Source organism: Pteronotus mesoamericanus, unplaced genomic scaffold (assembly GCF_021234165.1).
Source record: "Pteronotus mesoamericanus isolate MK-2021 breed Mesoamerican mustached bat unplaced genomic scaffold, CSHL_Meso_final scaffold_705, whole genome shotgun sequence".
Classification (NCBI taxonomy): domain Eukaryota; kingdom Metazoa; phylum Chordata; class Mammalia; order Chiroptera; family Mormoopidae; genus Pteronotus; species Pteronotus mesoamericanus.
The window spans coordinates 14047113-14602089 of NW_026555326.1; the positions used below are offsets into that span (position 1 = coordinate 14047113).

The window sequence follows — 554977 nt, forward strand, 5'->3', positions numbered from 1 at the left end:
TGAGTAGTATAGCTTTAGGGACGAGAAAGCGAGTTATTTCTCTTAAATTTTGAAAAAATACTTTATCATTTAGAGATGGGGAGGGGGGAGAGAAAGCGAGAAACATACACGTGTTAGGGAAACATCGTTTGGTTGCCTCTCCCACGCCCCCAACTAGGGACGTGGCCCGCAACCCAGGCATATGCCCTGACTGGGAATCCAACGTGCGACCTTTCGGTTTGCAGGACAGCAGTCAATCTACTGAGCCGCACCAACCAGGGCCCTTTAACTTTTTTTGCTCACAACTGACGTGCTAGCCTTCTGGCTTCCTTCCACTCTAAAATAGGACGGCGCCTAGTGGTTGGAGCACGCCCCTTGACGTCCTGACGCCGCGCATCGCGACTCGGGGGCGCGCACGTAAGTTGTTGCCGCTGGCTGACTTCCGGTGGTGCAAACGCCGAGTTTCCGCGGGATCAGGCACTGGTGAGGGGACTGGGTCGTGTGCAGTGAGGCGGGAAGAGGTAAGTGGGAGCTGGTCGTCTGTGCGGAGGGTGACCACGCTGAGGAAGTCGGGTCTGAAGGCTGGCGCGGGGTGTATGATAGAAGGTAGGAGAAGTGAGGGTGTCTAACTGGGAGTGAGGTCTTGGGCCAGTACTCGGCGCCTAAAGCACAGTAGGACCCCTTTTTGAAATCTTCCCCGGAGGGGCTCGCGCTGGGGCTCCTCCGGGATTTGCATTTTTTCTCCCTGTTGGCCTGACTTCAGTTCCCGAAAGGTGAGCTTCTTTAGAATTACTGTGTTACAATTGCCTAGGGCCGAACCCTGGACAATACTGACTTTAAATAGTAGATGCCTTTTTTTTTTTCCCCTTTTCTTCACCGCCCCCCCGCCCCCCGCGCCTTTTCTGGGACCTCAGTAATTAATCTGTGAAATATAGGACTCACCTAAGCCACTTCCCTCCCCTTATCCGCTCACCACTCTCCCTTACAGGGATCAGTGGAATCTTTACGTGTTTATTGAGCTTTAATTAAGGGCATCAGTAGATTGGAGGCTGGGGGGAGACGTCTAGTGATGTGTGGAAATTGAATTAGGGAGGTTTAAAACTAAGCTTACAGTTCAGACCCTTAAGAATTAGAACTGTATTTTGCTGTCCACTAGTCCAAGCTTGCATCTAGTACGCTGGTAGATGGGCACTCATTCAGACTTTGAACGTTGTCGGTGATGAACTCACTGTAACACAAGGCAACTTATTTTATTTTTGTACCTTTTTTAATTGAATAAAGGTTTTTTTGGTAGCAAGTTTCCATATAAAGCTTAATTCTTGGTCCAAATGCTGCATAAAAATAAGCAAAGACTAGGGACTGTTCACTCTTTCTTCCATCCATCCATCCATTCATTCATTCAAGGAACATTCATTGAGTGTCTGCAATAGGGCAGAGTCTACCCAGTTCTAGGGATACTAGTTGAAAAAGTCCTTTTCCTAAAAAAAGTACATAGTTTTTCTGAAGGGAGATGGGAAGGAGGAGACACGAGGCAATCAACAAAAGTGATAATTACTATAAAAGAGGTTTGCAGCCCTGGCTGGTGTGGCTCAGTGGGTTGTGCGCCTGCCTGTGAGCCAGAGGGTCACCAGTTTGATTCCCAGTCAGGGCACGTGCCTAGATTGTGGGCCAGGTCCCCAGTTGGGGTGTGTGAGAGGCAACTGATCCATGTTGCTCTCCATGTTTCTGTGTCACACTGATGTTTCTCTTCTTTTTCTCCTTCCCTTCTCTCTAAAAATAAATAAAATCTTTAAAAAAAAAAAAAAAAGTCTGCAAACAAGTGCCATAAGCACATAAAAGAAACCCTCCAGTTTAGGTTAGTGTTGTCCTTAAAATGTGATAACTGGAATTGAAAGTGAGAGTCCTGAAGTAACATAGTACAGTAGGAATCTCTTGTTTATCATACAAGATTTCAACGTAGCCTGACCTCTTTAAACAACCATAGTTTGCTTTTGGATTGTACCTATTAATGAAAACACCTGTTTATGCAAACAACAGTAGAAAGTATTTACTGATCTAATAAATTACTATCTAATGATGTAGGTGATATTTTTATTTCATTTTGTAACTGAAGAAACAAAGTCAGGCTAAGTAACTTATACCAGGTCACAAAGCTGGAGAGAAGCAGACTTGGGAAACAAATCCAGACAGTTTGATTCAGTTTGCTCTTAGCATCATGCTATTTTACCCTCCTGATGGTAATAATAATAACTGACACTTACTAATCACTTATTATGTAATTCTCATAAAAACTCTATGAGGTGAAAGTAATTATTTTTCACAGTTGAGGAAACTGAAGTTTATAGAGGTTAAGTCACTGAGCCAAGATAACTTGTTAATCAGTGGTAGAGTTAGGATTTCAACTCAAGCACTTTAACCGCTGTCTGTCCGCTTACATCTAATGAGAGACTGTGTATTTGGTATAAAGTACTGTGTTCTTAATTGAATGTGAGTAAGTAAAAAGATATTTGAGGAAATATTATCATAATTAATGTGAAGGTGGTAAGAACTTGCTTTTATCCTTTCAGGATGGAACAAAAGTAGGACTTTTAAAATGTTGCCCAGTAAGAAGAGAAGAACTACAGTAACTGAGTTCCCACAGCATCAGGGCAACCAGGAGGAAGACGATTTAGACCTAGAGTCAGCTGTTAAACCAGCATCTGACCAGGTTAAAGACTTGGGGTCAGTGTCACTGTCCTGGTGTCAAAGTCATGGTACAGCAGCTGGCCTTGATGTTCAATCTGTGCAGGATGCAGGAAATCAGCTTGGTATGGAGGATCCATCTTTGAGCTCTAGTGTACTCACCCAGGACACAAATGCGCCAGTTCTAGAAGCTGTTGATGTTGCCATCTCCAAAGGAATCACCCTGCCTTCCTTGGAGTCTTCTCAGCCCCTTAACATACACGCTGATAAAGAAAAATTCCATGCCACTGGTTCAAGGAGAGGGAAGAAAATGACACTCAGGCCTAAGCCAGTTACCCAAGAAGACAGAAGTGATCATCCCATCACAAAGGAGCCTTTTTCAGGAGAATCTAGTGAAGAAGTCAAGGAAGAAGGAGGTAAGATATGCAATAGGTTACATTTTCCTTCTCAGTAACAGTTTGGCATTGACTTTGTCTTTGCCACTGCAGTCTTGGCAGTGCCTTTACAAAGTTCAGTTTTTCTGAGAGGGGATCCTGATTTCATACAGAATTGGAACTGCTCCTAAAAGTCAGCAATGAGCTTTATGAATGGGTGGAGACTTTCTTCTCCTCTCCCATTCCTTAAGTCTTCTGTGTCCTTTTTTTCCTTTTTCTTTCCTTTCACGTCTGGGGGAATGACACTTCTGGGGAAATGAACTATGTGTGGCTTTTGGTAATTTTGTGGGTATCAATGAAGTGGGACTTGTGGAAGAGGGGCAGTGGCTTAGAGGGAGAGACTACTGCCTGGGACATGGGGAAAGGCTTTAAGAGATGACATAACCCTTAGGACTTGAAGGATGATTAGCAGTTTGACCAAATGATGGCATGGGGTTTCTTAGCCCAACAATAGTCTGTTCAGAGGTCAAAGGCAGAAGAGGATGATGACATACTTGCTTGGAAGAAGTGGTGTGAGGTGACTTCAGAGTGATAGATTGTGTTTATTTGTATTTGTTTATTATTATTTTTATTTTTATTCTTACCGGAGGGCACGCTTATTGATTTTAGAGAGAGGGGAAGGGAGGGAGAGGGAGAAAAACATTGAGGTGAGAGAGAAACAACAGTCTTGGCACTTGAACCACAACATAGGCATATGCCCGACTGGGACTCTAACTCACGACCATTCAGTTTACAGGACAGTGCTCCAACCAGCTGAGCCACACCAGGCAGGGCTGTGTTTAGATTGTGAAGGGCTTTGTTTTTCATGTTCAGGTGTTTGAACTTTTCCTGTAGGTGATAGCTAATTGGTAAATAAAAGAAGCAGAGACATAGTCCTAACCTCAGGAAGCTTATAGGCTAGTTGGAAATACAAGATGTATATAATTCGTTTGGAGCAGTGTAAGACAATATGTGATTAAGTTGTTTGTGTAGCACAGATAATTAGGATTTTTAAAATTGGAACCTGTAGGGTTGCTAGGTTATGATAGATTGTGGGGAAGGAGTGGAAGTAGAATAGCACGCTCTGAAAACATGGAGAAGTGCTGTGTTTAGCGCTGACTGGTGTGGCTCAGTGGATTGAGTGCCAGCCTGCGAACCAAAGGGTCACTGATTTGATTCCCATTCAGGGCACAGGCCTGAGTTGCAGGCCAGGTCCCCAGTAGGGGATGTGTAAGAGGCAACCACACATTGATGTTTCTCTCCCTCTCTTTCTCCCTGCTTTCCCCATCTCTAGAAATAAAGAAATGGAATCTTTAAAAAAAAAAAAAGTATTTTTAGGTGGGAGTGTGTAAGGGCTTCAGATAGAAAGATCAGATCCAGGTATTCGCAGCTCTGTTGTAATCCCCTTGAGCCCTTCTAGAGGACTGGAATAGGGTGTTGATAGTAAGGATAGAGAAGAAAGAGCATATTTTAGAGACATGACAAAGAACCAGTATTGCTCAGACTGTTATCATTTAAGAATACTGGATTGGGGAATGCCTTCATAATGGGGAATGCAATTGAGGGGCTGAATATTGAATTTTTTTCTTCAAGCTAAGTTATATTTGTGACATGAAGACAGGAGAAACTAGAGTAAAATACAAGATTAAAGTGCTAGAGAAGGAATGGACAATTAAGTGGGGTTGAAAGTCACTCAGCTATTGAGTAGACTAGAGATTTTTTAAACAATTAAATTTATTGGGGTAACATTGGTTAATAACGTGATACAAATTTCAGGTGTCCGGCTTTGTAATATGGCATCTGTCTACTCTTACCCCGGAAGTCTAGTCTCTTGCCACCATGTATTTGAGTCCCTTTATCCTCTTTGTCTTCCCTACCCCACTTCTCCTCTGGTAACCACCATTCTGTTGTCTGTATCTATGAGTTTGTTTTTTTGTTGTTTGTTTGTTGCTTTGTGTTTTATATCCCACAGGAGTGAAATCACACGGTTCTCGTCCTTTCCATCTGACTTATTTCATGTAGCGTAATACTCTCAAGATGCGTCCATGTTGTCACAAATGGCAGTGTTTCTTTTTTTATGGTTGAATATGTGCCACATCTTTATTCATTCATCCATCAAAGGACTCTTAGGTTGTTTCCATATCTTGGCTATTGTAAATGATGCTGTAGTGAACATGGTGTACATACATGTTTACAAATAAATGTTTTCAAAATTTTCAGGTAGTTACCCAGAAGAGGGGTTGCTGTGTTATGTGGTTGCTCTGTTCTTAATTTTTTTGAGGCGCCTCCATGCTGTTTTTCATAGTGGCTCCACCAATTTACATTCCCACTAGAAGTGCACTAGGGTTCCCTTTTTTCCACATCCTCTCCAGTACTTCTTATTTCTTGTTTTATTGATAATAGCCATTTTAATAGTTGTGAAGTGGTATCTCATTGTGGTGTTGATTTGCATTTTCCTTAAAACTAATGATGTTGAACATCTTTTCATATATTTGTTGGCCATCCGTATGTCTTCCTTGGAAAGGTGTCTATTGAGGTCCTCTACCCATTTTTTAATTGGATTTTTTTTGTGTGTTGTTGAGAGGTATAGAGATATTTTTAATTGTAAGTTTACAAATATTGAAGTGTAGGTAAATAAACATTGTTTAGGATTATCTGTGATACCACTCTCCTTCATTAAACTGGATAATTGAAAGTTGATTCTATACCTTGCACTTTAATTACTAGTACTCTTAAAAGAAGGACACTACAAGTGTCTGTATAGAATCCTTTTTTTCCCCAACTCACTTTTTTTCCTAACTAGAAATGTAACATACAAAAAACAGGAAGGAAGAAAGAAGGAAGCTTAAAAATTCATATATGTGCATTTTAGAAAATATCAAAAAAGTTTAAAGAAGAAAATAAAAATCGCCCCTAATCTTACTACTCATAATCATTAATATTAAAGTTAGTGCATATTCTTTTTGTTTTGCATTCTTTTAAGTTTTAGTTGTTTTTTTTTAAGATTTTATTTATCTTTAGAGAGAGGGGAAGGGAGGGAGAAAGAGAGGGAGAGAAACAGTGTGTGAAAGATACATCGATTGGTTGCCTCTTGCAGGCCCCCAAACTGGGGACCTGGACTGCAACACAGGCATGTGCCCTGACTGGGAATCAAACCAGCAGCCTTTTGGTTCTCAGGCCAACGTTCAATCCACTGAACCACACCGGCCAGGGCACGTTTTAGTTTTCTGATCGTGATTATGTAGGGCAAAAAAGAAAAAACCCGAACTGTTTATTTTGAAGTATTAGCATTTTGTCACAATTGATACTGTTAAATCATGCTTCTAGACTACAGGTGCCAGTGATTAAACCTTTCTCTGTATTGGTGTTAATTCTAATATTATTTTAATTCTTTTAAAATTAATTTATATTTTCCTAATTTCTACTCATGCTTTTTCTCCTTTGCCTTCTAAAAATGATTAACTTAGCAGATTTCATCTAATAATTTGTTGATTTGTAGAGTTCTCAGTTAATTATTTTCATCTTATTGATTTAAAGTTCTTAGGTGGGCAGTAAAAAAATTACATGTATGCTCTGAATAAGGCTCTTCTTTCCTCTTATTTCTTTTACTCTTCTTGACTTCTCTTTCTAAGGTCTTTCAGCATCTAGCATATTGATAGAGGAAAGGACGAGTGGGGTCCTAAGGTTCTTTGAGAAGGGAATTAGGTTGAAAAGCAATGTGATAGGGTCAGAGGAAAAAAAGGTTGCAGAGAAAGGGAGCATTTTCTCTATATGGAGGTGGTGCAGCTTATAAACTGAAGGGACAGTTTCAGAGTAGTTCCAAATACGACTTAGGTAGCAAACATAAATCGAAGCTCTACCTACAAAAATGAGCTTCTATATTTTGCTGAGATGTAAAGATTCTGGTATGTTTGTTTAAAAAGTCATTTGTGTTTGGTTTTTAAAATGTTAATTATGATTAAGTCTAAAAATTACTATAGATTGTTGATTAAATGAGGCCCCTATGCTGTGCCCTTTTTTTTTTTTTTCCTTAATCCTCACCCAAGGATATGTGTATTGATCTTGGGGGTGAGGGGAAGCGGGGGGAGAGAGAGAGAGAGAGAGAAAGAAAGAAACATCGATTGGTTGCCTTCCGTATGTGCCCTGACCAGGGATCAGCCCGCAGTCTTTTGGTGTACAGGGTGATGATGCTCCAACCAGCTGAGCTACCTGGACAGGGCTGTGCTGTGCCATTGATAGAAGTTCCCTAATAAGAAATTTGGCTTAGAGGAACTTTTGATTGTATGGATTTAGGATTCAGCTCCTCATTGTACAGGTCTTACTAAAGCCAGAGCCTTTTGGCTTTTCGACATTGTGACATAATCATGGGCTCCAGAAGTAAAAAAAGAAAGAAAGAAAAAAAAAGGTAAGATTGAAGGTAAATACCATTAAGGATTGATTTTAAAATAAAGACTTTTTTTCTTCGTTGGCAGCGAGGGTCTTCCAGTTTAAAATTATGCTTAATGCCAGTTGAAATTGTCAATATTGATGAGATAGCAGTTCACAAAAGTATAAAATAGGCTGTCTATTTTGAATGGAGCTCAGTGACAAATAACTTGATCTCTTTTTGAAAGCAAAATCTATTTTGCCGTGGCTGGGTGACTCAGTTGGTTGGAACATTGTCCCTTGCACCAAAAGATTGTGGGTTTGATTTTCATTCAGGACACAAACCTAGGTTGCGGGTCAATCCGTAGTCAGGGCATGTATGATAAATGTTTCTCCCTCTCTCTCTTTCCCTCCTTCCCCCTTCCTCCCTCTGTAAAATCAATAAACATATCCTTGAGTGAAGACTTACATTTTTTAAAAAAGATTTCATTTATTTGTTTTTAGAGAGAAGAGAAGGGAGGGAGAAAAAGAGGGAGAGAAACATCAATGTGCAGTTGCCTCTCAGGCACCCTCAACTGTGGGACCTGGCCTGCAACCTAGGCATGTGCCCTGACTTGGAATCGAACCAGCGATTCTTTAGTTCGCAGGCCGGCACTTGGTGCACTGAGCCACACCAGCTAGGGCTGATTCTGTTTACTTTTAATACTGCATTAATGTTTCTTTGCTTTTTTAATGCTCCACACTGCCCTCGAAAAGAACGATAGCACTCATGAAGAGTTGAGGTGAGAAGAAAGTTGTCTAGTAAACTGTAAAGCCACATATTGATAATTTTATAGTGATTTTTAATCTTGTCCTCTAAAATTGATTTACAATGTCAGAAAGTTAAGGATATTTTATAATGTATATTATTTATAGTTAGTTAAATGTGATGTTAATGGTCATTGACGTAAAGTATCCTTTAGTCATCAGGACTATAACCCCACCCTACAATTATGAATCTCATTTTTCTGTAGGAAAAAAAATGCATAGGTCCAGTATAACAGAGCTAGGAAGGCCTTAGCAATTATCTACTTCAACTCCTTGACATAACAGTTGAGTAAATTGGATCTGAGCTTATTTCAGTTATTTTTCTTAGGACACTGTTGTTAAGAGACAGGAATGCCTTTATAGTATATGCATCATTAATGAACTTATCTAACTAAAAAGGGCTTTATAGCAATATGCTGATTTCTACAACTGAGTATGACTGAGAATACTAAAATATGAAGCAACATTTGTGATTCTTCCAGGAAAACCTCAGGTGCATTCTGGAGGAAAGACGTCTTTACTGCCATCAGGCAGCCACTCTGTAAAACCAGAAGCCCAGACTAGGAAATCATCTCAGCCAGATATCTGTGCCTCTCCTCAAGCAAAGCCACTAAGAACTTCAGATCACCGAGCTGAGGAAGAGAGAGAGGATGATGGACTATTTATTCCCATGGGTAGGCTTTCTTTTTCTTTCCTTTTTTAATTTTTTATTTGTTTACTTTTAGAGAGAGGGAAAGGAAGGAAGAAAGGGAGGGAGAAAGGGAGAGAAACATCAGTGTGCAAGTGATGCATCAATAGGTTGCCTCTTGCATGTTCCCGACTGGGCACCTGGCCTGCAACCCAGGCATGTGCCCTGCTGGGAATCGAACCGATAACTTTTCGGTTCAAACACTGGCACTCAACCCACTGAGCCACACTAGCCAGGGCCCCCTTTTTTTTTTAAGTTAAAAAAACTCTTTACTGAAGTATAAAAAAACAGAAAACTGCACATATCCCAATATATATGAGTTCACTGAATTTTCAGTTTGAATACACCTGCGTAACCAGCAACCAGATCAAGAAACAGAGTATTACCAGTACCTAAAAGTACTGCCTTTCAGTTATTATCAGCACCCTACCTGTGGATAACCAGTACCCTGACTTCTAGTAGTATAGATTGGTTCAGTCTGTTTTGTACTTTTTATGAATGGAACAATGTGTATGTACTTTTTGTGACTGCCTTTTTCCACTCAAAATTATTCTTATGAGATTGGCCCACATTGTTACATGTACTTATAAATTGTTCATTTTCATTGCTATATAGTGTTCTGTTATTTGCATATTCTACATTTTCTTTATCCATTCAACTCCTAATAGGCATTTTGATCATTTCCAGTTGTAGACTATGCTGGTGCTGCTGTGAACATTCTACTATAGATCTTTTGGTGAACATATGTATTTTCATTGGGTGGAATTAGTAGGTCATAGGATTAAGCCTCCTTAAAATATTTTTGAACTATATTTTTTATTGTGAAATACAACACATCCAGACAAGTAAATAGACTTTATTATTCAACTTAACGATTTTTTAAAATTGTTTAAAAATATTTACTTTTAGAGAAAGGGGAAGGGAGGGAGAAAGAGGAAGACAAACATCCATGTGTGAGAGCTACAGGTTGCGTCTTGCACAACCCCAACTAGGGCCCTGGCCCACAACCCCGGCATATGCTCTGACAGGGAACCAAACTGGTGACCTTTCGGTTCACAGGCAGGTGCTCAGTCCACTGAGCCACACCAGCCAGGTCTCAACTTAACAAATGATTTTAAAGTGTATCTTTGTGATTTCTTTTTTTATTGCAAATACTGAGCCTGCATTACTATGTAGAAGTGGCGATAGTGTATATCCATATTTCATTCCTGAACTTGGGGAAAGGTGTTCAGTATTCCTCCATTTTGTGTGACGGTAGTTGTAGGCTTTTAATATATTGTATCAGGATAAGAAATTTTTTCCTTTTCCTATTTTTCTGAGAGTTTTATCATATATTGAATTTTGTCAAATGCTTTTTATTTAAAGAGGCACTTTAAAAAAGATTTTATTTATTTATTTTTAGAGAGGGGGAGGGAGAAACATCAATGTGTGGTTGCCTGTCAGGTGCCCCCGACTGGGGACCTGGCCCGCAAGCCAGGCATGTGCCCTGACCTGGAATCAAACCAGCGACCTCTCATTTTGTGGGATGATGCCCAACCAACTGAAACACACTCGTCAGGGGTGTCAGTTGTTTTTTTAAAAGAGAAATCTCTATTAAGATGTTCACATAGGTTTTCACCTTTATTCTGTTAATGCGAAGAATTACATTGATTCTTTTTTCTTTTTTTTTTTAACTGTGTTTTAAATCCTTGCCTGAGAGTATGTTTATTGACTTTATTTATTTTTAGAGAGAGAGTAAGGGGGAGAGAAAGACAGAAAGAGAAACCTCGCTGTGTCAATGTGTGTGAAAGATATATTGATCGGCTGTCAATGTGTGTGAGAAATACATTGATCCGATGCCTCTCACACGCCCCGCCTAGCTGGGAATCTGGCCTGCAATCCTGGGCATGTGCCCTGACTAGGAATCAAACCTCCAACCTTTTGGTTCACAGGCTGGCACTCAATCCACTGAGCCATACCAGCCAGGGCTGTTTATTGATTTAAGAGAGGGAAAAAGAGCAGTGTGAGAGAGAAATATCCATCTGTTGCCTCCCAAACACACCCCAACCAGAGATTGAATCTGCAACCTAGGTATGTGCCCTGATCGGGAGTCAAACCCACAACCTTCTGGTGTATGGGATGAGGCTTGAACCACTGAGCAACCTAGCCAGGGCAATTCTTTTTTAATGTCAAGTTTCTTGAGATATAATTTACATTCAGTAAAATTTATCCAGTGGAGGAGTTTTGAAAAATGCACATAGTTGTGTAACTACCACCACAATCAGTATGTGGAACAATGATCTTACCCCCAAAGTTCCTCCGTTCTACTTCGTAGTCCTCCATTCTCAGATTTTGGCAACCACTGATCTCATTTCTGTACTTAACAGCTTTGAATTTCCACAATGTCACTTGTATATGGTGTCATACATTATGTAGCTGTTTGCATCATGTATCTTTCACTTAGCGTAATGCTTTTGAGATTCATTTACATTTGTTTCTTTTAATTGCCAAGTGGTATTGCATAGATATACCATAGGATGGTTATTTGTTCACTAGTTGATAGGGTTTTGGGTTGTTTCCAGTTTTTGCCTGTTATGACTAAAGCTGTTGTCACATAAAGGTCTTTGATATACACATGTCTTCATTTTTCTTGGGTAATTAACTAGGAGTGGCATTGCTGGGTCTTAGGGTAAATGTATGTTTAACTTTATAAGAAACTGCTGAACTGTTTTCTAAAGTGACTGTACCATTTTGCATTCCTACCAGCAATGTGTGAGATTTATAGTTGATCCCCATCCTTGCCAGCTGTTGTCAGAATTGTAAATTTTATTCATTCTGGTAGGTGTATTTCCTTGCGGTTTTAACTTGCATTTCCGTAATGAGTAATGATATAAACCATAGTTTAATGTGTTTATTTGCATTTGTAGATCTTTTTTGGTGAAACGTGTGTTAATTATTTATTGTTTACCTTTATTCCTTTAGTAATTACTAAAGTCTTGCAGGACATTGAAACTATGGACATACCCTGTTTCACCTCAAATTTTTGCCCACTGATTTTAGCATGCATTGGTGGATTGCCTGCAACAATTACTGTGTGTTCTAATGATGATTTTTCTATTTCTTTCATTACCTCAACATTTATTAATTGGAATTTTTCTGTGGCCCATCTCCCTAATTTATTTACTCAGTTTTTATATGAGTATGGACTCATGGATGTTTATTTTATGATTTGAGTTGCAGGGCAATACTGTCATTATTGTGCTCATTGTTTCAGCATTGGCCATGGGTAGCTACTGTAGCTTATAGTTTTATGGTTTATGTATTGGTTTCATATAAAGGAACTCTTTGCCTAACCCCATGTCACAAAGTTTTTTTTTTCCTTTATTCTTCAAGGAGCTGTATCGTTTTACATACTATCTTTAGGTATGTGATCCATTTTGAGGTAATTTTTGTAAAATGTGTGAGGTATAGCTGAGATTCCTTTTTTTTTTTTTTTTTTTTTTTGCATATGGACGTCCAGTTGTTTCAGCACTGTTTGTCGAAAAAGATTCCTATTTCCCATTTAAAAAAATCACTTGACTTTATTTGTGTGGGACTTTTCTGGACTCTCTTCTTGCCCATTGATCTATGTGACTAACTTTCACCAATACCATACAGTCTTTCTTTTACCATAATATAGGTTTATAATCATGTAGTATGTTCTTTTTTTAAAACAAGATTGTTGGGTTATTCTAGGTTCTTTGCATCTCCATGTAAATTTTTTTAAAGTATATTACATTCATTATGCTATTACAGTTGTCCCATTTCTTTTCTACCTTTTATTCCCCTCTGCCCTTTACACCCTCTCCCACTGGCATTCTCTCTCTGTAGTTCATGTTTATGGGTCATACATATAAGTTCTTTGGCTTCTCCATTTCCTATACTATTCTTAACCTCCCCCTGTCTATTTTGTACCTACTTTCATGCTTCTTATTCCCTGTACTTCCCCGGCCCCGTTCTCTCCCCTTCTCATTTCCTCTGATCTCCATTTCTGTGATTCTGTTCCTGTTCTAGTTGTTTGCTTAGTTTGTTTCTGTTTTTGTTTTTTTTTTTAGGTTCAATTGTTTATTGTCATTTTACTGTTCAGAGTTTTTGATCATCTTCTTTTCTTAGATAAGTCCCTTTAACATTTGATAAAATAAGGGCTTGGTGACGACGAACTCCTTTAACTTGACCTTGTCTGGGGAGCACTTTATCTGCCCTTCTAGTCTAAATGATAGCTTTGCTGGATGGGGTAATCTTGGATGTACCAAGGTCCTTGCCTTTCATGACTTTGAATCCCTCTTTCCAGCCTGTTCTTGCCTGAAAGATTTCTTTTGAGAAATCAGCTGATAATCTTATGGGAACTCCTTTGTAGGCAACTGTCTCCTTTTCTCTTGCTGCTTTTAAGATTCTCTCCTTATCTGTAATCTTGGGTAATATAACTATGATGTGCCTTGTTTTGCGCTTCCTTGGGTCCAACTTCTTTGGGACTCTCTGAGCTTCCTGGATCTCCTGGAAGTCCATTTCCTTTGCCAGATTGGGGAACTTCTGCTTCATTATTTTTTCAAATAAGTGTTCAATTTCTTGCTCTTCCTCTTCTCCTTCTGGCACCTCTATGATTCAGATGTTGGAACTTTTAAAGTTGTCCCAGAAGTTCCTAATCTCTCCTCATATTTTTGAATCCTTATTTCTTCATTCTGTTCTGGTTGAATGTTTGTTTATTCCTTCTGCTCCAAATCATTGATTTGATGCCTGGTTTCCTTCCCTTCACTGTTTGTTCCCTGTATACTTTTCTTTCACTTTGCATAGCCTTCACATTTTCCTCTATTTTGTGATCATACTCAACCAATTCTGTGAGCATCCTGATTACCAGCGTTTTGAACTGTATATCTGATAGGTTGCCTGTCTCTTCATTGCCTAGTTCTATTTTTGGAGCTTTGATCTGTTCTTTCATTTGGACCATATTTCTTTGTCTTGGTGCACTGGTTAGGTTGTAAGGGACAGAGCCTTAGGCATTCGCGAGGGTGGGCAACCCAGGTCACTGCATTGTGGCACTGTCTGTGGGGGAGGGGTCAGAGAGGGAACAGTGCTGCTTCCTCCACTCTTGGCAGCTTTCAGTCACTTCCCCTGCTACCCACAAGGAAATTGGGCCTTTCTACTGCTGATTCCCAGGTTGGAGGAATTGTGTATGTTCTAGGACCCCATGGGTCTCTCCAGTGGACTCTCCTGTGAGGCTGGGAGTTTCTCCCACCACTTGAAATCCCACAGAGTTTTATAACCAGATGTTTTGAGGCTTTCTTTTCCTACACTGGAACCCCTGGGTTGAGCGGTCTGTTTCACTTCCCAGTTACTTCTCCTGGCTTATCCACAGGTAAATGTGGGACTGTCCAGTCTACCAGCTGCTGCCTTGCCTGCCCGGTCCTCTGGCTGCCGCCTTGCTGCATGTCCTCTCCACCCTGGGTGCCCATCCCCGCCCCTACTATGGGTCTGGATAAATGTGTTTTCTTTAACTCCTTGATTGTTGGGCTTCCATACAGTTTGATTTTCTGGCAGTTCTGGTTATTATTTTTTTTTTGTTTTTAAATTTGTCATCCTTTTTGTTGTGAGAGGAGGCAAGGTGTATCTGTCTATGCCTCCATGTTGGCCAGAAGTCTTTCATATAAATTTTAAAATTGGCTTGTCATTTTTTTCAAAAATACCTGCTGGAATACACACTGGTAATGAATCTGTGGATGAGTTTGGGAAAATTGCCATCTTAACAATATTGAGTTTACTGATCCATGGACAAGATATATCTCTATTTATAGGTCTTTTACAATTTCAGCAATATTTTCTAGTCTTTAGCTTCTACAGTTTTATATATTTTCTTATGAAACACCTGTTTGTTTTTTTTTTGTTTTTTTTTTTTGCTAATGACAGTTTTTCTTTTCAATTTCAAACTGTTCTTTGCTAATATATAGAAATAAAGTAGATTCTAGTATATTGGTATGTTGTGACTTGGCTATTAATTCATTTATTAGCTTGATTTGCTTTTAAAATTTTTTAAAATTTATTTATTTTTGGAGAAAGGGAAGGAAAGGAGAAGGAGAGGAAGAGAAACATGGATGTGCGAGAGAAACACCCATCTCATACATGCCCTGATGGGGGACTGAACTTGAAGCCTAGGCATGTGCCCTGACTGGAAATTGATCTGATGACCTTTCCGTTTGCAGGATGAGCCCAACCCATTGAGCCACACTGGTCAGGGCTCTATATGCTTTTTTTGTATATTCTTTGGGGATTTATTACATAGGTAATTATACCATTTTTAGGTAGATTTTTTTTCTTGCTTTCCAATTTGTCTATCTTTTCTTTATTCCTTTCTGATTCTGATAGATTTTCAGATTTCAAAACAATTTTGTGTTTTTGGAATAAACCATCCCTTTTGACCATGATTTATTACCCTTTTTATAAAATGTTGGATTTAATTTGCTGATATTTTGTTAAGAATTTTTGTGTTTGTGGTGTGTAGTTTTCTTTTGTTGAAGTCTCTTTGTCTGATTTTGGTATTAGGTTAACGCTGGCCATATGCAATGAGTAGGGAAGCATCCCCTCCTCCTCCTCCTCTTCTTTTTTTTAATCATTTAAAAAAAATTAGTACTCTATTGCAGTTGTCCCAGTTTTTCCCCCTTTGCCCTCCTCCACCCATCCCACCTACCCCCACTCCCACAGTCAGTCACCACACTGTTGTTCATGTCTGTGGGTCATTCATACATATTCTTTGACTAGTCTCTTCCCCTTCTTCCACCATTATCCCTCCACGCCCCGCTTCTTTTTTGGAGAGTTTGTGTGTATTTCTTAATGTTTTGTTGAATGCACCATTGAAGCCTTCTGGGCCTGGGGTTTTCTTTGTTGGACATTTTAAACTATGAATTCAGTTTCTTTAACAGATACTGGGCTGTTCAGTATCTATTTGTGTTGTTCGTTTTTAAAATAAGTTCTTTTTTTAAAAAAAATTTTCTTTATTTAGTTTTTAGAGAGAGGGCAAGGGAGGGAGAAAGAAAGGGAGAGAAACATCAATGTGCCAGAGAAACATTGATTGGTTACCTCTTCTACAGTGCCAGCTGGACTTCTGGCCAGGCATGTGCCCTTACTGGGAATTGAACCAGTTACCTTTCGGTCTGCAGGCCAGTAGCTCGGTCCACTCAGCCACACCAGCCAGGGCTTTATTTGTTCTTTAATGAGCTTTGGCAGTTGGTGTCTTATAAAGTATTTGTTCAATCCAGGTTGTTGAATTTATTGGCATAAATTTTTTCATAATATTTCTTCCTTTTTAAAAAAATTATTTACTGATTTTAGAGAGAGAGAGACCTCAATTTGTATTTCCACTTATTTATGCATTCATTGGTTGCTTCTTGTATGCGTCCTGACTAGGAATTGAACCCATAACCTTGGCATGTCAGGGCGATGCTCTAACCAACTGAGCTACCTGGCCAGGGTCATAATTTTTCTTTCCTATCTTTTTAATGTCTGTAGAATCTGTAATGAGGTCTGTTCTTTTATATTTCTTTTTAAAATTAGGTTTTATTGATTATGCTACTACAGTTATCCCAGTTTTTCCCCCTTTACCTCCTCCACCTAGCCTGCCCTCCTACTCTTGCAGGCAATCCCCACACCATTGTACATGTCCATGGATCATGCCTGTATGTTCTTTGGCTACTCTATTTACTATGCTGAACTTTATATCCCCATGACTATGCTGTTACTACTAGTTTGTACTTTTTAATCCCTTCACCTTTTTCACCCATCCCTGCCGATCCTCCCTCATCTGGAAACCATCAAAATCTTCTCTGTATCTACAGTTCTGTTTCTATTCGGCTTGTTTGCTTATGTTGTATTTTAGATTCAATTGTTGATAGATATGTATGTATTGCCATTTTATTGTTCATATTTTTTATCTTTTTCTTAAATAAGTCCTTTAACATTTCATATAATAATGGTTTGGTGAGGATGAACTCCTTTAGTTTTTTCTTGTCTGGGAAGCTCTTTATCCACCCTTTGATTCTAAATGATAACTTTGCTAGGTAGAGTAATCTTGGTTGTAGTCCTTGCATTTCATGACTGTTTCTTGCCAATCCCTTCTAGCCTGCAGTTTCTTTTGGGATATCAGCTGAACTGTCTTATAGGAACAACCCTGTAGGTAACTAACTGCTTTTCTCATGCTGCTTTTTTATTCTTTGTCTTTAACCATTCGCATTTTATGTTTTTTACTTATTTCGTATTGTATTTTATTGATTATGCCATTACAGTTGTCCTGATTTTTCTCCCTTTGCCCTCCCTCCAGACAACATCCCCCACTCTCCCATACCATTCCCATACCATTATTCATGTCCATGGGTCATGCGTGTAAGTTCTTTGGCTACTCCATTTCCTGTACTGTACTTTACATCCCCATGGCTATTCTGTAACTACCTATTTGCACTTCTTCGTCCCCTACCTCTTCACCCATTCCCCAACACCCCCTCCCATCTGGCAACCATCAAAACTCTCTCTGTATCCATGATTCTGTCCCTGTTGTTCATGTGTGCTTAGTTTGTATTTTAGAATCAATTGTTGACAGATTTCTATTTTTTGCCATTTTAGTTTTCATAAGTTTGCTCTTCTTTTTCTTAAGTAAGCTCCTTTAACATTGCATGTAGTAATGGTTTGGTGATGGTGAACTCCTTTAGTTTTTCCTTGTCTGGGAAGCTTTTTATCTGTCCTTCAATTCTAAATGATTATCTTTGCTGGGTAGAGCAATCTTGGCTGTAGGTCCCTGCTTTTCATCACTTGGAATATTTCTTGCCAGTCCCTTCTAGCCTGCAGGGTTTCTTTTGAAAAATCAGCTGACAGACTTATGGGAACTCCCCTTTAGGAAACTAACTGCTTTTTTCTTGCTGCTTTTAAGATTTTCTCTTTATCTTTAACCTTTGGCATTTTAATTATGTGTCTTGGAGTGGGCCTCTTTGCATCCATCTTATTTGGGAATTTCTGTGGCGTCAAATTAGGGAAGTTTTCTTTAATTATTTTTTCAAATAGATTTCCAATTTCTTGCTCTTTCTCTTCTCCTTCTGGCACCTCTATTATGTTGGACCTCTTGAAATTGTCCCAGAGGCTGCTTATACTATCCTCATTTTGGGGGAGGGAGGGCTTTTTTTTTTTTTTCTTGTTGTTCTTGATTGTTTTTTGCTTCCTTATGTTCCAGCTCATTGGTTTGATTCTAGGGTTCATCCACTGTACTGTTGTTTCCCTGTAAATTGTTCTTTTTTTCAATTAGTGTATCCTCTGTTTCTTACTGGGTCTTTTTTATGCTGTTGAGGTCCTCACCAAGTTCCTTGAGCATCCTTATAACCAGTGTCTTAAACTCTGCATCTGATAGATTGCTTATCTCCCTTTTGTTTAGTTCTTTTAGTGGAGTTTTGATCTTTTCTTTCATTTGGGCCATGTTTCTTTGTCTCCTCATTTTGCACCCTCCCTGTGTTGGTGCCTAAATATTAGGTAGAGCTGCTATATCTCCCAGGCTTAATAGAGTGGCCTAATGTAGTAGGTGTCCTATAGGGTCCAGTGTCACAGCCTCCCTTATCACCCAAGCTGGGTACTCAAGATGTGGCCACCGTGTGGGCTGTGTACACCCTTCTCTTACAGTATAGACTTGATTGCTGTCAGCAGGTCAATGAGAAGGATTTACCTTCAGCTTCAAGGACTAGCTGTGACCACTCACCCCCATCCTCCAACAACCGTGGATGATAAGCTGTGCAGAGGTCCACTCCACAGAGCAGGACTTACTTTAGCAGGGTTCTGGTGTCGTCTGCGTCCACCTCTTGAGTGTGTTGTTTGTGGAAGTGGTTGGATGGTAGTGTTCCAATGTGGGCTGCAACTGTCCTTTGGGTATGCATGCTCTGGGGCTTCCTGGGATGTGCAGGCCAAGGTTAACTGCTGCCTGTGTTCTGTTCGGGGCCATTTGGCATAAGCTACAAAGTGATCTGCAGATGGCTGCTACTTGTGCTTGGCTTAGAGGTGCACCAGCAAGGCCAAACTGTGAACCAAGGCAGGATGCATATCCTGGGACCACTTAGGAAGAGGTATGGGGCATGATGAGGCCAGATGCTACTTGTTTGATAGGATTTAGGAAAATCTGACCCGTGAGCCAAGACATGCCCTTCCTAGGGAAAGCCACTGGAAATAACTTAGGTGGGCAGGAAAGTTGGGATGGGCAGAACCTCAGTGAATGATCAGGGTGGGGCAAACAGTGTGAGTCAGGTAGATGGAGTCTCAGATATGATGCCTGCCTGCCTGCTGGCTCTGGGGGTGGGGCTCAGAAAAGGAACAGTGGACTCTGCCAGCACTTTTGTCTGAGAGTAAGCTGCCCCCTCGTCAGTTTCTCCCCTTATGCTTCTGGTAGCTTTCAAGCTGCTGCCCTGGTGCTGGAGTGCAGAAGGAATGAGTCTGAGTAAGTCTGTGTGTGGGCCCTTTAAGAGGAACTGCCTAGGACTCCAGTGGTTTCTGTCTTCCACAGCCTCAGTTCCCACTGGTTTTTACAGCCAGAAGTTATGGGGACTTCTTTTCCTGGCACTGGAATCCTGGGCCGGGGGGGGGGGGGCTTGTGGTAGGGCTGAGACCTGTCACTTCCTGAGATATCCCTCCCAATTTTTTTTTTTTTTTTTTTAGAATTTTATTTTTCTTAATCTTTTAAAAAAGATTTTTTTAAAAATTTTATTTTTAGACAGAGGGAAAGGGAGGGAGAAAGACAGGAGAAAAACATCAATGTGTGGTTGCCTCTTGTGCGCCCCCTACTGGGGACCTGGCCCGCAACCCAGGCATGTATGCTGACTGGGAATCGAACCAGTGACCCTTTGGTTTGTAGGCCGATGCTCAGTCCACTGAGCCACACCAGCCAGGGCTCCCTCCCAAATTTTAACCACCACAGATGGATATAAGACCAGCCTGTCTGAGTGTCTGTGCCTCCTTCCATTCTTGATATGGCTCCTTTAGTTCCATAGTTGTTGGACTTAACGTTTAGCTTGATTTCTGATGGTTCCGAATAATGGTTTTTCTGTAATTTAGTTTTACTTTTGATATGGTTGTACATGAAGGCCAGCCATGTTTACCTAAGCTGCTGTCTTCTGTTCTTTTATTTCTGATACTGGTAATTTGTATCTGTTAATTATTATGCTAGAGGTTTTTCAGTATTGGTCTTTTCAAAAGACAAGCTTTTAGTTTCATTAATTTCTGTATTGTGTTTTGTGTTTCATTGATTTTTGCTGCTGTGTATGATTTTCTCCGGTCTGCTCCTTTTAGTTTAATTTGGTCTTTTTCTAGTTTCTTAAAGTAGAAGCTTAGATCACTGATTCGAAACTTTTATTATTTTCTAATAATGTTTAATGTGTCGATTTCTCTTTAAGCATTGCGTTAGCTGTGCCTTGCAACTCTTAAAATTTTTTTTTTAAATTGATTTTTAGAGAGAGAAGGGAAAGGGGACAGAGAGAGAGAAAAGGAGAGAGAAATACTGATTTGTTGTTCCACTTGTTTATGTGTTCATTGGTTGATTCTTGTATGTGCCCTGACCTGGGATCGAACCTGCAATCTTACCTTAACAGGATGGTGCTCTATCTAACTAAGCTGCCCCACCAAGGCCACAGATTTTGATATGTTATAATTTATTAACTTTATTTGACCATATTTTCTTTTTTACCTTGGGATATCTTATTTAGAAGTATGTTGTTTCATTTCCAAATATTTGGAGATTTTCCAGTTTTCTTTTTGTTAGTGATTTCTAATTTAATTACCCTCTGTTCAGACCATGCTTTGTATAATTTCAATCCTGTTATATTTATGGAGGTTTATCTTATGGTCCAGAATATAATTTTTATTGGTAGCTCTTTTATATCTATTAGAAAAGAATATGTATTCTGTTTTGAGCGGTGCTGTTCTGTAAGTGTCAATTGGGTCATGTTGATGATAGCATTGTTCAAGTCTTCTATTTTTACTAATTTTTTTGGTCTATTCTATCAGTTTTGAGAAAGGAATATTTAACTCTTCAGCTTTAATTGTGGATTGTCTACTTTTTTTTTCAGTTTTATCAGTTGTAGCTCTGTGTATTAAAACTGTTTTTAGGTGCAAGTTTCTCATACCATCATGCGTTGATTGTGTTTTGAGTGTTAAAGCAAACTTACATTTTTGGGATAAACCTATTTGGTCTTGACGTATTAGACTTTCAGCATACTGTTTGATTCCATTTCCTAATATATTGTTTAAGGTTGTTGTGTCTTTATGTATGAGAGTTATTTGCTATAGTTTTCTCTTTTTTTGTGCTGCCTTGTCATTTGTGGTTAAAGGGGCCATGGGGTGGGGAGCAGACAGTCCCAGTTAATGTGCAAGCACATGCTCTGATACTGCAGCTTGAGCCTGAGACAGGAGCTCAAAGGCAGTGCGTAATTTTCCTTTCTTATAATGCCCTTTTTTAAAATTGACTTGAGAGAGGGAGAGACATCAATTTGTTTTCCCACTTACTTATGTATTCATTGGTTGATTCTTGTATGTCCCTTGACAAAGCATCAACCCACAACCTTGGCATATGGAGACACCCTCTAACCAACTGTGTTACACTGCCTGTAATGTGTTTTTCATGTATTGGTATCAGGGTAATAAAATGAGTTTATAAAACTGGACTTACAAAATGAGTTTGGGAGTTTTACATTATTGTTTATTGTAAGATTGGTATTATTTCTTTCTTAAACGTTTTGTGAAAATTAACCAAGAAAGGTATCTAGGCTTGGAGTTTAATTTGTCAGAAGGTTTTTAAATTATGAATTAAGTTTCTTTAATAATTATAGTACTATTCAGATTTCCTATTTGTTTTTGTTTTGGTAAGTTGTGGTTTTCAAAGATTTGTACCATTTCTCTAAATTGTCAAATTTGTTGATATAAAGTTGTTTACAATATGCTTATTTTGTTGATGTTTGGCTAGAGACATCAATTTTATTAATCTTTTCAAAGAACCAACTCTTGGCTTTCTTGACTTTTTTTCTATTTAATATGTTTTATATTTCATTTTCTGGTCTTTATTATTTTCTAAAATTTACCTTGGGTTTGATTTGTTCTTTTCTAGCTTCTTGTAACATTTTTCAATCTGTGTTTATTCTTTTTGTTGTTGTTTAAAATTTTCTAATATGTGCATTTAAAGTTGTAACTTTCCCACTAAGCATTGCTTTAGATTTATTCTGCAACTTTTGATGTGTCATATTGTTTTCACTCCTCTTAATCCATTATTTCCAATGCATTATGATTTCTTCTTTGGGCTGTGGATTATTTAGAGATATGTTGCTTAATTTCCAAACATATGAGGATCTTTGTAGTTAAATTTATTTATTCATTTCTAGTAATTCCATGGTCGTCAAAGAACATACTCGGTATGATTCCTGACCTTTGAAAATTGTTGAAACTTGTTTAGCATATGGTGTTTTGTGTGCCCTTAAAATGAATATGTATTTTGTGGTTCTAAATATGTAGTTTAAGTCAAGTATAATGTTCTATAAATATCTGTAATCAGTTCAGGTTTGTTAATTGTTCAGCTCTTTTATGCCCTTACTGATTTCTTTGCTGTTATATTATTAATTGATATTTGTTTGTGGCTTTCACCCCTTTTCCTGTCAACCTTTGTTTTATTTGTTTAAGCTGTATTATCAGATACATAGAAATTTAGAATTATATGTTTCTATTAAATTGACTCATTTAGCATGAAATGTTCCTTTTTTACCTGTCTTTATCTTGCTTTAAAGTCTACTTTGTATTTGACGTTAGTATATGCATGGTATAAAGGTTTATATTCTTCTGTTTTCAACCTTTTTTTGTATCTTTGTATTTAAAACATATAAATAGCACAGAATTTTTTTTAAATACATCTGGTCTGAAAATTTTTGTCTATTAATTAGCTTGTATACTTCATTTGTAGTTACTGTAATTTCTGATATAGTTGAGTTTTCTTTCTTTTCTTTCTTTTGTTTTTAAATCATGTTTATTCTCTTAGAGTTGTCTCAATTTTTCCCCTCTCTGCCCTTCTTGATATAGTTGAGGTTTCTTTGGCGCTATCTCTTGCTTTTTTATTCTCTTTTCTTTCATTTGCATTAATCAAGTACTTTTATTTATCGTTTCTTTTAGCTTTTTCATTTTATGTTCTTCTACATGTTATCTTATAAATTAACAATATACAGCTTTGAAATTACTACAATTTGCCTCAAATTATTACTTTTACTACTTCCCAACAGTGCAAGAATTTTTCACAATTTTACTCTATATATTTATTCCTGCCTTTTATACTATTGATATTATATTTTACTTCCTCATATGTTTTAAACTGTAAAAGTCATTATTATTACTATTTTAACCAGTCAATATTCATTTGTTTATCACATAGTTAATCTTCTTGATGCTCTTGATTTATCCTGAAGTTCTTTGCCTCATCTGAGATAAATTTCTTCCTTTGAGATAATTTTTTCTACCTGTAAGAATTTCCTTTTGTATTTCATATAGACCTGGTCTGTCAATAATTTATTTCAGATTTGTATGTGGGGGGGGGTGGAAGTAATTTTAGTTTTGCCTTACTTTTTAAAGGTTATTTTTACTGGGCATAGAATTTTAGATTGCACTCTTTTTCCCCTAGCGTTTTGATTTTAATTTTTTAAATTTAATTTTATTTTTTAAAATTTATTTTAGAGAGAGAGAGAAACATTGATTTGTTGTTTCACCTATTCATGAAGGTTGTCTCTTGCATGTGTCATGGCTGCGGACCGAACCTGCAACCTTGGCATACTGGGATGATGCTCCAACCAGCTGAGCTGCCCAACCCAGCCCCCCTAGTACTTTTAGTTGCGTTTTATTTTATTCTGGTTTTATTGTTTAATTTTTTATTTTTCAATTACATTTTTATATTCAGTATTAATTTATATTCGTTTCAAGTGTATAACGTAGTGCCTAACGAGTCGTATACTTTACAAAGTGTTCCCCTGGATGTTTTAAGTACTCACCTGGCACCATACATTGTTATTACACTATTATTGACTATATTGCCTGTGCTGTACTTTACATCCACATGTGGTTTCCTTTGTTTTTATTGTAATGTTGGCTATTAGTTTTGTTATTTTGGTGATGTGTCTTTTTTCCTTTGGCTGCTTCTAATATATTTTCTGTTTTTCAGCATTTTGACTATTATTTGTCTAGTTTGCTTTTCTCTTTTTATCTGGTTAGGGTTTGTAGAGTTCCTTGAATGGGTGATTTGATACCTTTCATAAGTTTAAAAATTTGTCAGTTTTTTCCCCCTCTTCTTTTTCTTTATTTAGAGAATTTTATGAATTTATTTGAGCCAAACTGATGACAATTGCCAGGAAGCAAGACCTCAGTTTTCCTGTACATTTTCTTTTTTTCATGAAGAGGGCTTGGATTTTATCTCTTTTCCCTTTCCTGTGTTGGTTTTTTGTGTTGTTTTTTTTTAATTGCAGTTGACATACAATATTATATTCATTTCAGGTGTACAACATAGTGATTAGACATTTATATAACTTGTGAAGTGATTGCCATGATAAGTCTAGTACCCATCTGACACCATACATAGATATTACAATATTATTGACTGTATTCTTCCCTATGCTGTACTTTACACCTCCATGACTGTTTCTATGGCTGGCAATTTGTACGTCTTAATCACTTCACCTTTTTCACCCAACCCCCTCCCGTCTGGCAATCATCACTTTGTTCTCCATATCTATTAGTTTGTTTCTGCTTTGTTTGTTCATTTATTTTGATTTTTAGTTTCCACACATAAATGATATCATATATTATTTGTCTTTCTCTGTCTGACGTAGTTCACTTAGCATAATACCCTCTAGGTCCGTCCATGTTGTCACACATGGCAAGATTTCATTCTTTTTTATGGCTGAGTAATATTCCTCTATAGTGTATGTGTACCATATTTCCTATGCCCATTCATCCTGTCACCATTTTTTAATTATTACTTCTGTTCAATTCTCCTTTTCTCCTGGCATTCCAGTTAACTTTTATTACCTTATATTACAGCTTTTCACCGTGTCCCATATGTATTATGTCTTTTCTGTATATTCTTTTTATTCTTTTTTATTCATGCTTCAGTTTCTGCCATTCTATAGTCCAGTCTATTAATTCTCTATTTTGCTGTGGTCTAATCTATTGCATCCATGGGGGGGTGTGTGCGTGCATGCGTGTGTGTGTGTCCGTGTCCTGTCCGTCCGTCCTTTGAGATCACCTGGCCAGAGCTGTCTGACTCAGCTATCACCAGAAAGTAACCAGGCCCAGAACAAGTCGGCCTCTGAATGGTTGATAGTGTGTGGATGTTTTTTTTTAATCCTCACTTGAGGATATGTTTTGGCGGCGGGGGGTGGGGGGGGATTAATCAGTTAATCAGGGGCTGTGTGTGGATTCTTGATTTTGTGCAGGAAAGATCTTATAACACCAGTCTAGGTGATTTTGAGAGTGTATATATTAAAGCTGGGGGCAGTGAAACAAAGGAAGGATTAAGGTAGAGAGAAGCAGCAGCAAGAGAGAACCTGGTGGTGCTCTGCTTTGGTTCCCTAGAAACACTATAGGAAATAAGTGGGCCACGGAAGGGCTGCTGTTAGCTCACTGAAAAGAAAGGAGGCCTTGGCAAAGGGGGTAAGGCCAGGATGAGCTGCTGCCTGTTGCTCTCCTGATTGCAAGTCTTGTGGGAACCCTCAGCATTTACGAGACGCGTGCCTGGGTGGGGAAGAAAGGTGTGGGTGTGCCCCAGAGAGAGCCCACTTGTTAAATTTTTAATGCCAGTTTAGTACTGTGGATTCTATGCCTCTGGTAAAATTTTCTACCTTTTTTTGAATATATTAATCATAATTATTTAAAAATTCTATCAAATACCTGACTCACTTGTAGTTCTTTTATTCTCTTCCCTCCCCTCCGCCACCCCTTGTTCTCCTTGTTTTGGCATTTTGGTTCTGTTTCAGCATGTTAGAATTTTTTATTCAATCTTGACATTGTAGATGAAAAGTTCTAGAGGCTTTGGGTTTTTTATCTTCCTCAAAAGAGGGTTATGTTTTCCTCTGGGAGGCAAATAATTTTGGAAGATCACCTAAATTCTGCCACGGTTAGGTTTTATCCCGTGCATTTGGATTTTAGCGACCTAGCCACTTTCTTCTGCTGGGTTTTATGGAGTGAACTCTATGAATGCATGGTTTATGTATCAACCAGAGTCTTATGACGAGTTTGAACGGAGGCTTTTGGGGGCCCATTTATCCTTGGTTTCCTTTGAAGAATTTATCCCTCAATCTTAGCCCCTTAGGTAACCCTAAATCTCTAGTTTCTTAGCTAAGCAAGACTGCTGCTTTCAGCTTGGGTCTTCATGTGCTTCCTTTCTCTAAAGAATCACAACTCTTCGCCCTGGAAAGGTGGCTTTGTTGGTTGGAGCACTGTCCCACATACCAAAGGTTGTGGGTTTGATTCCTGGTCAGGGCACATACCTGGGTGGTGGGTTCCATCCCTGGTCGGGGAACCTGCGAAAGGCAACCAATCAGTGTTTCTCTCACATCAGTTTTTCTCTCTCTTTCACTCTGTCTCTTTCCCTTACCCTTCTTCTCCCTCTACAAAGCAACAACAACAACAAAAAAATATCCTTGGGTGAGGATAAGAAAAAGAAGAATCACAACTCCTCAGATCCTCTCTGTAGGGTTTGTTCTCCAGTGTCTACAGATGTTTGTATATATTTTATTCACTTTTACATAGTTTATATAGTTATATAATTGCTTTTGTCAGGAAGGTTGTTTTATTCCTAATTTTTTAATTGATTTTTTTTTTTTAAGAGAGAGAGGAAGGGGGAAAAGAGGGAGAGAGAGACATTGATTTGATGTTCCACTTATTTTTGCATTCATTTGTTCATTCTTGTATGTGTTCTGATCGGGGATTGAACCCACAACCTTGGTGTGTTGGGATGGTGCTCTAACCAACAGAGCTACCTGGCCAGGGTGGGAAGGTTTTATCTAATAAAAAATTCACTGTTCTGGCCGTAATCAGAAGTCCCGTGTGTGTGTTTTTGACAGGGATTTTAAGCAACTGTTTTCATACATCAAAACAACTTTGGTGATTTAGATATCATAGAAACCACCCATATTTTTACTGACTTCATCTACTTTACACACATATATATATACTTTCACTTTTGTGAATATATCATTAGATCTACTTCTCAGGGAATATCTTTTTATTCACTTTTCTCATGGAAGAAAAATTAGATTTTCTTCTTTATATTTTCCAGTCTTATAGAGGTTTTCTTTTTAAATATTTTAATTTCAGCTCTTTAGAATTCTTAGAGTCAATGATATCTGAATATTTTAAAAGTAAGATAAAGGATTAGTTCTACACAGAATAAGATTTGAATTATCTGTTCTCTTGGATTGTCTGTACAATGTGTTGGATTTTGAACATACTAGATTTTCTTTACAGACACATATTTTCAAATAAACTCATTAAAATCAGATATCAAAGGAGATATTTGTGTTGTAATTCAGACATTGTGTTGTTTAATCCCACAGTGCTTACTTTGATTTCATATTTATACGTTAGCCATTCTAAATGGAATTATGCTAACTCTGAAGGTTTTTCCATGAAAAAATATTGTCTTCAGTGAGTTTTATTTCCACTTTAAATTTATGATAATTTTTCTTCCCAATTCATTTAAAATACTTTCCAAATTTCAGTTTTTATTACATTTTTATTGGGGCTAAATGTTTTTCAGTGTAGTGCTTTCTTTTTTTAAAAAAAAAGTATTTATTTATTTATTTTTAGAGGGAGGGGAGGGAGGAAAAGAGGGAGAGAAACATCAGTGTGTGGTTGGCTCTTGCACGCTACTGACTGCCCCCCACCCCAGCCCCCACCCCTGGAACGGGCCTGCAATCCAGGCTTGTGCCCTGACTGGGAGTTGAACCAGTGACCCCTTGGTTTGCAGGCCAGCAATCAGTCCGCTTTCTTTCGCATCTGTCACTTTGTTGGGGTACACTTCAAATCAGTTTATTTCTGTTGAAGTTACATGAAGTTACATGTGTATGTTTTACATCTACCTTTTTATTCATAAAAGTCATCAGAAAAATTTTCATATTAGAAATTCTTTGTAGACCTTTTTTACTTGTTTTTCCCCACATTCCTTAAAAAGACAGTTTTTAATGGCTGAGTTATATTCTAGTGTATGAATGTACCAATGTTCAGTTAAACATTCCTTTGATAAAGTACGTTTAGGTATTTGCCATATTTTTGCTAAAATAACTAATGTTCAAATTAATAACTTGATTATTAATTCCTCCAGTCTTTTCATGTCTTATTATCTCCTTAAGAATTATTGGATTGAAAGTTATAAACATCAAATTCAAGTGCAAAAGAAATTGTTTGAAGTTACTAATAATTTTCACTTAGTAAATACTACCAGGGTGCAGCTTGAAGGTCTTTTTAAACAGTGATGACCAATTTAACATTAATCTTCCCTAATCCCTGGTTTTCAGATAGTAGCTGACCAAAAGTATCAGAGAGATGAGAACCTCATTTTGGTGTTTCATGATCATTTATTTCAAGATTTACTAAGGAAGTTTTTCCCTTTCTCTGGTTATGTATTCCTTCCTTTCCAAAGAATAGAGATACTTTGTACCTTTTTTATTTGTATAGTCCAGAGTGGAGTTTTTTAAAATTGGTTTGCTCCTTGTTTTTATCTTTTCTCTGCTGAATAGTTTAATAATTATGATAAATTACATTTGTATAATGTTTCATTGGTTATATGGTATTTTGATTATATATCACTTAACTTAATCTCCATGGTTTCCCTGATGGGAAAAATCTGAATTTTACTAGAGAAAGGAGTGAGACTCTATTGCCAAGGTTACCCCATTAAGTTGTAGAACTAACTGGGCCACAAACCCAGGGTTGTCGATGTATTATCTGGGCAACATAGAGTACTAATTAAGATTCTAGAGCTAGAGTGCTTGGCTTCAAAAAATGGCTCTGTCATTACTAGCTCTTGGGAAAGTTTCTTATCTCTTTTCCTCAGTTTTTTCATCTCTACAATGGGAAAAAGAATAGTCTCCATTTAATAAGGTCTACACACTTTAATATGTATAAAGTATGTAGAAGACTGTCTGACATAAAATAAATATTCAGTGAAGGTTAGCTATTATTACTGTGACAGTTCTACCACCTCCACCATTGCTACTACTACCACATTATAGTCTTTGATTTCCAGAGCCAGACAGCTGGCAGCTTCTTTTTCTTTTATAAGGTTGCCTTTTGGGGTTAAGTTCCGGGAGCAATTATTTTGGAGATTCTGGTGAAGTTCTTGGTTTATTTGCAGAAGAGCAAGACATTGAAGAAAGTGAGAAAAGGCAGAAAAAGAAAAAGGGTACCAAGAGGAAGCGAGATGGGAGGGGTCAAGAAGAAGGGACTTTGGCTTATGACCCCAAACTGGATGATATGCTTGATCGTACCTTAGAGGATGGCGCCAAGCAGCACAACTTGACAGCAGTCAATGTGCGAAACATCCTTCATGTGAGTAAGACTGGGACAGCGATGTAATTGGAATGGAAATTTTTTATGGGAAGCAAATAAAAGTACTCAGAAAATTCTTGACTCGTGATATGTGGATTACTAATTTTGTGAGTTACCTATGGCAAAACATTTTACGTTTCAAGGTAACTTCCTTTTTGCACTCAGCACAAGTTTGAAATCTAAACACATGTTAAAGAAGAGCTTAACTGGGAAGATAAACAGTTCTGCTTTTTTCCACTGATTTGATTGTTTACTGTATTATTTATCAGATTTGAAGATGAAAATGTTCCCATTGCATTTACTCTCTTGTGGGTTAATATGCCTGAAAAGATGTCCAGTTAACATTACTTTGCACTTTTGCAAATACTGTTCTTCGATATGTAGCAACACAACTATTTACAAAGCCTTTGTTGTTTATTACTGTTTCTCTTAAGCATATAGTAACCTCACAATCTCTGTTTATGGAAACCATTCCTATTCCCTGTAACAGCTAATAAGATTGGTCCATTTGCTGCTACATTGCTTGAAGCTGTGTTTTTGTCCAAAACTTAGTAGTTTGCTTTCTGTTGCCTTGCATTACTCCAGTCTGCAGCCGTTCAAAGCTGTTCTCATTTGTCTTTATATATGTCGAGCAGAATTACAGAGAGGTGAGTATTATCTAGATGACACATCTTTATTGCATGATGTGAAATTTCATCTTTCTCCAGGAAGTAATCACAAATGAACATGTGGTAGCGATGATGAAAGCAGCCATCAGTGAGACAGAAGATATGCCAATGTTTGTGAGTAGCTGATTGTCAATTTTTAATGTCATGGACTAGAGCTAACTATCAACTGGCTAAGTGTAGGAGGCCACTTGGCAGTCTAAATAGTTTGACAGTTGGGGGTAAAGTTAGCATCTCAAAACCAAAAAATCACAATGATTTTTATTGTCTCTTTTCTTCTCATTTTCCCCTTTTTAGGAGCCCAAAATGACACGCTCTAAACTTAAGGAAGTGGTGGAAAAAGGAGTGGTGGGTGTTCTGTTTTTCCTCTATTGTTTATTTAAGTTGGTAAATAAGATTAATTTCAGGTTATTTCTAGGGAAAAAAACATAGGAAAAATTTACTGTGGTCTGGGTTTGCTTTCTTAAAGATTTGAAAGACAGATAAAGACTATATAAAATCATTTCATAGTTTTTTATTTTAGTTGATTTGGAAATACTGATTTCTTTGGAGGTAGTAGATAGAGAACCATTTAGAGTTGTTGAAAGCAATGAGAGGAGTCAGTTTTCCTATTCATGTTGTTTGTGGCAGTGTTTAGAGTAGTATTTTTCAAAGCGAGTCCCAAGGACCATGTGCATCAACATTACCCAGGTGTGGGTTCCCAGGAGTGCTTATAAGAATGAACATTCTTGGGCTCACCTCAGACCTAGATGTTACATTCGGACCCGTGGGTAGGGCCTGGGAATATGTATTGTTGAAAACATAGTAGGGTTTTTTTTTTTCCTTTTAAGATTTTATTCACCTGTTTTTAGAGAGGGAGAGAGAGGGAGAGAAACGTTGATCATCTGTCTTCCACACACCCCCAGCCAGGAACCTGGCCTGAAACCCAGTCATGGGCCCTGACTGGGGATCAAACTGGCAACCTCCCAGTTTGCAGGTGGGCACTCGGTTTATGAGCCACAACAGCCAGGGCCATACTAGTTTGTTCTCTTGCACACAAAAGTATGAGAACCACTTGAAGACTTCTGAAGTATTTTGATATCGCAGGGTCTTCAATGCTTGGAAACACGTTACATCCTGATTAACAACCAACACTTGCCTAGTTCGTGCTTACCTTCTGTGACAATGCAGGTGATAGTTCTGAGGGAGTCCATTCTATCTCCGATAGTAAGAAAGGTGACCCAAGATGCATATTATAGTTTTTGTCTGATTCTCTGGTTCAGTTCCTTGCCACCCTGTATAAGAAATGCCTATTCCTCTTCCACATGACCTTTCCTCTAATTGAAGAAAACTAGTATGTCTTTTTGTAACATTCTTTTCTTGCTAAGCATCCTCCAATTTTTTATTGGTCCTTGTGTGACAATTCTTTTTATTCCTTTACCAGACAACCTTTTCTTCTGACTGTGCCTAGTTTGTCTGTATTCTTTTAAAAGTATGCCAAAAGTGAAATCTCCTGCTCCAGATGTGATTTAACTAGTACAGATTAAGGTTAGGTTATCCCTTCAGTGTTCCAGATGCCATATTTCTCTTTCTTAAGAAATAATTTTTATTGATTTTATTTATTTTTTATTTTAATTTAATTTTATTTATTTACTTTTAGAGAGAGGGGAAGGGAGGGAGAAAGAGAAGGAGAAAAACATCAATGTGCTAGAGATTTGGTTACCCCTCACACACGCACAACTGGGGCCCTGGCCCACAACCGAGGCATGTGCCCTGGCTGGGGATCGAACTGGTGACTTTTCAGTTTGCAGGCTGGCTCCACTGAGCCACACTAGCCAGGGCTTATTTATTGATTTTAGAGAAAGAGAAGGAGGAGGGAGGAGAGAGAAACATTGATTTGCTGTTCTACTTATTCATGCATTCATTGGTGGTTTCTTATACGTACCCTGACCAGGGATCAAACATGCAACCTTGGCATATCCGGACAATGCACTAACCATTGGAGCTACTTGGCCAGGACCCCATATTTCTCTTAATGCAGCCTGAGTTTGCATTGGCCTTTCTTTTGACAACCACATCATATTTTCTTATTTAATCGACTAAACCTTGGTTGTATCAAGTGAAACATCACCTTTCTCCAGGAAATACACAAATGAACATGTGGTAGCTATGATGAAAGCAGCCATCATTGACACAGAATTATATGAAGTCTGCCTGATACATAGTGTATAATTAACATTAATTCCATGTTTGATTTGGAGTAAAAGACCAAGGAAATCAGGCTCTGGATTGTTTATCAACCATGAATACAGGTATAGAGAAGTTGAACAACCCAAGACTATTGTTTATTAGTTTACGTGGGAGAGCAGGATTAGTCCTGCTTGCTTTTTTTTAGATTTTGACTTTTTTCTTTATCCTCATCCTAGGATATATTTATTGATTTTAGGGAGAGAGAGAAAAACAAAGATGCGACAGAAACATTGATTGGTTGCTTCCCATAAGTGTCCTGACCCTGGGGATTGAATCTGTAACTTAGCTCTGCCCTGAATGGGAATTGAACCTTTACCTTTTGGTATGTGGGATGATGCTCCAACCAACTGGGCCACTTGGCTGGGGCCTTCTTGCTTCTTAATGCTTAATGGTAGACTGATTCCAGTTTACTTCCAGATGCTGCCTTGCCTTCCTGATGGATTGACAATAGGGAAACTGGTTCAGAAACAAATATGGGAAAGGCTGTGGCCTTGAATTATATCATTCCCTTTACACACTGAACAGGCCTAGCTACGTAGAGCTAGATAAGTGGCCAGAACATGGTGGGGCTGAGGAGATGTGGAAAACCTGAGGTTCCTGTAGAGAAAGAACCTAGTGACCTGTTGGATTTGTTCATAAGATGATTTTGATTGGGTCACAAGTAAATGGTCAAGAAGTTTTATACTACAGTGTCACTTTGCTAGTATTGTGTAGGAGCTTTAAGGAATTCTTTAAAAAACTTTTCCCCCTAACTCTGCTATTTTTAAGAAATGCAAAACGTTGAATGAATTTAGTGATTCTGTAGTCCATCTAGATTTAACAATTGTAAAATTTTACTATATTTGCTTTCTGACTGTCTGTAGCTATTGTTTTTTTTTGTTTATTATTTGACACCTTGACACTTCACCCTTTCATAAGAACTTTTTATGGCTGGCTTTTTGGAGACATACTTATAGTAGATTTATGTAATTGATTACACAAAAAAATACTAATGTCAAAAGGCTACTATCACCTAAAATACTGTAGTTTATAAATAATTTTCACATCCATTATTTCATGTGAACCTAAGCTGTGATATAGAGTAAGCAAGACAGACAGAGAGTCTTACTGGGTTTAAGGCAGAAATGCTAAAGATGGAAATAGATTCTTCTCTCCTTTTCTTTTGTCAAGCTCTGACAAATACAGTAGTTGAGAGTATACCCTCAGGGTAATCAGTACCCCCAGCTCAGTGCAGCCACATGGTAGGTATGGCTTTTTGTGCTGATAAAGAGGAAGTAAAAATGAAAAACTTTTATTTTAGTAAAGAGAATTTAATAATTTATATTCTTTGTAGGTAATTCCAACATGGAATATTTCACCAATTAAGAAGGCCAATGAAATTAAGGTAAACGTGGAAGAGGTAATTCTTACTCTTTTTCCAGAAAGAATTCATCAGTTTTTAAACCTAAGTACTTTCTATTTGTTAACATTATGGGGACTAAAACTTTTAAAATTCCAGCTTTAATTTTTCCCTTATGTTACTCCTAGGTTTGACTTTCTTGCTAGGGACCTCTTTAAACCCTGCTTGTTTTTACCTGCTTTAGCTCATTGTACTCTTCGGATTTCTTTTTTCCTGCTCTGCCTTTTCCCCTTTATTTTCCAAATACATATTATTTATATTTCCTATTTATTCCATTTCTCTCTGTAATGGTACATATGAAGCCTCCTCAGTTTGTGGATATCAACCTTGAAGAAGATGACTCCTCAGATGAAGAGTACCAGCCTGATGATGAAGAAGAAGATGAGACTGCTGAAGAGGTCAGTGGTGACACTTGCGAGTGTTAGTTGATACCATAGAAAGGAAATTGGCTCAAGAACACAGAGTGTAGTTTGCTTCCTTAGAAAGGTCACCTGTTCGGTCCTTTCCTTTTTTTTTTTTTTTTTTTAAATATTTTACTTATTTATTTTTAGAGAGATGGGAAGAGAGGGAGAAAAGGAGAGAAACATCCATCAGTTCCTTCTTGCCCGCGTCCAACTAAGGGACCTGGCCTACAATCTAGGCATGTGCCCTGACAGGGAATCGAACTGGTGACCTCTCATTTCGCAGGCCAGCCCTCAGTCCACTGAGCCATACCAGCCAGGGCGTCATCTCTTCATTTTTATACTTACTCTTTGTAAAATCCAAGACTGTGAGGTGTTTTCCCTTCACATTCTCTTAATTTTTTCATATCTTGTATTATGAAATATAACACATATATAACATACAGAACTATACATAGAATAAAAATTAAAATACACAGCTTAATTATTAAGCTATTTCTCATTAAATTTCTCCAGAGTCATTAACTATAACATTGCCAGGATACCCCTTATTTGCACTTCCTAATTATAATCAGTTCTGTCCCCATACAGATAACTGCTATCCTGACTTTTGATAATTACCTCCTTTTTTTTTTATAGTTATATCACATAAATATGCAGTTTTACACAGTATAGTTCAGTTTTTTACTGTTTTTGAGCCTTATATAAATGGACCCATTGTATATTTATTCTTTTGTGTCTGACTTTTTTGTGTGTGCAACATTAATCCTTTGAGATTCATCTATACTGTTGCCTATAGCTATAGTTAATTTTTATTTTTGTGTACTATTCTATTTCTTAATGTATTCTTTGACTTGTTTGTAAAAGGATTTTAAATGAGTGCCCTATAATTATATGAAGTTTGCGTTGCTGATGAGCACAGTGACCCGATCTCTGTTCCCACCGTCAGAATATTAAGCTTCTATTTAAATTGTATTTTCCCTTACTCTGAATAATTGAGTGATTGATATTTTGTGATTCATTCTCTTGAGATACATCAGGCTCAGTGGAATAAGGTAGAGGCATAAATACGAAAGTGAACGGGATTTGTTTTGTAGAGTTTATTGGAAAGTGATGTTGAAAGCACTGCTTCCTCTCCGCGTGGGGCAAAGAAGTCCAGATTGAGACAGCCCTCTGAGACGACTGAAACGGATGAAGAACGTGGCGTGTTATCAGAGGTGAATCTGCATCATACAAAAGAGATAAGTTATAACTGAATAAATAGATTATTTATCCATGGTAGGGGTGAGCTATTAGCCTTTGCCAAACATTAATCAAGATCAATAATCATGTCACTGTCTTCCTGGTATTTTTGACTGGTTATAACAGCTTAGATTTCAAAGTCTCTTAAGTCAGTGAATATTTAAGAGAAAATGGAACTCAGTGATAGGGACCTTTTCTGAGTTCTCATTAAGGGACCAAATATGAGTGATTAGCCTAGTTTCTTTTCTCTTTTTCATACCTGTTTTCTAATATTGTCCTAAAGCCATTTTTATTAGATTTCCCACTTTTGGTAACATAAGTAGCATCCTGTTGTTGGCTTCATTGGAACTAGATTGAAATGTAATTAGATTAATATACTTGACAGAGTCTGTCTTTATGTGCCTCTCTCCCCTTGCTTTTTCCCATCTCTTTCTTTCCCTCCCTTCCCGTTTAGTTTTTAATGTGCTTGCGTCTTTTAATCAGGCTGAGAAAGTCACCACACCTGCCATCAGGCACATCAGTGCTGAGGTAGTGCCCATGGGGCCGCCGCCGCCCCCAAAGCCCAAACAGATGAGGGATAGCACTTTCATGGAAAAGCTGCATGCTGTGGATGAGGAGCTGGCTTCCAGTCCAGTCTGCATGGATTCTTTCCAGGTAAATACAATTCTGAACTGCTGACAAACTCAAATTGTTCCGCTTGGGAAGGGGGAAGGAAAGGTATTCAGGTCTGGTATAATAACTAACAGGCATGAAATTTTAGATTTTTGATACTGTATTTGGTTTGTGCTATTTTATTGTGAGAGTGGCAGCACCTAAGGAAAGAGTAAGATATGTGAAAGAGAGCATTTTTAAATATGGGACATAGGAACAACCATCAGCCATATTCCCCAAATACTAGCTTTTACAACTACCTGTTTTCTCCCTCTTTCTTATTCTATGCACGTGCATTTTTTTTCCTGAATTACTTGAGTATGTGGCAGTTGTGATGCTGTTTTACTCCTAAATACCTCAATGTGTATTTCCTAAAATGAGGACATTTCAGTTAAGAAAGTAAGGACACAGTAATATTATCTAATCTATTAAATTCCTCATTCAGATTTTTCCAGTTGTCCCACAAATGTCCTTTATAGCAAAATAATTTTTTTTAATTATGCAGGAGCCAATCTAGAATTACACGTTGTATTTAGTTACCTTGTCTCTTAGTCTCTTTTAATCTGGAACAATTTCTCAATCTTTGTCTTCTACAGCCTTCATGTTTTTGAACCATGTAGAACGATTATTTTATGGAATGTTTCTCAATTTTGGTTTTTCTTTATTTTTAATATATTTTTAAAATTTTATTTTATATATTTTATTGTATTTTTATTTTATTTTATTATATATATTATGCTATTAACAGTTGTCTCATTTTTTTCCTCCCTTTTATTCCCCTCCACACTGCACCCCCCATCCCCCCAGCATTCCCCCCCACCCCTAGTTCATGTCCATGGGTCATACACATAAGTGCTTTGCTTTCTCCATTCCCTATACTACTATTAACCTCCCCTTGTCTATTTTGTGCCTACTGTTTATGCGTCTTATTCCCTGTACCTTTTCTTGCATTCTCCCCCTCCTCTCTGATCTCCATTTCTGTTACTCTGTTCGTGTCCTAGTTCGCTTAGTTTGTTTTTGTTTTTGTTTTTTTTAGGTTCAGTTGTCAATAGTTACGAGTTTGTTGTCATTTTACTGTTCATAGTTTTTGATTGTCTTCTTTCCGTAAATAAGTCCCTTTAACATTTGCTATATTAAGAGCTTGGTGATGATGAGCTCCTTTAACTTGACCTTATCTGAGAAGCACTTTATCTACCCTTCCATTCTAAATAATAGCTTTGCTTGATAGAGTAATCTTGGATGTAGGTCCTTGCTTTTCAAAACTTTGAAAACTTCCTTCCAGCTCATTCTTGCCTGCAAGGTTTCTTTTGAGAAATCAGCTGATAGTTTTGTGGGAACTCCTTTGTAGGCAACTGTCTCCTTTTCTCTTGCTGTTTTTAAGACTCCTGCCCTGGTTGTTGTGGCTCAGTGGATTGAGCACTGGACTGCAAACCAGAGTAGCTGGTTTGATTCCCAGTATAGTGCAGATGCCTGGGATGCAGGACAGGTCTCCAGCAGGTTGCGCACAAAATGCAACCACACATTGATGTTCCTCTCCCTCTCTTTTTCTCTCTCTCCCCTTCTCTAAAAATAGATAAATAAAATCTTTAAAAAAAAAATTCTCTTCTTATCTTTACTCTTGGGTAACGTAACTATGATGTGCCTTGGTGTGTGCTTTCTTGGATCCAGCTTCTTTGAGACTCTGAGCTTCCTGGATCTCCTGGAAGTTATTTCCTTGGCCAGTTTGGGGAAGTTATTCATTACTTTTTCAAATAAGTTTTCAATTTCTTGCTCTTCCTCTTTTCCTTCTGGCACCCTTATGATTAGGATGTTGGAATGTTTAAAGTTGTTCCAGAGGTTCCTAAGCCTCTCCTAATTTTTGTGAATCCTTGTTTCTTCATCCTGTTCTGGTTGAATGTTTATCTCTTCCTTCTGTTCCAAATCGCTGATGTGAGTCCCGGTCTCCTTCCCTTTACTGTTGGTTCCCTGTATATTTTTATTTCACTTTGCATAACCTTCACTTCTTCCTCTATTTTTGCATCTGTCCTCAGTCATTTCTGTGATCATCCTGATTACCAGTGTTTGAACTCTGCATCTGATAGGTTGGTTATCTCTTCATTACTTAGTTCTATTTTAGGAGCTTTGATCTGTTCTTTCATTTGGGACATATTTCTTTGTCTCAGTGCGCCTGTTATGTTGGAAGGGGTGGAGCCTTAAGTATTTGCCAGGGCAGGACAACCTAGGTCTCTCTGTTGTGAAGCTGTTTGTGGGGGAGGGTCAGTGCTGCTTGCCCAGCTCTCGGCAGCTTTCTGTCCCTTCCTCCACTACCCACAAGCAAATTGGGTCCTTCTTGTGCTAATTCCCAGGTGGGTGGGTTTGTGAACGTTCTAGGACCCTGTGTGTCTCTCCAGTGAATTCACCCATGAGGCTAGGAGTTTCTCCTAGCTGCCGCATCCCCCACAGTTCTTTACAGCCAGAGGTTTTGAGGCTTTCTTCTCCCGCACTGGAACCCTGTGTTGCAGGGTCTGTCTCACTCACCAGCTGTTCCTCCTGGTTTATCCATACTTTCATACGGGTGGGACCGCCTGCCAGCCACTTCCTCACCGACCTGGTCCTCCAGCCACGGCCTTGCCTCACCTCCTCTCCGCCCCTCCTACAACTCTGGATGAATGTTTCCTCTTTAACCCCTTGGTTGTCGGACTTCCATACAGTTCAATATTCTGGCAGTTCTGGTTATTTTTTGTTTTTAAATTTGTTGTTGTCCTTTTGGTTGTGCGAGGAGGCAAAGTGTGTCTACCTATATCTCCATCTTGACTGGAAGTCCTGGTTTTTCTGATACATCGTCATAATAGGATTTAGATTATACGTTTTTGGCACAAATAGCATGCAGTGATATGTCCCTTTTAGTACAATACGTCATAGGCACATCACATCTGTTGTGTTAATTTTATCACGTTTCATGTGACTGCTTGATTTCCTCACTGTGAAACTATTATTTTTCCATTTTAAAATTAATTAGTATATTTCTTATGAGGATATACTTTGGGGACAAACATCTTTTCACCCACTGGTTTTATAATCCATTGCTTATTCTTGCTTGAAATGGTCATTACTAGGGTCATTATCAAATGATGACTTTCTAAATTTCATCATTTCACCAGTTTTTAATATTCTGAGTTTTTCCCACCATTTTTATAGGTCAAAGAAAAATATGTCTTTCCTAAAATTTAAAAATAATAATAAATGATGTAGCACTCAAAAAGGTTATTAAATTTAATCACCTTGCTTTGGAATGACTGAATAGTTGTGTTGGGGACAGTAGTGTTTTATATAACCATTTACTCATACACATACTGAATGATTGAAGTTGGGGAATAACAGTGTATGAGAAAGAAAATGTCTTTCCTCTTGGACCTTACAGTCTGTTGGGGAGAGTCCATAAACACATAAATCTTTTCAGATAAGTAATAAGTGCTATGAAGTAAATGAAAACAAGGAAGTGAGAGAGTGCCTGTGAGAGTACTTTACATAGAATGAGCAAAAAAAGGCCTCTTGAGGAGGTGACATTTGAGCTGAGATCTGAATGAGAAGGAGCCAGGCTTCTAAAAGATCTGGAGGAAAAAGGGTTTATTCAGAGGAAATAGCACATTCGAAGTTCCTTATGTGAACAGTCTAAGCATATTCAAGGGTTAAAAACTAGCTGACCTGTAGGGATCATGGGAAGTAGGAGGAGGAGTGGGGTCAGAGAGCTAAGCAAGAATGAGGTATCATGAGGGTTTTGGAAAACCTTGATAAAGAATTTAGGTTTTATTTTAATATTTAGAAAAGCTTTTTGTGATATTTTATTTTTCAATATTTTTTTACTTTTCAGTTACAGTTTATATACAGTATTATAATAATTACAGGTGTATAGTCCCGTGATTAGACATTTGAGTAACTTTGGACTGGCTACCCCAGTAAATCTAGCACCCATGCGGCACCATACCAGATGTTACAGTATTACTGACTACGTTCCCTGGGCTGTGCTTTCCATCTCCGTGACTGTTCTGTAGCTGCCAGTTTGTACTTCTTAATCCCTTCACCGTCTTCACCATTCCATGCAATCTCCCATCGGAGAAGCATCAAAATGTTCTTTGTATTTATAATTCTGTTTCTGCTATGCTTGTTCATCTATTTTGTTTTTTAGATTGCACATATAGATGTAATCATATGGCATTTGTCTTTCTCTGTCTGACATTTCAATCAGCAAAATGAGGTCCCTCCATGTTGTTGCAGATGTCAAGATTGCATTCTTTCTTAGGGCCGAGTCATTATTCATAATAGCCCCAAAGTGGAAGCAACTCAAATTTTTATCAGCTGACAAACGAATAAGTCAAAAGTTTATATAAAATGGAATATTATTGTGCAATAAAAAGGTGCAGAGTATCGATACATGCTAAAAAAAAAGGATGAACTTTGAAAATATGCTTAAGTAAAGAAGCCAGAGACAATAGGCCACAGATTGTATGATTCCATTTATATGAAATATCCAGCATAAGCAAATCTATAGAGATGTAAAGTAGATTTGAGGGTGAGATTGGGAGTGACTGCTAATAGACATCGGAGTTCTTTTAGGAGTGAAGAACATGTTAAAAATTCACTTTTTAAGTGTAAAATTGAGTGAATTTTATGATACGTGAATTATAGCTTAATAAAGCTGTTATAAATGTCCCTGAAATGTTGGTTTTAAAATTGATATCATTGTCCTTGAGGTTTCTCAAACAAAGACTAATAAATCCAAATTGCTTAGAGAAGAGACTTTGTCTTCTTAGCTAGGAAGAAAAGCACATAGGATACAATGATGTTTGGAGAATTGGGAAGCATTAGGCATTCAGTGACCTGTTTTTATCTCCTTCTCCATTGCCTAGCCAATGGATGACAGTCTCATTGCATTCCGAACCCGATCTAAGATGCCCCTGAAGGATGTCCCCCTGGGGCAACTAGAGGCAGAGCTCCAAGCTCCAGACATCACCCCAGACATGTATGACCCCAATACAGCAGATGATGAGGACTGGAAGATGTGGCTTGGGGGACTCATGAACGATGATGTGGGGAATGAAGGTAGGTAGTTTTGTTTGCATTGATTATCTACTCTTTCGATTATTTCTGTGGTGAAATTTTCATCAGAAGCTTAAAGAAAAGGGTTGTTTTTGATTAATTGAATTTTATTTTGTATTTACCCAACAATTTAAATCAGTAGTAAATTCTGCTCCCCCGCCTCCTGCCCCCATTTATTTTTTGGTTAAGAATCTTTGGGAATCTTTTGAATGCTAAGAATCCTTCCCTAAAACATAAATGCACACATAATTTTATATACCATTTCATGAGAGTGCACTGATTCACTCAAAGACTGTTACGTTAGTTACGGTTTTTTATGATGCAAATGAAAGAATCCAAACTCCAGACTTGCAGGAAGATCAAATGAAAAGGTGCACTTTGAGAAGGGCAGAAAAGCCAGCAGTAGAATTGAGGCCCAGCTAAGGCCCTCTTTCACTCTATAGCCTTTATCTCTACTTCTTTTTATCAGTGAACTCTATTATCAAACCTGTTTTTTTCTGTAAGGCTGGAACTATGGTCATAAGCACTCCGTTTACTTTTTGTTTTATCCCTAGTTCAGAATGATTCTCTCCTACAGGCTCCAGTTGGAAAATCCAGGGGGACATCTCAGATTGGCTTGGTTTTATCACATACCTACTCTTGGTGTTGCATGAGTTTAATAGGGAGACTGTTTCAGCGTGGAGTCCTGTATTTAACATCACCCAATAGAACAGTGCGGTTGAACTATGTAGTTTCTCAAAAGAAGTGATAGTGTTTCCAGAAGTGGGGAAGGAATATTAATCAGTCAAAACCAATGTTGACTATAGTCATACATCATGTAAGAATCCTTACCACAACCCTTATGTTAGAATATAAGTAAAAGTTCTTTAATACGTGAAATAAACATTATTAAACTGTCTTTGGTAATTTTTAAACAATGTACTGTAGTGAAAATCAGGCATCACATCATCTTGTGCAATAAAATTTTTGTAGATCTAGAAGCTGTGAGATTGACTTAATTTGTAGTGATCACAGATGTCACATTCTTTTGATGGAATCAGGACAGTTTTATTATTATTATTGTTTTTTGTTTTCTTTTGTTTTTACTTTCTTTGATGGGAATGACCAGAATTTTTTATTAGTTGTGTTATGGAGGAGTCACATTTTTAAAAAAATTTATGTACCTGAACCAAGGACAGGGTGTCACGTTTTTATGTGAGGAGAGGTCGTCCACTATCTCACTTTAATCAATAGCCAAATTCATTTCTCTTATTTATGGATCAGATTGTATCCCATTAAATCTAATTACAAACAACTTACACAGTACATCTTTACTCTTTTCCCTGTCTTTAAAAACTACCATAAGGTTTAGCCCTGAGAGGTGTGACTCAGTGGATTGAGTGCCAGCCTATGAACCAAAGGGTTGATGGTTCAATTCCTGGTCAGGGCACATGCCTGGGTTGTGAGCCGGGTCCCTATTGAGGGGATACATGAGGGGCAACCACACACTGATGTTTCTTCCTCCCTCCCCCTCTCTCTAAAAATAAATAAATAAAATATTTAAAAAAAAAAAGAAAACTGCCTTAGGATTTATATGTTGAAAAGAATAATGCTTTAGGATAAATAAGAGAACAAATAATTTGGATGGAAATAGACCAAGTAAACGTTTGGTTGCCTCCCATACACGCCCCAAACTGGGTATTGAACCTGCAACCTAGGTATGTGCCCTGACCAGAAATCAAACCCCCAACCTTTTGGTGTACAGGATGATGTTCAACCAACTAAGCCACCGGCAAGGGCATCCTTGAATGTATCTTACAAAGCTATTAATTATATTGTACATAATTTGACAAATGCTTATCAAATATTTTACTTTTACAAGACATTATGCTAATATCTGTGAAAGAAAGCAGCATAATCATTTTGTCATGAGGTAAAATGTATGATTGTTGCCTGGTCCATTATTATTAGATGTACAACACATTTGAAGTGAATGAAATTGAGTAAACTCAGGTACACCATAAAAGTGGCACAACAACTGTTCTCAGGTTTTAGAAGAGGGAGAAAGAATTCTTGTTTAGGATGATCAGAGGAGGTGGTAATTGAGGTAGATCTTTGAAAGACACTTGACAGCAGTTACATTGAGAGGAGGCAGATGATTAGAAATGACATGAGATGATATGTATTACGGGTTCTATAAGATGTCCTCCCAGGAGTTTTCTCTTATTTTCTGTATTATATACATGCTTGGTATAAAAAATCAAATACAGTAAGTCTTCACTTAACATTATTGATAGGTTGTGTCAATTTAAGTGAAATGACCATAAGACAAAACCAATTTTACCATAGGCTAATTGATGTAAACAAGAGTTAAGTTCCTGTGATACCATATCAACATAATAACAAAAGGCCTACTATTGATGAAATGATGTTTTTCGAGAACTTGCTGTATTATATAATGAAAACCATTAAAGCCCTTCCCCATGATGACAATTTATGCCCCAGAGGGATCACTGGTAATATTTTGATACGCATCTCTACAAGTTTTCAGATATGAAGTTGCCTTTTAGTTTTCCACAATAATGTAGAAGTAGGAATAATTTAAGTACTATATTTAGATTTAGGACTTTCCCCAAACATTTAGAAAAGACAGGTAACAAGAAGTTGTTATGAACCTTAGCATTTTTCTTCTTTCCACCCACCTCTAGAGCAGAAGTGCTAATGCACAAACTCGTATGAAGGGGAAGAAGATGAAATTTGAAGCTGAGTCTTTGACATACAAATGGGAGAATCAGTTTCTTAATAATCAACAACTTATATGTGTATATATTTGTTATCACATTAGTCTTTCTGATAGGAGTCTAATCTTCTGGCTTTTTCATTATCCCTTTGAGAATCTGATGAAAGTTATGTAGCCTCTCTCCAGAAAACTACATGTCTACATACAGGAATTTTTTTTCACGAGATTATTTTCATGATTTGTAAGTCTCTTAGTTCGTTAATTGATACTTTGTTTTTCTACCAACTCAACCTCAAGGTTCCTGACACCAAGGCTCAAAATCTCTGCAGAAAGGATTGAACAGAGACAATGGATATGTAGAACATTTCCATCATTGCAGAAAGTTTAGTTGGATGGCACTGATCTAAAGTTTTCTCAGGAAAAAATAATACCTTAATATAAAAATTTCTAATACAATTACTCCTTTGCAATTTTTATTTAGGAATAGGAAAGCTATCATATATCAACATTAGAGAAAATTATGAGGGAGAAAAACATTTCTATGCCCTAAAAAATGTTTAATATTTTTGTATATTTTTAGTTATTTTTTAGTCCTGTTGTAGCAATATTTTCATAATTTAATGATAATTATGTCTGTATAGTATTGTGTTGTTCGTTTTGTATGTATTGAACATATATAGAATGTTGCGTGTTTTCATTTTGCATTGTAGTAATTCCCTAATTTGGTGGAATTAGGGTCATTACTTATTTTATTATCAATACCTTTGTATAGTTTTACAAAAGTATTATTTTCATAAGATGCACTACTCAGCCCTGTCTGGTGTGGCTCCATTGGTTGGAGCACTGTGCCATAAACAGAAAGGTCACAGGTTTAATTCCCAATCAGGGCACATGGCCTAGGTTGTGGGTTTGGTCCCTAGTTGGGGTGCATATGAGGAACAACTGATCAGTGCCTCTCTCTCATATCAATATTTCTTTCCCTCTATTTTCTCCTTCCCTCCCCCTCTTTCTAAAATCAATAAGCATGTCCGTGGGTGAGGATTAATTTTAAAAAAAGATGCACTGTTTATTCAAGGTTGGATTACTGAAATAAATTATATGTTCAGTTTTCTGGCTTTGGCTGCATTTTGAGAGATTTAAGTCTTATTTAAAGAAAGGAAGGAATTTGGCTTATTGGAGAGAAGAGGTGAGATGAGTCAGCTGTAGGCAATGATCTATGCAAAGGCATGGAGAGAAAAAAAAATTTTAAAACTTAAAAATAAATGTACTTTATTGGAACAGATTCTTATGTTGCTGAATACCTTAAATTGTCACTTGAGATAAGAGTTCAGGATTGGGAATAAGTGTCTGAAACATTTTTTTCTAGATGAGGCAGATGATGATGACGATCCAGAATATAATTTCCTGGAAGACCGTGATGAACCAGACACAGAGGATTTCCGTACTGACCGGGCAGTGAGAATCACCAGTGAGTCTGTGTTTCCTATGAGTCCTGCTCTTGGCTATACCCCATCTACATTTGTTCACTTTTTAGTTTTCTGAGGGAAGTTTGCTGTCCATTTAATCTAAGACATACATAAGCTTTCTCTACCCATTTCTGTAATTCCTTAAATTTAGGTATATATTCAGAAAGCCTATCAGTCATTCATTTCTATGTCCCACAGTAATATACTTAGTCCAGTAATGGGCAGGGATTGTACTTAGGATACCAAAAATGAAAAAGACATGGCCTGTGTCATACAGGATGACAGCTTAGGAGGGATACAAACAGAAAAGGCTATAATACAAAGTGATAGGTGCTGTTAACAGATTGTGTATAAAGTGTGGTAGTTGCTTAAAAGAAGGTGTAATCTATTGTGTGGTATGATGTTAGGGTGGAAGGGCTTAGAGAAGGATTTACAAGATGAGATTTTTTTAATGATAGTTTTGAAGGAAGAGTAGGAAATTTTTGGTGAATGAGGGCAGCAGAGGGATATTACAAATCTAAAAGTACCTGTGAACAGCAGAATTGTGAAACAAATGTGTTTGGAAAATAGTAAATAGTTTGGTATAGTTGTGTGTGTGAGTAAGTGGTGGTAGAAAAGGTCTGTCAAAAAGGAGAGCTCAGAGAATTTTAAGCAGAGAGCTTTCTGGCCCAGATGAAGGTGTAGAAAGATGCGCTTCGCTTCCTCATGCAACCAAAAGAAGGACAACAACAAATCTAAAAACAAAAAAACAATCAGAACTGCCAGAAAATCGAACTGTATGGGAGTGCGACACATAAGGAGTTAAAGAAACATTCATCCTGACCGGCAGGAGGGGCAGAGACAGGAAGCTGTGGCAGCAAGGTGGCAGCTGGCAGACCAGGATGGACCAGGGTGGATGAAGCAGAGGCTGGTGGACTGGGATGTCCCACATTTGCATGTGGATAAGTCAGGAGGATAAAATGGGCAATGAGAATGTCCACACAATCCAGGGTTCCAGCATGGGAAAAGAAAGCCTCAAAACCTCTGGCTATGAAAAACCTGTGGGAGTTACAGCAGCAGGAGAAACTCCCCCTCTCTCAGAGAGTCTGTTGGAGGGGCCCACAGGATCCTAGAATGTACAGAAGCCCACCCATGCTGAAATCAGCACCTGAAAGGGCACAATCCGCTTGGTCACAGTGCAAGGTTCCCCTGCCCTGGTGGATACCTAAGGCTGTGCCCCTTACAACGTAACAGGTATGCCAAGACAAAGAAATATGGCCCATATGAAAGAACAGATGAAAACTCCGGAAGAACTAAGCAATGAGGAGACAGACAACCTATCAGATGCAGAGTTCAAAACACTGGTAATCAGGATGATCACAGAAATGGTTGAGTACAGATGCAAAAATACAGGAAGAAGGGAAGGCTGTGCAAAGTGAAATAAAAATATACAGGGAACCAATAGTAAAGGGAAGGAGACCAGGACTCAAATCAATGATTTGGAAAAGAAGGAAGAGATAAACATTCAACCAGAACAGAATGAAGAAACAAGAATTTACAAAAATTAGGAGAAGCTTAGGAACCTCTGGGACAACTTTAAATGTCTCCAGCATCCGAACATAGGGGTGCCAGAAGGAGAAGAGGAAGAGCAAGAAATTGAAAACCTATATGAAAAAATAACAAAGGAAAACTTCCCCATTCTGGCAAAGGAACTAGACATGCAAGTCCAGGAAGCTCAGAGTCCCAAAGAAGTTGGACCCAAGGAAGCACACACCAAGGCACATCATAATTATATTACTCAAGATTAAAGATAAGGAATCTTGAAAGCAACAAGAGAAAAGGAGACAGTTACCTACAAAGGAGTTTCCATAAGACTATCAGCTGATTTCTCAAAAGAAGTCTTAGGACCAGGAAAGGGCTGGAAAGAAGTGTTCAAAGTCATGAAAGCCAAGGACTTACAACCTAGATGACTCTGTCCGACAAAGCTATCATTTAGAATGGAAGGGCAGATAAAGTGCTTCCCAAAGTAAAGCTAAAGGAGTTCATCATCACCAAGCCCTTATAATGAAATGTTAAAGGGACTTATGTAAGAAAAAAATCAAAGCTATGAGCAGTTAAACTGCGACAAACTCACAACTATCAACAACTGAACCTAAAAAACAAAAACAAAAAATAAGCAAACAACTATAACAGGAACAGAATCACAGAAATGTAGATCACATAGAGGGTTATCAGTGGGGAAGGTGAGAAGGGAGAATGGGGAAAAAGGTACAGGATACAAGAAGCATAATTGGTAGGCACAAAATAGACAGGTGGAAGTTAAGAATAGTATAGGAAATGGAGAAGGAAAAGAACTTATATGGACATGAACTAAGGAAGGGGGGAATGCTGGAGGGATGGGTATGCAGGGCGGAAGAGGAAAAGGAGGGGGAAAAAATGGGACGACTGTAATAGCATGATCAATAAAATATACTTAAAGAATTTTAAGCAGGAAGTCAACAGGAACTTACTTGGATTTTAGAAATATCAATTTGAATAAATATTGTTTAATATATTAGCAAGATGGGGTGCATGGAAAACATCATTTGGCTTGAGTCATTTGTTTAAAAAATTACTTCATTGGCTAGTTTGTCAGTGATGGAAAACATATTTCAGAAACTATCGATTTTTTATTGAGAGCATGTGGTAAGTTGTTGGCTTTTGACTAGGTTATGATGAAACCTTTATAAGCATCCAAAAGTGTTTTTTTATATACCTAAATAATGCAGTTTTTTGTGCAAAGAGAATTATGTGAACATGATCCTTTAGGATTTATGTTCTATTTTTTTGCTTTATTTCATCTTTCATTTTGTTTTTAAGATTAGAATGCCATTTCTGTTTATTTTGGTATGTTAATTAAGGTTAGAGGAAGCATTGAAAACACAGTACCAGGAATCAAAGAGAAAGTAGGAGTGCAAGGTCTAGGGGAAGTATAAGAAAAACCAAGCAAGTCTAGTGTCAAATGAGGGACAGGGTTTTTCAAGAAGGAGAAGACTGGTCCACAGTCTCATAGACTGGTAATGAAAAATTTTCTATTTGAAGCAGAAAAGTAAATCTAATTTTAGTTCAGCTCTTATCCTGTAATACACTTACTTTCCTTTTTTGTCTGTTACTCTCTTCATTTTCCATACAGGGTGGAACAGTGGGGCAAAAGCAAGTTTCCAATTGTTTGTATGGAAGATAATACAATAATTAATAAATAGGGAGGGGCGGGGGGGAAGGAAGGGAAAGGGCAAGTCAAGGAACATACAGCAAGGACTCATGGACAAAACCAAAGGGGAAGGGTTGAGGGAGGGAGGGGGAGGGGGCAAGGGAGAGTGGTAGGGGGAAGGCGGAGACAAATGTATTTGAAAAAAATAAATTAATTAATTTAAAAATAAATAAATAATAGTACAAGAATAAACTGTTTCATGTACTCAGAATTGTAAACCCACTTTTGCCCCACCCTGTACAATTTCTCAGGGAGTTCCTCCTCAATTAGGATCCCTTTCTATACCACTTTCTATATCCTTTTTAATACTCATAGCTCTTATAGTCACGTACTTAATATCTGTCTTCTCTATACTGTGAACTTCTTATGAACTTTGTTTATTAGCGTAGAGCTGTGGTGTTTTGCAGTTTTTTGCAAATACTTTGATTTGCATTATTTGCCAATCAAATACTGAACTTTTTTGGGATGCCTGAGTGAAGGGCCATCCTTTCTAGTCAAAGAATTCTGTGATCGTTAGTAAAAACTGGAATAGAATTTTAATTTTGTTCTTACCTCTTGTCTTATGTCAGATGTTATTATATTTAATTTTCCCTTTAAGAGGACTTATCTTTACATGGATGACAAAAATTTAAAAATAAAAATGCGTAGAATTATAGAGTATGGAAAGCTTCATGTGATCAAATGTTATTCTCCCACTTGTTTACGTTTCCTCTGAAGTGGACTTTCAGTCTCTGGATACTTCCAGTAGCAGGGAGCTTATCAATTCTGCAGAAGTGTGCCCTCCGCAATTAACATTTTCCTTATTGAGCCTAAATCTACCTTTTATGTTCACCTATTCGTCTATTTTGATAGAAAGTTTTATTTACTCCCTAGTGTACATAGCAAAAAGATGGAGTTTTTCTCCTAAGTTTTTTCTTTCCTAAGTCAGACATACCAAGTTTCTTCAGTTGTCTGAATATCATGGTTTCTAGACCTCTTACTACCCAAGTTACTCTTTGGATTTTAGCTTTTATTTTTAAAAACTTTCTCCCTCATTACATTTTATTATGAAACTTTTCATATATATAGAAAAGCTGAAAGAATTGTACAGTAAATACCCATGTACCAACCATCTAGCTTCCATAATTAACTTTTAATATATTAGCTTTATCACTCAGCTATTCACCTATCTATCTATGAATCAATGTCGGGTTTTGGGGGGTTTGGTGTTTTGGTTTCTTTTTGATGCATTTCAGAGTGAATTGTAGATATCAGAGTACACTTCTAAACATTTCAGATGCGTATCATGAATTAGAGTTCAATATTTTTCTTTTTATAATTTCTCTTTTTACATAAATGCATGCACAGTTCTATTACACAAGTCTTAAGTGTACCAAAGTGTACCATTCAATAAGTTTTGACATGCTTACACCTGTCTAATCCAAATCCCTATCAGGATATAGAATTGTCGCCCCAGAAAGTTTTCTTATTCCCCTTCCAAGTGAATCTCTACACCATCCCCCTAGAGGAAACCACTGTTCTGATTTTTTTCCATCGCAGGTTAGATTTGTTGGTTTTATGATTTCATATACTGGTACATGGAATCATGTTGTATGTGCTCTGTTATGTAAGGCTTTTACATTCTGCCTAATATTTTTGAGATTCACCCATATTGCTTGTATCATTTTGTTCACTTTAATTGCTGAGGAGAATTCCATTGCATAAATATACTAGTTTGTATATCTGTTTTTTAACTCTATTCCCAGGTGTTGATGGACATTTGGGCTCTTTCTCATTTTTGGCTGTCTTTTTGGGGTTGTTTTTTTTTGCAGGTTGCTTGGTTTTAGGGTGTCAGGAAGACTGACTTGTGGCTTGGATAATAGAGAGTGGGGCTGTCTCCACTCTCTTTTTGGTGATTTGTTGTTTTGATAGAAAAGAACCCAACTGCTTTTTCTTGCTTCAGCCTGCCTGGTCTGTGGGTTGGGGTAGGGAGGGAGTAATAGGGTAGAGGAGGAGGAGTGGGGGTAGGGAATGTGGGCTCTGGCATCGGTTTTGCTAGGCTGGCCACCAGGCTGCTTTCTTATGGTTTCCCAAGCCAGGTCACAGGTGATCATACTGCAGGAGGCCTGGGCAGATTCAGAGTGCTCTGGGGACTTCAACACTATAGCCATAAACTGGAGAGTGGGCTTCCCCCAGAAGAAGCTCCCCCACCAGTGACCAGGGTCAGCCTTGGGGAGACCAGGGTGATAAGGGATTGCTTCCCTGGGGGACTCGGCATTTCCACAGGAGCTCTTCCTGGAAGTGGAACCGAGGCAGTGCCGGCAGTAGTCGTCGGTGGTCATGAGTGAGCTGCTGGAGGGGAGGGCTCCCATGCTTTTGCTTGTGAGCTGGTGGAAGCCTCAGTGGCTCCCCGTCGTGGGCACTGGCCTGTTATTAAAGGTGGCAGGGACCAGAGCGCTAGGCCACGGAGCCCATTTGCAGAGGAGATGGCAGAAGGCTGCTCCACGACCAAGGGGTGTGGGGTCTGATATTTGGGTGTTTGAAAAAAAAAGCTGTTCTGAATATTTTTGTTCAAGCCTTTGTAAACAAATGTTTTATTTCTCTTGGGTCAACTGTCTAGGCATTTTATAAGAAATTGTCAGATCTTTTAACAAAGTAACTTTTCTTTTTCTATTCCTGTTGCAGTTCCAGTTGTTCAGTGTCCTCCCCAACATTTGGAATTTGTCTTTTTAATATCCTCTTGGAAGGGCCTTTGTAGAATAGATCACAGTTCTCTAGACATGACTGAGACTCTGCTGTGATCTAGCCATATGCTCGCCTTCTTGATGTGTGTACTTTTTTGGAGCAGCTATGTCATATTGAAGTTAAGGTCAACCAAAACATTTAAATCTTACTCATTTTAATTGGTTTTGAGCCATGTCACCTTTCTGTGCACTTAAGAAACTGATTGTTTTTTTTAATCCTTGATTTAAAACGTTAAATTCATTCCCATTATGATCTATCCAATTAATTTGGGAAAACAGAATTTTGAATCTGTCATCAAGTAGTTTGGCACTCCCATCCAGCTTTATATCATTTATATATTTGAGAAGTGTGTTTTCTGGGTTTTCTAGGTCAGCAGTCTCCAACCTTTTTGGCACCAGGGACCAGTTTCATGGAAGACAATTTTTCCACTGACCAGAGGGGTGGGTGATGGTTTCTGGATGATTCAAGTGAATTACATTTATTGTTCACTTTATTTCTATTGTTATTACTTTGTAATATATAATGAAATAATTATGCAACTCAGCATAATGCAAAATCAGTGGGAGCCCTGAGATTGTTTTCCTGCAAGTAGACAGTCCCACCTGTGGGTGATGCGAGACAGTGACACCCAAAGTGTGTTGCTTATGTCCAGTCTACTCTGTATCTTTTTTTTGGTTGCTGTCACTGCAGAAAACCCTGCTTCACAAAGATAGGATGTTGGAAATGGAAGCAGACTTCTCAGTGCTTTTGTAGCAATCTCAGTATCCTCTGCTGTTTCATCAGTTCACCTAGTTATGGTGCTAGCTGCAAGAGGAACACTTGCCACCTTTTGAACTGCAGCCTCTCCTAAAAGTTCATGACAGATGTCCTTAGCAGCAGGCAGGATCAGTTTTGGCAATGCAGTTAGCCACGAAGAATGATGCTCTCAGTGCAGACACATTGGATGAAGTGGTGGCCTTCAATAACTGCTTCTGTTCTTTGTATTCACGTTGTTTTCTTTTGAAAAACTCCAAAGCCTTATCTTTTAATGCAGGGTGCTTGGTCTCCATGTGGCAAAAGTGTTTTGAAGGTTTCATGACTCTGTTGGATAGCCGGTCACCACGTATTATACAAAGCAGGCTTGGAGAATGTGGATCACCTGTTGCAATGAACCTGTAATTTACATAGGACTCTTGGTATTTTCTGTTAGGTGCAGCTTTCTTTTTGTTGGCGGTCTTAGAGTCTTCTGCTGTCTCATTATTGGGTCTTTCCCCTTTTTTCAAAGAAATTCTCCAGCAAGTTTCTTTTTTACTTATTTTGGCTAGCAGGGGCATGTGGGCTTACCAGGACTGTGACTGAGACATGTGCACAGTGCGGGAAAGAGGCAGGGACAGAAGTGGTAAATAAAATAATGGGCGGGCCACATGCGGACTAAAATAAGTGTCGGGTTCTGACGTAAAGCCTGCCACCAAATGCAGATTAATTGTCAAGTGCCATTCACTGATAGTTTTGATATGAGTCTGCAAGCAGTTGGTTTATTGTGATCTCTGCGTAGTTAAACCTCTCTGCTAATGATCTGTATTTGCAGTGGCCCCACAGCAGTAGCATCACTGCCCCAGCTCCACCTCTGATCATCAGGCATTAGATTCTTACAAGGAGCATGCATTGTAGATCCTCTTGTTTGCAGTTCACAGTAGGGTTTGCACTCCCATGAGAATCTAATGCCACTGCTGATCTGACAGAAGGAGGAGCTCAAGCAGTAATGCGAGCAGTGGGGAGCAGCTGTAAATAGGATGCAGCTTTGCTAGCTGACCTGCCACTCACCTCCTGCTGTGTGGCCCGGTTCCTAACAGGCTACTGACCGTGGGTTGGAGACCCCTGTTCTAAGTCATTGACAGAGTTGCTGAATGGTTCCAGTGCAAATACAAGTTTTGTGACACACTGCTAGAGACGTCTATCTTGACTCTGCTCAGTTGGATAGATTAACAAACTATGAATTTATCTTACTGTAAAATCATCTAGCTTACATTTTATATGTCTTCCCACTAGAATTTAAGCTTCACAAGAGTAAGACTGTTAAGTTCTGTCATGTATTCCAGGTATCTAGAACAGGGATTGAGACACCATTGGTGTTCAGCAAATGTTTTTAAATGAATGAATGTTAAATATATATGAGGTTTTTGTCCGATGCCTTGCTGAAAGTGACATAGATTGTCTTCTTTGTATTCCCCCTTATGAAACTAACTTGTGCCAACAACATCCTGTTTGGCTTTTTTGTAGAAAAGGAAGTGAATGGACTGATGGAAGAGCTGTTTGAAACTGTGAGTAATGATTCTTGAATAAGAATTTGGGATGGTAGAAGTGGATTCTCCAGCGAGCTCTGCCCTTTGGTCCCAGGGCCTCTGCCTCCAGAAGGTGTTCAGACCAAGCCAATTCCACTGTTAGTTTATCCAGGAGAGAAGTTCGGCAGGAGAATTTTACTAACTAATAAACTTTGATTATCCATTTGTAGATAGTTCTTAGTAAGTTTTCCTTGAAACTTACTAAGAGACAAACTTTGAATTGCCTCTCCAACAATCATTTGGTGCATCCCTAAAGATTGCAAGCTAGTTTTAGATTATTCTGAGGACAGATAGTTGTCTTTCTCATAAATTTGTCTCTTGAAAGATATTTATGATCATTGTGATTTATCCATATTCTGTCCTTAGCATTACAAGTTGAACAGTTGAGAGGCATTTTTTTTTCTGTTGTAATAAGTCTAGTCATCCCATGTGTAGGACTGTGGGCGCTCTGAAGAGAGAGAAAAGATTTAAAGTCCTATAAACTGTAGGCTTTACTTTCCCATCTCACTGCTACAGTGACTTTCACTTGCCCATTCCCCAGGAAAACTCATATTTCCATTTCATTTTCCCCAGTTCCAAGATGAAATGGGATTCCCCAACATGGAAGATGATGGCCCAGAGGAGGAGGAACGTGTGGCTGAACCTCGGCCTAACTTTAATACTCCTCAAGCCCTACGGTAGGCCTGTCAAAGACCTTGAAAGTTAGAATTGGGAAGTGTATATCTGAAAAGGTTTTCAGAAATTTCAGTGATTTTTCATCCCTAGTGGGAGTGTTAGATGTCAGGTGAATAAATCTCCTTATTATGGGGCAGTGCAGCTACAGACCAAGCTGCATCTGTTTGGGAATGGAGAGAAAACAGTAGCTGGCATCCATAGCAGCTTCTCCAGGAGAGCGGTGCTGGAGAGGCGTGTAGGACTCTGATGTGGCCAGCCACAGAGACTGCTGCGAATCGTCGTATCCACCGTGTCCCTTTTGTTCTACTCATTTGCTCTGAAGATCTGGTGTTAATGAACATTTGTTAATCACCTAAGCATTAATTCAGCAAACCATGAAGCACCTACAATACTGCCCTAGAGTCTAAAATATATAGACTGCCCTGTTCACATAAGTTGGGACTTCTGTTGCCTGACCCAAAAAGCAGAGACTTTAATTTTTTCCTAATTTTGTAATAGGTTTGTGTAATCTATCTGTATTTCATTGTTAAACATTCTGAGTAGAAGCAGAGGTCAGGGTGTGGTTTATGCCATGGGTAGAGCAAGGAAAAGCTAAGAGACCCATAGCCTCTAATTAATCTTGTGTTTTAACTGAACAACATTACCTAACTAGACAGCTTGGGGTCCATCTGAAAGGTAGACTTTCGGGGAATTTGCAATTTAGTGAAAAAGACAAGGTATACTAATAAATGTGTAAAAGCCAGAAATATTAGTCATACTCCCTTACAATAAATACTGTAATGTAACTACAACAAATATCTTAGAATTTCCCCTTTTAGCTTTTTTGAAGTGTTATTGACAAAGATGTAAGGTATTGGAAGTATACAATGTGATGGTTTGATACACATATAGATTGTGAGAGGATTTCCCCCATCCATTGATTTAATTAATACTTCTGACACCTTACATACTTACTTTTTTTTAAAGATTATTTTCAAGATTTCTAATCTGTATTTGACCCACTTACTTGAAGTTACAGTTCACAGGACAAAATTCTGATCTAGCAGAATGGAACTATTCCTCCTGAGATCTTATTCTTGTGTATGGTATAAGAAAGTGGTCTTTTTTTTTTTTTTCCTCTTGTGTATATCTGTCTAGTTTTCCCAACACAGTTTCTTGAATAGACTTTTTTTAATATTTTACATCTTTAAAAGGTTTTATTTAGTTATTTTTAGAGAAAGGGGAAGGGAGGGAGAAAAAGAGGGAGAGAAACATTGATACAAGAGAGAAACAGTAATCATTTGCATGTCATAAGCAGTTGCCTCTGGGATGTGCCCCACTGGGGACTAAACCCACAACCCAAGCATGTGCCCTGAGCAAGAAGCAAACCAGAGACCTATCATTTTGCAGGATGACGCTCAATCAACTGAGCCACATTTGTCAGGGCTATTAATTCATATTTTCTATCTTTTTTTTCTTCTTAAAGAAGTTCCTTTAACATTTCTAGTAATACGGGTTTGGTGGTTATGAACTCCTTTATCTTTTTCTTGTCAGGGAAGCTCTTTTATCTGCCCTTTGATTCTGAATGATAGCTTTGCTGGGTAGAGTAATCTTGAATGTAGGTCCTTCCTTTTCATCACTTTGAGTATTTCATCCCAGTCCCTTCTGGCCTACCAAGTATATTCTTTTTTTTTTTTTTTTTTTTTTTTTTTTTAAGATTTTATTTGTTTGTTTGTTTGTTTCTCTTTGTTTCAGAGAAAGGGAGGGAGAAAGAGAGGGAGAGAAACATCAGTGTGTGGTTGCCTCTCATGCGCCCCTCACCTGGGGACCTGGCCTGCAACCCAGGCATGTGTCCTGACTGGGAATCAAACCAGTGACCCTCTGGTTTGCAGGTTGGCTCTCAGTCCACTGAGCCAAAGGAGCCAGGGTTTCTTTTCCTTTTAAATTTATTTTTACCAAGTTTCTATTGAGAAAACAGCTGACAGTCTTAAGGGAACTTCCTTATATGTAATTCACTGCTATTCTCTTGCTGCTTTTAAGATTCTTTGTCTTATAACCTTGCCATTTTGTTTTGTTTCATTTTATTTTAAAGTTTTTTTTTATTTTTAACCTGAGGAGATGCTTATTGATTTTAGAGAGAGGGAAAGGGAGGGATGTAAAGGGAGAGAAACATCGACGTGAGAAATAGATATCAATCGGTGGCCTCCTGTTTGCACCCTGATCAGGGACTGAAGTCACATACCTAGGCATGTACCCTGATTGGGAATCAAAACAGTGACGTTTCAGTTTACAGGACAGTGCCCAACCAACTGAGCCACACCAGCCAGGGCCAGCTTTTGCCATTTTAATTATGATACGTCTTTGTGTGGGCCTTCTGGGTTTCATCTTATTTGGGCTTCTCTGCATTTCCTGGACTCGTATGTTTATTTCCTTTGCTGAGTTAGAGAGGTTTTCAGTCATTATTTCTTCAAATAGTTTTTCAGTCCCTTGCCTTTTCTTTCCAGCTTCTGGTATCCCTATGATGAGAATGTTGTTATGCTTCATGTTGTTCCAGAGGTCACTTAAACTATCCTCATTTAAAAAAAATTTTTTTTTTGTTTGGCATTTTATTTGGGAGCTTTTTGCTACGTTGTGTTCCAAATCACTGATTCAGTTCTCTGCTTCATCTCATCTGCTTTTGTTTCTGTTACTGTATTCTTTATTTCTGGCTCATTCTTTTTTATAGTTTCTGTCTCTTTGTGTAAGTTCTCACTGAGATCATCTGACCTTCCCCCTAAGTTCATTGAGCATCCTTGTAACCAAGTGTTTTGAACTCTGTATTGGGTAGTTAGCTTGTCTCCATATTTTTTTAGTTCTTTTCCTGGAGTTTTGTCCTGTTCTTTCATTTGGGACATTTCCTTGTTTCCTCATTTTGGCTGCCTCCGTTTATTTCTGTGTATTAGGTAGATTTGTTCTGTTTCCAAGTCTTTGCAGGGCTTCCTTATGTAGTAGTGACCTGTGGGGCCCAGTGGCACAGTCTGCCAGATCACCTAAGCCATGTGCTCAGGACTGCCCCTTGTGTGGGTTGTGTGTGCTCCCCTGTTGTAGTTGAGCCTTAATTGCTGTTGGCACATCAGTGGGTAGGGTTGACCCTCAGGCTGACTGCTTATGACTTAGGCAGGGGCTAACCCCATGGAGCAGGATCCATTTCAGTGGCGCTCTGAGCCCTGTCTGGATACCCTTTGGTATGCCGTTTGTGGAACTGATCAGCTGCTGTAGTCTGAAATTCTGTCTGGTTAGTTGGTTCTGGGGCCTCTTGTGAGGGGCTCTGATGCCGGCTCAGGTCAGCCACCACCTTTTCCTGGACTGGGCCACCTGCTAGAAAGTACAAAGTGATTTATAGTTAGTATCTGCCTGCGCTGGGCCTGAGACCAGCTGCCGCCAGTGCTGGACTTGAGACCACTTAGTCAGAGGGACAGGGCACACCGAGGCCAAGTGCCACTGGCCAGGGGCCTGCAGACCTTAGAAAGAAAGTTTTTCACAGAGTTTGCAGCTCAGACCAAGGCTCACTGCCTGTGAGACACACTCGCTGAAAAAGTCAAGAAGAGCAACGCTAGAGGTGGGTGAAGCAGGGTCAAGCAGGGTCTCAGGTTCAGCGGAGGGGGCCTAGCAGTGTTCACCAGATTAATGCAGATTTACATCTGGTGTCCTCCTGCGTCTGCAGGCTGTCTGGGGGTAGAGCTCAACACAGGGATGGTGGTGCTCCCTGAAACTGTACAGTTTGTCCCTGGTATGTCTCTGGTACCTTGCAAGCTGCCCCTAGGCTTGAGCTTGGGGTGAGTGAGTGTGAGTGAGTAAGTCTATTGGCAAGCCATTTATAAGGACATCTGGGTTTCTAGCAGCCCTTCATCTCACCCGGACAGGGTTTCCGCTAGTCACCAGGGTAGGGCAAGCAGTATGCACTGGGTTAGTTAAACTATAATGTGCTTTAGTATATCCCTCTGTTACTTTATGCCTGACAGTCTTTGACTTTTTAAGAACAGAAAACAGGGCAGCCTGAACAGATAGGAGTGGAATGGGAGAAGCTGTAGACCTGGGATTAGAGTAAAGGGTAAATCAGAGAACAGATGTCATTCTTTGAAAGATTTTATATCACCCTTAAGTACAAGTCCCAGATTAATTTGGGTATTAGTATAATGCTAGAATGATGAGTTTCTGTTAGCTCTTTGACTTCTTTTTTATCCTGATGTATCTCTGCTCCTAAATTTTTGTTTTATTTTCCCTTTATTTGTATATTACTTAGAGGCCTGATTGTAGAAAAATGAGGAGAGGGGACAATTCAGAACCATCTTATTTGAATCTATGCTAACGACTTTGGGGAAAAAAATTGGATAGGCTAGGAGTTTTGCCTGTTGGCTAAAGTGGGATTTAGGAATTACCAGTAGATAGAAATTATTCAGACTCTCTTCGACCACCATGAGAAGGATATGTTGTGGGCCTAGGGATATATTCAAATTCAGTCATCTCCCTGTTCGAGATAGGTTTGAGGAGCCACTGGCCAACTTGCTAAATGAGCAACATCGTACAATGAAGGAGCTACTTGAGCAGCTAAAGTTGAAGAAATCTTCAGCCAAACAGCAGCAGGAGATAGAGAGGGTTAAGCCTCAGAGTGAGAAAGTTCCTCAGACTCTGATTCTAGATCCAGCACAGAGAAAGAGACTCCAGCAGCAGATGCAGCAGGTAAGACTTTTCTTTGTAATGTTAAGATTGGGTCATTCCATGGCTTGACCTGAAACCAAAACTTAGTAGCTTTGTAAGTCAGAAAGAGATAGGTATCCTGACACCTGTTGAAACCATAGGACCACAGGATCTTCACATCAGCTAGGACCTTGAGAACACTGTTCACAAAGTCATTATGGCTCAGGCAAGTATGCATGTAAGGACCCTGATACAGATTTCAAAGACTCCGTAGGAATCCATTCTGAATTTAGCAGTCTCATTGCCAGAGTAGTTTTTTCTTCTTTCTAATCTCAGTTTCTCTGGTTTGAGGTTAAACTTCCTCTAGTTCTTTCCTTCTTCTCAAGGGGAACATATCTGTGAAATTTATACCAAGAAACTGTTGTTTTTCATAGTCTCTTCAGAAAAGCAAAATGGTGTGTGATAAAGTTACAGATATCCTGGTAAGATCTGGGTTTCTGAAATGACATCATAACATGTTACTGTATTGTTTTCTTTCCCTCCCCAGCATGTTCAGCTCTTGACGCAAATTCACCTTCTCTCCACCTCCAACCCTAGTCTCAACTCGGAGGCCAGTACAACAAGGATATTTCTTGTAAGGTTCCAAATATCCATAACTCTTAAGACTTGAGTATGCAGTTAGCTTGGCAAGCCATTTCTCACAGATATTCACCCATCATAATCTACATTTCTTCTTCTCTCCTGCATGTTTTGGTAGCTATTCCTATGGCTTCCTATGTTTGCTGAGAGAACGTAAACCACTGATTCCCATGAAAGGACAGAGAGTGTATTCAGTTTTCTTAAGAGTATTGCTCTGACTTGCAGTCTTAATGAGGTAATGTTAATTGTGAAAGACTTTAGGATGATTTTTACCTGCTTTTATACTATAATAGGAAGGATAGTTTTTCACAAAGAGGCTACGGGCTATTGGTATTAATGGTCTGGAACTTAAATCTCCTTTGTGGCTTGTTTTCCCAGGAAGAGCTGGGAACCTTTGCTCAAAGCTCCATCGCCCTTCACCAACAGTTCAACCCTAAGTTTCAGACCTTGTTCCAACCCTGTAACCTGATGGGAGCCATGAAGCTCATTGAAGACTTCAACACACATGTCAGCATTGACTGGAGTCCTCGTAAAACTGTCAAGACGGGTAGGGGACAGATGTGTCCACTTCAAGTTTTTACCTGCAATGAGAAGTGAGAGTCTTATCCCATAAATAATTTATTAGGGGTGGAGGAGATAGGATATTTATAATTTTTTCCTTCTCTCTATTATCCTCCCTTGTACTCATTAAGTTCTAGAATTACATGATGTATTTGGGTTTATGTGAGGGATAGAGACAGTAGACAGGACAGGATTGTAAGGGGTAGGGATGTTGGACTCCATGCTAAGAATTGGACTAAATAGATGTGGGGGTAAGCATTAAAATGAAAACAAGACAAACTAGAATCTGGGAAAGATGGAAATCAAGTGGTAAAGATGGGTTGTGTTTAGGTTTTTACTCTGCTCTTAGGATCGTTTTATTTCCCATAATGATTGTAGTAGTATCTTCATTTTGAATGAAGGTTGGTTTGGGACAAGGCACAAATTAGAGATGTTGTCCATTTGCCATGTTTGTTTATTTTTAGAGAGGGGAAGAGATAGAGAAAAAGAGGGAGAAAAACATCATTGTGTGGCTGCCCCTTGCACACCCCCTACTGGGGACCTGGCCCACTACTCAGGCTTGTGCCCTAGACTGGGAATTGAACGAGCGACCCTCTGGTTCACAGGCTGGCACCTCAGTCCACTGAGCTACACCAGTTGGGGCAGTCTGTTATTTTTTGAGAAAATATTTGCTATTCCTTTAAAACCAAATATTTGCCTCTTTTTTCTTCTTTTATATTTCAGTTACAGTTTACTTTCAATATTATTTTGTAATGGTTTCAGGCATACAGTATAGTGGTTAGACACTCATATACTTTATAAATAATTTGCTTCTGATTTATTTCCTGGTTAAGCAAATTAGTCATAGTTTGCTCTAGATTTAGGTTTGTCTTTGAATTTGACTTTAAATCCCTGATTTTTATAATTAAATTGGCTGTAGTTGAATTTAAGTGCATTAGGCTATTGACATGGGTCTTAAGGCTACTTTGTTACCATATATGTTGGTACTGAAAACTTAGCTTAACATCAAACTACAGTGATAACTTACACATACGATGTCCTCTGTTTTTTCTTCCAGGGATGTAAAAACATGGTCCTGGCTGGTGTGGCTTAGTAGTTTGAGCGCTGGCCTGCAAACCAAAAAGTTGCAGGTTCTATTCCCAGTCAGGGCACATGCCTGGGTAGCGGGCCAGGCCCCCAGTTGGAGGTGCAAGAAGCAACCGATCCATGTTTCTCTTGCACGTCAATGTTTCTTTCTCTCTCCCCCGCCTTTCCTCTCCCTCTGTCACCCTCTCTTCCCCTCTTCTGCTCTCTCTAAAAATAAATAAAATCTTTAAAAAGAAAAACATCTATGGAAGGAGAAATGCGGCTACAGTAGTATGTACTTTTGGAAAGGCAGCAGTGACTAGAATTGAGAGGCTTAGACAGCAAGACAGAAATGAATGAGACTTTATCATCTCATTCCCTTCCTAGATTTTTATTCCTGATTTCAGGAGGAATCTGGGAGAAGTTAATGAAGTTAAGTAAGAATCAGATACAATCAAATTTGGAATACCAGATTGGTGAGGGAAATTAAAGAAGGTTTAATATTATTCTGGAAAAGGGAAAGCACTATTGAAGGTCCTTTACCTCTAAAGGATTAAAGGGGGAAGGAGGAAAAATAATTTGAGTGTACACTGTGTGCCAGGTATTACTAGGTACGTTGTGTTTGTTACTTAGTGTTAAGTGTTCCACATAGAAAAGAATTAAAAAAATCAACTTTTGATAACATTGAATGGGACTCTCTTTAGGTGTATGTTAAGCTGAGAAATTTGTGGAAACTTGTGGGGAAGGTTGTGTGGGTTGAAAGGTCATCAAGTTAGATCGGGACAGCTCTGTCGAAATGCCAGAATGCATTCAGAAGCTTTTATGAAGCCCTCTTTTCTAGAATTTTATTTATTAGGGTTTTGTTTTTTTTTTTTTCTCTCTCACAGCCTGTAAATTTCCCTGTTTGCCAAAGCAAGTGGCTTGGATCCTGGCCACAAGCAAGGTTTTCATGTATCCAGAGCTACTTCCAGTGTGTTCTTTGAGGGCAAAGAATCCCCAGGATAAGAATTCATTCACCAAGGCGGAGGACAAGTAAGGGTTCACTGTGGGGGAGAAACACAAAATATCCTGAAGATTATGTCTAGTTCTTTTCTCTTGGGGACCTTAGGGAAAATAAGGCATGTATGAGACATGGACACCAAAAACAAAGAAAAGCAGTGGTAGGGGTATAAGGTTATTTCAGCATTGCCAAATACTGTTCTTTTGGAGAATTACATGCACATTTTTCAGACATTCTAAATTGTATTTTGTTTTTAGTTACTGTAAAAAAAAAACAAACAGAAAACAATCCTGTAATGTGTACTATTAGAAGAAGTTTTCTAAAGGAAAAAAATTTTTATCCGCTATCTAACCACCCCAAGATAATGATTTTTTCTCTTTGCATTTCTTATACAATTACTGGCAACTTAAATAAAATTTTGCTTTGGCTTTTTTAACCTAACATCTTCTTGAAATTGTTTCTCTATTTGCAATGACATTTCCCTTTTTTTGTTGTTTCTACAAAAGCAATATTTAATGGCCCTGTGATAGTTCTTTTATTTGCCATTTGCCCCACCTCTGTTGTTTTGCTGTTGTGAGTGAAGTATCACTAAGGATCTTTGTACATAGAACTTTAGAAAATCTTTTGAGTATCCCTTTGGGTAAACTCCCAAGAGTGAGATTATTTGATAAAAGATTATGTACATTTTTATGGCTCTTGATATATGGTGCCCCTCTGCCATCAATAAATATGTACATAGGTAACCATAATAGTTGTTATGGTGGGAGATAGTGTTGGTATTAATACCACATGCCTAACATGGTACCCATTGGTCATTTTATATTTGTTTTCTTAGACCTAGTCACCTTTCTTTAAATATAAAGTGCAGAGGAATACAAAGTATGAAAGCTCATTTGGTCTGACATTTATTAGTGATTTGTGCTTAGGTTTTGCTCTTCTTTCTGATTGTGAACTCCCGATTGAGTGTTATTTGTAGTACTTATTAGCACTCAGTAAATATCTGAAATTTTTTGTTGAGTAGCCATTATCTTCTAAGAATTAGATGTAGAAAAAGTGGATTGTGAAATGTGGAGTTAGTCTGTTGAGACTTTTTAGAAGAATGGACTGGGAAGTGTCACTGCTCCTTTCTCAGTTTGTTAGTTTTAGGACTGAAGCACTTTGAAGGGACTGAGTTTCCTAAGCCTCTAATCAGCAAGTACCTTCTAACTTGCAAGACTGCCCACCAGCTGACAGTGAGAATCAAGAACCGCAGCATGAACAGAGCTCCTGACAATATCTTCAAAGTAAGTGTTTCCTGCATATTCCACCTGGGGATCTCTTATGAGCAACCGTTCTTTTTTCCTGTCAGTCTTGACGAAGAGAGGGATCTGTTGTCTATGGCAAATCCCTTTCACCTGTGCACTTGATTAATTGCCCTCTGGCCTTTACAGGGACATTGATCTATTTTCCTCTGAAGTATCACCTTCTATTATGGATATCTTTTCTCTTAAAATAAAATTGTTAAGTCTTAAAATATTTCTTGAACCTATGTTTCCCTCCAGCCATTCATTCTCTGTTTCATGCTAACCTTTTTGAAGGAAAGGGTAGAAAACATTCCGCTTATTCTTTCTCCTTCACTCTTTATGTTCAGATATTTATATCAAAATTGTAAAGTATATGCCTTAAAGAGGCAAATACATAGTTTAAATGGTTTAAAGAATCAGATGGTTCTGTGAAGCTTGTTAGGAAAAACAGTATCTTTCTCCCTATTTCCGACTGACCAAGGCTTTTTGGGGGATGATGCATTTACCTCCACATCTAGGTAAAATAGCTGATGACACTTTATGTTTTGGATTTAGGCCTCACTTACTAAACTGTGGAGGATAAAGTCTTAGCTTTCTCCACACTCCCAGATTCCCACCACAGACATGCATATTTTATGTCTTCCAGTTTTCTCACTGTAATTGTATCACAATTTTGGTTAGATACTATTCAGGGTTCACATTATAAGCACTATGTAAATGTTCCTCACAGCTGAGCTGTATAGTATATTCATAATTTAAACATTTTGTTTCTCCTGGTGTTAATAATTGCATTTTGGGGGGATGAGGGGCGCTTGGTTTTATTAGGTATGTATTACCAGTTCAACACTAAAGTTTATTCATTTTTATGAATCTCTTGTCAGTGTGTTCAAACGTTTTAGGTGTTCTTTCATTTTCTCCTTCCTGAAGAAACCCTTCCCTCAGCCCTCTCTCTGATGTTATTCCACTTTAAACCTATTGCTATCGATTTGCTGCGGTAATGTCGTCTTGGGCTTTTTCTTTACCATCATGCTGGTGATTTATTTTTGTTTTTATTTTTTGCCTCTTTTGTCAGATCCTCTTATTTTCCTGAATTCCACATCTTTTTTGCTTTAGTTCCTTTATTTTTTTTAGTGCACATCCTAGTAGCATTCTGAGGAAGAGGGAGAGTCAAATTTCTAAACTTAAACTGTATCATTGTGTATATTGTACCAATGTCAGTTTCCTAGTTTTGCTAGTGTACTAGATACCTGGTTTGTATATGTAGCTACTGTTACTGTGTAACATAAGATCTTACCATTGGGGGAAACTAGGTAAAGAGTACATAAGACCTCTCTGTACTATTTTTTATAATTTCTTGTGAATCTATAATTATTCAAAATAAAAAGTTTTAAAATACGTTTCTATTCTAACCCTGGCTGGTGTGGCTTAGTGGATTGAGCGCTGGCCTGTGAACTAAAATGTTGCCAGTTCGATTCCTGGTCAGGGCACATGCCTGGGTTGAGGGTCAGGTACCCAGTTGGGGGCGCGCGAGAGGCAGCCTGTCAATGTTTCTCTCACACATCGATGTTTTTCTCCCTCTCTTTCTCTCTCCCTTCCCCCTTACCATAAAAAATAAAGACAAAAAAAATTTTTTCTTGAAGTTTCTATTCTGCTCACCGCCTTCAGTAGTCCAGAATTCTAGGTTGGAAATCATTTTTATCAGAAATTTTTAAGGACTTTGCTCCATTTTCTTCAAGTTTCTAGTGCCAGCAATTTAGATATTTGATACTGTTTTGACTCTTGAATATTTGTGTGATACCTGTTTTTGCCTTCCCTGTAGCAGCATGTGGGATTTTTCCTCCTCTTTACTGTTTTATAATTTCATGATAGTATGCCTTAATATGGGTCTAGTTTTATTAAACTACACAAAGGACTTGATAAACCTTACTTTGGAAACTTGTGTTTCAGTACTAGAAAATTGTCTTGATTTACACGTGGATGGTTTCCTCCCCTTCATTTCATCTGTTCCACAGTGCCCAGTGGTCAGATGTTAGGCCTCTCAGGCTGGTCCTCTCATCTTTCTTTTTTTTTTTTTTTCCTATCACTCTGTTTTTATGTTGTATTTTCTGAGCTTGTCAGCTTTTCCCCCCTTAACCCTTCTACCAAGTTGAGTTCTTTATTTCTTCTCACATTTTAAATTTCCAATAGCATTTTGTTCATTGAATATTTTTAAATGGCGGAGGGCCTGTGGGAAAGCAGGAGAGGAAGAAAGCTGGAGTTTTCTGTATTTGTGTAGCAGAGTACCCCTGCCCTCCCTGTGGCGGATAGCCCCAGTCCAGAGATCGTCTTTTCTAGCAGTGCTTCTGCCAGGGCATGGGGAGGGGCTGTCACCTGGCTACACCGAATGGGAGAGGGGGTTTGGGATCTGGCTGCCTCTTCAGCAGACTGAATCTGTCCTCTTAATCTCTACTGGTTCGGGTTCTAGCTTTACCTTCCCTTACGGAGGTATCTGGTATTTTACCTTTTTGCCAGATTCTGTCAAACTTAGTTGACTATTAACTTTTGTCCACATGGGATTTGGTTTTCTTCATTCTCGTGTCAGTCACCATTCGTCCGTCTGCTTTTTAGCTTTGAGAATTTTGTTGCTGTTACCCTTTCTCTGATTCTCCCTCTCCTTGTAGACTTTTACCTTTAAAAAAAAAATCCTTTCTGTTATTTCATGGGGTTTCAAGAGGGAACAAAGACAGACTGATGGTTTCAAGTGCCTGTTTTGCCCTGGCTGGTTGCAGGTTCAGCCCCCTGTCAGGGTTTCTCTCTCTCTCTCTCTCTTTCTCCTTCTCCGCGTTCTTCTCTATCTCTGGAATCAATAAATATATCCTCAGGTGAGGATTAAAACCAAAAGGTAACTGCCTACTTTAACAGTAAGTTTCTCCTTAACTCTTAAACCTATGAAAGTGTGGCTAGTGTGGCTCATTGGATTGAGCGCTGGCCTTCAAACTGAAAGGTCACCAGTTCAATTCCCAGTCAGGGACATGCCTGGGTTGCAAGCCAGGTCCCCACTTGCGGGTGTATGAGAGGCAACTGATGAATGTATCTCTCGCACATTAATGTTTCTTTCCCTTTCTTTCTCCCTCCCCTCTCTCTGAAAATAAATAAATAAAATCTTTAAAAAAGAAAGCTCCAGTTAGCTCTCCATGGATCCTTTTAAACTTTGCCGTTGGTACTGTTATTTACTCATTCCTTCTTTAAACTCCCTGTTCGCTTATCTTCTGTGATGGCAGGACACTTACCTCAGGCTGCTCCTTCATGAACTCTTCCTCCCTTCAGTGATGGTGTTTCACCGTAAATTCAGAGTGTGTGGTCTCATCCAAATTCATGATTTTTCCTATTTTCTGTCTCCTCATGATTTTCTAATCTGTGTCTTTTGTTCAGTTCTCTCCTGAGTCCCAGCTTAGTGTAGCCAAATGTTGAAAGGAATTCTTAACTTGGTGGGTTCACTGACTCCTCAGATCGAACTCACACCTCTACTGCGGCCATAGCGTCCAGTCACGCCACTGCCACCACCAACGGCAAACTCTCCTCCGCCACCTTGCCCCTTCTGTGATCTGCGTCTGTGTGTCTGACATTACTGTCTCTGCCCGTAAAACTGGGAGTTGTCCTCGGTTCTTCCTGCTAATCACTACCATGTCTGTCAGTCGTCTCATCCTCAGTTTTCTTACTCTGTCTCCTGCTCTGTCACCCACTGTTGTAGTTCAGGTCTTTGTTACACCTAGGTTAATGCAGTAGTTTTCTAACTGGTGTTTCTACCTCTGGCTTCATTTATTCTGTCCCTCACATCACTGCCGTAGCCATTGCTGACTTACACTTCAGGGTAGAGTTCAGACTGCTTGGCATGGCATAGAAGGCCTACCCTGCCTACCTCTGACCAGTGTCTTTGTGGTTCATTAAACAAGTTCATGATTTGAACATGAAGTATACTCTGCCCTCCCCTGCCATGTAGCAAACTCTGTTCCATTAAGAGTCATCTGTACCAGTGCACCTTCTCCAAAAAAATACTGTCCAAGTTTGAGTTGTATGTCATTTTTGGTATACATCTTTGTAATCTTTTACACAGAATGTCATTATCAGTCTACTTTATTGTTTCTCCCACTAATCCATAAGCTCCATGAGAGCAGGAATTGCTTCTTTTTATTTGTATGCTCAGCTTGTAGCACAGTGCCCAGCACATAGAAGGCATACTATGAATGTTGAATGAATGGATGCTTATTGTCAGTGTACGTTTCATTTTCCTCTTCATTTATGCCTGAAACCTAACTGTCTTAGTGTCTCTGTTCTTTCCTTTCCCTTCTAATGTCCTTTGCACCATTATTTGCCTTAAAAGGAAGTTTCTGTGTGTCCAGGATGAGGATGAAGGCACTATCATTGCAGCTGTTGTACAGGAGATTTTAAATAAGATTTCTCTGGTCATCTCCTTTCTTTTCTCTGTGACCTAACTTTTCCCTTCCTGGAGACCAGAATGGAGATTATCAGTTAAAAGATATTGAGTAGTGGTAAAATCTTTATTAATTAGGAATTAGTTTAATTTGAAAGGCAGAAGCATTCAACATACGCTGTTTATATGCATGTATATATGGATGTGGGTCTCACCGTGTCTCAGTCAAGCTACCGCCCACCACACCTCCAGACTGACAGAGGGCAATGTCTCTGAAAGAAATGTAACTCGTTCTTTATTTTTTTTCACGCTCAGTTTTATAAGAAGACCAAACAGCTACCTATCTTAGGAAAGTGCTGTGAAGAAATCCAGCCACATCAGTGGAAGCCACCTGTGGAAAGGGAAGAACACCGGCTCCCATTCTGGTTAAAGGTAAAGCCCTCCTCCTCAAAGTAGGCCGGAGCAGAAGGTCACAAAAAACATCAGGGCTTCTCTACACCTCTGATGCTTTAGTTGCAGAACTAGGACTTAAGAAATCTTATTTGTCCTTCTCTTCCTTCCCCCTCCCACCAGGTGATTCTACAATTTTTTTTTTAACTTCTGTATGTATGTATTTATTTTTAATTTAGAGAGAGAGAGGAAGGGAAAAAAATATCAATTTGTTGTTCCACTTTTTATGCATTCATTGGTTGATTCTTGTATGTGCCCTGACCAGGGATCGAACCCACAACCTTGACATATCAGTATGAAGCTCTAACCAACTGAACTACCTGGCCAGGGCATTCTACAACCTTTAAAAACAGTGGGTAAAATGATAGTTTCCTATAGGAAATTCAGAGAAGAGTTTCTAGAGTACACCATTGGAATGTAGTCTTCATAGAAATTTGACATTGTGCAGAAAAATCCTTCTTGAAAAGATTATCTTGAAACTGTCTTGGGTAGGTCCCTAAAAGCCATAAAAGTCTATTTTATTGTATTTTTAATTTTAATTTATTTACCAAATTCTGACATGTGCTGGATCAGAGTGTTCTTGTTCTCAATAGGCCAGTCTGCCATCCATCCAGGAGGAGCTACAGCACATAGCTGATGGTACCAGACAGACAGGAAATGTGACTGGAACCACAGAGATCAAGCCGGACCCAGACGTAGGAAAAGGCAGCTCAGAATTGGGGAGTGAGACTCAGTACCCACTGCTGTTGCCTAAGGGTATAGTCCTGAAACTGAAGCCAGTTGCCAACTGTTTTTCCAGGAAAGGCTGGAGACAGAAGCGGTCATCAGCCCTGAAGCCCCTCCTCATCAGACCCAGCCCGTCTCTCCAGCCTAGCTCCAATTCTGGGAAAATGCCACTTAGGTCAACTCAGTCAGAAGCCCCTCCGAGCAAAATGGTGGTCCGGATTCCTCCCACGATCCAGCCAGCCACTGTCTTACAGCCAGTGCCCGCTGTCCCCCCACTGGGGGTTACTGGAGGCAACAGTTTTGAGTCCTCATCAGTACTGCCTACCATGCCCCCTGAGACCAGGACTGGCTTCCCTCCGTCTGAGCCCCAGACCCTGCTCTCCTCTGCTCCTGTGCCCAAGATAATGCTGCCCTCACTTGCCCCTTCTAAGTTTCGAAAGCCATATGTAAAACGGAGAGGCCCAAAAAGAAAGGGGGCCAAGGCCTCTCTCTGTCTGAAGTCTGTCCCCCTTATCAACTCTGCACCTGTTATCTTCACTGTTCCCGCCACCACTGTGAAGGTCGTGAGCCTTAGCAGTGGCTGTAACGTGATTCAGCCTGTCAATGCAGCTGTGGCCCAGAGTTCTCAGACCCTTCCCATCACCACACTGTTAGTTAACCCTACTTCCTTCCCTTGTCCATTGAACCAGCCCCTTGTAGCTTCTTCCATCCCACCCTTAATTGTTTCTGGCAACTCTGTGAATCTTTCTGTACAGTCCACCCCTGAAGATAAGTCCCAAGTGAATATGGACATTGGTTGTCCTTTGGATGAAGGGAAAAATGCCTTTCAAGGCCTGGTACCCAAACTAGAACCCCAAGAGCTATCTCCTCTCTGTGCCACCGTCTTCCCCAAAAAGGAGCACAGCCCAGGGCCTCCACCGTCAGATAGAGTGGGCCAGGAAGAATTGTCAGAGAGCAGTGCCTATGTCTGGACTGTTGTTAAAACAGAGGAGGGGAGGCAAGTTGTTGAACCACTGCCTCAGGGCTTTCAAGAATCTCTAAGCTCTCCTCCTGGAGATTTAGAGAAAATTGTCAAGGTAGAACCTAAAGATTGTGGGGAGGAGATCCCCAGTGGATTTCCAGAGCAGACCATTTGTGATGAAATCAAAGAAGAATACTCCGTGGAATTTGACACTGGCTCCCCAGGTGAGGAGTCAAGTGGTGTAAGAGAAGCAAAGAAAGAGACGGTCTTACAAAAGGATGAAGAGAGGAGTCAACCAGGTATAACACCTTCAGCTTCTCAAGAGCCTCTTGATGGAGGGAATTCAGGAAATGTGAGCAAAGAATCTCCAAAGAATGCTTCATCGTCCACTCACCCTGAAATGGTGCTTAGCAGTCCCCCAGGGAAACCCGAAGACTTATCCAGCATTGACGGCCAGTCAGCAGAGACCCCGGCTGGGCCAGAAACTGGAGGAGAGAAGGATGGGCCAGAGGAAGAGGAAGAAGAGGACTTTGACGACCTTACCCAAGATGAGGAAGATGAGCTGTCATCAGCTTCTGAGGAATCTGTGCTCTCTGTCCCAGAACTCCAGGTGAGAGTTGGGGAATATTCTCAGTTATTTTGTGGATTCAGTAAATATGTTTAATTCATCGATATGTTTAACTGCTTGCTTGCTGCACTATAGATAGTTGTAAAATCATTTTTATTTGACTTTTGAATGCATTACAGGACATAATTTTGGGTTTGAGGTGAGAGGGGAGGGAAAGGATAAAATGGACTTACTATATTTGACTTAAACGCATATAAATGTTAAATTAAATCACCTAAGCACAATTTAAGTGCTTAAAAAACAGATCGTAAGTGTAGGTTGTGGCAGACTATCTTCAGGGTAGAGGGCACCTTTCCAAACACATCCCAGCTGTGCCTGTGACTCTGTAGCAGAGAACCAGGCTCTGATAGTTGGGGTACTTGCCCCGCCACCAGACACACACTTCAATTGATAAACCTCAGTTCCTCTTGAAAAACTGTGCAGTCAGCACTCGGTGAGCCATTACCAGCCCTTATGAACTCTTTGGTGGGGGGCGGATTTGCAGGAAACAATGGAGAAACTGACTTGGCTCGCATCTGAAAGGCGCATGAGTCAGGAGGGTGACTCTGAGGAAGAGAACTCTCAGGAAGACAACTCTGAGCCTGAAGAAGAGGAGGAAGAAGAAGCAGAAGCAGAAGGAATGGAAAGCTTGCAGAAAGAGGATGAAATGATAGATGAAGCCATAGGAGACCTTGCTGAGAAACCTCCTACTACCTTTGCTTCACCCCAGACTGCTCCGGAAGTGGAGACCAGTAGGACCCCACCAGGTGAGTTTGGCAAGCCTGTATGAGGGGCAGGTCTCAGTTGCCCTCATTGTCTAAAGGGCATATGCAGAGCGACTAACTTGTAAATCAGGTGGCAAGCTTTCAGAGCTCCTCTGGATCGTCCTTGTAACCTCTCTTCCCCCCAAAAGATGTTCAGCTCGGTGCCTTTACAAAGAAGAGATGCTCAGAAATTTTAAATTCTTACCAGCTGCTAGATTTGTGTCAGGTTTATCCAAGTTTTTACAGTGGTTCTTAATTCATTTATCATGCATGATTCTAAAAACTGTTTATTTCAGAAAACACTGCTTACTCCTCACCAAGACATAGTCCCTTGAGAGCCCAACATAAGGCCATACTCACTCTTGAGACTGCTGACTCTGCATAGAACTGACCTGACAAGAGACAGACATGCCTCTTATACCGTATTTCCAGCAGCTTTTCTCCTGAGTTGTTCCATACCATTGAAAGGGTTTGGATGGGGTGGGTACATGTGGTCGGATGAGGGAGAGCAGGGGTTGCGGGATGGAGAGACAGTCTTTTTCATGTCCTCTCAGGAGAGAGCATCAAAGCTGCTGGAAAGGGCCGGAGCAATCATCGAGCTCGGAACAAGCGGGGCAGTCGGGCCCGGGCCAGCAAGGACACCTCCAAGCTGCTGTTGCTGTATGATGAGAACATTCTTGAGCGGGATCCACTCAGGGAGCAGAAGGATTTGGCGTTTGCTCAGGCTTATCTGACCAGGGTAGGCAAATGCTCCTTCCTGTTGCTGCCATTCCCTCTGAATGAGGCTACTTCTCCTATAAGGGAGGTGTTTTTAAAACAAAGTCTGGTCCTGGCTGGAGTGGCTCAGTGAATCGAGCGCTGACTTGTGAACCGAAAGGTTGCTGGTTTGATTCCCAGTTAGGGCACATGCCTGGATTGTGGGCCAGGTCCCCATTGCACATCAGTGTTTCTCAGTTTCTCCCTCCCTTCCCCTCTCTCTAAAAATAAATAAAATCTTAAAAAATAAAATAAAGTCTGCTTGTAAGCCTCCACAACATGCCTTTGCTCTGTGCGAGAGAACCACAAGGAGACAGAATTCAGTCATATAAATAGGTTTGTTACTAGTACCTTAGCATCATGCCTCTGTTGCCCAGAAATTGGGGAAAGATGATACCACTGTCATCAGTAAGAGGTTGTGACCTCACTGAGTAGGCTAAAGTAAGGACATTTACTGTGCCCTCGTCTTGTAAAGAAAGACCTTTGGTACACCACTAGAGAGTGGGTCTCAGGCACCTTGATCTTCACAGCCATCAAGTTGTCCTGGGTAGTTGTCTCATTCTTTTGCCAACCGCCTGGTTCCTTTATCTGCCAAGCAAAGTGGAGTACTAGCAGTGATAGTCATGGATTTTTCTTGTCTCCTAATATTTTACTAACAATCCTAATTTTTGTATTATTTACCCTCAGACGATAACATGCTGAAGTACATGTATGGAATACATCTCATCTATTTTAGTAGAGAGCTGAAGTCAGGAAAGAGAGGTTAGGGCTGTGAGCTAAAACAAAGCTTACCTGGTTTTGTGGGGAGGGCTGTGGTCCCTGGAAAATGAAGGTTTTTTAGTTGTCCACTCTCAGAAAAGGAGCTGTGCCTTTCTGATTGTTTTTCATTAACAGTCAGGTCTTAGAACCTGTCAGAGTAAGAACAGTTCTTAGAGCTCTCTAATAATAACTCCTCATCATTTCTTGGTACTGCTGGGTTTTTTTGTGTGGCAACCCAAAACAAGGGTTCTGGTGATTAAAATTCTTCCTCTACAGGTACGAGAAGCATTGCAACATATTCCTGGCAAGTATGAGGACTTCCTTCAGGTTATCTATGAATTCGAGTCAAGTACTCAGAGGCAGACAGCTGTGGATCTCTACAAAAGCCTGCAAATTCTGCTCCAAGACTGGCCTCAGCTGTTGAAGGACTTTGCTGCTTTCCTGTTGCCTGAGCAAGCTCTGGCCTGTGGATTAGTGAGTAGATGGGCAAAGACAGCACATTGGGATTCCTGGGTCAGTGAGACTAGGTTTGAGTGGAGTTGATTAACACTGTTCCAGTCTCCCAGCTGCTTCCAGTGAGGCAGCTTTCTCCTTGCCCAAGGGGATAAGAGCTGCCTCCTTTTCCAAGGATGATCTTCCAACTACTAGGAATATGGTAGTTGTAAAAGATTAAAATCCTTGCCTTTTTCCTGACCAGTGCGTCTCCGTTGGTTGGTCATTGTCCCACAAAGCAAAAGATTCCCTGCTTGGTTTCTGGTCAGGACACGCCTGGGTTGCAGGTTCGGTCCAGGTTAGGGTGTGCACAAGAGGCAACCGACCGATGCTTCTCTGTCACATCAGTGTTTCTCTCCCTCTCTTTCTCCCTCCCTTCCCCTCTCTCTAAAAAAATAAAATTTAAAATAGAAGATGTTTTAAAAAAACCTTCCCCTGATGGAGTTTACATTCTCATGGAGAAAGTCAGATGATAGCCAGTAAAATATATTATTGTAAATATATACACAGGGTGTGGCAAAAATAGGTTTACAGTTGTCGTTACACAAAAATTTATTCTTATATTAGATATTAATTATTGTATTATTTTCCAAATGAGCAATTGTAAACCTACTTTTGCCCTGCCCTTATATTATAAAAATTATAAAATAGATATAAGTAATAGATAGTGTATAATGCTTTACAGTGATAGTTCTCTATAGAACAATAAAGTAGGAAGCGGGAATAGACAGTAGTAAGTAAAATGGGTGAGTGACGGGGTGTTGCAACTTTATGTGTAGTGGGCTGGGAGGGCCGCTATGGTAACGTGACATTTGAAATGTTGGAGAATAAGTATCTATATATGAGGGTTATCCCAGTAGTTCTGGGGGTTTTGTCATGACTGAAAGACACAGTAATAAAGGATATGATGAGATTGTTCTGATAGTCTTAAGGCAGTTAAATGATAATGGAATGACTTTGTATATCATGCAGATCTTCCTGTATTATATTGAGGATCAAATGACTATATATATGAAAATTCTTTGTAAACTGAATGCTGTGTCAGTTTGAGCCTCTGATTTCACAATCCATGAAACAATAAGCGACTTGAGATATGCACATCTCTCGAATCTCTCATTCATATCTTAGTTTTCTTGGGTCAGTAGACCCCAGAAACCCAAGATGGGTAAATGCCAGCGATCTCACAGTTGTAAACTAGGACCCTGTCATCCCCTGTGCCCCCAGCTCATTTTTTCCTTTATTCTTTTGCTCTGGTCCTGCTCTAGCTGTATATGTGACTCCACTTTTGCCTTCTTTTCACTCTGGTAGTTTGAGGAGCAGCAGGCTTTTGAGAAGAGTCGCAAGTTTCTTCGGCAGCTGGAAATTTGCTTTGCAGAGAACCCCTCACACCACCAGAAGATTATCAAGGTCCTCCAGAGCTGTGCGGACTGCCTGCCCCAGGAGATCGCTGAGGTGGTTTTTCCTGTTCTCTTCCTTTCCATTGTCATCTGAGCCTTATGCCCTTCCCTTCTCCCTTACCCTAACCTAGTCTGTATCCTTTTGCTTCTGAGGGACCGTGTACTTCCTGGGGGAGATGAAGAAGGCAAGGACTTTTTAGGCTTGGCCAAAGCATAAAACACTGGAATAGGGGATTAGTTGCCACCTGAAACCATATCCTGACTGATCTTCACAGGCCTAGGAATGCCGTCAGTGCCCTGGAAAGGAAATGTCAAGGAAGAGGGTGATGGGTCTTGGGAGAAGTTTGGCTCCTTGCTATGCTTGGGTTAAGCTCGATATCAGTATGGCAAGTTAGAGAGTGTTGTTTTTAGGACTCGAACTAAATGTTCTGTTAGTTTGTTTTAAAGATTTAATTTATTTATTTGTAAAGAGAGGAGCAAGGAGGGAGTGAGAGGGAGAGAGAGAAACATGGCTCCTACATGTGGTCCCACTAGGGACGGAAGCCGCAGCCCAGGAATGTGCCCTGACTGGGAGTCAAACTGGTGACCTTTTGCTTTATGGGTCGACACCCAACCGAAGGGCTGTTTGTTTTGGGTTTTGTTTGTTTGTTTTTTTCCATCTTTCTTTTTAATTATTTATTTTTTGGGGGGGTCCTCTAGTGAGGATTTTGAGAGAGGGGGGTAGGGAAGAAGAAAGAGAGGGAGAGAAACACCTATGTGAGAAATATTGATCGGTTGCCTCTTGTATGTGCCCTGACCAGTATCCGAACCTGCGACCTAGACATGGACCCTGGCCAGAAATTGAACCCGCCATTTTTCAGTTTATGGGACAGCTCTCCAACAAATTGAGCCACATGGGCCAGGGCCAAACTTGTTGTTAATACTCCTCCTGTGTAGACAAGCAAGGAGGGAGAGGGAGTTTAAAAAATTTTTTTAATTTTTAAAGATTTTATTTATATTCATTTTTAGAGAGGGGAAGGGAGTGAGAAAGAGAGGGAGAGAAACATCAATGTGTGGCTGCCTCTCGGGTACCCGCACTGGGGACCTGCCTAGCAACCCAGGCATGTGCCCTACACTGGAAATGGAACTGGCGACCCCTTGGTTTGCAGGCTGGCGCTCAGTCCACTAAGCCATAGAAGCTAAGGCAGGAGTTTAAGAATTCTTAGCTTTCAGCCCTGACTGGTGTGCCTCAGTGGGTTGGGCTTTGTTCTGTAAACTGAAGGGTCGCAAGTTCAGTTCCTGGTCAGGGTGCATGCATGGGTTACATGCCAGGTCCCTGGTTGGGGGTGTGCAAGAGGCAATTGATTGATTTTTCTCTCACACATCAATGTTTCCTCTCCCTCTCTTTTTTCCTTCCTTCCCCTCTAAAAATAAATAAATTTAAATCTTTTTTTCTTTTTTTTTTAATTCTTAGCTATCTGAGAGAGGCTTTTGTGTATCTTTCAGTTGACTAGGAAAGTAGAACTTGGAAGTATATGAGATTGATTTGGAATAAGGCCTAGAGAGGCTCTGTAGACTTCTTCTTTCCCTCTATACCTCTTCCTAGCTCAAGACACAGATGTGGCATCTCCTCAAGGGCCATGACCATCTGCAGGATGAGTTCTCCGTCTTCTTTGACCATCTGCGCCCAGCAGCTAGCCGCATGGGTGACTTTGAAGAGATCAATTGGACTGAGGAGAAAGAGTATGAGGTACAGGCTGTGGGACTGCAGTAGGGTGGTTAGGGGAGGAGGCCTTGTATAGGAGGGACAACCTGCCCAGAGCCTGATTGGCACCATCTTCTCCCCAGTTCGATGGCTTTGAAGAAGTGGCACTGCCTGATGTGGAAGAAGAAGAGGAACCTCCTAAGATACCCACAGCCTCAAAGAACAAAAGAAGAAAGGAGATTGGGGTCCAAAACCATGATAAGGTACGCCAGGTTGTTGGAGATTGTTCACTTTTCATGAATCAAGCCTGAAGTTTCTGCCTAAATGTTTCTCTGGCTTTCTGTGTTACAAAGCCGCCAGGATCTGAGGCTGCTTTGTGAACATGGAGAGTCTGTGGGAAGAACAGTGCAGCTGCTGAAGAGGCCCTACTCCCAAGTGCCTCTTTGGAAGGATTTGTTTCCTGTTTTTTTTTTTTAGCTCAGAGCTATTTCTTTTGCCTTTGGGTCTGAACATTGTCTGTTCATGTGAAGAAATAGAACCAAGATTCCCCATTTTAATAATAATGATAATGGCTAGTATTTAGGTGTGTTACAAAATATCAAGTATCTCTTCAAAGTATTTTACATGGATTATTCACTCATTTAATCCTCACAATAATCCTATGAAGAGATTGCTCTTATTTGCGTTTTACAGAAGGGAAAACTGAAGTTCACAGAGAGGCCATTGCCAGGGTCTTATATTTAATAAGTGGCAGCACTAGGCTATGAACACAGGTAATCTGTCTCCAGAGTCTTCACTTACTCTTTGCTCTGTACTGCTCTTCAGGAAGTAGCATTTTAAATCCGTGGCCCTGTACTCCATGCCTTTTACTGTTTCTTAGGGAAACACTGCTTAGTAGCTAAATGACCTTGGGCAATTTATTTAATCTCTGTTTCTTCATCATCAATGGGGATAATAACGGTACTTATGTCTTGGATTTATTAAAGAGAGAGTATAATTGAATGAGCCTTCCATGTGTACAAAGCCCTTTCTCAAGGAGATAGGAAGAGAGGAGAGAGAGTTCAGGGCACAGGGAGACAGAAACAGAGGCAGATGAGTGAGTAGATCATATCTCATGATGGAGCTCTCTAGTGACTTCGCCTCAGATTATATTTGATTTAAATATTTCTTGAAACATCTGGGCAACTAGGAAATACCACTTTTGGGGGTCGTTTAAGGATTGTTTAAGATATCCATAATAGACTTTAATCCAGTTTGAGCATTGATTTCCTCAGGCAGAGTGAAGAGATGGTGTTTAATAAAAGAGAAAAGCCCCAGGCCAGGTGGCTGGGTTGGAGAATCATCCCGTACACCAAAAGGTTGCGGGTTCGATTCTTGGTTGGGGCACATACCTAGGTTGCAGGTTCTGTCCCCGGCTGTTCTGTTGCACCTACAGAATGCAACTGTTCTCTCTCTCTCTCCCCCCCCCCTTCCACTTTACCCCTCTTTCCCCCTCCCCCTTCCTCCCTTTCCTCTCTCTTCCTCCCTTCTTTCCTTACCTCCCTTCTCTCTAAAAAAAAAGAGAGAGAAGAGAGAGAAAGGATGGCATGGGAGGGGGGTGGTCAAGGGGTAGTCTGAGCTTTCTCTCTTAGTACCAAAATGCTTGGCAGCTAACCAAGCCTGGGTATCTTCTAGGAGGCTGAGTGGCCAGATGGTGCCAAGGACTGTGCCTGTTCATGCCATGAAGGAGGCCCTGATTCCAAACTGAAGAAGAGCAAAAGGAGAAATTGTAGCCACTGCAGCAGCAAGGTCAGAGGGGGAAACTGGTACCAAAGGTTGTCAGAACTGCATATCTAGGTCAATCTCCAGGTTGCCTTACTATGGGGGTATTGTTTACTACCACGGATGTATACCTTGCACACACATGTAGAATACAAATAGAATCTTTTAAAAATAGCCCTGGTTGGTATAGCTCAGTTGGTAGGAGTGTCATCCTGTAACCAAAGGGCTGCACATTCGATTCCTGGTCAGGGCACATACCAAGATCAGGGGTCTGATTTCTGGTCCAGACATGTAAGGGAGGCAACTCTCAATGCTCTTCTTTCGCATTGATGTTTCTCTCTTTCTCTTCCTCTGTCCCTTCCTCTCTCGCTAAAAGCAGTGAAAAAAAGATGTCCTCAGGTGAGGATAAAATAAAAACGTATCATGGATTTTACTTTTTAAAGAGAATCCTGTTGGTAAAGCTTTCAGAGTAGGGAAAAAAATCAAACAGTTCAAATATTTTCTTCTTAGACTTTTTGGTTTTTAATAAAATAAACCTCTGTCCAGAAAACAGACACTAAAGATGATACTGGTTTTCTAGAGTAGGGTTAGTTGGCCGGCATCAAAAGTACAGTCCTTAGGTAAAGGAATCATTGAATCCAGTACTCTGTTCTGGGCATTTAAAATCCTTGGAGTGAGCATGCTTCTTGATTGCCTTGCTGAGCATTACGGCAGGGCTTCTTCCTTTTGTGAGCCCCTAAGACAGAGATCTGGAGACCCTTGTTCCACAATGGCTTCTCTGCAGGTCTGTGACAGCAAATCCTACAAGAGCAAGGAGCTGAATGAGTTTGTGGGCGGCAGCCCCTACCGAGAGGCCAGTCCTATGCCCAGTGCTAAGGAAGCTGGACAGGGCAAGGACGGGATGGAGGAGGAAGCCCCAGAGGAACGAGAAACCATTGAGTCAACCCAGGGCAGAACAGGCAGGAGTAGTCGAAAAGGAGAGATGCCTATACCAGGTGAGTGATTAGGCTGCCAGCCCAGCCTTTCTCCATTTATTTGTGTCATATTCTCACATGCTTTGAACCCATGTAAGTAACGGGCTTTCAAGGATGGACTACCATCTTTCTTACTAACAAACCAATAGGAAAGCCTTGTCCTGTCTAGCCTTATTTCTTCTGTGGCCTCAGTTCTCTCGTTTATATATAAGTGACTTGAGCCCCAACCCCCACCTCATTCTTTTGGATTAGAATTTTGTCACAGTGGCTCACCAGAGTGACCCAGTGGTAATTTGTAGTCCCTTAGGTGCATCTCAGTCCTGTCCATACCCTTAGATCTTTGTTTTCCTTCTATGCAGGATTGGCAGTGGGGAACACTTTGCTGTCCCCTCAGTATCCGACTCTCACAGAACCACAGCTTCCCCTAGATGGCCGACTGCTGTGCTCACCAGAGACTCCTCAGCTTCCCTCCAAAACTGGAGCTGTTCTAGACACGACTGGAATAAACCAGGCTGGTCCTGAGGTTCTCTCCTGCCCTGAGGCTTCCCTCAGGCATGAGAATGAAGGGAAGGGCCATAAGGCAGTGAGTGACTCTGAGGCTTCCATGCAGGTCTCCGATGCTTCAGCAGCTCAGAAATGGCCTGGAACTGTTGAACCATCTGCTCCCTTTCTGAGTCCTCTTTCCTCAAGGACCAGAGACTTAGGGAGAAGACAGGTGTCTGGGAAATCAGATGCTCAAGAGAGCTGGCAGCCTTCAAGCAAAGCTGGGGTGAAGACATCAGACAAGAAGCCCCTTGTCCATGAATTTTCATCAGGAATTGACACCTCAGAGACTTCTCCCAAAGTCCCTAAAGGAGTTGTGGCTAAAGACAGTGGAATACAGGGCAAGGGTCCAGAAGGGGAGCAGCAGCCAAAGGCCACAGAGGTCACAGTGTGTGCCAACAACAGCAAGGTCAGCTCCACTGGGGAAAAGGTGGTCCTTTGGACAAGGTAGGTAGGTATGGGGGTGTGCGTTTGGAAAGCACATGGACCATATCCTTGCTGCTAATTTAGGACTAATCAAGACCTATTGGTCACAGGGAAGCTGACCGCGTGATTCTCACCATGTGCCAGGAGAAAGGAGCACAGCCCCAGACTTTTCGCATCATCTCCCAGCAGCTAGGAAATAAGACGTCTACTGAGGTAAGTGGAAGGAGCCCTGCTAAGGCTTCAAAGCCCAGAGGGACCCAGGAGAGGGCCTGGCAAGATGATGGGTTGGCCAACTAAGGGAAGACATCAGTTGCTCATTGTAAAGGCCTGCCTTGAGGAAGGGCTTGACATGGCAGGGTGTTTGGTAGTGGTTCTAGAAGAGAAAGGGCATTGGATTTTGAGGGGGAGAGCCCCTTAACCCAAGATTCCTTACCTATGAGGAGGACATATAGCCCTCACTACCTTACTGTGTGGAACAAATGAGATTATTCAACTTGGTCTATAGTGCTTATCGTTGAAACGTTGCTAACTTAGTACAGGAACACAGTCCTTCACCTCTCCTCCTAGGTTTCCCACCGCTTTCGAGAACTCATGCAGCTCTTCCACACCGCCTGTGAGGCCAGCTCTGAGGATGACGACGACGCAACCAGCACCAGCAATGCAGACCAGCTATCTGACCATGGGGACCTTTTGTCTGAGGAGGAGCTGGATGAGTGAGACGTAGGGAGGAGTGTGGGTGTCATGTGCATAGGACCAGACTCCAAAGGCATCCTGAGGAGGAAGGGGTGCTTGTGCCTTGCTGGTATACCCCTTGAGCTCAGTTTGCAGAGCTGGGGGAGCAGGGGCTAAGGACAGGGACAAAGGCAGGCTGAGGGTTTTCATTGCATTGCCAACCTCTGCCTTACTCAAGGTCTGTTAGGAAGTCTTTAGAAATTACTTTGTAAATAGCACTAAGGGAGAGTGGGGCTCTGTTCTTTTTCTACCCTTTTTAAATTTTTTGTCCTGGTGGTACACATTTATTGTGAGCTAAGGTACAGTATTTCTAAATGTAATAAGTGCATATGTTGGTGTAGTCAGTCCCAAAACACGGAGCTCCTGCATCTAGCACTTTTTATTGTAAACTAGTTCCTTCCTTTTCTTGGAACTTTAGTCTATGAGGCTATCGCCACCCTCGTAGCACTGGGCCAGACTGCGTAACTCCTGCAGCAGCTCCTCTAGGTCGCCCTGTTCCACGCCAGCATCCATGAAGCTGGCCCAGCGCCGCAAGTCAAGTTTGGTGAGCTCCTCAGCCAAGTCTCCCAGGGTCCGGTTCAAGGATGAAGAGGAGCAGAGGGCGCCAAGCACTGGGACGCTCTCCACTGCTGCAGAGGGACAGAAAAGGGAAACCTGTCATCGGGCTGCTCCTCCCTGAGGCTCTGTCATATAGATAGGAAAGTCTGGGTCTTTAGTTGACTGGATTGTAAAGTAAACCGAATTAAGTTTTGTGCACTCTCCCCTTAGTATACCAGTACTCCAGAACACTTCTCTTGAGGAACCTTGGAGTGAATAAAGGAATGTTTGTGACCTTTTTGAGTACCTTTATCCCAGAAGCGTCAGAGTAAAACCTCTCCCATGTTTGGTTTTCTTCACCTCCTACATACCTGCTCCAATTGGGGGATCATCCTGAATCAAGCCCTGCTGGCTGAGGCTTGAGGAGAAGAGGCAGGGATAAGGAGGAAGCACCTTGCAGGGAGTCAGCAGCAGATGGGAAGAACTGGGGATGAGAGAATAGCAGTTAAATGAGAAAGGGGCAAGGGAGGTCTGAACTCTGGGAGGAGCATAGGAGCAAGCCTTTTACTGACCTCCTGACTCTAGGCTGCTGCTGTTGGAAATACTGGGCCAAGACTTCTTCCCCAGTAGTGCACGCATGGAGCGGGGAGGGCAGCGGTGTCCCTGGGGTGAGCTGACTGCCAGAACAAAGCCAAAATCACCTTTAATCTGGGGCAGCATGAATAAGAAACTAAGAATTCCTATGTTCTCAAGCCATCAGCTGAATCGGGATGCTCGGCCGTCTTCTTCCCCCACCGCCCCCCCCCCCCCACACACACACAGAGGAGGAAAGAGAGAGGGAGAGGAAGAAAAGAAACATCAACTTGCTGTTCCATGTATTTATGCATTTACTGCCTGATTCTTGTGTGTGCCCTGACCAGGGATTGAACCCACCAACTTGTACTGGTACGATGCTCCGACCAACTGAGCTACCCAGCCAGGGCCTTTTTCTTTTAAAGGGGGACAGAGGGACGAGAGGGGCAGTGCCATGAGAGTCTCCAGGGGTACTGAGGAGAAGAAGACATGAAACAAAGGTCTGGTAAGAGCTCTAAGGGCCACCAGTCCTCACCTGGTGTGGTATGGTCTGTCCAGACCCCGCAGCACCACTGACTGGGCAAAGCAGCGCGTTCCACACAGGTCCCCACATGCAGACAGTGGGGTCCAGGGGGTGGTCCCTCCAAGCTGCACCAGGGCATCAGGAAGGGACTGGCTTGGCACCAAAGGGAAAGGGATGGCTGCTCCTGCTGTCACAACCTTCAAGGTAAGAACAAGATCAAGTTATAGAACATTTCCTCAGTTCTGACCCACCCAGCTCCTCACAAAGCTTCATACCTTTTTCCCAGAGAAGGTCAGCATATCAGCCAGGTGAAGCATGGAAATTGGTGAGGAATGTAAGCGATAAGGGACAGTTACTGTGTCCAGGGCTGTAGCCAGGATCGCACTGCAGTGGAAGGGCAGAGTGGCCTGTAAAAAGGATGTGGAGAAGAGCACTTCGTCCTTCAGCTCTGGGAAGGAGACCCGGGGGCTGCGTGGCAAAACTGGGTGTGTCTGGCCCAAGGCTGGTCAAGCACAGGACAGTGCGATCTAACTAAGAGGCCACACCATAGCTGAGTTCAAGCTGAGGCTTCAAGAGTAGAGCCAGTAACAGGCCGACTTCGTGAATGTGATGGTGCCCTGTCACTACAGTCAGAACAAGAGCATTGAGCCTTACGTCGTAACGCAGGTGAGGGAAGTTGACAGGCGGCTCAGGTCGCAGCCCCAGGCTCCCACCCAAGGATAAGGGGCAGACCAGAGAGCTTTGAGCAGACAGGTGCACCAGGCCGAAAGCTGTGTTTAACAGACGATAGATGTTCTTCCGGGGCTCTTGCTGAAAGAAAGAGTGGTTTGTTTTCAGTAACTTTCTCACCGGACTGTCATTCCTTCATTTCTCCTGCCATACCATGTGAGTTTTTCCCTAAGCTGTACTTACCTGAAGACTGTAGGGACCAGGGAGCAGGCCCCAGGTTATTATTCCTCGCCCTGAATACTCATCTCGTAGCAATTCTGTGGCCTTAGCACCTACCCCAGAGAAGCCATCATGTAGGTCACACAGGATCTGGAAGCCCTGCAGAGTGGCGAATGATGAAAGATAGTAGAATGGAAAGAGTGTCTACCCCAGTGTCCGCAATGCCACACGGCTACCTGCAGGTAGTCACATTCCTCCACATAGAAGTGCAGCCTGTCCTCCAGCTCTTCCAGGTACCTGGGTTCCTTCAGGATACTCTCCCCTTGGCCAAAGGCCTCCAGAAGACCTGCCTCACTATCATGCAAAAACACAATCCAGAAATTGCAGTATTCCCTCTCTTCCACAACCCCCTCCCCCAAGATCTTTTCTTTTTGGGGAGGGCAGGGAAGACATCCTCAAGAGCCTCATCCAACATTGGTGGGAACTGAGTTTCTTGCCTCACAGCCCTCCCCCCAACTCCCATACCCGTCATGGTTGTACTTCTGAATCACACAGATGCTCCGGGGATGGAGGTGCACTCTGAGGAAGTCTGACCAGACTCGGATGCTGCTTTCTGTGGGGCTAAGTGGCTTTGGAGTTGTAGCTGTGGTGAGTGGTATGGGACCTGAAGGAAAAGCAGAGGAAATGAACCTTTCTCAATGTTCCTGCTCTGCCCACTTCCCCATCCTGCAGTACCTGGACAAGTCTCACCTTTGCCATTGGGAATGGACTTGACCTTCCGGATACCATCACTACTCAGCGCTCCCTGGGAGGGATGAGAAAAATCTACCTCTAGTTCCAGGCAGACTAAAGGCAAAAGATTAATCCTCATTTTGCTGGCCACACTCTGCAACCTCCTTCCTGTTCATGTAGTCTTTTAAGAATAAAAGTGCTTTTTTTCCAAAATACTATTCTAAGACATGCAGACCATTAAAATCTTCCATTTCTCTGGTTGTAGCACCGGGTTTAAAAGTTCAGGGCAGGCACACCGCACACCTGCTCAAATCTTCTAGTGTACTTTCCTAAACTCCCAGGGCCCTCCTTTTGTCTCTGTAACTTGTTACCTGAACCCATTTCTTTGACTCACTTTTACTACCTCTGTAACTTCCTAAACAAACTTAAAGTTTGGAATAAAAAAGTTCAGGGCAGAGACCCTCACCTCTGCACTCAGAAGATCCTGGAGATAAGGGTTCTTGGGATAGAGTTCCTCCGTGTGTGTGGTGAGCTTCCCCTGCCTGAAATAAATTGGAGACTGGTTATAGACAGTGTCCCTTTGTTTTCCTGTGCACATCTCCCACTCCTCTTCAAACCACCAGTACCATGCTATTGCAGTGTCTTGCTGTTTGTTCCAGTAGAGTCCACTTTCCTGTTTTAGGGAGCTCAAACTACCTGCACAAAAATAACAGGCAAGGTTAGATCAAAACCTAGTTCCTTCGGCCAGTCTTCATCAGATCGCCTGACAATCTGCTGTCACCATCCCTCCAGCATTTGGCGAAAAAAACCCTTGCTAGGAGAATCTAGATTCCATCCTTTCTTTAGCTGTGGGACCTGGGACAGGTCCCTTTAGTGCCTCATCACTGTCTCCAAGGACAAGTAACCCATTCCAGAGACGGCTCTTGGGATAAAGTTTTGCCTTCTTGAGTCCCTCGGGTATTTGCACACTGTCGTTAGCTCTCCTTAGGCAGCATCTCTCTGCCCTTCAGCCTAGTATGGTTGGAGGATCTTGAAGCGAACGGATGCCAGAAACTCCGCACGAGAAAAGGGCTTTGGCTGATCCCAGCCACAGCCTCACCCTTTAGATCCATGAGAATGAGTCTCGGCGTGTACGTCTCCTGGCCGTGCAGGGTTCGGCCGGTCCGGTACAGGACGTCTGGGCACAGCTCGCCTGGCTGCAAGTTGGCATCGGTCGGTTCACGCAGCGCAGCATCCTGGGGAGGTACAAAAGTACTGGACTCAGCGGTGGCAAGATGCGCAAGCCGGAAGTAAAGGCTGAAGATCCCGAAAGGCTCCGTTGGGGCAGCCGCCCAGAGATCTCACCTGCTGGTTCCACCAGTGCGCTCCCACGAAACCCGCAAAATGTCCCAACTGTAACGTGAGCACCTCCCGGGCCCCGCCGGCCATGCTGCTCGGCTCCGCTGGGACGCAAAGCCACCGCCTGCCCTCTCGCTGCTCTCAGCTAATTGGTTCGGCAGGCTTGTAGGCGGGGCCTCACCCTCTGCGCCTCATTGGTCCACAAACATCTTTTCCTAGAGGATAAACGATTCATTGGGTTTTAGAGACGTGGCTCCTCAATCCCGCCTCTTCCTGGCGTGAACCAGTCCTGTATACTCGTGGTTGTCAAGGGGCGGGGCCCACGCCGGAAGTTAACAGCCGTTCGAGCTTAGGCGCCACGCTGGGTTCTTGGTGCTATTTTATTGCACCACACGTCGGAGTCTCTGTCAGTGCTCGCCTTACTTCTGTTTTTGTTGTTGTTGTTGTTGTTTTTGTTTTGGAAGTTTTTTGTTTCTTCCCTTACGGGATACTTCAGCTTCAGGAAAAAATAAAACCTAGCTAGGAAAGTGGATGCTTCCCTGAAGCTTCCCACACGTCCCTTCATTCCGCTCCAAAGGCACAGCATTCCTGATATCTAACCCTGTGAACTGCCTCTGATTATCTATATCTATCTATCTATCTATCTATCTATCTATCTATCTATCTATCTATCTATCTGTCTGTCTGTCTTGTCTATCTATCATCACATTATTTAAATAAATACGAGCACATATTCTTTTGCGTCTGACTTTTGCTCGGTATCGTTTGTGAAGTTGTGTACTTCCATCCGTGTACTTTGAGTTTTCTTTGCTTCACAACAGTCAATTGTATGAAAATACCACAGGTGTTTGTATTACACTGATAACAGACGTTGGGATTCTTTCCAGTTTTTGGCTTTCAGTTGCTAAAATTAACATTCTTGTGCCTTTGGCTGTGCACACATTACCATGGAATGTAATTACTGGGTCATAAGGTTGGATATTTTTTAACCGCGGTAAATAGCGCTAAGCTGTTTTCTTAATTTCTTTACCAATTTGCAATTACACCACCAGTGTAGGGGAACATTCAGTCGATGTTTCATAATCTTGCCAATATTTTAAAATTTTAGTTCTTATCACTTGTTCTAATTTTCCTGATAACCAAAGAGGCTGAGAGCACCTTCTGATATGTTTATCAGCCATTTGGATATCCATTTTCATTAAATGAGCATTAAGTCTCTCGCCCATGTTTCTTTTGGGTTCTCTCTTAGTGATTTGTAGGAGTGGGTACTTGATTCTGAATACAAGCCCTTTGTCCAGTTATAGGCATTGAAAATACCTTCTTTCACCCTGGTTGCCTTTTCATTTCCTTCAAGGGAGTGTTTCGAAGAACAGGTTTTTTTGTTTTTTAGTTTTGTTTTGTTTTGTTTTGTTCTGTTCTGTTTTAGAGGGAGAAAGAAAGGGAGAAACATCAATGTGCGAGAGAAACAACCATCAGTCACCTATCCCACGTGCCCAGCAGGGGACCTAGTCCGCAACCCAGGCATGTGCCCTGAACTGCCCTGATCCCAGTCATGTGCTCCACTCACTTAGCAATAGCAGCCAAGGCTTGAAGAACAGAATTTTGTTGTTGTTTTAAAAAGTCACATTTATTTAATCTTTTCAAATATTACTAATGCATTTTATGTTATGTTCTGGGCTCTTGTTGCTCTATTGGTCTGTTCCAATTTCAGTCTTTAAATACCATGTTTTGTTTTTTAAAGATTTTATTTCTTTTAAAACAAAAAGAGAATAATGGAGGGAGAGAAACATCAATTGGCTACCTCTCATATGCATCCAGACCAAGGACAAACCCACATACCAGGCATACACCCTGACGGACCAGGCTCAAACCAGCAACCTTTGCTTTGCGGGACAACATCCAACCAACTGAGCAACACTGGTCAGGGCTAACTACTACATTTTTTAAGTGTCTTAGATCCCTAAGTTCACAAGGAGACTAAAAAAAGAAGAGGAGGATACGTGTTAAGGAATGACAGAAGAATGACAGCAAATACATGTAGATAGATCAAATTTAAATTTATAGATTGTAGCTATCAACTTAAACATTTATTTAGATGACAAACATCCCCCAATCAGGCAACTGATCGGTGTTTCTCTCTTACCTCTCGCTTCCCCTATCTAGAATCAGTGAGCATGTTCTTGGATAAGGGTAAAAACATAAAAATTTAAAAAAATAACAACTTACTGTGTGATAATTTGTTGGAAAACAGGATGGTTTCAGGATTTCAAAGTAACCATCCAAAGATAACCTGTTAATTACATTAGGGGAAAAATGAAGGATGCCAAAATCAACCAAGTGATCAAACTTACTATTGTTACCAGATGGGGACTGGGCCTGCAGTGGGTCTGCCTCTAGGAGGCCAGTGTTCTGTGAGTCTGACTTCATGCAGGAAAGATTTCACATTTATTATAGCTGGGGACAGTGAAATAAAGGAAGAGCTTAGGATAGAAGAAGCAACAGAAAAGAGTCTAGGAAGGGCTGCTTTGGCTTTTTAGAAACGTTATAGGAAAGAAACGGGGCATGCTGTACTGCATGAATTCACTAAGAAGTAAGTCATAGCGACAGAAGTGAACCAAGGTGCGGATGCTGTTACTGTAGCTCACTGGAGAGTCAGAGAAAAAGGGGCCTGGAAGAAAGGTTCAAGGGTAAGCCCTGGACAAGTTTCTCCCTCCTCCCCTTCCTTTCTCTTTAAAAGCAATCAATCATAAAAAAAAAAAAAAAAAATACAGCCCTATCTGGGTAATCAGTTGGTTAGAGCATAATCCCAATACACCAAGGCTGCAGGTTTAATCCCTGCTCAGGGCATATACAGGAATAAGCTAATGGATGCATAAGTTGAATAACAAATTGATCTTTCTCTCTAGCCTAAACTCTAACCATCACCACAGTCAAGATATTTTGTTTTTTAAATTTTTAAAAAGATTTTATTTATTTTTAGAGAGAGAGGAAGGGAGGGAGAAAGAGAGGGAGAGAAACATCGATGTGTGGTTGCCTCTTACACACCCTTACTAGGTACCTGCCCTGCAACCAAGACATGTGCCCTATATTTATTTTAGATATAACCCTGGCTGATGTGGCTCAGTGGATTGAGCACTGCCCTGTGGACCAATGGGTCACTGGTTCGATTCCCAGTCAGGGCACATGCCTGGGTTGCAGACCAGGTCCCTAGTGGGGGGTGCACAAGAGGCAACCGCACATTGACGTTTCTCTCCCTCTCTTTCTCTCTCCCTTCCCCTCTCTGTAAAAATAAGTAAATAAAATCTTTTAAAAAAAGATATTTTAAATACAAGTCACAATTCCTAAAGGATAGCTATAGTTTACTCCTTCCATTTAGTTCTTATAATCCACTTTGAGTGTCTGATATGAGGTAAGAGTCACAATTCATCTTTTCATATGTACATATTCAATTATCCCAGTAGTTTGTTGGAGATTATTTTTCCCCATTAAAATCTTTGTTGAAGATCAACTGGCCATAAATATAAGGTTTTATTTCAGGACTCTTAACACTGTCTTGATTAATGTAAGTTTATATTATGTTTTAAAAATAGGAAGATAAGTCCTCCAAATTTGCTTTTTAAAAAAATCATATTGATCTTATCGAGGCAGCAGTGGTAGCATTTGCTCTTCGAGTTTTGTTCTGCTGCATAAGGACAAGAAGAAGAAAGGTGCTGGAAGGATGACCAAGAAAGACAAAGACCCAATGAACAAATTGGCGGGGCGGGGGGGGGGGGAGAAAGACCAAAAAGGGGTCCAAAAGCAAAGTTCAGGACAAGCTCATAACCTGGTCTTATTTGACAAAGCAACACATGACAAACTCTATAAAGAATTTCCCAAGTATAAGCTTCTAACCCTAGCTGTTGTCTCTGAGAGACTGAAGATCGGCAGTTCCTTGGCCAGGGCTCCTTAGTAAGGACTTGCTCAGCTAGTTTCAAAGCACAGAGTTCAAGTAATTTACACCGGAAACACCAAAGGTTGGGATACCCAACCGAGCTGCTGAAGATGCATGAACAACAGGTCACACCAGCTGTACATTTTTTTAAAATCTTTAAAAAAATGTTTATTTACATTAGAGAGGAAGGCACATAGAGAGGGAAACATTTATGTGAGAAACATCGATTGGTTGCCTCCCATACATGCCCTGAGCAGGGTTGAGCCCTTCAACCTTTTGGCATATGGGATGACGCTCTAACCAACTGAGCCAAACTGGCCCGGGCCAGCTGTATATTTAAAAAAAAATAAAACTTTATATTAAAAAAAATCATTTTGGTTATTCTGGGTTCTATTTATTTCCATATAAACTTTAGGATCAGTTGTCAATTTTTACAAAAAACTCTGCTGAAATTTTGGTATTGATTGCATTGAATTTATAGATCAACACCCATCAGTAATATTTTATAGTTTTGGGGTACATCTTGCAGTTCTTTTGTTCAAGTTGCTAAATACTTTACTTTCCTATTTTGGATACTTACTTTATTTCATTTTTTAAATTTTTCATTGCTAGTATAAACACAGTTGGTTTTTGTATATCAATTTTGAATTGTTGTGACCTTGCCAAACCTTTTTTGTTCTAGTAGGTATTTTGAGATTTCTGATTATTTTTTAAATATTTTATTTATTTATTTATAGACAGAGGGGGAGGGAGGGAGAAAGGAGGAGAGAAACATCAATGCGTGGTTGCCTCTTGCACACCCCCTACCAGGCATGTGGCCCGCAACTCAGGCATGTACCCTGACTGGGAATCGAACCAATGACTCTTTGGTTCGCAGGGCACTGCTCAATCCACTGAGCCACACCAGCCAGGGTGAGACTTCTTATTATTTTCTATATACAGAATTATGTAATCTGAAAATAAAACAGTTTTTATTTCATACTTTCCAATCTAGATTCAATCTAGCAATGAAGAGAAGCCCCAAGAGACCAGCTGTGCAGGAAGCTTAGCATAGAGATACTAATTAACTGGTGCACTGGAAGGAGCCTAAGTGGAGAAAAAAATAACTGGATAGGGTAGATTATGATAGAGTATTTGGAGACAAATTAAGAATTCATATTCAGCAAACTACAAAAGTACTGAGGGAATTCTTCAATAAGGATTTTGTATATAAATGATGCGGTAGCCACACGACATACTATTCCGCATTCATGAAAAAGAATGAGGCATAGTAATTATATGAGTTTAGTCTTTCAAAGACGTATGCCAGTTCCCCAGCCTTACTGGAAGCTAAGGATCAGGTTGGCCAATCACTAGCAGATTCTAGCCAATAACTATCTTCTGATAAGGATTACAGTAGGAGCCTGATTTTCCATGTTTTTGCATGGTCTCAACTTTGTAACACATATATGGCAAAAATATATGATAAGGTTTTATTTCAGGACTCTTAACACTGTCTTGATTAATGAGGGAATCAAGAACAAAGGCAGAGTGAAGCTACTGAATGATATCAACTAAGGGAATTGTATGATAAGTAGTAGTGAGAAACGAGAGAAGGAAGTGAGTTTGAGCTACTGAAAAGATAAATATAAATAGTCAATTTATCCATATTGGAAGGTGTATCAGTCAGGGTTCAATTGGAGAAGCAGAACTATATTAAAAGGGATGTTAAATGGTTTCAAGCTTTTCCTAATTATGGTAGCAGGTTAAGCAATCTCTCTAAGGCCTCTAAGGCTGTTATCTTTGAGTCTGATGCTAGGACATCGGTCTAGCTAAACATGACTAAGGATTGGGTCAGGGCTGCAGATTCTATTTGTGATAGGGAATCCTTGAGGTTTAGGAATAGAAGAAGCTGGCTCTCCAGTAAAAAAAGCTACCATACATTCACAGGCTGTCTCCCTCCTAGTAACTTTTCTTTTTTCTTTAAATTTTATTTTTTTAAAGATTTTATTTATTTATTTTTAGAGAGAGAAGAGAGGAAGAAAGGGAGAGAAACATCGATCAGTTGCCTCTCACACATCCCCAACTGGGGACCTGGCCCACAACCCAGGCACGTTCCTTGACTGGGAATCAAGGTGACCTTTCAGCTTGCAATCAGTGCTCAATCCACTGAGCCACACCAGCCAGGGCTTAATTTTTTAATTTTTAATTTACAGTTGACATACTAGTTTCATGTGTAAAACTCTGTGATTAGACGTTTATATCTTATAAAGTGATCACCCCAATAAATCTACTACCCACCTGGCACCATACAGTTATTACAATGTTACCAGCTATATTCCCGTGCTGTACATCTCCATGACTATTCAGTCATTACCAATTTGTAGTTCTAAATCACTTTACCTTCTTCATCCATTCCCCCAACCCCTCTCCCATCTGGTAACTATCAAAATGTTCTCTGTATCCATGAGTCTGTCTCTGTTCTGCTTGTTTATTTTGTTTTTTAGATTCCACATATAAGTGAAATCATATGGCATTTGTCTTTCTCTGTCTAGCTTTTTTCACTTAGCATAATATCTTCTAGGTCCATCTATGTTGTTGCAGATGTCAAGGTTCCATTCTTTTTTCAATGGCTGAATCATACTCAATTGCATATATGCACCACGTCAGTTGCTCCCATATCTTGGCTATTGTAAATAAAGCTTCAGTAAACATATGGATGTATATGTCCATTTGATTTAGTGTTTGGGTTTATTCAGATAAAAACCCAGAAGGAGAGGTGCTGGTTCCTTCTTTGTCTCTTATTGTAGCCTTTGTTTTGAAGCATATGTTGCCTGGCCCTGGCAGGTGTGGTTCGGTGGATTGAGCACTGTCCTACACACCAAAAAGTTGCTGGTTCAATTCGCAGTTAGTGCATGTGCCTGGGCTGCGGGCTAGGTCCCTAGTTACGGACATGTGAGAGGCAACCAATCAACATTCCTCTCGCACATCGATGATTCTCTCCCTTTCTCCCTCCTTCCCCTTCTCTCTAAAAATAAATAAAATACACTTTAGGAAAAGAAATAAGCCCTGGCTGGTGTGGCTCAGTGGATTGAATGCTGGACTGTGAAGCAAGGGTTTGCCACTTCAATTCCCTGTCAGGGTACATGCCTGGGTTGCAGGCCAGGTCCCCGGCAGGGGGCGCACTAGAGGCAACCACACATTGATGTTTCTCTCGCTCTCTCCCCCTTATCTTCGCTCTAAAAATAAATAAAATCTTAAAAAAAGACATAAGCCTTAGACAAAATAAAATACAATCAAAGTTGAATAAAAAATGTATATGTTGTCTGGTGTAAGTATTGCTAACCCAGCTTTATTTTCAGTTTCCATTTTTATGAAATATCTTATACTATCCTTTTACTTTCATTCTGTCTTTTGATCTGAAGTTGCTTCTAGACAGCATATGAAAGGGCCTTGATTTTTTAATCCATTCAGCCTCCATTTGTTTTTTGATTGGAGCATTTAAGGTAATTATTGATAGGTATGTATTTACTGCCATTTTATTATTCATACTTTTAACTTTTTTCTCCTTCTTAAAGAAGCCCCTTTAACATTTCTTATAATACTGGATTGGTGGTGAGGAAATCCTTTAGCTTTTCCTGGTGTGGGAAGCTATCAATTCTTCAGTTCTGAATGATAGCTTTGCTGGGTAGAGTGATCTTGGTTGTAAATCCTTGGTTTTCATCACTTTTTAATATTTCGTGCCAATCCCTTCTGGCTTGCAAAGTTTCTGTTGACAAATCAGCTGACAGTCTTATGGGAGCTCCCTTGTAGATAACTAAATGTTTTTCTCTTGCTGCTTTTAAGATTTTTTTTTTTTTTTTTTTTAACATTTGGCATTTTAGTTATGATGTATCTTGGTGTGGCCCTCTTTTGTGTTCATCTTGTTTGGGACTTTCTGCAGTTCCAGAACTTGTATGTTTATTTTCTTCACCAGGTTTGGGAAGTTTTCTGTCATTTTTTGAAATAGGTTTTCAGCTTGCTTTCTCATTTGTTCTGGCACCCCCATGAGGCAAAGGTTGGTATGCTTGGAATTGTCCCAGAAGCACCTTACACAATCCTTTTTCTTTTTGGATTTTCTTTTACTGTTCTGATGGTTGCTTTCTGCTACCTTATATTCTAAATTACTGATGCGATTCTCTGCTTCATGTACTCTACTGTTGATTCCCTGTAATTTATTCATTTTTTAAATTGAATTTATTGGGGTGACATTGGTTAATAAAATTATATAGCTTCAGCCCTGTAACTTATTCATTTCCATTAGTGTGTCCTTCACTTCTGACTGGTTCTTTTTACAGTTACCATGTCTTCTTATGCTGTTGAAGTTTTCAATAAATTCCTGGAGCATCCTTGTAACTATTGTTTTTTTTAAAATATTTATTTTCAGAGAGAGGGGAAGAGAGGGAGAGAGGGAGAAAAACATCAATGTGTGAGATAAAAATTGATCTGTTGCTTTTCACACATCCCCAGCTGTGGACCTGGCCCGCATCTCAGGCATGTGCCCTGACAGGGAATTGAAATGGCAACCTTTTGGTTTCCAGGCTGGTGCTCAGTCCACTGAGTCACACCAGCCAGTGCATCAGTTGTTTTGAACCCTGTTTCTGATAGTTTGCTTGTCTCTATTTCATTTAGAAAGTTCTTGTTCTGCTTTCCCCTATTCTTTCATTTGGAAACTGATTCTTAGTCTCCTCATTTTGGCTGCTTCCCTGAGTTTGCTTCTCTGTATTAAGTAGAGCTGCTCATCTTCTTGACTTATGCTGTAGATGTCCTGTAGGGCCCAGTGGCACAGCCTCCTTGGTCACCTGAGTGCTCCAGGTGCATCCCCTGTGTGGGCTGCGTGCACTGTTGTAGTTGAGTCTTGACTGTTGTTGGCACATCACTGGGAGGGGTTGACTCCCAGGCCAATAGGCTGCAAGGATGGGCTGTGAGAACAGCAGAGGAATTACGATGCAGGGACTTTGGGGCTTGCAGAATCTGCCCTTTGAGTATGTCACTTTGTGCAGGTGGTTGGGCTGTAATCCAGTATAGTCTGAAACTGGGTGCACTGGCTCTGGGGCCTGCTGTTAGGTGCAAGGTCAGTCACTGACTGCTCTGCCCAGGGCGACCTGACATGAAGCCACTGTGCAATCTGCAGATGGCTGCTACACATGTGCTGGTCTTAGAGGGACCCAGGAGAGGCGAAGTTGCAAACAGGGTGGCTGCTGCTAGTGTGTGGCCCAGAGCCACTTAGCAAGAGGTATGGGGTATGCCAAGGCTAAATGCTGCTTGTTTTCAGATTTTAGGAAAATGTGAAGTTTGAGGAAGAGGCGATTTGTATGGAAAAGTCACTGGAAATGGCTTTGATGGGCCCACAAGTTAGGTGGGTGGGGGTCTCAGGGAATCACCAGGGTGGGGCAAAATTTATTAGCTAGGTTGAGGGAGATTCAGATATGGCACCTGTCTGATGTTCTGTGGGGGGCGGGGGAGGAAGGGGGGCGAGGATTTTGCAATGGTACAACGGCCTCCACCAGCATTTCTTTCAGGGAGAGAGTTGCCCCACCAGCTCTTATCCTGAAGCCAGACAATTCAGTTCCTCCCCTTCTGCCCCAGTGACAGAGCTCAGCGTGAGTGAATCCACGTTAAGTCTGAGTGCAGGCCTGTTAAGAGGGACTCCTGGAACTCCAGGAGCCTCCATCTCAGTCAGTCATAATCCTTGCTGATTTTTAAAGCCAGAAGTTACGGGGACATCTCTTCTCAGTGCTAAAACCCTGGGCTGGGGGATTTGATGTGGATCCAGGACCTCTCGCTTCACAGAGGGGAACTCTGCAGCCCTGATATCCCTCCCGATCTTCAACAGCCACACATGTGTGTGTGGGATCAGGTGGTTCTGTGTTTCCACCTCTCCTACCAGTCTCAAAGTGGCTTCTTCTGTATATCCTTAGTTACAAGGCTTCTTTTCAGCTAGATCTCAGGCATTCTGAATGATGGTTGTTTTGTAATTTAGTTGTAATTCTGATGTGGTTATGGGAGGTTCCAAGAACCATATTTACCTATGCTACCATTTTGACTGGAACCCCCATAGTAACTTTCCAATTAAAACATTATAAAATCCAAGTTATAAATAGTAGCCATCTACCATTTCATAGGTACTTACTATGTGTGAGTCATTCTATGTATACTACGTGCTTTAATTCTCACAAAACCCCTGAAAGTTTGGCATTGTTGTTACTCTAAAATAAGGTGAAATTAGAGAAGGAAATAGGTAGGGTAAGAGACCCTCAGACAGACAGTTAATAACTGGTAAATCTGGGGCACAATCTTCTGACTCTTTATACCAACAACCTGGGTAGGGTCAGAGAATTGAAATGTACTGAAATTGATCTGAGTCATTGTTTTCTCAGATCTCCCAAAGATGATACATAGCTAGTACTGCTTTATATGAATTAAGGATAAGTTAATAATTACACACAATGTATACTGTTGGGGTTTATAACTTACTTCTTTCAGGAACCAGTATGAAGGGGCTATACCATACAAAGCTGCCAGATTCAGGCGGAGTTTCAGAAAAGTTCTCAGATACCACTGACAAAAGTGTCAATAGGAAGTGAATGGTAAGTATCTGGGAGGGAGAAGTTAACCTGTGAATCTCAAACTCCTGAACTGAATAAAATCTAGAAAATAGTGCTACTGGACATTTCAGTGAAATTTAGTCTCTGCACATACCCAAGAAGCAGAATGCTGGAGAATTTCAATTTGGCCAATCTGAAATGAAAAGTCTTTCCTCTTAAAAATCTAACACAACACTTTAAGAAAGATAGTTAATTTAATTATAAGGAAAAGATCCATGATTAATTAAAATTTCAAAAGCACATATACTGAACTGACATTAATTTGACGAGCAAGAGGACATCTTATTGCTATTACAGTCACTTTACAAGGAAACAATTTCAATGAGGGGTGGGAGCTGACTGCAATCCTGTTCAGTCCCATGAGCTCCTCGTGTGTACTGTGGCACTTCCCCATTTGATTGGGCCTCTTAAAGGAAATGTCCATTGTCTTCCACCTATGTCGTGACTCCAGCTTAGAGGTAGGCACAGAGCCGCTCCAGCTGCCCAGGATTCCCATTGCTTAGGAAGAGCAGTTCCTTTTTCCCTTCTTCTGTGTGAGCTAAAATGGAGTAGAACACAGAAAATTGACAGTTTTCTCCTGCAGTATTATGTTACCCAGAAAATTCTGTAGTCAGAGGCTGTATTAATCAGATTAGCACTCCCTTTCTGTCTCTAGTCTTCCAATCCAGCATCTACCTCTCCCATTGCTTCAAGAGTATCTTCTGGACTTTAGGACTTTGTCACATCTCCCAACGCCCTCAGAAATCTCTCCATGATGTTTCCCAAACCACCATTGCTGCAGCTGCATTACAGTCTTTCCTTTATTCCTTTAATAACCTATTCCAATTATAGCTAATTCTCTACTGATAGAAGAGTCTTTACTTTTCCAACACATCATTTTACCCCCTCCCCATTCCCAAGCTGAGGGCAAGGGTAAAAAGAACAGCTGGAATGCTTTCATGTACACAGACTAGGGCAGGTATAGCATGGATTTGGTTTGCTTTGGGGGTGGCTTCTCACACACTATCAGTTATTCTGTGGGTGCCCTAGGATATGAGTCAATTGGTTTGTTGAATGGTAAGTGAACAAAAGATTAAAAAGACAAAGAAGGGAAGGGGAAGGGAAGGGGGAGGGAAGGGGAAGGAAAGGGGAAAGGAAGGGAAGAGGAGAAAGGAAGAAAGAAAAATGCAACAACAAAAGTGTGGCAGCCACCCAAACTAAGTAAATGGGCTTGTTCTGGCCTTTTATAGCACGAGCATCTTATTTTAGACTACTGTTGCCCCCAGTCCCACACCTTTCTGAACCCTCTAATAACTAGAAAGAAGTCAAGATAAAGGGAAAAAAGATGAAATAAAAATTTCATCTGCTGCTGCTGAGGGAAGAAGAGATCAAGGCTCTGACTCAGTGGGACTCTTCCTGAGACCATAAAGCCCTTATACAAAAAAATTTAACAACTGACCTTTCTCATGTTGGAGCCAATTGTTTTCCAAATAATACTGAATACAACTTTCAAATTCTGTTGGATTATAGTTGGAAACCAGGATAGGAATAAAGGGATCAAGGGCATCAAATCCTTCCTGTAGAAGAAAAAGTATAAAGATATAGTGATTGTTAAGTGACAAATGAGCAGGGAAAAAAAGTGGGGGAGGAGTGACAAATCAGTGGAGAGATCAATTTTACTTAAACATTTTAAGGGTAAGTTCTTAACTTTTCTTCTATTCTACTCTACTCATCCGTCTCCGACTATCCTGCCTTATATAAGAGGCTCCACATATAGTGGCTGGCTACTGTTGCTCTACCTGACCACAAGTATTGTATTTTACTATAATACCTGAGGGGTGATTCCACTTGTTTGAATATATATACACACATAGACATACATAAACATATACATATTTTAATTTTTAATAGTTCTGAATTCAATATTGACAACAGTTTTCACAGTTCATATATTGAAAACAAAAAAATAAAACAAGGATGTGGAAAAGACTCTAAATGGAATATAAACTGAAACAAATGAATCAATCAAACTGTACAGCAGACCCCTTTATCCACTGGGGATACATTCCAAGATCCCCAGTGGACTAGTAAACATGCAGATTACTGAATCCTACATATACTTTTTTCCCCCCTATACATACCTACCTTTTCTCTTAAAGAAAGCACTTTACAGCTTCTCTTGGGCATATCTGAACTGCCAGCATCACTACTCTCATGCTTTAGGGGGTACCATGAAGTAAAACAAGGGTTACCTGAACACGAGCACTGCGATAGTGCAATGACCGATAGTAACTGTGACTGCTACTAAGTGACTAATGAGCAGGGAGTATATACAGCGTGGATATTCTAGACAAAACGATTAACTTGTGTCCTGGGCAGAATGGGCCGTGAGATTTTATCATATTACTCATAACAGTGTCCAATTTAAAATTTATGAGTTATTTCTGGAATTTTTCATTTAATATTTTTGGGCCACAGTTGACCACAGGTAAATGACATTGTGGGAAATGAAACCAAGTATAAATGGGGGACGACTGTACCTCAAATTCGAACAGAACACTGAAGGCATAAGGGAAAGTAACCTAACTTTTTAAAAAAATTTTATCTTATTTTGACATTCAATATTGTTTTGTCCTAGTTTTAGGTGTATCCCACGGTAACTTCTGAACAGAGTACTGATACCAAATATCCTTAGGCTAAAGACGAAAAGTACTTAAACAAATATTGTGCTGCAGTTTATAGCTATTTTTTATAGAGTCAAGGGTTAGTAACCCTGAAACTACTTTTACTGTAACCTAAGACTGAGCTAACAGTTAAATAGACTGTGGATAATAACAGATTTCTTTTATTAAAATATTTAAAAAATATTTTATTTATTTATTTTTAGAGAGGAGAAGGGAGGGAGAAGGGAGAGAAACATTGACATGCAAGAGAAACATCAATCAGCTGCCTCTTATACGCCCTCAACTGGGTACCTGGCCCACAGCCCAGGTATGTGCCTGGACTGGAAATTGAATCAGCAACCTCTTGGTCCACAGGCCAGTGCTTAATCCACCGAACCACAACAGCTGGGTCTAACAGCAGATTTCTTATTGTCTGAGATGAGGGTTATAAATATGGAAGGAGGGAAAGATGTGAATGCTGTGATACTTGACTGGTATTGGAACTAACAGTATGAACTCATGGTTTATTTAATTTTATTTCTTTGTGTTTTATTATTTTTTGTCATTTTTCTTTTTCTTTTTTTTGGTTTTTTTTTACAACAGAGAAACAGATATACATGTATGATGTGTACAGATAAACACATGTATGCATATAGTCCATACACATCTGAATAGTACATATATCTATTTACCAACTCTGCTGGAGGGCCTACAAAGTGACACTTAAGTCACTTACAGTAACAGTAAGTACACCTAGCACCCTTAATTTCTAAATACCATTCTCCTGTAAAACAAATCAAGGGTCCTTGGAGAAATGGCCATTTTAAAAGTAGGCATGCAGATTATAAGATTAAGTCTGAAACATATTCTTGTGCCAAAAATAAGTAGAGAAAGAGTTACGGGTACATGTTAATAGGTCAGAGAAACCCTGACCAGGTGGCTCAGTTGGTTGGGAGCACTGTCCTGTGCACCAAAAGGTTGTGGGTTTGATCCTAGGTCAGGTTGCGTACAGGAGGCAACTAATTAATGTTTCTTTCTCTCTCTCCAACCTACCTCTCTCTCTAAAAATCATAAAACATATCCTTTGGTGAGGATTTAAAAAAAAAAAAGACATAGAAGCCAGCTTGAAGGGGCTCCTACTGGCCAAATCTGGGATAATGTAAGCTCCAAAATAAATGATAGTAAAGGTAAAGAATCCACCTGTATGTAATCAAACAAATACTTAAGGGAGAAAGGAAAGTTCTCACACATCATAGAAAGCTAACTGATAGATTCTGAGGAAATGATGGAAACTAGAAAATATCTATTTTGCAATTATCATAATAACTGACTTAGGGAAGAATCACCAATGGATACTAAAACTTTAAGGAGAAATTTGAGAAGTAACAGGATATTAACCTAATCTCAAACTGTATCTCCACAAAATATTTATTCATTATAAAAGTAAAAGAGTAACTTTACTGAAGAGAAACCAGTTGGATACCACCTTAACTGAGTATTCAAATTAACATCACCAGTAGTAGGAGCAATAGGTTTCACGTACCTCCTAATATTATGCACTAAGAACACACATCACTTCTAAAATCACACATAATCAGGAGAAAACATCAGATGCTCTCATAAAATAACCCATAACTGGCATGAATTCTTCAAAAATAGAACTATAAATATTAAGATTATAAAAGAGACTAAGCAACAGTGCCAGAATAGAGGAGACTAAAGGGAAATGACAAGTGAATGCTATACACTGACCAGGACTTTCTTTTTCTGTAAAGAATATACTGGTGCCCTGACCGGTGTGGCTCAGTGGGTTGGGCACTGTTCCCACAAATCAAAAGATCGCTGATTTCATTCCCAGTCAGGGCACATGCCTGGGTTGCTGGCCAGGTTCCTGGTTGGTTTCTCTTACACAATGATGTTTTTTTCTCTCTCTTTCTCGCTCCCTTTCTCACTCTCTAAAAATAAATAAAACCTTAAAAAAAAATAGACTGGCAAAATCAGAAGAAGTTCTATAGATTAGTTAACAGTATTATATCAATATCAAGTTCTGATCTGGATAACTGTGCTGTGGTTATTTACTAGGATATCTTTGATTTTAGGAAGTACACATGAATTAGAGAGAAAGAGGCATCATATTTCAGATTACTGTCACATATGCAGGAAAAAAACAAATGGAGAGAGAGAATAATAAAGTAAACCTGGTAAAGTGTTAACATTTTAGGAATCTCGGTAAAGTCATACAAGAATATACTTTTTCTTCAGGTCTGAAATTAGGTAAAAAAAAGATGGCTTTAGACAGAATGACTAAGGAACAAAAAATTTTCGTTATCTGACCTTTCCTAGTAGCTCCTGGGGCAGATAGGCTTTCCGTGGCTTAAAAAGAGACCCAGTCTGGCTCAGAGTCAACACAATGGCGCCTCCGTTCTGGAAGAAAGGAAAAAAAGCCAAATTAGATAAAGCTAAAAAAGACAGAGGATATAAAAACACTTTGAACAATTGCAAGCAAGTAATGACACTAATATTTAAATAAAATGATTTTGAATAATCTTGTTTCAGTCAAGTGGAAAGATTAGAAATCAAATATATAGATTTTAAACTTGGTAGTTATAGGAATTAAATAAAATATAAGAACTTTCCATAAAATTAGCAACTGAAAGGTACTAGCAATGAAGCAGTCGTAGATCTTTAAAATAAAAATGTTTCTTTCTGAAATGTATTAAGAGATCATATGCACTCACCCAATCATTTTTCACAATTTTCCTCAAGTTGTAAATAAGTGCTAGTTCCTCCGGGGCAATCTGCACATTGGTCAATGTTTGAGGGGGGAAGAAAGGGAATGGGAGCAGAAGAAAGAGGACATTACTTGCTTTGCCTGGATGCTTCCCTGAGCCAACTAAAGTGACAACTAAAAATCCTCAGCTACTATGTAACCATAGCACCTGAAGGTATAACCTCTGAGATAGGCCACACAGTTGTTGGCCCTAAACCTGCTGTGCTTAAGTTAAAAATGGTCCCCAAGGGAGAAAACACCCACTGCCCAAACCAGCCCCTTCCTTGATGCCTCTGATCTTCCCTGCGTAGGCCACATAGCCTCATTTTGAAAATAGGAAGAAAAAGTTGTTTCTGCTGTCATGCCCTGTCCAAAATATCCTTAGTTTTCAGTAGATAATGGAACTTGGTATCACCTCCTTTTGATGCTATTTTCAACTACACATCTTAATTCAAATACTCGTAGAGCTAGAAAATATATTGCATGTTTATTATGCCCCAGCCTATGTATATAATGGCAACAGAAATCAGGGAACCCAGAACAGAGAAACTCAGTTTTCCTACTGGGCTTTTATCTTCTCTTTTCAGCGTGGTCCTTCCCCAGAGAGCATTGACTCCATCCACGGCCACCAGGAGGTGAAAAATACCCAAAGAACTTTGCCTCTTTAGCTCTTTGAGCACAATCCCAACTGCGTCTGTGGCATTCCTCACCCGTGTTATACCCTGTAGCAAAAGGGAGACGGTGGCTTATAGTCCTCTCTATGAGAGGCCTCCCTGGTTATGGCACAGTACACAGTTTTGTTTTTTTTAATACCTGTTCAACTACTTCTCCCAGAAGACTGCCTTTCTCAGTGCTTTCTCGTTTATTCCAGACATACTTCTCTTGAATTTTTATCTAAAAACAAACAAAATAAAAACCAAAAGTTGCTACTCAGCCAAAGGATGAACTGATTCCTAGCTGAGAAGGTAGGAGGCTAAGGAATCAGTTAGGAATCAGTTTACATCTATTTTGCAAGCCCTGTAAGAGATCTCAGTATGGAAGTGAATGCTATCTAGCCTATTTCTCCCTGGAGGTTAAAAATACACACATGTATGTATACATGATTCTTTTTTTTTTTTTAAAGGTTTTATTTACTTAATCTTAAAGTGAGGAAAAGGGAGGGAGAAAGAGAAGGAGAGAAACATTGCTGTGAGAGAAATACAGATTGGTTGCCTCCTGCATGTGCCCCAAACACGGACTGGGCCTACAACCCAGGCATGTGCCCTGGCTGGGAATCAAACTGGCAACTTCCCTTTGCAAATGATGCACAACCAACTGAGCCACATGATCGGTGTCATACATATGATTTTGACTAAAAAGGTCAAAATTTTAGGCCTTGGCACCTACATTTTTAATAAGCTCCTAGAAGATTCTGAATATCTAGAGTTGAGAGATCATATTTAAGAATTACCAAAGAGTAATTTTACCAATACCTTTCTGGTTCCAAAAATGATCTTATCTGGAGAAAATTACATAGCTGAAAATGTGCTTTAGAAGATTTGAGATTGTGACCTTGGAAAAGTTAATCTATTAATATGGACTTCAATATGCCACATACAAGATGGGAGCAGCCTACCTCTGCCTCTATTTCTCATGGATAAATAAGTTTCAGATTGAGCTCACTGTGAGTAAAATATAAGAAAGAAGTAGAAAATGGTACAGTTATTTCAACCACGATACTAGTTTTCCACAGTCCACTGTTACTCGGGGCACAAGGAGATAAGATCTATTTAAAGAATGTCCAACACCAAAGTCCTGGGAGTCTAGTTACCTGACTCAAGAAACGCTCATTTGCAGTTTTGAAATTCTTCAGCCAGACTGAAGCCTCTAAAGGTTGATCAAAGCGTTGTTTGTTGTAGGTGGACTGTAAAAGATCTTGGCAGTTTTTCACCCACAGATGAGCTAAAAAAAACCCCAAAAAAACCACACAGAAAATACACTAGGTAGGAACCGGCTGTATTCAATTCAAAAGACTATGATTTTTTAAGTCATGGGAAATAACTGTAACCATATATATCTATATAAATCTATATAGATCGATCGATGGATTGATCGATCTATCTTATAGCCTTCTTGTTTCCAAGGTTTATTTTTGTCTGGTATTCTATTTTATTTTTCCTCACCCAGGGGTATTTTCATTTGCTTTTTTAGAGAAAGAGGAAGGGAGAGAGAGAAACATCTATGCAACAGAAGCACTGACTGGTTGCCTTTGTATGTGCTGGGACCGGGGATTGCATGTGTCCAGATCAGGGATCGCACACGCCCATGCCAGAACTGGAGATGAGCCCACTTACCTTTTCTGTTATGGGATGACACTCCAACCACTGAGGCGCACTGGCCAGGGCAGCTCCATTTTAGATTAAACATTATCATTTTAATCATTACACAAGGAATATCAAGTGTATTCCTCACCTCAGCTTCCTCGCAGTTTCTAAAGATAGTCATAAAATCTGGGTGCACACACACACCAGGTGGGATATGTACAAAGTAGGAGAGTTTAAGTTTTTAAACTCTAGAATGATGATAACCAGTACCATGTAAAAGGCTCTCTGGATACTCAAAATTGCTGACTGATGGCAATAAAGCCCGTGATGACCTCTAAGGTGGGAGGTCATGTTCGTGGGCATTATGTATCAAAGTGAGGACTGCTGGGCCAAAATACTTCATTCTTATTATCAAGAAGCTCCAGGAAACTTTTAGATGAATTCCTTCTTATTGCATTTACTTCACCTTGCAACCTGCTTCTCAGTAACATGAAGAAATTATGATGAACTAGTCAGACCACTCTGCATCTGAAGCAAAGGCCTGTCCTGGAAGTACTGGAGCCTTGTCAGAAAATTAAAGCCACAATGCTACCACAGTAACAGGATAACTAAATTCAGCACAGTGAAGACAGAAGTTCTTACCATCTGGAATATGCAGTATCAGCCAGTTCTGTTTTGCACAGAAATGAATAATATGGCAAAGACTGAGGGTTTTTCCTGTTCCCTTCTCCCCATCTAAATAACATACTTGTTAAAGAAAACATTACCAGAAGGGACCCTTCTACTGTTGACAAAGAGTACTCTTGCATTTCTTCTATTCTCCCATTTGAGGAAGGAAAGCACTGGCTCAAGACACTGCACACAGGCAGGAAAGGATACAGAGAACATATCGTACAGCTGGAAGGGCAAAATTGGTGTTTTTCAGGTGATGCAAAAGCTCTAGGGCTGGTTTCCTTACCATCAGGCAAGCTTCACTGAATGTCTTCACCTAACAAAACAGAGAAGGAGAAGGAGAGATTGGGTGTGGAACTTCTAGCCAGTTCTTGGTATATACGCTGAGCCTAATACACCAACAAATTGCATATTTTTTATTTATGCAGTTAGGAGAGGTTGGGTTGGTTTTGAATTTCAAAATATATCCATATAATTTAGCTGAAAAGAGAAACACATTATCTTATATCAATTAACATAAGGGTCAGCTTTTGATTAGATCTGTTAATGAAGTACAGATAGTCCATCAGTTAACTGAAATCTACAAACACTACAAACATTCACAACATAAGTTTGTATACTACTTAGCATTGATATAAATATTAAAAGTATGTAAAATGCTTAACAGAGTACCTGACAAATGGTAAGTGCTGAATAAAGGTAATTCCTTTAAATTTATTTTTAGCTAATTTTTATTACAATGACCATCCAGACTTTTCTCTAGAATTATACAGACAAACCAGAAAACTGATACGTAAAGTTCATTTCCTTTCTGCCATCAGGAATACTCTGGTGGAAAAATTTGAGAATCATTGATATGTGTAAAAGTGACTTAAGAATGTCTACTGTGCCCTGAGTAGTCAACCTGAAAACCAAAGGGTTGCTGGTTTGATGCCTGGGTAGTGAGCCAGGTCCATGGTGGGGTGAGTGTGAGAGGCAGGCACACACTGATGTTTCTATCCCTCTCTTTCTCCCTCTCTTCCCCTCTCTAAAAATAAATAAATAAAATCTTTAAAAAATAGAGTCTATTGAAAAGGAAACTAACAAATATTATTAGATAAGGATTAAAATAGTGTTGGTATTTTTAAATATATTTTATTGATTATGCTATTTCGGTTGTCTCATTTTTTAAAAACATTTTTTTTATTTATTTTTAGAGAGGGGATGGGAGGGAGGAAGAGAGGGAGAGAAACATCAATGTGTGGTTGCATCTCGTGTGCCCCCTACTGGGGACCTGGCCCGCAACCCAGGCCTGTGCCCTATACTGGGAATTGAACCAGTGACCCTTTGGTTTGCAGGCCGGCACTCAATCCACTGAGCCACATCAGCCAGGGTGGTATTTTTTAAAAAGCAATCCTAAGCAAACAAGTGGATTGGAGAAGGGTTATTGGAGAAGGACTTGATAAGTACAAGCTTAATGAAAAGTGAAACCTTAAAAAATTTGATATAGATATTAATACAAAAATGCCCTTTTAGGCAATATGACAGTGCAAAAACACAAAAGCAACACTGAGGATGTTGGCCTTCACATAAATGGAAATTATGGAAAGAATGTATGAGTGATTCTCTCCAAAGCACTGGTGGTTACACCGTCATGAGAGCAACTTGAAACAATTAAAATTAGACCCTCACAACCCTGAAGCTGGAGACTGTACTATGAACGTCACAGAACAGTTTAAAGTGACATTATAGATGCTTCCTTCCAGTTATGTTCTATTTCCAAACTTAACAAAATTTTTGATGACAAGGCTGTTTATAGTCTAGTATTAGCTAGCTCTCTTACATTACATCAAATTTTTTAAAAATGAAGCACACTGAAGAAATGATAGCCTTTGGTTCCTCAGCTAAAAGTCATCGGCACAGTCAAGTTTGATATTTTATTAAGAATGAATGCTTTCTGAGGCTGAAAATAATTAAGCAGAAACTAGTCAAAAGAACCAATTATGCCAATAAACCATGTTGCAGTTAATCATGAATTCTTTGAATGGCTATCAAGAACCCAAGCAATTCTTTGGGTTAAAGTTATGACCACAGAACTACAATTTCCTGAAAATTTGTGAGACGGAAGAACAAACATGCATCTAATCTAAATATCATTTCTATATAGCTGAGGAATATATTTTGATTTTGTTTTTCTATAACATATTAACTATTTTCATGATACTTCTCTAAGGAAAACATTAAGTTCATTTTTTAACAACTCTTTGAAGTTTCTAGAAATCTGTTGGGTAAGGAAAATAGCAGGATATTGTTTAATTATTTAAGAATATTTTGCCTAGCCCTGGCTGGTGTGGCTCAGTGGACTGAGCGTTGACCTATGAACCAAAAGGTTGCTGGTTTGATTCCCAGTCAGGGCACATGCCTGGGTTGCGGGCCAGGTGTCCAGTTGGGGGCGTGTGAGAAGCTGCCAATTGATATTTCTCTCGCACATTGATGTTTTTCTCCCCCTCTAAAAATAAATATAATCTTCAAAAAAGAGAGAATAGTTTGCCTGGCTCCAAAAAGTTTGTGTTTTTTTTTTTTTTTTAAATCCTTACCTGAGGATAGGTTTACTGATTTTAGAGAGCGGGAATGTGGGGGTAGGGAGGGAGAGAAACTTCAACATGAGAGACATAAATCAAGTAGCTGCCTCCCATACAAGCCCCAACTGAGAATCAAATCCAAAACCTGGGAAGGGCCCTGACCGGGGATCGAACCCACAATCCTTTTTGTGTATAAGACAATGCTCCAACAAATGGAGCCACCTGGCCAGGACCCCAAAAAGGATTTTAAATGGTTAAACACAAATAAACATTGACTTAAAGTAGTTGCACTATTTTTTTTTTTTTTTTAGATTCAAATTTCATTTTTTATTGTTTTCAACTCATTTAATCCCAACCCTTTGCTATCAACAGCCTGTGTTCTGGGCTCACTCCAATTTCCTCCCCTGTTTTGACCACCTGCATTACAAATCGAGGAGGCAGGCCATGGGGGAATATAGTCTTCATCTCCTGGAGGGGAAGGTTGTAGTGCTGACCCTCATGTCGCTCCTCATGCTTGGCCTATGAAATAAAAATGCAAACAGGAATATTGGGGCCATAGACGAAGTGACAAAGACTTTGAAAAATGGAAAGGGCCGAATACACCATTGAAGAAACATTTATCCCTCAGAGTTGGAAAGGATATCTTTCACTTCTTATCTGACACAAAAAAATGCTGGCTCTTGTCTCCAAATCCAGTGTGCATATAAAGCTGGCATTGGCCTAAATGATGAACCAGTTTCCCAGCAACATAAACCCTAGCCCTGGAGGTAGCAGTGACAGTTCCTGCCATCTGGATTCTTCTGAGCTGTGTATAGAGATGCTCCAGTCATATGACAAGATTATCTGCATGCTGCTGTTTCCATAGAAACTCTAGAGAAATTGGCAGATAGACTGCATTCACAGGGAAAGCCTGAAAGCCACCTTGATGACTTTATTCACTTATTCTATTTTATTTTGTGCTTGTGAATGTACGTGAACATTGTAGATATAAATAAAACACATCTTACCACAATGGTGTTTGGGGGAAATGAGTTATTTTTTCCCCTCCTACATGCACAGCAGTGTATGTTAAGGTAGGAAGACCCAGAGAGTAGGAATACAGACAAAAAATAAAAAGCTATTGGTTTCCTTCATATTTAAGCACAGACCTTACAACTAACTTCATTTATGAGAGGCAGCAATAATGCCAGTAAACGAGAAAAGGTATCAACATCTAGCCTAATGGGATCTGAAGTAGAAAATACAACACTGGATACTACTGGAACCGCAGCTTTTGCCGACAAACCTCACTTTAAATGCTGCTCTTCTCAACAAATCAAGTTAGTTACCTCTCCAGAACTAGGAAATCCACTTAGAAAGGTAGATAAAAAACAATCCCAGATTGGTTATTAGGAAAACTGGGTTCTGTAATTACTTTGCTGTGATCTTGGGCAAGTTAAATTGATTTCTTAGGATTCTCCATACCACAGTCTGTAAACTATGGCTGACTACCATTTCTGTAAATAAAGTTTTATTGGAACACAGCCATAACCATTTGTTTATGACAGAGCTAAGCAGTTGTGACACAGACCACTTTGGCTCAGAAGCTTAAAGTTTTACTATCTGGTCCTTAAAGGAAAAGTTTGTGAACCTATCATACAGTAAGATCAATAATAACTTCTAAATGTAACTTCTAAGTATTTACTATGTACCTGCTCTATGCCCAGCAAAATCCTTGGCATGAGGTGAATTCAATGGTAGGGGTTAAGTCAGAATTAATGTGGACTAACCCTGCCTGTTTTATGTTACGACAGTATCAGATAGGGATGTGGAAGATACAGGTCCCAGAATCCTGTCTTGGGTGCATTGTCTGATTACATGTAGATGTGGGTTTTAGTTTTCCTGATATGTAAAATGACAGCAGCACAAATTATAAGCCCTTAAAAAAATATATATATACATTAGCAACTTACCGGGTCATCTTCACTGGTGCGGGAAATAGATCTGAGACTCTCAGATGAAACCTGACTATCTAGTGGAGCAGCAAGGCTTTGGGATGCCTGGGTCCCCATGCGCAAAAAATGTCCAGGGTCCAACTAGAAAAGAAACCGGTTTAGTGTTCTGGAATCATAAAACTTTCTATGCTTGCTACAACACTGAGGTTTTAAGCCATGTTTGCAACAGAGGAAAATGCCACTATTATACACTTTAGTTTTATGCAAAATGAGGATTCTTGTTCTTATTTACAATTCTCTAAGTCTAAGCATGTTATTTACGCTCTGTTTCAGCATAACTGATCTGTTTCAGCTTGTGTTGCTCTGTCTCAAATAGAAAGAAACAATTCCATTAGAGATTTTTCAGGAGGCATAATATAGTTATTAACTTAAAGCAGGAAACTTCTTTTAATGCTCTTGCCCACAGTAACGACTGGTAGCCAGTACTGTACAATTCTCAGCTGTCCAGTAATCATAGTTACTTCAGTTATTAGGGGCTTAGCGCAATGTTCCTATTTGATAGGTATAATTATACTCCCTGCAACAATTTTCTAGCTTGCTGTGCCCTGGAATAAAGAATTTTATTGATAAAATAATAAGGGAGTGCATAAAGCATCCAGCTAAGTGAAAATATACTACTCTACAGGCAATTCAGTGAACTGCACATGGAAACCTCTGAACTGGGAAGGGATGGGAGGTGGGGGGAAGAGGATAATTTAGGAGACAAATCTAAGAAAATGTTAACTGGAGAACCTCTAAACTGAGTTTGAGGATAAAAGACTTATATAGACATGAAAGATGCCAATTACAAGGTCAAGATTAGGATATGAAGCCAGCAGAAGCAGATGAGAGAGACAGCTATAACATGGGAATTTCCTGATAAATCGATAGGTAACATGAAAGCTGCCTGTATTTATATTTAGTTTCACCAAGCAGCTTCATGAATGAAGAAAATGTGTATTATTTTTGTACCACCCTCGTAATACTAATGTCCATTTCTAATTGGTATCTTTACCTCTAAATCTTTGACTTTTCATCTTTCATAGTCTAAAAGATTTGTCTTCCCATATAATAACTTTAATCAAAAAAGCTTGGATGGCTTCCTAGTGATATCAAAATAGTCCCAAAGTCCTTAGAATGGTAATCAAAGCCCTGACTTCAACTGACCCCTGTGGTTGCATTCCTATACGAACTCCATATTCCAGCCCTGTGACCATGCTAATATGTTATTAACTTTTATGCCTCTATAATTCTGCTCCTTTTACTTCAACTTCCCTCTCTGTTTAAATCTTACTCCTCCTTTAAGGCTCATCTCAAATGTCACATCCTCTGTGATGATTTTCCAGATACCTCCAGTCAAAAGTAATTATTTTTCCCTCATTGCTGATAGCACTTTCTTTGTCTTTTTTTATTTATTGATTTTAGAGAGAGATAGGGGAGAGATGGGGAGGGGGCAGGGAGACGGAGGCAGAGACATTGATCTGCTCTTCCACTTATTTATGTACTCATTGGTTGATTATTATATATGCCCTGACTGGGGATTAAACCTACAACTTTGGTGTACCAGGACAATGCTCCAACCAACTGAGCCACCTGGCCAGAAAACAGAACTTTCTTTGTCTTGTATGACATTTTTTTTTGTGTGTGACAAGTACATTTGTCTTGTACTCTGCCTTGAACTGCATTCATGGCTTTTGTTAACGGGGTACCTATTATGTACTAGGCAACATGAGGGTTTTTTCTTTTTTTTTTTTTTAATTTTTTTTCTTTATTTTTTTTAGAGAGAGGGGAAGGAAGGAAGAGAGGGAGAGAAAAATCAATGTGCAAAAAAAATATCGATCAGTTGTCTCTCGCATGCCCCCAATCGGGGACCTGGCCCTCCATCCAGGCATGTGCCCTGACTGGGAATTGAACTGGCCACCTTTCTGTTTGTGGGATGACTTCCAAACCACTGAGCCACACCAGTATGGGCAACAACAGGATGTTTTTTACGACATGATTTTATAATTTTATTCAACTATCAGATGCTTAAGGTCTAAATTGGCAATGTTTTTGAAGTATTTAAGAAATGATAATTGGCCCCAGCCACTGAGTCCCTGCGGAGGATTGAACAACCTCTCCCTTGAGTCCCCTTTGCTTCCTGACGCTCTGTCCTCCCTGCCCGCCTTCTCCTACCACAGCCTGTTTCCACTGAGGAAAAGCAATTGTATAGAATGTCTATTATCTAGAACCTCTATTCTTTCGACCCCTTTGCTGATGCAAATTAAGAGTGATGATCTGCTTCCTGCTGGCACTAAGGATTACATCCATATAAAAATTCAACAGAGAAATGGCAGAAAGACCCTTACTACTGTCAAAGAGATCGCTGATAATTACGATAAAAAGGAACTAGTAAAGCCATTTAAGAAGAAATTTGCCTGCAATGGTACTGTGAATGAACATCCAGGATATGGAGAAGTAATTCAGCTACAGAGTGACCAGCTCAAGAACACATATGCTAGTTCCTTGGAGAGACTGGACCGGCTAAGGACGACCAGCTGAAAGTTAATGGGTTTTAAGTGCTTTTGGCTCACCAAAACTTTTTAAGTGAAGATTTACTTGCAGTGAGTAGATCCTCCTTTCTGTCCTGTTCACAAATTTAAAAACCTCACAGCTTGTATAATGTAACCATTTGGGGTCTGCTTTTAAGTTGGACTAGTGTAACTCTTTCACTCAATAAAGTTAAAAGAGCTATGCTGTCTAGTCTTGAAGTCTCTCATTTAAACAGAGGTCAAGTCGTATGCACATGACAATGTCCAGCCTTGAACAAAGCAATAATGTGATGTTTCAGTCAAATCCAGAGCCCCAAGATCACAGGCAGCTACGTCTGGCTAGAAGCTCCTCACCAGAGTTCCCTGCCCTTAGACATCGACAGTTTTGGGTGAAGCTAAGAGGAGGGGTAAGGCAGCAAAGGCATTTGCACCACTAGAGGTCGCCTTCGGTAGTCAGAGATCTCCAACTTGACCAGGTGGATGGAGCTTAGAGCAGCCACGATCCCTCCGGTGAGGTGATAAGAATATCTGGCTTGCCACCAAGGTCTTTTGGATCAGACACGTCCTAGCTAACTGATGTCCACACACCAGAATTTGAGGCTAACCTTCTATCAGAGTTAAACTTTTGACAAGGGAATAAATTTCAAAGGGATGTAAGTCATATAGCTAGCCGCAGAGCTTGTAACTTACTAGCAACAGCTGCCTAATACCATGCGAGGTAACAAACTGATTTTTGGGTTTTTTCTCCCTTCAGTTTTAATGTTATGTAACATATTTAAACCCTTATTTAAACAAAACTTGTTTTTAGAGGAAAAAAAGAAACAATCCAACTACAGAATATTAACAAATGTTAATAAAGATAATTGCAATCAAGCTTTTAAAAAAAATGTTACTTCTCCTATGACATGGTAAATTCAAACACAACTATTCTACTGAGACCTGTTACTTGAAGACTAGGGCAGCTGGGAGTGAAGTGAATGGAGAGAGAAATGGACTGTGACTGTTCTTTTGAGTGTGAACTTGTAAATTAAAGTCAGCTGAAGTTCTCCAGAGCATTTAATTCTGGATATAATAAATCCATCTAAACACAAGAAATCCACCTAAAAACAGTTTGTACAAAGCATTTAGGTCAGTCAGGACTCACTTTATGGACCCTGGTGGTAAGTCTTGTCATTCCTTTCAGCATTGTCCCCCGCACTTTGAAAAGGCCAGCCAGACTGGGAAAAAATATTTGTACAATGGGTTAGTATCCAGAATATATAAAGGATGCCTACAAATGGACAAAACAATGAGAACACACAAATAGACATGTCATAGAAAAGTTTATACAAATGCCTAGTAAACTCATGAAAAGATTTTTGTTCTCATTACAAATTAGGGAAATATAAGTTAAAACCATCACAACGAGACCATTCACAACCACGACATTGGAAATAAACGAAAAGGTCAGATAGTAGGAAATGGTAAAGAGGCTGTGAAGCCCTGGGAACTTTCACTCGCTGTCAGTGAGAGTGTAAATACAAATATCTAAGAAAACAAATTTGGCAGTATCATGTAAAGTTGTAAATGTACAGGTCTAAGACCCAGATATTCAACTCCCTGGTATTTATTCTAAAAAAATGCTTATACCTGTACACTGGGAAATATATATGACAATGTTCATAGTAGTAGATTATGAAGAATTATCAAAAACTGTAAAAAGCCCAAATGCCCATTGACAGGAGAGTAGATAAAGAGAGATGTGGTTGTACAGTGGAATACCATACAGAAACAAAAAGAACACAGTGCAGTTACATGCATGACATGTATGAATCTCAAAAACTAATATTGAGTGAGAACTATAACTTATATAAAGTTCAAAACATATGAAGCTTAATTAATTATTTGGGGAATATACATATATTTAGTAAAACTGAAGGAAAAAGCCAAGAGAATAAGCACATTATTTGGAATAATACTCTCAGGGAAAGGTGAAGGGATAAGACTGGGACAGGGCAGAAAAACAGGTAATGATTTATTTCTCATGCTGTACAATGGGTACATATTTGTTTTATTATTTTTATATTATGTGTGTTATATTTATTCAGTTGTATCTTGAAAGATAGTAAATTAAAAAAACCCCAAATCTCTTGGGAGTTAAAAGCTATTTAAAATACTTAAATGCAGCTCTCAATATTCTGTAGTGATAACATAACTAAATCAAATCTCCAAGTAATTACTTTATTTTAGCTAATAATTTTCACATTTCTTACAACCAAAATCTTTAAAGTAGCAGCAGCAGTAGTAACAACAAGAGTTGTACCCATTTATTTATTCAACAGTTACTGAGTACCTCCCACGTGCCAGGCTCTGCAAGACGATGAACAAAGCTGTTTCAGTCTCGCCCTGACTGGTGCGTCTCTGTTGGGTGTTGCCCCACAAAGTGAAAGCTTTGATTCCTGGTCAGGAAACATGCCTGGGTTGTGGGCTCAGTCCCAGTCAGGGTGTGTACAAGAGGCAACCGATCAATATTTCTCTCTCACACTGATGTTTTCTTTTCCTCTTTCTCCCTCCCTTCCCCTCTCTCTAAAGATAAATAAAATCTTACTGTTATTAGTCTCTAACCCAATAAATCTTTATTGACACAAACTCCTTTGAATTTCATCTCCATTTACTCGTATTTTTTTTTAATCCTCATCTGAGGATATGTTTATTGATTTTAAAAAGAGAAGGAGAGAGAAAGGGAGTAACATCAATGTGAGAAAGATTGATTGGTTACCTTCTCAAATGTGCTTCAAAGGGGGATCAAACCAACAACCTTTGCTGTAGGGGATGCTCCAGTTGAGCCACCCAGCCAGGGCTCTCTTTAGTTTTCAAGTTTACTTTTTAATGAAGCTGCTAATGTATTCCTTAATTCAGTCATACAAGAAATGTGTGATGTGCTTCCATATGCCCATACTACATAGAATATACAGTGGTAAACCAGACTGGTGTGGTCTCTACTGAACTGCCTCTCATTTAGCTCTGGGATTCCAGGACTCATTTGCTGTGTTTGAAAACCAGAGGTTTAGAGCAGCAGTTCCCAGAATGAGTTTGGTGAGTACTACTAATTTTTCCTAAAATGTACCAAGGCTCTGGCCATAGAAATCTGAGAAATGCTGTATAGCTATTCATTTCTTGAATAACTGTAATACATATTAGCATATTTAAAGATTTCAGGAAAACTACAGTTAGGGACTTCATTTTAACCCAAATTTACTTGGCCTTGCAATCCTTGGAACTCCTTTATAGCAAAACACTATTCATATCATTCTCCTGGATGCTAGTAGAGGAACTGCTACTGGGGAGTGAGGTAATGGCTGTGAACATGTTCCCTGGCCTGAGGATGATGCTCTACTATGCCACAGGCGGAGGTGAGGTCCCCTGTTTCCTGGTTTTGTTAATCTGTTCTCCCTATCTCTGCCATACACTGCCTTCTTGCCCTCCAACACCACTCAAAGCTCATCACCGCCACCTGCTGCCTAATACAACTGTTCAAAAAAGAGTTAAAAGGGGGCCTGAGGTTGCCTGGCCTCCTTAGAAAGGCCTGCTTCCGAGGCTGCCCCTTAGGTGGATTATAGGAGAGTTCCCACCATTCCCAGTAGTGTTAAGAGTGAGTCACAGTGCCTAAATTATTTATACAAACATGGTTTATGCACGTCTGCTTTCCTTCTGACAGCCTGAAATTTTATTACATGCTAGGCAGATAATGACATGACCAACCCCAATAAAAATCCTGGGCACTACAACTCAAATGGATTTCCCTGGTTCGCAACATTTCACAAGATTTTACTGGGAAAGGACTCCTGGAAACTTGTACTTGGTTTCCTTCAGACTTTGCCCTTTGTTGATTTTGCTCTGTATCCCTTCACTGTAATAAATCATAGCCATGAGTATATGTTGACTTCTGAGTCCTCCTAGGAAATCATAGAACCTGGGGGTGGTCTTGGCAACCACCAACACAATCAGCTAGTGCCCAATACCATCCAGCATCCATCTTTACGGGGCACCCAATCTACCCAATACCCACCAACACTTGGCATCCAGTGCCACCCAAAGCTCATTTCTGACCAGCTCAATTTTCTGAACCCGAATTTTTCTCAGTCTTCCCCTACTTTACCTAACTCAAGTCCTGCCTCCAACACTATCTTCCCCCATCTGTGACCAGCTTAACCCCCATGCCAATTCTAATCCTCCATTATCAGTTGATTTGCTACCCTAAGCTCTCCACTCAACCTCAATTTTCCCTGCTCCCAAGCTACTCATGACTCCAATGTCACTCTAACAGTACTTGGCCCATCCAACACTGCCATGACTTGTACACCCTAGTACAACCATGAATATGAGAGAGCTATGGGCTTCAGCTCTGGAGGGGGGCTGGTTCCTGAAAAGAGTGGATGGCATAGTCCTAGGATCAACTGCTTGAGACTGTAAATGACAGTGGCCTTAAAAGTATGCTTGAGACAACTTCAAATCTCCATACATTCTGGATTAAAGTCAAGGCAGAATATCCTGAGATTGCCACAAAAGCATTGAAAAGCCTGCTTCCATTTCCAACATCCTATCTTTGTGAAGCAGGGTTTTCTGCAGTTGACAGCAACCAAAACAAGACTACAGAGTAGACTGGACATAAGCAACACACTTTGGGTGTCACTGTCTCTCATCACCCCCAGATGGCACCGATTAGTTGCAGGAAAACAAGCTCAGGGCTTCCAGATTCTGCATTATGGTGAGTTGTATAATTATTTCATTATATACTACAGTGGAATAATAATAGAAATAAAGTGCACAATAAACATAATGTGTTTGAATCATCCTGAAACAATCCCCCTCTACCCCTGGTCAGTGGAAAAACGATCTTCCATGAAACTGGTCCCTGGTGCCAAAAAGGTTGGGGAATACTTTTAAAATACCTGTAAGCAGAAAGTCCTACTGACAGGCTAAATGAAAGCAGAAGAGAGGAATTACTTGCTCATTTTACTGCCCAGGGTATATGTCAGTCAGTGCATCAAAATAAAGGCTCAAAGCCACTAAGATCATGTAAAATTTGAGTACTTATTTCTCCTTTCAGTTTTTTCATGTCATCTGAACAGTCATTTGCAAAGCACAAGTTAAATATATTGCTTGTTACTGGAAGATAGGTAAAGGACAAGTTTCCTATTAGAAGAGAATGAGCCCTGGCTGGTGTGGCTCAGTGGATTGAGTCTCGGTTCAATTCCCTGTCTGGGAATCATGCAACCCTGGCATGCAACCCATACCTGGGTTGCAGGCCAGGTCCCCTGCAGAGGGGTGTGCAAGAGGCAACCACACATTGATATTTCTCTCCCTTTCTTTCTCCCTCCCTTCCTGACTCTCTAAAAAGAAGTAGATTATTTTTTAAAAAGGTGAATGATAGTACAAGATGAAAAGAGCTGTGGAAATGAATGGTGGTGTGGTGAGGGGTACACAATAAGGCGAATGTATTTAGTATCACAGAACTGCACACCTTAAAATGGTTAGGGTGGTAAAATTTTAAGTTACGTGTATTTTATCACAATAAAAAAGGAAAGACAAAAAAGTGACTGATGGTAAAAATTAAAGATGAATGATAATTATCTCAAGCCTTCTAGGAAGCAAAAATGAAGAAAAAATTCTCAAAGATATCATTAAAATACTTCTCTGATACTGTTCAACTGCCACCATTCTGAGATCACACATTGTCTACTTCTACTATTCCAAGACAGAAGAGTCCTCCTTCCGATCCTAGTCATTCGTTGCTTAAAACTTTGATATAACAAACAAGTCCCAGAGACAAAGTATTTCCTTAGTCTTTAGCCTTTCTGGGTACGCTTGAAGGGGCATGTCCCCTGTCACTATTCTGATGAAACTTTCTGGCTAGTGTTAGAGCCTTCATTTTTTTTTAAGAAAAAAAAAATGAGGCTGCATTTTATTTAGAAGAGCTAGTTTCCCTTTTTAAGAAAAGGTATTTTCACATAGATAGGCTAGATGTATACTGAGAAGGAAGTCAGAAAAAGCCTGTACCAAATTTAGAAAGACATCCTAAAGACTATATGCTAAGACTTTAGTGGTCACAAAAATCAGAGCTGCTTTCATTTTTTTTAATTGATTTTTTTTAGAGAGAGAAAGAAACATTGATTTGTTGTTGTACTTATTTGAGCATTCACTGGTTGCCAGGTTTGGTTCTCTGCTGGGTTTCCTCATGCATCTGAGGTTGGCTGGCTGGTCACGGTTGGCCTCACCTGGGATAACTAATTCAGCTCTACATTGTCTCATCTTCTAGCAGTGTATCCTGCACCTGTCAAAGCAGTGGGAAAGGTTCAAGAGGGCTGACATAACTTGACGTTTTCAAACCTTGCTCAGAACCAGCAGTTTTCTGTTATATCCTATTGCATCCTATTATTTGGACAACCTAGAATCAAAGGGTGGGAAGTAGACTTCACCACTTTATAGGAAGAAGTGCAAAATCAGAATTTTTCTGGCATGGAAACCACTGTACTGTTAAAAATTGAAGCCGGAATGTAAACATGGCTATTGGACTTAAGAGCAACATTCCTCATCATTATATCACATTTCTTCATAGGTGCCTTTGATCCCTTATTTGTGCAGCTATTCGTTAATTTTGATCTTAGGTAAGAGTAAGTTAATTATTAAAATTCATTTTATTAATTTGAACCTTATTTCAGTTTGTTGGTATCTCCTATTAATAAAATTATTTATTCCTTATCCAAGGACGTGCTTATTGATTTTAGAAAATGGGGAAGAGAGGGAGGGAGAGAGAAACATCAGTCGGCTACCCCTCGCACACACTCCAAACAGGGAAGGAACCCGCAACCCATGCATGTGCCCTGACTGGAAGTCACACCCGAAGGTGACGCTCCAACCAACTGGGCCACACAGCCAGGACTAATTTTTAAATAAATTCACAATTTTAAACTTTTAGTTATAAAGTTAACCAATGAGAACCAAAAGTTGTTTTGATGAAACGCTAAATCAGAAATTATGAAACAAACTTTGTAGTTTCCTATCAGTTTCAGCATCAAGTTAATTTTCTTTTATTTTGTATGCAAAATATTAGAAATCTTGTCACACAGATAAGTAGTTGCAAGTGGTGACCATTTGTAACTTTTCTTAGTTTTTACTTTTAAAAATTTAGAAAAACACTATTGCAAATAGAGTATAAAGAGCTTCCTAACACCTTTCATCTAATTTCTCCTAATGTTCACATCTTATGTAACTGCAGTACAACGATCAAAATTAAGAAATTAACACTGTAGTCCTAGCTGGGTTGCTTAGTTGGTTGGAGCACTGTCCTGCATGTCAAAAAGGTTGCCAGTTTGATTCCTGATCAGGGCACATACTTAGGTTACAGATTTGATCCCCGGTCCAGGCATTTTTTTTTTTTCTCTCTCTCTCAAATCAATAAACATATCCTCAAGTGGGGATTTAAAAAAAGAAATTAACATTGTAACAATACTATCAACTATAGTTACAGGACCCACAACTGGAGATCCTTTTATTTTTCTAAATCTATCATGTACATATTATCTACCTTTTAAATTTTTTTGTGAAAATTACAAACTTGAACAGCGTATCTTTAATGATCTCGTTCAAGTAACGATTTAACAGAATACAGTAACCTGACGAGGTTCTGCAGCATAGCCCAGATAAGTAGCCTTCTCAACTCTGGCTGCACATTAGAGATACCTGGGTATTTCTAATACCTGGGTATAATGAAAACTTCTAATGCCTAGACTGTATTTCAGACCAATTAAATCACAATCTCTGGTTGTGAGACTCAGGCATTGGTATTTTTTAAAATTCCCCAGCTGATTCCAATGTGCAACCAAAAGTGAGAACTACAGCAGAGATGTCAATGGTTAAGGAAATTTCAACCCATTTAACTAACACAGTCTTTTGGGCACGGCTATACCAATTAAACATTCAGTACATATTTCTCCAAAAAGCCATAATGAGGCTGTCAAATGAGTTACTTTAATGAAGACATGATATACATAATGGCTCTATTCTGATTTACCATTCTAGGAATTCTGACACAAAGGATTATGTAAGTCCGCCATGGCATTTCTCTACTGGAATGATTTCCTGATGATCAGTTATTCTTTTTCTAAATTGGTGCTTCTCAGCTGGAGCAATTTTACCGCATTTGGCAATGTCTGGAAGCATTTTCAGTTGTCACAATTTGGGGGAGTACTGCTACTGGCATATAGTGCATAGAGGACAGGGAGTCTGCTAAACATCCTGCAACACACAGGAGAGTTTCCCATAGCAAAGAATTATCCAGCTTCAAATGTCAATAGTGCCAAGGTTGAGATTGTTTTAAATCCTGAGCCCTACAGAAAAAATTTGATTCATGGAGACTATCTCATTGCTTTCATAATTTAGGAAAAAAAGAAAATTTGTTACACTGCATTTAATAATCCTCATAATATTTAGTTCCCCAAGTTTGAACTCCTAGAGCAGCATTAGGGCTACAGAAGTAATGATTTTCTCTGAAACACACTGATTATGACAAACTTCAACAGTGCAAACTTCTCCAGGCTCTCAGTATTTTACCTCTAGGGACTTTTGTTAGTAACAAAATGCACTTATTTTCAAATGATAGGTGAGAAAGTGACAATGCAATGTACACTAACTCTTCTAATGGAGAAAGAAGGAAGGAAATGGAAGGGACTACAACTGCTGCCTAGGTTAGAGGATACTCTGGACCTTACCCAACAAACTTTAAACCTAGAAAATACTACAACGAATGGACTCCAGACTGGTGAAAACGTCTGAGAGGTCTCTAAAGCCTTCACAAAAGGCATATTTAGTGCACACACATGCCCAGAGTTAACCACCTAGAATTTCAGGGCTCCATGATATACCTATATTGATCTCAGTCCAACTCTACAGTAATTACGGTTCTGAAGTGGTGATGCATAAAAATAAAGACAAAGATACACACAAAACAATCTGATCTATTGTGGTGTTAATTTTGTAGATAATTTTCTTTCTTGATTTTTTATTTCTAATGTTATTAACAATAATAGATTAGCAATATTAATATTATTTAATAAAAACTATCTAAACCTCAGTAAGGTGTCTATTTCAAAAAAGTTTTTGTGGAACCTAAGCAAAATCATTTTTATAATGAGAATAAAAACACAGGAGTCCCTATTATATGATAATTCAATTGCAACATTGTTTCTGATATTAAAAAAACGGGAAGAACCATAAATATCTGTCAACAGTGCATAAACAGCATATCCACAAAATGAAACACCATGCAGCTGTTTAGAAACAAAACAATCGCAGAAACTCTCAGAGTGCTAATGAGGGAAAGTCTCCAATAAATATTAAGTTGGGGGGGAGCACAATGTATATGGCAAGCTAGTATTTGTGTAAAAAAGGAGACAAATACATCTAATCTGTTTTTTAAAAGGTAAACAGTATTTAGAATAATACATAAAAACTGGCAAAACTGGTTGCCTTCAAAGAGAGAAAATGGGCTCCTTTGGGACAGGAAAGAGGGAGAGTGGTATCTTTTGTAGTCTTTGAATTCTGAACCAGGTTGCTATTACCCAGGCAAAGAGTAAATTTTCCAAAGTTAAATCAACAAACCCCTAGTGACTCTTAGAAAGCTATCAAAAAATTATTCTGTATACATATTTATTTAGGAATTATTCTGTTTACTGATTTATTGAATTTATTGGGGGTGACATAGGTTAATAAAATTACATAGGTTTCAGGTATACAATTCTATAATAAGTATCTGTATATTATGTTGTGTTTACCACCCCAAGTGCATGAATTATTCTCTATGTATGTATCTCCATATAAGAAACCCTGATGCATCAAATTCTGTTACACTGGGTTCAATTTTCAACAACCTGTATCGATCTACCTCCGGAATGTTTGAGAAACCCTTCGGTTTCTCAGGTGAGTACCTTTCAAATAACATTGTCTATGGGGAAAAATAACATTGTTTTAAGCTTGTAAAAGTCTTTTTTCTCCCTGAGCCCATGTTTTCTATCTGTAAAACAAGGGCATAAGCATTTTACCAACCTAAGAGCAATTAATAATACTAACAGAAAAGAGATAAAACAGTTGTGCTGGTAAAGGCAGGAGTAAGGAGCATATGCTTCAAAGTTCCCCCTCCTCCAGCTACTAAAGTACATCAGAGAAAGACCAGGGTTCTCAAAACTCAAGTAACCACAATACCAATATTTAACATTTACTGAATAATTTCTGTATGTTACACAGTGTTCAAAGTGCTTTATTGGGATTAACTCATTTTATCTTCACAATAATTCTATGATGTAGGTAATATAATCTCTAATTTACGGACAAGAGTGGAAAGTATGGTAAAAGAGTTAAAAGCATGAACTTTCCAAACTAACCGCTGGGATTTGAAACCTGGCTCTCCTACTTAATAGGTGTGTAACCTTGAGCAAGATGCTTAAACTTTGTGTGTCTGTTTCCTCATTTCTAAATTGGAAATAATGGTAACATCTAGAGCATGAATTTAAAATCTTGGTACACCAACAAAAATTTCAGTTCTTCCCTTATTAAACAGAAAATTATGCACAGACTCTTATGCTATATTACATTTACCCATAACTTGTCACATGTAAAGTCAATCCTGGTGATAAAGTTTTATCTTTAAAAATTTCTTTTAACATTAGAAACCTTATTTTAAAAGTTTTTATTGAAGAGTTTTCTCTATGTATCCACAATGCATTTAGACAACATTCTAGCAAGGAAGCAGCATGAAATAAATGTTTAATTGCTTCTATTCTAATGGGAAAGTCCGAGAGCAGCTTTGCTAAGACTGCTGCTGGACAGCAATATCACATAGCCCAGCTGTCCGCTTGAGGACTAGTAGAGCAATAGGGACATACAGGCAGCCCTTGGAGATACTGCAGGTTTGGTTCCAGACTACCATAATAAAGTGAGTGTTGGCAATAAAGCGAGTTGTAATGATGCTGCCTTCCATTTCTAAAAAATGCAACCCCTGTAAAGTGCAATAAGGTGAAGCACAATAAAGTGGAGCATAATAAAACGAGGTATGTCTGTACTGGAAATCTTGGCAGCTTTGCTGAGTGCCTATAATTTTGCTTAAAGAAAAAATTTCAGTTAAACCACACTCCCATTTAAATTAAAGCACAAACCAGAATCCGAAGCAGAGTCCTTTGGAGGTTAGTCATAATTTGTCTCCCTTTTTTGTAATAGTTTCCTGTTCTGCTGCAACAAACTACTACAAACTTATTGGCAAAAAACAGCACAAAATTTGTCATCTTAGAGTTGTACGGTTTAGAAGTCCAAAATCGAAGTGTCTGCAGGGTTGTATTCTTCCCCGGGGCTCTAGTAGGTAATTTTTTATTTTTATTTTTAATTTTTCAATTTTTAGAGGCTGCTTTCCCATCTTTAATGCCTGCAAATAGCTGGCTGTCAAGTCTGTCATATTGCACCACTTTGACACTTGTCTCCCTCTTCCATCTTTTAAGAACTCTTGTAATTACAGCAGATCTATTAGACAATCCAAGATAATCTCCCTGTTTTAAGGTTAGCTGATTATCAAACTCAATTTCATCTGTATCCTTAATTCCCTCTTATATGATATACTGCACAGGTTCCAGGGATTAGGATTGGACATTTTTGGAGGAACCATTATTTTGTCTTCCACATCTCCCTTGATTCAAATAATTCAGCGTTCATTAGTTAAATAAGGCCATTTCATCAAGAACCTCGTATGTTTTGGTCTTTGGTAGGCACTGGGACATACACAAAAGAACTGAGTACCATCTTATTTGCCTATACTTATCTGACAATTAATTAATCAGTGCAGTGATTAAGAGCTAAGTGAAGGCAGAGACCATAAATAACTCCTTTTAAATACTAGTATACTGGAATTCCATTAAAAATGTATTTTTCTTTGTAGCATATACAATCATGCTGTTGATGAAAAAATACAATGAAGGCAATGTGAAACAATTTAGGCTTTTAAGAAACAAACTAAAGTCTAAAGATAAGTCACTGAACTTCTCTAAGCCTCAGGCTTCTCATCTGTAAAATGGGGATAAGGTGATCTATCTCAAAGTGTTGTTAACTATATGGATTAAAGTGCAACACATATTCTCCTGGCATGGTATTGCACAAATGTCAATTCTCTTTCCCTTTTCATATTTAAAGTATCTAACATTCATTTCAACATTTCCATGACTAGTTGTGCACCAGACTATAAACGAACATAAAAGAAATGTTAGCTATAGTCCCTGGCCTCATTAAAAACGTGTTGGTAGGGTAACACACTTGCATGTATAACACAATTAAAGAAAGACCAAAGTATAAAACTAAATGGGCACCATGAAAGAATTGGAACTTAAGAAATGGTTAAGAAAACAAATACATAGGTAATTAAAACTGATTTCTTCTTTTTTAAAAGAATTTATTATTTTTAGAGAGGAAGGGAAGGAAACAGGAGGAGAGAAACATAAATGTGTGGTTGCCTCCCGATCACCCCTCGCTGGGGACGTGGCCCACAACCCAGGTATGTGCCCTGACTGGGAATCCAACCGGCGACCATTGGGTTCGCAGGTCGGCGCTCAATCCAATGAGCCACACCAGCCACAGCTGATTTCTTCTTTACCTTAAAACAAAGGAAGCAAACAAAACCTGATCCATACATTGAAATATGGTAAGGGGGAACTTTAGGAGTGTCTACTTTAACTTTAGAGCTTGACTAGGCCTTTCAGATGAATCGACTATAGACATTTTCAAATTATTCTCTGGATCCCTAGAAGTCCACAGACGTTCAAGTAAAGGGAAACCCACGCAGATCCCATCCCTAATTTATTCTGCTTTGCCCTTTGGGTGAAACTAAAACTACTAGATTAGATAAACTTTGAGATTATCTGTGTATTTTAATAGTCCATAGTTCTCCTAAATTTTATCATTAAAAAAGTAAATGTTCGTGCATTGTTTTGAGAAACAAGTATCAGTAGCCACAGAAATCTGATAGGCCTAGTTTTGCACTGCTCTATCAACGATTTGGGAGAATAGGACACAAACCACCAATTACACCCACAAACCTTATCAACATCACGATAACGTAATACTCTGCCCTTTCCCTGCGCCTAGAAGCTAATTCTACTTTACATATATTGTTATCTAATATGCAACTAAAAAAAAAAAAAAACTTTCTGAAGGACATAAAAGACAGGGAAGATCGAGTCCAGAACTAAACTAGAAATAGATGGTTCTTTATCCTTTAACATCAGGTTGAAAATGCATCATCCATCCATGAGGAATGAGTAGTGCACAAAAACAACGCGTACAGACAGTGACGTGGAATTCGAGAAATTTAACCTAGGTTAAAAAAAAGAAAAAAAGAAAAATACCACTGCGCCGGCTTTTCCCTGGGTCCCAAGTCCGCAAGCCTGAGCCCGAAGAGAAGCCCTCGAGGAGGGTCGTCGGCCCAACTTAGCCTCTCTTCCTGCATCCTGGAAGTGCGGAGTCCCGTTCCCTGCCCCTGTGCCCGTTCTTACCCTCACCGAGAGTCGCGGACCTGTCCTCCTTAAACAGCAGACACTGGCTGGCTCTACAGATCACGTCCCGTAAACGAGGAGCAACCTCGGTTTCACCAGGAAAGTACTCAATGCGCAGCCGCCGCGGCCTCCAACCACCGCCCAGCGGAGGGGCGCCAAGCCTCCCCGAACCCGTTCACCGCGGCCGGGAGGCGGAGAGGAGAAGTGAGCTGGGCCGCCGCGCAGTCGTGGCCAGTGAGGTAAGTAGTCATAGGTCTCTGTCCTCCACTCCGATAGTTCCAGTCATAACGGCCTGCTCTGTCCGCTTTGCCCGTCCCTTTCTCCCCCGCTGCTGCAGCCGACAAAATGGAACAGGCCCGCGGGGGGATTGTGGGAGGCGCACGCGCGAGGGGTGGAGGGAATGTGGGGGGGGGGCCGGAGGAGGAGGAGGAGGCGGTGGAGGCCGTGGCGGCTGTTGGTGGCTGTGGGGGCGGGGAAGGGGGGGAGGAAAGAAGAGGAGGTGGTGGAGGAGGAGGAGGAGGAGGAGGCTTGGGCTCCAGCCGCTGGAGGTACGCGTGAGGGTCGGTGCTAGAGCCGGCTTGACAGAGGCCGAGGGGAAACGGGGTACTGCGAGAGGAGGCGCCCCTGAGAGAGCGCGTACGGGCTGGCGGGCGCGCTAGGCGGCCAAAGGCGGTGGTTGGTGGGAGCAGCGAGCAAAGAGCCGGGCTACATACACACTCTGGCGCGTGTGGGCGGGCGTGCGCGCTTCGCCCAAGTCGGGTGAGGGGGGGAGAACGAGGGGGAGAAGACGAAGAGGGAGGAGTGGGAGGTGGGGGGGCACGAGGCGCCCTTCGCTCCCTCCCTCCGGAGGAGCTGCCGCCGCCGCCGCCGCTCTGCCGCCGCCGCTCCGCCGCCATTTTGGGTTCGCTTTGCGGAGGGGGAGACGATCCCCGTCTCGGTTGCGGGACTCATCTCCCTTCAGTTTTCCCAGCTTAGTCCCACGTCTTTCCCTTCTCCTCTCTCGCTTTCCGCCAGTCCGCTTACCCGCCGGCTGCCTCTTGACAAGCGGGAGCGATCCGCTGTGGACCAAGGGAAGCAGAGGAGCCTGGTGGCGGCCGTCCCCTCTTCCCCACTTCCCTGCACTCTCATCTCTCTCGGCCTCGGCCTCTGACAGGGTGAGTAGAACGGCCTTGGGAGGCCTTTGGGCCTAAGTACTTCCTTAGCTACTCAATCCTTCGCTTCCTGGGCGCTCCTGTCATCTCCCGGACCTGTACCTCCGGGACATTGGTGGTAAGGATGGGGGAGGGGAGAGTAAGGAAGGGGATCCTGAGCTAACCGGGAAGTCCCTCCTGGCGGGGGTGAAGGGGTGTCCCTGACTGGCGGGCTCCGTGCTTGGGGGAGAGGGGCGGGAAAGTAAGCGAGTGGAGGCGGAGTCGGCTATGTCCCTGACAGGTTTAGTTTGTGTGTTGTGGAGGCAGGATTGGAGCATCCCCCAAGGTCCAGTTTGTGTCTGTCAGAGGGGTAAGAGTGGCAGGAGAGGGGATCTTCTGAGGGTAGTTTACCTGTATGATTAGGACTGTGGTGTCCCTGACGCGCTGAAGTATATGTAGGAGCTACAGGATGGTCTCTGTGTTGTAAGTTCAATAAATGTTACTGATTAGTTTGTACATAGAAAGACATATTTTTGGTCTAGAAGACAGATGGTCTGTTGGTGTATAGAGGTGGTTTGGGTGTGTATGTAAGGAAGGAAAGTGTTCCGGAAGAGTTTGCTTGTATTCGTCTACGGGTAATGGAGTTCCCTTCATAAGTTAGCTTATTTTTAAAATAAAACTTGAGATGTTCCCTGCTGGTTGATGTGTGTGTGTGTTGTAGGGTTCGGAAGTGCCTTATTGCTTGTTGGGAAAGAGCAGTCATGGCAGTAGTATTTCAGACATGCTATGTAGTAAGGATATATGTGTGGGGTCAGGGATGAGAGAAACTTGTCATAGTCAGTTGTGGTCTTAAGAATAGTTTGTTCCCTTGAGTAGGGTGAATTGTGTAAATGTGAAGCCTCAGGCCATCTTTAACAATAATTATTGTGAAGGGACAAAGAATGCTTGGCCTTTTGTGGACCTGAGTTTATATTAACACCTTACAATAGAATAAAGCATTTGTACTTTTCATGCTGTACTTTCAGTTTCTTTGTGATCCTAAATCCTTTTGAAAGTGGTAGATGTTTTCTCCCATTTTACAAAATAGGAAATTGATGCATAAGGATAATTTTTCCAAGGTCACATGTTAAAGTGGGGACAAAGTTTGGACTGTAACTCAGATATTTTGACCACTAGTTCAGTAGTGTACTCACCATACAGTGGAACCTCAGGAGGTCTTTATCAGGCAAATCTGAGTTTATTGGAAAGACGGGCATATGTGACTGGTTGGATAATGTACTTGGTACAGATTAGTTGTGTCAGACATGTATACAAAATGTAGGTTGTCCTGTATGAGAACGTGTATCCTTGATTATATTATTTTTTGTTTATGGAGGAAACAGAGCATTTCTGACACTTAAGCTTGCTTGTGTTTTTGAGAAAGGATGTCTTTTATAGCTTTTACCAGAGAACTGCATGGGGGTTGACAGCTTAACTTCATTTCTGTGGGAGGAAGGACCTTCTTTCATTCATTCATTTAATGAGTACTTATTGAATAACTACTTGATAAATGTTCCTTCCTTGGGCTGAGAATAATCAAGGTGACCCTGTTGAAATAGCCTGGGTGCATATGAAGGGGGACTTGTCTTGACAGTGATACGCATTAACTTGAGCAAGACAGAAAAGTCAGTGTGCAGCAGAAACTAGAAAACCTTTCTAAAAAGTCTCTTTAGTTTGGAGGGGATTTATTTAGATCTTCCAGACATATTATTTTTATTTTAAAAAAATCCTCAACCAAGAATACATTTACTGATTTTTAGAGAGAGGGGTAATGGGAGAGAAACAGACAGACATACAGACAGATATTGTGATGTGAGAGAGAAACATCAACTTGTTGCCTTTGTAGGCATGTGCCCTGACCAGTACTCCAACGGCAACCTTTTGGTATATGGGATGATGTACCAACCAACTGAACTGTGTGGCCAGGACAAGATATTCCAGACATTTTAATATGGAAGGATATAGCTGTATTTAAAAATCTAACAGGGTTACCAGTTTGTGATAGGGTGTGCCTTCTTTTGCCCCTCCGCCCCGCCTCTTTTTTTTTTTTTTTTTTTTTTTGAGTTTATGAGTAACTTTTTGGGATCTGGGTGGGATCCCAAAAATCTGGCTAGGCTGAAGGAATTCTTTGAAAGACTAATTTTATAGTAAGGATACCCTCTGTAAATATGAAGGAAGAATACTTGAACAAAGCTAATTTACTTTATTTTTCTGGAAAATGTTATGTTTTTGGTTTGTTAGTGGTTCTGAAAGTTTTTTGGGACACCTACCCTGAGAATCAGGTGAAAGACCCTTGCTGTAGAAAATGAGCATGAGCACAATCACACAAATTATTGCATACAATTTCAGGAACTTAAATTGTAATGAAGTAGAACCAGTTTATATTCAGATCTCATTAGAAAGCTTTTTTTCTTTTTTTGCAGTTTTATATAGTTTGGTGGTGGAGATGCTTGTATGAACTTAAGATGAAAGATTCTGTGACAGCATTTGAGCATGCTGACAGTAGAGAACTTGAAGATTAATTTTTTAAATTATTTTTATTTGAGTACCTATTTTTGCAGTGTTGGTATGTGATTCTGAATTAGGTGATAAGAGAATATAATGTAATACAAGTGTTTATAGCTTTATTCTTTTTAAATTATGTTTTTATTCTCAAACTTCTTTCTTTCCAGTTTTGTGTTGGGACTGAGGTGTTTTGAAGCTCATTTCTTAGAGTTATCTTAGTTGTAACAAACAGTGAGTTAGTTCTTTTCAGGGGACACAGATGGATACTATGTGGTCTCTGCCCTTGAAGAGATTCTAATCCAATTGAAGCTATTAATTGTGTGATGGTAAGGGCTTTCAAAAGGTCAATGAGGAAGAAAGCATATTCCTGGAAGTTAAGACTTTTTCGTGACTTAGTTGCAGAGTTTTTGCCACTGTTTATTCTTAGGATGCTATAAAGTCTTTATACACTATATGAAACTTTGTAGCTAAAAAATATGCTTTGTATCAAATAACTTATTGATGTTTTTGGATTAAGGAACTCTGGTTTGAAAAGGAAGCAGACATAGGTTGCATTTCTTACCTTGCTTTGGATATTTTTCTGTAGTATCATAAGTTTATGTAAAAAAAGGTCTTAATGTTTTTGGATATACATGCATCTAGAAAACACTAGATGACAGACTACCCATGAATCTACTACTGGAAATTAAAAATAATTACTGCATTTTTAAAAGAAGAAGAAATTCAGAAAGGTGTTTTGATAGGACATATTACAGGATTCAGCAAGGTAATAATGGAGAGATCTTAAGAAAAGTGGTCTGATTGCCTTCTCTGTGTAAGAATGTCATGTAAATTTGTGAAAAGTTTAATATTTTCTCCAATTTTTAACCTGGGTAGTTGGTTTGTGATATTTTTTTTTTTTTATTAATTTATTTACTTTTTAAATACATTTGTCTCTGGGTTTGTGATATTTTTAAAACATGTCATATATGTGTGTCGTGTGTGTGCATTAGAGATACATGTATATAGTCTCTTGTATGTATGAGATACTTCACAAAAACAGTGCTTGTGATAATCACGAAAAATTATTCAGGATTTTTTAAGGATCAAGAATAGAAAGCAATTTTTATTTCCTATTTTTGAGTTGTATTCTAAAATACAGAACATAACTTACTTATCTCTTGCTAGAGACTCTGTCTTTACAGAGTTAGTAGTATCATTTGAGGCGTTATTCTAAGTCTTCTTCAGTACCCTATGAATAAAGAATTGGCTACATTCAGTCCTGCCCAAAATGATTTGCCTGCACACAGTGGAGAAGTTTTACCATGTTTAGGTGGTATGTTTCCAGTTAAATAATTTTATATTGCTATTTAAGTTGTATGTGTTGGTCTGATTCTTTTAAAAGTAATATACAGCCTTATAGAAATCCACTGTGAGGTCTGCTTTGTGTCTTTCTCAGAGCATGAGATACCTTAAGCCTGGCTGCTATGAGAGAGGGAAATGAAAGCAGTTTTTGTTTTGTTTTGAGCTATACTGTAGCTTTTTCTTCTTTAAATGACTTGCAGTGTTTTCTTTGTTTACATTCTTTAGAGGTTCAGTTTTCATACTTAATGATTTGTCATCTTAGTTAGTGATAACTGTCACCCTTACATTCCATGTTTTAGAAATCACTTTTTTAGTGACTTGCCTCACTGGATATGTTAATGGCAGTGTGATGTTGACACAACATAATAAATGATGTCTTCAAGTAATGACAGAAATTTAACTAATAACCTTATTGTTATATCAGAGATGAACATCTTTTCTTAGGAAGAATGTAGAATTTTCTTTTTAGCATTAATTGTTTTTGCTTTTTATAGTTTTTAGACATTTGCTCTCAGACACATGCAAGTTGATGACAAGATTGCATACTTTTTTCATTTAATTATGTTGATTTTTTTAAAAGTAGAAAATTTCAAACATATATGGAGATAAGAGAATAGTGTAATGAGTTTTCATGTATTCAATATCTACCTAGAATAGTTATCAACACCCAGTTATCACACTATATCCCCATCAACTAACCTCTCTCCCATCCTGCCCTTTGCTTATTTGAAGCAAATCTTCCAGACATTCATCCATAAATACTTCAGTGTACATTCATTTCACTCTTAAATGGGAAGTCATTTCTCTGTATTTAGATTTATATAACTTTTCTTACTGTATTTTTCTCATTACTCTCTTCTACCTCCATATACCCCTTCCCCATATAACTTTTAAAATAATGTATCTAATGGTAATTGGAACTAAACTACTTATATCAAATATTTCTAATATATATTACCTGTCAATGGGGACTTATATGCAAACTGAGAAAAAATGAATTGAACAGAAACTCACTTCACTGCTTTTAGATATTTGCACTGAAAAATGCAAATTAGTTTCTATGCTTGCCTGAAAAGCTTATAGTCTTTGAGAGTTTTTTTGTTTTTGTCATCATGACAAGATACTAAAAACATTTTCTAACTGTTGCTAGTTTCTCTTGATTTTCTGACTCAATCCAGTTACCACAAAGAAATCAGATGATGCTGGTGATACTGAACAGGAGCAGAAAATTGGTCTAAAATTAACTTGCTGTTTAAAGAGAATAAAATGTACATTATTTTGAAGCTTAAAATTCTAATTGTGGACATTTGAAAATCCAAACCATTGCTTAAGTTGCTAAATATGAACCATGTTACAGAGTATGAGTATCATGATGAGTAGAAATACTATAGAAAAAGAAAGTAAATATTCCTGTTGAATTATTAAAATGAATCAGAATATAGAGATTTGAGATGGTTGCTAGTAAAATAAAATTTAGATATCCATCCTTTCTGTCCACAAAAGGCTGGCATTTAAAATTCAGATGAATGAATTCCATCATTAGTGAAATTTTGGTTAACTTACCTTGTTATATCTTATGTTATAATCTCATGATAGATAAATCATGAATCTTTGATTTCATCTTTTTGTTTTACAGTTCTGCCTATTCTGTACTTGATGCTTTTCATTTAGTTTTGTTTGTCCAAAGACCAGAGGAAAACAGTGTGTCAGATTATAAAGTAGTCATATCATGGCTTCTTGGTGTAAATAACATTATTTAGAATGTGGAGGAGACTTTCTTTATGATAAAGTTTCTTTAATTCAGCATTGCTGAATATGAAAGCTCTAGAGTTTAAATATTTACTAACATAAGAAGCCTAACAGTGCTGAATGGAGAGAATTTAAAAGTTTGTCTTTGAAAGAAGAAACTGCTAACTATAACATTTGAGAAAATGGGGGAGTGACTCAATCATACATAATAGTTATTTATAGTATAAAGGTTTTCAAAGAAGATTGTAGGATATAAATCTCAAGTAAGTAAAGATTCCATCAAGCTAAATTGTAACAAGTTGGGAAGCTAAAGTTTATGCAGAACTATATCAAAGAATAAAGAGCCATCACCTTGAAACTGCAGTGAATTAGAGATTTAAGTTGAGAGAGAGAGAGAGAGAGAGAGAGAGAGAGAGTGTGTGTGTAACTTTAAGGAAAAAATACTTCAAAAGAATGTAGAATAAGGTCAGGTTTTAATTTGGTTAAACACATGTCTTCCATTTGTTCGTTCATTCATTCATTTATGAACATTCAGCCAACTAACATTTTTCTATTACTCCATTCCCATTTATGTGCTGAGGTGTTGGGAAAAAAGGTATTTTTTTTTTCTTCAGAGTTGTCTAGGAACATCTTGTTAACACATAGATTGTAAGAGTCTTAACACATTTCTCTCAGGCAGAGATGGGGGAAAGTCATCAAGCCTGTAGAGACAAGAGAAAGGATAGGAATGCCTTTCTACAAGTGGGAAGAACCAGGCTATAAAGAATAAATGAGTTATTAAGTAAGGCTTAGAGCATTCTAGGTAGAGGAAGATCATCTGCAAAGATATGAAAATGAGTATAACAATGAGTTTAGTGGTTCGTAATTTGGATCTGTATACTTTTCACCCAATTTCCTTACTGTCTTTAATGCTCTATAAGATTGGCCTTTGTACTTAGGCATCAACAATATAAAGATGGAACTATGTTCAATACACTCTACTTAGATAAAAATAGTATATTATTATAGTTAAAGGTAATTTCTAATAAAGATTAAAATCAATGAAATAATTGGTTATGTTTTAGTCAGAAAATGTTTACTAGACTACACCCTCCCTTTAGCTGTTTAATCAAGCTTTGATTTTTAATAGGTATCCAGCCAAATACAAAAATGTATAATTGTTTTTCTTAATATTGTTTTTCTTAATAATGAACAAATCTCCCAGCCTCCAGTCTGATTTATTTTCAATTTGTTGAAAATCCCAAACAGAGATTAAGATCATGGACTCTGAAATCAGATTGACTAGTCTTAAATCTCAGTCTTCCTACTTAATTGAAGGCATAGTCTTTAGCAAATATTTATGATCTTTGGTTTTCTTGACTGTGAAATGATGATAATACTTAAAAGGTTGTTCGAGGATTATATGAGATAGTATGTGGAAAGTGCTTAGCATAATGTATGTCATATAGCAAGTGACATACAGATTTGCTATTATTAATTTCTCTTCTTTATTTCCTAAAATGATTTTTTTAGCAAAGCAAATGACCTCCCTTATATATATTATCTATAGGAGGTAAAAATATGCAAAATACATTTTTGAAAGTGTATGTAAACAACTTCACATGTATATATATTTTTTCTAATTCTTAATTTATCTTATTTTCCTTATTTTGTATTTTCCCACTTAACTGTAGGCTAGGCTTTTGTGTTTGGCTTCTTTTTACCTTCTTACCAAATGAAGGAGAGTCCACAAAGTGAATAAGCATGTATCTTGCTGCGTGAATTTTTTGAAGTGGAGAAACTTAAATCTTTGAACTGAAGTCGGTTTAGTTATGACGGTTCTTTTTAACAGTGCTCAATATTTCCTTTGTTTTTTAGTAGCCCAGATGGATTCTAAAGCAGAACCCACCTCTTTCACTAAACCTCTTTGATTCAGAAACAAGGTCAACATTTATTTATTGAATGTTTATTATGTGGCAGGCACAGCGATATAGTGATAAACAAAATAAGATACTTGGGCGTTTTTATTTTCCTTTCCCAGGACAAGGTTTTTCAGTACTACTGTAACATACTGCTTCTATTACATTACATGTCAAGCAAGACTTGTTGTTAAGATATAGTAGAGATTTCTGAAGGAATGTTTTCGGATATGGTTATCTTTTTGCCAGAGCAGATCAGTTCTAGGACAAAAATCTCTTCCTCTTAAGGAATCTGTATTGTGTGTTTTATCCAGGCAATCCATTGGACAGTTGGTCCTTTGGAGTATCACTGGGTTAAGTCCTCTGTTCAGAGTCAGATAAAAACCAGCATTCTGCCTCCTGTGCCTTCTGACAGAAGGAATATTTATTATTTCATTCAACAACTATTAAGTGTATGCTTACTTTATGGCATTCTAAATCCAGGGAATGTAGCAATAAATAAGAAAAGTAAAAAATCACTGTCCTCATAATGCTTACTTTCTAATAAGGTATTGAATAGATATTAAATAGATAGATATAATGTCATAGCACTTTGATCATAAGTGTTGTAATGGAAATGTGTTCAAGGTAAGGTAATTTTAGAACATTAGGGAAGTCCTTCGAGGCAGTGATATTTGGACAGAGACCTAAATGATAGGAAGGACTCCAATGCAGCCATTTGGGGCATGGGCATAAGCCCTGAGGCAGTAGTTTGTTTGGTATATTTAAGAAATAGAAAAGAGCTAGAATAATAAACAAGATGAGGAAGAATGATAGGAACTAGGTAGAAGAGGTACCCAGGGAGTGGATAATATAAGGACTTGGAAGAGTTGACTAAATGTCTAGGTTTTTAATTCTAGATTTGATAGGAAGCTAGCTAATGGAAGGTTTTGAGCAGGGAAGTGACTTGATCTGATACATACACTTTGAAAGGCCAGAGTGATGCAACCACAGTGGCCAGTTAGAAGGCCATTGTAATACTTGAGGCAAGAGGTGATTGTGAGTTGAACCTAGGGTGTTATCAGGGAGATGGATTTGGGATATATTTTGAATGTAGTGGGGGTGATAAGTTGGATTGGATGTGGGATCTGATTAAAAAAGTAGTCAAAAATTATTCCAATGATAGCCTCAGAAGTTCATTGCCATTTACTGAAATGGGTGAAGCATGTTGCAGGTGTGTGACAACTAATATGGTTTGGATATACTGACTTCTGAGTTTTCTATTAAATGTTCCATGTTGCGATATCGAATAGGCAGTTGGATGTGTAAATTTGGGAATTGATTATTGCAGAGTTGATATTTAGAGCCATGGGACTTAATGAGATTACTTGGGGAGCTGAAGTTATTAGATTGAATTGTGGTATATTTTTGACACTTAGAAGAATTTAATTAAGAGTGATGGGACTGAATTTTTTGATAATTTCAGGATAAATACCTTTCTGATTAATAAGATCTAAGAAGTACTAAGACATAGAGAAAAAATAAAATGATTGAATAACAAATTGCTATTTATTATGTTAAATAGTTCTTTGATTGTGTCACAGAGGTCAGAACACTCATTTTATATGAAGTTAAATTAATGGCCAGAGTGCCTATTTCTACATGATTACTGTGAAAAGATACACAGAATAGTCATTACCTTCCTAGATACCCACTGTGGAGGAAAATATAAGGTTAAAAACAATATCACATATTTATAAAAAGATGAATGAGTTATCAAAAGACATGAAGCTCCTCTCCTATTAACATGATAATCATTTATAGCTTTGGGAAAATTTACAGAGTAAGAGTGAGATCAGTCTCCCTCCAAATTTCTTATTTAGTCTGTCATTAAGCATTGTGAAACCTTCCTTTAAAGCGGCTGGTTTTCTTTCCATAGATTTAATAAGTCAACACATCTAATATTTTGGAATACATGTATAAGATCCAATACTTGTATATGTTAGGGGCTTAATATCATTTAGGTTGACTTACTATTTAGGAACCTATTTTATGGGTGTGGGTATGGATCTGTTTAAATGTATTTTGAGCCCTGGCTGGTGTGGTTCAGTTGGTTCCAGCGTTGTCCCATAACCTTTAGAGTAGGTGTCTCCAACCCGTGGTACTGGTACCGGTCCATGGCCTGTTAGGAACTGGCTGCAAGGAAAGCTCACCTGAGGAAGCTCACCTATTCCCTCATCCCCACCCCCTATTCTTCTGGGAAACTGGTCCATGGTGCCAAAAAGGTTGGGGGCCCCTGACCTAGAGGTTGCGGGTTTGATTCCTGGTGAAGGCATATACCTAGGTTGCAGAATTGATCCGTGGTGCGGGTACATAGGGGAGATGATCAATGTTTCTCTCTCACATCAATGTTTCTCTCTTTCCCTTACTCTTTCTTACCTTTCTGTATTTGAGGTGTCAGAAATTGAAAGAACTAGAAATAACAGACGGTAAAGGCAGTCATGGCATATAGGTTGTTGTTGATTTAAAAACTTCAGAAATTGGCTTAACGAATGCCTGAAACATACACTACTCTTTTGCTTGAGTACATGACTTCATACTTGCCAGTCCATATTTGCCATTAGGAAAATGCAGGGTCCCATCTGTTGAATTGGCACTATGCCTAAAAGGTTAGTAGTTTTGGACTTTACCAGTCCTGGAAGATAAATTAATTTCAGAAAAGTGAGAGAACATATTTCTAACAATAACATATTCCTCATGGTTTATCTGATCTCTTGATGCTATTTTATAGAAATCACCAGAGAATTAAGGATCCATATCATGTATGATTTCTTTTTTTGAAGTCAAAGTAATAATAATCAGTTGTGTCTGTTAGAGAGCCAGTACTCTTCCAAGTGAATGGTGTTCTCATGAGAACACTACCATAAATTTTCATAACAGTTTAGACTCAGTCTTCTTAAGTAAAACTGAGATATTTAAGACAGTTACACGATTAGGGATTCATATAAGGCTCTAAAAATATATCTAGATGAATCTATTCCACAAAAATCTAGAAACGTATTTTCTTAAAACTAGGTGGTTAAAAATGACTACCTGTTAGTTTCATGGACCTTCATTCTGTACCTTACCTTAGGAGCTGGCCTTAAAAACAGAGAATCACAATAACATGGTGGTGGTGGTGGTGGTGGGTATAGTAACATGGTGGTGGTGGTGGTGGTGGTGGTTGTCGTTGTTGTCATTGGCCCCATTAAGAATGTAATGCAATCTGCACATATGCTCATACATTTTTTTGAATATAATTTTTTGGAGTTCATGGGCAGTTTTGATTGTAGGCCAATATCCCTTGTTTCATAAGCCTCTCAATAATGAATGTTACGGAATGACAGTTGCATTCTTTACCTGTTTTTCAACAGAAGCCGCTCATAAAAATATATATAAACCTATGTAAGGATGATGATGGTTTAAGTAAACCTTTGTTTGACTGTTATCGGTCCACTTTCCTTCCCCCTTCACCATTTTGGTAGTGCAGTGATTTCTGGGGAATCATCAGTGAAAGCAGCATACCAGTGGTAGAATGGCAGGCTGGGAACAAGAAAAGTCGTTATTTTCCAAAATTGGTAAAATGGTAGCAAGGGATAATTATCTGTGCCTTATTCTGATTGGGTTCCTGTCGATAGTTACATAGCTTCCATAGCTACACTCCGTATACCTCTCTGAATGCAATTTCTAAATGCAAACTTGACCACATCTCTCGGCAGAACAGACTCTTTCACATTCTCTTTAAGATCCTGCCCACCGCTTTGGCTTTGTGTCTCAGTGGACATCTTATTTTAGCCTTGTGTTCCACCCGTTGGAACTGCCGTCATTCCGAAGCATAGTTCATTTATATCTCCATGACTTTCGTGTTCCGCCCAGTGCCTGGCTGCTTAGTGATCACCTACCCATCTTCTGAGGCTAAGTTCAAGTTGAGCTGTAAAGCCTTACCTGACCACCTCCCCTCTGGGGGCGAACAATATGTACTCGTTTCTCTTTGGCATATACCTGGAAGTGGAATCCTGGGCTACAGGGTAAGCATATTTTTATCTTTAGTAAATGCTATCAAACAGTTTTCCAAATTGATTGAATGACTTTACCAGGGTCGTTGGTATTCCAGTTGCTCCACATCTTCACCAGCATTTGGTGGTGTTATTCTATTTAATTTTAGCCATTCTGGTTGATGATAATATTTCATTGGGATATTGATTTGCATTTTCCTGATGACTGGTGAGGTTGAGCATCTTTTTATGTGTTTGTTGGACATTTGAACATCCTCTTTTGTAAAGTACCTGCTCTTAGTATATTTTCTGAATGCAATTTCTTTTTCAGACATGCGTTGCAAGTATCTTCATCCAATGTGTGACTTTCCTTTTTAGTTTCTTGGTGGTATCTTTTGATGAACGGAAGTTCTTATTTTTGATAAAGTCTATTGTCATTCTTTTTCTTAAAAAAAGGATTTTGATCTAGTTTGAAAGGTATGTTTTTGGAGGTAGAAAGAAATAGAGAATTATCAACAGATAGGAAGTTTCAAGCAAGATGAGTAAGTTCCAGAGATATGCTGTCCAACATTGTACCTATAATAAAAAAAAACTGTATTTTATGCCTAAATTTTTGTTAAAAGGAGAAGTCTAATGTTCTCACCACGATAAAAGAAAATAAGAGTAAGTATGTAGTAGTCTGCTGAATGGAAACAAAAACGAGAGAAACAGATAGAATAACGGAGTTAGGATGTCTAGAAGTTACTGGGTTAGTTTTTTTCAATTTTATGTAGGTATGAACAAAACAAGACTTTGAGAGCTGTGTGCTTATGGTAGCTATATATGTATTTCACATCTTTTCAAAATACGTTTTCATTGGATTTTTGCTTGCTATAAAACTAATACATTTCTGTAATAGGTTAATAAAAATATATGTAATTTTTATTATTTCCAGACCTTTCTCTCTTAAGTAACTAGTACTGTCATTTGCTATATAATCATCTGTACTTATTTCTGTGTGCATACAAATACATATGATTTTTTTTCTGTTCTTTACAAATAAGAGATCATGCTATCTTTTTTACATAAAAATAGCAGACGTGGCTTCCCCCACCCTGTGTGTGTGTTCATAGACTAACTTTGTATATTAGAGATATTAATCCTTTCTTGTGTTTATTGTATGTTCTCTCAATTTATTGTCTTTTGATTTTGTTTACAATATCTTAAAGATATATGATACTTTTGTGTAATCAAATCTGTGTTTTATTTATGGCTTCTAGTTTCCTCATTTGCTTAAGGAGGTTTCTTCACTCTAGGCTATAGAAACATTCACAAATATTCTTTAAGTACTTTTATTTTTGCATATAGGTCTTAAATCCATGAGGAAATTATGTTTGTATGTAACATGAAGAATGAGTCTAACATTTTTTTCTCCAAATGGATTGTCCATTAGGTCAATATGCAGCTTCTATTTCAAGTCAGCTCCTTGCCATATTGAAGTCTATTAATTGAAGTTTTCATAGGACTACTGTGAAATGTTTTTATGAAAAGTAGGAAAGGAATGCCTTCCACAAGATAACTTTATTTTGATCTGCCAGATTTTTAAATGGATTTATTCAGATATAATTCATGTACTATAAGTTCACTAATTTAAAATGTACAATTCATCAGTTATTAGTATATTCATGTAGTTATGCAACCATCACCACTCTCTAATTTTATTGTATTTAGTTTTTAGTCCTCACTCAAGGCTATTTTATTGATTTTAGAGAGAGAGGAAGCAGGGGCAGGGAGAGAAACATCTGTGTGAGAGAGAAATATTGATCGGCTGCCTGGGGATTGAACCCATGACCTAAGTATGTGCCCTCATCTGGAATCGAACCCATGACCTTTTGGCACACAGAGTTGACTCTCCAACTAACTGAGCCCCCGGTCAGGGCATTACTATCTAATTTTAAAGTACTTAATCTTGGTACCCATTAGCAGTCACTCTGCATTCCTTGCATTCCCCCTTTCCCCTAGCCCTAGGTAACCACCGTCTATTGTACTGTTTTTATAGATTTGCCTTTATTTGGACATTTCATATAAATGTAATCATATAACATGTATTTTAGAACTTGTTTCTTTCATTTAGCATATGTTTTCAATGTTATATCATGTATCATGTAGCATGTATCAGTATCTCATTCCTTTTTATTTGTGAATAATATTCCATTGCGTGGATAATGTTGCTATGAATATTTGTGTACAAGTTTTTGTGTTAACAGAAGTTTTCATTTCATTTCTATACCTAGGGATGAAATTGCTAGGTCATATGGTAACGCTGTTTAATCTTTAAAGGAACTGTGAGACTGTTTTCCAAAGCAGCTGTACCATTTTACATTTCTATTCCAATTTCTCCACAGAAAATTATTGGAAATTGGAAAAACAAATGTAAGATATTTAGAATGTGAATGGTGCCCTCTTGAAAGTGGCTTTTTTGTTTAGCGTACAACCATGTGCAGTGGTCCTGAGTTGATTGCCCCTCACCCTTGTTGAAATGTAGTAATTCAGTAATGGGAAAATCTATCTGATGTAACCTCTACTTCCCTCCCTCTTGTTGCCATTTTAGAATTCCCTAGGGACAGAGATCAGTGTCCCTGTACATTCCTTGCAACCAGTCTTTATCTCACATTTTTATTTATTTATTTTTTTATTCATCTCACATTTTTAAAACAACAGAATTGAAGTTATATATTTGATCCTTGTTATTTTTTCTTGTCAGCAAGAGCTAAGTAAGGTTTGATTATATTTTCATCTGACAGTCAATAAATACAATTTTTTTCTTCAGGATTTAGCTTTGAGAGTGCTTTCTGTGTATTTTTTCCCTTTGTGGCCTACTAATTATAATTTATATCTGTCACTTTCCTGCTCTGAGTTTATAGAAGTAGTTTGTTGGTATGATAGTTTTTGTTTAGCCATGAGACACCATTCTTTCCTCCAGTTTAGTGTTCCTGAAATTAGAAATGAAATTAGAAAATAACATAGTGGTTAATATGGTAGTGGTTTTTAAATCTTTTTTCTCCTGACAATGTGGTCATTAATTCATGAAGCCTCTTAAAATTAGTGGCATCTTGGAATTTAAGAAATATATGCAGTATGTAAGTGTGAAAATAACTAGATTTATTGGTGATTAGTATTTTGGAAATTAGGAATCGTTGGTGATTGTCACTATCATTTAAATGAAAGGTGGTTCTGTAGTTGAGTGAAAAAGCTTAGTTTGTCCAACTTTATAAATGTAGTTTATATTGTGTAAATTATTTAGGAACATAGTTCAAATTTTATTGGTATGTTGATGATGATACTATAAGCATTTTGTTATTTTAGTGACTTGCGTAATGTCAGTGATTTAGAGGTTTAATGCAAAACATCTTAAACTAGGACACTGCTCACCCTTTTATTTTTGAAGAGCAAATTACATGGCTATATACACAGTATTTATTTTTTTAATTGTAAAAACAGTAAGGGATTATATAATATTTAAAGAAAAATATCAATTCTTTAATATTTTTATTTTGTCTAATCTTTTTTAGTTTTTCTCTTTATATAGTTAAAAATATAGTAATATATATGTTGTTTACTCAGTCTCTAGGTATTGAATATCTTTTATGTTCCAGGTACTTTGCTTAAGGACATAGTAGTGAAAAAGGCAGACAGGATTTTTATTCTCATAGAACAAATAGTCTAGTGGAAAGTATGGATAGTAAGGCATATAACTTATATGATAATGTTAAGAGAGTTACATATGTTGCTTGAGCATTTAACAGGGACATACCTGCTGGTCTAGGGGGTTAGGAAATGTCTCCCTGATGAAGTGACCTTTAATCTGAGAAGGAAAAGATAAACAAGTCATCTGGGAAGGGGGTGGAAGAGAATTTTAGGGAGAGAGAGCTAACTGTATATGTTCTCCTAGAGGAAGGAAGAGATGTTTGCTGAACTGAAAAGTACTTAGAAACACATATGTCATACATATATATCAGTTTTTGCTTTTTCTTTTTGTTATTTGTCCCTGCTTTGTTCCTAGCAGAGTGGGAAATAATTGAGACTAGAAGAAGGTAGGGACAGGTGTGTAAAGTACTGTTTTAAGTATTTTTCATATGTTAGTTCATTGAACCCTATAACAACCTTTTTTATTCACAGGTGAGTTAACTGAGGCATGGAGTGCCTTTTCTCAGAGTTAATACAGCAGAACTGATAGAGACTATACATTCTGCATCCAGAGTTTGTGTGCTTTCTTTACACTCTCAGGGACTTTCCACATACTGTTCCCTATTTTTGGACAATTTTTGCCTCCAGATTTTGCTTTGCTATTTCCTACTCAAACTGGTTCTTGCTTAAAGTTAACCATTTTTCTAAGAGATGTTCCCATCTCTCCAAGTTCCCTTGATCTACTACTTTATGTAGTAGTATCTTCACAGTTACTATATTATAGTTACTATTTATGTGATCAGTCATTTGTCTAGACAGAGGTGTATAAATATACTCCTCTAAAATCCAAAGCTCACGAGACAAAGAATGCATTCTATTACTTATGGCTGTATCTACAGTGGGTACCAAAATTCTCTAAACATACTTTGAAGCTCTTGAAATATTTATTGAATGAATGAAGGGTTAGATTATGAATGATGAATTCATAAAGAAATGATGGAATGGTTAGAGAGGTAGTTGGAAAGCCAGTAGAATTTATCATCATAGAAGCCAAGTGAGAGTTTCAAATAGCAAATATGCCAAATATAGCAGGGAGAAATAATATCAGAACTAAAATTGATCTTTGGAAGGCAAAAAGCGTAGTACTGAGGAAGAGCCAGACAGACCTGGGCTTTTACCTTTTATTGGCTGTTAACCTGTTTTCCATCTCTATGAAGGGAATAATATTAACAGCTACCTCATGGTGATTGTGAGGGTTTTTTTAAAAAAAAGATTTTATTTATTTTTTAGAGGGGGGGAAAGGGAGGGAGAAAGAGAAGGAGAGAAACGTTCACAAGTTGCCTCTCGCATGCCTCCAGCTGGGAACCTGGCCTGAAATCCAGGTATATGCTTTGACTGGGAATCTAACCAGTGACCTTTTGGTTCGTAGATCAATGCTCAGATCACTGAGCCACACCAGCCAGGGCTGATTGGGAGGTTTAAATAAAATAATCTATCTAAAACATTTAGCGTAGAACTTTGCACATGTTAACAGTCTCAGTAAGTTTTAGGTATTTTTATTACTTTTAACTTACTAATACTGACCCTATTATCGGAACTCATTTGTAATACTTAAAAATGTGTAGTTGATTTTTGTATTGCCTTGCTAAGCAGTGTCCTATCAAAGCGTGCCTGTTCCCTTCCTACCCCTTATGATAGACAGGATATCTACACAAAATGGTCTCCAAACATAGTGAATTGTTTTCCAGAGTGGTTTGGTATCTCACAGACTATTGAGCACTGTATTAACAGTGAATTTATTCATTTTTATCAGATTCATTGTCACTTAAAATGGATGTGAGATTAGTATAGGAGGTGTGGGGTAGGCAGTGGTTTATAGAAGAAATGGGGTATGGAGGTATAAACAAGTTTAAGCAGTTCCTGTTTAGAAGTTCCATATTTGTATTGCTTGCCAGGTATTTAGTGGCATATTGCAGAATACACAGCAAGTAGCACTCATCACTGTGCATTGTGGTTTATTTTGTAAGTTTGTAGGTAGTATCTAACATGTTAGATTATCATACTTCATGTTGATATAATGTATATATCCTATTAATATAATTAGTAATTTTCTCTCTCTTTTTTTACCCAGCCATCTTTCATTAGGTGCTAATTACAGTATGAAAGGATTCAGAGATGCTGTGCAAAGATAATGGCCAGAAATATGGAATCCACACTGGGTCCTCCTCAGTGGTACTTGTATCACCACTCATGTTTGAGTTCCTCATAAGAATGGCAGTAGTTAAAAAGCATGTAAGCTGCTAGCACCATATAAACTCCAGCAACATTCCCTTTCTTCACATTCATATACATGTTGTAATACCAGTAGTACCCTCTTTGAAATGCTCCAGCAGTGCCTTTAGGGGTAAAATCCCGCATCAGTATCCAGCTTGGCAGCTCCCCTAGTTTGACATCCATGAGTCTCTTCTCCTTTAATGATCCAGCTGATGCCATCTTGGAGTCCGGGCTATAATTAGAAATTTTCTAGAGTTTGTTCACAGCTAAAATGATCTAGGCTAAAGGGCTTCATGCTATTGATTTAAAAGGTGAAAGATTTATATAATCTGAAGAGAAACCAGGGTATGACCTGCTATAGATTTAGTTAGAGTTCCTTGAATTTGGATCAGGTTGTTCTAGATTGTTGTGATTTGAAAACATACTAGAAATTCCAAAGTTGCAAGTGAAAATGAATGTTGGATTTTGTCTTTTAAATGAAGAGAGTGTTGCAAGTCTTAGTTCTGTGTTTCTCCTTGGAACTGTGTTTTAAATTGAATATATCATGGTCGGAACCATGCCAGAAGAACAAATTGTATAACAGTATGGCATCCTTGCTCCTGCATGGAAAACCTAGATTATATAGATACCTTACCAAAAGCTGAAAAATATCATTTACAAAGAATATTGCTTTGAAAGTTCAAAAACAACATTCTGGCAGCTGCTATAGGGACTGCTTTTCAAGCAGTTTACATTTAGATAAAAAGCATTGTTGTGAAGTATCTTCAGAATTTGGATTTATCTTTACTAGAAATACTGAAACTTGGTATGTGGGGTTTGCCATTCATGATTTTCTAGTCTTGCTGCCTAAATGGGTTCATGAACTATGCTGTTAGGCATACTGGTCTTTTTCCTACTCGATCATATTAGGGAAACATTTTTCTATTCTTAAATACATTTTTAGGGTAGTGATCAATTTTTTTCAAATTAACTCTTTCAGCTTATTGATACTGTATTTTTTTTCTTTTATAGAAAAAGATCGATTACAAGGAGGATAGAGATGAAAAGAGGGAGGTGAAGGAACAGAAGGGTATAGCCAAGGTGTTAAAATTTTAATTGGAAACTTTTGCTCTGTATCTACAGTGGGCAACTTGAGCCTGCAGAAGAACAGAAACTAGAAAAATGCCCCCCCCCCCCCCCCCCGCTTTTGCTTCCTAACTTCAACCTGACCTTACTCTCAGATTGCTGGATGCTATTGTAATAAGAGGAAGGCCCTGGTTGGTGTGGCTCAGTGGATTGAGTGATATTCTGTTATTTTTTTAATAATGTGTGTCACTTAGATTCAGTTTTTTTCCTTTTTAAAAAATGAACGGAATCATGCTTTCCCAACCCTTTTCAGAATGTTTTGAAAGTAAATAAATACTGGTAGAAAATACTCTTGAGTTCTTTGCAAGAAATACTGAAATTCCGTTGGGTTGGCCAAAGGTCCTTCACATTTTTCTTTTCTGTATTATGGCTCTAGTAGTGCTTAGTTGTCTTTAACCTCATTTGAAACATTTTTGTTAGATTGTATTGTGACAGCTGTCATATCAGCGTGCATTAAAAGAAAAAACATAAAATTTGGTGAGTTTTTGTGTAGCCATTTTCATATTGAAGATGGAACAAAATATGCAATGTTTTTGGCATATTATGCTTTATTATTTCAAGAAAGGTGAAAATGCAACTGAAACTGAAAAGAAAAAAAAGATTTTGTGCAGCATATGGAGAAGGTGCTGTGACTGATCTAACGTGTCAGAAGTGGTTTACAAAGTTCCTTGGTACTGTTGACATTTTTGCCAAGTGCTTCTTTGCTGTGGGGGTGTCTTATGCATTGGAAGATGTTTAGCAGCTCCCCTGGCCTCTATCCACTAGAAGCCAATAGCAGGAGTTAGCTGACATACTCAAAATATCCTAATCAATAAAGTGGTGAAAATGAAAAATGTGTATTTCATTTTATGGAAAAAACTAAACGGACTTTTTGGCCAACCCAAAACTTTACATTTATAAATATAAAGACTTCTGGAATCCTTTCATTGTAAAGAAACAAAAATTGAAGGGAATTTTAAAATTGTGTACTTATGAGTAGTGAATATAAAAGCAGTTTTGTGTAAATTATTATTTGCTTTTAATAACTAACTCAAAAGGTATGTGGCCAGTCAGTCATTTCATTAGTAATACAGAACCAAGGATGGGCATTAGAAATTAAACAAGGAAGAAGGGGCAGGGAGGACTGGAGAAGGATAATTGAAGGCAATAAGATATAACCTACATAACACATGGAGTTAATTCAAATATTTATTGAACACTTCCTTTGCTCCAGGAACTCTTCTAAGTACATTTAGTTAAACTGACAAAAACCCATTTCCTGGTGGACTTCATATTCCAATGAGAAGATACAGACAACAAATATATTGTATACCAGATGATGAGAAGAGCAATGGAGAAAAATGAAACAGGGTAGAGTGTGAGAAGAGGATGGTGGGATGGGTGGTTTTCTATTTTCCAAAGGATTGTCAGGGAAATGTCTTTACTATAAGGTTATATTTAAGCAAAGATATGAAAGAAGTAAAAGAGCAAACCATCCACCCTGGTGGAGTGGCTCAGTTGGTTGAAGCGTAGTTGGTGCCATACACTGAACAGTCACAGATTCAATTCCTGGTCAGGGCACTTAACCCAGGTTGTGGGTTCAGTCCCTGGTCGGGGTGCATACAGGAGGCAAGTAATTGGTGTTTCTCTTTCACACCTATGGTTCTCTCCCCCCCTCCCTCTAAAATCAATAAACATATCCTTGAGTGAGCATAAAATGAAAAAAAGAGCAAACCATGCAGTTAATTATCTGGAGAAAGGTGTTCTAGTTAAGCAGAATAGTAAGTGCAAAGGCCCTGCATGGTAGTATTTTTGTTGTATTCAAGAAACCAGAAGAGACCTGTATCCCCACATCTTGGAACTAAGTGGGGAAACTGGTAGGAGATAGAAGAGAGGTAGAGGTTATTGCAGGACAAATTAAATAGGGCTGTTAGACCTTTGTAAGGACTTTGGCTTCTAAAACTTTTGAGTGAAATGGGAAATCATTTAACAGGTTTTGAGCAGAGGAGTGACATAATCTGAAATATGCATCAAAAGGATCACCCTGCTGCTGAATTGAGAAGACTGTAAAGAGTTAGAAGGGCTGAAGCAAGGAACCAGATAGGAAGCTATTACAGTGGGTCTGATACTGTCTCGGGTCTGATTGATAGCTGTCAAATTAGTAAGAAAAATATGAAAAATTAGTGAAAAATGGGTTCTCACTAATTATATTGTCATGATTTCATTGATATAATTAACATATTCTTCATACATTTTGAAGGTCAGTAACACTTTGCTGACTGAATGGACATGAGGGGCATTAGACAAAGAAAGGATTCAAGTTTCATTAGAATCTTTTGACCTAAATAATTATGGTGGTTGTTGCATTTATTGAAATGTGGAGGCCTGTGGGAAAAACATTGGGGTGGGTGAGCAGGTTAAGATAAATTGATTTTGGACATAGTAACTTTGAAGTCCTAATTATTGGACATCCAGTTAGCTTGTCAGGTAGGGATTTAGATATATGAGTCTGAAGTCCCTGGAAGAGGTCACAGCTGGTCTGTCTAGACATACAAATATGTGAATCATCAATGTTAGATGGCATTGAAAGTCAAAAGATTAGATGTTGTCATGTTGGAATTTAGTGTAGATAGAAAAGGAAAGGGCATGTCCTGGGGCACTCCAGTGTTTAGAGTTCTGGGAGAAAAGGAGGAACTGATTGGCAAAGGAGACCAAGGTTGACTAACCAGTAAGAGAGAAGAATCCAGAGAAGTATCCTGGAAGTCAGGTGAAGAAGTGAAGGGGCTGTTCAGCTGTGTCAAATCCTGTTAAGTAAGATGAGAGGACCAAGAATTGAGTGATGTACATTGGTGAATTTGACCAGTAGTGTTTGTGCAGATGTAATGGTGAAAGTGTAATTGATGTATTCAAGAGAAAAAGACAAGATGAGGATTTGGAGATGGGGAGTATAGACAACCCTTCCAAAAAGTTTTGTTGTAAAGATGAATAGAAATTGCTGATGGAGGATACAAGGTCAAGAAAAATTTTCTTAGATGAGAAGTATTGTAGTGTAGGTAACAGAAACCTCCCCCTTCCCCCGCATCTGGGTTCTGTTACTCTGTGGTTCTTTTTGCCTGCTGCCAATAAAAACTGACTCACTGGCTCTCAATGCCAGAGTTTGGTAAAAAGGAAAAGAACTATTTATTCAAAAGTTACACAAGTTCAAAATAATGGTGGAATGTCGCTGTTAAATCCCACTCCCTTTAAAAACAAAGAAACACCCACAAACATACAGTCTTGCCTCTTCCTTGCCTCTCTGGAAAAGAAATAGTAGTCTGTAGTTTAGCTGGGCAGATTCCCATCTGTATCCTGGCTTCTTCCAGTCATCCAAGCTGCCCTCGCTAGGCTCTCATTCTTAATCCAAAACTGCGTTGCACCTCCTCATGGTGAACCAGGGAATCCTGCATTCTTTCAAACCGTGTGGCCAAAGACCCCGCACCACTGCTACATGGTTGGGAGGTTTCTTCCTCAGCCTCATGGTCAGGAGCCCTGCAGAGCTGCTACACCCTGCTTTTCTGTTTATTCTAAACTGTGTGGTCAAGAGAGCATGGTTAAGCCCCAGCATGGCTTCCGAGGCTGGGTTTACATCCCAGCACGGGTGTTCCTCCATAATACCATTTCCGACTCCCACGCTGCGTTACACCTGCCAGTAATCCAGTTTCTTTTGCCTTTCTCAGCTGCCAGTGGTAGTCCAGGCAAGCATGGCCCCGTGACATAGGAGCCATCGCCGAGCTGCTCTCACAGATGCAGGAAGCCCTTACAGCTACATCACATCAGAGGTTAGAGTCTAGCCCATCTCCCTGGCTCCAAGCAGGCACAGCTTTTAGCATTACTAACACTGGCCAAGTTCTTGAGATACGCAGAGTAGCTTTCACTGGCCCTACTCTGCTTTTATCCCCCTAGCGATAGCAATGGGAGTTTTCTCCATTTGAAGGGACCTCCAGCTCAGCACCCCGTTACAGTGTTTTTGTTCTGATTGCATTATCTAGAGGAATGCTGAGAAACTGATGATATATGGGAAAAAGGGGATAGTTGCCTGAATAATGCTCTTTAGAAGGCAACAGGGATAGGATTTATTCCTCAAGTGGTGGGTTGGTTGTAGAGACAATTTATACATTATGATAGAAAAAGCAAACAAGTGTGTAGATAATATGGTTGGAAGTTGTGGCAGTTTTCTTCTGATTGTTTCTATTGCCATCATCAGATTGGAAGCAAAATGAGTGAGTGGAGATAATATGATATAGTTATCCAGAAGAGTGGTGGTGATGTGAATAGATTTAAAATGCTAAGGGCCACATAAGGTTAGTGGTCATGAATATAAAGTGAGATTAGTGAGTATGATTTTTGGTGGGGGGCAGTGACCATTTTTGATGGCACAGAGAAGAGATATAAGATTTGGAAGCTAGTTTACTAGTGCAATTAAGATATTTTGGTAAGTTTACAGAACATCACTTAATATGAATTATAGTTAACATACAATAAAAAATTTATATATAGGTTTCTTATTTATAACACAAGATGAAATCATGTTATTCCAAAAAAAAAAAAGGAACATTTTCTACATGCAAAACATTGTATTAGAAGCTATAGGGACCTTAAAAATTCCTTCCTTCCTTCTTACCTTCCACTATTTACTGGGTACTAAAATACATGATATTTACTGTTCCAGGTGCTGGGGATGTAGTAGACAAACCAGAAGAGGTGCCTACCCACATCAAGCTTACATATTAATTATAGTCTATTTGGGAGTGCAGCTGATAAATATGGAGCAAGAATTTAAAAATTACCCAAACTGTTGTCCTATATGGAAAACAAGTATTCAGGGAAGAATCATGTCAGTACAGGCTTAAATACAGGTATGAGAGCATAGGTCAACAATCGATTATCCAAAAGTTTTTTTGATGCTTTTAGAAAGGTAATGTATATTAGGTTACTTCCACTGTGGTGTTAGAGTATCTCTCCTTAATCAAACACGTAAATAATTCACCGCTGAAATGTATGACAATTCATAGAAACAGTGGTAATTAAGACCAAAATGGATCCATATCAGATCGCATCAGGTTTTGTCACTAGTGAATTATGAAAATACATTTGGTTTCAGACTTTTGAATTTCAGGATTGTGAACCCATCATGAAGAAGACAGAACTTTGTTTGTTTAAAGGGGAATAAAATACATGGCACAGAAGCAGAAATGAACATCATTTTAGGGACAGTAAAGAAAACTGAATAGACTAAATCATAGGGCCTGTGTGTTGATAAGGAAGGATAAATAAGTTTGGATAATCAGAGCCAGATTAGGAAAAGCCTTAGGTGCCATTGTGAAATATTAGTATATGAAGTAGGAGACAGCGAGAAGTGTCACAGTGAACTGATTGGAGGATTACTCTTTCAGTGCTTGTGTGAATGAATAAAGTGGGAATAAACTTAAGTTTTAGTCAGTTGGCCAATATTTGTTGAGTAACTACTTAGAAAGCTGCTGATACTATTATTAATAGTAATAACAATAAATTGTTGATACCTTTTATTGAGCCATGCTATGTGCCAGTCACTTGGGCTATACATTTTACTTAAATTCCTTGTAGGAGTTACAAAACAATTACATGGTCTTTGTCCTTGAGAATCTTATAATCTTGTTGGAAAGAAAAGTCTTAAGGCACATAGTTTAAACTATAAAATGCTCTATTTCAAAAATGGGACTTTCTAAGGGATAGGGTGTTCTTCTTCTTCCAGATACTAGTCCTGGATCTTCTTTCGGATATATGCTTGAAAAAGAGACTAGCTTATCGATACTCAAGAATAGTGAAAATGTGCCCTGGCTGGTGTGGTTCAGTGGACTGAGTGCTGGTCTGTGAATTGAAGGGTCACTGGATTGACTCTAGGCTAGGGCATATGCCTGAGTTTGGGGCTGGGCCTAAAGGCATGTGAGAGGCAACCAGTCTTTGTACCAGTTATCTCTCACACATCAATGTTTCTCTCTTTCTGTTTCTCCTTCCCTTCCCCTCTCTTTAAATAAATAAAAATCTTTTTAAAAAAAGAATAATGAAACCTTTTGTTTTCAGTTTAATATTTACTACTGAGGAGTGCTAAAATATGTATTTATCTTTGGCTTGTGTTTATAGAAGATTTTTGGTTGAGTTATGACAGTGTTTCTTAAACATTGATTTGCACCATACTAATATAGCTTGTTTATAATAGCTGTAGAATAGTAAACTTATTTGGAAATTTTAAATCTATCATAACTAACTGAATTTAAATTCATTTTGAACTGCATTTTGATTTGTTTTAACTGTGATTTTGGGTTCTTCCTGACTTTCTTGTCCCCTCTCCCTGTACCCATTTCTCATGTTAATCATTAGTTACTTCTAATCTGATAAATTTTTCTTATGGTCTGTCCTGCAGAGAAAGAGATGCTGGTTGCAAGTTTTGGAGATTCCTGTTTTCTATGGAACACAGTTTTGTAAAATATTCATAGGATTCCTTGGCAATAACATACACTTGTGATGGACCCTAGAAATACTGCTATGTTAGGATTGGGTTCTGACTCCGAAGGATTTTCAAGAAAGAGCCCCTCTGCTATCAATATTGGCACACTGGTCAGCAAGAGAGAAGAAGAGCTAGAAAACAACACAAAGGAGGACGAGGGCCTTCGCAAGTGGAGTCGGGAAAGAAACATTGAAGCAGGGAAAGACGATGGTTTGACTGATGCACAGCAGCAGTTTTCAGTGAAAGAAACAAACTTTTCGGAGGGAAATTTAAAATTGAAAATTGGTCTTCAGGCTAAGAGAACTAAAAAACCTCCAAAGAACTTGGAGAACTATGTATGTCGACCTGCCATAAAAACAACTATCAAGCACCCAAGGAAAGCACTTAAAAGTGCAAAGATGACCGATGAAAAGAATGAACACTGTCCTTCAAAACGAGTAAGTAGAATTCTCAACAATATATGGTGATGATATTTGGACTTCTTGATTAATTTTTATCTAACCTATATACATATTTCATGAAGTTTGACTTTAATCTTTATATGTTATTTCAAAATAGCCTATTTTGTAAGCCCGAAATAGGCTTTGAGGCTTATCAGAGATAGGAGTGATAGTATTACCGTATATGTATTTGCATTTGCAAAATTATGGCATATATTTTAAATGGGATATACCCAGATTCCTGCTTCTACTGGCATAGCAGAAAGAATACTATATTTGTAGGTAGGAAAGCTAGATTTGACTCTTGCCTTCCTACTTACCAGCAATGTGACCATAGACAAAACAATAGAGAAGAAACAGGCTCAAAGATCTTAAATGATTATAATACCACTTACCTTTTAGGATGGTTGTGAGGATCCAGTTCACTAATATGTGTTGGAAGCTTTTTGTCCCTCTTTATTGAATTTATTGGGGTGACACTGGTTAACAAAATTATACAGGATTGATATGCACAGTTCTACAACACATCATCTGTACAGTATTTGTGCATTCACCACCCCAAGTCAAGTCTCTGTTAATCACCAAACTTTTGTTAAATCAGTTGTTTTATACAAGTATTAATTCTTTTTGTTCCTCATAAGACAAGTTAATATCTTAAAAATTGTGTCCTCTTTCTCCCCACTTATCCATATATAATAATTAATTTTTAATAATTCCTTTTATTCTGTCTGTAAAGATGTTAAGTGTGTTTTAGATTACTTGTTGACCATAAGTTAAATCACTGTACACAAAAGCTAAGTTCAGGTTGTAGACACCATATGTTCCTACAAGATTTAAATTGTATGCATATATAAGTACAACAGTGTAGGCAGAGAAAATTGGCTGAATATTTTGGCCGAGATTTTTTAATGTTCCTGACTGCGTGAAGTATCTTGATTTTTACTATTAATTTCCTTAACATCAACGTCATGTGCTTTCTGCATGTTACCAGAAACAATAATGATGCAAGCTCTTTGTTCTTCAAATTGCTTTTGCATACAGAAATTTTTAATAGTTGTTATCCTACTCAAGATCATAGAAATATTTTGTGGCTTAGAAAGTTTTGTTGATAAAATGAACTATTGATGAGTTATATTTTAAGTCAAGAAAAACGTGCATTGTACCAATTCATGAGAAAAAATTATATAATTTGATGAATCTTATTAGCTAAGTTGATTAATCTACCATTAACCTTATTTTCCTCATCTCTGAAATAAAGATACCTGTTTTTGCTGATCTCAAGAATTTTCAGGTTGATTGAGAAAAGATTTTTATTTAGATCTCTTTACTTGAAACAATGTTATATTTATTTGCACAGCTAACTTGTAAAGGGCTGTAGGATGATTGTCTTTCTGTACTGTTTTAAAAATACTCATTGCTAATTGATGAGGTTTTGTACTGAAATGGTTTTATCCACAATATGTACTTCCTCTCATATCTAAGTGGTTTATATCCCATGTGTCTTGTTTATAGTAGAGTGCAGTCTGGTTTCTGAGGGAAGGTATCTGTATACTTACAAAACTGCTGGTGATGGATAGGTGTTTATTTGTCCAGCAGTTATTTTAGCATAGGATGTTGAATATATTACTACCCTCTGAATTAGTTCTTATAGAAATAATGGAAAGAGCATGGGTTATAGAATCAGAATCAAATTCATGTAGCAGCTTTTCTTACTTGTAACATGGAACTTTTAATGCCTATTTTAAATGGTTTTATTAACTATTAAATTTATATGTAGTATCTGGCATGTGAAAGGTTCTTGTGAATGTTCTCTTTTCCTCCTTGTAGCCTAAGGTAGGGCTTTACGACCTTGGATCGCTGAAAGGGTTTCGGTGTGTGTGGTTGCATGTAGAATATGATAACGTGTGCAGAATTTTGTGTATTTGTTTGGATGTATTTTTATGTAGGTCTTACCAGCTCCTCAGAAGGATTCATGATTCCAAAAAGATTAAGTATCAGTGGCTAACAAGGAAAAGATGTACTATTGTGAAGCATGTTGGTAGTTTAAGAAACCTTGAGGGTTCTATTTATTTATTTTTCATATATATTTATTATTGTTTATGCTATTACAGTTGTCCCATCTTTTTTCTCCCCTTTATTCCACTCTGCCCTGCACCCCTCACCAGTATTCCCCCCACCCTTAGTTCATGTCCATGGGTCGTATATATAAGTTCTTTGACTTCTCCATTTCCTATACTTCTAAACCTTCCCCTATTTATTTTGTACCTACTATTTATGCTTCTTATTCCCTGTACCTTTTCTCCCATTATCCTCCCCTCCCCCTGCCCTCTGATCTCCATTTCTGTGATTCTCTTCCTGTTCTGGTTGTTTGCTTAGTTTGTTTTTGGTTTTCTTTCTTTCATTAGGTTCACTTTTTGATACTTGTGAGTTTGTTGTCATTTTATTGTTCATAGTTTTTGATCTTCTTTTTCTTAGGTAAATCCCTTTAACATTTCATATAATAAGGGATTGATGATGATGAATGGCTTTCAAGACTTTGAATACTTCTTGCCAGCCTGTTCTTGCCTGCAAGGTTTCTTTTGAGAAATCAGCTGATAGTCTTATGGGCACTCCTTTGTAGGTAACTGTCTCCTTTTCTCTTGCTGCTTCTAAGATTCTCTCTTCATCTTTAATCTCGGGTAATGTAATTATGATGTGCCTTGGTGTGTTCCTCCTTGGGTTCAACTTCTTTGGGACTCTCTGAGCTTCCTGGATCTCCTGGAAGTCTGTTTCCTTGGCCAGATTGGGGAAGTTCTCCTTCATTATTTTTTCAAGTAAGTTTTCAATTTCTTGCTCTTCCTCTTATCCTTCTGGCACCCATATGATTCGGATGTTGGAACTTTTAAAGTTGTCCCAGAGGTTCCTCAGCCTCTCCATTTTTTTGAATTCTTGTTTCTTCATTCTGTTCTGGTTGAATGTTCATCTCTTCCTTCTGCTCCCAGTCGGTGATTTGAGTCCCGGTTTCGTCCCATTCACTGTTGGTTCCCTGTATATTTTTCTTTATTGCACTTTGTGTAACCTTCATTTTTTCCTCCATTTTGTGACCATACTGAACCAACTCAGTGAGCATCCAGATTACCAGTGTTTTGAACTGTGCATCTGCTAGGTTGGCTGTCTCTTCATCGCTTAGTTGTATTTTTGGAGCTTTGATCTGTTCTTTCATTTGGGCCATATTTCTTTGTCTTGGTGTATCTGTTACATTGGAAGGGGTGTAGCCTTAGGTATTTGCCAGGGTGGGGCAACCCAGGACACTGTGTTGTGACACTGTATGTGGGGGAAGATCAGTGGCTCTTGATCAGCTCTTGGCTAGCTTTCAGTCATTTCTCCCACTACCCACAAGCAAATTGGGACTTTTTAGTGCTGATTCCCAGATAGGTGAGTTTGTGTAGGTTCTAGGACCCTGTGGGTCTCTCTAACGCACTCTCCTGTGAGGCTGGGAGTGTCTCCTGCTGCTGCATCCCCCACAGGTTTTTACAGTAAGAGGTTTTGAGGGTTCCCTGCCCCCCCCCCCCGCACTGGAACCCTGGATTGTGCAGTCTGTCTTGCTCTCTGCTGTTCTTCCTGGTTTATCTGCGCACAAATGTGTGACTACCTGGTCTACCAGCCGCTGCCTCACCTGCCGTGTCCTCCATCCACCACCTTGCTGCACATCCTCTCTACTCGGTTTCCTGTCTCCATTCCTCCTTGTCTGGATGAATGTTTCTTCTTTAGCTCCTTGGTTGTTGGACTTTCTGACAGGTCTGGTTATTTTTTTGTTTTTAAATTTGTTATTGTCCCTCTTTTGGTTGTTCAGGGAGGCAAAGTGTGTCTACCTGTACCTCCATCTTGGCCAGAAGTCTTTTATTTATTTTAAAGCAAGGCTTTACTAAACACAACCAAACTCCCTATATTGATTCTTCAAAAGTAGTTTAAGTTTTGTCACTACTGCTTTTAAAGCAATAGTTACAGTAAAAATATAGAAATACAGCATTAATTGGCATGGCTTACTTGGTCGAGCATTGTCCTGCAAAGCAAAAAGTCAGCAGTTAGATTCCCGGTCAGAGCATATGCCTTGGTTGCAGGCCAGTCCCAATTGGGGCACATACAAGAGTCAGCTGATCTGTGTTTCTCACGTACAGTGATGTTTCTCTCCCTCTCTTTCTCCCTCCCCATCTTTCTAAAAATAAATAAATAAAACCTTTAAAAAATTAAAAAAAACAGAAATGCAGAGTATATGTTTTGTCTTGTAATATAATTTTTTTAAGAACATTTTATTGATTATGCTCTTTCAGTTGTCCCAGTTTTTTCCTCTTTTCCCCCCTCCACCTGGTACCCCTCTTCCCTCCAACAGTCCTCACCCCCCTAGTTCATGTCCATGGGTTGTACATACAAGTTCTTTGGCTTCTCCATTTCCTATACTATACTTAACATCACTCAGTTTATTTTGTATCTACCAATTATGCTTTTTAATACCTGTACCCTTTCCCCTATTCTCTCCCTTCTCCCTCCCAGCTAATAACCCTCCAAATGATCTCCATGTCAATTATTCTGTTCCTGTCTAGTTGTTTGCTTAGTTTTTAGTTTTGATTTTTAGGTTCAGTTGTTGATAACTCTAAGTTTGTTGTCATTTTAATGGTCATAGTTTTGATTTTCTCTTTCTTAAATAAGTTCCTTTAATATTTTATGTAATAATGTCTTGGTGATGATGAATTCCTTTAGCTTTACCTTGTCTGGGAAGCACTTTATCTGCCCCTCCTTTCTAAATGATAGCTTTGCTGGACAGAGTAATCTGGATAGTAGGTCCTTGCTTTTCATCATTTTGAATACTTCTTGCCAGTCCTTTCTTGCCTGAAAAGATTCTATCAAAAAATCAGCTGATAGTCTTAAGAGAACTCCTTTGTAGGTAACACTCTGCTTTTCTCTTGCTGCTTTTAAGATTCTTTCTTTGTGTTTAACCTTTAGCATTTTAGTTATCATGTGTCTGGTTGGGGGGTCCTCTTTGGGTCCAACTTGTTTGGGACTCTCTATGCTTCCTGGACTTGAATATCTATTTCCTTCACCAAATTATGGAAGTTTTCTTTCATTATTGTTTCAAATAAGCTTTCAGTTTCTTGCTCTTCCTCTTCTCCTGGTATCCCTATGATTTGATGTTGGCTCTTTTGGAGATGTCCTCGAGTCTTTTTATACTCTCCTTATTTTGTTGAATTCTTGTTTCTTCATTCTGTTCTGATTGAATATCTGTTTTTTCCTCTGTAAGGGGATGGATCAGAAAAGGAACAGTGGCCTCTGCCCCCCACCCCCGCCTTCCTATCTGGGAGAAAGCTGTCCCTCAGCTCCCACCTTAATGCCAAACACTTCAGCTCTTCTTTGTATGCCACTGGTGCCTTTCAAACTGCTACCCCAGTGCTGGAGCTCAGGGAGTGAGTCCGAGTAAGTTCGTACGTAGGTTCTTTAAGGGCAACTGCTTGCCACTCCAGGCATTTCTTCCACTGACTCAATTTCCACAGGTTTTTGTAGCCAGAAGTTATGGTGTCTTATGTTCCTGGCTCTAGAACCCTGGGCTGGGGGCCTGGTGTGGGATTGGGACTTCTCACTCCCAAGATACCCCCTCTGAATTTTTATCCACCACATGTGGATGTGGAGCCAACACCTTCTGAGTTTCTGCTCCTCCTGCCAGTCTGGATGGATGTGGTTTCTTTAATTCCATAGTTGTCAAACTTCCATTCAACTCAATTTCTGACAGTTCTAAGTGATGGTCATTCTGTATTTTAGTTGTAATTCTGGTGTGGGTTGTGTGAGGACATGAGCCGTGTTTACCTGTGCTGCCATCTTTATTGGAAGGCTCTCTTTCTTCAATTATGTGACGCAGTGGTTTTTTTAAAAAAAATATTTATTTATTTTTAGATGGAGGGGAAGGGAAGGAGAAAGAGAGACAGAAACATCAATGTGTGGTTGCCTCTCACCTGCCTGCCTCCTGGGGACCTGGGCCGCAACCCAGGTATGTGCCCTGTTTGGGAACTGAACTGGCAACCCTTTGGTTTACAGGCCTGTGCTTAATCCACTGAGCCACACCAGCCAGGGCATTGTTTTTTTATTTTTAAAGATTTTCTTTATTTATTTTTAGAGAGGAGAAAAGAGGGAGAGAGGGAGAGAAACATCAGTGCATGGTTGCATTTTGCATACCCCCCTGCTGGGGACCTGGCCCGCAGCCCAGGCATTGGGAATTGAACTGGCGCCAGTTTAGTTCCCAGGCAGGTGCTCAATCCATGGTGCCACACCAGCTAGGGCTATTGTGATACATTGTTAAACTTATGGTAGTTTACTCATCACCTCTATTATTTTGAATGATTCAGGGATGTCATTTATATTTTAAAAATTTTACTTCACAGTTTATAAACTGGCACATTAGTAACTAAAGTTTAAAGTTCATTCCTTTTAAAAAAATATTAAGGGGTAACTTCTCTTAATGCCTTTTGTTTAAAGTTATATTAGTTATAGTCCTCATCGGGTGGCTCAGTTGGTTGGAGCATCGTCCAACCATAAGGTTGCAGGTTCAATTCCCTTTCAGGGCACATACCTAGGTTGCAGATTTGATCCCTGGTGGGTGCACATACAAGAGATAATGTTTCTCTCTCATATGGCTTTCCCTCTCCCCCTCTCTCTAAAATCAAAAAAACATATCCTCGAGTAAGGATTTAAAAAAAGTTAAAACTATTGTAAATTTTAAAGGTCCTGATTTTGTTATTTTAAATATGTTTTTCTAGTTTTATTGAGATACAATTGACACACAGCACTGTGTAAGTTTAAGGTATACCTGTTTATTTATAATTAATTTTGAGACATCTTTTTGTGTTACATTTTGGCAAAACCAAAAAAAAATTTATAACATTCAGTGTTTATAACAATGTCAGAGAAATGAGTACTCTTGTATGGTATTGGTGAAGGCTGAGTTTCTATAGTACTTTTTGAGAGTAGTTTGTATGTACATGTCACAATTTAAAATGAGCTATTCCTTGACCACACAGTGTCACTTCGATGAAACTTGTCTTATAGAAATACTTGCAAGTATATACCAAGATATATGTATAAGATATTTATTAAAAGTATAGACTCCTGCCCTGACTGGTATTGGTCAGTGGATTGAGTGGTAGTCTGTGAACGAAAGGTTGCTGGTTTGATTCCCAGTCAGGGCACATTCCTGGGTTGCGGTCTAGGTCCCCAGTTCTTTGAGGCATGTGAGAAGTAACCAGTTGATGTATATCTCACACATAGATGTTTCTCTCCTTCTCTTTCTCCCTTCCCCTCACTCTAAAAAATAACTAAGTAAATTCTTTAAAAAAAAAAAGTATAGATTTGTGATGCCTTCTTGTTGATTCTTCCTTGATATGTCTGGGTATTTAATGTCAGTGTCATCAATTACATTCACACTGTTGCAACCATCACCAACCACTGTTTTCAAAACCTTTCCATTCCCTCAGTCAGAGCTCTGTAACCATTAAGCAATAATTTCCCATTTACCCTCCCTGAAGCCCCTGGAAACTTTTAATCTACTTTTGGTTTGTATGAATTTGCCCACCCTAGGCACCTCATCTAAATAGAATCATATAATAATTGTCCTTTATGTCTTGCTTATTTCAATTAGCATAATATCTGCAGGGCTCATCCATGCTGTGCCATGTATCAGAATTTCTTCCTTTTTGTGGTCAAATAATTTTCCATTGTGTGCATATACCATATTTTGTTTATCCATTCATTCTCTGTGAATACTTGGTTGTTGATGAATTTTTAGATTTTTTAAAAAAGATTTTATTTATTTATTTATTTATTTATTTATTTATTTATTTTGAGAGAAGGGGGCAAGGGAAGAAGAGAGGAAGAGAAACATCAATGTGTGGTTGCCTCTCACGTGCCCCCTACCAGGGGCTGGCCTGCAACCTAGGCAAGTGTCCTGACTGGGAATTGAACCGGCGACCCTTTGGGATTTGCAGGCTGGCACTCAGTCCACTGAGCTACACTAGCCAGGGCTAGATTTCATTATATATTTGTATATAATTCAAATTCCCCCCATTCTGTGGGTTGTTTTTTCACTAAGTGTCCTCTGCTGCGCAAAGATTTTCAATTTCGATGACGTGCAGTTTGTCTGTATTTTCTTCCATTGCCTGTGCTTTTGGTGTCATATCCAAGAAATCAGTGCCAAATCCAATGTCATGAATATTTTCCCTTATTTTTTTCTCTAAGTGTTTTGTATTTATAGCTCTTATGTTTAAGTCTTTGAGAGATTTTCAGGTATCCCTATCACTCTCAACTTGCACTCTGAATTCAGAAACTAATTAAGATAGCAAGGTGGACTTTGCCCATGGGAAACTGACAGATAATTTAATGTTTATGAGTATGTATATTGGATTATAAATTGTCTTTGTTTAGGTAATACACTCCTATGATTGATTAGGAATTTAAAAAACAGGAAAAGAAGCAATGAAACATTGTTACCACCATTATCTTCCCTCTACTCTCTTCCCCCATCCCCAGTAAATTCAGTGCTGATGTCCCTTTTAGACAATGTATAAGAGCCCCTACTGTGATAACTGATAAGTAGAACAAGCATTTCTCAACTAAAATGAAGAAAACTTTTATGTATATAAATGTGCCTTTAGGATCACAGGCTTACTTGGAAAATAATACCACATTAAGAACAAATAGTTTGGGACCAAAATTGATACAAAGAAACTTCCAGTAAAGTAAGTCCAGCATCATTGTCTTTATATTGCCCACAACTAGGGCTCTAGTAGTGCTTAGTTGTCTTTAACTTCATTGAAAACAATTTTGTTAGATTGTGTTGTGACAGCTGTCATTTCAGCATGCATTTTAAAAAAAATGTTACCAAAATTGGTATATTTTTGTGTAGCCATTTGAATATTGAAGATGGAAGAAAATACGCCACATTTTTGGCATATTATGCTTTATTATTTCAAGAAAGGTAAAAATGCAACTGGAGTACAAAGAAAAGATTTGTGCAGTGTATGGAAAAGATGCTGTGACTGATCAAATGTGTCAAAAGTGGTTTGCGCAGTTTCATGCTGGAGATTCTTGCTGCACAGTGCTCCACAGTTGAAGTTCATAGTGATCAAATGGAGACACTAATTAAGAAGAATCAACATTATGCCACTCAGGAGATAGCTGACATACTCAAAATATTCAAATCATTAACGTGTTTGTTGAAAATGAAAAATGTGTGTATTATTTCATGGAAAAAACTAAACAGACTTTTTGGCCAAGCCAATATATACAAGGAAACATCCCCACTCCCCCTTCCCCATTTAAAAATACAAATAGTAGCATACTATGTGTATTGTTCTGCATCATACTTTTTTTCCCCACTTTATTGTGAATTTTTTTTTTGACTTTTTAAAAATAATTTTTTTTTTGTTCAAATACATCTATCTCCACCTTCTCACCACCACTTTCCCCTGCCCACCTCCCACATCTACCTTCCTTAGTCCTTCGCCACTTTGGCTTTGTCCATGAGTCCTTGATATATGTTCCTTGACTTGACCCTTCCCTTCCCTTTCCCTGCCCACCCCTCCCTCCTTCCCTCTTGACTCTTTTGGTTTCTTTTTTCTTTCAATGTTGCTGGTCTTATTTTCCTTGCATCTTTGTTTTGTTGGTTAGGTTCCGCTTATAGGTGAAATCATATGGTATTTGTCTTTCGCCCCCTGGCTTATTTTGCTTAGCATAATGCTCTCTAGTTCCATCCATGCTGTTGTGAAGTGTAGTAATTCTTTTTTTCTTTCTGCTGCGTAGTATGCCATTGTGTAAATGTACAATAATTTTTTGATCCAATCATCTACTGATGGGCAGTTAGGCTGCTTCTGACACTTGGCTATTGTAAATTGTGCTGCTGTGAACATTGTGGTGCATTTGGTGTTTTGGGGCTCTTAGGGTATAGTCCCAGCAGGGGAATCACTGGATCAAAAGACAGTTCCATTTTCAGCTTTTTGAGGAAGTTCCACACTGCTTTCCACAATGGCTGCACACCAGTCTGCATTCCCACCAACAACGTACTAGGGTTCCCTTTTCTCCATAGCCTCACCAGCACTTGTTTGTTGATCTGTTTATGATGGCCATTCTGACTGGTGTGAGATAGTATCTCGTTGTGGTTTTGATTTGCATTTCTCTGATGGCTAGTGATGCCGAGCATCCTCTCAAATGTCTCTAGGCCCTCTGTATCTCTTCCTTGGAAAAGTGTCTGCCCAGATCCTTTGCCCATTTTTTAATTGGATCGTTTGTCATCTTTGAGTGGAGTCATGTGAGTTCTCTATATATTTTGGAGATCCAACCTCTATCTGGTATATCGTTAACAAATATATTTCCCCATACAGTTGGCCCCCTTTTCACTTTGCTGACGTTTTCTTTAGCCATGCAGAAGCTTCTTATTTTGATAAGGTCCTACTTGTTTATTCTTTCCTTTATGTCCCTTGCTCTAGGGGATATATCTGTGAAAAAATTGCTGCATGGGATATCTGAGAGTTTCCTGCCAATGTTCTCCTCTGGTACTTTCATGGTATTGCGACTTATATTTAAGTCTTTTATCCATCTTGAGTTTATTTTTGTGTATGGTGTCCCCTGATGATCATATTTCAGTTTTTTGTATGTAGCTGTCCAGCTCTCCCAACACTGTATTGTGAAATTTTTCCATACAAGGACTAAGAGAGCCTCTTTAGACCTTTGAAATATGGGTTTTAAGGGTTTCATGTATTGTTTTCAGTTTTTCATTTGTCTTTAGACCTTGCTTATTTTATTTTGCCACACAGAAGTCTTTTTTTTGTTTGTCCTTCCTTTTTTGCTCACTTAATCATTTCTTTTATGGCTCGTAGAGTTTGACATCATTGGAAAGTTTATATAAGATTTTATATATTGTAGCATTTTTAAAATGTTTCATTTAAATTTTTTTATTTAAACTTTTATTGACTTTTTTAGAGAGGGGAGAGAGAGAGAGAGAGAGAGAGAGAGAGAGAGAGAGACATCGATTTTTTGTTCCATTATTAATTGTATTAATTGGTTACGTCTTGCATGTTCCCTGACCTAGCCTACAACTTTGGCATATTGGATGATGCTCTAACCAAGTGAACCACCCAGCCAAGGCCAGTGTTTCATTACATACAATAAACTCCAGAAGGGATTCATTTGGAGTTTATCATATGTAATGTGACTTGTGAATCCAACTTTGTCTTTATCTAAATAGGTATAAGTTGACCCAATACTTTTATTAATAAATGCTCTTTACTCCTCAGATTTGAAACACTGTCTTTGCTGTAGACTGAATTTCTATATGTACTTGGGTCTAGACTATTTCCCATTTTGTGTCATTGATGTCTCTGTTTATTTAATATCATGGTAATTTTAATTATGTTTTATTTCTGGTAGGGCTAATTCTTTGTCATTACCCATATTTTAGAGTACTCCTTGCATTCTTGCTTATTAATTTATGAATTTAATGTGATTCCAGTTAAAATAATTTTTTCTAGAACTTGTGCAGTTGATTATATAGTAAATATTTTGTCCATTTTTATCTGTGGTTGAACATGGTTGAAACTGGAGAATTATTTCCTTCAAAAGGTCTATATTTGATTTGTCAGGAATTGAGGTATATTACTAACACCTTTTTCTGGTCTCCTCTTTGCCTCTAGGTGCATTTACCCTTTTGACAACTATGCCTACTTAGGTCAGCCTTTCTGTTTTTCTTTTCTTTTGGTACCTTTGAGATTTTTCTACTTTCTATGAGGCCAGCAATGCAGTAAACATTATATGTTAGGCTATTTTGAGTTATTTTGTTGTAACAGAAGAATCTTCATGGTATTTAGCCTGTTATATGGCTAGAGTGGAAATTACCTGATTATCTTATAAGAACTACATTAATTACTATTTTTATTATAAAGATTATATTTATTTATTTTTAGAGAGAGGGGAAGGGAGGGAGAAAGAGATGGAGAGAAACTTCAATGTGTGGTTGCTTCCCTAGTGTCCTACTGGGGATCTGGCCCGCAACCCAGGCATGTGCCCTGACTGGGAATCGAACAAGTGACCTTTAGGTTCACAAGCTGGCACTCAATCCACTGAGCCACACCAGGCAGGGCTAATTATTATTTTTACAGCAGATTTTCCTGTCTCGTTTTTATATACTGAAAAGTAGATTTCTCTTTTAAATTTTTTATAAAAATGTGTGTTTGGCTATCTTGCAACTTCATGTAATGTCTGTATCATTTCATAAGTTGTCAGAATAGTATATCCATTCCTTCTGTAGCAGTTTTTAGAGAGTGAAAGTAGAGGTGGAAGTCATAATATTTACTTTATCATACACTAACTTAGGTGGAGAAGAGGCAATGGAATATTCTTTCTAGCATTTAAACAAAATTTCAGTTTGAAATTTAGCAACGCAGTCATTCATATGTGATATCATGATATTTAGCCAAAAAAAAAAAGTGCTTTTGTGACAAATGAAAATAACCAAAATATCTGTTTCCTTTTGTAGGTGATTAAAAACTGAAACTTGTGTGAGTAGAAAGGGATGAGGGTATTTCAGTACTACTATATACTGACTACAAATTAGGTCAAATAACATTGAAATTTGGTGCTGTTTTCCCTAACAATATGTCAATTAATAGTTTATTTAGCCTCGTTGATTTAATAAATATAAATTATAAATGAAATTTACAGCCTTAATTGTAATTTTTCCTCTAAAAGATTGGTTTTTGTTTAGAAAAGAAATGCCTGTGCTGACTTAATAGATTATTTAAGAAAACAATTTATTCACTGGAAAATATAAATAGACTGAGGAACAGTAACAGTAAGGAAGTTGAAACAATTATCAAAAACCCAAAAAATAAAAGTCCAGGACCAGATGTCTTCACTGTTGAATTCTACCCAATAGTTAAAGAAGATTTAGTACCTGTCCTTTTCAAACTTTTCCAGAAAACTGAGGAGGAGGCAGTACTTTGTAACACATTTTATGAGGCCAGCTGATAACAAAAGCTGGCAAGGAAAATACACAAAAAAGAAAACTATAGACCAGTGTCCCCGATGAATAGATACGAAAATCCTACTAGCAAATAGAATACAACAATACATTAAAAGGATAATATATGATCAAGTTGGGTTCATTCCAGGGGCAAAAGGATGGTTCAACATATGCAAATCAATGTGATGTACCACATTAATAATATAAGGTATGAAAATTATATGATCATATCAATAAATATAGAAAAATCATTTGACAAGATAACTATCCATTTTTTATTAAAACACTCAATAAAATGCGTATAGAAGGAAAGCACCTGAACATAACAAAGGCCATGACAAATCCTCAGCGAATGGTGAATAACTGAAAGCTTTTCCTCTAATACTAGGAAAAAGATGAGGATGCCCATCCTCTCCACTGTTATTGAATATAGTACTGAAGTTCCTAAACAGAGCAGTCAGGTGAGAGAAGGAAATAAAGGGCATCCAAATTGGGAATGAAGAAATAAAAGTGTGACTTTCTGCAGATGACATGATTGTGTATATAAAAAACCCTTAAAGGCTCCACCAAAAAACTACTAGAAACAATAAACAAATGCAGCAGAGTTGCAGGATACAAAATCAGTGTACAAAAATCCATTGAATTCCTGTAGGCTAGCAGTGAAATATCAGAAAAAGAAGTGAAAACAGTGCCCTTTGCATTGCAACAACACCAACACCACAATTTGCTGTGTATAATGCGCACCCATGTTTTTTTTTTTGGTAGGCATTACCTATCCGTGGTAGGTAATCATTATTATACCCATGTATAATGCGCATCTTTATTTTCCCCTCATAAATTTGGGCAAAAAAAGTGCGCATTATGCATTGTAAAATATGGTACTTAGAAATAAATTTAATAAAGGAAGTGAAGGGTCTGTACACAGAAAATTAAAACACATTCTTTACGAAATTGAAGAATATACAAATAAATGGAAAGCTATTTCATGTTTATGGATTGGAAGACTCAAAATAGTATATAGTGGCCGTATTAATGCAATATACACATTTAATGCAATCTCCATCAAAATTTCAATGGTATTTTTCACAGAAATAGAAAAAAAAAATCAAATTCATGTGGAACTACAAAAGAACCTGAATAGCCAATGCAGTCCTGCGAAAAAAGAACAAAATGCGAAGTTCACACTCTCTGATTTCAAATTATACTACAAAGCTACAATAATTGAAAAAGCATGGTATTGATGGAAAAACAGACACACAGTCCAATGGAATAGAATTGAGAGCCCAGAAATAAATCTACTTGTATATGGGCAATTAATTTTTGACAGAGGAGCCAAAATCATACAATAAAGAAAGGAATGTCTCTTCACTAAATGGTGTTGGTAAAATTGGAAAGTCGTGTGCAAAAGAATGAAACTAGACTGCTATTTGACATCATACACAAAAGTTAACTCAGAATGGATTAAAAGCCTAAATATAAGACCTGAAACTATAAATTACATAGAAGAACAAAAGAAAAAAACATAGGTCCTAAACTGATGGACGTTGGTCTTAGCAATTTATAATTTTACTTCAAAGGGAAGGGAACTAAAGACAACAATAAATGAATTGGACTATATGACACTAAAAAGCTTTTGCACAACAAAGGAAACCATCAACAAAACAAAAAGGCAGCCAACTGATTGAGAGACGATATTTGCCAATAACACGTTTGATAAGGTGTTAATATCCAAAATATATAAACAACTCAGCAACCAAAAAACCCTAACAGTCCAATTAAAAAATTGACAGGGGACCTGAACAGACACTTCTCCCAAGAAGACATACAAATGGCCAACAGTTGTAGAAAATGATGCTCAGTTTCACTTGCTAGTAGGGAAATGCAAAGCAAAACTGCAATAATCACCTCAAACTTGCTAGAATGGCTATTATCAAAGATAGGTAGTATTAAGTATTGGAAAGGTTTTGGACAAAAAAGAATTCTCATTCACTGCTGGTAGGAATGTAAATTGGTACAGTCACTATAGAAAACGGTAGGGAGGCTCCTCAAAAAATTAAGAATAGGATTAGCATATGACTCAGCAATGCTTCTTCTGGGTATGTACCCCCAAAATTTGAAAACATTTATTTGTAAAAATGTATGTAACCTGAAGTCCATTGCGACATTATTCATGGCCAGGACATGGAAACAACCAAAGTGTCCCTTAATAGGTGATTGGACAAAGAAGATGTGGTGCATATATACAGTGGAATACAGCTCAGCCATAAGAAAAGATAAAATAACTACCATTTGTGATAACATGGATGGATCTTGAGAATATGCTAAATGAAACAAGTCAGATGGAAAAAGTCAAGAACTATATATATAGTTGCAACCATATGTGGGATATAAAATAGGAAGCAACTAATAAATAAGACAAACAAAAACTCAGACACTGAAAACACTATGGTGGTTACCAGAGGGAAAGGGGGTGGAGGGGAGCTAGTAAAGTGTAAAGGGAGTCAAATATATGTTGATGAAAGAAGATTTGACTTTGGGTAGAGAATACGGTATGCAATATACAGATGATGTATTATAGAATTGTATTTGAAACTATGTAATTTTAATAACCTGTGTAACCCCAATAAATTTGATTTAAAAATTAAAAATATAGCAATATTTGCCGCATTAAAAAAACCCAGTTCATTAGAAATGTAATTTTGAATTTTTAGTGAGTGATTTTTATGGAGAATTATTAAAACCCACAGGAATCTAAGCATTCTAATTAAGGCCTCTTGGCCTGAGAACTGATAGATTAATGTGGTTCCTTTAATACGAAATTTATGGATACTAATAGTAGTATCTCACTTTTTAAAAAAGATTTTATTTATTCATTTTTAGAGAAAGAAGAAGGAAGGGAGAGAGGGAGAGAAACATCAGTTTGTGGCTGCCTCTCACATGCCTGTACCAGCGACCCAGCCTGCACTCCAGGCAGTGCCCTGACCGGAAATCAAACTAGCGACCCCTTGGTTCGCAGGCCAGCACTCAATACACTGAGCCACATCAGTCAGGGCATAGACTGACATTATTTTTGATTTAGTTATTCCTTCATAAAATATTTGAGTGTCTCTCCTGTGTAATAATCAAGTGATTATGATGTAGTATGGTAATGTTCATAATAGAAATACACAGTGTTTTTGGAATCAGAATCATTGGAAGAAAGTGGTGAGCAGGAGTAAATGCAAGGAAAGCTTTACAGAGGAGCTAATATTTCAAATTAGATGTTGACATCTTTGTTAGAATTTGCTAATAAGAGTAGTGCTTTGGAGTCAAACTAAATAAAAAAGGCTAAAAGCACACTTACGTTTCCCAGGCTTTTGTCAGTTGTCTGTGAAATAAGAATTTAACATCACTTTAGTGTAGTTGAGTACTAAGAAAATAAAAAGAATGGAAGACAGGTGTGGTACTTAGGGTATTTATAAAATCAACTTTTTAAAAACTATTTACTTTTAGAGAGAGGGGGAGGGAGAGAGAGAAACATCGATGTGTGCTACATCAATAGGTTGTCTCTTACACGTCCCCAAAGGCCTCCAAACCCAAGCATGTGCCCTGACTGGGAATTGAACTGGCAACCTTTTGGTCCACAGACTGGTGCTCAATCCACTAAGTGAAACCAGCTAGGGCTAAAATCAACTTTCTGCGTTGTACTTAAAAATGTAGGGGAGTCTCCACTTCATTTTTTGTCTACTGTTTCTTCTTACGAGATCTTGGGTTGAAGTTTTCTCTGTTCTGACTTACAAAGTGGGTTGTTTTATTTTTAAATTATGTAGTGTTGCTTTTAACATAAAATTTGCTTTTTTATTTAAAAATTTTTTTAAAGATTTTATTTTTTAGAGCCAGAAGAAGAGAGGGAGAAAGAGAGGTAGAGAAACATTAATGTGTGGTTGCCTTTTGGGTGCCCCCTACTAGGGACCTGGCCTGCAACTACAGCATGTGCCCTAGACTGGGAATTGAACCTGCAACCCTTTGGTCTGCAGGCCAGCGCTCAGTCCACTGAGCCACACCAGCCAGGGCTATTTGTTGTTCTTTTACTAGTGAATGTTCTCTGAGTGTTGGGGTGATATTTAAAGTTTTTCATTTCATTATCAACACAGAACATACTTTAAAAATAGCTCAGTAAGTTTATGGACTACAGGTTAAGATCTGTAAGAATAAAACAAATACCACCACCACCACCACCACCACCAAAAATATGACCTTGAAAATATAAGTTGGGGATAAGAGGATTTGTTTTTCTAGTTCTCAGATAGTGCTTTTGCATATACTTACATAACTAACCTACTCATAAATATTTTCTCTCCCTTACTGAGAGTGTGTATTAAAACTTCCAGGTCTATTTGAATTATCTGTAGGTTGCTATTTTAAAGAAAAAATGTACCCCCCAAATTTTTATTTTTCAACTACAGTTGATGTACAATACTGTATTACTTTCAGGTGTACAGCCCAGTGGTTAGACATTTATATAGCTTACAAAGTGATCTCATTGATAAATCTAGTACCCATCTTACACCATGCATAGTTATTATTGACTATATTCCTTATGCAGTGTTTTACATCTCCATCTGTGACTGTTCTGTAACTACCGACTTGTACTTCTTAATTTCTTCACCTTTTTCATAAATTCTCTAAACCCTCTTCCATCTAGCAGCTATCAAAATGTCCCCTGTATCTATGAATCTGTTTCTTTTCTGCTTGGTTTTATTTATTTATTTTTTATTTTGTATTTTAGATTGCACATGGAAGTGAAATCATATAGCATTTGTCTTTGTCTGACTTACCTCACTCAGCACAGTATCATCTAGGTCCATCCATGTTGTTGCAGATGGCAAGATTTCATTCTTTTTTATGGCTGAGTCATTCATGTATACCACATATATGCACTGCTTCTTTATCAGTTCATCTGCTGATCGACAACTTAGGTTGATTCCATATCTTGGCTATTATAAATAATTCTGCAATGAACATATGGATGCGTATGTCTTTTCACTTTCGTGTGTTGGTTTCCTTCAGATAAATAACCCTGAGGTGGAATTGCTGGGTCATTCTTTGTCTCTTGTTATAGCTTTTCTTTTAAAGTCCGTTTTGTCTGGTGTAAGTATTGCTAACCCAGCTTTGTTGTTGTTATCATTTTCATGAAATATTTTTCTACCCCTTTACTTTCAGTCTGTGTATCTTTAGATCTCAAGTGAGTCTGTTGTAGACAGCATATGTAAGGGTCTTTGTTTCCTTATCCATTAACCCACTCTATGTGTTTTGATTAGAGCATTAAGTCCATTTGCATTTAAAGTAATTATTGATATTTATTGCTTTCTTCTTATCTTTAGTTTTTTAAAGATTTTATTTATTTATTTTTTAGAGAGGGGAAGGGGGGGAAAGGGAGAGAAACATCAATCTGTGGTTCCCTCTCACATGCCCCCTACTGGGGACCTGGCCTGCAACCCAGGCATGTGCCCTGACTGGGAATCGAACCGGTGAACCTTTGGTTTGCCGGTCAGCGCTCAATCCACTGTGCTACCTGCCAGGGCATTATTCATATTTTTAATCTTTTCTTCTCCCTCTTCTTCTTAAAGACCTTTTATTATTTCTTGTGATACTGGTTTGGTTGTGATACTTCTTTAGCTCTTTCTTGTGTGGGAAATTTTACCTGCCCTTCAGTTCTGAATGATAGCTTTGCTAGATAGAGTAGTCTTTGTTGTAAGTTCTTGCTTTTCTTCTCTTTGAATGTTTCTTGCCACTCCCTTCTGGCATGCAAAGTTTGTGTTGAGAAATCAGCTGACAGTTTTATTGGAGGGTCTTTATAGGTGACTAACTGTTTTTCTCTTGCTCCTTTTAAGATTCACAGTTTGTCTTTAAGCTTTGGCATTTTAATTATGATGTGTCTTTGTGTAGGCTTGTTTGAGTTTATCTTATTTAGGACTCTGCTCTTTCTTGACTTGTATCTCTATTTCCTTCACCATCTTAGGGATGTTTTCTATTACTATATTTTATATAGGTTTTTAATTCCTTGCTCTCTCTTCTGGAACCCCCAGGATATAAATGTTGTTATGCTTGTAGTTGTACCAGAGATTCCTAATAGAACCCCCCCCTTTTTTTTTTTTTGCTGTTCCAATTTGGGTGTTTTTGGCTTCCTTAAAATTTGAGACTTGCTAAATAGGGAAGATGGTCACTTTTTAAAAAAATCTTACCTGTACCTTGCAGATTGAGTGTCATCTATGAGTGTAGTGTTTCTTATATCAACTTATGAAAAGGTCCAGAGGACAAGTCTACATTATCACACTGCTACCTTTCTACTCCCATGTTGCTCTTGACAAAAGTTACTCAAAAGGGGCGATTTGATAGTATATAGGTATCTCTCGATCCTGTGTTGAATATAGTTCTGTTGTCTTACCTTAATATTGGTTATTTACTGTGGAAGCTGCCTGGGCTAGAGTTATTTTGTAGTAGAGAATAAAATAGTTAGGGCAGAGTTGAGGTTTTCCATGGCAACAGTTACTATGAAAATTCTCCCTGATCTTCTCATTTCAATAAAGCCTTCTTTTCTGCCTTTACATACAGAAAACAGCTAAGGAGGCATCCTTGATCTGTCCTAAGCCCTGAAGACAGAACAAGGTGCCATGTCACTTTTTTTCCCAAAATAACAGCTATTCTGGGAGCACGTGCTCTTATAAAATGGAGGGGGAAAACAGGTCCCTTCAATTGCACTGTGCAGCCCCTCGTATAAAACACCAGAAGATTAGAACTATCATAATTAGTTTCATCAGATTTTTCCTCAGCTCTTGCTTTCACTTTGTATTAGTAATGTCTCTAATCAGCACTGCATTTAGTTGATTGAGCACTTCATTTTCTCTTAAAGTATAGAATGTTAGGGATATATGCTTCAGTCTGTATTGTGGTTTGTTTTAATAGTATTCATAATGGGTTATGGTGAATGTGAGTGTTTCTCATTTTATTGTTGATCTTGCTAATGGATAAAGTCATTATTAAACCAAATTGATAGAATGCAAAGCTTCTTTCATCCCAGAAAATTAAGCCTAAATATCATCACACTGACTAATTCACATGCTGCTTTTCATGGTTTACTGTTCATGTCTTTTATTTCATTTTAATGACTGTAAATCACTCCAGAGATGCTCACATACCAACAGCTCCATAAGTGCACATTGCTAATTAATTCTGAGATACAGCTGCATAGAAATGAATGAAGATTTTTGGAAACACATCAAAATTTAGGCCCTGTGTGATGAGATAACAAAACCCTGAGCTTTTATGAAACTTAATAGGGAGACAAGGTTAAATACAGGTTGAAAGAGACGTTTCCTGTCTGACCTCTCTTTGTCAGTCAGAATCACTGGGTACATAGTTCTAAATTTAACCTCTTTCCCAATTAATCAGCTAAAGATTTGTGGGGAGAAATACTGAAAGATTATAGATTAAGTTAGATATGTGCTGTGGTGGTAATTTTCACTTGAGGAAAAAAAATAGGTAATAAAGAGGAGTCTAAAGACTTCTTTTGTCCTGCTCTTGATACGTGGGACAAGCTGGCATCTTATGTTTATTCCTTAATTGATACTAAATACAAAGAAGAGCTCTTCATTGACGGTAGTTAATATCACATATAATTTCCATATTATTATTATTTTTTATCATTTTAAATTTTCTTTTTTATTAAGATTTTATTTATTTATTTTAGAGAGTGGGGAAGGGAGAGAGAAAAAGAGGGAAGGAAAGATTGATGTGTGAGAGAAGCATCAATGGGCTGCCTCTTGCATGCCTCCAACAGAGGATCTGGCCTGCATCCGGGGCAAGTGCCCTGAACAGGAATAGTACTGCTAACCTTTCGGTTTGCGGAAGGACACCCAACCCACTGAGCCACACCAGTGAGCTCATTTTTTAATTCTTAATTACAGTTGACATACATATTATGTTAGTTTCAGGTGTATACCTCTGTGATTAGACATTATATAACTTAATAAATGATGATCCTGATAAATCTTGCACCTGACACAATACATAGATATTAAGACTGTTATTGACATTATTGCCTATGCTGTGCTTGACATCCCTATGATTATTCTCTAACAACCAATTTGTGCTTCTTAATCCCTTCACCTTTTTGCCTACCTCCAGCTCCTCTCTTACCTGACAGTTATCAAAACATCCTTTGTAGATATGATCCTGGTTCTGTTCTTCTTGTTTGTTTATTTTGTTTTTTAGATTCAATTGTTGATATGTATTTGTTGCCATTTATTGTGTATATTGTTTATATTTAAATTATGATGTACCTTGGTGTGGGGCCTCTTTGGTTTCATCTGGTTTGGGACTCTCTGCACTTCGTGGACTTGTGTGTCTTTTTTCTTCGCCAAGTTAGGGAAGTTCTGACTGCTGGTCCAGATGGGGGAATAGATAAACCTGCCTCATCTCTGTGCACAACTATAGCAAAAAACAAACAAACAAACAAACTAGACTACAATACAAATATCACCCAGAATTGTCATAAAATCAAGCTGTGTGGAAGTACGACAGCCAAGGATCTAAAGAATCCACATTCATCCAAACAGGCCACATTACTAAGACAGGGAATCAGAGTAGCTCTACCTAATACACAGGCACACAGGGAGGCTGCCAAAATGAGGAGACAAAGAAATATAGCCTAAATAAAAGAAGAGAACAAAACTCTAGAAAAATAAATAAATTAAATAGAGGTAAGCAACCTATCAGATGCACAGTTCAAAACACTTGTTATCAGGATGCTCCAGGAACTCATTGAGTATCTCAACACCATAAAAAAAGACCCAGTTAGAAATGAAGGTTGCATTAAGTCAAATAAAGAAAAATCTATATGGAACCAACAGTGGAAAGGATGAAGATGAGAATCAAATCAATGATTTCAGACAGAAGGAAGAAATAAACATTCAGCCAGAACAGAATGAAGAAACAAGAATTCAGAAAACTGAGAAGGGACTTAGGAACCTCTGGGACATCTTTAAATGTACCAACATCTGAATCATAGGGATGCCAGAAGGAGAAGAGCAAGAATTTTAAAACTTATTTGAAAAAATAAAGAAAACTTACTTAATTTCATGAAGGAAATAGATATACAAGTCCAAGGAGCACAGAGAGTCCCAAACAAGATGGTCACAAAGAGGACCACGTTAATGCACATCATAATTAAAATGCCAAGGTTAAAGATAAAGAAAGAACCTTAAAAGCAGCAAGAGAAAAGAGAGAGTTACCTACGAAGGAGTTCCTTAAGACTGTCAGCTGATTTCTCGAAAGAAACTTTGCAGGCTAGAAGGGACTGGCAAGGAGTATTCACAGTGATGAAAAACAAGGACCTGCAACCTAGATTACTCAATCCAGCAAAGCTATCATTTAGACTGGAGGGCCAGATAAAGTGTTTCCCAGACAAGGTGAAACTAAAGGATTTCATTATCACCAAGCCATTATTATATGAAATTCTAAAGGGAATTATACTACAGAAGAAGATCAAAACAATGAAAATTAAAATGGCAGTAAATTCACAACTATCAATAATTGAATCCAAATAACACACGAAGCAAACAAGCAGAACGCGAGCAGAATCATAGGTTTGGAGATCACTTGGAGGGGTATCAGTTTGGAGGGATATCAGTTTGGAGGGCGAAGGGAGAAAATGGAGGAAAAGATGGAGGGATTCCAAAGCACAACTTGGTAGGTACAAAATAGACAGGGGGATGGTAACAACAGTATAAATAATAGAGTAGCCAAAGAACTCATGCATGACCCATAGACATGAACTAAGATGGTGGGTTGCTGGAGGGAGTCGGGGTACTGACTAGAGGGGGACAAAAGGGGAAACATTGGGACAAATGTAATACCATACTCAATAAAATGTATTTTTTAAAAAGTTAGGGAAGTTTCTGTCATTATGTTTTCAAATAAGTTTTCAATGTCTTAATCTCTTCTCCGCCCAACCCCATGAAGTGAATGTTGGTACACTTGAAGTTGTCCCAGGGGCTTTTTAAACTTCCCTCATTGCCCTGGCGGGTATACCTCATTTGGTTGGAGTGTTGTCCCCCAAACTGAAAGGTTGCAGGTCAAGTGTCTGGCCTGAACACTTGTCTAGGTTTCAGATTTGGTACCATGTCATGTACAAGAGACAACCCATTGATGTTTTTTCTCCCTTCCTCTATCCCTTCCTTCCCTTCTCTCTAAAATCATTGAGCATGTCCTCAAGTGAGGATTAAACAGAAATTTTTTTTTAACTATCCTAATTTTTTTGGATTCTTTTTCCTGTTCTGATTTGCTGTTTTTTGCTAACACATAAAATTGCTGATTGAATTCTCAGCTTCTTCAACTCCTGTTGATTTCTTGTATATTAATCTTCCTTTCAGTTACTGTATTCTTCATTTCTGACTGGGTCTTTTTTATGCTGTTCAGGTTCTCTCTAGTTTCCTTGAGCATCCTTACAACCAGTGTTTCGAACTTGGCATCTAGCAGATTCCTTGTCTCCATTTTGTTTAGTTCTTATTTTTGGTTTTGTTCTGTTCTTTCATTTGGGCCGTTATCCTTGTCTCCTCATGTTAGCAGTTTCCCTATGTTTGTTTTTAAGTATTAGGTAAAGCTGCTACATCTCCCTTGCTGGGCAGAGTGGCCTTATGTAGTAGGTGTAGTAGGTGGCACCCTCTCCCCTATCACCCAAGCTGGGTAATCAAGGTGTGCCCCTACCTTCTTGTTGTAGGTGACCCTTGATTCTTGTTGGCAGATCAGTGGAGTTGGGAGGGATTTACCCAGGCTGATCAGTTCCAAGGACTGGCTGTGACCACTGATTTCCCACCTCTGACCACCATGAAGGAGCAGCTGTGCAGGCCCACCCTGTAGAGCAGGACATACTTCAGCGGGGCTCCGGTTGCCCACTTAATCCCCCCACTTGAGTGTATCACTTGAGGTGGTTGAGTTTTGGTGCTTCAGTGTGGTCTGAAGCTGTCCACTGGGTGCACTGACTCTGGGACCTCTCAAGAGGTACAGCTGGTGTTCTGCCCAGGGCCGCCTGGCATTGGCTACAAAATGATCTGCAAATGGCTGCTACTTGTAAAGGGCTTGGCGGTGCCCAGACTAGGCCAAGCTGTGAAACCAGGTCATCTGCTGCTAGTGCTGGGTCTGGGGCCACTTAGCAAGAGGCACAAGACTTGCTGAGGCAAGATGCTGCTTATTTGAGAGAGTTTAGGAAAATCTGAAGCATCAGTCAAGACAGGTCATTTGTATGGAAAAGCCACTAGAGAAAGCTTGGCTGGGACAGGGCCCCAAGGAATCACCACAGTGGGTCAAGCAGTATGAGCCAAGTCATTGGAATCTCAGATATGGTACCCTCCTGCTCGCCACCGTGGTGAGGGGTGGACTCATCACAGGAACAGTGGTCTCTGTTAGTACTTCTATTTGGGAGAAGCTGCCCCTCCAGCTCTCATCCTGATGCCAAACAATTCAGTTTCTCCCTGTATGTCTCTGGTGCTTTTCAAGTATCTACCCACTCCCATCGGGCTGTGCTAGAGCTCGTAGGGAGTGAGTCCGAGTAAGTCCATATGCAGGTCTTTTAAGAAGAACTGCCTAAGATTCTAGAAGCTTCCATCTCTCTTCTTCCACCTCAATCCTCATTAGTTTTTATAACCAGAAGTTGTGGGAACTTCTCTTCCTGCCCTTAGTACCCTGGCCTGGGGGTTCTGTTGTTTGACCGGGACCCCTTTGCTCCTCAGTGGGGACTTCTGCAGGCAAGATAATCTTCCAGATTTTTATCTTCCACGTGTGGGTGTGGGATCAGTCATTTCTTACCTGTTCTACCAATCTCAGTATGGTTTCTTTTTACCCTTAGTTGTAGGACTTCTGATCAGCTATATTTCAGGCAGTTCTGAATGATGGTTTTTATGTGATCTAGTTGTAAATATAATGTGGTTGGTTGTGGAGGTGCGAGTACCACATTTACCTTCACTATTTTAATCAGAAGGTGGTTTTATACTTTATGAAAAGCTCTCAGTGGTCTGCTTTCGAAAAGAAAGTATTCAGTTATTTTCTATTAAAAGTGCTTGACTTATTCATATATATGTTCAGTTTTCTTTAATGTTTTTGTTTAGGGATATTTCCTCCTGTCCCTACCTTATTTTCAGATGGTTTGATTTTCCTTTGATTGTATTTCACAAACTGAAGCTTTCTACCTTTGTTGAAGATACTTTCTGAATATCTTGAGAAGCAGGCTTGAGATTCTTGCTTTAGTTATGTTTCTAATTTCTAACATAGTTTTATGAGTAACTTTAAACCTTTTCTTTACATTTTTCATTGGTTATTCTAGAGTTTACAATATATATTTCCAACTAATCTAATCCATTTTAAATACCACTACCATAATTTACCATGTATAATGTGCACGTTTTTTGTCCAAATTTTTGAGGGAAAAATAAGGATGCACACTATACATAGGTAGTACTATGTACTAATTATGTACTACCTATGTATGTATGTATGTATGTATGTGTTAATTCTTTCATTTATGCTTATGCATTAAAAGTGTATCTCCAGAAAGCAATAACGATATCCATATGAAAATAATACCCTATGATATGATCATCGACTTTGTTTCTAAATACAAATAAGTAAAAAATTGAATTAAAAAATTAAAATAGCCCTGGCTGGTGTGGTTCACTGGGTTGAGCGCCAGCCTGTGAACCGAAGGGTCGCCAGTTTGATTCCCAGTGTAGGGCACGTGCCTGGGTTGTGGGCCAGGTACCCAGCTGGGGACGTGTGAGGTGCAGCCACATATTGATATTTCTCTCCATCTCTTTCTCCCTCCCTTCCCCTCTCTAAAAATAAATAAATAAAATCTTAAATAAATAAATAAAACAAAGGATTTTTCTTTCCTGAAAGTTTGGGCCATAAACATTGTTGTACATTATACATGGGAGTGAATTATACATGGCAAATTACAACGTATCTTTTCACAGTTACCTCATATTAACAAAATAATTCAAACTCCTTCCTCCCTTGTCCTTTGTGTTATTGCTGTCATTCATTTCATTTATATGTGAGAAGATATATATACATATATAAAGTTATACAGTGTCAAGTGCATTGATAGATCAATCAAGAATAAGAAAAATAAAAGGTTTTATTTTACTTTCCCCTTTTCCTTGTCCAGTGGTCTTCCTTTCTTATTGTAGGTCTGAGTTTCTGACCTGTATCATTTTCCTTCTCTCAAAAGAACTTTCTTTAACATCTTGCAAGGTAGGTCTACTGGCAGCAAATTCCCTCAATTTTTGTTCGTTAGAGAAAGTATTTCTCCTTCACTTCTAAAGGATAATTTCACAGGGCAGAAAATTCTACTTTAGTAGTTTTTTTCTTTAAACACTATTTCACTTCACTCTCTTTTTCTTGCATGATTTCTGAGAAGCTGTATGTAGTTCTTTGCTCTTCTGTAGGGAAGGAGTTTTTTTCTTTTGGCTTGTTCAAGGATTTGTGTTTAAAATTTTTTAGAAAACATTTTTTATTTATTTTTAGAGAGAGGGAAAAGGAAGGAAAGAAGGAAACATCAGTGTGTGGTTGCCTCTCACGTACCCCGTACTGGGGACGTGGCTGCAACCCAGGCATGTTCCCTGACTGGGAATTGAACTAGTGATCCTTTGGTTCGCAGGCTGGCGCTCAGTCCATGGAGCCATACCAGCCAGGGTGGATTTTTATTTTTAAAAGATTTAATTTATTTATTTTTAAAGAAAGGGTAAAAAAGAGGGAGACAAACATCAATGTGAGAGAAAAACATTGATGGGTTGCTGTACACGCCCTGACCAGGGACCAAACCCCAACCCAGGCACATGCCCTGACTGGGAATTGAACTGGCCACCTTTTGCTTTGCAGGATGACACCCAACTGAGCCACACCAATCAGGGATGAGGATTTATTTTTAATCTTTGATTTTGAAAATGGAATGCCTAAGTGTAGTTTATTTTTGCATTTATCCTGCTAGTGTTCTTGAGGTTTCTGGATCTGTGGGTTTGATATCTTACATTCATTTGGTGAAATCCTCAGTCATTGTTTCAAATACTTCTTTTTCTTTTTCATCCGGCATTTCCATTATGCATATGTTTCACCTTATATTGTCCCATAGTTTTTGGTTAGTCTATATTATTTTTTTGTTTGAGTCTCTTTTTTTTCTTTGCTTTTCAGTTTTAGAGGTTTCTAATGTGATATCTTCAAGCTCAGAGATTTTCCTCAGCCCTGTCCAGTCTATTAATAAGCCCATCAAAGACATGAGCATTCGTATTGTTTTTAACTTCTAGAATTTGTTTTTGGTTCTTTTATAGAATTTCCATCTTTCTGCTTACATTTCTCATCTGTTCTTGCATGCTGTCTACTTACCCATTAACATATTAATCATGGTTGTTTTAAGTTCCCAGTCTGATAATTCTAAATCCTTTCTATATCTGAATCTGATTTTAATGCCTTCTCTGGTTTTTCAAATTGTGGGGTTTTTTTCTTTTTTCTTTTTCTTTTTTTGGCCTTTAAATATATCTGTAATTTCCTTGACAGCTGGGCATGATGTATTGGGTAAAAGAAACTTCTGTAAATAGACCTTTAGTAACGTGGTGTTAAGGTATAAGGGAAGGGGACATATTGTTTTTAGTCTTGTGATTAGATTTCAGTCTTTTAGTGAGCCTGTCCATCTACACCAAATTTCACAAATGCTTCTCAGTCCCCCCTCCCATCTTGGGTGGGACAGGATAGCTAGAGTGGACTAGAGTTGGATATTTCCCTTCTCACAGATCAATTAGGCTTTGTTAAATCACAGCATGTTAAACTCTGGTTAATAGTTTCTCTTGAAGGCAGACCTTGTTAAAAACAGACATGGATTGGCATATTTTAAAATGGTTTCAGCTCCTGCAAGAAGAAGAGATTTTTCTCATTGTAAGAACCTTATAGAGCCCTGGCTGGTGTAGCTCAGTGGTTTGAAAGCACTGGCCTACAAGCTGGTTCAGTTACCAGTCAGGGCACATGCTTGGGTTGTGGGCCAGGTTCCCAGTTGGGGGCGTGCGAGAAGCAACTGAGCGATGTTTCTCTCCCTCCTTTTTCCCTCTCTCTAAAAAATAAATAAAATTAAAAAGAAACAAACAAAGAGCCTGATAGAGATCCAGGAGCTAAAATAAACAAACGTGTGGTTGATCCCAATGACTGAGTCCTCCAACTCTTACACTTGTCCACAAGAAGCCTCTAGCAGTTTGTGAGTTATAGCTCAGTTTTCCCTATCCTAGCAGTGGGTCCCACCAAGGTTTCAGCTTGTGGGGTTTTTGCTCTGGTAAATTGTGATTCTTTGTTGATCACTCCACTTTGGGGGGCAGTAGTTTGACCTGTAACTTCTATTTTGGTTCTGAAAAGAATTGTTGATTTTTCAGTTTGTTCAGCTTTTTATTTGTTAGGATGGAGTGGCAATCTCCAAGCTTCGGCATAAACATTTTATCTACAAACACTGCAATAGAGGCCTGTGTAATTGGCCTACAAATGATAAAGTTGTCTCTGAATTTCCATCTGCATCACAGCTTTTATTACATGCATAATAATTTCAATATCTGCTACATAATAGAATGATAGGAAATTTCCAGCAGGTATCATATAAAGAATGTATATATACTTTTAATGCACATCACTCTTCTAGTGAGTTCTGGTAATAAACTACTTTGAATAAATTTTCCTGTGTTGCAATTGTTATCTATAGTGTGTAACACTGAAGCTTTCCTTGCTCAAGCACTCTTTTTTAATACGTAGTAAAGCTAGCCCTTCCTACTTTAGTAATTTAAGTACATGGCAAGTTCATTTCAAAATCACTTACAATAAGATTGATGAAGATAATCTACTGTATTTCTGTGTTAGTATTTCTGTAACTCCTTTTATATATCTAAATGCCTGATGACTAAGATATATATTAGAAGTAACATTTAATAATATCATTAACATTTTGTTCATGGCAGAATGAGATTTAGGCACAAGTTTTTCAATAAAATTTTTTCTAGAACTTTGTAACTTGGGCAAATCTCAAGAATTTTTGTCATCAACTGCAGAACATGATTGACAGTCTGTATAAACACTTCAAAAAGTTTAGTCAAATTTTAGGCCTCAAGAAATATTTCCATAAAGACTTGTTTTAAAAAAATTTATTTTTAAAAATATTTTATTGATTATGCTATTACAGTTGTCCCATTTTTCTCCCCTTTATCATAACTCCTCCACTCTGCACCGTCCCATCCCCCAGCAATCCTCCCCTACCCTTAGTTCATGTCCATGAGTCATACATAGAAGTTTTTTGGTTTCTCCATATCCTATACTATTTTTAACCTCCTCCTGCTTATTTTGTATCTACTATATATGATGCTTATTCCATGTACCTTTTCCCCCATTCTTCCCGCTCCCCTGCCCCTCTGATCTCCATTTCTTTGATTCTGTTCCTGTTCTAGTTGTTTGCTTAGTTTGTGTTTGTTTTTTAGGTTCAGTTGTTGATAGTTGTGAATTTGTTATCATTTTACTGTTCATAGTTTTTGATCTTTTTTTCCTTAGATAAGTCCCTTTAACATTTCATAAGGGCTTGGTGATGATGAACTCCTTTAACTTGACTTTATCTGGGAAGCACTTTATCTGCCCTTCCATTCTAAATGATAGCTTTGCTGGACAGAGTAATCTTGGATGTAGGTCCTTGCCTTTGATGACTTTTAGTACTTGTTTCCAGCTCCTTCCTGCCCGTAAGGTTTCTTTTGAGACATTAACTGATAGTCTTACAGGAATTTCCTTTGTATTTAACAGTCTCCTTTTCTCTTGCTGCTTTTAAGATTCTCTCATCTTTAATCTTGGGTAATGTAATTATAATGTGCCTTGGTATGTGCTTCCTTGGGTCCACCTTCTTTGGGACTCTGAGCTTCCTGGATCTCCTCGAAGTCTGTTTCCTTGGCCAGATTGGGGAAGTTCTCCTTCATTATTTTTTCAAATATATTTTCGATTTCTTGCTCTTCTTCTTCTTCTGGCAACCATATGATTTGGATATTGGAACGTTTAAAGTTCTCCTAAAGGTTCCTAAGCCTCTCCTCATTTTTTTGAATTCTTTTTTCTTCCTTCCGTTCTGGTTGACTGTCCATCTCTTTTGCTCCCAATTGATGGTTGGAGTCCTGGTTTCCTTCCCTTTGCTGTTGTTTCCCTGTATATTTTTATTTCCTTGGATAGCCTTCACTTTATCCTCCACTTTGCAACCATACTCAACAAATTCAGTGAACATTCAAATTACCAGTGTTTTGAACTGTGTATCTGCTAGGTTGACTATCTCTTCATGGCTTAGTTGTATTTTTGGAGCTTTGATTTGTTCTTTCATTTGGGCCATATTTCTTTGTCTCAGTGCACCTGTTACATTGGGAGGAGTGGAGCTTTAGGTATTCTCCAGGGTTGGGAAACCCAGGTTGCTGTGCTCTGACATTGTGTGTGTGGAGGGGTCTGAGAGGAAACAATCCTGTTTGCCTGGCTCTCGACAGTTTTCAACCTCTTCCCACGCTATCCACAGCAAATAGGGCCTTTCTTGTGCTGATCCCCGGGTAGGTGGGTTTGTGTAGGTTCTAGGACCCTATGGGTCTCTCCATCAGACTTTCCTTTGAGGCGGGGAGTTTCTTCTGCAGCTGCAACCCCCACAGGTGTTTACAGCTAGAGGTTTTGAGGCTCTCTTTTCTCACACTGGAACCATGGATTTCACAGTCTGTCTCGCTCTGCAGCTGTTCCTCCCTGATTATCTGCCCCCAAATGTGTGACCACCCGATCCTCCAGTCACGGCCTTGCAGCGCGGCCTCTCCACTCGGCTGCCCATCTCTGTCCGTCCTATTGGTCTGGATTAATGTTTCTTCTTTATCTCCTTAGTTGTTGGACTTCCATCCAGTTTGACCTTCTGGCAGTTCTGGCTATTTTTTGTTTTTAAATTTATTGTTGTCCTTTTGATTGTGCGAGGAGGCAAAGTGTATCTACCTATGTCTCCATATTGGCCAGAAGTGAGACTTCTTAAAGTGTTTAATTGTTTTGTATTGAGTAGAAACAACCCTTGTTTTAGATGTTTTGTTTTCCTCCAACATTTTCTTCTCTTTTTATACTATTCCTTATGTGCAGATCAGAGTTGATTTATTATGGATTAAAAACGATTTATTTTAGAATTTCTCTCATGAAATTTAGAGCAAAGTTTACATTTTGCCTTTAAGTAATTCTCACACCATGTGAGGATTCCCATATTGGAATTTTTCTGGACTCTCCAGGTTTAAGGAAATTGAAATATTTCACTTAACTGTTAATCTGTTTAATGTTATTTACTTTAGGGCACTAAAATTCTAGGAAGATTATAATTATGTAAATGCAGTTCTTTTCTGAAAAGTTTTTTAAAAAATCCGCACTCAAGGGTTTGTATAGAGAGGGAAAGAAAGGAAGAGAGAGAAAGAGGGAGAGAAACATTGATTGGTTGCCTCTCACAGGCGCCCGGACTGGGAACTGAACCCTCAAACCAGGCATGTGCCCTGACTAGAAGTCCAACCCAAGACATCGTGGTGTACGGGATGATCCTAACAACAACTGAGCCATGCAGGACAGTGCATAAAGGCAGTTCTTTATTGTCTTAGATGATTATTTATATTTCATTAGCATTTTGTTATTTAATCTTAAAATAATACTCATACTAATTTAGATAACATACTTAATATTTATATTCTTAGCCTGTTTCCTTGTTTACTTAACTATTTGATAATTCTTGCTTTAAAGCATGAAATTAGGAACATTTATGATCTGTAACTTTTTCAGTGTTTCAGTTTTTCAATAACATAATGCCTGTAAGGAAATTCATCACTCCGTATTTCATCTAGAAATGCTTACTTTTAATAGAAAGTGAATATTCAGGTAATAACATAAATCTGAGTGTCATGCCTTTATTTTATTATTAACAATTTACACTGTTTATAATTTGTAATAATCTATTCTATTATATTGATTATTCACAAGTTTTGTGATACCAGAAATAACATGGAAGTAAGCATTTAGTTCTTTGGCTTTCCCAAGATTGGAGGTAAATTTGATAATCTACCTTTAAATATTTATAATATTTTTAAAAAGTAGATACTTAAAAATATCTTTGTAGATTTAATCTTTTACTTAAAGAGTTCTTTTATACCTTGTCCCTTAATTACATTCTGTAAATATATTTATAGAGGTCTGATTTATTTTCATTATTCTCCCATACTTCTTGGTAGTCATTTGGATAGAGGCAAAATATGAAATCTCTATTTTGAACATCTATTTCTTCCCTTAGTAGTGAACCTGAACTTTTTTTCTTACTCAGTTTTATTGTTACTTTTTTTAAATTATATTTTATTGATTATGCTATTACAGTTGTCCCATATTCCTTCCTTTACCCTCCTTCACCGAGCACTACTCCCTCAAGGCAATCCCTACAGCTTTGTTATGGTCACGTGTATAAGTTCTTTGGCTACTCTATTTCCTGTACCGTACTTTACATCCCTATGGGTATTCTATAACTACCAATTTGTACTTCTTGTTCCCCTTCCCCCTATCCCCGAACCCTCTTTCCATCTGGCAACCATCAAAATGCTCTCTCTATCCATGATTCTGTCTCTGTTCTTGTTTGCTTAGTTTGTTTTTTAGATTCAGTTGTTGATAGGTATGTATTTATTGCCATTTTATTGTTCATAGTTTTTGATCTTCTTTTTCTTAAATAAGTCCTCTTAACATTTTATATAATAATGGCTTGGTGATAATGAACTATAGTTTTTCCTTGTCTGGGAAGCTCTTTATCTGCCCTTACTTGGCTGTAGGTCCCTGTTTTTCATGATGGGGTTTGGGGGTTCACTGAACCTGGCTGTTGGTTGCGTGATAGAATTTAGGAAGTTGTGAAGCATGAGCCAGGACAAACCATTTGTTTGGAAAAGCCGCTGTTAACAGCTTGGGTGGGCCCATAAGCAGGCTGGGGCATAGCCTCAGGGGATTTCCACAGCAGGGTACACAGTCTTAGCCAGGTTTATGGAATCTCAGATGTGGCATCTACCTGCTGGCTCTGTGGCACTGTTGGTGGAGGCTTCAGAAAGGGAATACTAACCTTTGCCCACCTTTCTGTCTGAGAGAAAACTGTCCCCCAGCTTTCAACCTGATGCCAAAAAAACACTTCAGTTCTTCCCCAAATGCCACTGGTGCCTTTCAAGGTGCTACCCAAGGGCTCAGAGGAAGTGAGTCTGAGTAAATCCACGTGCAGTTTCTTTAAGAGGAACTACTTGGGACTCCAGAATTTTCTTCCACCAACTTGGTCCCTGCTGGTTTTTGCAGCCAGATGTTATGAGGACTTATTTTACTGACACTGAAACCCTGGGTTTGTGTGAGAATGAGACCCCTCATTCCCAAGGTAATCCTTCCTGAATTTCTATCCACATATATGGGTGTGCAGCCAGTCCATTCTTTGTCTCTGCCCCTCCCTCCTACCAGTCTGGATGGATTTGGTTTCTTTAATTCTGTAGTTATCAGTCTTCCATTCAACTCGATTTCTGACAGTTCTGAGTGATGGTTGTCCTATCATTTAGTTGCACTTTTGATGTGTTTGTGCAAGGACGTGAGTGTCATGTTTACCTACGCCTCCATCTTACGAGAAGTTTTAATCTCTGCTTTAAGTCCTCTTTTTATATCTTTGCTGATGTTTCTTTGGAGATAATTGTTTTTTTCTTTTCAATATTTTAAAAATGTACATCTCAGGTTTTCCATTTATATGTATATTTACCCTTTTCCCAGCACAATTAGTTCTAGCCAGACAATTTAAAATATACCTACATTTTATTTTAAGCACATTCAAGGTGGGGAGTTGGAAATAGAATTCTTCAGGGTCTATATCCTCAGTGTAAAACACTGAAGAAGAGCTCAGAATTAAAAATTTAAGAAAACAAGAAGGTTATCGTGAGCAACAGTAATCAGCAGGCACAGTTAACCACAGGATTAAATTCTGGAAGACTTTAGATAATACAGTTGTGTAAAGAATATTGAGTGAGTGTATTGGAAATCATTATAAGACTTAAAGTTGTAATAACCCAGAGATATCAATACGCCTTTTATTTTATTTATTTACTTATTTATTTTTAGAAACACACACATGCACATGCAAATACCAGGTATGGATTTTTTTTAAAGTATATTTTATTGATTATGCTATTACAGTTGTCCCATTTTTCTCTCTCCTTTCTCCCCCTCTGCCCAATACCCTCTTTGCTTCCAGCATCCTCCCCCTTTCAGTTCATGTCCATGGGTTGTACATACATGTTTTTTGGCTTTTCTCTTTCCTATACTGTTCTTAACCTCCCCCTGTTTATTTTGTACCTACTAGTTAGTGCTTCTTATTTCCTGTGCCCGTTTCCCCATTCTCCCCCTCTCCCTCCCTGCTGATAACCCTCCATGTGACCTCCATTTCTATAATTCTTTTCTGTTCTAGTTGTTTGCTTAGTTTGTGTGTGTGTTTGTTTTTTAGTTTCAGTTGTTGATAGTTGTGAGTTTGTTGTCATTTCACTGTTCATAGATTTGATATTCTTTTTCTTAGATAATATTTTTAACATTTCATATAATAAGGACTTGATGACGATGAACTCCTTTAACTTTACCTTACCTGGAAAGCACTTTATCTGCCATTCCATTCTAAAGGATAGCTTTGCTGAATTGAGTAATCTTGGCTGTAGGTCCATATGACTTTGAATACTTCTAGCTAGCCCATTCTTGCCTGAAAAGTTTCTTTAGAGAAATCAACTTGACAGCCTATGGGAACTCCTTTGTAGGTAACTCCCTTCTGTTCTCTTGCTGCTTTTAAGATTCTCTCTTTTTCTTAAATTTTCAAAATTTAATTATTATGTGTCTTGGTGTGACCCTCTTTGGGTCCAACTTATTTCGGACTCCTTGAGCTCCCTGGACTTGCATGTCTAGTTCCTTTGCCAAGTTAGGGAAGTTTTCTTTGATTATTTTTTCAAATACGTTTTCAATTTCTTGCTCTTTCTCTTCTCCTTCTGGCACCCCTATAATTCAGATGTTGGTACATTTAAAGTTGTGCCAGAGGTCCTAAGCCTCTTCTCACTTTTTTAAAATGTTGTTTCTTCATTCTCTTACAGTTGAATGTTTATTTCTTCCTTCTGTTCCAAATAGTTGATTTGAGTCCCAGTTTCCCTCCCTTCACTGTTGGTTCCCTGTATATTGTTCTTTATTTCATTTTTTGCATAGCCTTCAGTTCTTCCTTTATTTTGTGTCTGTAATCAGTCCTTTCTGTGAGCATCCTGATTACCAGTATTTTGAACTCTGCATCTGATAGGTTGACTGACTCCTATTCACTTAGTTCTTTTTCTGGGGATTTGATCTGTTTTTTTATTGAGCTGCATTTCTTTGTCTCGGCATACCTGTTATGTTGTAAGGGGCAGAGCCTTAGGTATTCACCAGGGCTGGACAACCAACTTTGTTGTGTCTTGGGGCTGAATATGGGGGAGGGTCAGTGAGGGAACAGTGCAGCTTGCTGGGCTCTTGCCCCACTTTCAGTCACTTCCCTGCTTCCTGCAAGTGACTGGCATGCTTCCAGTTGCTGCCCTGGTGCTGATTTTCTCAGCAGGTGGGGTTGTGTACGTTCTAGACCCTAGGGGTCCCTCAAACGAACTATCCTGAGAGACTTACAGTTCCTTCTGCCAGCGCAACCATGAGATGTTTTTACAGCCAGAGGTTCTGAGGCTTTATTTCCTGGCCCTGGAATACTGTTTCGCAGTCTGTCTCCCTCCCCACTTGTTCCTCCTGGTTTATCTGCATGGGAATGTGAGACAGCCTGGTCTGCCAGCTACCGCCTCGCCTGCCCATTCCACTCCCTGGTAAGCCTTTTAAAAGTTACCTGATAGCCCTGGCTAGTGTGACTTAGTGGATTGAGTACCAGCCCACAAACCAAAAGGTCACTGGTTTGGTTCCGGTCATGGCTGGTTGCGGGCCAGGTCCCCAGCTGGGGATGTGTTTCTCTTGCACACAGGTTTTTCTCTCCTTCACTTCCCCTCTCTCTGAAAAATATATAATCTTTAAAGAAATAACCAGATAAAATTTCAAAAGAAGATAATGAAATATATTTTCTTGATATGAAAAGTATAGTTTCCTGATGAAAAACGCCTTTGTTGATATTTACCGAGAATGTGTTGGAGCCAGAGATATTAAATATGGTAGAAAGAATAAGAGAATATAAAAGATGGTAAAAGGAAACGTAGTAGGTTCTAATTGGAGTCCTGAAGAATAATTGACTAGATGCAATATTTGCAGATAATTTTCCAAAATTAATTAGTCAATGAAAGACAAGTTCTGAAAAGTATTGGTAAAGCTATGTCTATACTGAAACACATCTTAGTGAATCTGTAGAATACCAAAGACAGTATGTAAAATAAAAATGAGAATGAGTCAGAAAAATAAGTTAAACAAATATTGCCTTTAAACATCAGCTAAAGAAAGATTAGGAAATAAAAAAATACTGTCAGTTCAAAACAGAGCTTTCCTAACTGACATGTTTTCTCAGAATGGATTGTAGATGTAGCAAGTATACTGTTTCCAAATATTTTTTGGGGAATTATAAAAATTTAAATAGTCACCTTAACACAAAAAGTATAAGGAATGAGACAATAAGTCAAGAACACAGAAAACAGGTGAGACATCTGAAGGCTCCCTAGGAAAAAAGTGGAATAAAAAAATACTTATATAAAAGTGAAATTAGAAGCAAGAAGCACATGTGAAAACAGTGGGAAAGAAGGAATGAAGTGAAAATGAGCAAAGTTTAAAAGGATGGGAGAGGTGTGATATATATGGCAAAGGGTAGAAGAAATATATATATATATAAATTGGTATTTTCAAAGGTGAAGGCAGGAATTTTAGATTAATTTTTAACAGCATAATGTAAGAAATTTTTAGAAGTAATAGAAACTTTCAATATATAGAGTTGAAAACACTTGTTAGATCTTGTGCAATGTTCCTATAGAAAGTTTATCATGGAAACAACAGTTGCATTGTTAGAGTTTATCAGGAAAGGTAAGAAAATCTTTGTGGCCAGATTAAAATTCAAGATATTCTAAAACATCAAAATTTAGAACCAAAAAAAAACAATGGAGCAATGCCCATTATGTCCACAATTTGAATACTTCACTGGTACTAAAAGGATATTGACAGATGTTTTTAAACTTTCAAATTTATAGAATTCTAAATCCTCATTCTTCAAGAAACTGGAAGACATCCTTTATTCTTATTGTTAGCCATCCAGGAGAATGGAAAAGCTAAAACAAAAGGACTGCCGTCACTTTTATAAATTAATAAAAATTGGAGAAGTGAGAATCAAAATGGAAAAGTAGTTTAAATATATATTGATTTCTTATAGTGTTGTCATACAGTGTCATTTGAGTTGATAAAACTGATAAAGATAATATAGTAAAAACATTGATATCATATGTAATTGGATGGTGAGGCAGGAATAGGAAGAGTATGCTAATTTAATCACTAATCGTATAGAGTTAGCAAATACTGAACGCTAAGTATACGTTATTCTTTAAAATTCTACAGAAGTGTATATGTTTCAGATTTTTGTATGTAATAAATTTTTAAAAAATAAGCACATTCTACATAGTAAAGAAAATTGTTTAGGCTGTGAAAATTCAGAGTATAATAAAATATTATAGTGTATTAGTCTACTAGGGTTGCCATAACAAAATATCACAGACCAGGTGGATTATAAACCATAATTTATTTTATCACAGTTCTGGAGTCTACAATTCTAAAATCAGTTAGCCATCAGAGTTGTTGGTTTCTGTTGGGGTCTCTCTTCCTGGCTTAGGGACATGCTTTTCTCACTGTGTTCTCACATGTCCTTCTCTGTGCATGCAGAGAAAGATCTTTTGGCTTTCTCTCTTATAAGGACACTATTTTAATTGGATTAGGGTTCTACCTTTATGACCTCATTTAATCTAAGTAAAGGCTTCTGTAAAAGCCCTACCTCCAAATAAAGTCAGATTGGGAGATTGGGGCTTCAACATTTTATTGTTGGGATGTGCAGTTCAGACTGTAACAGGTGAATACTCACAAAAAAAACAGTAAGCTACCACAAAAAAAGTAAACACAAATAATGTTATCTGATCATAATGCATTAAAACTAAAAATTAATAAAAGCAGACAAGAAAAGGACCTTACAGTCTGGAAAATTTCAGAATCCGAGAATTTCTAGAAAATAAAATAATTGGTTCTTAGGTAAAGCTGCATTTAAAGGGAAGATACTTTTAAATATTATTTAAAAGGGAAAGAGTGAAAATAAGTGGAATAAGTTGGTCAACTCAGGATAAAAATAGAAAAAGTAATTAAGATTGTTATTTGCAAGTGACACTGTATACCTTGAAATCCCAAGATTATTAGCTTATAAATTTAGAAGAGAGTTCAGTGAGGTGATTGACTAATAGAATAATAAGTGAGAAATCAATAATCTTTATGTAGATAAATAACCAGAAAATAAAATGGAAGAAGAGATTCCATTGTAAAAGAGATAAAATATCTAGGAATAAACTTAATTTTCAGGGTTTAAGATCTATATAAAGAAAGCTTTCAGAACACTACTGAGTCTAGAGCAAATGGAAAAGCTTAAAATGTTTTTGAATAAGAAAGCATCATTGAAGATGTTAATTCTCTCAATTTATTTGCAAAATTTTTAATCATGGTAAAATTATATAACATCAAATCTTTTAAACCATTTTTAAATGTACAGTTCTGTGGGCGTTAAGTATATTCACATTGTTGTGAAACCATCATCACTATTCATCTACAGAGGTTTTTCAATTTTCCACAACTGAAATTCTGTACCCGTTAAACAGTGACTCCCAATTACCTCCTTACCGTAACTCTTAGTAACTGCCATTCTACTTTCTGCCTATGAATTTGTCTACTCTAGGATCTTATTCAGATTTCCCCAGTTTCATATAAATGGATTCATATAGTATATCTTTTTTTGTGACTGGCTTATTTAGCATTGTGTCTTCAAGGTCCATCCATGTCATAACATGTATCAAAATTTCCTTCCTTTTAAAAGCTGAATATATTCCATTATATATGTATATACTACATTTTATTTATTGTTCATCTATTGATGAATGTTGATGGAGTTACTTCCATCTTTTGGCTATTTGTGAATAATGCTGATGTGAACATAAATCCTTCTTTTTCACTTCTTAAAATGATTAGAACGTTGTGGTGGTGGTGAATGGATAGACAGAAAATTAGTGACCCAAAATGTAGTATCTAATAATAGCCTCATTTATGGTCAAGAATTTATTACAAAGGAAGTGTAGCATTTTGCATCAGAGGATGAACGATGAAATGATTCAGTAAATTTCATTAGAATTTGGTAATTGTCTAGGATATACTATATATATACATACACACGTGTATTAAACTTCAGGGGTGTGTGGCTTTTCATCTCGTTTTAAAATGCTGTTTTTCCTTTGAGACTAAAAAGATGCCATCGTTTTTCACTTTTAAAAGCTACTTTGATTCCACTTATCTTCTGGCTCCGATCCTCATTTGTTTCCCTGTTCTTTACCTAGTTTTAAATATCTCTGCCCATTCTCTTTTAAGCCCATTCCAATCAGGTTTTTGCTCATGTACTTTATGTACTTTACAGAAACTGCTGTTGCATGGTTACCAAAGACCACTACAATGCTTAATCGAACAGATACATGTTGTGATTTTTATTTGATCTGTCAGTTGTTATTCTTGGAAATATGTCTATCCCTCACTTTAGTTTCAATGTACTGCATACTCACTGTATGTTTTTTTTCTCCTTATTACCTTCTGACTCATCAGTCTTTGCTGGTTCTTCTTCATCTTCTGATCTTTTAATGTTGCAATACCTCAGCATTAGTCTTTAGTCCTCTACTCTTATGTTTGTGTTCACCCTCACCCGGTTGTATCAACCAGGCTCGAGGCTTTAAATGTCTGCATGCTTTTGCCTTCCAGATTTGAATATTCCTGCTCAGACTTCCTTTATATGGATGTTTAGAAGGCATTTCAGACAGACCATGTCCAAAAAGAGCTCCTGATAATCACCTTTAATCCTTCTCCTACCAAAGTCTGTTACATTCTCATCACTTGTACTGTTTTTACCATAGTCCAAGTCACTATCATCTCTTTTCAAGATTAATATAATTTGCTAACAAGACTCCATCCTATTATCCTTGAATCCCTGTAGCTTTATGAAGAGAGCAGCTAGTGATGTTGCCAGTGGAAATAGATCTGTCCCATGAAATCACAAGGAAAACATTTTGGGGACTCATGCATAGAAGGTTGAGGGGTAGTGGTAAGATATATTGGAGCAAAAATAAGACTGTCCCCAGGTGCCCAGTGTCTCATCCATGACAAGACTAGATGGCTAAGCACTGTCTCACTGTGGAGGAATCCCAGAAGGATCAGAGCCCAGTGATTCTGTGCCACTGGCCTGGCATCAGCAGGGTATCTGAAGCTTTTATAGTTCAGTTCAGTCCATGCCAAAACTAAGTCCAACTCAGTCTCTGTCCCCAGCTGTGCTCTGGCCAGCACTGTGCTGCTGCACACAGGCCCACGCTTGAAGCTGCACAACTACCAGGTTTGCATGGTTGCAATGAGAAGAAGAGTGCTTAAATGATCAGACAAGCACATGCTACCCGTACAGTCCTTTGTTAAGCTTTGATTACATTACTTTGGGCTTTGGTGAAAGCAGGGTTTCTTTCAAAATAACCAGTCGCTTTTCTAATCCTTCACAGGATTGTGCTGGGCCTTCCCCCTAAACAATCCAGTCTTTCTTCCTGGTTTTCCAGGCTAGACTCTGCCCTTTCATGTCACTTTGGCTCCTACTATACATGCCCCAAAGTTTTGCTGCATCATCTGATTTCCACTGTGCATGTGCCTAGCAGAGGACTTTCTTCTGCTGTTTTTATTTCTCCCTTTGCTAATGACGGGTAGGCCAATTCTTCCTGTCTACGTCAAGGATGAAGTCCCCTTGGCAGAGGATGTGATTGTCCCCTGGGGTGCCTGTGAATGTTGTGGCTTCCTAGTGAATCGGGCTGGATGTCTGAATGAGCTTCCTAGTTTATTAGGCTTAATGTCTGATTCCATTTGCTCCCTTTATTAGTAACTACCTAACTACCTATGCTAACAGAGGAAGGGTATATATAAAGATGTAAGTGAAATTATGCCACTCTTTTGCTCAAAAACTTTTAGTGCTTCCCCATTTCATTCAGAGTAAAAGCACAAGCCATTATAATGGCCTAAAGGCCTTCCACGATCCAACTAGCCCTCTCTGATTACATGTTGTATTATTCTGCCTAGTTAATTGCTTTAGTCCTGCTACACTAGCATTCTTGATATTCTGTTAACTGCCTCACTTGTCTTTGTTCATTGGTTACTGGATCAGTAAGGCCTAGCCCAGACACCTAACTCAGTTTTTTGCATTTTCTCTTTTAGCACTCTAAGTTGATTTCTGGTTTTCCCGGAGCAGTTACCACCTTCTAACAAAAAATATTTTTAAAATGTATTGTTTTTCTTTATTGTGTTTTTCTCCCACTAAAATGTTAAGTTCCATGAGAGCATGGATTTTTGTCTTTATTGTTCTTTGCTGTATCTCCAACAATGAATGTCACGCAATACTTGTTGAATGAAGAATTAGGTCACAACCTTTTCTTTGTAAAACATTCCAATGGTTTCCCATCTCTTAGACTATAAAAGTCTGTCTGCCTACCTCCTGCCCAACTACTTTTCCCTTGATTACTCCAGCTAACCTGGATTCCTTGAATATACCAGACAAGTTCCTACCTCAGAGCCTTAGCTCTGGTTTCCTTTTTTTGTATTGTTTTTTCTCAGATAGTGACGTAGATGCCTCTGTTACCTCCTTTGGGTTTTTCTGTAAATATAATCTCAATTAGGACTTCCTTGGCAACTTATTTTAATATTGCAAATCCTTTCTCACCCTTGTTTTATCCTCTCCTCCTTTCATGCTCGGCCTTTCCTTATAGCACATTTCACATATCTTTTATTGCCTCTATCCCTCTCATGCATTAGTAGTGAAACCTTCATGGTGAAGGAGATTTTTTTCCTCACTGCTGTTATTCTTAGCACTTAAACAGTAGGTGCTTAATAACCTATTTGCTGAAAAAAATGAGCAAAAATTTAAGGTTATAAGGTAAATAAAATCAGTAGCATTCTTTAACAGCATCAACTTATATAATTAGAAAATATAACAAAGTTTATTCACAAAAGTAACAGCACTATTTATAAGATTTAGAAATAAACTTGAGTGAATGTTTAGGATATATGTAAATAAAATTATAAATATCCAGTAACACCAAAAAGCTTGACTAAGTAAATAAATTTACTTTGTTATTGTGGAGCTAAACTTGATGTTGAGATACTGTTTTTCCTATGTCAGTATACAAAGTTAAAACCACTTGGAGTTTTAGCCCTGGCTGGTGTGGCTCAGTGGATTGAGTGCTGGCCTGTGAACCCAAGGGTTGCTGGTTTGATTCCCAGTCAGGGCCCATGCCTGGGTGGGCCAGGTCCCTGGTTGGGAGCATGCAAGCAGCAACAGATCAATACATCTCTTGCACATTGATGTTTCTCTCCTTCTCTTTCTCCCTTCTCTCCCTTCTCTCTAAAATTAAAAAATTTTAAAAATCCACTTGGAATTTTAAAAAACTTTCAAATGGATCTCAAGGTTATCTGGAAGTATACATATGCAAAAATAAATGAAGCCTTATCAGATGTCCTAAAATTACTGGCAGTGGTTGTACAGCTCTGTGAATATACTAAAAATTATTGAATTTGTGCTTTAAGGAGTGACTTTTATTATATGTCAATTATGTCTCAATAATGTTATTATAAATAAAATAACCAAAGAGTTTCTATAGGAATACAAAAAGGAAAATCTTAGTCTTTTCAAGCACAAAGCATATTATAAGGTTATGTTATCATTTGTCTATTTTTTCCCATGTATTTGTCCAACATGACTTGTTGAAGATACTCCTTGGCCCCATTGCTGTAGATTAGTTGCCCATATACATGTAGGTTTGTTTCTGGGCTCTATATTCTGTTCACTGAACTATGTTTCTGTTTTTGTGCAAGTACCCTACTTTTTATTATTGTAATGTTGTAATATACTTTGAAGTCAGGGAATGTGACGTCTTCAAATTTGTTCTTTTTTCTGAAGAGTACTTTGGCTACTCACTGTCTTTTGTGATTCCATATGTATTTTACAATTAGTTGTTTTAGTTCAGTTAGATTTTTTTTAAAGGACTATTGCTTATCCTATATCTGACATGTGATCCATAGGTTTATTTGATTGTAATACTAAATTGACGTGGTATAAGGTTTACCCTCTCTGAAACCTTTTTCTTGTTCAAATTTTAGGACCCTTCAAAGTTGTACAAGAAAGCAGGTGATGTTGCAGCCATTCAATGCCAATCTGAAGAAAACATCCATCTTCATTCACAGGGAGAAAACAATCCTTTGTCTAAGAAGCTTTCTCCAGTACACTCAGAAATGACAGATTACATTAATGCAACATCATCCACTCTTGTTGGTAGCCAGGATCCTGATTTAAAGGACAGGACATTACTCAATGGAGGAACAAGTGTAACAGAAAAGTTGGCACAGCTTATTGCAACTTGTCCTCCCTCCAAGTCTTCCAAGACAAAACTAAAGAAATTAGGTACTGGCACTACTCCTTCAGGATTGGTTAGCAAGGATTTGATCAGGAAGGCAGGCGTTGGCTCTGTAGCTGGAATAATACATAAGGACTTAATAAAAAAACCAGCTATTAGCACAGAAGTTGGATTGGTAACTAAAGATCCTGGGAAAAAGCCAGTGTTTAATGCAACAGTAGGGTTGGTCAATAAGGACTCTGTGAAAAAACTAGGAACTGGCACTACAGCGGTATTCATTAATAAAGACTTAGGCAAAAAGCCAGGGACTATCACTACAGTAGGACTGCTTAGCAAAGATTCAGGAAAGAAGATAGGAATTGGTATTGTTCCAGGATTAGTGAATAAGGAATCTGGAAAGAAGTTAGGATTTGGCACTGTGGTTGGACTGGTTAATAAAGACTTAGGAAAGAAACTGGGTTCTACTGTTGGCCTAGTGGCCAAGGACTGTGCAAAGAAGATTGTAGCAAATTCAACAATGGGATTAGTTAATAAGGACATTGGAAAGAAACTAGTGAGTTGTCCTGTGGCAGGACTGGTCAGTAAAGATGCCCTAAACCTTAAAGCTGAAGCACTGCTTTCCACTCAGGAATCACTTAAGGCTTCTTGTAGTACAAATGTCAGTAGTCATGAAAGTCAGGAACTTTCTGAATCCCTGAAAGACAGTGCCACCAGCAAAACTTTTGAGAAGAATGTTGTACGGCAGAGTAAAGAAAGCATATTGGAAAAGTTCTCAGTCCGAAAAGAAATCATTCATTTGGAGAAAGAAATGTTTAATGAAGGAACATGCATTCAGCAAGATAGTTTCTCATCCAGTGAAAGGGGGTCGTATGAAACCTCGAAGCATGAAAAGCAACCTCCTGTATATTGCACTTCTCCAGACTTTCAAATGGGAGCTGCTTCTGATGCATCTACAGCTAAATCCCCTTTTAGTGCAGTAGGAGAAAGCACTCTCCCTTCCGCATCACCTACTGTATCTGTTAATCCTTTAACCAGAAGTCCCCCTGAAACTTCTCCACAGTTAGCTCCTAATTCATTACTTTTGAGTCCTACCACAGAAATAAGGGAAGAAGTTTCTGAATCTGGTGGAAAGAACCAATTTACTTCTGAAAGTACCCACTTGAACATTGGTCTTAGGCCTGTGGGTCATAGCATGAATATTGAATGTAAAGGGATTGATAAAGAGCTGAGTGATTCAAAAGCTACACATCTAGATATTCCAAGAATAAGCTCTTCTCTGGGAAAAAAGCCAAGTTTGACTTCTGAATCCAGTGTACATACAATTACTCCTTCAGTTGTTAACTTCACTAGTTTATTTAGTAACAAGCCCTTTCTAAAACTTGGTGCAGTAACTGCCTCTGACAAACACTGCCAAGTTGCTGAGAGCCTAAGCAATAGTTTGCAGTCCAAACCATTAAAAAAAAGGAAAGGAAGAAAACCTCGGTGGACTAAAGTGGTGGCAAGAAGCACATGCCGATCTCCAAAAGGGCTAGAGTTGGAAAGATCAGAGCTGTTTAAAAATGTTTCATGTAGCTCACTATCAAATAGTAATTCTGAGCCAGCCAAATTTATGAAAAACATTGGACCATCTTCATTTGTAGATCATGACTTTCTTAAACGCCGATTGCCAAAGTTGAGCAAATCTACAACTCCATCTCTTGCTCTCTTAACCGACAGTGAAAAACCATCTCATAAGTCTTTTGCTACTCACAAACTGTCCTCTAGTATGTGTGTGTCTAGTGACCTTTTATCTGATATTTATAAGCCCAAAAGAGGAAGACCTAAATCTAAAGAGATGCCTCAACTGGAAGGTCCACCTAAGAGGACTTTAAAAATTCCTGCTTCTAAAGTTTTTTCTTTGCAGTCTAAGGAAGAACAAGAACCTCCAATTTTGCAACCAGAAATTGAAATTCCTTCCTTCAAACAAAGTCTGTCTGTGTCTCCTTTTCCAAAAAAGAGAGGCAGACCTAAGAGGCAGATGAGGTCACCAGTCAAGATGAAGCCACCTGTACTATCAGTGGCTCCATTTGTTGCCACCGAAAGTCCAAGCAAGCTAGAGTCTGAAAGTGACAACCATAGAAGTAGCAGTGATTTTTTTGAGAGTGAGGATCAACTTCAGGATCCAGATGACCTAGATGACAGTCATAGGCCAACTGTCTGTAGTATGAGTGACCTTGAGATGGAACCAGATAAAAAAATTATCAAGAGAAACAATGGACAATTGATGAAAACCATTATCCGCAAAATAAATAAAATGAAGACTTTAAAGAGAAAGAAACTGTTGAATCAGATTCTTTCGAGCTCTGTAGAATCAAGTAATAAAGGGAAAGTGCAATCCAAACTCCATAATACAGTGTCAAATCTTGCTGCCACATTTGGCTCTAAATTGGGACAACAGATAAATGTCAGTAAGAAAGGAACCATTTACATAGGAAAGAGGAGAGGTCGAAAACCAAAAACTGTCTTAAATGGCATTCTTTCTGGAAGCCCTACCAGCCTTGCGGTTCTTGAGCAAACGGCTCAGCAGGCAGCTGGGTCAGCATTAGGACAGATCCTTCCCCCTTTACTGCCTTCCTCTGCTAGTAGTTCTGAAATTCTTCCATCACCTATTTGCTCTCAGTCTTCTGGGACTAGTGGAGGTCAGAGCCCTGTAAGTAGTGATGCAGGCTTTGTTGAACCCAGTTCAGTGCCATATTTGCATTTACACTCCAGACAGGGCAGTATGATTCAGACTCTTGCAATGAAGAAGGCCTCAAAGGGGAGGAGGCGATTATCTCCTCCTACTTTGTTGCCAAATTCTCCTTCACATTTGAGTGAACTCACATCTCTGAAAGAAGCTACTCCTTCTCCCATTAGTGAGTCTCATAGTGATGAGACCATTCCCAGTGATAGTGGAATTGGAACAGATAACAATAGTACATCAGACAGGGCAGAGAAATTTTGTGGGCAAAAAAAGAGGAGGCATTCCTTTGAGCATGTTTCTCTGATTCCCCCTGAAACCTCTACAGTTCTAAACAGTCTTAAAGAAAAACATAAGCATAAATGTAAGCGCAGGAATCACGATTACCTCAGCTATGACAAGATGAAAAGGCAGAAACGAAAACGGAAAAAGAAATATCCCCAACTCCGAAATAGACAGGATCCAGACTTTATTGCAGATCTGGAGGAATTAATAAGTCGTCTAAGTGAAATTCGAATCACCCATCGAAGTCATCATTTTATCCCCCGAGACCTCCTGCCAACTATTTTTCGAATCAACTTTAATAGTTTCTATACACATCCTTCTTTCCCCTTAGACCCTTTGCACTACATTAGAAAGCCTGACTTAAAAAAAAAGAGAGGAAGACCCCCTAAGATGAGGGAGGCAATGGCTGAAATGCCTTTTATGCATAGCCTTAGTTTTCCTCTTTCTAGTACTGGATTCTATCCCTCTTATGGCATGCCTTACTCTCCCTCACCCCTTACAGCTGCTCCCATAGGATTGGGTTACTATGGAAGGTATCCCCCTACTCTTTATCCACCTCCTCCATCTCCTTCTTTCACTACTCCACTTCCACCTCCTTCCTATATGCATGCTGGTCATTTACTTCTCAATCCCACGAAATACCATAAGAAAAAGCATAAGCTGCTTCGACAGGAGGCCTTTCTTACAACCAGCAGGACTCCTCTCCTTTCCATGAGTACATACCCTAGTGTTCCCCCTGAAATGGCCTATGGTTGGATGGTTGAGCACAAACACAGACACCGTCACAAACATAGAGAACACCGTTCTTCTGAGCAGCCCCAGGTTTCCATGGACACTGGCTCTTCCAGATCCGTCCTGGAGACTTTGAAGCGCTATCGATTTGGAAAGGATACTGTTGGAGAACGATATAAACATAAGGAAAAGCACCGGTGTCATATGTCCTGCCCTCATCTTTCTTCTTCAAAAAGTTTAATAAACAGAGAAGAACAGTGGATCCACCGAGAGCCTTCGGAATCTAGTTCATTGGCCTTGGGATTGCAGACACCTTTACAGATTGACTGTTCGGAAAGTTCTCCAAGTTTGTCTCTTGGGGGATTCACTCCCAGCTCTGATCCGGCCAGCAGTGATGAACATACAAACCTTTTCACAAGTGCAATAGGCAGCTGCAGAGTTCCAAACCCTAACACCAGTGGCCGGAAGAAATTAACTGACAGCCCTGGACTGTTTTCTGCACAGGACACTTCACTAAATCGGCCTCACAGAAAGGAGCCGCTGCCTTCCAGTGAAAGGGCGTTACAGACTTTGTCAGGTAAGAGGGTCATTTTGTTGCCTCTTGCTTACGTATGTTAGAGAAATAGATTATTTTGCCCACTGTTTGCCTGATAAGGTATACATGAACTTTAAAAATTTTTAAGGGGGGGGGGGGAGAAACATCAATTTTGTTTTTCCACCCATCCATGATTCAATGGGTTGCTTCTTCGTATGTGCCCTGAATGGGGATCGAACCCACAACCTTGGTATATCAAGATGATGCTCTAACCAATTGAGCTACCCAGTCAGGGCTGTACATGAACATAGAATAGATCTATGGGTTTTTGTTTTTATAAACATATTTTGAAATACTGTCTTCAGAATTCTCACTTTCAATAGATGTGAGAATTTAAGGCATATCTTGGCATTAATTTTGAGTTTTGAGAAGAGAGATCACTATCGAAACAAATAATTATCTTTTGGAAATCAAGAAAAATAATTTATCTTTCTTATGCAAGTAGGCTATTATTACACAGTTTCTTTAGTGAAAAATGGCTCATGGCTATCAGTCATTAGCTATGCTACATTTTTTTATATACACTAATCCAATAATTATAAGTACTTCTGTGTTATAGGAATAGTCTGTTCTTAATTCTGTATGTCTCATAATAAAAATCTAAGCATTCAAATTATCAGCTTATAAAATTTAACTGAATATTCAGAGGAACTTCATTTTGCAGGGTGCCTTTAGGTATCTATAAAAGCTGCTTCATTGGATATAAAATGACATGAAACAAGTTTAGATAATTCATTTGTAATGTCTAGAAAGTGTCTTAAGAATTGAAAATATAGAAATTGAGAAAGAGAAAGCATTGCCCATTCATATAGGACAGTGATATTCTACCTTTTTCATCTTGTGGCAAACATAAACTAATTACTGAAATTATATTTTTTGCCTCTCTGACAAAAAAAAGATAGGTGTAATTTTGATTCATTCATATTGGATGGCTATTGTGCTGGCTGTTGCCATGTTTTAATTTGACAGTCTAACAGAGAAGAAGTCAGTGCACCTGTCTAGTCAGGTATTGCATATTTTAAATATTCTTGCAACAGGCACACCAGTTGAAAATCACTGATCTAGACAATATGTCTAAGTCAGGAATTTTTTTATCAACAATATCAACCCTCAGCATTTGAAATAACTTTAGGAAGTCCATAAAACCTCTGATGTTGTAAGTAAAATTATGTGTATGTATGCTTGTGTGTATTTCAAGGGAAAATATATACATTTCCTCATCTTCTCCAAGTAAACTCTTTAAGCCTCAATATTACTTCCTTTAAAATGGAATTAGTAGGGTTATTGTAAGAAGTAAATGATATTACAGTGTTTATCAGTGTGATTTGCACACAGTAAGCACACAGACGTTAATTGATAGTATTCACCCAAGAGATTAAAAACTTGTGTGTTTCAGGAAATGATAAAGCCCTCAAAAACAAGTTTTTGTTCCTGATTTTTATTATTTATGAACTTGAAAAATAAAAGCTACATTGGTGGAAAAGCTGAGCATTCTTTGGTTTTTAACAATGTAATAAAGAGAAAAAAAATCTTAAACTTTAATTAGATTCATTCAACACACAATTTTTTTTCGTTTTAAAAACTTGTTTTATGATCTGTAGAGAGGCAATCTAAGACCTTTCAGTAGAGTATTTAATTGTATACCCTTGAAGAAAACAAGATATAATTCACCCCCTAGACTTTTTAAAAGATTTCACTTATTTCTAAAATATATTTTTAATTACAGTTGACATATACAGTATTTATTAGTTTTAGATGTATAACATAGTGACTTGACATTTATATACGTTACAGAGTGACTTGCCTGTCACTCTGATAAAGCTAGTCTCCATCTCAACAAATTTTTGATAAGTACTTAACAATTTTTGAGTATTTACTTTCTGCCAGGTATTCTACTTTGTGGGTCTTTGTGATATATAGGTTCATTGTTCTCATTGAACTTATAGTGGAAGAGATGGGAAATAAAAAAAAATTACACATTACATGTTATTAAAATTGTTAAAAGGAATATGTGTTCTGCACACGAGGTCTGTCCGGAAAAAGTCCAGCCATTGTTAATATAGTGAGAACATTTGCAAAACACTGATATAACCTGGCAGCCAAGGAGAGTGGACTAGATTGAGCATGCGTGAACAATGACAGCACTGTACTACTAGTCAGTGGGGGCAGTAGATGGAGTTGAGTGATCATGTGTATTGTGCAGCTGTCAAACTCAAAGTGAGCAAGTAGAGTTATAAATCTGCATCAAAGTTTGCATTAAGCTTGAATGTTTCTCTATGGAAACTATTCTGAAGATTCAGAAGGTTTTTGGGCCGATGCAGTGAGTGCAGCCCAAATAAAAGCATGGCACAAATGCTTCAAAGATGGTTGAGAATCTATTGAAAGTGAATCACGTTCTAGAAGGCCTGCAACAAGGAGAACGCCTGAGAATATTGAACATGTACTGTTGAAAGTGAATCACGTTCTAGAAGGACTGCAACAAGCAGAATGCCTGAGAATATTGAACATGTACGGGCAGTAATCAGCAAAGATTGGAGACTGACAGTGCAAGAACTAGAAGCAGATCAGGGGGTTCCAAAAACGACTGTGTCTGAGATTTTGACATAGGATCTTGGCGTAAAATGTGTCATGGCAAAATTCATGCCGTGGCTTCTGCTACCTGAGCAGAAGCAACATCATGCTGCAGTTGCTAATGATTTGATTCAAACTGCTACCAATGAACCAGATTTCCTCAAGAAGGACATTACCAGAGGTGAATCCTGGGTCTAAAGCTATGATCCGGAAACAAAGGCCCAGTTGTCCCAATGGAAGTCATCTAGTTCTACATAGCCAGAGAAGGCACAGCAAAGTCGCAGCAAGATCAAGACCATGTTAACTGTGTTTTTTTGATTGGGAAGGTGTTTTCCATCACGAGTGTGCCCCTCCAGGCCAAACAATTAATAAGGAGTACTACCTCAATGTTCTTCATGGGTTGAGAGATGCAATACAACAAAAACAGCCACAGCTGTGGAGGCAAATGGTGATTGGCAGCTTCATCACAACAACGTGCCTGCTCATGCATCGTATCTTGTGCAGAGATTTTTGACAAAATATCCAATCACCCAGGTGACTCAGTCCCGCCCTATAGTCCAGATTTGGCAGTGTATGACTCCTGGCTTTTCCCAAAACTGAAATCACCTTTGAAAGGGAAGAGACTTCAGGCTGTCGATGAGATTCAGGAAAATACAACAGTACAGATAATGGCAGTTATAACAAAGGATTTTGCAGTGTTTTGAGCAGTGCCAGAGATGCTGGGAGAGCTGTGTGAGGCCCCAAGGTGCCTACTTTGAAGGGGACTGAGGCATCATTGTCCTATGTACAATGTTTCTTGTATCTTGTATCATCTTCAATAAATGTCTATTTTTCATATTACATGAAAAGTACTTTCTGGACAGACCGTGTGTGTGTGTGTGTGTCTGTCTCTCCATGTACATACATCTTATATGAAAATACAGGGTTCTATGACAGCATGAAGTGGGGGCCTAACCCAGCAAGGCTTCCCTGAAAAAGGGACACTGCCCTGGCTGGTGTGGCTCAGTGGATTGAGCGCCAGCCTGCAAAACGAAAGATCGCCAATTTGATTCCTGATCAGAGCACATGCCTGGGTTGCAGGCCAGCTACCCAGTTGGGGCTTGGGAGAGACAGCCAATCAGTGTATCTCTCACACACTGACTCCCATTTAGAGGGAATTTCTTTCCCTCTAAAAAAGAAAAAGAAAGAGGGACCCTAAACTGTTACCTGAAGGATGAGTAGCAGTTAGCTAGGTAAACAGAATTCCACTCATTCATTTATTTATTCATTGACTCATTCATTCATTTACTAAAATCCAAATCATCTGGCACTCTTCTAGCCACTGGCATATCGTAGAGAGTAAAGACATGACATCTGGCTTCATTAACTTTTAGCTTAGTGAAGAAGGATAACGAATGTGTAGTGGTAAGTACATAAATAATGGCATAATTGAGAAAAATACTGTCAAGTTAATATAACATTTTTAGGATGCATAATTAGGGGGAAAAGGGTACCTATTTAAGAATTATTAGCTATGTCTTGAGGATAAAAAGTTGAAACTTGAAAGATGAGAAGCCACCAGCTGCAGTTGCTAATGATTTGTGAAGAACGCTTTTAAAAATCCTGAACTGGGATGGATCTTAGTAATTTTTTAAAAACTGGCATGGAGGGGAGGGGAGAGGATCATTGTGGTAGAAGCACTACAAAAGAGAAGGTGTTCAGAGAGTTGTGGTGAAAGAAAGAAGCTAGCCCATATGTTAAAGATTTTGGATTTTATACTAAAAGCAAAAGATGGAATATTGATTTTAGATATGCGTTTTTAAAAGACTATTCTGGCTCATGTGTGAACACTGAAGTATTAGAGAACTAAAGTAGTTATAAGGAAACCAGTTAGTTGGCAATAGCACAGTAGTAATCTAGATGAGATACTATTGAGATGGGGGTGTTGGTAAACTTCTATATGAATATATGAGAGATTGTGGTGCTGTGCCCTAATATAGAGAAGACAGGAAATACAGATTTAGGGAAAACACAAATATCCTTTTTAGTATATATAAACTTTGAGATGCCTTTAGAACATCCAAGTGGAGGTGTTGAACAGGCAGTTGGATGTCTAGTTGTGGAGCTCAATAAAGATATTCGAGCTAGAGTTACAGGCATTTAACTGAGTTTTTGAAAAATTCATTTGGCAAAATCATTCAATAAAAATTAAATAGTTTTTGAAAAAGAGTTGTGAGCAGATTCTCAAAACCTATGCAACTTTGTAACTAGAGAACCAAGGAAAATAATAATGCCAAAAAAACACCAGCAGTAGTTAAAAATACATGTTTAAATTGTTTAATGAACAAAAAAAATACTATAGTAAACAATGGCCTGTTTTTAAAGAGATTTTATTTATTTTTAGAGAAAAGGGCAGAGGCAAAGATAAAGGGAGAGAAACATCAATGTGTGAGAGATACATCGATTGTGTACACCTCTGGCACATCCCCAACCAGGCACCTGGCCCGCAACCCACACGTGTCTTGACTGGGAATCAAACCGGTGACCTTTCGGTTCACAGGCCAGTGCTTGTTCCACTGAGCCACACCAGCCAGGGCATACAGAGGACTTTTTAGGGAAATAAGAAAGCTTGACAGAAGGGCATATAAAAAAGAGTTGAAGATGCTCAGTTGTAGACATACAAGTATATAATTAGCAGCTAAATGAAGTGATGCCAGATATAGCTAATTCTGGTTTTGGGGTTTATTTTTGTTTGTTTCTTTTGCGTGAGGATTAGATAAAACTACACAATAAGCACTTGTAGGAAAGGCTGTGACCAGTTGGAGCCAAAGGAGGGATGTGGGATGAATGGCCATTCCGAACAAAACTGCATTTCTTAATGGTTCACTGCATTTAGTTTTGTTTAGTATGCTCTTTGTTCAACTGCTAACTTGGTGCTTTAAAACATAAATGTGCTTTGAAAAATCATGTATGAATTCACACTATTTCCATATTATCCTGGTATTCTTCTCTTTATCAGTTGTGTATGAGCAATTTTGCTTTACAGAAACTCTATAAAAAACAGACGGTACATTTATGAATAGTCTGATTATCAATAGATCATCATAACAGTGAAAATATTTTCCTAGAGAGAGAATATAGAGTGAGAAAAATAGAGCTTTGGACAGCTGTGGGGAATTGTAATATTTAAAATAGTGGTTAAAACCCACCAGCCTTTGGTTTAATGTGAGCTTTTGTGATAGCAGGGAAATTTATTTAATGCAAAAACATCTGCTTTAAGAAAAAGAACTTGCCCCCACCCCTTAAAAAAAAGTAACATGCAAAAATATTGAGACCTCTCTAAAATCACTGTTCTGGCCCAAATTCTCTGTCACCAACTGGTTGTCCTACAATTCATTTCAATTCTGATACTACCTACCTGCAGTTAGGGAAGACCCCACAAATTATGAGCAAAGTCCTTTGATGACTGCCTCCACTGAAGATGCCAGCTGCAATTTTTATTGTCCCCATTCACCCACACTGCCCAGTTTGCTACAAATTTGGGGCTTCCCACAATCCTTCAATTTTGATTTGGTCAAACTACTCACAAAACTTAATGAAACCACTTATGATTACACTTTTACTACAAACGATACAGATCAGGAAATGAAGAGATGCATGGGGCATTGTCTAGACAGATAGAGAGATACAGAGCTTCCATGCTATCTCTTTGGAATCTGGGTGTGTTGCCCTCCCTGCACATCATTGTATTCAACAACCAAGAAGCTCCACCAGACTTTTGTGTCCGGAGTTTTGATTGGGCGTTTCATTATGTAGGCATGATTGATTAAATTGTTTCCCATGTATTTGAATTCAATTTCTAACTCTCTATTCACTATAGATTAGGCTGTCCCAAAGTTTCAACTCTCTAATCAAGTGGTTGGTCTTTCTAGTGGACAACCCCCATCCTGATCCTATCTCAGGGTCCACCTTAACTTACCTCTTTGGCATGAAAGGACACTCCTGTTAAATAATCCCAAGGGTTTTTTGAAACTAGGCCAGGAATCAGAGACATAGAACAGATATTCCAAGGCAGGGTCCAAAACTGGGTTTACAGTTGTCAGTACACAAAACAGTTTATTCTTGTGTTATTTATTATTGTATTATTTTCTATACAAAGTTATAAACCTACTTTTGCCCACCCTGGTATTTATTATATCACAAATTTAAAATTTTCTGTTAATTGATCTGTATCTTAGAATCTCTCATGTCCTTCACAGTTACTCTTGGTAAGTGGATAGAAGTGACCTGATTTTCTAATAGGAATTTTTTTTCAGGTACACATGAAAACTGTCTTACCTATCTGCTTAAAATCAATTGAGAAAAAGATTTTTAGTTAAGGGAAATAGGTTAAAAGTACTAAATAAATCATGGAGTATCTTGTAATTGGATCACTTTGAAAGTCAGAACTTTTGTTTAGGCAAAGCTTTAGAGGGAAAGGGAAGGAGAGAGAGGAGGAGAGAAACATCAGTGTGAGGGAGAAATATCAATCAGTTGCCTCCAAACTACGCTTGGACCAGAGACCAAACCTGCAGCCTAGGCCTGTACCCTGACTGGGAATTGAATCTGCAACCTTTTGGTTTACGGATTAGATTGTTTGTTTTAATCATCACCCAAGGATATTTCTTCATTACTCTCTTAGAGAGAAACATCGATGTGACAGAGAAACGTTGACTGGTTGCCTTCTCATGTGCACCCTGAACAGGGATCAAACATGCAACCTTGACCCTGACCAGGATATGTGCCCTGACCAGGAATTGAACCTCTGACCTTTCAGTCTACAGGATGACATTTTAACCAACGAGGCCACATTGGCCAGTGCATGTATTTGATTTTTTAATCTTAACTGTTATGATTGTAGTAGTCCCTTCAGCAATTACTCTGTGTCTGTTGTTTGCCAGGTGCAAGGAATACAAAGATGAAAAAGATGTAATTTGTGCTCTCAGGGAATTTATACTTCAACAGGAAACATAGACATGTATACAAATAATTATTGATAACTGCTAAAGTTGAGACACTCACAGTGTGTTTTGTGGAGCACAGAAGAGAGGGACTTACTTAAAAGCAGCTAGGAAAATGTTTTGAGTTTAGTGTGCAAAGAATAGATGGTGAATAATATATTATCAATAAGCTTCTCTGGATCTGATACTATGCTTAGGAAACTAAATAGGCTGATATGGGGCCTTGGAGATGATGCTAGAAAGGTGGGCAAAAGCAGATCATAAAGCCTCTTGTTTATAAAAGATACTAAGGAGTTTGGAGTTTACCCTGTAGGCAATGAGAAGTTAAATTAAGGGTTTTAAAGCAGAGGAACGATTTGCTGAGCTTCTATTGATAGCATTATCATAGATGGATTAGAGAAAAATTAGGTGCATCAGTTTGGAAATTGTCCCACCCAAATATAGGGGCTTTTACTTAGGTAGTGACAGAGAAGACATATTTAGAAGCAGATTTACAAAAAGGGAAGTAAAAGAGGAAAGATTTTGGAATGCCTTCATAGACGTTGGTGTATATGGGTGATGCACTAACTGTTACCCCACCAGGTCTTCAGTTGATATTTTCTTCATAGATAACTTAAAGATATATTCATTATACATTAATCGGTATCCTGGTAAAATGTCAAAAAAAAAAACTACTGCCTGTACAATGTATTACAAAATTGTCAGTTACCTTCATGATATTGTTTATAAATAAGTGATTGATTAAATAAATAAATGGAGGAACAGGATAAATCTCCCCTATAGTATATGCAAGATATTACCTTAAAGGAAGTGGAACTTAATTCCCTTCTTGTGATTATGGGCTGGATTTAGTGACCTAATTCTAGAGAACAGAGTATGGAAAGGAAAAAATACTAACTTTATAGTAAAGAGGCCTAGCAGACAGCACCTTAAATAAGTACAAGTTTAACTTCACTAATAATAAATCATGATGGTAACATATACCCTATATAATAAATTTGAAGGGAAATTTAAGCCTCTGATTTCTTTTAAAAAAACCAGTAAGCAGATATCTGGTCAAGATGGCCATGTAGGCAGATGTGGCTCAACTCTTCATACAACCACATCAAAATTACAACTAAAATATAGAACAGCCATCACTCAGAACCATCAGTGATCAAGTTGAATGGGAATCTGACAGCTATGGAATTAGAGAAACCACATCCATCCTGCCTGGTAGGAGGGGCGAAGATGCAGAATCAGCTGGTCCCTCACCCTCATGTGGTGGATAAAAATTCAGGAAGAATACCTCAAGAGCAAGGGATACCAGCCCGACAGCCAAGGGTTCCAGTGCCAGGAAAGTAAGTCCCCCCAACTTCTGGCTGCAAAAATCAGTGGTGGTTGAGTTGGTAGAAGAAAATTCTGGAGCCCTATGCAGTTCCTATTAAAAAACCCACACATGAACTCACCTACTCAGACTCCCTCTCTCTGAGTTCCAGTACTGGGGTAGCAGCTTCAAAGGTACCAGTGGTATACACGGAGAAACTGAAGTGTCTGCTATCAAAGCAAACAGGCCATTGTCTTTTCTAAATTTCCCCCCAGAGAGCTGCAAGCAGGTGCCATATCTGAGACTCCATCAATCTGGCTAACACTGTTTGGCTTGCCTTGGATATCCTAAGACTCCTTCCAATCCAGCTTTCAGGCCCACCCAAGCTGCTTTTCCATATGAATGGCAGGCCTTGGCTCATGCTTCACAACTTCCTAAGTCCTATCAAACAAGCAACAGCCTTGTTTGACCTCAGTATGACCCCGGCCAGGCATTAGCAGCAGCCAGCCTAGATTCGCAGCTTGGCTTCGTCCAGGAATCTCGAAGCCCAGCCTAAGTAGCAGCTGTCTCAGATTGGTTTATAGCTCAGGCAGGGGAGCCTCACGTAAATCACAGGTGGGAGCTGACATTGGCCTGCATCATCTGGGAATCCCCAGGGCCAGCACACCTAGTGGACAGCTACAGACCACGTAGGAGCACCACCACCTTGTCCCTGCACAGCTGATCCTCCATGGAGGGTGGAAGTTGGTGGTAAATGGTCACAGCTACTCCTTGCAGTTGACTGGCTTGGGTAAATCCCTCTCATTTATCTGCCAACGTCAGCCAAGCCTGAACTACAGGAGGAGGGTGTACTCAGCCCAGACAAAGGGTGAGCCTGGCTTGGTTGATAGGGAAGTCTGTGCCACTGGACCCTAAAGGACACCTGCTACATTAGGCCTTGCTATCAAGATGTAGAGTCAAAGCAGCTCTACCTAATACATGGAAAAAAGCACAAGGAGGCTGCTAAAATGAGACAAAGAAACATGGCCCAAATGAAAGAACAGATCAAACCTCCACAAAAAGAACCAAACAAAAGGGAGATAAGCAATCAGATGCAGAGTTCAAAACACTGGTCATAGGATGCTAAAGGAACTTAGTGAGGACCTCAACAGCATAAAAAAGATCTAGTCAAAAACAAAGTATACACTAATTAAAATAAATAACAATTTACAGGGAAACAGCAGTATAGTGGATGAAGCCCAGAAAGAAATCAATGATACGGAGCATAAGGAAGCAAAAACAGCTAATCAGAACAAGAAGAAAAATGAATCCAAAAAAATGAGGGTAGTATAAGCAACCTCTGGCACAACTTCCAGAGGACCAACACTTGCATCATAGGAGTGTCAGAAAGAGAAGAGACAGAAGAAATTGGAAATCTATTTGAGAAAATAATGAAAGAAAACTTCCCTAATTTGGTGAAGAAAATAGACATGCAAGCGCAGGAAGCACAGAAAATCCCAAACAAGATGGATGTGAAGAGGCTCACTCCAAGACACATCATAATTAAAATACCAAAAGTTAAAGATAAAGAGAGAATCTTAAAAGCAGCAAGAGAAAAGCAGGTAGTTTCCTACAGAGGAGTTCCCATACGACTGTCAGCTGACATCTCAAAAGAAACCCTGCAGGCTAGAAGGGATTAGCAAGAAATATTCAAAGTCATGAAGAGCAGGGACCTACAACCAAGATTGCTCTACCCAGCAAAGATAATCATTTAGAATCGTAGGTCAGATAAAGAGCTTCCCAGACAAGGAAAAACTAAAGGAGTTCATCATCACCAAACCATTACTACATGAAATGTTAAAGGGACTTATTTAAGAAAAAGAAGAGCAAATTTATGAACAATAAAATGGCAAAAAATACAAATCTGTCAACAATTAATTGTAAAATACAAACTAAGCACACACAAAGAACAGGGGCAGAATCATGGATGCAGAGAGTGTTTTGATGGTTGCCAGAAAGGAGGGGGTGTGGGGGAATGGGGGAAGAGATAGGGGATGAAGAAGTGCAAATAAGTAGTTACAGAATAGCCATGAGGACGTAAAGTGTACAGGAAATGGAGTAGCCAAAGAACTACTACGCATGACTCATGGACATGAACAATGGTATGGATATTGCCTGAGGGAGTGGGGGGTGCCGGGTGGAGGGGGGTAAAGGGGAAAAAATTGAGACAACTGTAATAGCATAATCAATAAAATATAATTTTAAAAAATAACACCAATCCAATTATGAAGGGGAAAAAATGGACATTGAACAAAATACCTGACCAGTACTCTTCAAAAGTATCAAGGACCCGAATAAACAAGGAAATATTAAAATACTTGCACAGATCAGAAGGAGATAAAGGACATGACCACTAAATACATTGTGATATCCTAAATTGGACATTGGATGAGGAAAAGGAAATAATTGGAAGAATTATATCAATATTAATTTCATAGTTATGTGCAATATACCTTAATTATGTAAGATGTTAAAATTATGGGAAGTTGGATAAAGGAAGATAGTTCTTGTTGTGTATTGTCTTTGCAAATTTTCTATGAATTTAAAATTATCCAAAACCAGTTTAGTATTGTTAAAGTAAAGCTAGGACTACCAGAGAATTCCCATCAAGATGAAGAATTAAACAGTATGCTCATCTTTTCCCTTCACTATGTCAAAATTGCAACTAAATTATTGAGCCACCTTCCTTTAGAATCACTTGCAGACTAGGTAAGATTATAAACTATTACCCAAAATAAGATTGGTAGGAAGGTCAGAGACTCAAAATGGGCTGGTCCTACCCTACACGTGGTGGTTAAGAATCAGAAGAGATATCTCATTTACAGAAGTCCTCCCTGAGCAGGAAGGATTCTCAGCCCCATACCAAGCTCCCCAGACCAGAGCACAGTACAAGGAAGATGAGTCCCCATAACACCTTGCTGTGAAAATCAACGAAGAGTCCATCTGTGTGATACAGATGGCTGCTGTAGACCCAGTCATCCTCTGAAAAGGCCTGAGCACAGACTTATGCATCTACACTCACTTTTAAGTTTCAGGGAAGGGACAGCAGCTTGAAAAGCTCAAAGAGCATACTGGGAGGAACTGAATTGTCTGGCTTCAGGGCTAGGGCTACAGGGGCAACTCTCTCCCAGACAGAAGTCCTGGCTAGCACCATTGTTACTTTGTTGAGCCCTGTCCCACACAGCCAGGATGTACAGGTGGGTATCATACCTGAGTTCATCTTTGTTAACATCACTTGTCCCGCTCTGGTGATTCCCTGAGCCTTGCCCCACTCTACGTGCACATCGTCCCAAACCCCTAACAGCAGCTGTTTCTCATAAGCTCCCAGCCTCAGCCCACAATATGGACTGTCCTAAAATCTCCCAAGATTTGCAAACCCCAAACAAACTGCAGGTGACTTCTGTGTGCCCTGAACATGTTTCTAAGTGGCTTTTGGCGCTGTTGGCAGCCAAGCTCCCCAAGACCCCTCCAAGCCCAGCCCAGGCAGGTACCAAGCATAGATCAGTTTGTAGCTCCTACCAGGTGGCCATGGGTTGTGCTCAGGCAGTGGCTTCCATAGTCCTACACCAGAACCCATACACCTGGTAACCAGCTTCAGACAGTACCTGATCACCCATCAAATTACCTCCACAAATGACACCCAAAAGTTGGATTCACCAGAGCCCCGCTAAAGTGAATCCTGCTCTGTGGAGTCAGCTCTTGAACAACAGCTCAATCACTATAGTCATGGAAACTCCTCACAGCCAGTCAGCCTTGGACGTCAGTCCCACCCACTGAAGTACCAGCAGAAATCAAGGCTCAGCTACAACCAGATGGCACACAAACCCACAGAAGGAATGTCTTTGGAGCACTCAGCTTGCTTACCTGGGAGTCTGTGCCACTTGGCCACGTAGGACACCTACTGTATAATGCCACCCTGCCAAGACAGAGATACAGTACATCTATCTAATACGTAGACACTCAGGCTGCCAAAATGAGGAGACAAACATGTCCCAAATGATAGAACAGGACAAAACTCCAGAAAATGAACAAACAACAAAATGGAGGCAGAGTTAAAAACACTGGTTTTAAGTATACTGAATGAATTTAGGAAGAATAGATGAACTCAGTGAAAATTTGCCTAAAAAAGACTCCATAAAAAGCAGTCAGAAATGACTACATTAAATGGAATCAAAAGCAGATTATAATAAACAATTGAGTCAACAATTTGGAATACAAGGTAGCAAAAAAAAGCATCCAGTTGGAACAGAAAAAAAATTTTTTTCTTTTTAATGAGGATAGTTTTGGTGACTTCTGGGACAATGTTTGTATCATAGGGGTATGAGAAGAAGAGAGAGAACAAAGGATGAGGAATATATTTGAAGCAATATTGACTGAAGTCTTCCGTAACCTAGTGAAAGAACTAGATCTAGGAGTCCAGGAAGTGCAGAGAGACCCAAACAAGATGAACCCAAAGAGGCCCACACCAAGACACATCATAATTAAAATACCCAAAAAGAGTATATTAAAAGCAGCAGGAGAAAAGCAGGAAGTTACATACAAGGGAGCTCCCATAAGACTGTCAGCTGATTTCTCTACAGATGTTTTGCAGACCCTAAGGGATTGGCATATTCAAAGTGATGAAAAGCAATGACTACAACCAAGATTACTCCAGGGGTTCCCCAATGCCTGGGGCACTGAGCAGTGCTGTTCCGTGGCGTGTTAGGAACTGGTCCACACAGCAGGAGGTGAGCGGCTGGACAGCAAGCAAAGACTTGCTTATGTTACTACCTGAGTCAACCTCCTGTCTCCCCGCATCCCAAGTCTGTGGAAAAATTGTTTTCCACAAAACTGGTCCCTGATGCCAAAAAGGTTGGGGACTACTGCTCTACCTTGTAAAACTCATTTAGAATCCAAGGAGAGGTGAAGATCTTCCCTGACAATAAAAAGCTAAAGGAGTTAATCACCACCCAAATAGTGTTAAATTAAAAAGGACTTCTCTAAGAAGACAAGAAAAAGATAAAAATATGAATAATAAAATGGCAGTAACTATGTTCAGTGTGGTTATAATTATGTTAAATATAAATGGATTAAATGCTCTCATCAAAAGACGGACAGGATGACTGAATGGAAAAGAAAACAAGATCCACACGTATGCTGTCTACAAGAGACTCACTCCAAATCAAGAGACACACAGGCTGAAAATAAAAGGATGGAAAAAGATATTTCATGAAACGTAGTATAGCAGGGAACAGTTAATAGCAGACAAAATCGACTTTATTGCTTGCTAGCCTCTGAACCAAAAGGTCACTGGTTCGATTCCAGGTCAGGGCACATGCCTGGGTTGCAGGCCAGGTCCCAGGTTGGGGGTGTGCAAAAGGCAACTGATTTTATCTTTCTGCACATCAGTCTTCCCTCTTTCTCCCTCCTTCCCCTCAAAATAAGGAAAATCTTTTTTTAAAAATTAGAAGGTTATTTAGGAAGTTACAGAAATAGAAGTAATCCAGCTGGTTAGAAGGGTCCTTGGAGCATTGGAGATAGAAAGGCAAAGGCAAATGTAACACGCCTGAGGGTAGGAAAAAGGGAGAAGCACAGGCATGTTCCTGAGAGGGAGAGTGCTTAAAATAGATTTTAAAACAATAGCTGTAATAAGAGAATGAAGGATATCGGTGTGTACAAGGAGGGACCCTAAAAAAACCCTGAAATTATCTTCTGGAGTGCAGGCCCCTTGTCGTACAGGCTTCCCCTGCTAGGTGAGTATTCTAGGAACCCATCTGTGTCATTGTACTAGTTAGTCATTGTGAGAGGCTGTGTTTGGCTTGAGTGAAATTTTTTTGAAGACTCAACACGGTTGCCCATTTCATGATGTATATTTACAAGTGTACCTGCCCACACCAAAAATGGCAAGACCCCTGTTCCTCACCCTCCCTAATCACTGGGTTTCTCCCTGAGGGACTTTTGTGTCCCTGGATGAAAAAAGTCCTCATATTTTGCTGATGTGAAGGAAGTGAAACAAAAAATGGCAGAAGCACTAAAAGGCATCAAAATTGACAAGTTCAAAAACTGTTTTGAGCAGTGGAAAATATGTCTGGTAGGTGTATTGCATCAAGTGGAGAGTACTTTGAAGGTGACTGAAGTTTAAACATTTAAGAATAAATACATAATTTGTTTATAAATAAATTCTGGGTTTTTTTGGGTCCCCCCCTCGTATAATAGTCAAGATATGTAAGCAACCTAAGCAGTGGACGGTTGGATAAAGAAGATGTGATACATATGTATGTACAATTGAATATTACTTGGCCATAAAGAAGAGTGAAATCTTACTATTTGCAACAACATGGATGGACTTAAGCGGTATTATGGTAAGTGAAGTAAGTCAGACTTCTTGAAATAAATCAGATTTGTCTTACTTGAACGACAAATACCGTATGATTTCACTTATTTGGAATCTAAAAGACAGGCGAACAACCAAAACAGAAACAAAGTTGTAGATCCGGAGAACAAACTTATGGTTGCCATTTGACAGGTCAGTTAAGGAGCTAGGTGAAAAAGGTGAAGGGATTAAGAAGTACAAATTGGAAGTGACAAGACAGTCACGGGTATGTAAAGTACATGACGGGTAATATAGTCAATAATACTGTAGTAACTATGGGGACAGATGGGTACTAGCGTTATTTTGGGGGATCACTTCATAAGTATTAGTTTGAATAAAACAGACGTATTTGATAAGTTATGTTGATGTGAATTAGAGGAGAATTAAATGAAATCAGAACAGGGCCACAGGCAGGACTGATAGACTTTCATATGTTTGAAGGAAGGCATTTAACTTTTGCTTCTTTTAAGGTGACAATCACTTGAGTAGTTTGGGACTAAACAAATTAAATCTTATAAAGTTTTAAAAAGAATAACAGGTCTAATTGGGTAAATGATCATGTGATGGTTAGTGTTTTGGGGTATTTTTTTTGTTACATAGTCTTCTGTTATGTATTGTACTAACAGTCTAAAATCAGCTTGTTGCAAATGAAATTGTAGTGAAATTTATATAGACTAAGTGAGGCCAAGTTCCTGGTTTCACCCAATCCTGGTAACTAATTCTATTTAATTAATTATCCGTGTTAGGTAGACATGAAATAGGTCTAGCGAGAAAGAGTTTCTGACCTGTAGTGTCAGATATTTCCTTCCTGTTCTTTTACATTTTCAACTCATGGTGGGCTGCATATGCCAGAACCTGCAAAATGGTGTGAGCAATATCATGTGTTTTTGCATTTACAGGTTACAAATTACAAAAAAAGCAGTCAGTGGGAAATTATTATAGGTGTTGGTAACTTAATGTTTTCTAAGAATAAATTAGGAGTAAATTTTTTTTTTTTAGAAAAAGAATATCCTCTGTTAAAGCATAACTTAGTAAAGTGTACTGATTATCTTTTTTTTAACTGAAGAATGTTAGTATTGATCTGAATTTTCTGATTTCTAACACTGGCTCTAGCATGGTGTATAAGATAACATGATGAATGTTTTGTGAATATTAGGACATGAATTCAGAAATTGATTCTGGAAATTTCCAAAAGAATTTCATTTCAGTAAATTACCTGATTTGGGCATTATGAGAAAGGCTTAATTAGAAGGAGAAAAACACAGACTTTTTAACTTAAAAAATCACCAGCATAGGCTCTGAATCATTCTCCCTTACAGTACATTGAATTGGTGAGTCAGATAAAATGTATGGCTTTCAGTAAATGTATTTCCCACAATTGGAAACAGCTGTTTTTATTGTGGAACCAGCTCTTATCTCAGCAGCCGCTTCATTCAAAAGAAGCTTCCAGGGCTACTATGAAATGTGAGACATAGACGAGCATTCAGAACGTGAAACAAAAAAACCTGATCAGATGTTTCCAAATACTTTGGTATTTTATGTTCATATTCTTTTACTACTAAGGTATCCATTTTTTAAATTATAACCAGTTTTGATTCAGTCACTGACAAACAGTGCCAATAGCCTTGATTTATATAAATAATAAGAGGAATTTCTTAAAATTTTGCCACTATTTTAGTTTTGGTGGGAAGGAGTGATTTAAATGTTAGAAATTTGTTTTAAATACTTTATTTTACAATAAATTTTTCACATCTTTGAACTGACTGTATCATACTCACTCTATTTTACTGTGGTTTACCCATAGGTATTTCTAACATTAGAAACATCAAAAAAAACCCTGCTTATTCAAACCATTTCCCTAGTTCCTTGTGTCTTCAGTGTTGAACTCCCAACAGTGAGTGCATGACAAAAGTTCATGCTATATTAAGTTATGAAAGTTTTAATAGCAGATTCAGACTAAATAAATACATGTTTTATACAACACCTGTTGGTTTCATTCACTGTTTTCTTTTTTACTAATTTACATTTGAAAATTCCTCGTTTGTTGTCGTAGGATACTCTTGGCTTCAATAAAGTAGTTGGTTTGAATCTTTGATCCAGTATTTTCTTTTTGGTACCTTTCCCCCACCCCCACAAACACTGTTACCAGTGGGAATTTTCTTCTTTATGCTGATATCTGTGCCCATTTGCCTCTACCCTTACACCCAGGCATCTGTAAGACTAGTATTCCTTTTTTAATCTTAGTTTTTTTTTTCCGTTCCTCCTGTGTAAACATCAGTCAAGATCTCCTGACAGATTAACTTCAGAACATCATCTTGGTTTCCACTTGTGTATAATGTGACGATTTCCAGATTCTTATTCTTTTAAAATTCAATTATGTTCCTTTTTTCTCCACTTTCTGGCACTCTTATCCATGATTTCATCTTACGGTTTTGCTATAAAAGTACTATCTTCCCCTTTTTGTCTAATTTGACATAGAACCTGTTTTAATCTTTAAAAGCTCATCGAATAATGACCAAATAAAATCCAGAAATCATACTATCAAAACAACTTCCAGGGCTCCCTCACATTTCCAAGTTTGCTTTTAATTTTTAATTCCCTTTTTATTGTCTCAATTTATGATACTCTTTTTTCCATTTTCCTCAACTAGTAATCTGCCTTTTTTTTTTTTAATGAAGGCTTCTATTTTTCTAACTGAAAATAATTTTTCCTCATAGTGATCAACTTTATGTTGAAGTCCAGTTTTACTTAGATACTACTTTTGTGCTTAATCTATAATTTCTGTTTCATTTGAACATGTAGAATTTCTAAACTTATTAAGCTGTTACGTAAGGGATGAGACACTCAGTAGAGTTTCTACCCAATAGTTTTGTGAATTGAGGAATTACCATTTGTATTCTCTGTTTACTTCTAAAATACTTAATTATTTGGCTTTACACTATATTGAAATGAGAAATGATGGGAACTCTGGTATCTAAAATGAAAATTACATATTATTTGAGAAATAATATCTTGTGTATTATTTGAGAAAGTATCTGATTTTCTCGAACTGGAATATATACCAACTTGTACTGTGAGCAGTGGAAAGTCTTCATATAATCCCTCTAAGCAGATCTAAAATGACCAATGATGGAGACATGAACAAACACTTGTCCCATGATGGAGACAGCAACAAAGCAGTAACTCCCCTGCGGAATGAGCCATGATTGAGTAGAACTAAAGAGCCAGATAAGAAAAACAGAAAACTATTGTACTTCCGTCGTGATACAGAGCTGAATAGAAAGCCAGACATCTTCAGGTTCTGACTTACTATTTCGGCACATCTGGTTTTATTGATGTAATCCAGAAAATAATCTCAACTCTGGAGAAGTTATGGTGAAGAATCAGTGAATTGAAGTTTCACTTCGTAGCAGCTTGTTCCAACTATGTAGTTATCAACTAGCCTTTGAGGTACCTATCTTACTAATACTTCTTAATTGGAAGTACTTACTTTACTAGTACTTCTTTATGTTTAAGAGAAATACTAGTTACTTTAGATTAATTCCACTTTCTAATAAGGCATCATATGAGTTGGTGCTTTATTAATCCCACGCTCAAATATGTTTACAGGCCTACATTTTATAGTTTAGTTTGTAGCAGAGCCAGGAATCAAACTTGCCATGCCTTATTTCATAGCCCTTAATGCTATATACTACACTCAACTCTGCATTGCACTCTGTTTTATGTTTTGAAACACAGATATATTGGTCTCTTTTGAAATGGACATGCTTGTTCACTTTGGGTATTATCTTGCTGTTCCCCAGTCACCAAACTGCATAATGGCACTTATAAAACAGTATACTTCTTGGCAATATTGGAGATAATGTTTGCAGATTTCATAGGATTAGGCCAGTTTTAACATGCTTTTGAACCTCTTTTGTAGGTTGCTACCTCTTGCATTTACTTTTATGTCATCACTTTCCAGTCTTAAACTTGATTTCTTTACATCATTAGGTAATATTTTTTTCAGGTATCCTCATTCTCTTACTGCTTAAGCAATGTTTTTTAAATAAAATAAAGGTCTAGATTTGATGATTACCAACCCCTAGAGATCAGGGATACAACTTTATTCCCCTCAAATATGGAATATTGTCAAGAACAGCTCTGCTCTGTATGAACAGGAAATTCAAAAGACTTTTAAAAATGAAAAATGAGGACCTTCCTGAATAAAGTTTTATTCTAATCTCCCATTAACTCCTAAGATTAGGCTGCTGGCCTCCATTACTTTCACAAAATGAATAATGGCCCAGAAGCTAAGTAAGCTAAGCCATCTCTTTCTCAATTGTTTCAGTTTCTCAGGAATTGCTGTACAAAGCTGCCAATAACGATCTCCGGGGATCTCACCCCCATTCCACCTCCCACTGCCTCCTCTGCAGCTCCAGATGCCACCAAAAGAAGGAGCTTTGAAGAAAGTGCCTGTACCCTCTTTTACCCTGAGGTGGGTGAGGCCAGTCAGGGTGATTCTCAGGATATCCTGATGATCAAAGGTATAGTTGAAGCCTTCATCAAGAATTTCGTGAAGATGACCAAGAAATTTGGGAAACGTTACCAAATAGCCTAGAAACTGAAGACAGAGCTCAAGAATGAATGGCACAATGCCACCAGAAATGTAATACGTACTGACATACAAGACCCTAAATAAGCTCCTTGAGGGCAGAGACTATTATGCTGTTTTTATATCTCTCCCTCACCTTTACAATATCTAGCATAGTAGCGAGCATATACACTATATTCAATAAATGTTAGTTTATGACTTAGAAGACTTTATGGAAAATGCTCTCCAACCCCTTTCTCTGGCACTTAATCTAAGATTGCCCATTCATCAGGCGAATAGTGATGAGTTCAGTGATGTCTCAAGCTTCTTGGCCACTGTTGTCTTCTGTCTGTGTGTCTGAGTAGGTAATATTTATCTGTCTAGTATATGAATTTCCAGTATTAATACTTAAAAGTTATATCTTCATTGATGCCTGGGCATTTACTTAGATATTTTATTGTATTTAGCCTATGTAATAGAAATCATATCTGAACCACACTCTAGGGGATTTTTAAATTTCTTTATTTATGAGATTCTATAACAGTCTTGCTTCTTGATTAGATCTTATATTAGTCATCACTGTGTTTCAGAAGTAGGATATACTATCACAACATCAATTTCCCAGAAATCTAATTTGTTAATCTTGAATGGTAATGCATAGTCTTATATCTCATCAGAGCAATGCTAAGAGAGTCTGCTAAAGGAGTATTTATCGTGACAGTGATTGAAGATACGATGTAATTAAAACAAAGTTCTTGGTTTACTATTTCTCTTAGAGAAAGGGAGATATTAAAAACTTAGTTGCATTCAGTTCTTCAATTTGTCCTTCACTTCTGCATTAAGGAGGTAATTCTCATTTAGAGGTAGACCTTAAAAATTGCATCTTCAGTATTTGATTTCTTATACCTTTTATATGTAAGACTTTTTATTTGTAATGTTTTTCAAGTTAAAAGCTAACATTTCAGAATGCTACTAGTTTTTTGACAAACATGAAATGACATTCCTTTTGTACTCTCAGCAGCTAGCTTTTTAGGTTATAAGGAATCCAATCAGAACCAAGTATATTTTATTCAGAAAAATAATCTTTCCTGAATGACATACTTTTCTCTTGAACGTGAGATGTATTAAATTAGGCTGCATTGACTTGGGGTTTTGGTATAATTATGAGGCATTTTGAAGGGAAATTGAATCTTTGTCTTCATGAGCGTTTACGTATATAACAAAAAAAAAAAAAAACCAAAAAACCAAACACCTTAAATGTACAGCTTTAATAGGGGTTTATTCTATTTCATGGATAAATTAATTACTTCTAGAATATGCTGTAGAGGAAAAACAATATGAAAGTGACTTAGGTAGATCAGATAGGACGTGGATTTTAGGTCTCTTTTAATTTTCATCTCTGATTCTATGAAATGAAACGTAAGTTTTGTTTGTCAGTTTATATGGTGAATTTGAATCAATAATCGGGAACAAATTTGATTAGAATATTTTTAGTGATTTTTATCAGTAAATACATTTTATAGTAGAACAAATACATAAAAGAAATTATTAACTCTGTTCATTCTTCCACTAAAACTAGTTTTTCCTCTGTTAATCTAACAGGAGAAATTATATATATGAAACCTGTGAAATTTTGTCGACATCTAATGTGGTTTGTCCTCTGCTTTTTGTCCTCTTATGTCAGCTTAAAAATCATATTATTACAGGGAATGGCAGTGGCAACAACTAAAGTGTTACAGTGCAACACAGAATGGTTTAACATTAGTTTTAGACTTGAATTTTCCTATGATTTCTGTCTTTTCTTCTCTCTCCAGGTTCCCCACCAACCTCAGATAAGTCTTCCCAGCGACCATCAGAGAGCATTAACTGTAGCCCTACCCGGAAGAGGTCTTCATCGGAAAGTACATCTTCAACAGGCAAGTGCTATTCATTTTACCAGACTTTGAAGGTAATTTCCCATGTGTTCCTTGTGAACAGAATTATAATATTGTATACTTTACAATAAAAATTATAATTTACAATAGAAGTTATAATAGTGTATAAAAAAACAAAAGTGGGTCTGGGAATGTGAGAAACAGTAATAATGTACATTGAAACAATACAGTAGTCTTCCTTTTAACCCCCTTTGTGTCCAGCTAGACGTACAGTAGTCCTTACTTATCTGTGGGGGATCTGTTTCAAAACCTCCAATGGATTCCTAAAATCACAAAAAGTACTGAATCTCGTGTGTGTGTGTGTGTGTGTGTGTGTATGTATGAGATGTATATATCATATATCTTATATCTCATATATATCTTTTTCATATATATGTGTGTGTGTGTGTTTTCTGTTTGTGTTGCCTACCTACAAATTTAATGCTTTTTCTATTTTAACCTAAGTACCTCGCATGCACCATGGCTGTAACTTTCAGTTTGAGATGTGACAGCAAAACTAGTGTGAATTTCTTTTTCCTTCTTCACAATTTCTCTAATAGAAGATTCACTCTTATGGTAGATCTTTACAACTTCAGCATATGATTTTTTTCTTTCTCTATTAAGAACTCTCACCTTTTTATATAAAGGAAGCACTTTATATCTTCTTTTTGACATATCCCTATTTCCAGCATCACAACTCTTGTGTTTTGGGGCTGTTATTAAATAATATAATGCCTAAATGAACCCAAGCATTTCAGTACCAAGATAGTTGATCTGATAACACGGAACACTACCAAGTGACTAAAAAGGTAGTTAGCAGCTACAGTGCGAATGTGCTAGACAAAGGGATGATTCACATACTGGGTGGGACAGAGAGGGATGGAATAAGATTTACCACACTACTCATAACAGCACAAAATTTAAAATTTATAAATTGTTTATTTTTGGAATTTTCCATTTAATATTTTTGGACCACAGTTGACTGCATGTAAATGAAACTACAGAAAGAGAAACAGCAAATAAGGGCAAGCACTACTGTAATCCAGAGGGAATAATTAAAAAAAAAAACAAACTACAAGAGTAAACAGACACAAAGATAAAGATTTTAAAAGTTGACTTGAAGTGAGGGGTATATAGTGTAATAGGGAGATGTATTTAGAATAAAAACTTAGACATGCTATACAAAATTGTTTAGTGAAATAATAGATTCTAAAGTAGCATTCACAAATCTCTTAGATATGTAAAACAGTTTATGAGGTTGTAAGAAGGATCTCTTAATATTTATTTCTAACCTCAGCTTTTAAAATTAGTAATGTTTATGTATTTAAAATACACATAATTTCTTAATGTGGTATAACATTTGTATAATTTATACATAGACTTCAGTAATGCTCTCGATATTCTTTTACTTACGTGTGTTTCAAAAACAATAGATGATCTGTATTTGTCTTCTACCTTTACTGAGGATCAGAGTAAGAAATCATTTTTAATTTATCAGTGTTATCAGGATAGATGAGTGTGGTAGCTTCATACCAGGCAGTGGGAGTAATATATATAAAGGGAAGAAAGTGAGCTCAAGAAACTAAATAAAGGAGCCAGTATGGTCGGACTAAATGCAATAACTGAATATGAGGCTGCAAAGATAGGTAGGAACCAGTCATGTATAGCCTTATTAATAACACTTAGAAATCATTGAAATGTTTCTAGATAAATGTTCATATATATATTATTTTATTTTTATGTGTTTTTCTTTCATTGAACTCTAGAACACCCCACCCCTACCAAATTTACTGGCAAGGTATCACTAAAAAATCACTTTTTGAAAAAAATGATATTTGTTGAAGAGATCTTTTCTAGAGGATCATAGGGAAAAAAAAGAAATAGTAGGCTATTTTTAACCACATATAAAAAGGGAAGTGGAGTTTGTACATCTTTCTAAGCATATGTCCCCAGAATGACTTTGGGTCTGAAGGTTATAAACCTGAAGTGTGATTAGTCATTTCTTAGCTTTCTGTCCAAGAGTTTTTGATTAGGAGCTCACTTGAGACTTATGGTCAGAAAATTTAATTTCTTCATCAGTACAAGTTCTCACTGTCCAATTTGTATCAATATGGTATTTGTTGAATTTATTTGATTATTATCTTAAATATATTTGAAGCTTTTTATTAATACTTTTGTGCTAGAAATACAGTGGAATTCAAACAACACTGATAGTTTGTCTTATAATGTTTGGTTTTTATACTACTTCAAAGAGACTTAAAGTCATAACAATTGGTAACTAATTTTGATCGTGTCAGTCTAGACCAGTGTTCAACAAACACAGCCTATGAACAAATGTGGCCCAGGGCCTCTTTTTGTGCAGCCCTCAGGGTAAGAATTGCTTATACATTGGTTTTACTTTTTATTTTATTTTATTTTATTTTATCAATTTAATTTTTTATGCTGTTACAGTTGTTCCAATTTTCCCCCCTTCACCCTTCTCCATCATGCCTGATACCCAGTTCCACAGTCACTCGCCACACCATTGTTTATGTCCATGGGTCCTACATGTATGTTCTATGACGAATTCCTTCACCTTTTTTTTTTTTTTAAGATTTCATTTATTTATTTCTAGAGAGAGGAAGGGAGGGAGAAAGAGAGGGAAAGAAGTATCAGTGTGTGGTTGCCTCCTGAGCGCCCTGCACTGGGGACCTGTCCCGCATCCCAGGCAATGTGCCCTGACTGGGAATCGAACCAGTGACCCTTTGGTTTACAGGCCAGCACTCAATCCACTGAGCCACACCAGCCAGGGCCCTTCACCTTCTTTCAAACAGTCCCCACCTCCCTCTTCCCCATTAGAGGTGTCAATCCATTCCATGATTTATGCCTCTGGTTCTAATTTGGTAATTAGTTAATTTTATTCATTAGATTCCTCTTATAAGTGAGATCAGATGGTAGTTGTCTTTCACTGACTGGATTATTTTTGCTTAGCATAATAGTCTCCATTTCCATCCATGCTGTTGCAAAAGGTAGGAATTCCTTCTTTTTTTTCTGCTGAGTAATACTCCATTGTGTAAATGTACCACAGTTTTTAATCCATTTATCTACTGATGGGCACTTAGGCTGTTTCCAGGTCTTGGCTATTGTAAATAGTGCTGCCGTTATCATAGGGGTGCATAAATTCTTTTCAAATGATGTTTCAGGCTTTTTAGGGTGTATTTCCAGCATTGGAATTGCTGGGTCAAAAGACAGTTCCATTTTTAATTTTTTGAGGAAATTCCATACCGATTTCCACAGTGGCAGCGCCACTCCGCATTCCCCCCAACATTGCAATAGGGTTCCCTTTTCTGCACATCCTCTCCAGCACTTGTTGTTTGTTGATTTATTAATGATAGTCATTTTGGCAGGTCGGAGGTGATATCTCATTGTGGTTTTCATTTGCATCTCTCTGCTGTCTAGAGATGTAGAGCATTTTTTCATATGTCTATGGGCCATGTGTATGTCCTCCTTGGAGAAGTGACTGTTCAGGTCCTTTGCCCATTTTTTAGTTGGATTGTCTTCTTGGTGTTGAGTCATATGAGTTCTTCAAATATTTTGGAGATTAAATCCTTGTCCAGTGTATCATTGGGAAAAATGTTATTCCATACAGTAGTTCCCTTTTCATTTTGATGATGGCTTCTTTAGCTGTGCAGAAGCTTTTTATTTGTTATAGTCCCATTTGTTTATTTTTTCCTTGATTTCCCTTCCAGGATATATATTGGCAAAAATATTGCTATGTGATATCTGAAATTTTACTGCCTATGTTTTCTGCTAGGATTTTTATGGTATCATGACTTATATTTAAGTCTTTAATCTATTTTGAGTTTATATTGGTATATGGTGTAAATTGGTTATCTAGTTTCATTCTTTTGCATGAGCCAGTCCAGTATTCCCAACACTATTTATTTATTTATTTTTAAATTATATATTTTATTGATTATGTTATTACACTGGCCCCATTTTTTTGTCTCCCCTTTATTCCCCTCTGCCCTGCACGGCCCCTTCCTGCCATCATTCCCTCTCTCTTAGTTCATGTCCTTGGGTCGTACATGTAAGTTCTTTGGCTTCTCCATATCCTATGCTATTGTTAACCTACCCCTGTCTATTTTGTACCTACTATTTAAGGTTCTTATTCCCTGTACCTTTTTCTCCATTCTTCCCTCTTTCCCACCCCCAATCTTCATTTCTGTGATTCTGTTCCTGTTCTAATTGTTTGTGTATTTTGCTTTGTGTTTTTCTAAGTTCAGTTGTTGATAGTTGTGCATTTGTTATCATTTTACTGTTCATAGCTTTTGATCATCTTTTTCTTAGATGAGTCCCTTTAACATTTCATATAATAAGGGCTTGGTGATGATGAACTCCTTTAACTTGACCTTGTCTGGGAAGCACTTTATCTGCCCTTCCATTCTAAATGATAGCTTTGCTGGATAGAGTAATCTTGGATGTAGGTCCTTGCCTTTGATGACTTTTAATACTGGTTTCCAGCTCCTTCCTGCCTGTAAGGTTTCTTTTGAGACATTAGCTGATAGTCTTACAGGAATTTCCTTTGTAGTTAACAGTCTCCTTTTCTCTTGCCGCTTTTAAGATTCTCTCCTTATCTTTAATCTTGGGTAATTACGATGTGCCTTGGTATGTGCTTCCTTGGGTCCAACTTCTTTGGGACTCTCTGAGCTTCCTGCATCTCCTTGAAGTCTGTTTCCTTGGCCAGATTGGGGAAGTTCTCCTTCATTCTTTTCTCAAGTTAAGTTTTCAGTTTCTTGCTCTTCCTCTTCTCCTTCTGGCACCCATGTTATTTGGATGTTGGAATTTTTAAAGTTGTCCCAGAGGTTCCTCAGCCTCTCCATTTTTTTGAATTCTTGTTTCTTCATTCTGTTCTGTTTGAATGTTCATCTCTTCCTTCTCCTCCCAATCGTTGATTTGAGTCCCGGTTTCCTTCCCCTCACTGTTGATTCCCTGTATATTTTTCTTTATTGCACTTTGTGTAACCTTCATTTTTTCCTCCATTTTGTGACCATACTCAATCAATTCAGTGAGCATCCAGATTACCACTGTTTTGAACTATGCATCTGCTAGGTTGGCTATCTCTTCATCACTTAGTTGTATTTTTGGAGCTTTGATCTGTTCTTTCATTTGGGCCATATTTCTTTGTCTTGGTGTACCTGTTATATTGGAAGGGGCAGAGCCTTAGGTATATGCTAGGATGGGACAACCCAGGTTGCTGCATTATGACATTGTATGTGAGGGAGGGGTCCGAGAGGGAACAGTGCCTCTTGCTCCGCTCTTGGCTGGCTTTCAGTCACTTCCCCCCCTGCCCACAAGTAAATTGGGCCCTTCTGCTGCTGATGCCTGGGTCGGTGGGTTTGTGTACATTCTGGGACACTGTGAGTCTCTCCAGCGGACTCTCCTGTGAGGCTGGGAGTTTCTCATGCTGCCACAACCCCCACAGGTGTTTACAGCCAGAGGTTTTGAGGCTTTCTTCTCCTGCACTGGAACTCTGGGTTATGTGGTCTGTCTTACTCCCCACTCTTCCTCCCTGTTTATCCGCATGCAAATGTGGCACCATCTTGGTTCTTCAGCTTCTGCCTTACTATGCATCCTCTTTGCTCCAGCTGCCCATCTCTGCCTCTCCTACCAGTCTTGATGAATGTTTCTCCTTTAACTCCTTGGTTGTTGGACTTCCATGCAGTTTGGTTTTTTGCCAGTTCAGGTTATTTTTTGTTTTTAAATTTGTTGTCCTTCTTTCGGTTGTGCGAGGGGGCAAAGTGTATCTACCTACGCCTCCATCTTGGCCAGAAATCCGTCCCAACACCATTTATTGAAAAACTATGGTTATGCTTTCGTATGCTTATAACCCCCTTTGTCAGATATTCATTTACCATAGATGTGTGGGTTTATTTCTGGGCTCTGTATTCTGTTCCATTGATCTATGTATCTGTTCTAATGCCAGTACCAGACTGTTCTAATTACAGTGGCCTTATAGTATAGTTTGATACCAGGTATTGTGATACCTCCAACTTTCTTCTTATTTCTCAAGATTGCTGAGGCTATTTAGGGTCTTTTTTGGTTCCAAACAAATTTTTGTAATATTTGTTCTAGATCTGTGAAATATGCCAGGGTATTTTAATAGGGATTGTGTTCAATCTACAGATTGTTTTGGATAGTATGGACATTTTAGTGATGTTAAGACTTCCAGTCCGTGAACACGGTATATGCTTCCATTTATTTGTATCTTCCTCAGTTTCTTTCTTCAGTTTTTCAAGTTTTTCAGGTATAGTATAATTAACCAAGCACCTCCTTGGTTAAATTTATTTCTAGGTACTTTTTTGTTGTTGCTCTAGTAAATGAGATTTTTTTTTTGTACTTTTCTCTTGCCGATAATTCATTGTTAGTGTACAAAAATGCCAAGAATTTCTGAATAATGATTTTGTATCCTGCTACTGTCAAATTCACTTAAGGGTCAAGTAGTTTTTTTGGTGGAGTCTATAGGGTTTTCTATTTACACCATCATGTCATCTGCAAATAATGACAATTTTACATCTACCTTTCCAATTTAGATGCCTTGTACTTGTCTGATCCATGCTGTTAGGACTACCAGTACTATGTTGAATGAGAGTGGTGAAAGCAGACACCCTCATGTTGTTTCTTATCTTAAGGGAAAAAACACTTTTAGTTTTTGCCCGTTGAGCATGATGTTGGCAGTAGGTTTTTCATGTATGGCCTTTATTATATTTAGGTACACTCCCTCTTTTTCCACTTTGCTGTGTGTTGTTATCATAAAAAGGTGCTGGATTTTATCAAATGCTTTTGGTGCGTCTGTTGATATGATCATGTGATATTTGTCTTTCCTTTTGTTAATGATTGATTTGTGAATATTGTACCATCCTTGCACCCCTGGAATAAATCCCATTTGATCATGGTATGTGATCTTTTTAATGTATTGCTGTATTCAGTTTGCTAATATTTTCTTGAGAATTGTAGCATCTATGTTCTCCATAAATATTGGCCTGTAATTTTTTTTCTTTGTTTTAGAACTAGTTTAGAACTTTTTTCTGGTTTTAGAACTAGGGTAATATGGCCTTGTAAAGAGAGTTTGGGAGTCTTCCCTCTTCTTGAATTTTTTGGAATAGTATGAGAAGTATAGGTGTTAGTTCTTTGAATGTTTTGAAAAATTCTCATGTGAAGCCACCTGATCCAGAGCTTTTGTTTGCCTGGAACTGTTGGGTTAGTGCTTCACTTTCTCTAGTTATTTTCAGTGTATTCAGGTTTTCTGCTTCTTCCTGATTTACTTTTGGAGCACTGTATGTTTGTAGAAATTTATCTATTTTGCCCAGGTTGTCCAGTTTCTTGGCGCATAGTTGTTCATAGTAATTTCTTACAATCCTTTGTATTTCTGTGGTATCAGTTGTTACATCTCCTCTTTCATTTCTGATTTATTTATTTGAGCCCTCTCTTTTTTTCTTGATGAGTCTGGTTAAAGATTTGTCAATTTTGCTTATATTTTCAAAGAACCAGCTCCTGGATTTATTGATCCTTTGAATTGTTTTTGATCTCTGTATCATTTAACTCTGCTCTGATCTGGATTATTTCCTTTCTTCTACTATGGCCTTTGTTGTTCTTCTCGTTCTTTTAGATGTAGGGTTAGGTTGTCTATATGAGATTTTTATGTCTTCTTTAGATAGGCCTGTAGTGCTGTGCACTTGCCTCTCAGAATTGCTTTCACTGTGTCCCATAGGTTTTGGAATCTTGTATGTTCATTTTCATTTGTTTCCAGAAATTTTTTTATTTCTTCCTTGATCTCACTGTTAACCTATTTTTTATTTAATAACATGTTATTCAGCCTCCATGTGTTGAGTGTTTTTGAGTTTTTTTCCTTGAGTTTGGTTTCTCCTTTTAGCCTGTTACGATCCCAGAAGATGCTTGATATGATTTCAGTTTTCTTGAATGTGTTAAGGCTTGTTTTGTGTCCTATCATGTGGTATTTGAAAATGACACATGTGCATTTGAGAAATAATGTATATTTTGTTTGTTTGAAGTGCAGTGTTCTGTAAATATCAATAAAGTATATTGATACTGTCATTTAATGCCAGTATATTCTTGCTGATTTTTTGTCTGGAAGACCTGTCCATTGTTAAAAATAGGATGTTAAAATCCCCTATACTCCCTGTATTGCTGTTGATCTCTTTCTTAAAGTCCTCCTAGATTTTCTTTATTGGGTACATATAAGTTTAGTAGGGTTATGTCCTCTTGTTGAACTATTCCTTTAAATATTATGTAGTGACCTTTTTCTCTTGTTATGGCCTGTGTTTTGAAGTATTATTTGTCTGATATAAATATTGCTACCCCAGCATTTTTATCTTGTCCATTTGCATGGAATATTTTTTCCACCCCTGTACTTCCAGCCTGTGTGAATCTTTTGTTCTGAGGTGGATCTCTTCCAGACAGTGTACATGCGGGTTGTGTTTTCTTATCCATTCAGTTATCCTGTGTCTTTTAATTGGAATGTTTAATCTATTTACACTTAAGGTTGTTACTGATAGGTACTTATTGCCGTTTTCTCCCTTGTATTTGTGTTTCTCTTTATTTCTTTTCCTTTAAAGAAGTTCTATAAGCATCTCTTACAATGCTTATTTGGTGAAGATGTTCTCCTTTAGCTTTCTTTTAAAATCTGGGAAGCTCTTTGTCTTCCTTTTTAAATGAGAGGTTTGCTGGGTAGAGTAGTCTTGATCGCAGGTTTTGCTTTTCATTACTTGGAATATTTTGTGCCAGTCCCTTCTGCCTTGTAGTGTTTCCATTGAGAAGTTAGCTGATACCATTATTGGAGGTCCCTTGTTTGTTATTAGCTGTTTCTCCTTGCTGCCTTTAAGGTTCGCTCTTTGTCTTTATATTTTGCCATTTTAATTATGAGTGTCGTGGACAGGACCTCTTTGGGTTCATATTGATTGGGACTCTCTGCTTCCTGAACTTGCATGACTTTTTCCTTCAATAGGTAGGGACGTTTTCTGTCATTATTTTTTCAGACAGGTTTTCTATCCCTTGCTCCTTCTACTTATGGTATTTCTATGAGTGAATGTTGTTATGTTTCATGTTGTCCCAAAGCTCCCTTAAATTTTCCTTGTTCTTTTTAAGTCTTTTTTTGTTTTGTTTCTCTGACTTGATTTTGTTTTTTTCTTCTACTTTGACTTCCAACTCTCTGATTCACTCCTCTGCTTCACCTAGCCTGTTTTTAATTACGTCTAGTGTATTCTTCAATTAGAATATTGTATTCTTTTTTTTTAATTTATTTTTTCAAATACATTTGTCTCTGCCTACCCCCCACCACTTTCCCTTCCCCCTCCTTTATTCCCTTCCTCAGCTCTTCCCCTTTGGTTTTGTCCATGAGTCCTTGCTATATGTTCCTTGACTTTCCCCTTCCCTTCCTTTTCCCCGCTCCACCCCCTTCCCTCTTGTCTCTGTTGATTTCTTTTCCTTTCAGTGTGGCTGGCCTTATTTTCCTTGCATCTTTGTATTGTTGGTTAGGTTCCACTTGTAGGTGAGATCATATGGTATTTGTCTTTCGTCCCCTGGCGTATTTCACTTAGCATAATGCTCTCCAGTTCCATCCATACTGTCGTGAAGTTTAGTAGTTCTTTTTTCCTTTCTGTTGCGTAGTATTCCATTGTGTATATATACCATAATTTTTGATCCAATCATCTACTGATGGGCATTTAGGTTGCTTCCAGCACTTGGCTATTGTAAATTGTGCTGCTATGAACATTGGGGTGCATAGGTTCTTTTGTATTGGCGTTTTGGTATTCTTAGGGTATAGTCCCAGCAGGGGAATCACTGGATCAAAAGGCATTTCCCTTCTCAGCTTTTTGAGGAAATTCCACACTGCTTTCCACAGTGCCTGCACCAGTTTGCATTCCCACCAACAGTGTACTAGGGTTCCCCTTTCTCCACAGCCTCCCCAGCACCTGTTGTTTGTGGATCTGTTTATGATGGCCATTCTGACCGGTGTGAGGTGGTACCTCATGGTGGTTTTGATCTGCATTTCTCTGAGGGCTAGTGATGCTGAGCATCCTTTCTCTGTGTCCTTTTTAATGCTGATGTATTTCCCACCAAGCTCCTTGTAGTTCCCATAAAGTTTCTTGTAATTCTCACCAGGCTCCTTGAGCACCCTTATAACCATTATCTTGAACTCTGTGTTTGATAAATTGCTTGCCTCAATTTCATTTTGCTCTTTTTCTGTGGATTCTTCCTTTCCTTTTGATTGGGGGTTGTTTCTTTGTTTCCCCATTTTAGTGGACTCTTTTTTTAGTTATTTCTACATATTAGACTGATCTGCTTTGACTCTGTCTTAGGAGTCTTGTGGGACTCAGTGGTGCAGTCTCCCTAATCTCCTATGCTGGATGCTCTAGGGATGCTCTTATGCTCTTATTCAAACAGGGAGGCTCTCCTGTTGAATTTGGGTTTTGATTGTTGTTGTACCAATTGTTGGTGGGTTTTTCCCTCCGCCTTGAGACAGAGAGTCTCAGCCCCTACCATGTCATGCATGCTGTTGTACATGTGCTGACAGAACAACACAAAACAAAACCCACACAAGCAAAAATACTCTTACTACTTCTCCCCCCTCTGTCCTCTCAAAATCATTTTCCTTTCCTTTACTCATCTCATATTTTTTTCTTTCTTATAATATTCTTACTCTGTTTCCACTTGTATTAATCTTTGCTCAGTTGTCTGATATTATAGTTGTTGTTAGCAGGTATTTTTGCTTGTGTTTATTTATATTTTTAAATGGTTGTTTAACAGGAAGGTAAAAAGTATGTGTGAGATTGTATGTGTCCTCAAAAGTCGAAAATACTATATGGTTTGTTTTTTCCTTCTTATTAAATGTATTTGGGTGACACTGGAATAAAAAAATTATACAGATTTAAAATGCGCAATACTCTGACACATCATCTGAACACTGTATTGCGTATTCATCCCATTTATCCCCTCATACCCTTGTCCACCTCTCTCACTGTCTAGTCTGTTACAGATGAAGTTTGACAATCCTTGAAAAAAGGAGATTTTAATAAGACACATATCTGAGGAAGAAAATACTTTAAGAAAGAAAAGAAATAATACCTATATCCATAAAATTTTTCTTAGCATAAGACTGTTTTATTCATTCAAGTAACTTTATTTTAGGTTACTGTAAGTACTGATCACTGGGTATACAAACATGAATAAGATAAGGTTCTTGCCCTCAAACATTTGGACATATTCACCTATAAAAATTGTGTTAAATTCTCTAGCCAAGCAGAGTACAAAATGTTATGACACACAGGGAAACTAAGAGCACTAAGTACTTGGAGTGACTAACAAACACATCCCTGAAGATGTGACACATACACTACTATACTTTGATGAGACAAGTAGTACAAAATAAAGGGTAAGAATATGTTGAACACACTGACAACAGCACGTCCAAACAGAGACACAAAACCATAAAATGAAATGGTATTTTTGGGGAGCAACAAATCATTTCATATTATAATGTCCAAGGTGTATTTTGTGAGGCTGGTTGAAAATGAAGCTGTAAACATAATCGTGAACTGTATCACATACACTTTTTTTTTTTTTCATTGAAGATAAAGCATTTGGGAACCACTGGAGAATTTTGAAAAAGGGAATATAAAAATTATTTGAGCCTTTGCTGGTGTGGTTTAGATGATTGTGTGTCATCCCACAAAGCAAAAGTTGCTGATTTCAGTCCTAATCAGGACACATGTCTGAATTGTGGGTTTGGTCCCTGGTTGGTGTGTATAGAAGAGACAACTGATCAATGCTTCTCTCTCGCATCAGTCTTTCTCTCTCTCTTTCCCCCTTTCTACCTCCTTTCCCCTCCCTAAAAATGAATAAATGGCCCTGGCTGGTGCATCTCAGTGGATTGAGCACCTGCCTGCGAAACAAAGCGTCGCAGGTTCGATTCCCAGTCAGGGCATATGCCTGGATTGCGGGCCAGATCCCCAGTATGGGGCACTCAGGGGGTGACCACACATTGATGTTTCTCTCCCTTTCTTTCTCCTTCCCTTCCCATCTCTAAAAATAAATAAAATCTTAAAAAAAAAATAAAAATTTGCCTCCATGTCTTGGATAATGTAAATAACACTGCATTGAACACAGGTGCATATATCTGTTCAATTTAGTGTTTTAGATTTCGTTAAATACCCAGAAATAGAATGGCTGGGTCACATGGTAGTTCTATTTGTAATTTTTTGAGGACTCTCCATACTGTTTTCCATAATTACTGCACCAATTTACAATCCTACCAACCATGTACAAGAGTTGTTTTTTACCTACATCATTGCCAACATTTATTGTTTGTTGATATATTGGTGATAACCATTCTGGTAGATTTAAGGTGATATCTCATTGTGGTTTTAATTTCTATTTCTCTCTGAAATAGTGACATTGAGCATCTTTTCATATCTCTCTTGGCCATTAGTATGTCCTCTTTGGAGAAATGTCTGTTCATGTCCTCTGCCCATTTTTTAATCAGATATGTTCTTTATATATATTAGATATTAACCTCTTAATGAATGTATTATTGGAAAATATCTTCTTTCATTTAGTAGATTGTCATTTCATTTTATTGATGGTTTCCTTTGCTGTACAAAACCTGTTTAGTTTGTTGTAGTCTATTTATTACTTTCTTTTGTTTCCCTTTCTCAAGGAGAGTTCCAAAAAAATATTACTAACAGCACTGTCAAAGAATTCATTGCCTGTGTTTTTTTTCAGGAGTTTTATGGTTTTGAGTCTTACACTTAAGTCTTTAAACCTGAAATTTTAAAACTGAAATTTTCAGTTTCAGGAGTGTCTAACCTTTCTGTTTCTCTGGGCTACAATGGAAGAAGAGTTTTGCCTTGGGCCACACATTAAATACTCAAACAGTAACAAAAACTGATGAGCAAAAAAAAGAAAGATTTTAAGTAAATTTACAATATTGTGTTGGGCTGCATTCATAACCATCCTGGGCCACATGCGGCCCTGAGCCGCAGGTTAGACACCCCTGCAAGAAACTGGTCTATCATGTCATCTACAAATAAAGACAGTTTTACATCTTTCTTTCCAATTTGAATGCCTTTTATATCTATTCCTTGTCTTATTGCTGTGGTTAGGATTTCCAATACTATATTTAATGAAAGTGGTAAAAGTGGACATCCTTGTCTTGTTCCTGATCTTAAGTAAAACACTTAGCTTTTCACCATTGAGGATGATGTTAGCTGTCACGCTGCGCTGCGGCTGTAGGGGCACGCTGCTGCAGGGGAGCACCACAGAGAGCGCAGCGCTCCCTGACACCTGAGGGAAACTGGCTGGGGCCAGCTGAGGTGGGAGCAGGGCTCTGAAACCCGCAGAGCCCGTCTCGGGGTGGTCACGGATGAGGGGGATAAAACACAAAACGTCTCAAACACTTCTCTGTTTGCCAGGAGAGCCAACAGGGGCACTTCCCTCTCACTGGATAAGGCTGTGGTACATTCCTCCAGTGGGGAAGTCCATGGCACATCCCCCTAGTGGGGAAGGCCCCGTTACCCTTTGTTCCAAGGCTTTTATTGAAAATCTTATCAGTGGGGTATGTAACAGGAATGCATACGTTATCTCATTACATTAGTATATTAAGGTTCACAGAGAATAGATACCTTTAAGAAAACAAGTGACAGGAATTCACTGATTAACATGGAGGAGACCATTCTAAACAAAAGAGAATGAAGATAAGGGCAACTGCCTTAATGATAAAGGGTAAGGGGTGTAAATAATATGAAAGTCCTTCACAGCATGAGCTGACCAGAGATCTGAGGGAAGAACAGAGCACACTAAAGAATTTACTTTTAGGCCTGATTTCATTGGCAAGCGCCAGACCTGATTTAGAGCTGACTCCTGCATTGTTTCAAGCCTGAGCCAGGTGTGGGGAGGGGACCACCAAAAGATAAGGAGATTGCTTCTCAGCTGCAGTGAGGAGTTTGGCCGTGTCCAAGCCAAGCCGAGAGGTGTGGGGGCTTTTTTGCCCCTTCTCTGTGTCCCCCAATTTCTTATCTGCGGCCAATATCGGCCAATACCTGTCTTAGGTCATACACCTCCGCGCAAGGTAACTTACCTGTCATTGGCCATTGGCCCTCGATGGCAAAGCGAAGAGGCAAGGGCTATTCCCCTGCCCGGGGGAACAAGTCATGTCACCTCAGGAGCCTGTTACTCCAAGGCCTCCTGATTATTTCCAGCCTTGGGGCCCTCCAGCCTGTCGGCAGGGTTACAGCTTCTGAAATCAGGCCGGGCGTTTCCCAACAGTTAGCTGTGGGTTTGTCATGTACTGCCTTTATTGTGTTGAGGTATGTTTTCTCTATGTCTACTTTGCTGAGAGTTTTTATCATAAATGGGTGCTAGATTTTGTCAAATGCTTTTTGTGCATTAGTGATATATGATTTTTATCTTTTATTTTGTGTATGTGGTATATCATGTTAATTGATTTGCACATACTGAACCCATTTTTTCTCCCAGGAATAAATCCCACTTGATCGTGGTGTATGATCTTTTTAATGTATTGTTGATTTGGTTTGCTAATATTTTGTTGACAATATTTCCATTCATTTTCATCAGGGACATTGGCCTAAACACTTTTTTGGTAATGTCTTTGTCTGTTTTTGGAATCAGGGTAATGCTGCCTCGTAAAATGACCTTGGGAACCTTTTCTCCTTTTGAAATTTTTGGAATAGTATTAGAAAGACAGGTGTTAAATTTTCCTTTAAATGTTTTATAAAATTCATCTGTGAAGTCATCTAATTCAGGACTTTCTGTTTGTAGGGAGTTACTGATTTGATTTCATTAGCAGTTAAGTCTGTTCACATTTTCTATTTCTTTTTGATTTCAGTTGATTTCTTCTCCAGTTTTCAAAGATTGTGTGTTTCTAGGAATTTGTAGTAAAAGGTTTATCAATTTTGTTTATCTTTTCAAAGAACCAGCCCTCAATTTCACTGATCTTTTGTATTGTTTATGTAGACTTTATTTTGTTTATTTCCACTCCACTCTATTATTTTCTATCTTATATTCTAGGAGTTATATTCACTTTGGCCTTGTTTGTGATTCTTTTTGTAGTTCTGTTAGATATAAGGTTAGATTGTTGGAAATTTTTCTTGTTTCTTGAGGTAGGCCAGTATTGCTGTGCATTTCCCTTTTAGGACTGCTTTTTCTGTGTTCCATAGATTTTGAGTTCTGTACTTTCATCTTCATTTGTCTCAAGATATCTTCTGATGTCACTTGGTTTCTGGTTGGAGAAGATGCTTGATATGTTTTAATATTCTTAAATTTATTGATACTTCTTTTGTGTCCTAACACGTTGTCTCCCTGGGAAAATGTGCCACAAACACTTTAAAAGAATGTATATCCTGGTGCTTTGGAGGGATATTATTTTAAAAAATTAAATTCATGTGGTCTAATGTGTCATTATTTGGGGCTGCAGTTTTCTTACTGATTTTCTTTCTGGAAGATGTATTTATTGATATCAATCAGGTATTGAAGTCTCCTACTGTGACTTCATTACTGCCAAACTTTCTCTTTATGTCCATCAGTATTTGCTCATGTCCAGCCGCAGCCCACAGGTCAAAAGCAGCCCAACACAAAATTGTAAACTTACTTAAAACATTATGAGATTTTGCTTTGTTTTGTTTTCATTAGTGTTTGTATTTTAAAGTGTGGCCCAAGATAATTCTTCTTTCACCATGGCCCAGAGACGCCAAAAGATTGGATACCCCTGCTTTGTATATTAAAGTGCCCCTGTGTTGGGTGCATAAATGTTTTCAAGGGTTATATTCTCTTGTTGAATTTATCCATTTAACATTATATGATGTCTTTGTCTCATTTTATAGGCTGTGTATTAAAGTCTATTTTGGAATAGTTGGCTTTATGGTGTCATTCACTGACATAGATAATCTCAAGGGAGAAGCAAGTTTAAATAAAGGAGGAGATGATTAAATTGTAAATAGGAGTTTGAGAAATCTATGGAACATGCAAAAATAAAGAATTAGAAAAAAGTTATAAAACGGAGATTAATGAGTCAAAAGAATATAGACAATAATTGAATGAATTGCCAAAGAGAGTGTAGGGTTGAAGCCAAAAAAGGACTTGAACTAGAGAAGTAAGAAACTACAGCATTTATTTTTTAGTTTTTCTACTTACTAATTTTTAAAGAGAGAGAGAAACATCAGTTTATTGGAGTTGCAAGTAACTGGAAGATAATCAAAGTATATTATCACAGAAACAGTGGAGGCAGAATATTTTTAAGGTTACCATTAAGGTATTATCATTTTCATTTATAATCATGAAATTTACATGTATAGGGGAAAATGGGTTCTGTGGGCACAGCAGACTATTAGGGACAGGGAAGTAATCGGGGAAAAAAAAATCAACTTGGGAAAAAATGGAACTACACTTAATGCCTGTGTCTCCATAAAGTGAGGAAGGAGAAAGATCTTACAATTACAGCTGATATAGAAAATTATCTTGGGTAATTCTGTCTCAACTACAGGAACTCCTTATGATCCAGATCTTGGGTCCAGGTCTGGTGTCGGCAGGATTTTAAAGAATATTAATGTAAAGTGTAGCTGAGTAATATAGTATTAATATAAAGTATTGCATTTTAACAACACTTTTAGATATTATTTGAGGAAAGTTATTGGTAATTTGAGAAAATTTCACTGTAGTCAGAAGAGATTGGAATCTCGAATGCCTGGGGCGTATAAAAGAGTATCTAGAATAGTATCATTTTACAATCATGTAGATAAGAAATTCGTGGACTAACTTTGGAAAAGTAGGACGTGATCCTTAGTAGTAAACCAGGCATTTTGGGAAGTGGCATATTATGATCTGATTTTTATAATATTGTGCAACTAAATAGGTTGCTAGAGGAGGTTGAGTATTTCCCACATTAATTATAGTCATAAAAAGTTGCTGAGTAGTATCTGAAGAAACAAAGGGTACAACATCATTGGGCCACTAAGATAACAAGGTTTATCAAGACCACTTATTTTCTGATCTTACTGTCAACATACATTCTTTCTAAACTAATTTGTATGGATGTTTTTTATTCTAATTTTAAAGCTTTGCCCAAGAAGAGAGTTTTATTTCTATACCTTTGCACTTAAAACATGGTCAGAAAAAGCACTGAGCTAGCCATATCATCTCTGTTGAAAGTTTGTATCTTTATCCAGGATCCAAGATTACTTTGACTGTCAAGACCTTTAATTGAATTTTCATTTTTGAAGAAATTAACTCTTATTTACTTCTGTTCCTTATCTCAGAGAGTAAGAATTGTTTTTGTATTTTAATTCACATTAGAGAAATATGGGCCAGTTTTGAACTTAACTGTGGTTACTGTAATGTACTACCATATTCAGAAAAGTAAGCTGTTGTCTGTGAAAGACAAATGCATATGGTATCATGATGTTTCATCTTGCTATCAAAAATAGAGCAGTATTCCTTGTATTTTGTCCTGTGTAAAAAGTTCTTTAAATAACTAGCTGGGTTTAATTTTTATCCATGTGTGATTTGTCATCTTTATTTAGTGAATGGAGTTTCCTCTCGAAGTCCAAGATTGGTTTCTTCTGGGGATGACTCTGTGGATAGTCTGCTGCAACGGATGGTAGAACATGAAGACCAAGAGCCCCTGGAGAAAAATATTGATGCTGTGATTGCATCTGCCTCTGTGCCACCTTCCTCCAGTCCAGGCCATAGTCACAGCAAGGAACGATCCCTGGGAAAACCAGACAGCCTTCTAGTGCCTGCAGTTCCCAGTGACTCTTGCGGTACCAGCATCTCACTCCTTTCTGAAAAGTTGCCAAGCAGCTGTTCCCCTCATCGTATCAAGAGAAGTGTAGTAGAAGCTATGCAGCGCCAAGCTCGGAAAATGTGCAATTATGACAAAATCTTGGCCACCAAGAAAAACCTGGACCATGTCAATAAAATTTTAAAAGCCAAAAAACTTCAAAGACAGGCCAGGACAGGAAATAACTTTGTGAAACGCAGACCAGGTCGACCTCGGAAATGTCCCCTCCAGGCAGTGGTATCAATGCAAGCATTTCAGACTACCCAGTTTGTCAGCCCGAAATTGAATGAAGGTGAAGAAGCAGCAGCACTACACCTAGGTCCTGATACAGTTACAGATGTCATCGAAGCTGTTGTTCAAAGTGTAAACCTGAATTCAGAACACAAGAAGGGATTGAAAAGGAAAAGTTGGCTTTTAGAAGAACAGGCCAAAAAGAAGCAAAAGCCATTCCCAGAACAAGAAGAAGAGAATACTAAAAGGTAATTCCTTGTTTAACATTTTATCTGAATAGAGGAAACTAGCTTTTATAGAAATATAACATATCTTTGCCGCTGCATAATTCAGTTAATCTTGAAATTTTTTATTATATAAGACTTGTTATTCTCTGTTCTATTTAAAACTGTTCTTACTTGTGGCCATCCAAAAGTATAAATATGTAATTAAGAAGCAAAGCGGATGTAATAATCCAATTCAAGCCCCTCATTTTACAGATAAAAAAAAAAATCAAAGTCCAGATCTGTGTTTTATCCAGTATATAGGTATGTGAGTGGAATTATTTTACTCTTACACCATTTTATCTTTACAGTGTTCAGTGTTCTAAAGTTTTTATCCTGTCATCAAAAACATTTTTAAATCTTCATGCATGTTAGATTTATTTTCTGCGGTTTCCTTTTTATACTTTTAATTTTTCCTAAAAGTTACAGAGCAGAGAGCCAAAAATCACCAAAAGAAAAGACCATTTAATCCTTTCGTTATGTATCCAACCATTTCTTTCCCTGAAGGTTTATTTGATGATTTTTAAATGAATCAATATAATATCACCCTTTGCGTATGGTTTTAGCTTTACTAAATACAGTATGCTCAGTCTCACAGTGTAACCCTTGTTTACAATTAGAGAAATACAAATTAAAACTGCTACGTACATTTTAAGTGTTTCAACATATATTGTCCAATTGCCTCTTAAAAGTCACACCTGTTTATATTTTTACTATCATATAGCAATAGTTGTATACTATTTACCCACCCTTATCTACCCTGAAAACTATCCTTTTATTTTAATCTTTATCAATTTGATATAGGTAAAATAGGCTTCCTAAATGTTACTTCCTACTTGTTTCAATTTGTACTTATTTGTGTATTGGAGATTAGCATTTGTTTATGTTCCTTACCTATTTTTTCTATTTTTTAAGTGCTCATACAGTCAGAATATTAACTCTTAATCTTTATTTTTTGACATTTATTTTTCTTTCTATTTTCTTGCTATACATATCCTTTGATACCTTTTCGTATGCATTTATAAATATGTGAATATGCAAATCTTGTTTTAAGTAATTGCTAACACACTATACTTTATTTTGTAATTTAACTTTTTCTCTCCCTGTATCTTGGGGATATTGTCATTAGTAATGTGAATTATCCTATTCCATGCTATGAACGTATTATAATTTATTTAGTTATTCTTTGATAGATTACATACTACTTTTTTAACATTTAAGATCTTAATTGAAATTTACTTTTAAAAAAAAATTTTTTTTAATTTATTTTTAGAGAGGGGAGGAGGGAGAGAGAGAGAGAGGGAGAGAAATAACACTATGTGAGAGAAACATTAATTTGTTGCCTCTTGCACACCCCCAACTGGGGACCTGGCACATAATCGAGGCATGTGCCCTGATTGGGAATCAAACTAGCAACCTTTTGGTCTGCAGGCCACTGCTCAGTCCACTGGGCCACACTGGCCAGGGCAGTTGAAATTTACTTTCATATAAGATATGAGTTAATATTATGCTTATGGCCAGTCATTCTAAAGGTCGCGGATTTGTAAGCATAGCTAATTTTTATATTGTCTGTAATTATATTTATATTCCCAGTGGACTTTAGTAAAGTGCTTTTTGTTTTGTTTCTGTTTTGTGGGGGGAAAGCAAAAGAAAGATTTAATATAAAAAGAGACTTAATGTTTTTGATTTTTAAATGATGATTATCACTGTTTATTATTTTTTCCTTTCCCTTCTTACTTGAAATGATACCTTTATCATATACTAAACTCTTATGTATCTTTGCCTGTTAAGGTGTTTTTAAATATTTTTATATGTTCTTCCCTAAGTCTTTTTTGGTATTAGTGTTAATTCTGTTTTAATTACTGATGTTTTATTTTATTTATTTATTTTTATTCACAAGTCTTTAGGTTATATGTATTTTTTTTAAAAATATTTTATTTGTTTTTAGAGAAAGAGGAAAGGAGGGAAAAAGAGAGGGAGAAACATCAATGTATGGTTGTCTATTGTGCGCCCCCTACTGGGGATCTGGTCCACAACCCAAGCATGTGCCCTGACTGGAAGTCAAACTGGTGACCCTTTGTCTCACAGATCAGCACTCGATCCACTGAGCCACACTAGCCAGGGCTAATTACTGACGTTTTAAAATCAGTGCAAAGACAATGATTTCTGTCTTCACTATAGTAAGAAAGTGACAGTGTGTGACATCACATTCAGTTTAGGAAGGATCACCTTAGAAATGTACTTCAAAAAGAAAAGACTTTATTTCATATAAGCCTTTCTGTCCCAAATAATTCTAGTGTCATTGTCAGTAATATTAACCTCTTATTTTCCACAATACTATATTCTGAAATTTGATGAGAATATGAAGAGAAAGATATAATTTCTACTCTCAAGATCGTGTGGGCATGGATATGACACAGTGAGTTCCCATAGACAAGTTTTTTATCTTTCTCTAACTGGAATCTATTATAGTACTTATTATAGGTGAGGAGTTTTTTTTTGGGAGGGGGACTGTTTATTTATTCAGTAAGTATTGCAAAATTATTTATTCCATGTGCTGAGGATGGATACAATATTAGCAAATATAGATACATTCCCCTTCCTCGTGGATCTTACAGTCTTAAGTGCTATTATGACCTCGTGGATCTTACAGTCTTGAGTGCTATTATGAAGAGTTACTTAGGGTTGTGAGGATATCTCATAGAGGTAACTGACTTATTTCCCCAATGGAAGTAATGATTAAGTTTAAAATCTCAAGAATATTCATTATCTGTTATTTAAAGGAGCAACACTAGAGCAAACATTATAGGCTGATCAGTGTAAAAATGCATGGGAGGTTCAGAGAAGTTGTAAAAAGCTATTGTTGCCAAAACACAGAGTGAAATAGAGTAGTGTGTTGTTAATTGAATCTAGAGAACAGGTTGTGGGGACCAGATCGTGCAGAAGGCCTTGTTTGCCATGTTAGAGTTGTTGGTCGCAATTGGTGATTAATAACAAACCAGAATGCAAAAGAATAGTATAATGGTTATGAGCTGAGTCTAGGCTGGGTTCAACTTCTGGTTCTTAAATGAAAAAAGATACATTTTAAAAACTTTGGTAGAAAAATAAAATTATAATAAAAATATTTAGAAAGAAATACAATGCTACGTAGCGAAACTTACAGGTTGTATCTAAAGTAGTACCTAGAGGGAGATTCCATTGGCTCTAATGCTTATGTTATCTTTTTAAATGCTTAAAAATTTATGAAGTAGTAGTTCAGTTAAAAAATTAGTAAAATAGAATAAGTCTCAAAATGTAAAGAAAGGAAATAAAACATGCATTGAATTAACAAAATAAAGCTATGGTATAATAGAATCACTGAAGACCAGAGTTTGTTGAAAACTAATAAAATATACAGACTTCTGGTAAGGTTAATCAATAAAGAAAGACAAAGTAAATAATAAAGTTAAAATTTAAAATGAGCTCTATATATGAGATTAAAAAGTGACAAGTATAAGAACTTTATGTCCAACAGATTAGAACCACTTCTAGAAAACATACTATGTAAACTGAATCCTTAATTAAAAATTGTGCCACAAAGAAAGCACCAGGACCAGACAGTTTGAAAGAGATTTCTACTACACTTTAAAGAAAAAGACTTCCCTGCCCTGGCTGGTGTGGCTCAGTGGATTGAGTACCGGCCTGCAAACCAAATGGTTGCCAGTTCAATTCCCAATCAGGGCACATGCCTGGGTTGCAGGCCAGGTCCCCAGTAGGCGGGTGCTCAAGAGGCAACTATGCATTGACGTTCCTCTCCTTCTCTTTCTCCCTCTCTTCCCCCTCTCTAAAAATAAAAAAATAAAATAAAATAAATCTTTAAAGAAAAAGATCATTCCAGACTTCCAGTCAAGATGGCAGCATAGGTAAACATAGCTTGCCTCTTCACATAACCATATCAAAATTACAACTAAAATATAGAACATCCATCACTCAGAGCCATCAGATATCAAGCTGAATAGAAGTCTCACATATATGGAGTTAAACCACGTTAGTCCAGATGGGTGGGAGTGGTGGAAACACAGAATGGGCTGGTCCCATATCCATGTGGGGTAGATAAAAATTCAGGAGGGCTATCATGGGAGCAAGGAGTCCCAGCCTCATGCTAGAATCTTAGCCCAGGATTCCAGTGCAAGGAACATAAGTCCCCATAACTTCTGGCTGCAAAAACCAGCAGGATTGAGTCCATGGAAGAAACTTTGGGAGTCCCAGGCAGTTTCCCATAAAGAACCCACACACAGACTTACTCAGACTCACTCTCTCTGAGCCCCAGCACCAAGGTAGCAGCTTGAAAGGCACCAGTGATGTACGGGGAGGAACTGAAGCATCTGGCATTAAGATGAGAGGTGAGCAGAGGCAATTGTCCCTTTTCTGAGCCCTCACCCTACAGAGCTGCAGAGACCACCCAACCTGTTAACCATGACTTTTCCATATGAATGGCTGGTCTTGGCTCATGTGTCACAAATTCCTTAATCCTCTCAAACAAGCAACAGCTGGCCTCAGTAAGGCCCCAGCCCCTGTACCTCCTGCTAAGTAACCCCAATCCCAGCACGAGCAGCAGCCAGCCTAGATTCAAAGCTTGGCTTTGCCTGGGAGTCTCAAGCCCAGCACAAGTAGCAGCCGTCTCAGATTGCTTTACAGTTCATGTAGGGTGGCCCCAGGCAAAACACAGGTGGGGGCTGATCTTGGCCTGTACCACCTGGGAAACTCCAGAACCTGTATACCCTGTGGACAGCTGCAGACCACATAGAAGCACCACTACCCTGCCTCTGCACAACTGTATCTCTATGGAGGGCAGAGGTTAGTGGTCAGTGGACACAGCCAGTCCTTACAACTGATTGGCTTGGGTCAGCTCCCTCGAATTGACCTGCCAACCCCCAAATAAGGCTCAATTGTCAGAGAAGGGTGTACTCAGCTCACCGGAAGGGTGCACCTCCAGTATACAGCTTGGGTGATAGGGGAGGCTGTGCCACTGGATCCTACAGGACACCTCCTCCTACATTAGGCCACACTACCAAGTCAGGGAGTCACAATTGCTCTACCTAATACATTAAACAAACACACGGAGGCTTCCAAAATGAGGAGACAAAGAAACATGGCCCAAACAAAAGAACAGATCAAAACTCCACAAAAAGAAAACAAAAGGGAGATAAGCAATCTGTCAGGTGGACAGTTCAAAGCACTGGTTATAAGGATCCTCAAAGAACTTAGGGATCTCAACAGCATAAAAAAGATCCAATAGAAATGAAGAATACACTAACTGAAATAAAGAACAATTTATAGGAAAACAACAATAGAGTAGAAGAAACCAAGAATCATATCAATGATTTGGAACATAACGAAGCACAGAACAAGCAATCAGAACAGGAAGAAGAAAAAAGAACCAAAAATTTTAAAAAATGAGAATAGTATAAGCAACCTCTAAGACAACTTCAAGAGGTCCAATATTTGCATCATAGGGGTATGAGAAGAAGAGAAAGAGCAAGAAGTTGGAACTCTACTTGGAAAAATAATGAAAGAAAACTTCCGTAATTTGGTGAAGGAAATAAGACAGGCATGTCCAGGGAGCACAGAAAGTCCCAAACAAGATGTATGCAAAGAGGCCCACTCCAAAACTCATGTACAAGGTTAAAGAAAGAATCTTAAAAGCAGCCAGAAAAAAAGCAGTTACCAACAGGACAGTTCCCATAAGACTATCAGTTGATCCTCAAAAGAAACTTCACAGGCCAGAGGGATTGGGAAGAAATACTCAAGGTCATGAAAAGCGGGGACCTATAGCAAAGATTCCTTGCCTAGCAAAGCTATCATTTAGAATCAAAGTACAGATAAAGAGCTTCCTAGACAAGGAAAAACTAAAGGAGTTCATCATCACCAAAGCATCATTATATGAAATGTTAAAGAGATTTATTTAAGAAAAAGATCAAATCTATGAACCATATAGTGGCAATAAATACATACCTATCAACAATTGAATCTAAAAAACAAACTAAGCACACAAGAACAGAGACAGAATCGTGGATATGGAGAGCATTTTGATTGTTGTCAGATTGGTGGGGGGCCGGTATGAAGGAATTGGTGAAGAGGAGAGGGGATTAAGATGTACAAATAGATCATTACAGAATAGCCATGGAGAAATTAAGTACAGTATAAGAAATAGAGTAAGTCAAAGAACTTACATGCATAACCACTCATTAATAAATATACTTTAAAAACTTTAAAATAAAAAAAGGTCATTCCCACCTGTAGAACATACTTGGCAATATTAGGTGAATGAGGAGGATATATACACAAAGTATATAAATGTAAGTAATCAGTTTTAAAGTTTATATAGTTAACACCCAAAAGATATAAAATGGATGAATATATAGAACATTGCTATCACCAGTCATAAACTGCTTCCTTACCAGTAGCTTTAATCAGTCTCCTGACTTTTAAGGTAACCACATCTTTACCTTTTTTTAAATACTATTTTATATGCAACCATAGAAAATATAATTTAGTTTATCATTCCTGAACTTCATTGAATTGGAATTTATAAGACATGCTTTTGTGCCTCATTTTTTTTTTTGCTCAATATATAAATGTCAAAACATCTTTATTATTTCATGGTGCTATAGTTAACTTTGTTTTATCACTATGTAGTAATCCATTATTGGTATATAATATAGATTTTCCATTTTACTGTTGGGCTATTTCCAAGATACACTGTTGAGGCTGTTATCCAAAATGCCACTCTTAATATTCCTGTAATGTCTACTGATAGGTATGGGCACTAATTTCCCTAAGGTATATACCTAGGGATAGAATTAACTGAAGAAAGCAATGGATTTGTCCCAAGACTTAATTTCAACTTATGGTATATTAAGCAAGTATGGAACAACTGAGTGGGTAAGAGAAACAGATCCATGCACATAAGCAATATTGGTATACGACAGAGTTGACCCTACTTACTGATAGGGAAAGAAAACAATATTTAATAAATTGTGCCCCAAAAGTTGGTATTGGGTAAGAATGGAAATGAAATTAGATTCTGATTTATGCCATATACAAAAATTAATTCCCAATTGATTAAATACATAAATATAAAGGAAAACTTTAAACTTTTTTCTTAATTTTTTTTCTTTAAGAGAGGGTACGGGAAGGAGAAAGAGGCAGAAAAACTCGATGTGCAATATTTATCAATCAGTTGCCTCTTGCATGCCCCCACCTGAGGACCTGGCCTGCAACTCAGGCATGTGCCCTGACTGGGACTAGAACTGGGGACTTTCTGGGTCACAGGCCAGCACTCAATCCACTGAGCCACACAAGCCAAAGCCAAAACTTTAAACTTATAGGCTAATGGAAAGAAAAAAACTGCATAATCTTGTCAGAAAGGATTTTATAAACAAGATATCAAAAGCAGTAACTGTATAGGTAAAAATTGACATACTGGATTATATTAAAACTAAGAATTTCTGTTTATCACACATCATGACAAACATAGGAAGACTTGCTACAAATTGGGAATGGAAATTTGTAACACTTACAATGTATACATTTTTGATCCAGAATATGTAATAAAAAAAATGATACAAATCAACACTATATAATTTAGCAATTCCCTTTTAGATAGCTTGGAAAAACTTCCATAAAAGGCACGAGAAAACACTTTTTGGAAAGGTAGTAGCAAGATTGATTATAATGCATAGAAAAGGAAAATATTTCACATTAACAGGAAAAGAAATGAGTATATTGTTTTTTACACAATGGAATGTGATATGACATTAAAAAATGAATGAGAGCTGACATGCAATAATCGCTGATGAGTTTTAGAAACAATATTAAATGAAAGAAACAAGTCCCTAAAAATTATACAGTAGCTCATACTATTTTTATTTTTGAAAAGCACAGGAACTAAAAGTATTATATTGGTATAGGTAAATATATCAAACCATATTTTAAAATGCCATATCTCTTCCTCTTTCTCTTTTCCCTGAAAAATTCAAGTCCTAAAGCCATTTGGTAGATATCCATATAGGGCATGGGAACCACAGTGGCCCTGAGCTGGGTTTTGGAGTCTTCATGGAGTGAGGGAGTTGGGTTATGGCATTGAGGAGGAGAGAATAAAAACCCAGCCTACCATGTCCGAGCCCAAGTAAGATGAGAAGGATATTCTTAAGAAGAGTGCCTTCTTTGAAGCATCAGGGACCATCAAGGCTAGGAAGGTTTCTTCTTCATCCCAGATCTCAATAGAAATTTTTAGAAGTCTGTGAGTAGGCATTTGCATTTCTCATAAGCTCCCAGGGTGATTCTGGTGTATATGCTCCACAGGTGGCACTTGGTGAATTTATGTATGTAGGGAATAAGCAGGAAAGCAGGAATTTTTTTTTTTTTTTTTTTTTTTTTTTTATTGCAAGAGAAAGAAACATAAGATAAGGAACAGAAGTAGAAGTTGAATTTGGCTGGTAAGGAGAAACGTGGAAAAAAAATAGATTAAGTAAATAAATAAGTAGTAAATAGACTTCATGACCAAGGAAGTTATGCAAGACTTGTTCAATGTGCAAAAACTAATTAATGTAATCCATCACATCAACAAGCTAAAAAATAAAAATCTCATGGTAATATTAATAAATGCAGAAAATGAATTTGACAAAATCACGATAAAAACTCTTAGCACTCTTAGAAAGAAACTACCTCAACATAATGAAGACCACATATAAAAACTCAAAGCTAACAAACATCAATGGTAAAAGACTGAGCTTTTCCCTTAACATCAGGAATAAAGAAAGGATGCCCCCTTTTCCACTTCAACATAGTATTGAAATTCCTAAACAGAGTGGGGGGCGGGGGGAGTGAGAAAGAAGTAAAAGGCATTCAAATTGTAAAGGAAAAATGAAATTAGCTTTGTTCCTAGATGCCAAAGTCTTCCATTTGGAAAACCCTGGAGACTACAAACACACCTGCTAAAGCTACTAAACTAATTTAGCAAAGCTGACAGTGCAAAGTCACCTTACAAAAACCAGTTGTGTTTCTTTACACTACTTTCCAAAAAGGAAATTAAGAAAGCAGTTCCATTTACAGAAACATCAAAAAGAATAAACTTAAGATGGCAAAAGACTTAAATTGAAAACTTACAAAACATTGTTGAACAAATTAAAGAAGACATAAATAAATGGAAAGATGGCCTGTATTTATGGATTAGAAGATCAATGTTAAGATATCAGTACTACCCAAAGCAAATTACAGATTCATTGCAATTTATACCAAAATCCCAGAGACGTTTTTTGCAGAAATAGAAAAATCCATCCTAAAATTCATAAGGAATTTCAATGAATACCAAATAACTGAAACAATCTTTACAAAGAAGAAATTTGGAGGACTCACACTTCAAGATTTTTTTTTCTTATATTTTTGCACAGGCAGGTACCTGTGCAAAAATATATTTATTATGTTGAATATAAGTGATGAGAGTACACGTTTGTTATATCCTTGATATTAGGTAAATTGTATTGTCTTTCACCATTAAATATGACACCAAAAGGAAATGTAGGAAATTACCTGCTATGTCATTGCTTTAGTTCCAGATCTCTAAACAATCTTTTTGCTTATGTTTATGTTATATATAATTTCGAGGATCTTTAGTTGCAATAGGAGGAAAGGTAAGAAGTGTCTATTCCATCTTTGCCTGGAACTAGTATCACCTTCATTTTTAAAGATTTTTTTTATTTATTTAGAATTCTTAATGAATTTAGAGTCCCTTTCCCCCACCCCTTCTCCTTGTTAATTCTGTAGATGTTAGTTCATTGCCTTCTGGCTGCATTGTTTCATACTTGAAATCTGCACTCATTCTTATTTTTGTACTCCTGTATATATCACATATTTGTCCTCTAGCGACTTTTATTTTCTTCATCAAATAGTTTTCAGCAAGTTTATTATGATGTATTATGATGTGCCTTACTTGTTTTATTTGAATTTATATTCTTTATGGTTTATTAGCTTCTTGGAACTTTGATTTTATACCTTTTATCAAATTTGGAAAAGTTTTGACCATTACTCTAATTTTTTTTCTCATGAATTTTTTTACATTGTGGGTGTTGCATTATTGTGTTTCTGGTTTTTGTTCTTTCCTTAGTGTTTATTTTTGGTAGGCAGTTAAGTTACTTGTAGATCAGCTTGGATCCTTGTGAAGATTGTTTTTAAGCTTTATTAGGGCTTGCCTTTAGTCCAGGGATAGTTGAGCCTTCCAAAAATAGGTAATGTTGCCCTCTGGGATCTCTGTTGAATGTTCTTGGTATTGGGCAGTGTCTTTCTACTCTGCCTAGTGGAATCTGAGTATCTACCATCATGCATGAGCCTCTTAGGATTGTTCAGGTAATAGTTCTCTGGTAATTCTTTGTCCAGCCTTATAGAATTTCACCCTGCATGTGAATAACTTAGTATTTAGCAGTATACTAAAGGAGACCCATACACAGTTTTCTAGAGTTAACTTTTATCCATAACTTTCTTTAATACTTGGCCCCACAAATTTCAGCTACGTCAGCCTCTCCGTACTCTGATTGCTCTCTCTTTTCAACCCATCAGGTTGGGCATTCTCTGCTTTGATTCTGCTTCCTCTACGACAGTCCTCATACAGGCAAAGTGGTTATAGGACTCTTCTCTCTCTCTCTTTTACTCTGTTGTTTTGGGTTTTTTTTGCCAATTTTTCTTTGGTATTGCAATGCTGCCCTAACCATTATCTGATATCTGATGATTGTGTCGTAAACTTTATCCAGGTTTATAGTAGTTTACTGTATTTCTGTTAGTTTCTGTCAGCAGGAGAAGTCTGGTATCTGTTACTCCAGCATGGCCAGATGAGGAAAACTCCGTATCTCTTCTTTTTAATTGCTGTTATGTTTTTTACAATAGACAGTCATTTGTAGGAAACCATTATTTCATCATAAAATTATCTTTAAACTTCTTTTTATAGCTTTACTGAAGCAGCAGTTGAGATTCCCAGCCCTCCTGAAACCCCAGCCAAACCTCTTGAACCTGAAAGTACCTTGCAGCCTGTGCTTTCTCTTATCCCAAGAGAAAAGAAGGCCCCACGTCCCCCAAAGAAGAAGTATCAGAAAGCAGGGCTGTATTCTGATGTTTACAAAACTACAGAGTAAGTAATAGTACCTCTCAGCTGACATCCTTTTTTTAAATTGAACTTATTGGGGTCACATTGGTTAATAAAATTATGTCGGTTTAAGGTGTACAATTCTATAATACATCATCTTTATACTGTATTATGTGTGAACCACCCTGAGTCATGTCTCTATCACCATTTATCCCCCTTTTCCCTCTGCGGCCTTCCTCTAATGCCTAGCTGACATCCTTTAAAAACCTGCTGTTCTTCCATGTTTCAAAATACACTTTGACAATCAAAAAACAATATAAAGGTAATATACACAAATATGAATCTCATCACAAACACCACAATGTTCACTGTACTCATGCTACCACACTATGTTGTTTGGGGCTACTATATCTTCCCTGATCTATATCTGCTCTGTCTTTCTAGAGTACATTTCTATAATTTGGATTCTAATGGTGCTTTATTTTGTTAACTAAAAAATAAGAAAAATGGCATTATGCATGTACCTAAAGTGATCTTCAGATTTTCTACATTCATTTCTCATTGACTGAATGCTTTCTGTTTTCCAAGCTCTTTGCCAGATGAGTAAAGTACACCTAACTTTTAAAAACTTCGTATTTTCACCCTGGCTATTGTGGCTCAGTGGATTGATTGCTGACCTGCAAACTAAAGTTATCACTGGTTTGATCCCCAGTCGGTACATGCATGGGTTGTGGGCCAGGTCCCCAGTAGGGGGTTCTTGTGGGGCAACCACACAGATATTTCTCTCCCTCTCTTTCTCTCTCTCTCTTCCCCTCTCTATAAATAAATAAATAAAACCTTTTAAAAAAATAAGAACTTCATATTTCCTTGGAAAAGTACAGCTTGGTAAGCAACCTGAGAAGTTTCAAAGCCCAAAAAAGTATATCAACTAACTATATCATTGAATAAGAAGTATTTTATAGAATATACTTCAGTTAAGTTTTGGAGGTTCAGTAGTAGTTTGCAAGGTGGAGAAGGGCATTCCATTTTTAAAAAATAGAATGTACAAAGGCACATACTAGACTGCAAAGGTTTTTTATATATTAAAGTAACTCAAAAATTTTAGAGTTTCTAGAATTTATATTGTGGAAAATAAGCATTGTTTCCTAAAATCCAAGTTGATGTACAAGTAACTTAACTGCCTACCAAAATGAATTGAACAATGAGAAACCACAAAATCATGGACTTTACTGATGCTAAGATACCTATCCCATTAAGCTATAGGAAATTTAAAATGTTATTTTTATGAAAGGAAGTGAAAAGTACAAGTGTGTTGTTTTAAGATGATAACTCTGGCAACAGTGTAAAAAGTGAATTGAATGAGAGAGTTAACTAATGGTAGAAACTCACATATCCATCAAAAAGTCATTAAGGTCTGAATTTAGGTGAGAAGGTAAAATTGAAAGATGAAAGTTTAAAGTTACATCTGACTTGGTGTGGTTTAAGTGATCAATATGTAAATCATAGCACTTTATTTTGCATTGAAAAGATTTTTCATGGACCCACCACTGAGGTAAATATCGCATAAGCTCTTTGAACTCTATTCCTGTTTCTTGGTCATGAAAATGTTTTATTAAGTTTACTTTCAGTTTCTAATAGCAAATCCTCTCAAATAACCAAGACTTAAAAAGATGTACATTTTTTCCCTCTAATATAAAAGAAGTTGTGAAGTACACAGTTCAAGGTTAATATGGTATCTTCAGGAACCTAGACTCTGTTTTTGTTTTTGTTTTTTTCTGTTCTTCCATTTCAGACCCAGGCTTGCATTCCTGTGGTTACTTCTTAGGTGAACCTTTTTTGTTAGGAAACACCATAAACTATGTCGTCCCTCAAAATTCATATGTTGAAGCCCTAATCCCCACTGTGTTGGTCTTTGAAGGAAGGGCATTTGGGAAGTAATTAGGTCTTGAAGGTGAAGCTCTCCTGAATAGAATTAGTACTGTTATAAGAAGATACACTGAGAGAATTTCTCTACCCTGTGAAGATACAACAAGAAGGCTGTATATGCAAACCAGGAGGAGGGCTCTCACCAGAACCTAATTCTGATATTGGACTTCCCAGCCCCCAGACCAGAGAAAAATAAATGTTTGTTGTTTAAGCCACCTAGTTTACGGTGATTTATTATACCAACCCAAAATGACTAAGAAAGGAAAATTCAAAAGCTCCTTTATAGACACTGGCCACAGCACAGTCAGGTAACCACACTTCATCCAGAGGGAAGGCTGGGAAATAATGGTCATTATTTCATATGATAATGTCTGAAAAAAATTAGCACTACAAATGAGAAAATGGAAATGCGTTTTAGGAGGATTTAATATAGTTATAATTTATTTTAGAGGGAGAGGGGAAGGGAGGGAGAAAGAGAGGGAGACATGGATGTGTGGTTGCCTTTCACGCATCTACTGGGGACCTGGCCTGCAACCCAGGCATGTGCCCTGACTGGGAATCGAACCAGTGGCCCTTTGGTTTGCAGGTTGGCACTCAATCCACTGAGCCACACCAGACAGGTAATACAATTATAATTTTAAAGCAATACCTTTTGCTGAGAAAACAAAAATATATCATGTTTTCTGCTAAAAAAAAAATGAGGTTCAAGTTTTACTTGGGCATTTTCTGGATTAAACTCCTGAAATGAGAGATTAATAATAGAATCAGATTGTATGCATCAAAAAATGAGTACCATCAACTACATCAATATTATTTTGCCTTTTAAAAAAACAGTAATTTTTTATTTTTCCATTACAGTGACATACAATATTATATTAGTTTCAGGTGTATATCCCAATGAGTAGACATTTATATAACTTACAAAGTGATTGCCCTATAGTTAACATTAGCTTTTATACATTAAATTGACTGTTGGTGTTGTACATTCCATAGGTTATGATAAATTGATAATGACATGTATTCACCACTGGCATTACACAGAATAGTTTCACTGTCCTAAAAATCTTCCATTCTCTGGCAACTTGTTTTTTAGATCACAGAATGGTACAAATAAATTGCAAGATTATGCTTTTTTATTTCAGTTACAGTTTATATTCAATATTCTGTATTAATTTCAGATGTACTGCATAGCGGTTAGACAGTCATGTATGTAACAGAGAGGTCCCTCGATATTTCAAGTACCCACCTGGCCCCATGCATAGTTATTACAATATTATTGACTATATTCCCTATTTTGTATTTTATATCCCCGGACTATTTTGTGACTACAGATTTGTAGTTCTTAATCCCTTCATGTTTTTCACCCAGCCTGCCAGACCCCCTCCCCTCTGGCAACCTTCAGTCTGTTTTCAGCATCTGTGAGTCTGTTTTTATTTTTGATTATTTTGGTCTTTAGAATCCCCATATTAGCAAGATTACTGTTTTGTATGTAAATCATTAAAGACCTTAAAAAGCTATGAAGGGTGTCCCTGACCTGAGTACAGTTACATCTGTTTTGGTGGTGCTTGTCTTATATCAGCCAGGGACAAAGTAACTCCTTGTTTATCCCAGCTTGGCTTCTGGTCTGTGCCCATGCCTGGTTCATGACCTGGACACATAGGGCTAAAAAATAAACAGCTTTGAGGGGAGAATGTGCTTCAGTCAAAATTGGATCAAGATGAAAGAGTATCAGTATGGAAGATGAATTAGATGAGTAAATATTTAGAAGTAAGAAGCCTCTTCGAATTTCTTGAGAATAAAATTGAAAGGAATTAAAAGACTGATTGGATGGTATGGAGTAAAGGACAGAGCTAGAGTCAGTGATGATTGAAGTTTTAAATTTTGTATTTCTGTGTTGATGATGATACCATTAGCTAAGTTACAGACAAAAGTGGTACAGCAAGTACTTGTTGGTTTAAGAAAACCTCCATTATTAATGTACATTTATATAGGCACCAAAATGAATTATAGTATCATAAGAAAATAACCTATTAGTTTTTAATGCCTGCTGTAATAAATTACTTAAATTGCTTAAAGTAACACAAATGTATTATCTTAGAGTTCCTGAGGTCAGAAGTCCAATGAGTCAGTCTCCCCAGGCTAAAGTCAAGGTCCTTTCCTTCTGGAGTCTCTACGCAGAATCCTTTTACTTGCCTTTCCATTTCAAGAGGCTACCCACATTCCTTGGCTTGGGGCACCTTTGTCTTCAAAAGCAGCAATGACAGGTTGAATCTTCACATTGCATCACTTCCACCTTAGTTCTGTTTTCACTTTTTTCTTTTCTTAACTGAGTCATTATCCTCACATCCCTCTTCTACCGATTACATTGGGCCAACAAGATAATCCAGAATAATTTCTCTTATCTCAAAATCAATCAGACTAGAGACTTTAATTCCATTTATGTATTCTGGGGATTACAGTCTGGACAAGGGAGAGGGTGGATATTATTGTGCCTACTGTACACTTCTTACAGGATTTACGTTATAAGATTTAGAATGAGGAAGTAGGGTTTTCTTACATTTGTCTTTACTGCTTCCAATTATAAACATGCTATATTATTTTTGGAATTTAAATTTTATTTTATCTAAAAGGGGTTTAAAAGCGCCCTGGCCGGGTGGCTCAGTTGGTTGAAGTATAGTCCTGTACATCAAAAGGTCCTGGGTTTGATCCCCAGTCAGAATACGAATGGGAAGCAACTGATCAATGTTTCTCTCTCCCTCCCCCTCAAAAAAAAAAATCAGTTAAAAATGTTTTTTTTTTCTTAAAAAATAAAAGGAGTTTAAAAGAATATGAAATATTAGACATATATCAGATGACTTTAAGAAAGAACTTTAGACTTAGGGTATATGTTATGGTGAAACAACATAGTGTAGAAAAATTAACACTACTTTGACAGGAACCTTTGGTTCTACATTTAGTTCTGTCACTGTCATAACATTTTGGGTAAATTAGTTTCTCTGGAATCAAAAATATGAAGCTTGATGTATATAAAATGACTATTAAGTTTTATAAAGTAAGAAACTCACACATTTAATTTGATATAGGCAAGTTTTGAATACTCAATGTATTGCAAAAAATGGGATAACTGAAATTTTAATGCTTACAGAATATTATTTTGTGGATGTCATATATAAAAACAAATGTACTTTATATTATTTATATAGAATACATAATTTTTGCATTTGCTGACATTTCCTCAAAATAATACATATCACTGGAAATAAAAACATGGTACCATCTTACATTTAAAATACTTAAATTTTCAGAATCCTTTTATATTCTGTGGGAAATGGTAAAGTATGTGGTTACTGTCTACTTCTTAAGAAACAGATACAGAAAGGTTCAGGAAATTACCTAAGTTTACAGAATTTGACATTAAAATCAGTACTAGAGTCTTGAGCACTTAGAGGTCCCACAGCCATTGTTTTACCGCTGAATCGTGGAAACTGAATCGTGCTGCTTTTCAGAGATTGGGGTTCAAAGGGTAGTGGGTTAAAATTTCTATCTTATAGATAATCTAATGGTTTAGATAGAATTAAATACCAGAATATGTCCCCCCCTACCCCGCGTTGGATTGCATTAGGAATATTCTAGGTTCTAAATCTAATTAGAATGTAGGATTGTGGTCTGATGGATGCTGAACATCACACTGCTCCCTGTATAAAGTAGATTTCTGTTTTATTTTATTTAATAAACTTTAGTTTTTAGAGAAGTTTTAGGTTCACAGCAAAATTGAGCAGAAAGTGCAGAGATACTCTTTGTGCTTGCCTCCACACAACCTCCTTCCTTCATGCCAAACCTAAAAGTTCATTTGAAAGATGGTAAAACTGAAGCTAATAAAAGGTTAAATGACTCGGCTAAAATCACACATTATTTTTAGTTAAACCAGGTTAAAAATTCAGTGTATCTGATTTTTATTTCAATTCTGAAGAAAATTAAAATAACCCAAATAAAATAAAAGTGTCTCTTCTGATCATTTTATTTTATCTAGGGGTTGGGGTTTTTGTTTTTGTTTTGTTTTTGTTTTTTTGAGGTATAATTGACACACAGCATTATATTAGTTTCAGGTGTGCCACATGACTCACTATACACGACATAAAATTTACCATTTTAAGCGTCTTAAGTGAACCATTCAATAGGAACCATTGAATCCTATTAATCCCTAGGACTTTTTCATCATAGGAAACTGAATTGTTTTATTTCTAAAGTATGAATTCTAGTTTCTCTAGAATTCTATACTATATATATAGTAATATATATAAAATGACTGGCATACAGGAGGTACTCAGAGTAAATCTTAGTTGTTTCTTCTGCATCTCATTGCCAAGGGATGTTTCCTATCCTCTTCTTTTAAAATACAGTTTTATTGAGATGTAATTCACATACCATATAATTAACCTATTTCAGGTGTACAACAGTGGTTCCTTTTTTTTATTACTGATTTTTGAGAGAGATAGAGAGAAAGGAGGACATGAGAGAGAGAAACATCAATTATGTGGTTCCATCCATCTATGCATTGCTTCTTGTATGTGCCCTGACTGGGGATCAGCCTTGCAACCTTGACTGGGGACAGTCTTCTGACAAACTGAGCTACCCAGCCAGGGCAGTCAATGGTTGTTGGTATACTACATTAATTTTTTTTAAATACTGGTAAAATATGTATAACATGAGATTTGCCATTTTCAACATTTTTAAGTGTATAATTCAGTGGCATTATTTTCGTAATTTTTAATGCTAGGTTGAACAGGTTTTCTTATGTTTTTATTTTTTATGCTATTACAGTTGTCCCACTTTTTTCCCCTTCGTCGCCCTTCACCCTGCCCACCCTGACTTCCATAATCAGTCCTCTCACTGTTGCACATGTGCATGGGTCCTTCATATATGTTCTTTAACTAATCCCTTCACCTTCTTTCAGTCAGTCCCCACCTCTTCCCTCCCTTCTTACAAGTTGTCAGTCTGTTCCATGATTTTATGTTTCTGGTTCTGTTTTGCTCATTAGTTTATTTTTGTTCATTAAATTTCCCTTATAAGGGAGATCATAACATTCTTGTTTTTCATCAACTGGGTTATTTTGCTTAACATAATAGTCTCCAGTTCCATCCATGTTGTTGCAAAGCGTAGGAGCCCCTTCTTTCTGCTGCATGGTATTCCATTATGTAAATGTACCACAGTTTTGCAACCATTTTCACCATTTCCAAAATTTTTCATTACCCAAGACATAAACTCTGTAACCATAAAACAGTAACTCCCCATTCTCCAGCTCTTAATTATGTCAAATGTGCTTTCGGTCTTTGTGAATTTGCCTATCCTAGGTATCCCATCTAAGTGGAATCATACAATATTTGTGTTTTTTTTTAATCTAGATTATTTCATTTAACATCTTCAGTGTTGATTCATACTGTAGCATGTATCAATTTCATTCCTCTTTATGGCTGGATAATATTCTATTGTATGTATATACCACATTTTATTTATCTATTGATACCACTAGGATTGTTTCTGCCTTTTGGCTATTGTGAGTAATGCTGCATTGAACATGGGTGTACATGTATCTACTCAGGTCCCTGCTTTCAATCTTTTATATATATACACACTTAGGAGTGGTGGAAATACTAGATCATATGGTAATTTTATGTTTAACTTTTTAAAGAACCTCCAAACTTTTCCACAGTGACTCTACCATTGACTATTGTGCAGTTAAGTTACTGATTTGAAATCTTTCTTTTTTGATGCATATGTTTTTACTTCTTAATTTCCCTCTTAGCACTGTTTTGTTGTATTTTCACTTTCATTCATTTCTAGGTATTTTCAAATATCCCTTGTGATTCCTTATTTGACCAATTGTTTAAGAATAAGAGTGTGTTGTTTTTCACAATTTGTGAATTTTCCAGTTTTCCTTGTTATTCATGTAATTTCAGTCCTTTGTGATAAAAAATGATTTTCTGTATGATTTCAGTCTTTTTACATTCATTAAGACTTGTTTTGTGGTCTGTCCTGGAGAATTTTCCTTGTGCACTTGACTAAACTATGTAATCTGTTTTGGGATGGTGTTCTTCATATTTCTTTTCAACCTAATTGCTTTATAATGTTCAAATCCTTATTGATCTTCAGTGTGGTTGTTCTAAAGCATTATTGAAATCAGGACAGCGAGGTCTCCATCTATTACTGTCTCTTTTTCCCTTTGATTTTGTCACTGTTTCCTTCACATACTTTAGGGATTCTGTTTGGTTAATATATGTTTATAATTGTTATAGCTTCTTGGTGAATGGATTCTTCTCAATATTTGAGGTTCTTCTATGCCTCTTGTATCATTGTTGATATAAAGTCTCTTTGTCTGGTAATAGTATAACCTCACCTCTCCTCTTTTGGTTACTGTTTGCATGGAATAGTAACCAAAGACAGCCTGTTTTGTCTTTGGATCTATAATAAATCTCTTGTAGACAACATAGTTGGATCATATTTTTTATCTTTTTTTCTCCTTTCAGCCTTCTGATTGGAGTTTGACATTTACATTTAAAGTAATTAACAGTAAGGAAGGACTTACACATGCCATTTTGTTACTCGTTTTCTATTTCTTAGACCTTTTTGTTCCTCATTTCCTCCATTACTGCTGTCTTTTGTGCTTAGTTGTTTTGTAGAGACATATTTTGATCCCCTTATCATTTTCTGTTGTATATATTGTTTGGCTATTTTCTTTGTAGTTACAGAAATTTCATTTAACTTCCTACAGATAAAACTATGTAATTTGAATTGATACCAGCTTCAGCCACAGACAAAAACTACTGTAAATCTACATACTCCCTCTTTTATTGATGTTACAAATTACTTCTTTCTTCAAAAACATACATTTATAATTAATGTCTTTTAAATACTATTTTCTTTCTTTGCAGTCACCATCATGATTAAACTGTAATGAGCCTATTGTCTCTTTCCTCATAGAAAAAAATCATTTTTAATAATTATAAATGATAGATGTAGTTGTCAACAACCACATTCAGATATTGCTTGTTTTTATAAAAGGAGCAAATAAGATTGCACATGTGATTTGTCTCCTGATGTGGAGTAGAACATATTAGACCATCACCATTTATGTTTTCAGGAATAAATAATCAATTATGAAAGCTCAGTTGGCCACTTAGGAATGGAGAAGGGTTGGAGGAGGTACGTAATCACATTTACATTCTATTCTGTTTTTTTTATAGAGGCTTAGTTAGCTATGTCCAGTTTCCTAGCTAAAGAAAACTTTGTACCTGGCATTGACTAGGCAGCAGGTGTGTTACTCTAGCTCCCTCTAGTGATAGTAAAGTGACTTTTTTGAAGATTTTATTTATTTTTAGAGAGTGGGGAATGGAGGGCAAAAGAAAGGGAGAGAAACATTGATGTGCAATAGAAACATTGATTGGTTGCCTCTAGCATGCCCCAGCTGGGGACCTTACCTGCAACCCAGGCCTGTGCCCTCCTGACCGGAAATCGAACTGGGAACCTTTCAGTTTGCACCCTAGCACTCAATCCACCAAGCTACACCAACTAGGGTGTAAGGTGACTTTTTTTAGCGTCTACTCTGACCTAACTGTTCATTTTTTAATATTTTAAATATTTTTTAATTTTTCAATTACAGTTGACATACATTATTATAATTAGTTTCAGGTGTATAACCCAGTGATTAGACATATATATAACTAATGAAGTTACCACCCGAATCTAGTATCCATCTCACACCATACTACTAATTGCAATGTTGTTGACTATATTCTTTGTTATACTTTACATGCCCATGACTGTTAACTATAATTACCAGTTTGTACTCCTTAATCCTCTCACCTTTTTCACCCATTTATTTCCCCAACTCCCCTTCCATCTTGCAAGTGTCCAAATGTTCTCTGTATTTATGAGTCAGTTTCTGTTCTGCTTATTTGTTTATATTGTTTTTTAGATTTCACATGCAAAGCCCTGATCAAGTAGCTCAGTTGTTTAGAGCGTCATCCCAATATGCCAAGGTTCAATCCCTGGTCAGGGCACATTCAAGAAGCAAACAATGAATGCATAAATAAATGGATTGAAGTTTCTCTCTCTCTCTCTCTCTCTCTCTCTCCCTTGCTCTCTCCCTTCTTCCCTCTAAAATCAATAAATAATAAAAGTTTTTAAATAAATAATAAAAATAGATTATACATACAAGTGAAATCATATGGCATTTGTCCTTCTCTGACTGACTCATTTCACTCAGCACAATAATACCTTCTAGATTTATTCATGTTGTTGCAAGTGGTAAGATTTCATTCCTTTTTATGGCCCAGTCATATTCCATTATGTGAGTATATATGCACCACTTCTTTCTCCCTTCATGTTTTGATGGACACTTAAAGTTGCTCTGTCTCTTGGCTATTGGAAATAATGCTGCAATGAGCTCTGGGCAGTGTGGAGCATTGTCCCATAAACTGAAAAACGTCATGGATTCAATTCCTGATTAGGGCACATGCCTGGGTTGCAGGGTCAGTTCCCAGTCTGGGTATGTATGAGAGACAAGATCAGCGTTTCTCTCTCCCCTTCTTTCTCCCTCCATTCCCCACTTTTTAAAATCAATAAGCATGTCTTCAAGTAAGGATAAAAAATAAAATACTGCTGCAGTGAGCAGGTGTATATGTCTTTTCAACTTAGTGTTTTGGGGATTTTTTGCATAAATACCTTCAAGTGGACTAGCTGGTTCCTTTTTTGTCTCTTGTTATAGGCTTTGTTTTAGAATCTGTTTATCTAGTATAAGCATTGCTAACTGAACATTTTTTTTCTAGTTTCATGAAATATATTTTTCCATTTCTTTACTTTCAGTCTGTGTTTGTGTGTGTGTGTGTCTTTTGATCTGAAGTGAGTCTGTTATAGACAGCATATGAAAGGGTTTTGTTTTGTTATCCATTCAGCCACCATATGTCTTTTCATTGGAGCATCTCATCCATTCACATTTAAAGTAATTGTTGATAGATTTGTAGCTATTGCCATTGTATTATTCATATTTTTGATCTTTTGTTTTTATTCTTCTTAAAGAAGTCCCTTTAACATTTAACACTGGTTTAGTGATGATGAACTTCTTTAGTTTTTTCTTGTCTAGGAAGCCCTTTATCTCTTGTTCAATTCTGAATGGTAGCTTTGTTGGGTAGAGCAATCTGGTTGTAGGTCCTTGCTTTAAATCACTTTAAATATTTTGTGCCAGTCCTTCTAGCCTGCAAAGTTTCTGTTGAGAAATCAACTGACAGTCTTATGGAAGGTTCCTTGTATATAACTCACTGCTTTTCTCTTCTGTTTTTAAGATCCTCTCTGTCATTTAACCTTTGGCATTTTAATTATGATGTGTCTTGGTGTGGGCCTCTTGGGGTTCATCTTGTTGGAGACTCTGTGCTTCCTGGACTTGTATGTCTATTTCCTTCATAAGTTAGGGAGTTTTCTGTCATTACTTTTTCAAATAGTTTTCCATTTCTTGCTCTCTCTCTTCTCCTTCTGGCATGCCCATGGTGAAAATGTCAGTGCACTTGAAGTTGTCCCAGAGGCTCTTTACACTACCCTTTTTTTGATTCCTTCTTATTTTTGCTATTCTGATTGGGTGGGTTTTTGGGGTTTTTTTTTCCAGATTGCTGATTTAATTCTCGGCTTCATCCACCCTACCGTTGATGCCCTGTAAATTGTTCTTGATTTCAGATAATGTATCCTTCGTTTCTGACTGGATCTCTTTTATGCTGTTGAGATCCTAAGTTCCTTAAGCATCTTTATAATAAGTGTATTGAACTCTGCATCTAGTTGATTGCTTGTCTTCATTTTGTTTAGTTCTTTAGTTTTCTTGTTTAACAGTTGGGCCACATTTCTTCGTCTCTTCATTTTGGCAGCCTCCAGATGTTTGTCTCTGTGTATTCGGTAACTCTATGTTTCTGCTACATCTCCCAGGCTTGATAGAGTGGCCTAATGTAATAGATGTCCTGTAAGAGTCAGTGGCACAGCCTCCCCTATCATCCAAGCTGGGTATGCAAGGCGTGCCCACAGTGTAGGCTGTGTACACTCTCCTGTTGTAGCTGAGCCTTGATTACTGTTGAAACATCCAAGATCAGCCACTGCCTGTGTTCTGTGTGGGGTCACAAAGCATAGTCTCCGAAGTCATCTGCAGATGGCTGCTACTTGTGCCGGACTTGAAGGTGCCCCAGCAAGACCAAGCTGTAAACCAAGGCAGGCTGCTACTAGTTCCAGGCCTAGGGCAACTTAGCAAGAGGAATGGGGCTTGCTGAAGCCAGATGCTGTGGCTTGAGAGAAGTTAGGAAAATCTGTTGCATGGGCCAAGATAAGCCATTCATATGGAAAAGCCACTGGAAGCAGCTTGTGTGGACCTGAGAGTTGTGTGGGGCAGGGTCTCAGAGAATCACCAGGGTGGGGGGAACAGAATCAGCCAGATGGATTGAGTCTCAGATATGCTGGTTCTGTCCTGTGGCTTTGTGTGGGGAAGGCTCAGTAAAAGAACAATGGCCTTTGCCAGCACTTCTGTCTGGAAGAAAGCTGCCCCCTAGCTCTCTGATGCCAGACAATTCAGTCCCTCCCTGCATGCCTTTTAATCTGCTGCCCCAGTGCTGGTGCTCAGAGGGAGTGAGTCCAAATAAGTCTGTGCACAGACCCTGTAAGAGGAACTACCTGGGACTCCAGAAGTTTCTGTCTTCCACAGCCTCTATCCCCACTGGGTTTTACAGCCAGAAGTTATGGAGACTTATCTTCCTGACACTGGAACCCTGGGCTGGGGGACCTGGTGTGGGGCTGGCACCCCCTCGCTCCTGAGATATACGTTCCAATTTTTATCTACCACACGTGGGTATGGGACCAGCCCATTCCACATCTCCACCCCTTCTACCAGTCTCAATGTATTTTTTTCTTTAATTCCCTAGTTGTAGGACTTCCATTCAGCTCAATTTCTGATGGTTATGAATGATGGTTGTTCTATAGTTTAGCTGTAATTTTGGTGTGGTGGTGTGAGGAGGTAGCCTTGTTTACCTGTGCTGCCATCTTCCTGACTGGTTCTATTTTATGGTTTCTGTGTCTCTTTTTGTGTTATTGAAGTTCTAAGTTCCTTGAGCATCCTTATAGCCAGTCTTTTGAACTCTTGTGTGTAGTAGTTAGCATGTCATTCTTAAGTTCTTTTTCTGGAGAGTTCTCTTGTTCTTTCATGCGGGACTTGTTTCTTTGTTTCCCTATTTGAGCTAATTCCTTGTGGTTGTTCCTATGTATTAGGTCGATCTGTTTTGTCTCCCAGACTTGGTAGAGAGGCCTTACGTAGTAGGTATCCTGTACGGCCCAGTGTCACAGCCTCCCTGGTCATCTGAGCTGGGTGCACCAGCTGTAACCCTCTTGTGATCTGTGTGAACTGTCCTGTTTTAGTTGAGCCTTGATTATTGTTGACACATCAATGAAAGGGATTGTCTCCCAGACCTATAAGCTATCAGTACTGGCCTTGACTACAGCAGAGGAGCTGCTGTGCAGGGGCCAACCCCATGGAGCCAGAACCTGCTTCAGCAGGGTTCTGGTGCCTGCCAAGTCTTAACTCTTGAGTGTCTCGTTTATAGAGGTAGTTGGATGGTACTCCAGTTTGGTTTGAAGCTGGCCACGGTGTGCATTGGCTATAGGGCCTTCCGTAAGATGCAGTCCAAGGTCTCCTGCTACCTGTGCCATGCCTGGGCCCACTAGGTATGATACACAGTGATTTACCAGTGCTTGCTACTTGTGCTGGGCTTGTAGTTGCCTTGGGGAGGTTAAGCTGCCGTTATTACTGGGCTTGGGGCTGTTGAGCAAGAGATACAGGGCATTCTGAGGCCAGATGCCATTGTTTGGGATTTGTGAACCTTTGAGAGATTTTAGAAAAGTCCCCAGCAGGAGCCAAGACGGGCCATGTTTGTGGACAAGCCACTGGAAGCCCCTTGGGTGGGCCTGCAATTTGGGTCAGGTAAGGTCTCAGAGAATCACCACGGCAGAGCAAACTGTTAGGCAGATAGATGGAGACTCAGATGAGATACCTGTAGGCTGAGTAGGGGGAGGGCTCACAAAGGACCATTTCTGCCAGCACTTTTGTTTGGAAGAAAGCTGCCCCTCCAGTCCTCACCCTGAAGCCAGACAGTTCAATTCCTCCCTGCATGTCCCTGTTGATTTTCTAGCTGCCACCTAGTGCTGGAGCTCAGAGCAAATTAGTTGGTCTGCAATTAAGTTCATGCTTGAGCTCTTTAAGAACACCTGGGACTCGAGAAGCCCTCCATCTCACCCAGTCCCTAAATCACAATCCCTGCTGGTTTTTACAGCCAGAAGTAATAGGGACTTATCTTCCTGACACTGGAACCATGGGTTCCTGTGGGGTTGGGACTCCTCACTCTTCATGAGTGACCTCTGCAACTGAGATTTTCTCTGGATTTTTAATTGTCACATGTGTGGGACCAGCTCAGTTCAATTCTCTAACCCTTTTACCAATCTTGACTTAGCTTGTGTATATCCTTAGTTATAGGACTTCCATTCAGCTAGATTTCACACATTTCTGAATATTGGTTGTTCTGTAATTTGGTGTAATTTTGATGTGCTCTTGAGAGGACAAGGATGCTACATTTACCTACTTCACTATGTTGACCAGAAGCTTCTGATGACTATCCTTTAATACAGGTATGATAGGCTTAGTAGAAAACAAAAGTTAATATATTTTAAGAATAACAAGATTTAAGATACCTCAAAGATTGTATTTCATACAATGGAATGTTATTCAGCCTCAAAAAGGAAGGAGATTTGGAGAACTCCTACAATATGGATGAACCTTGAAAAGCATTATGCTAAGTGAAGTGAACCCATCACAAAAAGACAAATACTGTTTTATTCCACTTATATAAAGTACCTAAAATAGTCAGATTCCTAGAGATAAAGTGGAAGATGGTAGTTGCCAAGGGTTGGCGGTAGTTAATTGTTTAATGAGCACAGAGTTTAATTTTTGCAAGAATAATGTTCTCTAGATAGATGGCAGTGATGGTTGTACAACAGTGTGAATATACAGTCATAGCCTCAGTATTCGTCAGCTTCAGAACTCATCAAAACCTGTACTCGTGGCATTTTGATGAGAAAAAGTGTTTCAGCACTTGATGCTTGCTTGGGACTCGTTACACTTGCTAGAACTGGTATGAGGCACGATGCTCTCTTGCAAGAGAAGATGCCTCATCACTTGAAGCTTGCTTCATTTTTGGCACTGGTCACAAGTTCCAGAATGAATTAACCATGAGTACTGAGGTACCACTGTACTTACCTCTCTCTGCTGAACTATACACTCAAGAATTGTTAAAATAGTAGATTTTATGTTTCACATATTTAAGAAAATAACTAATTAAAACAGTGTATATCCCAGCTTTGCAGAAAGAGCCTTTACGTCAACTTGTAAGATATCCTTCTAATATGTTATTCAGACTGGAAAATAGTATAGCCTGACTCAAAAACCATGATTTTTTTGGTGTTCATAGATGGGAGTTGATTGAGATAATATTCTTAATCATCCAGATGGATTTTCTTAATGGAGCATTTTAAAACAAAAAGGAATTTATCAGAGCCTGCAAAATGTCTCCTTGCATCCTAGTTTAGTTTTTTACTGGTCCTTAACTATCACCTAAAGGTAAAACAGAATAGTTGCAAGTAAAGAAAAGTTTGTAAATTTTTAAAAATCTACTTAATGAGAACTTATTTCATAATATAAAGTTATCTGGCTTTGTCTGAGGTCCCTCACAGAATCGCACAGCAATAGAAGCAAGATCATTCTCCCCAAGATTTAGTTGTTAGAGAAGAAAGTAGATGGAATTTTAAACAATGAGGATCCTTACATATAATGGTATCTAGTGTTTTCCCAGTGTTAATACAAGGACAAGCAGCGGGTCTTACTAAAAATCGAGATTGCTAGGCCCTTCCTCAGGAAGTGTGTCTCAAACTGTAAATGCTATAAGAATTGAAGGAAAAGATGGAAAATACAGTTTCGCGATGGAAATTGGGAATTAACATGTTTTAATAAAGTATAGAAATTAATGACATCACTGCTGTAGCAGTAATAGTATTATAAACTAGAAATTGGGAAGTGAAATACTTCTTAAAAATACTTCTTAGAGATTCATAGTCACTTTTTTTGTAAGATTTATAAATCTTTTTGTAATTTGTAAAATACAATATTAGCATTTCCAACTGAGCATCTCTTAGAAATTATCTAATTTACCTCCCTTAAGGGCTAGAGAACTAAAACTTGTATGCGGTAGCACTACCTTCCCCGGTTAAACTTCTTTATTTTTTTCACAATATGTTTTGAAAATAGTCAAATCTCTTGCAAAATTTATCAACATTTTTCCACATTTGCTTTATTTCTGTCTGTACTACACAGGCGCAAGCACACATACAAATACACACTTCTGGCGAAGGATCCCAATAACAATTTGAAAGTAAGTTGCAGGCATTCACCCCTCAGTATTTCAGCAATTTTCATCTAAAGACTAGGCTGTTGTTCTGCCTAATCACAATACCATTTTTATATCTAAGAAAGAAAGTAGTATCTGTATTTTCTCCATTGTCCTAAGTTGTCTTCCATAGTTTTGTTTTAATCTAGAATCCAAACAGATGTCATGTATTACATGTGATCGTTATGTCTGTTATTTTCATCTAGAATATGTTTCATCTTTTGTTCATGAGATTGATCCTTATTGAGGAACTCAGGCTAGTTGTCTTGTACTACTTTCTGTATTTTTCTGAGTTCTTCATGTTTATATTTAGGATGAATAATCTTAGCAGAAATATTACATTTGTGATACTTTATACTTCTTATAGCATCCTACTTACTGTTCCACTGTTGATGTTGCCGTGTTCGATCACTTAATTAAGGTGGTGTCTGTCAAATTTCTCCACTGTAAAGATATATTTTTCCTATCATAATTAGTAAGTAAATTATGGGGTTCTTTTTGAGGCTGTGGGCTATTCTCCAGTCCTTTTTATCTAATATTTTAGAATCCATTATAACCCTTACCTAAGTTAGTGATTTCATTGTTAGTTGCAAACTGGTAGTTTTCTAATTCTGTCATTTCTTCAATATTGATTAGTTGATATTTTCCTGTGAAGATGAGCTTTCATTTTCTTTCCCTTTTCACTCTCTGTTTTGACTATCACAGGGACTCATGCATTTAAAAAATTGTAATATAATCCAGTACCTTCATTTTCTGGAGAAATGCTCATATTTCCCTGATTTTCCACAGGATTCTCTTTAAGCTGGGTCTTGTTTCCTTTAGACATGACCACATTCATCTTTAACGACTCCCCTGCTCTCTGCCACAGAAAGGTGTTGTTCACCGTGGTTGTTTTGTTTTTGTTCTTACTTGCTTATTGTTGTTTATCAGTTTTACCTTGTTCTTCAGATCTGGAATCAACTATTTCACCCAAGAAACTTTGGTTTCTTTTAAAGGAGATTGTTATTTAGGAATCAAAATCTGGGTACTTCATATGTTGTTTGCTAGTAGGATGTCATTGTTACTGTGCTTTCATTACTTTAAGATCCTAGAAATAAGTGTATACAGGGTTGGGCAAAAATAGGTTTACAGTTGTGAATACACAAAACACACAGTTGTTGTTGTTTTTTTTTTCTTTTCTTTTAATCCCCACCTGAGGACATGGTTATTGATTTTGAGAGAGAGGAAGTGAGGGAGAGGGAGAGAGAGAGAAAGAGGGAAAGAAACATCCATGTGAAAGTGAAACATCAGTTGATTTGCCTCTCATATGTGCCCGGAATGGGGACCAAACCCACAACCGAGGTATATGCCCTGAGTGGGAATCAAAGCTGTGATCTTTTAGTTTACGGAACAACGCTCCAACCAACTGAGCCACACCAGCCAGGGCACAGAGTTTATTCTTGTATTATTATTTATTAATTATTGTATTATTTTCCATATAAGCAACTGTAAACCTACTCTTTTCCCACCTTGTATATGCAAGCTCATAGATGTATTAATTGTCTATTACTGTGTAACAAATCACCACAATCTTAGCAGCTTAAAACAACACTCATTTATTATCTCACAGATTCCATTGAATTTCAGGAGACTAGGCATTTTCTGCTCTCTGTCTCACAAGACTGAAGAATCAAGATATCAGCCTGGTCTTTGATCTTATCTGAGACTTTTGGTTCTGTTCCAAGCATTTATATTCATTTTCCTAGAGCTGCAAACCTCAGTGGTGGCTTGCTTCTTCAAGTCTCTGAGCTCAGGGAAAACCTAAGCTTTTGTTGAGATATAATTCATATACCATACGGCTTACCCATTTAAAGCATACAATACAATGACTTTTAATGTATTCACAGATTTGAACATCTGTCACCAACCAATTTTGGAACATTATATTATCCAAAAAAGAAACCTCTCACCTCATTGTGATCATCTACTAATTTCTTTACCAAACCCCACCTATGCCCCTTCAGGCTTAGGCAACCATTCATCGATTTGTTATCTCTATAGATTTACCTATTCTGGACATTTTATAAATGGAATTACATAATATGTAGTTCTTTGTGACTGATTTATTTCTCTTACTGTTTCCAATGTTCATACATAGGATAGCATGTATCATTCCTTTTTTTAATTGGCCAAATAATTCTCCATTGTGAATATACCATATACTACATTGTCTTTATACATTCATCAATTGATGGACACTTGATTTATCTCCACTTTTGGCTATCATGATTAATGCTGCTATAAAAATTTGTATACATCCACGCTTTCTTTTTTTACAGTTGTGAAATATCTGAGTATAGGCATACCTTGTTTTATTGCACTTCACAGATGTTGCCCTTTTTTTTTTACATATTAAAGGCAAGATCCTCCACCAGCAAAAAGATTACAATTTGCTTTATTGGAATACTCACTTTATTGCAGTGGTCTGGAACTGAACCCACAATATCTCCACGGTATGCCTATATATGGACTTATCATAGTTTATCCAACCAGTCTACTATGGGAAGGGCATTTCAGTTGTGTGTAGTATTTGCTACTATCGATAATACCCAATGAATAACCTTGCCCCCATGTGTTGTTTGATATTTTGAAGATATAACTTCTAGGTAAGTTCCTCAAAGTGAAATTACTGGGTTAAAGTAAGTGTATATATAATTTTGTAAATATTGCCAAATTATGGTTCTGTTGCAGTTGTACCCTTTTGCAGTCCTCCTAGAAATGTCTGAGAGTGCCTATTTCTCCCGCAGCCCTGATAATTATGTTTTCAGACCTGTAAATTTTTCCCAGTTTGGTATGTATAAAATGATATCTCCCAGGAGTTTTAAGTTGCATTTTTCTCATAAAAGAAATGGTTGAGCATCTTTTAATATGTATATGGGCAATTTAAATATCTTTCTGTGGACTGTCCATGTATTTTCCCCATTTTCTATCAGGTTTTGGTCTTTTTTTCTTCTTGTGTATATATACACATATATAATTTTTAACATTTTTTTAATCTATTCTCAGAGAGAAAGGGAGGGAGAAAGAGAGGGAAAGAGACATCAATGTGTGGTTGTCTCTTGGGCACCCCCTACTCAGGACCTGTCCCGTAATGCAGGCATGTGCTCTGACTGGGAATCAAACCAGTAACCCTTTGGTTTGCAGGCCAGCGCTCAATCCACTGAGCCACACCAGCCAGGGTTCCTCTTAAATTTTTAGAATTTCTTATATATTAAGGAGATTTGCTCTTATCTGTGCTTTAAGTTGCAAATATATTTTGTCAAGGTGTCATTGATCTTTGTGTTTATTGGCCATGTGTGTGTTGTTACTCCAGTACAAACTGTGTTGAACACTATAGCTTTGTTGAACACTAACTCTAACTTGGGCTATTCTGGAGTCTTCCATCTATGGTTAATTTGGGGTTCTTGGCTATATCCATATGGATTTTCAGATCAGCTTGTTGATTTATGGGACTGTGAAACAAAAAAAAAATCTATAGATCAATTTGGGAAGTTTTATCATATGGATAATACTAAATATTCTGATTCATGAACAAAGGATGTCTTTCCAGTTATTTAATATTTTTAATTTTCTTTTGGTAATGTTTTTCAGATTACTAAAGTTTACCAGCCCTGTTTTTTACATGTTTAAAAAACATTAAAAACTAAATGTTTTTTAGTTTCCCGTATACAAGTCTTTCACTTTTTAACCATACTCCTAAGCATTTTAATCCTTTGATTCTTATTGTAAATGGAATTTGTAAATTTGTTTGGATATTTATTGCTAGTATACAGAAATACAATTTATTTTCTATGTTGATCTTGTATATCTTGTATCCTGCAACCTTGCTGGACCCAATTATTAGTTTCAGTAGTCTTTTAATAGATTCTGTTATTTGTCTCTGGACTTTGCTAATGATGATGGTTTTTGTCATGCAAACAGAGGTGCATATTTTCATCATGCTTCTGGATTTTGAGTCATTATTAGAAATGCTTCCCCATGTGCTACTTTTAAAGGAACAATAAGTTTAGCCTCATTTTCTTCTAGTGATACTTGGTTTCGATTTTTACACCTAGTTCTTTGATGTGTTTGGAATTTGTTCTGGTATCTTGAATTAGGCTAGACTGTACCCATTGGCTCAAGTGAAAGTGAGAGTTAATACTTATTGTGTGCCCACTAAGTGCAAGTTACTGTGCTAATAAGCATTTTACAAATATTTTATTTAGTCTTTTCAACTACACTGTGAGAGACTAGGTACTATTATTAAAAAGCTAAAGCTTAAAACAGTTAAGTAATTTGTCCAGGGTTATACAGCTAGTAACTGGCTTAGTTAATATTTGAATGTGGCCATGACTGATTGCAACATTCATATTTTTTCTACTGTACTCTGTAAGGAACTTAAGTACCATTTGATTATAAAAAATGGGTGGCTTTTCTGGAACATTTCATTAATTCCTACTTTATGTGGAATGCTCACTTTAGATAAAAATGCATTTTTTAATTCACATACTTTAGAAAACATCAGGGCTGGTAAACTTTAGTAATCTGAAAATATAATCTTAACTTTTTATTTTATCTAAAGGTATTGTTCTCCTCGGTGGTTTTAAATTGTAAGGTAAAATGGTTTTGATTGGACAGTTAAGGGAAGATGCCATTATAGCAGGTACATGCTTTTTATAGCTTGTCCTTCCAAATTTCACATGCTTACAAAAATACTGCCATGTCCTGTTGTATGTGAAAGAGTACTTATGGCACTCTCCTCTTGTCTGTAGATTTTATGCAGAAGTATTTTAACCCTGGTATGATCTTAACTTACCTATTAATGTTATATGGACCATCTTTTCTTACACATACTTGATAACGTTAAGATCATGTAAATTTATATTACTCTAAAATAATACTAGTAAAACAGATGTTATATAGAAAGTAGTATTAGTTGATAATATGTTTTGAGAGAAATGTTAACATCTTCAGCAAAGTAGTAATGAAAATAGTATTTTAAAACGTTTAACTGACAGGGAAATAACAAAGACATTTTCTAGGCAGAAAGAGGCGAAATTCAAGTGATTCAGATCGGATTATAGAACCAATGTCAATTCTTAGTTGTATCACTTACCAGTTATATAAATTATAAATTTGGGTGTGTTACAAAATACCATTTTATTGTGGTGAGAACATTTATGATCCACTCTGTTAGCAACTTTCAAATATGTAATATAGTATTAGAAACCAGTAGTTACCTTGCTGTATATTACGTCCCCAGGAAGTATTTATAACTGGAAGTTTGTACATTTTGACCACCCTCACTCATTTAACCTGCCCCCATCTCCTGCCTCTGGCAACCACCAATCTATTCTCTGTACCTAGGAGTTCAGGTTTATTTTTTAGAGTCCCCATATACGTATGAGCCCAAACAGTATTTGTCTTTCTCTGTCTCATTTATCTCACTTAGTATAATGCCCTTAAGGCCCTTCATGTCAATCCACAAATGACAGGATTTCCTTCTATTTTTACAGCTGAACATTTGTCGTGTATATATACACCAGATTTTCCTTATCCATTAATTTGTTGATGGACTGTTAGGTTGTTTCCATTTCTTGGCTATTATAAATAATGTTGTCATGAACAAGGGGGTGCAGGTATCTTTTTGAGTCAGTGTTTTTCTTTTCTTGGAATAAATACTTGGAAGTGAATTGTTAGATCATACAGTAGTTTTATTTATAATTTTTTTGAGAAACCTCCATATTGTTTCTTTTTTTAAATTTTATTTATTTTGAGAGAGAGAGAAACATCAACTAACTGCTCCACTTATCCATGCATTCACTTGTTGATTCTTGTATGTGCTTTGATCAGGTATCAAACTGAGAACGTTGGCATATTGGGATGACACTCCACCAACTGAGCTACCCCTCCAGGGCCACCTCCTAAGTGGCTGCACCAATTTACAATTCCATCATTAGTGCACAAAAACTCCCTTTTCTCCATAGCCTCACCAACCCTTGTTGTTTCTTGTCTTTTTGATAATAGCCATCCTAACAGGTGTGAGGTGGTATCTCATTGTGGTTTTTATTTGTGTTTCCCTGATGATTAGAGATGTGAAGCACCATTTCATGTACCTGTTGACATTCTGTATATCTTCCTTGGAAAGATGTCCATTAGGATCCTCTGCCCATTTTTTAATCAAATTGTTTGTCTTTTTCTTGTCGAGTTGTATGAGTTCTTTATTTTGGTTATTAACCCTTTATCAGGTATGATTTGCATATGTTTCCTCCCGTTCAGTAGTTTGCCTTTTCATTTTCTTGATGGTTTCCTTTGCTTTGTAGAAGCTTTTTAGTCTGATGTAGTCCCACTTGTTTATTTTTGCTTTTGTAGTCTTTGTCTCTGGTGTCAAACCCAAAAAATCATCACCAAGACTGATGTCAAGGAGCTTACCCGCTATGTTTTATTCTAGGAATTTTATGGTTTCGGTTCTTATGTCCAAGTCTTTATTCTATTTGAAGTTGATTTTTGTGTATGTTAAAAGATAGTGGTCCATACTAAGTTTCTTTTTTTCTGAATCCAGGTGAAAGGAGTTAGGAGAACTTTCATTTCTTAAAGGTCACCTATAAATCCAACTAATTTTTTCTTTCACTACTCCTATATGTATCATTGTCTCTTATTTCATAGTTTTTATATCTGAGTAATTATTTCAGTTTTCATATCCTAATGACTAGTAACATAGGTAGCAAGATTTGTGAGTGAATGGTATTATGAAAGGTGTTTCTTTTGAACTCGTAGGTCTTTAAAATTTTTGTCTTAGAAGAGTCTCCTTTGTTTAGTGTTGTAATGTTTTTGCATTTTTGCTTTTAGCTAATATAACAAAGATTGTAGAATTGTCATGATTTTAGTGACTGTCTATTAGCTGAAATTAAATATAGGTTACTAGGAATGGGATTTTAATTTCAAGAAAACTGCCTTTGTCACCAAAGTGACTTGAAATTTTACGTACATGTCCTAATCGGTGGGTTTATTCCCAAGTTGTTTCTCACCCATTTATTATGAACAGCATCTAGCCAATTCCTTAGTATTTAGAACTTACTTTTTTAGTCATTTCTGTAATCACCCAACAATGAAAAAGAAAATAAGCTTAATGAAATTTATCTTTATTTTTTAAAAAAGACTAGAGACAAAGGAAAAAAAGATACATGTATCTATATAAAAGAAATTTATATATATAAATTATGTATATATAAAATTCCAGAAGTTTTGCAAACAAATTCAAGCTTTTAAAGACGTATATTTCATATTAAAAATATAATAGGTGAATTTTAGTGAAACAAACACACAAGAATGCCAAGTTTATGTTCTAGGAAAATAGCAGTTTTCTCACATGATTATCATATTCACAAAGATCATAACATCACATCCCTTTAGATAACAGCATTGCAAAACTTAGGGACAGAATTGTTAGAGAGTCACTAATCTGTCCGTAATGGCTGTCATGCTAAGTCAGTTTTATAGTTGTAAAACTCTTTGTAGTTGTCTTTACCTCTTTGTAGTTGTCTTTACCTCTGAGGTGGAGATTTTACTCCATAAATTTTTTTAGCGATTTTCTGATTTAGTATCATTAAATTTGATGTTTATTTAACCAGTTTTGTTTATATATATTTAATATACAATATTGATTAATACACAAAGATTTTGTATTTTGTTACTACAACTAGAATAGCATGCTTCTAAGGCTTCAGAATCAGCTTTTGCTTGGAAACATTTATAAAAGTTTTAACTCACTTTTATGTGTCAAAAGCATATCATTGCCCTTATCAATTCACCTATGAAGATCAGGGACCAAAAGCCTTCCAACTTACCTCCAACAAGTTTCACATGGAACACCTGTAACTGTATTGGAACCCTCTTTCTCTGAACTCCCCAGATTTGTCAGTGTTCCTAACCTGCTAAGAAGTGACATTACTTACTCCCTTTATTATGGGATTTTAAAGTTACAGAACAAATAGCAGTCCAGTTTCCTAAGAGGATTTTATAGTTATCATTTATGTTCATGAGGTGTGCTTCTTTGCCATATTAGCGATCTTGTCATACAAAATTAAATGAGATTCTTCATTGTTACCAATTTGGTTTATCTAGTAATGTATCTTATTGAACGTCCATAATTAACAACATGGTCATAAAAAGTTTAGGAACTATGAGATAATAAAAAATATGCATAGTATTGCTTTCTGCCCCTGGTTCTTGGCACAAAGTTCCTAAAGTGTTCTAAGTGATAAGGACACTAGGAGCAGCTCTTTTTCTTTCTTTTTTTTCAAATTTTAATTGTATCAATTTATTGCTAATTTTGGTCTTCCCCTTAGTTCTCTATATAAAAACGGAGTTTCTCAGCAGCTTTACACAATAGCTTTTAAAGAGAACTTGGACAAAATATGATGGAAACCGTAAATAACCAGAAAGTAAATGAAGCAAAATTGCCTAGTGTGATATTTGCCCTAAAGTAATATTCTTCCATAAATTTTTAGATTCTTAAAGTAAAATTATCTCAATCTACCATATTACGAATCATTACAAAAGATTCCATTCTTTAAACATTATGACACTTGAAGATCTCAGTAATGGAGGTAAAAATGTTATCTTTTATGCTACTGGTCAAGTTCGGTCTGTAATTTCTGAGTCAAGAATAACAATCAGAATTTGGTCATAATCAGTGCTATACATCTGAGGGCAGACAAATGCTTCCTTGTTTTGGGGTTCAGGCTAAATTGTGGCTGTCTCTTCTTGGTATGCCTCTTTTGCAATCTTTTCTATGACTTTCAGAGAAATATCTCTAATAGTGTTCAAAGGAGAATAAAGCCATCTCTCTTCTGAGCTATAACCTCAGTAGTAGTTAAAAAAACTTATCTGTGACATACCTCAAGCTTTACGCCATAACACCAAAAGCAACTTCTTGAAACATAGGAATCGTTGTCTTGGACAATGTATAGCATCTATCTGTTGAATCTATCCCTGAGCTTTTTATTTTAGTGACTGCATCCTTCTTTTTTAATGGGTTTTATTTATTTAGTTTTAGAGAGAGGAGAAGAGAGGGAGAGAGAGGAAGAGAAATGATGTGTGAGAGAAACATCAGTTACCTCTCACATGCCCCGAACTGGGGACATGGACCACATCCCAGGCTTGTGCCCTGACACAGAATTTAACTGGCAACCTCTTAGTTGGCAGGCTGGCACTAATCCACCAGGCCACACCAGCCAGGGTTGGTTTTATTTTTTAAACAATATCTTTTAGGTGTTTCATTTCTTCATGTTCATGGGCAAACCCTTCTTAACTATCAATCCTTTTGACTCAACCCACCTTATCTTTTTTATGGTATTCTCCTTTGATAAATCTTTTTTCATGGCCATAACAGTCAGGTGTACAATCCCTGAGGCAGCGTCTCCAGCTCCAAGAAATAGTATTGTTTGATCAGACAGTTTGCTCTTGGTTATTGCAAGGATACCTGCAACAATAATAGATGCTATTCCTTGAATAACATCATTGAATGTGCAGTACTAGTTTTGATACTTGTTCAGAAGACAAAATGCATATCTTTATATTGGTGAAATCTTCAAACTGAATGAACAATTCATGCCATACTTGGAAGAAACTGCTTCCATGAATTCATCCAAAAAACCATCACATTCAGGACCTCTCACTCTTCTCTGCCACAGTGCGATATACAGTAGATCTTTAACTCCTCATTTTCTGTTTCCACATCCAGAGTGACAGGCAGACATTTTTGAAGATTCATCCCTCCACAAGCTATATACAGAGCCAGTTTACCCACAGGGATGCCCATTCCATTACAGCCAAGGTCTCCCAAGCCAAGAATACTCTCTCCATTGGTCACCACAGTAGCCTTGATGGTATGTCCTAGCCATGCAATAAAAAGTTGAAGCCATATGCCCTTCATCATGGATACTAATAAAGAGTCATCTTAGCTTCTGAAATGCTAAACTATTTAGCTGTGAAGCCAGACCACAGTAGGGGTATGAACAATAGGCATGAATTTCTCAATGTCAGACATTAGCACTCTATATAAGAGCTTTTCATTTTTATTTTGAAGATCCATTAAGAGAGGATACCTGTCAAAGTCAATTCAGATGCTCAGAATTTTTAATTACTTTAAGAACCTGGATATCATGACTGATGAAGTAAGGTGACAACAATCCATTAATATTCCATTGTTGCTTCTCCTCCAGGTTAAAAGCCAAGTTTTTGTTGAAGTGGGGGTTCTGCAACATGTCTTAGCCACACTGATGGGCATGGTTGAGGCAGGGGGGCTTCAGGCTCTGTGGTAGGTGTAAGGTGAGGTGGTAGGGTCTGGCCAGAGTCGTCCTGTTTTATTATTTGTTTTTGAGCCCATTTCTGACACAGGGCCCCTAAAATCCTTAGAAATTTCTAAGTGGTAAGAGTAGTAGGAGGACCTTTTGTTTTGATGAGGTGACTTTAAGTTGGCTCGTGGATGGGGGCTGGTCACCAGAAAGATCAAGCTGTGGTTAGAAGCTTGGAATTTTCTTTCTTTTCTTTTTTTTTAAGGTTTTATTTATTTATTTTTAGATAGAGGGGAAGGGTGGGAGAAAGGGAGAGACACATCAATGTGTGATTGCCTCTCGTGCGCCCCCTCCTGGGGACTTAGGCATGTGCACTGACTGGGAGTCGAACCAGCAACCCTTTGGTTCGCAGGCTGGCGCTCAGTCCACAGAGCCACCCCAGCCAGGGGGAAGCTTGGAATTTTCAACCCTACTCCCCATCCTCCAAAGAGGAGAGGGCCTGGAAATTGGAGTCAGTAATCAATCATGCCTATGTGAGGAAGCCTTCATAAAATCCCAAAAATACAGGGTTCAAAGAGCTTCCAAGTTGGTGAACAGTTAGAAGTATGGGGAGAATGACACACCCAGAAAAGGCATGGAAGCTCCATGCCTCTTCCCTCTGTACCTTGCTCTACATATCTCTTCAGTCTAGATGTTCATCTGTATCCTTATCATATCCTTTAATAAACTGGTAAATGTAAGTAAGTATTTCCCTTGAGTTTTGTGAACTACTCTAGCAATTAATCAAACTTGAGGGAGGGGATCATAGGAACCTCTGATTTTTAGCCAAATTCAACACATGTTATGGGTAATCTGGGGACCTACTACTTGTGATTTGTATCTAAAGTAGGGTGGGGATAGTCCTATGGGACTGAGCCCTTATCCTGTAAGATCTGACACTATCTACAGATAGTGTTAGAATTGAGTTAAGTTCTAGGACATCCAGATGGTGTCACAGAGAATTGCTTGGTGGTGGAAAACGTCCAAACATTTGATGACCACAAGTATCAGAAGTTAAGGGGAAAACTGGGCTGTTTCTCCAAAGAACATAAAAAGCACTTTACATTATATATAATATTCTGAATAATTTTCTAGGTAGGCCAGCTAATGTGTACCTTTTATTTAACAGAAGTTTTATTAAGTTTTCCTGTAGGCTTATAATCTGTATTAAGAACTTTTACAGGATATTTTTCCTAAACTTAAGGCATTTGGAATAATATACCAGTTAAAGGTGTTTTATTCCAACTTGTACAAGTATAGCCTTTAAACTTGAAGAATTATAGAAGGATTAAGATGAAACAAAAGGTCTTTACCATACGTTTATTTAAAACAATATTTACCACAGTTGAATATGTTTATTCAGTAATAGCTAATTTTTAATTTACTGGTCTTCAGTTAAGCAGTCCTACTTACACAAAGTCATTTTTCTGGCTTAAAATGTCTGGGAAATTGGAACTTTGTCCCTTTTTACAGTCTGTCAGGTGTCTGTTTGAGGTGAGGCTGTCAGCTAATACAGGGAAATCTGTACCCATGTATCTATTCCAAGTAGTATCACTAGTCAAAAATAACTGCTGCAGTTATTTACTGAGGCCATCTTGATGTTTCTTCTGGTAGTCTCAGTTTTTGCTTATAGCTTTGGCTTTTAGGCAATCGTATGATAAAAATCAGAAACCACCTTTAAATGATAAGAGTAAATGGCATTCATTAAACTATTATAATTATTAATAACATCATATGAATGGAAGTGGAATCATTTTTAAATCATTCATAAAGATTCAACCACAAGTTAGCTCAGAGAATGAAGATATATTATGGAAATTAAAGACACTGACAATTCTCCAGACTCTCTTAACACATCCAATAAAATGTATGTTATGATTCTCACCAACTGATAAGGGTAATCAAGCCTAGGTAAAAATATCATTGATAAAGAGGATGAAATTTTGACAGTTGTTCCAGGCTGGTATAAGAACATTAATACACTTTTCTCCACCCTTAAAAGTACACAATAGGTAGAACATATTTACATTTATAAAATATTACTTAAATTTTTTTAATCCTCTCCTGAGAACATGCTTATTGATTCTAGAGAGACCATAAGGGAGCGAAAGAAGAGGAACATCCGTGTGAAAAAGAAACATTGATTGATTGCCTCTCATACCTGCAACCCAGTCATGTGCCCCAACTGGGAGTCAAACCCACTGCCCTTTTGTTTATGGGAAAACATTCCAACCAACTGAGCCACACCTGCCAAGGCAAATATTTAAGTTTTTAATTAACCTAAAGAACTTGATCTTTTTGATTTGCAAAATCTCATATTGTGTGTTTGACAAACAGAACAGTTGTTAGAATAGTGATATGAGCATTAAAATCTGGAATCTGCCAGAAATCCCCTCATTCCCTATTGTATAAGGTGTGGGAGCAAGCCCTTGGCTTGACCCAGCAGCTTCTAGTAAACTTTAAAGATAGTTTGAGTATAGAAGACATCTTTTTTTAAAAAAAAGTTTTTTTCAAATATAGTTTACATTCAAGATTATTTTGTATTAATTTAAGGTGTACAGCAGAGTAGTTAGACAATCATATACTTTACAAAGTGTTCCCCCTGATACTCGAGTACCAAACTGGCTCCATACATAGTTATTACTATTTTATTGACTATATTTCCTATGCTGCACTTTACATCTCCATGACTGTTTTGTAGCTACAGATCTGTACTTCTCAATTCCTTCACCTTTTTCACCCAGTCCCCCTCTGGCAACCAACAGTCTGTTCTTTTTGAGTCTGTTTCTGTTTTGTTTGTTTGTTTCTATTGTTCTTTAGATTCCACATATAAGCAAAATCATATGGTATTTGTCTTACTCTGACTGACTTATTTCACTCAGTATAAACCCTCTAGGTCTATCCATGCTCTAGCAAATGGTCGGGTTTTACTCTTTTTTTGTGGCTTAATAATATTCCATTGTATATATGTACCACTACTTTCTCATCCATTCATCTGTTTGTGGGCACTTGGGTTGCTTCCATAACTTGGCTATTGTAGGTCATGCTGCAGTGAATATAGGGGCACATATATTCTTTTGAAATTAGTGTTTAGGGTTTTTCAGATATATACCCAGAAATTGAATAACTGGGTCATAGGCAGTTCCATTTTTAAATTTTTGAGAAACCTTCATACGTTTTTCCCACAGTGACTGCACCAATCTGCATTCCCAATAATAGTGCACGTGGGTTCCCTTTTCTCCATATCCTTGACAACACTTGTTTGTTTTTTTATTGGTGATAGCCATTTTGACAGGTGTGAGGTGATATCTCATGGTGGTTTTAATTTGCATTTCTCTGATGATTAGTGATGTTGAGCATCTTTTCATATGTCTATTGACCATCTGTATGTCCTCCTTGGAGAAATAGCTGTTCAGGTCATTTGCCCATTTTTTAATTGGATTGTTTGGTTTTTTAGTGTTGAGTTGTTACACGTTTTTTTACAGATTTTGGATATTAATCCTTTATTAGATGTATTATTGGCAAATATATTCTCCTATTCAATGGGTTGTCTTTTTATTTTGTTGATGGTTTATTTTGCTGTGCAAAAACTTTAGTTTGATGTAGTCCCATTTTTTTTATTTTTCTTTTATTTCCCTTGCCTACAGAAATATATCAGAAAAACTGTTACTACTAGAAATGTCTGAGATTTTACTGCCTAAATTTTCTTCTAGGAATTTTATGGTTTCAAGTCTTACATTTAAGCCTTTAATCCATTCTGAGTTTATTCCTGTATATAGTGTAAGAATAGAAGACATCTTAATAATTTTATTTTGAGATTGGGGACTAGGTTAGAGGTGACAAAATTTGAAAATAACGTGAAAAATACCTAAAGCCAAGAAATAATTATAGATAATATTTAAAATAAACTTAGTAGCACTTAACAATGATTATTAGAAACCCTAGCTTTTTTATATTTTTTCTTAGATATTTTTATACTGTTTCTCTCATTTGATGGTGGATTTTCCTATCTAAATTAGATATTGCATCCAAATGCAAAATTAGTGAAATTAATCTACCAAGGAAAGGGAAGGCTGGCCACAAATACCGAATGGGTTAAATTTATAAATAGAACATTATAAAAGGCAGATTGCCATTTTTTTTGATAAGAAAAGCAGAGGGGCTTTTTATTCACATCCACATACATAGAACTAGTAGTCTCATTTTTTGCAACCTAACCACAGGTCAAAAGTAAACACATCACAAAAACTTACCGTTTCATTTACTCTAAGTTATGGCGATTTTATATCTGAAGTGGCTACTCTTCATTCCTACAGATAAAAAGATTTTTCTCCTGAGTGGTTTGAACTAACAGTGGCATACAAAGAAATGAATATCACAGAAAATGCTAGGAGTGTTCAGGCTCTGCAAAACAAACTGATAAAGACAACCTAATTCTTTCTCCTAATCTGCTGCCTCACAGAGCTCATGTGAAACAGAGTATTTAAAAAAGTGAGAGTCCCTGTCATCACTAACTGAAAACTAAGCAGCCATGCCTAAATTAGAACCAAAATCAGACTTGTCCAAGAACTAAGGAACAATTTTTGACATGATTATCATATCCATAATGGTGTCAAGTATTTTAGCAATCAGTTTTGGAAAGTCAAGGATAAAATTGTTTTTTTTAGGAAGCCAGCAGTGATGGAGGGGATGTATTCAAGGTTTCGTTTATTTTGGGGACTAGAACTCTACACGTTACCCTGGTTGGTTGGTTTGTTTCTCTGTTTGCTTTGTGGTATTGTATGTTTGTTCACTTCAGAGTGCCAAGTATTTTCATTCCTGATTACTGTCCGTTATGCACTTGCTTACTCTAAAACGTCTGCTTCGCCTCCATTTCTGTTTTAGCTAAACTAAAACTTTTATATTCTCTAATCAATTTCTGTAAATCTTGAACCTAAGAAAGTACATATCAAGTTTTCTTTCATAAAGAGTGCTTGGTTCTAAACATAGTAGTTTTCTTGATCTACACTTTTTACTTTGATGATAAAGAAAAATACTTTTTACTTACCTTTAAAAATTCATCTTCTGTTCACAGTCATTATTTTGGGTAAGTATTTTTAAATGAGAAATTTAGATGTAAGTTGAACAATCTAGCATCTTACCTTTCCTCCTTTGTAACTGTTATCCAAACTCCTACCACTGCTTTAAAAAACATTACTGACTTCATTTCTGACCCCATCTGGACTACTTCAGCCACCTTTCATTTTTTTTAATTTTCCAGCCTCATTCCGACTTTGATCTTATCTTATACCAGCTAATTCTTCTGCCTGATCTTTCTCTACTTCCCAGACCCTCTCATGACTGACATCTCAGGAATATTTACAGCTTAGCTTAATGTCATGTCCTTAGAAAACCATTTACATATTATTCTTTATTCATCACATTTTGTTTTCCTAGCAGTTAATATTTTCTGATTTTTTTTTTCCTGGTTTCTTAGTTTTTCTTATTTCCTTATCTATCTATTGAAGTAAAATGTAAAATATCATTCACCACTGTTTCTTAGTACTTGGTAGAGGATCTTGACTTAATGAGGGCTCAGTAACTTTTGAGTAGACAAACGAATGATCCACTAGAAAGAACTAGTCTTTAAATTTCAGAACTTCAGGGTCTGTAAATAACTTACTTCTTTGGGCCTCAATTTTCTCATTTGCAAAATGTATATTAGTTTATCTACTTGTTATATAGTAGACTTGTCGTTTAGCATCTTTAAAAGGCAGTATGTTGTCATTCATAAAGAAAAAAAATCAGCCTTGCTTTATTTATTGGAACTTTAAGCCAAAATAAAATCATAGTAGACTAAATGAGGCTCTCCTGGAGCCCTTTTTTCTTTCCTCCCCCCCTTTTTTCCCCTTCCTGTTACATATTTGCGAAATCTTTTTAGATTAATCTCATACCAAACATTAGGAACACAAACCAATAAGGTGAGTAAAAGAGGCAAGCCTATAGGAACATCATGGACTAAAATAAAGAGAATAGTAATAAAAAGGAGTTGAGCAAGAAACTGAGTTTTTCATTTTGAATCTCCTTATCAGTTAGTAAAATTAAGGCAAGTCACCTAATCTCATAAAGCATCTATTTTCAAATCTGTAAACTAGAGTTAACATTTTCTCTTACCTACTTCACAGGATTAATATAAATGATAATATGTGAAATTATTTTCACATATTTATAAACTATATAAACTATAAATTGTTAACAAAATACAAGGTAATCATTATGGTCAGATCTGAAATTGAGGTTTCTTTTGCAAAACTATTGGGGAATGCTAACAAAACTCTTTCTTATTTATAATTCCTAAAAGGCTATTCCAGAAATAGATATTTTAAAAATATATGAAAGTACTTTGTATCTATGCCCTAAAAAATATGCAGTTAAGACTTACGCCGTTGGCCATGGCTGGTGTGGCTCAGTGGACTGAACATCGGCCTGTGAACCAAAGGGTTGCCAGTTCGATTCCCTGTCAGGGCACCTGCCTGGGTTGCAACCCGGTCCCCAGTTGGGGTTGTGAGAGAGGCAACAACACATTGATGTTTCTCTCCCTCTCTTCCTTCCCCCTCTCTAAAAATAAATAAATAAAATCTTTAAAAAAAAAAAAAAGACTTAAGCCATTGTTAAAACAAATACTTTGCCCTGGGTGGTGTGGCTCAATGGATTGTGTGCCAGCCTGTGACCCAAAAGGTTGCTGGTTCAATTCCCTGTCAGGGCACATGCCTGGATTGCAAGCCAGGTCCCGTCTAAGAGGCAACTGATATATGTGTCTCACCCTCTCTTTCTCCCTCCCTTCCCTTCTCTCTAAAAATAAAATCTTTAAAAAAAATACTGTTGATAGAATAATCTGTTTTCTACATATAACCACAGGAAAAAATGTTATTGCCTCTGACTGTGTGTGTGTGTTTTTTTTTCAATCATAGCCCAAAGAGCCGATTGATTCAATTAAAGAAAGAGAAGCTGGAATACTCTCCAGGAGAGCATGAATATGGGTTATTCCCAGCCCCCATTCATGTTGGTGAGTATCAGTATACACAATATGTTTCTGAGAAAAAATGGTATTTCCTGAGTTTGGGTGAAATGCTCTTGCTTTCTCGTTGTTTATGTATTTCCAGTGGGGTCAAGCTCATTTCTCTACCATTTAATTTATACTTACTCTGAAGAATTCTGCAAACTCTTTGCTGTCTAGGAGTCAGAAATGACATAAATCTTACTCACTGGAGTTTCAATAAACAACAGTTTATCTATGGCATTTCATTCCCTAAGTAGTCATCTAGGAAAGCCCAACTATTCATCAGCTCAGTTTCATGTGTTTTCCATGTCCAAAGGAAGTGAGATGATATATGGATATATAATAATCAAAGTAAGAAGGCCTGCTGCTTCTCCTGATCATTTATCTGCTTGAAAACTGAGCAAAATTTATCTTTCTTTTGGACGGGATTGAGGGAGGAGAAAATGTCAAGATTTTGCTTAGCATTTGAGTAATAATATCTTCTAGTCTCAATTCCTTCTGTTTTTTTCCAACACCTTACCAGTTCATCTCCAAGTTTTATTATTTCCATCCTTCAAATATATCCTACTCTTTCCAAATTCCATTGCCATCACTCAAGTCCAAACAAACCACTATTACCTTTTGGTTGGACTACTGCAATATGCAGTAACCTTCTAACAAATCTGGCCACTTCCATTCTAATCCACTCTCCTCACAGTAAGAAGAGAAATTATTTTATAATTTAAACAGATCAAACTGTTCAGTAGCTTACCATTGGAGTAAACTACAAACCCCTTATTCTGACTTTTAAGAATGATCTGGTCCCTGACTACCCATTATTCCCCATATTTCTATTCCTGTCTTCTCCTTATTAGCCTTATTGTCATTCTGGTCTTCTTTAAAATCCTAGAACATACCAAGCTCTTTTCCACCGTGGAATTGTTATGCTTGTTATTCCTCTTGCCTGGAAATCTCTTCTTCAAATTCTTCTCATGATTGCTTTCCTCTCATCCTTTAAGGATGAACTTAATGTCAGTATCAGCCTAAATATCATTTTCTTGAAAACTGATTGTTTTCCTGATTGTCCCACCAAAGGTCCCTCCCTTTATTTTATATCAAAGGACCCTGTTTTTCTTTTTATAATCTATAATTACTGTATTTGTTTACTCATTTGTTATCTGTCTCCTACATTATATTATAAGCTCCAGGAGTACAGCATCATTTGTCTTTCTTATTCTCCTTTTATTTCCCAGTGCCTAATACATAACAGAAGTTTAACAGTTGTTTGTTGTATAAATGAAAGAAAAAGAGGAGAAATTAAATTGCTGAATAGAGATGACAATTTTTTCTCAAGAACAACTTACTTGTACAGTATACCCTATGCTTTATAGTGTTCTCTTCAACTATGACTCTGGAGCTCTTTCCTGGATTATGGTTATCTAACCCCGTTTTTCTGCCTAGAGGACCTAGCACCAGGAAGATATTTGAAGCACCAAGTTTAGATGAGTTTTGCAATAAAGATTAGTCACTCTGTATTGAGTGACTGGACAATGGTATAACTACAATATAGAGTTACAAGGCTTAATTCTCAGTTAAGTAACTATGTCAGTGCTTACTTAATGAAGATAAGAGTTAAGTTTCATATTCTATAGGCGTATTGCCAAAAGTTTCTTGAAAGAACCTTTTGTTTAGGATAGTGACATCATAGCAGTAGAAGCAGATTCTTAGATTTAGCTGTGTCCTAGAACCTGCTAATGATAAATAGTCTTTGAAAATAAGAAGTAATTTAAAAGTCCTGTTTAAAGGAAAACACAACCATTTTAGTCTTGCTGGTTTTGTCCTTTTTGGTAAATTGGCTTAGATCTTGGATGAATGTAGGGGTCAGTTAATTCCAAAGGAAAAGGGAAGAATAATGATAGACTAATATTTCTGCAATGTCTCTGGCATTAATAGTGGTTAAGAGATCCAGAATGGAAATTCCTTAATTTAAATAAAGATTTTTATCTCTGCATCCTCACATTAGCTCTCACTAAGACTAATTTGTACTCAGTGGTTTACGAAGTGAATAAATAATGGAAAAACTTATCCAAATAATGTCTCTTTTTCCTGTAAAACAGGACTTTAAATTAGACTGTTACAGGATAGAATTATTTTTCTGGGCAGTGCTATTTTGTTTTTCAAATAATTGTTTATGATAGGATAGGGAGAGTTGCCACTCAGTTGTTTTAAACGTATCACTTACAGTATCATGTAAATAAAGACATGACTTTGAGTCAACCAGACCTGTGTTTATCTCTATCTTTGCCATATTAGTTATTTAAACAAAATTAAATGCATTATACCAGTGATGGGGTCAGATTCAATTAATGGAAAGTATATTTATTTTTAAATGTTTAATGACCTCAGTTTTCTTTATTTCATTATAAAAATATTTTAAATAAAACTTTACTTTTTATGATATACTTATTTATCAAAATGTGTATTATACCCTTAAATTTATGATAAACTGATTTTTGATAAGATTGCCACAATGGTTCAATGAGGAAAGTATGATATTTTCAACAAATGGTTCTGCAATAATTGGATATATGCCTACTCCACATCTCAGCATTTTTATGTATATATTGAGACTGCTTTCAGGCTGAGTTGTGAGGATTAAGTGATACTTATTTTGAACTTAATACAGAGTGAATACCCCTTCTCCTTGACTTACTGTAGTCAAATACTCAATGTCAGTGAGAAGAGCAAAGCCATCCCACTCATTTCTACAAAACTGAGGTATAAGTAGAAAGAATGAAATAATAAAGAATAGCAATCAATAAAACATTAAACAGAGCTTTGAAAAGAGCAACAAAATTCATAACCTCTAGCTGCACTGATCAAGAGAAAAATAAGAGATAACACAAATTACCAGTGTCCATGCAATAGGTCCTCCTGTCAGTAAGAGGCTAATAAGGGAATATACTGAATAACTTTATGCCAAGACATTGAACAATAAATATATAAAGTGGACAGATTCCTTTAAAAATACAGCTTAAAACTGATGTAAGATGAAATAGAAGCTCTGGCTGGTATGGCTCAGTGGATTGAGTGGCAGCCTGCGAATCGAAAGGTCGCCTGATTCCCAGGTAGGACACATGCCTGGGTTGCAGGCCAAGTACCAGGTTAGGGGTGTGTGAGAGGCAACCAGTTGATGTATCCCCCGTACACTGATGTTTCTCTCCTCTTTCTTCCTCCCTCCCACTCTCTCTAAAAGCAAGTAAATAAAATCTTTTTTAAAAAAAGAAACAGAACATCTGAATACCCTATGTTATTTAAATAAATTGTATTCCTTACCAAATCCTTCACATAAAAATTCTAGAACTAAATGATTTCCCTTGATAACTCTGTTACTTACTTGAAAAAGAACTAACACCAATCTTAAACACTTTCAGAAAATAAGAGAGAAATATTCCCGAACTTATTTTATGAGGCTAGTATAACCCTGATACAAAACCTGACAAAAATTTGAGGGAAACAAAACAACTAATAGAAAAGTTCTTTAGGAACATATAGGGGGAAAAAAAGACTATTAAAACTAGAAAGGAATTTTCTTAATCTTACAAAAGGCATCTGCAGTTAACATCATACTTAACAGTGAAATATTGAATGCTTCCTCTTAAAATTAGGAAGAAAATAAAAATGTTCACTCTCACTACCTCTCTTCAGCATTATTTTGGATGTTCTAGCCAGTTCAGTAAGACAGGAAGATGAATAAAAGTTATATGATCAAAAAAGAACTAAACCTGTTTCTGTTTGCATATGGCATGATCATGTATGTAGAAGATCCAAAGAGACACACAAAAGGCTATAAGCAAGGTTCCTGAAAACAAAATTAGTACATAAAAACTGATTGCATTATTTTAAAACCCAAACATACTGTTATCATATGATCCAACAGTTGCACTTTTGGTATTTACCCAAAGAAGTTGAAAACTTGGGTCTATGCAATAACTTGCATGCAGATATTTGTAGCAGCTTCATTCATAATTGCCAAAACTCAGAAGCAACCAAAATGTCCTTTAGGAGATAAATGGATACACAGTGGTGTATCCAGAGAATGTAATACTGTTCAGCACCAGAATGAAATGAGCTATTAAGCCTTGAAAAAACATTGAGGAACTTTAAATTAGTAATACTCAGTGAGAGAGGGAAATCTGAAAATGCTACATACTGGGTGATTTCAACTGTACTACATTCTGGAAAAGGCAAAACTGTGGAGACATTAATAAAATCAGTGGTTGCAAGGGGTTGGGATCCAGGGAGGGATGAATGGGAAAAGCAAGATGTTCATAGCAGTGAAACTATTCTGTATTATACTGTAATGATGGATACATGACATTAAACATTTCTCTAAAATCATAGAATATGCAACACCAAGAGTGAACACTAATGTAAATTGTGGACTTTAAGTGACAGTGATGCGTCAATATAGGTTCATCAGTTGTTAACAAATGCACCACTCTGGTGGAGGATGTTGATAATGCATATTTAGGGTCATGGAAAATACGGAAAATCTGTATACTTTCTATTCAATATTGATTTGAACCTCTTGCACACCCCTTACTGGGGACCTGGCCGGCAACCCAGGCATGTGCCCTGACTGGGAATTGAACCAGCTCTCAATCCACTGAGCCACGCCAGCCAGGGCTGATGATTCTACCTTTTTGCAATTGTGAAAAATGCTGCTATGAACATTGACTTACTATTCTCTTTTGAAGACGGTGCTTTTGATTTTTTTATTTATATACCCAGAAGTAGAATTGCTGGATCACATGATAAGATATAAAGTACAGCATAAGGAATATAGTAAGTAATATTGTAATAATTTTGTGTGGTGCCAGGTGGGTATTGAAAATAATCAGGTGGAATACTTTGTAAAGTATGTGATTGTCTGACCACTATGCTGTACACCTGAAACTACTAAAAAACAATAATGAATATAAAAGAAAAATCAAATAGTGTTATCTTCCTGTTGTAAGTGAATCAAGAGTCTTTGAGAGAAAAAAAATCCATTTTGCTTGAAATTTACATTTTTAAAAAAAATTTTTAAAAATACTCTATATTGCTCCTAGACTATGAATAGAGTTCATACTATGTTATTTGCAAATTATTAAGTCATTTACACTATGTTTAACTAGAATTTTTTGCTAGTTTTCTTCAGCTTGACTTACAATTAAGGGTTATCTTCCTGTATTTAAAAAAAAAAAATCATTTGGTGTTACTTTCTTGGTTACAGTGGCTCAGTATGCTACCTAACTAACAGAACTTTCTACAAAATACAGATATCCCACAATGTAAGGGGCTGACATTTGGGTTAGTAAGACTCCTTTCAAGGAGCTATTGAAGGTAGACAATTATCTTTCAGAAATGCTGTAGAAAACATTCCTTCTCTTTTCCAGGTTCTGCAATTGAAATCAATGTGGCCACCACAGACTCTAAACCAAGATGCCCGATAGGATTTCAAATCATTTTGTGCAATTCATACTTAGCAATGCTTAATTAACACCAGTACTACATTTGAATTCTAAATAACGAGTTCTGAGTCTGCACATATAGGGTCATATAAAGTGAAGATATTTTGAAGAACCTCCGTAAATCCCTTACCTTCATCATAGGAGGGAATAACTGCACAGTCAGGTATAGAATATGGTGCAGTCAGGTGCAGAATGAGGCTTCTACCACCTGGTTTTGAATGCTGTATTATGGTTCTCCAGGGGGGAAAAATCATATGTATAATGTATACTATGTAATATATATTTAATATATCTTCTATATAAAGAGAATTATGGGGAATTAACACACATGATTATGGAGGCTGACAAGTGCCAAGATTTGCAGTCAGCAAACTGGAGACTTAGGAGAGCCAGTGGTCTAAGTTCCATTCTGAATGTTGTCTGGCTTAAGTTCCAGAAAGAGCCAGAAATATATTTTGAGTTGAGTCAGGCAGGAGAATTTCCCACTTATTCTTTTTATTTTTCAGGCGTTCAAGCAATTGGATGAGGCCTGTCCACATTAGGGAAGGCAAATCTGCTTTACCCAATCTACCAAAACAAACCTTAATGTCATCCTGAAACACCCTCACACACATACTCAAAATAATGTTTTACCAAATATTTGGGCCTAATCAAGTTAACATACAAAATCAGCCATCACAAGCAGTTACTCCCTAGGGGTAAGCAAAAGTGAGTAGGAATTTGTGGGCCTTGTGGCTTCCTTGTCCCTTGTTTGTGTCACTCTGAGACACTCAGCTGTTCCTCAACAACAACAGCAGCAGCAACAGAAACCATCTTCAAATTGGCTTCCCTATAATTGGCGTAACAGATTCAACTATTTGGCTCATGTTTACTATTTTGCCTTTTCTGTGTTTGTCTCCAGTGAACTGTTTTATTATTGTTATTTTAATTAGGGGATTTCTACATTCTTTCTTACTTCTCCAAAGAATTCTAGATATGAAGGTTGGAGGGGATCTCACAAAATATCCAGTGGGATTATCCCACTGTTCTATCATCCTTTCCTCAGCCTTTCCTAAATATTTTATAAGTAAGTATAATGAGTTCAGCAAATTTCAGATAAGAAATACTGAAGATATCTAAAAGGGAATAAATTGATCAACAAAACATGATTCCATAAATATAGCAATTTTAATATTTAAAGCCAAGTTCCATCATGACATTACATGCCCTTGAAGTTGTATTGTACATCATTATTTCCTTTCACTCTTGGACTGAACACAGAGTACCTAACTTCTGTAGGACAGACTATTTTATAGCAACTTTACTAATTTATTTATTTAAATGTAGGCCTTATTTAAATGTGTAAATACATGCTGAACCATAAGAGCTATTGATACTATTTTGTGCTGTTGACAGGTTGCATTTATGTTTTTTTAGCTCAAGAAATCTCAGGAAACAGGGTTCAAAAATAACAAAATTTTAGTGCACAACAATCAACTACTTTATTATGATAGAGAAAGATTTTGTAAAAATCTTTATTGAAAAACAGCAATGCACTCATAACGTACTTTTAAAAATATTTAACTTACGATGTTGACTATTAAACATTATATATTTTTATTCTTCTAAGCTTTTATTAATTTCATTTTAGAGAGAGGAAGGAAGGGAGAAAGAGAAAGAGAGAAACATCAATGAGTGGTTGCCTCTCGCACACCCCCCACCAGGAACCTGGCCAGCAACCCAGGCATGTACCCTAGACTGGGAATCAAACCAGCAACCCTTTGGGTCACAGGCCGGCACTCAATCCACTGAGCCACAGTAGCCAGGGCACATTATACATTTTTTTAACTTGAGAATAGTTGTTGCTGTGTTATGTGTTTTTCTCTACTCAGTACAGGAAATTGATTTGGCACAACTAAATGAAAGATACAATTTTTAAATTTTCTCTGTATAGGTTTGTTACATTTTTGAGAAATTGCTTTTAAACCATAAATGTGTATTATATGCAATCTTTTACATCTTTTCTCTTGGCTGAGCAATAAAATATTGAACAATAATACCTTTAAAAAAAGTCATTTAGAGCAAGGAAATTGAAGGGGCCTCTTTACAGTAGAAAAAGGGATTAGAAATTGGCTTTAAAAAGTAATAATATTTTGTCCTGGCTGGTGTGGCTCAGTGGATTGAGGACCAGCCTGCCAGCCAAAGGGCCACCAGTTCGATTCTCAGTCAGGGCACGTGCCTGGGTTGTGGGCCAGTTCCCCAGTAGAAGCCATGTGAGAAGCAACCACACATTGATGTTTCTTTCCTTCTCCTTCTTCCTCCCTTCCCCTCTGTCTGAAATTAAATAAATAAATAAAATCTTTTTTTAAGTAATAGTGTTTTTTTTTTTAATTTAGTTATTTTTTGGTTATGCTATTACAGTTGTCCCAATTTTTTCCCCTTTGTCCCCCTCCTCCCAGCAGCCCACACTCCCAGCAGCCTGCACTCCCTCAGGTGAACCCCCTCCTTTGTTCATTTTCATGGGTCATGCATATAAGTTCTTTGGCAACTCAATTTCCTATACTTGCTCTTAGCATCCCCCTACCTATTCTGCAACTACCAATTTGCACTTCTTAATCCTTTCACTTCCCTCCCATTCCCCTAGACCCCCTTCCCCACCATCCTAATGTTTTCTGTATCTGTGATTCTGTTTCTGTTCTGCTTGTTTGCTTAGTTTTTTAGATTCAGTTGTTGGTAGTTATGTATTTATTGTCATTTTAATGTTCACAGTTTTGCTCTTCTTTTTCTTAAATAAGCCCCTTTAACATTTCATATAATAATGGTTTGGTGATGATGAACTCCTTTAATTTTACCTTGTCTGGGAAGCCCTTTATCTGCCTTTCAGTTTTAAATGATAGCTTTGTGAGATAGAGTAACCTATACTATATGTCCTTGCTTTTCATCATTTTGAATACTTCTTGCCAGCCCCTTCTGGCCTGCAAAGCTTCTTTTAAGGAATCAGCTGACGGTCTTACGGGAGCTCCTTTGTAGGTAACTGTCTGTTTTTCTCTTGCTGCTTTTAAGATTCTCTCTTTAACCTTTGGCATTTTAATTAAGATGTGTCTTGGTGTGGTACTCTTTACATCCATCTTGTTTGAGATTTTCTGTACTTCCTGGACTTGCATGTCTATTTTTCTTCACAAAATTAGGGAAGTTTTCTTTCATTTTTTCAAATAGGTTTCCAGTTTCTTATTCTTTCTCTTCTCTTTCTGGCATCCCTGTGATACAAATGTTGAATGTTTAAAGTTGTCCCAGAGGCTCCTTACACTATCCTCAATTTTTTTGGATTCCTTTTTCTTCTTGCTCTAAATATTGGGTGTCTTTTTCTTCCTTGTATTCCAAGTCATTGATTTGATTCTTGGTTTCATCCACTCTGCTGTTGATTCCCTGTAAATTATTCTTTATTTCAGTTAGTATATCCCTCATTTGTTTCTGGGTCTTTTTTATGCTGTTGAAGGACCCACTGAGTTCCTTGAGTATCCTTATAACCAGTGTTTTGAACTCTGCATCTGATAGATTGCTTATCTCCATTTTGTTTAGTTCTCTTTTTTTGGAGTTTTGAGATATTCTTTCATTTGGGCTCTATTTCTTTGTCTCCTTATTTTGTCAGCCTTCCTGTGTTTGTTTCCATGTATTAGGTAGAGCTGCTTTAACTCTGTGTCTTGGTAGTGTAGCCTAATGCAGCAGGTGTCCTGTAGGGTCCACTAGTACAGCCTCCCCTATCTCCCAAGCTCTGTACCCAAGGAGGATACAGACCTCCTTGTGGTCTAAGTACTCCATCCTCTTATAGTCTTGATTGCTGTCAGCAGGTCAGTGGGAAGAATTCACCCTGGCCATTAACTGATAGGCCTCTGGCCAGCAAACACCTTCCTCTGTGGCTGTCTAGGCGGTTGGGTGGTGCTCCATCATGGTCTGTAACTGTCCCCTGGGTGCGCAGGCCCTGGGTTTCCCCGCGATGTGGAGGCCAAGATCAGTCTCCACCTGTGTTCTGTCTTGGGTCCATTGGTGTAAGCTGTAAAGTGATATGCAGATGGCTGATGCTATTGCTGAGTCTGGGGCCACTGAGCAAGAGGTAGCAGGACTGGGGGTTCAGCTGTTGCCTGTTGAGTGGATTTGGGAAGGTATGAAGCCTGCGCCTAGCTCAGCCCTTCTTGTAGGAAAGCCACTGTTACCAGGGTGGGAGGGTTGCGTGGGTGGGCCCGTAAGTTGGATGGAGTGGACCCACCCTTAGGTAACTGTCAGGGCAGGGCTTACAGTGTGAGCCAGGTTGGTGGAGATTCAGATATGGTGCCGTGGCACTGTGTCTCTGTGGCTCTGTGTTTGAGAGGGCTCAAAAAAGGTACAACGACTGGTATCTGCAGTTCTGTCTGGGAGGTAGCTGTCCCTCAGCTCTTGCCCTGATGGCCAGACACTTCAGTTCCTCTCTATATGCCGTTGGTGCCCTTCAAGCTGCTGCCTCAGTGCTGGAGCCCAGAGGGGGTGAGTTCTGAGTAAGTGCAAAGTGTGGCACGAGGCCATTTAAGAAAGGAGACCTGAGAATCCTGCAGTTTTTTCTGCCAATCCAGCCCCCACTGGTTTTTACAGCAAGAAGTTATGGGGACTTACCTTGCTGACACTGGAACCCTGGGCTGGTTGGTCTGGTGTGGGGGTGGGATCCCTCACTTCCAAGATATCCCTCCATTTTATATCCACCACACGTGGATTTGGGACCAGCTGGTTCCAAGGTTCTGTGTCTCCATCTCCACCCTTCCTTCCCTCCTACGCATCTGGATGAATGTGGTTTCTTTAATTCCTTAGTTGTTGGACTTCCATACAGCTCGATTTTCTGATGGTTCTAAGTGATGATTGTTCTATATTTTACTTGTAATTTTGCTGTGATTATACGAGGGGCGAGCCATGTTTACCCATGTCACCATCTTGACTGGAAGTCCTAAAAAGTAATAGTATTTTAATTTTAAAAAAGTTAATCATGAATTACTATATAAACACTATTGAGTTATTTAAATTCAGGGACTCCTATTTTTGAAAACTCTTATACTTCCCCTTTTTATAACCAGCCTTAGATTTTGTACAGTAATGAAGGAGAATAGGTGCCAAATGTTCTAATTAGTAATTTTATAACCAAACAATTAGTATTTTGTTTGCTTCAATAATGTCCTGTGTATTTTTGGTAGTAAATTTGCTACATTAGTTGTTTTATATAGACTACTGTTAAAATATATCTTTAGCATAGCATAATGGAAAAAAGTAGATAAAGTTAAAAATTAGTGATGGAAAAATCCATAAAATTAAAAATTAAATTTTTATTTTTCTAGTTAGTACATATTTGATGTTGTGGCTTTGACCATTTCTATGAATGTTGAAATTGATAGTATTTTTTGTTGTTGTTTCAGGAAAGTATCTAAGGCAAAAGAGAATTGACTTCCAGCTTCCCTATGACATCCTTTGGCAATGGAAACATAATCAGGTACAGTGAGCTGATCTTACCAGGTTTCATTCTTACATTATAAGGTGTGGCAGGGAGAGAATGCAAGTCTTTTTATCTACCTCCTTGTTATAGTCTCATTTTAGAAAATATAAAGAAGTGTCCCTGTGAAGGCTAAAGACAAAAAAAAGAATTTTCATCCATATTTAATATGACCTAATTGCCTTTACTCTTACTTCAAAATAGCAGTAAGTTCCTACTTCCCTGGAAAACCTTCTTTTATTACTCTGGACTTTTATTTTGGTATCATGGATTCTGTTCTGTAAGAATCCTGTTTGATACAGGTCTCTGGAGAATTTTGATGTACTGCCAGCAGCACTAAGAAATTTCAGGCTTTATTTTTGTTGGCCTCTTCTCATAAGTTTGGAATTTATTTTTCACATACAAAAGAAATTTTTCTACCAAAGGAAACAGGGAAAATGTTTAACACTTTTGTACTTTTAAAAGATGTTTAAATATATTGGGAACTAAAAATAATAATGCGCTAATATTTTTCTCTCTTGCTTCTCTAACTGAAAAGTTTCCCCCAGTAATTTTTGTATTAAGCTATAGGCCTCAGACTCATTCTGAGAATAACCATTGGAAAATAAAAACAGTCATGCAAACAAGGTGAATAAGCTCCCGAGTCTTGCCAAAATTCCACCAAAGTTTTAGTTTTGGAAAGCCAAAAGCAATGGACATTTCCATTTCCCTCTGCATTCTCTTCTACTTTCTTGAATTCTGAGAGGAGCACAACGTTAAGTATTTGTCTCAGAGAGTTTATAACATTGGAGGAGAGACAGTGCTTTGACTATACCCACTGAAAAATAGTGGTGGGATTATTCTTACAAATTAATACACTCTCTAAGGCCAAGTTCTTGGGGGGTTTTTGGTACTGCCCTCTGTAGTGAAACACTACCCAACTGACTGCCTTTATTCTGATACATTCTTTTTTTTTTTCTTTTTCTGATGTATTCTTGATCACAGTGTGAGAGCTCCATTTTCCTGCCTGCCCTATCCTCTTTATTCACTAAATTAACTGCCTAATTAAAATGTGAAATGTGTTTTCCTACAATACCCACCCTAAAAAGGCCAGGGTACTCTGTCTTTTTTTATTTCATATATCTATCCAGATCATGCAAACAAGCTCTAGGAAAGTTTTTCTCTTTATTAACAGCGGCAAATAGAATCTTAATTTACCCAAATTAATAGCTTCAATCTACAGCGTGATTTTCATTTAACTCTATCCAACAACGTGCCAAGGAAACATATTGTTCAAGATGCACTTTTTTAAACCATTTTATACTTATATCTCTTCTGTTGAATCTAGTTCTCTTTTACCCTGATTTAGTAAGTCACCTTTTATTTTGGAGTAAAAAGAGATCCCACCAAGAGCTTTCCTCAAATGTATATCCAGCCCAGACAGTCTTGTAAATATTTCCATATGGGCAGAGCACGTGGACAATTTCCTGTATTTTAGTGATTAATGCTGCTGTCTGGCATTTGAAGTTAAATGCTATATCAAGATTTTTCTTTTTTCTTTTTTTCTAGCTATACAAAAAGCCAGATGTCCCACTATATAAAAAAATCCGTTCAAGTGAGTAACTTGGGAGCTATTTTTTCTGCCTCCATACCATCAGTGTTCCTTAGTCTGGCACTTAAAAAATTATCCTGTATGTTCACAAACTATTCTTTACTGTCTTCTTTCAAGATGTCTACGTTGATGTCAAACCCCTTTCTGGTTACGAGGCTACCACCTGTAACTGTAAGAAACCAGATGATGATACCAGGAAGGGCTGTGTGGATGACTGCCTCAATAGGTACAGTATTGAACTGATTAATCTAAAACGATAGGCTTTAAGATCTATAAGATACTTCAGTTAAATAGACTCTCTGACTTTTCCTCAGGAAGTTACACAGAGATATAGAAAACATAATTTATGGGCTGTTTTGTTTGGTCAGGCTGCTATAACAAAATATTGTAGACTGAGTAGCTTAAAAACAGAAATTTATTTTCCACAGTTTAGGAGGCTGTGGAGTCCAAGGTTAAGATGCCAGTAGATTCAGTGTCTGGTGAGGACCCTCTTCCTGGTATATAGATGACTGCCCTCTCCCTGCGTGCTTACATGGCCTTTCCTCAGTGCATGCTCATGGGCAATGAATGCCTTCTTACAGGGGCACAAATCCCATCATGAGGTTCCCACACTCATGACCTAATATAAATCTATTTTCCTCCCAAAGGCACTACTTCCAAATACCATCACACTGGAGCAAAGGATTCAGTTATGAATTTTGGGGACACATAAACATTCAGCTCATACATAGGATGAACAGAGTAACAGTAAAAGAATCTTACATTACCCAGGTTTAAATCCTCTTACTATTTTTGAGGCCTGAGAAAAGTTACTTAACCCCTCTAATAAAAATAATACATTTTCATGGAGGATTTGTAGATTGTATGGGGCAATGTTCATAAACTATTAAGCACAATTCTAGAGACCTTCCTAGGTCTCAATATATGGTAGCCATAATAAGGAAGTAGAGTAGCATGCTGATAGTAAGAAAGAAGAATGGCATAGTATATTTGGAGGAATGGGAGAGTGGGTTAACTAACCATTAGCATATAGCAGATACACATGAGAATTGAGTCAGTGATACCAACGAGAGATGGTAAGTCTAGTGTCAGTAATAGAAAGTGTAGAATCTGACTGGTTTGAAGAAAAAAATTACAACTTTTATTTTGGACGATTGAATTTAAAATGACAATGAGATTTCAAAAGGAAATGTCTAATAGAGTCAAAGGAGTGAAAATAGAGTTTGGTGGATTTAGTAACATAAGCCAATTTATAGCAAAAAAAACAAACAAACAACAGCAACGTTCATATTAATACCTCCTATTCAAGCCCTGGCTGGTATGCCTCAGAGGATTGAGTACAGGCCTGCAAATCAAATGGTTGCTGGTTCATTTCCCTATCAGGGCACATACCTGGGTTACAGGCCAGTCCTCCAGTTGGGGGTGCACAAGAGGCAACCACACATTGATGTTTCTCTCTCTCTCTCTTTCTCCCTCCTTGCCCCTCTCTCTGAAATAAATAATTAAAATCTTTAACAAAAATACTTCCTGTTCTATATAGTTTTCCTAACAAAGGCAGCTGCTTTCTTGGTTTCTAGTCAACAGTACTCATGGCTATGGGAATCAGTGTTTCAGTACCTCATGCTTCAGTATGCCTGCTGGGAAATTGTACCTTATCTACATCACTGTAAATTTATATCTTGTACATATGTACAGTTTTACATAGTAATAGCTGGTGGCATAGATAATCTATGTTTTGTGCACTTATTTTTTTCACACAAATACATTATATATACATTTTTAAGTATCAGTATAGTGTACAGTTTCATCATTTTTAGGAGCTTTATTATCTTCCATTAGTTTGATATGCCAAAGTTTGCCAGTTTCATGTTGTTCATCACTCAAGTTATTTCCAAATATTTTGTTACTAAAAATGGCACTACTGTGAAATTTTTGTGTAGATGCCTTTTTTTAACCCTTGGAGTATGTGCATTCTCAGAAAAAGAAATACCTGTACGAACTGTATGAACAACATGTTATATAATTCCTATTACACATACTATTTATTATTTTTGGTATCACCAAAATGAAGGATATCAATATACTTATTTCTCCATAGTTCCACCTTATTTAGGAATTGACATCTAACTTGATTGTTTTAATACTTGGGAGTGTTATATGTCCTTAAAGGTTGTTTAAATGTACCTTTCTTTAGATGATGATATGACTGTGTTTTTTGTTTGGTTTTACTGTGTTTTTTTAATATATGATACTTTATTGTCTATAAAATTATCATAATTTAGCTGCTGTTTCATTGGCTAGTTCCTGTCTTTCTCAAATAGTCCCATCAAGTAGGTGATAGTTTTACATTTTGTAGATGAAGGAACCCAGAATTTGGATAGTAAATTTCTCCACATTACACAACACTTAAGTGACAAAGGCAGATCTTGAACCCACTTTTGTGTTATTCAGAGAAAGCCATGTTCTCACTATACCACACTGCTTATTGTATGCATCTTTTAATCACTTAAAAATTGAAATCTATATATTTATCTTTATATAATTACATTCATTGTCTTATAACATTTTAGTTAGTATGTGTGTTGCATTTATCCTTCCTGTTGTATTGGCTTTCTTTAAAAAAACAAAAAAATCCTAAGCAAGGAAAAACAAACATTCAAATACAATGCTGCCAATTTTATATCATGAAAATATGATCACTACATAGTCATGCATCCAATGAGTGTTGTATAATAAATGTGATATATGCATAAATACCTAATAAAAATTAAAATATGTTATTCAGTAGATGCTTTGTTACATATTTAAAAGTAATGCATATAAAAATTCAGTTAAATGGAACTATTTAAAAACAGTGCAGCTTTGTCTTTCTTGTTTCTTGTTTTCAAGATTCTATAAATATTTGAGGGTGAAAGTTAAAGGATCTGCAGGACCCACTTTGATATCTATGTAAGACTCATGTAGAATTGTACTCACTTGCAAGTAAATCAAGGAAAACTTGATTCAGGACTATTTTTTGAAACAAGTAATAGGTTTTTACAATTACTTCAGATAAATACTTTGAAAACTTGTCATCCTCTCTCCCAAACAGTTTCTAGGAATCACCAATAGTGTTTATAAGTTTTACAAATCTTCCCTGGTGGATTCTTGTTTTTGTAAAACAATCATATCAAACCTTTTACTGCTCCAGAACATTCTTCATCTCCTAGAGCAAAGCCTTGTAATTCATTTCAATGTGCTTTTTATTTTTAACCCTATACCTATTTCCTTACAGCATGTACAGAGCCCACTCTCTTAGCTCTACACAAGAATGCATGCTGTATAAGAAAACTGAACACTTAGAGAATATAAACGTATATTCTCTAATGACACTAATAGTACCACCTGCACTGATTTTTCTCAGAGTCCACAGGCCCAAAAGTTAACATCAGGGTTCCTGTCTAACTCCCTGATAGATCCTGTCTGTCTGTGTTCCTTTGTTGAGTGCAGTTCATTTCCACTTACTCAACAGTAAAAATCTCTAGAAGCCTTTTGCTCCAAAAGAGACCTAGGTCCCCAAATTCTTGGTGCCAAAAAGTAGGGATGATCCTCTACCCTCACTAACCTGGCACGATTCATGGTGCGAATATTCATTCTATTTAAATAAAAACTTATCACCATTCACAGGGAATGGCCTGACCTCCATAGTTAGTTACTTCAGTCATACTAGTAAATTTCCCAATGACTGTTTAATCTTAAATCTCACCACGTGAGGGAAAGAGCTTTCCAGTCTAGATCTATATTCTGAAGGGAAAAATACTCTAATGTCGTTTTCAAGGACATCATCTGACTAAAGATAATGACAATTTATATTGCTAAATCAAAGTCTTCACATCGTGGCTTGTTTTGCTCTATCTACTTTCAGAGTTTGGTAAATTTACAGTTTTGTTTTTTAGGAAAAATGTATAGAAACATTTTATGTTTCTATAAACATAAAAATGCTTTATGCTTTATATAACTAAAGGGCTTATCTTGGTTATTTATCAAAGCAAATGGAATGTATTTCAATGCCTTCAACTCTAGAAACCACCAATTTTTAGAAAACTCTGAATGATTGCTCTGTGGCAGAAATTTTTTAATCTTTTTTTTATACTTTTTATTATTTTTTAATCAATTTGTGAGAGAGAGGAAGGGTGAGAGAGAGAGAGAGAAACAGTAATTTGTTGTTCCACTTATTTATGCATTCATTGGTTGATTCTTATATGTGCCCTGCCTGGGGATCAAACCTGCAACCTTGGTGTATTGGGATGATCCTATAACTATAACTGAGCTGCCTGGCCAGGGCTGTGGCAAAACTTTAAAAATTGAACTCTTTTTTTCTCTCAACACTGTGTTACATTTATATTTTAGTTCTTTTATCCACCTAAACTGTTGTTGCATGTGTTATGAAGGATGATGAAAATACAGGTATGGGATATTATGAACAGGGAATTATAATTGAAACCATGAAAATAAATGAATCTCCTAAAGAAAATATGATAAAGGAATATGCCATTGAAGATAGACTGGGAAAAAAAAGGCTTTCTATATAAATAAAAAGACAGGAATTGTTACTAGAGAAGTGGGAAATCCATCATCATAAAAATATCAAGAAAACCCACAAAAAGAGGGCTTACATTTTCAGGTGCTGTGTTCTTGCAGTAAAGAAGTCAGCAAGAGAAAGAATAAAAGTGTTGAATTTGACAATAAGGCAGTGTTTTTTCACAAGTTAAGTTGATTGTCTTAAGTTGATGCCCTTTAGATAAGGATAATAATTTTTTTGAAGAATAAATCAAATGACTCTGAAAGTACTTCTAATTGTAAAGTTTTAGATACTTTCTTTACAGGATTTGTAAGTTATGATTATAAACATACTGTGATATTTTGATTTACCATTATATTTTTGGTCCTCCCTTGCTCATGCTAAAAATAGCCTTACTGGGATTCCAAACTATACAACAACATGAAATGGCTTCTACTAAAGATTTAGAGTTTAAAAAGGAAAACAGTAAGAGGACATGCATAACAACTTCAGTCTACTGTGTTCAGAATTTTCTTCTTGTTTATTCACTCCAGATTATAGGTTCACCTAGTCATATACAATGCAAATATTTCTTTTTGTATTTTATTTTATTATTTTATTTTTTTAAATCATGTTTATTCTATTACAGTTGTCTCAATTTTTCCCCCTTTGCCCTCTTCCACCCATCCCCCACAACCCCCTCTCCCACAGTCAGTTCCCACTCTGTTGTCCATGTCCATGGAACATTCATACATATCTTTTGTTTAGCCCCTTCTCTTTCTTTCTGCTGTTGTCCTCCTTCCCCATCCCTTCTGGTCACTTTCAGTATGCTCCATGTTTCATTGCCTGTGGTTTATTTTGTTTGTTAGTTTATCTTGTTGAGTAGATTCCACTTATAGGTGAAATCATTTGGTATTAGTCTTTCACTGACTGCTTATTGGCCTAATATTTTCCAGTTACATCTATGTTGTCACAAAAAGTAGGAGCTTTCTTAAATGCAGGTATTATTTATTTATTTATTTATGTTAAATATCAAGATCCATTATAAAATATTAAAAATTTTAAATCCATTTTAAAGTCTCAGCAATGAAAACAACATGACACCAGCACAGACATAATCAAGTAGATCAGTGAAATAAAATGAGCATTGTAAAAACAAACATATATATCTACATTGGGGAACTAAAGAACCCCAATGTAATATATGATTCAATTGATATTTCAAATCAATGGGGAAATAAAGCTTATTCAACAAATAAGGTGCATGGACCACTGTTACTTGAAATAAAACAAATATAAAAGCCTATTTCACATGTTATACAAAAAATATTCAGGTGAGTTAAAAATCAATGTGTAAGACCTGAGGAGTTTTCAGAGAAAATACAAAATAATATTTTTCTTACCCTAAAGTAACATACTCAAACCCAGAAGCTATAAAGTAAGATATTGACAATATGACTATGTTAAACATTTAAGACTATAGTAATACACATATTAAAAAAGTTTAAAGGACAAGTAATAGAATAGGAAAGTATTTGCAACACATCTAAAAACAGGTTAATTGTTTTATGCGGTTATTTTAGGGAAAAATATCTACAAACATTTAATCAAACAATGGATAAGGAATAGCAAAAAGTTTGTATTGGTATTTTTTAAAAATTTTTTGGTAATTTTTTGGTAATTTTTTGTATTTTTATACAAAATACAAAAAAATTTTTGTATTTTTAAAACAAATAGGGAAGAAATACACAAGAACCAGTTTAGTTTCGACAAATAATAAAGTAACTATTAAAATAACACATCATTGTCACAATAGGATTAAGTATTAAAAATATTGGCAATATCAAATATCGGTGACTGAAAGGAACTGGATATTCATAGACCCTTTTTCTTCATCTCCTTAAAGCAATCCCTTTAGTATATTTTGCAATGCTGGTTTGATGGAGGTGTATTCTTTTAGCCTTCTTTTGACTAGGAAACTCCTTACTTTGCATTCCATTTTAATTGAGAGCCTTGCTGGGTAGAGAGCAGTCTTGGTTGCAGGCCTTTGCTTTTCATGACTTGGAATATTTCTTGCCTCCCCTTCTGGCTTGTAGTGTTTCTATTGAGAAGTCAGCTTCTAGCCATACCAGGGCTCCCTTATATGTTACTGCCACTTTCTCCCTTGCTTCCTTTAGGATCCTCTGTTTGTCTTTGATATTTGCCATTTTAATGATGATGTGTCTTGGAGTGGGCCTCATTGGATTGCTCTTGAATGGGACCCTGTGCTCCCTGGACTTGTGTGACTTTTTCCTCCAATTAGGGAAGTTTTCCATCATTACTTTTTCGAACAGGTTCTCTATCCCTTCCTTCTCTTCTGCTCCTTCTGGTATCCCTATTATACGGATCTTATTAGGTTTCAGGTTGTCCTGAATTTCCCTCAAGGCCTCTTCATTCTTTTTGAATCTTTCTTCATTTTCTTGCTCTTTCTGGGAGCTTTTTTCTGCCGTATCCTCCAGCTTGCTGATTCAATCCTCAGCTTCATCTAGCCTACTTTTGATTCCTTCTCCTATGTTCTTCAATTCAGAAATTGTATTCTTCATTTCCTCTTGCCTCTTATTGATAGTTTCCATGTCCTTTTTCATGCTTATATAGTTTGCAGTAAGTTCCTCATAGTTTCAGTGTAGTTTTTGGTGATTCTGTCTGAGCTCACTGAGCTCATTGAGCTTTCTTAGAACCATTGTTTTGAACTCAATATCTGATAGTTTACTTGCTTCTGTTTCATTTAGTTCTCTTTCTGGGGATTCCTCCTCTCCCTTCGACTGGGGGGTGTTGCTTTGTCTTCCCATTATATGTGAGACTCTTCTTTTTTGCTTCTGCTTCTTAAATTGATCTGTTTGATTTCCTGAATTAGTGGCGTGAACTTTAGTAGGAGACTGCTGTTTTTTTCTCTCTGAATCTGCCTCTGGTGTCAGATGTTGACCCTTTGTGACCTTATGCAGTCTGTTTGAGACTTCCAGGAATTATTGTTTGTGGCTGTCACCTTCAGTTGTTAATTCAGTCACTCTGCACTGAGCAGGCTGGCTTAGAGACACCACAGGGCGGGGCACAGTTTCTCTCAGGGCCAGGGTTAATGGATTCTCTTACACTGCTGAAACTCAGGGGCATGGTCTACCTAAGCCAGATGGCTGCTGTGGTATGGAGGAAGAGTCAGCACCGGAATCCTGCTGGCTACTCTCTCCATTCTCTCTCCAAAGCTTCCATCTCCAGTCTCTCCTCAAGAGTCTTGAGACCACTCTACACCCCTTTTAACCAGGGATCTATTATCTGTGGCTGCCACTGTATACTCAGCAGGGACGAGACCTTTTTTGGGGCGGGGCTATTGTATCCTCTCACGCTGTTGCTATTCAGGGGAGTGGTCTGCCTGAGCAAGATGACTGCTGCCACATACGGAATGAGTCAGCACCATGATCCCACTGGCTACTCCCTCAGTTCTCTCCCCAAAGCCTCCCTCCCCACCCTCTCCTCCGGCATCTCTAGCCCATTCTGCTCCTGCCTTTGCCAGAGACCAGGGTAAATGGCTGCAAGTAAAAATTTATGCATTGGCCCTTTAAATGGCTCTTTGCATCTCCAGCCGCCTGTCTCTGGCAGAGAGCAGCCCTTCCACTTTTCGCAGCTGGCTGTTTCTTTGTAATTATTGGGCTCTGGTGCGGTAGGCTGGAGATCCCTGCTTATGGTTTAGACCTTGCTCTTCTCAGGGTGATCCAACTGGCCATTTCAGTATCCTTCTGGTGCTGCCTCCTGTGTTTGCCCCGCCTCCCCTTCTTGAGTCTCTGCTGCACTCCTTACCAGTGAGTTTGTGCTAAAGCTGATTCTTATGTCTGTCTGAGGTTTTAAGGCTCTTCTCTCACTATTGTTCAGTTTTTTGTTCCAGGTGGTTTCTCCACAGTTTCATTGTAATTCCAGTTTGGTCCTGGGAGGAGGTCAGTGTGACTTCCACTCACTCCTCCTCCTCGATTCTAGACTGCAAATATTTCTTATAGGGAAATGTCATGTACACTAATGAAATACTACTTCCTATAACAAAACAATGTGAATATACTGACCTTTACACTTAAAATGATTATTATGATAAGTTTTATGTGTATTTTACCACAATTTTTTAAAAAAGCTATAAATGGCCATGAGCTACGTGAAAACAAGAGTGCAGTATAATCATCAAATTATTTTCTCTGTGGGTTGCAATTCATTTATTCTTAGCACAGGGCTAAATAAGATAGTTTTTACCCAGGATGCTAAGTGAACAATTAGCTTAATAATTTTCAAGAAGCATTCAGTGTTTGTAACTTGACCTGGAAATTTTCATTGTTATTAATTTTTGAAGTTATATATTATTTGTTAACCAATCTAACCTCATTAAAATAATTTTACGTATTCATTTTAAGAATTCCTATGAAACATAAAATGGGTTTATGAAGGCATATATAATGTTATTTGACATACAGTTATTTTCTTTCTAGAATGATCTTTGCTGAATGTTCCCCCAACACTTGTCCCTGTGGTGAGCAGTGCTGTAACCAGAGGATACAGAGGCATGAGTGGGTGCAATGTCTAGAACGATTTCGAGCTGAGGAAAAAGGTTGGGGAATCAGAACTAAAGAACCCCTAAAAGCTGGGCAGTTCATCATTGAATACCTAGGGGAGGTTGTCAGCGAACAGGAGTTCAGGTAAATGATGATACTCAGTAAAATGGTAAAGGTACCAGATTAGAATGAAAAATTGGAAATTTATTTTCAGTTTAATCATTAAGTAGCTTTCAGTCATCTTTCTCTTCTTCAGGAACAGGATGATTGAACAGTATCATAATCACAGTGACCACTACTGTCTGAACCTGGATAGTGGGATGGTGATTGACAGTTATCGCATGGGAAATGAGGCCCGATTCATCAACCACAGCTGTGACCCAAACTGTGAAATGCAGAAATGGTAAGGAAGCATGGGAAATGGAAATCCCACAGAGCAGAGGGCATTGAGGACATCCAGAAATTTCTCTTTTCCACAATGTCAGTAAGTTTACACTAAGCAGCTCAGGCAATTCCTTACTATACCAGATCTTCCAGGCAGAGAATAAGCTTTTGCTATTTCCTTGTTTCATTGCAAATACTCCAAGAAGTTTTTATATAAATATATGTGTATATATAATATCTGTATGTATACGTGTATAGTATCAACTATTTATTGACTAGATAAGTATTATCTGTGTATATAATATCTATAATATCTCATATTTATTGACTGATTACTATGTTCTAGGTACTATGTTACATGGTTCTCATATCAGTTCATCATACTTATTACGTGCACACTGGGTTTGTCACATGAGGTATAAAAACAAATGAAATAGATTAGAATCAGTTGAGAAGGAAAAAATTATATCTAAAAAACAATAAAGAGAATAGGATGGGAAAGGGTTCAGGGAAGATGAAGTAGGAAACACCAGAAATCTTTCTGGAGAAACCCTTAGACAATTGTACCAGCAAAGTCTGTCTGAAACAATGATTTTGGAATTCTGGAGTTGATTGATGGCGTCTGTCTCCCAGGGAAAAGCTTAGATGGTAAATTGCAGTTTGTTTTAGTCAATTTGAGCTTTCAGAAGAGTAACAGCTACTCATCCTCCCCCCGCCCAGCCATATGGCAGATAGCTGTGCAGGTGTTCCTGGTACAGCCTGCACACAGCTTGCAGAAGCTTGGGTTGGTGAAAAGGGCACTGTCCTCCAAATGTTAGGGATCTGTGCCCTGAGTGTTGATTGTTACTTTTGATGAAGAGGTGAAAAATATGTAGGCAGCCATTGTTGCACCTCCCACCACACCTTTCTTCCAAGCTCCTCTCCCTCCAGCTGAAATGAATTCTTCAAGTGAATTTTAGGAAATGGCCAGTGCCCTCTCTCCCTGCATTCATATTTTGCTTTTCCTATTTTGGGAGCTAGACATTAAAGAGTAGGACATTTAAAAAGCAACTGCTTGTATGGGAGGAAATGCAAAGTGACTGCGCATATCCAAGGAAAGTTTAAAAAAAGACATGAAAAGATACTGAGTTTATACCTCAGGCTACCTTGGTACAGGAGATAGCCTACAACAGTCAAAAAAACAATAAAAGAGAACAGCAAACACCAGGGAAGGGGAAGAATCTCATTCCATATTTAACACATTATTAGATTAAAATATTTAGTGTTCAACTGCTAATCACAAAGAATATAAAGAAACAGAGAAGTATGCCCCATTCAAAGGGAAAAAAATATTTCACAGAATCTGTCCCTAAAAAAACACTTAATGACAGACAGATATAGTTAACCCTCAGCCCTGGAATATCTCCCATCTCAAATAATTCAGTTCTTGACCAAGTTGTCCATGCAAAAAATGTCTCAGTTGTCAAAGAGAACTTTGGTTCTCAATCTTACAACCTTTTCATGCTGATGCTTGTATGATCAGTCATCTGTATGATTTGGTTTTTTAATAAATCACTTCTCAAACAGCCTTCTGGAACAAACTGAGTTCTAGAACCAATGTTCCACTATATATTGGAGAAAGATTTTTTATTTTTTTAAGATTTTGTTTGTTTATTTTTTAGAGAGAGAAAGAAAGAGAGAGAAACATCGATGTGCAAGAGAAACATTGATCAGTTTCCTTTTGCACACCCCCAACCAGGCCCTGGTTGGTAACCCAGGCATGTACCCTGACCAGATGGACCCAGCAACCTTTCGGTTCGCAGGCTGGTGTTCAACCCACTAAGCCACACTGGTCAATGCTAGACGAAGACTTTAAAACAACTGACTTAAAGATGCTCAAAGACCTGAGGGAAAATGTGGAGAAATAAAGTGTGAAAAAAATGAAAATATCAGTGAAGAGATAGAAAGCCTGGAAAGAAGTTCTGGAGCTGAAAACTACAGTAATTGAAATGAAAAATTCACTAGTGGGATTCAATGGCAGATTTGAGCAGTCAGATGAAAGACTTAGTGAACTTGAAGATAAGACCATGGAAATTATCAAGCCTGAGGAACAGAAAGGACAAAGATTGAAGAAAAGGAAACCAGATGCTCACGGACCTCTGCAGCACCATCAGGCAGACCAATATATGCATTATGGGTATCCCAGAGGAGAATAGAGAGAAAGAAATAGAATATTTAAAGAAATAATGGTTGAAAACTTCCCAAATTTGATGAAAGACATGAATATAAACATCCAATAAGCTCACCAAATTTCAAGCTGAAATCAATGATAGGCAAATTCTTTTTTCAAGATTTTATTTATTTATTTTTAGACAGAGGGGAAGGGAGGGAGAAAGAGTGGGAGAAAAATATCAATATGTGGTTCCCTCTTGCACGCCTCCCACTGGGGACCTGGCCTACAACCCAGATGAACCTATGGGTAGCAGGCAAGTGCTCAATCCACTGAGCCAAATCAGCCAGGGCTCAATGACAGACAAATCTTGAAAGCAGAAAAAAACATGCAAATTATCACATATAAGAGAATCTCAATAGGAAAATTTGCACATTTCTTATCAGAAACTTTGGAACCAGAAGACAGTGGGTCAGTATATTCAAATTGCTAAAAGAAAAACACTGTCAACCAACATTCCTGTTATCTGGCAAAACTCTCCCTCAGAAGAGAGGAAGGCCTTGGCTGGTATGGCTCAGTTGGTTGGCCGTCGTCCCACAAAGCAATAGGTCACCAGTTTGATTCCCAGTCAGGACACATGTCTGGGTTGTGGGTACAGTGCCCAATTGGGGTGTGTAGGGAGCCAACTGATTGATGTTTTTCTCTCACATCAGTGTTTCTCTCCCTCTCTTTCTCCATCCTTTTTCCTGTCTCTAACAATATATAAATCTTTCTTTAAAAAAGAGAGGAAAGACTTGACTTGGGGTGGTGAACACACAATACAATATACAAATGATGTATTTATAGAATGGTACACCTATATCATTTTTTTTTTTTAGCTGTTGTCACCTCAATAAATTCAGTTTTAAAAATAGAGAGGAAGAAATCAAGATATCCCCAGATGAACAAAAGCTGAGGGAGTTCACGACCACTAGATATGTCTTTCAAGATATACTCAAGGGAGCCCTAGAAGGATGTCATGATGAAGGGAGAGTAGATAGTACTTTGAATCAAAATGGAGAAATAAAGATCTCAATAAAGATAAATACACAGGCAAGTGGTTTGTAACTGTACTTTTTGACTTGTATGTGATTTAAGAGACTGACACATTTAAAGGAAAAGTAATTAATAAAAAACTAATATTACAGTAACTTTAGTTTGTAACTACAAATCTTGTTTTTCTACATAACTTAGGAGACTAATGCATTTAAAAGAATTATTTATATTTTTGTGCACACAACATAGAAAGATGTAATTTTGTGACATCAACACCCAAAGAACTGTAAGGAACATGGTTTGTATAAACTAAAATTACACTGTTATGATTTTAAGATATTAAATATAATCTTCATGGTAACCACCAAGACAATGGCTATAGACGTACAAAAATAAATTAAGAAAAAATTAATCATTTCACTACAAAATAGTCAACTGTTTATTATAGAAAACGGGAATACAGGCAGTGAGCAACAACAAAAAAATCTATAGGGCATATAGAAAACAAATAGCACAACAACAAAAGTAATTCCCTCACCAGTAATCATTTTAAACAGTGGATTAAACTCTCCAACCAAAAGAGAAAGAATGGAATTCAGCATTAATTTATGATCAAATTATCAGCAAAGTGGTTATAAGGGAATATACCTCAACATAATAAAAGACAAAACTACAGCTGACATTATACCTAGTGGTGAAAATTGAAAGCTTTTCCTTTGAAGTCAGGAATAAGATAAAGGTAATCACTCTTGCCACTTATTTTGACATAGTACTGGAAGTCATAGCCAGAGAAGTTAGGCAAGAAGAAGAAATAAAGGGCATTCAAATTGGAAAGGAAGAAATAAAACTGGCCTTATAGCTGGATGACATGATATCGTATAGAGAACATCCTAAAGACTACCAAAACACTGAGATAATAAAATCAGTGACGTTGTAGGATATAAAATCAAAATACAAAAATTATTTGCATTTCCATATACTAATAAGGAACTATCAGAGAAATTAAGAAAAACTCTATTTGCAATAGCATCAAAAAGAATGAAATGCCTAGGAATGAATTTAACCGGGGAAATGAAACGTGTATTCTAAAATCTGCAAAACATTAATGTAAGAAGTTAAAAGAAGCCACGATAAATAAAGAGATAATCTGTGCTCATGAATTGGAAGAATTAACATTGTTAAAATGTCCATATGACCCAAAACAATCTACATATGCAGTACAATCAAAATAAAAATTTTAATGGCATTTTTCACAGAAATAGAACAAAGAATCCTAAAGTTGGTATGGAACCACATAAGACCCCAAATTGCCAAGGCAATCTTGAGAAAGAAAAACAAAGTTAGAGGCATCACGCTTCCTGATTTGAAACTATATTACAAAGCTAACATAATCAAAGAATGTAATATTGTAATAAAAGCAAATACATAGATGAACGGAACATAATAGCCCAGGAAAAAACCCACACATACATGGTTAATTAACTAATGACCGAAGAACCAAGAATACACATTTGGGAAAGCAGAGTCTCCAAAAATGGGAAAACTGGACACCCACATGGTGAAAGAATAGAACTGGACCAGAATCTTTAAATATACTCAAAATGGATTAAATATTTTAATGTTGCACCTGAAACCATAAAACCTTTAGAAGAAAATATAAAGTATAAGTTCTTTGACGTCAATGCTGTCATTGATTTTTGGGATTCTTAACAGAAGCAGAAGACAACAAAAGCAAAAATGATCAAATTATCAGCAAAGTGGTTATAAGGGAATATACCTCAACATAATAAAAGACAAAACTACAGCTGACATTATACCTAGTGGTATGCTGTCATTGATTTTTGGGATTCTTAACAGAAGCAGAAGACAACAAAAGCAAAAATGATCAAGTGGGACTATGCATCAAACATAAGCTTCTCTACAGAGAAGGCAACCTGCAGACTAGGAGAAAATGTTTGCAAATCATATATCTGGTAAGGAGTTAATGTCCAGAACATATGAAGAACCCTTTTCATGATTAAAAAATGCTCAACAAAATAGGAATGAACAGGAACTACCTTAAAATAATAAAATACATATATATGAAAACCCACAGCAAACATAATACTCAGTGGTGAAAGCTTTTCCTCTTAAGAAAGCAACAAGACAAGGAAGCCAGCTTTCACCACTGCTGTTCAACATAGTATTGGAAGTTGTAGCCAGAGCAATAACACAAGAAAAAAATGTAAAAGACATCCAATTTAGAAAGAAAGACTATGCAAAGAAGCTGTTAGATCTCATAAATAAATGAAGCAAAATAGCAGGATACAAAGTCAACACAGAAAAAGCAGTTATACTTCTGTTCCCAACCAATCTGAAAAGGAAATTACGAAAACTATTCCATTTACATTAGCACCAAAAGGCAGGAAGCACCTGGGAATTAACCAATGAGGTGAAAGAATCGAACGATGAAAACTACAAAATATTGCTGAAGATACTGAAGAAGACATATATGAATGTAGATATCCCCTGTTCATTGATTGGAAGACTTACTATTGTTAAAATGCCAATATTACCCAAAGCAATTTACAGTTTCATTTCAATCTCTATCAAAACCTCAATGGCTTTTTTGCAGAAACAGGAAAAAAAAATTCTAAACTTCATTTGGAATATCAAGGGACCCCAAATAGCCAACACAGCCCTGAAAAAGAACAGAACTGGAGAACTCACACTTCTGATTTCAAAACTCCCTACAAAACTAAAGTGGTATAGACATAAAGACAGACCTATAAACCCATGAAATAGACTGAAGAGCCTTGAAATAAACCCTCACATATGTGATCAAATGATTTTCAGCAAGTGTGCCCAGACCATTCAGTGGAGAAAGGGGATGGTCTTTTGGATGAATGGTGCTGGGAAACTGAATATCTATGTGCACAACAATGGAGTTGTTCCTTTACTTATTACCAAATACAAAATTAACTCAATTAGATCAGGGACCTAAATGTAAGACATAAAACTCATAAAAGAAAACAGAACAAAAGCTCCACATTTGACGTAATAATCTCTTGGATATGACACCAAAGGCACAGTAACTTTAAAAAATGGGTAAATTGGACTTCACAATAGTTTTTAGGGTTTTTTTAATATCTGAAGACACTATCCACAGAATAAAAAGGCAACTCACAGAATTGAAGAAAATAATTGCAAATCATATATCTTGGTAAGGACTTAATATCCAGGATATATAGAGAACCCCCCAAAACTCAACATCATAAAACAAACATCCCAATTTTAAAAATGGACAAAGGACTTGAATAGACATTTCTCTAAGAAAAATACACAAATGGCAGATACATAAAAAGATGCTCAACATCACTAATCATTAAGGAAAAACAATCAAAAGCTACAATAAGGTAGTTAGCACCTCACACCCATTTAGAATGACCACTACCAAAATAACAGAAAACAGGCATTGACAAAGATGTGGAGTAATTGGAACACTTTGTGCACTGTTGGTAAGAATAGAAATGGTGTAGCCACTGCAGAAAATGGTGTGGAGGTTCCTCAAAAAACTAAAAATAGAATTACCATGTGAGCTAGCAGTTCCCTTTCTGCCTATATACTCAAAAGAATTGAACGCAGAGTCTTGAAGAGATATCTACCTCCATGTTGATAGCAGCATTATTCATAATAGCTAAAATATGGAAGCAGTCTTTGTGTCTATCAGTGGATGAATGGATAAACAAAATGTATATACATACCACATATCTCATAAGGTATTAATATGCAGAATATATGGAGAACTCTCTAAAACTCATTTATCAAAAAATTATTATTCAGAATATATGGAAAACACCTTAAACAACATTAAAAAGTTGTTACTGATACTATTATTCAGCCTTAAAAAGGAAGGAAATTTTGCAGTATGCTCCATCCATACAACATGCGTGGGACCTGAGGACACAATGCTAAGTGAAATGAGCTAGTCACAAAAAGACGACTGCAGAATAATCAAAATCATAGAAACAGTAGTACATTGGTGGTTTTCAGGGACTGCAGAGAGGGGAAAATAGGGAGTTATTGTTTAATAGTTACAGAGTCTTGGTTTTACAAAGTGAAAAGATTTATGTGGATGGATGGTAGTAAAGGCTACACAACAATGTCGGTGTACTTAATACCACTGAACTGTACACTTTAAAATGGTTGAGATGGGAAGCTTTATGTTATATGTGTCTTAACACAATAAACAAAAAATGATAATAGGGCCATGGCTAGTGTGTCTCAGTGGATTGAACGCCACCCTGTGAACCAAAGGGTTGCCAGTTCGATTCCCAGTCAGGGCACATGCCTGGGTTGCCAGCCAGGTTTCCAGTAGGGGCGCATGAGAGGCAACCACACATTACTGTTTCTCTCCCTCTTTCCCTCTCTCGAAAAATAAAATCTTTTTTAAAAAATGATAATAACATAGTGTGAACACCTTTTAAATCTATTTTTCACTTAAACCTATCCAGCAAAAATGGCAATAAATTATGAAATCATAGTTTGGGTATTGTGAAAACATTAAATTTTGACATATTGCTTCATTTGCTTTTTAAAAATTTATTTTCGTGCCCCGGCCAGATGGCTTTGTTGGTTAGAGCATCATCTCATGCACCAAAGGCTTGCAGATTTGGTACCCAGTCAGAGCACATATCTAAGTTGCAGGTTCAATCCCTGGTCTGGGTACATGCGGGCAGCAACCAACCAATATTTCTCTTTGGCATCAATATTTCTCTCTCTCTCTCTCCCTCCCCTCCTCTCTCTCCCCCCCTTCTCTCCCCCCACCACCCCATCCTCACCCCCTTCTCTCTCTACAATGAGGGAGCCTGTCCTCAAACAGGATTTAAAAATAAGTAAATAAAATCTATTAGCACAACTTCATATTTTTTGTAATTTTTAAAAATATAGGTATTATTCACTTGCAGAGACACAGATCTTAAGTGTAAATGTCCATCAGTTTTTACAAATGTATATACTCATCCCTTATCAATATATAGAGCATTTCCATCATTTTAAAAGTGCCTGCCTTCCTCTTCACAGTCTCCCCACTGTGAAGGCAAGCAATAGATGTCTTAACCACAAATTAGTTTCACCTGTTGTAGAACTTCACATATATGTACTCTTTTGCGTCTGCCACCTTTCAGTTAGCGTAACATTTTTGCAATTTATCCATGTTGTTGGGTACATTGACAATTTGTTCATTTTTTGAAATTTATTTTACAGGGAGAGGAATGGGGAGAAAGAGAAAAAAACTTTTCGTTGTTCCATTTATTTATGGCATTGATTGATGCCATTCATTGATTGATTCTTGTATGTGCCCTGACCAGTAATCAAACCTGCAGCCTTGGTGTATCAGGCAATATTCTAACCAACTGAGCTTCCTGGTCAGGGCCCATGATTGGTTTGTTTTTATTGTGGATTAATTTTTTACATGAATTCACCACAGTTTGTTTATCCAATTTCCTAAACAACTTCCGTATATTTGAAAAGTTAAATGAACAAATGCCTTGAAGAACACAACTTACCAAGACACAAGAGGAAATAGAAAACCTGAATGTCTACCAAAGCAAGTGAATCTATAATTCAGACTTTCTGGCAAAAGGAAACTTGGCTCAGATGGGTACTTGATTAAACCTAAAAAATGAATAATGCCTATACTTACCAATCTCATATAAACTCTTCCATTTAATAAGGACAACAAAACCCTCATCCAAAATCATTCAAGATTATAAGTCAGTATCTCCCATGAACATAGACACAAAAATCCTAAATAAATTATTAGCAGTTCAGATCTAGCAACACATAAAAAGGTTAATACATTATGATCAGGGAGTTATATTCCGTGAATAAAAGGTTGCTTGGTTTAACATTCACACCTGTTATAATGGCCATCACTAATAAATCGACAGACAAAAGGTGCTGGCGAGGATGTAGAAGAGAGAGAACCCTAGTGCACTGTTGATGGAAATGCAGACTGGTGCAGCCTCTGTGGAAGACAGTATGGAATTTCCTTAAAAAACTAAAAATGGAACTGCCTTTGACTCAGTTATTCTGCTCTTGGGAATATACCCTAAGAATCCCAAATCACCGATTCAAAAGAATTTATGCACCCCTGTGTTCGTGGCCAAGTGGTGGAAACAGCCTAAGTGCCTGTCAGAAAATGAGTGGATAAAAAAACTGTGGTACACTTACACAATGGAATACTATGCAGCACAAAGGAAAAAGGAACCGCTACCTTCTGCAACAGTATGGATGTATCTGGAGAATATTATGCTAAGTGAAATAAGCCAGTCAGTGAAAGACAAATACCATATGATCTCACCTATAAGTGGAATCTAACGAACAAAATAGAACCACAGGCATGGAAACATGGAACAGACTGAAAGTGACCACAGGAGAAGGGGATAATGGTGAAAAGAAGGGGAAGGGACTAGGCAAAGGACATGTATGAATGACCCATAGACGGGGACCACAGTGTGGGAATTGACTGTGGGACTGGAGGAGTGGGATGGACAGAGGAGGGCCAAGGGGGGAAAATTGGGACAACTGTAATAGAATGACAATAAAAAAAATTATTAAAAAATAAAATAATGCAATATACTACATTAATAGAATAAAGGCAAAAATATTGTATCATCTTAATGGGGTAGAAAAATTACTTGAGAAAATTCGACACTATTCATAATAAAAATGCTCAGCAAAATAGGAATAAGAGAACTAACTCAACCTGCCAAAGGAAATCTATTTAAAGAAAAACCACACAAAACCCTTTAAGGATGTTCACTGTTACCACTTGTGTTCCACTTTGTATTTTCAATGTCCTAACGAAGGCAATAAGAAAAATGTGGGGGGGTACCTATTAAGATTACAAATTTAAAAATTAAATCATCATTACTCAGAGTTTATGATTGTATACATAGTACTAAAAAGCTATATACTTTTCTAAATTTAGGTGACATTTTTATTTGAGTATATAAAACAATTTAAAAAGAAAATACGGATGAGATACAGAGTTAAAATGTGTTTGCTAAACCATTCTCGATGTCAGATTATATTATTACAGATAATTTAACCCCCATGCTTGATGTAAAATTTTTAATCATTGTATTTCCTTTTTTAATTTTTAAATTATAGTTGACATATAATGCTATATTTCAGGTGTACAACCCCATGATTAGACATTTATATAACTTACAAAATAATAATCACATTAATCTAGTACCCATCTAGTACCCATCATATATAGTTATCACAGTAACATTGACTATGTTCCCTATGCCATACTTTACATCCCCATGACTATTCTGTAACTACCAATTTGTGCTTCTAAATCCCTTTACCTTTTTCACTCATTCCTCCAACCACTCTCCCATCCTGTAACCATCAAATGCTCCCTCTATCTATAAGTCTATTTCTGTTCTGCTGTTTATTTTGTTTTTTAGATTCCACATATAAGTAAAATCACCTGGCATTTGTCCATCTTTGTCTGACTTATTTCAATCAGCATAACATCCTCTAGGTCCATTAATGTTGCAAATATGTCCAGATTTCTTTTTTTTTTTCTTATGGTTGAATCATTCCTTTATATATATCAATCAGTTCTTTATCCATTCATCTATTGATGGACACTTTGGTTGCTTCCATATCTTTGCTATTGTAAATAATGCTGCAATAAACATAGAGATATATATATTTCTTTTAAGTTTAGTGTTTTGGGTTTCTTTGGATAAATACCCAAAGTGGAGTTGCTGGGTCCTTTGGGTCTTGTTTTAGTCTTTGTTTTAAGCTCTTACTTTGTCTGGTATAAGTATCGCTGACCTAGCTTTTTGTTCTGTTTTGTTTTGTTTCCATTTTATGAAATACCTTTTTCCATCCCTTTACTTTTACTCTGTGTGTATCTTTGGACATGAAGTGAGTGTCTTGAAGGCAGCATATGTAAAGGTCCTGGTTTTGTTATACATTAGGCTAGCATATGTCTTTTGATTGGAGCATTTCATCCACTTTAAAGTTATTATTGATAGATATATAGTTATTACCATTTTATTATTCATAATTCTGTTCTTCTTTTTCTTCCTTCTTCCTCCCCCTCCCTTTTCCTTTCTTCTTCCTCCTCCTCCTCCTTCCTATTTTTTCTTCCTCATCCTCCTTCCTATTTCTTCTTCCTCCTTCTCCCTCTTTCTTCTTCCTCCTCCCTCCTTCCTCCCCCCTCCTCCTTTCTCCTCTCCCCTGTTCCCTCATCCACCCTCTTCCCTTCTCCCTCCCCCACCACCCTCCTCCTCCCCCATTTCTTGTAATGCTGGTTTGGTAGTGTTGAACTCTCTTACCTTTTCTTGTCTGGGAAGCTCTTTATCTGTCCTTTGATTCTGAATGATAGCTTTGCTGCGCAGAGTAATACTGGTTTTCAGTTCTTGCTTCTCATCACTTCGAGTATTTTGTGATAGTCCTCCTGGCCTGCAAAGTTTCTGTTGAGAAATCAGCTAACACTCTTATGGGAACTCCCTTGTAGGTAACTAACTGCTTTACTCTTTCTGCTTTTAATGTCTCTCATTGTCTTTAAATTTTGGCACTTTAGATATGATGTGTCTTGGTGTGGACCTCTTTGGATTCATCTTTTTTGGTACTTTGCACTTCTTGAATTTGTATCTCTATTTCTTTCACCAGGTTAGGGAAGTTTTCCATCATTATTTTTTCAATCTTTTGCTGTCTCTCTCTTTGCCTTCTAGCACCCCCTCAAGATGCAAATGTTAGTACACTTGAAGTTGTCCCACAGGCTCCTTACAGTATCCTTATTTTTCTTTAATTCCTTTTTCATTTTGCTGTTCTGATTGGGTATTTTCTGCTTCCTTGTCTTCCAAATCACTGATTTTATTCTCTGCTTCATCTACTCTACTATTGATTCCCTATAATTTATTCTTCGTTTCAGTTATTGTATCATTTATTTCTGACTATTTCTTTTGTATGGTTTCCATGACCTTTTTTATTCTGTTAGAATTCTCACTGAGTTCCTTGAGCATCCTTATAACCATTGTTTTAAACTCTGTATCTGGTAGTATCATTTCGCTCTCTTTCTGGAGATTTGTCCTGTTCTTTTATTTAGTACATGTCTGTCTCCTCATTTTATCTGCTTCTCTGTATTTGTTTCTACATATTAGGTTGAGCTGCTACATCTCCCGAACTTGGTTAGTGGTCTTATCGTAGTGTGTGTCCTTTAGGGCCTGGTGGCACAGCCTCCCAGGTCACCTGAGCTGGGCACTTAAGTGGGCCCCATGTTGGGCCGTGAACACTGTACTGTTGTAGTTGAGCCTTGATTTCTGTTGGCACGGCCCTGGGAGGGATTTATCTTCACGCCAGTGGCTGTAACTACAGTGGAGGAGCTGCTGTGCAGAGGCCACCCAACAAAGCAGGACTTGCTTTAGTGGGGCTTTGGTGTCAGTCAAGTCTGTCACCCTCTGTGTGTTGTTCATAGGGATGGTTGGGTTGTAATCTGACATGCTCTGAAACTGGCTCTGGGGCCTCCCTTGTGGTTCAAAGTCAGCCATCGCCTTTGCCCATCTGGCACCATTTGGCATGAGCTACAGAGAGAGCTGCAGTTGGCTGCTATTTGTGCTGGACTAGGACATGCCCAGGAGAGGCCAAGCTGCAAGCTAAGGCTGACACTGCAAGCGCCAGGCCTGGAGTCACTTATCAAAAGGTACGGGATAGCCGTGAGCAGTGCAGCTCACTTGGTTGGAAGTCATCCCACAAAGTAGAAGGTCACCTCTTCAGCCAGGGCGCATGCCTGGTTTGCAGGTTCATTCCCCAGTTCAGAGTGCACATAAGAGGCAACTGACTGATGTTTCTCTCTCACATTGATGTTTTTCTCTTTTTTTTTTCCTCCCTTCCCCTTTTTCTAAAAATAAATAAAATCTTTAAAAATGAAAGAGTTATGAGATACATGGAGGCCAAATGCTGCTAGTTTGAGAGATTTTCTGGAAGTACAAAGCTTGAAGTAAGAGAGGTCGTTTCCTTGGAAAATCCACTGGACATGGCTTGGGTGGGCCTACAAGTTGAGTGGGATGTGTTCTTAGGGAATCAAAAGAGCAGGAAAACAGTGTTAGCCAGGTTGATGGAGAGTCAGGTATGGCTCCCGTCTGCTAGCTCTGTAGTGGAAGGGCTCAGCAAAGGAAAAATGGCATCTGCTGGCAGTTCTGTCAGGGAGAAAGCTACCCCTCCAGCCCTCATCCTGAAGCCAGACAGTTTGGTGTTTCCCGCTGACAGGTGTGTCCCTGGTGCCTTTGAAGCTGCTTCCCTGCCTCTGTAGCTCAAAGCAAGTGAGTCCAAGCAAGACCAAGCACTGGCCCTTTAAGAGGAACAGCTGGGACTCCAGAAGCCCTCTTTCTCACACACCACTGGTTTTTATAAGCCAGAAGCTATGGGGACCTCTTTTCCCAGCACCAAAATACTGGACTGGGGATTCCGATGTGATCTAGGACCCAGCCCTCTTTTCTTTCTTTTTTTTCCTTTTAATTTTATTTTATTGATTTTAGAGAGAGAGAAATATCAATTTGTTTTTTCCACTTATTGGTGCAGTCATTTGTTGATTCTTTTATGTGCCCTGACACATAACCCACAACCTTAGCATATGGGACAGTATTTGACCCATATGCTCTTACCAATTGAGCTACCCTGCCAGGGCCTCACCCCTCTTTTCTTAGGGGAGACCTGTGCAGGTGAGCTATCTCTCCTGATGCCACATGTGGGACCAGACCATTTTGTGTCTCTGCCCGTTCTCTCACTCTCAGTGTGGCTTCTTCTGTATATCCTTAGTTATAAGACTTCTGTTCAGCTAGATTTCAGGCATTCTGCGTGAAAGTGGTTCTGTAATTTAGTTGTAATTTTGATTGTTGTAAGAGGTCCCTAGTACCATGTATACCTGCACCGCCATCTTGACCCCATATACTCCTTTATAAATAAGTCAGTTTTGCATGATTGGTGGAAACAAGGTCATTGTATAAAAGTTAATATATTTAATGTATATTATTAATATATTACCATCAACCAAGTAGAAAGTTGAATTTGAAAGACAGTACTATTGACCCGACCATTATGGCTCAGTTGATTGGTCATCTTACCACAAAGCAAAAGGTTGCTGTTCGATTCCCACTCTGGGCAAATGCATGGGTTGCAGTACGTTCCCTGGTTGGGGCATGTGCAAGAGGTAACCAATTAATGTTTCTCTCACACATTAATGTTTCTCCCCATCTCTTTCTCGTTCCCTTCCCCTCTTTCTAAAAATAAAGAAATAGAATCTTCCTTTTTTAAAAGATTTTATTTGTTTATTTTTAGAGAGGGGAAGGGAGAAAGAGAGGGAGAGAAGTATCAATACGTGGTTGCATTTTGTGCGCCCCCCTGCCGGGGACCTGGCCTGTAACCCAGGCATGTGTCCTTCACTGGGAAGAATTTTTTTTCAAAAAAACACAGCACTATTTAAAGTAGCTTTATAAAACATTAGTCAACTAGGAATAAATCTAATGAAAGTTTATAGGACCTCCATGCTGAAAACCAAATATTATTAGGAGAAAAGACAATCTGAATTAATATTGAAATATGCCATGTTTATGGGTTAGAAGTATCAATATTTTTGAGATGTCAGATCTTACCAAGTTGATCTGTAATTTCAAATCAAATCAAAATCTAATGTTTATGGAAATTGGTAAGCTAATTCTAAAACATGCAATTGTGAAGCACCTAAAAAAGGCAAGGTAATCTTGAAGAGGAACACAATTTTAGAACTTTACCAAATTTCAAGATTTATTAAAGAGATGCACTATTTAAAATAGGTATTTGGTTGGGACAGAGTAATATATAAATGGAATAGAATGGAGCGGGTCCAGGCCAAGACTCATCAATGTACTGTCACCTGATTTATGACAAAGGTTCTACTATGGATCAGTGAGGAAAGGGTGAATTTTAAATAAGTGGTGCTGAGTCAGTTGACTTCTACCTCTATCCACACAAAAATTAATTGAAGATGATTCATAGACCTAAATATCACAGTTGGAAAAATCAAGTGTCTAGACCGAAACATAGGAAAATGTTTTCATAGACTTGGGATAGGTAAAGATATCTTAAACAGGACATAAATAGCACTGACTGTAAAAAGAAACAATTGATAAAATTGACAATTTCTCTTCATCAAAGGATAACATTAAGAGTGGAAAAGCAAGCCATACCCTGGGTAGAAGATGTTTGCAATGTGTTTATCCAACAAAAGGCTTCCTTCTGAATAAAATCCGAAACCTACAAATCAAGAAGAAAAAGACAATCTAATTTTTTAAATAGATAAAAAAATAGGCACTTCAAAAGAGAATATAAAAGTGGTCAATAAATGTGCTTATTAATATTAATTAAAACATGTTGAAAAACCACTATATAACCTTCACAATGGCTACAATCAAAGAATTACAATTCAAAGTGTTGGTAAGGGAGTAGCACAATATGAACTCCCTTAGATGCTAGTGAAAGTGTAAAGTCGAATGATCACCTTTAAACAGTGTTTACCAGTTCCTATCAAAGCTAAACATATCCAGTAACCCAGCAAACCCACTCCTAAATATATCCCCAGCAAAAATGAATAGTTACATTCAAAAGATGTGTATGTCCACAGGAAAAATTTTTCAATAATAGCTAAAAACTATAAACATGTTTATCAATAGTGGATAGGTATAAAAGTTGGGCTATATTCATATAAGGGAATATTATACATCATTGTAAAGATACATTGCAAGTATAGTTCAATGTTCAGTGAAAGAAGTTAGGCATATAATTGTACATACTTCAGTATATTCTATATGATTTCATTTATTTGAAATTAAAAGCAGGCAAACTAATCTATAATAGAGATAGAGATGATGAATGTGATAGAGACCAGAATAGTGGCAATTCTTTCTGAAGAGCATTACAATTGGGGGTGGGAAGAGCTTTCTAGGAGGTGATGGAGGCGTACAGATGTATAAAATTCAGCAAGCTATACATTTAAGGTTTGTGTATTCTACTCCATGTAAGTTATACCCCAAAAATTCCTTTTCATACAATATAGTGTATAATCAAATTTTAAATGTTACAGAATAGACCAAGGGTCAGCAAACTTTGGGGTGTGACTCTGTGTCAGTGATAACTTACAAAGATATGAGGGGCAGTTTGCTATAGGTTCCCAACCGCTGGTATAGACTAAAAATGCTTTGTTAAATTAGGGAAAAAAAAGAACCAAAACCTAAAGATTAGAAAAATTTACATTTGATAAGGTAGTATCCAAGCTAATCCTTGATGTGTTTCCCAATGACAGGGACAGAAAGGGAGAGAATAGAAGCTGTGGTATCAAACAGCCTAGGTTTTAACCCTGTGGTTTTGAATGCAATTGCTATGTAACTTTGAACAAACTCTCTAAGCCACAAATACCTCATGTATATAATAGGAATTATAATACCTATCTCCTGAGAGTTGTTCTGAGGATTAATGAGATAATCTCTTATCAGTATGGCATAGTGATTAAGCTTTTGAATCAGACTGCCTTGTTTTGAAACTTTATTTCCACAACTAATAGCTCTATTGACTTTGGGCAAGTTGCTTATCATCTCTGTCCCTTAGCTTCCTCATTTAGAAAAAGGGGGTTATAATAATATCTAATAATAGTACCATTTTTGTATAGTTGCCTGGAATATTAAGTTAATACAACAAAATGCTGTAATTGTTAGGTTAAGCAATTACGTGTTAGTTGTACTTATATAAAGTACATGATAGGTCATTAATAGCAATGTAAAATAGAACAAAAGAGAAACTTGTGTATAGGTTAGAAAGATGGAGATCAGTAGGAACCAGAAGATTATTTTTTTTAGGTAAATCATAGGACATCATTTTAATTTGTCTAATAAGTAGACTACAGCCATATTTTAGACGGACTTTAATTACCAAGCAGGAAAATTTTTAAGACCTATTCTAATTGACAACATAGACCATGTTTTCCAGAAAACTGATGTAGGGCTATTAGTCTGACAGTATTATATAGTCTGGATAGAAAAGATGATAGATTAAAGGTGCAGAGCTTGTCTAGGAAACTTGAGTAATTGGATATAGAAGCAAAGGCAAATTTGAAGTCAGCACACCATTTTTTTTGTGGTTTTCAGGCATGGTATTAAGAAAATCTACCTTTAACTCTTCCATTCCCCGTAGGTCTGTTAATGGAGTATACCGAATTGGACTGTATGCTCTTAAAGATATGCCAGCTGGTACTGAACTCACTTATGATTACAACTTTCATTCCTTTAATGTTGAAAAACAGGTAAGAATAAGAAATCGAAGGAGGAGGTTGAACTTTGTCACAGTGCCCTGTATAACATACACCTTCGATAAACATTACTGATTTGTAGCCATTGAGAAAACAGTGAAGAAAATAATTTTTCACTCTTAACTCCACTTATCTTGGATATATAGGTCTTTGTAATTCTTTCAGAACTCTGTAGAGATTGCTCAGTCATTTTTGGTCAGTTCTTAGCAATTCTGGTGAAGTTTTTCCAATGTTTAATCTTTCAACTGCAGCGGAAACCCATTTATATTTATTTTATTCTCAATTGTTTTCCTCTGTTTGAAAATTTTTTGATTCAGTCTTACTGTTGGGTGTCCAGATGCTCTGGCATCCTATTTGAACTTGTTAATGAGTCAGCAAGCTAAAAGCATTATTCTCTTTCCTTTCAAAGCAACTGTGTAAGTGTGGCTTTGAGAAGTGTCGAGGAATCATCGGAGGCAAGAGTCAACGTATGAATGGACTCACCAGCAGCAAAAGCAGCCAGCCTATGACCACACATAAAAAGTCTGGACGGTCAAAAGAAAAGAGGAAGTCTAAGCACAAGCTGAAAAAAAGGGTGAATAATGATCTCATGGCTTTCCTCAAATAGCTACTCGGAGGCAATTACTGATATAAAGGAAATACCAAAGGGTGGCATCTTCAGATTGGTTTTCATATTCTTTGAGTGATTTCTGATTGTTTTTTTCCTACATTCTGATGCATCTCTTTTTCAGAGAGGCCACCTCTCTGAGGAACCCAGTGAAAACAACACTCCAACAAGATTGGCTCCACAATTACAAATGAAGCCCATGTCCAACCGAGAGAGGTAAAAAGAGATTTTCTTACCTGAGCTCTTTATATTTTATGACTTGATTGTCAGGTTATTAAACATCTGTATACCCGAGCCATTTCTTTTGTGGAGGAGGTCTTTAAACAAAGATTCAAAGGATCTGTGAACTTGGAGGGGGGAAAATTGTGTCTTTATTTTCCCTAATTTCTAACTGAAATTTACCATTTCCTTTAAATATGACTGTGGATTTAAAAAACAAGCATTTTCAGCTTCCAATAATTTTGTCACCAATATTCACATTTTCATTTTATGTTACAAATATCTAAAAATATTACACATTCATCTCTACCTCAAAATTACTATGCTTGTTAAACCCACCACTAGATTTTATCATGTATTAAAAATTAATGTTTAAATACTCTGAACACTATATTTTAGCATAGTTTCCTTTTAATCCTATGTATTAAAACTACTTAAATTTTTAATTAATTTTTAAGTACTTCTAATTGTTAATTATATTTCATTTTTTATGCTATTAAAATTGTCCAAAGTTTTCCCCCTTGTCTCCCTCTTCTCCTCTCCCCCTACTCACTCAGGCAGTTCACACACCATTGTCCGTGTCCATGAGTCATGCATAAATGTTCTTTGGCTACTCTATTCCTCATGCTGTACTTCACATACCCATGACTATTCTGTAGCTACCAATTTTTACTTTACTTCTTAATCCCTTCACCTTTTTCACCCACTCCCCCAACTCCCCTCCCATTGGCAACCATCAAAATATACTTTGTAGCTATGATTCTGTTTCTGTTCTGCTTGTTTATTTTGTTTTTTAGATTCAATTGTTAATAGATACATATTTATTGCCATTTAATTGTTCATATTTTTTACCTTCTTCTTAAGAAGACCGTTTAACATTTCATATATGTTGGTTGGATGGTAGTTAACTCCTTTAGCTTTATCTTGTCTGGGAAACTCTTTAGCAGTCATTTGATTCTGAATGATAGCGTTGCTGGGTAGTAATCTTGGTTGTAGGTCCTTGCTTTTCATCACTTTGAATATTTCTTGCCAGTCCCTTCTAGTCTGCAAAGTTTCTGTTGAGAAATCAGCTGATGGTCTTATGAGAGCTCCCTTATAGGTAACTAAGTGCTTTTCTATTGCTGCTTTTAAAATTCTCTGCCTTTAGCCCTGGCTGGTGAGGTTCAGTGGATTGAACACTGACCTGCAAACCAAAGGGTCACCAGTTTGATAGCCAATCAGGGCACATGCCTACGTTGTGTCCCAGGTTCCCAGCAGGGGGCACATGAGAGACAACCACACATTGATGTTTCTCTCCCTGTTTTTCTCCATCCCTTTCCCTCTCTAAAAATAAATAAAATCTTTTTTATAAAAAAAGATTTCTCTGCATTTAACCTTTGGCATATTGATATGATGTGTTTGGTGCAGGCCTCTTTGGGTTCATCTTGTTTGGGACTCCCTGCACTTCCTGGACTTGTATATCTATTTCCCTCACCAAGTTAAGTTTTCTCTCATTATTTTTCATATCTGATTTTAGCCCCTTGCTCAGTCTCTCTTCTCCTTCCGACACCCCCATGATGCAAATGGGGGTATGCTTAAAGTTTTCCCAGAGGCTATCATCCTTACACTATCCTCATTTTTTGAATTCTTCTTTCTTCTTGCTGTTCTGATTGATTGTTTTTTACTTCCTTATGTTCCAAATCACTGATTTAATTCTCAGCTTTATCCACTCTACTGTTGATCCCCTGTAAAATGTTCTTTATTTTATTTAATGTATCCTTCATTTCTGACTATCTTTTGGATGCTATTGAGGTCCTCACTAAGTTCTGAGTTTCCTCTTAAGTTTTGAATTCTGCCTCTAGTAGATTACTTGCCTCCATTTTGTTAAGTTCTTTTCCTGCTGTTTTGTTTCTCTCTTTCATTTGGGCCACATTTCTTTGTCTCCTCATTTTGGCAGCCTCCTTGTGTTTGTTTCTGTGTATTAGATAGAGCTGCTACATCTCCCAGGCTTGACAGAATGCCCTAATGTAATTGGTGTCCTGTAGGATCCAATGGCCCAGCCTCCCCTGTTACCCAAGCTGGTTACTCAAGGTATATCCACAATTGGGCTCTGTACACCTCCTGTGATAGTTAAGCTTAGATTGCTGTTGGCACATCCAAGGTCACCCACTACCTGTCATCTGTCCAGGGTCACATATCAGAAGCTACAGGGTGAGATGGCTGCTAATTTGCTGGGCTTTGAGGTGCCCAGGAGAGGCCCAGCTGTGTACCAAGACTAGCTGCTGCTAGTTCCAGGCCTGGGACAACCTAATGAGAGGTACAGGGCTTGCTTGTTTGAGAGAATTTAGGAAAGTCTGAAGCCATGCTAAGACAAGCCATTCATATGAAAAAGCCACTGGAAACAGCTTGAGCAGCCTAAAAGTTGGGTGAGCAGGACCTCAGGGAATCGCCAAGGTGGGGCATACGGTGTGAGCCAGGTGGATGGAGTCTCAAATATGGCTCTGTCGCTGTGTCGGGGGAAGGCTCAGAAAAGGAACAATTGCCTCTGCCAGCAGTTCTGTTTGGGAGAAAGCTGCCCTCTAGCTCTTGCGCTGATGCCAGACAATTCAGTTCTTCCCAGTATATCTCTGATGCCTTTTCAATCTGTTGCCTTGGTGCGGGAATTCAGAGGAAGGTAATCTGAGTAAGTCTATGCACAAGCCCTTTAAGAGGAACTGCCTGGAACTCCAGAAGTTTCTGTCTTCCACAGCCTCAATCCCCACTAGTTTTTACAGCCAGAAGTTAGGGAGACTTACCTTTCTGGCACTGGAACCCTGGACTGAGGGTTCTGGTATGGGGCTGGAACCAGTGGCTCCTGAGATATCCCTTCCAATTTTAATCCACCACACATTGCTGTGGCATCAGCCCATTCCACATCTGCACCCCTGCTACCAGTCTCAGGGTGGTTTCTTCCTGAATTCTGTAGTTGTAGGACTTCCATTCAGCTCAGTTTCTGAGCAATTCTGAATGATAGTTCTGTAATTTAGTTTAATTTTGATGCAGTTGTGCAAGGAGGCAAGCCATGTTTACCTGCATTACCACCTTGGCTGGAAGTCTAAATTTAATCTAAAGTACTTTTTTTAGAAAGAGTTTTACTTATTTTATTTTAGATAGAGGGGAAGGGAGGCAGAAAGTGAGGGAAAGAAACATCAATATGTGGTTGCCTCTTGCATGCCCCCTACTGGTGACCTGGCCCACAACCCAAGCATGTGCCGTGACAGGGAAACAAACCAGCAACCGTTTCATTCTCAGGCCAGCGCTCAGTCCACGGAGCCACACCATCCAGGGCTAATCTAAAGTACTTTTAAAACATTGTTCAGAGAAGTGTTACTTGGGCTTCATCAGTCTGCCAGAGGAACCCATGGCACAGAAAAGGTTAAGGATCCCTGCTCTGATATGTTAACAAAGCAATAAAAAGGATCTTTAGTGGTTATTTTTGCTCTTCCTTATACTGAGATTTGTTCATGTCAGAGGTGAACAAAGTAAATATGTCCTCTATTTTTTCAAGATACTCTATATCTCCCCTAGCTATACATTCTGATCTCTTAGAAAGTTTATCCTTATTTATATCTTTATAATTTTAGCCCTTTTATTCTATTTCATTTATCACAGAAATTTTAAATTTCAGTGAAACAGAAGAGCTAATCTAGTGGTTCTCTACTTTAGCTGCATAATAGCCTATGAAGCCTTTAAAAACTCCTGATGCCCATGCTACACACAAAGACCACTTACCCCAGGATTTTCAGAGATGGAACCCAGACATCAGTAGTTTATAAAGCTCCCCAAGTAATTTCAATGTACAGCCAAACTCAGGAATTATAAAATTAGTCTAATATCCATTTACTGAGGGCCATAGTTTGATATTTATTCAAGATCACAGTAATTTATATGTGTGCTAGGATGAAAATTAAATTATGGAATCATCAAAATTGTATAGGGTCAGTCAAGATACATTTAACTGCTCTGGCTGAGTGGTTTAGTTGGTTGGAGTGTTGTCCCATACACAAAAAGATTTTGGGTTTGATCTCCAGTCAGGGCACATTAACTGGGTTGCAGGTTTCATCTCTGGTTGAGGCGCATATGGGAGACAAGAGATCAGTGTTTCTCTTTCACATTGTTTCTCTTTCTCTCTCTCTCCCCTTCCTCTCTCTCTAAATGAATAAACATACTGGCAAGTGACAATTAAAATTTGAAAAAGGTATATATAACTTATCTAAGTTTAGAGACCCATGTGCAGGCCCTGCGCCTAACATAGTTTGCCCAGTGGATATCCATCTTAAATATCTTTGCTTTCGTCTCTCAGTTCAGTTCTCCTTGTTATAGCTCATCTTGAGCCAGTTCTTCATCTGGGCAACTTCCTCTTGAATTTGTACGTGCACTCCATAAAGTTCTGCCTTTAAGTCAGGTTGCTTCGGTTGCCATTGTAGCTTTTAAGTTGTATTTGCCAGATATTTGTAAATAATATAGGAAAATGTTTTATGTTATGTGGAAAAAAATCAAGGTGCAAAACTGAATAATGTTTCCCCGTATATAATTCCCTTTATAAAGGCTGAATTCATTGGTAAGTATTCTTTAAAAAAAAAAAAAGATTTTATTTATTTATTTTTAGAGAAGGGGAGGGAGGGACAAAGAGAGGGAGAGAAACATCAGTCAGTTTCATACATGTAAGCACCCCAACTGGGGACCATACTTGCAACCTAGGCATGTGCCCTGGTGGAAAATCAAACCAGTGACCTTTTGCTTTGTGGAATGATGCCCAACCAACTGAGCCACACCAGCCAGGGTGATAAGTATTCGCTTACAACATCTTAACAGGGGCTTACATAGAAATGACATGTAATAAATGCTTATTGAATTAATGAATAAAGGAACTCCTTTCTTCCTTCCTTACAGGAACTTTGTATTAAAGCATCATGTCTTCTTAGTCCGAAACTGGGAGAAGATTTGGCAGAAACAGGAGGAAGTAAAGCACACCGGTGATAACATTCACTCAGCATCATTATATACCCGCTGGAATGGCATCTGCCGAGATGATGGGAACATCAAGTCTGGTAAGAACTGGGAAACATTCCTACTAATTCTAAAAGATTATCTCAAAAGTGATTGTTTTAGTTACTTTCAAACAATCTATTCAAAGATTCCATTTAGTCTGCTCCAAAAAAGTTGAAGATGCAAGCATAGAAACACCAATCAGCAATAACCTGTCCCTCCCAACTCTTGAAATTCCTTGTTTCTGTTCTGGGGAATAGGAAGAAACCCCCTTCCATCAGCCCCGCCAAACTTCACCTACAGCCTGAAAGTCACTAGACATGAGATAGGTAGTGAGTTCTTTTGTCTTCTTTCCTACCTGGAAAATACCTTGCAGACAAGATGAATAGTGATGACAAATGCAGAGGAAAATAGCATCAGTGTTAATTTCAAAATTTTTTACTTCCCACATTTAGATCAGCATGACACACACAGATCTTCCTATTTTCTTTTTCTAACCTTCATGAGTGAATAACATAACGGCACTTCTGATGTAGATTTGTTATCCAAAACAGATTGAAAGCAGAGAAACCGGCATGTCCAAATACTCTTAACTGAAAATACAGTGTTCAAAAGTTTATGCTCTTACTAGTTTCTCTACCTCAAAAAGTACAAGTATTCTACATTGTGCATGAGGGACTATGCTGAGTGGGAACTAGATAGATTTAGAAATTTGCCCAAAATCTTCTATCCTCTCAGTGATTTGATTGGCATAAATTCTCTGAATTTACAATTTAATGAGTTCAAATTTTCTGGTAATAACAATAATTATTTTCTAAATCTTAGTTATGGGACAGGCTCTGGGCTAAACCCATTAAAAAGATTATTTCATTTAATCTGCATAGTTACCTCATGAGGAAGTACTACCACTATTCTCATTTTACAGTTAAGAAACTGAGACACAAAGGGAATTTAAGTAATTTGCCCAAGATCACATGGCTAGTAAGTAGTGAAGCCAGAATACAAACACAGACAGATTCATTCTGAAGCCCAGACTTAACAACTGCTACACTACTACACTCTGTAGCATTTGGCCACTAAAATAAGGTCGCTCTAACTTGCAGCATTTGTCTCTCTGGTAAACTCCAGTGTTTCCTGATTTTTCTGTAAAAGGGAGAGAAAGACCACTCCATGACCACTCCTTTACTAATCACTAAAAGGAAAATTGAGCAAAAGACAGGAATCCCTTGGGGAAGAGAAAGCCACATAGAGCTCTTCTTTTCCTGAAGCTAATTTTCGCTTTATCCTTCCAGATGTCTTCATGACCCAGTTCTCTGCCCTGCAGACAGCCCGATCTGTTCGAACAAGACGGTTGGCAGCTGCAGAGGAAAACATTGAAGTGGCTCGAGCAGCCCGCTTAGCCCAGATCTTCAAAGAGATCTGTGATGGTATCATCTCTTATAAAGGTGACCGTATCCACCCCAGATTCATTCTTAGCTTTTTTTAAAACTCATACCACTTACACCCCTAAGACATCAAGACCAAGAACAAGTAATGGTATAGGATTAGGAATTTAGCAAAGTATACTTAGTTCTTCCTTTTGTCAGAGTCTTTGAGGATCATTATTTTTAAATCCTTAGATCTTATATGTCATTTTTTTTTTATTTATTAGATTTACCATAGTTAAGTACTGTATTTAGAAATCACATTTCTTAGCTATGGCATAGAGAGAAGCGGGTCTCTCTCTTGTATATAATTTTCCTGAATGAGACAGTGAAATAGCAATTTAAGAAAAAAATATTAAGAACCTATGACATCAGTGGTTCTTAACCTTTTTTAATTGACAGATATCTTTGAGAATCTTACAAAAGCTGTGTGTTCTTTCCCTAGGAAAAATGCATATTTATAATTTTGCATACATTTTGGAGTATTTCTAGGCCCTAATCTCTACATTAAGAAAAGGATGCCAACCCTAGCCAGGTAGCTCAGTTGGTTAGAATGTTGTCCTGAGGTACCAAGGTTGCAGGTTCAGTCCCCAGTCAGGACATATACAGAAATCAACCATTGAATATATAAATAAGTGAAACAACAATTCTATATCTCTCCCTTTCTCTGTCCCCCTTCTCTCACTCTCCTTTCCTCCCTCTCTAAAATCAGTAAATTAAAAAATAAAAAAGAAAAAGGACCTAAATTTCAAGAAAATTACTTTAAAAGCATTTTCATGCAAATAACCTTTACCCTACTCTCTATCTCTTTCTAGACACATCTTTTGGATGTGTGTTGGGGCTAAGGGTGGGGAAGGAGAAAAGTTTCAATTTGGGGTAGATAGTTTGGTGATGTTACATTACTTTCTATGACCAGGAAATTTGGAGATCCTTAATTAACGTGAGAGCTTTTAACACATAATTACAGCTTTTTGCTATCAGCCTTGGCTATTCTTCTCTTCCTTTCCCTAAATTCTGAGGAATTTTTTTTCTCTTTCTCTATTTTTCTTTGTATTTTACAACTCCCGTTTCACAGCTTTTATTATTATTATTATTATTATTATTATTATTGATTTTGGGAGGAGGGAAGAGAGAGAAACATCGATTTGTTGTTTTGCTTATTTATGCATTCATTGGTTGATTCCTATATATGCCCTGACCAGGGATCAAACCCGCAACTTGGGCATATCATTATGACACTCTAACCAACTGAGCTACCTGGCCAGGGCCTCTTTGTATTTTAGTAGCTTTCCACAGTTTTGTTAACCTGAGCTAATAGAGAAGAAAGGGAGGACCAACCTGTTCTAAAATGTAAAGGGTTATGGCTATTCATGACAATTAAAAAAAAAAAAAAAAAAAAGTACGGTGTGGCAACTCTACTACTGTTTCATTCCCAAAAGATCACAATCGGCATTTTCAACCAGCATCATTTGATCTAAGTGAAACTGTACTAGATACATCTACATGTCCACTACAATCTGGACAATAAACAACAGATTTTTTTTCTCTACGTATAGTAAATTGCTAGAAAGCAAATGAGAAATAGCCCCACAGCATGAATTCTATTTTTATAATACAAAGTAACTATTAGAAGAAAAAAAGATTCCAGAAAATATTTACAGTACGAAATATTCATTATCTGTAATCTGTTTGAATCCAAACCACAGAGTAATATTAAGGAGAACTAGAAAACATTTCTGGAAAAGATGATCTGTGCTGTAATATAATTTTTTCAGCTGAAATTTGCAGTAAGCAGCCTAGCTACTTAAATAAGTTCCCGTGTCTCATTCATCATAGAAAGCTTTTCTTATTACCCATCTAACATTGTGTTACATTTCAAGCCTATATGCTGTATCTTTTGTATTTCAGATAATGCTGAAACTATCTTCTGATCCCTGCCTTTAATTACATACATTTCTGAAAAATCTTTGCATTTGTCATAGCCAGGCCTTTAAAAAACAAAAAACAAAACAAAAAAAAAAACTTAGGTTTCTTTTCCTATCTTAATTTTGGGGATTCTGCATTTTCATTTGAGAGTTAATACATGCGTCCCTTGTGTTATACAGTCCTTCTACTAAACCTTGCATTCTTTTGCAGATTCTTCCCGACAAGCACTGGCAGCACCACTTTTGAACCTCCCCCCAAAGAAAAAGTAAGTTCATGTATGTGGGAATCATTTGAATTTTAGAAAAGTACTAAGTGTACCAGATTGACACCCTGGCTTTATGTTTCAGGAATGCCGATTATTATGAGAAGATCTCTGATCCCCTAGACCTTTCTACCATAGAGAAGCAGATCCTCATTGGTTATTATAAAACAGTGGAGGCTTTTGATGCTGACATGCTGAAGGTCTTTCGGAACGCTGAGGTATTTCTCACTTACTTCAAATACAGATTTAAGAAGTTTGTTCTGAAGAGAACTAATCTAGAAGTTTTAAGATTTTTTACCCTCTTCTGTCAACCTTCATATTTCTGGTTAAGAAGAGCAACAATTTGGGGGTTTGGGGGGGTTTTTTACCTTTAGTATAAGGATTACAGTGTACTAAATACTATAGGATCCTGTATAATAAAGACATTTATATGACTAAAATGGAATGTTAAATCAATCATACTCCCCACAAAAAAGCAGTTTTTGTAAAAAGCTTATGTAAGTATTGAATCTTTATATTTACATAATACAGACATTTTACTACATTTAAACTGTATCTACAGTTTCTTCCCTTAAGACAGTAAGTATATGTGAAATACACAGAAGTATTATAAGTAAATAATTATAAATATATCTTAACAATGGAATTTAGGGGTGTTACATGAATAGGTGGTAGAATAGGTTAAGCTTATTAGAGAGAAGGTAGTTTTGAACTGATTTAAAAGAGAGAATGGTGTATTGTGCATAGAAGAGAGGAAATTATTCATTGATTTTTGAAATACATTGAAGAAGTGTTTGAAGGATAAAAGAGGCTACTAGCTGAAGGAAGAATTGATATTGAAGACAAGAAATGAGAGAAAAACAGACATGTGGGAAAAGAATTAGAGCAATGTTGAATGATATAACATGCTTTTGACTAAAACCCAGCTTTCATATATATTTAAAGCTTGTAGCTCTGTCTCTAATATCTGCAAGACAAAAGTAAGTGAAGAGCTCTCTACAGCATTATTCTTGTGACATTAATTCATACTTCATGGTCACTGTATATTTTATCAAGAAGACAGTAAGACCTGTGAAAGGAGTTGAATGGCCAAACAATAGAGCAGATGGAAAAACTACCATGCAGATCCTAATGTTAATTCATTTTAGTTCAGTTTAAGTTGCTTTCAGATGCCTGGCACTATGTTTGATGGTATTGTACATCTGTTAATCAAAATGGGAGTACCAAGAAAATCCTGCTACCTCTTCAGGTATATTTCTAAGCCATAATGAGAAGACCAAACATGATTTCTTTTTTCTGCTTTGTTCAGAAGTACTATGGGCGTAAATCCCCAATTGGAAGAGACGTTTGCCGCCTACGAAAGGCCTATTATAATGCCCGGCATGAGGCATCAGCCCAAATTGATGAGATTGTGGGAGAGACAGCGAGTGAGGCAGACAGCAGTGAGACCTCAGTCTCTGAGAAGGAGAATGGGCATGAGAAGGACGATGATGTTATCCGCTGTATCTGTGGTCTCTACAAGGATGAAGGCCTCATGATCCAGTGTGACAAGTGCATGGTGAGGGTCAGGAGGTGAAGCAAAAACATAGTCCTGATGAACACGGTGACCACATTCAAAGAAGCAGCCCATGTCTCTTTTGGCTTGGCTCGACAGGCTTTTTATAAACTTCTAACTTTTTGCCTTGGTTTCTGTTATCCCTCACTGTCCACCATATTGTTTTTCTCCTTTTTTATATCTTTCTCTTTTGATTTTATCCTTCCCTTCTTTTTCTGCCTCCCCTTCTTTCTGCCCATTTCCCATCTGAATCAAGAAGAATGATAGTATTTAGGATAGTGCTTTGCTTTGAAGAACATTAGAGGTACTACTACACTCTTTATAGCATTAATACAGATGGAGTGTAGTATATAGAGCTCCTGACAAAGGAGTCAAGGGCTGGATTTAAGCTCTAATATCCCCATTTGATATATCTAAACTTGTTATCTTATATGGAAAGTGGAAGTATGAGTAACACATACGATTAGATTGTCGGGGAATATAATTAGATTAAAGAGAAATCAAAACATTTTGTAACTGTAAAGCCTTTCACAGTAACTATATGATTGGTATATATTATTTAGTAAATAATATATTTGGTACTGTATTCATTCATTTTTCCATCCTCTATCCATCTTCCAATTTTATTTGCCCAGAGATGTATTGTGAACCAGTCTGTATACTTGTGTTCAGACAAGCCTTTTCTTTTTGCCCCTATTATACCTAATATTTCACATAGTCACTTAGCTCTTAGTTAATTCTTGTTTTATTTTACCCTCTCATTGCTAATTGTTTTTATTTCCTAACCCCCAGCACTTCTTTCAGTAAATCTAAGGCTTCCCCCATCTCTCCCCACTGCACTTTTGGCCCTCCAGGTATGGCAGCACTGTGACTGTATGGGAGTGAACTCAGATGTGGAGCACTACCTTTGTGAGCAGTGTGACCCAAGGCCCATGGACAGAGTAAGCTGCCCTCTAATAATACTCTAATCTAAAAATAGGAGATGTATTACATGACATCTTGTCTGCCCTACTCCTGGTGTACTGAATATCCTTTGATAAGTCACTGCAACCTCTCTGGGCCTCAGTTTCTTACATTTTACATTGAGGGTAATAATTCTGCCCTTTCTCTTCTTAGGACTGTGATAAAAGGGAAAATACCTAGAAACCTATGGGAGGAATATGATATAAAACTATGGTTTTAATAAACACTATCAACTCTTTATAAAAGAAGTTGCTTATAAAGGTCAGAGCCTTAGTACTGTAACTACCACTTATGTCAAACAGTGTTCAAGTGAAAAGAGCACTGGAGTCAGAGTCAACAAAGGTTAACCTTAACTCCACACTCCAGGAGAGACTATGGGTTAGGTAACTTGCCTAAGTTATTAAATGGGTTGTTTGTCTTGGCGCTGCTATATTTATGTGTGTGATACCAGGCAAGTCACCTCTATAAAAAGAAGTATGTAGGCATTATTTAACAGTGGAGCTAATGTCATTCTAAGTGAACAGTTCTTTGTTGTGAGGGATGCATTGCAGGATATTTGACTTCCCTCACCTGTGGGCACTAAATGCTAGTAGCTTCCCCAATTGTGACCAAGTTCCCCTTTACACATTTTCAAATGCCATCTAGATGGCACAAAACAACCACACAATTAATGCTTCATAGCTTATAGTTTGCGGTACTTAACCTGTTCGTTTTGTCCTCTACCTTTATTTCCCCCAAGTTTAACAACTCCACTTGTTACCACCTTTTGTTACGTATCTGTGGTGCATCGCAATGACTAAAACAGTTAAGTCTTAATTGGTTGGGAATTCTTGGTTTTAGTTCCCTTCTTGAATAGAGATCAGCAGTAGGCTGGATATATTAGTCCCAGCCCTTATCCATTGGCATATTCTGCTCTTCTTAGGAGGTACCCATGATCCCTCGGCCCCATTATGCCCAACCTGGCTGTGTCTACTTCATCTGTTTGCTCCGAGATGACTTGCTGCTTCGTCAAGGTGCGTGCACAGGAGCTGACCCTGCTTGTCAAAGCTGACCTTTCTGGATAGTAGGAGGTGTCTGCTGTCTGCATAATAATTGTCTCCATATGACCTTCAGTAGCAATAATAAAAGTTTTTATATCTGTCAGTCCTTAGGCTTATATATATTTTCCCTCTACCAAATAAAACTAATGTGGAGAGAACAGGGTGTTATGAAGCTAATTTTAAGACAAGGAAGAAGACCTTGCTGGTGTGGCTCAGTGGATTGAGCACCGGCCTATGAACTGAAAGGTCACCAGTTTGATTCCCAGTCAGGGCATATACCTGGGTGTCGGCCAGGTCCCCAGTTCGGGGTACTCAGAAGGCAACCACACACTGATCTTTCTCCCTCCCTTCCCCTCTCCAAAAATAAATAAATAAAATATTTTAAAAAATATAAGACTAGGAAGGACATAGAGGATTCTAAAAGATGGAAGACCTTCATCATGTCACTCTCATTGTCTAGTTTATTATCACCATTAGACTGCTGGTTGAATATATTGTTTTAGATTTTAAGTTCTTTCTGTCTAGACCTTGCATCAGACCAAGGGTACCTAACAGAATTCATGCAAGCATCGGCCCTGGCCAGGTAGCTCATTTGGTTAGAGTGTCATCCTGATACACCAAGGTTGTGGGTTCAGTCCCTGGTCGGGGCACATACAAGAAACAACCAGTGAATGCATAAATAAGTGGAACAACAAACCAGTGTTTCTCTCTCTCCTTTCCTCTCTCTCACTGAAATCAATAAATTTTTTAAAAATTTTAACAAAAGAATTCATGCAGGTATCATTTTAACTTCCTCCTGTGTTCTCTGCCTTCCTAGGTGACTGTGTATATCTGATGAGGGATAGTCGACGCACCCCTGATGGCCACCCAGTCCGTCAGTCCTATCGACTGTTATCTCACATTAACAGAGATAAACTTGACATCTTCCGCATTGAAAAGCTTTGGAAGAATGAAAAGTATGTGTTGAGGTCCTATCTCTTTCTTCCAGTTGTGCCCTACCTGCACACAGCTTAGTATTCACTAGGATCTTGCTAACTAAACCTCTCCCTTCTCTTTTATTTTTTTAGAGAGGAACGGTTTGCCTTTGGCCACCATTATTTCCGTCCCCACGAAACCCACCATTCTCCATCCCGTCGGTTCTATCACAATGAACTATTTCGGGTACCACTCTATGAGATCATTCCTTTGGAGGCTGTAGTGGGGACCTGCTGTGTGTTGGACCTTTATACATATTGTAAAGGTAAGTGATCTGGGTTACTTAAGAAATGGCCTATTCCCTAGTCATTGAGCTATAATTGCCCACTCCATTCTTATTGTCTGTGTCTGATAAAAGATTGTCCAAAGTTAATCAGAGAGCTATACTCTATTTTTTCTTCCTTTTACCAAGTGCTTGGTATTCAGTAATTTAGTTCTTTTTTTTGAGGGGGGGTTAATAGTGTATAGTCAGCACTCTCTTAGTGTTTGTGGGAAAATAGTGTTCTTTTACCACCCGTTCCAAAATTCTCAAGGCCATCATCAACTCTATATATTAAACAAACAAACAAAAAGCACAAAGGTTTTATAAGCTTCATGGTTAACAGTGTAGGCTAATTTCGTATTCCTGCTCCCTAATTCCCTCACGTTTTACCTATGTGCCCTTGGACAAGCCATTTTACCTATTGAAAATGGGGATTATTGGGGGTAGGGGAAGGTATAAGGAGACACAATGATAATGGGAAAAAATATAATAAAGATTAAGTCAAAAAATAGGGATTAGTTTCTATTTTAGAGAGTTTTGTAAAGATTAAATGAAATAATCTGCAAAAGCACTTAGCCCAGTTTATGGCTCACAGTAAAAAAGTTCAGTGTCTGTTAGTTGTTGCAGAATTCAGTTGCCTAGCTCTCTTAGTATCATAGCAAAGTAGTCCAGAAGAATATATATCCTATTCAAAAAACTGTTTGGGTTTTGTGAGTTATAAAGTATTAATTTCCAAATATACTTTCCTTATTTATGCTGCCCTTATATTCTCATAACTTCCCCATATTCTGCTGTTTTTCCACTCAGAATTTTCCCTCATAAATCTCTGCAGCACTCAAATAATCATTTCTGGTTTCTTTCAGTCCTATAGTTCACCCTTTGATTCCTAGACATGCTTTTTCCTTTTTTGTTGCTTGTGTCTAAGAATTCTCTTTTCTTCTGCAGTCACCAAATGCTTAGTAATAGCTACACTGTTTCCCTCTTAAAGGATCTAACTGCTCTCCCAATGTGGTAATATCTGGGCAGCTCAGGATGAGAAGGGAAAATAGGAGAGTTATGTAACAGTGTTTGGACCCACAGGGAGACCCAAAGGAGTGAAGGAGCAAGATGTGTACATCTGTGATTACCGGCTTGACAAGTCAGCACACCTGTTTTACAAGATCCACCGGAACCGCTATCCTGTCTGCACCAAACCCTATGCCTTTGATCACTTCCCCAAGAAGCTCACCCCCAAAAGAGATTTCTCAGTAAGTCTCCTTTCTGTCCTAACTATGTGTCAGACTATCTAGTTCATGCATGGAATTCACTGAGTAAGAATTCTCAAGTGGTTCTCCGCTTCTTCATCCTGTTTCCATCCCAAATTCTGGAAATCTCCATCTCTATCTTGGATGTTTGCATAAACACATTTATTCTGCATTTCCTGGCATGAGCTATGTCTCAGGAAATTTTTGATTTCCTGATTACAATTTAATCAGGCTTTCATCCTTTTTCTCTCTCACCTCTTTATAAATCTTTGCCCTTGAGCCCCATATTACAGTTTTTTGTTTTGTTTTTTACACCCATAATTTTAAAAAGCAAATGAATCAAGAACCCTGAGAGAAACCTTTGGTGAAAATAGTTCATTGCTTTTTGTTTTTGTTACTGGGTTTAAAATAGAAGATATCATCATATAAAATTTTAAAAGTACAAAGCATTAAGAAGAAAAATTGTATCCAGTCATACACTGCATAACTCTGGTGGTCCCATAAGGTTATAAAGGAGCTGAAAAATTCCTGTCACCTAATGACACTGTAACATCATAAGGCAATGCATCACTCACACGTTTGTGAGGGTGTAGAAAAGTATAGCACATACAATTACATACAGTACATAATTCTTGATAATGATAATAAACGACTGTTACTTTTTTATGTGCTTACTGTATAACTTATTTTAAAGTGTACTCTTTCTGCTTATTAAAAAAAAAAGCTTGCTGTGAACAGTATGCCATATTAAAGCAACAACAGCTGCACATGTCTCAGGTTTACTGCATTTCTTAATTGCATCATTTTCTCTTGTGCTTAACTTAATCTTGTGTTGTTTTATAAGCTTGGTATAGCCTAAATGTAGTGTTTATAAAGTCTACAGTAGTTTATAATAATGTTCTAGGCCTTCACATTTACTCACCATTCACTCACTCACTTACCCAGAGCAACTTCCAATCTTGCAAGCTCCATTCATGGTAAGTGTCTTATACAGGTGCACCACTTCTTTATCTTTTATACTGTATTTTTACTGTACCTTTTGTGTTTAGATACACATACTCACTGTTGTGTTACTGTTGCCTACGGCATTCAGTACAGTAACATACTCTGCAGGCTTGTAGCATAGAAGCAATAGGACAGACCATACAGACTAGGTGTATACTGTCTAGGTTTGTCTAAGAGTACTCTGATGTTCACACAAAAACAAAATTTCCTGACTACACATTTCCCATCATTAAGTGGCACATAACTGTATTATCCCTCCACCCAGAAAATAACCACTCTTAACATTTTTCTTTCTTTTTATTTTTTTAAAGATTTTATTTATTTATTAGAGAGGGAGAAAGAGAGGGAGAGAAACGTCAGTATATGGTTGCCTGTCATGCTCCCCCTACTGGGGACCTGGCCTGCAACCCAGGCCTGTGCCCTGACTGGGAATCGAACCAGCGACCCTTTGGTTCACAGGCTGGCACTGAGCCACACCAGCCAGGGCAACATTTTTCTTTTCAGCCTTTTTCCTGTATGTGTTTTTTCTTTCAATTTGTTGTGAACCTGCTCCTGTGATTATTTTGTGCCTTTCATCATTCCATAAAGTTTTTGGTCACCCATCCATCTCTGCTATTATGAAACCCTGGACTAAGTTCTCCTTGTCCTTGTGTCTTCTTTTAAGTGGGCCTGTCAAAATTCATAGCTGTCTAACTGGAATGTTTAGAAATAGTCTAACCAGAAAGCAAACCTTTATGTCCCTATGTTTCCTATTATTATTTTCAGGCTTCTCTATTTAGTATTTATCCTATGTTCTTTCTGCCCACCTCCAAGCCTTGACTCTCACCTGAACTCTGGTCTTGCTTGCTCAGTCAACAGGTCACTGATTAGCTTGAAACCCCAAGCTTAACTACTGAAAAGTTGGGATGGGGCAAAAGAATTGTGAGCCTATCCTTTTACTGTCCTAGGCTTACAAATACAAAAAACCACTGTGACCTACAGATTAATAAAAGTACTGAACTTACAACTTTAAAATATAGTCATTCAGCTTATAACGGCGTTAGCCCTATTTTTTTCTTCCTTTACCTCCCCACCTCCCTATCCTGAGTTGGCCCCAAATCGTATGATCCAGCTTCACCAGCTTCTACTGTACACTTACTGCTTCCTTTTCTTCTCTGCAGCCTCATTATGTTCCAGACAACTACAAGAGGAACGGAGGGCGGTGAGTCCAATGGGGATGTAAAGAGCCTAAGGGGTCCACCAATGACTTGAATGGAGCAAGAACAACCACCTACCCAGCAGACTCACTCCTAGGATTGCGGATTCTCTAACAGAGTAGTCTGCTGTAGTGCCAAGAGTAAGGGCAGGGAGAAAGATTTTGCAGGGATTACAGATAGAGAAGAGGAGGATTTGGAACAGAAGTCTAGAACAATTCAGAAAGGTCCCTTTTTAGATTTCTGCAAGCTTTATCCATTACCCCAAGATATGTCAGCTCTTGGGAACTTTGTCAAGGAACAAATGTAACCTAGAAATGCAGTTTTAGCTAAGCAGTTTGAGTTCATAGTTCTTATTTGTGTCTGTTTTGTACATGATAGGTATTCTTAGAGAAGGGTTACTGAAGGCTTTTCTTCACTTTTTCTGTTGAATGGCGGCATAACAACTGGTTTACCTACATCAACAGCTTACCATAAGGGGAAAAAATACTGGATAAGATGTGAAAAGAGGTTAAGGAAAAGTAAAAACTTCATCTAAATACTTACTATAGTTGGACTCTTAGTATTACAGTTATGTCATACTTTTTCTCTGTACTCATGAAGCAGTTAGTCAGAACTAGCTAAGCAACTTTACCAGCTCTGATACATTTTATGGATTTGTTGGGTTCCTGAAAGGAAGAAGAAAAAAACTGAATTTTACAAATAGAAATTAAATTTCAGAAAAAGGTAGTAGTTTGTTCAAAGTAAGAAAATGAAGATCAGAGCCAAGTTTTTTACTCTTGAGCTAACGCTCTAACTTAGGCTTCCGGGTTCAAGCCCTGCTGAGGTCTCTTCCCTTTGTGCCCCGTCCATCCTCAAGTGTCCTTTTCAGCCTTATTCTAAGTTTACTCATCCTTCTGGCAGATCATCCTGGAAGTCTGAGCGCCCCAAGGCACCCCTAAAAGACTTGGGCCAAGAGGATGATGCTCTGCCCTTAATTGAAGAGGTTCTGGCTAGTCAAGAGCAAGCAGCCAATGAGATGCCAAGCCTGGAGAAGCCAGAACAGGAGGGTGTCACTGCTGAAGTCAGTGAGGGTGAAAAAAAAACAGAAGAGGGTAGTCATGAAGCCCAGTCAGCCTGTACCCCTGAGGAACGACGGCATAACCAACGGGAACGACTCAACCAGATATTGCTCAATCTCCTTGACAAAATCCCAGGAAAAAATGGTAAGAAGAATCAGGCTAATAGCATTTAAAATAAATAGAGAATGAAGGGAGAAGAAATGAAAAAAAACTTCTAATTGTCCAAAATGGAAAGTATTCTTAAAAAAGGGTATAGTTCTTCCATGGGCCTGCTTTTATCTTAGGAATGAAATTATGGCAGGTGAGAGGATCTCCTCCCTAGAGAACAAGATTGCAGGGAGGGGAGGGGTATTGTTTTGTTTTGTTTTTTTGTTTTTTTTGTTTGTTTTTATCTAGGGTTGGAGGAAGGACTAAATTGCTTATAGGTCAGAAAAGGAATCATTGAACTCCTCTGATCTTCTTAGAGCTCAAATCTGGATAAGGAGCAGGCTGGTGGTATTTGATCAGCCTCCTTCGTTCTGTTTTCAGCCATCGATGTGACCTACTTACTGGAGGAAGGATCAGGCAGGAAACTGCGAAGGCGTACTCTGTTTATCCCAGAAAACAGCTTTCGGAAGTGAACCTCAAAGAATGAGAACCTCAAGCACCTCGGATCCAGTGGAGCCAACAGTCCTGCCTCCTGTTCTCTGAGTGTAGACAGGGGTGGGAAGGGTCCGTCCAGCAAGGGGAATGGGGCCATGTCGTTAACATTAGGTACTTAATAAACCTTGGAGCTAGTGGAGAGGAAGAGGAAGGGGATCTAACCAGTTCAATTTAACTTGTTTTCCTCTCCATTGCTTCATCTAGAGGATTAAGAATAATGTAGGGAGGAGGGCAGAGCACATTAAAGATGACCAAAACCTTTTGGTACTTTACAACACTTGCCCCTCTCCCATCTTGGATTTTCTATCATCCTCTGATCTCACAGGCACTGCTAAGAAGCTGCTTCCTATACCCAGGTATCTCAAAATCCAAAGGTATAGGGCCAGGAACCCCACCCCCCAACACCGCGACCCCTACCCCATCTGTTTCTTGTAGGCTCTAAGAGCTATCCCAGAGACCGAAGACAGAAACAGTAGCTGGGGCCTCTTTCCAGATCCCTAATTAGGAAAGTTTCTCTCTCCTTTCTTGCCCAACCAGGTCAAAGTCAAACATGAGTTGATAACTCAAAGCACTTATAACTGCTGCCCCTCTCCCTACCTCTACTCCCCCAAATGGAATCATGGAATAGGGAAAGCCCCCATGGGGTCAGAGGGCACAGTATTTATTATAATTAACTTTGTTTTAACCTTTATAACCTGCCGAAAGTATTTTTTTTTTCTAATGAGAAAGCCAGGCCCCCAGCCCTCAGCACATGTACGGTTTATGCGCTGTGGTTTGTGTGTGTCAGCTGTGCTGTGCGAATGGAGATTCATTTCAAAATAAAATCATTTTAAAACCTACATAAAAATGAACTCTAACCCCCACCAAACAAAAGTCACTACATAAACTGTTGAACAGTATTCACTATCAGAGTATTTGTTGTAAGTGCAGATTATCAATTGAAAACACTACTTTTGTTTTCTTAATTGTACAGTTTTTATTGTCCATCTCTTAAAGAGACAGTGTGTTCTCCCCACCCCTAGTTCCATTTTTTCTCCACCCTCCTGAGCATCAGGAGGGATATCCAGGGTGTTTCCTTCCTTCCCATTCTCTTGGCCAGAAGTTACCAGACAATACTGTCTCTTTAAAAATAAAATTTAAAAAGCTTTGCTTTGTTGTCTTCTCAGACATACATATGCATATATACGTTTTAGATGTTCTTATAAGAGAAAAGATGGTTTTTAAATGTGCCAAGTTGTATGTGTATATATATGTGTGTGTGTGTGTGTGTGTGTATGTGTGTATACACATCTGCTGCGTGATTAGTAAGCAATACAATAGTAAACAAGTCCCCATTACTTTTTTCTAATATTGGACCAATGCTGTCCTAATTGTACATTTTACCTTATGATGACGACACTCTGACTTGTTTAGGTAGAAACATCGACCACCTTCCATTCCATTAAATCTTTTTTCCTTTTTCTCCTTTCTATGTCAATCTTGAGGAAAAAAAACAAAAGAGACAGGGGATGCCAAAGATCCCCTTGAGCAGAGAAAAAGCAGAATAAATATTTTATTAAAGAAAAAAGAGAATTAAGAAAATAGTTTGGAGTATTTTCTTACCGTAGAGAAGCACTGTACATTACTAAGAGGCCTGGGTATAAGATACTCATGTGTGGAGCTGGAAAAATCGCATGTCCAAGCCCATTTGAGTGGTTTCTTTTGGTTTTCATTTCAGGGAGCTGGGTGGGAGGGAGGTGGGAATAGGGGCACTTTGGGAGTCTCCTTTTAGTCAAAAGCAGGAAAGTGACAAGAAAGAGTTTAAAATTCAACATTTCTTTTAATAGTGTTAAACACTAAAATTTTAAAAAAGACAAAAAAAGAAAAAAACTTTGTAAAATGCGTGAACAGAAGCAAAAGACACTACGCTCTGTCATTTTATCTTTCTTTTGTTGAAAGACTAAAAACTGAAATGTTTTTTAGACAATCAAATGTTAGGTAAGTGCAAAAACTTGTTTTTTCTTACTGGTGTAGAAATTAATGCCTTTTTTATTTTTCGGTTATTTTATAATAACGAAATTAAAAGAACCCCCTAGCTGCCAGGTGGGTTCTGGTGTTTGAAATGCGGGGCAAAGCACTACATCACTGCAAATAGATACAGTTAGTCTGCATGTCTGTAGGCTGTGTGATTGCGGAAAATATAAATGCTGCTAATATATTTCCTTTTTACAAAAGCATATCTAAATAGATGATTGTTTTGATGTTAATCTTTGTAAATTATGTATTACCAATTTTAACATTGGATGTAATTGCATAAAAAGCTTGCATCTCAATCCTTGAAAGTCTAGTATTAAATGGAAAAAACTTTTCCTAACTACAGAGTGGTGAGCTTGCTATTTTTTTTCCTCTTTCCTATCCTCCATTTATCTTCCAGGATCGTCTCCGTCCTGTTTCCAAAGAGATCTTAAAACTATATCATCAGCATCCTACTTGGCCCTTTATGGACACACTCACCACTGTTGACTATTGGATAAAAATATTTCCTCAATATTAGGATCTTTTTGGTCAGGGCCCAGCCTAACCAATCCACATAATAAGTATCTATACTTCTCTCCCTTGTACACATACACGTCATCTATACATCATCTAATACTCACTAACAACCTCTAAGGTTGGCAATAATGTTAAGCCATATTTTTTAGCCCACAATGTTAGACTAGTTCCATTGTAAGCAGTTTACATGTATTCATTTATTTAATTAATCTTCACAACAGCCTTTTTAGGTAGGTAACAAAACCCAGTTTTATAGTTGTGGGAATTTGCCCATGGTAGTATAGCTGGTTAGTTAATCCTCCTAATACCCTTCTGTAGTTATTCCCATTTTGTAGAAGCAAAAATTGAAGCTCAGGAAGGTTAAGTAACTTGCCAGAGATCACCCAGTAACTAGTATTGGAGCCAGAACTCCAAAATCTTGATATTCATCACAAATAGAGAAATGTCAGAAATAGCCAGAGTGTGACTCTACCAAGGAAGATTAATCCACTCCTGCCAACAACTGAAATATCTACGAGAATGTTGTTCCAGAGATAGGTCATTTAGGCTTTGAGTTCAGCAAGAATACCGTTGCTCAGAAGCACCAAGACAGTTGGCTACAAAAGCTCAATCTTATCCTGGCTCATGTGGCTTAGTGGAGTGAGTGCCAGCCTGTGAACTGAAAGGTTGCTGGTTCAATTCCTGGTGAGGGAACATACCTGGGTTGCAGGCCAGGTCCCCAGCTGGAGCCATTGCGACTGATCGATGTATTTCTCACACATTGATGTTTCCCTCTCTTCCTTCCCCTCTCTAAAAATAAATTTTTAAAAATCTTTTAAAAAGAAAAAAACAGCTCAAATCACTACTCCTACAAGGACTAGGGGTTCATCCCATAGACACAATAGTCTCTTCATGACTGCAAAAATAGTACATTTGTAGTTAATTTTTCTTGATTATGTTTAATTTTTTTAACCTTTGGTATCTACTGTACTAGATAATACATAGTAATAATTTAAAACTACATCTACTTTCATATCAATGTTTGGTCTAGTTTCATGATGTTCTGCAAGGAGGTCCCACTGCTGTTACCACCTGCAAAACCCTAAAAATCATTAAGCTCCAACTGCAAGTAACACTAAATCTCACTGATGTTCCAACAGTACTTACCTTGGGACTCTTCTTAAAAGGATTACCCACTGCAAAACCAAGTACGTGGAATAGGAATCAGAAAAAGGAGTGGCCAGTTGAATCCATGGAAAATAAAACCTCTTACAAATATGATTTCTGAAACTTGAGAAATCATGCTCTCCCTACCCCAAGATTACTCTGCAGATCTCACTTTGAGAAACACTGGTCCCAAAGTGAAAGTATGATAATCTTCCATGCCTACTGTTCCATAACTTAAAACATTTTTTTAAAAAATTCTTTTGCAGTAGTAATTAATTAAAGAAGCTTCATAAACTTGAGTACTCGTACTCCTGAGACTATAACCAGGAATCCCCAGAGGCTCTCAATCTAATTGATGAGACATCATCCTAGGAAACACCTGAAATGCAAAGTGAGGTCAAAATTGAGAGGGCAGCCAAACAAATGCAAAATTAAAGCAAGGAGCGAATGAGTAATATGAACTGGCCAGGAATGGGGTCTAAGTCTTAGAAAATGACAAAAGTATGAGACACTTGAGGCTAACAAAAGCCTGCTCTGAGTACTTACAAAGCTTTGGGTCAGTTTTTATTTCCCCTTTCCTATCACCTGCCTGTTGTCCTCTCCAACCAAGTTCCCAGAGATGGAGGAAAACTTCCAGATATCTTTCCTGTGTTTCACTTAATAGTTTTCACCCCCTTAACTTTTCTGTTGCCTGGTTATAATTACTGTATAGCTTTCTATTCTTCTAACCTTTTGGTTATTCTCTAGGCAATCATTTATAGTGGTTTCCAACCCCATCCTTAAAGCTCCAGAGTGTTTTAACTTCTCGTTTCAAAAGAATGAAACTCATTAACTCCTAACAAAGTTACAGATGTCACACTATTGTGCTTTCTGAAATTACATCACCACAGAAGGGTGATGTTAAACAAAAAAGTGTCACTTCTTGCAACTCTTTAATCTTTCCCCTCTCCTCAGATACAAATCTAATGCGTACAATTTCAAGGGCTACATCTTCCCTACTCTCCCATATTAACTCAGGCTTCTACTTACCAGTCTCACAAAACAAAGCAGTTAAATCTCAAAATAGAAAGGCACTTCTGAGATTCAGGCACAACCAACAGCCACTTCTCCTTTCCTCAGGAAACAGTAAGAACTGAATCTGGGCTAGGAACGCAGCATCTCCCTTGAGCTTGTCATAAGAGGGCCTCCCTCCCCTCCCCTACAGCCCACAGTTGACACACACACATTCAATTCCCACACTTTATTGGGACAAAGGAGGAAGGAGGCAGACCAACGCCACAGGTCCACCCACCAGGGGTGTCCAGACCAGCACCTAGTACAACATGAGTACATAATAAATACAGGCAACATAGGATGGGTGGAGTGGGGGAAGAGTCATACGCAGGAAGGAGACTAGAGAACCTCTAGTCTTGGGAATTGAGGCATATACTGTACTGGCAGAATTCATTTACATATGAAGAAGGTAGATGGGGCTAGACCTCCATTTTGCAGATAGAAAGGGAAATGTTCCCTTATGCAGGTGGGGAAGAGGAAAGAGACTGCATGGAGGGAAATTCCTTTGTATATATTTGGAAGAGATTTCAACTTACAGATGGGTACAGGAGGAAAGAAGGAGAATTTCCATATGAGCAAAAATGGATACGGGAGGTGTCATTTCTCAGACAAGGAAAATGCTTCTGGATGATCAGTTTACACAGGTTAGTTCAAAGTCCATTCCAGTCCCAGGTGACGTGAGAGATACATGAAGGAACGGAAAAAGTCCTAGGCCTAGAGAACAAGAGAGGTATACCCCACAGGTACCAGCCCCTCCACTCCATCCCGCCCACAGCGGAGCCAATCCTCATCCACAGTGGCGATGACACGCAGCACCTCCCCACGCTGGAAGCTCAGCTGATCAGGTCCCGCAGCGGTGTGGTCACAGAGAGCTCGGACTGCCCTGTAGGGAGCCAGAGAGAGATGGTAGGGGTGCCCAGTTGTCTCAGGCTTCACTATCCTGCTGTGTGGAGCGTCCCTTTGGTTTGGCTCAGTGAAGGTTGATTGGATTCGTGTGGACCATCTACTAACGTGGATTCTCTGTGGGACCCCAGCCCTCTCCTGAGCTCCAAACCCCACTCTTCAGCTACTTACTCGACATGATTTGCACTGCTCTGGTACTTCAAATTCAACGTATGCAAATTAAATGACTCATCTTAACCCTGCAAACTACTCCCTCCTCTCGTGTCCCCTACACTGTTAAATAGCACCACCTTCCACCCAGTTGCTCCCAGTAAATGCCACGGTATCTCACCCCTCGCATCCAGTCAGTCGCCAAAACTAGCTTGGTGTTCGTACCTCCCACTCCCTCTCTTTCTCATCAGCTCCACTGCCCCCACCCTACTTTAGGCTTCTATCCTCTCTCTGAACCCCTGCATATAATCTAACTGGTATCTTAAATCTCTCATAACCTCCCTTCCCAGCTCCATTCTCCACACAGCAGTCAGAGATCCTTCAGAAAACACAAGCAGGCAGATCATTCCCCAGTTTAAGACCCCCAGTGGCTTCCACTGCCTCACAGTGAGGTCTAGGCTTGTAACTGGCCTACTCAAGCCTCAAGCCTCTCCCCTCACTGCTGCCAGCATCCTCCACTCCAACCACAACCAATCATGTACCCACAGTTCCTCACCACAGTTGGGGCTCTCCACCTTTGCATCCTGTTCTTTCTGACACATGCACACCCTACACCATCACTGGGTCTTCCCTGAGTCCCCATACCTAGGGAAGAAGCCCTGTCTATATGGCCCCAAAAGACTCAGTGTTCCTTCCCTATGGTCTTTTCTATACATCGGCTCATTTATTTGTCGGTATCTCGACTGGACTACAAGCTTCTTTAAGGCAGGAACTCCAATATGCTTACCTTTGTATTCCCTCCCCTAAGCATAGTGCTTGGCAAACAGTAAGTACATGAAAAATATTGCTGAATGAATGAAAAGTCAAGAACTGTAATTCAGCACTGGCTGGTGTGGCTCAGTGAATTGAGAGTTGGCCTGCAAACCAAGGGGTCACAGGTTCAATCCCCAGGAAGGGCACATGCCTGGGTTGCAGGCCAGGTACCCGGTTGGGGGCATGTGAGAGGCAACCAGTCGATGTGTCTCACACATCACACATTAATGTTTCTTCTGTCCCTTCCTGTCTCTAAAAATAAGTACAATCTTAAAAAAGTGGACTAGGAAACCAAAGGGAGTCAGACCCCAAATTAAAAGCAGCCCCTACTGCCAAATTAGAATACCCCACTAAAGGGAAGCATAAACCCTCAGGGTTTGCACATGGGCACATCTGGATACGTAGTTACCACTAACTGGGCATCTCCTCTATGACAAATACTTTTTATTTTTTAATTTATTGATTTGAGAGAGAGTGAGAGAAATATCAATTTTTGTTGTTCCAGTTATTTATATATCATTGATTGATTCTTGTATGTACCCTGACCTGGAATCAAACCTGCAACCTTGGCATATCAGACCAACACTCTAACCAACTGAGCTACTCAGCCAGGTCCAAATGCTTTTATAAAATTATGTTTAGTCACTATAACAACCATAACAAAGGTACAAATTATCCTCTCTTTACAGAGAAAGAAACTAAAGCTCAGATAAATTAGTTTACACCAATAATAGACAGCAGAGACACTAAGCACTGTCTCACTTTAGAGTCCCACGGCCTTTTAAACTACCTCCCCTACACTCTGTGAAGATCAAAATGGACACACACACATAACAAAACATGCACATGCACACCAGTGCATTCCTCTCAGTCCTCCTTACCTGTAGGTCTGCACCATGCTGGGTGCTGAGGCCTCAAGCTCCTCAGGAGAGCAGGGAGGTGCCACCCTCTTCACCAGAGCCAGCACACTCACTGTAGGAGGCAGCCAGCTGGATGGTCTCCTGGAAGAAGGGACACAGAGTCATAGAGGTCACCCTACCTTCAGGGGGAAAAAAAAGCAAATTCATGGATCTGGAGGGAGGAAGAGGCTGAGAAGCCTGACTATGTTTAAAAGAGATCAGGCCCTGGCTGGTGTGGCTCAGTGGACTGAGTGCCAGCCTGCGAGCCAAAGGGTTGTCAGTTCGATTCCCAGTCAGGGCACATGCCTGGGTTGCAGGCCGAGTCCCCTGTAGGGAGTGTGCGAGAGGCAACGACACATTGATATTTCTCTCCCTCTCTTCCTCCCTCCCTTCCCCTGTGAAAATAAATAAATATTTTTTAAAAAATAAATAAAAGAGACCAGGAGGTAATCACTGCTAAGGGCAGAGTGGCAGTTGGTTGGGGTGATTAGGAAGGTGACAACAAAGATCTACACCAAAAGTCACTATAGGACCTATGGAACCAGTACACTCAGATCCAGAGGATCACTAGAGAGTGAGCCACCAATGGTCAAACTCTAGAGCAAAGCTCAATAAGTACTTTTTTTTTTTAAGATTTTATTTATTTTATTTTTAGAAAGAGGGGAAAGAAGAGAGGGAGAGAAACATTATTGTGTGGTTGCCTTTTGCGTGCCCCCTATGGGGGACCTGGCCTGCAACCCAAGCATGTGCCCTGACTGGGAATCGAACTGGCAACCCTGTGGTTCGCAGGCTGATACTCAATCCACTGGGCCACACCAGCCAGGGCCAAAAACTTTTTTTTTTTTTTTTTTTTTCCAAAGGGCCAGATAATATTTTTGGCTTTGAAGGCCGAGAGGCAAAATGGAGAACATTATGTAGGTGCTTATATTACAATTAAAATGTAGCAACTTAATGTAACCATTTGCCTTGACTGGTGTGGCTCAGTGGATTGAGCTCTGGCATGGTAACTGAAAGGTCGCAGGTTTGATCTGAGGTTCAGGGCATATGCCTGGGTTGCAGGCCAGGTCCCCAGCCTGGGGTGTGCAAGAGCAACCTCTGGATATACCTCTTGCATGCATGATGTTTCTCTCTCCCTCCCTCCCTCCCCCTCTCTCTAAAATATAAATAAAATCTTTTTTTAAATGTAATTATTTTTATTTCATGGCTATAGAAAAACAGACAGCCAACTTCCGACCTAAAGATCACTATAGTTTCAAATTGGGGTGAATAGGGGCTCAGGGGCAGAGTCAGAGGTCATAGAGGGGACCAGGTACCCCATTACCTGGATTTTAGAGCTCCACTTTCCGTTTCTGTGAGGCCCCCAGGCACTCCAAACAGCCTCCCCAGCCACACGCCTCTGCCTGGTGTTGTGTCCTCTGTGGGCAACGGTCTCTCCTGTGCTCCCTCAGCCACAGTCCCTTGACGTCTGGATCCCCACCGAGAAAGGGAGAAGCCCTCGGTGCCCCCAGATGCATAGACCCTGGAAGCCTGGGTCAGCTGCTCCCACCAGCTGCCTGGTTTGGGAGGGCTTGAAGGAGCTGAAGAGCCTGGAGGGGTCTCCCCAGAAGCCCCACGAAGGCTCTGAGCCAGCCGACCTCCCCAGTGCAGCATGGCTTGCACAGTCTGCTGCAGGGCTGGAGGCGAGCCTGGCGGGGCAGGAGCCTGAGGTGGGCCCAGGGGCAGGTGGTGGTGGTGCTCAAAGAGCAGGTCCAAATGGAAGGTGAGCACCGACAACGGCTGTAGCAGGAGCAGCAGTTCTGTGGACAGGGAGGGGCAGCCACCCCGGGCCATGGAGAAGAATCCTGTGGGCAGGTACAGGAGGGACAGCAGGCCTGGGAAAAAGCAGGCTAACATCAGCCACTGCCCTCAGCCTGGTCCGAGAGGACTCCCTGCATCAGCCCATCCATCAACAAACATCCCCCCTGGCCACGTTCTACACCAGGGCAGAGAAAAGAATATGGAGGGAAATAGGGCTGACACATCCCTGCTCATGTTGAACCACAGCCTAGAAAGGGAGGCACATACAGAAGAGTGGTGTTAAAAAACAGTAACAGGAAAGAGGACCGGGCCACAGGAACAAAATGGGGGGGAGGGGAGGTCAGGGGTGAAGCCTCACTGTAGAACCCAAAAGTATGAACGAAAGTTAATGAGGAGGGGCAGGAAGAGCTGTTCTAGGTAGAGGGAAGAACCAGGAAGGAACACTGTCAAATGGCCAGGGAAAGCCCCAGACTTGGAGGGAGGGGAAGAAGGCAGAGGCCAAATAATCAAGACTGGAGGTTACAGTGAGGATTTCTGTCTTTCTCCCTGTGGGCTATGGGACTCCTTGAGTTTTAAGCAGAAGAATAAGAAGATCGGAGAGCAGATTAAGATCATTCTGGCATCAGTGGGAACCAGCAACACAGATCCCTTTCCCTCCCTCATAGCCTAGCAACCCCATGCTCTCCCATTTCATCCTCTGACCTGCATCTTCCTGGAGACTGGAAAACCACAGCTCCAACTGCTTAGTGCTGAGGAAGAAAAGAGGGAATAGAAGTTCAGGGAGGTGGAGGACTCTAGCCCCCTCTGGGTAGGGGATGGGAGATGAGACTGGAACAGGAGAGGTCTTTCCTGGAAACATGGGGCAATCACTACTGTGTCCCACCTGAGATACCCCTGCAATGCCCAAGCCATGGGAGGGCGCCAGAAAGAATGCCACTCACTTGAGGAGGCCCAGGATGAAGGCGTGGAAGCGGCTTCTGCTGCTACTCAGTGGGGCCAGACGGCTGACCTGGCTATACAGAGTTCCAAAAGACCGGGTGCTGGAGCCTGAGGACAACCCAAGCTGTCAGCCAAGCCCTAGCCCTGCCGCCATTCCCACAGTCCCACACTAACCCCCTTCACCTGGCTTCACAGATGCCTCCACCACGCTCCAGGGGCTACTCCTGCGCTGCCCGGTGATGAGGTCCTTTCGGAAAGGCTTCAGCCCGTCAGCCACCAAGGCATGGAGGGCCGGACAGAGGGTGGTCAGCACCAGGTGCCCCACATCTGGGCTCAGCCGACTATCTCCCAACTGGGCCTGGAGGCAGCGCAGCGGACATGGGTCCAGGGATACCACAGAGCCCTTCCCGCCAACTGTTCTGCGCTCCCAGAGCTACATTCCTCTGCTCACCCCCAACACCCTCCCAGAGACAACTTCACCTTCTGAACCAAGTTTCGGGCTGCCCCAAAGTGCGAGATGATTTTATCCACTGAGGCGCTGACGGCTATCAGGAGACCTGGGAAGGGGGTGGGGAGGGAAGAAGCATCAAAGCCTCCTCTCGCCCTAGGCAAACCCAAAGGAATGGGAGAGACCGGCTTTTGCAATCTGACCCTGAGAGGGGAGGGTGGGTTAGGGAGTCCTACCTTTTTTCTGCTCCTGCAGCTGGCCAGTCCCACTCTGGGCTTCTGCCATCCACAGTCGCTGGGCCCCGGGGAGACCGGCGAAGGACCAGGAACTGCGGACTGGAGAAGGGAAGAAGAATGCGGTGACACTTACCAAGGGTTACTCCAGGACTCCAAGCTTCTGCACGGGTCACCTCCTGCGGGTCCACAGCACCTCAGCCCCTTAAGAGTCTTGGGAGAGGGGACACAGGGCTGGGTACAGCACGGGGCTAGCCAGATCTGGGACCCTGGAGTGAAATCCTGCTCAGATCTCAGCACTGGCCACCCCTCTCCACCCTCCCATTTCCGTTTCAATTCCCTTCTTCAGGGCTCAGCTCCCACCTCCTCGGTCCCGGAAGTCATCGAGGAACAGCTGCTCTCACCTCCCGATCACCCGCCCGCCCGACTGGAGCTTACAAGGCCTGAGATAACAGCGAGGGGAAGGAGGGGCACCCCGGACCCTCGTCCAGCCCGCGGAGGACACGTGAGGAGCCCGGAACAATGGAAAGACAAACAAGAATGGAGGAAGAGGGAGGTAGAGGAGACCCAACGACTGGGAGGCTGGAAGGCACCGGAAAGGGGAAACCTGGGTCCCGTGCTATCATATATCATCAGCAGAGGGCGTCCCCTCAGCCCGCGGGAGTCGGGCCTTGCGAGGAAGACGTCATCAGGACCTCTTCAGCCCAGGGCATCGGGGCGCTTCACCCTGCACGCTTCCCAAGCTAGTTGGGGGTTAGGACCGAACTGCACTGGCCAGGGAATTCCACCGAGGTTGTCACCCATGCTCCCTAACAATTAATTTGCTGAGACCCCCTTCAGCTGAGTATGGAAGCTGGACAGGCCTGGGTCCACTACACCCAGGCCGGGTACAGGAGCGGGGTCAGGTCCCCAGAACCAATGAACTTGTTAGCAATCGGCCCAGGTCGAAGGGCGGGACCGAGCCGAGTAACCCGGAAGAAACTATAGAGGAGGTGTGAGCGGAGCTTAGGAGTGGGCGGGGCGGCCCGCCTGGGGCGTGGCCTGCGGGACCGGCCTGGGTCGGTCTTACGTAGACTGTGTGGAGGCGGTGGGCTCCTGGTCCAGCGAGGGGCCTTCGGCGGACGAGGTGGCGGTGACAGCGGGGGGGCGGGTACCTGGCGGGGTTGGGGAGTCGCGGCAGGGAAGGTGCTACTTCTGGGAAAGAGCGGGGACAGCAGCAGTGCCAGCTCGGGGCTGGCCAGGCAGGACAGGGCCCCGCGAGCCGGAGGCGAATAGGCTCCCACAGGGGACAGGCGGACAGGCAGCAGCTGCTCCTCTGAGGGACTGGGCGCCCCCAACAACCTCAGCCCTGCGCCGGGCCAGCCGGCCAGAGGCGCCAGGAGCAGAGGCCCAGCTGCACCCGCGCCCCCACCCTCCAACAGGGGGCGCCCGTCGGCCGAGAACCGGAAAACCAGGGGCCGAGGGAGCAGAAGGGGACGGGCTGCAGGCGGGATTGGCAGGGCAGGTGCGGAGACAAGGGAGGGCAGCGGGTCGGGCAGCCAGGCAAGGAAGGGCGGGAGAAAGAGGGAGCAAAGAGTTAGTCCCGTAACCCAATGACCCACCCAGTTTCCCTTTCCCGGAGCGCTCCCTGGTAGAAGGGGACGGGGCGGGGAGGCGGGGGGCGGGGGGGAAATGGGTGACACTGAAAGAGGGAGGAGGAGGATACAGGAGGACGGGTTGTAAGCTTTGGAGGCTTGGGCAAGGCCGAAGCTCAGCCCGCCTCCCGCTTCCAATTGCGGCCTCTTACCCTCAAGGCCGGCCTGCGCGCCGGGCTGCTCCGGCTCTTTGGCAGCTGGGGCCTTCTCGCCAGCCAAGGGGCTGACCGCCCTGCCCTCCTCGGGCTGCCCCTCCACTATGGGCTGCAGGCCCTGTCGGTTCTTTTTCCTCCGGGGAGGGATGGGTGGGGGTGGGGGCCGGGGCGGGACCAAGGCCCAGCCAGCAGGGGAATCACGGGGCGGAACTGGCGGGGGCGGGGCCCGGCTTCGGGACCGAAGTTCCTTGAAGGTGGTAACTTCCCGGGGAGCCGCCTGAGAGCCTCCCAGTGACCCGGTTGGGGGCTGCTCGGTGTCAGGAGAGAAGACTATAAGCCAATCACTGCGGTCTTTCTTGGCCTGAGGCACTAGGGGCAGCCCTGGGCCCCGCTTGCGCTTCTGGGCCAGCTCATGGAAGGATGTAATTGTCCTGTGGGGCACTGGCTCCTCACTGACGTCACTTCTCCATCCCCCATCACTTTTTCCTGCGCCTGTTTTCAAGCCAGAATCATTTACTCCTGTGTTGGTTTTCCAGCCGGAGTCGAATTTTCCAGGTTCAGTTTTCCAACTAGAGTTAGTATTCCCATTGATTTTCCAACCAGAGTTATTGTTCTCAGTGATTTTCCAGCCAGCTTCAGTTTTCTCTGTGTCAATTTTCCAAATGGGGTTGATTTTCCAACTGGCTTCGGTTTTTCTAGCGTCAATCTTCCTGTCATCCGCCTCTGGGACCTCAGAGGTAGGAAGGTCCTGCTCCCCACCCTCGTCCTCTTCCTCTAGCCCAGGGCAGGGGAGGTCCTGGCAGGTGGTCAGGGCATTGCAGTTGGAGTCCAAACCATGGCCGGGTGGGGAGGAAGCTCCGGAGCAGGAATCAGGAGAACAGCAGAAGCTGTCAGGAGAGCAGGCACCAGGGCCTGCGGACGCCAGATGAGATTCCTGCTTCAGGGGAATAATGCTGGTCTGAGGATGGACATCTTCATCGCCGGGGACGTCCCGCGAGTAGACTGAAATGGGGGACTCATCAGGGCTAAGATCTGAGCAGGAACTGAGAGAGGAGGAGCAGCCGGGGTCCGAGGGAGAGGCAGCGCCCTCTTCCTCCTGTGCTGCGTCCTGCTGGGTGTCGAGTCCTGGCCGGTGCTCCTGGCAGCATCGGCAGGGCACGGCTGGGCTGTTGGAATTAGCGTCCACGAGGGTCCCGCTGCAGGGGCCCCGACTCTCCTTGCCCCCGGTGTCTCCTGGAGGAAAGGATGTGCTCAAGGGCCCCTCCCGTAGCTCAGGACGTCGGGACAAGTGCAGGCCCAGAGAGACATGCTGGAGGTGGATGTGGTTGAGGTTGCAGAGTAAAGCCCTCTGAGGGGACAGCATAATGCCAGTGGCGACGGGATGGCTTCTAAAGAATCAGGAAGACCAGGCCTTTCAAGTCCGCCTACCTGACAGCCGCAGATGGTGACCTAGAACACAGGGATGGTGAAACCCAGCTAGTGAAGGTGCAGGCCACGGGAAGGACACCAAGGTGACTGACGGTGGGAGCAGGCTTGGGAAGGCCGCCTGCTGCTTTAGACAATATTCAGATGAGATGCAAATGACCGTCCAGTAGCCATTAGTTTCCTCTGCAGTGTTTGCAGGTGGAGTCGATTGTAACCACCATCACCCCCCCCCCCGCCCCCCACAATGGGGAGGGAAGTGTCAAAGAATGCGGCTGCGCTCAAGATCCCCATGGAGGCTCAGGGCTGGAAAATGGATGCGGCCCAGAAAGGACCCTAGGTTCTCTCTGCCGCAATCACTCCCAGAGTAAGGGGACAAGGGAGGCCCTGCCCAGACGCTCTGAAATGAGCGGAGGGGAGTCGCGTCTGGCTGGTTAATAAAGAAAAAGGGCAGGCGTGGGGATGGCGGATAGAACAGAGCAGTCGTCTGCAAGTCAAGCCGGCCGGCACAGACCCCACAGGACTTCAGCGTACAGCCCGGGTGCACCTCCACCCTGCTGTAAACCTGGTGTTTCCGTCCGTTCTCCGCACTCCTCTGCCATCCAGCCACCACCCCACCCCCTATTCATTTTTAGTGCTCCCTCCCCTGGTCCACCCCTCTTCCCCATCCATTCATCCACACCCCACACCAAAGCCCTCCTCACCAGGATCCTCTTGCCACCGCTCCAGGCGTTGGGCTCCTCCGCAGCTGCCAGTCCCCAGACTGGAGAGGAGGGGCGCTAGGACAACCCGCTAGCTCTGCGCAGCCGCACCCCTTCACACACGGGCGTGGCTCAGACCCAGCCCCCAGCACTTGACGTCTTGCCTGCCACCCACGTAGGCCCGCATGCAGTTATGTCCTAAGCTCTGTCCTAAGGGGTCCGCAAGTAAAGACGCCCCAGCCCCACCCATTCTGAACACAGCTACACCCCTGGCTGGTACACTCAAAAATAGAACCACGAAGACAATACAACAGGCCCCGGAATAACATTTTATTCACCCTCATTTCCTTAGGTTTAGAAAATCTATTCCACGCGGATGGAGTGTGAAGCTTGCATGTTCTTCCCTTATCCGGGTTTTCTCTCAGAACCCATTTTTCTTCTCACATCCCAAAGGTATGCAGGTGAGAATTCATGTCTAAGTCACTTGAATAGGATCTGTGATAGAAGGGCCTCCTGTCCAGGGCTGGCTCCCACATTGCACTGCTCAGATAGGTTCCTGTCACCCGCAACACTTAACTGGAATAAGTGACTTGGAAAATAATCTTACCTGTTTTTATTCATTCCTTAAATGTGTGTACAGCTCACATTTCAGTGTTTAATATTAATATTGTTGGGTGGATTTTTGTGACCAGAAATAAGCTCTAGGAAATTAACTCTTGTCCACATAAATTAGCCAATGGCAAAATTTTGTCACAGTATCTAAGAACCTATTGATGACATTAAGTGGGGAGCCACGGTATCAATCGAGAACCTCCCCGCCCTATCCTGGTAGTCTCTAGGTCACTTTTTCCGCTTGTAGATTTTGTGCGCTAGCCTCAGGAAGATGGCTGGGGGCAGGGGCTGTGAGTACTGCTCAATGAGTCCCATAAGGTGGCTGTAAGTGTCTTCCTCATACTGCAAAAACACAGCCGGCAGATTCAGCTCCTCATACAGCGCCTTCACCCGGGCCACCTTCTCAGCATCTTTCTGCCCATAATTCTCCTGGAAAGGAATTGGAGGCAGGAAAACAGGCTTAACCTTCCCCCAGCACCTCCAGGTCCCCTCCACACCCCTCACCCATATATTCCAGAACATCTGCAATGCCATTCAATTTCAAGTGTCTTGAGTGTGTAAGATTGTCTAAGATATTGAACTTTTCCCTCCCCATCCCAAATGCTCAGATATTGGCTCAGCCCTCAGCTTCCTCTATCCCAGGGTTTCTCAGCTTTGGCACTGCTGAAAGTTGGGGCCAGATAGTTCTTTGTTGTGGGAGATTGTTGTGTCCATCATAAGATGTCTGGCAGCACTCCTGGCCTCTACTCACTAGAGATACCTGTAGCGCATGCACACACACCAGTTATGACAACCAAAAATGTCTGCTGTTGTTGTCAAATGTCCATGGGGTACAAAACTGCCCCTACTTGAAAACCACTGCTCTATCCCCTTTCTTATCAGCTCAGGGATCCACAGCCCTCTCTTGGGCACCTGCAAGATCTGGCGCTGTTCCGGAGAGGCCCGTTGCAAACACTGAACCACCAGCCAGGTGCATTTGTTGTCCTGGATGTCAGTACCAATCTTGCCTGTCACACTGGAGTCCCCAAAGAGGTCAAGGTAATCATCCTGAGCAGGGGAGCAGAAAAGGAGGAATGAAGAGGGTCCAAGGCAGGAAATAAAGTTAAGCTGGAGCCTGTTCTCTACCAGTACCGCATGCCTTCCTACCTGAACCTGAAAGAGCTCCCCAATCTCCAGCAGGATCTTCTTGGCATTGGCATGTTCCTTCTCCCCATCAATGCCTGCCTACAGTGAAAAGGGAATTAATAAGCCAGAAACCAGAGGTACCTACATCTTCCTTGGCTGCTTCCTCCCATGGGGCCTTGCCCAAGTGCAGCCCCAAAATCTTCTCTGCTCTTCTTTCAGACATCCCTGGCTTCCCTGATTTAGGAAGTCCTGACTGATAGAGGCCCAACCTCTATCCCACTTAACTTTAGGCCTTTCTGTAAGCAGAGATTAATGCATTCTGCTCAGTCCATGGGTTACTGATCCTTCTTCATAATCTTTTTGCCATTTCCAACTTCTTTCAGGATGAAAAGGAAAACTTGGAGAAACGAGGTCAGGATAGGCAGTGAATCCTACTCACTGCCTATAAATCCACTCTTCTCAGCCTGAACCCTCTCTGCCCCACTCCTACCCATATTCAGATGGAAGATTTCTTGTTCCACTCTGATGGGCCAACCACTATCACCACTTGCTTCACTTAATTTTTACAAAAATCTGTGAGGTGGGATTTTTTTTACAGGTTTTATTTGTATTTTATTTTTAGAGAGGGGAAGGGAGGAAGACAGAGAGAGAAACATCAATGAGAGAGACACATCAATTGGTTGCCTTAGGTATACACCCCCAACCAGGGACTGGACCCTACAACTCAAGCACGTGCTCTGATTGGGAATCAGACAAGCAACCTTACGCCAACCAACTGAGCCACACTCGTCAGGGCTGATAGGATTTTATCCTCATCCTACAGCTGAGGAAACAGACTCAGAGCGAATATGTAACTTGCTCAAGGTCACACAGCCATTAAGTGAGGGCACTGGAATGTCCAAAAGCCCACACTAGTGGGTAGCTTGGGGCGGGGGCGTGGCCGGTTCTCACTTACCATATACATGGCAGCAGCTACAGGAAGGTAGAAGGAGTAGAAAGCTGTCTTATACGTGACAATAGATTTGTACCTAAGTAGTGGGGAGAAGATAAATTCCTTTGAAAGGCAGTGCCCACCTGGAGCCCTCCCTCACTGTCCAGATATGATTCCCACTGTCCCTCACCTCTTTTCAGTGAATTTGCCAAGATCCACGTTGCCTTTTAGGGCTGTGATGAGGTCCAGGGTCTGTCCAATCTCAGTCTGATAGGTACTCTAAGGAGGAAGATGGTTCATAAAGCTGGGCTTTCCCCAGGACTGGGGAACCCTGAAATCCTGAGACACACATTCCATACCAGTTAACAGCTGGACAGAGTCAGAAAGGAAGCAAGAGGGAGAGAGAACCCCATAACTCAAGGCTCATGTTCACACACACACACACACATACATTCATTCATTTCTCTCTCTCTCTCTCTCTCCCCCCCCCTCCCTCCCTCCCTCCTTATCAGTCACAGGGATAGATAATCCTCCTTGTCGTTAACACCACCCTTCCCGATTCCCTCGCCTTCTTCCCTTCCAGGCAAACCTAGGCATCTCCTATGTCCTGAAACCAGCTAGATGAGAATGTCTTATAGAGGTCAAGGCTACTGTGAGCAGCCTCTGGACATTGAGCCCTGGCCTGCAGCACACCTGCAGGAAGAGCTCGATCAGGTTCAGGTAATAGGGCTGCTCCCGGCAGCAGAACTTCAGCAGTCGGTAGACACATGCTTCCAGAAGCATAGCATCATTGATGGCATCCAAACCTATGCCTGGCTGTCAGGGGAACACAGAAAAACAAGCAGTCAGTCTCTGGCCTAGACTCATACCAAGGACCTCTCACTCTGAACACTTCAATAGGCTCTATGTAACCACTTTCCTGTGGCCTGTTCCCATGCCCACTGCTACTTTCCTGCCCTCTTTACCTTCTGATACCAGCAGATCTGTCCCCGTCGGGTGAGGGATGAATCCATAATGTCATCTGACACCAGGAAGAAAGCTTGGAGCTAGGAGGAGAAGGAAGAGTGGAATAAGACCCCCAAGGGCTCCCTTCCAACAGCGACAGAACTGCTTTTGAGAATCCCTATGAGCTGAGAAGGAAGGTCAGAATGGGGAGGCCAAGGACTTGTTCTGTGCTGTGGTACTTTGGCTCAGGCTTCCCAACTATAAAATGGGACTAAAATACTCTTGTTTTCAGAGTAAGAGACTACAACAAATCACTGCCATCTCCAGACAAGCAGCCCTAGGCAATCCCTGGTATCAGGGCGATGAGGAAACATCTTTACATGCTGTCCTCTCCTCTTCCCCAAAACTCCAGTGAACACTTAAAGGCAGATTTCTTTACGCAACTTGACTTTGCATGCATGACTTCTGAAACAAAAGACTATTCCCACATCATCCCTGGACACTCTGCTTACACACTCCAATGACCAGAAACAAAGCTCCACCTCAGGGAGCTCATTTGGGGATGCAGGTATAATAGGACAGAATTGAAGTCTGACTCCTGGTAACCTGCACCCATGGGACTTAAAAATCTTTAAAAAACTTAAGTATCAGCAAAGAGCTAAATCTTCTGAGTGCCTGCCTACTTGAAGATGCCTAATGTGCTGGTCTTCTCACTAGACTATGAACTCCTTGGAGGCAGGGACGATGTCCGCGCTCTTGGCATTGCTAGAGCCTAGCACAGCACTAGGCCCAGCATGGGTGTGTCATAAATGCTTGCCTAGTAAATAAATGAAAAAAACAAAACACCATAATGTTCCCCATGGTACTTCGTGCTCTCAGGCTACACATTCTAGTTCCTTAAAATAGCTTTCCAAGGCACGGCTCTTAAATCTTCACTTCATCCTGGTCTGGGTGTGCTCTAGCGGATCGCACTGCTCAGCACAAGCACCCGACACTGCCTCCCTGCTTAGGTGTAGGCAGTGGAAAAAAGGCCGCAGGCAATCGCTGCCCTCATTCCAGGCCAAGTCCTTGGAGAAAGAGGCATCCATCTGTACCTTTACCTCTGACCTCACCGAGGGGTGGGGTCTAGGCTTTCCACATTGGAGGTACATTATTTTATTTATAGTGTGTTTATTTGGAGTGTTCGGTTCACCTGAAGCCACGGGTCTTCTGCCTCTCCCAGGAGTGATTGCAAGGTCCATCTGGTTTCAACTAGCACCACTCAATCAGATTGTCTCCAGAGGGCTTTTATACCGTAGCTGCCCTCATTCTCCTCTGCCCCCCAGCAATGATTCTGACCCTCCCGAGCTTTCTATATATTAAGGAAACTTTAAAAAATGCCAGTGCCAGAGTCCTGCCCCAGACCAATTAAATTAGAAATCTATAGGGGTGATACTTCAGTACTGGGTTGGGGTTTTTTAATAGCCTTCCCTGGTATGTGCTGTAGTGAGAAACATATACCTGTGTAGCACTCTTAGCAAATGTTTGGCCTGACTGTAATCATGAGGAAATAATCAGAAAAATTCAGACTGGACTGTCGAGCCACCCTACCAAACAACTGGCCTCGACTTAAAGAAGAAAGTCAGTTATGATGGAGAGGCTAATCTAAAGACAGAAGAAAAACTACCAAACACAATGCATCTTGACTGGATCCTAGATGTTCAAAAAACTGCTTACACATTTTGGGGGACATTAGGAATATTTAAATATGAACTATATGTTAGGTATATTATTATAAGCTTATATAATATATACAATATTAATATATTATATAATACTATAGTATAATATACTATCATATTCCTTTATCAATGTTAAATATCTTAGATATTGCTGTGGTCTGACTATATCCCTCTGAAATTTGTATGTTAAAATCCTAACCCTCAAAGATAATGGTATTAGAAGGTGGGCCTTTGGGGGGTGGTTAGGTCAGGAGAATGGAACCTTCATAAATGGGATTAGTGCCCTTATGAAAGACACCCCCACAGAGCTCCCTAGCCACTTCCACCACGTGAGAATACAGCAAGAAGGTGCCAGCTATGAACCAAGAAGCGGGCTCTCACCCCACCATACTGGTGCCTTGATCTTGGGCTTCCCAGCCTTCAGAGCTGTTGTTTATAAACTACCTAATCTCTGGTATAGTAGCAGCCCGAACACACTAAGGCAGATGTGATAATAATATTGTGGTTCTGAAGGCAAATGTCCTTGTTTTTAGACAGTAAATGCTGAAAAAGAAGAGACGCTGGAGGAGATGAGGTAGAAGCAAAAGATAACTAAAATCACCCAAGTGAAAATAATGGTGGACAGCTCACATGGTATCCTGGAGAAGTGACAGCATTTCAGGCATGTTTAACAAACAAACAAACAAACAAAAAAAAACCCCACTCCCAGGTGAACAGCTAGGGTTAATAACAACAACTGATTCTACAGGTGAGCTGCTGGCCTTCAAGTCTCGCCTCACATGGCCCCATAGCTCTGCTAATCTGCTCTGCCCTGATCTTCCTGTCCTTCCTTCTTTGCCTGTTGCTTCCAAGTTTATGGACTCCTCAGCCCCTCCTGATCCCTACAGAGACAACCCTGTCACCCAATCCCCCCTATCCTTCAATGATGCCATTGTCCCTTTACCTCCTTGGAGGCAAATCCCCATTCCCCAGCCCTATCTCCAAAGCTCCAGACTGGAATTTCAACACTCACAGGACAGGCCCACTTGCTCTGCCGGCACCAAGATGCAGTGTAGTTGACAATGAGCTGCTCATCACTCCTGCCCCGGGCCAGCTGCTTTCCTCAGGCCAGGAGCCTCAGCACCACCTGTCATCTACCAAGTCCTGAGGATCTTCCCTTCTGGGATCATTGCACCCCTCCCCGTAGCCAGTCCCCCTGTTACTAATGAAACCTTAGTCCTGCAAACTGTACACCTTCAAGGGCCAAGAGAGCTGGGCACAGCACACAAGGAAACACGGGAAGTGCAGCAGAGGAGACAGACCCACAGAAGAGAGCACATGCCCTGTCTTGGGGAAGTGACCTCAATTCAACTTCAGCCAATTGCTGCCACACAGAGTCTGGACCCAGATCTAGCAATTTTCCAAGTGATGCTAGAAATCTGGTGTTTTTTTTTTAAGTCCTTGCCCAAGGATACATTCATTGATTTCAGAGAGAGGAAGCTGGGGCAAGGCAGGGGTGGGGGGTGGCGGAAGGAGAGAAACATCAATGTCAGACAAAAACATCAAACAGTGATAGGTTCCTCCCTCCCTGCTCAGCCCCCACATGCCCCAACCTGGGACCGAACCCACAACCTACGTATGTGCCATGTGCCCTAACGGGAAATCAAACTCATAACTTTTTGTTGCACGGGACAACACTCCAACCAAACAAGCCACATGGGCCAGGGCAGAAATTTGGGTTTTTATGTAAAATCTATTCTTTGTTAAATTTAGGAGACTTAGTTTTAAAATATTTTCAAAAACTATCAAGGGGATGCCAGTTTTTAACCTCTGCTTAGAATAATCTCTGGAAAAACTATGTCACTTTACTCAGAGTTGATACCTCTATGCTCAGTTCTAACGCCCTGGCTCACAGCTAGTCTACGGGCAAAACACGTACCTACCTGCAAAAGACGTTCCCCACATTTATTAATCTATGGAGTAACTCACTGTCTACATTTGGCTGTGGCACCCTAGAGACACAGAAACTCAAACAGCCAAGAAATGAGTGGCAGGCCCATCTCTCCCCTCCCCACCAAAGACACGCCCGCCCTGGTAAACTTCTCCTGCCCTCCCCGGGCCCTTCTCACCAGTTCCACACACCAGCCCACAGTCAGGGCCTGCTGGAGGCGGGCAGCGTCCAGCTCTCTCGGTGCCACCAGGTCCTGTAGCACTGTCAGCACAGTCATGCCCCTAGTGTACTTGCCTCCGACAACATTGTACTCCAGGCTCTGGGGGGGCAAAGCCAGAGGGATGGGATATCAGGGTCCGCAGGGCAGCTACTCTGAGCTTTCTTCTTGCCCTCTCCTGCTTCCAACCATGACCTAACTTCAAAATCCTCCTTAACCCTGACTTCTCTTCCAGGAAGCCTAAGGAATTGCTATTCTCTTGGTTATATCCCCCAAGCTCTAGAACAAAGAAGAGTTCCCCAGTCCCTAGGCTCTCTCTGCACTGTATTCCTCAGTGAATTTAATAGTGCAGGTTAAAATCTGTTCCCAAGCCTGAACCAGAGGAAACTCTGTTCATGCTATAGGAATGCCTGGCATGCTCAGGTCTCTCCTCCTCAGGTTCTAGCCCCATCCCCACCTCTCCTAGAATTCCTCTCACAACCCTTACCTATCCTTCCCAGCCACTTCTTCCATCCCACAGTCCAACCTCTCTACAAATGAAAAGCCTCTTACTGTACTGAAGACAAGGCCCTCACCCAAGTTTGTCAGAGGAGAGCCTGGAGGACCCAGATTGGGGGACCCATCCCCTACTCCTCCAACAGTGTCTCCTGCTGCTCATTTTGTCTTCTGCTGGCCTGCTGACAGCCAGGTCTAATTCCCTGGAAACACTTCCCTTTTAATCTCCATCCCGGTGTACAAAAACTTCCTCTTTTTTCCTTGGTTCCCCTGAGACAAATGAGACAGCATTTATAAAAGAATTACTAGATACTCCAAAAGAATATAAGAATTAGGCAACTAAGGTACCTCAGCAATAGTCCCTGTTCCAGAACAGAGGTTTCTGATGACACACTAGTTTCACTCCTTCCTTCCTGGTCCCTGCCAAGGTAGCACCTTGGGACATCTAGTTTCCTTTCCCAGCAAAATCAAAGACTTAGCAGATTCAAAGCCTTCACCTCAGGGGCCTCCACCCATGCAAAGCAGTTTGGATGGTGCAGATGAATCACAGGAGGAATTCACAGACTGATAAAGTCCTACCTGTACAGGTACTGGCCCCTCCAGAGCTGACCTAGAGTCACTCAGGTAAAAGTTTGATCCCTCAACTGTCAAAAATCCCCCCCCCCCTCCCAAAACCATGGCTGGATCCCACACATATACAGAATGACCTAAGATTCACTCTCTCAGGTCACAAATTCCTCACCTCCTTTAGACGGGCTATAGCATCTCCTATTTCTAGATGCCCCATGTCATCCTCAGTCACCACCTTGACAATCTGGGAGAAGTGCTGGATGAAAACCTTCATTTTTTGGTCATAAACATCCAATTTCTGATCGCCATCCATTCTGAGAGAGGAGTAAGGTACTCTGAGGAGAGGGAGGACAAGTCAGAAATCTGATCAGCCACTCCCCTCCCACAAGCCCCTCCCCGCCTCCACACTCACCGAGGCTCCTCTGTCCATGCTTGGCACCAGCAGCGGGCACTGTGCCAGGCCCCCAGGACTGAGCCCTGGTACACCAGGGAGGGCGGCAGTAGGGGACCCAGCCGCCTCTCCCGGGGCACCCAGCGGGGGGCTGGTAGCAAGAAGACCCCCATAGATCTCAGCCACCAGGACAGGGGCATCATGGGAGGAGGGGTGACATAGAGAGGAGGCACCAAGCACTGCCTGCAGGGGCAAGCACCACAGGCAGATGCATGGTGGCAGCTCCCCATGTCAGCCCTTCCACCCCTCAACTTTTTACCTCCAGGACCTGGTCCTGTCCCCTTCTGGGCAGACTTTGGGCATTTACAGAAAGGACATGCAGGAAACAAAAAGTATGGCTTGGCGAGTGACACTCAACTGGTCACACAATATAGCATGGCAAGAATTTAATGCCACCTAACTTTATCTTGCTCAACCATCAACTACTCCTCCAGGGAGCCTCTGCAATTACTCCTCTCTTGGCTGCTTCCCCCAAACCCTGGAGTAGTTAGAAGGATCCAAAGTAGTTCCTCAGCAGTAGGGGCTGAAAGGACCCTTAAATCACCCTATTTCACAGAGGTCAAACTGAGGTTCTAGGAGGAAGATACGGAGGCAGTGGCAGCGCCAAATCTAGAACCCGGGTCTCCCCTAGTAGGCGGGGAGAGGGGTGTGGAGGAGCGGGAGCCCCCGGATGCGACGGCCAGGTGGTTTGGGGCAATGAGAATGGACATCCCGAGCCCCACAAGGAGCGCTGGGACTACGGAGAAGCCGAGGAGCAACACTGGGCGAGTGATGAGGATTCGCAGTAGAAAAGCAAACCTGCCTCGAGTATACTGGGAGGTGCGGGGAAAGCACACGATAGAGCTCGGGAGTTTCCGCACATCCAGAGGGTCAGCCAGTAGGGCCCACCAACCCTCAAAACGGTGAAACTCCGACGCAACAGACCGGACCTCCTGTGCCTCAAAGTACTGCTCCAGAGGTAAGGCCCGAGTCTCTAGCCCCAGGCCCTGGTCCCAGCCCGCTATCACTCTCACCTGTTGCTGGATACCGGTTCTTGGCCCGGACTGTTGGTGGGGTATCCCTTAAAGGTATACCCGCTCCGCGCTTAGCTCTCTGGGTCTAGTAGTTCTCGGTCTTCTTTCCTACAGACAGAAATGCTATAATAGACTACAATTCCCGGAAATCTGCGGGAGGGACAGAGACCACGCGATCTGGCACGAGAGGGCTGGGCGGAAATGAATGGCGCTGATTGGCTGCTTCCCTCGTACGACTTGGGGCCCTGTACGGAGAGCCAATGGGAGGTTTGTGGCCAAGGCAAAGCCTTAAAGGCGGCGGACTGGGAGAAAGATGCAAAGTGCTGAAATGCGCTGTGGGGCAACAGTTGTGAACATGAAATAGGCTGGGTATGCCCTTCAGTCTGGTTTTTAGCTGTCACCTTTACTGCACACTTCAACTTTCATTATCTTCCTGTGCACTTGAACGGCATGTTAGTACAACCCTAGTAGACCGGTTTTGTCACTTGATTGCTTGTGTAACAGGCAAATCATTTAACTCTGATCCTCAGTTAACTTCCTTGAAATTGGTCTTCCTCATATGTTAACGAGGGTAATACCATGACATAATGTATATAAAGTGCTTTAAGGGCTGAAGAAAAATAAGACTCAGAGCAGATGCTAGAAGCCTCACCCCAACACACACAGTGTAGCCCACCATGGCTTAACCCTGTTGGCTCTCTCCATTAACCCTCCCAAATGGCAGTAAATAAACCCATCATGTCGGGGTACCCAAAATGCCAAATCACCTAAGACATAAATGGATTTTGTCATTACAGAACAACAATAACTGTGTAAGAAAAAAAAACAATCATGCAAGGACATCCCATTTCACCACTGCTATTTCAACATTGTACTGGAAATTCTAGTCAGACCTACTAAACAAGAAAAAGAAATAAGCAGTCGAACTGGAAAAGAAGTAAAAATGTCTATATTTCATAGACAATATGATTCTGTATATAGGATATCCTCAAGAAAGCTAGTAGAGCTAATAAACTCAGCAAAGTTGCAGATTACAAAAACAACATGCAAAAAATCAATTGTATTTCTACACACCTGCAATGAACAATCTCAAAAAGGAAATGAAGGAAGCAATTCTATTTACAGTCCATCTGAATTAATAAGATACGTAGGAATAATAGTTATTTTTTTTAAGGTTTTATTTGTTTATTTTCAGAGAGAGGAGAAGGGAGAAAGAGAGAAACATCAATGTGTGAGAGAAACATCAATCACTTGACTCACAGGCCCCCAACTGGGGACCTGGCCCATAACCCATGCGTGTGCGCTAACTGGGAATCAAATTGGTGACCTTTTGGTTCACAGGCCAGTGCTCAACCCACTGAGCCACACCAGCCAGGGTCCTAAAAATAAAATTTAACCGAGGAGGTGAAAGACTTATACAAGACTTGTACAAGGAGGTGAAGACTAGAAAACATTGCTGAAAAAAATTAAAGAAGACCTAAACAAATGGAAAACAAGCCACACTGAGATGTCAGTACAACCTAAAGCAATCTACAGATTCAGTAGAATCCCTATCAAAATTCCAATAACATTTTTTGTAGAAATGGAAAAGCTGATCCTCAAATTCACATGGAATTGAAAGAGGTCATGAATAGCTATGACAGTCTTGGTAAAGAACAAGATTGAAAGACGCACATGTCCCAATTTTGACACTTAGTACAAAATTATAGTAATCAACCCTGGTTGCTGTGGCTCAGCAGATTGAGTGCCGGCCTAAGAACCAAAGAGTAGCCAGTTCAATAACCAGCCAGAGCACATGCCTGAGTTGCAGGCCAGGTCCCCGGTTGGGGGCGTGCAAGAGGCAACCACACACTAATGTTTCTCTCCCTCTCTTTCTCCCTCTCATCCTCTCTCTCTAAAAATAAATAAATAAATAACTTTTTTTTTAAAAGAATTATAATAAAACCATGTGGACTGGCATAAGGATAGACATATATAGCAATGGAACAGAATTGAGAGTCCAGAAATAAACTTGTACATCTAAGGCAAAGCTGGACTCAGGAGAGTGCTGGCCACTGAATGGGTCTTTTTTTTTTTTTAAGATTTTATTTATTTATTTATTTAGAGGGGGAAGGGAAGGAGAAAGAGAGAGAAAGAAACATCAATGCGCATGAGATACATCACACACCCCCATCTGGGGACCTGGCTCACAATCCTTGCATGTACCCTGATCAGGAACCGAACTGGTGATGTTTTAGTTAGCAGGCTGATGCTCACTCAGTCCACTGAGCCATACCAGTTTTCTACATTGGATCTGTTAAACTGCAAAAACTCAAAACCTTCTTATAGGGATGATTTTATTAAATGACTGACTTTGTTACATCAGTTTTTGTCACCCACCGTCCCAATTAGGCAGACATGCAAGACTTACTGAATATTTTGCTAACAGGGGATGAGCAAAAGTTGGTATTAGATAAGGCAAATGAAGAAGCTCAGGGACAACAAGAAAATCCAGGTGGGGCTCCCAACCCTAATAAGGCAATATCTTTAACCAGCCCCAACTGGGACCCTATGGGAATGGCCTTCCTCTTTTAGAGCATTGTAAGAGGTGCGTCCTTGAGGGACTGAAGAAAGGAGTCCCTAAGCAGAAAAATCTGAATATGGTACAGGCAATACTACAAAAGCTCTTGAGGACCCCTCTGAGTTTCTTGAAAGACTCTACCAAGCCTATAGAAAATATACTGGTTTGGATTGACAAGCCCCTGAAATAGTAGAAGGGTAAATATGACCTTTCTCTCTCAAAGTGCACCTGACATCAGAAAGAAACTTCAGAAGTCAGGGGGATGAATAGGCATGAATCTTTACCAATTAGTAAACATTGCCTTCAAAGTTTATAATAACAGAGAACAGTAAAAGGCCCAAGCAGGCCTCAGTTTTCTTGGAACAGGCCTCAGGGCAATTCCATCAGCATGCAAGAGGCATCCAGCCATGTGTAAAATGCTTGCCACTGATCAATGCATGTGTTGCAAAGGAAAAGGGCACTGGAAGAATGAGTGCCCCAAGCGAGGGAAAAAGAGGTCAGAGACCGAGAACTCAAGATTTATGCTGGGAAAAGGAAATAGCTCCAATGATGAATAGTGGGGCCCAGATGTTCAATCATTACAACAACCTATTAAAGTCACTCCCCAGAAACCTCAGGTAAAACTAATAGTGGGGCCCTGGTTAGTGTGGCTCAGTGGATTGAGTGCTGGCCTGTGAACCAAAAGGTTGCTGGTTCTATTCCCAGTAGGGACATGCGCCTGGGTTGCAGGGGCCATACCCTTGTATGGGGGTATGTGAGAGGGAGTTATTGATGTATCCCTTTGCATATTGATGTTTCTCTCCCTCTTTCTCCCGTCCCCTCTCTCTAAGAATAAATAAATAAAATATTTTTTAAACTAACAGTGGGGGGACAAATTATAGACTTTTTGGTTGATACTGGAATGACATATACTGTGGTCAATAGACCTCTAGCTGAATCCTTGCGGCAGGCTGTAACTGTAACTGGAATTTCTGGAAGGCCCGAAAGCCAATTTTTCTTGAGGCCATTAGAATGTGCTGTGGGAGATATGGTTTTAACTCATAAAATTTTAATATATTCCTCAGTGTCCATTTCCTCTTCCGGGAAGGGACTTGCTGTCCAAACTTCATTCTCAGATCACTTTCACCCCAGAAGAGCAACACCTCCACTTGCTGGTCCCTCCAGAGTACGCCTGGCAGTTCCTTATGAAACTGCGGGAGGAAGGGGAAAAGTGACCCCGTCCAGGGGACATTGAGACTCAAGTAAACCCCACTGTGTGGGCTGCTGGAAGGCCAGAGAGGGCTAAGCAAGCCTCCCCTGTTAAAGTTTACCTCAAATCAGGGGCGGGGACTCCCAATAAGAGGCAATATCTTTCACAGAAAGAGGTCATAAAAGGAACACACGCAATAATTCAGAATTTTCAGGAATATGGACTTATTTGGCTCTGCTACTCCCCATACAATACACCCCTATTGCCTGTATAGAAACCCCACTCGAATGAGTATCAATTTGTACAAAACGTAAGGGCCATAAATGACATTGTACAGGACATTCACCCCACTGTCCCAAATCCTTATTCTGTGGTGAAGAGTATACCTGGGGACAGCCTCTGGTATTCAGTACTGAACTTAAAAGGTGCTTTCTTTCGCATTCCGGTTGACCAAGACTGTCAACCATTGTTTGCTTTTGAATTGCAGGACTGGAATCTCGGGTCAAGACTCAGTTCTGTTGGACAGTCTAACCACAAGTGTTCAAGGACTCCCCCATGACTTTGGGGGAGATCCTGAGCCAGGACTTAAAGGACCTAAAACTAGAAGAAGGAATTCTGTTACAATTTGTAGATGACCATTTAATTACCAGAACATCATTTCAGCAATGTTTAAGTAACACTATAATTATCTTGAACAATCTGGCATCTGTGGCTATAAATTATTAGCACAGAAGGCCCAGATTTGCCAACAAGCAATAAGGTTTCTTGGGTTCTTGTTTGAACCTGGCAAAAGGAGTCTTACTGGAGACAGGAAAGAAAGCATACTTTTTTAAAAAGATTTTATTTATTTACGTTTAGAGAGAGAGAAACAAAAAAAAGAGAGGGAGAGAAACATCAGTGTGTGAGAGATACATCACACACCCCTAACAGAGGACATGTATGTGCCCTGATTGGGAACCGAACTGGTGACCTTTTGGTTTGCAGGCTGGCGCTCAGTCCACGGAGCCACACCAGCCATGACAAGAAACCATAATTTATATGAGAGTTTCCAGTACCACGAAACAGTTGAGAGGGTTCCTGGGAATGGCAAGCTACTGCTGCATTCAGATTCCAAACTTTGGGCTTATTGCTAAACTGTCATATGAAGCTCTGAAAGGACCAGAGTATAGTCCTTTAGAATGGAAGAAGGGGTGCACTCATGCTTTTGAGCCAGGTCTCTAGCAGATTTAGTATCTACCTGGTTTGTCTTCTGTGCTTTTATGGGAGTATCACCTGCCAGTTAAGTCAGCCCCAGAAAGAAGAGCAATTGACACAGGTCAGGAAGGGCTCTCCAATGCCCAGCCTAACCCTCACAAAGGAATCCTTAGCAGGGCAATAAACTAGAGTCTCCTAAATGCTCCTAAACTAGAGTCCCTGGGAAGAGAGAAAATGTTCAGAGCCACCCCCTCCCATGCTCACCAAGTAGCCTCAAGTACTCAGGGAAGGAACACAGTTTTACAGTCCTGAGTTCAAACCCTGGTTTAAATCCTTATTGGTTGTTTGACTGGGGTTCATTTGAATGTAATTTTTCTCCTGTGGAGAACTGCCCTGCCTGGCATCGGGGACCATAGCCCCGTGTAAGCAAGGGCTGACCTGCAAGTCTCAGCTGGAAAGCCAAGAATGCTGGCCGGAAGGCATGAACCGATGCAGGCACAGGCGACCCCCCAGGGAAATCAGGCCTGAAGAAAAATAGTTCATTATTTCCTTTGAAGTCTGTCCTGCTAAGAATAATGTCTTCTAGTTAATTGAGTTAATGTACACTGGATGTTTAGGTTCCAAGCACAAGGTTGTCCTGACCACCTAGCGTCATGCTGTCTAACAGACCCTGATTTAAAGAAACCCCTATGTTCTTGCAATTGTTACTTCTGATCACTATCTATTCACGTTTGGTCAACACTATGTGACATTGATTGATGAGCTATGCGTACATGCTGTGTGCTCCTTACCTGTTGAACTCATAAAAGCCTAGGGAAAAAGGAGATCAGGGCCCTTCTCCTCTGAGGGATTGGCCAGCATTTTCTCCCCACGCAGATCATGTGTTGGTAGATTTATTTCATCTGCGGCTCCAGGGAACTTCACGGGTCAAGGTACCCCCGCATTCTCCCTAAAATGGAGATAATATGTATCTCACAGGCTTGTTGCATGCATTCTTCTTCATATAGTTGACAGCAATGTTCCAGCGATGACAGACCATGTCAGCTTTTGGCTGTACACTAACTACCGGGCAGAGTGCGGTTTAAGCATTTGTATTTTGTGGTCTCCATTAAGAGGCCAAACCTCCTCCTCTAGGAGACCTCCCCTCACTGGGTTACATGTCTCCTTGTGGCCCAAGCTCTCCCCAGTTGCATCTTGTTCACTAAATATGAACAGTGCCTGAATTCTTGCCTGCCTTCTCCACTACTTGGAATTTTTTGAGGACAGGGACATCTTTAATATTGTCACCCAGAGGACAGCACAGGGTTTGCCCCAACAATAAAATTATATGAAATTAATTTTGATGTTTTTTATAACATATCCAAAAGTAGAGAAATAGTCTAATGAACCCCCATGTAACTCACAAAGCTTTCACAACCATCAACATTTTGTCCATCTGATTTTATTACACTACCCCTCTTTTCTTCTGTCCTTACCAGCCACCACACCCTTTCTTTGCTGGAATATTTAAATCAAACCCATAATACGAATATCGTTATACCCACAAACACTTCAGAATGCCCTAATGAGTCAGCAATGTCCTTGATCAGAGTAAGTTGATCAGACCTGATTTTTGGACAACGTGTGCTGCAGCAGGAGGCTCCTTTGCAGATGGGGGCCTCAGCAAGGGAGACCCCAGGCAGAAAAAGTCTGGACAAATGATGAGATAAGGCAGGCCATAGTCCATGGCAGTGAGGATGGAGTGGAGGTAGATTTGGAAAATGTTTGGAATCTGCACATTTTGTTTACTGATGTTAGATGTGTTATGCGTACATGCTGTGTGGTGAGATGTTCATAGTTTCACTAAGATGCAGAGAGTTTAGGAGGTGAAGCAGGATGGGGTAAAGATAAGGAAACGAAAAGAAGTTGGCTTAGCTTAATAGAAGGTGCACAAGAAACGGGGGTTGCTGAATGATGGAGCAAGGCCCCGCCACTGGGGCCATCGTTTATGAGGGTCTGAAACCCGGGAGAGAGGCTGAGGTGGGCTGGACCTTGTTGATCTACATTAAGAGCCAGACCCCGTCACCATTCATTCATCATTCAAAATTACTTATAGAGCATGTAGTAGGCACTAGGAATATAGCAGTGGACAAAATGGACAAAATCCCTGTCCTTCTAGAACTTTCTTTCTAGGTGGGGTAAGAGTACATTTAACAAGTCAGATGTATGGAAGTTGAGCAAGGAAGGAAAGCAAAGCATGGAGGGAAATTGCATTGTTAAATCTGGTGGTCAGAGAAGGCCTCACTGGTAAGGTGATACCTGAAAAGAAATTAGAAGGGAGTAATAAGCAAGGTAGACGGCCTTCTAAGGGAAGGCATTCTCTATAGACAGAGGGAGGGAACCGGGACTGCAGCTACCCTCTCTGAGGCACGTACTTGCCTTCCTTGTTTGAGAAACAGGAAGGAGGTCAGTTTGACCGGACAAGAAGCTTTATTTATTTATTTATTTATATATTTTTTTTTGTTTTTTGGACAAGAAGCTTTAAAAGGATGAGAGGAGGAGGAAGAGGATTGAGAGGTGTCAGGGCCTTGTAAAGACTTTCGCTTCTAGCCCTGGCTGGTGTGGCTCAGTGGACTGAGTGCCAGCCTGTGAACCAAAGGGTCACTGGTTCCATTTCCAGTCAGGGCACATGCCTGGGTTGCAGGCCAGGTCCCCCGGAAGGGGATATGCGACAGGCAGCCACACATGGATGTTTTTCTCCCTCTCTTTCTCCCTCCCTTCCCCTCTCTCTAAAAAATAAATAAATAAAATCTTTAAAAAAAAAAAAAAAAAGACTTTGACTTCTACTCCCAGTGTGACAGGGAACATTAACGTGTGTTACACAGAGTGCTGTGCTCCCCACCTTCCCCCTCCCTACCTCTCCCCCCCAACCCCTGTCAGGGCATGATTCTTCCGCTGGTCCCTCCTCTCCCCAGAGCTGAGCCCTTTACCTTGCCCCGCATGCAACTCAGGAGCTGAGCAAAATGTAATACACCTTCACAAAAGGCTCCAGAGACCCGGGACCATAGATCAACGTTCACAGCAGTGTTATCCACAATAGCCAAAAGGGGGAAACAGCCCAAGTGTCCACACATAGATGAATGGATCGGCAGATGTGGCATGTACATACAATGGAGTATCATTGAGCCTTAAAGAGGAAGGAAACTCTGATACATTCTACAACAGAACCTTGAAATCATTATGCTAAGTGAAATAACCCAGTCACAAAGAGACAATATTATATGATTCCACTTATCTGAGGTACCTAAAGCAGACAAATTCATAGAGACAGGAAGTAAAACAGGTGTTACCAAGGGCTGAGAGTCGGGAGTGGGGAGTGGGGAATGGGAAGTTACTGCTTAAAGGGTAGAGTTTCTGTTTGGGTTGAAGAAAAAGTTTTGGAAACTTACAATGATGATGGTTGCACAACACCGTCGATGTACTTGATGCCACTCAGTTGTACATGTAAAAATGATTAAGATGGTAAATTTTATCTTATTTATACTTCACCACAATTTTAAAAAAGAAAAGAAAAAGAGATGTGGGTCCAGGCTGGCCTCTACCTCTAGCTTCTCTCTGACTAACTTCCTCCATGCAAGTGAGGATTCTATGGGTAGAGTTCAGGGAGTCCATTACAAAAGCTGTGAACAAAATTAAGGTGTCTCTTCATAAACAAGGAGTCTGGGACTAAGTTGGGGGGAAAACATAGACTGGAATGTGTAATACCACGCTGCCATTTGCACTAAAAAGGGAAATATAGTATATTGTTTGTTCCTGCGTTGTCTATTTCAGGGAAAAAACATAGAAAATTCAGAAATCCGATAACTTGCTGGGGGGAACTGAGCGGCTGGGAAAGGGGGTGAAGTTGGAAAAGAAGAAACGCTTCACCTGTACCCTGTACCTCTGAATTGTGTACATTGTGCTATTCAAATAAGTGTAAATACCTTTCGAACAAATTCTATGGAACTTTTGGAAATACAGACGTAGGGCCCCACAGGCGATGTTCTGATTACTGAGGTCTGAGAGGCGTCACCATCACCATATACGCACGGGAACAACCACAGCACGTCCGCGAACAGTATCGCCCTGCACCCTTCCAGAGGTTTCTTATCTCGGTCTGCAGAAAACGAAACTGACAGCAGACTCTCTCCACCCAGGCCCGCGTGGCGGTGGGGCGTGGGCATGGGCTGCGTCGCCTGCCCTGCCCAGGAGCTACAGCCTCGCCCTCCTGCAGCAGCGGCTCTAGGCTCTCGGGCGCCCCTCGCAGGCGGGCAGGGCCTTTTCCCCCCGGGCAAGGCTGGGACGGATACTGGACGATTTGAAGAATAAAGACACTTTGGGCTGGAGGACTGAGCCAGGGCTTTGTTTGCCTGTGTGAGAGCAGGAGCATGCATGTGCATGTCTCTGTGAGGAAAAGTGTGGGAGGGTCAGGTAAGTCTGTGTAATTGTGTGAGTGTGCTGTATGAGCATGTGTTTTTGGCATGTGGCCTCTGTGTGTGTTACGGTTAGATGTGTGTGCATGAATGGAATTGGGGGTGTTTATGTGAGTGTGCATGTGTGTGCATATATACATAAGCATATGCCCCAGCCCTGGGCATGCGCCCTACTTGACTCTGTGGAGCTCTGGTGTCACCTCTTCTGTGAAGCCACCCCGATCTCCCCTACATCCACAAGGCACAGTTTCTTAGTGCTCTTGTGTCCTGAACACAACTCTATTACCCCACCTGACACACTTTATGAAACCTAACTGCTAGCATTCCTGTCTCTCCCCAAATGGGCAGTGACCTGACCTTGGTGACCTCATACCTTCAAAGTCTGGCATGGGGCAGGGCATGCAGTGGGGGCTGGCTCCATGCTTGAGTCTGTGTCTATGTGTGTTTGACGCTGGGGGTGAGAAACGCTGTATGTGTCTGAGGATGTCAGAGTACCTGTGTTTGAGGACGGGCGTGAGGGGTTGGGGGAGATCTCACCTGAAAAGCTGAATTCACCTGTTGTCTTTCTCTCTCACACGCCTATGTTCAGAGCTGCCTGTCCCTGTAGCAAAGTGCAGATTATCTCATGTGGTTGCTTGTGGACCCAGGGTAAGCCTGCTCCTCCTGTTCTCTTGTTTGACCTGATTTCAGTCAAAGCTTCCGTCTCACTGCTGGGTAGGACAGGGGGACGCATTGGGGCACCAACCCCTATTTCCTGTTGGCCGCTTGGGACTTGAATCTCTGGGATTCTTGTCCTCCTAACTTTCCTAAAATCAGTTCAAAATTGCCAGGCCAACCTTAAACATCCCATGTCCCTCTCCGACCTCCAAGCACAAGGACTGAGCCCCTGGTCCCTGAAGTCTATCACGTTCCCTCCGGCTGCAACTTTTGTCCATCTTTACTTGTTCTTTTTCTGCTCTTCCTTCTAACCTCTTTCTTCTCCAACCAAAGTCTGAGGTTTCTCCTTGTCTCTTCCAATGCAATAGTCCCAAGAGGAAAGGAATGGAGCTTAGCGGTTACAGGCCAGGACCTGGGCCACACTCTCTGGGACCAAATCCCAGCTCCCGCACTGACAAGATTTTCAGCCCTAAACAAATGCAGCAGACAGGGTTCCATCAGGAAACCAAGGGGTCTCTCAAGTTAGAGAATTTGAGGAATGTTTTATAACAGGGTTATATACAAAGTGTTGGGCAGGATGTGGGTTAAACACAAAGGATAGTACATTACCCCAGATGTGATAACAGTGGCCTTAGTTACCACCCTCAGGGGCCCAGGGGGTAGGGGAGAGAATGGTTTCTTGGGTCTGGAATGAGAAGGGCCAAGCCAGGACCTGTGACCTTGCAGCAGTGGGGAGCAGGTAAATGCCCAGACTCCCTGCCCTCTGTCTTATCTCCTATTGGTGTCCTTCTCCACTAGTCAAGCCCTACAGAAGCTACAGGGCAAGGCCTTCAGCCTTCCGAGTCCAGAGCACGGTGGAGAAGGGTAGAGAAAGGATCTAGAGTGGCAACATAAGAAGCCCAGCTCACCATGATCGCCTCTGTTCCCTCATCTGTAAAGCAGGCTATTCATCCTACCTGCCTTCTGGGTAATCATGATGTCCAAGGGAGAGCATGTAATGAGGCACTGATGACAGATCCAACTGTCTGCCTATTCATTTTAATGATTAATTGGTATCTCAAACTTAGTGCATGTAAAACTGAAACCTTGAATATTTCCCCCCACAAACCTACATCTTCCCTAGTCCTAGGGAATGGCACTACCTTGTACCCAACTGTCATGCCAGGCTCCTCAGTGCCGTCCTTCAGGAGATGAAAGCCTCTGTTTCCCTCTCGCTACATTTCTCTGCCATTCCACCCTGTCCGCTCTTCAAAATACATCTCAAATCTGCCTTCCTTTCACCTCCACTGCCACTGCGCTAGTCCATCCGCTCTCACTTAGATCATTCTGAAATCCCTCTCTGGTCTCTGTGTGCCTGCCTTCTGTTCTCCAGCCGCCAGCCAGAGGGATCTAGGGCGACAGCTGGGTCATGTCACGCCACTGGGTAAACCCCCAGTGCCCTCCAAGGCCCTGCTTAGGTTTCCATTTTCACCAAAGACAATGCCCCTCCACTCCAGATGTATGGCCTCACTTCAGCTTTCCCTCTCCTTAGCAAGAGGCTTTTCCCTTCCTCAGACCCTTGGCATATATTATTTACAACCCTTCAGAAAACTCTTTGCTCTAAATTTTCCCCACAGGTTCCTTCTCATCTTTCAAATTTCAGCTTAAATATGAACATTTCAAAGAGGCCTTCCTCTGACTGGATAGCTCAGTCAGTTAGAGCATCAAGGTTGTGGGTTCAGTCGCTGGTCAGGGCACATACGAGAAGCAACCAATAAATGCATAAATAAGTAGAATAACAAATCAATGTTTTTCTCTCTCCTTCTCTGTCCCATTCCTCCCTCTCTAAAATCAATTTTTAAAACACTTTTAAAAAATATAGAGAGGTGGATTAACTTGATGAAGTTCAAGCCTCATACTGTTCCTGTAATTAATTTAATTAATGAATTAAATACATTCCTCTCCCTTCTCCCACAGGCTTCTTTTGTCCAGCACCCTGATTGATCCCATTATAGCATTTACACAGTTTGTAGGTATAGATTTATTTGTTTGGTACTTGTTTATAGTCTGTCTTCGCACCATATTGTAGATCCCATAGGAGGACAAAGCCCTGTCTATTGTGCTCACCACTGTATCCTCAGGACGTGAGACAGAGTAGGCACTCAGTGCATCCTGAGCACTCAATGAGCAAATGGCAGTGAATGTTAGCGCGCTCCAGAGCCTTTCAAGAGAACCCCACCGTGCTGTCACAGTGCTCCTCCTCCTCCTTCCTTGGGCTCCAGGCCCTACCCCAAATCCCCTGCCTCCCAGATTCATCTAGGGTAACTCCAGTAAGTACAAAGAAAAAGGGGCCATATCTTCAGAAAAAAGAAAATCTATTCAGGTTGATGACAAGACAATGTGAATGGATTGAAAATCTATCAGGATAGGTAAACATGGCTCGCCTCCTCACACAACCACATCAAAACTGTAATTAAATTATAGAACAACCATCACTCAGAACCATCAGAAACTGAGTTGAATGGAAGTCTGACAACTATGGAATTAAAGAAACCACATCCATCCACACTGGTAGGAGGGGCAGAGATGAGGAATGGGCTGATCCCACACCCACCTATGGTGGACAAAAAATCAGGAGGGCTATCTTGGGAGCAAGGAGTCCCAGCCCCACACCAGGCCCCCCAACCCAGGGTTCCAGTGCCAAGGAAATAAGTCACCATAACTTCTGGGTGCAAAAATCAGCAGGAATTGAGTCAGCGGAAGAAAACTGCTATAGTCCCAAGCAGTTCCTCTTAAAGAACCCACAAATGGACTTACTCAGACTCACCCTCTCTGAGCTCCAGCACCAGGGAAGCAGCTTGAAAGGCACCAGTAGCATGCAGGGAGGAACTGGAGTGTCCGGCATCAATGGAAGAGCTGGGAGGCAGCTGTGTCCCAGACAGAAAGGTAGGCAGAGGCCATTATCTCTTTTCTGAACCATCTCCCCACAGAGCCACAGAGCCAGCAGGCTGGTGGCATATCTGAGAGTCCATTAACCTGGCTAACGCGGTTTATCCTGCCCTGGAGATTCCCCTGAGGCTCCACCTCACCCTATTTATAGCTGTTAACAATGGTTTTTCCATATCAATGGCTGATCTTAGCTACTGCTTCACAACTTCCTAAATCCTTTCAAACAAGCAACAGCCAGCCTCAGTGAGCTCCTGGCCCCTGTACCACTTGTTAAGTGGCCCCAGGCATGGATGGCACTAGCAGCAGCCAGCCTAGATTCACAGCTTCACCTGGGCATCTCCAAGCCCAGCAGAAGTAGCAGCCATTTTTATATTGCTTTATAGCCCAGGCAGGGTGGCCCTGGGCAAAACACAGGCAGGGGCTGGCCTTGGCCTGCACCACCCTGGAAACCTCAAGGCTTGCCCACCCAGTGGACAGCAACAAACTATGTCAGAACACTATCATCCTGGCCCTACACAGCTGATCCTCCATGGAGGGCAGAGGTTGGTGGTCAGTGGTCACAGCTAATCCTTGCAGCTGATTTCCCTGAGTAAATCCCTCCCATTGACTTGCCAACAGCAACCAAGGCTCAACTACAAGAGGAGGGTGTACTCAGCCCACACAAATGGCATACCTCGAGTACCCGGCATGGGTGATGGGGAGGCTGGACCCTACAAGACACGTACTACATTAGACCACGCTACCTAAGACAAGGAGCCATAGGAGCGCTACCTAATACATAGAAACAAACACAGAGAGGCTGTCAAAATCAGGCGACAAAGAAACATGGCCCAAATGCAAGGACTGATCAAAACTCCACAAAAAGAACTATACAAAAGGGAGTTAAGCAATCTATCAGATGCAGAGTTCAAAACACTGGTTATAAGGATGCTCAAGGAACTTAGTGAGGACCTCAACAGCATAAAAAACATCCATTTGGAAACAATGGATACACTAAGTGAAATAAAGAACAATTTACAGGGAAACCACAGTAGAGTGAATGAAGCCGAGAATCAAATCAATGATTTGGAACACAAGGAAGAAAAAAACCAACCAATCAGAACAACAAGAAGAAAAAAGAATCTAAAAAAATGAGAATAATATAAACAGAATCTGGGGCAACTTTAAGAGGTCCAACATTTGCATCATAGGGGTGCGAAAAGAAGAGAAAGAGCAAGAAAAAATGATGAAACAATAATGAAATAATGTTTTAAAATAATGAAACAAAACTTCCTTAATTTGGGGAAGGAAATAGACATGCAAGTCCAGGAAGCACAGAGATTCCCAAACAAGATGGATGCGAAGAGGCCCACTCCAAGACACATCATAATTAAAATGCCAAAGGTTAAAGATCAAAAGAGAATCTTAAAAGCAGCAAAAGAAAAACAGTTAAGTACCTACAGGGGAGTTCCCTTAAAACTGTCAGCTGATTTCCCAAAATAAACTTTGCAGGGCAGAAGGGATTGTCAAGAAACACTCAAAGTACTGTGAAGATTGCTCTACCCAGCAAAGCTATCATTTAGAATGGAAGGGCAGATAAAGAGCTTCCCAGAAAAGAAAAAAACTAAAGGAATTCATCATCACCAAATCATTATTGTATGATATGTTAAAGGGATTTATTTTTTAAAAAAAGATCAAAACTATGAACAATAAAATAGCAATAAATACATACCTATCAACAACTGAATCAGAAAAGCAAACTAAGTAAACAAGAAAAACAGATTCAGAATCATGGATTCAGAGAGCATTTTGATGGTTGCCAGATGGGCGAGGGTGTGGGGGAATGGGTGAAGAGGTAGGGGATGAAGAAGTGCAAACAGGTAATTACAGAATAGCCATGGGGATGTAAATACAGTACAGGAAATGAAGAAGCCAAAGAATTTCTAGGCATGACCCATGGGCATGAACAATGGTGCTGGGGACTGCCTGAGGGAGTGGGGTGTGGCGGGGGGGATAGGGGCAAAGGGGGAAAAATTGGGACAACTGTAATAGCATAATCAATAAAATATAATTAAAAAGAAAGTCACTTATATATGGAATCTAAAAACAAAATAAACAAACAAGATAGAAAAAGATTCATAGATACAAAGAACAGACTGATGGCTGCAAGAGGGGAGGGGCGCTGAGGAGCTGGGTGAAAAAGATGAATGGATTTAGAAATACAAATTTGCAGTTACAAAATGGTCACAGGCATGTAAAGTGCAGCGGAGGCAAAATAGTCAATAATATTGTAATAACTATGTATGGGGCCAGTTGGGTACTTGAAATATCAGGGAGGTCACTTTATAATGTATATGATTGACCACTGTGCTGTACAACTGAAACTAATACAAGATAATATTGAATGTAAGCTGTAATTGAAAAATAAATTTTTTAAAAAAGAAAAAAATCTCTCAGGAAATATGAGAGAGAGGGGAAATGCCAGAAAACAAGGGAAAAGAGCCAGTAGGTCTGGGGAGGGACTCTGTGTGGAGACAGGGGCAGCCTACTGGGTGTGTCCCTTTTCTTCTCTCTGGCTTTCTTAGATAAGGCCAGCAGTTTTGTCATCCTCTCTTCCTCTCTCCCTACACTCTGGGCAGCCCCAGCCCGCACTTTGGGAGCATGTCAGTCCAGGAGAATGAGAACACACAACCCCAGCAGCTTTGGTCATGGATCTCTAAGTCTCAAAGGGACTTAGCAAAGTCCTTCCTAATTGGGGCTCCAGGAGGTAAGAAGGATCAACGGAAACCAGTGAAAAGAGGGGGACGAGCCCTGGCCAGGTAGCTGAGTTGGTGGGAGTGTTGGCCCCAAGACACCAAGGTTGCGGGTTCGATCCCATCATGTCATGTACTAGAATCAGCCAGTGGATGCATTGATGGGTGGAACAACAGTGCTGTCTCTCTCTCTCTTTCTCTCTCTCTCTCTCTCTCTCTCTCTCTCTCTCAAATTAATACATAAAAAGTTTCTTTTTAAGGGGTAGGAAGATGAGGGTAGAAATCAGGACTGGGGTGGAGGGTGCAAAAGATCTGCTGTGGTCTAGGAGGGGTTTGGGGAGGGTCTGTGTTCATCAGGGTCTCCTCTGTGTTAAATTATGGACCCTGGTCTGGGCCTCTTCTACCAGGTCCTAAAAGGAAAGCAGAGAGGAACCTGCAGCATGAGAATCATGTGGCACTCCTATGGTTCTTTGGACTCTGACCCCTGGTTCACAGGGCTTTCGGTGACAGGGGAGACACTGGTGACACTTTAACCAGTAGGCAGAACTGATCCCCAACCCAGCAGGGCCTCATGCCTCTGGCAGCCTGACAGCGTGGAGCAGACCAGCAGAGACCAGCAGGCGTGCGGCAGCATGGAGGGTATGGCTGCAGAGGCCCCTCTGGGCTGAGTCAAGCTACAGGGTCTCAGGGCCTGGATGGAGTGGAAATTGAAGGAGCTGAGGAGACTCAGAGGAGGGGATGGAAAAGCCAACCATCGGAAGGAAAACAACAGGGACCTTAGAAAGGGGAACTGGGTAATTCTGGGCCTGAATAATGAGACCTCAAGGTGGAGGCTGAGGCTGAGGGAAGTCAGCCTCTGAAGGGCAAGAGGTTGGAGATTGTGAGGGATCAGAGAGCTGGACTTGAGCCTGGAGTTAGTCAGACCTGAGTGTGAATCCCATCTCTGTTACTTAGAAGCTATATGATATTGGGCAATTTATTTCATCTTTCTTGGCCTCTGTTTCTTTATCTGTAAAATTGGGATCACTGTAGAGCACTTAAACAGCACATGCTTGATAGGATCCTTGTGACTGTGTAGGACATTGTATGCATAATGCTCAGCTCATAAATAAGACTCAACAAAAACTGGAGAGCTGAGGGAAGGAATAGAGGGTGTGCTGAGATAAAGGGAAGAGAGCCAGGTTCCTATGCAGCCCCCTTCTACTACAGGGCCAGCGGGGTACCTGCGACTGGCTAGCGTGGCCCAGCTGACCCAGGAGCTGGGCACTGCCTTCTTCCAGAGGCAGCAGCTGCCAGCTGCAATGGCAGACACCTTCCTGGAACACCTCTGCCTGCTGGACATCGACTCGGAGCCTGTGGCTGCCCGCAGTACCAGCATCATTGCCACCATCGGTAAGTGTCCTCTGCCCCTCGCAGCATCACAGGGCTTCTCGGGTGTTTCTCAAGGTGCTTCCTCATCTTTTGTCTCCTTTGAGATTTCTCCATGAATCATTCATTCAGCAAATTTCTTAAAAGATTTTATTCATTTATTTTTAGAGAGAGGGGAAGGGAGAGAGAAAGAGAGGAAGAGAAACATTGATGTGAGAGAGAAACATTGATCTGTTAATTCTCGTATGCACCGCGACTGGCCCCAAAACCGAGGCATGTGCCCTAACTGGAGATCGAATTAGAAACCTTTTGGTTTGTGGGAGGACGCCCAACCAACTGAGCCGCACCGGTCAGGGTGCCATTCGGCAAATATTTGTTGAGCATTTGGCAGATAAGCTTTTGGGCCCTGGGAGTAGATCAGTGAAATAAACGAAAATCACTACTCTTGGGGAGCTGACACTCTAGCCAGGTGGGATAATAAATAATAAGCACAGTAAATTACTTAGTATGTTAGAAAGTGATAAATACAAGGGGAGTCCCAAAAAAGAGTTTCTTTATTAAAAAATTATGTATTTATTCTTACATGTTTTGCTGAGTAACCTTCAAAGTACTCTCCATTTGATGCAATACACCTATCAAGAAGTTTTTCCACGGCTCAAAACAGTTTTTGAACTGGTTGATCTTGATGCCTTTTAAGTGCTTCTGCCATTTTTTGTTTCACCTCTTCTATATCAGCAAAACATTTCCCCTTGAGGACATTTTTCATCCAGGGAAACAAAAAGAAGTAGCTCAGGGCGAGATTGGGTGAATAGGGAAGGTGGGGCATTGGAATCATGCCATTTTGGGTCCAAAGCTGCGGAACACTCAGTGCCGTGCGGGCAGGTGCGCTCGTAAACCACCCCTCATGAGATGGGCAAATGCGTTGAAAGAGTCTTCAAAAAAATTCACTGAAGCTGAACACGGCCTCTCGCAACAGCACCAGGTGGTGCACTGACTGATACAGGTGGGTTCCTAGAACAATCACCTAGCAGGGGAAGTCAGCAATACAAGGGGCCTGCCTTCCAGAAGGTCATTCCTGCTTTTTTGGGTCTCCCCTTCTATTGACCTGGCTGGTGTGGCTCAGTTGGTTGGAGCATCATCCAGTAACCAAAAGGTTGCAGGTCCAACCTCTGGTCTGGGTGCATACTGGAGGCAACCAATCAATGTTTCTCCCTCATATTGATGTTACTTCTCCCTTCCTCTCTCTCTCTGAAAGCAATGCAAAAAAAAAAAAAAGTCCTTTGGTGAGGATAAAAATAATAATAATAAGGGAAAGTGATGAATTCTATGAAAAAAAAGCAATAGAACCTGGAGCAGGTGACCACAGGTGCCAGGGCAGGAGGCATCCGCAGTCCTAAAGAGAGGGTCAGAGAAGCCGCTATTCTTAAAATTACGCCTGAGCAAAGATTCGAAGGAGGGGAGAGAATGATCAGCGTAGTTGTCTGGGAAAGAGAGCTCCAGGTGAACGGAGCCGTCAGTGCAAAGGCCCCAAGTCAAGAAGGCTGAGATGGTTAGAAACTATCAAGGGAAAGAAGAGTAGGGACAATAAAGGGACTTCAGGGGAGCGTAAGATTATGTAGGACTTAGAATTTTTAGGATTTGAACTGAGTTTTCTTTCTTCCAACTAAAATAGAAAACTACTTGGAGAGTTTTGAGTGGGGAAACAACATGCTCTTACCTATGCCTCCGCAGAACCGCTCTGGCTGCATCACAAATAGACTGATCGTGGGGTTGGAGGCAAGGGCAGAAGCTGCTCCTGCAGTATTTCTAGGTCAGACCAGGTAGTGGCAGTGGAGGTGGGGAGAAGTCACCAGATCCTACTGAATGCGAACTGTAATTGAAAAGTAAAATTTAAATTAAAGAAAAAAAAAGATGTGGTTAGATTCTGGAAGCATTTTGAAGGACTTCCCAATGGATAGGATGTAGGGTGGGGTGAGGGTGAAAAGGAGTCAAGGATGATCCCAAGGTTTTAGGTTTCAGGACTAGAAGGATGCATCCTCAAATGAGGAGGAAAGCCTGTGGTGGAGAGGTTGAGGGGCGGAGATCAGGAGTTCAGTTTGGGGAAAGTTGAGTTTGCGATGCATAGTAGACACTCAAGTGTGATACAGAGTAGGCACTCAGATACACAGCGCGGGGGGCGGGGGGAGGTCTGAACTGAAGATATAAATTTGAGATACAAAACTGGAGATATAAATTGCCAGCTTATAGATGGTATTTAAAGCCATAAAACTAATTGAGACCACCAAGGGAGTGAAAGTGAAATGGCAAAGAGAATGAGACATCTAATGCTAAAGGGAGGGAGGAGCAAGTGAGGTTGAGAAGGAGAGCCAGTGAGCTAGGAGTGAATCAAGAAAGTGTGGTGTCCCAGGGGACAAGCGAGGAAGGTACGTCAAGGACATGTATCCAATGCTGTCAATGGGCCAGCTAAGATGAGGACTGAGAACGGACCATTAGACTGAGCAATAACACAGACATTCTTGGTGCCCTGGACAAGAACAGACGAGGCGGAGAGAGGGGGTGTGAACCTGACGGGAGTGGGTACAAAGAATAGGGGGTGGGGAACTGGAGGCAGCAAGTACAGAAAACCCTTAGGACGAGACCTGCTGCAAAGGAGAGCAAAGGAATAGAACTGCAGCTGGAAGAGGAATTGAGAATAAGAGAATTTTTTATGACGAAAGAAATAACAGCAGGTTTATATGCTGATGAGAATGATCCAATTAAAAGGAAAGCGTTGATGACGTGGAGGACTGGAAAACAGCTGAATCTAAGTCTTTGTGCAGCTGAGCAGGAGGGAATCTAATGCACAATTCCAAGGAATGGCTCTAGCCTTGGCCGGTGTGGCTCAGTTGGTTGGGTGTTATCTGACAAACCAAAAGGTCACAGGTTTGGTTCCTGGTCAGGGCACATGCCTGGGTTGGGGGGTTCAGTCCCTGGTCAGGGCGCGTGCAGGAGGCAATGGATGTTTGTTTCTCTTTCACATCGATAATTCTCTCTCTCTCCTTCTCCCTCCCTTCCTCTCTCTCTAGAATCAATAAAATGGGGAAAACAGAATTGGCTTTAGCCCTGGCTGGTGTGGCTCAGTGGACTGAGGGCTGGCCTGTGAACCAAAATGTCGGGGTTCGACTTCCAGTCTAGGCACATGCTTGGGTTGCAGGCTGGGTCTCTCATACATCGATGTTTCTCTCCCTCTCTTTAAAAAAAAGGGGGGGGGCTTTAGGTAGGGGCTGGAGAGCTTGACCAACTGGCTCTCAGTTACACAACTGCCCCTCAGTTACACAACTGCCCTATCAGCAAGTAGAAATGCGCTACAACTCAACTCTCCTCGGTCAGAATGAGGCCCATCAGCGCTGCAGGCCTGTACCCATTCCCAGCTGTGCCTCCCTCATACACTGGGGTTACCCCTAAACGGCAGCACTCACATCACTGCAGACCATTACCTCATTCAGACCTGACAGAAGACCTTCCCCTCCAAGCGCCTCCCCCTTGCCGCAGTGCTGCCTCCCCAACGTGTTGGCTGGAGAGGGGAATGTAGTTTCTGACTTGTGAGCAAAGGTAGGTCAGGGAATAAAGATCAGGTAGCAGGACTTCTGTGGCATACAGTGTCTCAGAGGGTGGTAGCGGTGGGTTTGGTTGTGTCTCAGGTTTGGGGAAGTTGTCTGAGTGAAATCTCTCGTTCCAGGGCCGGCATCTCGCTCTGTAGAGCGCCTCAAGGAGATGATCAAGGCCGGGATGAACATTGCTCGACTCAACTTCTCCCATGGCTCACATGAGGTTCGGGAAGGGGCCACAGGAGGTAGCAGGGTTATATGATGCCCCGGGGTCCTGGCCACCTTCCCTTTAAATCTCCACTCGGTTCTGTCACCAGTACCACGCTGAGTCCATCGCCAACATCCGAGAGGCGGTGGAGAGCTTTGCAGCTTCCCCACTAAGCTACCGACCGGTGGCCATCGCTCTGGATACCAAAGGACCAGAGATTCGCACTGGGATCCTGCAGGGGGTGAGAGGCGGGGCCCGTCAGGACCAGATGGTGGGGGCCAGCAGGGGGCGGTAAGGCGTGGAGGCAATTGCCCAGGGGGCGGAGCGTGGGGAGGGGCTGAACTCAGGACTCGTGGCTCCGCCCCCAGGGCCCAGAGTCGGAAGTGGAGCTAGTGAAGGGCTCCCAGGTGCTGGTGACCGTGGACCCGGCGTTCCAGACGCGGGGAGACGCGAACACCGTGTGGGTGGACTACCCCAACATCGTCAGGGTCGTGCCGGTGGGGGGCCGCATCTACATTGACGACGGGCTCATCTCCCTAGTGGTCAAGAAAATCGGTGCGGACGCGCCTCCCGCCCCCGCCGCGCGCTGAGCTGGGCGCACTCTCTCCCCTCGGGCTCCCGCAGTTGTCCCTTGCACCCACCCCACCTTACCCGGGCCAGCGTCCTACCCCAGCTCGTCCCAGGAGCCCCCAGCATCCAGACTCTTGGCTCACCCTGGCCTGGGGGCTGGACCGGCGGGGTAGTCGTTTCTTCCACGGAAGTCCACCCGGTGCCTGTTCAGTGTGGAGTCCGGGATGAGGGCAGACAGCCGAATAGATTAGGATGTAGTTCCTAACCTCTTGAGGGGTCCAAGCCCCTGTTCCCTATGCCGTGTCTCTGCCCCCGGCCTCACCCCTGACCTAGGCCGGCTCTTTCCGTGCCAACAGGGCCAGAGGCGCTGGAGACCGAGGTGGAGAATGGCGGTGTCCTGGGCAGCCGGAAGGGCGTGAACCTGCCGGGCGCCCAGGTGGACTTGCCCGGGCTGTCCGAGCAAGACATCCGGGATCTGCGCTTTGGGGTGGAGCATGGGGTAGACATCGTCTTTGCCTCCTTTGTGCGGAAACCCAGCGATGTGGCTGCAGTCCGGGCTGCTCTGGGGCCAGAAGGACAGGCCATCAAGATCATCAGCAAAATCGAGAACCACGAAGGCGTGAAGAAGTGAGGCTTGGCCTTTGTTCCCTAACCAGGCCCTTAACGGCCCCACAGCTCCTCCTCTCCTCCCACCTCCTTTCCCTGGCTTCTCCTGGCTCTTCCCCAGACCTGACTCCTCCAACCACCCAGGTTTGATGAAATCCTGGAGGTGAGCGACGGCATCATGGTGGCACGGGGTGATCTGGGCATCGAGATCCCAGCTGAGAAGGTTTTCCTAGCTCAGAAGATGATGATTGGACGTTGCAACTTGGCGGGCAAGCCAGTTGTCTGTGCCACACAGGTCTGGAGTGAGCCTGGAGAGGGCAGGGGCACTTTGTGGCTTTTGGGGACACCTGAGGGTGAATACCTGCACCTTAGGTCTATAGCACATTTTGCTGTCCAGTCGTTTGATCCTCAAGCAGTGAAGTTAGGAAGAGATACTGTTACCCCCATTTTCAGATAAGGACTACACAGTCTGTGATTGTGACCCTGGCGTTCAGGGCACTCTGAGAGTGTGGATGGATGTCAGAGAAGTAGCTTCCCTGATCAGAGTGTGACTCCTACAGCTCTGACACTCAGATGTCCTCCAGATGCTGGAGAGCATGATTAGTAAGCCCCGGCCAACACGGGCAGAGACGAGCGACGTGGCCAACGCCGTGCTGGATGGTGCAGACTGCATCATGCTGTCGGGGGAAACTGCCAAGGGCAAATTTCCTGTGGAGGCCGTAGTGATGCAGCACGCGGTAGGAGCTCCTAATGTGAGGCAGATGGGCTAGACATCCAAATCCCTGCAAGACCCCAGCGCCCCTGCCCAAGCCTGACCTCCTGGTGCTTGTAGATTGCCCGGGAGGCAGAGGCCGCAGTGTACCACCGGCAGCTGTTTGAGGAGCTGCGCCGGGCAGCGCCACTGAGCCGTGATCCCACCGAAGTCACTGCCATCGGCGCTGTGGAGGCTTCCTTCAAGTGCTGCGCTGCTGCCATCATCGTGCTGACCAAGACCGGCCGGTGAGAGGAACTCCGGGAACACCAAGACAAGTCTTTGGGTCAGGGGCAGGGTGGGATGGGTCACAGACTTGGGTTATGCCTTGTCATCAGAGATGAAGACTATCGTTCTGGGGCAAAAGGAGAGGTAGCTATGAGATCTGGGGGCCAGGCGAGGCGGATCTCGGCGCACCGCAGGGATTGTGCCAGTGAGCTGCAGGGGGTTGAAGGGGAAGGTAGCATCACTGGAAGCATTGGCTTCCAGGCCATTTGGGCTCTGAGGGCTCAGAAGCAAGTCCTTTGCATTTAGCCCACAAAGTCTTACACTGCTGAGGTGTTGCAGAAGGACCCAGAAGGTCTGAGGTCAAGTCTGTGCTCTGAAATGACACCTTGGGTAAGTCGCCCAGGCTCTATACGCCTGTGTCCTCATGGGCTTGTGAGAATTAACCAGAGGCCTTTTTAAGGTAAGTACTATATATAGGTACCTTCTCAGAAGGGTTTTGTTTCTCAAAGAAGTTTTTCCTATTTCAGTTGATGTATCCTTTATTATATCTTGCTTGTGCGGTAAGAAAAGGAAGTATTCTTATACCCATTTAACAGGCGAGAAAAACCAAGGCCCAGAAAAATATGACTTACCCAACTTGGGTCACACAGCTTGTTGTTGACACCTGGAACCAGAACCCAAACTCTAGTTTCCTGACTCAGCACTCACTCTTTCACTCTTCCGGGCTGACCACCTCTGCCTCCTTCAGCTCAGCTCAGCTTCTGTCTCGGTACCGACCTCGGGCAGCAGTCATTGCTGTCACCCGCTCTGCCCAGGCTGCCCGCCAGGCCCACCTGTGCCGAGGAGTCTTCCCCTTGCTCTACCGTGAACCTCCACAGGCCGTCTGGGCAGATGATGTGGATCGCCGGGTTCAATTTGGCATTGAAAGTGGTGAGCCATCTAGACTTCCTCCCCGCCCACCCTGGATTTGTATCACAAGCCCCACCCACTTCCCACACCCACCCAAAGGGCCTTGCCTCTATACTCTGGTCCCAGATTTACTTTGTGAGGTTCACTCAAGCTCAGAGAGGTTTTGGCCTCCATGGGGCATGCTGGGGGGAAGGGGGCAGAGGGAGAGAGGTCAAGGCCTTTCCTAAGAAGTCGGCCCCACTGTCGCCTGCACCAGGTGGCTAGAGGCTGGTGTGACATAAGGAGCAGGAGGTGGAAGGAGAAAGGGGACCTAGTCCTCTGCAGCCGGAATGAGAATCTATTTTAAAACTGGCTATGATCATACCCCACCTCCTCCTATTGGCATAGCAACACAAGTGGACAGACTTGCTGCTTAGCAACACTTCCCGTGTCATCCACGGACATACCTGCAGTTCTAATATAATGGAGGGGTCAAATTTCTTGTGGTGCTACCTGTGGCATGCACTATACAGTTTGCCTCAGGCCCTTACAGGATGGCCTTGAGGAAGTAGAAGGTGGTGGCTGGTTCTCATTACAGAGCTAGACTGGTAATTACAGCCATCTCTCAGTGGCTGATGGTCATCTTCTTCCCCTACCCCAGGAAAGCTTCGTGGCTTCCTCCATGCCGGAGACCTGGTGATTGTGGTGACAGGCTGGCGACCTGGCTCTGGCTATACCAACATCATGCGAGTGCTGAGCATATCCTGAGATGCCCCTCCCCCTCTGGCACAGCCAGCTCTGGACCCCATCCCTCCTCCCCATTCCCTCTGCTCCACGCCCTTCATTTGTCTTCTCTACTCCCAGTCGTCCCCACCTGAGGCCACATCTGCCATCTAGCCACATTCCAGGGTGCCCCTTCCTCCTCTCCACGCAGACCCTCAAAGTCTATCCAGTTGAGCACTGGCCATCTGGCAGCACCAATGGTATAATTGGTGCCTGCACCCAGTGCTCTCAGCTGGACCCTAAAATGCTCTGAGCCTTTAATCCCAGCTTAACTGGTTAATTCTATTTCCCCAGGCTTCCCACACCTGGGGATGGGGGAGAGAAGAACAGGGAAATCATGTCCAGTCTCCACAAAACCACTATTTGAGAAATATTGCATATCCGTACAGTCTGATGTTCTCCTCTGTGGCCTTTGTGATAATCTGATTATCTCCCAAGGAGAGTGCCACCTCTTCCTTCATTATAAGTAATGTGACATCAATGCATTACCCTTTGGGGGAAGACAGGGTAGATGGACAGCGGGGAGCACATCTTGTCGCTGTCGTCACAGCTTCTGCCGGGGTCGCAGACCGCTCCGGCTGCTCTCAGGGCCATCTCGTGCCTTGCGGGGTGAGTGGCCTCCTCCCCACCCAGAAACTCCTTCTTTGTTCCCATACACAGACCAGGAGCCAAAATGAGTGTCTCTATTTTCTTTTTAAACCCAGCTATTTGGAAGCAATTATAAAACTTCTCCCACATACCTAATATTCCAGAACTCCCCACCCAGAAGAAAATGAGATTTGGGGTCCTGGCCCCTCATTCTTAGAGGCTGTAGAGTAGGCATGAAGACAGAGGGACGGAGGAAGGGACTTCTCTAGTCCCTGAGAAGGCAGAGGTGCTGGCTAGCCTGCCCTTTCACAGGCTCAGGTGCCTTGGGCCCTCACCTTACTCTTGCACCAACAGCAAACTCAGTAGGGGGAAAAAAAAATCCCAAAACTAAACGGAAGAATATCCCCCACCTCCCCTGCCTCAGGTGGCCCTTCTGCTCCTACCTAAATAAGAAGAAGATTCCGGTGTTGCTGCCAATGGAGCTGGACAAGGACCACAGGGACTGGCGTGGGGGAGAGGGTGCCCCTTCCTGGCTCCCTACTAGGAGGGGGTGGGAGGTATAGATAAAGAAATGGATGAATAAAATGAATTGATAATAAATAAAATTAGCAAATGAATAAATGTTAAATAATTGAATAAATAAGGGAAGGAAAGAAGAAAAATGCCACCTAAGGATTCAGCCACTTGCCCCTCACCTGGGGGGATATAGGCTGGTACACTAAATAAGGAGGTGCCAAACATTCCTTAGCTTCAAGGGGGACACCACTGGGGCAGGGACACAGGGAGGAGGTGGCTGGCTCCCAGTTTACAAAGAGACAGTTCTGCCACAGAGACAGAGAGTGCAGAGAACTCAGCAGAAGATGTGTTCCCACTCAGGGGATATAGCGAGGGAAGGCCAACCCATGGTAGTGAGGGCGGATGCCCGCATTGAGGACCCAAAACATTTGTTGACAGCAATGGGGACACAGGTAATTGGCCAGCTATGCAAGGAGGACTGGAAGATAACCACTCTAGGCAGAACCTGCAGGGCCACGGGCCGGGAGACAGACATCTAGTTACTTGGCAGTGATGGTGATGGCAAGTACTTGTGCTTAACAAGGTGGAATTAAGAGCCTGGGCCTGCGCCTGGCAGGACCATGGCTGGGGGAATACCTTTATCAGAGCACTTAGGGTCTCTTCTATTTGGCAGTGGAGACACAGTGCCTTGAACGTGGTAGGCACGCAGTGCATTCGACGAATGGGTGAATGGGTTAGGAGGCTGCAGGGTGCCTGAGATGAGGGCAGAAACTATGTTCTTGGCAGTAAGGAGAGATGTTCCCTTAGGGCAGTGCTTCAGACCCCCTTGGCCTTCCCTGGGAGGCATCTGCCTTCAGGCACACACTACTGCACCCGAGAAATTACCTAAGGGTTTCACATGTTGGCAGAGAGCTGGGGGCCCCTAGGGGTGGCTGGCCCAGGCACTGGTGGCCTGGGGGGCTGGGCTGCCCCTGGAGGATTGGCCAGGAGCCCTGACGGGACCAGTCGTTCACTTCCTGAGCCCTTCCGCCCAGGAGAGCCATCACCTACTGCCCGCTGAGGCAGAGAGGGTTGGGATGCTGAGAGTGGGCGGCCCCGAGGTCCTAGCCGCCGTCCACCCCCCGGGATGGGGCCCAGCAGGGACACCTGGGAGCGCCCAGCCTGGGAAAGGCTGGCGTGGAGAGTTCGGGCAGGTGGGGCAGGCAGGCGGGAGGTGGACGCCCATGGCCCCCGGGCCAGCAGAGGGCCAGGTCGGACAGGCACCAGTGGAGAAGCTGGGGAGCCCGACGAGCATCGAGCAGAGCGAGCAAGGAGGGTAGCTGGAGAGTCTGGGGAGAGGGGCAGGGGTCCCCGCTGGTGAGTTAGGGCAATGGCCACATTGGAGGTCACAGCGGCTGCCTGCAGGGGTGCGTGCACCAGTGGTTCCCACAGCACTGGTTTTCCGCTGAGCCGAGCTCCTGTGCGTGGGGCCAGGCCCTGAACACCCCGAGCCATGTCCCTGTCATGTTGGACCAAGTGCTGCTCCATGATGCCCCCACTGCTGCCAGGACTTGGCTCGGAGCGCTTCCGCTGCAGCATGGAATTCTTCTTACCTAGAGGTTGTCCCAAGAGGGAGAAGTGAAGGATAGTGAAGAAATCTAAGATAAAGGTTGAATGTCAAAGAACGGAAGGGTCAAGTGACGACGGTGGAATGGAGGTAGGGGATACGGGTCAAGAGAATGGAGATGGAAGTTGGGAGATGGGCTTGGAGGAAGAGGGTCAAGGGATGAGAGTATGTATCAGAGACAGTGAGGGTCAGGGACTCAGGGAAGGAGGGCTCAGGGCATGGGGGCTTGGGACAGTCTCTCCAGGGTAAGAGATGCTGAGTCGCAAGGACGGTGAACCACAGCATTGAAAGGCCTATGGGGGCATTTGCTGGGACGAGGGTGGGCCTGGGTATGACACTGGAACACGAAAGCACGGACCCTGGGACAACGGGGGCTTCTTGCTATGGAAATGGGTGAGGGCCCAGGTTGGACCCAAAGAAGACACGGTGGACGGGCTCACCAATGCGGCGCAGTCGATCCATGGCCACAGTCTCAAAGGCCCGGCGCATCATGGGGAACTCCTCGAGCACAGCATTGAAGTGGTCCACGCTGAGTGAGTAGAGGCGACAGTAGGTGTCAGCTCGCACGCTGGCTGTGCGCCGGCCCCGAGTCAGGAGACAGATCTCTGCCAAATTTGGGAGGAGGTCTTCAGAACCAATGTCCCCAGAAGTCCCTCTCACCAGGCCTGCAGCAGCTGACCCAGCGTCCTCAGGCTCCTTCCCAGATGGGAGAAACTGGTGTTTACTCACCCACCCCAGCGTCCCTAAATGCTCCAAGCCTGTCACTCCAGACCTGCACAATTATTGTCCTCACTCTCTCCAAACTGAAGCTGACAATCAGGCAGGTCTTGCTGGCCCGCACACCCTCAGTTCTTCCTCTCCACTTTGCTTTTCACCCCACCCCCACTGCTCTACCCCGAGGGGTAAGCCTGCGGAAGCACCCCTTCAATGAACACCATGGGCAGCCAGAAGGAGAAGAGCGGTGCCAGAGGCCAAAGGACAACATGATAGAAATGCTGGAGGGTGGTAGGCGGTTTGGAGACGGAGGGATTATATGAGCTTCAAGTCACTTCAGGCAACAGCTCGCAGAACTACCCCCAGTGCAACAGGCTGGGCCCCTGACTCACACCACCAGGGAGCCCTGGGGACAGCACAGCCTTATTACTCTCTGTCCCTCCTGGGAGCCTCAGAGCTTACCAATTATGGGTTCTAAAAGGCCCTCTGGCTCAGAAATTTTCAACCTGGCTGTGCACTGGAATCTCTTAAGAAGCTTCTTAAAATTATAGCGCTCCAGGCTCCAGGCCCAGAGACCCTGGTTAAATAGGCCTGGGGAGGCGCCGGAACTCTGCCTATGCAGCACGGCCAGGTAGGGACCCTGATCCAGGGGAGCATCTGCCCTCTATCCTCTGCTCCAGCCCCCCCACCCTTCCTGAGGCCTGCTGACCCCCAAAGTAGGATCCATCAGTGAGGCGGGTGTCCCGGGCACCACGTGCCAGCACGCTGAGCAGCCCGTGCTGGATGAAGTACATCTTCCTGCCCACAGAGCCCTCACGCACCACGAGGTCCCCCGGCTGGAAGACCTCAAAGCGCAGCTTGGTGAGCACCGCCGTGACGAAGCTGGGGTCGGCATGGGCGAACAGCGGCATGTGGGCCACCAGGCCCCTGCAGGTGAAGTTAATGATCTCCTGGGAAGGGGAGGGGCCTGTCAGGCAGGCTGTGCCCCCGGCCCCAAAGTGCCCCCATTGAGCTCATCTGTTTCCAGAGGCCCCACCCTGGGGTTATGATGAGAAAGGATGGGGACGCTTCCGCGGGCCTGGGACAACCCCTAAGCTCCGGCCTTCAGAGCTCTCCAATGAGCCCTCGAAGGACCATCCCCATAAAAACAGAAGTCCCTGATACCCCTTCCCATGGACCCTTCACCCCCATAAGAACTCCAAGGCCCTGGCCAGGTAGCTCAGTTAGTTAGAGTGTTGTCCTGATACACCAAGGTTTCAGATTCAATCCCCAGTCAGGGCATGTATAAGAATCAACCAGTGAACGGGTAAATAAGTGGAACAGCAAGCCTCTCTCTCTCAAATCAATTAGTAAAAAGAAACAATTTTTAAACAACTTCAGGAAAGAACTTAACCCCTGAAAGTCCCCCAGAGCCTGGCCTCCCATGGGGCCCTCTGCTGACGAAAATGCTTAACCCCAGATGGCATCCTAGAAGCCCAGGTCCCTGAAGAGCCACCAGGGCCCTACCCAGCCCTACCTCCCGGAGTGGCTCGCTCAGCTCGCCTAGGATGTTCTCCTCATCGAACATCTTGCCCTGGTAGCGGTGCTCATAATACTCATGGATGCGCTGCCGTGTGTCAGCTGGCAACTTGTGGAAGGACATGTACTGCTCCACCTGCTTATACTGGAGGGCCAGCCAACGGCCAGCAGGCAAGAGAACACAGAGACAGACATGGGGTCAGGACGGTGGAAGCAGGTATGTATAGAGGAAGGTCACAGAGAGGGACCAAACCCAGAAAAGCAAAACATGGAGACAGAAGGAGACACATAGGGCCGCAGAAGGACACGTGGATAATGGTGGATATAGGGAGGGCACAAAGCACAGTCAAAGGAAAACCCAGACACAGGGAGAGGAGGGGTCCGAGGACAGGGTATAGGTCCAAACAAAAAAAAAGGTACACACAGGGGCACAGGACAAATGGACATGGGGCAAGGAGGGACACAGAACCAACAAGGGTATGCATCAGAATGGGCCTGAAGTTTAGCTACCCAGCCTCCAGCACCCCTTCACACCCACCCCTTCCTTCTCCTGTCCCTGCTGACCTTCTCTTGGTACTGACGCCGGGAGGAGTCCAGGGACTGGATGAGGGCAGTGGCGTGGCCAATGAACATGGCATAGCAGGTTGCGCCCACAATCATGCTGAGCATGGTGAGCCAGACGTCAGGCATGCCTACAGGTGCCTGCTGCCCATAGCCAATGCACAGCATGTGGCTCATGGCCTTGAACAGGGCATGGGAATACTGGCGGCCCCACGAGTGGTTCTGGAGAACAAAGTATTGCACAACTGGGCAGAGGGCCTTCAGAGCCTCATTCTCCTCCTGGCCCTTTTTCTCCCTCTTTTAGTCCTTTTCCCTGCCTCCTTCATTCCAGATCTACCTCACAGGAGGCACTTAAGTTTGGTTCTGGGGATCCCTGAGGCAGAAGGGCCCTCTTTTGCAGCTGGGCGGGGGAGGCCTCCGTTTCCGCCTAGGTTTTCTTCCCTGTCTGTTTCCTTCAACACAAAAGCACTTTCTCTGGGTCTCTTTCCCCTCTCCTCTCACTTCCCCACCTTCTTACCCCTGTCTTCTGTCTTGGACACCCATCTCTCCAGCATCTCCCACCTCTTGCCCTCTGTGGTCATCCCGCTACTCAGGCAGAAGAGCCCTTAGAACGCCCAGCAGAGGCAGAGCTGTGGGGAGTTCTCACCACCATGTGGTTGATGGAGACCCAGCAGTCGGGAGGGAAGTCCTGCAGCATGGGGACCAGGAACTGCAGACAGCCATCCCAGTGACAGAGCAGCAGCATCATCCCGATGAGGTTGAAGATGCGAACCACAGCACTGGCCAGGTCATAGGTCATGTGAAAGATCTGAGGATTCCGAGGAGGGGCTGCTGTGGACAGGAACCCTTCCTGATAGTCCTACTCCATTCCTAGCCTTGCAAGTTCTCTCTTTGAATGTCCCCAGCCCCGTGATTTTTTTTTTAAATGGCCATTATTTGTATAGAGCTTTACAGCACACAAATATAGCTAATACAAAGTAGTCTGTGTTACTGTGCTCGTCTTATGAATAGGGAAATTGCTGCCAGTTATGTGCCCAGAATCACAGTGTCACAGCAGAAACTGGAAAAGGCCTGCCGCACACGCTGCCAAATGTGGAAAAGAGGAGAGGGAGCGTTTCGCAGTGTGATGTCTCCAGGGCATAGGTGTTAGGGTTGATGTCAGCAACCCGCGGCCCTTCCAATAATGACAGGTAACTTGCTGAGAACAAGTGCTTTACAGATATTAACTCCTTATCCTATAACCTTTTCATACGTAAGTACATTTAACATTCTCATTTTACAGAAGAGGAAACCAACTCTCATAAGGCAAATAGTTAAACTGGAATCTGACTGCAGGCAGTGAGAGATGGTGGAGCCGGCACGCACTCTGAACCACTAAACTCTGCTGCTGTGACGCGGAACCCCAGCCTCTTTCACACCCTGCAATCCCTAGCTCTCTTCCCACATCTCCCACCCAGAGTCCAACTAGCCCTCAGGTATCTGGGCGGCGGCTGTGCTCCACCCCGCTGCACCGCCATCCTCACTCCGGACCCCATGCCCTGAGCCCTCGTTCTGTCTCCGCTTCTCCCCCACCAGCTTTGGAGAGAGCCCACCCTCCGAAGCCCCACACATCTGCCCACCCTATAAAGTCACCGGGAGTCCCACCCAAAGCACTGTCTTGGAGAAGTCTGTGAGCCTCCCTGCCCACCTCCCCACCCCACCTCCTCCCACTGGTGTATGTAGCGGATGAGGCGGGAGAGGCGGAGCAGCCGCAGAAGGCTGAGGATCTTGGTGAAGCGCACTATGCGTAGGGCCCGTGCTGTTTTGTAGACCTCGGCGTCCAGTCGTGGCTCCAACTCCACCACCAGGAAGATGTAATCCACAGGGATAGAGGAGATGAGGTCAACCAGGAACCAAGTGCGCAGGTAGCGAGTGCGGATGGCCTCCGGTGCCAGCAGGATCTCAGCGCCTTCCTCTACCACGATGCCCGTGCGGAAGTTGAGCACCAGATCCAGCAGGAAAAAGGTGTCAGAGAGGACGTTGAAGACGATCCAAGGTGGAGAGTTCTCCTCTTTGAAGAAGGTGATGCCCACGGGCAGCACAATGAGGTTCCCCACCATCAGCAGGAGCATGATCAGGTCCCAGTAAAACCTAAGGTGGGGCGGGGTAGGGAGTAAAACCACGAGGGTATTACACCAACCACCTAGACTAACAGCAGGTGATCTGGCCCGGCTCAGAGTGGGCAAAGATACAAAAAACCAGATGACCATTTACAGCAGATGAGAGTGTAAATTGGGACCACCATTTAGGAAAATAGTTTGGCAATAGCTAGTAAAGTTAAACATTTGCATCCACAGCAATTCCATATAACTTAAGACGGTACACCAGGGGCAACCCACCCACCAAAAACCTGGAATTATCTTCTGGAGGGCGGCCCCTTGTAGTACAGGCTTCCTCCCTGCTAGGTGGCTGTTCTAGGAACCCATCTGTATCAGTGCACCACTTGGCGTTGTGAGAGACTGTGTTCGGCTTTAGTGATTTTTTTTTTTTTTTTTGAAGACTCAACGCACTTGCCTATTTTATGATGGGTGATTTACTAGCGCACCTGCCCACACTGTGCTGAGTATTCAGTGGTTTTTGACCAAAAACATCATGACCCTCATGTCCCACCCTCCCTATTCACACGATCTTGCCCCAGGTGACTGTTTTTGTTTGTTTCCCTGGATCAAAAAAATTCCTCAAAGGGAAATGCTTTGCTGATGTTGAAGAGGTGAAACAAAAAATGGCAGAAGCACTAAAAGGCATCAAAATTGATGAGTTCAAAAGGTGTTTTGAGCAGTGGAAAAACGTCTTGGTAGAAGTATTGCACCAAATGGGGAGTACTTTGAAGATGACTGAAGTTTAAACATGTAAGAATAAATTACAGTTTTTTATAAATAGATTCCAGGGGAGTTTTTGGGTCCCCTCTCCTATACAGGAATAGCAGCGTTAAATCTGGAAATAACCTGGATGTCCCTCAGTATAAAAATGTAGATAAATTAGGTAAATACACTGTGATATAGTCATGCTTCGTAATACTATACAACTGTGAAATCATTCAACTGCAGCTACATTCTGCATTATGAATGAATCTCACAACTTTAATGTTGAGCCAAAGAAGTAGGGTACAAAAGTATACACACTGGATGGTTCCATTTGTACAAAATTCAAAAACAGCCAAACTAAACCGTATAATTTAGGAATTCACAGGAAAATCATGACACTCTAAAGAAAAATAAGGACATGAGTACTGTGAAAGCTACAATAGCGGGCTTGGGAAAGGAATGTGAAAGCAGTAGGGAGGCTTGTGGGGTGCCAGCAAAGTAGTCTCTCTTGATCTAGATAGTTGTTACATGGGAGTGTGCTTTAGAATTACTCCTTTATATATATATATATATGTGTGTGTGTATATATATATATACATATATATACACACATATATAGTATACTCCACTGTATAGTATACTACTCTCTCTCTATATCTACTGTTTAGATAATATAGATATGTATCTACTATATATCCCGATTATCTCTCTCTCTATATATATCCATATACTCATATATATACATCTATATTTTCTAATATACAGGGTGGGGCAAAAGTAGGCTTATAGTTGTTTGTATGGAAACTAATGTAATGATGAATAAATAATAATACAAGAACATACTCTGTTTCACATACACACACCTGTAAACCTACTTTTTGTCCTACCCTGTATATAATATATATGTAATATCTTTAATATATATATGATCTGCCACTGTTATGAAATATTTTAAAGTTAAAAATAAAGATAAACTACACTGTATTAGCCTCACAAGGTTGTTGGAAAAAATATGCACTGAGACAATGGATGTGACAGCGCTATACAAGCACTAGTTTGTGTTATGACTCACCACTCTTTATCCCGAGATTTCTGAAGATGTTGGTGCTTCTCCTAGCTCTCTTCGCATTGGTGGCCTAGGACTTCACATTGTCCCTAGCCTTCCCCACCCCAACCCCAACACAGCTGGACCCAGGGTTCCTCTTTCTCTGCTAGGGTCTTCTCATCTGTGTCCCAGAGCGGGGGTGACCTGCCCCACCTCCACCTCAACTGAGCTTTTCAGGGATGCCCCTCCTCCCTCCACAGCACCTCAGGCAGGACTGCACATACAGAGAAGCTCCATAGGTGACCCTGAGGGAACAAGGCTTGAAGCTCTGCACTCCTTTCACCCCCTAACCTCCCTGTGCCCACTGAGACTCTAGCTGAGCCCAGGCAAGGACATGGGCAGGAGAGAGCCACAATGCTGTGGTGAAAGCTGTGGGAAGAAAAGGTCAAGAGGGAGCTAGGTGAAGCCTTCATTCAGGAAAAAAATCACTGGACAATCTGAGGGTTCCAATTAGCAATGATAGTTTTAATTCCAAGACACTCTTAATCACAGCATCTATCCAGGGCCCAGCCCCTTCTGACTGACTACAAAATCAATTAGCTTAGTCCCTGAACTAAACCTTGGTGGTCCCCAAGTCCAGGCCTCCAGGAAGTCCCTCAGACTCCGTGCTTTTGATCAACAACAAATCTTTGACCCCGTCTCCCATGCTTTCCTGGGCCACTGGAGAAATCCTATATCGTGAGCTGGGAGAGGAAAAAGAGGGTTTGCCTAGCCATACAACATCCTCACTGCCTGACCCACAGGCAGTCACAAGCCTGGTGGGTGATGTGGCAGAGAGGACAAAGAAGAAGCATAATAATAGGTGGGAGACACTGCTTCTGGTGATATCTGAAGGTCAAATGGGAGAAGGAAGGGAGATCCACAGGAGACTAGGAAAGGTGCAAGGTCGGGTGAGAATGAGGCAGTAAAGATGGGAGTGGGAGAAACAACAGGAGAAAGGACACTTAAAGAATGTGTATGAATGTGGATTCAAGATGATGTCTTAGTCTCCAATTGTGTTTCCAGAGGCCTGATTCACACTTCATCCTTTTGGCTCATTTCGCTTCCCAGGTTAGGTGCTTTGCACACATCCTCACCTCATCCAATAGCTGTCCTTCATTTTCCCCAAGGACGGGGCTGCTCTCCTCCCCTAACGCCCTTGATGTAAAGGTACAGCCAGATGGGGGCCAAGAAATGGCCGCGCCCCCACCCTCGTTTTTTCTCTGCGGTGTTCATTCCTCTCGCTTTGCTGCCTCAGTCGCCGAGAATCCCAGCCCTGCCCTGCCTCATCCCTCCTTCAGCACCAGGGACAGCTACCAGAATTGCTGTCAGTACACCCCCACCACCCCTCCTACATCATCCCTGGTTTTCCTGGTAGCTTGCCCTGCTGAACTAGGCAGGTGCTGGGGGTGGAAATGGGGAGAGGGTGTCAGGGGAAAGATAGCGGAGCTCGGGTTCTCTCTCAGGCTGACCCTGAGCCTTGGAATATGACATAATTGCCCAGATATCTAGCAAGAAGTACTGGTGGAGGCAATGATCCCTAATTCCAGTAGTCCCCGTGGTCCAGGTGGGGTGCTGGGGTCCTGAAACGGGAAATCAAGGTCTCTGGGGTCTGCTTGTTTCTTCTGGTGCTCCCAGCCTGAGAAGTCACTCAGGATTCCCAGGCCTGGCTGGTGGAAGTGACTCTTTTACCCGACCCGGGGACCCCTGGGCCGGAAATGAAGTGACCATGGAGGGTGGGGCGGGTCCAGTCTCCGCGTCGCGGCTGTGGGGATGGGATCTGTGTCCCCTGTCCTCCCTGCCGGGCCCCCCGTACCGGAAGTCGCTGTAGGGGTGGATGATCCAGGCCCCCGCTGACTTGACCCGCTCCTGCTCGATTTCCACTGCTTTGTGGCTGCCGAACACGCGAAGGGAGAACTTGTTGACCGTGGGCTGGAGCAGCGTCCCGAGCTGCCTCCTCTTGGGCTCGGGTCCCGATGCGGACCCGGGGATCTGTCCCTCGGTGGTAGTGGCAGGCGCCGGGGTAGCAGGAAGCGCCGCTTCCAGCCCAGGGGTCGCCGCGTCGCCGGGCCCCGTCGTCGGCCGCGGCTCCGCCTGCATGACGCCCCAGGGCTTACACGCTTGGCCTCCTAGACCCTGTCACAGCCATCCAGGACCCCCGTGACCTTCCCAGAGTCAGAGCTGGTGCAGCCCGCGGGCTGGAGCACAAGCGTAGTCGGCTCGGAACTGCCGGCGCGCGGGGCAGAAGGGGTGTGGAGCCCAGGCTCTCCCGCCAGCTGGGTGCGGGTTTCACTGCGCCCCCTGGCGAGGTCCGCGCGAAAGCAGGGCAGAGCAGACGGGGGCGGGGCCGTCCGAGAGCCAGCCGGGAGAGGGTGGAGCCAATAAGTCGGTGTCTCGGCGGGACTCTGAAATGGGCGTGGCTTACCGAATAGAGGAGATTCTCCAAGTGTAATTGGAGAAAGGGAGACGCAGGAGGAGCCAAGAAGAGGGTGTGGCCTAGAGTTGACAGGCTTTTATTCCCTGGGTGTCAGGGAGGCGAAGCCCCCCGCAAGTGGCGGGAAAACCGGACTCAGGTTGTAGCTGGTAAGACTAAAGAGTGCGAGGGATTAGGAAGAGGCTTTTGGGATTCTTTTCTTCCCCACTCTCGCTCACGAACTTCCCTGTATTCCACTTTCTTTCTGTCGGCACTCTAGGCATATTCATTTCTTCTGTTCTCCATACGGCTCCCCCTGCTATTTCACTTTCTGAATTCTTTCTGCCAACCTTCACCAAATGTGACTCTGCTCGTCACTGAGTAGATGCTGAGAATACGACAGTTGGTTCAGACCTCATTTCCTCTAGGAAACCTAGAGACACATTTCGAGACTTCCTTTCCTCAGGTAGGGTCTAGTTAGAGCTTTCCAACAGTGTCCAGGTCACCACTGTTCATAACCACTCTTGTCACAAGGCTGCCGTTATCCATTGACAGGTGCTTTTCTCCCATTAGACTGTGAAGCTCTGAAGAACAGCAGCCTTGCATCTGGCAAAGTGCTGGACACATATTGGACACTCAGTAAATGCTTGTTGAATGAACGAACGATCTGGGAACGTGTTCTTCGAAGAGGAAGTGAATTTGCCATTCTGTCCTCTCAGCCTCTCATTACACTTTCTCTTCTATTTTAGGGAATTTTCCTAAACGCTTTCTGGCTAACTGATCTAATTTCAATCTGCCAATCCTCCATCCCAGTTCCCCTCTGATATTCTGACTTTAATATAGTTATCCTCAGGTTTTCATTTCCCTTTCTATTTCTGAATTCCTTCTACAGCGCGTGACTGCTCAGTGTTTCTCAAGGTCTGCTTCTCTTAATCCTTTTTTTTTTTTCAATTCAGTATACTTACACTTCTCATATTATGTATAAGTAAGTAACATATAGTTCTCAAGGGATTTCCCCTCTTTTGGCTCTCGATTCTCCTTCCCTCTATTTCTCAAAGTTTTCCTTCACAGCCATGCTCTCGACTCCACAAGGCCGAAGTCTCTCTTTGCTGTGATTAGGTAGCCGAACTGCTTTAAAAACTGGATATTTACAGACGATGTTGGAGGATCAGACCTCAGCCTCAAAACGTTTGCGGAGCGTCAACACTCTCTAAATAACAACGCTTTTATCTATCTATCTATCTATCTATCTATCTATCTATCTATCTATCTATTTCTTTCTCACCCGTTCATTGATTTTAGAGAGGGAGAGAAAGAGAGGAAACATCGAAGTGAGAAACGTTGATGGGTTGCCTCCCGCTCACGCCGTACTGTGTATGTGCCGTGATCGGGAATAGAATTTACAACATTTTGCTATACGGGGAGGACATTCCAACCAAGTGAGCCACACGGCCAGGAAATAATATTTTCTTTTAAATCTCCAAACCTAATTAAGTCAACAAAGTCTCATGAAAGGGGCAAAAAATTGAGGAGGGATAAAGAAGGACACGAGGCAGAGAGAGCCTGATGAGCCACAGCGACTCTTTCACGGTGCCTACGAACTTCCACGTTCCGCACTTCCCTCAGCTCTAGCTGGGGACGCCAGTCCCGCGAGCTAGGCGAGGACGCCGAGGCGTGCGCGGCCCTGGGGGCGGAGCCCCGGGGTAACTGGGAAGCGACGCAGGGCGTGCGTGCGTACGTGCTCGCTCACGGTGGCGGCGGCGGATCGGAGAGGCAAGAGCCGAAGACCCAGCTGGGATCGGGCCCCGGGCGGGGGCGGTGCGAGCGGCGCCCGGCGGATCCTCGGGGCGGGGACGGAGCCGGGGCGGGCGGGACTGGAGCGGAGCCCGGGAACGAGGCGGGAGGTCCCAGGGTCTCGGGTTGGGGGGGTTGAAGCCGCACTTCGTCGCCGCGGGGGTGCCGGGACTCCCGGCCGCAGTGCCGCCGCCATCACGGACTTCCTGTGGGACAAGCGCACGGGCCTCGCCGCCAGAACGGTGAGCGCGCGGTCCGGCGGGCCGCGCGTCCGCGCGGAAAGATGGCGACCGCAGGGCGGGAGGGGTAGGCTTGTGTTGGGGGCAAGGGACCAGGGCGAGATTTGGAGAGGAAGGGGGTTGAGACCTGCGAAGCTGCAGGAGTGAAGGTGGAAGATCAGCTTGCCTTAGGTGTATCCGGGAAGTATCCTATAGGAAACTTGGGAGGGACCAAAGTAGGGTGATGGAGTAGGGATAGCAGTGGTTCCAAAGATGAGAAAGAGCAGGATGTCAAAGTTGGACCAAGGCTGGAAAGAGGGGAGACAACCATGCTGTCACTTAAAGGATACGGAAAGAGTTTGACTCCAGAAATTAGTTCTGGATTTTCTGGGTAAGAAAGGAAAACAAAGATTTAGAAGTTGAGAAAGGTTGTAGGCTGGAGATGTTTTCTAGGGGAAGACCTATGAGGAACTTTGGTGGCAGTCTCTGTGTGGTGAGATGAGATAACATTTATATTGCTAAGCAATGATGGTGTACCTGGGAGAATCTTGTGTTTGCATCTTCTTGGCTTCCTGTAAGCCCTGTTAAGCTAGGACTGAATCAGATATACCCCTTCTCAATTTGAGGACGGTGGACAGAAGTAGCTCAGAGTGGGAGCCAGATTTTTGGGCCATTGGCTCTTCCACACCTAATCCTCCTCCCTACCAAGATTTCTGCCCATAGGCCTATTTTATTTCACTTTACCCTCCTATTATCATCTTCCTGGATTGTGACAGTGATTTCTCTCTGATCTTTCCCTGAAGGAAAAAGGATTTATGCACCATGCCATTCCAATTCCAATAACTGGAAAGGGGCTGGCTCTTAACGAAGTAGTGCTGATGTTAATTAAAAACCAGTTATTCTGTACTTCCTCAGCACAAAAAGGGAGGGGCCAGATAGGAAGCTGACTGCAGCTTGGGACCTGTATTAAAATCTCTCAAGGGGCGTTTGGCCAGAGATGCAAGAGATGATTAAGGTAGTTCAAGGGGCCAGGCCCAGGTCCCTAGAATTTGTTTGTATTTGGTATACACTGCTGTATGTAGAAATTGGTAAATGAGATTCATACCCTCAGGACACAGTTGGTTTACCTGGAGAAATAAGATACACTCTGAATAACTTTAAAACATTTATCGTAACAATGTATACTAACGCTTTAGATTTTGAGTTGTAAGGAACTCAGCATGACACAGATCTTAGATCTCAGCCAAGGAGGAATTATGGCATTCTCCATCAGTTACACCTTTTCACCTGTAAGGAGCTCTGGCCCAGACCTGAAGGTCTTTATGGAGACATGTTTGAGGAAAATCAGAGTGGAACAATGTGCTGAGTGGGGCGTAATTAAGGGATTGAGGAGGTTAAGGAGAGACTTCCTAAAGTTCTCAGCCCTAGTTAGTAGGCGAGTACTGTATGTAGTCCATTAAGGAGGGATTATAAGCACAGAGGTGGTAAAAAGAAATAGAAGAAAGTAGCTTAGCACCTCTGGAGCAGCCAGTCCTTGAAGAGGACTTCTGAAAACTCACTTTTCCCACTAATTCTGCTTTTTCTTCCCTTCCAGATGCCGCATCCCCGAAGGTACCATTCCTCAGAACGAGGCAGCCGGGGGAGTTACCTTGAGCACTATCGAAGCCGAAAGCATAAGAGACGAAGAAGCCGCTCCTGGTCAAGTAGCAGTGACCGGACACGAAGGCATCGACGGGAAGACAGCTACCATGTTCGTTCCCGGAGGTGAGGCCTCATACTCAAGGTCCCTCACTCATTCATTTGTTCAACAAAGATTTATTGGTTCCATGCTAAGCACTTGGGTGAAGGTGATGTTTAAGATGGATGACAAAATCAGGCATTTGCACTGTGATGTGAAGAGTGTTATCTTAGAGGAAGTATGCAGTAAGGAGCTGAGGAAATATCCAGTAGGTTTGGTTGGACTAGGACAGGAGGTGTAGTTTGAGGAAAATTCCCAGGGAATGTGACATCTAAGCTTGTCTGGAATATAAGGGTGAAGTATCCCAGGTGACAGGAAAGCAAATGCAGAAGACTAGGTAGGGACTGGCTCGGGCCAGGTAGCTCAGTTGGTTAGAGCGTCGTCCCGATACACCAAGGTTGTGGGTTCAATTCTCAGTCAGGGCGCATACGAGGATTAACCAGTGAGTATATAAATAAAATGCAACAACAAATTGTTTCTCTTGCTTTCTTTCTCTCTCTAAAATTAATCAATTTAAAAAGGTTTTTAAAAAGACTAGGAGCTGAGGTAGCTAATGGGCTAATAGATGAGACAGAGTTGGGTCTGCCTGGTTTTGATAACTTGGCATATTCTGCGGGAGGGATGGATTAGGGATAGTTTAAAGCAAAGCTGTATATCAGGAAAGGCTTGAAAAAGAAATGGCTCTTTGTTCAATTAAATCACTGTCGGGGAGGAGGTGACCCCCAGAGGTTGTCTTTTCTAAGGTCTTGGTGACATGCAGGTGGTGAGTACTCTGTGCTTAGTTACTTCACTTCTGTGGTCCTTGGTCCTCTCATAGACTTGATGGGTGTCTGGGAGCCATTTTTCCAGCAGTACTCTTGTCCTCACTGAGGGAGGACCTTGTCACATGGTGTGGCAAGGAATGTACCCTGAACAGATGTACCTAATGGGTGTTCATTGTCCAACAGCAGCTATGACGACCGTTCCTCTGACCGGAGAGCCTATGACCGGCGATACTGTGGCAGCTATAGACGCAATGACTATAGCCGGGATCGGGGAGATGCGTACTATGACACGGACTACCGGCATTCCTACGAATACCATCGGGAGAACACCAGTTACCGCAGCCAGCGCAGCAGCCGGAGGAAGCACAGACGGCGGAGGCGGCGCAGCCGGACTTTCAGTCGCTCGTCTTCGGTGAGTGCCAGCCCAGGCCCTTCCTCTTCCCTCTCCTCTTCAGCCTTCTGGGACCCTGGTAAGTGAGAAGTATCCTTGTTCTCAGCTGAGCATTGGGGCGTGAACACTGAGGTGGACACTGAGTCTGTCTCCTCTCTTGGAAGCTCTTCGACTTGTGGAGGGCCCCACAGTCTGCTGTGGAGATGGATGGGCACAGAGCATTTGTGAACCCCATTGCCCTCCCTGGCATGCTGGCCTTACTGTGTTGAGAGCAGCTCTTCCGCCCCAGAGGCCTGCACTCTCTAATGGGAACTTTGCTTGTGAACTGCCTTTCTCCCCCAAGCCCTGGGCTCCATGGCCCCCTCAGCAGGTGGGCTTGGGTGGGGGAAAGGGAAGATTTGTGCCTGCCTGGAAGGGCATTGTGTAGAGCATGGGGTTGTGGATGACATTGGCAACGACACCACTTCTCTGCTCTGCCCATGCCTCTCCTTGTTCCTGTTTTGGGTTTGGGACTTGGGGTTATGCGCCGCTCTCTCTTCTCACCCCGATCCTCCTTACTGCATCTGACATGTTCCCTTCCACTGTCCCCCATCATCGTCTGTCCCCCCTGGCTGGGCGCCTGTGACCGGTGGCCCCTCCACCACCCACCCCGCCTCCCTCCGGCCCCCGCTCCGACACCTGGCTTGCTCCGACCCCCCTGCCCCCCGACAGCAGCACAGCAGCCGGAGAGCCAAGAGTGTAGAGGACGACGCTGAGGGCCACCTCATCTACCACGTCGGGGACTGGCTACAAGAGCGATGTACAAGCCAAATCGTAACACTCCTATAGCCTGTAATGGTCCTATAGCCATCCTAACGTCCCGAGCCAACCTAAGTCACAGCCTCTTTTGCCTTTTCTCAGTGGTGTTGTTTATCTGGGTGGTTTGAGTTGCTGTTGAGAATTGACCTCTGCTGTCCACTCCCAGCTCTCATGGCCCCTGGGTTAAAGGTGGTGGGAATCACGCAGGGGTTTTCTTCCCCTGTGACCATCTGTATCTGTTCCCCCTTCCTTCATTTCACCCCAGGTTGCTGTACCCTTTTTACTTCCAACTCAGCTCATTCCCCACCTTCTCTCCCTCCCTCTCCCCGACCCTGGTCTTTTTCATTTCAGATGAAATCGTAAGCACCTTGGGAGAGGGGACCTTTGGCAGAGTTGTGCAGTGTGTGGACCATCGCAGGTAATTGTCAGCCACCACACCCCCATACCTGCTGGGCATAAAGAGGTAGTGAGGGTTATCTGGGGCTTATTTGCTGATTAGCCAAATGTAGGATTCCTTAATGCCCGGACAGCCCCATTCAATTTGAGATGTTCTTGAGAACCCAGCAAAAGCCTCTTCTGCCAACCTACAGGGGTGGGGCTCGAGTTGCCTTGAAGATTATTAAAAATGTGGAAAAGTATAAGGAAGCAGCTCGACTTGAAATCAACGTCCTGGAGAAAATCAACGAGAAGGACCCTGACAACAAGAAGTAAGCAGGCATGCAACTTGTGTGGCTCAGCGGTTTGGTTGGTTGGAGCGTTGTCTTGCAAGCCAAGGGTTTTGGGTTTGATTCCCGGTCAGGGCACATACCTAAGTTTCAGGTTGGATCACGGGTACAAAAGCACAGGATCCCTGGTCTGGGTGCATGTGGGAGACAGCCAGTTGATATTTCTGACGTTAGTGTTTTTCTCACTTCATTCCTCTCTCCGTTTCTTCCTTCTTTCTAAAAGCAATTTAAAAACAAAGTTCTCTGTTGAGGATTAAAAGAAGAAGAAGAAGTAGTAAGCAAGCAAAGGAGTATGTGGGGGTGCTGAGAAGCTTCACCCCTCAGGAAAATCTGCCCAACCTGACTAAGGCAGGCAGGAGAGTCTCCTCATCCAATCATCTTTTGTTCATCATCTTAGAGTAGTAGAACATTAGAGCAGGAAAGGAGGGTCTGTGATATGCTCTTAATTCATTTCCCTTGTTTTTTAGGCAGTTAAATTGCTCTGTCGTTTGGCTCCAGCTTAGGGTGGCCTCTGTAGGGATCTACCCTGGAAATGACTCTGAGAATTAACATTTTTGTCAAAAAAAAAAAAAAATAGGGCTTTTATTACCTAGAACTATGCTGAGGAGGTCACAGACATTTATATGTAATATTTTTGTTCACATACATTCCATAAGCCAAATATAAGAGCGTTAAGTGAACACATAAAAAGACAATTGATACAAACATGGGCCTAATGGTAGCTTATGGTGAGTGAATTTCAGGAATGGGAGGTGGGGTCAGGATTTAGGAGTGACAGTTTGACAATTCAGGGTCAGCACTAGAGTCTGGCACTTAGCAGCTCTTAAGCAAATAGAAATTTTTTTAAGTGTTTAAAAGTTTTCAGGAAAATGGTTTGAATCTTTCTAGGTAGTGCCTCTCCTGTCATGTCTGCCAGAAAGGCCATTTACTAGCTGAACTGAATTTTGTTGGCAGTATTAGCTGGCATGCTTTTACACAAGTGTACAGTATCAACAGCTCTGCAGCCCCTTCTTGTTGGAGGAGTGGTAAGCAGATGGGAGTTCATCAGACGTTCATTTCCCTTCCGCCTTCTCTCTTCCCAGCCTCTGTGTCCAGATGTTTGACTGGTTTGACTACCATGGCCACATGTGTATCTCCTTTGAGCTTCTGGGACTTAGCACCTTCGATTTCCTCAAAGACAACAACTACCTGCCCTACCCCATCCACCAAGTGCGCCACATGGCCTTCCAGCTCTGCCAGGCCGTCAAGTGTGAGTGGGGCGGGCCGAGGTGGACTCTGGGGCAGTCCCTTCCTCCATTGGACCTCTTCTGTCTCAGTTGGGCCCTGGTGAAGCCCCTAAACAGTCAACTTGATTGTCTGCACTTCTGTTATTCACTGTCATGTTGACATTTCCTCCTCTTCTGAATTAACTCCTTGACTGATGTCCTCACCACCACTGATTGCTTTTACTTCACATCTAACCAAGGAGGAGCTGGAAGACAAAGCCTTTGAAATCAAAGCACTTTAATACTTTTTTTTTCCTCATTCCCTTCCTTGGGAAGTGTAAGTCAGGCAGCAAGCACAAAGAGACAAAAGGACGACTCAAGCTAGAGGTTTACATGTGTCTAAGCTGAGATCCTCTTCATTCCCAGCAAAGCAGGTGGATGCAGGGAGTAGCGCAGCCAAGGGGCCAGGTAGGGAATCCAGACTAGTACATAGTTACTCTTGAGTGTCCTTAACAATACAGTTTTGCAGAGTTGAATTCACACAATGTCAGGTCAAAAATACAAGCCATAGCAAACTCTTTATGCTTCAGTTGAGAATCACATATGTATCTACATTAATAAGCAAACTCTTTATGCTTCAGTTGAGAATCACATATGTATCTACATTAATAGGATGTCTTAGACCAGGTGTTTCATTTGGATGTAGAGCAAAAAGCAGTGTAGTGATTTTGGACCTGCCTCCTCACCAGCTTGGAGCTAGGTGACCAAGCCTGGGATCAGCTGGCGCCATTTAGCCCTGGCTGCCTGTACCAACCATGACCTGGCCTTTTCCCCTGCAGTCCTCCATGATAACAAGCTGACACATACGGACCTCAAGCCTGAAAATATTCTGTTTGTGAATTCAGACTATGAGCTCACCTACAACCTAGAGAAGGTAAGATGGACGGGTTTTCCCCCTTGACCAATGAGGGCAGGCAGCTGTACCACTTTGCCTCTCTCTCAGCCCTTTCTGGCCTCTTTTTACTATTTTCTCCCACATTTTTCTCTTGGTCTGGTTCTGACTGACTAAAACCAGAATACCAGAATAGATTGAAAGGGAGAGATTAAAGGAGACTTAAATTGGAAGAGAAATTGGAAAAAGAATTTCAGATAACTTTCTAATCTAGCGGAAATGCTTTTAAGGTTCTTGCTTTGAATTTCTGTTTTTTGTAAGGAAAGCTCAGCTCCCTGACTGACGAGAGTTCATGGCAATCTCGCCAAAGGAAGCTCTCCCTCCCTTTGCAACTTGTTACATACATATTTTCAGAAAAGCACCAGTCACTTGCGTATTGTTTTCAGATGCACAGAAACTTGCTACGAGTCTATAATTGTTCATTTATCCTCTTCCTTCCAAACGCCTAAAGAACTCTGCAGGCTATAAGGAAGGCAGGAGACTGGAGTGTGTGGGGGCAGGTAGGCAGGTCAAAGTTGCTTTTTAAAGGCTCAAAAGCACGTCAGAGAATAGTGTTGGAACCTCAGTCTGTGGTGCAGAGGGTCATTCTCTTCCTGCTTTGCTCCTAGAAGCGAGATGAGCGCAGTGTGAAGAGCACAGCTGTACGGGTGGTAGACTTTGGCAGTGCCACCTTTGACCATGAACACCATAGTACCATTGTCTCCACTCGCCATTACCGGGCACCAGAGGTCATCCTGGGTAAGGGGGAAGGACAGGCTTGTTCAAGTATGTAAGCGGGTGTGGTGGTGAGGGTTGCATCCCCCAAAAATCATAACACCTTTTCCTTCCCATTCCTACCCAGAGTTGGGCTGGTCACAGCCTTGTGATGTGTGGAGCATAGGCTGCATCATCTTTGAGTACTATGTTGGCTTCACTCTCTTCCAAGTAAGTGGTTATACGACCACCTGACATTCTCATCCCAGATTTCCTTATCTGCTGAGGACTTGCCTCCTTGCTTCTCCACATTGCTTATCTTCCTGGCAGCTAGTCCTCAGCATCCCTTCCTACTCCCATGCTTACCTCTGGCTTTCTTTCCCAGACCCATGACAACAGAGAGCATCTAGCCATGATGGAAAGGATTTTGGGTCCTATCCCTTCCCGGATGATCCGAAAAACAAGGTGAACTTTGAGTGGGAGGGACTTAACCCTTTTCCTTCTCTCTATACAAATGGTCAATATCACATCATTTTCTTTTTTCTTTGACACCTCCCCTCCCAGCTACTCAGATGGGGGAATAAGGGAATTATCCCACAGTAAGAGGAGCCTCCTGATTCCTCAACCTCCCCTTCCCCTCTAGGAAGCAGAAATATTTCTATCGGGGTCGCCTGGATTGGGATGAGAACACATCAGCTGGGCGCTACGTTCGAGAAAACTGCAAACCACTGCGGGTGAGCCAGGCTGGGGATCAGTAGTGTCCACCACCCAGAGGTCACTTCCTAAGGTGTTTTGCTTCTGGAATGTATTTCCCAGGCACAGGGTTAGGAAGAAGGGGAGGAATACTAAAGGAAGACATTTTTGGTTAATTGAAGAGAGATAAGAGGGAGTGGTATCGTAGAGGGAAGGCTATCAGGCAGCCATGTCCTTCTTGAGCCAATCAGAGACCAAAGCAGTGTTCTGGATTCCTTGGGTCAGAGAACAGAATAAACGACTTTTGAAGAGCTTAAATTTTAATGTCATGTGGAGATAAAGAAGATTCATGAAGTTGACAAGGATACACAAATAAGAGGAACTTTCAGAGTATGAGGCAGTGATTGTGCTAGTGGGAAGGTAGGGTAAGCTGTAATATCAGAAGCAGACACGGTGTGGTCCTGCTAAGATAGCGTTTGTAATGGTTGTAAGCAGAGTCTCCGTCCTCCAAAATTAAAAGTTAGGGCCTTGAAGAAGGCAGGGTTTGTAAGGCATTGTGCCTCACCTTTTTCCTGCCCTCCACCACCAGCGGTATCTGACCTCAGAGGCAGAGGAACACCACCAGCTCTTCGATCTGATTGAAAGCATGCTAGAATATGAACCTGCTAAGCGTCTGACCTTGGGTGAAGCCCTTCAGCATCCTTTCTTCACCCGCCTTCGGGCTGAGCCACCCAGTTCCAAGTTGTGGGACTCCAGTCGGGATATCAGTCGGTGACGATCAGACCCGGGACCCCCCTGCATCTCTAGCAGCAGTGGGTGTCCAATCCAGGACACTGGTGCTTTTTTATACAAGAGAACAGAGCCGGAGCTCACTCCTTCCTCTTGGCTCCCTATATACCTGTGAATATGTGAAATAGTGTAAATATGAAAGAGCTTGTACCCTGCCTTGTACATAATGCTTTTCCATTCTATACTTTTCCCATCCTCACTTGCCCCTTGTCAGTTGAGTTGGATAGGGGCAGGATGAGGTAACCAGGTGGCATCCATCCCATGTTTTATAAGGAATTTTGTATAGTCTTTGTGAAATAAAATGACGTGCTTCATCTGACCTCCATCCCCGGAGTTTGAGGTTTGGGAATGCTGGGGTGGAGGGATGAGGAGATCGGCAACCTTTCTGAGTTTGGGTATGAAGTGAGTCCCATCTTACCTTCTAAAATTAGGCCACCGGTTTATCTAGTTTGCTTCAGGGGAGGGTAGTGATGAGTGGGATTAACATTTCTTGGACGGTAGAATAAAAGGGTTATGAGATGGCACTTCTTTGGTCAGGAATAATGAGGGTTGGGAAGAAGGACCGACTACTAGAGCCATTAGGCTGGACCACAAGCTAGAACCAGATATCCAGGTTTTTAGGGGGGGAAAAATTTTGTTCAATTGGGCTACTTCAAGGCGGCAGCCACCACCGGTGGCAAGACTCCCATCATACATCTCGGGAGACTGGGACGGACCGTGACTCAGACGCGAAGCTTTCTGGGAGGTGTAGTTCGTTGGTGGGGCGGTCACGTGGAAGAAAGAGGCGGTGCTTGCAACAGGACTAGGTTAGAGGTGTCACGTGAGATACTTCCGGCTTTGCTTTTCGCCCAGACGCAGGCGCAACCCAGTACTGCTGCAGGAATCCTTGTGACTCTTCCGGTTGGTGTAGCCAATCCAAGCACAGAGAAGCGGGGCGGACCGAGAGGAGCGGAGGGAACACTGAGAGTCGCTGCCGCCGCTAGTGCCGCAGCAGGGGCGCGTAGGGAAGGGGGCGGCCTAGGCCGCAGTTGCAACTATGGCTCAAAGCAGAGATGGTGGAAATCCGTTCGCTGAGGCCGGCGAACTTGACAACCCTTTTCAGGTGACTTGCGCCGGCCTCCTTTGGGCAACTGGGTTGACTCTTCTCGGTTCTGGAGGATGGGGCTAAGTCATATTCCTATTCGTGACGTTTGATCCGTGGAAAGGCCGCCACGTGGGGGCGATGGTGACTCCAGACTAGTGAGCAGCCTTGGGGAGCGGGCTCTGCCCCTGTAAGGAACTGGCACTGGCAGTGAGGGGTGAAGGATTTGGAGCAAATGTTGGGACAAGAGCGTGACCCCCAAGGTGCAGTCCTTGGGGCCACAGCCAATTTAGAAGAGGCCTTTGTGAGTTCCCTGTGAGGTGTCTGGTGCCTGCTGAGCCCCAGGTCTCTGCCCGCAGGACCCAGCTGTGATCCAGCACCGACCCAGCCAGCAGTATGCCACGCTTGACGTCTACAACCCTTTTGAGGTCCGAGAGGTGAGAGTCAGAAAAGCACAGGAGGGCAGGGAAGGAGAGCGTATGCCAGTAAGCCCACTCTGTCGGGGTACAGGGGGCTTTTCTGCATGCAAAGGAAGGAAGAAACACGAGGTTCTTATTAGCTCCCTGAGAGTGGTCTGCCATGGGATGCCTAATTCTTCTGGAGACACCAGGGTCAAGGATCCATCCAGTTGGAGCTCTAAATGTCTGTCCTGTTAGGACCTGGAGGTTGGCCAGGACATAACCAAGGGTCTGTCTGGGGAGGCTCTGAAGAAAAGCAAGGATGAAGCTAGTTGGAGTTGAGGAGAAAACAGACTCTGCTAAGGTGTGCCATTAGAAGGCAGTTACTAAGGAGGACTAGACATATCTGTCTCACTGGAATAAGAAATAGAGTTTTAAAAAGTTGGGGAAGTAGTGCTTTGAGTTCTGGCTAGGGAATCTGATGTGAGGTGAAGAGAGCTGCTGCAGGTTTTAAAGGAGGTCTCTGACATAAACATAAGAACTAGCTTGCTGTCGACTGGGGTAGGGGAGCTTCTGTCTTTGGTAATGAATTCTAGTTGTAAAGGTATTCAGGCCAATTCTAGATTCCTGAATTATGAATGGACTAAATGATCTGTAAGATCTTTTTAAACCCAGCAGCCACCACCAGCCTATGAGCCTCCTGTCCCTGCCCCGTTGCCTCCACCCTCAGCTCCCTCCCAGTCCTCCAGAAAGCTCAGCCCCACAGAACCCAAGAACTATGGCTCATACAGCACCCAGGTAAACAGGGTATGTGGGTGGTGGCTGGGAAGTGAGGCCATCCCTGGGACCCAGGGCTCACATCTCTCTGCTCATACTGGGCAGGCTTCAGCTGCGGCAGCCACAGCAGAGCTGCTAAAGAAGCAGGAAGAGCTCAACAAGAAGGCAGAGGAGCTGGACCGGAGAGAGCGAGAGCTGCAACATGCTGCCCTGGGGGGCACAGCTAGTAAGTGGATCCATGATAGGGCAGGGAGGAAATCTCACAGTTTAAAGGAGAAAAGAAAAAAACCTAAGAGCATGGGTACTGCAGCCAGACTGCAGAGTTTGAGTTAGGGTGCTATCACTTATTAATAGTGAGCTCTTAGGCAAGTTACTTAATGTTGAGTGCTTCAGGTTCCTTACTTGTAAAATAAGAATAATGGTTGTACCTGTTTGACAGAATTGTTGTGGGGGTTAATTGAGGTCACCTGCACAAAAGTACCATATCGTGCCATGAATGTGCACCTACGGTTTTGACCCAAACTTTCAGGAAAAAAAACCTTCCATTTTAATTTTTTTATTTTTACTTCTTATTTATATTTAGGGAAAAAAACTGATTATTATATCCCAGGGTATTATTTTGCATACAGAAATAGTTATTGTTTTCTAGAGTTACTCTTTTAATGCATAACCATATATAAAAGACTTAAAAACATTTATATAGATATGGAATTAGCATTACTCATGTATAATGCACATCATTTTTCCCTCAGAAATTTAGGCAAAACAGTGTGCATTATACACAGCAAAATACGGTACTTGGCACAGTACTTAAAAGTTGTAAGTAGTAAAACTCAAGGTTCCCCCCATCCCAAAGATTTTCTTGCCCTGGCTGGTGTAGCTGAGTGGGTTGGGCTTCATCCCCAGGACTAAAAGGTCACCGGTTCCCTTCCTGGTCAGAGCACATGCCTGGGTTGCAGGCCAGGTCCCTGGTTGGTGGCTTGCAAGAGACAACCAATTGATATTTTTCTCGCACATCAATGTTTCTGTAGAGAGAAGGGGAGAGAGGGAGAAAGAGAAGCATCGATGTATGGGAGAAACATTAATTGGTTGCCTCTCCTATGTGCCCCATTATGGGACCTGGCCCGCAACCCAGGCATGTGCTCTGACTGGGAATGGAACTGGAGACCTTTCGCTTTGGAGGACAGCACCCAACCAATGGAGCCATACCAGTCAGGGCTCAGTATTATTTCTGTTCCTCTCCCTCATCTCCTTTGACCCCAAGTTGGAGTTAGAAGAGAGGATCTAGGGTGGAAGGAAGGGGAAGTGATTCCTTCATTGGTTCTGCCTTACTTTCTGCTCTCTTTTTGCCTTACAGCTCGACAGAACAATTGGCCCCCTCTACCATCTTTTTGCCCAGTTCAGCCTTGCTTTTTCCAGGACATCTCCATGGAGATCCCACAAGAATTTCAGAAGACAGTGTCCACCATGTACTACCTCTGGATGTGTGAGTAGTGAGAAGCTTTTTGGAGAAAGAGTACAGGTAGTAACTTGTACGTCTTTCCTGCCCTGGAACCCACTCACCTAGAACTAGATATTTCGCTTCTCTTTCCCGTTTGAGTTGAAGGCTAATCTCTCTAGGATCTTTCTGGGTTACTCCTTTTATACAATTTAGAACTTATTCTCCAGCCTTCTAGCAAATATGTGTTCTTGCTCTGTCCCCCTCCCTTGTCCTCATGAATGAACATATTCTGAATCCTTTAATTGTCTTTGCAAAGGGGATTATACATGATTGAGATTTGCTTTTTCTGTCTCCCTGCTGAGTTGAGGATTCTGTAAGGGCAGAAATGACCTTCCTTTCCGTATCCTGCCATGTTTGGTGAGGGTTATTGGGTGGGTTTGTATGGGGAAGAGCTTTCATTGCAGTCCAGAAGGAGCCGTCATCCTGTCCCTCCGTCTGTTAGGCAGCACTCTGGCTCTTCTCCTGAATTTCCTCGCCTGCCTTGCCAGCTTCTGTGTGGAAACCAGCAATGGCTCAGGCTTCGGGCTCTCTGTCCTCTGGGTCCTCCTTTTCACTCCCTGCTCCTTCGTCTGTTGGTACCGCCCCATGTATAAGGCTTTCCGGTAAGTTGGGGGGCCGGGGGGATGGGGGAGTTTGAATGGACCCCCACAATCTGCTCCTCCATCCCTAATTCTCCCATTCTCCCCACTTTTTCTTCTTGCAGGAGCGACAGTTCATTCAATTTCTTCGTTTTCTTCTTCATTTTCTTCGCCCAAGATGTGCTCTTTGTCCTCCAGGCCATTGGCATCCCAGGTTGGGGGTTCAGGTCCGTGAGGCTGCTGTCTGCTCTCATCCCACTGCTCTAGACCAAGTCAGGGTACTGGAGTGGGAGTTGGTCAGCACAAGGAAATGTGATTTTTATCCTTGGGGAGCGCTAGTTTACTGAGAGAGAACATACTTCCAGGATAGAGAGCCCAGACAGAACTCTAGACAGGCATAGATTGAGGGGAAGGTCAATCTGAGAAGACTTACTGGAGGAGGTATGTGTAATCATGGTTGAAAGGGAGAGGGAGTATCTCCAACAGAAGTGTCCATATTTAGAGTGAAGATGTCTGGAAGAGAGCTTGGAGAGCTAGGAGTTAATGGTTCAAAAGCTGGGATTAAACTATGAAGAGAGTGGATGTAGTTTGGGATTGTGGTGCATGGAAAGCTGCCAGACTGATAGAGTGACCCTCGATGGAAAGGGTGAGAATAGGGTAGGTTTGAAACAACCAGTGGAGAAGCTGGGAAGACAGAGACTGAGCTGTGAACAGGCCACCTTCACTGTCACACTTGTCTCTCTTCACAGTGGCTGGATCTCCACTCTGGTGGTGCTGAAGACCAACACGGCTGTAGCTGTGCTCATGCTTCTGGTTGCCCTGTTCTTCACTGGCATCGCTGTTCTGGGAATTGTGATGCTAAAGCGGGTGAGGGGCTGTGTTGAAGGTGGGGCCAAGAGAGTGAGATCATGTGTCCCGAGGGGCCTGGGTGGAACATTCAGGAGGAACTGGGGAGGGCCAGGCTGATGGGCGGGTTCCAAGCTAATGGACCTCTGAGGTAGGGGGAGTGTTTGTGTGTGTGTTGGGAGGGCGCCAAGAAGGAAAACCTGGAGCAGCAGGCTGGAGAGTGGTGGCGGCGGTGGCGGTGGTGGTGTTGGGTTTGAGTGGAGTAGCAGTGGCTGGAACGTGCTGTGATTTCTCTGCCCTGTACTTGCAGATCCACTCCTTGTACCGCCGCACAGGTGCCAGCTTTCAGAAGGCCCAGCAAGAATTTGCTGCAGGTGTTTTCTCCAACCCTGCAGTGCGAACCGCAGCTGCCAATGCAGCCGCTGGGGCTGCCGAAAATGCCTTCCGGGCCCCGTGACCCTTGACTGGGATGCCCTCGCCCTGCCACTTGAGGGGGCTGATTTAGCCCCCCTCCCTGAGGTCTCTGGGACTTGGTGAGACATTACTATTCGATGTCTCCTCTTTAGTGCCCCCCAACCCCACAGCTGTGACTGCTGAACCTGATTTAAGGGTGTGGGGAGGCCACTGCACCACGTCCCCCCCGCCCCCATCGCCCAGTCAGGCCACAATGCTGCCACCCCTTACACACCCCAACCAAGCTTCCCTTTGCTGTGCCAAGGCTGTTGCTTCGGTTATTTAAATAAAAAGAAAGTGGAACTGGAACTCATTCCTGTTTCTGGAATTTTTACTGGGAACCAGGCCTTATGAAAAAGAAACTATGAAGAGAACTGGAGTGGAAGCAGAGTGAATTCCAAAAGGAAGCTCAGGCCTGGCTTTAGGGTGAATTGTGAGCTGTCCAGGGTGGGGCAGCACAGCCCGCTGACTGGGTGGCTGGCGCAGGAAGAGCGGGGGAAGTCCACCTCTGGGGGTGGAATCGCGATTGGGCGTGGAATCCGGGAGCCCTGCTCCCCATTCCTCCATTAATGACCCGGTGAGAGCCGCTGCCTCTGCTGGGAACGCTGTGGGACCAGGGGCCTGAGAGGCTGGGTGGGGCCCAAGTGGGAGCCCAAAGGGTGGTTGACTCGGGCCTGGATCCAGTTAAAGGCAGGGACTGGAGAGTGCCTTACCTTACGGGTAGATGCGCCTGCCTACCCTGTCGCCAGCTCCTGCCCTCCCCCTCCTTCAGGGTCTCTGGCCAAGACTACAACTCCCGGGGTGCACCGCGCAGCCACGCCCCTCCTCTCACACCATCCCATTCCCATCCTCCCCGCTCCAAACCCGCTGCAGCGGGAGCTAGGGGAACGGAGCATGGTGGGGAGGGGAGCGGTGCAGGCGACTCAGGAGACAGCGCACCGTGGCCTCTCCCCACCAACCCGCCTCGGATCCCACTGGACACTCCGGGGGCACATCGATCGCCCCTCTAGAGTCACCCACGCCGACCCTTTCCCTCTTCTCTAGACTTCTTTGCCATCCTCTCGTCTTTACCCTCCCTACCCTTTCCTGGGTTCCCGACCTCCATCCTCTCCTCACTTCCTCTCCTCACTCCTGGACCGGCCCTTCTCGGTGCCCCTCTTCCCTAGGGAGATGCGATGAACCTGTGCCCCGGCGTCCTCATCGGCGTCCTCATCGCCATCCCGGGCACGGTGCCCGGCCAGTGGTGGGGAGGGAGCACTCCGCGGCCCCTCTGTGACATCCTTCCCTTGGCCCCCACCCCAGCTGGAGTCCCTGGGCCAGGCCCTAGGGGACCCAGCCAGGGGGTGGGCTTTAGAGCCAATTGGGTGGAGAGAAGGAAGGACGGGGCCTTGGGCACCTCTGAGATGCTCCCAAGTGGCAGGGGGAGCCGAGTGAGGCACAGGCAACCAGGAGGCAGGCATGATGCCCTCGCCTAGTGACTCCAGCCGCTCGCTTACCAGCCGGCCCAGTACCTGGGGCCTTACCCACCTCCGCCTCCACCGACCCTGGCTGCAGGCCCTGCTCACCCTGGGGCTGGCCCAGGTGCTCCTGGGCATCCTGGTGGTCACCTTCAGCATGGTATCCTCCTCCGTCACCACCACCGAGAGCATCAAGAGGTCCTGCCCATCTTGGGCTGGATTCTCGGTGAGTTGGGCACACAGTTATTGGGTGGGGGTGGCTCCTTGGGCCCCACCTCTCCACACCATCTGCCAGCCCAAGTCCTGGCCTTTCCTCCCTCTCCTGGTTCTCTTCCCTCCTTCCAGGGCTGGGTGCACCCTGTGGTGAGGGGCTCACTCAGGTGCCTCTCCTGCCGGGCTAAGCCTGTGCCCACTCTGTCTCCAGCTGGCGTTCTCCGGGGTGGTTGGCATTGTGTCCTGGAAGCGGCCATTCACTTTAGTGGTAGGTGCCAGGGTCTGCTGCCCACTGGGAGGCAGGTGCCCAACACCTGAGGGGATGCCCACTTATGCCTTCAAGAAGGGAACTGGCTCTCCACGTCATCCAGGCACGAATGTGTGTGAAAGAGGGTTCCTCCCTTCTTGGTAGCTTTCCACTCCTGAGGGTCCCAGCCCTGAATCTGTGCCCTGTTTTCCCCAGATCTCCTTCTTCTCCTTGCTTTCGGTGCTGTGTGTCATGCTCAGCATGGCTGGCTCTGTTCTCTCCTGTAAGAACGCCCAGCTGGCCCAAGACCTCCAAGACTGCTCCATGGTGAGATTTGAGGAGGGTGAGCCAGAGAGAACTGATTGGGGGACATGTGAGGGACACCTGGGTCTGTCCTGACCCTGTCTGCTTCACCCTCCCCACTCCCACTCAGGAAGGAAAGGTCTGTCTGTGCTGTCCATCCATTTCCTTCCTCCGGTCCTGTCTAGAGTCAGGGCAGGGACTGAAAGTTGCCCCTAACTCCACCTGTGATGAAGCCCGAGGGGTGCTCAAGGTGAGCATGCATTCCCCACCTCTACCATTCCTTCCTCCCCTACCATGCCTCGCTTTCTGGGGTCCTCACAGGCCCAGAACATGTGGAATTTACTCCTCCCCAGACCTCCCTGACATCCCTCTTTTTCTCTCTTTCCTTTCCCAGAATCTGCTCTTCAGCGTCTGTGGGCTCACCATTTGTGCCTGCATAATCTGTAGCCTCTCAGCTATTGTCTGCTGCATCCAAATCTTCTCCCTGGACCTCGTGCACTCGGTGAGTGGGGTAGCTGGGGTCAAGGCCAAGGTAAAATGGGAGGGAGCAGGGGTGTGTTTGCTGGGACTAGGGTTCGGGGGGTTGGTGAGTACAGCACTGGCTTCTGAGCATCAGAGATTGTGGATCACCTATTAGAAATGTCTTTACAGTAAGACTATATTTCAGGGGTCATTTCCATGGTTCATTACTAAAAATGTCTATTATTGTAGTGATGTTCCAAGGTGGGTGAGGAGGAGGAACGATTGGAAGAAAGAGAAATATGTAATGCCAGTCCAGTCTGCGACCAGGAGAGGGGTCTTTAGAGAGTGGGACTAAAAGTTGGGTGGAGTCAAGAAGATCCTAGATGGGGGTGGGGATGAAGGGTTGATGTTCTGGTGAGGACAGAGAGCAGGTGGTGATCCCGGGTGCAGATGGGGTCATAAAGAGGGGGAATTTTTAGATGGGCAGGGCCAGAGATGGTCCTGGGTGGGGACAGGGTTAGAGAAGAAGCTGATTTGGGCTGAGGGAGGGACCAGAACGGAGCTGCTTTAAGGGGGCAGGGCCAGAAAAATGTAGATGAGCTAGGAGTTTGGGAGCCAGGGAACTGTACTCCCAGAAACCGGGCTTGCTGACCTGCTTGCTCCTCAGCAGCTGGCCCCTGAGCACTCAGTCTCAGGTCCCCTGGGGCCTCTGGGCTGTACTTCCTCGCCCCCAGCCCCTCTCCTACACACCATGCTGGACCTGGAGGAATTTGTACCGCCTGTGCCCCCGCCTCCCTACTACCCCCCAGAGTACACCTGCAGCTCAGAAACAGATGCACAGAGGTGAGTCCTGGTGGAGTCCTGCTGAGGAAACTAAGGTAGGGGAAGGGGGCTTCAGCAGCAGTCTGGATTGGCGGGGAAGATCTTTGTGGCATAGTCCCCTTCAGGTTTTGACTGTCTCCCTTTTCCCACCAGCATCACCTACAATGGCTCCATGGACAGCCCAGTGCCCTTGTACCCTACCGATTGCCCCCCTTCTTATGAGGCTGTCATGGGGCTGCGAGGAGACAGCCAGGTGAGAGCAGGGCTTAGTGTGGGCCAGGGAGCTGGGGCTAGAGCATGAAAAGCTGAGTGAGCTGCAGTCATTGGATACAGATAATATTTCTCATGATCTTATAACGCTAGCACATCCACTGTCATCTTTGATCTTCCCTAGAGCATGGTGAGGTGGGTGGGGGAGGAAGCATTATTTCTATTTTACAGATACAGAAGCCGAGGCTCACATAAGTGACTTGTACAAAGCGACAAAGCTGGACTGGAATCTAGGTCTCCAGAGTTCTGTCCAGTACGTGGGAGTGGCCATATCAGCGTGGAGAGCTGGATCCTTGACCCTTGTGTCTTCTGCAGGGCACTCTGTTTGATCCTCAGCTTCATGATGGCTCCTGTATCTGTGAGCGAGTGGCCTCCATTGTAGATGGTGAGCGGAAAGTGGGGAGGGTGGACAAGGGCTGGCTGCCTGGGATAGCAGAGCTGGGATAGCAGAGAAGGGGCAGACAAGTCTGAGTTGCTGGCGTGTGGACACGCGGGGGCGGCGGGGGGTGGGGGGGGAGTGTTTCTTGGAATCCTGGACTTAACTGTGTGTCCTTTGAGATAAAACTGGAGACAGAGTGGCCCTCTAGAGGCTGGGCCTGAGAAAAGAGGAACTGCCTAGGCCTGGTTGGGCTGGTGCTACCCTGCGCCCCCTGCTGCCCACAGTGTCCATGGACAGCGGGTCTCTGGTGCTGTCAGCCATTGGCGACCTCCCCGGGGGATCCAGCCCATCAGAGGACTCGTGCCTGCTGGAGCTGCAGGGCTCCGTACGCTCCGTGGACTACGTGCTCTTCCGCTCCATTCAGCGCAGCCGCGCAGGCTACTGCCTCAGCCTGGACTGCGGCCTTCGCGGCCCCTTTGAGGACAGCCCTCTGCCCCGGAGGCCCCCTCGGGCTGCCCGCTCCTATTCCTGCTCTGCCCCGGAGGCCCCACCCACTCTGGGTGCCCCCACAGCTGCCCGCAGCTGTCACAGGCTGGAGGGCTGGCCGCCTTGGGTGGGACCCTGCTTCCCAGAGCTAAGGCGAAGGGTCCCCAAGGGAGGCAGCCGAGCAGCGGCAGCCCCTCCCACAAGAGCCCCCACCCGCCGTTTCAGCGATAGCTCAGGTTCCCTCACCCCACCGGGGCACCGGCCTCCTCATCTGGCTCCCCCCGCACCGCTGCTGCTGCTGCCGCGGTCCCACAGTGACCCAGGCATCACCACCTCCAGCGACACTGGTGAGCACTCCACTACCACCACCCCCTGCCCTCCCCACCCCCCACCAGCAACACCAACAAGGTTCAGGAAAGGGCAGGCACTAGGAGTTAGAAGGCCAGTGATGGCCACCAGGATCTGGGACACTGTTGAGGTCCCTGAAGAGGTTTAAAGGGTGAGTTCACTCTTGCAGGAGACAATGCTTGAGTGCTAACCTCCTAGAAACAACATCAATAACTTCATGACTAAAAGAGGAGGATTTGTTATTTGAAACCAATTCCACAGCTCACAGCTTGGGCCAGTTACCAAGCCTCAGTTTCTCGCCTATAAAACAGGTATTACAATAGTACTTCCACCATAGATACTATAAAGTTACTGAGAAATTAGGTAATGTAAGTAAAATGCTTAGCACAAAAACCGCTGATTTCCACCATTATGTGCCAAGTCCTGGGGAGGATACTGCCGTAGTCCGTCGTGGTGAATTGTGCCCTCTCTGGGAGGGGACGATGCCCCCTTGGTTGGGGACGGGGGCTGGGAGCTGTGAGAACTCCTCTGGGCTTGACTTCTCACAGTGGGGTGGCAGGATGGGAGGTGTGTCCGTTGGGCACTTCCATTCAGTCCCAGTCTCTCTCTCCTCCCCAGCTGTCTTCAGGGATCTTTATACCAAAGTGCTTGAGGAAGAAGCCGCTTCTGTTTCCTCTGCAGATACAGGTCAGGCATGTTGTTAGTGCCCAGGGGTCGGGCCTCTCTGCACCTCCCAGTCTACCCACTCTACCTCTCTCTGTCTCTATCCCCAGGGCTCTGCTCTGAAGCCTGCCTCTTCCGTCTAGCTCGCTGCCCTTCCCCCAAGTTGCTACGTGCTCGATCGGCCGAGAAACGGCGCCCTGTTCCCACCTACCAGAAGGTCCCCTTGCCCTCAGGCCCTGCACCTGCCCATTCACTGGGGGACCTAAAGGGCAGCTGGCCAGGCCGGAGCTTGGTCACTCGTTTCCTCCAGATGTCCAGGAAAGCCCCAGACCCCAGTGGGAATGGAGCCCATGGGCATAAGCAGGTAGGCATTAGGGAAGCCTGGGAAGGTACCCAGGAAAGCCTAGAGCTTCAGGTTGTGCTACACTGATGTCCTCTCCTGTGTCCCCCTTCAGGTGCCCCAGAGCCTGTGGGGACGACCAGGCCGAGAAAGCCTCCATCTTCGAAGCTGTGGGGATCTGAGCTCCAGCTCCTCCCTGCGGCGCCTCCTGTCTGGCCGCAGGCTGGAGCGTGGTACCCGCCCCCACAGCCTCAGCCTCAATGGGGGCAGCCGGGAGACTGGGCTCTGATGTGGGCTTCTTGCTACATTGAACAGACCCAGATGAATGCTGGGCCACAGGCACCAGCTGGTTGGGACCAGCAGCCTGCAGCATTCCCTTGCACTGGCTGACACAAAAAGAAACCTGCTGTATACCCCCAAAATTATCCTTTTCCCTCCTACCTCTGGGGGCTTCTGCTGCTTGCCTCTGCTCCTCTGGCCTGGGAGAGCTTCTGTCCTGTACTGCATGAATAATCAAGCTGTGGGGGGAGATATCCTGCTTACAGCATTGGAGAAAGAAAATAATCCAGTCTTACCCTCCCCCCTCCCCCCAGCATGAGAGTAGCTCTCTGATTTGCCAGGGGCATTATGGCTAGAGCAAGGCATGTCCCAGGTATTTAAGCATAAAGGGCAGTGTGTCTGTGCAACTGGGTGGTGAAGCATGAAGAGTCATAAAAATCTGGGTGGCTTCTCAGCTCTGCCACCTGTAGCTGCATGAACTTGGGCAAGTTATTTAACCTCAATTTCATGACCTGTAAGACATTGTGAGGACAGATGTTTGTAAAACTCTTAACACACTACGTAAGCCTTCAATAAATTTCAATTTTCCCCTTCTCTTCTGGATCATTGGTTACCATCATTGAAATGTGTTCTAGCATCTTTCATAGATGAAACTCTTTCAGGGCTTACCTTTAGTTCCAGCTAGCACACTGTATCTCTGCTCCTTTTCCTAGGAGAACAGTTTCTCTTCTTTTCCTGCACTTCTGTACCCATTCCACTACCTCTTCCCAGGCACTGCTCTTGATAAAGTTTTCAACAACCAAAAGGTGACCATTTCTCAACCTCTAAGAAGCGCTTACCCAGAAAATCAGTATCTTTCCTCGACTTTTTTCCTCTCTTATCTTTGAAGATATCATGTTCTCCTATTTCCTCCTCTACTTTTACTTGGTAGCTTTTACACCTCTGCCGTACTACTTAGCAATAGAGGGCCCCAGGGCTCTCCCCTGGGCCCTTTTCTGTTCTCCCTCTGTCTGTAGATGGCACTGCCACAATCCAGGGCTTAAATACTTTCTATGTGTTCATGGACAAGTCCCTCCTTGACCTCTCCATGGACTCAAACCTCCAATTTCACATCTCTGCTTGGATGTCTAATGGGCATCTCAGCCTCAGCATGGCCACGACTGAACTCCTGATTCCGCCCCAGCACCTGGTCCTCTTCCACTGTTCCATCTCCATGAGGGGCACCACCACTCACCCACCTGCATATTCCAAAAGCTTGGGACTCAGACTGATTTCTTCTTTTCCCTCATCCAACACACCTAGTTCTATCCTGAATTCATCCATGTCTCACCAGCTACCTAGTTCAAGCCACCAAGCACTGTCAGCACCTGAATTGATCTATCTTCTCGTTTCCTAACAATATCCATTCTTCACTCAGCAAAATAAGAAATCACGTCACCCTAGCTGGTATGGCTCAGTGGATTGAGTGCCAGCCTGTGGACCAAAAGGTTGCCAGTTCAATTCCTAGTTAGGGAACATGCCTGGGTTGCAGGCTAGGTCCCCAGGTCGGGGCTTAAGAGAGAAAACTGATTGCTGCTTCACACATCCTGTTCTCTCTTTCTCCCTCCTTTCCCATCTCTCTAAAAATAAATTACTTAAAAAAGAAAGAAATCATGTTTCATTAAGGTTCCACCAAAATCTAGTATCTCCTGTTAGCACTTACAACAATCTACAAACGCCTTCTGAGACCATGGTTAGTTAGGTAAAACCTGGTCTGCCTTCCACAAGGGCCTTTGTACCTGCACTTTCCCAAGCATTAAACGCTTCTGGCTATGGCTATAGCCTTCGCCTAAACCTAATTTGGGTCTTAGTTCCATTTTCACCTTCTCATTGAGCAATGCCCAGTCATTTTATCACACTGCCATTTTGTTTTGGGCACTTATCACTGTCTAGAATTACCTTGTTTTTGTCTGTGTCGTCCGGTATAATGTAAGAGAGCCGGGATTTGCTCATTGCCCTGGGCCTAACACTTAGTAGGTCCTCAATAAACTCAAGTTACTGAAAGCAACTTCGGGATCCTAGGGTTTTGGGCACAGCTGCGGTATCCCACTGGGAAGGAAGGGGCACTGCCCACAGATGGCGTCAGGCTGCAAGGCTTCTTGAATAATTGACCATAATAACAACCCCGCCTCAGGGAAGGTTGGGGTGCGGCCGGGACAATACAAGGTAGCAGGGCGTGGAGACTGGGGTTCCCAACGGGGCAGTTTCTGGGCACTCAATGTTCTTTCTCTACTTTGAGGGTCCCAGAGGAAGCTCAAGAACTCTGCTTAGCTTCCAGGGGCCGGACTCACTGAGGGAATTGTCTCCCTCACCCTACCTACCCTCCCTCTACGAAGCGTGCTAGTGTGTGTGTGCCGAGACGCATGCGCGTTTCACGACTCTCGCTCATTTTCTTTCCAGGTAGACCCCAAATACGCTTGCGCACCATCTGGGTTAGGGCTGGTCAGGGAGAGCCGTTTGTTCCTAGGAAAACCAATAAAACGTACGGAAGGGGCCTGCGTCCCACCTCCTGACCATTAGAAGACTACCTCCCTAAGCGAGATCCCGCCCCTCCTGGCCTCGTCCCACCAGCCCCGAGCATCTTGCGGCTGCGCTTCGTAGGTCGCTTCCTCGCTCGGACACGGACTTTGGACGGCCTTATTCTCTAGCCCCGCCCACTACGCATTGCAGACTGCAGTGGGATTTCCCTTCACCTCCGGTTGGGGCTGCTGTTTTACTTCGTCCTTGGTAGGCGTCCTGGATGTAGCCCCGCATGGATCTCAACTCTTCTCATCCCGGCGTTTGCACTTTATCTTTTTATCATCATTATTATTTGTAGGGATGGTCGTAATTTAATAATGAAGAAGAGGGGATAAAAATCTTCGAATTCTCTATCCACTTGCTTATTGAGGGGTGGAGTGGAAATAAGGTCTGTAATTTGTCTGTTCTCCAGTCTTCCGACAAGCGTTCACTGAGCACCGGACTAGCGCCAGGCGCTATGCTACGCATCGGGGATATGGCCACTGGGGATAGGAGGGGAGCGAGGACAGACTTGGCCATACCCTACCTGGCTTACGCACTGACGCATCGGCAGGCGAACGAGTTAGCAGGCCACTGGACAATATAACTGACATTAAGCCACTTCTATGATTAATTGTGGTAAGAGCTACAAAAGAGATGCAAGGCTATGAGCTTGTGTTACAAGGAGGGTTGTGTGTAGAGGGAGAGAATTTTTGGAGAAAACGATATCTGAGATGAGTTCTGAAAGATGACTAGGCATTGACTAGGCTAAGTGGAGGTGAAGAGTGAGGTATACTGAAGGAAGGGCCTTTAAGAGGACTCCGAGGTATAATGGATGTAGAACAAGGGGCAAGTCCATGGTGGACTGTAAGTGGCACCTCCCCACCTACCGTCTTATTTCTACAAAGCAGCCAAAATGATCTTAAACATATAAATCTGATCTTGTCACTTCTTTGCATCAAACTCTCCAGTGATTTTCCATCTTAGAACAAAATTCAGACTCTTTACTATGGCCACCAAGGCCTACACAATCTGGCCCCAAACTTTCTTTTCTAAATTCACTTCTTACAATTATCCCCGTCACTGGTTCTATCCAACACTCTCTACCCCTTTATTTTGCTTCTCAGTCCTCATGACCATGTGAAATTATCTGTTTCTTTTATCTACCAGCCACAAGGACATAAACTCCATGCAGCCAGCAACTTTATCATCTTACTGCTGTGTCCCCAGGATCTAGGACAGTGCCTGGCACATAGTAGATGCCAAATTATTATCTGTCGAATGTGTGAATTGACTTGGCTGGTGTGGCTCAGTGGATTGAGCACTCGCCTGAGTTTGATTCCCAGTCAGGGAAGATGCCTGGGTTGCAGGCCAGGTCCCCAGTAGGGAACATGTGAGAGGCAACCATACATTGATGTTTCTCTCCCTCCCTTCCCCTCTGTCTAAAAATAAATACATAAAAATCTTTAAAAAAAAAAAAAAAAAAAAAAAAAAGGATGTGTAAATTGGAAAGCACATAGCAAAGGTGCCCGACCCAGTCTGAGTTGTTAGGAAAATGGTACTGATGGCAGTGATACTAAGGCTGAGACCTTAATGATGAAAAAGAAGAATGATTCATTTTCTTCAAGAGAAGAGAAGAAAAGTACCCATGGCAGGGAGGAGAGCAGAAGCAAGATGTAATGCAGCCTGTCAGAGGAATTGGGATTGGAGATGCAAGTAGAAACATGAGAAATGAGGGTGGAAATCCTTATCCTGTAAGCCCTATTTTTTTAAAAAGAATTTTATTTATTTTTATAGAAAGAGGACAGGAGGGAGAAAGAGAGGGAGAGGAACATCAGTGTGTGGTTGCCTCTCATGCGCCCCCTACTGGGGCCCTGGCTTGCAACCCAGGCCTGTGCCCTGGCTGGGAATTGAACCTTCAACCCTTTGGTTTGCAGGCCAGTGCTCAATCCACCACACCAGCCAGGGCTCCTGTAAGGCCTCTTAAAGGCAGTGTGGTGCCATTGAAGGATTTGAGGAGGGAGAGTGGTAGCTTCAGAGTTTATATTTTAGTTAAACTACCCAGTTCTCAGAGAATGGATTGTAGGACCAAAGTGGAGGTCACAAGACCAAGAGAGATGTTTCTGTAGTCTAGGAGAGAAATAATGGAGAGAAGGGTACAGGGAGAGGACAGGGTTGAGAATGAGACCCATGGGGATGTAAGGCTAAAATAAAATAAACAAAGTTTGTCAGGTTAAAAAATGGCCCCCGGTTTCTGGGAGAAGGGGTTCCATTTATGGAGGAAGAGAACACAGGAAGAAGAACAGGTTTGGCTGGGGGAGATGGTGATCTCATGATGGTCCTGCTGAGGTGTCTCTGAAACACCCAGAGGGAAGATCTGGCAGCCAGAGTCATGTCACAGAATCAATCCCAGGAGGAAGATTGGGGTTGGAGGTGGATATTTGGGCACCAAAAGCAACTAGAAGATAATCAAAGCCATGGTGTTGTCTCTTTGGAGAGAGCATGATGTATGAGAAGAGAAGACCTAGGACAAAACCGTAAGGAACACCTGCAGACAGAAATAGATGAAGCCTGCAAAGTAGAAGGAGCAGACAGAAAAGTGGGAGAACAGATCTGGCCAGTGTAGCTCAGTTGGTTGGAGCATTGTCCCATAACCAAAAGGTTGCGGGTTCGATCCCCAGTTCAGGCAGTAGTGTGTGAGACCCTGAGTTTGGACATGTACAATCCCTGGTCTGGGTGCGACCAATTGATGTTTCTCTCACATCAATGTCTCTCTCTTCCTCTCTCTCTCTCTCTCTCTCTCTCTCTCTCAAAAACAAAACAAAACAAAACAAAAAACAAAAACGGATGGCCTGGCTGGTGTGGCTGAGTGGATTGAGTGCCAGCCTGCAAACCAAAAGGTCACTGGTTCGATTGCCAGTCAGGGCATACGCTTGGGTCGTGGACCAGGTCCCCATTTGGGAGCAGGAGGGTCCCCAGCTGGGGGCATGAGAGAGGCAACCAATGAGTGTATCTCTTGCACATCAATGTTTCTCTCCCTCTCTTCCTCCCTTTACCTCGCTCTTAAAAATAAATAAATAAGTAAATAAAATCTTTAATTAAGAAAAAAGCAAATGGGGGAAAAATTGTCCTTGGGTGAGGATAAACCAAGAAAAAACAAAAATGGGAGGACATCCAGCCAGCAGAGTGGAGTCAGAAGCAAAGGAGAATACTTCAAGAAGGGAGAGGCCAAGACAAGAGTTTTGGAGATGAGGACACTGAGGAAACTGAAGCTCGAGAGAAGTCAAATAACTTCCCAATACCTCAGACCTAGTGAGTAATAAAGCAAAGATTTCAATCTTACGTAGTCAGTGGTGTTCATGCTAAAACACCCATTCATATTGCCTCTCCTTAAAAAAACATGAGAGAAATGGTGGCAGCTAGAGGAAGCAAGGTGGGAGGTAGAGGTCTTAGACAGGTGACTCTGTTGACTACCTGGAGGGAGGAAATAAAGACCGAATAACAGTAACAATAACACTTCCTGCCATCAATATGGAACTTTATAGTTCATAAGGTGCATCTTCACAGGCATTCATCTTGTCTGTGACCCTCATTACGGTCCTACATGGGAGGACCAGAAGGGTTAGGGTTATGCCGGCAGGTTCACCGATGTTCTGTATTTATTTACTTCTTTAAATCCGCATTTCTGTAGCCTCAACCAAGTCCCCTTCATTTGGTCTTATTTTAACTCTGATGCTCATCTTCAGAATAAGCCTCATTCTTTCTGAAGTTCACTACTCCTTTGCCTCAAAAGACAAGGACAGCCTCGGAAACACTGGCACGGGTGGTAAACTTAACCTGTTCATTCATTCAGCAGACACTGAACCCCCATTCTGTGCTTGCCTCTGAGTGAAGAGATCTGAGGTTTCTAAGAATTAGGAACCGTGAAACTTGCTCTGAAGTTTTATAACGGTAAGGAAGACTAAACCCACACTACTGAAGCCTCCGGGAGGCTGTATGACATGATGACTAAGTGTTGCTCGGGCTTCAGCGTAGGACAAATTCGAAATCAGGCTTGGCTCTGCCAGTTATCTAACTTCGTAAGCCTCAGTCTTCTTATCTGTAGCTTGAAGTTGTCAGGCTAATGCATGTCATAAGTGCTCATGAGAGGCTATTATCTTGGCAAAACTCTAGGGCAGCACATGAGGTCCAGGTACTTTCCATTTGCACTGGGCTTCACCATGAATGCTATGGTTGTTTAAGAGTTGTTTAATCACACCGAGTTCGTAGTGGTCATCATTTTGTAGTATGTACATGGATCAAATCCTCACATTACACACCTTACACATTAGTGTATGCCAATCATATCTCAATAAAGTTGAAAAAAATAGTTGTTTAAGCAGATGAATTCAAGGATGAAGCTACACCTTGGTAAGGAACAGAAGGGGTCTAGTCTGACTGGAGAAAGAAGTCCTGTTTGGTGTCAATCAGGAGGAGTGGTGTATCAGAAATCAGAACCGAAAAGACAGGTTCTAGGTTGATCGGTAAGGTTTAGTCATTCATTGACCTAGGAAGTGTTTTTGAGCACATGGAATGAGAAAGTATCTCGCTTTGACTTGGCCACAGAGGTAACAGTAGGACTGGGAGGGAGCATCCTCTCTGAGGTGTTAGTTTGAGGCCTGAAGAGCAAGGAACCTGTCTCCTGGGCAGGAATTGATCAGTTGCCTCCTGTACACACCCTGACCAGGGATTGAACCTGCAGCCTTTTGGCATAAGGGACGATGGCCGCTCCAACCAACTGACCCACCCAGCCAGGGCTCAAGTCTTCAATTTGTGGAGACATGGAATACACTGAATCTTACTCATAAAGATTGGCTTTGGATTTTTAAAAAGACTTCTTAAAATTTATTTTTAGAGAGAGGGGGAGGGAGGGAGAAAGAGATGGTTAGAAACAGCAATGCATGAGAGACATATTGATTGGTTACCTCTCACACGCCCCCAACCGAAGACCTGGCCCGCAAACCAGGCACATGCCCTGACCAGAATCGAACAACAGGCAACCTTTTGCAGGCTGGTACTCAATCCACTGAGCCACACCAGCCAGGGCAAGATTGGCTTTTAAACATTTCTATTTGTCATATATCTTATGTTTTCGCAGCACAATGGTAATTACATATCATGAAAATGACTTATGGTAAAAATTACATATCAAAATTAATTCATGGGCTGGTCTTGCATCTATTAAATTCTATTTTATTCCATTTAGGTTAGTGCAAGGTTTGACTCCTATTTATTGAAAACATAAAAAAATAGTCCCATTACTTTTTACTTTATATTCCAATTAAGGCAACTAGATTGCTTCTTTTAAACTGTGTGTGTGGGTTAAGTCATGTTATCTGTATGTTCACTGCGGGATAGTAAAGAGTATATTAGAAAATACTCGTTATGAAAAGGGGGTGTGAGGGCTGTTGGGCTGAGAGCGCGAAGACGGGGAGAGTGGGGCGTGGAGACAGAGGCAAAGTTCGCCCCTCCCCAGCTGAAATCAAGAATTGTTGGCCAACTTGGGAGTTCCAGATTGTGTTGCATTATTGAGATGATGTCCCTTGACTGATGCCTTTGGAGGACACAAATCCAGAAATGTTGCCCTGTAGCCAACACTTCAGAAGCCAATTTGGCCTTCACCTTGGGCAGGTAGCACCCTCTGTAAAAATAAGGAATGATTTTAAAACAATACAAAGCAAGCACTGCAGATCAGCACTGCGGCTTTTGAAAATAAACAGCACTTCACGTGGCGTTTGGCACACCATAGGTGCTCTTTAAATATGTGATGTGTGTCACAGAGCTCTGGATATGAATCCAGTGTCCACTGCTGAGGAGCCAAGGGACTTTAGGCAATTTAATGACCTTTCAGAGTATTAGGTTCCTCATCTCTAAAATGGGGGAAATAATACTATCTGCCTAGTGAGAATGAAATGAGAGTGAGGTGAGGGTCTAATGCACACAATTAGCATAGAATAAATATTCAATAAATATTAGCCCTGCCCTGGCTGGGTAGCTCAGTTGGTTAGAGCATCATCCTGATCCGCCAAGGTTGCTGGTTTGATCCCTGGTCAGGGCACACATAAGAATTAACCAATAAATGCATAAATAAGTGGAACAACAAATTCTCTGTCTCTCCCCTGCCCACCCCTCTCTCTCTAAAATTAATAAATAAAATTTCAAATTTCAAAAATAAACATTAGCCCTTATTATAACCAACTTTATTTTGAAAATAAAATATAAAAGTTCAAGGACAAGTCCTATTGTGAGAGAAATCTGTTAAGATGTGGAAATCTGTTAAGACCTGGCTGGTATGGCTCAGTGGATTGAGTGCTGGCCTGTGAACCAAAGCGTCACCAGTTTGATTCCTGGTCAGAGCACATGCCTGGCTTGTGGGCCGAGTCTCCAGTTGGGGGAGCACCAGAAACAACCACACGTTGATCTTTCTCTCCCTCTCTTTCTCCATCCCTTCCTCTCTCTCTAAAAGTAAATAAATTAAACTTAAAAATAAAAAGATGTGGTATCAACTGGAATATTTTTAAACTGAAGGATAAAAAGAAGAAATAAGAGACACACAAACACTGTTCCTACAGAGTGACACAGGGAGGAGAGGGGGTCCCTAAACCCAACAGAGTGGGCAGGGGCAAATGTAGTATGTGCTTAATAAATATTTGCGGAATGAATGAACTAGAAGGAAGTAAGATAGAGGTATCACCTGCCCTCCTCCCAAGAATGAACCCTGCATAATACTTCCTGGAAAAACAGGAAGTCTGGATGGGGCAGTTACTGACATAGTGATGATGGTTCAATTCAGTTCAACAATTTGGCACCTATCTACTCTGTGTCAGGAAATATACATGGAATGAGTAAGACATTCCTTTACTGAACTTCATAAAGACTTAACTTATTGCAAAATTCGATGCGCAGTAGCGTACCAGCCACACACATTATGGTACTTAAACCGCACAAGAAGTCTATGAGGTAGGAGCTATCTCATCCTATCCATCCTATCCCCTTTTATAGATGAGAAACAGAGGCTTAGAATGAATTAAGTCATTTGTTGAAGGTCAAGTAGCCATAGGAACCCAGAACAAGAACAGGCCAGTTTTGTCTGGCGTGTCCCGGAAAGACTTCACTGAGACCATTTTAAAAAGACAGCAAACAAGCAGTTACTGAGTACTTTCCTGTGCACCAGGCGTGTGCTTATCTCACTGATCCCAGTAATAACCCTGAGAAGTTACGATGTGGCTTCCATTTTACCAGTTAGAAAATAGGCTTGGAGGGCTGGGGTCGGTCCAGTCATAGCTGTGTGTGTCACTCCCACCAAATCATTTGTGATGTGGTTGCACTGCCTCGGACAACCGCTCATCCCCTTCTCACATCCTCTGAGGATATAGCTTGTACAGCACTTTCCAGTTTCTGAACTACTTTACACAACCTCCCTGTCCTGTGAGAAAGGAAAAGCAATGACTACAACCTGTACGTGATGATGAAACAAGGGAGGCCTGGAGAGACACAGTGTTGAGGACTTCCTTCAGTCATGCCATTCCTCCCTCTGCCCGGGGCCCATCCTCCCTGCACTTCCCTGGTTAATGATCCCTGCCCCTTCTCCTCCATGAAGCCTGCCAGGATAACTCCTCACCATGTAGGGTCCCTCCATGCACACTCGTTACTGGTTTGTCTTTATCTGTAACTATCCAAGTGTTTGACCCCCCTGCTTCAAGAGCCTCTATAGATCAAAGATTGTCTTATTCATCTCTCAGTATTTTGGCTACACTAATTTGCACAGTGAGCCTCTTTTATTAGTATCAATTTTATTAGTATTACTTTAACATTGTTTCTCAGGAAAACAATGTTAAACTATGGTTCCCATCCTCTGGGATTCGGTAGCCTCTTCCCAGTCCTCTGCTCAGATCTTTGATCTAGATTCTTCCTAAAGTTGTCATCCGTGCATGCCTTCCAGGGTTTCACAGGGTGTATAATCACCAACAGCCTGGAGGAAGCCAGTAGCCCTTAACAAATATGGTTGCAGTTGCTTCACTTCCTGTATCATGTGACCCTCCCATAGTCGTCACATGACCCATCCACTCTATTATGCCGGAATTAACCAGCAAGACTTATCCGGCATCTGCAGCTACCCAGGTACCCGTGTCCCTGTTTTTACTTAGTGGACTCTCTGTCCCCTCCGAGGCTTGGGAACCCTGCAGTCTCCTCATCTGGTGATGGATCTTTCAAGTCCTTCCAGAGAGGTGAGTGGGCCAGGGCTCCCAATTGATCTTCTCTCTGCCCCTGGAATCCTGGCCATCCAGGTTCTGGAATTCAAATGAATGACAAACTCTCCTCGAACTGAGGTCATCATGGCATTTTTATGGAGGTTCAAGTCGAGGGAGAAATGGGTGGGGGGAGGGCAGGAGGAGGGTCCTAGTTGGGGTGGACAGAGACTGTCACTAACAGAGCACTTGGAGGGAGGGCTGTCACTAGCAGAGGGCCTGTTCATTACCTATTAGAGGAGGGAGGCTAGGCTGCCCAGGAGAGAAGCTGAGGAACGGAGAGGGGCTTGCCTTCCTGCCACTCCTCATTCTGTTCTCAGGGATGCCCTAAGGCCCTGGGCAGGGTAGGCTTCGTGGCTGCCAGACTCACAGGATTGCTTCTGCTTCAGGCAGTTTCTTGGGCATCAGGTGAGTGAATCGAGGAGGAGGGCGGTAGCACCAAGGCTCCCTTCGGCCTCATGGTTCTTTGGTATCCTTCTGGCAGACTGGTGGTGGACTTCAATAGGTGCTCAACAAATGCTTTTGAGTGATGGAAACAAGCTTGGGGTGGGGGTACAATGAGAGGATTTTTGAAACCCGTGTTCAATCTCTCCTGACCAGTGTGCTGTTCCCCCAGCTTCATCCTTCAACCCTTGCCTCTCCCTCCCTCCCAGGCGCCCACCCCTGCAGCCCTAAAAGTTTTGGCTACAGCTCAGTGGTCTGTGTGTGCAATGCCACCTACTGTGATTCTCTTGATCCTCTGACCCTGCCTGCCCCTGGCACCTTCCTGCGCTATGAGAGCACACGCAGCGGGCGGCGAATGGAGCTGAGTCTAGGGACCGTCCAGCCCAACCGAACAGGCATAGGTAACCACTACACCCTTTACCCCTGAGCCAGGCTGGGGTCCTCCTGGAGAGGAATCTCACTGGGGGTCACAGAAGGTTTCTCCCTCGTGCACTGACACCCTTGATACCCTGTGTGTGTTCTCAGGGCTGATACTGACCCTGCAGCCGGATCAGAAGTTCCAGAAAGTGAAGGGATTTGGAGGGGCCATGACAGATGCTGCTGCTCTCAATATCCTTGCCCTGTCACCCCCTGCCCGGAATTTGCTACTCAAATCATACTTCTCTGAAGAAGGTGAGAAGGAGGGGGACAAGATGACATAGTGCAATTGACTTTTACACTTCCTTTGACCCTGACTGCCACCCATCCCTGACACTTGAGTCTTCTCTTAATGCTCAATTAAATAAGATTGTCCTACCCATCTTCCACTGAGTGGTTGGGGACTCACAGGCTCAGAAGGCCTGTGTGTCCCCCAGGTGTGGGACACACAGGCTCCAACCCAGGAGCCCAGACATAATTTAGGACTGGTAAGTGGTAGGCCAGGTCCCACGTTCTTCAGTTGACTCAGACTTCCAGATCTTGGTCTTTTTCTGCAGGGATTGAATACAACATCATTCGGGTACCCATGGCCAGCTGCGATTTCTCGATTCGCACCTACACCTATGCTGACACCCCCGATGACTTCCAGTTGCACAACTTCAGCCTTTCAGAGGAAGATGTCAAGCTCAAGGTGAGCACTCTGACTTCCTCAGCCCCTGGTGGCACTGATGCCCAGTGTTTGAAAAGCCTCAGGCTAGAGAAGTCTGCAGAGAGACAGAACTTGGACCCTGTTCTGTTTTGTCCTGGGGGTGAGAGGGCGGGTGGCTAGGCCTGATGCACTGGTTGGGCCAGTCTGTCTATGTTCCAACTCTGGGTGTCTCTCTCCTCACTACCTTTGTTTCTAGATACCCCTGATTCACCAAGCCCTAAAGATGACCCAGCGCCACATCTCGCTCTTCGCCAGTCCCTGGACATCACCCACTTGGCTCAAGACAAATGGGGCAGTGAATGGGAGGGGGTCGCTCAAGGGTCAGCCGGGGGACCTCTACCACCAGACTTGGGCCAGATACTTTGTCAAGTAAGGGAGCAGCAAGGCCATGGGTTCCGGACCGTCATGGTCTGTGTCTCAACCTGACTCTCCTCATCTCACCTTTCTACCTTCTGCGTCTCTCAGACTTGGACCCCTAGTTTTCCCCCTCCTCCTCGGGCCTCCTATTCCTCAGGGTCTTGGTCCCCTTCCTTGGTCATGGTCAAACATGCTCTTCCCGGGCCAGGTTCTTGGATGCCTATGCTGAGCACAAGTTACAGTTCTGGGCAGTGACAGCTGAGAACGAGCCTTCTGCAGGGCTCCTTAGTGGGTACCCCTTCCAGTGCCTGGGCTTCACCCCTGAACACCAGCGAGACTTCATTGCCCGTGACCTGGGTCCCACCCTGGCCAACAGTACACACCGCAATGTCCGTCTGCTCATGCTGGATGACCAACGCTTGCTGCTGCCCCGCTGGGCCCAGGTGGTAAGGCCCAGGACCTCCATGGGTACCCTAATGACCCTCAAATTCAGAACCCAAATAAGTGGCTTCCAGATAGAGTGCCTTCCCTGCCCCAACTCTTGACTCGATTCTTAGAGCGCCCTGGGTGCGAGCCAGGTGCCCAGGTGGCAGCCCCTGGAGTGCCGGGGTGGTGGCAGCCCCTCTGGGTCTCCAGGGCCCCTGGGATACCCCACCCCAGTCGCATTCATCACACTGCCTATTTCCCTGGTCCCCTAGTGACTCTGCCAGAACCCTCCGTACAGGGGCTGGGTTCGGTGGCTCCCTTTTCCCAGTGGTCCTTCCCCTTCCCTGTACAGGTGCTGGCAGACCCAGAGGCAGCTAAGTATGTTCATGGCATCGCGGTACATTGGTACCTGGACTTTCTGGCTCCAGCAAAATCCACCCTCGGGGAGACACACCGCCTGTTCCCCGACACCATGCTCTTTGCCTCAGAGGCCTGTGTGGGCTCCAAGTTCTGGGAACAGAGCGTTCGGCTAGGCTCCTGGGATCGAGGGATGCAGTATAGCCACAGCATCATCACGGTGAGCCACCAGTGTCCCTTTGAACAAAGCAGGTCACCTGACCTGTCCTAGTCTCACCAAAGGCTGATGATAGGCCCTCCTCTTCAACTTCTCCCCCGCTGGCTTGCTCTTGGGGGCACATTTTGGGATATCATGATTCCGTCTTGCCTTCCTTTCACAGATCTGTACTTCCCAACACCCTTTTTCCAGACACTTGGGTCTCAAGCAGTTAGAGCTGCCTCACATTCCTCAGCTTCCCTTGTGAGGTCTCCATCCCCACAACCTCTCTTAGGATATAGAGCACCCCGCTCACAGGACTGAGGCACCGTAGCCCCTCTACCTCATTAACATTATCTGGGGACCCAGTATGGAGCCTCTGCTCTGTTCCTACCCTAGAATCTCCTTTACCATGTGGTTGGCTGGACTGACTGGAACCTCGCCCTGAATCCTGAAGGGGGACCCAACTGGGTGCGCAACTTTGTTGACAGCCCCATTATTGTGGACATCGCCAAGGACACGTTTTACAAACAGCCCATGTTCTACCACCTTGGCCACTTCAGGTGAGCGAGTGGTCGGCGGGCACCCCCCTCCACACCAGGCCTAGCGTCTCTGCCTTCCCTCACCCCGTAAGAGGAGCAGGAAGGTGTTTAGGGTGGGAACCCTGGGAGAGGCACGCCTGTCTCTTGCACCATCCAGGCAGGAGATGACTTGATGGCATCAGACAGACAACCCTGAATGCCGAAGCAGAGACTGGGAGGCAGGAGGGCAGGGCATGCCGGCAGCCTCACGTGAGCCCTGGAGAATTAGGGCAGAGCTTTGGCAAGGTTTAGGGGCGCACGACCTCTTGGGTTATGAGCTGACGGGAGCTACTCTCAGGGCCATGGGGGCTGGGGTGGGGTTCCTGATGATGCCCGTTCCCACTTCAGCAAGTTCATCCCTGAGGGCTCCCAGAGAGTGGGGCTAGCAGCCAGTGAGAAGAACGACTTGGACACAGTGGCACTGGTGCATCCCGATGGCTCTGCAGTTGTGGTGGTGCTCAATCGGTAAGAGTGGCGTCAGGGCCCGGGGACTGGGCTGAGGACAGGACGGTGGGTTTGGCAGGATCGCACTCAGCTTCTCCTTTCCCTTGCCAGCTCCTCCAAGGATGTGCCTCTCACCATCAAGGATCCTGCTGTAGGCTTCCTGGAGACTATCTCACCTGCCTACTCCATTCACACCTATTTGTGGCGTCGCCAGTGATGGAGCAGATACCCAAGCAGACACCTGGGCTCAACCTGGGCATTAAAGGGACAGAGTCAGCTCACATGCTATCTGTGGCTCAGAGGGTACAGAAGGGCTGGGGTGAGCTTCACTGACGTAAGCCCAGGAGCAGTGGTTTGGGTGACTCACTCTCCCCTCTAACTGGTGCCAGGGCCTGGAGGCCCCTCGGGAAAGGGTTGGGAAGCCCCAGTGGCCCCCCACCCCTGCCCCCAAGCTTTTGTGTGTGCGCTCTGTGCTGGTTGCCTGTGGAAACTGGGCCTAAGCCCAGGGTGAGCTCACTGTCTGTACTAACACAAGATGGGGGTGGAGGGAGGGTAAGAAAAGGAAGAGAACGGGAAAGCTGGACCCAGAACTGAGGACAGTGTGTCTCTCGTGGAGCTGCAGAACTAGGCCCTTGCAGGAGCAATGTCAGCATCAGGGCACAGGCAGCTAATTAGTCAAGGCACCCAGATGGCCCCTTGGCACCAGCTAGGAAAAATGGTGGCCTCTTAAAGGACAGACTGTCTGATCCCAGTCAATGTGAGCAGGTTTATTCTGGGGGGCAGGGGGGTGTCACCCATTTCTGGCTGTACCAACAGTGGAGAGACACAGGGACCTCTGGAATGCATGAGAGTAGAAAAATCAGTCATGGGAGCATGAGGACAAATCATTCCTCTTCATCTTCCTCAGCCATGCCCAGGGCCCGCGTGCCTGGGGTCCGGGCAGGCGTTGCCCGCTGGATGGAGACAATGCCACTGAGCAAGGCATAGCCCACCATGGCTGCCAGCCCTGCCAACACGGATAGGATCTGGTTCCGGCGCCGGTATGGCTCCTCCTCAGTCTCTGGTCCTACTGGTGTCTGGCGTGGAGGTGGCATCTCCGCTGAGGGACAAGGAAGAAAGGTGGGCCAGAGGGCCAGTTCCTGGGTCCCTGCCCACTTCCCCCAGGGCCGATGCCCACCCCCCATCCATCTGCCCCTTACCTCCATCCCAGGGGAAATAGAGGCTGAGGATGTGCGTGCAGTAGGCACAGAGGTTGTGCAGCCCCCGCAGGTGGGCCTGGAGCTTCCCACTGGGCAGCTTTATCTGCAGCAGCAGGGCCAGGTAGCTAAAGACGAAGGCATCCAGGGAGGCGGGGCTGAAGCAGAAAGAGAAGGGTACGATGGAGGAGGATGGCTTTGGCAGAGAGGGTAGAGATGGAGTCAGAGGAAGATTTGGCCCTGGGAGGGAGGCTCCGGGCAGGAGGGACCACCAGGGTAGGAGAGAACACTGTTCTGGGCCTTGTGTGGGGAGGGCCCCTAGGTGGCGCCGGCCTGGCCCTGAATGGGACTCTATCCCAGGGCTGCATAAAGGGCACATTGAGTGCCCCACAGCCCTGCAGGCCCCTCCTGTGCCTGGCGGCCCTCCCGCCCTCCTGTACCACTGAGGCGGCTCTGGTCCCACACACAGCCCCGCTGTCACTGGACCCAGTGTCTCTCCCGAGGACCTCTTGTCCAGAGCTGAGCCCACCCCAGCCCCTGCAGCTACATCTGAACCTTCATCTTCTTCCAAGCACCCTCTTATTCCCTTGGAGTCAGACTCACGCGTCCCCAAAGAAGAATTTCTGAGAGCCCAAGCGCTGAGAGAGGAGGGTCAGGCATTCCCGAGCCTCTTGATACAGCTACAGGGAAGACACAGGTAGGCTTGTGGCTTCGGGAACCATGCCACCTCCCCTCCAAGGCACTCCCACTCCTGGCCATCAGCCTCAGGGCTCCTCTTCTACAATAGCTCCCTATCCCAGAGGTACCTCCTTCTCCAGCTCTTCCTCATTCTCTGGCCTGTGCTCCCCACACAGCAGCTGCAGCCGCTCCATGTGCTGCCGCTGCATGCGGCCAGGCAGGAAGAAGTTGAGGGGAAAGGGCATAGCCTCTGCATACCACTTCCGGGTCACTTCCACATAGTTCTTGGCATCTATCCAAAAAGTGTGTACCTGGATCGGGTATGTAGAAAGAAAGAGGCAGGTCTGAACCAGTGTACCTACCTGACTCAGGCTGGGCCTCTGATCCCTGTGCTGCTCCAAGGCTGGGGGTGAGGGGTGAGGGGTAGGGTGTGTGCGTCTCTGGCCCCTTACCCCACTGGCCACGAACACTGGGAGGTCTGGGCACACTTACCAGCACTGGGAGCAGCTTCTCCTCCAGCAGAGACATGAAGGCCAAAGTGTCTGCCCCTTGTCGGGCAGACAGATCATAATCAGCATTGTACTTCTGTGGAGGAAATGTCCACAATGGGGTGGATGCTGGGGGACTCCAGGGCACTTTCCCAGGGGCATCCTGTCTGGTACCACTCTCACTGGCCTCTGAGTGCAACAGCGGTATAGGAAGGAGTTTCTCCCGCTGAGGCCTCTTAGCCTGGGCACAGCCAGTTGCCTGTTGGTGTTGGCGGACGGCCTGGGCCTTGGATCCTGCTGGCTGTCAAGGTACTGCGCCCATTGCAGGGAAGAAAGAAGGCCTAGCCGCAAACCAGGAGCAGCTCCCAGAGTTTCCATGGAAAGGTGGCAACACGCCTGCTGACAGCAACTTTCTAACAGTAACTTCCCCAATCCAGGCACCACAAAGCTAGCAGAGTGGAGCTCAGAGGCAGGCTGAGCCTCCATCCATGCCTCAGGAACTAGGGGACACATCCTCATCTTCCTGGGACCCAGTGAACCTAGGCTCAGGGCCGTCTCGCCCATTTTCTCATTGCCCAGCTCTTGACCATTTCCTCTATTTCATTCCATGGCCCAGGCCCCACCACTACCACACACACATTCCAACTGTACCCCCAGGTCTCAGGCTACCTCAACTTTCTAGGCTCCAGTGTCTGTTGCTTGGCAACTCCCTCCACATCCTGAGTAAACTTTGTCCCCAGGTGACCTCCCGAGCATGATCCTTAAATCTCTCTTAGCCTTGTTTTCTCCCCTGTGGAATGGAGGTACTAATCTCTTTCTCTCAATGTGGCTCTGTTAGGGAAAACCCCTGGAAACTGGAAAAGTTGTGTTCACACATAAGAAAACAGCAGTGGCCCAGTCCCTGCCAGGAACTTTGACTTTACCTGGATCCCCTCTCCATGCCTCTCAAGCCTCCATTAATTCCCCAGGTCCTTAATGTTTGGGAAAGTAGAAATGAAGAAGAGGGTCCCACTTCTCACAATGTGTTTCTTTTTGGAATCAGACCATAAAAGCTCAAAGAACCCTTGGAAAGCATCCTAGCTAAGTCCCCTAGTTTTACAAATAAGGAGCTTAGGGCTCTGAGACGTTAAGTGATTTGCCAAAGGTCAAGGAGACAGCATAGCCTAGGCTTCCCCTTTCTTGTAACGCTCTTCCAACTTCCCCACCATGGCTCTAAGCCTTGTCCATCCTGAGTCCCATATCCTGCCCGACCCGGTCCCTGAAAAAAGGCAATGGTCCCACTTTCGAGGTTCTTGTTTGAGTCAACTGATCTCTTCTACATTTCTTTCCCTTCCTTTTCATCAGCCTGTTTATCTCTGCTTTTCTGCTCAGCAAGCAGAAGACACAGTGCCTTCAGATGCCCCCAAAGTGCCCCAGCTAAATCTCTGGCCTACTACTTATGGCATCATACCAACAATGTGTGTGCCCCTCCTCCCCCATTACACTATGTGTTCCTTGAAGCTCTGGGTCACCTGCATTTAGCCTGGCATATACTTGGTACTCAATAAATGTGTTGCACTGAATTGACTGAACTTTTCTCTCTGGCAGCCCCCTTAGCCAAGCCACCTACCTCTTTTCGAAGGTGGGTGATGATCTTGTGTGATACCGATATGACCTCTCCATGACTGGTCCGAAGGGCAGGCAAAGTTCCTGACATTGAGAAAGAAGTGTGCCCACCAAACCCTTAGCTATCCATCCATACATATTTGGACTACATTCCTGCCTGTCTCCTGTTTCTCCCCTTGTACACTCCCTTCTTCACCCCCCCAGGACATTGGGTACCTGAAGGGCTCCGCCAGGGGTTGGTGATCTTGTGCACTTTGAGTGGGGCGCCAGTAAACCTGGCATAGGTCTGCAGGGAAGGAAGCACAAGGCAGAGAGAGGCCAGAGACATGGCCCCACAGGGGAATCAAGAAAAGAAATAACATACTGAATACCTTTTGTGCTATGACCTATGCTTAGTATTTGACACACCCAAACACACAGGGGTGAATGTTACTGTGCCCACTTTACAATGAGCAACAGAGGGCTCAGAGATTATGGATTGTCCATGATTACAAGTCAGCTAGGAAAAGCCATCTCCTCTCCTACCATCTACCTTGTGAACATTGATCCTCAGGGTGTTTTTTTTTTTTTCTAACGAGTATTATCCCTTTTCTTGTAAAAACTGACCAAGCCCTTTTTCGGCAGTCTCTGTAGCTTGTTTGTACTTACACCTTAATACCTGAACATTTTGTTACATTTATTTGCAGACATTTCTACCTTTCTGTAAACAACGCCAGGGGAGGGACCAAGTCTTATTTATTTTTGTATGGTAATGTTTGGCCTTTGGAAGAGGCCTAATACATGTTTGTTAAATGAAGGAGTGAATGAGTGAAATGAACTAGTCCGACTCCAAAGCTCTTTCTACAGAACCCTGCTCTGGGCCTTTTGGTTCAATAAACAATAAGCTCAATAAATGCTGTTTAGTGAGAAGGAGGAGGGTGGGGGCGGGGAGAAAAGCGAGGAGGAAGCGAGGCTGAGAAGATAGGAATGCCAAGCCTGAGAACCCTGAGGTTGTTCAGCTTCAGTAAAGATCAGTATGAAGAAACAGAGCCCAGAGAGGAGAAGGAATCGTCCCAAGGTCACACAGCCAGTAAATGGAATAGCAAGGACTAAAACCCATATCCTGAACCCCCGCGCAGGCCTTTTTTTATGGCTACACAAAACCTGGGTTTCTAAAGCATAGGACACTGAGCCCGTATCAGCCTTGGACGCTCTTTGCCTCAGTTTCTCCCACTTCACCCGTGCGGAAGCGCCCTGGTAAAATTCAGATGACCGGCTAGTTAGGGCCCTTCCCTAGTCCTTCAGGGAGCAGCAGAGGGCGCCGGCACCACCCCTCACCAGTACCGCCAGGCTGTCCAGGTCCACTGACGGCAAACCCCAGCCCCCAGACCAGCAGAACAGCTCCATGGGCGCCGCCATCTTGCCCGCCCTCTGTCCCGGAAGCACCTCGCTCTGCACTTTTGTTGGCCGCGGCAGGGACCCGCCCCCCTGCCGCAGCTCCGCCGAGTCGCCAGAGGAGGAGGGCTGAGAGAAGCTTCAGGGGAGGGGGGGGCGGTGTTTCGTGGCCCAGAGGGGGCCTGGTGGCGGAGGTGGAGCTCAAGGCCTCTGGGGAGGGAGGCTGCCGCCTAATCCAGAGGCAGCATCAGAAGGGGGGAAGGGCGCTCGACCTGGGGCGCCTCGGAGGGTCACGGCGCCTCGGCCGGTCGAATCCCCGAACCCCTGAAGGAGTGGTAGGCCCGGGAGAAGGGGGCCTCGTGCCCCTGGGCCGGTCCTGGGGGTGTCTCGCAAACTTGCACGTGGCCTGGATTGCTCTAGGGCCCTTCAGGCCTCGGCCCTGAGCCGGGGATGCGGGGGGGATCCCCCGAGGCGCATGTTTTCCACAGCGCGTTATGCTTGGAGCAGGCCCCGCGCCGCCTGTCGCCATGGAAACAAAACAGGGGCGGTGGCGGCCGCCAGAGCGAGGCCGGGCTAGGGCCTGGGTGGGGGGAGGGGAGGTGGGGCTGACAGGCTATTGCCTTGGTAACGGAACTGAGGCGCCCCTCGGCTTCATCCGGGTCACGGCCTGTCAGCCAGTACCCCTGGCGTTCCCAGTCTGGCCCCCTTTCTTTGATCCTCTCCTGTCTCTGGTGTCCCTTTCCTCTTTCCTCACTCCGACCTCACTGACCACTGTTTCAGACTTTCCCTTCAGTTCCCATTGGACGCTTCCAGGTTTTCCCAGGAATGAGGGAAAATGGAGGTACAGGCACATGTCAGGGGACCCTCACCCTAATAAAGAGCACTTGCCTTGTCAGAGCAACACACTTCATGCCCTGTGGGCATCCTCTGGACACTATAGCGATCTAGTTTCCACCATTCCCTTGGCTTCTTATCATGCCCGCTGTGGAATAATGACCACTGTCGGGCACTTCCCCCCAACTGTGACCTATAGAAAACAGTAGCATTTGGTAGTGGCCTCCAACAACGAGGTGTCGGGAGAGAGGAGGCAGCAGGATGAGAGGACCATTAAGGAGAGAGGCAGGCAGAAGGCAAGGAGGCCTCCAATGCTCTTCCCCAGTGCCCTTGGTTCCTGGAGCTGGGGATGCCTCCAGGGTGATTGGCAGTTCTTTGTTTCAGCCCCCCCTTCACCCGCCTGCTGCCCCCCCTTCAACTCCCCCTTCCAGTCCCTCCGCCCCCCCACCCCCCCACCCCCACCCCCGCTCCTGCTCTCCGCCTAGCCTTTTCCCCTCCCAGCCGCTGCCTGCCAGGGTTAGTGAGCCGGCTGAGCGGTATGGAGACACAGGAACTTCGGGGAGCCCTGGCTCTTCTCCTCCTTTGCACTTTCGCATCTGCCAGTCAGGACCTGCAGGGTAAGCCTATCTCCAAACTTTTCGACCTGTCTGCCTCTTCCCCCTTTGCCCCCAGCCTAGTAGCAGGGAACATGTGGGCAAGGGGAAGGGAAGAGTCCTGAAATTGAGCCAGAGAGAAGAAATGCTGCATTATGGCCCTGTGGGAAGGAGTGAACACCGGAGGGTGATAGGTGAGTAGGAACTGGCCAGAGTTAGCATGAGACCAGGGCAGAGGACTCAGGAGCTGGATGCTAGGGCTGCCTGGCTGGGTCAGTGTCTGAGCATCCTCAGGCACCCCAGAGTCCGGGAGAGCAGTGCAAGGGCGGTGCACTGTGTGGCCCCCTCAGCTTCTTCGTCCCCTGGGCTGCTGGCTGCCCGAGGACAGGGTGGGGGTTGGGACCCAGAGGTCTGGCTCTCCGGGAGGTCTGGTGGTGAGATGGGCCTATGGGTGTGGGAGAGGTAGCTGGAGCAGATGACACAGGCACAGATTCTTTACTGGCTGAAAGGGAAACCACAGATTGGCCAGGACACAGGAGGCAGAGGAGCTGGGTCCTAATTTCTGAGGGAGAGAGCCAAACAGTGGGAGGGTCCGAGCCCTCAGTGGGCAGCTGTTCTCATCCAGAGTGAGTGTTCTGAGCCCCCAGGATGGGAGGAGGGGCATTAGGATGTAGAATGAGCCAAAGCCAGCAGTGTAAAGAGAAACCGCCGTCCAGTTTTTGTGCTGTGGGCACCTGGTGCTACTGCCTCCTGGAATCAGCAATGACTCCCTTGCGCCACCTGGTGGGGACATCTCAAGTATGCTGGGCACTGTTTCTATGTTTCCAAATGAGTCTCAGGCCTGGTGATTCCCAGAGGGTGGCAGTAGGCAGTGTTGAGGGAAAGGAAGGCATAATATCTTGTACTCTAATAGCAGCAAGGGTTGAATTTTGAGGTATCTAACACTGTCTGGTAGTGGGGGTGGAGGGAGTGATGAAGGGTGCCGTGCTCCTGAGGGCTCAGGGAAGTGGACGGGCCTTACCATCTAACTCCTTTCTCTCACCTTGATAATCCCTGCCTGGCCAGTGATTGACCTGCTGACTGTGGGTGAGTCCCGGCAGATGGTAGCTGTGGCAGAGAAGATCCGGACAGCCCTGCTCACTGCTGGGGACATCTACCTCTTGTCCACCTTCCGCCTGCCTCCTAAGCAGGGTGGTGTCCTCTTTGGCCTTTACTCTCGCCAAGACAACACACGATGGCTGGAGGCCTCTGTTGTGGGCAAGATCAACAAAGGTGACTGGCGGGCATCTCCTTTCCTGCAGCAGTGATCCCCTTGAGCACTCTCCCTTATCCCCACTCCCACATCCCTCTTAATTTTCCTTGGGCTCCACTGGGGACCATGGACCTATCAGGCTGTGCTCAGGCACCAGGGGCCACCTCGTATGGAGAGCTTAGGAGGTGCCTCAGAAGGCCAGGTATCCAAACAATAGGGTGAAGCCTGGTGTTTGTAGGGATGGGATGTTGTACTTGGGGATGCCCTGGGGGAGGGGGAAGGCATGACATTGTGCCCCAGCAGGGGTATAAAGAGGTCCCTCACATCAGTGGGAAAGTTCAGTAGGTACAGAACCAGCGGCCACCTTGCAGGTGACTGAGTGAACTGATGCCACTGAAGACTAAGAAAGTCCTAGTCTTTGAACCAATTTAAAAAACATATATTGTGTGCCTATGATGTCCAAGGTGTTGAGAGGTTCGTAGCTGAGTATAGGATAACAGCCCTAGAGATATGGCATCCAGAAGAGTTGATCCAAGGCTCAACTGGGAGACCGGGGATGGGGGACGGTGCCCATACTGACCTCCCCTCCTGGGCAGTGCTGGTGCGGTACCAGCGGGAGGATGGCAAAGTCCATGCAGTGAACCTACAGCAAGCAGGCCTGGCCGATGGGCGCACACACACGGCTCTCCTGCGACTCCGAGGCCCTTCCCACCCCAGCCCTGGCCTGCAGCTCTATGTGGACTGCAAACTGGGCGATCAGCATGCTGGTCTTCCGGCACTGGCCCCCATCCCTCCAGCAGAGGTCGATGGACTGGAGATTAGGACTGGACAGAAGGCTTATTTGAGAATGCAGGTGAGTTTCTGTAGAAACAGAGTTTGCGCCAGTGGGAGGAGTTGGTAGGTCCTCCCACCCTATTCTGCTCCTATGTCCCCAGGGCTTCGTGGAATCTATGAAAATGATTCTAGGCGGGTCCATGGCCCGGGTTGGAGCCCTGAGTGAGTGTCCATTCCAGGGGGACGAGTCCATCCACAGTGCAGGTAACTCAGAGGCTTCTGTTAGCTGACATCCTCGAGCCCAGATCACATCCTGTGGTCTTTGGTGACTCACATTTTCTTGACCTCCTCCTTAACCCTCATTACTTTGGTTCACCTATTCCTGGGGCTCTGACCCTGTTTACCTTAAATCTTCTTCGCCCCTGATTCTGATCTCTAAATCATAATGCCATCACAAAAGGTGTGGGTCAAAAAATCTGCCTGTTCAGGCCATCCTGCCTACTAAGGTAGCCAGAAAAATAAAGCTATGCAAGAGAAGAATAGAACTGTGAAGAACTCTGAGTGGGGTGAGGATGTTAACTGCTTGGTCTTGGGTTTGCCTGAGATAAGCGTCTAGGGTCTTCTTCTTCTTCTTCTTCTTCTTCTTTTACCTCCTATTGGTGGCTGTCACCTAATAGCAATTTCTCTTGAGCATTGCCCATCTGTCTGGTCTTTCTGACACAGATGTTCAGGCTCTTACCTAAATAAAACACCCACTTCTGCCAGATATCTCTAAGAACGTGCTCTTGAGGCAGAAGCTGGGGAGGGAGGAAACGGAATATATCGTGGCCCTGGCTCTGCTTTGGGTTGCCTTACTTGGATCCTTTCTGCCACTGCCATGCCTGGAAATCAGAGCAGTTTGCGTTTTGACTGTCTGAGGCAACTCCCTTGAGGGTCCCTTGCCCTGTGGAAAGAGCTAGTGCTGCTTGCCTGTCACCTCTGACCTCCTACCATCCAACATCCCATCTTTATTCCAAGGCTCCAGCCCTTTTTTTTTCCTGTCCCTTTCATTCTTCCTCTTCACCAGACAGGCCCCTCTTCGCATTTCCACCCTCTGATTGTGTTTTCTTCTCTCTAGTGACCAATGCACTGCACTCCATCCTAGGTGAGTAGGCCATGATGAGGTGGAAGGGGCATGAGTGTGGGGGGGGGTGTGATTCCTGCCTTTGGCAGCTGCCTGAGTCTAAGTCCTCCTCAGCCAGGAATAGGGGGGTAGTTTAAAGGTTGGGGGTGGGGGTGGAGTGGGCAGCAGTGGCAGGAGCTAGCTTATATATCCAAAGAGGGACCAGGGCTGGTGTCCCAGTTCTGAGCCTCTCTGCACCCCGGGCCCTGACAGGGGAGCAAACCAAGGCGCTGGTCACCCAACTCACCCTCTTCAATCAGATCCTGGTGGAGCTGCGGGATGACATTCGAGACCAGGTTGGAGTGGGCCAGCAGTGGGTAGCATGCTCTGGGTGGGGTGGTAGGTGCTAAGAGCTGGCTGCTCCCCATCCTTCTGTATACCAGGTGAAGGAAATGTCTCTAATCCGAAACACCATCATGGAGTGTCAGGTGTGCGGTGAGTGGGAAAGCAGGGGAGGGCTCCAGGTGGTATCACTGTGCTTCTTACCCCATGGTTTGGGCCTTCAATTCCAGTGATTTGAATGGTGACCTCTTGGTGGCTCTGACTGTGCCCTCTCCCCAGGCTTCCATGAGCAGCGTTCCCACTGCAGCCCCAACCCCTGCTTCCGAGGTGTGGACTGCATGGAAGTGTACGAGTACCCTGGCTACCGCTGTGGGCCCTGCCCCCCTGGCCTGCAGGGCAATGGCACCCACTGCACTGATATCAATGAGGTAGGACGGGTAGCATCTGGAAGGACACAGAAAGCTGGCGGGAGGGAGTTAGGAGATGCCCAAGAAGGCGGGGGTGGGGTGAGTGTTGGTCTGAAGCAGAGGAACCTGGGGTTTAGGAGAGGCTGGAGACCAGAAGTGTGAGAAGGGAGGGAGGCAGAAGACCTGAGGCAAAGACTGAAGGGCCAGGCCGGGAAGGTGTTGGGGAAGCTGCAGGTGCAATTTGAGATGGCTAGTTAGGAGGGAACCCAGAGGGAGGCTGGGGCTGGGGCTCAGAGCACAGGGATGTTGGGTGAGAAGGACTGCAAACGGGACACCAGGAGCAGCGGCCCTAGGATCACAGGCCGGGGCCTGACTTCTTCCTTCTCATCTGGTCTCCAGTGCGCGCATGCTGATCCTTGTTTCCCGGGCTCGAGCTGCATCAACACCATGCCTGGCTTTCACTGTGAGGCCTGTCCTCGAGGCTACAAAGGCACACGGGTGTCTGGTGTGGGCATCGACTATGCCCGAGCCAGCAAACAGGTCGGGTTGGGTAGGATGTGTAGATAGTAGATAAGAGAGCTTGGCCTTGCAGGGGCTTCTGGGTTGGCCAGGGGACCCTTGTGATAAATGGGGTGAGGTTCATCTGGCTTTGCATTGGTTTTGGGTCTGGGCTTCATGTCGATGTTCACCGAGAAGGCCACACCAGTGCCCTGTCCTGTATCTGAGGAGACCCACCACAGGTCTGGCTCTACCTAAAGTCTGCCCCTTCAGGTCTGCAACGATATTGATGAATGCAATGATGGGAACAATGGTGGATGTGACCCAAATTCTATCTGCACCAATACAGTGGTGAGCTGCATACGCTGAGTGTGTCTGGGGTAGCGGGGATGTGCAATTCCCTCTTCAAATTTCCTGCTCCCCCTCCTCCTTCCCCAGGGCACTACGCATAGTAGGTATTCCACAGGGACCTGATTTGGAATTCTGGTTTTACCCCTTACTGCCCTTACTAGCTGTGACCTTTAGCAAGTTATCCTGAAGGAGATAATTGATAAACCTGGCATATAGCTGAGTGCCCATCCAATACCCCTCAGGTGGGACGGTGCTGCTCCAGGGTGCCTGGACCATCCTTCCTGAGTCAGTGCTTCCTTCCTCGTAGGGCTCTTTCAAGTGTGGTCCCTGTCGCCTGGGCTTCCTGGGCAACCAAAGCCAGGGCTGCCTCCCAGCCCGAACCTGCCATAGCCCAGCTCACAGCCCGTGCCACATCCATGCTCACTGTCTCTTTGAACGCAATGGTGCAGTGTCCTGCTCGGTGAGCTAGGCCTGGGGCTTGAAAAGAAAAGGGAGTATCTGGGAAAGGGGGTAGGGCTAGTGAACATGTTCAGGGTTTGGGATGAGGGCCTTCATGGGGAAGGGAAGTGGGCCTAGGCTCAGGAACTGGGTGGTGAGAATAGAACCTGAAGCAGGGAAAAGGATGGGGTGGGAGGAGCCAGCCCGGCCCACTAACTCCCACCCTTTGTGTTGCTCCAGTGTAACGTGGGCTGGGCCGGGAATGGGAATGTGTGCGGGCCTGACACGGACATCGATGGCTACCCGGATCAGGCGCTGCCCTGCATGGACAACAACAAGCACTGCAAGCAGGTGCAGGCTACAGGCAGGGGCGTGAGTGGGGCGGGCGCCCCAGGCTGGGGCAGGCCAGAACTCATCCATCCATCTCCTCCCCTGACCTTTAGGACAACTGCCTTTTGACACCCAACTCTGGGCAGGAGGATGCTGATAATGACGGCGTGGGGGACCAGTGTGATGATGATGCTGATGGGGATGGGATCAAGAATGTTGAGGTGGCTCCCAGACATCCTGACCCTCCCAGCTCCTATGCTTTCCTGCCTGCCTCTGTTGTCTGGCCCCATAACCCTGCTCCCTTTACCCCCAGCCCCTGGCAACTCTGCAGGAAGGACTCCAGTCCTACAAATTAGGGAGGCCTAAGCCTGATGCCCAGGACGAGGTGGACTGCCTGGAGGTTGGGTGGGTGGGACGGTGCCAAGCAGGTAGACCACCACAGGACTGGTGTCCATAAACAGGGGTACAAGGACAAGGTGGTGCTAGGTGGCCAGTGGTTTGAAGGAGGCCTGACTCTTTCCCTCCCACCCTAGGACAATTGCCGGCTGTTTCCCAACAAGGACCAGCAAAACTCAGATACAGATTCATTTGGTGATGCGTGTGACAACTGTCCCAACGTTCCCAACAATGACCAGAAAGACACGGATGGCAATGGGGAAGGGGATGCCTGTGACAACGACGTGGATGGGGATGGTGCAGGCCTGGGATGAGGGGGTGGGAGACCTGTCAGAATTTGGATATAGTGGGAATGAAGCGAGGAGGCTAGAAGTCTGAGAATTGGGGAGGGTGTTCTTATGGAAGTCAGCCTGGGTGAGAGATTACCTGCAGCAGATGTCAATGGGAAAGTGAGGTAGGGTGTAGAGTTAGGCAGGGAGAGAGCAGGCAAAAGGTTGAGACAAGGTACAGGCAGATTTCCCCAATAGCTGTCCTCTGGATGGGAGACAAAGCTCAGGGCTTTCACCAGTCTAGGGGAGTGTGACAACCTTTTACTATCCCCATGTCTTCTAGGTATCCCCAATGGACTGGACAATTGCCCTAAAGTCCCCAACCCCCTACAGACAGATAGGGATGAGGATGGGGTGGGAGATGCCTGTGACAGCTGCCCTGAAATGAGTAATCCTACCCAGGTACAGGGGAATGGAAAGGGCAGGGCAGGGGCGGGGGGACTGATGGGTAATGGAAGGTGGTCAGGTCACCCACCCTCTTCAGTTATCAAGAGGAGATGGTGAGCACAGGCCCCTCTCTCTCAGACAGATGCAGACAGTGACCTGGTGGGGGATGTCTGTGACACCAATGAAGACAGGTAGGGTCTTGGCCAACAGATAGAAGGTCTTCCAGGGGAAGCTTTACTTTCCTCTAGTATATTCTCAATTCTGTGGTTTAGCCTTAATTCTTCACCCCTGTTGAGCAGGAAGTTATTCCTGTAATCTTCCCTCCATTTCTACTGCTGGACCTTCACCTCATCTGGCTGACTGCAAGGGGTCTGGTTGAGTGGAGGGTGTACCTCAGAGAGACTCCTAAGCAGGAGACAAGGGGAGGATGTGGTACCTTTAGAGCCTTTATTTGGTGCCTGTTCTTATGGGCAGCGATGGAGATGGACATCAGGACACCAAGGACAACTGCCCACAGCTCCCCAATAGTTCCCAGCTGGACTCGGACAATGATGGACTTGGAGATGAGTGTGATGGGGATGATGACAATGATGGTGTCCCAGATTACATGCCTCCTGGTCCTGATAACTGTCGCCTAGTACCCAATCCCAATCAGAAGGACTCTGATGGTAAGACTGGGGTCCCACAGCGGACTGGTCTGGTGTGGGCTTTGCTCATGGAGAGGTGGCACTCCTTGCTGGGGAGTTAGAAGGGGCACAGTGGGGAGAAAGGTCAGGAATGCAAGGCCCAAGAAGTGGTAATGTTGGCTAGGGGAAGTGGCTAGGGCCTTTCCGAGCGCCTAGCCTCACTCTTCCCAGGCAATGGCATTGGTGATGTGTGTGAGGATGACTTTGACAATGACGCAGTGGTCGACCCCCTGGATGTGTGTCCTGAAAGTGCAGAGGTAACCCTCACGGATTTTCGGGCCTATCAGACCGTCGTCCTGGACCCTGAGGGGGATGCTCAGATTGACCCAAACTGGGTCGTGCTAAACCAGGTACTACGGCAGTGGGCTGGGTGTGTGCTGTCAGACCAGACTCCAAGGCAGGGCTGAGGTGGGTAGTGCACCTGGATCAGGTCTTTCTTCTTTATTGCCCATCACTAGGGCATGGAAATCGTTCAGACCATGAACAGTGACCCCGGCCTGGCAGTTGGTATGTAGGGGATACCCAGTTCAATAATTTCCAAACAGAGCAATCAGACAGGGGCAGAGTGTGGGGGGCAAGCTGGCCACACGTACAGCAAGCATCCCTTCCCACCCCCACTGCACAACGGGCCACAAGTAGCTTTGTTGCCCCGGACCTTGATTCCGTCCACCCCTTTTCCCCTAGGATATACAGCCTTCAATGGTGTGGACTTTGAAGGCACCTTCCATGTGAACACAGTGACTGATGATGACTACGCAGGCTTCCTCTTCAGCTACCAGGACAGTGGCCGCTTCTATGTGGTCATGTGGAAGCAGACGGAGCAGACCTACTGGCAGGCCACACCTTTCCGGGCTGTTGCCCAGCCCGGGCTGCAGCTCAAGGTCTTGCAGCTGCCCAGATTCCCCAATCTGGGACCCTTTCCCAAAACCTCTCCCCCTATCTGAGTGGGAGCCCTCTTACTCAGACATTGGTCCTAGAGGTTGGCTCCCTGGGGCTCTAGAACATTCTCCTGACCACCTTGACTTCCTTTCCCACCTGTACTTACCAACTTGTTGTCTCCTCTCATTCGGGTCCTGTGGTTGACCCACTGTCTTTGCCAATGCCCCCCAGGCAGTGACATCAGTGTCTGGCCCAGGTGAGCACCTCCGGAATGCCCTGTGGCATACTGGCCACACCCCTGATCAGGTACGACTGCTGTGGACTGACCCACGAAATGTGGGCTGGCGTGACAAGACCTCCTACCGATGGCAGCTGCTGCACCGGCCTCAAGTTGGCTACATTCGGTGAGGGGAGGGTTTGAGCCCTCCTGAGGGATTCTAGGCCCGGCCTTCCCTTCCCCTTTAGTTGGGGCTCACCAGTGATCCCTCTGCTCAGTGCCTCGGTGCCATGGGCCCGGCCTGGGACCACTCCTCTCCAAGTCCTCTCTCATTGCAGAGAAGGTGGCCTGGGCTCTGGTGCGGAACACACATAAGGCACTGTTGGGCAGGCATTTCCTTTTCTGTGTTCCATTTTCTCCTCTGTAAGATAAGGGCACCCCTGGGAACCTCCAAAGCCCAGGCCAGTCTGCGGAGAGGCACATCACATCCAGCCCCTTCACTGGTACAGCCCAGAACCTGCCTCCTCAAGGTGTCTCACCTGGAAGGGACCATTATTTACTGAAGTGCATACCAAGCCCCAGACTTCACAGCTCTTTGCAGCTGAGCTGAGGCCTCTCAGTTCAGCATCTTGTCCACAACTCTGCATTTCCTAGCTGGTGGGGATGACAAGGAAGGGAAGGGAAATGGCCAAGAGCCCAGAGTCCAGGCACTTGGGTTGGTTCTTCTTTAAGGTGCCTGGGCTGTGGGGTGCCAGGGCAGAATATAAGGGGTGGTGGACTAGAGCCTGGGAAGCGGGTGACTTCACCCCCCAGTCCATTGTGCTCATCGTCATGGCAACCCAATCCTCGCTTGGAATGCGGCTGGTGCTTTGTGGTGCTTTGAGATGCAAAGGGGGATGGACAAAGAGCCTGGGGCCCCAGGCCTGAGAAAAGCACCCCCTTCCATCCCCTTTCCTTCCTTCCTTCTCTCAGGCCTGGTGAGCTGAGGGGGGTTGGGGATGACCAGGGCCCCGGCCCAGTGGCACAGTGCCCATCGGTACCCTAGCACCAATGGAAACCCCTATCCTGGACAGAGTGAAGCTCTATGAGGGTCCTCAGCTAGTGGCGGATTCTGGGGTGATCATTGACACATCCATGCGAGGGGGGCGTCTTGGTGTGTTCTGCTTCTCCCAAGAAAACATCATTTGGTCCAATCTCCAGTACCGATGCAATGGTGAGGCTCTATACCCAGATCAGCCTGACCTCTCGTGCCCTCATATAAGAGCCACATCTTTGACTTTAGTCTCTTCTCCTTCCTCAGACACAGTTCCCGAGGACTTTGAGCCATTCAGGCGGCAGCTGCTCCAGGGAAGAGTGTGAAGAGGTGGCTACCAGATTCAAAATCCTGACTTTAGATCCTCTGACCTTGGGGTCCATCCCAGGGGTCCCCCCGCCCCGGTCTCATCTACAGCCCCTCAGCCAAACACATACCCTCTCCTGGTACCAATCAGGAGTTCAGCCCCAGCGGGGTGGTGACTGTTGAGGAGATGGGAAGTTTTCAAGGGGTATTTCTCAGGCGCCAACCCCAGGAAAGATAACACATTGCCATAAAGTTCCAGTTGTTTTCTAAGCTAGTGCAGTTGTTTATTTTAGGGATTTTCTGGGGGTAGTGTGGGAGCAGGAAGGAACCTGAGGGGTAAGGGAGAGGGCTAGTAGGATGGAATTGAGAGGTCTAGAGGAAGTTTGGCTGAGTTTGGGGCACAGTGGGGAAGGTGCTGGATGAGGGTTAGGTGAAGGATGGGGGGTTAGGTGAAGGATGAGGGGACTGGTCGGAGGATGGTTAAAGTCCTCCCAGCCCCACTTACTCACGATGGCAGCGGCGACACTCCAGTCTAAAATCAGCAGGGATCGAAAGTCAGGACGGCTGGGTCTGCCCCGCTCGTGGTGAGGGGGCGTCGGGGGGCCGGGGGGGCCGGAGGCCGGGACGAGTGCAATATTGGCGGGGAAAAGAACAACACTGCACCGCGTCCCGTCCCTCCCGCCCGCCCGGAGCCCGGGATCCCGCTCCCAACCGCTTGAAGCGAGACTAGCCCAAAGACCCGGGGCGCGCTGGGGAGCTGAGTTCACCTGGGAAGCTAGAGCGACTTGGCGTATGGAGGGTGAAGGGGATGGTACGGAGGGGGGGGGGAGAGCAGAAGGGGCGACAGTCCTATCCCGGAAGGCCACTTTCTGACGCCCCAGCTGCGCGCGCTTGCTCTTTAAATACTCCCACTGCGTGGCGCGGAGCCGTTACCATGGTAATGCATATCCTAGCAACAACGAAATGGCTGTTGCCTGGCAACGGCGGGGATTGAAGTTTCGAGACCGCCCACCTAGTTACTCGCCGGTTCTTTAGCCCGCGGGTCTAGGGCTTCCCGGCCTCTCCAGCCCGCGAGCTGACGTCACGCCCTCTGCCCGGCGCCGGCCCGGCGCCGCACAAAGCCGCGCCAACAAGGTGGAGCTGCGCGCCGGCGGAGCAATGGTCCCTGGCTTTCCGCTTCATCGAACTGTTTTTAAAGTTCAGCCTTCAATCTGTATTCGTTGGGGTTAGGAATTGTTTTCATAAATCGGATGTAACTGTCTGTCGGCCGAGACCACCCAGGACCTCCGAATGAGGCCCTAAGCTCCACGTGCCGCTGTGATCCCATATACCTCGCTGGCCCCAAATATTTCCGCCTTTCAAAATATCTCTCGGTTCTCCAAAGTTTCACACCCGCGCTCTGGCTGGCGTGGCTCGGTTGGAGCGTCCTCCCGTAACCCAAGGGACACCAGTTCGATTCCCGGTGAGAGCTTATGCCTGAGTTGCGGGCTCTAGCCCCATTTGGAGCGCGAGGAGGTGGCCGGTCGGTGTTTCTAATGTAGATGTTTTTCTCTCTCCCTTCCCTCCTCTCTCGAATGAGAATAAAATAAACCTTTACAAAAATTACCCACCCTCATATAGTTTTGCCCCCACCACTACTATGCTTACCTGCCCCAAATACCACTGTGATCGCCAAAAGATAGTTCAGTACCCTCCAATACCATTCCGTCGCCCTACCAACTCTCTCACTCCTACATAAGCTGCCCCACCGCCTCCCACATTCCTATGTGCTCGGCTACATCACCGACCCTTCCACGTACCTCAGGACCCCACCCACGTAGCGCCATTTCCTCCAGACACCGCCCCCACGCACCCCAGAGTCCCCTCCATAAGTTCCCAGCCTCTCCATCGATGGTACAGTGCGTTCCTCCCCTTCTCTGTCCAAGCCACCGATTTTTCTCGCTGGCGTTGCTGCCCTCCCTAGCCGCTCTCAATTGCTTCTTAGGCAGTGCGGTCCAATCTCCTTTCCCGACACTGCGGCAGCCTCCCAACCCGGCAAGGTAGGCGCTGTGAGGCCTCCGGGTGACCACTAGAGGGCAGGAGAGCCTGGCCAGCCTGGCGGGCTGCCCGTCGTCGTCAGGTGGAGGACCGGGGAGGAAAGACCCTAGGCTTCGGCAGGCCACGTCTAGTCCTTTAAGTGGAAATTTCTTCTTCCGCTCCTTTCTCGGGAGAAAGCCAGGAAGGAACTCAGGCTACTGGAAGGTCCTTCAAGGGGTGGGAGGGGACTGCGGGTTTCAGGGTAGAATGTGCAGAACAGGACAGGGAGCGGTTAGCAAGGTGGGGCTATTCCGGGAAGTGGTGGGGGGTGGGGGTCCAAAACGAGCACAGAGTTTACTCCTTAGCAAGGCTTCCTCTTTCTTTCTTCTTTTTAAATATTTCATTTATTTATTTTTTAGAGCTAGGAGAAAGGAGGGAGGGAGAGAAACATTGACGTGGGAGAGGAACGTCAATGGGTTGTCAGTTGCACACCCCCAGCCAGGGCGCGGGACGGACAACAGAGGCATGTGCCCTGACCACGACCTTCCCCTTTGTGGGACAACGCCCATCCCACTGAACCGTGCAGGTCAGAGCAAGACTTCTCATTTCTTCTCCGTCCCCAGAGTGGGCCTTCAAGGGGCCCAGGGGGAAGTGTGGTGGGGGACTGATATGAACTTCCCAGCCTTAATTTACCCATTTTTCTCACCTTGGCTGTAGCCCTGGGGCTAAAACTAAAGCCCTGGGGACCCTATACTCCCCCACTTTTCCCCATACACACCGCCTTCTGGAGCCAGGGAGTGGCTGGTGAAAGGGGGAGGCCAACTGGTGCACAAACAGGTTGTCAGAGGGTTGAGTGATTGGAGCCCATGTGCCCTACCTGAGGGGACAGGAATGGTTAGGGAGGAGGAGGAAAAGATAGGAGGTAGGGATTGGGGGAAGGGGCGGGGTTTTGTCACCTGTCACCTGCTCTGGCTGAGCCTAGGGCGGGCGAGGGACCAGTATAAAGCAGCAGGTGCCTGTGCTTGCTCCACCTCACACGCAGTGCCTGCCTGAGTCTGTTCTGCCCCCTCCCCAACCGGTTCACCACCACCATGACTCCAGGCATCCAGACCCCCTTCTTCCTTGTGCTGCTGCTATTCACACTGCTTAAAGGTGAGGGGCACAGGTGGGGAGGGGGCTGCTCTGCACAGCCTTTCCGTGGGTTTTGTTTCCTGGCAGACGGCACCCAAAGAGGAAGAATGTGCAGACGGGCTGCCTAGTCTGTGTTAGAATAAAAGGAGAAAGGCTAAGGACAGGTTAAGAAGAGACGAGGCCCTCCTCAGGAAAGTGGGTGCCAGGGGCAGGCAAATTCCCTGAAGAGAAGTCCAGGGTGGGGGTAGGGGTACGGGAGACGTAAATCTTAGGAGTGGAGAATGGCCAGTCAGGAGCTTAGGGGCGCAGGAAGAGAGGGAGGCTGCCAGCTGGGAAGGAGGAGAAGGGCAGACTCAGGGGTTTGTTCCCCAAATCCTTCTGGCATTACTTCTCCAAATGCTAGAGGATATATTTTCTCCTTGTTCTGATTTATCCCCGAATCTAATCCTCAACTTCTTACAGTCCATGGTTCCAGTTCCAACACTTCCCAGTTGACCAGCCCTGCCTCAAGCCCGGCCGCCACTCCAGGCCACGGTGCCACCTCGTCCCCAGCCACCAGCCCTGCCTCAAGCCCGGCCGCCACTCCAGGCCACGGTGCCACCTCGTCCCCGGCCACCAGCCCTGCCTCAAGCCCGGCCGCCACTCCAGGCCACGGTGCCACCTCGTCCCCGGCCACCAGCCCTGCCTCAAGCCCGGCCGCCACTCCAGGCCACGGTGCCACCTCGTCCCCGGCCACCAGCCCTGCCTCAAGCCCGGCCGCCACTCCAGGCCACGGTGCCACCTCGTCCCCGGCCACCAGCCCTGCCTCAAGCCCGGCCGCCACTCCAGGCCACGGTGCCACCTCGTCCCCGGCCACCAGCCCTGCCTCAAGCCTGGCCGCCACTCCAGGCCACGGTGCCACCTCGTCCCCGGCCACCAGCCCTGCCTCAAGCCCGGCCGCCACTCCAGGACACGGTACCAGCTCTTCTCTAGTCACAAGCCCTGCCTCAAGCCCGGCTGCCACTCCAGGCCACGGTGCCACCTCGTCCCCGGCCACCAGCCCTGCCTCAAGCCCGGCCGCCACTCCAGGACACGGTACCAGCTCTTCTCTAGTCACAAGCCCTGCCTCAAGCCTGGCCGCCACTTCAGGCCATGATGCCACCGTGTCCGCAGCCACCAGCCCTGCCTCAAGCCCGACCACCACTCCAGGCCACAATGCCACTGTGTCCCCAGCCACCAGACCTGACTCAAGCCTGGCCACCATTCCAGTTCACGGTGCCACCTCTTCCCTAGTCACAAGCCCTGCCTCAAGCCCGGCCACCACTCAAGTCCACGGTGCCACCTCTTCCCTAGTCATGAGCCCTGCCTCAAGCCCAGCCACCACTACAGGCCACAATGCCACTGTGTCCCCAGCCACCAGACCTGACTCAAGCCCGGCCACCATTCCAGTCCACGGGGCCACCTCTTCCCTAGTCACGAGCCCTGCCTCAAGCCCGGCCACCCCTCCAGGCCATGGTGCCACCTCTTCTCCAGTCAGAAGCCCTGCCTCAAGCTTGGCCACCACTCCAGGCCACAATGCCACGGTGTCCCCGGCCACCAGACCTGACTCAAGCCCGGCCACCACTCCAGTCCACAGGGCCACCTCTTCCCTAGTCACAAGCCCTGCCTCAAGCCCAGCCGCCACTCCAGTCCGCAGTGTCACCTCTTCTCCATCCTCAGTTCCCAGCCACCACTCTGATACCCGTACTACCCCTGCCAGCCACAGAACCAGGACTACTGCAGGCAGCACTAATGGTAGCATAGTACCCCTCACCTCCCCCAGTCAAAAGGTTTCCTTCTTCCTCCTGTCCTTTCATATTTTGAACCTCCCATTTAACTCTTCCCTGGAAGACCCCAGCACTAACTACTACCAGGAGCTGCAGAGGAACATTACTGAATTGGTGAGTATCTGCCCTTCCTCCATGTTCTCCCTTGCAGCAGCCTCTGAACTGCTTGAACCTGTGCACCAATTCTTAGTGCTTTCCGTCTCACCTCAGTTTTTGCAGATTTATAAACGTGAGAATTTTCTGGGCTCCTCTAATGTAAAGTTCAGGTACAGTTCTGGGTGTGGACTGTCTGAGCGGGTAGACGGTGCCATGACTGCGGGGAGGGACTGGGAGGCTTGTGGTTGGGGGGAAGAGCTCAGAAGCTGAGGCCTGCAGCTGAGTGGCCTGTTTCCCTGTGAGCAGGCCAGGATCTGTGGTGGCGGAATCCATTCTGGCCTTCCGAGAGGGCACTACCAGTGACGACGTAAAGGAACAGTTTGCTCGTCATGCAGCAGAAGCAGCCAGATACAACCTGAACATCTCCAGAATTACTGGTGAGGCTTTCTCCCTTGCTCTGGGCCCACGCCACACTTTCAGGGCCCTCTCCCTCCAGCCTCTGGACTCCTGCTCTCCTCCTGGGTGCTCCTAGGGGAGGGTCGCCTCCTTTGCCAGACTGCCCTGATCACTGCTTTTCCTTTTAGTGGACGTTGTGTTATTTCCTCCCTCTGCCCAGTTGGGGTCTGGGGTGCCAGGCTGGGGCATAGCCCTGCTCGTGCTTGTCTGTGTACTGGTTGCGCTGGCCATCATCTATCTCATTGCCCTGGTAAGTGCTCAGTCTTCAGCCCTAACCAGAGTCCCCCTGCTAGAAGGCACTCCACGGCCCCCCGTAACCTCCTGTCTCCCCAGGCTGTGTGTCAGTGCCGCCGAAAGAACTGCGGGCAGCTGGACATCTTTCCAACCCGAGATGCCTACCATCCTATGAGCGAGTACCCTACCTACCACACTCACGGGCGCTATGTGCCCCCTGGCAGTACCAAGAGGAGTCCCTATGAAGAGGTGATGATGGGCCCCACGGGTGGAGAAAGACAGAGGCTTTGGCTGGGAGGGGGCTCTGAAAGGGCACTTGGAAAACCCAAAGAACTTAAGAGGTGAGAGGTGACATGAAGTAAGCAAGCAGCGGACGGCCTGGCAAGGATGGGAGTGGGGGTCAGAACAGCTCTGGGGGAAAGGCCTTGGGAGGAGGCCAAGGACAAAAGGCGACCTCAAAAGGGAGTGTCCCCACTACTAACATTTCTAGAAGAGCATTCACTGTTCAGCTGAGCCGGTGCCCCTGCCACGGCTGGGATGCCCAGAGGTGGGATGGGCGGGCAGTGTGCCCCAGGGGATCCCTTCCTGCAGGACCCACAAGGAGTAAGCACCTAAGAGTGGAGGGTAGATTGAGGACGGCAGGTGGGGGGCAGGCAGAGGCTCTCCGACGGGGGAAAGAGATCTCACCAAGCCGGGTGAGCCCGGGTGGGGTTCTCAGGAGTCTCTTTCCTCTCCTGGCCTTTCTCTGCAGGACCTAGTAAATAATTACTTTGGTCACCTGGAGCTGGAACTCCAGGTGGGGGAGGGGTGCTTTCCTTTTCTTGACCCCATTTTCCCTTTTCTGGGACTTCTCCCAGTTTTACACGGATGAGCTGAGCATGCACACCTTCTGGGGCTGGAAGAGTAGGGACTGGAGGGAGACAGGGCAGCAGGGGAGAGGAAGGGGGCTGCCTGGAACCAAGGGGAGGGAGGAGAGGGGAGCAGAGGGAGGAGGGTGGCCCTGTTTACAGTCACCTGGCTGCCAGTGGTGGTGACCGACTGGCAGGTGCTCTCATCGCGTTAACCCTTCGAGAGCTAGGCTCCTGGCCCTATTACTCCAGCCGGGGGTGCCTGCCATCCGAGGGCCCTGGCGGTTTCTCGCAGGAAAGCTCCTGCCCCTCAGCCTGGATTCCTTCTCCCCTCGTCCAGGTTTCTGCAGGCAACGGCGGCGGCAGCCTCTCTTACGTGAACACAGCAGCCACTTCTGCCAACTTGTAGGGGCACGCTGCCTGCTGAGGGTCCAGCCAGCGCCCGCCAGTTGCCTCCCTCATGGTCTTCACTGCCAGTGTCCTCCCTCCCCGCTTCTCAACTGGTGAGCAGCGAGTTCAAGTGGGCTACTCACAGCCTCCCTCGCAGGCCCCACCAAGTCCCCCAACCCATCTTAGCCCTGGTGAAGCCCGTTAGTACTCCTGAGGACCGGCCTGGGGCAGTGGCTTCCAGCACTGACCTAGAAAGCCCCCAGATGGGACTGGGAACCTTATACGGCTGAATAAAATGTGGGCCTCCTCTGCTCTGACTGCCAACTTCTGATCTGTCATCTGTGACCCTTAGATAGGAGGAGTGGTGGGAATGTATGTGTGTGTGTGGGGGGCGTTCTGGAAGGGGCCTTTGGGGGAGAAGACAGGGAGAAAAGAAGGCATGGGGCAGGGTTCATTTGAGCAGCAGGAGAGCATGGAGAGATGACATTGGGGCGCTGGAGTGGCTGGCAGAAGAATTTGAGTCACCTCTCCCCCATTGCTGGCGGCACAAGAGGAAATAGGAAACGAAACTTAGGTGGCTGGGCTCAGGCCTGCGTGCCTGTGGCTCACCCCTGGTTTCACCCCAGCTCGGGGCTGACAGCCACACCTTCCTCTGCTTGGCACAATGCCCTCAGGTGGTTCTATTCTGAGCTGCCTGGGTGTGAAGAGAGTCCTTAGGCAGCGATAACAGCCTCAGAGTCAACATGGCCATTCACGATAAGCGTTAGATCCGGGGCTGGCGCCGAGCCTGGTCCCCTCCCCAGCATGGGCCGCCCCATCTGCCCACTGGCTCTGGGGTCTGCTCCCCACATCCTGGGAATGGGAAAGTGGTTCTGGTTCCCTGCTCCTTTGGGCCCAGGCACAGTGCCTGCCCCGTCAATGACATTCCTTCAGGGTCTGGGAGCCACGGCCCAGACGCCTCATCGGGGGACTGAGTCAGGAGGTCACCAGAGCAGTGCACCCCCTGGTGGCCAGGACTGGGCTGGTAAGTCTGTGAGCAGGAGGCCAGGAAGCACCTAGCTTGGGCACCTCCTTCCCTCAGGTGCCTTATGCACCAGGCAGCCCTGCTCTGAGGAACAGCGGAGACCCTGGGTCCCTCCGGGCAGCCACACCCCGCACAGAAACCAAGAGGAGTGGTATGGCTCAGGGAAGGCAGAGATGTGCCTGGCACCACAGTTTATTGTTTATAAACCGTGAAAATGACAGCTGTTGCTTGGCACAGACCTAGCAGTCCCTACTGCAAGGGGGGCAGCAGTGGGCACCAGAGGTCCTGCCTGGCCCAACCCAGTGGGGACATCCAACCTCCACTGGGGCCCCAAAAGAAGACTTGGCACGTTGGCATGGGTGCGGGACAAGTAAAGCATGCAAGAGGGAGAAGAGGGACATCAGAGGCATGCGGCTGAAGGGTGTGGGGACCCACAGAAACAAAGGATAGGGTCCTTTTCCCCTCCCCAGGTAGCGCACGGGCGGTGTCCAACCAGAGGGCCTGCCCGCTCTGAGGCTATAGTTCAGCACCCGCGGGGCAGGGAGCTTGGCAGGGCAGAGGGCAGAGCCGGGGATCATGCCCAGTGTTCCGGGAACCTTCCCTCCCAGCTGGCCTGAGGGGGTACACGGGGCGGGGCAGGGGCAGGGGTTCTCTCCGTGACTTGGATAAGATGCCAAGGGCAGAGCGCGGAGCAGAAACTTGGTGGGATGCGGGTCTGGATTAACAGGCAATGGAGAAAATGGGGGGCAACCAGAGAGGTGAGCAGAGGAGTGTCCCTTGGTCAAGAGAAGGTCCTGGGAAGACACAGACATGGGGTAAAGGACAGGACCCCGTGGTAGGAAGAGTTAGAGGGAAAAGCTGCCGGAGGAATAACCCAGTTCCAGAAAGCTTGGAGGGCCAGGGCCCAGGAAGGGTGTGAGATGGTCAGTCCAGCTTGGCGAAGCCCCCGATGGTGACCTTCCTCTCGGGCTTAGTGCCCACGGGCTCCTGTAGCTGCACAGCTCCACCGCCAATGAAGCAGAAGGCAGGGCACACCGGCCCCGAGCAGTCCAGGGGGCACTCCAGAAGCCCACGGAAGGACACGGCATCCAGGAAGGAAACCCGACCCTGCTCGTAGTCCAGGCAGATGCCCAGGCGGGGTGGCAGAGGCACCGTGCAGCCGGCTGCCGGGCCATCCCTCCCTGTCAGCCCTGCGTTTGAGCTGGCCCCGGATCCCAGGAGGATCTTGCCCATGCCGATGGTGAGGAAAGCAAAGGGCGGCGACGCCTCCACCGTGGCATCCTCGGCCCCGCTGTCATGTCCACTGTCTGGGTCGTACCTGCAGGAGCGGATGTTGCGTAGGAGGGTGTGGGGGGGGGGGGCGGAATAAGGGAGCGGGACGTGGTGTACCAGAAGGCTGCAATGTTGGAAATATGGAATACTGGTTGAAATGATGGATTTGCGGTATTGAGGAAAAAGCATGTTGAAGAGACAGGAATTAGAATGTAGGGTTGGGGGTTTAGTTTGGCAGGAAAGGGGTATTGAAAGGAAATCACACTGGCAAGAGAGGTATTGGGGCAAGAGAAAGACGAGGTGTTGGTAAAGCACACTGAAGAAATGCAGCTTGTCGAGGTAGGAGGGTGGTGGGAAATACGGTTTGGGAACATGCTGGGAGAGGGTTCCGAGGGTGAGAGGGTGCTGGGAGAACGCGGGGCTAGTGACTAAGGTGCTGGGCGAGGAGAAGAGCAGAGAAAGGGTGCTGGGAAGGGAAGTGGTGGGAGAGAGGTGAGGGCGGGTCGGTGTCACAGAGGAGAGATGTCAGAAAGATGTGGGATTGGGGACAGAAAGCACTTTGAAGAGAAGGAGTCTTGGGGGATAGAGAGCGAGGGATTAAGGGTTCAGGAAGAAATGCATGCGTGGGAGGGTGTTAAGCAGGATGTCAGGGATAAGAGGGCGTGGAGATGGAAAGTTTAAGGAAAGAATTTTAGGGTGTTATAATAGGGTTGAAAAAGGTATGGGAAAGAAAACATTTTGTAGGGAAAGGATGTTGGAAATGGGGTATTAGACATGGCGGCTTGGAGAGATGGTGTATTAGTCCTGAGTGACAGATGGAAATGGAGAAGGTTCCCTCTTCTATCATCTTTGTCCCCAGCCACATACTCCAAAATTCAATCCTCAAAGCCTTCCACTGATCCCACATTTTCTCTGGCTACAGGCCCCTTGGCCTGGCTTCCAGTGTCCTACTGCTTCCTCCTAGTCTCCTCCCAGCTCCACCTCAGCAAGTCTGTCCCCCCTTGCCACCCCTACCCTGTTCCCGGCTCCCCCACACAGGGTCCCCACGCTCCATCCCTGCCAGAGTGGCCTAACCTGGGGCTGATCACATCCGAGGCGCCCTGGAAGCTTTCCTGCAGCTTGCTCTCCAGTCCGACGCCCACCTTGACCAAGTAGGAGGCTGGGTCGACGGCGCAGGCCCAGTAGCTGCGGCCCTGCGTCACGGCTACATCACCCAGGACCACATCCACACTCAGGTGGCAGCCAGTGAGCAGTCGCTCAGCAGCCAAGAGCAGAGGCAGCCCTGGAACACTCCGTACCGCTCGCTGGTCCTTGCTGATGGCCAGCCTCTCCCGGCTTGTGCCCCAGCGGCCGTCGAGGAAGAAGTGAAGGACTGGAGTAGGGGAGGGTTGAGGCAAAAGGAAGGACTTCAGGGACAAACACTGGCATTGGGGACTGTGAGGCTCCAGCGCAAGACACTGGCAGATTTCAGAACATGGAACAAGTTGCTACAGGATAGGCAGGAAGCTTTGGGAACAGAGCCCAGAGAACTGGAATAAGGGGAATAAGGAAAAAAAGAAGCGAGTACTCCAAATGGATCTGGGACCCCAGGAAGAGCTGCAGTGATGACAAGTGGACACAGAAACCAGTTCTCCAGGCCCAAGTGACTCCCAATGCTTCCTTTCCCATGGCTGGCCCCACATACAACCCCCTGTTCCATTCTACGTGGTGACATTCTGCCCACTATCATCTGACTCTGCCTTCCAGCCCACACTCTGCTGGTCATGTCTGGCCCTTCTATCCAACCCATGCCGCTTCTGCCCGCTGTGTGGGTGGCGATGCTCCTTTATTATGCCTACATCCTGGGGTCCACACTATTTTCTGGAGTCACTTTACTGTCATTTATTGAGCCCTTACTGGAGGTACAAACTCTGCTAAGACTTTACGTGTATCAAGTAATTCATTTTCACAACAACCCGATGAGGTATTGTAAATACCTCTACAGAAGAGGAACTTGAAGTTCAGAGAGGCCGAATAACTTGCCCAAAGCCACACAGTTGGCAAGAGGTAGTGCTGGGATTTGGCCCAAGGAGGCCTAGCTCCAGACTTAGTGTGATCCACTGCATCGCCCAGTGCTCGCGCACTGGCCCCAGCTGTTAGCGCCTGAGCCCCAGAACACCCTGTGCCCGCCCATCTGCCCACTCACCGGGCGCTGGGGGTGTGTGCAGGTGGACATCTTCACTGTACTCGCCATAGCCGGCTTTGTTGCAGCCGCGGACACGCAGCACGTACACAGAGCCTGTATCAGGGTTCTCCAGCAAGGCACTGGTGCCCCTCACCTCCTCCCGCCGCTGCCAACGAGTGGGGCCCGGCTGGGCAGGCACGTCTGTGCGCCGGAACTCAACGGTATAGTGCCAGGCAGGTGGTGAGTGGGGAGGAAGCCTCCAGCACAGGAAGATCTGGTCGTAGGCAAAGGTACGCTGGGTGTCAATGACTGGAGCCTCGGGCACTGTTGGAAGAGAGAGCAGGGTCATTCAGGGCCTGGCCACGGGCCGGGCGTGGAGGGCAGGCAGGAAAAGGGAAAGCAGCGGGAGCCGGGGGGGTGAGTGTGGGTGAGAGGGACCTGAGGAAGAGACCCCTCTGGGCACTGGGCAGGGGGTGGGCAGGCAGAGCCCAAGGGAGAAGGAGAGAGGCAGGTGTATGCTGGGCAGGCAGGAGTCCTGGGTGCTAGTCCTGTCTGCCACGCTGGCCTTAGGTCAGCTATTTCCCCTTTCTGTGCCTCAGTTTCCTCCTCTGTCAAATGAGGGCATCAGACCAGATGGGTACCCTTCTTTCTATGACCCTTTTTATTCTATGAATAGAGGAGGCCCAGGGAAAGGCCACTGGAGCCCAGGCAAGAGGGCACTGAACAGGAAGGAGGGGACAGAGTAGGAGGGAGATAGATACAAGAGTCAGCAGGATAGAAAGTGGGGGACAATGGAGGGCAAGCAAAAGCTTGATGGCAGGGGACAAAGGTTAAGGAAAAGAGAAGAAAAGTCCAGAGGATAAGGGGCACAAAGACAAAAGGTCAGAAGGGTAAGGATTAGGCAAACACCTAAGGAAGGAAGAAGAGAGGGCACAGATCTGAGGAGGACCAAGGGTCTGGTTAAATCAGGACAGAGAAGGAAGCAAAGAAAGGGTGGCTGAGCTGCTTGGGGGCTGCGGGGTGGAGCAGGGGGCCCGGGCCGCTGACTTGCCTGGGGTGCTCCGGAGCAGAGTCCGCGGTGGCCAGAGCCTACAAACAAAGAGAGGGAGAAGCAGCGCTGAGCGCGGTGGGACGAGATGGCCTGCGGGCTAGGTGGGAGGGGTGGCTGGCCAGGCCAGGCAGTAGGCTGGGAGGTCCCTGGTGGGCACTGCCCCCCGGGCCCGCTGCTGGGGAAGAAGGGAGGAAGGCTCTACTTGGGCATGGGGTCTGGCCATCTCCTTACCTCGAAGGAAGTTAAGCTCTGTCAGCAGCTTCATCTCACGCCCCACGTCCAGCTGGCAATGGCGGAAGGAAGAGCTGGCAGCTGGCCGAAATGTCTGGAGGGCCTCTGTAGCTCGGGCGATCCTGGGATGGGGGCACCCAAGGGTCAGGCACTGCCATCTGGGCAGCCATCCTTCTCCTTGGTTCCACCTGCCTGCCCCTAGAGCCCTGGCATCACCTTTGGGTCTTTTCCTTATCCCTCAGGCAAGCTGGGTATTGGTTTGGTTTAGTGAAAATCCTCCGGACCCAGCTCTCCATCAGACGGTACTTGAGACATTGTCTTGGACAACAGCTACACCTATGACGCCCCTGCCCCTTGAGAACCTGTGCCCCAGAGCTGTGCCCCAATGTACCTGTTATGTAACTGCTTGGCTGCTTGTACAAAGCAAGGCTGGTCTGTTTCCTTAAGGACCTCCTGGGCGTAGCCCACCAGACCGGAGCCATCCAGCAGGCTCCGGTGCTCCTGGAGCTGGGCGCTGAGACGGGCCAGCCGCTCCTGCTGGCATTCCTCTATGGCCTGAAGCAGCGATGCCCTCTTCTCTTCCAGCACAGCCCCCAGCCCCCGAACCAGCTGGGACACCTCCTCCTTGGCCTGCTGACCACTCACCTGCCCAGAGAGCAACACTTACTATTTTCTGCAAGGCAGGGCCTGTCCCAGCCTCCCAGGGTACCACACCATGGCTATGATCACAGGGAATCTGGTGAAATCCTACCCACCCATTTCAACAGGGGGAGGTTTATGGCTCCAAAAGCACCTGTATACCCAGAGGGGCTCAGCTCCTGACCATTTGTGCTAACCTTCCTGGAGCCCACACCAAATCCCTAAGGACTCCGCCAAATAAAAGAGGGCATGAGCGTACTGATGCCCACAGGGCCTGCATTAACATCCGTTGGCATCTGTGCCATGCTCATGGCCCATCCCGTGTCAGCTGACTCACGCAATCTGGAAGACAGTATCAGAGCCATTGCCATTGCTCCAGGGATATATGCCATCCTCAGCAGGCACCTGAGCCTCAGGGCATCTGAGCTATGTCCCTGGGGCTTTTCAAGCTCTCCCTGTCCTGAGTGATAGCCACCCTGTCCCCACTGTAGCTCCAGGTACAGCCTGCCCTGGGGCATTGATGTTCCTGCCAACCTGGTTTAACTAGAACCTTAACACGTTCATGGACCCCACACTGGCTTCCTGAGCTTGCAACCAGGTGATTGGGCCATGCCTACCCACACCCCCTTGCCGCTTCCACCCCTGGGTAGGACCGAGGGCCACCTCTCTGCCCTCCCTCACCTCAGTGTGCCTCACGGTCTCCTCCAGCTCACAGATCTGGGTCTGTACTGTGTCCTGGTTTCCCAGGATGTATGTCAGGCTCTTTGTCAGTTTGTCCTGGGCGGGGAGGAAAAGGTAGGCATCACACCCAGCTTGGCAGAAGCCAGCAGTTAAGAGGAGGCGTGAGTGAGTTAACACTGGGGCTGAGTGTGTGTAGGGGGGTGGTCCTCACCTTGAGGGCCTGGTAGGCACTGAGCACTGGTGTGATCTTGTGCCCACTGTGGGTGCGCCTCACTCGGCAGAGTTGGCATACCAGCCGCTGGCATGTCTTGCAGTAGTGGGTCACCTCTTCCTTGTGGTCCGGGCACATTAGGCCCTGGGAACAGAAAGAGCAGTCATAGTCAGCCAGTGGGTGTATAAGGGCGCTGACCTGCCACAGGAGAAATTTGGTGCCCTCCCTCCACTGACCAGATTGGGGTGGAAGGGAGCTCAGCTGGTAGTGCTCCATGGTGCCCCCTGGTGGTACATGCTGGCATCAAAGAGAGCCTGTCCTGCACTCTCCAGGCACCAGCATAGCTCTTCCCTTCATCTACCTCAGGAACGATATAGTAACAATAATAATGATGACAATTAATCTTAGCCTGTGGTTAATAATTACCCTTGTCTACCTTGTTCTCCTTCACATCACAATGCCTAGAACAGCACTAGGCACATAAGTCCTTGATACATATTTATCATGTGATCCTCTGAACAGCTCTGTGGGTGTAAATATTGCAGGACAGACAGTATCAGCCTCATTCAGCAGATGAGATGAAGGCTCAAAGATGTTCAAAGATTTGTCCAGAAACCAAACCGGTGACCTTTTGGTTCCCAGACCAGCACTCAGTCCACTGAGCTACACCAGCCAGGGCTAGCGCATTTTTTTGTTGTTGTTACAGAAAAAGGAGCTTGGCAATGGCAAAACCCTGCCCACCTCCTTTCAGAGGCCCACAATGCCAGGCACCCCCACCCATCCAGCTCTACCATACTGCTACCTTCTCAAGCCCTACAAGTGCTGGCTCACCTTGGGGCGAAACGAGAGGGTGGGCAGGGTGGGCTCATGCTGGGCCTTTTGGGTGCCCCAGGGGTGGAATAGCTTGAAGCACTCATTGCAGAAGGTGGCACGGCACTCGGTGCAGCCCTTGGTGGCCTCTAGAGGTGGGGGCTTGCACAGCTGGCACAGGATGGCGCCTCCCACACTCACACTCTGGCGGTAGCGTTCTACCACACGCTCCAGGGTCAGGTTCCGGAACAGGCCTGCCAGGCCTCGCTCCCCCAGCTCCACATCACCCTGGCAGGCTGGGCATGGGAACGTGATCACCTGGGGGTGCAAAGCTCCTCGCTTGCGCCCGGGGTATGTCCCAAAGCCTGTGGATGGGTAGGGGAGGTAGAGAGGTGAAAATTACAGCTGGCTAGGGGTGGGGAAAGTCTGTTCAATTCAAAAATTAGCCCCGGCTGGTGTGGCTCAGCACATTGAGAGCTGGCCTGTGAACCAAAGTGTTGTCGGTTTGATTCCCAGTCAGGGCATATGCCTGGGTTGTGGGCCACGTCCCCAGTTGTTGTGTGAGACGCAACTGATTGATGTTTCCTCACACACTCATGTTTCTTTCCCTTTCTCCCTTCCCCTCTCTCTAAAGATGAATAAAATCTTTACAAAATTTAATTTTCACTATGCCATAGGTCAACTGAATTATTAGAGCCTAAATGAGCACTATCTCCACCCCCTGAAAGACAGACAGATGCCCCTGGCCAGGGATGGAACCCTTTCATCTTCCTGATAAACATCCCAGTATCCTCACCCCCATCCCACAAGCCCCAGTCCCACCTGATTTAAGCAGCCGGTCCAAGCGGTCTGGCTTGGGGAGAGTTCTGCGAGAGAGACGGGGACTTCGGGTGGAAGGGGTGGAGGCAGGAGAGGTAGGTTCGGAGCTGGGATCCCCACCATGGCCTACATAGCCCTGCTGCCCTAGCACCTCACGGGCACAGGCCTGGCACACGTTGTGGGTACAGGGCAGCACCAACGGCTGCTTGTACATCTCTTGGCACACTGGACACAGCAGTTCCTTCTCCATGTTCTTCATGCTGGTCTGTGAAGGGACCAGGAGGTTGGGTCAGAGCTTGGACACGAGGGCTTATCTTGACAGGCCTCTCAGCTGCCCTTGGAGACCCAAGGGAATCTTGGGAAGGGGCAAGACAAACTACCTATGGCTTTTCCCCAGCACCAGCCTAGGCCTGGTTCATAGACCTTCTCAGCTCTGTATCTTGCCTCGGTTTCCCTACTGCAGAGCTAAAGGGCTACGGAGGAGGAGGGATGGCTGGAGCTCCTGGTTGGAGCTTGAGTCTCCCAGAGTCAAACGCCACCCCCTCCACTCCGCCTGCCCATCCGGATCTGCAGCCCCTCTCACCTGGCCATTGCCTCCTCCCCCCACCTCTGCTGCTGCCTCCGGCACTTCTTTCAAGGACACAGTCCATTCGACACCTAGGTGCCGACCCCCGCCCCCTTCTCTGGCACCCTCCCTCCCCTCGCCTCCGGCCCCGTGTGATTCCTCCTTATAGGCAGGCGCAGCTCTTTCTCCATCCTTTTGCTCACCCTGGCAGTCTTCCTGCCGCGACTCCGGCCTGCGGCAACCCCAGCCTCCATCCACCATCCTTCACTTCCCCAACCGTCTCCTTCTGTTCCCCGTTACACTAACCCATTTTCCTTCGCCCCCCACCAACCAGACCTCCCGCTCCCTCCCCCGGCGTAATCCGAGGTCGTCGCATACCCCTCCCCAAGCAAGGGGTAAACAAACGCCTCGCCTACTCGCCCCCTCCCCACCGGAAGTACTCTCCTCCCTTTCTTAGTGGCCAGGGTCCTCAAGCTACGCCCCACCCCCTCACCTCACCTTGGTCCCTCTCTTCGCAGCCATCCCGGTCAGGGGCGCAGCTGACAAAGGAGGGAGGGACGTGGAGGGAGGGGGAAGAAAGAGGGGGGAGAGCAGGGTTGGCACCGCCCCTGGGAGAGCCGGGCATGGGTTGCCATGACAACGGCAGGAGGCTCGGAGGCAGCCCGGAGTGGGGGTGCGGTGGGGTGGGGTCTCGCGGAGCTGTCCAAATTGAGAACTACACCCTGGGGCGGCTCCTTCAACACCTCCACCTGTCCTCAGTTTTCTTGGGAAATTTTCAAGTTCACAAACGCCCCCTCCTCACAGGACAGCCCCATTGCTCTGCAGCCCCAGCCCTACTGCACTGTTGGCCACTACCCCAGCCCACCCGCTGCGCCCGGGCAGCTCCTGGCTTCTCACACCCCAGCAGATGGACGCCTTCATGGCACCCATCTCTGGGCTGCCCCCGGGACTACCCTCTCATTCCTACACCCCGACCCTCCCAGTCTTTTCTTGCCATCACCAGTCCCCTGCCTGCATCCCAGCATCTTGCTGGATTTCCACCTGTTCGAGGTCCCGGCCTGCCCCAGACCGCTATACTCCACCTCCCCTTCCCCTCGACCCCACCTTAACTCACACTGATGCGGACCAGTGCATCCATGATGGAAGTGAAGGTCTGCATATCCTCACCCTCAGCCATGGCCCTACCTTGCCCGCCCGCCCCCGGGTGCCCGATCCGGGCAGCGGCTGAGAACCCCGGGCTTAATGCAGGAGCTCGGTGGGGGTGTGGGAAGGGGTGGGGGTAAAATATCACTGCGCATGCTCCAGGGACAAACCTCAACCAGCGCCAGTCAGGGTAGGAGGTGGGAAATCGTTTTCCCCACGTGGTTCTCAGAAGGCGGTGGTGGTGGAGGGCGGTGTAACATGGAATGGTGTTGAGGGGAGAACCATATCTTAAGTTCGCATTCTTCCTCGGCTCCTAATCTTACTCGTATAAAGCAGAAGAATAGTTTTAGATAAAGATGGACTCCAGGATGGCAGGACTAGATTTTGGTTTGGCCGAGAGTCTACGGGACATGTCGAGTCAGTGATTGAGTGGGAGGGAGGCTTGAAGAACAGGCATTAGAGGTGACATAAAGCAGGCAGAGGTGGGTAAGAGGCTATAGGCCGTAGTCCCAGTAACTTGAAGAGTTAAGTGCAGCCAGCTTGAATTGAGAGGCAGAAGTTGCTCAGAGTGCGGGTAAGGACCGGGGACTAGGGCGGTGGCTCTGGATGCTCTTTGACGCAATATTTCCTCCCTGCCGGAAGAGGTCGCCACATACAGGCGCCCAGGGGTAGAAAGAGGAAGACGTGGGGGAAGCAAGTTTGCGCTAGGTGCTAACGCATCCGGTTCGTCTCCCGTCTTTTTTGGCCACAGGCGTCTGTTGGACCCACGGCAGGGCGTGATGGGTAACAAGACCTGCGGGATCTCCCGGACGGAGTAGTGGGGGTCCGGGTTGGGGCAGACCAGCTTTCCTGGTCCCCTCCACTCAAAGCTGACGTGTCCTGGGTTCCAGGGGGCGGGCCAGCTTGCACTGGACCGGACGGAGGGTTCCGCGCGTCCCGGGCTGAGGAATTCCTGGGGGTCGCCGTGTAGTGCGGGGAGTTGGGGAGTATTGCTCCAGGCCCCGGGAGTGCTTCGAAGTGGTCGGGCCCTCGAACTTCGGGACCTGCAGAATCAGCCTGCGGCTCCTGGAGGGAGGACTGGGCCTGATTTCCCGTCTCTTCTCTCATCCCCTCCAGTGGTGGGTACGGGCACCTCGCTAGCGCTGTCCTCCCTCCTGTCCCTGCTGCTCTTCGCTGGGATGCAGATGTACAGCCGCCAGCTGGCCTCCACCGAGTGGCTCACCATCCAGGGGGGCCTGCTGGGCTCCGGCCTCTTTGTCTTCTCTCTCACTGTATCCTCCTGCAGTGGAGGGGGGCGAGGTGTTTGAGGGTAGGACGGGTGGAGGGCCACGCATGCTTGTGCTGATCCCATTGCCCACACAGTTCTGCCCTACTCCTTAATTCCCTCAACCCAGGCCTTCAATAATCTGGAGAATCTTGTCTTTGGCAAAGGATTCCAAGCAAAGATCTTCCCTGAGAGTAAGTGAAAATTGGGGGTTGAGAATTTGGACACTCTCCTCTAACCTCCCGCAACACAGTACTGAATTTCCAGGTGCTTAGAAGGTAAAGGTTGTTTAGGAGAAGGAAATATGTTAATAAGTCCGATGACACTGTGGATCCAAGACTTTAGCTAGCTCCTGGAATGGGAGCTGGAAGAGAAGGCCTCTGAAAGCAAGAAACTCAGTTGCCTTCTGGACAGTTCCCAGGGAAAGTTTGAGGGGAGCAGACAAGTTTGGACCCATTTTGCATACATCATGGGGAGGTGTTTTTTATTCCCACCGGAAGAAACAGCAGGAAGGACCAAGTTCGTTAAAGAGGTAGGATGCGAAATTGACCCAATATTAGTGAATTCTCCCTGAGATGATTGTGAAGAGCCTAATACACCAAGTTTCTGGGTCAGCAGGAATCCTGACCAAATCAAAATAACTGTGAGATTGTTTCCTGTCTGATATCCTTGTTATTGCATATGTAATTGACATTTGATGACTTAGTTATTTATGGAGAATTAAGTTCATAAAGCAATCATACCAGGAATGCCACATGCTCAAAACTTGACAGCAGAGGCCCCTGTCAGTGCAGCAGAGGTACAGAGGCCCAGTGGCCAGGCCTCGGCAGCCTCGCGGCTCAGCCCAGACCCACCCGCTTCTTGCCGGTCCAGCTGCCGTCAGCTCCATCACTGTCCTATGCTACAGGGCTGGCTGTGGGCTGCTGCACGTCCTGGGCCTTAGCTTCCCACTGGTGACGAGCTGGCCACTTTTCTTCTGCCCTGACCACCTCATGAGGCTGCTGGTCATAATCCTTGTTGGTCCTGGTGCCGGCAAAGGGAACCAGTGCCGCCACATCATCCAGAAATGTGGCTACACACACCTTTCTACAGGAGAATTTTGTGATGAAAGGAAAAACCCTGATTCACAGTATGGTGAACTCACTGAAAAGTACCTTAAGGATGGAAAGGTTGTGCCAACTGAGATAACCGTCAGTTTTTTAAAGAGGGGAATGGATCAGACAATGGCTGTCGATGCTCAGAAGGCTAAATTCTTGATTGATGGGTTTCAAGGTTGAAATAATAAATGTATCTTATAAATGTTTAAAAAAAAAAAAAAAGGAGCAGATGCCTTCTCATGTGAAGCCTTCCTGTGGTAGAACAATCATCAGTGTTGCCACCTCTAGGTCTTGCTCTCACCCCCTAGCCCTGTGGCAAGCTTCCAGAGCTCCTTCCATCCAGCAGCCCCAGGACTTCTCTCTGTCAGATATGTTTCCATGTGAATTGTCTTCATTTACTTGAGAAAGAATCCATTGTTGTGGGGCAGGGTTCTTGACCCTCTTTGCTAGTCCCCACGTGGCAGGTGGGGTTTGCCTTTGCTTTCTGCCCTTCCACCGCCTTTCCAGTCAGACCCTGGATAGCCTGAGACACTCTTCTGCCCCCATGGGCATGTGTATCCGGGCACTCTGCCCTCCAACCTGTGTCTACGGAGTGTGGCCCTTGGCTTCCACCACTGACCAGTTTAATGAGTTGATCCTCATTGGCTGGCTTTTGTTGGAGAGGCCTTGACCCTCTTCCCCAAATGGGAGAAAACCTTGCCCTTCAGACTCTGCTATCGCTTTTCCCCAGAGGAAATCCAGGATAGGGAAGTTCAGTGATATCTGGGGCAGAGCTGGTGACGAGCATGCCTCTCCTGCCTCCATGTCCTGGGCGTCAGCAAGGCATCTGAGGTTCTCCTGTAGTCGTCATGCCATAGCCCTCCAACCAGGTTCCCCAAGATTCAGAAGGCCCCAGGTTTCTCCTAGACTTCACGTATGAGTGCCTGGTGTTTCCATTCTGACTTCCATCCTCCTTGTCCCCTCTTGCCTCCGCAGTTCTCCTCTGCCTCCTGTTAGCTCTCTTTGCATCTGGCCTCATCCACCGAGTCTGTGTCACCACTTGGTAAGTGCCTGACAGCTGGGCAAGGGGTATCCTGTCCTTTGGTCCTGCACCCTCCTGCAGTGGTGCTATCCTTCCCCAGACTGCCCTTCCCCGCTCTCCTCCCTCTCGCGCCCTTCCCCATTTCCCTAGGCCTGGGTCCGGATTCTTCCTGAGGCTGGCGTCTGGCGTCTGCCCTGGGAAGCGCCGGCCGGGAGCATACCCGCCGATGCCGTGACCCTTTTGTCTTCCCCTGTAGCTTCATCTTCTCCATGGTCGGTCTGTACTACATCAACAAGATCTCCTCCACTCTGTATCAGGCAACAGCTCCAGTCCTCACACCAGCCAAGGTCACTGGCAAGGGCAAAAAGAGAAACTGACCTTTTGAATATTCAATAAAATTGATTGTTTGTAGCCCTGTGAGCTATGGGACGCTATGGCCCTCTCTTGCCATTGCCTGCGGGTGCATAAACGTTTGGGCACATGGGTACCTGCTGTTTTCAGAACTCGGGGATGGTGGGGTGGTGGGGCTTTTCTTCCACCAAGGTACATTTTTACCAAATACTTACAAAGTGCCGTGAGTGGCCAGGTGTTTTGCCAGGCACTGAAGTGACATATGCGTGTGTCTCATCATAGAAAAAAGTGCACCAGCGATCAGCAGACTTGACCTTTGGGAACAGGGGTAAAGGCTGCAGGGCAAGAAAGCCCGTCAGAACTGGAATAGCTCTTGGAACAGAAGAGTAAGGGAAGGAAAGGCTTCTCACCCTTACACCTCCCCACGGGGTTCCGTTTATACCTGTGTGGGCTTTGTTACTCCCTGGTTCCCACTCAGCAAACTAGCCCCCTCCCCTTCTCCACGTCTGTGGGTAGGATTCCTTACTGACATTGTCTACCTATTCTACCTCACCATGGACATACGCCTGTGTTTAGAAAGACTCCTAGGATTGATTGCTGTTCCATCTCCTCCATTTTTTTCTCTCTAGTAGCAAAGAGATTAGGAGCTTACCAAGTTTTAGCAAAGTATATAAAACGATAGGGACAAGGTCATCAACATTGGAGCCAGCCTTGGTAGAAATAAATGAGAGATAGGATGTCCTAAGTGAGGAAGGAAGAACTAATGAAGATGAAGAAGTGAGTCAAAGGAGTTCAGGTCAAGGATTAGAGCCCCACTCCCCAACTTCCTCTTATTAGAGGCCTACCCCAACTCCCATTTGTGGCAGAAATCCCAAACCCTTTCTCCTGTCGCTAGGCTGAGGGAGTGCTATGTAGTTTCCCTGGGATGCCTGCAGAGGGCACCAATGGCTCGTGTCCAGGAGCCTAGCAACAGTGTACCTTGCAAACACACTCCCAGGGCTGAAGAGGGTTGCTGCTGGATCTTCAGCGGAAGCCAGCCTTCTTGGAGGACCCAGAAGTCTAGCTTACTTGGGAGGGCTGAAGCCTGGGGCAAGTCTCCTTGCTCACCTAGGCCGGGAGCAGAGGCCAGGAGTTAACAGAGACCAGAGCCTCCCTGAGAAGGAATAACAGCTCTAGGCTCCAACTTAACTAGTGATGGTTGGGGGGTTGCAGTATGTCAGACCCTCGGAAAGGAGGAGAGGTTGTCCAAAATGGGCCCTGGACCTACGAGGAGATTGGGTTGGACCTGGGTCTCACTCTGACTTTGTCTTGACCTGAGGTGGGAGCAGTGGGCAGAGGACCAGGTCCCAGGCCACGTGAGAGTGGACACAGCTGGGGGTATCTGGCCATCTGAGAGCAGCTTACCTCCCAAGATGAGAGCTTGGGTGAGGCCAGACTAAGGAAGGTCGGGGAGGAGCTGGAGATCAGGTGCCAGGGGACCCACTGCGTAGGCACCAGGGACAGCAGGTGGCCCAGAAATAATGACCCCTTCCTCAGGGAATGCATTTACAAGGCAGGTTGGCGCCAACCTCAGCCCTCCACCCAGCCTATCTCTGGGGTGCCTAGTTGTAGGCTGCCTGTACCTGACCTACCAATTAACCCTGGCAAAGATATCCCAGCCACCTGATCACTGTCATTAAGTAAGGGGGTGGGAGGGTTTCGTCGCTTCTGGAGACCTGAAGGTGAGAAGGGCAAAAGTGCTAACCTGTTGGCCCTTGGACTCCTGGGGCTCTGCTCCACCCTGAGAGACTGGAGGACTGCGGGGTAGAGGAGCAGTCCCAGCCCCGGAGGACAGAGGGAAGCCAGATGTTTCCTCCTGCCTCCTGTTCTCTCACACGCGGCCCCTACACCCATGCCTCCTATGCCTGCTCCGGAAACAAGAGTAAATAATACGGGGGGAGGGGGTATGAACGGGGAGGCTGGCCCATAGGGCGCTCCTCGGGGCGGGAAGTGATACCATGAACAAGAAGGCAGTGTGAACGTGAGACGGGCAAGGAGGCTGCTGAACCCCGCAGAGGCTGGACTCCCCTTGTGCGGAAACTGGCGTGGGGGGGTGCCTGGCATGTAGGGCACAATAGAGGGTCAGGGCCGGGTGAAGGAGCTCGGGGCAGGCCGGGAGGGGGAGTCTGCGCCAGGCCAGCCCTTTCCGGCCCTTATTGTCCTTGGTGAGAACAGGACACGGTCTCATTCCCACTGCTCCCCTCCCCGCCAGCTCTGCTCCCCGGGGGGTCGGGAAGGATGTTGGGAAACAGGAGCAAGCTAGAGACCATTAGAGACAGAGATGCTGAGAGACACAGAGGCGGATACAAAGGGGAAAGTTTCAGTCAAAAGCTAGCATTGACATTCACTGTGAGCTCAGTAGGCCCTTGGCACTGTGGGAACCACAACAGAAGAGGAAGCTGGAGGCCCTGCCCTGAGTACACTCCTTGGCTTAGGGTCACCCACAGAGTAACCTCCTAAGCAAACAATGACCCAAACCCTATGCAGGCACAATTGTTGGCACTATTGCTTTGCCTCAGATACATTCTTTGCCCGCCTCCCAGCAGACTGGAAGGTCCTCACGGGGCAGAGCCAAGATCTCAAATCCCACCTGACAGCCGACACCATTGAGAACAAGCTGGTCAAACAGAGGTTTACACTGTGATGCTATTTGACTGAATTCCTCTGGAGACAGGGGAAGGCCCCCTAGCCGGTCCTGGAGTTAGATGTCCCCGTCACCTGCTGCAGGCCTGCCCGCCGGCACAGTGTAGTAGAGTCAGCTGTTCCCAGCCCAGGTTCTGCAGCCTGGGATGGGGCTGAAAGGGAGGCTGGCACCCTGCCTTCCAGCTCTGTTCTACCTGGGGCATCAGTTCTCAGCAACTGCTTCCTGGGGACAGGCCCTCCAAAAGATCCAGAGAGGTCCAGCTCCCTTCAGCTACGGAGGGTCCAGGTATGCTTTAAAATGGGGAAAAACAGGCATGTTTGAAATGTTTAGATTGAACAAATCAATGATTTTTAACAAGATCACAGGATTTCTAGAAATTTTCTTTCACAGAGAGCTACAGGGCCCTATTTTATAACGTAAAGTCCTATGAAAATGGGCATATCAAATTCATTGTATGATTCTTTCTACTTGTGTACATACTTGAAAATTCCATAGTAAAAGTTAAATCATTTGTGTGGTAAGTCCCTTCTTTGTGTTTTATCAGAGATTAACAGTGTTTTTGAGTGGGATTGATTTATTTGTTTTCTAAAAGGTTTGGTTTATTTAGTTTAGAGAAGCGAAGGGAGGGAGAAAGACAGGGAGAGAAACATCAATGAGTGGTTGCATCTTGTGCGCCCCCTACCGGGGACCTGGTCTGCAACCCAGGCATGTGCCCTGAATGGGAATTGAACTGGCGACCTTCAGCTTGCAGGCCAGCGCTCAAGCCACTGAGCCACACCAGCCAGAGCATCTATGCTATTCTTAACATCCTCCTATTTTGTTCCTACCAAGTATGCTTCTTAATCTCTGTACCATTTCCCCCATTCTCCCCTTTCCTCCTCCCAGCTGACAATCCTCCAAATGATCTCCATACCTATGCTTTTGTTCCTGTTCTGGTTGCTTCTTTTTTTCTCTTAATTAATTAATTATTTTTTTCAAATACATTTGTCTCTGCCTACCGCCCACCATGGTTGCTTCTTTTGTTTGTTTGGTGTTTAGATTCAGTTGTTGATAGATGTGAATTTATTGCCTTTTTAATGTTTGTGGCTTTGATCTTCTTTTTCTTAAATACCATATTTTGCCATGTATAATGTGCACATTTTTGCCCAAATATTTGAAGAAAAAATAAGGATGCACATTATACATGGGTAGTACTAATTCTGTATCTATAAATGTTTTTAATTCTTTTATTTATGCTTAAACGTTAAAGTGTAACTCTAGAAAGCAATAATTATATCCATATACAAAACAATACCCTGAAATATGATCATCAGTTTTGTTTCTGAATATAAATATATAAAAAATTGAATTAAAAAGTTAAAATGAAAGATTTTTTCCCTGAAAGTTTGGGCCAAAAATGTGGCTGCGCATTACACATGGGAGCACATTTTACATGGCAAAAATACGATAAGTCCCTTTAACATTTCCTATAATAACGGCCTGGTGGTGATGAACTCCTTTAGTTTTACGTTGTCTGGGAAGCACTTTATCTGCCCTTCCATTCTAAATGATAGCTTTGCTGGATAGAATAATCTAGGTTATAAGTCCTTGCTTTTAATCATTTTGAATACTTCTTTCCAGTCCCTTCTTGCCTGCAAGGTTTCTTTTGAGAAATCAGCTGATAGTCTTACGGGAACTCCTTTGGAGGTAACTCTTTGCTTTTCTCTTGCTGCTTTTAAGATTCTCTTTTTATCTTTAACCGTTGGCATTTTAATTATGATGTATCTTGGTGTGTTCCTCTTTGAGTCCAACTTGTTTGGGACTCTCTGAGATTCCTGGACTTGTATGTCTATTTCCTTCACCAAATTATGGAAGTTTTCTTTCATTATTTTTTCAAATAAGTTTTCAATTTCTTTCTCTTCCTCTTACCTTCTTGCATCCATATGATTCAGATGTTGGCACATTTGGATATGTCCCAGAGGTTCCTAAGCCTATCCTTGTTTTTCTTTCTTTTTTTTTTTTTGCCACCAAGAGTGTAGAACCTTTGAATTCACTTCAAGGGGCAAAGCCACAGCCCCTAAAGGCGACAAGATCTGCTTGCTGTCAGCACCACTGTTTAAACTGCTGCTATGACAAACACCAATTCTTGGATTTAGGTGCTTTATCTTTGTTTGTTTGAATTCTTGTTTCTTCTTTCTGTTCTGGTTGAATGTTTATCTCTCCCTTCTGCTCCAAATCTTTGGTTTGAATCCTGGCTTCCTTCCCTTTTCTGTTGATTCCCTGTAGATTTTTCTTTATTTCACTTAATGTAACCTTCCTTTCCTTTTTTTTTTTTGCTGTACCCAAGAAGTTCTCTGAGTGTCCCGATCACTAGCGTTTTGAACTCTGCATCTGATAGGTTGGCTATCTCCATTTCACTTAGTTCTTTTTCTGAGTTTCCTTCCCATTCTTTTGTTTGAGCCCTTTTTCTTTGTCTCCTCAATTTGGCAGCCTCCCTGTGTTTGTTTCTGTGTATTAGGTAGAGCTGCTTTTACTCCCTGCCTTAGTAGTGAGGCCTATGTAGAAAAGGCACCTATGAATTATGTGGGACGGAGGCTTAGGTAATTGCCAGGGTGGAGCAACCCACTTTGTGTTGTGTGAGGAGGGCTCAGAGTGGGAACAATGCCACTACCTGGCTTCTAGACATTCACCTGACACTCGCCCCATTTCCAGTCACTTCACCTCTTTCCCATGTGTGACTAGAGCCCTTGCAGCTGCTGCCCTGGTGGTGAATCCCAGAGTGGGTGACTTTGCAGAAGTTCTAAGACCATGCAGGCCCTTTAAGTGGTGAAAATCCAGCAGTTCCTTCTGCCACCCCAACCTCCACTGGTTTTTACAGACAGAGGTAATGGGTATCTATCTTCCTGGTGCTGGAACATTGGACTGTGTGGTCTGGCCTGGGGCGGGGATCACTCGCTTGCAAGGTACCCCTCCCAATTTTTATTCATGCATAATGTGGAACCTTCCGTTCTGCCACTGCTGATCCTGCTGCCTCTCCCCGCCATACTGCCTTTCTGCCCATCTCTATGACTCTGCCGCTCCTGTCCATCTGGATGAATGTGGCTTCTTTAAATTCTTGGTTGTCCAACTTCCATATAGCTCTATTTTCTGATGGTTCTGGGTGTTATTAGTTTTGAAATCTGGTTGTAATTCTTTCTGTGGTTGCACAAGGAGGCAAAGCGTGCCTACCTATGCCTCTATCTTGACTGGAAGTCTCATTACTCAATATATTACATATTTATTTGATTGTTTTTTGTTTGTCTCCTAGAACTTCATTGAAAGCAAGGAATTTGTTTTGTTCACTACTGCTCACCCCATTAGCAACTCAGCACTGTCATACTTGGATCTCTTTGCTAAAATTCAACTTCCACCCTGCCCCAGTTCCAAATTGCTGAATCCCCAGCATCAGTCAAATGCTTCTCTCAGCTGCCAGGCCTGTCCCTGGTCCCTCCTTCCTCAGGCTATCTTCTTGTCCCACCTTGGTCTCCTCTAGCTTACCTTCTCTAGGAAACCCTGCCTTACCCAGCCTCTTCTCCAATCAGCAACAGGATCTCTGATACACCATTTCCTCCTAAAGCCTGCCTGTAATTTTTTAAGTACGTGTTCTTGTTGATTACATGTGTGTCCATCCAGTCTCCCCAGTGGAACTGTGGGTGCCCTGAGGACAGGGATGGTGTCAACACAGCCTGACCATCTGGAACCTTTGCCAAGAACCAGTAATCACCTTGGCACCCGTGGGCACACAGAAAGCTCCGCTGCCTGACATGATACACACAGGCACACGTGGGGGCCGCCCACTCCTCTAAGGTATGAAGCCACTGACCTGAGGGACCAATCCTACCCCCCGACACAAGTACTTTTAAGGGGTCATTAATAGCCTGGCCTGCTTTTCTAGCCTCTTCTCCTGCCACTCCCCAGGAAGTTGTCTTTGTCCCAGAAACAGCCACAGAGGATTACTCACCATGGATTCTCATGCCTCTGTGCCTTTGTTCAGACTTTCCCTGGCCTCACATACCACGCCCCCCCCCCCCCCCCCAGCACCTGAACAACTCTTACTCATCTTTCCAGGATCAACTCTAGTGTAAGGGCTTCTGTGGGCGGGGGGGAAGGTTTCCCCCCAACCCCCAGTCAATTCTCTCCTCTGTGTTATGTGTAATTTTGCATATTCCCCCTTCACTCATGTACTTTATTTTTATTTATTTATTTTAATTCTCACCTGAGGATTTATTTATTGAGAGAGAGAGAGAAACATCGATTGGTTGCCTCCTGCATGTGTCCCAGCTGGGGATCAAACCTGTGACTGAGGCATGTGCCCTGACCGGAGTTGAACTAGTGACATTTTGGTGTGCAGGGACAATGTCCCCACCGATTTAGCCACCCTGCTACGGCCGTTCCATGCACTTTAGAATGAAGACTCTCAGGTTGGAATTTGTCTCCCTTTGAAACCAAAGCTCACAAAAACAGAAAAGCCCAACGAACGTGAGCGTATCCATCTGCAGAAGTAACTCACCTCAACATAGTTTGGGAAGGAGGCTGGGGAAGTGCTTCCAGCAGCTAAGGTGCATCCTCAGCCCTGAGATGTAACTAATGACAGTCATTCACAAGAACAACAAGAGTGGCTAACACCCATTATGTGCTTTCCAAATGTCACAGGTTGGTTTAAGTACCTTACCTACATTATCTCCTTTAATCTTGAGTGCAATCCTTGAGAGGATCAATTATTGACTCCATTGTACAGCTGAGAAAACTGAGTCTTAAAGAAGTTAAGTTACTTGCCCAAGATCACATAGCTAAGTAAAGGAAAGAACCAGGACCCAAGCTCTGCGCAACTGGTCTCTAAAAGCTGAAATGTTTAAGCCCCGTGCTGCGCTGCCTCTCATACCCTGCTATAACCACATGTATTGTGTCCTGCTGTGGCAGCAGAAGGGTGATGCTCTGCAAAAAGACTGACAGCACGGAGTTAGACTACCAGGACCTTCTGGCTTTTGTCCCATGCTATCCGAGGCCCAAAACCCTGGGCCTGGCAGGGGATAGTCTCCGGAGCAGTTATATTTCCTGGGACCAGGAAAGCTGGGTTAGTTTCCCTGGAGGCCATTAAATGCTAGCCTATCCTTCCCTCTGTCTTTCATCTTACATTTATAGAAGGCCTGTTGGGTTTTCCACACTGTCCTTATTCCTGGAGATACAATGGTCCTGGGCAGACCCAGCAGGCAAACAAAAACCCTACAACCCAACACAGTACATGCCATCTATAAGAGAAGCAGCGGTGGCTCAGAGGAGGAAGATGGTGACTAATCCTGTAAGACAGGGTCAAAACCCAGGAAGGCTGCTTGGAGGACATGATGCCTGAGCTACAGAAATATATATTCACATATTCTTATGGCACATATAGGGTTTCACTTTTCACATTAATTTTTTTTAACCCACTGGGAATTAATTTTGGTATAAGGTGTGAGGTTGAAACCTAACTTAATTTACTTTTGCAAATGGTAAGCTAGTTGCAAAAGGTTTTCAAACAATTAATCTTACCTCACTTGCTTGAGATGCCATTTCTAGCATATGCTAACCTGGTAAATGTTTGCTCTATTTTTTAATGTTTTATTCTGTTCCATTGATCTTGGGAAAAAGGTATATATTGTAGTGGCAAACTTTGCAGGCTCTGAAGTCAGATTATTTGGGGTGTGCCTCAGTTCCCTCATTTGTGAAATGGAGATAATAATAACACCTAATTAAAAAAAATAATAGCACCTAATTCATATAATGGCTGTGAAGATGGAATGAGATAATGCACATAAAGTACTTATTACAGCACCTGACACGGAGTAATCAATCAATGAACAGCAGCTGCTCTAGTGATTTCTATCTGCCCATTCCTGGACCAGTGACCCAGGAGGGTGAAATTACTAAATGCATAGCTTTGAGCTGATGGGGCAGCTCTGCTGATTACTATCTGCATGACCTTGGGCAAGTTACTTGTCTTTTACTGTCTATCTCTCTGTTCTGGTTTCCTCACTCATAATGAGAGTATGAAAGTATATTCTGCAGCATGTTGTGAATATTAAACATGGCAATGTCAGGTGAATGTTTATTCTGATTATTATTACATTACAATTTATTATCTGTCTTTATGTGTTGTAGCACTTCTCCCTGTCTTTCCCCCCAAAATTTTATGGGGAGTGTCAATCATTCACAGCCAGGTCTACTGTGGGTTAATAAAATAGAGTTTCTGCAAAGTTGATGCCTAGCCCCTGATCTGTGCCAAAAGTCATTGTGACCAGTGAGGTCTTGGGTAAGCGACCAGCAGGATTTAAGAGGGCATGAGGAAGGGACTGGGAGTGGGGCTTTGGCGTTCATATAGTATGTTTTTAAAAATGTTTATATTCTGTCTTAATTCTTACTTTAACAAAGAAATTTGCATAGTTTAAAAAGCCAACTAGTTCTACATGGCATAAAAAATAACTGTCCCTGCTATACTCTCCTACCCCTACACACACTCCTGCATAAATCACTCTCAAGTTTCTTAGCTCTTCTTTTGGCACTTGCCTCTATATTTCTAAATAATATGCTTATATTATTATTTCTTCTTTATATTTTAGATATAATCAATTTACCGTCTGCCATAGAAGATGAGGATATAGTGATCTTTAATCCTGACTCTCCTAACGCGCTCCCCACCCTATCTTCTCAATTAAAATATATTCCAACTTTTGGTTAAATCAATACTCAGTGTTTACATTATTATGTCTGTGAAAATATCCTTCACTGCTGAGCTATGTAGTGTGTGTACTAAGACTAAATCTGTAAAAACTGTTTTCATTAACATAAGGGACATGAAGCTGAGGAAACTTCACCCTCTTAAAACCAGTCACAGACCTTGCTATTTGAAATCAGTCAGTGAGAATGGAACATCCCACTCTTGCGGGGTGGGGTGGGGGGGTCTGAGCCATGAGGATTACTTTGCCACAAAGAAGCATTCTTGAATTCCAACCTATATGCAAAACTTCAGATAATGGGGTTTTGGACACAACAGTAGATTTATCTTAATCATGTAATTATCTATTATATAATTATCTGAAGTTAATTATCTTAATCTTATAGTTTCCAAGTGGACCCTCAGTCTGCTTCTCAGCCACGGTTGCTGTTGATTCCCTTACTTATATCCATCCTGACCTTGAACCTATCAAAGCACTGCTTTATTTAAATATTACCTAAATTCTACATTTCCCATATTCTATAATGACCCTGTTTTTTCCTTTGATCAGCCTGCTCCATACAGTTTTTCTGTTTTGTATTCTTTCTTACAGCAGCAAGTTAATAAACCTAACTGTTCAACATACAGTTATGTTTGTACAGGTCTTTATCAGGCAGGCTTTTTGTCAGTTCTCTTTCCTTTTATAACTCGTTGTTTTCCCTAAAGTTGGTAATTGCATGACCTTCTCTTTTACTTGGTTTTCTATATACCTAACATGAATTCATCCCCCAACCTCTCTGAAAGATGTATATACCTTCTCTCAATTCCTTAAGCACATCAGGTAATTCCTTGGTCCCACAATTTTTTCCCTTAAAGACATTCTTCTGGAGCTCTTCTTCTCCTGGCTCCAAGCTACCTGGTTTCTCCCCTCGTTTCTTTTTAAAAATATGACAACCTGCCTTGGCTGGTGTGGCTCAGTTTGTTGGTACATCATCCCATGGACCAAAAGGTCACGGGTTCCATTCCTGCTCCGGGCACATACCCAGGTTGCCAGATCGATTTCTAGTTGGGGCGCATATGAGAAGGCAACCCAGTCGATGCTTCTCTCCCACATTGATGTTTATGCCCCCCTCCTCCTCTCTCTTAAAAGCAATGGGAAAAAAAGTCCTCAGGTGAGGATAAAAAAATAATAATTAAAAATACGACAACCTTCTCACAGCAGCCGGCTCGCACCCCTCATTCTCTTGCTGCTCTGCTCTCTGCTCCTTCGCACACTCTCAGGTGGCCATGAAAGAAGAGATCACCGTGCTGGTCATCGACATGACGAGCTCTGGCCTGTGCAAAGCTGGCTTTGTTGGGGATGATGCCCCCTGGGCCAGGTTCCCCATTGCCATCCCTGGGGTACCCCTGACACAGGGGTGTCATGGTGGGCATGGGGAAGAAAAACGCCTATGTAAGTGATGAGGCCCAGATCAAGCATGGCATTTTGACCCTGACCCATTGAGCACGGCATAGTCACCTACTGGGATGACATGGAGAAAATCTGGCACCACACCTACAACAAGCTGTGGCCTGCAAGGAGCACCCAGTCCTGCTGACTGGGGCCCCCTTGAACACCAAGGCCAACCGCGAGAAGATGACTCAGATCATGGTTTTGTAAAGTTTATTTTGATTCAGATTATGTTTGAGAGCTTCAGCGCTCCTGCCATGTACATCGCCACCCAGGCTGTGCTGTCCCTGTACACCTCTGGTCACCGCTGGTATTGTTATGGACTCTAGGGATGGGGTCACCCACACTGTGCCCATATACAAGGGCTATGCCCTCCCCCATGCCATCCTGTGTCTGAACCTGGCGGGCCAGGACCTGGCAGACTGCCTCACGAAGATCCTCGTGGAGTGAGGCTACAGCTTCACCGCTGTCTCTGAGCAGGGAATTGTGGGGGACGTCAAGGAAGAACTCTGCTCTGCCACCCTGGACTTCAAACAGGAGATGGCTACCACCTCGTCCTCCTCCTCCCTGCAGAAGAGTTAAGAGCTGCCTGATAGGCAGGTGATCACCGTTGGCAACTAGGGGTTCCAGTGTCCAGAGACGCTCTTCCAGCCTTCCTTTCTAGGTATGGAGTCTGCGGTATCTGCCAGACAACATTTAACTCCATTATGAAGTGTGATGTCGACATCCAAAAGGAACTGTATACCAACGCAGTGATGTTTGGTGGGACCACCATGTATCCAGGCATCGCCAACAGGATGCAGAAGGGGATCACAGCCCTGCCTCACAGCAGGATGAAGAGAAAGATCATTGCCCCACTGGAGCTTACGTACTTGGTGTGGATCGGCAGCTCTCTCCTGGCCTCGCTGTCCACCTTCCAGCAGATGTAGATCAGCAAACAGGAGTAGACAAGTCGGGCCCCTCTATCATCCACCACAAATGCTTCTAAAAGGACTGTGGGCAGGCCCCATAGCATTTGCTGCATGAGTTGATCAGGTCTAAGTTTGCCGTGGCAAATGTACACATCTCATGCTGATCTTATGAAACTGGGATAAGCCTTCAAAAAGAAATTGTCTTTCAAGTTTGTGTCTGATTTCAGCACTGGATTATACACCTGGTTGCCGATTTTGACCTTGTATTCAAGCTAACTGTTCTCTTGGTGTATATTTAATACCCTGTACATACCTTTGATTCAAACACCTGCACATGCTTTCGGTCACTTGGTGGCCTGAACAAGAACATGCTTCTGCAAGAGAAATCCAGTGGCTTGATGAGAATCCACAGAACCATGGTTCCTGATGTGTGTCGGGTATTAACATGAGGGAGCTGCCTATTCTAGGGTTTCTCTAGAGGCTGGCACACGTCTTGAACCAGTTGTCATTTCTGTCCTGCTGGTCTGAAGGGGTTGGGAGGGTCTCAGCGTCAGGACCCATTTTCCTTTCTTAGCTGATTTTTCCTGCCAGAACACCTGTGTTGTTACCTACCTTGAGTTGGAAATCAGTTTGCATTTCCACCTGTAAATTTAGCCATCCTTTTAATTTATATAAGGTTTTTGTACACAATTCTCAATTCTTCAAGAGATGACAGATTTTGTTTTTCTACTCTCATGTGAGAACATTAGGCCTTAGCAACACGTCATCGTGAGGAAAATAAAGTACTATAGAAAAAGAAAAAAGACAATCTTTGTTTTAACACCTATTTTAAAGCAGGATAAGTTGTCAATGCTTCCCTTTTCCTGACTTCCTTTTCCCCCTCCACCCCAGAAGCGGCCGAGTGTCTTGATATCTTTATTTCTCTAAATTTTATTATGGTGCTCATTAACGTAAGAACAAATGAATGAATAAATGAACGAACGAATGGGATTTATGTGCATATGTGAAGTTTAAGGAGAACCATATTGCAAGGTTTAAGGGTGGCTTTCTGCATGCCACCGAAGGAGAGAAGAGAAAAGAAGCACCGAAGCCCCTCGGGACCCAAGACGCAGTTTGCAGAGCAGAGACTGCAGAATTCAACGGAGGGAAACGCGGCGGTGCGAGCCCTCCAGGCGCCACAACGAGGACTTCAACTCCCAGAAGGCAGCGGAAAGGCGGAGCGCAAACCTAGGAGAGTTCCGCACCGCACGCTGACGTCAGAGCCGCGCAGACCCGGGAAACACTTGGCAGAGGTACGTGTAGGTTGATGGCCGAGTGGACAGGGCGGAGGGTGAGAGCGACGGCGGCGCGGCCCTAAGCATGAGACGGAGGGGCTGGTGAGGGAGAAGGGCAGATGGGTCTCACATGGAGTAGGGGTCGCGAGGTGGAAAGATCTCCAGCTCTGGTTTCTCTTCCCGCAGCGACCATGACGAAATTAGCACAGTGGCTTTGGGCACTTGTGCTCTTGGGCTCCGCCTGGGCGGCCCTGACCATGGGGGCCCTAGGCCTGGAGCTGCCTTCGTCCTGCCGGGAGGTCCTGTGGCCACTGCCTGCCTACTTGCTGGTGTCTGCTGGCTGCTATGCACTGGGCACTGTGGGCTATCGCGTGGCCACTTTTCACGACTGCGAGGATGCCGCCCGGGAGCTGCAGAGCCAGATCCAGGAGGCCAGAGCCGACTTATCCCGCAGGGGGATGCGCTTTTGACACCCTAACCCCATTCCCGCCGGACAGCCCCTCCCTCCCATCCCCCATTAAAGAGTAGTAAGTTTACTAAATAACTTCGTTTAGTATGGAAAATGGGAATTGGAGATTGTGTGTGTACTAGTTGTCGAGAAGTGAAAGGCCAACAAGCCACCTTTCTGAGGTCATCCGAACTTTTATCTTTGCATCCTGCTGGTGTTTCTCCTTTTTATTTGAAAGGAGGCAAAGACCCCCTTCTCAAAATCGAAGGATGGAAATGTTTCACTTTTCTGGTCCTTTTAACCCCGTCAGGAAGTACATCTTGAAGCCTAACTTACATTCTTCTTCATAACATCCAAGCTCTGTCCTTGTTAAGGCCTTCCTAGGTCTCTCCTAGGTTGCCCTTGTTCTTTTTGATACCTTTCCCGAGCCAACCGTATCAGCCCAAGGATAACTGATCACGCAGTGCACCTTTGTCCTTCACCAAACCAGGCAGGTTGAGAATCACTGAATAGAGAATGAACCTTAATGGGCATGGTAGGGAACAGTTTATTTTAAGGCACATTCTAAAGATTTCACTTCCAGCCTCCAAAATTAAAAAATATAATCTCTAAAAAATAAGTGCATCATCTCCCAGGCCTCACCCAATCTTCTAAGTAAAGCTCTTTCTTTGATCCCCAGATTCTCAAAGTTGTCTCTTTATCTTTCCCGTAACCCATGGCACCTGTGGAGCTGGTAAGACAGAAGAGCTGAAACAGGTTGGTTTGAACCTCTTTGGTAACAAGTTGGCATTAGAGTGCCCTGTGGTCAGGTGAACTGCCTCAGGTTTGTAGGAGCTGATAGTTCCTGTCTTGCTCCTGAGGGTACTTCCAGAAAAGCCAGAGGCGAATGAAGCTGGTGAGGATTCCTGGAAGGTTGGGCACCTGAAATCACAAGGGCTGCAATGAGAAGAGCAGCTGATTTTCCACTTTGTACACCTGTCCCTCCATCCCTGTGCTGCTTACCATGATGTAGGGGTCTCTGAGTCGAAACCCATAGAAGATCCAGGAGGCAGAGGTGAGGAGGGTGGCAATGGTCAGTGAGAAGGAGAGACGTTGGATTGACTTAGTCTGAATAACTTTGGCCTGGGGGAAAAGGATGAAAGACTCTCCTAGCCCAGATACAGTAAAGCTCCTACCTTGCCTAATAATTTCCTCAGAAAAAATACCCTCCCTGATTTTCTGTTACCCAACCTTTCCTTCCTGTCTCCCACTCACCCACCTTTACTGCCCTGTCTCCTTCCAGGATTTGAATCTTCCCTTCCTCTGGAGTGTAAACTATAGTCTCTTATCCCCGACCTGTTTTATCTGCCTGACCTTCAGAGACACCCCCACTCACCAAATCAGTCAGTGGTGACAGGTACATACTGATGGTGAAGACACTGCAGAAGAGGCCCAGCTGCTGAAGCCTGGCCTCAATGCTGGGCACCAGGAGCCAAAAGTAGCCAAAACCCAGGAGGAGGACCCCCAGCAGGGCTGCTGTCTGTAGGAGCACAGCACGCTGCAGGGCAGAGAACAGCCTTCTAGATTTGCCAGGAGCCCTCTCGGACTCCCTTAGGGAATCAACTCATCCATGCGCCAGTGGAGGAGCCAACCTTTGCCCAGACCTCCAGTATGGCACTTGTCATAGCCTTTTTCCCACCAGTGACTCGATCCACCCACAACACTGGAGGTTTCTAGGAGAGGGAAAGATGTCTTTTTATTTTTATTTTTTAAGATTTTATTTTTAGAACAGTAGGGGAGGGAAGGAGAGAGAGAGGGAGAGAAACATCACTGCATGGTTGCCTCTGGCGCAACCCCTACTGGGGACCTGGCCTGCAACCCAGGCCTGTGCCCTGACTGGGAATCCAACCGGCGACCGTTTGGTTTGCAGGCTGGCACTCAACCCACTGATCCACACCAGCCAGAACAGGAAAGGTGTCTTTTTTGTGAGCTTAGTATACACAAGAGGAGCTTAATAAATGCTTGTATGGTTGAACAGGAAAACAGCTAATCATCTTATTCTCAGCCACTGGTCCTGGTTCTGAAGGAACTAAGAGATAAATGCACTTTGGCCTCAGCGTATTGGGCAGCAAGGAGGCACCATCAGGGTAGACAGAGCTACCAGCCTTGCCAGAAAAGGGGGCAATCTCTGAGTCTCAGAAGGCTGGTATTATGGAGGAAGGAGGACTGCAATGCTGGAGGGGCCTTCCAGGAAAAGTTGGCAGTGCCAGCCTGTTACAGCCTTCTAGGAAGCACTGTTTGCCCTGCCAACAAGCAGGACATGCAGCAGAGAGGTGAGTGCAAGGAAGGGTCCCTACCTTCCGAGGGCAGTAGTGCAGATACACCAAGATATATGAGGTCTGAAGCACAGCACCCACAGCGTTGACAACAATTAGGGTCCCATCTCTCTTCAAGGTCCCATAACTCAGCCAGCTCAGGTTGCTGCAGGGTGGAGAGGAGACACATTCGCCATGGGGATGAATGTGGGAGGGGGACCCAAGGGGTCTCTTTCACGGTCCTCACCCTACCCACTGTTTCCGCCCAGCCTTCCTCCCTCTCACTTGACATCCGTGGTGAGAAAGGGCAGGAACTGGACACTGTCCACTCGGCGGGTCATCCACATGTGCCTGAGGTCAGAGCTGTAACGGAGCCCCAAAGGCAGGGGTGAGAGCGGAAGGGAGAACCAGGCTATTGGGGAGTGGAGATCCCTAATGCCTGTCATCCTTGCCTAACAACTGCACACCCCCGGCCCCGCCCTCAGCTCCCTTGCCTTTTTCAGGTCAAGTGACCAGCCTTGCTCTGGTACCCCGTTCCCCTCGACCCGACTCCACTTTGCCCCCAGATTCCGGAAGCAGCCTGGGGCTGCAGCCACGTCTCCGTCCCCTCTCGCTCCTTTCCTGACTTTCTGGTCCTGCCCTATCCCAGCCCGGCTGCATTCTCACAGGCCGGTGGAGAACATGCCGAGGGTGAAGACCACGCAAGCTCCAGAAAGAAGGGTGTCCGCCACGCCGCCTGTCTCCATCTCTCTCAAAGTAGGCGCCCAGCGCCGGGGACAGTCTAGTTGGTGGCAGGGCCCCCGCTTCGAAGGGGCCCCGCCCCTCCACGTCCCAGGCCCCACACGCTCGCCGTCTGCCGGAAACTGAACCGGAACCTGCCTAGGACGTAAGGAGGGATTTCAGGCCCCGCCCCTCCCTCCCCAGCTAGGCTTTCAGCTTCCCGGTTCTGACGTTGTTCTCCAGGTCTCGGTGGGTCTGCCTCCTAGGGCTCCAGGGACTTGCCGCGGCTCCGCGGAGTTTACAGTGTTGTGCTTACCCCTTGGGTTACCTAGACTGCCCCCCCTCCTCAACTCTCCCACAGGCCCACCCCAGCCTACACGGTTGATCTCAAAACAGAAGCTTGCTGGACCCAGCTAGACTTCAACTCGCTTTCCACCCACAGCTCCAGATCAGAACCTCATTGGCCCAGTGTTTGGGAGGTTTTTTCCCCAGTTTGCTGAAGCCTCTTTCCAGCTTCTCCCCTAAATTACAAGGGTTGCCAGAAATGACCAATTCTGTCAGCTGCCCTCCCCATTCAGCCACACCACCAACTTGGCCGATCCACCAAAGCACTTACCGCTTTGATGGCCCCTTAGTCCTGCCCGACTTGCTGCTGGGAATTTCCATACCAGATTCCCACACATCTCGGTGGGTCGGTGGGTCAGTGAGTTGGGCCAGATGCCTCAGCTGGTGTTCCCTTGAGGGCTGCCCTGACTCACCCGTCATTATGAATACCTGTATGGTATTGCCAACGCCCAGAACTCAGCACTGTGAGGGTGGGAATGGGGCAGAGGTTTGACAGGAAGAGCTTCCAGAGTGGGGTCAAACAGGAACCGAGTGACTGTGTGGGGAGCACTTGGCAACCCAACAACCCTGAAGAGGAAACACCCCTCTTGGGGGTTTGTGAGGGGTAAGAATTCCTTCCAGAGAGGGGGAAAAAATTAAAACCCAGTTGCTACTGGTATCACCCATAGCAGGAACTCAATGATCATAAGTTAGTATGGAAGGACAGAAAAGCATGTACAAAAAACTAAACAGCTTTATTTTCAGACACAACATTGTATAAAAAAAGCCAGTTATAGAAAACAACAGAGACACCACAAATTTATATACAAATCCTGTACATATGGGCCCTGCCCTAACAGCTACACTCTAAGAACAGGTTGGCACAGCCCCCCTGTTGGCACAGCTCTGGGGGGTGCTGCCCCAGGTAGGAGGGTGCGGTGACTGCCTGCAAACCTTCCCATGACGGGAGATGTTGGGTCAGCGCAAGCATACCACCTCTCCTGTCCCTGGCTCCCAGGCAGGACACTGTCTCCTGCTTTTCCTTCAATCAGTTCATCCTGACATCCTGGCTCTCTGTAGGAAGGGCATCTTTGCCAAGCTCAGTGTCCACCCACATGACCCCAGACCGCTTCCAGCTCAGCTCCCACAGCGTCCTTCTTAAGAGTCCATGTCTGCACAGCTTGTTTTTTTGGCTTAAGGGTAGGAATGGCAGGGAAAGGACTGTCCCCGCTTCTTTGTCCATCCCTCTGAGGTGGAGGCAGGGATGGCACTACTAGGCTTGCCGACCTCCTTTGGGTTGAAACCCTTAATACTGACTCGTTTTGAGGCTGCTGAGTGGCAGCTTGTACGTGTGGTGGGATGGTTCCCAGGACTGGGGCTTTGGGAGGGACCCCAGGACAGGTGAGGGGGGCCTGCTTCTGCCTCCTCAGCCCAGTTTCAATCCTTAGGCCAGATGTGGCATACAACGTCACGGGGTTTGCAGCAGCAGAAATGGCAGGAGCAGCACAGCCCAGGCAAGTGGGAAGAGGCGGGGGGCAGCACTGTGTCCGATGCTATGTAGAACCTGCACTTCTGGGTCATCTGCAAGGTGGAAGGGCAAAGGCTCCCAGGTGAGCAGTCCCACTACTGGCAATGGGCCCTCAGTCCAACAAGGCTTTCTCAGCCCCTGCCTGGCCAAGGAGCCACCTCTTGTACCCAGCCCCCTCAAGGAGGCACTCTTGTTGGCTCCAGGCCCAGTTTGCTCCAGCTACGTACCTGCTGGAAGTCTCTTCTCCTGTGGATTGGCATGGGCCTGAGGGCTGTGAGCTAAAAGACAGGGGTGGCCGTAGATCAGGTACTGCCGGGGCGGGGGCAGAAGGGTGGGAATGCTGGCTGGGCCGGGCAGTGGATCCCCCCCCCATCAGGCCATGCCCAGCACAGGGGTGGAGGAAGGAGGCCCTCAGGGCCCTGACACTCACTGATTTTGCCATCGATGGTCACTTTCAGCCTCAAGCACTGGTCGTCTTGGTGGTGGATGGATTTGGCTGCAAGATATACCCACGGGGTATTAAGGAAGGGGAAGGAAACTTCGTTGGAAGAAAACAAATGCAAATGCCCTGGGCCCTACTTTCTCAGTCCCTGCTCATTTGAATCCCTTTCTTCCCTCTAAGCCTTGATTCTTACCTTCCTTAGGTTCTGCCCACTCTCTGCCCCATGTTCAGTCCAGTCTCCCTTCTTTGGAATAATCCTTGGCCGTGGAGATGGTGGCAAAAAGAACATAGCCACTGTCCACTCCCCACAGTCCATTCTTCACTCCTCCCAGCTGAAATTTGGTATTGTTCCCCTTACCCGGCCATCTTGTGCTCCTCCTACCCCTGCACGTTGAAAGAGTGAGGCCTGGATGCATTCTATGCAAAACTGGTCTAATCACTCTTCAGTCTACCAGTGGCTCTCCCTGCACTGCCCTCAGGATAGACTCCTTCACGCTTCTAGTCCCTGTGATCTGCCCTGTCCACCTCTCCAAGCTCATATCTCCCCACTTCAAAGTGTCCTTCCTACTCTAGCCAGGCTATCCACGTGGAGTTCCCTGAAGATGTCCTGTTCCTTTTGCACATGTCCCTTCATTTATGGCCAAATCCTCTGCTTGTCCTAAACTCTGGGAAGCCAGGAAGCCCTCTCTGAAACTCCCTAATCTGGAAGGTTCCAAGGTCATTTTTCCAGGGCCCTTGTGCTCATGTCTACCATGTCATACTGTTCTAATGGTCTGTTAACCAATGCGTGTCTCTTCCCAGCTTCCTTGAGGCAGGGACCCTGCAGCGTTTTATTTCTCTTTGTGCCTGTAGCGCTAAGCAGAGATCTCAGAATACAGTAGAGGCTCACTCCACATTTGTAATGTGAGTGAATGAAAACAGAATCCAGGATTGGAGAGTCCCTCTGCTGCTTGACTCCCTACCAAGCATGTATTCAGGCATATTCATCACGGTGGCTTCACCCCCCACCATGTGCACCTCTGTGTATGCCTCCAGGGCACTCACAGATGTAGTAGTAGCTGTGTCCCTCTTTGAATTCCTTGCCCAGGGAAAAGGGCGTGAAGCGCAGGAACTTCTCAGAGAGCTTCTCTGGGCCATGCCTGGCACTGGGATGGTTGCACTGCCAGCGGACCTGGCTCTTGGATTTCGGTTGGCACAGCTGGTACTCCTCTAGCTCTACCAGATACAGTGTATACTGCTCCATGGCAGCGGTTGCCACAGAGTCATCCTCGTAATGGGGACAGATGATGTCCAGGTAGTCATTTAGCTGCACATGTACCGTGTAGTCCTCATTCTGGAACCTGGGTGTACACAGAGGGGAAGGAAGCAAACAGTCACTCAGAAGCCAGACCAGAGCCTTGAGTCTCCAACGATTTACATGACCTCTCACATTTTACCCTGGACCCACACACAAAGATGTTTTGACAATCTCAACTCCCAATATTTGCTGATCTCGATCTAAATATCTTTCTGCTATCTCCAAATATCCCCCCATCATTTCCCATAATCCAATAAACTCCACACACCGAGTATCTTTCAGGTAACAAAGCACTTTCCATCACTGCCCTGATATTTACCCAAGGATGAGCTTCTAAGTATTTCCTTAGCTCATTCACCATTCTTTCCTGCCCATACATATTTCCCAGAATCTGTTCTAGCAGGTGGTCCTTTAAATGCTATTAGACCTCAGTCTGAGACCTTACTGGCCCATTCTATCATCAGGATCCAAATAACCCTTTCTCTTTACTAGGCCAGCACTCGGCCCCAGCACATCTAATGTCTTCATTGCTCTTACTCCTTTCATCGCCCCCCACCCCGACCCTCTGAGTATATCTCACATTTCTCTGCTTCTCTTTCCCCCAAACCCCCAGTATACCCAGGCCCACAGACAATGCCTGAATCCTTTCAGTTAGATTGCTGTTATCCACCCATTCACTCCCCTCAAATCTTCCCTTCTAGCTACTCAGAACGCGGCTCAGTTCTCCTTGCCTACTTCTCTCAAAGCACCTCAAAACAACACTGCCCCTCCATCTCTAAAAGATACACATTCAGCTGTGAGGTGAGCTCCAGACGCAGGTCTCAGATCTGAGGCTGCCTCGCCCCTCCTCCCAAGATGGAGCCAGCCCCCCTCTCCCTGCCCCTCCCCCCAGCTCCAGACACCTGGCTCCAGTCTGGGTGGGGTTCTAGTAGGGGGTAAAGTGCCTCCCCACCTCCCTCTCCAAGCTGGTCAGCTCCTCTGAATTCCCCCCAAGCACTGCCAGCTACACACTCAGCATGGTTGGCTGCCAACTTGCTACAAACCAAAGCCCTTGGGCATAGGTGGTGGGAGGAGGGGCAGAAATTAGGCCTAAAGGCCTCAGAGGTGGGCACGCACTGCCCAGTCAGCATGACCCCTAACCTGGCCTTGCAGCATGCCAGTTCTCAGGCTGGGCTTACCAGGACCTCTACCCCACCCTGGAGAAGAGAGAGTGAGAGAGAGGAGAGGGGAGGGAGGAAGGGAGGCAGGGAGAGAAAGCGGCGGGGGGGGGGGGGGGGGGGGGCGGGGGAGGAGAGGCAGAGAGGCTTTTAAAATTCCTCTCTGGAGAGATAAACACAGAAGCCATTTCAAAACAGGTATTTCAGCTCTGGGCCTGGCATCTTTCCCCCATTCCAGTGACGGGTACTGACTCATTCCTCATCCACCTCTGCCACCCGCCCCAGCATTCATGAGAGCCTGTGAAAACTCACCCTGTTGAATGCGGACACCCCCTAGGGCCCCAGGATGGCACAGTGTCCACTAGCCTTGGACACTGACCTCCAGGCAAAGAGAACTGGCAGGTCTGAACGGGCAGAGCGCTTGCCCCTCCAGCGCCAAGGAGGCCAGTGCCCAGCTCGCCCTTCTTCCCACGCTGCCTCCCCCGAGATCCCAGGGCAGATGCCCACTGCCCTGAGTCACCCATGCCAGCCGCGCACCCGCCCAGCTCACTGCCACTTCATCTCTGCCCCCGAGCTGCGCCCTGCCTGGCTGCCTGTGGACTCCACTCTGGGCTGGCTTCTCTTAGTCCTGCGTGTGGTTAGGTGTGGCTAGTTGAACAGGGCAGAAGCTCGGCTTGGTGAAGGCACCCATCAGCCCCCTCCTGGGATATAATCTGCTCCATTTAGGGCCGTTTTGACTTGCTCTGCATTTGGGAAAAGAGGGCAGTGGCGTCAGGGAAGGCGGGGAAGGGGGCAAGGAAGAGGCTCCTTCCTGAAAGAGAGGAAACCTGGGAGCTTGGGAACGGAAAAGGCCAAGGTTCCCCGCTCCCTACTCACAGCTTCCTGTCCCCTCCTCCTCCTTCAGCCAACACCTGGCATGGGCATAAACAGGGACTTTGCTCTCTCTTACTAGGACAAGATTGGGTGCAGGAAGCAAAGAGCAGGCAACAAGGAATGGGGTGGGGGAGGGCTGACTGGGTTGCCCCTTTAAACCAGGGCAAGAGGGCACTGCCCTCTGGGGTTGGCAGCTAGCTGTTCTCTCCCCACCCAGCATGCCACAGACGCAGACCCCCTTACCAGGCAATGCTGCCACAAGATCAGAGGAAGCTGACACAGTGTATTTCTCAAGGCAGGCGTGCTAGGGCTGGGGGTGGCTGAGCTGAGTGCAGTGTTTTCCCTGACCCCAAGCTGTCCAGCCCTCCTCTCCATTCTTCTTTGTAACCCCCTGTCTTGTTTTCCCCCCAAATACTGTTCCCATAACTTCAGAAAACTCAAGGGCAAGAACAAAGAGTCCCACGGAGCTTCTTCTCTCCAGTACCATTTGCCTCACAGCCCTAAACCTGCCCAGGAGAAATTAACTCCTTTCTGCCCAGAGCCCTCTGTAACTCTTTAACCCCTTCCATGCCTCCTGAACCTTTCCCATGATCACCCTCCCCCCATCTCTTCAGTTTTACTACTCGAAACGCATACACAGGTGACTGCCTTAGCTTACTCACACACGGCAATGTGCCTAACTCGTGTCACCTCCAAAGATCCCTTGGAGGGGGGCGCTTTCCACAGTCGCCTTAAATACAGAAGGAATGCTTATTGCCCGAACCCTGGGTCCCTCCTGAGAGGTCCTTCCAGGATTACAGTGAGCATTCTGCTTACTCCAGATGTCACCTCAGGTACCTGTCAGTGTGGGCAGATGCCCAAGTGACAGACAAGGAGAGAGGCACACAGGCTTTCTTGATGGAAGGACCTACAAGAGCAGTGGTGGCTGGGAAGGGTGGTCCATGCTGGAGGCAGGAACTGTTCAGCATTGGTTCCTCATTTCGGAGAAATAGAGGTGCCAGAGGGAAAGAAAGGAGGGGCATAGCTAGTGCCTGTGCAGGCAGACCCAGGCAGGTTCCTACCCTGGGGTGGCCTACTCCCAGTTAGGGGCGAGAAGTGAGGAGAAGAACATCCAAGGGCTCCCTCCCGCCTCTGGTCACCTCCCTAAGACTCCGGTCAGAGGTTGGCCTGGACAGTTAAACTGGCGTGGTGGGGGACAGTGCCAACCGGACGCCCAGGCTGTTGGCCGGAGACTCAGGGCTTACTTGGGGTTTGAACTGTTCCAGAAGACGGTGTGGCGGTCGGCAGCAGCCAGACTGTAGCAGAGACCCAAGAGGGGGGCCCAGAGGAACTCCATAGCGCGGGGCCGGGCCAGGCTGGGCGAGGACGAGGGGCTCGTGGGGGGTCTGGGTTCCCGCTGGTTTTCTCCAAGGCGCAGTCGGCGCAGAGCTCACTGATCTGGCTCCTGCGCCTGTGGACTCCGCCTTTTGGGCCAGCGCCGCCCGACACCTCCTCCCGCCTCCCGCCCCCCACCCCGCCCCGCCCGCCCGGCGGCTGCCCTGGGGCTTGGGGGCTGGGGAGGTGGAGGAGGGATGCGTTGGGGAGGAGAACCGAAAGCGCGACTCGGCCCGGTGGAGCCGCTCCGCAGTGCGCTGCGTGATCGCTCACTTGTGGGTCTGCGTTCCGCTTTCTGTGCCTGGGGGCTGGGGTGGCGGTGCGAGTCTGTGTCCCCCAGCGCAGTCGCGTGCGGCAGAGGGGCACCAACTCCACCAGCAGCTCTGCAAACACGCGTTTTTCCTCTTGGATCTTGCAGGATGCAAGGCTGTTGATAGGTCCGGCACCTTTCCCTAGTGTCGCACTACCAGGCTCTCGCACCCCGTTCCCACACTCTCCTCGCCACCGCCCCCCTGTCCCCCGCCCCTTACCGCACTCCGCGCTTGGCTGCCCTTCCCCACACACGCGGCTGTTTGTTTTTGTTGGGTTTGTCAATGTTGTCTTTGTTCGGGAGATTGTGTCATCGCCTAGATGCCGGGAATAAAGCGCGACCCTGAATGATCAAGGCGACCCTGTGTGGCCGGCCGGGGGTAAGGGCACGTCTCTGTGTCTGTTACAGAGGCACTCGGGATCTTGGGCCCATGAGGGGGTTCGCTCCTGTTTTTAGTGCACCAAAGGTCGCTAACGACGTGTGTGAGAACACACGTGTGTACCGGGCGAATGGGCTTTGAATACGGATTGTGAGAATCTGAGCATGAAGGGTGGCAAAGCACACATGTGCATCTGGCATGTGCAGATATGTGTCGTGTGATGGCGCGCAAGTGTGAAAGCATTTGTGAGCACTATCACAGCCGCGTGTGCCTTGGGGGAGCGTGTGAAACTTTGACGCGTGTATGCTAATGTCTGTGTGAAGAGGAAGGGAAACGTGCACAGGCGAGCAGAGTATGTGGGGTGGGGGCAGGACTGTCTGCGTGGCGTCCCGGGGCAGGGCAGCTGGGTCTCCCAGTCACCAGGCCCCAGAACCTAGCTCCGGCCACTTCCCCTGCTCCCTGTAAACAAGGCCTCTGGAATTCGCTCTCGAGGGCACCCCTCCCTCCGGGGTCTACTGTCCAGTAGAGGGGGGGCTGGTGGGTGGGTGTCCGCCTCCCAGCTCGCAGAGTGGAGAAGGCGGGCAGGTGTTTGATTGGACTAGACTGTCTAGCGCAGGAGGGCCGAATGCTGTGTGCCTGGGTGTCTGGTGGCATGTATGTGTGATCGCGTGTCTGAGCGCGCGTGCCGAGTTGGTGTAGCAGAGTGTGCCCCCACCCCCCCGGGCCAGCTCTCCACGCGGCTGCGCAGCGCGGGAAGCCGCAGACTCCGGGCCCCTGGCCAGCGCGGGCCCAGCTTCCCCGGTTCCCAGGCTGTTTCATCCTTTTCTTTTACGTCCAGCCCTGGCGACAGCCCCTGTAATTACGCGGGGCCGGGACGCCACGACTAGTCAGGCGCTGACCCCGAGAGGAGGAGCCTGGGATGGAGGAGGGCCCAGGCTCGCCCCCAGCCCTGGGGCGTGAGTTGCTTGACGTCCGACTCCCGGTGAGGACCGTAAATATTTACCCAGCGCCTACTAGGGTAGTGTCTGGCTTTGCGCAGCTCACTGCAGCCCCCTCCCGCCCCCACCCTCTGGCGCGCACCTGCCCCAGGCGACGTGCCCAGCCCGGCGTTTACCCGACTTACAACCTGCCCCTCCCGCCCGGGCCGAAGTCTACCCGCGGACAATATCCAGGACGGCCTCACACGCGCCCCTCCCCCGCCATGGATTAGCGTATCCCTGCGCTTGTGTTCCATAAATCAAAGCTCCACGAAGGCAAGGATATGTTGGTTCTATGCTGTATTGCCAACGCCTGGCACAGCTCTTAGCACGCGTAGTAGCTGGTCAATAAATATTTGTTGAGTGGGTGACATCACTGTTCAGTGAAGGTACTTAACTTCTGCCGAGGAACTGCTCTGGAAAGAAACCGGAGAGGGGTGAGGGAGGGGAGTGGAGGCAGTAGCTCTAAAGAGAGGGTGGCCCAGGCTTGCCCCCCGGAGGAGACGTTTTGGGGCACATTCCTCCGTTTCTCTGGCTGCCGGGACTGCGGGGCGGGAACGTGTGGGGTCCCTGGGCTGCGCCTCTAGGGCCGGGCAGGTTCAGGCTAGCACGGCCCAGCCTGGCGGGGCCACGTCCGTTCCCCGCCCTGCCAGCGTCTAGGGCTGGGGCAAGCGGGGTGGAGAAAAGGTGGGGGGAAATTCGAGGCACGAGGACACGGAGCCCTCCTCCGGCTTGGCGCTGTCCCCAACATTCTCACTTTAAGCTTTGATCTCATTACTTTTCTATGTACATATTTGTGTGTTTGGAGGTCGTACTTCAGACGTAGGGGCCGGTGTTGTGATGAGCAACGAAGGTAAGGGCGCGTCTAAAATAAAATTCCTGCCCTTGGGGAGCCTCCAGACTAGTAGGGGAAATAGGCAAACCACCATTTATTTACACAAAAATCTGTCCTTTAAGTGTGGCAGCACAGATTGCCGACCCACAATCCGCACACGCTCTGCCCTGACACACCTAGAGCCACTGCGACGCCTGCTGGACCGAGAAGAGAGTTGCAGGTACTGTGAGATCCAGACAGACAATGGAAGAGAAAATGGGATCAGAGGCACGACCTGATGACCAACTCAGCCCGGGTCCTGTTCCCTCCCCCACCCTAGCCCCCAGCCTGCCCGGGCGGGTCTCGTCTTGGCTCTGGCACTGGGCTATCTCTCACCAAACTTGTGCTTGTGAAGCTCTCAAGACTTCTACCCCCAGGCAAACATCTGTGCTTAGTCTGAGGTGTCTGTCTGTCTGCCTGTCTGGGAAATTCCCCCTCGTGAGCCTTTTGTGTGAATTCCTGAGAGCCAGGATTAACCCTTTTGAATGCTTTGGGCGAGGCCCGACCTCTGGAGGGACTTGTAGTCCACCTGTGGGGACACTGCCTGGAGGCGCCATTTCAGGCACCATTTCTAGTCTGGATTGCTACTCCTTTTTTTTTTTTTTTAATTTTACTTATTTTTCGAGAGAGCAGAAGGGAAGGAGAAAGAGAGGGAGAGAACATGTCTGTGTGGTTGCCTCTCGCAGACCCCCTAATGGGGGACCTGGCTCAAAAGCCAGGCATGTGCCCTGACTGGGAATCGAACCCATGATCTTTTAGTCGCAGGCCTGCATTCAATCCACGGAGCCACACCCAGGGCTGATTGCTACTCTTTCTGAGCACCCTGTGGTTTGAGGTGGCAGAGAGCCACAGGGCTCTGGGGCACCTGCTAACCTGGCCCAGCCCCTGAGGCCATCTTTAGACAATGGATTGGGCGGGGCTAGGGGCGGGATGGCTGGGAGTCCTGAACCTGGAACAGCCTCTGTTCTACTCCCTCCATGTCATTTTGAAAAATAGAGTGTATGTTTTGCCCTGGCTGGTGTGGCTCAGTGAATTGAGTGCCAGCCTGTGAACCAAAGTGTCTCAGGTTCAATTCCCAGTCAGGGCACATGCCTGGGTTGTGGACCAGGTCCCCAGCAGGGGGCACATGTGAGGCAACCACACATTGATATTTCTTTCCCTGTCTCTCTCTCTCCTTTCCCCTTTCTAAAAATAAATAAATACAATCTTAAAAAAAGAAAAATACAGTGTATGTTTTGTATGTTCCCCACTATTATTAATGTGTATATATTTCCTACTTTATTAATCATGTGTATAAGATTGAAAAAGAGAGAACAGGAGAATAAAGGGGAGGAGGAACCACCAACCACTGAAACATTTTCATTCCTTCTCTGCCAGCTTTTGGCTTGTGAGTTTTTAATTTGGGTGGGGAGCAGTGGCAGGGGGGGACAGTGGGCGTTGCTTACTTTTCCATAGTGTGATGAATGTGTATTGTGTACTTCTTTTATTCCCCTTTGACTTTATGACAGAAGACATTTTCCATGTTGCAACTCTTTGTAAACAGCATTTTTAGTGGCAGCATAATGTTCCTTTGAGTGTTTCAGTTTGCCATCATAATGATGCAGTGTAGATATAAACACATCCACACACGCACTCAGGCTCTCCTCAGTTGCTGAGCACTTGGAGTTGATTGGTTCTTAGAACTTAGAAATAAACCTGAGGTTGACTTTCATTCAACAAGTGTTTATGGGGCACTCACTCTGGACTGGACTCCGGGTCGGGGCTGGGGGCTTGGTGGAGAACAACAGGAGAAGGCGCGGCTCTCATAGAGTTTGTGTTTTAGGTGAAATCTGGGCATCTGCTTTTCTAGATTTTGGAGAATTTCACAGATATGGGAAAATGCTTTTGATATTATTTTGACTACTGACTAGTCCAGTTCTTCATTTTGTATTTTTTAAAAGATTTTATGAGTTTATTTTTAGAGAGAGGGGAAGGGAGGGAGAGAGACAGGAAAAGAAACATCAATGTGAGAAACACTGATTGGGTGTCTCTCATTCACCAGTTGCTTCCTCTACACTCTTGACCTGGGATCAAACCCACAACCCAGGCTGTGCCCTGACCAGGAATTTAACTGGCGACGTTTCACTTTGCAGAATGATGCCCAACCAACCAAGCCACACCAGTCGGGGCTAGTCCAGTTCTCTCACTGAGGGCCAAAGTGACCATACCCTAATGGATCTGTACCAACCCACATATCCAACCCATGAGGAGGCCAGACTCCACGGGAAAAGGTGAAATTCTTCCCCTGGGAGTCTACTGCAGGGAAGAGGAGTTTGGGCAGGATGGGAAATGGGAGATGGGAAGGGCAATGGTAAGAAGGATGGAACTATGTTCTAGAAGGTGTTTTGTACTGCTGCATCTTCCACCAAAAATTGACTATTTGCTGATGTCAAACTCTCAACTGGGAGGTACTGGGGACTCTGAAATATATCCTTGCCCTAAAGGAATCTAGTCTACTGGCAAATATATAATTAGAATATAAGATAAGAGTTATAGTAGAGGGATAAGTGGAACAATAGGCTATAGGCTCACAGAGGGAAGAATGTTTATTTGTGGTGAGGAGGGCTGCACAGAAGAGGGGATATTTGAAATGAATTTTAAGGAGAATAAGTAGGCATTCACATTCAAGGATTAGAAAACAAAGAATAGCCCTGGCTGGTGTGGCTCAGTGGATTGAGCACCGGCCTGCGAATCAAAGGGTTGCCGGTTGGATTCCCATTGTAGGGTACATGCCTGGGTTGCAGGCCTGGTCCACAGCAGGTGGCCCACAAGATGCAACCACACATTGGTGTTTCTCTCCCTCTCTTTCTCCTTCTCTTCTCCTCTCTAAAAATAAATAAATAAAATCTTAAAAAAAATAAAACAAAGAACAAAGGTATAGGGGTGAGAGTTTGCACAGTGAATACTCTGACGTAGCTAAAATTACCGAGTAAGTCTGGAGGAGTGACAGGAGATGAGAGCAGAAGGTAGTTTGGGGACCTTGTTGTCAAGGGCCTTGAACGCCATGCTCAGGATTTTGAACACTATTTTGTAGCCCACCAATGTTTGAATAGGAAATGATCAGATTTGTACTTTAGAAAAATGACTGTGGGTGATAGAATGTGGGTAGAGGAGGGAGCTCAGAGGCAGGTTAGGCCTGAGCTGCGGGGGTTCGGTGGCAGTGAGGAGGGCCTGAAAGCTTAGGAGTGGCAGAGGCAGGGAGGGCAGAGGATAAGTCAAACAGCTGGATGAGACCTGAGCCATGGGTAAGAGACGGGAGGAGCGTGGGATGGTTTGGGGGCAGAAGTGCCACTTACAGTTGGGTAATGGAGGAGAGGAACAGCCGGGGAAGGAGGAATGAAGAGTGCTGTTCCGATTGTTGTACCAAATTGGAATCATTTTGGCTACAAGTGACAGAATACCCAACTTCTAACAGTTTAAAGTATATATTGTATTTATAGAGAGAGAAGAGGGGGAGAAAGAGAGGGAGAGAAACATCGATTGGTTGCCTCTCACATGTGCCTCAATGCAACCTAGGCATGTGCCCTGACCCAGAATTGAACTGGCAATTTTTCAGTTCACAGGCCAACACTCAACCAAATGAACCACGTCAGCCAGGGCCCAACTACCAGCAGTTTAAACAAGAGGTTTTATTTTTTCCCATAACAAAGCACTTGGGAAGGGGGACAGCACCTCGACAGTGTTGTCAAAGACCCAATGCTCTCCGCCTCTCGGCTCTATTCCCTCATGGCCGTGGCCAAGGCAGTCACAGGAGGAAAGGGTGGAAGCACAAGATCTTTTCATTAGAATATTGTTATCTGATAGGAGGGAAATTTTTCCTAGGATCTGTCCCTTGGGGGACAGAACTGGCTCAGTATCCATTGCTACACCCACATCTGTAAAGGAGGAGAAGGGACTGGTTCTGCTGGGGCTGGGGTCTACCTCCCCCAAACCGGATCTGCTCTGCTCCCCAAAGAACTGGTATCTGTTAGCCTGGGAACAGGGGTGAGTCCCGAACAGTGCCTGCCGAAGACAGGTTGCATTGGAGGGACCTGTGGGACTTCCAGGTGGAGGTGTCCTGGGACGGTTGGAGATGAGGGTCTGGAGCTCAGGAAGGTGGGAAGCTCAGGACAGTTGTCCCTTTGGGATGTCATAGTGAACCTCAGGGCTCACAGGGAGGCTTCCTCTAGCCTGCATGCCCTAGGCAGGGAAGAGGAATGGTGGACGGAGGACCAGGAATCCTTGGTTTTGACTGGGGAGAAATGCCTCCTTCCCAGCTGAGGGAGGGTGAGGGTGGGTCAGAGGACGTTCGCTCTCAGTGCAGCTGACAAACCTGTTTCCTGTCACTGGCTAGACTTCCATTATAACATAGTATATGAGCAGGAGTTTAGATACTTTTATTTCAGAAGCATTTCTTTCATATAACTTTTTTCTGATTACAGAAGAAGTAAATGATCAGTGCAGAAAACCAGGAGAAACACGAATGAAGACAAATATTGCCCAGGAGCAAGCACACTTCTTGGTTCTTTCCCCAGGGCTCTGTAATTTTTTATGGTAAATATCTTTGAGAGGTTAGAGTTTAATGCCCATGTTACAGCCAGAACGGAATCCCTTACAGTTGTGTAACATTTTATGATCTTCCACGGTTTTCAGCTCTGTATTTTATCGCGTACTAGTTCATCTTTATAGACTCCTAAACATTGTGAGGTGGGCAAAGGCAAGAATTATGCCCCCCCAACTAGATGAGGAAACTAAAGCTCAGAAAGGCAGTGGTGTTCAGAACTCCTATGGGTGCCTTCAACTGGACTTGGGGCCACATTGTATCAATCCTTCCACACCTCGCTGTCGAGCTGTGCTGGGGTATGAAGGAAAGACTTGGCACGAAGCATTGAACCTACTGTGGACAGATGAAGGGAGTGTGTATAGAGAAGGGACAGGAAGAGGCTGGGGGAGGGGCAGCTCCTTCTAGTACCAGATCCCATGGGTAGGAGAAGGAGTGAGGACAGGGAGTGGATAGGTCCTAGAAGGGACGTGTGGGGGTTTGGGGGACAGGCTCCTCAGATGCAGTCCTCCAGGGAGGGCATAAGCCCACTCTGGCCTGTCCCTGCAGACAGGAGACCTTCAATATGGCTTACTTTCGACTTTTCACCCAACTGTCACTGAGGTCAGTTTGCTCGTGTATGAGGGCGTCTGCCAGGCACTGCAGGGTATGTCACATAAGGCCACCTGTGAACAGGGAGAGAATGCGGAAGAGATGTGGGTTTGAGTCCCAGCTGTGGAAACTTGAGAAACTTATATAACCTCTCTGAGCCTCCTCCCCCCACCCCCGGCTTTTTTGTATCTGTAAGATGGAGGCAGGATGACTTTCTTCATGGAATTACTAGAGGGAGCCAATGAAACGACAGCCATGAGGGCCTGGTGCTAAGCCTGGGGAGGAGGCTGCCACTGAGCCCTGGTGTGTGTCTCTCCTGACGCGGCCTGGCGCTCCTGGGCTGAGGGGTAACTGTGCTGATGGCAGGAGAGCGGGGGAAGACTTCAGGGCACAGGAAAGGCAGGGAGGAGGGGCCCCAGGAACACAAATATTTATTCTACCAGGTAGTACTTGATAAATGCCCCAGAGACACTGAAGTCAAGAGCTCTGAGGTTCCATGGGGGCAGAGAGATAAGTGGGGGAAATATTTTTGAGGGTCTCTCAGGCGGGGCCGGCCAGCAAGGGCATTGCAAACCCAGAGGAGTGGTGTGGGCCACACACTGGCCTGCAGGGGTGAAGTGAAGGAGACAGGGAGAAAATCCGCCCCTCAGATGTCCCTCCTCCACGTTCCTTATCCCCCACCCCAGCTCTATATAGTCTCCTCCCTCACCCTATCAGATCCCTCTCTTTCTCATGGCTGTTGTCAAAAGAACATCCACTCTAAAAAAAAAAAAGTCTTATAAGAGCTTATTTCAGCCAAACAGACAATTGCCAGGAAGCAAAATTTCAGTGGATTGAGAAAATGCTCTGGAGAATGGCGGTTTTACAGTTTATTTTATACATTAGAATCAAAGTAGGAGATGTAAGGAGAGTCACATGAAATCTGTCGGTGGTAAGTTAGAGAGGATGGGAGAAAGCAGAGCAGGGAAATCTCTGCGATTGGATAAAGAGTAAAACAGAGACACATACTTCTTCATTGGTGCGTACAGGATAGTTAGCATTTACAGCACACAGCGATGGTATGCAGGCAACGAGATAACAGCGTGGTCTCATGGTCTTGTGCCTGCAGTCCTGCCTTCAGGGGTTTGGATGAGAAAATTACTCTGATATTTCAAAGGTATGCTACCTCACATACACGAAGACGATAGACAATTTCAGATCTAAAGACTGACTTTTGTCAAGGAACCTGCAGGCCTAAGAAGGGACTACTTACCATGGCCCATATTTAGTTAGGAATTTTTTAAAAAAGATTTTCTAAATTTGTTTTTAGAGAGAGCAGAAGGGAAGGAGAAAGAGAGAAACATCTATGTGTGGTTGCCTCTCGCTTGCCCGATGTTGGGGTTCTGGCCTGTAACTCAGGCATGTGCCCTGACTGGGAATCGAACCAGCGACCCTTTGTTTTGCAGGCCGGCATTCAATCCACTGAGCCACACCAGCCAGGGCTACTTAGGCATTTTTAATTTCAGGCTACCCTATGTGGTTACTTTGGTCTCTGGGTTCATAAGGCCCACCATGCAGGCCTCCCCTGAGCTTGTCATGTTTAGTATGTGGCCCCTTTTTCATTCACATGGCCTTGACATCATCAACGACCACTAATCGTGGGCCAGGCACTGCTGCGTCCTAGGGGTCCAGAGCTGGGTCTTAGAGAAGAGTAGGAATTGACTATGTAAAGGTGAGGGAAGAGCACACAAGCCTGGGAGGGCGACACAGCCGGGGGTTGGGCATAAGGAGGGGGTTGGAACCACCCAGAGAAGAGTAGCAAGACTATACAAATGCAATAGCTGCAATACAGTAGCGGGAATACGTGAGTGGTGTAGACAACACTGGTGAAGGCAGAATGTGGTAAATACCTTGGAGGAGACACGCACACGTGCTGTGGGGCTCAGAAGAAAGCTCCTCTGAGGGCGTGAATCTCTATGTGGGGGACAGATATCCTGGAGACCGGTTTTAAATGGGCTGAGGACATTCTAGGCTGGGCTGGAGAAGGGCCCTTGGGCCAACCCAGCACGGCTGCAAAGATAAGCCAAGGGGTTGTATTTCATCAGGGAACCATAGGATGAGGGGAGGCAGGGAGAGAGGAAAGTTTTGGAGACTCAAGAGCACATAATGGGCAAGGTGCCCTCAGAATATTAACATCAGCTTACATTTATAGAACATTCAAGTCTCACTTGAAGCACTTTGCATATATGAATGCACTTATCTTCACAATCACCTTAAGAGATAGATAGTATTGTTATCCTTATTTTAGAGATGAGCAAACTCCGAAAGCGCAGAAAAGTCAATAACTTCCCTGAGGTCACAACAGCTAGTAGCCTGAAGGGCAGTTTGTTTTGAGAGTCCTGATTTAACCACTGCACCATACTATCCAGGTGTTCTGCTAGCTGTTCCTCAAGTGGGGTGAATGCTAGTCTGGGGTGCAGGTCACTGGGGACACAGAGACACGAGACCATTGTGGAAACAGTCTCTAAAAGATGCAGTAGCTGTTTGGATATGGGAGCAGGTGACGCTACATTTCAGCACCAGAAGCCCAGGTGGGAGGCTTGGCTATGAACGCCTACAGTTAAAATACTTGCCCTCCAGGCTTTTTCTGCTAGAGCTCAGTCAATCAGATGCTTCCACTTTGGGCTCCCAATGCAAAGGAAGGACTCAGATGTAGGCAGTTTAGAATTCACTTCTCAGTAGACTCTTCCCATGATCCTGGCTGTCGTGCTGGCTGTCCCGTGTGCTTTGGTCCCTCCCCATCTCCCAAGGCAGGTTCCCGGTTTTTCTATCCATTGTGTGAAATACGGGAGTTCCAACAAATTGTTTTTCTGCTTTAAGTGACCTAGAGTCTGTTTCTGTCAGTGCCAAGACAAAAACCTGGACTGGCACAAAGTGAGTCAGTTATGGTGGCAAGACTGAAAGCCTGGGAGACCGAAGAGATCATGTTAACCTAAAAATGAGGGGCGCAGTGACAGCCAACGAGCATTTATTTGAGATCCAAAAGAATAGCTCTTTGGAAAGCACTGATTCAGGCAGAAACCCAATAGTGTTCTGATTGGGAGGTAAAGGCAAGAGGTATTTGTGAAAAAGAAAAGGGAGAACAATGACATCAATAGAAGTGTCAATGTAAGAAATGTCCAAACCTGTAGAGAATTTTTATAAGAGTTTATTGAGCCACACTGAAGACATACGTCAGGGAGCCAGATCTCAAATGCTCCAGAGAATAATAGTGCTGTTTCTTTTATTCATTTGAGATTAAGGAAGGAAGATTACATGATGGTGGGAGAAAGCAAGGTGGGGGTTGGATCACAGGGTAGTTAAGATTATGTGCTTTCTAGAGGGTGGTCCCCCCTTATAAAGAGGGGTCCAAAAGGTTGCATTTCAAAGGCGTGTTAGCCTAGGTGCACAGAAGAAAAGGACAGGGCTTATTTAAGGCAAAGAAGAACCTTTTACTAAATAAACTATATTGTCCTGGCTGGTGTGGCTCAGTGGATTGAGTGCCAGCTTGTGAACCAAAAGGTTGCCAGTTTGATTCCCAGTCAGGGCACATGCCTGGGTTGCGGGTTTGGGGCGTACGAGAGACAACTGATCAATGTTTCTGTCTCGCATGGATGTTTCCCTCCCTCTTTTTCTCCCTACCTTCCCCTCTCTCTAAAAATAAATAAATAAATAAATAAATAAATAAATAAATAAATAAACAAAGTTTCCTTAAAAAAAAAAAGGAAGCTATAGACCTGGGCCATGACTACCCACCATGACCCTGCCCAGTGAGGAATTATGATCAGATCACCCTGTGAGATTATTTTCTGTAATAAACTAACATAGTGATGCCAATTCTAAAAAAGAGTAAGCCCTGGCTGTGTAGCTCAGTTGGTGGTTAGAGCATTGTCCCTATACAGCAAGGCTGCAGTTTCGATCTCAGGTCAGGGCACAGACAGGAAGCAACCAATGAGTGCACAAATAAATAGAATGGCAAATCGATCTCTCTCTCTCCTCCCTTCTCTAAAATCAATTTAAAAAATACTTTAACTCCTCAAGCCTATAATCATAACATCTGCTTTCTTATCATCTTCGCGAACAGTTGTTTGGGATCCAGTGCTGCTTCGGGCCCAACGCAGGGTTACTTCACCCAGGTTTAATGCTCCAAAGATTTGAGGAGTGAGACATACAAAACAAGTCCTCTGGGATGGCAGCCATGGTAAAGTAGCTCCATTTATATCATTTTCCACAATCAATGGTAGTGTATGTTTTGGGGGAGGACAGGGAGATCTATTTTAGCAAGTTAAAGTGCTTGGAAATGCCTGGAACATAGGTTGAGAAGTTGCATATTAAGGGCTGGACCTGGGAACAGTGCTTTGCGTTAAAGGTATAGAGGCGGAGCAAAGAACTGGATTTGAGGCCCTGGGATGCCAGGAGAGAGTAGATAGCTGGTTTGCAAACAGAGTGGCTGCAAGGAGCTGGGCAGGAATCATAAAAGAGTGACAGGATCAGGCATATTTGTGTGGACAGAAAAAAAAAAGGGGGGAGTTCTGTGGAAAATAATCTCACAGGGTGATCTGACCATAAATTCCCAAGTGGGAAGGTCATGGTGGGTAGTCACAGCCCAAGCTTATCACTTCTTTATATATATTATATATAAAAATATATATAATATATATTTTTAAATATATACACACACATATATAAAAATATATATAATTAATTATGCTATTACAGTTGTCCAATTTTTTCTCCCCTTTATCCCTCTCCACCCTGCACCCCCCTGTCATTTTGCTGTTCATAATTTTTTTGATCTTCTTTTTCTTAGATAAGTTCCTTTAACATTTCATATAATATGGGCTTGGTGATAATGAACTCCTTTAACTTTACCTTATCTGGGAAGCACTTTATCTGGCCTTCCATTCTAAATGACAGGTTTGCTGGATAGAGTAACCTTGGATGTAGGTCTTTGCCTTTCATGACTTTGAATACTTCTTCCCAGCCCCTTCTTGCCTGTAAGGTTTCTTTTTGAGAAATCAGCGGATAGTTTTATGGGAACCCCTTTGTAAGCAACTGTCTCCTTTTCTCTTGCTCCTTTGTAAGATTCCTTATTTTAAAATCTTGGGTAATGTAATTATGATGTGCCTCGGTGTGTGCTTCCTTGGGTCCAGCTTCTTTGGGACTCCCTGAGCTGCCTGGATCTCCTGGAAGTCTATTTCCTTGGCCAGATTGGGGAAGTTCTCCTTCATTGCTTTTTCAAATATGTTTTCAATTTCTTACTCTTCCTCTTCCTCTCGCACCCCTATGATTTGGATCTTGGATCGTTTAAGGTTGTCCCAGAGGGTTCTAAGCCTCTCCTCATTTTTTTAAATTCTTGTTTCTTCATTTCGTTCTGGCTGAATGTTTATCTCTTCCTTCTACTCCAAATCGTTAATTTGAGTCCTGATTTCCTTCTCTTTACTGTCGGTTCCCTGTATATTTTTCTTTATTTCACTTTGCATAGCCTTTGCTTTTTCGTCCATTTTGTGACCACACTCAACCAACTCAGTCAGCATCCTGATTACCAGTGTTTTGAACTGTGCATCTGACAGGTTGGCTATCTCTTCATTGCTTAGTTTTATTTTTGGAGCTTTGATATGGTCTTTCATTTGGGCCATATTTCTTTACCTCGTGAGCGTGTTATGTTGGAAGGGGCAGAGCCTCAGGGATTCACCAGGGCGGGGCAACCCAGGTCTCTGGGCTATGACACTGTGTCGGGGAGGGGTCCAAGAGGGAACAATACTGCTTGCTTGGCTCTCGACTGGCATTCAGTCACTTCCCCTGCTACACACAAACTAACTGGGCCCTTCTAGTGCTGATTCCCACATAGGTGGGTTTGTGTAAGTTCTAGGACCCTGTGGGTCTCTCCATCAGACTCTCCTGTGAGGCTGGGAATTTCTCCTGTTGCCGTATCCCCCACAGGTGTTTACAGCCAGAGGTTTTGAGGCTTTCTCTTCCCACACTGGAGCCCTGGATTGTGTGGTCTGTCTCGCTTCCCAGCTGTTTCTCCTGGTTAATCCACACTCAAATGTGGGACTGGTGGGACCACCAGCTGCCACCTTGACTGCCCAGTCCTCCAGCTGCCTTGCTGCATGTCCTCTCCGCCCCGGCTACCTGTCTCCGCCCCTGCTACCAGTCTGGCTGAATGTTTCTTCTTTAACTCCTTGGTTGTTGTACTTTCATACAGTTCAATTTTCTGGAATTTCTGGTTATTTTTTTGTTTTTAAAATTGTTTTTGTCCTTCTTTTGGTTGTGTGAGGAGGCAAAGCGTATCAACCTACACCTCCATTTTGGCTGGAAGTCCAAGCCAATAACTTTTTTAGTGAAAGATTTTAAGCAAACACTGTTCATTGTTCTTGTGCATCCAGGTTAACACACCTTGGAAATACCAGCCATAATGTTCCTGGAAGTGAGTATTAACCCTGAAGAGAGCACATAAGCTTGTAAACTATCGTGTAATCCAATCCCCAGCTTGCTTTCTCCCACCTCCATGCACCATCCCCTCCTTAATTTCAAATATATAAAAGAAGTTACAAAACTCTTATTCTCTGGAGCATTTGAGATCTTGCTCCCTGGAATATGTCATCAGTTTGGCTCAAATAAACTCCTATTAAAGTTATCTACGGGTTTAGACTTTTAAAAAAATATTTATTTATTTATTTTTAGAGAGACAGGAAAGGGAGGGAGAGAAACATCAATGTGTGGTTGCCTCTCACATGGCCCCCACTGGGAACCTGGTCCACAATCCAGGCATGTGCCCTGACTGGGAATTGAACCGGTGACCCTTTGGTTTGTGGGCCAACACTCAATCCACTGAGCCACACCAGCCAGGGTTGGATGCTTTTATGTCAACATTTTTGAGAAAGGCTTCAGGTGGGCATTCCATTACCTTTGTTATCCCAGACGAAGGAAAATACCTCCACTGCTTCAGCAAGATTCTGAAGAGGACTCTCATTGTCTTGCTGTGGGTCACATGCCCATTCCTAAAGCAATCCCTGTGGCCTCAGGCTGCTGGACCGGGACAAACCAGGCTTAGGACACTGGCTCATTACTGGACCTGCAAGGTGGACTGAAGATGAAGGGTACCCAAGGAAAATTGGGCTTTTGTCACCAGAAGGGGGAAAGGAAGATGGGCAAGTAAACAAGCATGTGTCAGCCAGGAAAGGTTGGTAGCTTGAGGAGGTTCCAGAATGGAGGGAAAGGCTTTTTCCTGAATGGTGAAATCTGGGCCTAGTTGTAGACAAAGAGGAGAGACCCATTGGAGAGAGGTTGGAGATGCATGGGGAAACTGAGGAATAGGCCCCAGAAGGAAGATGTGGGGATAGAGTTCAGGAAAAAGGATAGGAGTCCATCTTGTTGAAGGGGAGCAACTGTTTCTTAGAGTGGGGCAGGTAGGGAGGTGGTAGGAGAATTGAGAGGTAGTGAAAGAAAGTCACAAGAACCTGTTCCCAGGTTATCTGCGACCACAGGCCTCACCCTGGCTGAGAGCTTGGGCTTTGGGAACAGACTGCAGGGGTTCCAGTTCCAACCCTCTCACTTACTAGGTTGCGATGTTGGGCCTCAGTTTTCTCATTTATGAAATGAGGATGATAACGATAGTTCCCACCCAGAGGATCGTGGTGAGGGTTAAATGAGATAGTGTATGTAGAGTATTTAGAAAAGCTGGTGTGCCTGGCATATGGGAAGACCTTGGGATTAGCTATTATGATGGTAATTATCATGATTTTTATTGCGAGGGCTCACAGTGACAGTAATGAATTCCCATTCAACGGGCTCCTGCTCCTATCTGCTGACATAGGATCTCCAGCCCCCTATGAAGTCCCCCTCAAATATTGCTGATGGTTCCCCTAGGACATTTCAGGGGGCTCCTCATGGCGTGTCACTGAGTGCTGCAGCTGGTGTGCCTGGGTGCAGCGTTTTTTTGCAGGCGGGGGTGTGGCAGCAGGAATCTCCCTCTCCCGTCTCTCACTTCTGTTGGGGGGTTCCCAGGTAAGGCCGCTTGTGTTCCCGCATGCTATGGTTTGGTGTGTCAGCTCTTCAGTTTTCATTTGCTGCTGTTTCTATCTGTGAGACACAGCAGGCTTCCTTGGGGCTGGATTGCGCATGGATTTGCACATTTGCACCTTCCTGTACTGTAGTGGGATTTCTAGTCCTCTCTGAGGATGAGGACTTTGCCACGGAGCCATTTGGGAGCTTCCTCGGCCCCTCTAGCCAGTAGGTCCTGTGAGGTGTCCCTCCCTGACTACTTGGTGATTTTCAACCCCAGTGAACACACAAGTTGTCAGGCTTTTGGTAAGGATCCGCTACAGCCCTGCCTAGGATAGCAGCCCAGCCCATCCCTCTGCAGAAAGCTTGGGAAACCGAGTGAGCGACCAGCCCTGCCCCAGGCAAGGTGAGGGCAGCCAAGGACAATGGTGAGGTGGCGGAAGACACAGCTGCCACATTCCCAGAACCTATGGAGCTGGGGCCCCAGGAAGGGGAGAGGCAGGTTGAGCTGGGCTCAGTCACCAAAGGCCCCGAATTAAGCCCTGAGGCCCCAAGATCCTTATCAAAGCCAGTTGTCTGGTTTTTGCCCCAGGCACTGTCAAGGACACAGCCAAGGCCTCTTCTCTCTGCCTTGTTCCCATCCCTTCCCAGGCTCCTGTTTCAATACAACTCTCTCCTCTTTCTCCTTATAGACACTCTGAGGGCCCTCTGGGAAAAAGGGCACTGGGCCAGGGGCTGGGGCACTGAGACAGGTCCATCTCAGCGCCCTCTGTGTGCCCCCAGCCTCTGCTAGGAAGAGAAGGCCTTTCCTTTGCTCACAGCTGCTCTGATCCGAGGAGCTGTTGGGTTCATGGCCAGGAAACTATGTCTTCGAGATGTTTCCTCCTAGGTGCACCCAGAGCCTGATACACAGTTTTGTCCTGCGCTACCTGTGAGGCTGGTGCTCTGAGGAGCAAGGAACGCTCCTCCTCTCCACTGGCTACCGGGAGTGCACATAAAATAAACATGACTGAAAAAGCCAGTGACCGCAGAAGACACAGATGAAATGAAAAAAAAAAATCAAAATAAACAAAACCCCCAAACCCACCCAGGCCTCACGTAGAAAAGCCAGGACCCCAGAGCGGAGTGGGATGTGGAGCAGGCCTGTTTGGGGTGATATTTATACAAGGGGCTTGGTTCCTCCCTCGGGCAAGTAAAGCAAGTTGTAAAATTTGAAGGCACATTTTTAAATTGTTTAAAATCCTGCAAATGTGTTTCCTGTCTGGCACTGTGGATGGGGAGCTGGTAACATGTGTGCATGTGTGGCCTGGAGTCTGCATTAACGAGCGAGTTCAGAGGCAGTGATGCCGAGGAGCCGACAAGACTCGGGGCAAGAAAAGGAGTCTGTTGTTGCTCAGGGTGTGTGTTCCAGTGTTGGAATGTGTGTAAAGGGCCCCGGGACTTGGGAGGGTGGTTTCGTCTGTGATATTAGCATCTTTTAAAAAACCACTACACTTATAAATCGTTAGTTAAAGGCCTATAGGGGCAATAATGCAGGTATGTGATTTTTACTCCTGAAGCAAGTAGGTGTGATAACATTTGACAACATACAATAATTAGAATGTCACAATATACGTTTTGCAAAGTTTGACAGTGGTCATTAGTCCTCCCGCACATCCTGGCCTTCTCTCTTTGCTTAAGCTCTTCCCTCTGCTGGGGAGGCTTTCACCAGCTGTCAGAGTCCTAGTCATCCATCCCGGCTGGCTCAGTACCACCTCCCCACAGTGCGAATTAATCACTCCCTCTCTGGGACATTTTGTCTTTTACAATGTTTACTTTCTAAAAGACATTTCACATTCCAACACTGGAACACACACCCTGAGCAACAACAGACTCCTTTTCTTGCCCCTGATTCTTGTCAGCTCCTCGGCATCACTGCCTCTAAACTCCCTGGTGGCATTTTGTCTTTTACAATGTTTACTTTGTTTTCTCTTCTGAAATCTAGCTGAATATGTGTCCATTCCCTGTCACACGTCCTCTGAGAACTGTATTTTGGTTGTCCATGTCTTCCCTGCAGCTCTGCCCAGAGTAGGCTCTAGGGCAATGTTTGTTGAATGAAACCTTTTTTAAGGGGATTACTTTGCAGACAATAAAGATCCTGCACTGGCACAGACCTATTTTGGTAAAAGCCATCACACACTTGATATTTTTTTTTTATTTCATAGCTTTTGAACTTTGCCTCATTTAGAGTGTAGACATAATTGCACTGAATTTAGAATTGATAAAATTGAATATATAACTTGAAGAAAATGTGGTTTTATTTTATTCAGTTCTGATATATACATGGTAGGCATAATATCTATCTTGTTAGGAAATCCTTTGTTTGGAGAGAGCATTTGTGGGGGGCAAGATAATCTGTGGAAAGCTTGTCTTTATTATGAAAATTCCTGGCACTTGATTGGTGGAGGATGGTGATACTCCAGTAACCGCAGAGCATTTATTCCCTGTGGTGGGTTCCGGTGTGGATATTGTGGAACTCAAAACTGAGCCTGGAATGACCACTTGATTCATATGAATAATTCAAAGGTGTCAAAATTTAGCCTATATAATGGAAATGTTCAAAGGATGGCAATCTAAGAGTCTAGCTGTTGTGTTCAGCTCTTAAAAAGCTATCACACGCGCCCTGGCTGGTATGGCTCCGTGGTTGGAGTGGCATCCTGTAACTGAAAGGTTACGGGTTCTGTTCCCTCAGGGCACATACTTAGGTTGTGGGTTCATCCCCAGTCTGGATGAACGGCAACTACCCGCTGTGAACTATCCCCGGTCCTGGCAGGGGTCCCTGGTCTGGGTGCGAGTGAAGGCAACCAACTGGTGCTCCTCTCACAGTGATGTCTCTCTCTCTGTCTGTCTCTCTGTCTCTGTCTCTGTCTCTCTCTCTCTCAAAATGAAAATGAAAATGTCCTCAGCTGAGCTTAAAAAAAAATCATACATACACACAAATTACAGATCTTTGGGGTAAAATAGTGAGGCTGTGTTGATATGGAGCCTGGGTTGGACTCTCACATAAAGGTGGGCACTTGGGCCTTTTCCTCTGCCTCCCTGTGCCCCAGGCAGGATGTGGGGCCAGCGAAATACAAGTGCTTAAGAGTGAGGTGGGCCAGGGGTTAGATACCAACTAGTAGTGGGCTTGAGTCAGAGTCTGAGTTCCCTCACCTGAAAAATAAAGTGTAAGGAGTAATGAGTATCTCCCGGGGGCTATGGTAGTCTTGCAAATTGCCCAGCGCAGGGTCTGGCAGATGCAAGCACATGAGCATGGTGGTCCTTCCACTTGGCCTGGGACATTTCCCCATCCTCTCCTCCCAGCCCACCTGCGTCACCCTTCTTCAAGTTTCAGCTTGCTGGATTTAGCAAATAAAAATAAGGTGTGCTGAGCTGAATCTGAATTTCAGATCAACAATGGATACTTTCTTAGTATGAGTACCTCCTACACAATATTGAAGACATACAATACTTGTACTAAAAAACTATTTATTGTTTATTTGTAAGTCAAATTCTATTGGGAGTTCTGTAGTTTATCTGCCAATTCTATGTCAAGTTCTTCCTCCTCGAAGCCTCCCTGGTCAACTTAGTAACAGTTCCACCCTCTGAACTCCTGTAGCCCTTCACGACTTTGACACTTGTTTTAGATCCAGGAAACAGCACCACTTTTCCTTATTATTAATAGTAACAAAAACCATTTGCATGAGCGCCAGGCACATAGGAACTTTGCACAGCAGGACCTGGTAGCCCTCACCGTAACGCCACAAGGCTGAAATTAGTTTCCTCATGGAAGCCCAAGGATGGTCAATGCCATCCAGGTGGTACACAATGGCATCGTGCTTCAGGCTCAAGTGTGCAGGACAGGGCCCACGGAGGCGTGTGAGCATGTTTTCTGCTATGGAGAGGGGTGTTCCAAAGTTGCAGTACAATTATTGAAACTGATTTGGGGACTTTTTCTGCATCCTAAACAACATTTGACAAAGATTTAATTTCCAAGGTGCTCGCTGCTTTCATGCGTGGCTAAGTCTAACATTGCTGCTGGAAGTATCATGACACGCATCCCTGAGCAAAGTCTGCTCTGGCATGGCCTGTGATGTGGCGTGGCGGGGGACGCACAGTGTTATACGTGGGTGTGGGGCAGAGGGCTTGGCAGGTCAGGATCGAAAACATTCATACTTTCATGGCTTTTTTTGCTTTAAGTTTGGAAATCAGCTGAAAGAAGCTGTGGTCTTTTTTGGAGGAGATGTTAGGCATCACCAAGTGGTTATTTCTGATATCCATCTCTGTGGAGATTCTTCACCCAGATGCAGAGGACCTGAGCGTGGGGCGGAGGTGGCATAGGTTTATGATCACCAAATGGAAATGCAGCTCCTTTTGTTGTTTGGATCTCAATTAACATATTACTATTACTGCCTTGCTTGTGCTTCAAAGTTAGACCAATGTGTCCTTGTCGAGCATGTTTAGTTCCCAGGACAGGAAGAAGTGACAATGATGAAAAGGAATGGATATTGCTGTGAATATACCTGAGCCAGGGGGTGGGCCTTTATCTCTGACAAGCTGGCAGACTCTTAAGGGAAATAAATGATTTTGTGTGTGTGTGTGTGTGTGTGTGTGTGTGTGTGTCTATATATATATCCTCTTCCCTCCTCTCTCTCATCCTCCTTTTATTTGTTTGGGGGTTTTTGTTGTTGTTGTTGTTGTTTTTTTAATATAGAGAGAGTGGAAGGGAGAGAGAAGGAGAGGGAGAGAAGCATCAATGTGAGAGAGAAACATTGATTGGCTGCCTCTTGTATGTATCTGACTGGGTCTGAACCCACAACCCAGGCATATGCCCTGACTGGGAATTGAACCACAGACCTTTTGCTTTGCAGAACAACACCGAACCGACTGAGCCACACAAGTCAGAGCCTTTTGTCTATTTGTATTCCTATTCTAATTTATATGTATTCTAGGGAGTTGGCTTTAAAAGAGGGTGGGGAGTGGGCATGCACCATCTCTCCTCCTGATGCATGTACCAGGCATCATCTCCTGCCCGGAGTGGGCACAGAGGGGAAGTTAAAAGCCTTTCCAGGTTCCCAAACTTGTAAATGGTGGAGCAGGGACTTGAACTCAGGTCTGTCTGACTCTGAATCCTCAGCTCTTTTCATGGTGACACTCAAATCCTGTCCTTTAAAAGACTTAGGGAAACATGAAGGGTTAATCACAAATGTCTATTTCTCAAGACCACATTAAAATGTCTGTGAATCATTACATAATAATAGAGCTTCCTCAAGGATAGGAGAAGAGCCCACATTACATGCAAGTTTTAATACATTTTCAAAGCTGGACAGGAGGAAAAAGAGTGGCAACTGATTTTTTGTGAAAGATTTTATTTATATATTTTTAGAGAGAGGGCAAGGGAAGGAGACAGAGAAGGAGACAAACATCAAGTGTGTGATCGGTCGCCTCTCGCACGCCCCAGTTGTGGACTTGGCTGGCAACCCAGGCATGTGCTTCGATTCCTGATTGGAATTGAACAAGCAACATTTTGGTGCTCAATCCACTGAGCTACACAAGCCAGGGCTCGACTGATTTTTTTGAGAGAGGAAGAAGCTCTAAGTGGGGTCCCTGAAGACTGAAGTCTTGTCAAAAGTCAGTCTGTTGGCTCCCCAGAACCTAGGGAAAGCTCAGGATTTTGGAAGATAAGGCTTCTCTTGAGGCATGATGTAGCCCGCCACTAGAAATGGGGATGGGATTGGGGAAGAGGCACCTAGGGCCATTGAGCCCCCAGGTCTTTCCTGCACCCCCGGAAACAGGCAGCTACACCCCAGCCCATTGCCGCCTCCAGGAAGGCAGCCCCCGCCCCCTGCACTGTGTTCCCCTTCACCACCCCCGCCCTTCCCAGGTGCTGTTTGCTCTGACCGCCCTCTGCCAGTTTACTCACAGGAAACCTCCCCGCTGCCTTGAGGGTCCCGACTCCCTAAGAGTTTTCAGGAAGCTCCCTGCTGTGAACGCGGTCCATAGCTGAGGACTCACAAGTTTATATCTAACCCAGGTTTCACCCTCATCTACACACTTACAGATCCACTGTTTACTAGTCATCTCTACCAGGACATCTAACCAGCCCCCCACGCTCAACATTGCCAAAATGCATTCAGATTTCCACTCAAACCCATTCCTTTCCAGTGTCCCCCACCTTAGAAAATGCAGCACTTAATTGCCCAAATCAAAACAGGAGACATTCTTGGGGATGGGGTTCAGGGTTGGCGACACGTGGAGATTCAGGGACAGCGGCCCACCCAGAGAAGGCAGGAAGCTCCATGCCCTTTCTTCACACCTTGCCCTGTGCATCTCTTCCACCTGGCTGTTCCTCAGTTATATGCTTTTATAAGAAACTGGTAATCCACTCTCGCTGGTCTGGCTCAGTGGACTGAGTGCCGGCCTGCGAACCAAAGCGTCACTAGTTTGATTCCCAATCAGGGCCCACGCCTGGGTTGTGGGCCAGGTCCCCCAGTTGGAGGCGCCTGAGAGGCAACCACACATTGATGTTCCCTTACCTCTCTCCCTCTCTTCCCCTCTCTAAAAATAAATAAAATCTGAAAGAAAGAAAGAAAGAAAGAAAAGAAAGAAAGAAAGAAAGAAAGAAAGAAAGAAAGAACTCAATAGTCTAGTAAATAGAATGTTTCTCTGAGTTCTGTGAATGCCTTTAGCAAGTTAATCAAACCTAACCTGGGGGAAGGAGTTGTTAGAACCTCGGGTAAATAGCTGGTCAGTCAGAAGCCTAGACGACAACCTGACTGGCTTCTGAGGGGCTGTGGGGGACAGTCTTGTAGGACTGAGCCCTCCATCTCCAGGTAGATAGAGTCAGAATTGAGTTGAATGGTAGGACTTGATGGTGTGGTAGACCACCCTCTCAAGTTGGAATTGGTAGTAAGACCCTTAAATTTTCATGTGGCATTGTATTAGTTTTAGGTGTACAACATAATGATCTGATACAGGTATATACTTAGAAATGATTATATATGTGATACTTTTGAAAGTTTAGAACCAGGACACAAGTTTCCAGGATATGTTAATAGTTTAGAGAAGAAGTCCACGTTCCAGGCCTGAAGAAGAACAAAGAAGGAAGTCTTAGTGCTATAATGGTTTCAGTTAAATGCTAGGGTGAGCAAGAAAAAGAAAGGCTGAATGAGAGAGACCCTGGAGAGGAAGACTCATTTGGACGTGGCAATTGGGCCGGAAGCTGAGACTAGAGAAAGGGTGGTGACAATCAGGCTGCGCAGAACCTGACGGTGCCGTTACTAAGAGAAGAAAAGGAGGCATGAGAGGATATCTAAGTGCATCCCTTCAGCCAGTACAGAGATGCAGCTTTAGGGTTAATCCAAAGCAAACAAACCTGCAGGAGTCATCCGAGACTCCCTGACTGTCCTTTCTCTCACCCAGCATCCGCGGAGCTGCATCCCGAATCCAGCTGCCCGCTGCCGCCTCTACCACCTGGCCTGGGCCGCCCTTACCTCTCACCTGCGCTAAGGCAGGAGCTTCAGGTCTTCTGGCTTCCACTGACACCCTTATAATCCTATTTTTACTCAACAGCCAAGAGATCCTTTTAAATGTCCATTTTATTCTGGGACCCTCTGGCCAAGCCCTCCAATGGCTCCCAGTCACACGTGCCCTGAAATTCAGAGGCTGACTGTGGCCTTCTAGGCTCTTCACTCCCTCCCCTACCTGACCTCAAGTCATTTTCTTCTTACTCACTACTCTCCAGCCGCACTAGCCTTCACGGTGCTCCTTGACCTTCCCTACTATACTCCAGCCCCAGGGAATTTGCATCTCAAACATCAGACTGAAAAACTCTTCCCCAAGATATACACTTGACTCGTTCAATTGTCACCTCTATTGAGGAGTCATATCTGACCACTTTAGCACATACAAGTTTGCATGAGCAAGCTCACACATGCACTCTTATACCTCTTCATCTGCTTGTTTTGCTTTATTTTTCCTCATAGCACTTGTCACTACCTGACATTTATATATATATATATATATATATATATATATACACACACATACATACATACACACACACACACACACATATATATCTGTATATCTATGTGTGTTTACAGATACATTCTATTTTGTTTCTCCTCTGTAGATTATAAGCTTCATGGAGCATGGACTTTGTTCTCTACTGTAGAGAATGGTGCCAAGCATATAATAGGATTGTAAAAATAGGAAGGGCAGGACTCTGGCCTCAGGAAAACCAAACAAAATAGGTAAAGGGAGCATATGGATAAAAATAACAATATGAATACTGAAATGGCGAGACCCTGGCCTCTTTTTCCTACCTATTTCCTGAAAGCCAGGGCTGCACTCCCAGGAATGAGATCTGAAGACTGTTCTGGAAAATGTCCCAGAGGACGGGCCCAGAGAACAGGCCAACATTTAGAAAAGATGAGAAAGCCACTAGATGGCCTTTCATGGCTCCCTCCCATCCTTCGTTCCTTCCTCTTTTTCTCCTTCCTTCCCGTCCTTCCACAAGTATTGGTTAAGCAACTACTATGGACCAGACAATATTCTCAGTGCTTGGACGCTATCTGTAAACTAAACTGACATAGATCTTTGTCCTGAAGAACTAGTATCTGGAATTTCCAGTGGGGTGCACTCACAAACATGACTTGTACATACAGTTATCCAACAGTTTTGTGCCTTATGCTGAAGTAAGAATGGATAGCCAAGGATAAGCAGGCATTTGAGGAAGGCTCCAATGGGAAAAAGACAGAGCTAAAGCACACAGAGAAAAAGAAATAGAAAGAAAATAAGAATAATGCAGAGAGTAGAAGAATATGGTAACTGCTACAAGAAACTTTCTAAGAATGGAAATTTTAGAATGAGAGTGATAAAGATTTGCATGGAGACAAAGGATCAGGCATCGATTGAGGCTTAGATTTCTCAAGAGCAATAGCAGAAGCTATTCCTTCCTGCTACTCTCTCATTATCTGAAGAAGTGAGACCTCGAAATCCAGAGGGAAAGTGTTTCTAACTTAAAATTATAGTCCCAGCCAAACTAGCAATGAAGAATGGGGTTAGATAAAGAATACTTTGAGTCATTCAGTGACACAAAACATTTTCTTCCCATGCAATGTTTTTCAGAAAGCTCTTGGAAGTATGTCTACAAAATAAGAAGTAAACAGAGAAAAAAATGAACCATGGGATCCAGGAAACAGGGCTCTAACACAGGAAAGAGGGGAAAGGAATTCCCAGACTGTAGATGAAAGGAAGCCCCGAGGTGGCAGCTCTGTACCCGAACTAAAGACCAAGGAACCCAGGTTCTGGCGGAGGCGTGGGGCCCCAGGAAGAGCATCTCCAGGGACAAGGGTACTGCTGCGCTGCCCGATGCGTTTGACCATATTGAGAGGAAGGATTGATCCGAGGGTTTTAGGGATAAATTAGCAATAAGAAAAAGAAAAAAAAGATAAAGGAATAAGAGAACCCAGGGACATTTTATGTTTAAATTCTTTTTTGAATAGGTAATGTGCTTACATGGTTGAAAATTCAAAATGAAATAAAAAGCAAAATAACTGACTCCCTGCACCCAATCTCCTCCCAGACAGGCAACCGTTCTTGTTAGTTTCTCATGGATGTTTCTGTTTTTTGGTTTTTTTTTTTAAATTGTGCTAGAAACACATAGCATAACATGAGATTTACCATTGAAACTTTTTTTTAAATCCTCACCCATGCACATTTTTTATCATTGCTTTTCTGAGAGAGAGGAAGGGGGAGAGAGAGGAAAAAAAAATCGATATGAGAGAGAAACATTGATTGATTTGCCTCCCATATATGCCCTGGCCAAGGATCGAACCTTAGCCTAGGTGTGTGCCGGCAAACTTCCGGTGTACAGGACAGCTCTCCAAACAACCGAGCCTTCCAGGCCAGGGCTGAAACCATTTTTAAGTATACAGTTCACTGGTGTTAACTACGTTTTATATTGTTGTTTTACAGTGTTTTTTAATAAGGTACAAGTAAATATGAATATACTATCTTATTTTTCTTGGGTTTTGTACACATTGTTCTACGCTTTGCTGTTTCCACTTTACATTTTATCCTGGAGCTCTTTCTGTGGAGAACTTCCTGGTTCTTTTGTCTAATGGCTTAGTGTTCCATTGTGTGGATGTACAGTAGTTTATTTGACCAGTTCTCTGTAGGAAGGTAGTTGGGTTCATTCCAACACTCCACTAATGTAAATGAATGCCACAGTGAGTACCTGTATACAAACTTGTTTCAAATGTGTGCAGATACAGCTGCAGGATGAGTCCTCAGAAGTGAGATTGCTGGATTAAAGGGTAAATTCATTTGCAATTTTGCCTGATATCTCCAAATCTCCCTCCCTGTGAGCTGCACTTTTTTGCCTCCTCACTGGCAAAATATGTGAAAACGCCTTTTCCTTGAAGCCTCATCAACAGACCTGGTTGTAAACTTGGAATTTTGCCCAGCTGATAAGGGTAAAATGCTACCTTAGTGTAGTTTAAAAAAAAAAAAAGAAAATCCTCACCTGAGGATATTTTTTCATTGCTTTTAGAGATAGGAAGGGAGGGAGGAAGACAGAGACAGAGAAAAACATCAGTGGGAGAGAGAAGCATCGACTGCTTGCCTCCCACACACATGCAGACCAGGGGTCAAAAGCCCCTGGACCAGAACTGAACCAGAACTGAAGCATGTGCCCTGACCGGAAACGAACCCGTAACCTTTCCATGACAGGGCGATGCCCCGACCTACTGAGCTGCACGGCCAGAGCTTAATGTAATTTTTTAAAAGATTTTATTTATTTATTTTTAGAGAGTGGGGAGAGGGCAAAGAAGGGGAGAGAAGCATCGGTGTGAGAGAGGCACATCAGTTGGCTGCCTCTAGAATGTGCCCCGACCAGAGACCAAGCTGCGGCTCAGGCCTGTGCCCCGACTGGGGATGGAACCAGAGAACTTTTGCTGCCATGGGTGGCTCCCAACCAGTAAGCCACAGCGGCCAGGCCCAGGCTTAATGTAGTTTTTAAATTTTATTTTATTATTTATTTATTTATTTTTAGTGAGAAGGGAAGGGAGGGAGGAAGAGAGGGGAAAAAAATACTGATATGCGAGAGGTACATTGATCAGTTGCCTCTCGCATACCCCCAACTGGGGACCCAGCCTGCAACCCATGACTGGGAATCAAACCAGCGACCTTTTGGTTTGCAGGCTGGCATTCAATCCACTGATCCATGCCAGTCAGGGCATCATGTAGTTTTAATTTTCATTTGTCTTATGTGTGAGGTTGAGCATCTTTTTAAACATTAAAAAACGATTTCCATTTCTTTTCTGTGAAATGTTCGTGTTCTTAGGCCATTTCTCTATTGAGTTGTTGGTCTTTCCAGGTAATTATTAACTACAAGGAAAATGGAAAGTTTTTGAAGAAATAGAACGGATTGTACTATATTATATGGCTCAATTGTGAATAATTGTTAACACTTTCATAACAGTCTAAATGTTACTTATCGATTTAAACCAATTTTTGGATTTAACTATATTGGGAATGCAGAGGCAAAGTGTGCGCTCTTGCACTGAGAGGTGAGACACAGAGAACTAACCCTCACCTGCTGTTGAAGGACAGCAATAGATGAAGTCTAAAACTGAACAAAACCCAAACAAACAAAGGAAAACACCGCAGTACCAGTGAAATGAGATTATTTGAAATAGGAAGGTCCATACCAGAAGACACAGCTGGGAAGCTTGAGTGCGGCTGCCTCCGGGAACGGGGCGGGCGGGGAGCTGGGGGTGCGGCAGGGGCTGTCACGTCTCCTAAAAGCTGTTTAGTCCTATTTGACTTCTTAAACTACATAATGCATTGCTGAGATAAAACAAAATTAATTATAGACAATTAAAAGGGATGGCATATACATTACAACATAAAGCCTCCCCTTTTTCATTCGAGGGATATTATGGAATGTGACATATAGGAGTGTTTGTGCTAGTTATTGCAGCCAAAAAAGGTTAGTTAAAAGATGGAAGCAGACCCAATAAGAGCTTTTTGAAAAGCAAACACATCATGTTTGCGGGGAAGTCTCTTCCAAAACCATAGACCAACTTCTGGCTCTGCCCATGATGGGGTAATAGGGGCCATCCTCTACTGTTCTAAACAAGTGAACAATAGACTAGATGAAACAGTGATATTTGGACATAAGGCAACATGCAGTGGCCCCTGAGAGAGAGGAAACAAATGACATGAGCGCTATGGTTGCCCAAGGCTATTGCCTGAGGGGAATTTTCAGGCTGCCGTGTAGTGCGCGGTGCCAGGCTGAGCCCAGTGATCTCCTGGAGTTGAGGAGAGGGAGCAAGGGCCAAGGTGGGCAGGTGGCCGGGCAGGGCGCTGGAGAGCAGAGAGCTGCGGGGAGCGGGAATTCTGGATGTCTGCAGAGCGGTCCCCTCGAGTCTTCAGCTGTGCGCGGAGACGTGCATGCATGCAGGGGAGGAACCATAGGAAAAAGAGGAGGCAACCCTAGAGGGCTCAGTCAGGGACAGCAATGGTCTGTGCTCCTACAGCCAGCATGGAAAGACCTGCTCGTTACTATTTTGTGCCAGTTATTAATTGATTGCTTCTCAGCTCTAAATTGATTCTTCGTTGCTTGCTCTGTGAAAATGGAGATGAGTCCTTTAAATACTTTTCCTTTGCCCATGGGAACAATGTTAAGCTTTGTCAGTGGAGGTTGCTGGAGAGACGTTGCAGGAGGAAGGGGTTTTCCTTCTGGATCCTGGTGTGCTCGCCTCAGCTTTCTGTAGCACAGGCAGCTCCTCAGCCGCAGCCTGGGGAGGGCCCTTCCTTGGGAGCTCCATCTCAGCCCTCAAAGTGGTGGCTGCTCCTGATATCTGCTATTCCTAGATGCTTTCAGAGTTCCGTTTAGTTCGTGCTGGCAAATCTCTTGTTACAGTCAATAGTTCTGTATAATAAGCTTTCCCTGTTCAAATTACCATGTGGTTTCTGTCTCCTGCCTCAGCACTGGTGAAACATGGACATCAAGAAGTGTCCTCCAGAGGGCATTGCCTCAGTGGCCAGACCAAATGAACCCTAAGTGAAAGGCTGTTTTTTGTCTTGCCAAGTGGCACTTAAAAGGATCAATCTGGTCTCAAGTAACTTAAATGTGTCTCTGACAAGGCTCAAAAATCTTCAAAGCAATTTTAAAAAATTCAGCCTCAAACAACATAAAATTCACGACTTTTGGCTGTTACTGCAAATGGTCCATTGGCGCACCAGGGAGTCTCCCCCATTGGCCAAGACGGCTGGGGTCAGCGGAGGGGGTGGGGGCGGCGGCTGGTTCTTACACTGAGCGGCCAAAAGCTAGAAAGGTAATTGTATTGGAAAAAAATCCTCTCCTCCCTATCCTTACAAGAACCTCGGACTTGAGCAGGAAGATGGAGACGATCTTTGAGAAGTGAGTCCACCATTCCCCCAGGTTGTGTGGCACCTGAATAAAGCCTCTTTCCTTTTGTACTAGCACCTGCCTCACAAGTTTGGCTCTTGTGGTGGCAGGCAGAGGAACCTCTGTTTTGTTTGGCTACATGGCATCTAATTGATAATTGCCATACACATGCAAAGAAGAGGGAAAGTATGACCCAAAATGAGGGGGAAAAAATCAATCAGTCAAAACAGGTCCAGCCCTGGATGGCTGGTTGGAGCATAATCTAGCAGACGGAAAGGTCACGGGTTCAATTCCCAGTCCAGGCACACGCCTGGGCTGCAGGTTGGTTCCCAGTTGGGGCCTGTGAGAGGCAACCGACAGATGTTTCTCTCTCACATCGATGTTTCTCTCCCTCTCTTCCTCCCTCCTTTCCCCTCACTCTAAGATCAGTAAGCATGTCCTTGGTTTAAAAAAGAAACAAACAAAAAACAGATCCATGTTGATAGTAATAGATGACATAGATGAGAGTAAACAAAGGATTTAAAGTAGCTATTATTAAATATCTTCCATATGCTCAGGAAGATAAAGAAACACATGAACATGATAAGAATAGATGTGAAAGATATAAAGTAAGACCCCAACTGAACTTCTAAAGATGAAAATTACAATGTATGAGATGAAAATGTACTAGATGGAATTAAAAGCAGATTAGACAGCCCAGATAAATTGGTGAACTTGAGGACTTAGCAATAGAAACTATCCAAAATTCAACACAGGGAGCAGAGGAGGAGGAGAAATCAGTGAGCTGAGGAACAGTATCAACCAGCCCATGTACCTGTTCGGAGGCCCAGGAAGGCAGGAGAGGGCGACAGGGGAGCATTTGAAGAAACAACAGCCCAAAGACTTCCTATAAACTCATATATAAAGAAACTCATCAAACCCTAAACACAGAAAATAGGAAGAAAACTGCATGTAAACATATCATAATCTGCCCTAATCACTGCTGAACACCCATGACAGAAAATCTTCAGAGCAGCCAGAGGTAAAAACATTATGTAAAAGGAAAGAAGAGAAGCAGACTTCTCGTCAGAAACAATGCAGGAGAGTGGAGCAATGTCTTTAAGGTAGTAAAAGATAAAAACTGTCAACCTAGAATTTGGTGGAGATATCTTTCAAAACTGAAGATGAAATAAAGATGCTTTCAGACATTCAAAAGCTGTAAGAATTCATCACCAGCCAACCTGCACTTTAAAAAAATTTTATAAGTGCTTCAAGCAGAAGAAAAATGATACCAGATGGAAATTTCCATCTACACAAAGGAATAAAGAGCACTAAAAATGGTAAAAAAAGAGACTTTTTTCTTATTTAAAATTCTCTTTAAATGAGAGTTGAGGGATTAAAGCAAAAATGATAATGTGTGTGGGATTCAAAGGATTTGTAGAAATAAAATGCAGGACAACAATCGCACAAAGCCTGGGATCTGGGAAGAGGCGGGGCACTGCCACTCTAAGTAGAATGGTATAATATTGAAGAAGATAAAGTATGATAAGTTAAGATGCATACTGCACTCCTAGAGAAACCATTAAAAAATTAAAGTATAGCTTGATAAGCTAATAGAGCAGATAAAATGGAGTCCTGGTTGCAGGCGCCCCCAAGGGTGTCTCGGCTGCCCACTCTGCAGGCGGGGTGCTCGGGCTGGGCGCTCAGTCCGGGGGTTCCTGCAGGTCCTCCAGGGGTGTGGGGCAGAATAACCAGTGTACTTGTTCAGACTGGACTGAACTGTCAGAAAAAAGCTTCTTCTCCTGCCACCTCCTGGCAGTAAATCCAGCCTACTTTGTTTGTTTATCTATCTGTCTATCTATCTATCTATCTATCTATCTATCTATCTATCTAGATAGTGAATGCACATTTCAAATTTAATGACAAAACTTGTTAAACAGTCTTTCAAGTTTTACAATTTCAAGTTAATAAACTATTTTAAGGAAGAAAAATGAGAGAATTATAATGGAATTATATAGCCACAGTATTAAAAAGTGCTTCTGAAGACAGTTTCAAAACATTAGGTCAATTTTTTAAAAGATTTTATTTATTTATTTGTTTAGAGAGAGGGAAAGGGAGGGAGAAAGAGAGGGAGGAAAATATCTGATGTACTAGAGATATATTGATTGGTTGCCTCTCACATGCCTCCAGCTGGGGACCTGGCTGGCAACCCAGGCAGGTGCCCTGACCAGGATTTGAACTGGCAACCTTTTGGTTCACAGGCGGGTGCTCAATACACTGAGCCACACCAGCCAGGGCATGAAAATATAGGTAAATTGAAAACTCTTGAACATTTTGTATTTTGTTTTTTATCGTTAACACTAGTACAGATGCCCCCATTTCCCCCGCTTCACCCACCTTCACCTATCCCCTGCCTCTTCTTCCCTCTGGCCATCGCCACGCTGTCGTCTGTGTCCATGGGCTATGTGTATATGTTCTTTGGCTAATCCCTTCACCTTCTTTCATCCAGTTCCCCTCTCCCCACTCAGCTCTGACAGCTATCAGTCTGTTCCATGTATCCATGCCTCTGTTTCTATTTTGTTCATCAGTTTATGTTGTTCATTAGATTCTACATATGGGTGAGATTGTATGGTATTTATCTTTCTCTGGCTGGCTTATTTCACTTAGCACAATAATCTCCAGGTCCATCCATGCTGTTGCAAAAGGTAAAATTTCCTTCTTTTTTATGGCCAAGTAGTATTCCGTTATGCAAACGGACCACAGCTTTTTTATCCACTCATCTACTGATGGGTACTTGGGCTGTTCCCAGATCTTGGCTATTGTAAATAATGCTGCTATGAACACAGGGGTGTATATATTTTTTCAAAATATATGGTGTTTTAGAATTTTTAAGATATAACCCCAGAAGTGGAATTGCTGGGTCAAAGGCAGTTCCATTTTAATTTTTTTTTTTGAGATTTAATTTATTTAGTTTTTAGAGACATGGGAAGGGAGGGAGAAAGAGAGGGTGAGAAACATCGATATGAGAAACATTGCCTCTCGCAATCACCCCAGCTAGGGACCGAACCTGCAACCCAGACACGTGCCCTTACCAAGAATGAACCGAACACCTTTCGTTTTGTGGTATGATGCCCAACCAACTGAGACACACTGGTAAAGGCAAGACAGTTCCATTTTTAATTTTTTGAAGAAACTCCGTATTGTTTTCCACCAGTCTGCACGTCCACCAACAGTGCACTAGCATTTCCTTTTCCCCACTTCCTTGCCAACACTTGTAGTTTGTTGATTTGTTAATGGTAGCCATAAACTCAGGCCTCTGCGTAAGTGCTTTTGGCTAAAAGAGAACTGGCCTCACCCTGACCAGTGTGGCTCGGTTGGTTGGAGTGTCATCCTGTAACTGAAGGGTTGTGGGTTTAATTCTCGATCAGGAAATATGCCCAGGTTGCAGGTTCGATCCCTGGTTGGGGTGGGAATGAGAAGCAACCAACTAATGTTTCTCTCACATGGATGTTTCTCTCTCTCCGTCTCTCTCTCTTTTTCAAGCAATGAAAAAATGTCCTCGGGTGAGGAGAGAGAAAACCTGAGGGCAGATGTGTGAGAGAAATTCAAGAAGGCGCCATGCACATAGATCCCATGGGAAGGGTGCCTGCAGGGTAGTCCCGGGAAGTTAGGAGACGACAGACTGGCTATCAAGGGGGGTGTGCATGTGCATAAAGGTGCCCTGAGTGAAAAGGGTGTGCTCTGTTGAGAGTGTGAATGTTTTTGTGACTGCTTATATTATGAAACATCAATATAACAGATTCTGACCTTTTGGTCATGCCATTCCTCTGAAAGGCCTGTCTACCCCCCCGACCCCCTAGTCAACACCCACACGTGAGTTGGCAACCTGCCAACCATCCCTCAAGCCTCTCATCTCTCCAAAATCCTTCCCTGACAACCCTGACAATCCTTCCCAGCCAAATGGTCCTTTTATTCTGGGCTGCATACCAGAGCCCGGGGGCTGGGGGTGAAGGGGTGGGTGGTGGGAGTTAGGCCTTGCTTGGAGTGGGCCACGCTGCTGCCCAGAGGGGTAGATGTGGGGCCATGGCTCCGCATGGAGTGAGCCAGGCTCTGTCGCTCTCTCCCTGGGTCCCTTGCCCAGGCTCAGAGTCTGTGTGCGCGTGCGCAAGCATGTCTGTGGCATGGAGAGAGGGGTCTCTCTGGTCGCAAGGTCAGTTCTTTCATTGTCTCCTCCTTCACCGGCATTGGCAGGGGTGGGAGGGGTGGGAGGGAGCCTGGGGGGACCAGGGTTGGGGATGGCCTCTAACTCCCGGTGTGGGCCCATGTCTCTGTGTACCTATGGATATGGGTGAGAAATCCCTAACTCACTCTGTGTTAGTGGCCGTGTCTGGATACATCCTTGGCACCTGTGGGGCTGTTTTTGTGTCCTGCGTGGCTGTTGACATGACCCCTAGGTTTGCAGGGTGTGTGGATATGGTACTGCTCTCCCCCACACCTGCCTCCTCCCTCCCTCCCTTAGACTTTCCTGGACTCCAGACTTTGTCCACTAGGTTTGGCTGCTGCCCTTCCTGACACAAAGCACTGTGTGTTTCCTTGGGACAGTCAACATAGTCTGTGTTGGTGACTGTCATCTGTCAGATGCCAGCCCTTAAGTGTATCATCATCCTGTGTGACCCTGTATGCAAGTGTGCCTTGGGGTGCCTTTGAGCTCCTCCACTGCGTGTGTTAGATGCTGTGACATTCCTGTGTGTGCCTGATGCCTGTGATGGGTGTCAGTATGGCTTTGAAGTTTGCTGAGCACGCGTGTGCAAATGTGTGTAGAAGTGGGGAGGGAGTGTGTGTCCGCGCTCCTGCCTGCAGGGCAGGGGGTGGGGCTGGGGTGTGATCCTGAGGCGCCTGGGCTGCTCCTTCTGGCCTGGTAAGGCCCCTTCCATTTCAGCTGTGTAAACAAAGCCCCTGCCTCCCTTTCTGAGGCCCCTTCAGGGTTGTCTTCTCCTCATTCCCCCCCACCAGCAGTGAGATTGATTGACTGCGTGGGGTTGAAAGGTTGCGCGGTTATACGACTGGGTGTGAACTGAAGTGTGCCCCTGGCCGACACCAGTCTCTCCGGGGCCAGCTGGGGGACCCCAGGCCACTTGAGAGGAGCTCTCTCAGGTCCCTGGGCGGGTTCATCCACCCTTTTATAGCCAGGCTTGCCAACAGCCCTGTAATTAGCCTGGGCCAGACGCTGTGGTAAAAGCCAAGAATTTGGTGCTGATCCTTTGGGGGAGGGGCGGTATCTGCACCCCCTGCCCCGCCCGAGTCAGAGGCCAGACTGCCCCGGGTCCGATCCCAGGCCAGCAGAACCCCGGGCTCGCCTAAAGGTGCTCTTCCTGCTCCAGGCCCCCAGAGTCTCTGGGAGGCCTGGCCCCAGCACCCGCGGAGTGTCCCCTGTGTCAGCACCACCCTTACCAGCCTGTGTGTCCCCACCACTCCCCACCTGTCCTTCATGCCTGCCTGTGCTCCCTACCAAGCTCATGCTCTGTATTCTTACCTGTGTCCCTCCATCTCAGTCCATGTCCCCTGGTCTTAGTTCGTGTCCTTTCATTCCAATCCCTGTCCTCTCCCAGCCATGTCACCATCACATCCAGCCCATGACCATGACCCTCGAGCCCAGCCCAGGCCTCAAGTTTGCCAATTGGATAGAACAGGGAGGGCGAAGGAGAATGTATAAGGCTTTGGGGCTGAGTAGCTCTAGGCTAGACAGGTGTGGACTGGGCTCAAGTCTACTCCCAACCCATTAGTATCTAGAACTGGAGGGAGTGAGAGAAAGGGGAAGGGGGGAGAGAAATTCTGGGATGGAGGGTAGTCTGGGGCCTCCTCGGCTGAGCCCGGGAACAGGCTGAGCCTAGAGTATCCTCCAGCACAGCCCCCTGCTCCCCTCAAGGTTCAACACCTGCCCCTGTAGGTGTCGACATGAGAAATGTCCAGACCTGCAGAGAATTTTTTTTATTTTGAGAGTGTGTTTATTAAAGCTGGGGACAGTGAGACAAGGAAGGACCTAGGATAGGAGAAGCAACAGGAGCGAGGCTAGGCGGGGCTCTGCGCTGGCTCCCTGGAAACGTTATAGGAGAGAAATGAGCCAAGACGGGGCTGCTGTCAGCTCCCTGGGAAGTCAGGGGAGATGGGGCCTTGGAGATGGGATCAGGGGGTTAGCCCGGGACAAGCTACCACTGCCCATTGCTCCCCTGGTTGCAAGTCTCATGGGGTCCCTTAGAGTTTAGGAGATGCCACCCGGTAGGGGAAGTAAGAGGGGCAGGCTTGCTCCTGGGAGGGAGAGTGCTGTAAAGAATTTTCATAGTTTAGCCCTGGCTGGTGTGGCTCAGTGGATTGAGCGCCCGCCTGCAAACTGAGAGGTCCCTGGTTTGATTTCCAGTCAGGGCATATTCCTGGGTTGTGGGCCAGGTCCCTATTTGGGGACATGTGAGAGGCAACCAATCACACACTGATGTTTCTCTCCCTCTCTTTCTCCCTCCCTTCCCCTCTCTCTAAAAGAAAATAAATAAAATATTTTTTAAAAAGAAAGACTCTTTATAGGAGTTTATTAGAGCCAAACTGAGGACATATGCCAGTGAGAAAAATTTCAAGTGCTCCAGAGAATATTGTAGTTTTGAAGCTGCTTTTCTGCGTTTGAGAATATAAAGAGGGAACATAAGGAAGATTACATAGAGATAGGAAAAAGCAAGGCGGGGATTGGATTACAGGATGGTTAACAAGATTACCTGCACTCTTGAGGGTGGTTACGGCTTATTTCAAAAGTGTGTTAACCTAGATACACAAGAACAATGTCCGGTGCTTGCTTGAGGCAAAGATAAACCTTTTACTAAAGAAACTCTAAGCCTGGGGTGTGACTACCTGCATAATCTGCCCAGTTAGGAATTCTGATCAGTTCACCCTGTGAGGTTACTTTCCACAGAACCCCTTTTATTGTTCACACCCCACAAGAGAACAAGGCTTAAACCCAACCAGAAATGGAGACAACCAGGCTCCTCTCCCCCTGCCCACAGCAAGGCTAGAGTGACCTCTCACCTGGAAGGGGACGGACTGGCTGAACCTGGTGCCTCAAGCCAAAATCTGTGCTCCGATGTTTGTTGTTGCAATTGTTTTTTCGCCCTGGGGAGGACAGCGAGGGGAGGGAGTCTCTGGGAATTCCAGCCTGTGTTGACGTGAGGCCCTTGTGGAGGCAGCCGGAAGGAGACAGGACAAGGAGGAAGTAGACCTGCTCAGGGGCTGCAGGCCCACGTGAAGCACAGCTCACTGAACTTTCCTTGCCTCAGGGTCCTGGGCTTTGGGGTGGGGACAGCACAAGCACAGAATGTCCAGCTGCTGGGGCACCATCTGGCATCAGCAGACTCTAAGGGCGCCCTGGTGCAGGTGTGTGGCAGCAGGAAGGAGGTGGCTGAGCCTGGCTTTCCCTTTCCTGTCCTTGTCCTGTCGCCCTCCGCCACCCTCCCCCAATATTTCATTCAGCCTCATATCTGAAGCTATTCTGTTTTGTTCTGGGCCATCCTCCCCTGCCCTGTCATATTGTGAGTAGGCACTGAGTTTGGGCTGTGGGGCCCTTCCTTGCCCCCCACCCTCAGCTGCCCACCAGGCCCTGCCACTGGTGTCATCTCACCTCTGCCTTGGTCAGGACACCCTGGGCTGTGCAGACCTTGGTGCCACAAGGCAGGGGCCCTGTGCCAGGGCTCAGGGTCACTGGTATCTGCCCATCTAAGTGCTGACCTGTCCCCTCACTTCCCTTAGTGCTCTGGGAACTGCAGCCTTGTCTGAGGGGAGATGCAGCAGGATCCCAGAGCTTCCAGATGCCCCAGCCTCCGAGCAATTGAAAAGGGATCTCTGAGCCCTGGCTGGTGTGGCTTAGTGGACTGAGCACCAGCCTGTGAACCAAAGGGTCGCTGGTTCGATTCCCAGTCAGGGCACATGACTAGGTTGCGGGCCAGGTCCCCAGTAGGGGGCTCGCAAGAGGCAACTACACATTGATGTTTCTCTCTCTTTCTCCCTCCCTTCCCCTTTCTAAAAATAAGTAAATAAAAGAAGAGAAAAGAAAGAAAAGAAAAGGGATTTCTGAGGTGCGTGGTGCTTCTTCCCTAATCACAGCTTGTGGTGGCTTAAGAGGGTTCAAACATCAGCCTTAGGTTCCTGAGAAAGCACATCACAGTGTGATACAAAATAGACAGTGCCCTGGCTGGTGTGGCTCAGTGGACTGGGTGTCAGCCTGCGAACCAAAGACTTGCCTTTTTGATTCCCAGTCAGAGCACATGCCTGGGTTGTGGGCCAGGTCCCCAGTAGGAAGCGCTCAAGAGGCAACAACACATAGATGTTTCTCTCCCTCTGTCTCTCCCTCCCTTCCCCTCTCTCTAAAAATAAATAAAATCTTAAAAGAAAAAAGATGGGAGTCGGGACTCTGAGTTCCAGTCCTGGCTCTGCCCTGCACATCCAAGTGACAGTGGGCTGATCACTTGCTGTGCCTGAACCTCAGTTTTCCCATCTGTAAAATGCGGGGTTCAGAATGGCCCATCTAATCCAGATCTGAGGTCCTTTGATTTCTTTCTCCAAAAACTCCAAGTGACTTTTGTGCAGGGGTGACAAGAGGCAATCAGGATTTTTGGGAAAGGATTCCAGGTGGCGGTGCAGATTCCAGTGGCCAAAACATAGTGACAGTCAGACCTACTTTGAATGCCAGCCTTACCAGTATGTGTGACCGTAGTAAAGGGACAGAGCCTCTTCCACACTCAGTTTTCCCATTTGTACCAGTGGGACGGTAAGGCTCCCAAGGGCTCAGTGCTCACAAGGCACATGGAGCAATGGGCACAGAATGTGGACCCTGGCTGGTTCTAGTTCCCGACTCCAGACGGCTGCCCTCTTCCAGTCCTCCCATTCCTGGATTTTGAACCCATGAGGCCCTCCCATTTCAGCCGGCCATACCCAGTCCCACAAGGCCCTGGGATTGAGGGAGCCTGCAGCCTAGGCCTGCTGCTATGGCTCCTTCATGGGACAAACCCATGTTCCTCAGCCGTCAAGGTCCTCAAGACTCTGCCCTGTAGGGCCCCAGCTCTGTGTGCCTCCTCCTGGCAGCCTCCTCCCTACATCCCCGGGGGAGGGCATGCTTCTTCTGTGTTCCTACAGCCTCCTGGCATTTAACCATGTAACCCCTGGTTATATTGTTACGTGTGTAGCTAATGCCTCTTGACCTATCAACACATGTTAAATTATGAACTTACTTGAGGGTAGCAACTGTTTTCTTTGTATCCCCAGCACCCAGGATAGAGCCTGGCACTCAGCAGGTGCTCAATAAATGTCGACTGACTGCACAACTGATTGGACGAATGAGCCTCAGCCTTGCTTCTCCCCCGTGGTGCACTGGCTGTTCCTAGTTATTGCCCCACTGGCCCCCCACCTTCACTCCTCCCTGCTCTGCCAGCGGGAAGCCTACTCACCCTCCAGGGTATAGCTGAAATTTCATTTCCCATGAATACAATGGGGAAGACACAGTCCCTGCGGCCCAGGGAGTCCCGCAATGCTGCTAGCGAGAGCCACGGAGGCACCCAGGAGGGGCACTCACCCAGGACCCAGCCTACCCACACAGTGCCAATTAGAGAGCCTGCTTGAGATGGAGTCCCAAGGGTGCACAGCTTGGCAACGAAAAAAGGCACCCCCTCCCTGGGCCAGCTGGGCAAGCAAAGGCTGGGTAGATTTTGGTTCCCATCAGCACCCCCACGAAGTGCCCACTGTACAGCCCTGACCTCATGCAGCCTGGGCAGGGCTACAGCTCCTCGGAAGCAGTGTCGGACCCCTTCCCCCTCTCCCTCTACCTTCTCACTCTCCTGGCGGACGGACGGACGCAGGGTGCTGTCGTATGTGTGGCCCCAGCACCCGCAAACTCCCAGCTCTTTGGTCATAATGTTTTAAACAAATAAAATTACAAAGGAAAGCAATTATATTGAGACAGTTATCAAAACACTTACTTTTTTGGCATAATAATGTATATGCTTTTTATTAACACGATAAAAACAAGAAAGGCCCAATAATTACAGTCATTTCAAAGTAGTGTTGAGAGTAAACACTATTTTAAGATATCACCCAAAACTATGATACAACCTGAAAACACCTGTGACTTCTGTTGGTTACAAAGTCACAGGCACTGTTACTGTTGTGGCTTGTTGCCCAAATACCTATGAGAATGTTAAATTTTGGTTATAGGTAAGTTAAAATATAGTTTTTTTCTGTTTAGGTTCACAACTTGGAGTGGGAAGGAGAAAATTGTCACTGATTGAGCCTTATGCTTGTCATTTAATCCTTACACTAACCATGAGGGAGATGTATTATAACCCAGATTTTCTGATGAGATACTTGAGGCTCAGAGAAGTTGAATGAGTTGCCCAAAGTCATCCAGGCCCCGCTGGGAAGCCCTGTTGGTCCCACAGAGCTGCCTCCTTAAGGTAGACAAGTTACAGAACAAGGTGTTCGGTTGTCCCTTTGGCCCTAGAATTCCCTCCCCCACACAGGCCCTGTGACTTGGGCAGGGGGTCAAACTAGTATACAGAAGGCTTATGGCCCCTGGAAATCACACACACTCAGGTATTTTTATCTCCAGTTTATTTTTTTAGACTAAGAGCAGAGTATGAAAGTCACAGCCAAAGCACTTGAAAAAGGCCCAGGAGGATGGGTGGGGACCACAGAGGGTGAGCAGGGTAAGGTCCTGGGAGCTGGGTCCTGGCTTAGGGCTGGGGGGGAGGGGCATTGTTGTCTCATGGTCTCCAAAAGTGTCTGTGCGTTGCATAGGTCTTGTCTTCACAGAAGACAAAAGAGGGGTCAGGGGGTCCCCCAGTGGGGGGCCTAGCCTGATGGGGAAGGGGTCTGAAGTTGGAAGGGGAAGTCAAGGAAGGTCAGGGGGTTAAGGAGGGGAAGGGACTCTGTCCATCTGTACATTATATATAGAGATATAGAGTCTGTACATGCCCACCTGGCACCCCAATGCCCACCCCTTGTCACCCTTTTCCACTGCCCGCCCCCCCAGGGTGTCTAACTTGTAAACTTGGATTCAATCCAAACCACAATCCTGGGAGTGGGAATGGGGGAAGGAGGACGTGCTTATTGCTGTAAACAGGGGAAGGGGGCAGCAGGTGATGCCATCCCCTTGCCCATCTAGTCCCCTCCCCATGTCCTGCCCCTGGAAGAGAGAGATGGGGGTGCCTCCCACACTTCAATGTGCTCTCTTTGGGGCATATTTGTTTCTCTGGGGGGACAAAAGGGGAGGGCACCAGGGGACAGAGAAAGGTACCAGGGGGCAGGGAGTCCTGAGCACTGCCTTTTATGGCCCCCCAGTTTGGTACCAAACATTACCGGAACCTCAAGGCCTCTGTGACCTGTGGCTGTCCCTGTGCCTGGTCCACTACAGTGCCCTACGTAGAGGGAGGGGGCAGAAGGGGCGGACACAGATGTATGGTGCGAGCCCCACTTCCAGCCATCCGAGGAGGGGTCTAGGCTGCTGGGCTAGGCTTCCCATGGAGAGGCCAAAGTCTCCCTTTTCGGGCCCAGCCCCTTCCATCTCTCCCCCCAGTCAAGGGAGGGAACCGAGCTAGGAGGCCAAGAGTGTCATAAGGAAGAAGGCGATGCCCACCGCCAGGGGCAGGTGTTCCCGCTTAGGGCTGGTCCCGCTGATACTCTTCTCAAGCTTGGGCACCTGGGGGTTCTCTCCCGCAAAGTCTTCTGTGGACAGATTAAGAGACCGACTGGTGAGGGCTGGGCTGCACGCCGCGGTGGGAGCACGCGGCGGCGGCGGCGGCGGCAGCAGAAGCAGAAGCAGCAGCAGCAGCAGCAGCAGCAGCAGCAGCAGCAGCAGCAGCAGGGGAGCTGGGGACGTGACCACCCACGTGGGTAGGAGGGATCGGTGTCCCCAAGGGAAAGGCATGCGAGGTGAGCAGGCACCGGGGAGGGGACTGCGGTTCCAGCAGTGGCCACCAGAGGGCGCTGCGCACTCACCCAGTACGTTGATCTTCACATTGGGGCCCATGGTGAACTGGGGGAGAGTGGGGACCGGCTTCTCCCCGGAGTGCGATGCTGCGCGGTGAGGTGCGGGTGGGGAGAGAGGAGGGGAGAGTCAGGGCCAGGATCCCCTCGCCCTGCTACAGCTGGGGAGCGAGTCCTCCTCTCCTGTGCCCTCCGCCCTCACCCCCGGGAAGCCAGGGGAGCCCCGAAGCAGGGGAGCCAAGAGTGGGGTCGCGGCTGGGAGCGGCTGTACTCACTGGAGGCGCAGCAGACGAACACCTTCATCCTCAGACACTTCCAGTGCAGGTTGTGGGTGGGCGTGGCTGGGGGGAGATGGGCTCTCTCAGGGTCTGCTCACCTTGCCCTCACCCAAAAACTCTCCTCGCCGCCCCCCCGCCCCCTGCCCCTCCGGGCGATCTCCTTCAGTAGCTCCCCGAACCTTGAACTCTGGTCACAAGGCTCTGCTGCCAGCCCCAGAAGCCCCTTCCGTCTTAGACCTCCTGAAACTCGGACCCCGAGGTCCCGCGGAAAGCGCGGCCCAAACCTAGGCCTGTCACCAAATACCCCCGCAGCCTCACGACCCTGTCTGAGCTGAAACCCCGAGGCCCTCTGCCTTACGCCCCGTGTGGCGCATCACTGCTGTGCCGAAGGCCTGGCGGCTGCGTGCCGGCTCCCGGCCCCGGCCCCGCCCCGCGGCGGTCACTCACAGATGTAGTAGTACTCGTGGCCGGCGTGAAACTCGTAGCCCAGCGAGAAGGCGCTGTAGCGCTGGAACTTTTCCGAGAACTTGATGGGGCTGTGGGGCGCGTGCGGCCGGTTGCACTCCCAGCGCTTGAAGCCCTGGCTGGCGTTGCAGGTGCGGTAGCCGGCGCGGCTCACCATGTACAGCACGTACTGCTCCGCCCCGCCGCCGGGCCCCGAACTGTTGTAGTGCGGGCAGTAAATGTCCAGATAGTCGTTCACGTTCACCTGCACCGTGTAGCCCTCTCGCCGCAGGCTGCGGGGACGAACAGCGGGTCAGAGAGAAGACCCCACGCCGACCTGCACTCCACTTCACCGCTCCACACACCATCCCCAGGGTCCTCGAGTTTCCCGGCTCTCCTTCTGAGCATCCTCTCGTCTCTGTCCCTGTCGGTCCCCAGGACCCTAGCGCCGCTAATCCCTGAGCTAGGCTTCCTGAGAGTTCCACGTTCTGTCCTCCTGGTGTCCACCAGAGGGCAGCAAAGGCGCAGGGAAGCCCAGCCGACCTCCAAGGAAAAGAGGCGGGGAGAAAGGTGGAGGGAAGTAGGGAACATACGCTTCGGTTACCACAGAAACGGCGCAGGCCTCTGCGACTCCCAGACCCAGGCCCGGATTTCCTCCGTCCATCCCCCATAATTCACCAGCGGGGCCAGGGGATTGAGGCAGGGAAGGAAAGAGTGAAAGTGGAGGGGATCCCTTAGGATAGATAAGTACCCTCCGTAGCCTCTCCTTGCATGCTTTCCTGTGGTTGCCAGTCCAACCCCAAGTCCAGTCCACAGGACCTCAACAAGCATGTATGGAGGCTCCATGCATATACATGCATAGTTATAGGGCATACACACAAATATGTCCACTACCCACTCATAGGCGGCAGACACACAGAAACGTCTGGTTGTATGTGTGCTGGACTTGTATACTGGTATTGGTTGACCTCTACAACCTCAAGCTCTCTCCCTGCTCTGCCCCACCCACCCGCCCACCCACACACACTAGTACATGCTCCCTCTACAGAATCACTGGTTTCTGTGCCTTGAGTCTCACTGACCTCCACGCTGAGGCCAGGGGCAATTAGGTCCCCAATGTGCACAACATATCAGGGAGCTAAGAGACTCAATATCAAGGCTCCGCATGGCCAACCAGCCAAAACTTCTATATCTATATATAGATATATAGATATATCTCCTCAACCTGGGCACCACTGCCCCTTTAGGATGCTAGGAAGAGCAGTGGACATAGTGCCCAGACAAGAGGCTGTGCCTCTTACCTGAATCTCCTATGGGACAGAGAAGCAGATGCTGGGTAACCACCCCCTGCCTTACTAGTCATCATCAAAGCTCTGGTTTTACCACTGTCCATGGCGGTGCTGAATGATATGGGGGTGAGAGGAACATCTGAATGGAGAAGGAAACTCAGAGAAATAGGAGTTTCTCCTCAGTTCCTTAGGGTAGGAATGCACACATCTTGGCAGTGAGAGGAAGAGAGGTGGACACAGGAAGGCATGGGATACTTGGCAGAATGTCAAACCACTGGGGGCTCTGAGAACTCCCTGTGGGGAGGAACTGTCTCACCACCGTCACCAGGCATCTCCCAGTTCCACAAACTGTAATTAGATCTCTAGGAAAAGTAGTTTGGAGGCCTCTGCATGGGGTGGGGCCTTGAGGGTCCCTCTTCACCTTACCCTACTTCTTTGGTCTTGCCTGTGCTGCCCCTTCCCCCAAACATTCCCTTCCAAGCTTGGCCCCAAGGCAGATGAGCGAGCACTCGTGCTCAGGAACCTCGGGAAGAGCGGGCACAGCTTCCTTGAGTCATCAGGAATGCTACTAGCCCCACTCGGTTCCCACGGGAGTGATGGGTCATTCCGGCCACTCCCTGGCTCTGGCACTCAGGTGGGCAGGAGTCTCGGCCTGGGGCACTGGGAGCAGGAGAACGGGTTAGACCAGGCCTAACCTCAGGTGCCACCCCAGGTTTGCCTTTCTATCCCCAACCCCAAAGTTTACTGTTCTTCCCCCACAGGTTTTGAGGAGGAGGCCGCCAGTGGTAGGGGGCCAGATCTGGAACAGCTGCATAGCCACACTGGGGCCTCTGTCCTTGAGCCTCACCCAGGTTCCCAGCCCTGCTCTGATGTGGCCCCTCCCTGGGGACACTGCCCAGTTCCCCTTACAACACATCTCATACCAGCAAGGAGTAAGCCAAAGCCAGACCTATTCCTACAGGTACCTCAGTTTCCCCAATGGGATGGGGACCAGCCTTATATAAAGGTCGCTGGGTGACCACAAATGAAGGGAAGCAATCTCTTATCTATCCTGGAGCTGGGTGGCAGGAATAGCCCCTGAAAAGACCCCCAAAGCTGGGCACGTGGGAGAAAAAGGTCTGCTTGTAGAATGAGTAGCTGTGCCCAGCTGGAGTCGGTGGACTGGGTGCCAGGAATCACCAGCCACACGGCTAGAAATCCTGAGGTGTTTGCTTGGCTTGGGTACTTTCATTAAATTTGTCATCCTCCCTGTCTTGACAGTGAAGAGGAAGGTGACTGCTAGGCCGAGTGAAGCTCGCTGCTAACCCCTCCTCCAGGGCTGTACCTCGCCACCTTAAAGCCACACCCCCAGCGGGCGGGCATGGGGCGGGGTGGGGGGTGGGGGTGGGGAGGGTGGGGTGGGTAGGGGGGTGGGGGCAGCTGGGATCTGGGGACTAGGCTGTACCTGCCCCTTCAAACAGCTCTCTATTCCTCGTCACATCATCCCCTGCTGGCCTTCCACCTCTCTCAAAGAAAGGCGAGTGCCAACTCAGCCCACCTTGGGGGGTGGCCCCTCACTGTTATTTCCTCTCTCCTGACTCTCACCGCCTTCATCTTGGGTGCGCATTCCGACCCCTACCTTCCTCTTCTTCAGTGCTGTCTGCTAGAGCCTGGTGGGTGGGTGGGCAGAGAGCGTGGGAAGACACAAACCTCTCCCCCCACCCCTGGGGCAATCAGCAGCTGGCAAACAGGGCGTCTAAACGACCAGGGAGTAGAGGATCCTAAGGGGCTCTGGGTCTGTCATCCCTGCCACCACCTCTAGACGTGGGAATGCAGAACTAAGCAAGTGGAGGAGGGATGTGAAGACACTGGCCGTATCTCATCCTCTACAGCGCTCGCTCCCGAGGCCGCTTGCTCCTGCAGGCGAGGCTCAACCACGTGCACGAAGCGGGGGCACCCCTCTCCGGGCTGGGGGTGGGTGGGTGGATGGCGGGGACGCTCCCCGGGCAGCTGGTGCACACCGACAACCTCCGCAGCCCTCCGCCGCGCTGGGCCTCGGCATTCCGCCCCGACGGTCCGGCCATACCGGGAACCCAAGCCTCACTTGCTGGCGTCGGTGGGAGAGAATTAGCACACCCCACATCCCCGCCCCTCCTCCCTGCGACAGCAGCGGCGGCGAAGGTTTATTGATCTGCAGCGGCGGAGAAGCGCGAGAGCCCCGCCGAGCCCCGCCGAAAGCGAGACACACAGAAACCGAGTGAGAGCGAGACGCACACCGAGAAGGGAGACGAATAGAGACCGGATCCACTGAGATACCCGGGCGAGGGAGTGAGGCACAGAGAAAGAAAGGGATCCCAAAACCAAGAGAAAAAGGGAAGGGAGTGAAAACCGAGAGACTTGGAGAAAAGGAGATGTAGAGGCCGGTCCAGAGAGGTGTACACATACTAGAGACGGAGGCGGCAAGATGCAAAGGTTACCAGGGGCAGGGGCGTAAGGTACACCTGGTGACGAGGAGAAGAGACCCACGTGGAAGTAGTAAAGCCTCAATAAATATTTGTTAAAGAATGTATGAATGAAAGATCAGCTGAAACATGAAGGATCAGCTGAAACATTTCAGAGATAAAGAGACAGGTAGGGAGACAGCTAGAGAAAGATGTTCCTGAGGCTTCTTCAGTAGGGGCAGATACCAACACGTCTGCTCGGTACAGTCGGGAAATGAAGCACAGGCCAGGGCGCATATATTTGGCCGTCGGCCGGCCCCCTTCCCCAGTTAATTCCTGGCTCAGGAGGCCTGACCCCCTCCACCTCACACTCTTAAGGCTTCTTTCCAGTATGGTCCTCCCGGCCCTAGTTTCCGGGCTAGGTGGGAACAGGTCTCGCCTCTTCCAGGGGACCAAACAGAGGAGCTGAACGGGGGCAGGGGGCCAGACCGCAACCTCGAGCAGGGCACGGCCCCCAGGTCTGTCAAGGAAGGCCGCCGCACGTGTCCCACCGGCACCCTCCCACGTGACCCCCAAGAGGAGGGGTCCCAAGGCCCTCTCCACGTGACCCCAAGGGGCAGAGACCCTCCGCACGTGACTGGGGGTGGGCGCCAGTAGCCCAGCTCACGTGACTGGGAAGAGGGGCGCGGGAGCCTGTGGCTCGGCCCGGCCCCGCCCCCAGCTCCCTGGCCCTCTCCACTCCCGGCTACGGAGCACGTCGCTCTCACGATTTATGGGGCCGCGGCTGCCGCAGTGAGGGAGCCGGGGAGCCCGGGCGCAGCGGCAACAAAGGCTGAGGATGTGACGCGGGGGCGGCGGCGGCGGCCTCCCGGCCCGGTGCGCACCCCCTCCCACCCCCGCCGGTCCAGAGCAGAGTACAGCGGGAAAGACTGAAAGGAGGCTTTCCCCATCCCCTCCCTGGGCTTTCACCTGCACCCAGGTGTATGCGGGGGAGGGGAACCTGGTCAACAACATCCCCCCCACCTCCACCCCTCCGGCCATTCCCACTTCCCTCTGGCTCCGGCTTCTGCTAAGAACCCTGGGGTGCTCCGAGGGTGGTGGGGAGCCCTGGCCCCTCACCTGCGCGCTCTCCACTCCCGGTCAGACTCTAGCGGGGCAGGAGGCGAACGTGTTAGTCTGGGGGAGGGGGGCGAGCTAGGTAGAGCAGGCGAGTCAGCCTCTAGCACCCTCGAGTTCTTCGAGTCCCACTCCGGGGAGGAGGGGCCGCATCCCCACCCAGAGGTTTCCATGGGAAGGGAGAAGGGGGCGTCGTTGGCTCTTCCCCACCCCCAGTCTGACACTCCGGGCGCGAGGAGGGAGAGAGGGGGAGGCGCGGAGCCCCAAACAACAAAGAGCTGAGCGGTGAGCGGCAGCCCCTCCCCCGGGAGGTTGGGGGTCGCAGCCGCCGGGCCTCCCGATCCCCTCCCCTGGGGCCTCGCCATTGCTCCCGAATCGCCTCCCGGCTGGGGAGTCAGAGGCTGTGCGGCCGCCGCCGCCGCCTTGGCAGGTGTGACAGTGACCCCCACATCCCCAGGGATGCCCCCCAACACACAGACACACACAGAGATGGCCGGGGTGATCCACAGAGCGGCTCGCCCGGCAGGAGAAGACAAGGGCAGCAAGGACTGAGCAGAATGAGAACCTGGCCCTGCACCCGGCACCCAGCCGCCGTGCTACACACCCGGGAAACCACAGGGCCGCCCTGACACCCGCCCAGACCGCGGCGGCGCCGACAGCCACCCGAGCCCAGACGCGGCCGGCCACGCGGACAACGACCGCAGCCCCCTCCCCGACCCCGCTCCCATTCTCAGACGATCGCCAACGCAGACACACAAATCACACACCCAAACACGCACACTGACAGCCGCGCACGCCCGCTCACACTTAGAGCCACACACCGTCCCCAGCCCGGGTGTGTGTGCGCGCGCGGCCGCGCCTGTGTGACAAGCCGACATCTCCCTGCTTCCTTCCCTTTCACAGCACCCCACGTCCTCATTCTCACCAAGCAACACCTTCAGGGTCCCCCGTGTCTCGGCGACCCAGCTCCAGCTCACCTCAGCCGGGCTTATCCACACAAGCAAGGCAACACCTTCGCCCTCTTTCTGAGGAGGCGCTCAGTGGGACTCCCTGCCTCAGCTGTGAACCCCACTTTTAAAAAATTATATATATATATATATATATTTAAGAAAGAGAGGGAGAGAGATTCGTTCCATTTATTTATGCATTCGTTGGTCGCTTCTTGTATGTGCCCTGCCCCAGGATCGAACCTGCAACCTTGGCGTATGGGAATGACGCTCTAACCAACTGAGCAACCCAGCCAGGGCCGGATCAGCTTTTAAAAGCAGGAGTCCAAGACAGAGACTCTTGAAACCCTCACCACTGAAAACAGGTCATCCCTGCCCCCTCTCCCCAAGTATGGGCGGCCTACCCCTAGCACACTGGTACTCCCGAACCCCAGCCCAGGGAAGGGGGTGAAGATGGGGGCACTGTGCAATGGGGGTACGCAGTGTGGAGAAGAGCCAAGGTGGGGTGGGGAGGTCCCTGAGCAGCCTCCTCCGAACGGCCAAGGCCTCCTTACTATACCTCAATAGCCTCTTTCAGACAACCCCCACCCCAGTTTCATGGACGCCTATAGAGTGTCTCCCTCTCCCTTGCCTCCCAGCACCCAGCTGTGCTCTCTCAGGACTCCCATCCCAGGTTCCCCCAGGACTTCCCGGGCCCACCAGCTCGCCCTTCACTGACGCGGGATGCACGAGCTCCCCGGGCGCCCCCGACTCACTGCTGGTTGGAGCTGTTCCAGTACACCGTATGCCGGTTTCCCAGCGCCCCCCCGGGCCCCTGGGCCAGCAGCGGCAGCAGCGGCACCGGCACGAGCAGCAGCAGCAGCAGCAGCAGCGGAGCCGCCGCCATCCCCGGAGGAGCCGCCGCCGCCGCCGCCGCCACCGCCCCCCGACTGAGCCGCGAGCTCCCGGCTTCTCGCTTCCCAGCTCCCTGCTGCCTCCGCCGCCAGCCCCCGAGTCTTAGGCCACGCCCCCAGCCAGTCTCTCCGCCCTCCCGGGCGCGCTCCCGAAGCCCCGCCCTTAGCGCGCTCCCGCTAGGCCCCGCCCCGCTTGGGTTTGGAGCGCGCCGCCCGTGGGAGGTTGGAGCTGTGCTACCCGCTCCAGAACAACCCGTGTGCTCCCCGCCTTTCCCTCCTAGGTGTAATTTGCTCCCCCAGTCCTGGGCTTTCTGCTCCCCAGTCTGGAGTTTCCAGGAGGGTTTGGGAGATCAAGACAGGGATGTCGATCTCCAGTGAGAACCTTCATTTCTGGGATGGAGTGGATACTTGAAGCTGGGGCTCCAGGACCTCTTAATCAATAGAGCTAGACCCCACTCGTTTTCGAAAGGTCGGGCCCTCTGCTCCCTTCATGCTCCTCTTCCCATGTGGATGAAGAGTCAGGAGGATTCTAGAGGGTGTGGAGAAGCCCTCAGCCGGCACCAAGACCTGACAGCTGTTGACCTGAAGCCCCCACCTGAGCATGAGTCTCCTTTGTCTTGGAGGTGCGGTAGAGGAGCTCAGCCGCCAACAATGGCAATACTGAGTGCTGGAAGGGACTTTGGCAGTTCAGGGCCCAAGGTGGAGGGGGGACAAGGCTTTTCTGGGACACGTGCAAAAGATTTCTCACACTATAGCAGGGCCCCCTCTCCCAGTGCAGCGGGTGGTGTCCTCAGGCATTCTCACTCCTACTGTCATCTACACTGACAAGAGGGCAGAGGAGCAGATCACCCTGTGTTCCAGCTCTCACCACAATCATTGTCCTCACAATGACACCCAAGTATAGACGTTACACACACACATTTAGGAGAAAAAGCAGACACCAAGAGGTTGACCACAACATATAGACACACAGATACCCCTTTGCGCGTGCGCATACACACAGACAGACACAGGCACAGACAGGTAAAGGTAATATTGGACAACTAGAGAGCTGTTGAAACACAGGCATTTAGATACACAGAGACAGAAGCGCATACACACAGACACATGCACACACATGACCCATACACAGGCCCACATGCACTCTTTTATCCTAGGAAGTAGAAGGTGAGGGAAAAGCTCTACAATTCAGACATAGGGGGTGTTTGCCCCTAATCTCTTCTCTTTTGGAGAGGCTCAGACTGAATGACCAGGAGGACAGGGTCTCAGACCAGGTTCTCAGAACTCAAGCGAACCACCTGTGCCCATGGGAACAAGCATGATGTTTTTTCTTCTTTACTGAAGGAGAGAGAATGTACAGGCACTCGTCATCTATTTATCCTTGACAGGACAGAAGTCCTGGCCACAAGTCCACTTTTGGTGCTGGGTTTGGGGGAGGGGCAGTGTCATCTCAGAACAGGCCCTGTGTCTAGCTGCTGCCAGGCAAGAGCAGGCTCTGTCCTCCCCAAGAGATATCCTCTCCCTCTTCAGGAGCCAGAAAATAAATTAGGCCCCTTGGGGTGGGAAGGGGGACTTTGCAAACAGTTCTCTCTCCCCTAAGACTCCTGATCCCCAGAGAGGTTTGTTTCACCCAAATGATGCTAACCTGCCTACTCCAGGTGCCACAAATCCCAGCCGCCTCCCTGCCACCCACACTCCCTGCTCTGCAAAGGGAGGCTTCTCTCTGTGGGGCTCACAGTTGGCAGAGAGGCTGTCCACATTCACACGGAGAGCTTGCTGGTTTAGGACTTTAGAGTCCATTTTAGAAGCCTTAAATCCCTGTTTGTGGAATCTGGATCCCACTTTTGGATGTGGGCCCTTTTCTATAGGGCCCAGATCCTCCTCTTTAGAAACTAGAGCTCTTACACCCACCCTCCAGTAATAACTGAGCCTTCCTCTCTAGAATCTGGAGCCCTTATAATAAGATTTAAACAGCTCTTTGTATGGGGTCTAAGCCTCTGGGTTTAGATATGCTCTCTATAGGACCCAGGCCTCTGTCTATAGGATCTGGTGCTTTGCCTACCTGGGCATCTATCCAAATCAGCTGCTGTCTGATTTGGCCTTTTGTGTAAATTAGAAGGAGCACCCTTCTATGCAGACCCAGTCCTCAGAGTGCATCTCTTGGCAAGTGGTGCCTGTGTGCAAAAACGAAGGTGCTACTTCCTTCAGCAAACGGTGCCCTATCTTAGTGAGGGAGCTTGAGCCAATGTCAGCTTTGACTTACCCCTGAAGGTGGCTTCTTTGTGCCAAGTACAAACTGCACAACTATATGCGTCAGCTCTGACTGTAGGACATGTACTTCCAGCTATAATGCCTAGGCCTGTCTATAGGCCTCTACTCATG

General features: G+C 43.0%; 23 protein-coding genes, 1 long non-coding RNA gene, 3 other non-coding genes and 2 pseudogenes across 49 annotated transcripts; 15 read left to right on the plus strand and 14 right to left on the minus strand.

The window, feature by feature from the left end:
- Positions 1-406: 406 nt before the first annotated feature.
- Positions 407-81825, plus strand: GON4L (gon-4 like). Of its 3 annotated transcripts, none has more exons than XM_054563132.1 (32): positions 407-500; positions 2547-3077; positions 8729-8920; positions 29336-29529; positions 30237-30311; positions 30492-30542; positions 33757-33822; positions 34125-34220; positions 35321-35440; positions 35949-36119; positions 41003-41195; positions 45278-45379; positions 53590-53630; positions 54225-54328; positions 58826-59024; positions 59530-59616; positions 60000-60168; positions 62135-62279; positions 63380-63530; positions 68257-68373; positions 68985-70688; positions 71191-71452; positions 72004-72188; positions 73241-73438; positions 74765-74908; positions 76439-76582; positions 76681-76800; positions 78212-78325; positions 79083-79293; positions 79632-80262; positions 80352-80454; positions 80809-81825. In XM_054563132.1, the coding sequence occupies exons 2-32, from the start codon at positions 2573-2575 to the stop codon at positions 80956-80958; spliced, it is 6744 nt and encodes a 2247-aa protein (XP_054419107.1). In that variant the 5' UTR covers positions 407-500; positions 2547-2572; the 3' UTR covers positions 80959-81825. The 3 variants fall into 3 exon arrangements, with proteins under 3 accessions (XP_054419107.1, XP_054419108.1, XP_054419109.1); XM_054563133.1 differs by having other exon boundaries at positions 33757-33807; XM_054563134.1 differs by lacking the exon at positions 8729-8920.
- On the minus strand, positions 21267-21383 carry LOC129062507 (small nucleolar RNA SNORA76). Its single transcript, XR_008528293.1, has one exon. It is a non-coding gene; the product is annotated as a small nucleolar RNA SNORA76 (small nucleolar RNA).
- MSTO1 (misato mitochondrial distribution and morphology regulator 1) lies at positions 81388-85685 on the minus strand. The gene is made up of 14 exons (XM_054563136.1): positions 85571-85685; positions 85326-85461; positions 84853-84922; positions 84693-84768; positions 84245-84299; positions 84020-84158; positions 83731-83848; positions 83519-83653; positions 83261-83416; positions 82882-83013; positions 82619-82803; positions 82083-82187; positions 81882-81994; positions 81388-81602 (listed from the first exon to the last, which is right to left on the minus strand). The coding sequence occupies exons 1-14, from the start codon at positions 85652-85654 to the stop codon at positions 81388-81390; spliced, it is 1719 nt and encodes a 572-aa protein (XP_054419111.1). The 5' UTR covers positions 85655-85685.
- Positions 85686-96296: 10611 nt separating this feature from the next.
- Positions 96297-125482, minus strand: DAP3 (death associated protein 3). Of its 3 annotated transcripts, none has more exons than XM_054563175.1 (13): positions 125145-125482; positions 112718-112790; positions 109022-109144; positions 107460-107588; positions 104716-104824; positions 104479-104571; positions 103344-103474; positions 102347-102427; positions 102097-102255; positions 101502-101561; positions 101098-101187; positions 97560-97677; positions 96297-96659 (listed from the first exon to the last, which is right to left on the minus strand). In XM_054563175.1, the coding sequence occupies exons 2-13, from the start codon at positions 112757-112759 to the stop codon at positions 96574-96576; spliced, it is 1221 nt and encodes a 406-aa protein (XP_054419150.1). In that variant the 5' UTR covers positions 112760-112790; positions 125145-125482; the 3' UTR covers positions 96297-96573. The 3 variants fall into 3 exon arrangements, with proteins under 3 accessions (XP_054419150.1, XP_054419149.1, XP_054419151.1); XM_054563174.1 differs by having other exon boundaries at positions 125139-125482; XM_054563176.1 differs by having other exon boundaries at positions 107487-107588; positions 125139-125480.
- LOC129062303 (eukaryotic translation initiation factor 1b-like) lies at positions 111171-111583 on the plus strand. The gene has a single exon (XM_054563177.1). The coding sequence runs from the start codon at positions 111299-111301 to the stop codon at positions 111581-111583; it is 285 nt and encodes a 94-aa protein (XP_054419152.1). The 5' UTR covers positions 111171-111298.
- Positions 125284-346261, plus strand: ASH1L (ASH1 like histone lysine methyltransferase). 4 transcript variants are annotated; one of them, XM_054563170.1, is made up of 29 exons: positions 125626-125686; positions 126153-126292; positions 151300-151820; positions 195367-199933; positions 221586-221687; positions 239276-240014; positions 251011-251190; positions 284887-284981; positions 295882-295955; positions 297504-297549; positions 297664-297772; positions 306586-306792; positions 306905-307051; positions 324446-324554; positions 324970-325134; positions 325292-325383; positions 330298-330455; positions 331686-331838; positions 333954-334008; positions 334091-334223; positions 335315-335563; positions 336415-336501; positions 337446-337536; positions 338381-338519; positions 338631-338803; positions 339881-340047; positions 342210-342250; positions 343146-343447; positions 343832-346261. In XM_054563170.1, exons 3-29 carry the CDS (start codon positions 151401-151403, stop codon positions 343921-343923), a joined length of 8892 nt encoding a protein of 2963 aa, XP_054419145.1. In that variant the 5' UTR covers positions 125626-125686; positions 126153-126292; positions 151300-151400; the 3' UTR covers positions 343924-346261. The 4 variants fall into 4 exon arrangements, with proteins under 4 accessions (XP_054419148.1, XP_054419145.1, XP_054419146.1 ...); XM_054563173.1 differs by lacking the exons at positions 125626-125686; positions 126153-126292 and adding an exon at positions 125284-125377; XM_054563171.1 differs by lacking the exon at positions 126153-126292 and having other exon boundaries at positions 125637-125686.
- Positions 143724-143975, minus strand: LOC129062304 (ATP synthase subunit f, mitochondrial-like). The gene has a single exon (XM_054563179.1). The coding sequence runs from the start codon at positions 143973-143975 to the stop codon at positions 143724-143726; it is 252 nt and encodes an 83-aa protein (XP_054419154.1).
- LOC129062506 (small nucleolar RNA SNORA48) lies at positions 254596-254731 on the plus strand. The gene has a single exon (XR_008528292.1). It is a non-coding gene; the product is annotated as a small nucleolar RNA SNORA48 (small nucleolar RNA).
- LOC129062044 (NADP-dependent malic enzyme-like) lies at positions 276711-277867 on the minus strand (annotated as a pseudogene).
- A 2722-nt stretch (positions 346262-348983) lies between the features above and the next one.
- RUSC1 (RUN and SH3 domain containing 1) lies at positions 348984-358868 on the minus strand. Of its 2 annotated transcripts, XM_054563300.1 has the most exons (11): positions 358774-358868; positions 356645-358096; positions 355928-356338; positions 354862-354960; positions 354658-354734; positions 354361-354535; positions 354180-354285; positions 353941-353987; positions 352763-353312; positions 351424-351543; positions 348984-349559 (listed from the first exon to the last, which is right to left on the minus strand). In XM_054563300.1, the coding sequence occupies exons 2-11, from the start codon at positions 358008-358010 to the stop codon at positions 349391-349393; spliced, it is 3120 nt and encodes a 1039-aa protein (XP_054419275.1). In that variant the 5' UTR covers positions 358011-358096; positions 358774-358868; the 3' UTR covers positions 348984-349390. The 2 variants fall into 2 exon arrangements, with proteins under 2 accessions (XP_054419275.1, XP_054419274.1); XM_054563299.1 differs by lacking the exons at positions 355928-356338; positions 356645-358096; positions 358774-358868 and adding an exon at positions 355297-355441.
- Positions 358869-359089: 221 nt separating this feature from the next.
- Positions 359090-368905, minus strand: FDPS (farnesyl diphosphate synthase). Of its 2 annotated transcripts, none has more exons than XM_054563297.1 (10): positions 368781-368905; positions 367489-367651; positions 366213-366353; positions 362404-362484; positions 362132-362254; positions 361629-361717; positions 361463-361535; positions 360529-360606; positions 360295-360429; positions 359090-359811 (listed from the first exon to the last, which is right to left on the minus strand). In XM_054563297.1, exons 2-10 carry the CDS (start codon positions 367627-367629, stop codon positions 359611-359613), a joined length of 1062 nt encoding a protein of 353 aa, XP_054419272.1. In that variant the 5' UTR covers positions 367630-367651; positions 368781-368905; the 3' UTR covers positions 359090-359610. The 2 variants fall into 2 exon arrangements, with proteins under 2 accessions (XP_054419272.1, XP_054419271.1); XM_054563296.1 differs by lacking the exon at positions 368781-368905 and adding an exon at positions 367729-367950.
- Positions 368906-384399: 15494 nt separating this feature from the next.
- Positions 384400-394653, plus strand: PKLR (pyruvate kinase L/R). Of its 4 annotated transcripts, none has more exons than XM_054562927.1 (11): positions 384400-384505; positions 385701-385883; positions 389578-389669; positions 389764-389895; positions 390023-390209; positions 390581-390851; positions 390975-391125; positions 391415-391567; positions 391663-391829; positions 392558-392739; positions 393359-394653. In XM_054562927.1, exons 1-11 carry the CDS (start codon positions 384400-384402, stop codon positions 393463-393465), a joined length of 1731 nt encoding a protein of 576 aa, XP_054418902.1. In that variant the 3' UTR covers positions 393466-394653. The 4 variants fall into 4 exon arrangements, with proteins under 4 accessions (XP_054418902.1, XP_054418899.1, XP_054418901.1 ...); XM_054562924.1 differs by lacking the exon at positions 384400-384505 and adding an exon at positions 385049-385130; XM_054562925.1 differs by lacking the exon at positions 384400-384505 and adding an exon at positions 385104-385285.
- Positions 394654-395478: 825 nt separating this feature from the next.
- On the minus strand, positions 395479-405010 carry HCN3 (hyperpolarization activated cyclic nucleotide gated potassium channel 3). Its single transcript, XM_054562804.1, has 8 exons — positions 404727-405010; positions 400684-401113; positions 399630-399791; positions 398987-399205; positions 398421-398567; positions 397614-397854; positions 396631-396795; positions 395479-396176 (listed from the first exon to the last, which is right to left on the minus strand). Exons 1-8 carry the CDS (start codon positions 405008-405010, stop codon positions 395479-395481), a joined length of 2346 nt encoding a protein of 781 aa, XP_054418779.1.
- A 2213-nt stretch (positions 405011-407223) lies between these two features.
- On the plus strand, positions 407224-416397 carry CLK2 (CDC like kinase 2). Of its 5 annotated transcripts, none has more exons than XM_054563352.1 (13): positions 407224-407359; positions 408930-409099; positions 410021-410249; positions 410940-411027; positions 411378-411444; positions 411617-411733; positions 412834-413000; positions 413796-413890; positions 414517-414646; positions 414750-414832; positions 414987-415066; positions 415245-415335; positions 415884-416397. In XM_054563352.1, exons 2-13 carry the CDS (start codon positions 408930-408932, stop codon positions 416067-416069), a joined length of 1503 nt encoding a protein of 500 aa, XP_054419327.1. In that variant the 5' UTR covers positions 407224-407359; the 3' UTR covers positions 416070-416397. The 5 variants fall into 5 exon arrangements, with proteins under 5 accessions (XP_054419327.1, XP_054419328.1, XP_054419329.1 ...); XM_054563353.1 differs by having other exon boundaries at positions 410943-411027; XM_054563354.1 differs by having other exon boundaries at positions 410024-410249.
- Positions 416398-417002: 605 nt separating this feature from the next.
- Positions 417003-422020, plus strand: SCAMP3 (secretory carrier membrane protein 3). Of its 2 annotated transcripts, none has more exons than XM_054563357.1 (9): positions 417003-417185; positions 417524-417601; positions 418238-418360; positions 418445-418565; positions 419697-419825; positions 420283-420442; positions 420544-420645; positions 421168-421285; positions 421575-422020. In XM_054563357.1, the coding sequence occupies exons 1-9, from the start codon at positions 417120-417122 to the stop codon at positions 421719-421721; spliced, it is 1044 nt and encodes a 347-aa protein (XP_054419332.1). In that variant the 5' UTR covers positions 417003-417119; the 3' UTR covers positions 421722-422020. The 2 variants fall into 2 exon arrangements, with proteins under 2 accessions (XP_054419332.1, XP_054419333.1); XM_054563358.1 differs by having other exon boundaries at positions 418241-418360.
- Positions 422021-422579: 559 nt separating this feature from the next.
- ENTREP3 (endosomal transmembrane epsin interactor 3) lies at positions 422580-429018 on the plus strand. Its single transcript, XM_054563397.1, has 12 exons — positions 422580-423400; positions 423599-423655; positions 423851-423961; positions 424068-424187; positions 424332-424439; positions 425070-425242; positions 425375-425474; positions 425807-425876; positions 426155-426703; positions 427323-427391; positions 427478-427731; positions 427823-429018. Exons 1-12 carry the CDS (start codon positions 423176-423178, stop codon positions 427994-427996), a joined length of 2010 nt encoding a protein of 669 aa, XP_054419372.1. The 5' UTR covers positions 422580-423175; the 3' UTR covers positions 427997-429018.
- Positions 429019-438627: 9609 nt separating this feature from the next.
- On the plus strand, positions 438628-443351 carry GBA1 (glucosylceramidase beta 1). The gene is made up of 11 exons (XM_054563436.1): positions 438628-438791; positions 439133-439220; positions 439466-439657; positions 439782-439928; positions 440231-440364; positions 440579-440751; positions 440948-441185; positions 441518-441742; positions 442118-442281; positions 442648-442764; positions 442855-443351. Exons 1-11 carry the CDS (start codon positions 438765-438767, stop codon positions 442958-442960), a joined length of 1611 nt encoding a protein of 536 aa, XP_054419411.1. The 5' UTR covers positions 438628-438764; the 3' UTR covers positions 442961-443351.
- A 141-nt stretch (positions 443352-443492) lies between these two features.
- On the minus strand, positions 443493-448126 carry MTX1 (metaxin 1). Its single transcript, XM_054563437.1, has 8 exons — positions 448028-448126; positions 446927-446996; positions 446715-446794; positions 445110-445202; positions 444746-444928; positions 444543-444619; positions 443943-444097; positions 443493-443842 (listed from the first exon to the last, which is right to left on the minus strand). Exons 1-8 carry the CDS (start codon positions 448106-448108, stop codon positions 443628-443630), a joined length of 954 nt encoding a protein of 317 aa, XP_054419412.1. The 5' UTR covers positions 448109-448126; the 3' UTR covers positions 443493-443627.
- Positions 448127-449448: 1322 nt separating this feature from the next.
- On the plus strand, positions 449449-459508 carry THBS3 (thrombospondin 3). Its single transcript, XM_054563240.1, has 23 exons — positions 449449-449535; positions 450577-450783; positions 451360-451616; positions 451699-451801; positions 452655-452681; positions 452913-452995; positions 453083-453134; positions 453261-453409; positions 453788-453928; positions 454160-454237; positions 454545-454697; positions 454916-455026; positions 455119-455226; positions 455539-455698; positions 456014-456132; positions 456256-456308; positions 456592-456785; positions 456975-457153; positions 457262-457310; positions 457488-457684; positions 457914-458086; positions 458973-459112; positions 459200-459508. Exons 1-23 carry the CDS (start codon positions 449457-449459, stop codon positions 459256-459258), a joined length of 2871 nt encoding a protein of 956 aa, XP_054419215.1. The 5' UTR covers positions 449449-449456; the 3' UTR covers positions 459259-459508.
- Positions 459509-462289: 2781 nt separating this feature from the next.
- On the plus strand, positions 462290-466502 carry MUC1 (mucin 1, cell surface associated). Its single transcript, XM_054563467.1, has 7 exons — positions 462290-462406; positions 462848-464304; positions 464401-464456; positions 464593-464723; positions 464871-464992; positions 465076-465225; positions 466165-466502. The coding sequence occupies exons 1-7, from the start codon at positions 462346-462348 to the stop codon at positions 466231-466233; spliced, it is 2046 nt and encodes a 681-aa protein (XP_054419442.1). The 5' UTR covers positions 462290-462345; the 3' UTR covers positions 466234-466502.
- A 1345-nt stretch (positions 466503-467847) lies between these two features.
- TRIM46 (tripartite motif containing 46) lies at positions 467848-476923 on the minus strand. 2 transcript variants are annotated; one of them, XM_054563457.1, is made up of 10 exons: positions 476796-476923; positions 475120-475381; positions 474319-474662; positions 473488-473631; positions 473277-473372; positions 472348-472601; positions 471957-472078; positions 470696-470998; positions 469585-469882; positions 467848-468556 (listed from the first exon to the last, which is right to left on the minus strand). In XM_054563457.1, the coding sequence occupies exons 1-10, from the start codon at positions 476856-476858 to the stop codon at positions 468163-468165; spliced, it is 2280 nt and encodes a 759-aa protein (XP_054419432.1). In that variant the 5' UTR covers positions 476859-476923; the 3' UTR covers positions 467848-468162. The 2 variants fall into 2 exon arrangements, with proteins under 2 accessions (XP_054419432.1, XP_054419433.1); XM_054563458.1 differs by lacking the exon at positions 467848-468556 and adding an exon at positions 468974-469084.
- Positions 476924-477480: 557 nt separating this feature from the next.
- Positions 477481-480633, plus strand: KRTCAP2 (keratinocyte associated protein 2). Its single transcript, XM_054563453.1, has 5 exons — positions 477481-477607; positions 477941-478095; positions 478219-478282; positions 480161-480227; positions 480463-480633. The coding sequence occupies exons 1-5, from the start codon at positions 477604-477606 to the stop codon at positions 480581-480583; spliced, it is 411 nt and encodes a 136-aa protein (XP_054419428.1). The 5' UTR covers positions 477481-477603; the 3' UTR covers positions 480584-480633.
- A 4617-nt stretch (positions 480634-485250) lies between these two features.
- LOC129062493 (small nucleolar RNA SNORA68) lies at positions 485251-485382 on the minus strand. Its single transcript, XR_008528284.1, has one exon. It is a non-coding gene; the product is annotated as a small nucleolar RNA SNORA68 (small nucleolar RNA).
- Positions 485383-491230: 5848 nt separating this feature from the next.
- Positions 491231-492387, plus strand: LOC129062326 (actin, cytoplasmic 2-like; annotated as a pseudogene).
- Positions 492388-493443: 1056 nt separating this feature from the next.
- DPM3 (dolichyl-phosphate mannosyltransferase subunit 3, regulatory) lies at positions 493444-494128 on the plus strand. Of its 3 annotated transcripts, none has more exons than XM_054563040.1 (2): positions 493444-493602; positions 493771-494128. In XM_054563040.1, exon 2 carries the CDS (start codon positions 493776-493778, stop codon positions 494052-494054), a length of 279 nt encoding a protein of 92 aa, XP_054419015.1. In that variant the 5' UTR covers positions 493444-493602; positions 493771-493775; the 3' UTR covers positions 494055-494128. The 3 variants fall into 3 exon arrangements, with proteins under 3 accessions (XP_054419015.1, XP_054419017.1, XP_054419018.1); XM_054563042.1 differs by having other exon boundaries at positions 493592-493640; XM_054563043.1 differs by lacking the exon at positions 493444-493602 and adding an exon at positions 493613-493686.
- Positions 494129-494197: 69 nt separating this feature from the next.
- On the minus strand, positions 494198-497176 carry SLC50A1 (solute carrier family 50 member 1). Of its 2 annotated transcripts, XM_054563038.1 has the most exons (6): positions 496993-497176; positions 496612-496689; positions 496369-496492; positions 495408-495569; positions 495035-495154; positions 494198-494953 (listed from the first exon to the last, which is right to left on the minus strand). In XM_054563038.1, exons 1-6 carry the CDS (start codon positions 497070-497072, stop codon positions 494852-494854), a joined length of 666 nt encoding a protein of 221 aa, XP_054419013.1. In that variant the 5' UTR covers positions 497073-497176; the 3' UTR covers positions 494198-494851. The 2 variants fall into 2 exon arrangements, with proteins under 2 accessions (XP_054419013.1, XP_054419014.1); XM_054563039.1 differs by lacking the exon at positions 495408-495569.
- A 928-nt stretch (positions 497177-498104) lies between these two features.
- EFNA1 (ephrin A1) lies at positions 498105-504126 on the minus strand. 2 transcript variants are annotated; one of them, XM_054562977.1, is made up of 6 exons: positions 503912-504048; positions 503579-503641; positions 500385-500680; positions 499329-499394; positions 499126-499176; positions 498105-498951 (listed from the first exon to the last, which is right to left on the minus strand). In XM_054562977.1, exons 2-6 carry the CDS (start codon positions 503608-503610, stop codon positions 498839-498841), a joined length of 558 nt encoding a protein of 185 aa, XP_054418952.1. In that variant the 5' UTR covers positions 503611-503641; positions 503912-504048; the 3' UTR covers positions 498105-498838. The 2 variants fall into 2 exon arrangements, with proteins under 2 accessions (XP_054418952.1, XP_054418951.1); XM_054562976.1 differs by lacking the exon at positions 503579-503641 and having other exon boundaries at positions 503912-504126.
- A 533-nt stretch (positions 504127-504659) lies between these two features.
- Positions 504660-511272, plus strand: LOC129062257 (uncharacterized). Its single transcript, XR_008528259.1, has 3 exons — positions 504660-504730; positions 508714-508851; positions 511042-511272. It is a non-coding gene; the product is annotated as an uncharacterized LOC129062257 (long non-coding RNA).
- A 32984-nt stretch (positions 511273-544256) lies between these two features.
- Positions 544257-552588, minus strand: EFNA3 (ephrin A3). Its single transcript, XM_054563373.1, has 5 exons — positions 552458-552588; positions 545934-546223; positions 545484-545549; positions 545221-545298; positions 544257-544947 (listed from the first exon to the last, which is right to left on the minus strand). Exons 1-5 carry the CDS (start codon positions 552586-552588, stop codon positions 544817-544819), a joined length of 696 nt encoding a protein of 231 aa, XP_054419348.1. The 3' UTR covers positions 544257-544816.
- Positions 552589-554977: the final 2389 nt, after the last annotated feature.

Coding starts and splice junctions, on each gene's coding strand:
- GON4L (XM_054563132.1), top strand. CDS start 2,573: ATGTTGCCCAGTAAGAAGAGAAGAACTACAGTAACTGAGTTCCCACAG. Junction 53,631..54,224: donor TGGAAGAGCTGTTTGAAACT/GTGAGTAATGAT, acceptor CATTTTCCCCAG/TTCCAAGATGAAATGGGATT. Junction 63,531..68,256: donor CTCCTGACAATATCTTCAAA/GTAAGTGTTTCC, acceptor TTTCACGCTCAG/TTTTATAAGAAGACCAAACA.
- MSTO1 (XM_054563136.1), bottom strand. CDS start 85,654: ATGGCCGGCGGGGCCCGGGAGGTGCTCACGTTACAGTTGGGACATTTT. Junction 83,417..83,518: donor CTGGTCCCTACAGTCTTCAG/GTAAGTACAGCT, acceptor TCTTTCTTTCAG/CAAGAGCCCCGGAAGAACAT. Junction 83,014..83,260: donor TCCCTCACCTGCGTTACGAC/GTAAGGCTCAAT, acceptor TCCTTTTTACAG/GCCACTCTGCCCTTCCACTG.
- LOC129062303 (XM_054563177.1), top strand. CDS start 111,299: ATGCAAATTAAGAGTGATGATCTGCTTCCTGCTGGCACTAAGGATTAC.
- DAP3 (XM_054563175.1), bottom strand. CDS start 112,759: ATGCTGAAAGGAATGACAAGACTTACCACCAGGGTCCATAAA. Junction 107,589..109,021: donor GCACCAGTGAAGATGACCCG/GTAAGTTGCTAA, acceptor TTTATTTCATAG/GCCAAGCATGAGGAGCGACA. Junction 101,562..102,096: donor AAAGAGAAGATAAAAGCCCA/GTAGGAAAACTG, acceptor ACCAATGTGCAG/ATTGCCCCGGAGGAACTAGC.
- LOC129062304 (XM_054563179.1), bottom strand. CDS start 143,975: ATGGCATCAGCTGGATCATTAAAGGAGAAGAGACTCATGGATGTCAAA.
- ASH1L (XM_054563173.1), top strand. CDS start 151,401: ATGGACCCTAGAAATACTGCTATGTTAGGATTGGGTTCTGACTCCGAA. Junction 306,793..306,904: donor GTCAGCGAACAGGAGTTCAG/GTAAATGATGAT, acceptor TCTCTTCTTCAG/GAACAGGATGATTGAACAGT. Junction 325,135..325,291: donor AGCACAAGCTGAAAAAAAGG/GTGAATAATGAT, acceptor TCTCTTTTTCAG/AGAGGCCACCTCTCTGAGGA.
- RUSC1 (XM_054563300.1), bottom strand. CDS start 358,010: ATGCTGTCCCCTCAGAGGGCTTTACTCTGCAACCTCAACCACATCCAC. Junction 354,735..354,861: donor GCTGCAGGAGCAGAAAAAAG/GTAGGACTCCCT, acceptor CCCCCTTCCCAG/GTCTCCTGATAGCCGTCAGC. Junction 354,536..354,657: donor CCCGAAACTTGGTTCAGAAG/GTGAAGTTGTCT, acceptor CGCTGCCTCCAG/GCCCAGTTGGGAGATAGTCG.
- FDPS (XM_054563296.1), bottom strand. CDS start 367,910: ATGATGCCCCTGTCCTGGTGGCTGAGATCTATGGGGGTCTTCTTGCTA. Junction 367,652..367,728: donor GCATGGACAGAGGAGCCTCG/GTGAGTGTGGAG, acceptor CCCTCTCCTCAG/AGTACCTTACTCCTCTCTCA. Junction 360,607..361,462: donor TAGCTGCTGCCATGTATATG/GTAAGTGAGAAC, acceptor TTTTCACTGTAG/GCAGGCATTGATGGGGAGAA.
- PKLR (XM_054562927.1), top strand. CDS start 384,400: ATGTCAGTCCAGGAGAATGAGAACACACAACCCCAGCAGCTTTGGTCA. Junction 384,506..385,700: donor CCTAATTGGGGCTCCAGGAG/GTAAGAAGGATC, acceptor CTTCTACTACAG/GGCCAGCGGGGTACCTGCGA. Junction 392,740..393,358: donor TCAATTTGGCATTGAAAGTG/GTGAGCCATCTA, acceptor CCCCTACCCCAG/GAAAGCTTCGTGGCTTCCTC.
- HCN3 (XM_054562804.1), bottom strand. CDS start 405,010: ATGCAGGCGGAGCCGCGGCCGACGACGGGGCCCGGCGACGCGGCGACC. Junction 401,114..404,726: donor CACCCCTACAGCGACTTCCG/GTACGGGGGGCC, acceptor GCCCCACCTTAG/GTTTTACTGGGACCTGATCA. Junction 399,206..399,629: donor TCTCCATCAACCACATGGTG/GTGAGAACTCCC, acceptor TTTGTTCTCCAG/AACCACTCGTGGGGCCGCCA.
- CLK2 (XM_054563352.1), top strand. CDS start 408,930: ATGCCGCATCCCCGAAGGTACCATTCCTCAGAACGAGGCAGCCGGGGG. Junction 411,734..412,833: donor AAGGACCCTGACAACAAGAA/GTAAGCAGGCAT, acceptor CTCTCTTCCCAG/CCTCTGTGTCCAGATGTTTG. Junction 415,336..415,883: donor AAAACTGCAAACCACTGCGG/GTGAGCCAGGCT, acceptor CTCCACCACCAG/CGGTATCTGACCTCAGAGGC.
- SCAMP3 (XM_054563357.1), top strand. CDS start 417,120: ATGGCTCAAAGCAGAGATGGTGGAAATCCGTTCGCTGAGGCCGGCGAA. Junction 417,186..417,523: donor AACTTGACAACCCTTTTCAG/GTGACTTGCGCC, acceptor CTCTGCCCGCAG/GACCCAGCTGTGATCCAGCA. Junction 418,566..419,696: donor TGCCCTGGGGGGCACAGCTA/GTAAGTGGATCC, acceptor TTTGCCTTACAG/CTCGACAGAACAATTGGCCC.
- ENTREP3 (XM_054563397.1), top strand. CDS start 423,176: ATGATGCCCTCGCCTAGTGACTCCAGCCGCTCGCTTACCAGCCGGCCC. Junction 424,188..424,331: donor AAGCCCGAGGGGTGCTCAAG/GTGAGCATGCAT, acceptor TTCCTTTCCCAG/AATCTGCTCTTCAGCGTCTG. Junction 425,243..425,374: donor TCAGAAACAGATGCACAGAG/GTGAGTCCTGGT, acceptor TTTTCCCACCAG/CATCACCTACAATGGCTCCA.
- GBA1 (XM_054563436.1), top strand. CDS start 438,765: ATGGATCTTTCAAGTCCTTCCAGAGAG. Junction 440,365..440,578: donor AGGAAGATGTCAAGCTCAAG/GTGAGCACTCTG, acceptor CTTTGTTTCTAG/ATACCCCTGATTCACCAAGC. Junction 441,743..442,117: donor ATAGCCACAGCATCATCACG/GTGAGCCACCAG, acceptor TTCCTACCCTAG/AATCTCCTTTACCATGTGGT.
- MTX1 (XM_054563437.1), bottom strand. CDS start 448,108: ATGGCGGCGCCCATGGAGCTGTTCTGCTGGTCTGGGGGCTGGGGTTTG. Junction 446,795..446,926: donor CCCCTGGCGGAGCCCTTCAG/GTACCCAATGTC, acceptor TCTCAATGTCAG/GAACTTTGCCTGCCCTTCGG. Junction 443,843..443,942: donor CTATTTCCCCTGGGATGGAG/GTAAGGGGCAGA, acceptor CTTGTCCCTCAG/CGGAGATGCCACCTCCACGC.
- THBS3 (XM_054563240.1), top strand. CDS start 449,457: ATGGAGACACAGGAACTTCGGGGAGCCCTGGCTCTTCTCCTCCTTTGC. Junction 451,802..452,654: donor CGAGTCCATCCACAGTGCAG/GTAACTCAGAGG, acceptor TCTTCTCTCTAG/TGACCAATGCACTGCACTCC. Junction 452,682..452,912: donor TGCACTGCACTCCATCCTAG/GTGAGTAGGCCA, acceptor GGGCCCTGACAG/GGGAGCAAACCAAGGCGCTG.
- MUC1 (XM_054563467.1), top strand. CDS start 462,346: ATGACTCCAGGCATCCAGACCCCCTTCTTCCTTGTGCTGCTGCTATTC. Junction 462,407..462,847: donor GCTATTCACACTGCTTAAAG/GTGAGGGGCACA, acceptor AACTTCTTACAG/TCCATGGTTCCAGTTCCAAC. Junction 465,226..466,164: donor AGAGGAGTCCCTATGAAGAG/GTGATGATGGGC, acceptor CCCCTCGTCCAG/GTTTCTGCAGGCAACGGCGG.
- TRIM46 (XM_054563457.1), bottom strand. CDS start 476,858: ATGGCTGAGGGTGAGGATATGCAGACCTTCACTTCCATCATGGATGCA. Junction 474,663..475,119: donor GGACCGGCTGCTTAAATCAG/GTGGGACTGGGG, acceptor ACCCATCCACAG/GCTTTGGGACATACCCCGGG. Junction 473,373..473,487: donor GTGCCTACCAGGCCCTCAAG/GTGAGGACCACC, acceptor CTCCCCGCCCAG/GACAAACTGACAAAGAGCCT.
- KRTCAP2 (XM_054563453.1), top strand. Junction 478,283..480,160: donor AGCAAAGATCTTCCCTGAGA/GTAAGTGAAAAT, acceptor TTGCCTCCGCAG/TTCTCCTCTGCCTCCTGTTA. Junction 480,228..480,462: donor CGAGTCTGTGTCACCACTTG/GTAAGTGCCTGA, acceptor CTTCCCCTGTAG/CTTCATCTTCTCCATGGTCG.
- DPM3 (XM_054563040.1), top strand. CDS start 493,776: ATGACGAAATTAGCACAGTGGCTTTGGGCACTTGTGCTCTTGGGCTCC.
- SLC50A1 (XM_054563038.1), bottom strand. CDS start 497,072: ATGGAGACAGGCGGCGTGGCGGACACCCTTCTTTCTGGAGCTTGCGTG. Junction 496,493..496,611: donor TTTCTCACCACGGATGTCAA/GTGAGAGGGAGG, acceptor TCCACCCTGCAG/CAACCTGAGCTGGCTGAGTT. Junction 495,155..495,407: donor TGTCACCACTGACTGATTTG/GTGAGTGGGGGT, acceptor CTTTTCCCCCAG/GCCAAAGTTATTCAGACTAA.
- EFNA1 (XM_054562976.1), bottom strand. CDS start 504,003: ATGGAGTTCCTCTGGGCCCCCCTCTTGGGTCTCTGCTACAGTCTGGCT. Junction 499,177..499,328: donor GACCATCGATGGCAAAATCA/GTGAGTGTCAGG, acceptor CCTGTCTTTTAG/CTCACAGCCCTCAGGCCCAT. Junction 498,952..499,125: donor GGAGAAGAGACTTCCAGCAG/GTACGTAGCTGG, acceptor TCCACCTTGCAG/ATGACCCAGAAGTGCAGGTT.
- EFNA3 (XM_054563373.1), bottom strand. CDS start 552,588: ATGGCGGCGGCTCCGCTGCTGCTGCTGCTGCTGCTGCTCGTGCCGGTG. Junction 545,550..545,933: donor CCACGAGTACTACTACATCT/GTGAGTGACCGC, acceptor ATCTCCCCCCAG/CCACGCCCACCCACAACCTG. Junction 544,948..545,220: donor TGTGAAGATCAACGTACTGG/GTGAGTGCGCAG, acceptor ATCTGTCCACAG/AAGACTTTGCGGGAGAGAAC.